The sequence below is a fragment of the Mercenaria mercenaria genome, chromosome 17 (genome assembly GCF_021730395.1).
Source record: "Mercenaria mercenaria strain notata chromosome 17, MADL_Memer_1, whole genome shotgun sequence".
Taxonomy (NCBI): domain Eukaryota; kingdom Metazoa; phylum Mollusca; class Bivalvia; order Venerida; family Veneridae; genus Mercenaria; species Mercenaria mercenaria.
The window spans coordinates 66,151,903-66,598,097 of NC_069377.1; the positions used below are offsets into that span (position 1 = coordinate 66,151,903).

General features: G+C 34.9%; 6 protein-coding genes and 1 long non-coding RNA gene across 28 annotated transcripts; 2 read left to right on the top strand and 5 right to left on the bottom strand.

The window, feature by feature from the left end:
• Nucleotides 1–1,236: 1,236 nt before the first annotated feature.
• LOC123536727 (uncharacterized) lies at nucleotides 1,237–7,363 on the bottom strand. Its single transcript, XM_045320109.2, has one exon. The coding sequence runs from the start codon at nucleotides 7,097–7,099 to the stop codon at nucleotides 5,267–5,269; it is 1,833 nt and encodes a 610-aa protein (XP_045176044.2). The 5' UTR covers nucleotides 7,100–7,363; the 3' UTR covers nucleotides 1,237–5,266.
• A 20,279-nt stretch (nucleotides 7,364–27,642) lies between these two features.
• On the bottom strand, nucleotides 27,643–103,955 carry LOC123537195 (uncharacterized). 14 transcript variants are annotated; one of them, XR_008368115.1, is made up of 15 exons: nucleotides 103,903–103,955; nucleotides 65,324–77,093; nucleotides 59,827–60,687; nucleotides 56,577–58,255; nucleotides 54,652–54,770; nucleotides 54,013–54,110; nucleotides 53,085–53,482; nucleotides 51,445–51,585; nucleotides 50,161–50,517; nucleotides 47,543–47,671; nucleotides 44,946–45,300; nucleotides 38,542–38,695; nucleotides 37,994–38,103; nucleotides 30,749–30,864; nucleotides 27,643–29,820 (listed from the first exon to the last, which is right to left on the bottom strand). It is a non-coding gene; the product is annotated as an uncharacterized LOC123537195 (long non-coding RNA). The 14 variants fall into 14 exon arrangements; XR_008368112.1 differs by having other exon boundaries at nucleotides 54,013–58,255; nucleotides 65,324–73,577; nucleotides 76,917–77,093; XR_008368110.1 differs by having other exon boundaries at nucleotides 54,013–58,255; nucleotides 65,324–65,405; nucleotides 66,913–77,093.
• A 20,319-nt stretch (nucleotides 103,956–124,274) lies between these two features.
• LOC123537299 (glucose-induced degradation protein 8 homolog) lies at nucleotides 124,275–140,332 on the bottom strand. Its single transcript, XM_045320976.2, has 5 exons — nucleotides 140,202–140,332; nucleotides 136,005–136,127; nucleotides 133,663–133,859; nucleotides 132,681–132,878; nucleotides 124,275–125,742 (listed from the first exon to the last, which is right to left on the bottom strand). The coding sequence occupies exons 1-5, from the start codon at nucleotides 140,209–140,211 to the stop codon at nucleotides 125,575–125,577; spliced, it is 696 nt and encodes a 231-aa protein (XP_045176911.1). The 5' UTR covers nucleotides 140,212–140,332; the 3' UTR covers nucleotides 124,275–125,574.
• A 12-nt stretch (nucleotides 140,333–140,344) lies between these two features.
• Nucleotides 140,345–266,756, top strand: LOC123537297 (rho GTPase-activating protein 39-like). 8 transcript variants are annotated; one of them, XM_053528467.1, is made up of 16 exons: nucleotides 140,345–140,636; nucleotides 177,518–177,619; nucleotides 224,596–224,734; nucleotides 227,360–227,443; nucleotides 248,041–248,121; nucleotides 248,493–250,236; nucleotides 250,973–251,244; nucleotides 251,784–251,954; nucleotides 252,726–252,796; nucleotides 253,197–253,349; nucleotides 253,764–253,893; nucleotides 255,947–256,021; nucleotides 259,483–259,596; nucleotides 260,305–260,462; nucleotides 260,713–260,974; nucleotides 261,455–266,756. In XM_053528467.1, exons 1-16 carry the CDS (start codon nucleotides 140,626–140,628, stop codon nucleotides 261,647–261,649), a joined length of 3,762 nt encoding a protein of 1,253 aa, XP_053384442.1. In that variant the 5' UTR covers nucleotides 140,345–140,625; the 3' UTR covers nucleotides 261,650–266,756. The 8 variants fall into 8 exon arrangements, with proteins under 8 accessions (XP_053384442.1, XP_053384443.1, XP_053384439.1 ...); XM_053528468.1 differs by lacking the exon at nucleotides 140,345–140,636 and adding an exon at nucleotides 159,571–159,829; XM_053528464.1 differs by lacking the exon at nucleotides 140,345–140,636 and adding an exon at nucleotides 172,765–172,901.
• An 8,114-nt stretch (nucleotides 266,757–274,870) lies between these two features.
• LOC123536790 (uncharacterized) lies at nucleotides 274,871–361,897 on the bottom strand. Its single transcript, XM_053527890.1, has 26 exons — nucleotides 361,681–361,897; nucleotides 355,450–355,513; nucleotides 353,998–354,168; nucleotides 322,852–323,003; nucleotides 321,538–322,348; nucleotides 319,113–319,202; nucleotides 317,674–317,859; nucleotides 317,070–317,349; nucleotides 315,919–316,044; nucleotides 313,347–313,567; nucleotides 313,049–313,075; nucleotides 311,051–311,432; nucleotides 310,637–310,933; nucleotides 308,384–308,556; nucleotides 307,346–307,602; nucleotides 305,406–305,540; nucleotides 302,591–302,774; nucleotides 301,434–301,610; nucleotides 298,792–298,818; nucleotides 289,215–289,290; nucleotides 287,529–287,759; nucleotides 287,100–287,187; nucleotides 286,550–286,647; nucleotides 285,049–285,244; nucleotides 284,370–284,485; nucleotides 274,871–277,326 (listed from the first exon to the last, which is right to left on the bottom strand). The coding sequence occupies exons 1-26, from the start codon at nucleotides 361,694–361,696 to the stop codon at nucleotides 277,183–277,185; spliced, it is 4,725 nt and encodes a 1,574-aa protein (XP_053383865.1). The 5' UTR covers nucleotides 361,697–361,897; the 3' UTR covers nucleotides 274,871–277,182.
• Nucleotides 361,898–380,100: 18,203 nt separating this feature from the next.
• LOC123536484 (atrial natriuretic peptide receptor 1-like) lies at nucleotides 380,101–417,890 on the bottom strand. Of its 2 annotated transcripts, none has more exons than XM_045319688.2 (23): nucleotides 417,285–417,890; nucleotides 410,647–410,756; nucleotides 408,164–408,298; nucleotides 404,653–404,865; nucleotides 403,036–403,142; nucleotides 402,291–402,398; nucleotides 399,812–399,928; nucleotides 399,313–399,451; nucleotides 398,598–398,740; nucleotides 398,133–398,250; nucleotides 397,354–397,438; nucleotides 393,594–393,690; nucleotides 391,793–391,979; nucleotides 391,299–391,375; nucleotides 389,833–390,009; nucleotides 389,329–389,500; nucleotides 388,783–388,935; nucleotides 388,087–388,267; nucleotides 387,583–387,723; nucleotides 385,612–385,804; nucleotides 385,086–385,248; nucleotides 384,518–384,628; nucleotides 380,101–384,000 (listed from the first exon to the last, which is right to left on the bottom strand). In XM_045319688.2, the coding sequence occupies exons 1-23, from the start codon at nucleotides 417,578–417,580 to the stop codon at nucleotides 383,540–383,542; spliced, it is 3,684 nt and encodes a 1,227-aa protein (XP_045175623.2). In that variant the 5' UTR covers nucleotides 417,581–417,890; the 3' UTR covers nucleotides 380,101–383,539. The 2 variants fall into 2 exon arrangements, with proteins under 2 accessions (XP_045175623.2, XP_045175624.2); XM_045319689.2 differs by having other exon boundaries at nucleotides 380,102–384,000; nucleotides 399,818–399,928.
• Nucleotides 417,891–430,520: 12,630 nt separating this feature from the next.
• Nucleotides 430,521–431,606, top strand: LOC128550034 (uncharacterized). The gene has a single exon (XM_053527891.1). It carries the CDS (start codon nucleotides 430,521–430,523, stop codon nucleotides 431,604–431,606), a length of 1,086 nt encoding a protein of 361 aa, XP_053383866.1.
• The last annotated feature ends 14,589 nt before the right edge of the window (nucleotides 431,607–446,195 follow it).

The following is a 446,195-nucleotide window of genomic DNA, read 5'->3' on the forward strand; positions in this document are numbered from 1 at the left end:
TAAATACATAAATAACAAGTATAAAAAGAAACAACATAACTTTAGTAATAGCATTTATGCAAACATTTTCCACTTACATTTTACCATCTTTGGAGTCCTGAGTTGTCAACATTAAATTTTAATTAATGTTGATAATGCATAGTTTAATCGATGTAACTAAATCATTTAAAACGCCTATCTTTCTTTCATTCAAACATTAAGAAAGGTTTTAACACGTAAGATATTTAATTCTTCATGTTTTCATAAACTGAATACAAATGAAAATAATCGCTAATTACTTCCTTACTTTTGCATCAGATGATCATTGTGATTATATAGCGTGTCAAAATAAACACGTGCCGCTAATAGCTGATAAACAAAAGAAGATGTTGACATTTTTTTTTGGACTATCAGGTGACACTTTTAATCCAGCAAAAATTTTGCTGTTCGGTTTTCGGAAGTCAATCTTAGTGTTAAAATATAAACGGTGCTTCAAAAATCGTCCGGTTTTCAGAAATCGGGAGTTCCGGTTTTCAGAAGTTAAAAATATATAGAAATAAGAACAGAAAAAAATGGGACTTTGAGTTTCGTGCGGTTTTCAAAGGTTTCCGGTTTTCAGAAGGTCCGGTTTTCGGAAGTTACACTGTATTTCATTGTTTGATACCATTATGTATATATCTTATCATAAAATCTTTAATTTAATGTACAACGCCAGTGAATATACTATGTGCAAAGTTAGGCGTTTAATCAAATAAAGCAGTTTCAGTTTCAGTTTCAACTATTATATTGGTTGTCCCAAAAGTAACCAAATCCATTTCTTGTGAGCAAGCTTTTAGTTTCAGTTGCCAAGCTGGTGTAGCTTCGATTATCCATACACACATACATACAGTAACAATCTGAAGCTTTTTCTAATGAATTTTTGCACTTTAAGCACCTTTTTGTTGTCAAAGGATAACTTCCACACCAAAATACCTGTTTTTCATCTAACTCACACAAGGTGCTTTATACGTGCATAGTTTGAATAGTTTCAAATAAGCACTGCTTTTATGTTCCACGTATTAAGAGTTATGCTTATTTTTGACAGTTGAACAAACTTACAAAGTTTATTTAATTAATACTGGTATCAACATGTAGATGTTAAATAATGTAAAAATTATCATTTCTACCTTTGAAACATCTTTGACATTCAGAAGAATGATGAAATATCTTGCTATGAATCTTCACTGATCCATGGGGCAATATAGCAAATAAGAAAAATAGCTTCTGTAATCTGTTTAATGATACATCCAGTTCTAACAAATACACATGTTTACAAAAGGAAACAAATTAAACAAAATCTGTTTGTCAGGTCTATTGTATATCACATGAATTAGTACAAATGAAAACAATAAAGCAGTAATATAGATACACAAAAGATCAGCTCATCAATTTGTGTAGCCTTACATTTAAAAGATTTAAAAGGACTGTACTGCAGAAATAAGAATTATAACAATTACATATATTTTCGAGTTTACTACTCAAATAATCCCAACTGAGATGTAGCATTTACTGAAAGAGAAAATAACTTAAATTAGTTAAATCAAGATTTTTATTCTACTTATAAATCTTAAGGATGGAACTTAAGGATTTCAAGGATGGAACTAGTAACCTTTGGACTGTTAATCAGAAAGCTGGCCACTGGCCATGTGGTGACTTAAAATCATACAGTGTCAAAACATTTCATTAAATTGAGACCAACTAACTATTATTAATGGAATCTCTTTCATTTTAGTCTTATGCAGCAGATTTTCCCAAATTAATTACTGAAAAGAAAAAAAAAAAAAAAACTACAAATACGATATTTATAAAATATACAAGAACAGAACTAGCAGTCTATTATAATTATGTGTAGTAAAACAGAATTATGAATGTGGGGTACCCCAGGGCTCAATACTTGGTCCCTTACTATTCCTTCTATTTATTAATTATCTTCCACTCTTAATTTCTGATAATATTAAATCAGTTGATCTATATGCTGATGACACTACATTATACGATGTCATGTAAAGCTACTTTACAGTCAAACTTGATGCAAGCATTGCAAAAATTAGAGCATTGGTGCAAATATAATGGAACCCAATTGAATACTTCCAAAACCAAAGTTTTACTTATTACAACCCCTCAGAGAAGTCGACAGGTTTCAGAAAAACCTTTATCTCTTCAGTATCATAATGTAAATCTTGAAATTAGCAATGGAGAGAAATTACTTGGCATTCATATTGAGAATACAAGGAAATGGGACACCCATGTTAGATATGTAACAAGGAAAATATCCTCGTACCTTTGGCTTCTCTCAAAAATTCAATCATTTCTTGATTTAAAACACAAAATAATGTTTTATAATGTATATATTCAATCACATATTGATTACTGTAGTATTTTATGGTCAAATACAACACATTCTAATGTCAGTAAAATTATTCGCCTTCAAAAATTGGCGTGTAAACTGATTTTTGGACAAAACTATACAACCTTTGGAGACGCGATGAGAAAAATGAATCAGCTTCCCTTCCTAGATAAAGTTAAATTCAATAAAGCTATAGTTATGTTTAAAATTGTAAACAGAAATTTTCCAATGTATATATGTAAAGACTTTGAACTTAAGGATGCAGATGATGTTAATCAATCCATTATTTTAAGATCAGTACGTGGTCCTACTTTCAAAGTACCAAAACCAAATACAGAACTTTTCAAAGGAAGCTTATTGTATTCAGGGCCTGTTGTTTGGAATGATTTACCATTACATTACATTACATTACATTACAGAAATTTGTTACAAATAATACAAACACTGTGAATCTTTGAACAGACACAAGATACAATACACTTGTTACAAATGTCGAAAATGCATTCAGCATTCTACCAGGAAAGAGGATCTGGACAAACGTTCACAAAGCTGCTATTCTGGCAATATATCTACTATCAAAAAGGACGCCCCTGGTACATACAACCAATCACTGGAAATGATACCGCTGGGAACGCATTCTAACTACTAGACCAACTGCTCATAGCAATCAAGGAGGAAACATTAAAAACTAGACTATATCATGTATAGATGTATAAGACGGACTGAACAGTAACAAAATGTAACTGATTTACAAACAAGTCGCCACGCCAGAGAGATATGTGGAGAAGCTGTACATCAGCCTTGCAGTACTGAACTATGCATTCATCTTGCCTGAAAATAACTGCAAAATAAAAATTAAGCTAAATCCAAGATCAGTGTCCTGTTTGCATAAAATATTCTACCTTTTCCCCATACTCTTGATCAAATTTGCCCATGATCTAATATAAACTGCGCCATACAGGCTCCACCAATAACAGATCATTACTGGCACCACTGTCACTGATCTAAAAATCTAAAAATAGATTAAAACCGGCACTTCAAAGTTGCTTCAAATAAAATTATTTTCAAATCAGGCCAGTAGTTTTATACAAGAAGTTTTTTGTATAGCCATATGGGAAAATGAGCCCCTCCCCCAGGCAGCCACTTTTTCAATGAATCAAAATTGTTTGAAGGAATTTGGTAGAGGGTCACCCAAGAAACATTTGTGTAAAACTATTTTGAAAACGGACCAGCAGGGGTCACCCAAGGAACACTAGTCTTGTGTAAAATAAAATTGTTTTGAAATCAGTTTTCTATATAGCAATAAGTCCAAAGGACAGGAACAACAAAGGGGAGAAATTTAACCAAAAAGAAAAAAAATTCTTACAAGGTACAGATATGCCAAAATACACCTAAAAATTGGAGGTACCATCCATGTTGTACCACAAAAAAGTGGCCTCAGTTTTTCCCTACGGCCAATAATAAAAAAGTTACTAAATAAGCTATTTATAGTAATATAAAAGGGAAGTAATTAAAAAAGAAATTATTGTAAGTGAACAAAAGAAGGATCTGCCAAATAAAAACAAGAGCACTGCAATGCAACGCAAATGCAGAGCAATATACACACAAAACAAAGTCATATGACTTTTGACCCCTAAGTGTGACCTTGACCTTGAAGTGAGCCATCGGAAACATGCGCTCTGCACATCATTTCAATGAGGTGAACATTTGTGTCGCGTTTCTTTGAAATCCTTCAAGGGGTTCAAGAGTTACAGAGGGGAAGGGAAACTGCTAACCAACAGACAGACAGAGAGACGGACACCAAGGTGATAACATAATACGTTCCTTCGGGCGTATTTAAAGGAATCAAGGTCTTATGGTGATACAAGTTGTGTGCAACTTTGGTTAAAATAAAATCATAAATGACACCACTATTGTACAGACAAGAAATTGATGCACGCACGCATGGACGGACTGACTGACGACGGAAGACAGACAAAGGGTGATCACAAAAGCTCACCTTGTCACTATGTGTGACAGGTGAGCTAAAAATGTCAAGAGAATACATTAAAAATAATGAAAATCTTGCCTAAATAATTCTTATTAATTTCTGGACCAACAGTTTCAGATACAATTTTCTCTGAAAACTTACATTATGGGTTTATACTTTGAGGGATTTACTGCTTTACACTAAATCATTTCTGTAAAAACTATGTCTGTATATAAAACATTATTCAGAAACCATGATTGGACAGTGTTTGTTAAGATCATATCTCCTTAGTAAAAGATGTCTAGTTTCCTTGTACAGGTTATAACTCATATTTTCAGGATAAATATTTTAACAATGGTTACCTTTCATGATAAACTGTGTGACATATAATCAAGGTCAAAAGGACAAGGTCCAGTGAGTGATTTATGGCCACGATGGTCCTCTTTCCTTATTTTGTACTGACTAAATTCAGAAAAGAAAACTGATGCAAATCATTATCTGGAGAAGTGCCTCTTAACCTTTAGCCTGCTGAGGGAAAGTGATTTTGCCTTTGCGACCAGTGCAGACCAAGATCATCCGTGGAGTCTGATCATGGTTTGCACTGTTTGCTATTCAGTCAGTAAATTTTCAGTGAACACCTCTTCAGTTAATAAATGGTACTACCCAAACTGAATGACAGACCAGTCCATTTTAGAAATTTAGCAGGTTAAAGGATTTTAGAGTCAATTTTATACGTTGACTGTGTCGATTTAATATATACACAATTGGAAATAGGATAAAAACAAAAATTGCTTCCATAATATATATCTATAGATCTCTATATTAAGATTAAAGTTGTCTGATACCATTTAAGATTGAACTCTGGTATACATTCAACAAACAACATTATTAAAAAAAAAATGCAAGTACAATGTAGTAGCATCAATATACACTTAATATTTTGTTGTCATAAACCCAGTGACTGTCAATATTTTAGAATGTAAAATTTTAAAGTCTGTAATTTTACAAAAATGTGGGTTGTCTGAATCAGTTAAGTCTAACATTTCTGACTTTGACTCACCAGTGTGTATGTTGAATACATGTAAAGAATTGTCTTTAAAGTCAACAAGTCCTAAGTATCCATCTTCATCTTTATCTTCATCTGTATCTTCCTTTTTTTCTTCATCGTTTTCTTCATTTTCATTTTTTCCTTCATCTGTATCTTCATTTTCATCTGAATCTTCATCTCTTTCCTCATCTTCATCTTTTTCTTCATCTTCATCTGAATCTTCACAAAAAGCAATTGAAAGAGGCATTTTGACTTCCTCCAGTTTGCAAACCTTATCTAATTTTCCTTCCATCGTAAGTATATTTATACTGTCACTCTGTCTGTCTGTCACACAAATACGTTTTCTTTTTCTGCTAAATGCTATGTAAGCTGGCTGTTTGAACAACAGGCAGCCATTTTCATCCGTTGAAATGGTTCGAATGATCTTGCCAGAAATATCTAATACAATCACTGATGGTGGATTTGTACAAGCCACAAGTAACAGCTTATTGGCATACGCTATGCCTTCACATCTTGCATTTACTTTAATTTCTCTGCTTTCTATGATTTCTTGATCAGCAACTGCAAGGATTTTGATTTTCCTTTCATTTGGGAATGTGACTGCAAATTCATTTTCTTCAGTCAGTGCTACATCCCATGGGCATGAGGTTAGTCGTTTCTTTGCAATGATTTCATTATCTTCCATTAAGTAAATGTCATTAAATATGCGGTCAGTAAATAGAAAATAATCGTCTGGTGTCACCAGTACTTTCGGGAATCCATATTCAAGATAATAACTGTAAGAACTAAGCAGTGCTTCAGATGAATTGTCGGCTTCAGGAATGCTCAGTTCACCTAACGCATCAATATTCTGGAACATACTTGACAAAAGTTCATTTGCAACAAATGAATATCTTTCCACTTTATTTTCTTTTTTCATGTCTTCCAAGTTTTTCACCAAAGCTTGATGTTGCTTTTCTACTTTTTTTATAGCGACAAATAACTGTTTGCTTTGTTTCGTTTCTTCAAGTATTTCCATGTTGGTTGATAAATCTTGCAGTTCTTCCTTTGTTTTATTTGCTACTTTGACTACTTGTTCTATTTTAATGGTTTCTTTTCTCTCTTTTTCTTCAGCTTCTTTCGTTATTTCATTTCTAAGTGATTCAAGTTTCTCAAGCATTTTCTGTTGAAATTCATCTATACTGCAAATTGCTGTTTCTCTGCATGATTTGCTTATTTCGATGTTTTCATGGGCAACTCTGATCTGATCTTCAAGCTCTCTTTTGGTTACAGTGATTTTGTCACATAGACTTCTATACTGATAAGATTTTTCCACACCTTTGGCAATATCGGCCAAACTGCATATTTCTGGGCATGGCTTATGTTCAATAACCATACAGGAGTTACAACCAACTTCTTCATGAGTTTTACAGTAAAACTTCATTGTCTCCCCTTCATGCTTTTGGCAAACTTCAGACAAACTCCCTGTCACCTTTTTCTTGGGCATTTCTTTTTTATCCAGCAATCGGTGATGCCGCATAGGTCGTGGAAGGCAGTGGTATTGAAAACACTGATCACACAGATAGCTCTGGCACTCCACACAAAATCCCACAGCAGGTCTAGACTCAACATCTTCTTCACAGGAGTCACAGTTTATTTCAGACTGGTTCTCAGATAAAGAATTTTCATAAAATTTACTTTCCTCAAGTAAACTCTTCCCAGGTACACTATCGGTCATTTTTCTGTTATATCCTTTTGAACTGAATATCTGGCAATATTTTTGTAGTTTGTCAAATGTTGTTGTCTGGGTGCATGCTCAAACAAGAGCTGTTTTAAAGTTACAATCTTACCTGGGATATCCCCTGGATAAACAAGACATGCACAGTAGTAAATTGACTATACTTCTTTACAAAATCTTGAAAGCAGGAAAAAACATACAGTGCATTTCCTCCAAAAACAAACACAATTGAGAAGATCAAGTAAGTTAAAGCAAAGTAAACAAAGTTAAAAAAAACAGCATATACATATAACATATAACAATGAAAGCACCATATAAACAGTTGAAACATATAGAGGTTATATACTGTTCCTCTATGATAACATAAGAGCTCGTAGAACATGAAATGCCCCCTTTGATGTATTCAGTAATTGCACAAGGAGCAGAAATTATTTGGTCAATGTGCACTGGATGTTTGACGTACTGATCTCAAATCAATAATAATTATTATGGTTCATTTACCAGTCATAAGTAAACTCTGTATCAAATGTGATCTTAGACTAAAGCATTCTCTAGTTATTTGGCAAAAAAAGTTCTACTGTTCTGGGTCAATGTGACCTTGGCCTTTGACCTACTGATCTCAAAATCAATAGGGGTCATCTGCTGTCAACTTTCATGATCCTAGGCCAAAGCTTTCTTGAGTTATCATCCAGTTCCAACTGTTTCGGGTCACTGTGACCTTGACCTTTGACCTCGAAATCAATAGGGGTCATCTGCTGGTCATGATCAACATCCCTATTAAGTTTCATGATCCTAGGCCCAAGCGTTCTCAAGTTATAGTCCAGAAACTGTTTAATTGTTCCAGGTCACTGTGACCTTGACCTTTGACCTACTGACCTCAAAATCAATAGGGGTCATCTGCTGGTCATGAACATCCTCCCTATCAAGTTTTATGACCTTAAGCCCAAGCATTCTTGAGTTATCATCAGGAAACCGTTTAACTATTCCAGGTCACTGTGACCTTGACCTTTGACCTACTAACCTCAAAAGCAATAGGGGTCATCTACTGGTCCTGACCAACCTCCCTATCAACTTTCATGATCCAAGGCCTCAGCATTCTTGGGTTATCATCCCGAAACAATTTACTTGTTCCGGGTCACTTTGACCTTGACCTTTGACAAACTGATCTCAAAATCAAAAGGGGTCATCTGCTGGTCATGACCAACCTCCTTTTTAACTTTTATGTTCCTAGGCCCAAGAGTTCTTGAGTATCATCCGGAAACTTATTGGTCTACGGACAGACCGACTGACCTACATTTGCAAAACAATATACCCCACCTTCTTAGGAGGGGGCCATAATTACTAATGCAGTAGTTTACAATAAAGGCAAACAGAAAGATGGGCCATACCTGGTATTATTTAATCATTTTAAAATTCTCATACAGACATTGTGAAATAGTTTGTTTTTACTGGCATACAATTTTGTGATAAAGAAGAGTTTAGTACCTATGGGCTCTGATTTTGATACACTTCCCATTCTGTGTGCAAATTTAACATAGTTGATCATCATTTCTTAGTCAATTTTGGTGAAAAAGTATGGAAAATTACCACATCAAAGTGGCATTATGCGCATCTTACTGCACATAGTGTGTTTTTTGGTGAATGTTTTATAAACTAACCGAGTAGATGACCCCTATTGATTTTGGGGTCACTCCATCAAGGTCAAAGTCACAAGGGCCATCTGCCCATCACACTTTATTTTTGACCAGTAACTGGAGAACCATTTGACAATTAGAATCTTCAAACTTCATTGGGTGATAGGGCTTACAAAGTAGATGATCCCTCTTATTTTTGGGGTTACTTGATCAAAGGTCAAGGTCACAGTGGCCTGAACATGGAAAACTGTTTTTGATCAATAACTTAAGAACCACTTGACCCAGAATGTTGAAACTTCAAAGGATGATTGGAAATGTAGAGTTGATGACCACTAATGATTTTTGGGTCATTTGATCAAAGTTCAAGGTCACAGGGGCCAGAAATTAGAAAACAGTTTCCTATCATCAAGGTCACAGGGGCCAGAAATTAGAAAAATGTTTCCTATCAGTAACTTGAGAACCATTTGACCAAGAACCTTCAAACTTCATAGGATGATAGGACTTACAGAGTAGGTGACCCCTGTAGATTTTTGAACAAAGGTTAAGGTCACAAGGGCCTGAACATGGAAAACTCTTTCCAATCAATAACTTGAGAACCGGTTGGCCCAGAATCTTGAAACTTCATCAGTTGATTGGACATGCAGAAAAGATGACCCCTATATATTTTGGGGTCACTCAATCAAAGGTCAAGATCACAGGAGCCCAAACATGGAAAACTGTTTCAAATCAATAACTTGAGAACCACTAGGCCCAGAATGTTGAAACTTTTGGGACGATTGGACATGCCGAGTAGATGATCCCTATTGCAGCCAACCATCGGTGCCTCTTGGACTTTTGCTCCTGTCCCCTATTGACTTCTTGCCTATTACTTCTATGCATTGAGTTTGATCTATGTTTGCAGTCATTTCTGGAAGTTTGATGGGGTTAGTTAATTTGTTTGGAAGTATACCAGGTCCTGATAACATTTTTTAGTATCTAGCTTATCAGTAGTGAGGTTTTGTGCTTATCGGTGAAGAGATTTTGCAAATAACCAAATCAAACAATTCATAAAATTTATTAGGCCTTAGTTACATAGATCAAAACACTTTGTATGCTTAAAACATGTATGTATCCAATGTAAATGCAACAGATAATAAAACTGTGATTTTTGCATTCTCTGAACATTATTTATTGTAATACTAATGATTATTATACCAGTACATGTAGTTGGTATCTTTTGGTTTTGTATAAAATTTGGCAGGAAATTATATACTAGAAAATCATATAATTCTGTTTGCATAAAACAGCTGTCTTGTCTGTTGTGCAGACTTAAAGTCATTAATTTCAAAGACACAACAAATGGAAATTTATATAAATTGTTGAAGCCAACCGTATTATTGATATCCATGAACTTTAGCACTCCCCCACCCCTATAAAAAAAGTCATTAACTTTCTATATTTGTCAGTTCCTTGCTCCATCTTATACATAATTCACTATGTAAACTATTAATGGGTTATCTATATATTTTAATCAATTATCATTCACTTTCATATAGAGCAGGTCATAGAATGATGTTGTTCATGTCTGTCAACATTTTCCTTCTTTTTTTTTTTGACAGTATAATATCTACAGCTTCAAACTTCAGAGATTTACAGGGTAATTAAGCACCACTTGAGTAGGATCCCTATTGTTTCAGGTGTCAATAACACAGTGGTCAAGGTCACAGTGACCTGGAGGCTGCAAATGCTTTCTGACTCTATGTCAAGGTATAATTGCTTTCAAACTTGAAATAATTACTAGGTACAACTAAAGGAAGATACTTACTGATTTTGGGATCATTCTCTCAAAGGTCAAAGTTACAGGGACCAAACTCAACTTCTTATAATGGCTACAATGACTAAGAACTACTTAGGATCCCTACTGAGAATAACAGGTCAAAGGTCAATGACCGAGTGACCTGCAGACTGACATTGGTTTCAGGACTGTAATATTTATGTCTTTGAAACTTTACACAATGAATAAGTGTAATACCAGGAAGATCCCTAATACCTTTGTGATCAGTGGCTCAAAGTTCAAAGTCACAGGGACCTGCATTAATTTCTTGTATTAGGTTCCCTTTAAGAAAGGACTTGAAAAATTACCTTAAATCTTTGATGTCCAAGACTTTGACCTTTGATGAGGTTCCTGGGTGTTGCGCACGATACACCATCTCAATATGGGGAATGTTTGTGCGCAGTAATATCAAAATCCCTTGATGTATGACGCAGACATGAAACAGACCCTGTTAATAATTGTTCCATATGTGACTTGAAGTTGATCTCTGAGTTTGTAGTCTGGAAGTTGTGCACCACACATCCTATTTACATGGGCAAAAATTGTGCCAAGTTATATTAAAATCCCTTGATAGATGTTTAAGTTATGCAACAGATGAAAAAACTCCATATTGACTTTCCAAGTATGAGCCTGACCTGAGTTGTGCATCTGTGAGTTGACTTTGTTATGGGGAACATTTGTTCAAAATTACATTAAAATCCCTTGATGGATGGTTGAGTTATGGAGCAGACAGTGAACCCATACAGACTTTTGACTTCCAAGTATATCTTTGAGCTAAGGGTCTGTGTGTGTACATGTTGTAGGTAACAGATAGAGGACTAATAAGTCCCTAAAGGTTGGAGCATATAGGGATATGAAGTAACAGGTGAAGATCCTGCTGTTTCACTTTTGTTTCAAGAAAGGAAGTTTTCAAGTATCTTGTCCATTAATAATATCTGAGGAAACATTTCACATAAAGGTAGTTCTGCATGTTTGAAAAACTGGGAGTGATTAGGTAAATCATTACCTGTAAAACAGAAACAAGAGCACCGTCTGCGGGTGCCATCCGTCATCTGTGAGTGCTGGTCAATATGCAAGAAAAGGGTTATGGTTCTTGGCCTTTTTACTCATCTTAATTTATGATAAAACAAGAGCTGTACATAACTCTTTTCTTGCAGGAGATGGTAACTTGCATGCAAAACTTTAACCAGGATTTTCTAAGTCCAAAAGGGGGCATAATTTGGCCAAAATGCAAGTCAAAGTTATGGGACTTGATGCTATCACCTAGTTTTAGAACCCCGAAAACACAAGTGAAGTTTTAAATCAATATCTGCATTAGTTTTGGAAATATACTTGCATGCAAAACTTTAACCAGGATTTTCTTAGTCCAAAAAGGGGCATAATTTGCCCAAAATACATGTCAGAGTTATGGGACTTTATCCTGTGAGGTTGGTTATTGACCTAGAAAAAATAAGTTTCAAAGCTCTATGCCTTTAAATAATAGCTTTAATATGTGCTTGCATGCAAAACTTTAACCAGGATTTTCTAAGTACAAAAAGGAGCATAATTTGCTCAAAATACATGTAAGAGTTATGGGACTTGACCCAGTGAGGTTGGTAATTCACCTAGAAAAAGAAAAAAATAAGTTTCAAAGCTATATACCTTTAATTGTTAGCTATATGTACTTACATGCAAAACTTTAACCAAGGATGAGTAGAATAGCTAGAAATTGTTAAGCTAATAAGAGCTGTCACTAATGGTGACAAATGCCCCCGCAGCACCTTGACCTTTGACCTGGTGACCCCAAGGTCAGTAGGGGTGGTGTACTCAGTAAGTACTATCAGCATGTGAAGTTTGAAGGTCCTGGGTGAAGTGGTTCGCGAGTAAAGTGCCTTCATGCAAAAAGTTAACGTTGGCCCCTGTGACCTTGACCTTTGACCTGGTGACCCCAAAGTCAGTAGGGTTGGTGTACTCATAAAGTACTATCAGCATGTAAAGTTTGAAGGTCCTGAGTGAAGTGGTTCGCGAGTAAAGTGCCTTCATGCAAAAAGTTAACATTGGCCCCTGTGCCCTTGACCTTTGACCTGGTGACCCCAAAGTCAGTAAGAGTGGTGTACTCAATAAGTACTATCAGCATGTGAAGTTTGAAGGTCCTAGGTGCAGTGGTTCGCGAGTAAAGTGCCTTCATGCAAAAAGTTAACGTTGGCCACTGTGACCTTGACCTTTGACCTGGTGACCCCAAAGTCAGTAGGGGTGGTGTACTCAATAAGTACTATCAGCATGTGAAGATTGAAGGTCTTGGGTGCAGTGGTTCGCAAGTAAAGGCCTTCATGCCAAAAGTTAATGTTGGCCCCTGTGACCTTGACCTTTGACCTGGTGACCCCAAAGTCAGTAGGGGTGGTATACTCAATAAGTACTATCAGCATGTGAAGTTTGAAGGTCCTGGGTGCAGTGGTTCGTGAGTAAAGTGCCTTCATGCAAAAAGTTAACATTGTGACGAACGAACGAACTAACTAACGAAGGAACGGACGAACAGTTGAAAACTAATATGCCTCCCTTTGGGGGCATAAAAATATATGAAGTTTCAAAGCTATAGTAAAGTATTCAAGAAAAGTGAACTTAAACAAAAAACAACCACGAAATACTGATTTTCTAAGTTAAAAGGCCCATAATTCTGACAAAATGCAAGAGAGAGTTATGGTTCTTGACTATAGCTCTGATAGATTTTCAAGAAAAGTGGACCTAAATAAAAAGAAATTAAAAGTTTGTAAGAACGTAAAGGCCCATAATTCAGAGAAAATGCATATCAGACTTATGGCTCTTGGCCTACGTGCCCACCTAATTATGATAAACAAGTCTGCAAAGTTGCAAAGCTAGTGTTCTTGTAGTATTCAAGTGGTGGATCTAAACAAAAATTTTAACCAAGAAATTCAAATTTTCTAAGTATCAAAAGGGCCATAATTCTAATAAAATGCTAGCAAAAGGTATGGCTCTTGGTCTACTTACTCATATAATGATGAAAACAAGCGCGCAAAGTTTCAAAGCTGTAGCTCTTACAGTTTTGGGGAAAAATTTGACGTAACAAAAACTTTAACCTAGAAAATTGAATTTTCTAAGAATAAAAAGGGCCATAATTCGAATACAATGCTTATCAGAGTTATGGTTCTTGGCCTATAATGTCAACTAATGATGATTAACAAGTGTGAAAAATTTTCAAACCTGTAGCTCTTATAGCTTTTTAGAAAAGGCTGACCTAAACAAATATTTTAACGAACGCCAACAATCAAGTTACGACAATACCTCGTAGATTTTTTTCATTAAATCAGACAAGCTAAAAAGCCCAGATTATGCAATGGCAGATTAAAGAAATCACTGATAAATGGCAACCTTTGTGTTACTGATTAAACTGGCAGCTTTTCTATCTTTCTTAAGATCAAATATATTGACAAAATTGTTGACATGTAAAATAATGCAAAACCGGTTACAAAATCAGCTTGAAATTTGCAGATCTCTTAAAATATGGGCAAGAATCTCAGAAATAAGCACACAGACCTAAACATTTTACTCAAACAAATGAAAGATATTTAAATTTACAACTGTGACAAATTTCATAAAAATCTACAATGTAAAAATTATCCTTTATGCAAAATTGTCATCAGTATTCTGATTTTCCAGCAGACGTCCATTATGAAAACTTGGCGGAAGTCTATATATATCAAATAAATCTAGCAAAAAATCAACCAAACAACCAAACCATTTTTATTTAATTTGAATAAAATATGCAAAACTATCTTAACCCTTATCATGCTGGACAGGATTAATTCTTCCATTGGAACCAGTGTAGATCTTGATCAGCCGGCACATCCGTTCACTAGTTCACCATTAAGTCAGTATCTTTTTGGAAAGCCCCCCCCCCCACTTTTTAACAGTTAATGGTACAGACTGATGACTGATAAATTCATTATAGAAATTTAGCAGAGTTTAGCAGGGTAAGGGTTAATTGGGGAATGCAATGAAACTCAGAAGTTTTAAATGTACAGGGCAAATGTAAAAGTTTTTTATCAATAAGAAATCTGCAAACAAGAGGCTTTAACACTGCTTCTGACCAAGTTTGGTGAACATCCATTCAGCATAAATGAGAAGTCCTTTAAAGTTTTTTTCTTCCTGATTTTAGCCCTGATGACCCTTAAAGTGCAAGGAATGCCTGACAGTAAGTTAGTTTTATATGAAAGTTATCCCCAGGCCTCTTATAATGCTGAAAGAATGTTAAAAATCGGACCACAATTGAAGAAGATATGGCAGTTTGAAATTTAAGAAAATGGCTGATCATGGAGGCAGCCATTTGAGTGTGTTTATGATGTCAATTACGCACTGCTGAATTCTTTATTTAGCAAATACCCATAGACTTCCAGTGTTTCTTGAGTGTTAGATGTAAAACATGGTAATTTCTTTCATTCTAGCTGGAAAAAGGATAGAAAGTATTTTACAGTAATAAGTTAATACAATTCAAAACAAGAGCACCGCCTTGCGGGTGCTGACGCTCATCTGATTTTTTTTTTTATAATAGAAAAATTGTCATACCCATGATTTTCTAAGTCCAAAAAGGGCCATAATTCTTGCAAAAAGCAGGATGGAGTTATGTTTCTTGATGTACTGGGTCAGCTTATGATGGTGAACAAAAGTTGCAAGTTTCAAAGCAACAGCTTTGATAGTTTAGGAGAAAAGTTTACCTAAACATAAAACTTAACCAAGAAATCTGATATTTTCTAAGTCCAAAAGGGGCCATAATTCTTGCAAAAAGCAGGACAGAGTTATGTTTCTTGCTGTACAGGGTCAGCTTATGATGGTGAATAAGTGTTGCAAGTTTTAAAGCAATAGCTTTGATAGTTAATGAGAAAAGCTGACCTAAACATAAAACTTAACCAAGAAATCTGATTTTCTAAGTCCAAAAGGGGCAATAATTCTTGCAAAAAGCAGGACAGAGTTATGTTTCTTAATGTACAGGGTCAATTTATGATGGTGAACAACAGTTGCAAGTTTCAAAGCAATAGCTTTGATAGTTTAGGAGAAAAGCTGACCTAAACATAAAACTTAACCAAGAAATCTGATATTTTCTAAGTCCAAAAGGGGCCATAATTCGTGCAAAAAGCAGGACAGAGTTATGTTTCTTGCTGTACAGGGTCAGCTTATGATGGTGAATTAGTGTTGCAAGTTTTAAAGCAATAGCTTTGATAGTTTATGAGAAAAGCTGACCTAAACATAAAACTTAACCAAGAAATCTGATTTTCTAAGTCCAAAAGGGGCAATAATTCTTGCAAAAAGCAGGACAGAGTTATGTTTCTTAATGTACAGGGTCAGCTTATGATGGTGAACAACTGTTGCAAGTTTCAAAGCAATAGCTTTGATAGTTTAGGAGAAAAGTTGACCTAAATATAAAACTTAACCAAGAAATCTGATATTTTCTAAGTCAAAAAGGGGCCATAACTCTTGCAAAAAGCAGGATGGAGTTATATTTCTTGCTGTACAGGGTCAGCTATTGATGGTGAACAAGTGTTGCAAGTTTCAAAGCAATACCTTTGATAGTTTAGGAGAAAAGCTGACCTAAACATAAAACTTAATCAGGCAACGCCGACGCTGACACAGACGCCGATCAAGTGATGACAATAATTCAACATTTTTTTTTCAAAAAATCAGATGAGCTAAAAATATATATATCTAGAAATTTAATAAATCCGTCATGTTATCTTATGTTACCATGGAAACAAAATGGCTGCCATTTTGATAAAACTACTGAACTACTAATAACTTTCTCATTTTTATGGTTTTGAAAATTCTTTCACTTCTTTTAATTAAATAACCTTTCCCCAGCTGTAACGTAACTGAACGTATTAGAGTCTGATGGCCCTTCCACGCTTCCGTAGAAACAACATTTATTACATGAATTTCATTTTGAAAATATTTCTGAAATGTCTAGGTCTGCAGCACTCAAATACGGAAATATCTTACATCCGAGGCATATACTGACACTTTCAGACAACATCAAAAAGGACCTTTTGAGCGATTTGAAGAAGTTCCAAAAATCTCTATGTACCCTTGCTCCATTACGGACCCCTTTGGGAATTGTGTTTATCCCGAGCTCAAATATGTTTTCGTAGATGAAAAGAGTGACGTCATTTTCTGTGTTGTCAAAAACATACATATGCCTGGCGAGATTGCATAAAAATGTGCCTGCTGTTCTAAGGATATAAGAAAGTCTAGCAGAAGAAATTGAAATACGAACAACGATGTCAAACCTTTTAAGTGCAGTCAAGCTGAACCATTTTAACAAATTTGGGAAATGTTCATCAAGGATGCTACAGGCCACATTTGCTGAAATTGATGAAGTGGTTCATGAAAAATTATTGAAAAGTTTTTCCTTTTTCAACTCTAGCACCCCTAAAGGGGTCAAGTAGAACCATTTGAATAATTTTGTGAGAGGTCCCTAAAAGTCTGGTACAGATCAAGTTTACTGGAGATCTATCAAGTGATTCATGAGAAGCTGTTGAAAGGTTTTTGCTATTTTTAGCTCTGGCACATCTTAAAGGGGTCAAGCTTATCCACTTGAATAAACTTGTGAGAGGTCCATCTGCAAATACTAATAGCTGACCCTCAACTTTTGGTTCAGGTGAGCTAAAAAGCGTCTACCTCAATTACTGCTTTGCTGATCTGGAAAATTTTGCCCATTTCACACATGAAATGCACCACCTCCACCACTCCCTGCCCTAAAATCAGGTGAGCTTACATTTTTGGTAGCCTAAAATTTAAGCAACAGTCATTTTAGAAGACTTTTTCAGCTTGCTCCATTCTCAAAACATTATATCAGTTGTATTTATAATTGCTTAAGTGGCCGTCAAAATTAAAAGCTATCAATTTTTGCACAATTTTAAAGGTGACATTGTGGCAACTATTAGTCAAATATAAGTCAGATTGCATCATTTCAAGGATAACTTGCCAAAATATTTCCCCTGGACTCCCTACAGAGTACACTCTCCGGTCTACACAAAGTTCTGATTAGCCCATTAACTGCCTGACAATAAGTTGATTTCATATGAAAGCCATCATCAAGCCTTTCATAAAGCTGATAGAATCGGATCAGTATATTGAAAAAGGCAGTCTGAAAGACAACTTTAACTAGAACTGTCACAGGAGTGACTCATACCCCCACCATACGGTCTTGTCACAGAAGAATGGCAACCATAAGGAATCTTAAAAATACTTTGGAGTACTTCATCCTGGGCTTCCACATATAAGTAATACTAGTATAATACTAGTATAGTAATACAAGTAAATATATTAAATCTCTAATATTAGAGATACACTAAAAGTGAATACAAAAAAGGGTCTTACCGACCCATGTTACCACAGAAAAATGTTTTTACTTTTTACATAGGACTTATAATAAAAAAGTTCGAAAAACACCTAAAATACTGAAAATCTAAAAATAGGATTTCTAAAAATAGACTAATTCCTGGAATTTAACCCTTTCCCACATCGATACGTTTATCACCGTATCTATCGATTCCCAAACAGAAACGTATTGACCCGTGTCTAACGGTTCCCCGATAGAAACGTATTATACTGATTAACGGCCATTTGAACAGAATCGTTTTATCCCGTGTCTCATAATCAATCGCTTTATTTTCATTCTTTTCCTAAAGAAACAAATTCCGGATGTTTACTAACTCAAAATATGGGATTTCGTCATCATTATTTACATAAAAAATCATGTGGTTACTATTTAAATTTATCGAGTACTTTGCAAAGAAAGACACCGGGGTTTTTTCCTACATGTGCACGACGCTACGTCATGGAAAATTACTGAGAAAACTGCTTGCAACTAGCCGTTTCGCGGGGCTTTCCTCGTTCTAAAAATAACAACCATTTAACATCAAAGTATTTTTAAATGTGTTAGGTCATGAAGGTCACGCGTGATACATGCAGATTTCCCCTAAACAACAATTTGTGTATATGATGGCTTGGAATTTATGGCCTTACATAACGGGAAGTGTTAATCAAAACAGAAGTACCGCGGCTTTCAAATATTTTATGACACCCCAAGAGTTAATTGCAGCGGAAGTCACCCGTGATGTACTGACGTTTGATCATCAAAATATTACGTAATATTATCTTAAAAATATTTAATTTTTAGCACAAGAATACTGTAGTTGGTTACGAGTCTCGATCTCCGCGATCTTTTTGCACTTTCAGAAATTTTACGATCCGTTATTTTTGTAGTGTTATTCAGTTTGATGGTTGTTTTTTATATAAATACTTACCGATTCCGATTCGGAAGATAAGTCTATTAACTATAAATCAAACTTTCAAACATCAAAATGAAATTGTATATGAATTTCAATGTGAAAGTAATCCAAAACAGAATTTTATGCCTAAAAATATATATTCCCGTACTTTAACACTTTATATCTTCGAAACTCAAAGAGAAACTACAATAAATTTTGTATCATCGGAAAGAGAATTTAAATTGCTATAAACTTTATATTGACAAAAATAATGTCAAACTTACAGAAAATATTAAAATAATGACATTTTTAACATGAGTATGTGTAATCACAAAATAATGCCAACACCTCTGTTCAGATAAGACAGTCACCTTTATCAGCCATATACCGATTATTGATTATTGATTATCACTTATCAGTGTTATGTAAAAGAGGTTACTTTGGCTTCTGTTCTGTGTGGTAAAGGGTTAAGAAACTCAGTACAAAAGTTAAAACAAGAGCACCACCTTGCGGGTGCTGACGCTCATCTGATTTTTTTTGTATAATAGAAATATTGTCCTACCCATGATTTTCTAAGTCTAAAAAGGGCCATCATTCTTGCAAAAAGCAGGATAGAGTTATGTTTCTTGATGTACAGTGTCCACTTATGATGGTGAAAAACTGTTGCAAGTTTTAAAGCAATAGCTTTGAAAGTTTATGAGAAAAGTTGACTTAAACATAATACTCAACCAAGAAAATGATTTTCTAAGTCCAAAAGGGGCAATCATTATTGCAAAAAGCAGGATGGAGTTATGTTGCTTGCTGTACAGGGTCAGCTTATGATGGTGAACAAGTGTTGCAAGTTTCAAAGCAATAGCTTTGATAGTTTAGGAGAAAAAGTTGACCTAAACATAAAACTTAACCAAGAAATCTGATATTTTCTAAGTCCAAAAGGGGCCATTAATCTTGCAAAAAGCAGGATGGAATTATGTTTCTTGCTGTACAGGGTCAGCTTATGATGGTGAACAAGTGTTGCAAGTTTTAAAGCAATAGCTTTGATAGTTTAGGATAAAAGCTGACCTAAACATAAAACTTAACCAAGAAAACTGATTTTCTAAGTCCAAAAGGGGGCACTAATTCTTGCAAAAAGCAAGATGGAGTTATGTTTCTTGATGTACAGGGTCTGCTTATGATGGTGAACACGTATTCCAAGTTTCAAAGCAATAGCTTTGATAGTTTAGGAGAAAAGTTGACCTAAACATAAAACTTAACCAAGAAAACTGATTTTCTGAGTCCAAAAGGGGCAATAATTCTTGCAAAAAGCAAGATGGAGTTATGTTTCTTGATGTACAGGGTCTGCTTATGATGGTGAACAAGTATTCCAAGTTTCAAAGCAATAGCTTTGTTAGTTTAGGAGAAAAGTTGACCTAAACATAAAACTTAACCAAGAAAACTGATTTTCTGAGTCCAAAAGGGGCAATAATTCTTGCAAAAAGCAAGATGGAGTTATGTTTCTTGATGTACAGGGTCTGCTTATGATGGTGAACAAGTATTCCAAGTTTCAAAGCAATAGCTTTGAAAGTTTAGGAGAAAAGCTGACCTAAACATAAAACTTAACCAGGCAACGCCGACACAGACGCCGACGCCGATGCCAACAACCGCTCAAGTGATGACAATAACTCATCATTTTTTTTCAAAAAATCAGATGAGCTAAAAAGGTTACTTCCCTTTGGCTCTAAGCCAATCAGAATGAGTGAAAATACATCAAAATTAACCTTAAATTCTAGGTAAAAGGGGACACAATTCAAGAAAAATTAGTGTCAGAGTTATGCACCTTGTGTCACATGATGTGGGTGATGAGGTGGAACATCTATTTTAAGTCTGGATCAAATCCATTCAGTAGTAACTGAGATATAGTGAAAATACATCAAAATTAACCTTAAATTCTAAGTAAAAAGGGGCATAACTCATGAAAAATTGGTGTCAGAGTTATGCACCTTGTGTCACATGATGTGGGTGATGAGGTGGAACATCTATTTTAAGTTTGAATCAAATCCATTTTGTAATAATTGAGATATAGTGAAAATACATCAAAATCAACCTTAAATTTTAAGTAAAAGGGGACATAATTCATAAAAATTTATGTCAGAGTTAAGCACCTTATGTCACATCATCTGGGTGATGAGGTGGAACAACTATTTTAAGTTTGAATCAAATCCATTTAGTAATAACTGAGATATAGTGAAAATACAACAAAATTAACCTTAAATTCTAAGTAAAAGGGGACATAATTCATGAAAACTTGGTGTCAAGAGTTATGCACCTTGTGTCACATGATGCGGGTGATAAGGTGGAACATGTATTTTAAGTTTGAATCAAATCCATTTGGTAATAACTGAGATAATCAAATCCATTTGGTAATAACTGAGATAATAGATTTCGGGACGCGACGGCACGGGACGGGACGCGACAAAACTGCCTCCTATATACCCCCCTCAAACATGTTTGGTGGGGGTATAATAACCCCCGCCACTGTTATGGATAGTGAAAGGGTTTATGGTATTGGGTGGACATTGTTAAGTATATTTTTTAGTCCATGTATGATGACATCAATGAATTTAAAAATCCTTTAAGGGGTTTAGGAGATACAAAGCGGACACAAAATGGAAGGCTCAAACATTTGACCTTGAGTTGTGACCTTGACCTTGAGCCAACATGGCTGACTCATGAGTTCTGCACATTGTCTTGATGAGGTGATCATTTGACCCAAGTTTCATGAAAATCCTTCAAGGGGTTTAGGAGATACAGAGCTCAAACCTTTGACCTTGACCTTGAGCCGACATGGCTGACTCATGAGTTCTGCACATCGACTTGATAAGTTTCATGAAAATCCTTCAAGGGGTTAAGGAGATACAGAGTGGACACAAAATGTTACGGATGGACAGAAGGATGGATGGAGACCATTCCTATAACCCTCTCTACCCCCACCCCCCCCCCCAACTTGTGGTGGGGGAATAAAAAGATATTAAGAAAATTGCTGAGCATAGATGCAGCCATTTTAGTGTGTACACATTGCTGAATTCTTCATTTAGCTAATAATATTTCAAATAGATTAATATCGAATGTTGATGTAAAACATTGCAATACCATTCATCATAGTTGGCAAAAGTAAGACAAATTAATTTATAGAAATAAGTAAATACAACTGGCGTATCAATAAACATATTTAAAACCACACTTGGGCCAAATATTGAAATGAAAGCTGCATTAAAATTTGCTCTTTTTCCAAGTCATATTAGACCTGCATAAATTAAATATGATAATTTTTTACAATTTAGATACTAGATTATCTAGGGTAAGAACTAGGTCAGATGAGCGATGTAGGACCTTCAGTACCCTCTTGTTTATATAGTAGTAAAGGGAACTAGCCCAATCTCCTGAAAACCATATGAGCCTTGCCATGAGAAAACCAACATAGTGGGTTTGTGACTAGCATGGATTCAGACCAGTCTGCGCATCTGCACAGTCTGGTCAGGATCCATGCTGTTCGCTTTCAAAGCCTATTGGAATTAGAGAAACTGCTAGCGAACAGCATGGATCCTGACCAGACTGCGCGGATGTGCAGGCTGGTCTGGATCCATGCTGGTCGCAAAGCCACTATGTTGGTTTTCTCATGGCACGGCATATATATTATGTTGATGATTCAAGTAACCTTTAGCTACTTTATTGGGAGATAAACTACTGTAGTGATTATTTCTGTAAAATCAATGGAAGAGCATATTATATGCATTAGTGTCTTATGATATTAACAAGAGGCCCAAGGGGGCCTAAGTCGTTCACCTGAGGCAGACCTTGACCTAATTAGATCTTACTTGTGATAAAAGTATTAAATTTAACAAGAGTGCCTGAATGTCACAATATACGCCCGTCATAGCAAATTTATTTACACTAGCACCTGTATTTGCAAATGAAATCCTAATTCTGTGGTTCTGTGGTAATTATTGTAATTCTTTTGTTTTTCTAAATCCACTAAAAAAACTCCTTACCAGGTAGACTCTGGCAGAGATACCTTAAAATACACCTAAAATTTGAAAGTAACATGTATGTTGGACCACAGAAAAGTGGTCTTGGTTTTTCCATACTGTCAATTATAAACAAAAGTAACAATATAGGTTATTTAAAGTAACAACTAAGGGAAGTTAATCTTTAAAAAAAACAAGAGGACCATGATGGTCCTGAATCGCTGACCTCTTCCCACATGACCCAGTTGATAAACATTTAGACCAACTTTCATACAGATCCCATGAATAATATGGCCTCTAGAGAGGTCACAACGTTTTTTCATTATTTGACCTACTGACCTACTTTTTGAAGGCACGTGACCCACTTTCGAACTTGACCTAGATAAACTAGACGCACGCATATACACCGACCAGCCATTTGGACAACTATGTCTTCGCTTCCGCAAGCGGGCTTCACAAAAATCATAATCAAGATCAATCAAAAGAATCATGAGAAAATATAGTTGAAATTTTCTTAAAGGTACAGATATGTCAAAATACACCTATAAATTGGAGGTACCATCCATGTTGTACCACAGGAAAGTGGTCTCGGTTTTTCCCTACGGCCAATAATAAACAAGAGCACCATGATGGTCCTGAATCGCTCACCTGTCCCCACATGACCCAGTTTTGAACTGAGTATGACGTCGTCTTTTCTATTATTTGACATAGTGACCTAGTTTTTGAGCTCATGTGACCCAGTTTTGAACATGACCTAGACATAATAAGACAACAATTCTGACCAATTTTTATGAAGATCCATTGAAAAATATGGCCTCTAGAGAGGTCACAAGGTTTTTCTATTTTTAGACCTACTGACCTAGTTTTTGACTGCAGTTGATCCAGTTTCGAACTTGACCTAGATATCATTAAGATGAAATTTCAGACCAACTTCCATACAGATCCCATGAAAAATATGGCCTCTAGAAAGGTCACAAGGTTTTTTTTATTATTTGACCTACTGACCTAGTTATTGATGGCATGTGACCCAGTTTTGAACTTGACCTAGATATCATTAAGATGTAAATTCAGACCAACTTCCATACAGATCCCATGAAAAATATGGCCTCTAGAGAGGACACAAGGTTTTTTTTATTATTTGACTTACTGACCGAGTTATTGACGGCACGTGACCCAGTTTCAAACTTGACCTAGATATCATCAAAGTGAACATTCTGACCAATTTTCATGAAGATCCATTCAAAAGTATGGCCTCCAGAGAGGTCACAAGGTTTTTCTATTTTCAGACCTACTGACCAAGTTTTTAATAGATGTTGACCCAGTTTCAAATTTGATCTAGATATCATCAAGCTGAACATTCAGACCAATTTTCATACAGATCCCATGAAAAATATGGCCTCTAGAGAGGTCACAAGGTTTTTTTATTATTTGACCTACTGACCTAGTTCTTTACGGCACGTTACCAAGTTTTGAACTTGACCTAGATATTATCAAGCTAAACATTCTGACTAACTTTCATGAAGATCCATTGAAAAGTATGGCCTCTAGAGAGGTCACAAGGTTTTTCTATTTTTAGACCCACTGAGTTTTGGACCACACGTAACTCAGTTTCGAACTTGACTTAGATATCATCAAGATAACCATTCTGACCAACTTTCATACAGATCCCATGAAAAATGTGACCTCTAGAGTGGTCACAGACAAAAGTTTACAGACGCACGCACTGACGACGGACGCTGCGCGATCACAAAAGCTCACCTTGTCACTTTGTGACATGTGAGCTAAGAAGTTACTAAATAAGCTATTTATAGTAACATAAAAGGGAAGTAATTAAAAAAAATTTATTTTAAGTGAACAAAAGAAGGATCTGCCAAATAAAAACAAGAGCACTGCAATGCAATGCAAATGCAGAGCAATATACGCACAAAACAAAGTCATATGACCTTTGACCCCTAAGTGTGACCTTGACCTTGAAGTGAGCCATCCGAAACATGCGCTCTGCACATCGTTTCGATGAGGTGAACATTTCTGTCAGGTTTCTTTGAAATCCTTCAAGGGTTCAAGAGTGGAAGGGAAATTGTTAACCAACAGACAGACAGACAGACACCAAGGCGATAACACAATACGTCTCTTAGGGTGTATAACAAAAGCAGACAGCGTGCTCAACTATTTCGATGCTGGATAGTAAAAGTGGGCACATCTGAGGAAACTGGAGCTGTCACTGGAGTGTTTATCAACTCCAATGGTGAATGAAGATATTGCACAATTGCCCGAGTCTGTGTCAAAAATATTAAGTAATAAGAGAGGTACAGATAAAGTGTATCAAAACACTACATAAGTATAGCCTAAGCAAAAAGAGTGCATAATTAACAAGAGATCACAGAGTGATCTTGGCGCCCACCAATGTGCCATTTTTGAGTGTTCCAAATTTCAAGACTTATTGACTAGCTCAAGGTCAAATTTCATTTCCGTACACAACACTGTGCATGTGGTCCAAATTCGAAAGCTATAGCTTGAGAAATGTGAAAGTATGTCACTAGATCAATTTCAAGGACAAAGTTCTTTTATACAAAACTATGCTGTGCATCAAGTTGAAGGTGTAGTTTGAGAAATCTGAAGTAGGTCACTAGGTCAATCTTAAGGTAATTTATTTTGGTACACAAAACTATGCAAGTGGTCCAAATTTGAAGGCTGTAGCTTGAGAAATGTGAAAGTAGGTCACTAGGTCAAAATCAAGGCAAATTTCACTTCAGAACACAAACTATGCATGTGGTCCAAATTTGAAGCCTGTACTTCAAAAATGTGAAAGTAGGTCACTAGGTCAATGTAAGGTCAAAGTTTATTTTTGGTACACAAAACTATGCAAGTGGTCCAAATTTGAAGGCTGTAGCTTGAGAAATGTGAAAGTAGGTCACTAGGTCAAAATCAAGGTCAAATTTCACTTCAGAACACAGAACTATGCATGTGGTCCAAATTTGAAGCCTGTACATTCAAAAATGTGAAAGTAGGTCACTAGGTCAATGTAAAGGTCAAAGTTTGTTTCGGTACACAACACTGTGCATGTGGTCCAAATTTTAAGGCTGTAGCTTGAGAAATGTGAAAGTAGGTAACTAGGTCAAAATCAAGGTCAACTCACGTCAAGGTTCATCTTGCCACTCAAAACCATACATGTGGTCCAAATTTGAATATTGTAGGTTATTGACAAGAAGATTTTAAAAGCTTTTCCCTATATAAGTCTATATGAACCTTGTGAACCCTAGGGCGGGGCCATATTTGACCCTTGGGGGATAATTTTAACAAACTTTGTAGAGAACCACTAGATGATGCTACATTACAAATATCAAAGCCCTAGGCTTTGTGGTTTGGACAAGAAGATTTTCAAAGTTTTTCCCTATATAAGTCTATGTGAAACATGTGACCCCCGGGGCGGGGCCATATTTGACCCTAGGGGGATAATTTGAACAATCTTAGTAGAAGACCACTAGATGATGTCACATACAAAATATCAAAGCCCTAGACCCTGTGGTTTTGGACAAGAGGTTTTTCAAAGTTTTTCCCTATATAAGTCTATATAAACCATGTGACACCCGGGGCAGGGCCATATTAGACCCCAGGGAAATAATTTGAATCATCTTGGTAGAGGACCACTAGATGATGCTTCGTACCAAATATCAAAGCCCTAGGCTTTGTGGTTTTGGACAAGAAGATTTTTAAAGTTTTTCCCTATATAAATCTATGTAAATTATAGAAATAAACAAAGGGCCATAACTTATTAAAAAATTGTTGAACCAGTCTGATTTTCAGGGGGACACAACTAGGGTATCAATACATCATTCTGACAAAGTTTGGTCAAAATCCCCCTGGTAGTTTCTGAGGAGATGCGATAACGAGAAATTGTTAATGGACGGAAGCAGACCGTTCCTATAATCCCTCCGCCACGGCGGGGGATTAACAAATCCATCAGGTAATTACAGATATGGAGAAAAAAAGAGATAGTGTAAAAAAAAAAAACTAGCCAAGGTGGGGATGTGGAAAGACGCCAACACCTACCCCAAGGCGAGTAGGATAGCTCTCTATATACTTTGTATAGTTGAGCTAAAAATGAGACTTTTTAGATTAATAACCAGAGCTGCTTTTGAGAAAACACATGTCTCCCACAACTGCCTAATCATCTGAACAGTAAGTCAGTTTTCATAATCAAATGTACTGTTTACTCACTACAAATTTACTTTTGAAAAGTAAAAAGGCCAATTTTGGGTAGTTCAAGAGCCATAATTATTAGGTGCCTGGTGGGGTGGTGGGGTGGGGGCTGAAGGGGCGGAGGGGATTTGGCTAGTAATCAAACTTGGCAGAGGACTTATTGGCAAATACATTTTGTTCAAGTCTAGTGTAGATCAGATGAGAAATGTTAAGAGTGCAGACAAGAGTAAAAAGGCTGATTTTCAAGGGCCGTAATTCCAAAGTGGTCTGGCTAGCAATAGAACTTCACCATGGACTTATGGTCATGCAGACACATATTGTTCAAATTTGGTGCAGATTGCATGAGAAAAGTTTGATTTAAAGACTGCGTACAAGATTTGTGACAGACGGACAGACAGCAGTAAATCAGCGATGTGGGAGACATAATTTTTTGTCCATTACAGCCACGCAAGAACAGTACCTTAATCAAATCGTGAGTATACCCTTCAAGAAGGATGTGATTACTGGAAAATTTGATGAAAATGATGACAGTATTAGCAAAACTATATGGACTGGTAAATGGCACACAAATCTCATGTCATTTTATTTGAACTAATATGCATCTGTCAACTGCAAATATTGTAATAAATAAGAGAAATAATGTTTAAAGTTTATTTAAAGAAATCATCATAGACACAAAACTACATTACAAAATGTGCAGCACAAAAGCATACTAAGTTTCATCAAGTACATTTGATTTAGAGACTACTTGCATTAAGAGACCACTTTTTCAGTTCCTTTTTTTATGTTATCAAAGAACAAACTATGTTGCATACACAGAACATGATTTTTCCTTCCTTTTGGTGCTCTCTGCAAGCTGTACTGTAGTTTTTTACCCAGCTTTATTCAGTTCAGTTCAGTTTCAGTTTAAAATTCAGTTCAGTTTCTGTTTCAAATTCAGTTCAGTTTAGAATTCAGTTCAATTCAGTTTCATTTAAAATGCAATTCAGTTCAATTCAATTCAATTTTATTCAGATATAAGGTTCAATTCTAACAGAAATACAAAGTGGTACAGAAATAAAAAAAATATTAGAATTAATAAATATGCAGTAAGCCCTTTATATGTTTGTACTTTACAAGTGTAATCAAGCTAATACATAAACATCAGGAAAAAAATGATGATCTTTCTGCCTGGGATAAACCATGAAAGTAACAATGTCACTTATTTCCAATGGAGTCCCTTAGCTTTCAATAATATGTAAGTATAGTGAAATAGGATTTACATGTACGCTCGCTTATAAAGTAATTAAAATTTAACAGTTTTCTCTAATATAGATAATTAGGTAGCTTAAAACATAAAAAACAAGGAGCTGCGTTCAATAAACGCTTGATGCCCCCGGTGGCATCCTTGTCGAAACGAAGTAACGTAAATCCAAAACGAGGTAAAGTTCAAGGTCAAGGTCAAACTAAGGTCAGGTGATGTCTGAAGATGAGGAATGGTCACAGCTTACATCTGCATTAGTATCAAGTCATTCTAGTTAGAGGTATTGATGCTAGACGTAACAGTCCCATTTGGTTAACCTCATACAGACGGACAAATGGACGAACAGACAGGACAATCACTATATGCCTCCCGCATCAGTAGATGTTGGGGGTATAAAAGTCTTTATAAATATTGTCTTGTCTACACCTAAATTAACTGTACAAAAATCTATACAGATATAAAATTAAATGTCTAGTTATCACTGAGAAACTTATCACTAAGAAAAATATCACAAATTTAATTTTATACACGAGATAAAATGAAATTTTGTCTTCTTGCTCCTTAGAAGTTTGGGGTTTATATACACTTTTATTCAGAAAGTCATGAAGTATTTACAAAAAAAACATTTCAGGCATTGGACAGAAAGCTACATTAGCTTACAGTAAAGGTTGTCTCCTCCTTACTTTACTATTAAAACATAACATCTGTTGCTTAAGGATATTATTTAAAGGTTTTACACCTCATTAAATTTTGAACAAAAGTATTACTAATAATTGACAAACTTAAGCAAAGTCAAAGAAAGTAAAAACTTGTCAACCTTGGAAAGTCTTGAGCTAGACGTTTGTTGTGTATTTTTAATCAAGAAAATGGCTAAATAATAAACAAGAACAACTAAAGTGTTTCTTTAGGCAGATTGTAAAAAGAGGGCATTAAGGCTTAAAGCTATGATATAACATTTTAACAAATGAAAAAAATTTACAAGTTTGAATATATTAATTTTCTTAAATATAGAGTAAAATACAATTCGAATTTCCAATTACAGCTGTCATTTTTTACTTACGATAATGAACATTATGGTACCAAATTTATCATGAGTATATGTCACTGCTTGAAAATTCCCAGTGTTTCATAATAAATTTGTCTGTCTGTCAGTTATAGGCATTGTACCAGATACCAAGTAGTGTCATAGCAAGTATGACTGTTTAGGATACAGTTTCTTGAACACTGGTAAAAGAATACTTTTAAGAAGAAACTCAGCTGAATAATGTCCTAGTTGTTTTTGTGCACAGCAGAGCTAAGACAAGAACTGGAAAATCAAATTGTCTTCTATAACACTTTAGGATCTTTTCAAGCCAAGTACACAATTTCTCTACAGTCGACTTAATTCCAGGTACAGATGTGTTGGACTATTGTGCTTTTTATCGTCATTGTGTCTGAATATTCCATGCAATCCTGGTGATCCTTTGTGCCTCTGGAGAAATTTCCTTTTTAGTTGTGACACAGATATCTGTGCTACAACACTTTGTTGTGGTATGCGGCTTTGTGTGACATGTGGCATCTTCCCATACTTAACTATATAAAAAAATATCTCAATTTACTGTATATCACTCTAAAAAAAACTATGTGTAAAACCGACAAGTAGTTAGACAAAATGTATAAAATTCAAAACAGACAAATCTTTAAAAGCAAAAACAAGTTTTATTTCTTTAATTGGTTGAAAACCAATGAATTTCCATCAATTGAAAATCAATTACATGTATATAAAGCTATGAAACAAAATATTAAATGTTATCTTCACCAAAACACAATGCTACTAAAATAGTTATAGTATAAGCCCTAGAAGCATTGACTATGGCAAAGGCACACTGCATATCTATTCACTTGATACTGTAATGGATGAAAACAAGAGGGCCATGATGGCCCTATATCGCCCACTTGAGTTAAGTTGCTTGCTTGAACAAAATTCTTTGCTAAAGCTTACACAAGAGGGTCATGGTGACCCTAAATCGCTCACCTGAGTAATATGAGCCACATGTTGAAAATGGCAAACTGATGCTAAAATATTAGGAAGTAGGTCAGTAGGTCACATTCATGGTCACTGAAAGTCAGTTTCAAAATCGGTGTGCAAAACTGTACATGTCATCCAAATTTCAAGGTTTATCTTAAAAAAAAAAAAACAAAAAAAAAAACAAGAAAGTAGGTCAGTAGGTCAAGGTGAGTCAAGTGACCCCTAATCACATGGGGTCATCAGGTAATTGTAGTTAAACATTCTAGGAAAATTGAACAATCTTGGTAGAGAACCACAAGACACCGCAACATACCAAATATCAAAAGCCTAGGTCTTGTGGTTTCAGACAAGATTTTTTAAAGTTCTCTTCCTATACAAGTCTATACAGTGTGGACAGATGGACGACGGGCAGACGCCGGATAGTGAGCAAACACAAAAGCTCAACCTGAGCCTCTGGCTCAGGTGAGCTAAAAAGCATCAGAAGCAACTTACTTAGGTCAATGGTTTCCAGGTCAATAGTGATAATTGTTGCCTCCCCTTATAAATCTGTAGGACTGAAGTTGCTACGAGGAAGTTGTATCAGTATCAACATTCTTTTTGGCCAATTCCTGTAAAGGAAATTGAAGAAAATATATTATGTTGCAATCTTTAATTTCTGTATGCTCCACTTCAGAAAATTTAGCAGCTTTATCTTTATTTAGTTGCAATCTTTATTTGGTAAAACTAGAAATGTGTCCATGGGACACAAATGCCCCCACTACATGACATTAAAATGACAATTTTTTCCTAGGTCAGGGGGTGTAACTCCTACAATACCGATGACTCCAGAAGCACAACTGCACATGCTGATCAACATTCCTGTAAACTTTGGTAACTCAAATACTTTTGGAGCTATGTGCAACACAACATTAAAGTGACCAATTTTTAAGTAAGTCAGGGGCCATAACTCCTACATGTCTAAATGAATCCGGACGCTAAACCCCAGGTGCACAATTGCAAATACTAACCAACATTCCTGTAAACTCTGGTGACTAGGTCAAATACTTTTGGAGCTAAGCACGACACAACATTAAAATGACCAATTTTTAAGTAAGTCAGGGGCCATAACTCCTACAATCTGGACGTGAAACCCCAGGTGCACAATTGCACATGCTGACCAACATTCCTGTAAACTCTGGTGACTCTAGGTCAAATATTTTTGGAACTACGCGCGACACAACATTAAAATGACCAAATTTTTACTAAGTCAGGGGCCATAACTCCTACATGACTAGATGAATCTGATGCCAAACCCCAGGTGCACAACTACACATGCTGACCAACATTCCTGTAAAGTTTTGTGACTCTACGTTAGATACTTTTGGAGCTAGGCGTGACACAACACTAAAATGACCAATGTTTACAAAGTCAGGGGCCATAACTCCTACATGACTGAATGAATCTGGACGCGAAACCCCAGGTGCACAACTACACATGCTGAACAACATTCCTGTAAAGTTTTGTGACTCTACGTCAAATACTTTTGGAGCTAGGTGCGACACAACAGTCTCCGAAGGACAGATGGACAGACAAGGGCAAATCTATATGTACCACACCCACACCCCGCAAAGAGGGGGCATAAAAAGCCTAAGAAAAGATGATACAGATCTACTTCAGAGAAATCTGCCCTTGCAGGAATCAGTTTTCTCTACATTGATGTTGTTAACATTGGTGATACTATAACACAAGTCCTTATACAATGTGCAGGTCATCAGTTTAATGTTGTATGACCAGTCTGTATTCATTACTGGGCAAATATTTTAGTCAAAACTTTAGGAATTAAAGTGTGAAAATTTATTTCTGGCAATAGTTTTGACTATTGACCAGCAAGCCATTAATTAAGTACAGACTATAATTCTGCTCATATTAATCACTGGTCAACAGTTTGTAGAAAAAAACATATAAACTTATTTCTGAAGTCATGTGATAAAACACATTTAACAAGTGGCTAGGCAGTAAATAGTCAAACCTGTGCTCATCTTTCAAACTTGACTATTGACCAGCCGGCCATTAACCCTTATCCTGCTGGACACAAATCTGCTTTAGCTACCAGTGCAGACAAGAGCCATGTCAGACATGGCTAATCCCCCCATCGGGCATATCATAATTGAAGGATGTGGTCCGCATCAGGGGTTTTAAGATGTGGAAGAAAGAATAAGTCAGTAGTGAGGTGGTTTACTGCTAAATTTTATTAATTTTCATGAAGAGTATAGCTATGATGCTTTTCTATAAGGCTACTGTAAAAAGAAGGAATGGAAAGCTAACAGGGAACAAGAGTGCCAGAATGTCACAATATATGCCCGTCAAAGCAAATTTCTTTACTCTAGCAGCTGTATTTGCAAATGGAATGTTAATTTTGTGGTTGTTTAGTAATCACTGTAAGTCTTTTGTTTTTTAAAGTCCACAAAAAAACTCCTTACTAGGTAGAGATACCTTATATATAATAGAATTAATAAAATACACCTAAAACTAGAGAGTAACATCTATGCTGTACCACAGAAAAGTGGTCTTGTTTTTTCCCTAGGGTCAATTATAAAAATGTTACAATATAAGTTATTTATGGTAACAACTAAGGGAAGTTAATCTTAAAAAAAAAAAAAAAAAAAAAAAAAATTGCAAGTCCACACAAAAATCTTTATCAGGAAGAGACTGGTCAAAATACTCCTAAAAATTGGATTTAGCATGTTTGTTGTACTACAGAAAAGTGGTCTCGACTTTTCCCTACGACTAGTAATGAAAAAGTTACAAAAAAAGCTATTTAAAGTAACAACAAAGGAAAGTAATTCTAAAGAAGGGAACTGCGCATGACACTTCGTCTCATGATGGTGTATAATTGTGCCAAGTAACATCAAAATCCCTCCATGCATGAAGAAGAAATGCTTCGGACAAAGTCATTCTTGTATCTGACCTTTGGCCTCTAAGTGTGACCTTGACCTTAGGCCTAGTGACCTGGATCTTGCGCATGACACTCCGTCTCGTAGTGGTGAACATTTGTGCCAAGTTATATCAAAATCCCTCAATGCATGAAGAAGAAATGCTCCGGACAAGGTTTTTATTCTTGTATCCTTTGACCTCTAAGTGTGACCTTGACCTTAGACCTAGGGACCTGGTTCTTGCGTATGACACTCCGTCTCGTGGTGGTAAACATTTGTGCCAAGATATATCAAAATCTCTCCATGCATGAAGAAGATATGCTCCGGACAAAATTTTTTAAGAAAATATGATAAAGGGGAATAACTCAAAAAATAGGCAAGGTAGAGTTATTGTTCTTGCACACTGCACTTCCTCCCAATGTGTTCTATCAGTGTATGAAGTTTGAAGAAAATCCCTCCAGTACTTTTGGGGTTATGCTCCGGACAAAATGTTTTAAGAAAATATGATAAAGGGGAATAACTCAAAAAATAGGCAAGGTAGAGTTATTGTTCTTGCACACTGCACTTCCTCCCAATGTGTTCTATCAGTGTATGAAGTTTGAAGAAAATCCCTCCAGTACTTTTGGGGTTATGCTCCGGACAAAATGTTTTAAGAAAATATGATAACGGGGAATAACTCAAAAAATAGGCAAGGTAGACTTATTGTTCTTGCACACTGCACTTCCTCCCAATGTGTTCTATCAGTGTATGAAGTTTGAAGAAAATCCCTCCAGTACTTTTGGAGTTATGCTCCGGACAAATTTTTTTAAGAAAATAAGATAAAGGGGAATAACTCAAAAAATAGGCAAGGTAGAGTTATTGTTCTTGCACACTGCACTTCCTCCCAATGTGTTCTATCAGTGTATGAAGTTTGAAGAAAATCCCTCAAGTACTTATGCTCCGGACAAAGATTGTTGCGGACGCACGGACAGACGGACGGACGGAGAGCATTTCTAATATCCCCTTCACCTTTGGTGGGGGGATAAATAATGATCAACCTGTATATATATGTGCAGTCTGATCAAGATCTGAACTGTTTGCCATTCAGTCAGAAACGTTTTGGTTAGCACCCCTTTTAACAGTAAATAGCACTTTCAAAACTAAACGACTAACAAGTTCAATATAGAAATTTAGCAGAGTAAGGGTTAAACAAGTTTATATTGTATATTCAGCTGTCCAGTATTACTCCTTTTACTGACCTATCCTCTGTAAGCAGACAACAATTTTCTCATATGATGCTCTATGGGTAAGAAGTGAATAATGCAAAATGGAATAAAATTTATAACAAAGACCTAGAAAAATATGGAGAACATATATTTAAATATAACACTTGCAAAGCAGATGCAGCTAAATTAAATTTCAAGTTCACCTTTCTTAAGGAGATAGTAATATCCTGGTGCACAATTAATTATAAACCATGTATACAAAACTACTCGAAAGAAATAATATGGAATAACTCAAATATACAAGAGGGTCATGATGGCCCTATATCGCTCACCTGTTATCATTGCATTTGAGGACAAGAAGGTCCTCAGTAAAAATATTTAAGTCCAAAGGACAGGAACAACAATGCCAAGAAATTTAACCAAAAAGAAAAAACAATTCTTACAAGGTACAGATATGTCAAAATGCACCTAAAAATTGGAGGTACCATCCTTGTTGTACCACAGAAAAGTGGTCTCGGTTTTTCCCTACGGCCAATAATAAAAAAGTTCCTAAAAATAAGCTATTCATAGTAACGTAAAAGGGAAGTTATTTAAAAAAAATATTGTAAGCAAACAAAAGAAGGCTCTGCCAAATAAATCTGTTGACATAAATGAAATTTCAGATCAGTATCTTCATTAGTTATGGAGATATACCCATTTTAATTTGAAATAAAGGGAGGTAATTTGACATAAAATCAGTCCATAGTTATCTTCCCTGATTGTCTCAGTCCAACTAATGACAATTATGAAATTTCAAATAAGTCCTATAAGCACTTACTGATATAAATCCATTTTGATTACAATCAGGGGAGGTAATCAAATATAAAATAACTCTGGAACCTACGATTGGATCTGATTTGTCATGGAATCTAAGATTTATTGTTGTTGAAGATATTTTGGAAGTTTGTATAAAATAAAACCATAAATGAAGTCTCTATATGGCTGCAAAAGCCAAAATAGCTAATTTTGGCCCTTTCAGTGGCCATAACTCTAGAACCCATAATGGAATCTCGCCAGTTCAAGAAACGAACCAAGATCTTATGGTGATACTAGCTGTGTGCCAGTTTGGTTAAAATCAAATCATAAATGAAGCTGCTATTGTGCAGACAAGGTCAAAATAGCTAATTCTGGCCCTTTCAGGGGCCATAACTCTGGAACCCATAATGGAATCTGGCCAGTTCAAGAAAGGAACCAAGATCTTATGGTGATACAAGTTGTGTGCCAGTTTGGTAAAAATCAAATCATAAATAAAGCTGCTATTGTGCAGACAAGGTCAAAATAGCTAATTTTGGCCCTTTCAGGGGCCATAACTCTGAAACCCATTATGGGATCTGGCCAGTTCAAGACAGGAACCGAGATCTTATGGTGTTACAAGTTGTGTGCAAGTTTGGTTAAAATAAAATCATAAATGAAACCACTATCCTGCAGACAAGACATTGTTGATGCACGGACGGACGCACGGACGAAGGGTGATCACAAAAGCTCACCTTGTCACTATGTGACAGGTGAGCTAAAAACAGACAAATGGAAACTTGTTTCTTTACAAACCTTGGTTGGAAAGAGGCATTTTATACATGGAACATATTTTTGACTTCCGAACTAAACATCTCTTAACATTTTAACAAATGCAATATATATATGGTATCGAAAATGGTGAATTTTTAAACTATTTGACATTGAGAAGAGCAATTGACAAAAAATGGGAAAAACACTTAGCTGAAGAGCAAATCAACTTAACACTTGGGACTGGATATTTAATAGATAAAAATAATCAAACTATAAAAATGAATAAAATGTTGTATGAATTACAAATTAAACAAATACACAGTAGCAACAAAAATCTAAAGAAATGGTATTCAGAATTTTTATTAGAACAAATTAGATGGAAACATGTTTTTACAATACCAACAAAGTGTATTATCGATTCAAAGTTAAGAGAATATCAATATAAATATCTAATGAGAATAATACCAAATAACAATTATCTGTACAAATGCAAACTCACAAATTCTAGGTTTTGTGATTTCTGTTCAATGGTCCCAGAAACCCAGAGGCACCTTTTTTGGGAATGTAAAGTAATACAACAATTCTGGGTTAATCTACAAAGACTTCTCAGAACTAAAAATATTCAATTAGATATCCTTAGTTATAGAACAGTGTCATTAGGGTCAGAAGGAGAAACAGATACTATAAAAAGAAATATTGTAAGTAAATACAAGTATAACAAAAATATATCCGAAATTGAATCTTTCAAACTTTATCTAACACAGCGTATTGGCATTGAACGAATAATAGCAATTTTGAAAGACAAATTAGATATATTTAACACAAAATGGAATGATTTTATAACTTGAACTCTTATATTTATATACAAATGTATATGTATATGCAGAAGCGCAGAATATAATATCGAAAAACATGTTCTCTCTAAACATTCTTGCTCACAAAAGTTTGGGTAATTTTTCCAAATTTTCTATCACCACATCATCAAGCAAAAACCTTTAAGTATATCAGATGACACACTATATTAATATTGGTTATATTAAGGTTATATTAAGGTACTGTTATACAGTATGTTTATATTTTCATTTTTCTAACATATAGTGTTAATATACAATATCTGTAAGTGTTTAAAATGTATAACATGTGCAATCTGTGTATACTTAAATGAATAAAAATGTAAAAACAACAAGACCTGTCTCCATAGGATGACATATGCCCCCGATGGCACTTTGAATGAGTAGTTATGCCGATGTTAGAGTTTAGGACCTTTGACCTACGGAGCTGGGTCTTGCGCGCGACACGTCGTCTTACTGTGCCACACATTCATGCGTAGTTATTTTAAAATCCATGCATGAATGACAAAGATATGGACCGGACATGCCCATCAATGCACTATCATGAAAAATGACCTTTAACGTCTAAGTGTGACATTGACCTTTGAGCTACGGACCTGGGTCTTGCGCGCGACACGTCGTCTTACTGTGGTACACATTCATGCCAAGTTATTTGAAAATCCATCCATGGTTGACAAAGATATGGACCGGACACGCCCATCAATGCACTATCCTTTAATGTCTAAGTGTGACCTTGACCTTTGAGCTACGGACCTGGGTCTTGCGCGCGACACGTCGTCTTACTGTGGTACACATTCATGCCAAGTTATTTGAAAATCCATCCATCGATGACAAAGATATGGACCGGACACGCCCATCAATGCACTATCCTTTAATGTCTAAGTGTGACCTTGACCTTTGAGCTACGGACCTGGGTCTTGCGCGCGACACGTCGTCTTACTGTGGTACACATTCATGCCAAGTTATTTGAAAATCCATCCATCGATGACAAAGATATGGACCGGACACGAAAATTGCGGACAGACTGACAGACTGACAGACCGACAGACTGACAGACGGTTCAAAAACTATATGCCTCCCTTCGGGGGCATAAAAAAAGAAATGACTTGAGACATATTTCTTTCAGTCAAATTCATATGTAGAACATTCCCATCTAAATTTCTAGGCTTGATTTATGCTCAACATTTGCACAATGATGTAAGAAAGTTATGTTTAAAAAATCACCTGACTGGTAAGAAATTTCTTCTCAAGTCAACTGTGTAGGCTGGTAAGTGATCGTCTCCATTTCATGTTTTTCCCCCACATGACAGTGCAAGTCCTGCTTTAAAGTTAACCTAAGAGACAAATGGGTAAATGTCAACAAAAACTTAAAAGTTGAATACTGTTACTTATCTAAACTGGAATATAAAACTATTATGCATAAATATTACTTGTTTTTACTTTCTTCCTATTATGAATGCTGAATAAACATTCAGTCTGCATGATGCTATCTTATGATGGTAATACCACTAACTGCTTCCATACACTATAGTTATAGTTCAGGGGGACACAACTAGGGTACCAAAACATCATTCTGACAAAGTGTGGTCAAATCCATCCAGTAGTTTCCAAGGAGATGCGATAACTAGAAATTGTTAACGGACGGACGGTTCATGGACGCAGAGTGATTTGAATAGCCCACCATCATCAGATGGTGGGCTTAAAATAAATTCTGAAACAGCAGTCTAAAAAAACAACTTGACAAACAGTATCTTAATCATTTTGCTACCTACGAGAGGGATACATTGTCTGGAATACTGGAATCAATGTCTGCTTGTTGAGGTCCACTATTAAAAGTTTTCCACAGTTTTCTATAGTTCTTCACCATCATCATTGTCTGTCCAGTCACTGTCATTTTCCATCAGTCTCTCCTTGCAACTTCAACCTCTGAAGAAAAATAATTCATGTACATACAAACTGCAAAATACAAATATGTAGCTTGTAAAATGGATTCCATCAAAATAAACATATAATAAACTAATAAACTTACTAGGAGTATATCATCAAAACACAGAAATATTTGATAAACGAACAACATCTTTACCGATATTTTACTTGACCATTACATGTTCTGCCGTACTAGCTGTCCCATGCGACGGATACTTAAAATATTCTGAAAAAATTGCCCCCTTTTGAAAATGAATGCCATTTGTAAAGAAATAAAAATAAACTGTTGCTGAAAACTGTGTTCCACCTAGTTATGTGAAATTTCACCAGTTGAACGCTATTGCAAATGCATCAAAACAAACATAATTATGTAACAGTTCCTTGAAAAATGGTGAGTTTTTAAAGGTGTTTGACTGTCTGGAAGTGGGACCCCTTTGGGCAGTCCTCTTCCGGAATTCATGTTTATATTAGTACACTGACACTTGTTTTGTACAGTAATATACACGTTTTACATGCTGTTCAATTTTCAAACCTCGATACATCCAGAACAAATTTAGACAAGAGGGTCAATGACCTTAAAGTGTTCACCTGTGTACAAGGCTTCAAGTGTGTTTGTATAACTTGTAATTTCTTCTATGTTAGCCTATATTATATACATGTCACACACTTTTTTGAACTTAGGGCAATAATTTGAACAACTACTTATGGATTCAGAGAAAAAATCCAAATTTTCTTATAAGCCTTTAGTAAGTACATGTCATACACAGGAGCGTGCCATTTTTGACCTTTGGGCATTAATTTGGACAATTACGGAGGAAGTCAAATCCTTATGACACATGCCAAATATCAAAGCTCCAGAGGAAAAAAAATAGTCTGATAGCTGAAATTTTTTCTACAATATACAATATTTTAATGAAACTTCTCAGTCGTAATTGAAAATGTGGCCTATACTATGGTGAACTAAGATTCATAGGCTCCTTTGCTTGATTTTAAGGTATAATTTCGCCCATAACCAAAGAGATCCAAGCATTTCAACCTGATTTTAAGACATTTTTCTATTAATTCAATGTCTCAGATGTTTTGAAATGGTATTTTAACTTTAAAAGAAAAGTAAACTTGTCATTGTAATAGATTTACATACATACTGCTATCAATTCATTGATTTTCATTTCCATATCTAGTCCATTGTAATAGATTTACATACATACTGCTATCTATTCATTGAATGATTTTCATTTCCATATCTAGTCTTTATTCTTTAATGACTTTACACGAACACCTCAGATTATTCAATTGTGAAGATTCACCTTAACGACTCCTAGACTCCTGCAAGTCTGAATAAAATGTATTTAGTGGTGAGTTTGTTTGGGTTCAACACCATTTTTTCAACAATATTTCAGTTACTTGGCAGCCAGTTAATCTAACCAGTGTTCCTGTATTCTGTACCAGTACAAACCTGTTCTCCGCAAGTAACTGCCAACTTCTCCAAATGAATCAGCGGTGGAGGATGAATGATTTCAGACACAGTGTCTTTTATCAAATGAGCCGCGCCATGGGAAAACCAACAGAGTGGGTTTACGACCAGCATGGATCCAGACCAGCGCAGTCAGGATCCATGCTGTTCACTAACATTTTCTATAATTACAATAGGCTTTGAAATCGAACAGCATGGATCCTGACCAGACTGCGCGGATGCGCAGGCTGGTCTAGATCCATGCTGGTCGCAAACCCACTATGTTGGTTTTCTCATAGCGCGGCTCAAATCATCACAGACAACATATGCACCACCCAGGTATCAAACTGACAACCCTTTAATCAATCTGTATATCTATGCTCTCTCTATTGAGCTTAGCGTGGGGAGGGAAAGCTTTCAAGCAGACTAGCGTCTAATCATTTACTAGGTATGCTTCATGAAATATTTCTGCAAGAAGGTTGAGAAAAATAGCATCATGAATTGACCTGAAATTCTAAGAAAAACAAGAGCTGTCGGAGGACATCAACGCTCGACTATTCAACAGCCTTGTCAATTGAATTAATACAAAAGTTGAAAAAGGGGCATAATTTTGTAAAATGCAAAGTAGAGGTATTGAACCTCTGTACTGCATGTCATATCATGACAGTGAACAAGTGTGTGAAGTTTCAATCCTTTCCAATTTGTGGATAATGAGATACCAGCTTACATACAAAAACTTAACCAACAAGAGCTGTCTCCATAGGATGACACATGCCCCCGATGGCACTTTAAATGAATAGTTATGGCCGATGTTAGAGTTTAGGACCTTTGACCTACGGAGCTGGGTCTTGCGCGCGACATGTCGTCTTACTGTGTCACACATTCATGCGTAGTTATTTTAAAATCCATGCATGAATAGTAAGTAAGTAAGTAAGTAAGTAACGACTTTATTTATAGTGGATGACATATTTGGCAGAGCCAATTTACAATATGGTCCACTGTATAAATATGTGCAAGTATAATAAACATGATTATAAACAATAATAAGAGAAAATTTTACAGAACATGACAGCAACTGTTATGAGATATAATCCATAACTACAATTACAAAAAAAGCAATATGAACTGAAATAAAATTATATACATGTATAAACAAACAAAAATATTCTAAGTAAAGTTAATGACTTACATTAAAAGTCTGTACATGTAGAAACTTAAAGAATTTGGTAGGCAGTATTTTCTGATAGTAATTTTGGGTGAGAAAAGTGCCATTGAAGATAGGATTGTTTGAATTTTGCAAGAGTATCAGATGAGCGTATATGATTGGGTATGTTATTCCAGATTGTGGGTCCAGAGTAGCTCAAAGATTTACGAAAAAATTCTATTCTTGGTTTTGGTACCTTTAGTTCATTGTTTCGATTTGACCTAAGTTCACGATCACATGTTTGGTTTTGGTTGTGGTTAAATTTTGAAGGAAGATAGTCCGGCGATTGCATATTTATTGATTTATATACTAGGATAGCTTTTTTGTATTTTATTCTGTCAGGAAATGTCATCCATTTCAGTTCAAGAATAATTCTGATGATGGAGCATTGAAATCTTTGTCGAGAATAATTCTTGCAGCACGCTTTTGGAATTTTAGAACAGTTTTTAATAGCTCATCATTACAGTTCCCCAAATGGTACAGCAATAATCTAGGTGTGGGAGAATGTAGGCATTGTAAAATAACTTTCGAGAATGTAAGCTTAGGTATTGTTTTATACGTAAGAGAAGATATAAATTGGTATTGCATTTTTTTAAGGTTTGTTCAACTTGACATTTCCAGTTTAGGTGTTCATCAACATGAATTCCTAATAATTTCTCATTTGATGAGTATGATATAGGTTGACCTTGCATTTGAATATTGTTAGAGTTTGTGTGATCTTTTATCTTGTTGTTTTTATAGGAAGCAGTGATATACATAGCTTTAGTTTTTGATGTTTGGAAGCATCGAGTTGCCTTTGCACCATTTATCAACAATATCAATGTTGGTCTGCAGTGTATTGTGTACCTCCATTACTGTTTTACCCAAAAACAGACATTGCCCTATCATCTGCAAACATGTCAAAAAGATGATTTGTTTGTGTGCAATGGTAGGTCATTGATATATAGTATAAACAGTATCGGACCGAGAACGGAGCCTTGAGGAACACCTGCAGAAATTTGTTGGGTAGAAGAAAGTTTCAGATCACTACTGTGGGAGCGTTCTGTAGGTATGAATAGCCATTTTACAGCAGATTCACTAAACTTGTACAGTTTTAATTTTTCTATCAATAGTGCATGATTCACTAGATCAAATGCTTTGGTCAGATCTAAAAATATAGTTCCAACATAGGATTTATCATTTTTAGCTTGAATCCACTCATCAATTATATTTGTAAGAGCAGTTTCACATGAATGGTTTGAACGAAATCCTGATTGTCTGGAATGCAGAAGTTTGTTTCTAAGAAGTTTTTTATATGATTAGAGACATGTTTTTCTATGAGTTTAGATAATATTGGGAGGACTGATATTGGTCTGTAGTTGCTTTTGTCTGTTTTAGAATTTTTTTTTAAGATTGGAATTACCTTTGCTGTCTTAAATGTTTCTGGAAATTTACACTTATTTATACTTAAATTTATTACCTTTGTGAGTGGTCTGCAGATTGTTTTATGACATAACTTCAAAATTCTTGAGCTTATGTCATCAAGACCTGTTGCCTTTGATTCATCTAATAACTTAAGTTCTTTTAAAATAAATTCCTCAGATACTGGCGGTATCTTAAATGAAACATTTTCTAACTTACTGTCAACAAAATGTTGAATGAGTTCCTCACTTTCAATTTTAAGGTGTTGTGGTGGATTTGAAATGGATTTAAAAACATTTGCAAAAAAAGTGATTGAAAGTTTCAGCTGTTGTGCATGGATCCAATATTGGGTTACCATTATCATCATTTATGTAATTAGTTTGGTACGTTTTACCTTTACCAGATAATTCATTTAGATGTTTCCAAAGTTTTTTAGGGTTTTTCTTGTTGTCATCAATATTTTGGGAATAAAATGTCCTTTTGGCTTTTTTTGGTAAACTTTTTTATTTTTGTCTCCAAAATTTAAATTCTTTTGATAGTTTCCTGATTTTTTTGCATTATTTTTTGAATTTATAGCATTTTTATAGAATGACAAAGATATGGACCGGACACGCCAATCAATGCACTATCATGAAAAATTACCTTTAACGTCTAAGTGTGACCTTGACCTTTGAGCTACAGACCTGGGTCTTGCGCGTGACATGTCGTCTTACTGTGGAACACATTCATGCCAAGTTATTTGAAAATCCATCCATCGATGACAAAGATATGGACTGGACACGCCCATCAATGCACTATCCCTTAGTGTCTAAGTGTGACCTTGACCTTTGAGCTACGGACCTGGGTCTTGTGCGCGACACGTCGTCTTACCGTGGTACACATTCATGCCAAGTTATTTGAAAATCCATCCATAGATAACAAAGATATGGACTGGACAAGCCCATCAATGCACTATCCCTTAATGTCTAAGTGTGACCTTGACCTTTGAGCTACGGACCTGGGTCTTGCGCGCGACATGTCGTCTTACTGTGGTACACATTCATGCCAAGTTATTTGAAAATCCATCTATCGATGACAAAGATATGGACCGGACTCGCCCATCAATGCACTATCCTTTAATGTCTAAGTGTGACCTTGACCTTTGAGCTACGGACCTGGGTCTTGCGCGCAACACGTCATCTTACTGTGGTTCACTTTCATGCCAAGTTATTTGAAAATCCATCCATCGATGACAAAGATATGGACTGGACACGAAAAATGCGGACAGACAGACAGACGGTTCAAAAACTATATGCCTCCCTTCGGGGGCATAAAAACTGCTAAGTCAAAGGGGCATAATTTTATAAAAATGCCAAGCAGAGTTATGGGACCTTCACAGTGCATGTTAGATCATGACAGTGAACAAGTGTGTGAAGTTTCAATCCATTCCAATTAGTGGATACTGAGATATCAGATTACATACAAAAATTTAACCAAAAACTGCTAAGTCGAAAAAGGGGCATAATTTTGAAAAAAAAAGAGAAGAGTTATGGGACTTGCTTAGTGCATGTCAGATCATGACAGTGAACAAGTATGTGAAGTTTCAATCCATTCCCATTAGTAAGTACCGAGATACCAGCTTACATACAAAACCTTAACCAAAAATTTCTAAGTCGAAAAAGGGGCATAATTTTGTAAAAAAGCAAATAGAGTTATGGAACCTGTGCAATGTAGGTCAGTTCATCACAGTGAATAAGTGTGTGAAGTTTCAATTCATTCCCACAAGTGGTTACTGAGTTACCAGCTTACATACAAAACCTTAACCAAAAATTTCTAAGTCGAAAAAGGGACATAATTTTGTAAAAAAGCAAAATAGAGTTAAGGAACCTGTGCAATGTAAGTCAGTTTGTCACAGTGAATAAGTGTGTGAAGTTTCAATCCATTCCCACAAGTGGTTTCTGAGATACCAGCTTACATACAAAACCTTAACCAAAATCGGGACGCAGACGCCGACACATGAGTGAGTCCAATAGCTCTACTATTCTATGAATAGTTGAGCTAAAAATGGGGCATAATCATAATATTATGATACCCGATTTATGGATCTTGTGTGGAATGATCTGGGTGATGACATGGAACAGTTGTTTTAAGTTTGAATCAAGTAGGATTGCTCTCCATATACTTGATATAGATGGGCTAAAAACAAATCATACCATGTGTTTCAAGCTGGAAACAGCTGAACTTCATTGTGCTTTTCCCACTGATGAAGTATGTATTGAAATCTGCCTGTTCCACTCCCACTGATGTGTATACAGTCAAACCCGTGTTAAAGACCACTTCTGAACAGAGACCACCTGGCTCTAAAGAACATGTTTTGTTTCCCATTTTAACATTTACAATATATCTTAACCTGTGAATAATGGCCACCTCCCAATAAAGATAACATTTGGCTCTCCCAAGGGTGGTCTTTATAGACAGGTTTGACTGTACTGCAATCTGCTCACTCCACTCCCCTCCAGCTCTTCATCCGAAGTTCATTGGCAGTTGTAGAATCATGTTGTAGATCACCTTTGAATAAACCAGAAAATATTGCTGTTTCTTTCGTATGCTCAAATATTTCTAAATCGAGACCTCATTGCATTACACAATTTAAGCTTGCAGTGCAACATTATACTCAAGTAAGTAAGTAACCACTTTATTTCCAAGGGCTATACATTGAGTTTATATACAGTATATATACAACATTAAACAAACATTATCAAGCATCATTAATACAAAATGTACAGTTCAGGATTTAAACATGCAAGCCAAATAAAAAATATATAAAATGAGGTGGTTTTAATCCAAAACCAACAACAAAAACAAGAGGACCCTGTATCGCTCACCTGACATATTGACCTACAGATCATCAAGTTGGTTTCATTAAGATATGGTCATAAATGTGGTCTCTAAAGTGTTAATTAACTAACTTTTCCTTTGATTTGACCTGGTGACCTAGTTTTCGACCCCACATGACCCAGATTCGAACTTGACTTAAAGATCATCAAGATTTACATTCTAACCAAGTTTCATTAAGATATGATCATAAATGTGGCCTCTCGAGTGTTAACTAGCTTTTCCTTTGATTTGACCTTGTGACCTAGTTTTTGACCGTACATGACCCAGATTCAGACTGGACTTTGAGATCATCATGGTTAACATTCTGATTTAACATTCTGACTAAGTTACATGAAGATACAGTCATAAATGTGGCCCCTAGAGTGTTAACAAGCTTTTCCTTAGATTTGAACTGGTGACCTAGTTTTTGAACCCAGATGACCCAATATGGAACTCGTCCAAGATTTATGAGGGTAACATTCTGACCAAGTTTCATTAAGATTGGGCCAAAATTGTGACCTCTAGAGTGTTAACAGTCAAACTGATGACGACAAATTGACAACAGACACCGGGCGATCACAAAAGCTCACCTTCAAGCACTTTGTGCTCAGGTGAGCTAAAAATTACTGTATTGCACAGCTGCATTAAATTAAGTACCAATTCCATACCTATTAAAATTTGATATCATACAATGTCATGTCGCAAATTAACAAAAATAACCCAAGCAACAAACTACAAATCTCATAATATCTCCAGGTATTCAGTGGTATACATTAAAACCTGCTGTCACAGTCTCCTCTATTAAGCAGCCAACCTGTCTTAAGCAGCCAGTGTCTCATTTTCCAAAATGGTCGTTCATTCTATAAACTACCTGCATTAAGCAGCCACTTTTTCCAACTCCCTTGGTTGGCTTTAGAATTTACTGTATTGACAATATCAATGTATCTCCTAGGTGGGTGAAGGAGAAACTTCAAGTTCAAGTGGAGATAAGGCTTTAGGGCAGAATGAGTTAAGTATACTACAACAAGAGCTGTCTCCATAGGATGACACATGCCCCCGATGGCACTTTGAATGAATAGTTATGGCCAATGTTAGAGTTTAGGACCTTTGAGCTATGGACCTGGGTCCTGCGCGCAACACGTCGTCTTACTGTGGTACACATTCATGCCAAGTTATTTGAAAATCCATCCATGGATGACAAAGATATGGACCGGACACGCCCATCAATGCACTATCCTTTAATGTCTAAGTGTGACCTTGACCTTTGAGCTACGGACCTGGGTCTTGCACGCGACACGTCGTCTTACTGTGGTACACATTCATGCCAAGTTATTTGAAAATCCATCCATGGATGACAAAGATATGGACCGGACACGCCCATCAATGCACTATCCTTTAACATCTAAGTGTGACCTTGACCTTTGAGCTACGGACCTGGGTCTTGCGCGCAACATGTCGTCTTACTGTGGTACACATTCATGCCAAGTTATTTGAAAATCCATCCATCGATGACAAAGATATGGACCGGACACGAAAATTGCGGACAGACTGACAGACTGACAGACCCACAGATGGGTCAATCACAAACTATATGCCTCCCTTTCGGGGTTGCATTAAAAATAACAAAGAGACCTTAAAATGGTACCTTGCATATACTTAAAATTTATATAATTAAAAGAAACAAGATCAAGACAACACAACTGTATTCTTAATGCAAAAACTGATGATGAATTTCACAGTATTATTATTTGTATATCTGCTACTATTTCACTTGGCTGTGTTCTTCGTCTTAAAAGATCAATGTTAAACTTGATCATTCAATTAGCTGAAATTGAAAAATAGTGTGCACACTTCTGTCAGACTGTAAAGTAAATATACAGCAGCACAAGTATTTTAAATAACCAAAAACCTTGTTAAATGATACCAGACATACCTTCATATCCTATATCAATATTGTCATCAGACCCCTCCAATGTTCTTTGAGCTGATCCCTTTCTCCGAATTCTCTGGCTGCAGGTGTTACATTATACATTCTTCTTCGCAGGAAGCCAACTATCCATGTCTGAAGTAATGAATTTTTTTTGTTCATATGAATGTTTTCTGTCAGGGAAAGAAGATAACGTTTGAGAAACTTACCTAGCATTCATTGTCCTTTACCAGAAACAGAATAGGCATCATCAACACCCTATTTTTACGAAAAAGCAACAACATTTCTAGAAGAGCTGACATTGTCTTTCAGCATACTGTAAAACCTGTCAATAGCAGCCAGCCAGGAGAGTGGGGAAAAAGTGGCTGTTTAGCGAATGTCGCTGCTTAATGCATGTCATTTATAGAATGAAGGGAAACGAGGCACTGGCTGCTTAAGACAGGTTGGCTGCTTAATAGAGGCAACAGCAGGTTTTACTGTATGCTAATTGTAGGTATGGCTGATGTCCAAGTAAACTTTCTGCTCAAGTGATTTTGGGTCTGGCCGGCTGTCGGCACAGAAACACTCTTCATTAATGCCGTTTTTAAGTTAATTTGCGCACATACGAAAGCTTTCAACCCACCATTTTTAAAAATGTGAAAATCAAGGATCTTCAATAAGTTCTGTATTTTAGTAACAGATTAAATTTTAGCAGCTGTAACATGTATGATTTATTAAAATTTTAAAATCTAACAAATGCAGTTTCGAGGAATCAAGTTTACAATGTTATAAATCAGTATCATATAATCTATGTTCATAAATGCTTGAGGGAGGTTGTAGATGTAGAGGAAGCCTGATGAAATTTTTATAATTCTTATCCACTCGGACATTTGCAGAAAAAAATATTTAAGCGACAATATTATACAATTATCGACTTTTTCATAGGTTGATATCAGGATTTATCAACCCGTAAACAGTTATATTCACTGAGCCGGATACCAGAAACAAACAATTTTGTTTCACACAGACGTAGTATACATACCTTTATTGTATCTTAATGTAGTAGGTACACCCAATAGACAACGAATCTGTACCTTTCTAGTCTGTACAGTTTAAAACTATCCCCCTTAACAGCATACTAGGGAGAGGAGCTATACCCTGTACAGTCCATGCATGTTATTGATGATGTATTTCAAATTAAGTTGAACTGGACGAGCTCCTGTATTTAACAAAGAATGATTTCAATTTGAACAACAAGAGCACCGCCTTGCAGGTGCTGACGCTCATCTGATTTTTTTTGTGTAATAGAAATATTGTCCTACCCATGATTTTCTAAGTCTAAAAAGGGCCATCATTCTTGCAAAAAGCAGGATAGAGTTATGTTTCTTGATGTACAGTGTCCACTTATGATGGTGAAAAACTGTTGCAAGTTTTAAAGCAATAGCTTTGATAGTTTATGAGAAAAGTTGACTTAAACATAATACTCAACCAAGAAAATGATTTTCTAAGTCAAAAAGGGGCAATAATTATTGCAAAAAGCAGGATGGAGTTATGTTGCTTGCTGTACAGAGTCAGCTTATGATGGTGAACAAGTGTTGCAAGTTTCAAAGCAATAGCTTTGATAGTTTAAGAGAAAAAGTTGACCTAAACATAAAACTTAACCAAGAAATCTGATATTTTCTAAGTCCAAAAGGGGCCATAAATCTTGCAAAAAGCAGGACGGAGTTATGTTTCTTGCTGTACAGGGTCAACTTATGATGGTGAACAAGTGTTGCAAGTTTTAAAGCAATAGCTTTGATAGTTTAGGATAAAAGATGACCTAAACATAAAACCAAGAAAACTGATTTTCTAAGTCCAAAAGGGGCAATTAATCTTGCAAAAAGCAAGATGGGTTATGTTTCTTGATTACAGGGTCTGCTTATGATGGTGAACAAGTATTCCAATTTCAAAGCAATAGCTTTGATAGTTTAGGAGAAAAGTTGACCTAAACATAAAATTTAAAACCAAGAAATCAGATGATTTTCTTAATACAAAAGGGGCCATAAATCTTGCAAAAAGCAAGATGGAGTTATGTTTCTTGCTATACAGGGTCAACTTATGATGGTGAACAAGTATTCCAAGTTTCAAAGCAATAGCTTTGATAGTTTAGGAGAAAAGCTGACCTAAACATAAAACTTAACCAGGCAACGCAGACGCCGACGCCGACAACCGCTCAAGTGATGACAATAACTTATCATTTTTTTTCAAAAAATCAGATGAGCTAAAAATGATTCAGTTTTTTAATAACTGATGTAGTTCTGTTTTTAAATGAAAAAAAAAGCAAAAAAACTTTGTAGCAGTTAGCATTAGAACTTTAACAGTTAACTTCATCTTTTTTGGCAATGGCATATGCTTCAACCTTTACCTTGCTTTTTTTCTATAATGGACTGGTCCATCATTTAATTTGGGCAGTACCTCTTATGATTAAAAGGGGTTTCCGCTTAAAATTTACTGACTGAATAGCGAACAGCGCAGACCACAAAGGCAGAATCATTTGCTGGCAGCAGGTCAAAGTTTAAATGTTCATTGTGTGTACTCCCTATCTGCAGAAGTTCGAATGTAAACCGCTCTTATGAAAAAATAAATTTAATATAAAGTTTAATTACCTCAACATTCTTGTATGATCTGACCAGCTACATGTACAATGTATCACGGTGAATCTACTATATGTTGAGATACCATGGTGTCGGCCCAGTACAATTTCTCCTTCTTTGCTGTATAGTAAAACAAGCACTTTTGGACATGGATTGTGAATTTCACAACAAAATTGCAGCATTGACAGCTCTGTAATTCTGAAGAGTAATACTATCCCAGTCAATATATCACAGAAAAACACCATCATCAACGATGAACTTTTTTGCTACACATCAAAGTATCTAGTCCATGTTTAAATTTCCCACTGACATCTGTCATGGCCACCAGTCTGGTGTAGTTTTTTAATCCTTCCGCACAGAAATGTAATCCTGAAAAACACACATAAAACAACTGTTAAAGACATCAGAAATGACAAAAAATGTACACAGTATCAATAAATACATTTGGAATATAACATGTCAAAGTAGGGATAGCGTTAAATTGTGAACTTCAAAATTTCAAAGAACTACTTTCTAGGATACAACGACCCGGAAGTACTTCTATACCGGGGTGACACCTAAATCTTTTCAAATTTTTAATTTAGCCAAATTTTTCCCACAAAATCTTGTAACTTAGGGTTTTGCGAGAAAAGTTATACAAGACATTGTCATCGCAAAGAAAATTTTGTACCGCAGAAACATTTCAAACATTAGACCTACTTTGCAGAGAAATTGGCTCGGAAACCAGAATTTTGAAGAAAAAAGGCACATTACAAAATTTGCCTTCCTTCTGAAAATTTCAATCAGATTTTCATGAAATCAACTGTGATATCGCTAGTTAATGCTTATAGTATGTTTTATGTAACTTTAAGCTTATTTATTTTGAAAAATGATGTATCAAAATGAGTATTTACTTTAAAAATATGCAATTTTTAGTAAAAAATGCAAAATTTACCCACTACAATTGCAGAAAAATGAAAATTTTAATGATTGAAAGACCAGAACCCACAAGCAAACACCAATATGTGATTATATTTATGACAATTACTGGAAGTAAAACAGATCAATACATCACAGACTATCTTAAAGTGAATTATTTCTTCGACTAAGCCAGGCAATGTCTGAAACGTCAAATGCAAAGCCGATCTGCACCATCTTGGAAGCAGGCAAGTGCGGAAGGTCAAGAACTCCAACTGGAGCCAGACACAGCTCAGGGTACTCCTGAAACTGTCAAGCAGTTACTGATAAGGCTACAGTTCTGACTAAAGACATTAGGACCAGAGGGAAATGCACCGGTGGAAAATGTAAATCGCTTACCGAAAACTAGCCGTCTTTCTGCGGTGTTACACTGGGAATCACAGCTTCTGCCCACTCGACTTAATAGGTTGGTCTGGTTTATGGGTAGCTGCTGACTGGTTGTATGATTCTAAATTCCTACTGACGTATGGAATTCATCGCCTGCAAATGACAAAAGAAAGATGTGAACCGGTGTCGGCCTTTCTTGAGAAACAACTGAGTGTGTGTGTATACTTCTAAGGGTGATCAGGAACACCTGTAGAAAAAAAGTGACATAATATTCACAGATTGGTACCATCTGTCATGTCTTTATCATTCTGATATCAACTGGTTCAGGAACTTTACAGGAAGTCTGTCATTAAAACGCTGCAACTGAATAATTTTCTACATATATGTTAGCTGAAATAGTGAAAAGAATATTAAAATAAGTATTACCAGACAACCTCTTTCAGCACAAAAAAACAAAGTATCTGAAATGCACATTTAAAAGAATTGAAACACATAAATGCTATGAAAAAACAACATACAGAAAAACATGAATAAAAGTCCCAACAGGAAAAGTCCTATCTAAAGAATGAAGTAGAATGAATCGAGCAAAACTGAAATACAAATACCGTCAAGTTGTGTTTCCAGTCAGTACCAAGACAAATACATATTAAGGAAACTGCACGAGGCCGACCCAGGAAATCAGCCTGGTTAAATAGTTTCTTAGTAACACAGACCTGCGTTGTAAACCTGAAAAGCAAATCTGAATAGAAGCATCCCATTCAAGGCAGAATGTATCTGACGACGGCCTGATGCGGGCTGAAGCTGAAAGCTCGGAATATGTTCTAAACTGAAAAAACAAATGAATAAATAAAATAATACAACAACAACAACAACTATTTTATCACACTGAAGCAACCTCCATGTAATTCCCTGTGTAATACAACCAATGTCCTGTCAGTGTAAAGAAAACTTGTTATACATTAATAATGCCGACAAATGCACTCAGCACACTGGTAAGTAGTCTGTGGTAGCCAGACTAACTGGTAAGCAATGTCCTTCAATGCCAAAATGCCGGTAGCACATTGAATTTGACTGAAATGAGAAAAATAATTATTTCGTGTCATATTAGTTATGTGTCTCATACGCAAGGGAACGAACATTCACGCAATTTCTTTATATCATATATGAGACGCCTGCTGACTGGCTTTAACATCAGTGTAATAACACTGTGACTGGTTCGAGATCCAGGCCTGACAAGCATTTCCGAGTCTCTCCGACTCGTTACGAAACAGACCATAGCCTCAATTAACCCATCCGGTTCAAAATGTACAGCTTCAATACATACGACACTGTTCATCCACGGTCTATTGCGGCACTATATAACATGTTCACATATATATACTTATAAATTCTTCGGAAAAGAGACCCTAGGTGAAATAGACTTTTTTTTTAAAAAAATTTAAGAAATTTAAATTTATATTTCTTTCTTAAAATTAAAGTGAAAAACTATGTGTCTTCTTTTTATATAGCCTTTTTAAGCTTCCTGCTTGTTCAGTGTCTTTGCACTATAGTAGAAGACTGACAAATCAAGAGGAAACAACTTTTACTCAAATTTCAAAGAAAATTCAACTATTGAATTTTTAAAATTTGAATAAAATTAAAATTTCACAAACCTTGGAAATATCCTTTTAGCCACTGATTTGTATTGTTATCAGCTACTAGTGTGTGAAGTTTCATGACTGTAAACCCTATAGTGGCTGAGATATTCCACATTCTGAATTTGCCATATAGGTGTCGGCCCAGTACAATTTCTCCTTCTTTGCTGTATAGTAAAACAAGCACTTTTGGACATGGATTGTGAATTTCACAACAAACTTGCAGCATTGACAGCTCTGTATTTCTGAAGAGTAATACTATCCCAGTCAATATATCACAGAAAAACACCATCATCAACGATGAACTTTTTTGCTACACATCAAAGTATCTAGTCCATGTTTAGATTTCCCACTGACATCTGTCATGGCCACCAGTCTGGTGTAGTTTTTTAATCCTTCCGCACAGAAATGTAATCCTAAAAAACACACATAAAACAACTGTTAAAGACATCAGAAATGACAAAAAATGTACACAGTATCAATAAATACATTTGGAATATAACATGTCAAAGTAGGGATAGCGTTAAATTGTGAACTTCAAAATTTCAAAGAACCACTTTCTAGGATACAACGACCCGGAAGTACTTCTATACCGGGGTGACACCACCATCTGTCCGACTTGGTGCTGGTGGTGTGTGGGATTATATCTTTCCAGCTGGCATTTTTCTTACAGCATGTGACAATTTTCACCATCTGTTGATTAAGCCTTCTGATTCTTCATCCATGGGTGTTTCTGCTAAGAAGTGTGTTAATGTTTTAGAACTTAGGCATCTAAAATCATGGTAAAAGTTACATGGAATATATCAGTTAAATCCTCCTAAACTATCATCCCCCACCTCTAATATGAGTGGAGAAGTTGATATTTACCTGTGTTGAACAGGTCAACATATCAATGAAACCTTTTATAAACAACACTACAAGTATAATTATAAACAACAATACATACCAGTGCCTATCATTTGTTTTGGAAATCAGTCATGTAGCCTACTGCTTACATTTCTAGCATTTACAGCTGTCACATTCAACATCTTTTGTCTTCTGCCTCTAGAAACAGTATAATGTAAGAGACTTGTCATGTTGTTACATTCAATGTTTATATACCCAATAGTTTTCCCAACAGACCAAGTTTTTCCATTATATATTGCTACAAATGTCATTCCAGGTTTAATATTTATTCTATCTTATATCCTGTATAATACTGTATAACTGTATCCATATGTTTGACAAAACTCGTATAGACTTATAAATTATACTTTCCTGAAACACACTTTAGTTTTATACAATAATAAACTAAACTAAGTATCCATAGCATAAATAAAACACATTTTCACACTAACACATTTCCTATTAATATTTTTTATACACTGTCTTTATTTCAGCATATTTTGTGGCCATATTCTAAAACACTACTTCAGTATACAATTCCATTCAAATATGCAACATGTTCTTTTTACAAACACTTCTAGATTATCAATCAGGAATGGATGGGCCAGGTCAGGATGGGACAAGACAGAATGGGGAGGAACAGGAATAGACAGGACAGAGATTCCCAACTCCACAAAAAAATATAAATTCCAGTAAGTACCAATTTGTTATTCTTTTGTCACTTCAAACACTACAAATGGATACAGTCTCTTCTTGAAAACATTCTTCATTCTTTCCCAGGGAAAATCCACCTGCGTCCAAACAGTACAGCACACAAATCTAAAAAGTAGTATTTAGTACATGTTAAACATAGGGTATGTTTTTTTAAAAATTTAGTCACAGCCGTGTCCTAAATGCTGACATTGGTCAGCAAATTCAGCAAATATGACTGAAACACAGAAAAGTATTTTACCTATCAAACAATTCTTTTTCCATACTTCTCAAAATACAGCAAGAATGTAATTTTCAACAACTGTACATGAACCTTCATTTGCCCATGCAAGTGTGGCTCCAGATTTAATAATCATTTGTCTTTTTGTCTTTAGGTAATAGACTGTTTCCATAATAATATAAACAGCTTGAAAAACAAATGTATTTAACCTTTTCTATCAAACATATATATATATATACTTATAAAGAAGTGTACTTTTACCACTTCTTATAAAGTGTAACCATAGTAAGTGTCAATTGCATGAATAAAACATATTCATAATTATTCTATTTATACACATATTTTCTCTTCCTTTATTTGGGCCATGCTCAACATAAATATTTTAATTCTAATATGCTATATTATATATTATTTGTACTATCATACATGAATTACCCATCAGAAATGGGATGGACCGGGTCAGGTTGGCTTAGGACAGGTATGAATGGGAAGGAACTGGAATAGACTGGACAATGTTCCCATCCCCTACAAAGCCTCAGTTTCAATTATTAACATTTCATGTTCTTTCTTCACTCTAAACACTACAAACATCATATATACATTATACAGAAGTATCCTTTTACCACTTCTTATAAAGTGTGACTATAGAAAGTGTCAAAAAGTGTCAACTACATGAATATGACATATTTTCACACGAAAATATTCACATCTTTTCTCTGCTTTTAATGCAACTATGTTCTACATTAATATTTTAATTCAAGTATGCTATATTATATATTATTTGTATAAACATATCATGACAACCTATCAGGAATGAGATGTGCAGGGTCAGGATGGAATCAGAAAGGATGAATAGGCAGGATCTGGAATAGACAGGACAGTGATTCCCACCCCCACAAAAAGTATCAATTCCAATAATTATCGTTTTTAATTATGTCATTTTTATAACATTTAGATATCTTTCCTTACTTCATATTAAATCCTTTCTATAGCACTTTTCTATCATATATACATTTTTACAAAGAAATGTACTTTTACCACTTCTAATCAAGTTTAAATATAGCAAAATTAAATGTTCATTGCATTAATAAGACATATTTTCACATGAACAATTATTTCATACTGAATTCATTAATACCAATCTATTATCTGCTTATTTTGTTCCCATACTCTACACAAGAGTGGTTCCAGATTCAATAATTGGTCCATATAAGATAATAGACTGAATCCATAACAATAATACAAACATCTCCAAAAACTCATGTTTTCAACCTTTTCTATCATATACATAATATTTACTTACAAAGAAGTGTACTTTTATCAATTCTTATAAAGTGTTACTATTGTATGTGTCAATTGCATGCATAAGACATATTTTCATACAAACATATTTCATATTAAATTCATCTATATACATCTCTCTGCTTATTTTGTGGCCATGCTCTATATTAATATTTTAATTCAAATATGATATATATTATTTGTACATTCATATCTGGATAACAAACCTGGAATGGGATGGGCCGGGTCAAGTTGAAATGGGGTTAGGACTGATGGGAAGGAACTGGACTACAAAGGGCACAGATTCCCGCCCCAACAAAAAAGTATCAATTCCAATGATTAAATTTTTTATGTTCTTTCTTCACTTTAAATACTACAAATAAACACAGTCACTTTATTCACATTCTTCACACTTTTCTGGGGAAAATCCAGTACTGCTTCTTTGGCTTGCCTTGACACTTGACACCATTTTCCTGCTTCAACTTGCAGCTCAAACTGAAGAAAAAAAATGGACTGGTATATGTACTGTAAGTAAACATGGCAACAAGAAATATAAATTACTTCTGTAATTCTGCATATATGTACCAAGTAGAATAACATATTACCTTTCAATTCTTTTTCCAGACTTTTCAAAATATTGTTGGAGTGTAACTTCTGAAAACTGTACAAGTGTGGTTCCAGATTGAATAACTATTCCACTTCAGATAATTAACTATTTATAATAATATTAAAAATGTCTCGAAAAATTCATGTTTTCAAACTTTTTTAACATATACATATATATATATATATATATATACTTATAAAGAAGTGTACTATTAACACTTCATATAAGGTGTGAATATAGAAAGTGTCAATTGGATGAGTAAGACATGATTTCACACTAACATATTTCAGATTAAATTGATTTATACACATCTTTTCTCTGCTTATTTTCTGGCCATGCTCCACATTAATATTCTAATTCAAGTATGCTATATTATGTATTACGGTATTTATACAATCATATCTGGGTAACCAATCAGAAATGGGATGGGCAGGGTCAAGTTGGAATTGGATAGGATGAATCGGAATAAATGGTATAGACAGGACAGAGATTCCCACCCCCACAAAAGTATCAATTATAATAATTAACATTTTTAATTATGTTACTTTTTATAACATTTAGATGATCTTTCCTTACTTCATATTAAATCCTTTCTATGGCACTTTAATATCATTTTTCTGCTTCATAATGAAGTCCAATCAATCACTGACTATACATATGAATGGGACATAAAGTCAGTTGTCATTGGCAGTCTACTGACCTTTTCTATCATATATACATTTTTACAAAGAAATGTACTTTTACCACTTCTAATCAAGTTTAACTATAGCAAATGTTCATTGCATTAATAAGAAAGACATATTTTCACATGAACAATTATTTCATATTGAATTCATTTATACAAATCCATTCTCTGCTTATTTTGTTCCCATACTCTACACAAGAGTGGTTCCAGATTCAATAATTATTCCATATAAGATAATAGACTGAATCTGTAACAATATTATAAACATCTCCAAAAACTCACGTTTTCGACCTTTTCTATCATATACATATATTTACTTACAAAGAATTGTATTTTTATCAATTCTTATAAAGTGTTACTATTGTACAAATGTATGTGTCAATTGCATGCATAAGACATTTTTCATACATATTTCATATTAAATTCATCTATACACATCTCTCTGCTTATTTTGTGGCCATGCTCTATATTAATATTTTAATTCAAATATGATATATATTATTTGTACATTCATATCTGGATTACAAATCAGGAATGGGATGGGCCGGGTCAAGATGAAATGGGGTTAGGACTGATGGGAAGGAACTGGACTACAAAGGACACAGATTCCCACCCCCACAAAAAGTATCAATTCCAATGATTAAAATTTTTATGTTCTTTCTTCACTTTAAATACTACAAATGAACACAGTCACTTTTTTCACAAACATTTTTCATACTTTTCTGGGGAAAATCCAGTACTGCTTCTTTGGCTTGCCTTGACACTTGACACCATTTTCCTGCTTCAACTTGCAGCTCAAACTGAAGAAAAAATGAACTGGTATAAGTACTGTAAATAAGCATGGCAACAACAAATATAAATTACTCCTGTAATTCTGCATATATTTACCAAGTAGAATAACATATTACCTTTCAAACAATTCTTTTTCCAGGCTTTTCAAAATATCGTTGGTGCGTAACTTCTGAAAACTGTACAAGTATGGTTCCAGATCAAATAACTATTCCACTTCAGATAATTAAGACATGATTTCACACTAACATATTTCATATTAAATTGATTTATACACATTTTTTCTCTGCTTTTTTTTTGGCCTTGCTCCACATTAATATTTTAATTCAAGTATGCTATATTATGTATTATTTATACACTCATATCTGGGTAACCAATCAGAAATGGGATGGGCAGGGTCAAGTTGGAATTGGATAAAATGAATCGGGATAAATGGTATAGACAGGACAGATTCCCACCCCCAAAAACGTATCAATTCAAATAATTAACATTTTTAATTATGTCACTTTTTATAACATTTAGATTATCTCTCCTTACTTCATATTAAATCTTTTCTATTGCACCTTTATATTCCTTTTCTGCTTCATAATAAAGTTCAATCAATCGCCGACTATACATATGAATGGGACATAAAGTCAGTTGTCATTGGCAGTCTATTGACCTTTTCTATCATATATACATTTTTACAAAGAAATGTACTTTTACCACTTCTAATCAAGTTTAACTATAGCAAATGTTCATTGCATTAATAAGAATTATTTTCACATGAACAATTATTTCATATTGAATTCATTTATACAAATACATTCTCTGCTTATTTTGTTCCCATACTCTACAAAAGTGGTTCCAGATTCAATAATTATTGCTTTTTGTACTTTTAGCATGTGTAAATGTTGAGTTCTGCTCAACCCGGGGCTAGAGGGCATGGACGATAGCATGCATTTTCAATACCGTCCATGAACAGGCTAAATCAAACCTAGCCTGCAACATTTTCGTTTTTCTCGTGTTGAGCGACCTGTGAAGTTTCCACTTTTCTCTATTTCCATATAAGATAATAGACTGAATCCATAACAATATTATAAACATCTCCAAAACTCATGTTTTCAACCTTTTCTATCATATACATATATTTACTTACAAAGAATTGTACTTTTATCAATTCTTATAAAGTGTTACTATTGTATGTGTCAATTCCATGTGTAAGACATATTTTCATACTAACATATTTTATATTAAATTCATCTATATACATCTCTCTGCTTATTTTGTGGCCATGCTCTATATTAATATTCATCTATATACATGTTTCTGCTTATTTTGTGGCCATGCTCTATATTAATATTTTAATTCAAATGATATATATTATTTGTACATTCATATCTGGATTACAAATCAGGAATGGGATGGACCGGGTCAAGATGAAATGGCGTTAGGACTGATGGGAAGGAACTGGACTACAAAGGACACAGATTCCCATCCCCACAAAAAGTTTCAATTCCAATGATTAAAATTTTTATGTTATTTCTTCATTTTAAATACTACAAATGAACACAGTCACTTTATTCACAGACATTCTTCATACTTTTCTGGGGAAAATCCAGCACTGCTTCTTTGGCTTGCCTTGACACTTGACACAATTTTCCCGCTTCAACTTGCAGCTCAAACTGAAAAAAAAAATTGGACTGGTATAAGTACTGTAAATAATCATGGCAACAACAAATATAAATTACTCCTGTAATTCTGCATATATGAACCAAGCCGAAAACATATTACCTTTCAAACAATTCTTTTTCCAGACTTTTCAAAATATCATTGGAGTGTAACTTCTGAAAACTGTACAAGTATGGTTCCAGATTTAATAATTATTCCACTTCAGATAATAGTTTCTATCCATAATAAAATTGTGAATGTCTTGAAAAATAGGTGTTTTCAACCTTTTCTATCATATACTTATATCTACTTATAAAGAAGTGTACTATTAACACTTTATATAATGTGTGACTATAGAAAGTGTCAATTGGATGAATAAGACATGATTTCACACTAACATATTTCATATTAAACTGATTTATACACATCTTTCCTTTGTTTATTTTGTGGCCATGCTCCATATTAATATTTTAATTCAAATATGATATATATTATTTCTACATTCAAATCTGGATTACAAATCAGGAATGGGATGGGACGGGGCAAGATGAAATGGGGTTAGGACTGATGGGAAGGAACTGGACTACAAAGGGCACAGGTTCCCACCCCCACAAAAAGTATCAATTCTAATGATTAAAATTTTTATGTTCTTTCTTCACTTTAAATACTACAAATGAACACAGTCACTTTTTTCACAAACATTCTTCATACTTTTCTGGGGAAAATCCAGTACTGCTTCTTTGGCTTGCCTTGACACTTGACACCATTTTCCTGCTTCAACTTGCAGCTCAAACTGAAGAAAAAATGAACTGGTATAAGTACTGTAAATAAGCATAGCAACAAGAAATATAAATTACTTCTGTAATGCTGCATATATATGTACCAAGTAGAATAACATATTACCTTTCAAACAATTCTTTTTCCAGACTTTTCAAAATATTCTTGGAGTGTAACTTCTGAAAACTGTACAAGTGTGGTCCCAGATTGAATAACTATTCCACTTCATATAATTAACTATATATCATAAAATTAAAATTTTCGAGAAAAATTCATGTTTTCAACCTTTTCTATCATATACATACATCTACATATAATAAGTGTACTATTAACACTTCATATAATATGTGAATACAGAATTTGTCAACTGGTTGAGTAAGACATGATTTCACACTAACATATTTCATATTAAATTGATTTATACACATCTTTTCTCTGCTTATTTTTTGGCCATGCTCCCCATTAATATTTTAATTCAAGTATGCTATATTATGTATTATTTATACAATCATATCTGGGTAACCAATCAGAAATGGGATGGGCAGGGTCAAGTTGGAATTGGATAGGACGAATCGGAATAAATGGTATAGACAGGACAGAGATTCCCACTCCCACAAAAGTATCACATATAATAACTTACATTTTTAATTATGTTACTTTTTTAAACATTTAGATTGAACTTCTTGCTTCATATTAAATCCTTTCTATTGCACTTTTTTTTTATTTCTTTTTCTGTTCATAATGAAGTCCAATCAATCGCTGACTATACTATGAATGGGACATAAAGTCAGTTGTCATTGGCAGTCTATTGACCTTTTCTATCATATATACATTTTTACAAAGAAATGTACTTTAACCACTTCTAATCAAGTTTAACTATAGCAAATGTTCATTGCATTAATAAGACATATTTTCACATGAACAATTATTTCATATTGAATTCATTTATACAAATCCATTTTCTGCTTATTTTATTCCCATACTCTACACAAGAGTGGTTCCAGATTCAATAATTAGTCCATATAAGATAATAGACTGAATCCGTAACAATATTATAAACATCTCCAAAAAATCATGTTTTCGACCTTTTCTATCATATACATAATATTTACTTACAAAGAATTGTACTTTTATCAATTCTTATAAAGTGTTACTATTGTATGTGTCAATTGCATGCATAAGACATTTTTTCATACAAACATATTTCATATTAAATTCATCTATACACATCTTTCTGCTTATTTTGTGGTCATGCTCTATATTAATATTTTAATTCAAATATGATATATATATTTGACATTCATATCTGGATTACAAATCAGGAATGGGATGGGCCGGGTCAAGATGAAATGGGGTTAGGACTGATGGGAAGGAATGGACTACAAAGGGCACAGATTCCACCCCACAAAAAGTAATAATTCTAATGATTAAAATTTTATTGTTCTTTCTTCACTTTAAAATTCTACAAATGAACACAGTCACTTTTTTCACTAACATTTTTCATACTTTCTGGAGAAAATCCAGTACTGCTTCTTTGGCTTGCCTTGACACTTGACACCATTTTCCTGCTTCAACTTGCAGCTCAAACTGAAGAAAAAATGAACCGGTATAAGTACTGTAAATAAGCAGGCAAGAAGAAATATAAATTACTTCTGTAATTCTGCATATATATGTACCAAGTAGAATAACATATTACCTTTCAAACAATTCTTTTTCCAGACTTTTCAAAATATTTTTGGAGTGTAACTTCTGAAAACTGTACAAGTGTGGTTCCAGATTGAATAACTATTCCACTTCAGATAATTAACTATATATAATAATATTAAAAATGTCGAGAAAAATTCATGTTTTCAACCTTTTCTATCATATACATACATCTACATATAAAGAAGTGTGCTATTAACACTTCATATAACATGTGAATACAGAATTTGTCAATTGAATGAGTAAGACATGATTTCACACTAACATATTTCATATTAAATTGATTTATACACATCTTTTCTCTGCTTATTCTTTGGCCATGCTCCACATTAATATTTTAATTCAAGTATGCTATATTATTTATTATTTATACAATTATATTTTGGTAACCAATCAGAAATGGGATGGGCAGGGTCAAGTTGGAATTGGATAGGACGAATCAGAATAAATGGTATAGACAGGACAGAGATTCCCACCCCCACAAAAGTATCAATTATAATAATTAACATTTTTAATAATGTTACTTTTTATAATGTTTAGATGAACTTTCCTTGCTTCATATTAAATCCTTTCTATTGCACTTTTATATTCTTTTTCTGCTTCATAATGAAGTCCAATCAATCGCTGACTATACATATGAATGGGACATAAAGTTAGTTGTCATTGGCAGTCTACTGACCTTTTCTATCATATATACATTTTTACAAAGAAATGTACTTTTACCACTTCTAATCAAGTTTAACTATAGCAAATGTTCATTGCATTAATAAGACATATTTTCACATAAACAATTATTTCATATTGAATTCATTTATACAAATCCATTCTCTGCTTATTTTATTCCCATACTCTACACAAGAGTGGTTCCAGATTCAATAATTAGTCCATATAAGATAATAGACTGAATCCGTAACAATATTATAAACATCTCCAAAAACACACGTTTTCGACCTTTTCTATTATATACATATATTTACTTACAAAGAATTGTACTTTTATCAATTCTTATAAAGTGTTACTATTGTATGTGTCAATTGCATGCATAAGACATTTTTTCATACAAAGATATTTCATATTAAATTCATCTATACACATCTTTCTGCTTATTTTGTGACCATGCTCTATATTAATATTTTAATTCAAATATGATATATATTATTTGTACATTCATATCAGGATTACAAATCAGGAATGGGATGGGCCGGGTCAAGATGAAATGGGGTTAGGACTGATGGGAAGGAACTGGACTACAAAGGGCACAGATTCCCACCACCACAAAAAGTATCAATTCCAATGATTAAAATTTTTATGTTCTTTCTTCACTTTAAATACTACAAATGAACACAGTCACTTTTTTTCACAAACATTTTTCATACTTTCTGGGGAAAATCCAGTACTGCTTCTTTGGCTTGCCTTGACACTTGACACTATTTTCCTGCTTCAACTTGCAGCTCGAACTGAAGAAAAAATGAACTGGTATAAGTACTGTAAATAAGCATGGCAACAAGAAATATAAATTACTTCTGTAATTCTGCATATATATATGTACCAAGTAGAATAACATATTACCTTTCAAACAATTCTTTTTCCAGACTTTTCAAAATATTTTTGGAGTGTAACTTCTGAAAACTGTACAAGTGTGGTTCCAGATTGAATAACTATTCCACTTCAGATAATTAACTATATATAATAATATTAAAAATGTCGAGAAAAATTCATGTTTTCAACCCTTTCTATCATATACATACATCTACATATAAAGAGGTGTACTATTAACACTTCATATAACATGTGAATACAGAATTTGTCAATTGGATGAGTAAGACATGATTTCACACTAACATATTTCAGATTAAATTGATTTATACACATCTTTTCTCTGCTTTTTTTTTGGCCATGATCCACATTAATATTTTAATTCAAGTATGCTATATTATATATTATTTATACAATCATATCTGGGTAACCAATCAGAAATGGGATGGGCAGGGACAAGTTGGAATTGGATAGGACGAATCGGAATAAATGGTATAGACAGGACAGAGATTCCCACCCCCCACAAAAGTATCAATTATAATAATTAACATTTTTAATTATGTTACTTTTTATAACATTTAGATGAACTTTCCTTGCTTCATATTAAATCCTTTCTATTGCACTTTTATATTCTTTTTCTGCTTCATAATGAAGTCCAATCAATCGCTGACTATACATATGAATGGGACATAAAGTCAGTTGTCATTGGCAGTCTACTGACCTTTTCTATCATATATACATATTTACAAAGAAATGTACTTTTACCACTTCTAATCAAGTTTAACTATAGCAAATGTTAATTGTATTAATAAGAAAGACATATTTTCACATGAACAATTATTTCATATTGAATTCATTTATACAAATCCATTCTCTGCTTATTTTATTCCCATACTCTACAAGAGTGGTTCCAGATTCAATAATTATTCCATATAAGATAATAGACTGAATCCGTAACAATATTATAAACGTCTCCAAAAACTCACGTTTTCGACCTTTTCTATCATATACATATATTTACTTACAAAGAAGTGTACTTTTATCAATTCTTATAAAGTGTTACTATTGTATGTGTCAATTGCATGCATAAGACATTTTTTCATACAAACATATTTCATATTAAATTCATCTATTCACATCTTTCTGCTTATTTTGTGGCCATGCTCTGTATTAATATTTTGATTCAAATATGATATATATTATTTGTACATTCATATCAGGATTACAAATCAAGAATGGGATGGACCGGGTCAAGATGAAATGGGGTTAAGACTGATGGGAAGGAACTGGACTAAGGGCACAGATTCCCACCCCCACAAAAAGTATCAATTCCAATGATTAAAATTTTTATGTTCTTTCTTCACTTTAAATATTACAAATGAACACAGTCACTTTTTTCACATTCTTCATACTTTTCTGGGGAAAATCCAGTACTGCTTCTTTGGCTTGCCTTGACACTTGACACCATTTTCCTGCTTCAACTTGCAGCTCAAACTGAAGAAAAATGGAGTGGTATAAGTATTGTAAATAAGCATGGCAACAACAAATATAAATTACTCCTGTAATTCTGCATATATGTACCAAGCAGAAAACATATTACCTTTCACACAATTCTTTTTCCAGACTTTTCAAAATATCATTGGAGCATAACTTCTGAAAACTGTACAAGTATGGTTCCAGATTGAATAACTATTCCACTTCAGATAATTAAGACATGATTTCACACTAACATATTTCATATTAAATTGATTTATACACATTTTTTCTCTGCTTATTCTTTGGCCTTGCTCCACATTAATATTTTAATTAAAGTATGCTATATTATGTATTATTTATACAATCATATCTGGGTAACCAATCAGAAATGGGATGGGCAGGGTCAAGTTGGAATTGGATAGGACGAATTAGAATAAATGGTATAGACAGGACAGATTCCCACCCCCAAAAAAGTATCAATTCAAATAATTGACATTTTAATTATGTCACTTTTTATAAAATTTAGATTATCTTTCCTTGCTTCATATTAAATCCTTTCTATTGCACCTTTATATTCCTTTTCTGCTTCATAATAAAGTCCAATCAATCACTGACTATACATATGAACGGGACATAAAGTCAGTTGTCATTGGCAGTCTTATTAACTGACCTTTTCTATCATATATACATTTCTACAAAGAAATGTACTTTTACCACTTCTAATCAGGTTTAACTATAGCAAATTTTCATTGCATTAATAAGACATATTTTCACATGAACAATTATTTCATATTGAATTCATTTATACAAATCCATTCTCTGCTTATTTGTTCCCATACTCTACAAGAGTGGTTGCAGATTCAATAATTATTGCTTTTTGTACTTTTAGCATGTGTAAATGTTGAGTTCTGCTCAACCCGGGGCTAGAGGGCGTGGACGGTAGCATGCATTTTCACTACAGCCATGAACAGGCTAAATCAAACCTAGCCTGCAACATATTCGTTTTTGTCGTGTTGAGCGACCTGTGAAGTTTCCACTTTTCTCTATTATCATATAAGATAATAGACTGAATCCATCATCTCCAAAAACTCATGTTTTCAACCTTTTCTATCATATACATATATTTACTTACAAGGAAGTGTACTTTTATCAATTCTTATAAAGTGTTACTATTGTATGTGTCAATTCCATGCGTAAGACATATTTTCATACAAACATATTTTATATTAAATTCATCTATATATATCTCTCTGCTTATTTTGTGGCCATGCTCTATATTAACATTTTAATTCAAATATGATATATATTATTTGTACATTCATATCTGGATTACAAATCAGGAAGGGATGGGCCGGTTCAAGATGAAATGGGGTTAGGACTGATGGGAAGGAACTGGACTACAAAGGAGACAGTTTCCCACCCCCACAAAAAGTATCAATTCCAATGATTAAAATTTTGATGTTCTTTCTTCACTTTAAATACTACAAATGAACAAAGTCACTTTATTCACAGACATTCTTCATACTTTTTTGGGGAAAATTCAGTACTGCTTCTTTGGCTTGCCTTGACACTTGACACCATTTTCCTGCTTCAACTTGCAGCTCAAACTGAAAAAAAAAATGGACTGGTATAAGTACTGTAAATAAGCATGGCAACAACAAATATAAATTACTCCTGTAATTCTGCATATATGTACCAAGCAGAAAACATATTACCTTTCAAACAATTCTTTTTCCAGACTTTTCAAAATATCATTGGAGTGTAACTTCTGAAAACTGGTACAAGTGTGGTTCCAGATTTAATAATTATTCCACTTCAGATAATACTTTCTATCCATAATAAAATTATGTCTTGAAAAATAGGTGTTTTCAACCTTTTCTATCATATACATATATCTACTTATAAAGAAGTGTACTATTAACACTTTATATAATGTGTGACTATAGAAAGTGTCAATTGGATGAATAAGACATGATTTCACACTAACGTATTTCATATTAAATTGATTTATACACATCTTTCCTTTATTTTGTGGCCATGCTCCACATTAATATTTTATTTCAAGTATGCTATATTATGTATTATTTATACAATCATACCTGGGTAACCAATCAGGAATGGGATGGGCAGGGTCAGGATGAAATAAGATAGGATGAATGGGAAAAAATGGTATACAAAGGACAGAGATTCCCACCCCCACAAAAAGTATCAATTCCAATGATTAACATTTTTATGTTATTTTTTCACTTTTAACACTACAACTGAATACAGTCACTTTTATGGGTCACATTAACATTAAGATATCCTCTCTTCACTCTGAGAAAATCCAGTCTATCCACTGCACTTAAATAAAATCCAAGTCGATTGCACTTTGATGTTTCTTCCTTGCTCCATAACAAAATTGAATTTAATTGCACTTTTATGTTCCTTCCTCATGTTCTTTCTTTTCTTCCTGAGAAAATCCAATCAATTAGAATTGGATGTTGTTTCTTCCTGTCCTGAAACAATTTAATTCATAACATTTTGATAATCCTTCCTTGCTTTATGTTAAATCCAGTTAATTGCACTTTGATATTCCTCTACTGATTCATAATAAAGTCAACATGATCGCCGACTGTACATATGAACAGGACATAAAGTCAGTTGTCATTGGCAGTCTGTTGATATGGAAGAAATGCAAATCCTCACAATCCCTGATTCCATCTTTCAAAACAGAGAGGAACAACCATCATCTTAACATTGCCGGCACAATGCTTTAGACCAGTCGCTCCAAAAAACGCCACAATCTAGCGGACATATAGACACCGGATTGTCCTCGAAGGCAACGTTAGCATGTCTCAATCAATAGTAAAGGAATCTGTCAGGGCTTTGCACCTGTAGCAAAAAGCAACTCTGCCAATCTTTTGAAGCAACATCTTCTCCCAAGTAGTCTCTAGTCCATTGCACTTTGATGTCTCTTCCTTTCTTCATAATAAAATTCCATTCACTGTACTTCGATATTCCTTTCTTGTGTCATAATTCAATCCAGTCCTCTGCACTTTGATGTCCCTTTTTTGCATCATAATCAATTCCAATTCACTGCATAATAATGCACTCTTTCATACAAAGTGGTATTATCTATTTAAGATTGATGGTCTTCTTTTGCTGTCTTAAACTTTTTTTGTTCTTTCTTCACTATAAACACTGCAAATGTACACAGTCACTTTTTTCACAGACATTCTTCATACTTTTCCAAGGAAAATCCAGGACTGCATCTTTGGCTTGCCTTCAAACTTGACATCATTTTCCTGCTTCCCCTTGCAGCTCAAACTGAATGAAAATGGACAGGTATAAGTACTGTAAATAAGCATGGCAACAAGAAATATAAATTACTCTTGTAATTCAGAAAATATGTAACAAAGAGAAAAACATAATTACCTTTAAGAAAAACTTTTCAAAATATCGCGAGTGTAACTTCCGAAAAAAACTGCACAAGCGTGGATCCAGATTTAATAATTATTCCACTTCACATAATAGACTCTATCCATAACAATATTATGAATGTCTCGAAAAATTCAAGTTTTCGACCTTTTTTTATCATATACATACATTTGCTTATAAAGAAGTGCATTTTTACCATGAACTTCATATAGTGTGAATATAGAAAGTGTCAATTGCACGAATAAGACATGATTTCACACCAATATATTTCATATTAAATTGAATTATACACATCTTTTCTGTTTATTTCGTGGCCATGCTCTACATTTATATTTTAATACAAATATATGCTATATTTATTATATGTACAATCATATCTGGGTAACCAATCAGGGATGGGATGGGCAGGGTCAGGATGAAATAAGATAGGATGAATGGGAAGAAATGGTATACACAGGACAGAGATTCCCACCCCCACAAAAAGTATCAATTCCAATGATTAACATTTTTATGTTATTTTTTCACTTTAAACACTGCAAATGAACACAGTCACTTTTTTCACAGACATTCTTCATACTTTTCCAAGGAAAATCCAGGACTGCATCTTTGGCTTGCCTTCAAACTTGACACCATTTTCCTGCTTCACCTTGCAGCTCAAACTGAATGAAAATGGACTTGTATAAATACTGTAAATAAGCATGGCAACAAGAAATATAAATTACTCTTGTAATTCAGCAAATATGTAACAAAGAGAAAAACTTAATTACCTTTAAAAAATTCTTTTCAAAATATCGCGAGAGTGTAACTTCCGAAAAAAACTGTACAAGCGTGGTTCCAGATTTAATAATTATTCCACTTCACATAATAGACTCTATCCATAATAATAATATTATGAATGTCTCGAAAAATTCAAGTTTACGACCTTTTTATCATATACATACATTTGCTTATAAAGAAGTGTATTTATACCACTTCATATAGTTTGAATATAGAAAGTGTCAATTGCATGAATAAGACATGATTTCACACCAACATATTTCATATTAAATTGATTTATACACATCTTTTCTCTGTTTATTTCGTGGCCATGCTCTAAATTTATATTTTAATTCAAATATATGCTATATTTATTATATGTACAATCATATCTGGGTAACCAATCAGGGATGGGATGGGCAGGGTCAGGATGAAATAAGATAGGATGAATGGGAAGAAATGGTATACACAGGACAGAGATTCTCACCCCCACAAAAAGTATCCATTCCAATGATTAACATTTTTATGTTATTTTTTCACTTTAAACACTGCAAATGAACACAGTCACTTTTTTCACAGATATTCTTTATACTTTTCCCAAGGAAAATCCAGGACTGCATCTTTGGCTTGCCTTCAAACTTGACACCATTTTCCTGCTTCACCTTGCAGCTCAAACTGAATGAAAATGGACTGGTATAAGTACTGTAAATAAGCATGGCAACAAGAAATATAAATTACTCTTGTAATTCAGCAAATATGTAAGAAAGAGAAAAACATAATTACCTTTAAAAAAATTCTTTTCAAAATATCGCGAGAGTGTAACTTCCGAAAAAAAACTGTACAAGCGTGGTTCCAGATTTAATAATTATTCCACTTCACATAATAGACTCTATCCATAATAATAATATTATGAATGTCTCGAAAAATTCAAGTTTTCGACCTTTTTTATCATATACATACATTTGCTTATAAGAAGTGTACTTTTACCACTTCATATAGTGTGAATATAGAAAGTGTCAATTGCATGAATAAGACATGATTTCACACCAACATATTTCATATTAAATTGATTTATACACATCTTTTCTCTGTTTATTTCGTGGCCATGCTCTACATTTATATTTTAATTCAAATATATGCTATATTTATTATATGTACAATCATATCTGGGTAACCAATCAGGGATGGGATGGGCAGGGTCAGGATGAAATAAGATAGGATGAATGGGAAGAAATGGTATACACAGGACAGAGATTCCCACCCCCACAAAAAGTATCAATTCCAATGATTAACATTTTTATGTTATTTTTTCACTTTTAACACTACAAATGAATACAGTCACTTTTATGGGTCACATTAACATTAAGATATCCTCTCTTCACTCTGAGAAAATCCAGTCTATCCACTGCACTTAAATAAAATCCAAGTCGATTGCACTTTGATGTTTCTTCCTTGCTCCATAACAAAATTGAATTTAATTGCACTTTTATGTTCCTTCCTCATGTTCTTTCTTTTCTTCCTGAGAAAATCCAATCAATTAGAATTGGATGTTGTTTCTTCCTGTCCTGAAACAATTTAATTCATAACACTTTGATAATCCTTCCTTGCTTTATGTTAAATCCAGTTAATTGCACTTTGATATTCCTCTACTGATTCATAATAAAGTCAACATGATCGCCGACTGTACATATGAACAGGACATAAAGTCAGTTGTCATTGGCAGTCTGTTGATATGGAAGATATGCAAATCCTCACAATCCCTGATTCCATCTTTCAAAACAGAGAGGAACAACCATCATCTTAACATTGCCGGCACAATGCTTTGAAAGAACTGTATACTGTTCATTAGCCAAAGGCATATATATGTCGATTATGCTAATAAATGTTGTTGTTGTTTGTTGTTGTTGTTGCTTTATGTTAAATCCAGTTAATTGCACTTTGATATTCCTCTACTGTTTCATAATAGTCAAATCAATCGCTGACTGTACATGAACGGGAGATAAAGTCAGTTGTCATTGGCAGTCTGTTGATATGGAAGAAATGCAAATCCTCACAATCCCCGATTCCATCTCTCAAAACAGAGAGGAACAACCATCATCATAACATTGCCGGCACAATGTTGCAGACCAGTCGCTCCAAAAAACGCCACAATCTAGCGGACATATAGACACCGGATTGTCCTCGAAGGCAACATTAGCATGTCTTAATCAATAGTAAAGGAATCTGTCAGGGCTTTGCACCTGTAGCAAAAAGCAACTCTGCCAATCCTTTAAAGCAACATCTTCTCCCAAGTAGTCTCCAGTCCATTGCACTTTGATGTCTCTTTCTTTCTTCATAATAAAATTCCATTCACTGTACTTTGATGTTCCTTTCTTGTGTCATAATTCAATCCAGTCCTCTGCACTTTTATATTCGTTTCTTGATTCATAATAAATTCCTGTCCACTGCATTTTGATGTCCCTTTCTTGCTTCATAATAAATTCCAGTTCACTGCATAATAATGCTCTTCATACAAAGTGATATAATCTATTTAAGTTCGATGGTCTTCTTTTGCTGTCTTAAACTTTTTTGTTCTTTCTTCACTTTAAACACTGCAAATGAACACAGTCACTTTTTTCACAGACATTCTTCATACTTTTCCAAGGAAAATCCAGGACTGCATCTTTGGCTTGCCTTGACACTTGACACCATTTTCCTGCTTCACCTTGCAGCTCAAACTGAATGAAAATGAACTGGTATAAGTACTGTAAATAAGCATGGCAACAAGAAATATAAATTACTCTTGTAATTCAGAAAATATGTAACAAAGAGAAAAATATAATTACCTTTAAAAAATTCTTTTCAAAATATCGCGAGAGTGTAACTTCCAAAAAAAACTGTACAAGCGTGGTTCCAGATTTAATAATTATTCCACTTCACATAATAGACTCTATCCATAATAATAATATTATGAATGTCTCGAAAAAATTCAAGTTTTCGACCTTTTTTATCATATACATACATTTGCTTATAAAGAAGTGTACTTTTACTACTTCATATAGTGTGAATATAGAAAGTGTCAATTGCATGAATAAGACATGATTTCACACCAACATATTTCATATTAAATTGATTTATACACATCTTTTCTCTTGTTTGTTTCGTGGCCATGCTCTACATCTATATTTCAATTCAAATATATGCTATATTATATGTACAATCATATCTGGGTAACCAATCAGGGATGGGATGGGCAGGGTCAGGATAAAATAAGATAGGATGAATGGGAAGAAATGGTATACAAAGGACAGAGATTCCCACCCCCACAAAAAGTATCAATTCCAATGATAAACATTTTTATGTTATTTTTTCACTTTTAACACTACAAATGAATATAGTCACTTTTATGGGTCACATTAACATCAAGATATCCTCTCTTCACTCTGAGAAAATCCAGTCTGTCCACTGCACTTAAATAAAATCCAAGTCGATTGCACTTTGACGTTTCTTCCTTTCTCCATAATAAAACTGAATCAATTGCACTTTTATGTTCCTTCCTCATGTTCTTTCTATCCTTCCCAAGAAAATCCAGTCAATTTGAATTTGATGTTGTTTATTCCTGTCCTGAAACAGTTTAATTCATAACACTTTGATAATCCTTCCTTGCCTTATGTTAAACCCAGTTGATTGCACTTTGATATTCCTCTACTGCAAAAAGCAACTCTGCCAATCTTTTGAAGCAACATCTTCTCCCCAGTAGCCTCCAGTCCATTGCACTTTGATGTCCCTTCCTTGCATTTCATAATAAAATTGCATTAACTGCACTTTGATGTTCCTTTTCTGATTCATAATTAATTCCAGTCCACTGCATGTTTATATTCCTTCCTTTCTTCCTTGTTAAAAAAATCTCATCCACTGCACTCTGATGTTCCTTTTTTTGCTTCATAATAAAATCTTGTCCACTGTTGTTTGATATCCCTTTCCTGCTTCATAACAGAATTCAGTTAACTGCATTATGATGCTCTTTCTTGCAGCCTGCAATGGTCACAATAAATATTACATTAAATACTACAAACAAGAACATGCACTTTTTTTATTTTTTTTTTTTTATTTTTTTTTTTTTTTTATTTTTTTTTAGTTTTTTGTTTTTTTTTTTTTTTTTGTATTTTTTGTATTTTTTGTAAAAACAACAATCACACTACACACACTTACATACAAAATAAGCACACACGACTTTTCACACATTATTCTTTTCACTCCTGGAAAAAAACCAGTACCGTGCAAAGAAGATAGTTACCATAAATACTAGTTTTGCAGGGTCCTGGAAATTGATGGGTCCTGGGAAAATCCAGTACTACATGCAATGTTTGCCATTATTAACAAAGCCTCCTTGGCTAATTTAGTATTGTCTTAAGTATTTATAGTACACATAGTGTTACTGGTAACATATAACACAAGCTTTCAAACTCCACATACACAAACAACATAAACATAAGACAACAACAATCACACCACACACACTATCAGACAAAACAATCACACATGACTTTTCATACATTCTTCTTTTCACTCCTGGAAAAAAACCAGTACCATGCAAAGAAGATAGTTACCATAAATACTAGTTTTGCAGGGTCCTGGAAATTGATGGGTCCTGGGAAAATCCAGTACTACATGCAATGTTTGCCATTATCAACAAAGCCTCCTTGGCTAATTTAGTATTGTCTTAAGTATTTATAGTACACATACTGTTACTGGTAACATATAACACAAGCTTTCAAACTCCACATACACAAACAACATACACATACAACAACAACAATCACACCACACACACACTATCATACAAAACAAGCACACATGACTTTTCACACATTCTTCTTTTCACTTCCTGGAAAAAAACCAGTACCGTGCATAGAAGATAGTTACCATAAATACTAATTTTGCAGGGTCCTGGAAATTGATGGGTCCTGGGAAAATCCAGTACTGCATGCAATGTTTGCCATTATTAAAGCCTCCTTGGCTAATTTAGTATTGTTTTAAGTATTTATAGTACACATAGTGTTACTGGTAACATATAACTCCACATACACAAACAACATACACATACAACAACAATCACACCACTTAACTAAGAAATGGTTTCAAAGAACTGGCAAGAAATCTGACTGTTTGGTATACATTTAACACCTTGAATAAATGTAGTTTGGGCATGATTTACAGATAGATATGATAATGTTTGATGATAATGATGATGAGTAATGATGATAAGAATGATGATAAAAATAGATGAAGATGAGGAGGAGGAGGAGAAGGAAGTGGAGGAGGATGATGATGAAAATGACTGATGATGGTGATGATGATGACTTAAAATGATGATGAATTATGTTTGTAATGAATAATGATGAGAATGATGATAGAGATGACTGAATACATGATAATAATTAAATGGACAGATGAAGATAAATGGATTTGATAATGACAAATGATTTATGGAGATGAGTGATAAGCATTGAAGCCAATTCTGTTTCCTTGGAAAATCCACATACACCGGTGGGTTTGCCCAACTCCCCTCCTAAGACCCTGACAACTATCAGGTTTAGTTTTTTAAACTGCTGACAAATGGCATGGGGCGGAGGAGGGGAGGGGGGATTGGGACTAACCAACAAGTTTCTGCAGAAAAGTCAAGTACTGATGACTAAACAGATGATGATGATGAATAGAGAAGATGATGATGAATAGAGATGATGGTGATGACTAGATGATGATGATGATGAATAGATGATGACTAGATGATGAAGATGATGATGAATAGAGAAGATGATGATGGAGATGACTAGACGATGAACAGATGATGACTAGATGATGATGATGATGAATAGAGATAATGATAATGATGATGATAAGAAGATGATGATGAATGGATGAGGATGAATGGATGATGATAATGAGTAGATGATGATAAATGGATGATGATGATGAAGACTGGATGATGATGATTGATGGACATGAATGATAAGCAGTGATGCCAGTTTCCTTGGAAAATCCACATTCACCAGTGGGTTTGCCCAACTCCCCTTCTAAGACCCTGACAACTATCAGCAAACTTTTAGTCTTTTAAAATAAACTGAGAAATGGTTGTGATTATAAAACATGCTATATTCAAATTTATTATTATCAGTAGTAGTATTTGGTTATCAGAGACGAGCTGTCATCTTCAGTCATGTTCTGTAAGAGCTGAGCAGGCTAAGGTGTTGGCCTGTAGGCATGTTTCTTTGTCATGGCCACAGATTCACTTCCCGTCAATCTAATTTCTCTTTTAAGAGAAAACAGACAGCCCCCAACGGCAAGGAAATAGCAGCCATGACCAGAAAAATGCAAACATACCATCACATAAACCTACTCAACCAACGCAGAACATGATAGAAAATAAGAGTACATCTTTGATCATGTTCTAAATCTTGATGCTGACAAATGGCATGGGGCAGAGGAGGGGAGGGGGGATTGGGACTAACCAACAAGTGTCTGTAGAAAAATCAAGTACTGATGACTAAACAGATGATGATAGATAGATAGAGAAGATGATGATGAATAGAGATGATGGTGATGAATAGATGATGATGACGATGAGATGATGACTAGATGATGATGATGATAGACGATGATGATGATGAATAGAGATGATGATGAATGGATGAGGATGAATGGATGATGATAATGATGAACAGATGATGACGCTGGATAGATGATGATGATAATGAGTAGATGATGATAAATGGATGATGATGATGAAGATTGGATGATAATGATGAATGGATGATGATAATGAAGATTGGATGATGATGATGATGATGATGAACAGATGATAATGATGAATGAATGATTATAATGATGAATGGATGATGATGAACAGATGATGATAATGTATGATGATGAAGTAGCTTAATGTTAAAGTATACTAAACACCCTTATTTCTGTCATGTTCTCCTCAACCACAAGAAGGGAGGAGGTGTGAGGCCATTGGCTAATCATAGGACTTAACCCCCCTGCCCCAAATAATCTGCATAGGCACATGAGGTCGACGGGGCCTAGTTGACCTGCGTGGGACAAAAACCTGTACATCTAACTCTGGCCTACCCTCAGGATTAACCTCTAATCCCTGAACCACCCCTCCCAGAGACTCCCTGTCTCTGGTGTTCCCTGGGAATACCTGGGATACCTGTGGCACAAAAGGATCGGGCACCTCTACCTCTGGGACAAAAAGAGGTGGGAGAGGCACCTCTACCTCAGGTACAAAAGGGAAAGGATCCACCTGGGGTACAGGACCCACCTCATGCTCCACAGGATGGCCACCCTGAGGAGCCCCTTCCCCAATACCTTCGACGTCAGCGGCGGGCGTATCCTCTGGGATTACCGCAACATCTACAACAGGGCGGACGGGGTCCTGGCTAGCGAAGGGAGTCACCTCAGTAGACAGCTCCTCCGTCACAGCCAAAGCAACGACCTCATCACTACCGGGAGGTAGTGCCCTCATAGCCTCGGTCACCTCAGTACCTGAAAGTAGAAAAAATACGTAATAAGAAAAAAGCAGCCTTGATTTTGTACATAAATTTAATCCTGAAACTTATAAAACTTGTAAGACTTTCAAATCCATCATCTCTTAAATATCACATAATGATAAGCCTTCAGAGCACAAATTTTTAATACAAGTACCCCATTAACCAAAATAAGGAAATCATTGTGATAATTATCAGCAAAAGCAGCAAACTCTTCAGCAACAAAAAACAACATCACCTTAAACAATATACATGTAAATAATTCCACATTTTTACAATCTTGAAACATTGTACATACTAAACAGGTAATACCTGGTTATTGATATGGAATACAATGCCATTAAAATCACTAGCAGCAACCACAACCAATTCCACATTTTAATCTTCCTAAGAATATTCTCACTTTCAAATTGATAGCACCTTGTAAATTATCAGAAATTTTGTTTAAGTATCATCATCAGCATCACCTCAAAAAGTTAGCAGCAGTAAATTATATAGCATTGTGACTTTGTTTCTATCATGAACATCTTCATCATCATTTTTACCTTTTCAGACCAGTGACAATAACAGATGAATAATTAAGAATTCAAAGCAGCAGTCATCATACTATCAGCAATATCAGCGGCAGCAGCAACAGCTATAACACAAGTGTAAACAGTTCCCAAATTCTGCATCATCATCATCTACAGTAGCAGTAGTAGTCGCAACAAGAGCTGTCACAGGAGACAGCATGCTCGACTATTTCGATGTTTGACAGTGAAACTGGGCACATTTGAGGAAACTGGAGCCCGTCACTCCAGACTGGAGTGAATGAGTGAGTCCTCGGTCATAAGTGTGACACATCTTCTCAATATGGTTAACATTTGTGTCAAATTATTTTCAAATCCCTTGATAAATGGCACAGTTATGGACCAGACAAGAAAAACCTTTGACTTCTAAGTGTGACCTTGACCTTGGAATTAGGGGTCTGGGTCTTGCACATGACACCTCATCTCAATATAGGGAACATTTATGCTACATAATTTCAAAATCCCTTTATCAATGGCAGAGTTAAGGACTTACCAAGAAAAAGACCATGTTAACCTTTGACTTGTAAGTGTGACCTTGACCTTGGAGCTAGGGGTCTGGGTCTTGCTCATGACACGTCGTCTTATTATGGTGAACATTTATACCAAGTAATTTTAAAATCCCTTCATCAATGGCAGAGTTATGGACCGGACAAGAAACAGAGCAGCAATCACAACAACAATCACACTAATTCCACATTATAGATTTTCAAGCAACAGTTTCAATGTCGAACTGATATTGCAATACTAAGTTACAGTTATCATCATCAGCAGCAGCAATGGCAGTCATGAAAACAAGCATAAAACCCACATTGTGAACCTTCAATCAGGATTATCTAGATCAGATTCATTTGCCATACAATGTTATAGTCATCATCATCCAACACCAGTCACAACAGCAAACATAACAAGAGCTGTCCTTAAGACAACCAATGCTCGACTATTCATATTACTGTCCCAGAGGCAGGAAAATGGTACCCTACATGTTAAAGTATTTATAGAGTATAAATCCAGTATCTGCATTAGTTTTGGAGATAGTAATTTGCATGCAAATTTTTAACCAGATGTTTTATGTTGAAAAGGGGACGTAATTTGACCAAAATTCATGTCAGAGTTATAGGACATGATGCAATCAACTACTTTTATAATCCCAAAAGGCAAATGTGAAGTTTCAATTTAATATCATTCTGCATTTGTTCTGCAGATAGTAACTTGCATGCAAAACTTTAACCAGAATTTTCTAAGTCCAAAAGGGGGCATTTGTGCCAAGTTACATCAAAATCCCTCCATGCATGAAGAAGAAATGCTCCAGACAAAGTCATCATTGAATTTAACCTTTGACCTCCAAGTGTGACCTCGACCTTTGAGATAGGAACCTGTGGTTTGCACATGACACTCCGTCTCACTGAGGTTAACATTCATGCCAAATATAAACGAGATTGCACCATGCATGTCAAAGTTATGGTCCGGACAAACAAATCCGGACAGACGCATGCATGCACTGACACACCCACGCACGTACACCGAACAGCCATTTTGACAACTATGTCTTCGCTTCTGCAAGCTGGCTCAACAATAAATTATCTTTCGGAAGTGTGCAGGTTCTTCAATAATGTAGACTGCACCACACAGATCCCCCAAACTTTTCTGTCTGTACTATGTTTAGATTTTAATAAAAATTGAAATATTTTTTCTGTTAAAAAGTCGAGTACACTTTGAAATAAGAACAAACACCAGTGTAGATTATTATTAGTCTGCACATCCATGCAGTCTGATCAAGATCTGCAATGTTTGCCATTCAGTCAGTATCTTTTTGGCAAGCATCCCTTTTAACAATTAATGGTACTGTCCAAATTGAAAGATGGACAAGTTCATTATAGAAATTTAGCAGGGTAAGGGTTAAGTCACTGATGAATGTCAATTATTGAACAGATTATAAATCATCATTGTTCAATGTACACAGAAATATCAATTCAGTGGCTATAAATTTTTATTTAAAAGATGTTTTACTTCTCCTGAAGTTTGAAAACTGGAGTTAAAGGCACTGACTTCCAGATTTTGGATAAAAAATATCTTTCTTTCAAATTGAAGTTTGGTCATATCATGAAAATTAGAATACCAGAATGAAATTTTGTTTCTAAGCTGTTTTTAAAATGCCAAATCAAGAAAAACAAGAGCACCGCCAAGCAGGGCAATATATGCCAGAAGGGTTACATCAGAGGATGAGAGCAAAATTTAAAGAATTTGACTGTTGAAGCCCAAAGCACAGGAACAACAAAAAGAAGAAATTCAAAAAAAACAGGAGCTGTCACTAATGGTGACAAATGCTCCCCCCCCACCCCCACCCCCACTTAGGGGGGCATAAAAAAATTTCTAAGTCCATAAAAAATTCTTTACCAGGTAAAGTTATGTCAAAATACATCTCTAGATGCCCACAGGCAATATGTCGAGCCCGCCAGCTGTCAAAAGGACTGGGAGTTGTACATGACACTCCTTGTCTCATTGAGGCAAACATTTATGCCAAAGAAAACAGAGATTGCAAAAAGTTACAATATAAGTTTAACTGCTATTTAAAGTAACAACAAAGGAACGTAAATCTAAAAAAAAAAAATTCTAAGTCCAAACAAAAACCCGCACCAGTAGAGATAGGTCAAAATACACCTGAAAATTGGATGTAATATGCATGTTGTACTACAGAAAAGTGGTCTTGATTTTTCCTCGCCATCATAAAGTTCAAAATACTATTTAGTAACATGAAGGGAAGTATTAGGTCTTGGATGACCCATCACATGATGATGAACATGTGCAGTTCATCAATCTCAGCATCAAAAAAATGCAGGCAAGTATCTGTATGATTTTGACTCTTATGTGACCTGCCTTAAACTAGGGACCTGTTCTTGTCATGACATCCGTCTCATGTGGTTACATTTGTGCAATTCATCAAATCCTCTGCATGAGAGATCTCGACAGTTGTCATTTTTATCCTTTGACTTAGTGGCCTGACCTTAGACAGGTTGGTCTGCGAGGAAAACTTCGTCTTTATGGTGACTTGTGCAAGTACATCAAATCCTTATGCTGAAGAAGAAATGCTCTGGACAAAGTCATTTTTAATTTGACTTTTGACCTGAATGTGACCTTGACCTTTGAGATAGGAATCTTGGGTTTGCGCATGACACTCCGTCTCACTGAGTGTTAACATTCACCAATTAAAAAAATATGCTCCATGCATGTCAAAGTATGTCCAGACAAACAAATTGGACGATTCACGCACATACACCGAACAGGACTTTGGCTCGACAAAATTGGATTACCCTCCATGTTGTACAACATTAAGTGGTCTTGGTTGGTTCAACTTGTCAATAGTAAAAAGTTCAAAATCAAACTTATAAAGCATAAAGGAAGAATTGGAAAACATTTTCATAACTTTATCTTGACATCAAGAATAGGTGATACATTGACCTATGAGAGAGCTGCATTTTTCGAGTACCTGCCGTTCCACTTGAGGTAATTAACAATATATTACAATAATGACTACATGCTTAATAATAAATTAAATATTGATCAAAAAACAAATTGTCAGGCACTGCCACGACATACAAACAACAAACTTTGAGTTTCATGAAATATTATATTGATGTATACCTTAATTTTAAAAGTTAAAGTTGGTTTCACGGTGTCTATGTAAGTCAGTAAAAAGTATTCAAACCAATAAAATAATTTAAATTCCACAAATGTTTGACAGTTTAAAAAAATGTATTGTAAGAGAACAAAAAGGGATCTGCCAAATAAAAACAAGAGCACTGCAATACATAGCAATATACACAAAGCAAAGTCATGTATGACCTTTCACTCCTAAGTGTGACCTTGACCTTGAAGCTAGTCATCCGAAACGAGAACTCTGTATGTCGTATCTGTGTGGTGAACATTTGTGCCAAGTTTCTTTGAAATCCTTCAAGCAGTTCAAGAGTTACAGAGCGGACACGAAACACACTCATAAGACCTTTGACTCCTAAGTGTGACCTTGACCTTGAAATGAGACATCCAAAACATGCGCTCTGCACGTCGTCTCAGTGTGGTGAACATTTGAGTTAAGTTTCTTTGAAATCCTTCAAGGGGTTAAGAATTAAAGAGCGGACACAAAATTGCCGACGGACAGACGGACACTGGGACCATAACATAATATGTCCCTTCGGGAGTATAAAAAGATGTCCATGTTGTGATCAAACCTGGACTGCCACGACAATAGAGAATTAAGTTTTCCACTGTTGTTACCAATAAAGCTACCGAGGATTTAGTGATACAGATATTTATAATCAAGGCAGTTTACCTAGAGTAAAGTGTTACATTGTAAAAAGTAGTAAATACAACTAATACTCCTGTGTTTCCGTAACATATAGTCAGTCATTAATTAAGTTAAAAATATAACATTTATTTCAAGATATGTAAAACAAGAGCTGTCACAGGAGACAGCGTGCTCGACTATTTCGATGCTGGATAGTGAAACTGGGCACATCTGAGGAAACTAGAGCTGTCACTGGATAGCTTAATGACTCCAATTGTGGATGAAGATATTACACAATAGCCTGAGTCTATGTCAAAAATATCAACTTAAAGTAATAAAAGAGGTAAAGATAAAATGTATCAAAACACTATATAAGTATATCCTAAGCAAAAAAGGGGCATAATTCATTAAATATTGGTGCCAGAGTTGTGCAGCTTGTGTCATATAGTGTGGGTGATGATGTTGAACAACTATTTTAAGTTTGAATCAAGTCCATTCAGTAATAACAGAGACAGAGTGAAAGTGCATCAAAACTTTAACCTAAAATTCTAAGTAAAAAGGGGGAATAATTAATAAAAAATTGGTGCCAGAGTTATGCACCTTGCGTCATATGGTGTGGGTGATGATGTTGAACAACTATTTTAAGTTTGAATCAAATCCATTCAGTAATAACAGAGACAGAGTGAAAGTGCATAAAACTTTAATCTAAAATTCTAAGTAAAAAGGGGAAATAATTCATGAAAAATTGGTCCTAGAGTTATGCACCTTGCATCATATGATAAGGGTAATGATGCTGAACAATTGTTTAAGTTTGAATCAGATCCATTCAGTAATAACAGAGATAGAGTGAAAGTGCATAAAACTTAAACCTGAAATTCTAAGGAAAAAGGGGAATAATTCATGAAAAATTGTGCCAGAGTTATGCATCTTGTGTCATATGATGTGTGTGATGATGCTGAACAACTATTTTAAGTTTGAATCAAATCCATTCAGCAATAACAGAGGTAGAGTGAAAGTGCACCAAAACTTTAACCTGAAATTCAAAGTAAAAAGGGGGAATAATTCATGAAAAATGGTGCCAGAGTTATGCATCTTGTGTCATATGATGTGGGTAATGATGCTGAACAACTATTTTAAGTTTGAATCAAATCCATTCAGTAATAACAGAGGTAGAGTGAAAGTGCACCAAAACTTTAACCTGAAATTCTAAGTAAAAAGGGGGAATAATTCATGAAACAATGGTGCCAGAGTTATGCACCTTGTGTCATATGATGTGGGTGATGATGTTGAACAACTATTTTAAGTTTGAAATAAAATCCATTCAGTAATAACAGAGATAGAGTGAAAGTGCATCAAAATTTTAACCTGAAAATCTAAGTGAAAAGGGGGGATAATTCATGAAATATTGGTGCCAGAGTAATGGCCCTTATGTCAGATGATGTGGATGATGATGAGGAATAAGTATTCCAAGTTTGAATCAAATCCATCAAGTAATTACAGAGATACGTTGAAAAAAGAGAAAGTGCACCAAAACTTTAACCAAGGTGGGGACGCGGAAAGACGCCGACGCCGACGCCGGGGCGAGTAGGATAGCTCTCCTCATACTTCGTATAGTCGAGCTAAAAAATGTTGTCATAACTGCTGTTGTAACAGTACAGAAAGGATTAAAAAAGTGGCAAAAGTTACACAAGTTAAATATAGTTATCAAACCACATACTTACAGATATTTTCAGTTGTTAACAGACATCATCAGAGGCAGAAATTTAGCTGGCAAAAATAGTTATGTGAATGTTGTGTCATCACAGTACAGAAGAGATTGAAACAAGTGGCAGAAGTTACAAGTTATACAAGTTACTGACAAAAAGTTTGACCTTTGAGCTCAATATGTGACCTATAGACCAGGTTTATGTGCTCTGCACATCAACTCATGCTATCTACCTACAAACCAAGTTTTAAGTCAATACCTTGCATGTTTATGGATATATGCTCCAGACAAAAAGTATGTTGGCTAATTTTTAACTTTCAGCTCAGTTTATGACCTTGACCTTTGCCCTACAGCCGGTTTAAGCGCTCTACACAGCTTCTTATTGCCATGTACCCTTGTCCCAAGTTTGAAGTCAATAGTCACAGATAAACATAGAATCACATATTATTTCCTGTTTTTTTTTGTTTGTTTTGTTTCTCAAAACAGATAAATAATAAAATGGAAAAGAAAAAATTACCCTTCAAGGCAAAAGAGTCAATATATGTAATCATTTTAGAGGAAATTATTACTCATACTTTGAAGTTTCACTGAATCAAGATACTTGATCATCTATTCATCTATTCTTAACCTTTACACTTTGTTTTATTCATCTCAATATTTTTTTAAAGCTGTATGGACTTTGAAAAGAGCAATTTGACTTTTGAATTGGATTTGGTTTTATGGCTACAATATCACACTTGATAATCGACTATCCTGACGCCCACTGGACAAAAAAAAAAAAAACACTGGAAAAGTAACCCAGCTGTAAATCAGTAGATAAAGTTTTTCATTTATCTCTATTGAAGCCAATTCTACAAATCAGCTTGACAATTTTGTTGAGGAATGGACATGGCTTACATTTAAAACTTCTGGGCTGAAAATGATTGTTGTGTTTTTATAAGTCTGAAGAACAATTTCTTCAGTTTGAAAAATTGAACAAATATGCAAAGATTCACGCAATTTTGTTTATGAACAACCTGTGAAAACTTGTGTGAAGTTTCCAAGTTCTACCTTCTTTCTGAAAAAATATATTAGCTGTTAAATAGGCATGACTGAAAAAAATGACTGTTGAAAAACTTCCACTATATTGGCAGTTGGCCCAAAAATTGTAAAATTTATTAATGTAAGCCATGTCCCGGCAAAACTGTCGTTGAAAAATAACAAATTTGCAAGAATTGGCTTCCTTTTAATAGAAATAATTAAATGAAAACCTTTATCTACCGATTTACAGCTGTGTCACTTTTCCAGCAGGTTTTTTGACCAGCGGGCGTCAGGATAGCAGGTAATCCAGTGTGAATTATATAAATGTATTTGACAATAAAATTATTGTCCATGTTTTACAATAAATAAAATCTTATTTGACTTCATAAATGTATTCCAGTTTTGATAAAAACCATATGACCCTTCACTTTAACCATATCTATCTAAGAATCATAAAAGCCTGTTAAATCTATTGTGCTATCATCATCACAGCAGCAACATTTCCCTATTATGAACCTTCACTAAAACAATGTCTATTTAAGAATGATATAGCATGTTATCTATTTTAAAGCAAACAGTTTGCAGCAGCATTTGTATCATCTTTATCATCATCATCACCATCATTATTCAAATCATAATCAACAGCAACAACAAGCTGTTCAACATTCCTGTAACTTCCTGTTAAACATGTAGTAATCTACAGATTTTAAAGCCAACAGTTAGGCCTCACTTAGTTAATAAGTTGTTCATCGGATTTGCCGCTCGTATATTTTCAGAAACACACAGAAATTACTTTTTGGCTTTTGGCACATGCTCACCCCATTGAAAAAAAATCAAGCCAGGATTTTTTGGTGGGCTACTTTAAATGGACATAGCAGTGTACAAATGATTACTACTGTTTGCAGATCAAATTGCCCTTTCGCCTTATCTTAAATCGATAGACTTGTTCCTTTACGTCACAAAAGCAGCGATGCTGAAGCTATTTTTGGAACTCGTAACTCTGCCTTTCCGATACAAGTAAAAAATACTGAATGAACTTGTTTACATTGGCTGCATGACCGAGAAATGATGATTTAAATACTGTTTGAAAGGGTGTTTAACCGGATTGTAACAGATGTACTAGATCTAATCTTCATTTAAAATTTAAATGAATCTTGCCACAATGCACACTACCTTCAGGTAGCGTGGATGTGAAAAAATACATTACAGGCTTTTTTTCTGCCTAAATTTCAGTAACTTTTGCTGCAGACTTTTCTTTTAAATAACGTATCTCGTGTTTAGTTTTCACAATAATTATAAAACGTGACTGACTCGAGATGTTGGATTCGCTCATCATTGATTGAAGGGCATAAGTTCGATTCCTGGAACCGACCATGCCTCTTTAGTTGAAAAAAAGTCGGCAATTTCTTACGGAATATGTGGGTCTTAGTCTAACTATTTTGATGCGATCCTAGGAAACAGTTACAAGTTATTTTCTCTACTTGAAAGAAATTGTCATCGCTAGATTTGGGTTTAGATGCTGATTTGTTGCGAATATGAGATAAATTCAAATAAAACTTGCATGTATCAAAAGGTAGTCCAAATAATTGTACTCAAGAGTTGAATATCGTTATATTTTTTGGCTGGTCAATATCCCCTTTACGTAGACAACGTAAAATTTCGAAATGTAAATCGGTCTACCCGAGGTCTCATTATTTAGACTAATCAAAAGGGGGGATTAATTCCTCGTTAATTTATGTAAAAGTTATCATGATTCCCCTTAAAACGATTAACGTAACACGTTATGTGTAAGAAATAAAACCAATGACTTTAAATGACGGTGTGCTGTTATTTATCCTCGATTATTTTGGTCCATTTAGAGTGACCGTCACAAATATAAAACAAACAAAACATGGAACTATTTTCACTTATGTGAGTCTATAAATGGTTCTTTCCATGAACGAAGACAAGGCTTATCAATTGCCTGTATGTAAATAACTGAAATAGTGAAAAACGACTTCAAATAAATAGTAGATAAATTCACATACACGTAAACCCCACCAATAAAATAAAAATAAAACAAGAGCTGTCCGTAAGACAGCCAAGCTCGACTATTCGAAATATTGTCACAGAAGCAGGAAATTATTACCCAAAATGTTAAATATCAAAAGAGTTTTAAGTTCGAAAGGGGACATAATTTGACCAAAATGCATATCAGAGTTATGGGACTTGATGCTATCAACTAGTTTTATAACCCCGAAGAAACATGTTAAGTTTCAATTCAATATCTGCATTAGTTTTGGAAATAGTAACTTGCATGTAAACTTTAACCGAATTTTCTAAGTCCAAAAGGGGGCATAATCTGCTCAAAATACATGCTAAGAGTTATGGAACTTGACCCAGTGAGGTTTGTAATTGACCTTGAAAAAGAATAAATAAGTTTCAAAGCTATATGCCTTTTGGTAATAGCTGTATGTACTTGCACGCAAAACTTTAACCAGAATTTTCTAAGTCCAAAAGGGGGCTTAATTTGCCCAAAATACAAGTCAGAGTTATGGAACTTGATTCTATCAACTAGTTTTATAACCCCAAGGACACATGTGAAGTTTCTATTTAATATCTGAATTAGTTTTGGACATAGTAACTTGCATGTAAAACTTTAACCAGGGTTTTCTAAGTCCAAAAGGGGGCATAATTTGGCCAAAATACATGTCAGAGTTATGGGACTTGACCCAGTGAGGTAGGTAATTGATCTAGAAAAAGAAAAAATAAGTTTCCAATCTATATGTCTTTTAGTAATTGCTGTATGTACTTGCACGCAAAACTTTAACCAGAATTTTCTAAGTCCAAAAGGGGGCATAATTTGGCCAAAATGAAGGTCAGAGTTATGGGACTTGGTGCTATCGACTAGTTTTATAACCCCGAAGACACATGTGAAGTTTCAATCCAATATCTGCATTAGTTTTGGAGATAGTAACTTGCATGTAAAACTTTAACCAGGATTTTCTAAGTCCAAAAGGGGGCATAATTTGGCCAAAATACATGTCAGAGTTATGGGACTTGACCCAGTGAGGTAGGTAATTGATCTAGAAAAAAAAAAAGTAAGTTTCCAATCTATATGCCTTTTAGTTATAGCTGTATGTACTTGCACGCAAAACTTTAACCAGAATTTTCTAAGTCCAAAAGGGGGCATAATTTGGTCAAAATGAAGGTCAGAGTTATGGGGCTTGGTGCTATCAACTAGTTTTATAACCCCGAAGACACATGTGAAGTTTCAATTCAATATCTGCATTAGTTTTGGAGATAGTAACTTGCATGTAAAACTTTAACCAAAATTGTCTAAGTCCAAAAGGGGGCATAATTTGCTCAAAATACATGTTAGAGTTATGGAACTTGACCCAGTGAGGTTGGTAATTGACCTAGAAAAAGAATAAATAAGTTTCAAAGCTATATGCCTTTAAATGATAGCTGTATGTACTTGCATGCAAAAACTTAACCAAGGTGTGATGCCGACGCCGACGCCAGGGTAAGTAGAATAGCTAGACTATTCTTCGAATAGTCGAGCTAAAAAGGGATATTATTCAGCCAAAATAGTTGTCAAAATTATGTACTCTTGCCTACAGATGGAAATCATGATGATAAACAAGTGTTCAAAGTTTAAAAGTCATATATTTTTGACAAAACATGGACTTGTACAAAAACAGAACCGATTTCCAAGTCCAAAAAGGGCCAGATTTCCACCAAAATACATGTAGATGACATTTATGTACTACTGCCTACAGATGGAGACTATAATACTGAACTATAACACACAGAACAAGTGATAAAAACTTCAAAGCTATATGTCAAACACTTTATGCAAAATATGAACTGGTACGAAAAACTTAACCAAGATTTCTAAGTCGAAAGAGGCCATAATTCAGCCTAAATCCTTGATGGAGTCATGTACTCATGCCTATTACTAGAAATGGGGATGAAAAACAAGTGCTGAAACTTTCAAAGCTTTATCTCAAAAGACTTTGTCAAAATATGAACTAGTACGAAAAACTAAACCAAGATTTCTAAGTCAAAAGGGGCCATAATTCAGCCAAAATCCTTAATGAAGATATGTACACTTGCCTATAACTGGACATGGTGATGGTTAACAAGTGTTGAAAGTTTCAAAGCTATATCTTGAAAGAGTTTGTCAAAATATGAACTGGTAGGAAAATCTAAACCAAGATTTCTAAGTTGAAAGGGGCCATAATTCAGCCAAAATCCTTGATGGAGTTATGTACTCTTGCCTATAACTGGACATGGTGATAGTAAACAAGTGTTGAAAGTTTCAAAGCTTTATCTCAAGGAGACTTTGTCAAAATATGAACTAGTACAAACTAGAATGTGTCTGTAGGACACGCCGGGGTGTGCCCCCCACTGGTACATTTGTCACAAATAAAGGGTAATAATTCAAATGTTTGCAGTCTAAATGGGGTATAGCCTCAACAAACATTTTATGCAAAGAATTCATTATTCTAGGCCCTATACTTTTTGAGCTATGAGCATCACAAACAAAAAATCCACTATTTTGGCTATTTCAAGGGCCATAACTCTGGAATTAGAGCTAAGATTCTCAAGAAGAATGCCAAGTCTGCAAGGTGACACCACGATAAAGACTCCAGCAAGGTTTCCTGAATTTACATCTAATACTTTTTGAGCTAGGCACATAATTAGGTGAAAAAGTGCATTTTTTTACTATTTCAGGGCCATAACTTTAAACAAGAGGGCCATGATGGCCCTATATCGCTCACCTGTTATCATTGCACTTGAGGACAAGAAGGTCCTCAGAAAAAATATCTAAGTCCAAAGGACAGGAACAACAAAGGAAAGAAATTTAACCAAAAAGAAAAAAAAATTCTTACAAGGTACAGATATGTCAAAACACACCTAAAAAATTGAAGGTATCATCCATGTTGTACCACAGAAAAGTGGTCTCGGTTTTTCCCTACGGCCAATAATAAAAAAGTTACTAAAAATAAGCTATTTATAGTAATATAAAAGGGAAGTAATTAAAAAAAAAATATTATTGTAAGTGAACAAAAGAAGGATCTGCCAAATAAATCTGTTGACATAAATGAAATTTCAGATCAGTATTTTCATTAGTTATTGAGATGTACCCATTTTAATTTGAAATAATGGGAGGTAATTTGACATAAATCAGTCCATAGTTATCAACCCTGATTGGCTCAGTCCAACTAATGACAATAATGAAATTTCAAATAAGTCCTATAAGTACTTACTGATATAAATCCATTTTGATTACAATCAGGGGAGGTAATCAGATATAAAATAACTCTGGAACCTATGATTGGATCTGATTTGTCATGGAATCCAAGATTTATTGTTGTTGAAGATATTTTGGAAGTTTGTATCAAATAAAACCATAAAAGAAGTCTCTATATGGCTGCAAAACCAATTTTGGACCTTTAAGGGGCCATAACTCTGGAACCCATGATGGAATCTGGCCGGTTCAAGAAAGGAACCAAGATCTTGTGGTGATACAAGTTGTATGCAAGTTTGGTCAAAATCAAATCATAAATGAAGCTGCTATTGTGCAGACAATGTCAAAATAGCTAATTTTGGCTCTTTCAGGGGCCATAACTCTGGAACCCATTAAGGGATCTGGCTGGTTCAAGAAAGGAACCGAGATCTTATGGTGACACAAGTTTTGTGCAAGTTTAATTAAATTCAAATCATAAATGCAGCTGCTATTGTGCAGACAAGGTCAAAATAGCTAATTCTGGCCCTTTCAGGAGCCGTCACTCTGCCCTTTCAGTACACAACTTGTATCACCATAAGATCTTGGTTCCTTTCTTGAACTGGCCAGATTCCTTTATGGGTTATGGCCCCTATTTTGACAAAATAGCTAATTCTGGCCCTTTTAGGGGCCATAACCCATAAAGGAATCTGGCCAGTTCAAGAAAGGAACCAAGATCTTATGGTGATACAAGTTGTGTGCCAGTTCAGTAAAAATCAAATCAAAAATGAAGCTGCTATTGTGCAGACAAGGTCAAAATAGCTAATTTTGGCCCTTTCAGGGGCCATAACTCTGGAACACATAATGGGATCTGGCCAGTTCAAGAAAGGAACCGAGATCTTATGGTGATACAAGTTGTGTGCAAGTTTGGTTAAAATAAGATCATAAATGAAACCACTATCGTGCAGACAAGAAATTGTTGACGCACGGACGGACTGACGACGGACGACAGACAAAGGGTGATCACAAAAGCTCATCTTGTCACTATGTGACAGGTGAGCTAAACAACAGCTGTCAGAGGACAGCAACGCTCGACTACTCAACAGCCTTGTCAATTGAATGAATACAAAAGTTGAAAAAGGGGCATAATTTTGTAATATGCAAAGTAGTGGTATTGAACCTCTGTACTGCATGTCATATCATGACAGTTAACAAGTGTGTGAAGTTTCAATCCTTTCCAATTTGTGGATACTGAGATACCAGCTTACATACAAAAACTTAACCAAAAACTGCTAAGTCGAAAAAGGGGCATAATTTTGTAAAATGCAAAGTAGTTGTGGGACCTTCACAGTGCATGTTAGATCATGACAGTGAACAAGTGTGTGAAGTTTCAATCCATTCCCATTAGTGGATACTGATATATCAGATTACATACAAAAATTTAACCAAAAACTGCTAAGTCGAAAAAGGGGCATAATTTTGAAAAAAAGAGTAGAGGTATGGGACTTGCTTAGTGCATGTCAGATCATGACAGTGAAAAAGTATGTGAAGTTTCAATCCATTCCCATTAGTAAGTATTGAGATACCAGCTTACATACAAAACCTTAATCAAAAATTTCTAAGTCGAAATAGGGGCATAATTTTGTAAGAAAAGCAAAACAGAGTTATGGAACCTGTGCAATGTAGGTCAGTTTATGACAGTGAATAAGTGTGTGAAGTTTCAATCCATTCCCGTAAGTGGTTACTGAGTTACCAGCTTACATACAAAACCTTAACCAAAAATTTCTAAGTCAAAAAAGAGGCATAATTTTGTAAAAAAGCAAAATAGAGTTATGGAACCTGTGCAATGTAAGTCAGATTATCACAGTGAATAAGTGTGTAAAGTTTCAATCCATTCCCACAAGTGGTTACTGAGATACCAGCTTACATACAAAAACCTTAACCAAATCGGGACTCGGACGCCGACGCATGGGCGAGTCCAATAGCTCTACTAATCTATGAATAGTCAAGCTAAAAAGGGGGTGGAGCCAGCCAAAAAAATAGAGGTGTGCAAGTTTATATCATGATAAAGATTTATGCAAGTTTTCAACCATTTATATTAAATACGTTTTGAGCTAGGTGCGTGACAAGGTGAAAATGTACATTTTTGACTATTTCAGGGGCCATAACTCTAAAAATAGGGAGTGGAGCCAGATGAAAAATAGGAGGTGCGCAAGTTCATATCATGATTAAGACTCATGCAAGGTTTCATGAATCTATATCAAATATTTTTTAAGCTAGGCGTGTCACAAGGTGAAAATGTGCATTTTTGACTATTTCAGGGGCCATAACTCTGAAAATAGGGAGCGGAGCCAGATGAAAAATAGGAGGTGTGCAAACTCATATCATGATTAAGACTCATGCAAGGTTTCATGAATCTATATCAAATACTTTTTGAGCTAGGCATGTCACAAGGTGAAAATGTGCATTTTTGACTATTTCAGGGGCCATAACTCTGAAAATAGGGCGCAGAGCCAGATGAAAAATAGGAGGTGTGCAAACTCATATCATGATAAAGACTCATGCAAAGTTTCATGAATTTATATCAAATACTTTTCGAGCTAGGCGCGTCACGAACTTCAGACGGACGGACGGACACACTGACAAGACCAAATCTATATGCCCCCACCACTCATGGGGGGGGGGGGGGGGGCACAAAAAGGGGCATAATTCTGTCAAAATTCAAATCAGAGTTATGGGGATTGTTTGTCCTGGTGTAGACTTTGATAGTAAATACCTATTTTAAGTTTCAAGTCAATAGCTTTGATAGTAACAGAGATATTTGACTTTATCAAAAACTTTAACCAATGGCAACGCCGACACCGATGCAAGTGCAATAGCTCTATTTTTTCTTCGAAAAGTCGAGCTAAAAATGGTAAAGTGCTATTTTAATAAAGGTTAAGTATCAGACCAGCTGAAATAATTTTGAAATGATATACAAATAGTTACATTGAACAAGCATAGGGCTGATCCAGGTTTTTTGGTTGCAGGTTTATTCCGCTACCAAAGTTAAGTGTATTTCTGACAATCATGTAGCATCTTTATTTGATTCCAAATCACAACCAAAGGATGTTCATGTGCTACACAAAGTAGTCCCATTCATGAACAATGCGGATGAATTATCAATGATCGTAACAGTTCTTATTCATCCTCTATCCATTCACACTGGCCATTTAGATTATATAAGACCTTTCAATGATTAGGTATTCCAGCCCATGGTTATATCACTGACTTCCAGCTGTTCATGTAAGTAAAGGCAGGGTTTATTTTAGATATGAGACACATTAGTTTTTGTTTATAAATCTTATACATGTATATTTAGAGATTGCCATTTTAAATGAAAATAAATCAGATCTAAGCAAAACCCGCAACCACCAGACATCTCAAGGCTTTGATTATAAATAGGGACCCTCAAACTGCAAAAAGGTAAATAGAATAACTTCGGGTAAATTCCGTCAGTTGTATATATTCGACATCTTGAATTAATATCTGTGTGGAGAACTCATAATGTCCTTGAATAATTTTTCTTAGGTAATTCATATAAGACACCATATTCATATCTTGTTGATGGGTGAATATTTTAAACAAGACAAGATAACATATACTGACACTAGTGACAGACTCCTGTTTCAGAAGTCGCAATTCAATTGGAAAGTACAAACAAGAGCTGTCAGTGGACAGCGCGCTCGACTATTCTCAGTGCTTGATGGTATAATATAAGCAATGAGTAAAAACATTACAATAAGCATATTCTAAGTCGAAAAGGGGCCATAATTCAGTCAAAATGCTTGATAGAGTTGCCTCCTTTTTACAGACTCTGGTCATGATGGTAAACCAGTATGCAAAATATGAAAGCAATATCTCAATGGACTTTGAAAATATTTGGGGTGGTACGCAAACTTTAACATTTATTCTAAGTCAAAAAGGGGCCATAATTCAATCAAAATGCTTGATAGAGTTGCCTCCACCTTTTTACAGACTTGGGTCATGATGGTAAAAAAGAATGCAAAATATGAAAACAATATCTCAATGGACGCAAACGGGGCGAGTACGATAGCTCCCCTATTCTTCGAATAGTCGAGCTAAAAATGGGTCTATGTGGTTGGATCTTGGTAGCAAATTTGAATAAAATTGTGCAAGAAGTTTTCTTCCGATAGGCTGCTTCCAGTAGCTGACGGGTACAGGAGAGATCGTGTTTGTATACAGATCCGTTGTATTTTCTTTTTTTAGAACCGATTTATAAGACAGCGATCAGGTGGACAGAGTGACTGTTGCCGAATGTCCATGTTTTTTTGTAAACAGTGAAGTCTTTCTAACGGCCAAAAATTTCTTAAAACATAAATCATATCTATATATTTTTTTATCAATGCAAAGGTTATAAAACAAGTGATTTATTAATTACTTTTAACTATTATTTCGAAATGGATGAATTATGAACACTTAAAGTGTTTTTCTAAAAGTTTTGAACATCACTACACCGCTATCAAATTTATATGTCATTTAAAACGGTTATTCTTTTAAAAAAGATATTTGAATACAAAAATATGAAAATTGTACGTATTTCAAAACTTTTTGAATTTTTAGGAACCATAAATGAGAGAAACAGTTATTAAGAAGTAAAATTATCCCATACACAATGTAAAAACATTTGTTTTGCCCACCACCAGATAAATAGATGTTAATGCGTGACATCATGACAATCTCTCCTATGTTTTATCTTTATATTGGTTGGTCATTGCATATTATCACTAAATTTTAGAAAAGGGGTCTGTGTCAATGTTATGTTCACTTCAATAACGAGGATGGTATATCTGCTCGATTGACAGAAACAATGAGAATGCCTTCCAAAAAACGCTATAATTTCACTTTGCTTCCAATTTTTGTGGAACAAAAACAATGGCTAACACAAAGAATGCTTGCTTTTCTTTTTCTTAAAAATTTCCTAATTTAATCCTAAATATTACCATTATTTATGAAAATAGATAGCATCGCCTTAAAATATCTTCATTTTCGCGACAAATCATATTTTTCCCACAAAGATAGATAGATAGATAGATAGATAGATAGATATTAATAGAAATTTGACAGTCGAACTAATCTGACATGTACAGTTTGTTTTATATCATACCTGTCAAGACACATGCATTGTGCGTGTGTCACACGCATTTCGGCCCTAGATCACGCTCACACGCCTACTATTCAATGTCACACGCATTTTAAAGAAATAAAGCAATCAATTGTTTTTTCATAGAAAATTATTGAATCAAACAAGCGAGGCGACGTTGACATGATGTTTTCATACCGTGATAATACAGCTTTTACATTCACCAGTGCAACGTGTTATTTCTACCGCATGAATAAACGTCACAAAATTAAACATGGAGGAAGACTATTCAAAACCAGATCATTTTTTGTTAAAAATCTAAATTTTCCATGTGAGGGCGTTTCCAGCTTTTAGGGATCATCGCCCTCTTGACCCCTAAGAGGGATAACCTTCCCTTTGAACCCCGATCACACTCCTGGCCTTTGCGGAGCCTTGATTGCTATGTTATATTTGACGGTCAAACTGCGGTGGCTGCAAAAGTCAGAAATAAAAAAGCAGCTACTCAGCCACAGTAAGCCTGTCTAAAATTTTACATGGATATAGTCACACTGGCAATAGCTTTCACAGAAGCGGTGGTTCCAACGCCACGGCTGTGTAGGATTCGTCGCAGAAGCGGTGGAGAAATATGGCCGACTGACTACATTTATGCTATCATCGGTACGTTTTCTAATGACCTTTTACGTTTGACTGAAAACAACCAGTGAGACAGGAGCCCAACATGTGTACTTTTCCCAAAACCAGAAACACTTGTTCAGTGCAATTCTTTGGTCATTACTGTAAACACTTCTGTACACTTTGAAGACGGACTGCTTTTTTTTTGTAGAATTCCCATTAAAAAGGGTTTTAAAATCTTGTACAAAACGACCCTGAGCACTTTTGCAGCAAATTGTAAGTTGGCCCTGTCAAGCAAAAAATATTTCTTTGTAAAAGGTGAATATTCATTACAGGCATATGAAAAAATTGACCAAAAATGATTCCAACGCAGTGTGTGGTGGGTACAATTGCAACGCATTACGGTGGATCTTGTTTCTTTAATGTTTGTTATGGACTTTTAATTTAAGTAAGCAGCATTTTCCTGAGATTTTGATTGGGGTAGGTCCATGAAATCACTTTGACATCAGACAGCAACAGAAACTTAATGTTTAGTAATAATATACTATTGATTTGCACTTCTGTTCTGAGGCCCAAGGGTACTTGAGTTTTCATCAGAAACATTTAACGTTCAGGGTCACTGTGACCTTGACCTTGCCCTCAGATCTCAAAATCAATAGGGGCCCATCTGCAGGTGATGAAAAACCCTTTCCTATACACTTTCATGATCCTAGGCCTAAGTGTTCTTTAGTCATCACCCTGAAACTGATTGGTCTACATACAGACTGACCAACAGACAGGCAGACAGACATACATCTGCAAAACAATATACCCCTCCTTCGAAGGGGGGCATAATAAAATGATATTGTTGAAGAAGAGGAAAAATTAGCCTACTTTTTAAAATTGTTTTAAACTCAGTACACAGCTGCTAATGGATTTTGTTAAGGTATGTACGTATTAGTAATTGTATTGTACCAAGTCAAGTTGGTTTATCATATGATGCCATGTGGTCAAATCAGAAAATTAATATTGTCACTTGATATTATGCATTTACAGATGTGAATCAATGTCATATTTATTCTAAACATTCAGTTTCTGTTGCTATCTAATGTCAATGTGATTTCAAGTTCCAAGGGTTCAAATTTAGACAAGCATACAAGCTAAATGCTAGTGGAATTTTAAAATAGCTAGTGGGTTTGAAATGTACTAGCTAATTTCAGCTAGTCAATAATATAACAAGCAAATGTCTTCAGAGCTGTAATAAAGTTTAATTGTTTTGAAGGTACACATTTTTCTTCATGAAAGGAATGTTATCATTTATGTTTATGATATTTTATTGTTCAACAAAAATGGCACAAGCTATTTTAAACTAATAGAAAATATTTTTGTTTGAGACAGGCTACTAGCAGAGATCAATCAGTAAGTTTTGGCCAATAAAATATTAAAAGAGTAATTAAATATTATTAACTTTAGCCGGTAGCTTTTCATTTTAGCTAGTGATCAAAAAGGGCACTAGCTAATTTCTGCTAGTACAAACTATTGTTAAATTTGACCCCTGGTTCCTACCAAATCAAAATTTTGGAAAAATGCTGTTTACTCCAATTTTAAAGTCAATGCAAAATTTAAAAGAAACAAGATCCACCATAATGCGTTGTAACTGTACCCAATACACACTGTGTTGGAATGATTTTTGGTTGATCATTTTGTATGCTTGCAATGAAAAATCATCCATTATGGAGAAAACGTTTTTGTTCGACAGTGTCAGACTTACATTTCACTGCGAACGTGCTCAGGGGTCGTTTTGTACAGATTTTAAAATTTTTAATGGGAATATAAAAGGGAACGGCAGTCCCACGTAAAAACTATACAGAAGTGTTTACATTAAGACAAAGAACTGCACTGAACAGGTTTTGTGGCTGGAAGAATTACACGTGGGCAGGGGGGCCCCCGTCTCACTGGTTTTCAGGCAAACGTGAAACACTTGTTAGAAAAAGTACTGATGAGAGCGTAAATATAGTCAGTCGGCCATATTTCTCCACCGTTTCTGCAACGAATCCTCCACCGCCATGGCGTTGGAACCACCGCTTCTGTGAAAGCTAAGGCCAGTGTGATTGTTGAGGTATGATCGTACACATTCAATACTAATACTTTTCAAATCTTCAGTAAAATACGTAATAAATATATGGTTAAGTTGTGATTATTCAGTACACGTACATGTATATAAATCAATACAATACAATACAATACATAATACAATACAAATTTTATTTATTGTCAGTATGGCACAACAAATCAACATTAGCTATGAAGGATCACAGGATAGACAAGCTTACTGTCGCTGAGCGGCTGCTTTTTAATTTCTGACTTTTGCGGCCGTTACAGTTTGACCGTCACAATATAAAACAAACTGTATAAGTCGGATTAGTTCGACTAAATCACAGGAGTACAGTATCACTCACAGGTGTTGTTAGTCGAATACCCAGTGCGAGTTCGAGTCAGCCAGCACAATTTTCTTAACTTGAGCACATGCTTTGAACATTCAAATAGTTCCAAACAGGCAGTAAACATAACCCATAATTGAATTCATAAGAAGATAAAGGGAAAGCCACCAGGATTGACTGAAAATGAAATACTGGAAAGTGAAAATCGAAAATGTACTTACAAGTCCCACCCCCCGCCTGCGACTGGCCAAGCCGCAGGGCAAAAGACCTCAACTCGGAACAGGGAAGAGCAAAACTGTGAACAGAAATCCAGCAACTGCTAAGAAAAGCCATCTTGATAACTTTGTTAGTCAATGTGTATACTGGCAAGCGCTAAATTTCTGAAGGTCAAAATTTGAATTTCCGTTATATATAGTAGGTCAAACCAAGCGGACGATTTCATTGGATGCAATGAGGGTTTCCTTACAATTGTTTGCAGTTTGCAGGTCATTTTTCAATAATTGCATATCACTGTATTGATCGAATCCTAAACAATGTTGCATTTCTTCCTTTTTTTTTTAAACTTCTTGTCGAGGGTTTACGTTTCATTTCAGTGTTTTTTTCATATTTCAAATCGCCCTTTTACCCTTTCTTTCATAAATGGTATCTTCCAATCGCTCGTGCGTCAACGGAAATAACGTTTAGTAAATCGGGTATTCCGTGCCCAAAAATCGAAAGGGGGTGGATGTCCCCCGCGGTTTAAAAATTATGAAGTTCTCAGTTTACCTGCGTACAAACGTTTTCGATTTTCATCGTAAAAAGTATTAAAAAAGTAATTCTATGTGTGTTTTCCCTAACATAAAGTTTGTTAGTAATTAAGTTTTAAAGCCGTAAGAAATATAGCATTTATTTGAAAATATCCAAAAAAGATAAGTTCATTGTTGTTTTTCGAACGATATGGAGACATGCCGCTTTAAATAGTTCAAATATGAAGCTGATTCATCTATTTACACAAAGCATGCAGCGGTTTTAAACATACCAATCTACCCTAGAATCTTTTCAAACTATAGGGAAAAAGATATTTTATACACAAAATGTACATGTTTGTTCATGTTTTAGAATAGGCGAATAAGTCATTTACAACTGATTAAAGGTATCTGTTCTGGCTGTCACGGCCTGCATGAGGCATGTACCGAGTAAAAAAAAACTTCACGATAGGTCAAAATAGTGAAATGAATCAGTTCGAACATAACCAGTCACCTTTTGGTATTTTCGCACAATGCAGCTGCTCTAGGTACACACTGTTGGCTTCAGTTGGTTGCACGTTCGTGTAGAGTAGGCCTATGTCTGTATTTCCTTGTAACAAACCTTGTAAAAAAATACAAGACATGGTAAAAAATAATAACATTTTTAACACTGCAAGGTCATCTTATATGCCCTCCCAGGGCCACCAGTGGCTGTCCAAGGTAAATTTTTTCCTTCCTTGGTCTTTTTTGATCTTTTTATAGATACAAAACTACACCACTTGAACGAGTTGGAGCTTCTCCCCATCTAAACGCTATCTTTCGTTTGATTTTTAAAATGACAAAGAAAGATCATTTTCTATCTTTGGAATAAATTTGTACGTCTTTCAGTTTCAATGATATTGATTCCTTAAGCTAATTTGAGTCTCTCAAACTTTCGAGTGAGAGACAGTTTACACGGTGGCGATACCCTGGGTATGCAGGGGTGCAAGATGGCGGCGGAATCTCTCGATTCAGGTAACATTTTTCATTTAACTGTCTTAATACTTAACCCAAATTTTTAAAGAAATAAGACGAGTGCCCTCATAAGAATAATACACCCCCGGCTATAAAGCTTGGGCTCCTGAGTTCGTAGTTTTTTGGGAAAGTGCAACGGCGCATTCTTATGGAAAAAATGCAATGCTATGTAGGGGGCATTTTATGAAAATGACTAAAACCAACTGTCCCCGTGTGTTTCGAAAAACGGCTTGTAGGGCGGAACCGAGTTTGACTGTTCCAAAGCTGTTGTAGAACTTTAGCAAGTGAAATTTACCAGTTTTCAGCAATTCAGGGCGATTGAAAAGAAATGCTTATGTGGGGGAGGTGTTTTTTATTATGTTAGTGGGGGTGCTTTTGAATGTGGGGGTGGGCGAACTGGCTGCAGGCTGCTAGAGGCTCGCAGTGATTGATCATTTGATATATAAAGTATATATAATATGGAAAGAAATTATTCAGTGGAAAAAAAACCTTTTCAAAATTTTCATTTTCAAGGTGGATGTGAAGTTAACATATAAATGCCTTCTACGGACACATTTAGGTACTATCTCTGGAACAGACTGTCAACTCCGTCCGTTCAGATTCGTATTGTATTTTGATAATATTCCCTGTGTTTTTATCCCGTATCCGTACATCAGGGACAATATTTTGTTGCCTTCTCAGGCTCTGTCTCCAAACGTAAAATATCATATAAATAATTCATTTCTTAATTGAGTCTTTGAAACTCACATACTTTACTCATTGTCATATTACCTTTACATTGATATATAGACATGACAATGACCTTCAGGATAACTTTTTCACGGTTTAAAACACTTAGCAATTTTTCCCATTTATCAAATTAATGCTAATGGGAAAGATTCATTTCTTGATATATATATTAATAATATATAATCAAATAAATAAAATGACTTCACATGCCTTTCCAACAGTATTTAATTATAAAAATACAAAAATAGTTTCGCTATCGGTATCAGTGTAATACAATTTTAAAGTGACGTTACTATGGTAATGACGCGACGTCAATTAAAGGGGACGTAATTTGACGTTATTTTCCAAAGGGGAGTAATAAACGTTGTTATTTAATTTTTTTAGAATATAATGTTACTGTAGGCTGTTAAGTTTTGGTTTTTTTAAAACATTTTATAAAATAATTTTCTTTCGCTAACCTAGCTGAAGTATTTATCTACTTTCATTTTAAAAAAAAGGGAACATTTGAAAAATTTGGATTTTTATTACTGCAAAAATTATATGATTACTTAGTGGAATTTGTCTAGTTGAAGGGTCTCGTTTTTTGTTGTGGTGGATAGTTCTTCTTGTTCTTAATTTATCGCAGTTTGGCCAATATAATATTCTTCGCATCCGTTGCAGGTAAATATATATTTGAAAATCACACATGCTTCTCCTCGCTTTAAAAGTATGAACTCGGCATTCAAGATAACTTTTTCGAGGCCAAACACAAAATTTCTTAAGTTTTACCCTTTTCTTTTTCATTTCTTTATGAAATCCTTCCTATTCACACAAACCCATTCATTGTACAATGTCATGCCATTTCATTGGTAAAAAAATTTGACCTTAGTCTTCGTTTTTGGGCACATTTACACGTCAAGCACATAGCTTTTTTCCAGCTTCATATGGGGGCATTGTGCTTCAAAAACACATCTTGTTTTTTTTAGTTTTCTCGTATACTTATAGCCTAATCATGCCCCACCTACCAAATATTTTTGTTTTGTTTTGATGTTCGAGTGCCGTGACAGCAATGTTTTCTGATTAACTGTTTTAACTTTGAAAAAAAAAAACGAAGAAGAAGGTTAGTAGAAATATATAGTGAAAGTCAAAATCGTAGCATGATATTTCAAACCGAATTGTTGTATATTTGAAATTTTGCCTGTGTATGTGAACGAGTTTGACCATCAAAATTTTGTTCGAACGGCGGAAGATAGCGATTTTCGAATATGTTTAAAATCGTTATTTAGACAACGGTTAACCACTTAGAACCATAGAATATTTAGTTTCAACTGTCATGCCTATATTTCAGTACAATACAATTTTAATGCCACCTTTAATATTTTTTCCAATTTTTTAAAAGAGTTTTTAACGAATGTTACCCCCGCTGTTCCTGGTTGTGGAGATGCAGCCGATCAACTGATATAAACCGGTCGCAAAATTCGTTTTAAAAAAACAACAGCGGCAACGGAGATATTAATAGTTTTTAGTAATATACGTCGGGGTAAGTCTTACTGAAACAGCATTTGTATTTCAATTAAATTTACTATTCTACATGACATTTGCACCGGTGGGGAAACGAGCTCGTGAAACGTTTTCTTCATTAAATAAAGACAATCTTTGTCGTATTTAAAAGCAATACTGAAACAGAATTGCATTCATTTGGAAATGTAAAGCGATTACAACTTTTGATATTATAGTTTGACTATGTAACATTACAAAAAATGACTTTCTATTGGTAAATTTTTTAGTTTTATTGACTTGCCTAAAGTAATATGTGTTTTCGTCCGTTTGCTACAATGTGTTTAAAGGAAGACTACAATAAATCATAGAATTGTCAAATGATACCATCGGTATATACGCCGCTTTTTTTTTGCATGGATTGTTCAGTTTACCCTTCAGCCAAGTTGGTTATAAAATTGACAAAGGTTAGGGGAATTTAATTTTTTCCGATTTTTAAACGCAAAAATCAAAGTAAAATGAAGGACATTGTCACACTTAAATACACAAAGTGAACACATTGTACAAGAATTGGTATTTTGTGAATTGAGTCAAATGTGTGAAGTAAATAAAAAAAATTTCAGCAAAATAACTGTTTTTAGCGTTTAAACAGTAGATGTCAAATATCAGATGGACCCTCAAAATGGACTATGTTCCGACTTTAAAAAGTAAAGGTTGAAAAGTCAATTAGGTAAAGGGCAAATATTAAAAAAATTTAATTGAACTCTTGTCAACAAGGTTGTTATTGATTATTAGCCAAATTGGTTAAAGTACTAATTTTGAACAAGTTATGGCCAAATTTGATATAATAGATCCAGGCCCCCTTTTGACACCTTAAACTTTATATCTAGGTGTCGGTATAAAAATGTACTCTCCAAATGCCATAGAATCGTGATCAAGTTTCAAGTTTCTAGTGCCAACGATGTTTTGAGAAGAAACATGCAAAGACGAAGGACGGAATCATCACAATATATATGAAATAATTTGCCCTAAAGTTAAAAGTATTTTTCGTGGTTTATTTGTCCGTATTATTGCGTGTCTTTAGCAGCAGTTAACTTGAGGTCACCCCCACATGTCAAAATCACCCACAATAACATAATGAAAAAAACTCCCCCACATAGCATTTCCTTTCAATCGCCGGGAATTGCTGAAAACTGGCGATTTCACTTGATAAAGTTTACAGCAGCTTTGGAAATGTCAAGCCCGGTTCCGCCCTACAAGCCGTTTTTCGAAACACACGGGGGTAGTTGGTTTTAGTCATTTTCATAAAAATGCCCCCCTACATAGCAGTTGCATTTTTTCCATCAGAATGCGCCCTTGCACTTTTCACAAAAACAACAAAATCAGGAGCCTAAGCTTTATAGCCGAGGGGTGTGTAGTATTTTTTATGAGCGGGCACTCGTCTTTAATTCGTTAAAATTGGTTAAGTATTAAGACAGTAATAATGAAAAATGTTACCTGAATCGAGAGATTCCGCCGCCATTTTGCACCCCTGCATACCCAGGGTATCGCCACCGTGAGTTTAGATTGAACGAATGTCCTCCAAATCTAGGTCTTTGTTCTGCTGAAAGGGCGATAAAACCTCAGCAAGATCCCGTGGCATAGACGCAGCTGTGTGTGTTTGGCGGGGATTCAGCAATATTGCTGCTACTGAAGTAGGGGGACGAGCATTAGAGACGGTCAGTGAGGATGTTTCCCCGGAATAACAATATAACACACTGCACAGACTGTAATACTTATTGTTTTTAAACAATGGAAGAAGATGTTTTTCGAGCTCAGCATATATAATCTAAATATAAAAGCGTCGTATATTATTATATATATGAAATATCTTAGATCAACATAATAAGAATAAAATTCTTACCTTTACTTTTCATTCATTTTGAGAGCACATGTAACAAGAAACAGAGATTTCCCGTGATAACCATGCAAAAGAGATACACTTAAATGCATATTGAATAAGCAGTTGGGAAAGGGGAAATCAACAAGTGTGCTGCATTTTATTCCAGATTTAATTATATCCCATTTCACCAGTACAAACCACCACTGCTGCTGCATATAATAAGGGTTCAGTGGGCCTGCAATTACTCACTGCAGTTTTCTTTCTGTTCTAGCTCGCTGGAAATGTTCTGTATGGCTACAATTATCCGCAATGACTCGCTGTAGACAGTGGCTGCAACGTATCATTTAGACGTGAATATAACATGTCAGCTGGACGGCAGGGATAGCAGGCGTGTCAGTTGCGGGGATAGAAGGCGTGTCAGTTACACATCGGGGTCAGCAGGCGTGTCAGTTGGACAGCGGGATATAACATGTCACCTGCACATGTGCAGGTGTGTCAGTTCCACATCGGGAATAGAAGGCGTGTCAGCTGGACGGTGGAGATAGTGTACGTGACTTCAGGATAGAACTCGTATCACCTGGTGGGGGAGATAGAACGTGTGACAGCAAGAAGGCGGGGATGGAACGCGTGACAGCTAGAAGGTGGGGCTAGAACGCGTGACAGCTAGAAGGCGGTGATAGAACGCGTGACAGCTAGAAGGCGGGGATAGAAGGCACGATAGCTGAACGGCGGGGATAGAACGTGTGTCAGCTGGATGGCGGGGATAGAATGCATGACAGCTGAACAGCGGGTATCGAACGCATGAGAGCTGAACGGCGGAACATGTGACAGCTGAATGGTGGAGACTGAACGCGTGGCAGCTGAACAGCAGGAATAGAACGTGTGACTTTTTTTTTTTTTTTTTTTTTTGTTTTGTTTTGGGTTTAACGCCGTTTTTCAACAGTATTTCAGTGTAACGGCGGACAGTTAACCTAACCAGTGTTCCTGGATTCTGTACCAATACAAACCTGTTCTCCACAAGTAACTACCAATTTTCCCACATGAATTATCAGAGGTGGAGGACGAATTATTTCAGACACAATGCCTTTCATCAAATCGTCACGGAGGAACATACGCCCCGCCCGCGGATCGAACTCGCGACCCCGCGATCCGTAGATCAACGCCCTCCCTACTAGAAGGCGGGGATAGGACTCGTGTTTGCTGGAAGTCGGCCGGACGACAGAGATAGAATGTGTGACAACTGGACGGCGGGGATAGAACGCATGTCAACTGGACAAAAGAGATAGAACGCGCGCCAGCTGGAAGGCGGGGATAGAACACGTGTCAGGTAGAGTAAAGCAATTGTACACGTAGATACACAAAACGCACAATCCAGCATTTTCCAACGGACTATTTTGAAATTTTAAGGTTGATGTTATTTCTGACAGCTGTTCCTTTTTTTTTTATTCAGTTCTCTATTTTCTCCATTTTGCTGCTGTATGTCTTCAAATTTTACCAGTTACGTCGTATGTACAACCTCTCCAGAACAGCCCTCTCTTAAGCAAAAACCTCTCTATAAAAACATCATCAAAACTTGCCTAAGCTGAAATATACTATTAAATTCACCTCTCCAGAACAACAGCCTCTACATAACAGTCAATATTTTTATCTCCCAAAGGGTGTTGCTCTACAGAGGTTGCACTGTATTTTCAACAGAGCGCAAAAGAAAGTACTTAATACATTTTCAGCAACCTTTCATATATAACTAAAATACAGCAAAAAACTCTCCAGGTACATATAATTTGTCAAGTTTATTTCGACGTCACAAGCGATTAAGCTATGAACTCAAAACGCGTAAAACTGACCCCGAGTTTCATCAGAAATTCGCGTAAAAGTCCTATATGAAAGAAAGTGCCAGATAGTATTTTAATAGATTTGAACAAACGTTCAAAGTTCTAATCGCTGTCTGTGTCTTACAGAACATTGGGGGTTACCGTTTTAGACTTTCCCATTATTTACCGTGGCGCTTCCCCTATCTCCAGCAAAATAACGACGTTTTGTATTGTTATTTCATAAATTTGATTTATTTTGTTTCAAAATCAAATACAATGAATATTTCACATGCGATACATGATCGCTTTTTGTTCTTTTTTTCTTGTATTAAACGACATACTGTTTCTAACATCAAAGCAAGTTATGGCTTATTATTTCGTTCTAAACAATTTAATTAAAGTCTTTTTTTCTCCATCGTCTGTTTGCTGACATCAAGCGAATATTTTTAATCTACATGTTAGTTGTAATATTGTTTTAATTCATCTTCCTTTTGCCTTTGTATACATTGGCGATGCTACAGAAATTATACTGTTGCAAAATGTGTTTGAGGTATTAGCGCAATGACTGAAGTAGAATTGTTCGACGCCAAAATGTCGAAACAGCAAAAGCTACATGCTTTATAAGGGAGATAATTCTTGAGACCTTGTTAGTGCTATTTAAGACCTATAATGTAAGGGAGACAAATCTTATAACTTGTTCACAATATTAAGATCAACTGCCCCTAAATCAGAAAAGAAGAATAAAAAAAGTACAAGATCAGAAAGAGCATACTACATTATGAAAATAGCAGTGCAGTTGTCGGGGGAAGTTTTGACCTAGAAATAAACAGCAGGGTGGTATAATTACAACTTTGGTGAAGATCCCTAGAGCTCTTTAAAGTATTTCTATTTTTAGCTGTACTGATCTCTAAAAGGACCGGGTGAAGTTTGATGAATATCTGACAAGTGGTTAATGAGAAAAGTTGTATAAACGTATTTCTATTCTTATTACTTTTGGCGCCAAATTGGAGCCCTAACTCCTCCGAATAATTTAAATAAAATTGGAAAAGGAACGATGCTACAAACTAAGTTTTTGAAGATATATCAAACGGTTTTTAATACGCTCTACTTTAAATAATAGAAAATTTCAATATAACTATTCAATCAGACATTTTTTTAATTCCTCTGATGTTACCTATTTATTTACATGAAATGCCCTTAATTGTGGTATACAGTATGGTGTGCAAACGAAACGAACACAGTATGGTGTGCAAACGAAACGAACACAGTATGGTGTGCAAACGAAACAACTTCTTAAAGCCAGATCATCATTTTCATTAATTCGTACATTCTGTTAAATGTTTCTGTCCAACCTGATAAACAATCAAAATATGAAGTTAACATGGCTTCTGGTTTCAAAGCCAAACTTCGTGTATTAACTTTGAAACATGTCCAGTCTGTTGAAGCCGTCACACTTCATGTTCAATCAATGACTGTATAACCATTCGACCTAGAACAATCAAAATTCATAGGGTAATAGGGTTTACAGAGTAGATCACCCCTATTGTTTTTCTTGTCATTTTATCAAAGGTCAGGGTCACAGGGGTCTGAATATGGAAAACCATATAGATCAATGACTCGAGAACCACTTTACCTAGAATGTTGAAACTTCATAGGATGATTGGATATGCAGAGCAGATGACCCCCTATTGATTGGAGGTCACTCCATCAAAGGTCAAGGTCACAAGTGCTTGAAGATGGAAAAATGTTTCCGATCAATTACTTGACAACCATTTGATCAAGGACTTTCATACTTCATAGGATGATAGAAGGGTGAATGTAGAAAAGTGTATTAAAATAATTGTCTGACATCTTTCTTTCAAGTCAGTGTAATTCAACAGTATTTTAACTTCTTAAATCGGATGTTTGTTTGTTTTTCTTTTTTTAAAATCTAAAATTGGTGTTTTAATGCTTTCATCTGTTGCTAGAGATGTTGCAACTCCCTAACACTCACCTGGAATGACTTTTTAAAATTATTTTCATCGTTCATGGATTCTGCACCAGTATAAAACTGACCTCTGCAAGTAACCGCCAACTTTTTCATATGAATAAGTGGTGAAAGACAAATGATTTCAGACACAAATCTATCAAATCGTCATGGAGAACATACGCCCCACCCGTGGATTGAATTCACTATCCCACAATCTGTAGGTTAACAACCTCCCTATAAAGCTATGCGGGTGGGCTTTGGAGGTAACAGTATATTATGGAATGTGGGGCTCCATACCCCTTCACATGATATGTATCATTTGTTAGTTTGGTCGGAATCATTTTAATTATTATCATTCATAGCCAAAAGTATGTCACCCTTACGGAGCACAAAAACATTTTTGTTGTGAATGCTGACAGTGTGTTCTGTTTTCTTGTATAAGAAGTTTTATTTGTTCCTTTTAGAGAAGAAACGCCTAGGCAGCTGAGACTAAAGTCTAGGGGGCTCCGTGGCCGGGTGTTTAAGGTTGCCGACTTTAAATCACATGCCCCTCATCGATGTGCGTTCACCCCAAGACACCTAGAATACGCCTTCTATGTGGAGCATTTAATTCTTCATGTGAGGAAGCTATCCAGCTGGCTAACGGGATGTCAGTGGTTCTACCCAGGTGCCCGCTCGTGATGAAATGATGCACAGAGCGGCACCTGGGGTCGTCCTCCACTATCAACATTGGAAAGTCGCCATATGACCTATAATTGTGTCAGTACGACGTTAAACCCAACAAAAACAAGAGCTCATTCAACACGAAATGCCACCCCAAACACCCATCCCACCCCTTGATGCATTCAGTAATTGCACCAGGAACAGAAATATATGGTGACTGTACAAGAAAGTTCCACTGTTCTGGATCAATGTGACCTTGACCTTTTAATCTCAAAATCAGTAGGGGTCATTTGCTGGTCATGATCAGCCTCCCTATCAGGATTCATGATTCTAGGCCCAAGTGTTCTTAAGTAATCATCCGGAAACGGTTTAACTGCTTTGGGTTACTGAAACCTTGACCTTTGACCTACTGACCTCTAAATCAATAGGGGTCATCTCTGGATATGACCAACCTCCCTATCAACTTTCATTATCCTAGGCCCAAGCATTCTCGGGTTATCATCCGGAAACCATTTCACTGTTCTGTGTCAATGTGACCTTGACCTTTGACCTATTGACCTCAAAATCAATAGGGCTCATTTGCTAGTCAAGACCAACATCTCTATCAAGTTTCATGATCCTAGGCCTAAGCATTTTTGAGTTATCATCCAGAAACCGTTTCACTTTTCTGGGTCACTGTGACCTTAACCTTTGACCTATTGACTTCAAAATCAATAGGGTCATCTGCTAGTCATGACTTACCTTCCTATCTAGTTTCATGCTCCTAGGCCCAAGCGTTCTTGAGTTATCTTCCATCAACAAGTCTACAATGTCCTCTTGCCAATCTCTGACAAGGAAAACATGCCAACATTCATTGAAGAGAACTGTCCTGCTTTTGCAATTCTTTCAGAAGGTAAACAAGCCAAAAGTGGCCATAAAAACAATAAAACAAGGCAACTGTGTTTTAGACATCATTTATTGAAAAACAACAAACTAGTGCAGACTGTGAAATGTGCATTCCCAATTTAGACATACATTAAAACGAACACAAACAAGAGGGCCATAATGGCCCTATATCGCTCACCTGTTATCATTGCACTTAAGGACAAGAAGGTCAAAAATCATAATCAAGATCAATCAGAAGAATCATGAGAAAATATAGTTGAAATTTTCTTAAAGGTACAGATATGTTAAAATACACCTATAAATTGGAGGTACCATCCATGTTGTACCACAGAAAAGTGGTCTCGGTTTTTCCCTACTGCCAATAATAAAAAGTTGCTAAATAAGCTATTTATAGTAACATAAAAGGGAAGTAATGAAAAAAATAATTGTAAGTGAACAAAAGAAGGATCTGCGAATTAAAAAAACAAGTGCACTGTAATACAACGCAAATGCAGAGCAATACACGCACAAAACAAAGTCATATGACCTTTGACCCCTAAGTGTGACCTTGAAGATCCGAAACATTCACTCTGCACATCGTTTCGATGAGGTGAACGTTTGTGTCAAGTTTCTTTGAAATCCTTCAAGGGGTTCAAGAGTTACAGAGCGGAAGGGAAATTGCTAACAAACAGACAGACAGACAGACAGACAGACAGACAGACAGACAGACACTGAGGCAATAACATAATACGTCCCTTAGGGCATCGAGAAGGAATCGAGATCTTATGGTGATACAAATTGTGTGCAAGTTTGGTTAAAATCAAAGTTGTGTGTAAGTTTGGTAAAAATCAAATCATAAATGAAGCTGCTTTTGTGCAGACAATGTCAAAATAGCTAATTCTGGCCCTTTCAGGGGCCATAACTCTGAAACCCATTAAGGGATCTGGCCGGTTCAAGAAAGGAACCGAGATCTTATGCTGACACAAGTTTTGTGCAAGTTTGATTAAATTCAAATCATAAATAAAGCTGCTATTGTGCAGTTAAGGTCAAAATAGCTAATTTTGGCCCTTTCAGGGGCCATAACTCTGGAACCTATAATGGGATCTGGCCAGTTCAAGAAAGGAACCAAGATTTAATGGTGATACAAGTTGTGTGCAAGTTTGGTTAGAATAAAATCAAAACCTCTGTGTGGTTGAAAGGACCAAAATAGAAAATTTTGCCACTTTCAGGGGCAGTAACTCTAGAACCTATGATGAAATCTAGCAAGTTTTCGAAAGGAACTGAGATCTTATTGAGACTTAAATTGTGGTTAAAATCAAATATAAAATGTCACTTCTATCATGTTCACAAGGTAAAAATTACCAAATTTTGACTCTTTCAGGGGTCTATAAGGGCCGTAACTCCAGAACCTATTATTGGATCTGACAGATTCATCATGGAATCCAAGATTTATTGTTGTTGAAGATATTTTGCAAGTTTGTATCAAATCAAACCATAAATGAAGTCTCTACATGGCTGCAAAAACCAAAATAGCAAATTTTGGCCCTTGAAGGGGCCATAACTCTGCAACCCATGATGGGATCTGGCCAGTTTTCGAAAGGAACAGAGATAGTATCACGGTGGCGATACCTTGGGTATGCAGGGGTGCAAAATATATAATTTTTCATGAATACTTTGTTAGTACTTAACCAATTTAAACGGAATAAGGACGAGTGCCTGCTCATAAGAAAACTACAGCCTCGATGGTTAGGCTTAGGCACACGAGTTTCGTTCTTTTTTTAAAGTACAAACAGTTGGATTTGTTTCATTAGAATGCGCCGTTCAACTTATCACATAAAATATGAAAACCAGATGACTAAGCCCTACAACCGAGGCTGTAGTTTTCGTATGGGCAGGCACTCGTCTTTATTTCATTTAAATTGGTTAAGTATTAATAAAGTTACCACGAAAAAAGGTTAAATTTTGCACCCCTGCATACCCAAGGTATCGCCACCGTGAGTATGCCAATACAAGTTGTGTGCAAGTCTGATTATAGTCGATAGCACAATTTCGTCTCTATCATGTTCACAGGCCAAAAATAGCAGATTTTGGCCCTATAAGGGGCCATAAATCTGCAACCCATGATGGGATCTGGCCAGTTTTCGAAAAGGACAGAGATAGTATGCCAATACAAGTTGTGTGCAAGTTTGATTCTAGTTGATTGTAAAATGTGGTCTCTATCATGTTCACAAGCCAAATTGCAATTTCTCTGCAACCCATAATGCGATCTGGCCAGTTTTCAAAAGGAACCAAGATGTTATGCCAATACAAGTTTATGTGTAAGTTTGATTAAAGTTGATTACAAAATGTGGTGTCTTATCATGTTCACAAGCCAAAAATTGCAAATTTTGGCCCTTAAAGGGGAAATAACTCTGGAACCCATGATGGATTTGGCACGGTTTCGAAAGGAACCAAGATATTATGCTTATACAAGTTTGTGTGAAAATTTTATAAAAAGCAAATACAAAATGTGGTCTCTATCGTGTTCACAAGGAAACTGTGGATGAACCGAGGACAGACGAAGGGCGATCACAAAAGCTCACCCTGTCACTATGTGACAGGTGAGCTAATAAAATCTGTCATGTTTAAACAAATGTCTATAAATATATATTTGATTTACATGAAACTTCATTAAAAAATAAATGTATTAATATTTAAAAAGAAAACAGGTATGGTAGATCACTAGTTGACATCCTTCACAACAAAGAACAAACAGAATATCGTTTATCAACTGTAATTTATTTCTATTACATGTACAATGTAATATAAATGTTTATTACATGTTTGCTGTCTTGGAAGTGTAATAAGCCATTACATAAAATGATAATACACTAGTGAAATAAAGCTTTGACGTCAACATCATTTCAAGTATAGGAGACGTTGGTCAATTTGATTTGTTTTAATAGCTAAAGAAAGAAGAATTTTTGATGTTTCAGCAGGAAAAACTAACATGTGATAAAAAGAACATTACATTTGTGACTTTCCACATTGAATTTGTTAAACTCGTTGAATAAAATTGATAAAATGCTCAGCAGAGCCTCACATTTTATTATTTTATTTAATTTGTTTAATAAATTTAATATGAATAGACACTCGTGTAATATCCTCTATAAAACATATGAAACTAGAATTTGTCTGTAGGACACAGGGTGTGCCCCCCACTGATACATTTGTTATAAATAAGGGGTAATAATTCAAATGTTCGCAATCTTAATGGGGTATAGCCTCAACAAACATTTTATGAAAAGGATTCATTATTCTAGGCCATATACTTTTTGAGCTATAAGCATCACAAACAAAAAATCCACTATTTTGGCTATTTCAAGGGCAATAACACTGTACAAGTGCCAAGATTCTCATGAAGAATACCAAGTGTGCAAGGTCACATCATGATAAAGACTCAAGCAAGGTTTCATGAATTCACATCAAATACTTTTTATGCTAGGCACATAAGTAGGTGAAAATGTGCAATTTTTTTACTATTTCAGGGGCTGTAACTTTAAAAATAGTGGGTGGAGCCAGCCAAAAAAATAAGACGTGTGCAAGTTTATATCATGATAAAGACTTATGCAAGTTTTCAACTATTTATATTAAATACTTTCTGAGCTAGGTGCGTCACAAGGTGAAAATGTGCATTTTTGACCATTTCAGGGGCCATAACTCTAAAAATAGGTGGCGAACCAAAATGAAAAATAGGAGGTGCTCAAGTTCATATCATGATTAAGACTCATGCAAGGTTTCATGAATCCATATCAAATACTTTTTGAGCTAGATGCATCACAAGGTGAAAATGTGCAGTTTTTACTTTTTCAGGGGCCATAACTCTGAAAATAGGGGGTTGAGCCAGACGAAAAATAGAAGGTGCGCAAGTTCATATCATGATAAAGACTCATGTAAGGTTTTATCAATTTATATAAAATTATCTTTGAGCTAGGTGCGTCACAAGGTGAAAATGTGCATTTTTGACTATTTCAGGGACCATAACTCTGAAAAAAGGGGGCATACCCAAATGAAAAATAGGAGGTGCGCAAGTCCATATCATGATTAAGACTCATGCAAGGTTTCATCAATATATATCTAACACTTTTTTTTTGGGGGGGGGGGGGGGGGGGGGGGGGGGGGGGGGCATAACAAACAGTAGAATTATATATCTTGACTGAAATATTGGCTTATTTTAATAGATTTTACCTAGAACAAACATTAAGTGAACATGAAGCCCCATTTTAATACATATCATTGACTTCTAAGGCTTATCATTTGTTATTGAAAAACAATGACATTATGCTCACACAGACATTTCACTTGATGTCACATAAGAACAATGACATTATGCTCACACAGACATTTCACTTGATGTCACATAAGAACAATGACATTATGCTCCCACAGACATTTCACTTGATGTCACATAAGAACAATGACATTATGCTCGCACAGACATTTGACTTGATGTCACATAAGAACAATGACATTATGCTCACACAGACATTTCACTTGATGTCACATAAGAACTATGACATTATGCTCATACAGACATTCACTTGATGTCTCATAAGAACTATGACATTATGCTCGCACAGACATTTCAATGACATTATGTTCACACAGACATTTCACTTGATGTCACATAAGAACTATGACATTATGCTCATACAGACATTTCACTTGATGTCTCATAAGAACTATGACATTATGCTCGCACAGACATTTCAATGACATTATGTTCACACAGACATTTCACTTGATGTCACATAAGAACAATGACATTATGCTCACACAGACATTTCACTTGATGTCACATAAGAACTATGACATTATGCTCACATAGACATTTCATTTGTTGTCACATCAGAACTATGACATTTCACACAAGTTTCACTTGTTGTCATATAAGAACAATATCATTTTGCTCACACAGACATTTCACTTGCTCTCACATAAGAACCTTGACATTATGCTCACAAAGACATTTCATTTAAAGTCACATAAGAACTATGACATTATGCTCACACAGATGTTTCACTTGATGTCACATAAGAACTATGACATTATGTTCACACAGTCATTTCACTTGCTCTCACATAAAAATCTTGACATTATGCTCACAAAGACATTTCATTTGAAGTCACATAAGAACTATGACATTATGCTCACACAGATGTTTCACTTGATGTCACATAAGAACTATGACATTATGCTCACACAGACATTTCATTTGATAACACATAAGAACTATGACATTATGCTCACACAGACATTTCACTTGATGTCACATAAGAACTATGACATTATGCTCACACAGACATTTCACTTGATGTCTCCTAAGAATTATGACAGTATGTTCACACAGATATTTCACTTCTTGTCACATAAGAACCATGACATTATGCTCACACAGACATTTCATACATTGTCACATCAGAACTATGACATTTCACACACATTTCACTTGTTGTCACATAAGAACAATATCATTTTGCTCACACAGACATTTCACTTGCTCTCACATAAGAACCTTGACATTATGCTCAAAAAGACATTTCACTTGCTCTCACATAAGAACCTTGACATTATGCTCACAAAGACATTTCATTTGAAATCACATAAGAACTATGACATTATGCTCACACAGATGTTTCACTTGATGTCACATAAGAACTATGACATTATGTTACTGACAATAAATTTACACACTTGTATGAAAAATATATTTTGTTAACAACTTGTAATGTCTGTATTACTAGATTTTATTCACATCTAGTTACATATTTTAATGTGTATACAAAGAAATATGCTCCATCCAAAAAAAAAAAAAAGCTGATTTGTTACCATGAAATTAGTTAAATTTAGAAATAATAAATTTGTCCCTATATTTTATCATTTAATAAAATATGGGCAGGAGTTCGGATGCGTAATAATTAAATCATGAGAGCGTAGCACGAGTGATTTAATATTCGCATCCGAAACGACTGCCCATATTATATCAACTGATAAAACTATTGGAACATATTTATTATTTTCATTCTAATCACACAAATTCTTTACATTTTACAGTACTACATTTTAGCTTGATACCTCATTCGGCTGGCCATATGCTATTATAAAAACCTCCCTACAAAAGGAAAGCGTTGCACAAAACAGAATTTTCAGATATTAAGTAAATTTTCATTAAAGTATTAAGTAGTTACAGCTGTGAAAATGTTATTTCTAATAACATCTAAGGTCGGATTTAGAAATCAGATGTAAAATCTTCATTCAAAGTTTATATATGCAGTTTTTAAATATAGTACTATCACCTACATGATGGCACTGAAACAAAAACGCCAGAACATAGTGGCATATAAATAAGTTAAAACTTCAGTCTGGAAGATTGGAATATGAATTATGATTTATTTATTGTCAAAGTAGAATCTAGTTGACATTTGTGGTGCCAGATAAAGCTGCAAAAAACCTGTAAAACACAAAGTTTGACTGCAACTGTAAGCTGCAAGAAACCTGTAGAACACAAAGTTTGACTGTAACTGTAAGCTGCAAGAAACCTGTAGAACACAAAGTTTGACTGTAACTGTAAGCTGCAAGAAACCTGTAGAACACAAAGTTTGACTATAACTGTAAGCTGCAAGAAACCTGTAGAACACAAAGTTTGACTGTAACTGTAAGCTGCAAGAAACCTGTAGAACACAAAGTTTGACTGTAACTGTAAGCTGCAAGAAACCTGTAGAACACGAAGTTTGACTGTAACTGTAAGCTGCAAGACACTTGTAGAACACAAAATAACTGTAAGTTGTAAGACACTTGTAGAACAAAGTTTGACTGTATACTATAAGATTTTGACTGTAACTGTAAGTCGTAAGACACTTGTAGAACAAAGTTTGACTGTAACTGTAAGTCGTAAGACACTTGTAGAATAAATTTTGTATCACAATAAGAATTTGTTAAAATATCTAAAAACTTTCGTTTTCACAAAATGATCATGAACCTTAAGAGGGCAATATCTGAATACAGCAGTATTTTAGCTGTTGGCAAACAAACCACATACTGATGTTCCATTATTGAAAGACTGCTAACAAAATATGAGCTGCGCCATGAGAAAACCAACATAGTGGCTTTGCAACCAGCATCTGCGCAGTCTGGTCAGGATCAATGCTGTTCGCTTTCAAAGCCTATTGCAATGAGAGCAGCCAAGAGCGAACAGCATGATCCTGACCAGACTGCGCGGATGTGCAGGCTGGTCTGGATCCATGCTGGTCGCAAAGCCACTATGAACATATCCAAATACATTGAACTTTTATAAAGAGGTAAGTATTGTGAAAAAAATATCGATAAGCATCAGTATGAGACCATAGTTCTTCGTTAGCTATCAGCACTTCATGTGTGTGGATACATGCAGGGAAAACAACTTTGCAGGAGTGTCAAGGTCGCAGCAAGGGGTGTCAAGGTTGCAGCAAGGAGTGTCAAGGTTGCAGCAAGGCATGTCAAGGTCACATACAGCACACCTGAAAAAAAAACTAAGACTATTACTGATCTTAAACAAGAGGACCATGATGGTCCTGAATCGCTCACCTATCCCCACATGACCCAGTTTCGGAACTGAGTATGTCGTCATTATTTCTATTATTTGACATAGTGACCTAGTTTTTGAGCACATGTGACCTAGGTATCATCAAGATAAAAAATTCTGACCAATTTTCATGAAGATCCATTGAAAAATATGGCCTCTAGAGAGGTCACAAGGTTTTTCTATTATTTGACCTAATGGCCTAGTTTTTGAAGGCACATGACCCACTTTTAAACTTGATCTAGATATCATCAAGGTGAACATTCTCACCAATTTTCATGAAGATCTCGTGAAAAATATGGCCTCTAGAGAGGTCACAAGGTTTCTCTATTTTTCGACCTACTGACCTAGTTTTTGACCGCACATGACCCAGTTACAAACCTGACCTAGATATCATCAAGCTGAACATTCTCACCAATTTTCATGAAGATCCGTTGAGAAATATGGTCTCTAGAGAGGTCACATGGTTTTTTTCTATTTTTAGACCTACTGACCTAGGTTTAACCCACGTGACCCAGTTTCGAACTTGACTTAGATATCATCAAGGTGAAACATTCTGACCAATAATCATGAAGATCTCATGAAAAATATGGCCTCTAGAGAGGTCACAAGGTTTTCTATTTTAGATCTACTGACCTAGTTTTTAACCCCATGTGACCCATTTTCGAACTTGACCTAGATATCTTCAAGGTAAACACTCTGACCAATTTTCATGAAGATCCATTGAAAAATATCGCCTCTAGAGAGGTCACAAGGTTTTCCTATTTTTAGACCTACTGACCTAGTTTTTGATCGCACGTGACCCAGTTTCGAACTTGACCTAGATATCATCAAGGTGAACATTCTGACCAATTTTCATGAAGATCCATTGAGAAATATGGCCTCTAGAGAGGTCACAATGTTTTTCTATTTTTAGACCTAATGACCTAGTTTTTGACCCTACGTGACCCAGTTTCGAACTTGACCTAGATATCATCAAGGTAAACATTCTGACCAATATTCATGAAGATCCATTGAGAAATATGGCCTCTAGAGAGGTCACAATAGTTTTCATTTTTAGACCTAATGACCTAGTTTTTGATGGCACGTGACCCAGTTTCGAACTTGACCTAGATATCATCAAGATGAACATTCTGACCAACTTTCATAAAGATCCCATGAAAAATGTGACCTCTAGAGTGGTCACAAGCAAAAGTTTACGGACGCACGGACGGACGACGGACGACGGACACCGCGCGATCACAAAAGCTCACCTTGTCACTTTGTGACAGTTGAGCTAAAAACTCATGCCCTGGGATGCAAGATGATCTTAAGATATAGATTTCTGAGAAAAGTGTCATTGATTCCTGGATTAATTCTTCAACATTAATTTTGTCATCATTGAAAATGGAAGTAGGTTGGCATTCAGCAAAATCAATATGTCTGTCTAATAGGTAACTTATTTCTTAATCTGGCTGAATCTTACACTGTCCAAAAAACAATTGCTTTGGTGGACACAGTGGTTGAGAGGGATAAGGCGCTTTCCTACGGAGGGCCCCTGGTTCGAATCCTTGCTACTCCCACTGCGGTGTGTCTTCGGCCCAAGGCACTATCACAATTGCCTCAGTCGACCCAGTTGTAAATGGGTACAAGAAAAATGCTGGGGGGTAAGGTATAATAGGTTTTAATGTTTCTTAAAAAAAATAGGGTTGATCCAAAGCTCTACAGAGCTTATGTTAATTGTTTCACAAAGCGACGGTAAATAAAATTTTCATTTACATTTATTTACATTTACATGTATTTGATATAAATGTGAAATAAATTTAAGTTTTGCATGCTTTGTAGGCAAATAAAGTAATTTTGAGTTCAGATTTGTAGTATTCTTATCATGATGGCCAGAGGCCTGAGTGTTTAATCATGACATATCTGAACGAATCATGAATTTTTCAAACATTGTGACAAAAAATCATTCATATGAATTTTTCACAAATGTTTTGTTTTGATGTCAGGTTCCAATATTCTGCTTGTACAGTAGATATAACTTTGAAAAAAACAAGAGCGCCGCCAAGCGGAGCAATATACGCCCAAAGGGTTAAACCAGAGGATGGGAGCAAAATTTAAAGAACTTGACTGTTGAAGCCCAAAGGACAGGAACAACAAAAAAATTCTTACCAGGTAAAGTTATGTCAAAATACATCTAAAAATTGGATGTACCATCCATGTTATACCACAGAAAAGTGGTCTCAGTTTTTCCCTACAGCCAATAATAAAAAAAGTTTCAAAATAAGCTATTTATAGTAACAAACAACAGCTGTCACTAATGGTGACAAATGCCCCCGCAGCACCTGGACCTCTGACCTGGTGACCCCAAAGTCAGTAGGGGTGGTGTACTCAATAAGTACTATCAGCATGTGAAGTTTGAAGGTCCTGAATGAAGTGGTTTGCATGTAAAGTGCCTTCATGCAAAAAGTTGACATTGGCCCCTGTGACCTTGACCTTTGACCTGGTGACCCCAAATTCAGTAGTGTTGGTGTACTCATAAAGTACTATCAGCATGTAAAGTTTGAAGGTCCTGGGTGAAGTGGTTCGCAAGAAAAGTGCCTTCATGCAAAAAATTAATGTTGGTCCCTGTGACCTTGACCTTTGACCTGGTGACCCCAAAGTCAGTAGGGGTGGTGTACTCAATAAGTACTAACAGCATGTGAAGTTTGAAGGTCCTGGGTGCAGTGGTTTGCAAGTAAAGTGCCTTCATGCAAAAAGTTAACGTTGGCCCCTGTGACCTTGACTTTTGACCTGGTAACCCCAAAGTCAGTAGGGGTGGTGTACTCAATAAGTACTATCAGCATGTGAAGTTTGAAGGTCCTGGGTGCAATGGTTCGCGAGTCAAGTGCCTTCATGCAAAAAGTTAACATTGGCCCCTGTGACCTTGACCTTTGACCTGGTGACCCCAAAGTCAGTAGGGGTGGTGTACTCAATAAGTACTATCAGCATGTGAAGTTTGAAGGTCCTGGGTGCAGTGGTTCGCAAGTAAAGTGCCTTCATGCAAAAAGTTAATGTTGGCCCCTGTGACCTTGACCTTTGACCTGGTGACCCCAAAGTCAGTATGGGTGGTGTACTCAATAAGTACTATCAGCATGTGAAGTTTGAAGGTCCTGGGTGCAGTGGTTCGCGAGTAAAGTGCCTTCATGCAAAAAGTTAACGTTGGCCCCTGTGACCTTGACCTTTGAACTGGTGACCCCAAAGTCTGTAGGGGTGGTGTACTCAATAAGTACTTTCAGCATGTGAAGTTTGAAGGTCCTGGGTGCAGTGGTTCACGAGTAAAGTGCCTTCATGCAAAAAGTTAACGTGACTAACGAATGAACGAACGAACTAACGAACGAACGAACGGACGGACAGTTGAAAACTATTATGCCTCCCTCTGGGGGCATAAAAAGGGAAGTAATACAAAAAGAAATTATGGTAAGAGAACAAACAAGAGTGCCAGAATGTCACAATATACGCCCGTCACAGCAAATTTCTTTACACTAGCACCTGTATTTGCAAATGGAATTTTTATTTTCTAGTTGTTTACAATGTTTTTGTTTTTTTAGAATTATTGTAATTCTTTTATTTTTCTAAGTCCACAAAAAAAATCCTTACTGGGTAGAGATACCTTAAAATACACCCAAAATTTGAAAGTAACATCAATGTTGTACCACAGAAAAGTGATCTTGGTTTTTCCCTAAGGTCAATTATAAAAAAGTTACAAGGTAAGTTATTTAGAGTAACAACTAAGGGAAGTTAATCTTTAAAGAGAAAAAATACACAAAAAAAAACAAGAAACAAGAGGGCCATGATGGCCCTATATCGCTAACCTGAGTACCATTGCTTTAACCAAAAACAAGAAGAAACTAGAAATGTGTCCATGGGACACAGATGCCCCCACTACATGACATTAAAATGACAATTTTTTCCCAGGTCAGGGGCCATAACTCCTACACGACTGAATGAATCTGGACGTGAAACCCCAGGTGCACAACTGCACATGCTGACCAACATTCCTGCAAACTTTGGTGACTCAAGGTCAAATACTTCTGGAGCTACGCACGACACAACATTAAAATGACCAATTTTTAACTAAGTCAGGGGCTATAACTCCTACAAGACTGAATGAATCCGGACGTGAAACCACAGGTGCACAACTACACATGCTGACCAACATTCCTGTAAAGTTTTGTGACTCTAAGTCATATACTTTTGGAGGTAGGCGCAACACAACACTAAAATGACCAATTTTTACAAAGTCAGGGGCCATAACTTCTACACGACTGAATGAATCCAGACGCGAAACCCCAGGTGCACAACTACACATGCTGACCAACATTCCTGTAAAGTTTTGTGACTCTACGTCAAATACTTTTGGAGCTAGGCGCGACACAACATTCTCGGAAGGACGGACGGACGGATGGCAGGACGGACGACGGACGCAGAGTGATTTGAATAGCCCACCATCTGATGATGGTGGGCTAATAAAATATTGGTGCAAGAGTTATGCATCTTGTGTCATATGATGTGGGTGAGAATGTGGAACAACTACTTCAAGTTTGAATCAAATGCATTTCATAATAATAACTGAGAGATAGTGAAAATGCATCAAAATTAACCTTTAATTCTAAGTAAAAGGGGGCATTATTCATGAAAAATTGGTGCCAGAGTTATGCACCTTGTGTTAAATGGTGTGTGTGATGATGATGAACAACTATTTTAAGTTTGAATCAAATCCATTCTGTAATAACAGTGATAGAGTGAAAGTGCATCAAAACTTTAACCTGAAATTCTAAGTAAAAAGGGGGAATAATTCATGAAAAATTGGTGCCAGAGTTATGCACCTTGTGTCAAATGATGTGGGTGATTATGTTAAACAACTATTTTAAGTCTGAATCAAATCCATTCAATAATAACAGTGATACAGCCAAAGTGCATCAAAACTTTAACCTGAAATTCTAAGTAAAAAGGGGGAATAATTCATGAAAAATTGGTACCAGAGTTATGCACCTTGTGTCATATGGCATAGGTGATGATGCTGAACAACCATTTTAGTTTGAATCAAATCCATTCAGTAAAAACAGAGATAGAGTGAAAGTGCATCAAAACTTTAACCTGAAATTCTAAGTAAAAAGGGGAAATAATTCATGAAAAATTGGTGCCAGAGTTATGCACCTTGTGTCAAATGATGTGGGTGATTATGTTGAACAACTACTTTAAGTCTGAATCAAATCCATTCAGCAATAACAGTGATAGAGTGAAAGTGCATCAAAACTTTAACCTGAAATTCTAAGTAAAAAGGGGGAATAATTCATGAAAAATTTGTGCCAGAGTTATGCATCTTGTGTCATATGATGTGGGTGATGATGTTGAACAATTATTTAAAGTTTGAATCAAATTCATTCAGTAATAAGAGATAGAGTGAAAGTGCATCAAAACTTTAACCTTAAAAACTAAGTTGAAAGGGGAGATAAATCATGAAATATTGGCACCAGAGTTATGGCCCTTATGCCAGATGATGTGGGTGATGATGAGGAATAACTATTTCAAGTTTGAATCAAATCCATCTAGTAATTACAGAGATAAGTTGAAAAAAGCGAAAGTGTAAAAAAACTTTAGGATAGCTGAAAAGGAATCGAGATCTTATGGTGATACAAGTTGAGTGCAAGTCTGGTTAAAATCAAATCATAAAGTTTCCACTACCGTAGATACCCATGTATAATGCGCACCTGTGTATAATGCGCACCCCCGATTTTGGCCCAAAATCCTGGAAAAAAAACATTTTTGGTCAATTTTGACACCGACACCGGTAATAAATTTTATTCTTTGCAGCAGAGAGCAGCATCGGTCTCGCCGTACTGTCGATTTTTGTTTTCTCGAAAATAAAACCAGTAAAATATTGTTTTATTTGTTGTTTTACCTTTTTAATTAGGCGTAAAAAAAAAAAATTGAAAGAATTTTTTTTTTTAGGCCTTATCTATTTTGAATAAATAAACAGCAACTGATTCAACATTTTGGAATGGTATCTTTCAAAATGACATGAGCTTTTCAATTCAAGCCAATAATAAAAGGTGTGATAGTCTTTTTGTCACGATCAAATAGCAAGTAATTACCGGCATTTAACGTGTCACTTCGCGTCAATTATGTTGTTCACAGTTTGATCTCGGTTAAAGATAATTCTCGATCTTTAATTAGTATCATAATTTTTGTGATTTATTAACTTTTTTTTCATCAAAATACTTTTAAATTTATATGAAATTAATTTTATTTGAAAGGAAAATAAACAATTCGATCTTTTACGGAAAGTTACGGCAATCTTAGATTTTAGCGATGACAGTAAGCGCGGGGAGTTGTTTCCCTTTACCAAAATGGCGAACATCAGTAACAAACTTGTTTTGAAGTTGGAAAATTGTCTATACCTGTGTATTATGCGCACCCACAATTCGGGGGTGGTCCCGGGGGGTCAAAAACTGCGCATTATACATTGGTATCTACGGTATATACATATAGCGAAAAGTGACCATGCACTCTGGCAGCCATGTTTTTTAACGAATCGGTATATTTTGAATAATTTTGGTAGAGGCTGACATAAAGCCTATTTGTGTGAAATTATTTTAAAATCAGACCATTGATTTAGGAGGAGATGTCGTTTGAAGATTTTTCTATTTTTAGCTCTGGCGGCCCCTATGTGTAACCAAGCAGAACCGTTTGAACAACTTTGGTAGAGGACTATCCAAGGAACATCCATGTCAAGTTTCATCAATATCCATTCTGTGGTTTTGGAGGAGATGTCTTTTAAACGCAATTGTTGACAATGGACGGATGCACGATGGACACAGTGCGATCACAATAGCTCACCCTGAGCATTGCTCAGGTGAGCTAAAAAAACTTTAAAAGGTATTTCTATTTTTAGCCAAGTGCCCCTATTTGAACAAACTTGGGAGAGGACCATATCATTATGCTACAGACCAAGTCTGATAAAGATCCAGCAAGCAGTTCTTGATAAGAAGTTGTTTAAAAGGTATTTCTATTTTTAGCTCTAGCAGCCCAAAGTGCCCCCATTTGTACAAACTTGAGAAAGGACCATAAAATGATGCCACAGACCAAGTTTAAAGAAGATCCATCAAGTGGTGCATGGTAAGAAGACGTTAAAAGGTATTTATATTTATAGTTCTAGCGGCCCCTAAAAGGGGCCAAGTGTCCCCATTTGAACAAATTTGGGAGAGGACCATATAATGATGCTATAGATGCCCTCATTTTTTTTTCAGAATCAAGTAGCCCTTTTTTTTTTTTTTTTTTTGGTAAAAGAAGTTTTGGTTTTTCAGGACTTTTAAATGTTTCCTTTTAATTGCCACTGGAGACGAAAGTTTTCAAGAAGTTTCATATAGATGTCATTTAAAACAAGACAAGGGACGTACACATGGAGGATGGATAAAGACCTGTCGTAATGCCGCAACTGCTGAACTAACAAAAAACAAACAACAGCTGTAAAAACAATAGTCTTTGTAAATTGCATATTATATACATTCCATTGAAATTAAATACAAATGAATACAAATAATGAAAACAACAACAATGAGAAATTTTGTACAGAAATGCATACAATGTTTTACTCCTCAATATAAAAATCATCACACTGAGAAACAATCACAATAATATGGAGATACAGGTGCTGTTACATTAAGAAAGTAAATTTTTAAACAGCAAAGACATGAATACACTATGGCAAACTGACCATCAAATATTAAGCTATTATCAAATGCTCTCTCATCTACAGTACTCAAACATACACAACTGTTACAATGTTCTGTTTACCAATTCAATTCGTCCAAATGTGATAAAGAATGCAGTTGCAGTTATGAGAAAGGAATTAATGTTTAAAATTTATTTGTTTCCTTCTTCTGTATACAGGTACTGCATTTCAATTCTAAAGAAATCTATTGATCCTAAAGGTATGATATTCCAGAGGTCACAGTGGTTGGTAAACACACATCACATCGTCATATAAAATACAAACAACTGTAAGTGCATTTTCCTTCAAGCTGCACATAGAAATAGTGCAATGTGATGCAAGTTAAAACTTTCCAATAACTTCTGCAAGTTGTCAGTTTTGCTGTGTCAGATACTTATAACTTCAAAGATATGCAACATTTTATCAAATGAAACATTGTGACATAAGAGGAAACAAGATTTGAATTACAGTGTAAAATATTAGCATTTGGGTATAAAATACACCATTATGTTTAAAATTACACATGGAGGCCTCTGGCTTCCACACACATTACACCAAATGTTATCAACTAAATCTAGATACGTTTCTTAAATACATTTTCTTATTCACAAATTAAGCGACTTGACATCTATAAAAATGGTCACAATAAAACAATCTGAATATATTTGCCTCCACAGTAGACATACAGCGAGACACAGATTTGGAAGCAAACACTTTGTTCCACTGTTCTGAGGCAAAAATCCTATTTTTAGAAATTCACTCACTATAATATGACCCCTCTGCAAAACAAGTTAACAAACATTTAAATCATTTATTATTGTCATTATCTGATTACATTTTGGGAACACTTACTTCATTAGTTCCTCAAAAAGTCCTTAAACCCACAAGAAGATATACTTAGTATATTTTCTTGACATAAAATATTAGTATCATTAACAAAACCTCTAAAAATACACTAGATGGAAGTTTTTATCCTAACGATTCTCATTTAAGATGTTTGTTGATTCAGTAATCTATCACAATACTGAGAAAGAACATCATTTAACATTGCTAGTCATCCCTTCGGTGTTTCTATAGTCCCTGTAGCAATATCGGTCATTTTTGGATATTTTATCTTCTTTTTGTCCAATTCTTCCTGTGACCACAGCAACAGTTTTAATAAATTTGCTAACTTGGGGGTAGAGTCTGTTTCCAATATGGCAGCATTTAGTTCACTAGCAACCTGGAATATAGTAGAAATAGTACAAAATATCACAAAGTAACATAAATTAACAAGAGCTATCACAGGAGACAGTGCGCTCGACTATTTCGATGCTGGATAGTGAAACTGGGGGACATTTGAGGAAACTGTAGCTGTCACTGTGTGACTGTGTGACTCCAATGGTGGATGAAGATCTTGCAAGTCAGTCTGTGTCAAAAATATTAAGTAATAAGAGAGGTTAAGATAAAGTGTATCAAAACACTATATGAGTATAATTCTAAGCAAAAAGGGGGCATAATTCATAAAATATTGGTGCAAATGCACCTTGTGTCATATGATGTGGGTGATGATGTGGAACGACCACTTCAAGTTTGAATCAAATGCATTTCGTAACCGAGATAATATAGTGAAAATGCATCAAAATTGACCTTAAATTCTAAGTAAAAGGGGGCATAATTCATGAAAAATTGGTGCCAGAGTAATACATCTTGTGTCATACGATGTGGGTGATAAGGTGGAACAACTACTTCAAGTTTGAATCAAATGCATTTCGTAATAACTGAGATATACTGAAAATGCATCAAAATTAACCTTAAATTCTAAGTAAAAGGGGGCATAATTCATGAAAAATTGGTGCCAGAGTTAAGGACCTTGTGTCATATGATGTGGGTGATAAGATGGAACAACTATCTTAAGTTTGAATCAGATCCATTTAGTAATAACTGAGACAGAGTGAAAGTGTATCAAAACTTTAACCTGAAATTCTAAGTAAAAAGGGTGCATAATTCATGAAATATTGGTGCAAGAGATATGGCCCTTGTGGCATATGATGTGAGTGATGATGTTGAACAACCATTTTAAGTTTGAATCAAATCCATTTAGTAATAGCTGCGATATAGTGAAAAAGCATCAAAACTTCAACCTGAAATTCTAAGGGGGGATAATTCATTAAATATTGGTACCAGAGTAATGGGTCTTGTGTCATATGATGTGGGAGATCGTGTGGAACAACTACTTTCAGTTTGAATTAAATCCATTTAGGAATAACTGAGATAGAGTGAAAGTGCATCAAAACTTTTAACCTGAAATACTAAGTAAAAAAGGGGGATAATTCATTGGTGTGAGAGTTATGACCCTTGTGCCATATGATGTGGGTGATGATGAGGAATAATTATTTTACGTTAAGAGCAAATCCATCAAGTAATTACAGAGATGAGGAGAAGGTGTAAAACAAGAGCTGTCCGTAAGACAGCCAAGCTCGACTATTCGAAATATTGTCCCAGAAGCAGGAAAATATTACCCAAAAAGGTTAAATATCAAAAGAGTTTTAAGTTAAAAAGGGGGAATAATTTGACCAAAATGCATAATTATCAGTTATGGGACTTGCTGCTATCAACTAGTTTTATAACCCCGAAGGCACATGTGAAGTTTCAATTCAATATCTTCATTAGTTCTGAAGATAGAAACTTGCATGTAAAACTTTAACCAGAATTTTCAAAGCCCAAAAGGGGGCATAATTTGCCCAAAATACATGCCAGAGTTATGGGACTTGACCCAGTGAGGTTGGTAATTGATCTAGAAAAAGAAAAAATAAGTTTCAAATCTATATGCCTTTTAGTAATAGCTGTATGTACTTGCACGCAAAACTTTAACCAGAATTTGCTAAGTCCAAAAGGGGACATAATTTGGCCAAAATGAAGGTCAGAGTTATGGGACTTGTGCTATCAACTAGTTTTATAACCCCGAAGACACATGTGAAGTTTCAAATCAATATCTGCATTAGTTTTGGAGATAATAACTTGCATGTAAAACTTTAACCAAAATTTTCTAAGTCTAAAAGGGGGCATAATTTGCTCAAAAAACCTGTCAGAGTTATGGGACTTGACCCAGTGAGGTTGGTAATTGATCTAGAAAAAGAAAAAATAAGTTTCAAATCTATATGCCTTTTAGAAATAGCTGTATGTACTTGCACGCAAAACTTTAACCAGAATTTGCTAAGTCCAAAAGGGGGCATAATTTGGCCAAAATGAAAGTCAGAGTTATGGGACTTGCTGCTATCAACTAGATTTATAACCCCGAAGACACATGTGAAGTTTCAAATCAATATCTGCATTAGTTTTGGAGATAGTAACTTGCATGTAAAACTTTAACCAAAATTTTCTAAGTCTAAAAGGGGGCATAATTTGCTCAAAATACATGTCAGAGTTATGGATCTTGACCCAGTGAGGTTGGTAATTGATCTAGAAAAAGAAAAAATAAGTTTCAAATCTATATCCCTTTTAGAAATAGCTGTATGTACTTGCACGCAAAACTTTAACCAGAATTTTCTAAGTCCAAAAGGGGGCATAATTTGGCCAAAATGAAAGTCAGAGTTATGGGACTTGCTGCTATCAACTAGTTTTATAACCCCGAAGACACATGTGAAGTTTCAAATCAATATCTGCATTAGTTTTGGAGATAGTAACTTGCATGTAAAACTTTAACCAAAATTTTCTAAGTCCAAAAGGGGGCATAATTTGCTCAAAATACATGTCAGAGCTATGGGTCTTGACCCAGAGAGGTTGGTAATTGACCTAGAAAAAGAAAAAATAAGTTTCAAAGCTATATGCCTTTAATTGATGGCTGTATGTACTTGCATGCAAAAACTTAACCAAGGTGTGACGCCGACGCCGACGCCAGGGTGAGTAGAATAGCTAGACTATTCTTCGAAAAGTCGAGCTAAAAACAAACTTTAACCACGGTGGGGACGCGGAAAGACGCCAATGCCGGGGTGAGTAGGATAGCTCTCCATATTCTTTGTATAGTCGAGCTAAAAATTAATATGCCTCATGCATTGCAAGTACTTTACTCTCTAAAATTATTTGCAAAAACCTTGTGTTATAACTATACCTTTATTTTTTTTATGGAAAGTTGGACATTATCAACAAATGGAATACATGTCATAATGTACGTCTAGTTAAAAAAATCTTTATTTTATGTCTATACTTGGTTGTTAACTAAATCCAGGCCTAAGACAAATCACCAAGATAATGTCATTCTTTTTTTTTCAAATTTAGCCAGAATCGTTAGACAAGTTCCTTCCAACTCTCAAAATGTTGATAAAAACAAAGCTTTACTAGAAGTGCAAAAAGATTAACCAATAGTGTTTTCTAGTGCTAACAGAAATGAAATTCTGGTATGATTGAAAGAATAACCATTAATATTGTTCGTTTCCATAAAAAAAGAGGGCCATGATGGCCCTATATCGCTCACCTGTTATCATTGCACTTAAGGACAAGTCTTCAAGGTCAAAAGATCATAACAGAAATCAATCAAAAGAATTATGAGAAAATATAGTTGAAATTTTCTTTAAGTAACTTTAAAAACAAGATTTGAAAACTTTTTGTAAAGGTCCACTAGGCAATGCTACAATGTCAAATATCTAAGTTCTTCTGGTTTATTTTTAGAAAATTTTGAAGATTTTTTTATGTACAATCAAGTAACCCCATGGGGCAGGGTCAATTTGACCCCAGGGGTCATGATTTGAATAAACTTTGTAAAAGTCTACTAGGCAATGCTAAATGTCAAATATCTAAGATCTAGGCCTTCTGGTTTATTTTTAGATTTTTTTTTAAAGATTTTCCTATGTAAAATCAAGTGACTCCTAGGGCGGAGTCAATTTTGACCCCGGGGGACAAGGTTTGAACAAATTTTGTAGAGGTCCACTAGGCAATGCTACATGTCAAATATCTAGTCTCTAGGCCTTCTAGTTTATTTTTAGAAAAATTTTGAAGATTTTCCTATGTAAAATCAAGTGACCCCTGGGGCGGGGTCAATTTTGACCCAGGGGGTCATGATATGAACAAATTTTGTATAGGTCCACTAGGTAATGCTACATGTCAAATATCTAAGCTCTAGGTCTTCTGGTTTTTGAGAAAAAGATTTTTTAAAATATTTTCCTATGTAAAATCAAGTGACCCCTGGGGCGGAGTCAATTTTGACCCCGGGGGCCATGATTTGAACAAATTTTGTAGAGGTCCACTAGGCAATGCTACATGTGAAATATCTAAGCTCTAGGCCTTCTGGTTTATCTTTAGAAATTTTTTGAAGATTTTCCAATGTAAAATCAAGTGACCCCTGGGGTGGGGTCAATTTTGACCCCCGGGTCATGATTTGAACAATTTTAGTAGAGGTCCACTAGGCAATGCTACATGTCAAATATCTAAGCTCTAAGGCTTCTGGTTTTTGAGAAGAAGATTTTTTAAGATTTTCTTATGTAAAATCAAGTGACCCCTGGGGCGGGGTCAATTTTGACCCCGGGGTCATGATTTGAACAAACTTGGTAGAGGTCCACTTGGCAATGCCTCACATTAAATATCTAAGCTCTAGGGCTTCTGGTTTTTGAGAAGAAGATTTTAAAAGTTTTTCCTTTCGGTTGCCATGGCAACCAGTGTTCTGCATGGAATTCAATTCTTTGAACAATTTTGAAAGGGGGCCATCCAAGGAACATCCCTGTGAAGTTTCATCAAAATTGGCCTGTTGGTTTAGGAGGAGATGTTGTTTAAAGGAAAGTGTGGACGGACGCCGGACGGACGTACAACGGACGGACGGACGCCGGACGGTGAGCGATCACAATACCTCACCCTGAGCCCACCTGAGCATCACACAGCTTGCTTAAACAGCTTCAGAAGAAGATCATGCAAGGAAAATAATTGTGGAATTATTTTGATATATAGCCGGAACATTTTTCCACTAAATAAATGCATGTGGGTAATGTGTGTGGATAACAGGGGCCATAAAGTCATACAGAGAAAACAAGCCTCGCCCTAAGGCAGCCACGTTTTAAATGAAACAGAAAGATCTGAAGGACTTTGAAAGAGTATCAACCGAGGAATATTGCTGTCATATTACTTTGAAATTGGACCAGCAGTTTCAGGAGAAGATTTTTAAAGTTTTCTATAAAACAGTGTAGAGAAAAACAGCCCCGTCTCTTGGTGGCCATGTTGTAACAAAGGAATTTGCCTTGTATTAGAGGGTCATTTAAGAAAACATTGCCTTGAAATTATTTAATAGCCAGTGGTCTCAGGAGAGAAGACTTTCAAAATTTTTCGTATAGGGAAACCTAGTCTCGACCTTGGTGGCCATGTTATTTAACAAAACGGATTCAATTTGGCGAAATGTGGTACAGGTTCATTTAAGGAACACTGCTGTGAAAGTATAAGATGGACCCCACTTTAAAGAGTCGCCCACAGGAGCTTTGACTCATGAAATAGGTGCAAAATGAGTTTTAAAACCATCTTCCAACTTTTCAAAGCCATATCTGCAACATTTTTTTTAAATTGTCAGTTTTGTGAATTTTCGAAGGCTGATTTCTTCAAGGTCAAGGTAACTAGTGGACCAGGACTCATCAAAGGGGTGTAAAATGAGTTTTTGAATCATCCTACAAGGTTTCAAAGCAATATATGCAATGGTTTTTGAGAAATTGTCATTTTTGCAAATTTTCAAAGGCGTCAAAAATCGTAAAAATGCTAATTTTTTCAAGGTTAAGGTCATTAGGGGGCCAGGACTCACCATGAGGGTGTAAAAGGAGTTTTTGAACCACCTCCTACAAGGTTTTAAAGCAATACATGTAATGGTTTTTGAGAAATTGTTATTTTTGAGAATTTTCAAATGCATCAAAAAGATTTAAACAAGCGCACAGCCTTTCTGATGCAGATGCTCATCTGATTTTGTTTGTCTCTGTATAATAGAAAAATTGTCCTACCCATTATTTTCTAAGTCCAAAAGGGGCCATAATTCTTGCAAAAAGCAATGCAGAGTTACGGTACTTGATGTGCAGAGTCAGCTTTTAATGCAAATAACTGCTCCAAGTTTTAAAGCAATAGCTTTGACTGCTGAGAAAAGTTGACCTAAATGCAAAAATTGACCAAGAAATCTGATATTTCTAAGTCCATAAGAGGCCATAATTCTTACAAAAAGCACGATGGAGTTATTTTTCTTGCAGCTTTTGATGGTGAACAAGTGTTGCAAGTTTTAAAGCAATAGCTTTGATAGTTTAGGAGAAAAGCTGACCTAAACACAAAATTTCACCAAGAAATCTGATTTTCTAAGTCCAAAAGGGGCCATAATTTTGCAAAAAGGCAGGATGGAGTTATGTTTCTTACTGTACAGAGTCAGCTATTGATGGTGAACAAGTGTTGCAAGTTTTAAAGCAACATCTTTGATAGTTTAAGATAAAAGCTGACCTAAACTTAACCACCTGACTCCAACGCTGATCAAGTGGTGACAATAATTCATCATTTCCCCCCCCAAAAAACCAGATGAGCTAAAAATGCTAATTTCTTCAAGGTCAAGGTCGCTAGGGGTTGGAAAATTACTTTCTAAAACATCCTACAAAGTTTAAAAGAAATACATGTAACAGTTTTTTAGTTATTCCCAATTGTTGATGCTGTTTCCGCCGCCTCCAGAATTTGGATCGTTTAGTCTCACTTCCACTAAAAGTGGGCGGGACAATAAAATTGGGCCACCAGTATCAAAGAAGGTTTTCTATATAGAAAAGGAGAACTAGCCACATCCCCTTGGTGACCATGTTTTTCAACAAAAAAATAATGAGCTGAAGGAATTTGGTAGAGTCACTCAAGGAAGATTTTTGTGAAATCATTTCAAAATTGGGCTAGTGCTTTCCTGAGGACAAAAGTTTAAGTTGTCATGGCAACCAGAATTATCCATTGATGACCTTGATTTGAAATAATCTAGAAAGAGACCACCCAAGGAACACTGCTGTAATGTTTGGATGAAATTTGCTTCACGGTTTAAGTGGACGACAGACATCCAACAATCCTAAAAGCTCGCCATGAGCATTTCGTGCTCATGTTAGCTGAAAAGGTACATGTCCTTTTGAAAGACTTTGGTAACTATTCCAACATAAAAGCAACCGGGATCTACTTTTGTTACTTTCTACTCAATATTCATCATTATACCTTTTGTCTTTGACATAAGTGTAGCAGATCTCCAAAGGGTGATTTTTCCGGCTCTTCAAAAGCTAGAAGGGCTAAGGTTCTCTCGAGTTCGGACAAAATTTCAGGATTCTCCTCGCCTCTCTCCGCTAAATGTGTCTGTGCATACTCCAATGCTCCTTCAACATTCCCTTGCCTGATCAGTTCTATTAAATGTTGTTGCTGAAGCAATACAGAAATACATATGTCTGAATATCAGGAAAAGAAATGTGTTATAACTACTTGTGTATATACACCAACAGAAATCTATTCCGGCATAGCACTTGGTGAAATTTTTTTAACATTATTTCAGACTGTAACTGTGTTTCAGACACATATCACCTTAGATACAACACTGTCACTTAATTCTATCATATAATTCACGTATCTCATAGCAATGTGTTGAACATTAGCTCAACAGCAGTGGTGCACAACTTCCAGTAGTGGTGCACATTTTCCAGCAGTGGTGCACAACTTCACCACTTGCAACAGAGGTGGAGGACAAATATGATCTATTTCCTACAGCACAAAACAACCTTTGTATTACATATTTTGCTATATATTGCAATATCATGTTCATTCTGAAAACTAACATATGATATGATAACACCTTAGCTTTAGTTCGGTAACTGCTGAATCTACTTTCTTCCTATGTGTAAAGTGCTAGCCAATGAAATCTATTGAAACAAGTTACTAGTCCTTTTTGTGGCTTTTTGTACTCCTCAAGAACAGGGACCGATGAACTCTCCTCTGACTGCATATTGGGACAGTGAGGAACCAGCAGAAATCAAAATAAACAAACATCATCTGAAGAAAGTGTGGAAAGATGGACGGCCATCAGATGGTGAGTAATCACAATAGCTCACCATGAGCACTTTGTGTTCAGGTGAGAAGCTGTATCTTATGAGGAGATCATTTTTATGACCAGTCTGTGTAATGACCAGCTGACACTTCAGTTAGTGTATACCTGTAGATGGAAGTAGAGGTATCTGTCATTGTCTAACAGTTCTGGTTGCAGGGTGTTCACCAATGATATTGCACTTTCTATTCTTCCATTCTGTATTTCTTCCCGGATTTTGATCCTGTCATCTAACTGGTTGAGATCTACTGATGGCTGTATACCGGATTCCAGCCTGAACTTCTCTGCAGATTCTTTGAAGCCTTCTGTTCATAGAAAATACAAAAAAAAATCGTTCTGTTATGTTCGGTGTTACACTGTTTATCAACAGAATTTCAGTTATATGTGGCAATCAATTAACATAATGAGTGTTTCTCCATTCCTTCCCATAGTCTATACCTATAGTCTGCAAGTACCCGAAAATGTCCCCACATCAGTAAGAGGTGGAGGATGAATGGCCTTTGACATATAGTTGATGTTTGGTTGTTTCAGTGTAAGATTGAAATATCTTTCATGAGTGAATATCAGAAGCAGTATTTTCATGAGTGGCATAGCCACGAGTGAAAGTGCAAAATATGGTGATCATGAGAGGAAGATATTTTGGTCTTACATGTAAAACAAACAAATATTCTTTTTATTTCATGTTTTGATGAAATTTATCCATTTGATACCAGCTATATTTCACTCTTATTTTTCCATAATTCACTGAAAAACATGTAATAAATTGTCTTTATTCAACCATTACTGAGACATTTGCAAGTGAATTCCGTCTCAGACTTCCTTATTAGCAGCCTTGTGCTCTTCTTATTTAGCTTTTATACCCAGACTGACAGAATGAATTACATCAGCTGTAAGAAATGACAAAATTTTGGCACAACAAACCTAAACATTGAAAACAAACGAACTTCTGTTGGCAAAAGACTTTCAAATTATTTTCATTTCTTATTAGAATCTTCCTTACTTGGCAGCAATGGCAAAAGGCAGAAAATGCCCTGCCTAAAAACTTTATCTCAATATTTAAATACAAGTACCACCATTTCTATTTTCAAACGGTTGGCACGATGGCACAAAGGAAGAGTGCCAGACTCCGAATCCTGAGGTAGCTGGTTCAAATCCTTAACTACATGTATGGCCCCTTGTAAGAAATTCATGAAACAGTTTTTTTAGTACACACATATTGTAAGACTTTTGTCATCAAGTCTCTTATTTAAAATAACTTTGTTTAAAGTGACTCTATCACAGTTCTTTTTGTAATATTGAAGTCTTATCAATTTTTTCTTAGAACTTTTAATTTGTAGTAGCCTAGGGGCTTCATTATAAACTTATTTGTGTATAAATTTTCTCAGTTTCTAATTAAATTGTAAAGAGCAAAAAACAATGATCTGGAAAGAGTAAAGCAGCTGAGATAGTTTAGAATGATGAGCAAAATTTATACTGCTCAAAAGGTTTTTTATCATTCTGCACGGGTTCTTTCCTTCTGCATCAAGTTTTACAAGCTACATGTATATAAGGTTTTACAGTCCACAGGGTTTTATATTTGTTGCGGGGTTTTATATTTTGTAATGGGGTTTTATATTCTGCATTGCTTTTTTTTACATTCTGCATGGGGTTTTACATTCTGTAAGGGGTTTTACATGTATTTATCACCAGATTTCGCTTTATTTTTTTCAGATATACATTTAATATCAAAGTTTCAAACTAGAAACTGCTTATGAAACATGTCCATGTCTCCTACACTGCTTTATTTAAATGACAGGATACAACAGTATATGGTTCATACCTGTGCATAGCACTGAGACTTGTGTTGGTAGAAATACAAACAGTACATCATTTGTGGTGCAATTTAATTCTTTAGAAAAATAGGCAGAGATCCCATGATGTAGATGGGATCTAGCCAGTTTTCGGAAGGAACCGAGATACTATGCCAATACAAGTTGTGTGCAAGTTTAATTAAAACTGATTGCAAAATGTGGTCTCTATTGTGTTCACAAGAAATTGTGGATGGATGACGGACTAAGGGCGATCACAAAAGCTCACCTTGTCACTACGTGTCAGGTGAGCTAACAAATTCAAAAGTAAGTTTGGTATATATGGTCTCTCTGTAGTAATACAAAAGTTACACTGCACATAAATGTTTCATGGAAATTATTTCTAAATCAACAGCAAATTCATCAAATAAAAGTCTTAACTTCACCAGTTCTCTTTTGATTTTACAAATACATAAAATTTGTAAATATGATAAGGATTCGTTTAGAAATGAAGGTGCTAGCATATAAGAAGTCAAATATGGCAAGTCAATAGTTTCAGAGAAGTATTCCAAGAAAAGGCATTTATAATTCTGAATACATTTGTAAATAAAAATATTCAATTTTTTCAATACAACCTGGAAGCTTTATAATATTCCAAAATACCTGTCACAAGATAATTCATAATCAGTGTGTTCATATCTGCACGTGTAATTTGATGACTGTTAAATCTGTTCAACCACTCCTCCTTCGATATTGTATTGTCAGACACTCGTTCCAAGCTCAAACCTGTAAATATTAAAACAAGAAATTGATACTTCATTCATGTCTTAACCTTGCATGTCTCTAATGGATATACAAATGTACTTTTACTTTGTTTCAAATCTGTTCATGTTTGCTTTGCCTCATATTATTCCACTCCGGTTTTTTAACTGAAACAACAGAACATTCTGACTGTCATAAAATAAAGGTAAATGAATCATAGACACTTGGATTCCAACATATATAGTCCAAGTTACTTCCCTTTCTCTTTAATATGCAATTTGTACGTCAATGTTAACTAAGTCTATCATTCAAAACACTGATCTATGACAGCTCATCGGTGGGTGGAAATAGTGGTGTGAATATGATTGGGGTCTATTATTTGTAAAAATTATAGGTATGCAGTAACTAAGTCATATATAAATCCTGATAGGCGCAACTCGCGACAGCTAGACACTTCCTTTCATATTATTTGTTTGTATGTAAATATGTATATATACAGCTCATCTGTATTGTCGTGGCACTTGACATTCAACTTATCACAATTAAACAAAAGGCAACACAACGAAGCATTTCTGGTCTTTACCACAATATTTCATGTCATAATCTTAGACTCATATGCATCAAAAACTGTGTGAAAATGAATCAGATAATCAGGTAGCAGGGTACACTTCGAATTTTGGCCCCCGTCAATATTTGTTATAATTAGAACTTCGTAATTTTGGAGGTCTGTAAATTAAGTTGCGAGATAATGACTGTTAATTCTTTAGAAAATGTATACAGCCGACACATGTAAAATTCTGATGTCAGTTGTAAAACTAACTGCTGGTAGCTTTGTATGAATCAATGAGGCACCTTTTCGCGGAAAATTCGAATAAAGGCAGCGATAAAAATTTCAACGGAGATTGCTTCAACTATTTTGGTCTTCTGAGTGTTTGTCGCAAGTGGGGATATTGCCAATATGAAAAAATTATCTCAATATTTCCTAGGATCTCGTCATATTTGTTGAACTATGATCATGATGGCTGGTATACATACGCAGGGATCACTTTTGGCAGATACCTTTATGAGATTAATTCCCATTTGCCTTGAATACATAAGATTTTGACAAAATGAATGGGAGTTTTTCTTTTTATGAGATTTTACATCTGCAGACAGCCTTTATTACACTGAAAAGAAAACATCTGTTTATTTGTAAAGAAACATTACAGTTCCTTTCAGAGACACTTTTATCATAACTTAAAATTCTGTGCCTGAATAGGTTGATGAAAGTTGTAGCCGAGTGCAGGGTCCACATGTATTTTTCCTTTCAGTAAGGAATTAACTTTCGAGTTTTTACTTCAAAGCTGCTCTGTCCAACTGGAAGTTCAGTTATATTTTAATTTTTCCAGATCTGATACACTTCATCAGGCCAGAACAGCTTTGAAGTCAATCTCATAATGACCCTACCCTCGCCCTCAACTTCAAACATATCATTTGGAATTTCGGGCTTTCAGCATTTCTTTTTCATGAAGGGACTTCACCTGGGGTTTCTCCACCTTGTTGTTATTCTCATCGCTACTCGTCCGAGCGAATGGAAGCAAAGTTTGGCCTTTTAAACGCTTCAATTTCTTCTTCGGTGGCATTTTGAATCTTCATGAAAATGGGTAACTATTCCCTGGTAATCAATATCACCGGTCGCTCTATGGAGATTAAAGTGAAATTCAAGCGCCTAATAAACGTCATACAATCAGCATGTAACGGCAAGTGCGCACTACAGCTAAAAGTCGCAATTTCGGCAAACAATTCACAGCCACGCGGACGCGATTTCTAATCGCATTTGAGCAAAACTTATGCGATTTTCGCCCAAAAAACGAGAGAATATTATGAGATCGCGGCCAAAAGTGATCCCTGCATATGTGGTTTCATTTTTATTAGATTTCTAAGCTATTGATATGGGAAAACCGAAGGTTTTTCCGTCTATAGATAATGTGTACGTGTATATGTCAAAGTAAACCTATATACCGTTCAACTTGGGAATATGTTCTATACCTTCACAGTTTCGTTGTTGTTGTTTTTACCCATAATTCCCGGAACTGCTGCCGTGCAGTTTGCGCAATAGATAATTTTCAGGACGACATTTGATAAAATAAAATTGCTTATGAATGATCTGGCGCCACATTATCAAAACAAATTATTCTATCGAGTTGAAAACTCGCGGTATTAATGGAAATCGGTGTTGTTCGGGTTTCTTCATGTAGCGAGTTTATGGATGATTCAAGCGGCCCGCTTTTTGTTTCCAATATTGAATAATAATGTAGGCTACATTACAGCAGTGTTTGAATAATAAAATCATCGTTTATTTATATTTTTTAATGTAGAAAAGCCAATAATTTCAAAAATGCCAAAATAAAATGTTTAGACACGCTGCCCTTACAAAATTCATTTATAAATATAAATTTAACACCAGATGGCGTAACACTTCACCGTGGTCCAGTGGTTAGCGTACATATTTTCCATGTGCGAGGTTCGAGTTCGAATCTCGTCAGCTGCTTGAAATATTTATTTTTTTTTTGCTTAGGCCCAATTTTATTTTTTTTATTGATGTTTATCACAATTTTTGCAATTATTGGAACTGAAATCAATAATGTGTATACTGGTTCCAGTCGTAAATTCGGCCATTTTTTGCAGTTTTTCATAAATATGTCTTTCTTTATACAATTGATTTGTACAAAATTTCTACCATAATTATGTGCTTTAATACAAGCAACATTGATTGTTGTCATTAACGGCCATTTACATAATGGTAAACAATAAAATAGCGATTAAAATAACGGACGGGTTTAGCCTCCACATTTTACCTTCTAGAGGTTGTAAATATTCGGCCACTTTTTAAACATAAAGTTGGTTATATTTTCAACATTATCTTGGAAATAAATTGATGCTACAGTCAAAATCGTTCTTTTTTCAACAAATTGCAATCAAGAGCAAAACCATCAGGCTTACTGTCAAAACTGAAAATACCGTATTTTCCCGTATTAACGCCCCCGGGGGCGTTACATTTTCGAAGAGGGGGCGTTTATTTGAGGTAAAAAAATAAAAAACGAAACTTTTTACAAAACTTAAAAACATCGTTCAAACTATCTGTAAAGTGTTTCTGTGTTGTTTAATCCCCCAAAACGTAATTATTTGGCATCCAATTTAATGCAGTGTGTCTTTTATGCATTTAAATACGGTACCTCGTGTATTCCATGTCTGGCTTTTTGACACGCTCGCGACACTACACATTACGTCATGACCCAAACAGCTGTGTACTCCGATAACATTTTCCTTAGTACATGCGGGTAGCTAAAAGCCCAATACACAATGTCAATGGTTTGACACGCTGCTGTGCCTGCTTTTGAATTAAAAGTTCTTAAAACTGCCGAAGAAAAGGGTATATCGTACACACATTGCTGCAAGTTTGTTTAAAGTCGGCAGGAAGCGTGTGCGCGAGTGGTGCAAAAACAAATCAAAAATGTATTTACCGTTTAATTTTCTGTTTGATGATTGGATACGTACCGTACTTAGTACAAATGTTTTGGACTTACGGTACATGGACTGTTTAAAAGTGTTTAATTTTCAATACATTGGACTTTTGTACTGTAAATTACTTATTATATGGACTTATAAAAATGAGGTAGGTGATTTTTTTTCCCGTTCTTGTTGACTTTTTTCCCCTCCAAAATGGGCGGGGGGGGGGCGTTAATTAGAGGGGGGGCCTTAATTCGGGAAAATACGGTATCAGAAAGAACAATTTATGCAGAAAAAAAGAAAGAACTTCCGTATGACTAGGTTTTCCCGTCAGATAGGCAGCGCCTAATTTCATATTAGAACAACATACTATGTACTCACAATATTCTTATAGCCACAATCATTTCTGAGAAGAAAAAAAATGTCAATATTTTGATATACCTGCACCTAGTAAGTCTAAATTATGTGAGACACTAAGTTGCTACACTAACAATAAGTGAACTGAGATTATAAGGAAACAAAAGGAAAATTTATTCTTATTCTGAATATCGGTATTGATAATTGTTAACTTCTTTAGTGTTTAGTCAATGGCAAATCATTAAATACTACCTCTTTCCATACTGCGGTATTTAAGTCAGAATTTATCAGGTTTACTCTCATTCAGCAAGAAAAGTTTATTTTCTGAGCAACATATTTTTGTAAGGAAATTGATTGGTAGAATTTTACATATGCACCGGCGGAAATGAGTTCAGACATGCGCATAGCACCTGCTTCCGGCTAATTAACATTGTTTTCCTAATTAATTTGAAGCAATTAAAGTTTTAAAAAGACTGTAGATTAAGCCATATGCGTCTTCTTTGGATATTGCACATTCATATCTTGTAGAAAGTGCATGAAACCTCCCGATTGTGGACCTGACAACTGCAGGGGAATCAAGATGGCGGATTTTGACAGTTTGTGCAAAGTTTATTTTATATGAAACATGTACATAGACTTGCATGAGAGAGTGCCATACAGTTGAAAGGAACAGAAAATGGCAGAAAGGTAAGCAGTCCATATTGGTACATTTTTAAAGTTTAGGAGCACAGTTACAAATAGAAATAATTTTATACAGGATATAAAATTTACAGACACTGATTTCCAGCTGTCCTTTTAAGGGTCTCCAGAAGTAGCTAGGGCAATATAACCTTCACCCCAAGACTTTGGTCTGAGACCTTCTGTCTGAACCTATGGCTTGATGTGTAAGATATGTCTAGGGGTTACTGGGTCTAGCCGTTCAGTGGATATGTTAATATAGTTGTTCTACCCCCTACATAGTCCAATGAATTTGACGCAATCCAAGGAAATATTGAGATAATTTTTTCATATGGGCAATATCCCCACTCGCGTCAAACACTGGAAAGACCAAAATAGTTGAAGCAATCTCCGATGAAATTTTCATTGCTGCCCACGCTTTACATAATAAATTACATGCTGTAGGTTTATATGCTGATTAATTCACGAATTTGCCATAAATTCAAATAAAACTTACATGTATTTAAAGGGGATTCAATTCTTCATTGATTTATGCCAAAATTCTCAAATAATATCCAAAATTACAAATTTTCTGGTGATTTAAAACTATGTATATACTGTACACCATTAACGTTTACCGTGTTTACAATAAACTACATGTCAATATGTGCAAGCGATAAAACCTGTAACTTTACATGATTGTGTACTGTGATGTATCTTCCATTATTTTGGTCCTTCAAAGTTTTGACGTTCAGATTGCCTGTCACAATATATAAAACAATCTGAACGTCAAATTATTTTGACTACCCCCTACACAACTCGCATTCTTTCTTAAGTTTTTCCTGTATAGAGACCGGGTTCCTCCAAAGCACCTTCTAGCACAGAAGTCCTATAAATAAGACCTGATATGACACATAGGCATTTGGCATATTTGTTTGGTCTATATATAGTAAATGGGTGCTCAAATGTTGGCAAACAGCCGGTTAGTATGAGTATTGACCGAGCCATTGGTCAATACCTGTCAATACTGGTCAATTCAGTACTATGGTCACTCTTGGGTGCTCATTACTGGTTTATTCAACACTTTTACATTTGCAGATTAGCACAGGCTGAAATAGTATATATAAATAATACAATTAATAGAGCAATTTGAATAATACAAAATTGTATTCATTAAAAAGTAGAGTGGTCACTGGTCAATTCAATTTTGGTCCTTTGCAATGTGTGCTGGTCAGGCTTCATTTTGGAAATACTTTAGACAGGTCAATCCTAGTTTATTCAATGCTTTTATCTTCTTACAGTAGCCTTTATTTAAAATTCATTAAAGATTTTATTACTATAAATTACACTCATTAGAATGGACAACACTGGTCAATTCAAATTTTGGTCCTACGCAGTATCCCTGATCAGTACATGTAGTGGTCAATACTGGTGGATGCATGTGGATAATGTTTACTTTATTAATAAAGCAAGTAAGTCTGACCAGTTTATTATGACTTTTCTGGATTTTTGAGTCGGCTAAAGGCTGAAAGCCTTTTGACGAGTCCTTGCTATCCAACGATTCTCTAAATGGACCAAATAACACAGTGAAGGGATGTAGTTCCATTAGATTTCTCAAACTTCAAACAGTTCACTGCATGAATGAAATTAAGTTGTGTCAATTCCCTTTGCTATGACCAATATACGATGTAATCTGTCATATTTATGACTTGTAATTGTGCAATTCTCGAATGTAACTCATTAAGCATAAATGTGCATTTTAAGAATTGCGCAGGCTTACAAAGCTTGGGTAACATCCAGCGAAAGACAAAAAATAGTTCCACAGGGCTCCAAATAAGATGCGTGTTAGCGTAAATTACGTATAGAAATAATGCAAATACGCATGTCTAATAATTTCTAAGCTATAAAAACGTATATAAAATTACAGAAACGCACACAATGCTTTTTTAAAAACAAAATCTGAATCGTCTGGATGCGTTAGGTAACATAGCCGATCAGCCTTAATTCTCCCACATTGAACGTAAACACGCATCGTATGATTTCTATAAACTTTGCGTGGGTTGAATTTTGCAGTCAGTAAACGGATAAGTTATCAGGGTTCAAGCTAGCCCAGAAAAATTGGGAGAAGTGACTTCTCCCTTCAGTGAAAATAGGGAGAAGTTTTCTCAGAACAGGGAGAAGTGAGGCTGCGGGTCAAAACAGTCATTAATTAAACCATATATTACAGTTTTGATGGTACAACACAAAGGAATAACATTTCAAAACAACACATATTTTACTTATAAGTACAAAATGCCAAGTATCAAATACAAACACACACAGTGAGCATGGATTTATGCAGTAGTTTGAAACATTCATAAATAATACTAAATCAGCATCAGTATTGTAACAGGCATGTGTAGTGTGATTTGTTGTTCGGCTCATGTGTCATGACCCCTTGCATATGCTTTATCAAATTTTGCCAGTCCACATATAACACAGTGCGATTTGCCAGGCTCATCTTCCTTCCACCAGTCAAAACTAACAATAGAAAATTAAATTTTCAATTCTTATCCATGCACACCCCTGTTTCAAACCCCAGCTGGTCAAAATCCGGATATCCAAAATTTTATGTCCGGATACTGATACACTCATAAGCATTGCCCAATTCTCCAGTCTAAAGAATATATTTCACAAATTGTGATGATGCAAAGACAATTTAACAGCACAGGACAGTATCTGATATTAAAGTCTACAATGACAATACCTTTTATTGGAGAAAATTAAGAAAAATGTTCATGGAATACCGGCAAGTTGTCACCGCGAGCAGACATTCTGACAGCCTACTTTCGTTTTCAAAAAACTTTTACAGAAAGATAAAAGCTAATGTGTTCTTATCTAAAATTGATTGTGATTGATTTTTATTGATTGAAATTAAATATCTGTTGTCTGAATTTCAATTTAATTTGTGTATAACACGGATATTTACGTCTGGCAGCCGCAATTAAAACCATACATTACGAACAACTCTGGTTATTATTCAGAGCTTTTCTTTAGGCCCTATCGGTCAATTTGCGAAGGGCTATCATCCTATAATCAGCTACTGACTCTTGCGCCGACATACTTGTGTTTTTGTTTTTATTGACAGTTTTTAGTTGTTTGTTTTCACACGTGATGCACACACTTTCTATCCGTGATGCACAAAATCAATTAAAGGCAATTTTGTTTCGCCTCGTTTGATTGGTGTTTCCAAAGTTTTCGACCAATTAAAATCATCCTAACGATATTCGGTGATAGGCGGAGAATACTTTGTTGACAGGTGAAGTTCACAACCCGTAACAGGATAAGTTTCGCTAATTGATTATGTAATGTTTTTACAAGCTGATTAGAAGCTGATATATGTGATATATACATGTATGACAACTGCCTCGGGCGCCAGATTTTAGGGCGACTTGTTTTTCGCTTTTCTGTACAAACAGAGCGAAGTCATCAGAAAAAAAGCGACCACTTCGCTCACGTCGCCTAGAAGCGTGGACCCTGAGTTATCGGAAGAAGAAGCTCGTACTGGTTTGTTTAGTTACTACTAATATTAAAAATGATTTTAATTCTTATTTTTCGAGAAATAAACAAATCGGCGAAACATTAAATTGTATTTTCTTGTAGTTTTTGAAATCGAAAGTAGATCGTCTATGTTTGGCTGCTTTCACGAAACGAAACAACTTTTTTATGAAAAGATTTAAATAAGAGGTAATTTAACCGTAAACTTCAATGTCAGATACTGCCAATTGCTGCTAAATGTCTTCGTATCATCACAATTTGTAAAATATATTGTTCAAACTGGAGAAAAGTGTAATCGTATCCGGATATAATATTTTGGGTAAATATCGAGCTGTGTTATGAAATTTTAAGAAAAAAACTAAAAACAAACTGAAACTGGTAGACTATACTGTCAGTAAATCAATCATTAGCCGACTCAGGCCATTCAGGCCTTTGATTTAATGTCTTCGTTTTCTGAACAGTAAAATGCAGATATGGGTAAGGCTTAGAGGGATGACAACTATAAAATATCAGATCATAAAATAAGTCATTCTGATATGCCAAATGAGTAAGGCTACATTTATTTTTGGGCCCTGGACTGTCTGTGAATGTTTTTTTTTAATAAATAGCACCAGTATTGAACAAATAAATGCGCCAAATGACATGACACACTTGGCAGTCAAATGTTCACATGGCATGAACAGGGTCCATAACTCTGTCAATCATCAAGAGATAACAATATTACTTGGCACAAATGTTCCGCATTGTGAGACGACGTGTCATGGGCAAGACCTAGATCCTTAGCTCAAAGATCAAGGTCACAGTTGGACATTCTCATCCATCAGATGTTCGTCAAAATCCCGAGACAAACCTCTGATTTATTTCTGTCATTTATTTGGTGAGCATGCGCACTCGTAATTACTACCGGGAGAAGTTTCAGCCAATCAATGTTAGCCACTATTTGGCACGTCGAATTGAAATTTCAAACAATATGTAAGCAAGGTAGTTGCTAACGATGGATAAAGGCGATATTCCATGATTGCGATTAATAAAGATTTATTTCTGTTATTCGATGTTAAGAAATTTACCTGAAGAAATAATAATATTCCTCGTCGGCATTGATATGAATCACGGGGTCACGCTTTTCACGGACGATTTTGATTGGTTCGCTACATTTTGTCGCGAAACGACACTGATTGGCTGAAACGTTTTACCTGTAATGTTACCAAACCACAAATGTGCCAGAGGTTCATCCGGGGAACCACGGTAGACCTCTGGTATGCGAGAATGCAGTTGGAGGTCAAAGGTCAACAAGGCTTTTTTTCATAAAATGTTATGAAACAGTCAACAACTGTAGATTTTTGTATATGCAAATTTTAATCCAAGTCACACTTGTCAGGCCCTTCCCCAGAAATTTTTTAAGGCGCTGGGGTAAAGTTTTTGTGGCGGGATAAGGGGTGGGTGCGGGAGGGGTACCCCCTCCCGTGTTCGATTTTTTTTTTTTAAATCGAACCCAAATTGTGCTTTTTTAAGTATACCATATGCAAAAAAAAACACAACAACGTGTATTTCATTACTTCTACATTTCACATAATGTTATAACCATCAATATATCATAATAATTATAGTGTTATTTCTAGAGCTCAAAAAGGTCAGAGTGCTGCCAAAAAGGGACAGAGTGTTGTCCGAAAGGGGCAGGGTGCTCTTTTCAACCTGAAAGTTATCATAGCAGTAGTTGCCTTTCTAGATGTCTATAGTTAATATGTATTCCATTTATCTTTATTGCACACTTAATGGAAATGTCACAGAATAAATTTAAGTGGTAAATCTTCCAAAAACCAGTAACAAAGTTTACAAAGGTTTTTTACTTACTTTATAGTTTAGGTTAAACCATTCAAGCCTTTCTCTTAAAAAATGTCACCAAGAATGTCAACTTATTCATATGAATATGAAATAGTAGAGGGTCTTAATATATTAGCTTATATAATCTTGAAACCAAGATCATGTTGTAAACAACATAGTTAAAGGCCTGTTTCAGGTCACATTGTAAACTAATAATTATCAAAAGTCATGTTGTATCGATCAGGTCTTTCATCAATATTTCATTAACAGAAAAATGCTATTACAGTCAGGTTAAAGTTTACTAAAACGCATATCCAAAATATACTATCCGGATACTGGTACACTTTCGGAATGTTGTCCGAAAGTAGTTTTTACTCAGTTACATGACCTACTAGGGTAAACCAGAGATAGTTCCTCAAATTTTGATGTTTCTCATCGTAAAAAAATACACCGACTGTCATCTTTTTTTGAAGGAAATACGGAAAAATTGCATACGACATCGCGAGTAATAAGACTCGTGAACGGTCATTCTAAACTTACTTTTACTTTCGATATTCATTAAAATTTGTGCATTTTCTAGTTTAAATTACAGTAGAATCAAACTGCATTGATATGTACTTGTTATTATACTAAACAACGGTCTAATTTAAATTTTGCACAAAGAAATCTAGGGCACTTTTCACGTGCTTGGTAATCAGCTGGCCGCTTACGCACCCCTTTTTGACATTTCACAGCATCCATACTATTTATCAATTAGTTTTAACACTTCATTGATTCTCATTACCTGTGTGCACTCGCCGTGACGTAATTTGCTGATCAAAAAAATCGTCGAGGCATGTCAACAGGGAAATTACATATACACTACTCATGAGGTATCTCACGGGGATGAAATCGCTTACTGATTTAAGACGCCGCGCTAATAATTGAGGCACCGCGCGGGATATTTAAGCGCTGCGGGAAGCTGTATTTCGTGTTTTAAGCGCCGCGGTAGCGCGGCGCCTTATGCGGCTGGGGAAGGGCCTGCTTGTGTTATATATAGTACAATATTCTTTATACATCATTGACAGATATCAGATCATCATGTTATACTGCAGTAAAAAAAATTAGGTCCTTCCAGTAGGGGACTTTGCAGAGCTCCAGATAAGCTGCGTATTTGCGTATTTACGCAATTAAAATTGCAGAAAACCCAATTGAATTCATATAGTGTGCGTACTAAAAATTCGATTTTAACCACACTTTCACAGCATAAGTCACAATAAGGTCTCAGCTCCTTTCGAAAACTAGCTAGATTCCATCACGGTTTCTAGAGTTACCCTTCAGGGGCAAAATTTTCTATTTTGGCCCTTTAAGCCATATAGAGATTTCATTTATGCTTTAATTTGATACAAACTTGTACAGAATGTTTATCTTGATGATCTCTAGGCCAGGTTCGAAACTGGGTCATGTGGGGTCAAAAACTAGCTGAGTTCGAATTTAAGCTAGCAAATTTCAAACTGCGAGGTGTGAATTCAGACACCAGCATTTTTTTGTGAGTGGAAATTTTTGGCCCAATAATGTGCATTTCTTACGGTCGTCTCGATCTTACACTGTTCTTTCTTTAACAACTCGCGGTCATTGCAACCCATTGTCATTTGCAGAACGAATATCAGAGCACTCTTTCATCTTTCGTCGTAAACGGAAGTTTACACTCGATACATGTCCCGTGCGCATGTCTTTTCAACTGCGGACAAGTACCTGCGCCAAGTTTGATGATGTTTACTGCATCCGGTGGTTTTTTTGGTAATCTTTAGTAAGTTACTACTTATATAGCGCAAATACGATTGGCTGGACTCGTCACGTGGATGTTTGTGTTTGTGACAAGTCGCGGAAAATGCAAGTTGTTTTTTCATTTAGCAAGTTAAAAATAATACCACTTACAAAAAAATGCAAGTAGAAAATCTGGCTAAATTCGAACCCTGACTAGGTCACCAGGTCAGATTAAATGAAAAGCTTGTTAACACCCAAGAGCCACATTTATTACCCTATCTTCATGAAGCTTAGTCAGAATGTTTTTTTCAATAACTCCTAGGCCAAGTTCGGAACTGGGTCATATGGGGTCAAAAACTAGGTCGACCGGTCTAATCAAAGGAAAATCTTGTTAAAACGCGCTTGAGGTCACATTTATGACCATAATTTATCTTCATGAAATTTGGTCAGACTGTTTATCTTGATGATTCCTAGGCCAAGTTCGAAACTTGGTCATGTTGGGTCAAAAACTAGGTCGCCCGGGCAAATCAAAGGAAAGGCTTGTTAACTCTCTAGAGGCCATATTTATTACCCTATCTTCATGAAATTTGGTAAGAATGTGTATTTTGATGATTCCTAGGCTAAGTTCGAAACTGGGTCATGTGGGTCAAAAACTAGGTCACCACTCCAATTATAGGAAAAGCTTGTTAACACTGTAGAGGCCACATTTATGACTCTAACACAGTAGAGGCCACATTTATGACCCTTTCTTCCTGAAACTTGGTCGGAATGTTTATCTTGATGATTCCAAGGCCAAGTTTAACATAACAAGTGAGCAATACAGGGTCATCATGATCCTCTTGTTTACAAAGATATGTTTGTATATGATATATTTTACTAAATGTTTTTGTGTATTAATAATGTAGACTCATATCCATACATACACTGCTACATATATTGGGGTTTGGTTTTATTGTGCTGTGTTCTTGGAACATGGTTTTTCCAATTGGATCTAGGATGTAGAAGGTCAGAATGTCAGTACTTCTACCTACGGTAGGTGTCTGTCTGTGACTAAAGTCTGGAGTCTACCTCCGCCATTTTAACCTGGAAAGTCACAGTATGTCAGTGTGATTTCAAGTCCAACAAAACAAGCATCCAAACCAATTTATGAGAACCATGTTCTATGTTCTGGGAAATATGTTTAGAAATTCATTAAAAGAATTGATCAGCGGCTGCAGTAATGTTGTTAGTGTCACTGTTTTACCAAATCTCTAGGGGATGCTTTATTGATTTGACAATATTTGTATGAAGTTTTGAACTTTCCTTAGGTCAGAAAAATCACTGCTTTTCTTTCTTGATTGATTACTTGAATGGCTAATTTTGTTACATAACTCTTTAAGACTGTAAAGTGTAAGTTGAATTATGTAAATTAATATTCAGGACCGATGTAGTAAATATTTTACTTAATTTTCAAAGTATTTCTGGCTATTTAATTTATTCATTGTAGTACAGTGGATTAGGAGAAAGGGCTTCTGGAATTGTCTTTGCATCAGAATGTTACAGATAGTTCAGAAGTAATCTTCAACTCTAAAGGATGGCATTTGCAGCAAGTGTATTGGTTTGTTTGATGTGGATGTAATGCTATTTTTCAACAGACATTTTTAGCTATAGTAGCTTGGTTAAGTTTTTGCATGCAAGTATATACAGCCATCAATTAAAGGCATATAGCTTTGAAAGCTATTCTACTCACCCTGGCGTCGGCGTCGGCGTCACACCTTGGTTAAGTTTTTGCATGCAAGTACATACAGCCATCAATTAAAGGCATATAGCTTTGAAACTTATTTTTTCTTTTTCTAGGTCAATTACCAACCTCTCTGGGTCAAGTCCCATAACTCTGACATGTATCTTGAGCAAATTATGCCCCCTTTTGGACTTAGAAAATTTTGGTTAAAGTTTTACATGCAAGTTACTATCTCCAAAACTAATGCAGATATTGATTTGAAACTTCACATGTGTCTTCGGGGTTATAAAACTAGTTGATAGCAGCAAGTCCCATAACTCTGACTTTCATTTTGGCTAAATTATGCCCCCTTTTGGACTTAGAAAATTCTGGTTAAAGTTTTGCGTGCAAGTACATACAGCTATTTCTAAAAGGCATATAGATTTGAAACTTATTTTTTCTTTTTCTAGATCAATTATCAACCTCACTGGGTCAAGACCCATAACTCTGACATGTATTTTGAGCAAATTATGCCCCCTTTTGGACTTAGAAAATTTTGGTTAAAGTTTTACATGCAAGTTACTATCTCTAAAACTAATGCAGATATTGATTTGAAACTTCACGTGTCTTCGGGGTTATAAATCTAGTTGATAGCAGCAAGTACTATAACTCTGACCTTCATTTTGGCCAAATTATGCCCCCTTTTGGACTTAGAAAATTCTGGTTAAAGTTTTGCGTGCAAGTACATACAGCTATTTCTAAAAGGCATATATATTTGAAACTTATTTTTTCTTTTTCTAGATCAATTACCAACCTCACTGGGTCAAGTCCCATAACTCTGACATGTTTTTTGAGCAAATTATGCCCCCTTTTAGACTTAGAAAAATTTTGGTTGAAGTTTTACATGCAAGTTATTATCTCCAAAACTAATGCAGATATTGATTTGAAACTTCACATGTGTCTTCGGGGTTATAAAACTAGTTAATAGCAGCAAGTCCCATAACTCTGACCTTCATTTTGGCCAAATTATGTCCCCTTTTGGACTTAGCAAATTCTGGTTAAAGTTTTGCGTGCAAGTACATACAGCTATTACTAAAAGGCATATAGATTTGAAACTTATTTTTTCTTTTTCTAGATCAATTACCAACCTCACTGGGTCAAGTCCCATAACTCTGGCATGTATTTTGGGCAAATTATGCCCCCTTTTGGACTTTGAAAATTCTGGTTAAAGTTTTACATGCAAGTTTCTATCTCCAAAACTAATGCAGATATTGAATTGAAACTTCACATGTGCCTTCGGGGTTATAAAACTAGTTGATAGCAGCAAGTCCCATAACTGGTATGCATTTTGGTCAAATTATTTCCCCTTTTGAACTTAAAACTCTTTTGATATTTAACCTTTTTGGGTAATATTTTCCTGCTTCTGGGACAATATTTCGAATAGTCGAGCTTGGCTGTCTTACGGACAGCTCTTGTTCAATTATGAAGTGGCATTCAGTAAACCTATCAAGACAGGTAACTGACAACTTCCTCACATGAGCTGGGCAGGCATCCATACATAACCAACTCTTTTGAGTGGCTAACCTGTGCAGGCATCCATGGATAGACATGTCTTACGAGTGACTAACTTGGGAAGACATCCGTGGATACCTAGATCTTTTGAGTGGCTAAATAGGAGAGTCATCCATGAATTACCAGGTCTTTTGAGTGATCAACCTTGGCAGGCATACATGGATAGCATCTAACCTGGGCAGGTATCCATGGATAGCCAGGTCTTGTGAATGGCCAGCCTTGGCAGGCATACGTGGATACTGGCTAACCTGGGCAGGCAGCCACAGATAGCCAGGGTTTGTGAGTGGCTTACCTTGGCAGGCACACATGGATAGCCAGATCTTGTGAGGGGCTAACCTGGACATGCATCCAAGGATTATGAGCCAGGTCTTGTGAGGGGCTAACCTTAGAGGCATCCATGGATTACTGGGTCTTTTGAGGGGCTAACCTGGGAAGGCATCCATGGAAAGAGAATAACTGGGCAGGCATCATAGACAGTCAGGTCTTATGAGTGGCTAACCTGGGCTGGTATCTAAGGATAACCAGCTCTCGTGAATGGCTAACCTTGGCAAGCATACATGGATAGTGACTTACCTTAGGGTAGCCAGGTCTTGCGAGTAGCTAACCTAGACAGGCATCTATGGATAGACAGGTCTTGCAAATGGCTAACCTGAGCCAGGTCTTGTTAGTGGCTAACCTGGGGAGGTATCCATTGATAGCCAGGTCTTGTGAGTGGCTAACCTGGACAGGCATCCAAAGATAGCCAGGTTTTGCAAGTGGCTAACCTGGACAAGTATCCATGGATAGCTAGGTCTTTTGAGTGAATAATCTGGGCAAGCATTCATGGATAGCTAGGTCTTGTGAGTGACTGACCTGGGAAGGCATCCATGGATAACCTGGTCTTGTGAGTGCTTAACCTGGACAGGTATCCGTGGATAGCCTGGTCTTGCGAGTGGCTAACGTGGGCAGGCATCTAAGGATAGCCAGGTCTTGTGAGTGACTAACCTGGGCAGGCATCCATGGATAGACAGGTCTTGTGAGTGGCAAACCTGGGCAGGCATCCACAGATAGCCAGGTCTTGCGAGTGGCTAACCTGGGCCGGCATCCATGGATAGACAGGTCTTGCGAGTGGCTAACCATGATGGCAGGCATCTAAGGATAGCCTGTCTTGTAAGTTGTTCAACTTGCTAACCTGGGCTGGCATCCGAGGATCGCCAGTTCTTTCGAGTGAATAATTCTGGCAGGCATCTAAGGATAACAGGAGTTCTTTTGAGTGGCTAACCTGGGCAGGCATCCAGGAATAAGTGGTCTTTTAGCTACCTGTAGTTGGACAAAACTTTTGATGGTTGATATTTCCAAAATAATAGCTCCTGAAACAGTATGGCTATCTTACTGTCCAAAGATAATTGTTTTCTTTCTCTGGTAAATCTTTGTAGATTATATTTACTACATTATGTCTGTCAGAATGCCTCCCTGGTTATTGATTATGAGTGAAAATTGGCGTTAAATTGTGGTTTTTACTGGCATTTGCAATCGTTAACCTGACATTGTTGAAAATACAGGAGATTGGCTTTAGCTTATATTATTCTGTAACTGGACACAGTTTTAAGAAAACCCTACAATATCATATATGAATCACGAAGTAATGATTTTCCTTGACATTTTGATGATTATGGAGTCAACCTTTAAACAATGGTGAAGATAGTTCTGAGTAATTTGATATATATATACTTCCTTTAAAACAGATGTAACAGAAGTAAATCATGTTACATATGGAAAGATTCAACTACTTGATGTATTGTTTTGTTATGTGGGCAGTTGCAATGGGTGTCATGAATGACATTTTACATTATAGGATATAGGAAGTGTTTTAAGAGCATAATTTCCTGTATGGTTGAATAATGTCTTTAATTGTTAGAGGGCATAGTAAGAGCCTGAAAAAATGTTTAAGAGTGGGTTTGTGTTTTTGCAGGCTTGAAAAAATTATGTTACATTTGTCTTAAAAAGTTTGAATGCCTTCAATTGTCATTTGAGATATTCACTGTGTTTAAAAAAATGATTTAATCAGTTCAACCTATCATTATCATGTAGGTGTCCAACTCATATTATTTACATTGAAAGTAAATTGGGGAATAAGGCTGCCAGGTTTAAACGAGTCTGTGTCATGTTTGAATGGTAAACATTTACAAAATTTCTGCCCAGTTAAATGAAATAATCACCCTTCCAACCAACAGTCCTTCTCTGTTTGTAAAATTGAACGAAGCAAGTGTTTTCTGCCAGTTAACAATATTACTACTTAGTATATGTCTCTTTTTCGGTAAACAGTAAGCCGCCATTTTGCACACTTGTTTCATAAGTGATTACCGTATTTTACCTAAGTCTTGGGACAGCATAAAATAATTATTTTTTTCACTGTCCCAAGACTTATTTCCCGAAAAATAATTATTTTGAAAAGTGTCCCAAAAATATGGACATAATCATCGTCATCGGGTAACATCCCCCACCCACCCGTGTTGAAAGCGGAAAAAAAACAACTTAAAGATTATCGGTAATTATTCTGTTGATAAACAAAGTAATTGGCCTTGTTTTCATCATCATTTAACATCCCCTCAAAGAGCTAAAAGAAGTGTGTCGGTATCATGACATTAGAAGTGGAGATCAAAGCGGTATAGTTTCCCCGAGATTTTCATGGCATTACGTCATGTTTTCGCGCCATGTTGCACATCACTGTTTGATCGTACCGCCTCGTTTCTTAAGTGCTGAGAAGTAGATCTAGTGTTGTAACAATCAATAAAAAAAAGCTTCTTTTTAATTTGTTAAAGCGAATGTGCAATATCCCGTATAAACTGACAGGTAAACGTGTCAAACTATAATAGCGGATATCTTACCTCTGTGACCTATTTGCCCTCAAGGAAATTACAAAATGGTTTGAGAAGAATATCTTATTATAAAGTGTTGTGTCAAAAAATAAATGTACATATACAAAGATTCATTCAAAACTTCTTAAAAATGCGCAACAACATCATTATTGTTTTTATTTTTTAACGCATTTTCTATTTACGTTCACGAGGTCACGTAACAGAAATCTGTTTGCCAAAAATCGTTTTACTTCATATTTTTAAATTGCTGCCGCCTTTTCGTTATTTAAGATTTTTCTATTCTGTTTTTTGTACTTTCTAGTCAAAAGTCTGAATTTTATGCCCGTAGTTTGTATCATTTATTTACTTTAAGAAAGAAATAAGTATTTAGGATCGCGCTGTTTGAAATTTTGCAAGTAATTATACGAAAATTCGACCGTTTTTATAGAATTTTGCCAACATTTCTGTCGATACCTTTTTAAAATCGTTGTAGAATTCAAACTATATTACTTCTCAATCGGTGTTGAAAATCTGAAGCGATAAAATCAAAAAATGAATGCGTGACGCGCGTTTTTTGTATACGTGTCGATGAACAAAAGTAACGGCGTTGTAAGTTAGACATTACGATAGGTCGCACGTGCTCGTGGAATGGAAAATTACCGGCATGGCGTTTTGATATCTGTACGATTCGCGGGTAAATTCCAGTCAGTGGTAAATAAAAATAAATAAATAACGAAAATTGGACTTCCTGGCTGCATAATTATTTGACATTTTGATCGATACAACACCATACAATGTATAATAACGGTATTTGGGTTACATCTTGAATCAGTATACAACCTTAGTCCCAACACTTAGGGACGAAAAATACGCTGAGAAAATACATGTCCAAAAACTTAGGGTCAAAAAAAAAATTATTTTTCCACATTTTAGGGGTGTCCCAAGATTTAGGGTGTCCCAAGACTTAGGTCAAATACGGTAATTCTGATACTGGGATGGAACCATATGGTGTATTAAAGAAGGCTGTATACAGTGCTAAATTTGATTTGATTAAAACAAATTGTTCCATTTTGCAATGGAATCGCATCAAACAGTGCCAAATGAAGCGCAGAAATGTCAAAACGGCCTGAACTTGCGAAAATGTTACCAAAAAATTACCATGAATTTATGATTTTTTTTCCTGTATTATTTGAGAAAATAATGCATTTACGTGTCCCACCCCACCCTCCACCCCGCATGTTATAGAAGGGCATAAGCCAGCCAGAGCCATGACTTAGGCAGTAATTGATTTGAACATGCAGTGCCGTTTTGTGTTTGAATGTACAAAAATCTGTAAATATGGGAGACTTAATTGGGGAAAATATATTATGTTTTCAATAGCTTCTTTTTCTTCTGGACCTGTACTGGAGAAATTTGCCATGCATGGCTTAGTCACTGACTAGTGTTAAGCAATTTTATGAAATAAGTTGTCCTTGGCCTCTGACCCACTGTTCAATATTTCAATGACTTTTATGTACTCATATAGGTTGGATAGTGTCCTTGACCTTTCACTGAGTGTTACCATGACATTAAGTTACTTGAAGTAACAAATGGGTAGAAATCCTTAAATAACATTAAATTAAATAATTTTGAAAATAACAGCTTTTGATATTCCCTACAACTGTACTCAACTGTAAACTGTATAAGTCCAGGTTGTGAATTTGTATGTGCTTTTACTGCAAACAATGGAGTACTTACATCTGTGAGTATAGTACTCATTGCCAAAATTATGTACGTGCATATGTCCAGATTGTAAAGATAACAATGTTTCGTGACAAGTTATTGCAAGGAACTATTTTCTGCATGGTTACATGTAATCTGAATATTATCTTCATTGATTTTTATGTTGCCTTCCTTGTCTGTTGGTAATTTCCAACCTGTGATGTAGAAAAAGATAAACCTAGTTTGCACTTTTTGCAGAACCTAGAAAATTGGTTTCCTGCATAGTTATTCTTACATGATTTTCTGTGCTGTGTGGCACAAGTTACTATTCATAGGCGTAGGAGTGAGTTTAACTTTGGAGGGGCCAAACCTTTTCGACAGGGGGCCCGGGGGCTGGCAAGGGATCCCCGGTGCATTCATGACAAAGCCTTGTCCAGGGGCCAAATATACCATAGGCCCCCTCAAGCCCCTGTGTTTTAGCAATCATTGAGATATTCTGATGCATTTCTAGTCGATACCTATATAGGCGTATTACTACGCGCTGAACTGTCTGCAGTGTAACTTAATCGGTCAAAATATGTATTGTAGAAAAAATTGGCACGCTTGATCAAGGGTGCCATTTTTTTACAGTCTTCGGTTGAAGCCCTGGATATACAATCAAATAGTGCTGCACTTGTGTAATTGTGATATAAAACTATGGAAATATTATTTCCCTTAAATAGACAATGAAAAATGTAAATATAAACAGGCTAAATACTTACATCGTTTTTGCAGACGCTCAAACCGGAACTGTAGTGATGCGTTCGATATTATATTGTTTTTATGCCCCTGAAGGGAGGCATATAGTTTTTGAACCGTCTGTCAGTCTGTCGGTCTGTCAGTCCGCATTTTTCGTTTCCGGTCAATATTTTTGTCATCGATGGATGGATTTTCAAATAACTTGGCATGAGTGTGTACCACAGTAAGATGACGTGTCGCGCGCAAGACCCAGGTCCGTAGCTCAAAGGTCAAGGTCACACTTAGACGTTAAAGGATAGTTTACTGATGGGCGCGTCCTGTCCATATATTTGTCATCGATGGATGGATTTTCAAATAACTTGGTATGAATGTGTACCACAGTAAGACGACGTGTCGCGCGCAAGACCCAGGTCCGTAGCTCAAAGGTCAAGGTCACACTTAGACGTTAAAGGATAGTGCATTAATGGGCGTGTCCGGTCCATATCTTTGTCATTGATGGATGAATTTTCAAATAACTTGGCATGAATGTGTACCACAGTAAGACGACATGTTGCGCGCAAGACCCAGGTTCGTAGCTCAAAGGTCACGGTCACACTTAGACGTTAAAGGATAGTGCATTGCTGGGCGTGTCCGGTCCATATTTTTGTCATCAATGGATGGATTTTCAAATAACTTGGCATGAATGTGTACCACAGTAAGACGATGTGTTGCGCGCAAGACCTAGCTCCGTAGGTCAAAAGGTCCTAAACTCTAACATCGGCCATAACTATTCATTCAAAGTGCCATCGGGGGCATGTGTCATCCTATGGAGACAGCTCTTGTTATAAAATATAATTGAACAATCCTGCCCATCTTAAACTTGTCATGTAGGTAGGTGGTGATGAGATGATGTGCAGAGCACAGGAACCAGCGATAGGTTAAAGGTCAAGTTCACAATCAACTTTGCCTTCAGGGCATAACTTAATAGCCATTCAAGATGTTGACTTTAATATTGGCATATAGGTATGTGGCAGTAAGACATTGTGCAGAACCTATGAACTAGGTCTGTAGGTCAGTTGTCAAGGACACAGCAAGGTCAATTTTGTGTCAAGAGCACTTAGTATCCATTTATAATATTGACTTAAAACTCTGCGTTGAGGTAGTTAGTGATGAGACAAACCACAGTACTTCCCTCCCCTCAACATAAACACCTCCCCTCCTAATACAGTTTTGTCCTTTTTGATGAGCAAGTTTCACCAGGGCTCAACAAAGCCACTTTACTGCTCGTAAGTAAGAGTAGAAATTGGCTCTTGGCAAGTGGAACTTGCTGTAGTACTTGTCACGCAGGACAACTGCGATATTTACCCAAAACACAATAAATCCAATTAAAATGGAGCTTTGAAGAAGCCAGGTAACAAACAGATCTAAAATAAAATTTAATTTGATAATTGCTACACTAAAATCTGCTCAGTTCCATTACAGTACAGCATTATGATCTCATTAGCTGGATGCTCGATAGTCAAGAACAAGATTTACGGTTAGGGCCATTTCTAATGGACTTTAAGATAGACCCTGTCTGTTAAAAAATCATATTCTTTGTGATTTGCAGACAAGTACAAATTATAGCAGGACGAGTGAAACTTCTTGGCAGCTCACAGTCTTAAAGGAAGAGTTGCTTTAAAAGAATTTGTTGAGCCCTGAACACCAGAACTGGATATAGTAAAGCCCATTTTACCTTTATTCCCAGCACAAATAGTATTGGGGTGTTTACCAACCCTGAATAAAGCAAAATGATGGACAAATTATCGAATATCATGAAGTTGTGTCTTTTATACCGTGTTCACACTAGCAGAATGGTTTTATTTTTATTAGGCACTAATTGGCTATAATTGGTATTTGACATTCAAAACCCATCAAAATATAATCTAGTTTGCGTCCACACTTGGCAAAGAAATGTGGTTTAAATATATACATGTAATGTTGGAAGTTAACAAATATCTTGCAATAAGCAAAAAAGGTTACAAAGAATTGAGGCTAACAGAAACAAGAAGGGGTCATCAATATTTAAACTTCTGTGTTCATCTAAGAATTTCTGTTCATTCCATCTATTGTCCATTTTGAGCGTCAGCATGACTCCATATCGCAATTTAATGTTTTTGTTTCAACAACAGTCCAATTACTTTTGCCAGCCACAGCATCAATTGTTTGATACAAAAGAGAAACACATGGTATTCTTCCTCCAAAAGGTAAGATCTGTGGATTTGGGATTGTAAAACCAGTTATAACCCACATTTGCGTTCACATTTGTAAAATAATGTAGCATTACTTTTTAATGTAGTATTAAAACCACCTCCCGAGGTAGTTTTAATGCTACATTACAGAAACCACTTGACCTTTACAAAATTCACGTTTTACACCACATATAGTGTGGACGCAAACGAGTTTAAAAAATAAACCCAAGTTAATGTAGGATTAAAAACGTAGTCTGAACACGGTATTAGAGATACAGAGTAGTGGTTGTAATTTATAACATGTTTATTGATTTCAAATCATAATGCAGGTTCCATTATTGGTGAAAAAAGATTCTGCTTTGGCATGAAATGTTTTCATTCAGCTTTATATTATGTCTTGTAAAAAGGTCTCAAGGGTGGTAGAGCAGTGCTTGATCTGCCACAATTTTATGTGAAAACAAAATTAAATTTGTGAAAAATTGACAGTTGCGATATGGAGTGATTAGACTGTGCATGTCATGCCTGTTAAGAGTTGTTTAGAGCGAGTGAATTCAGTAAATCAGGATTTTGAAATATAAAATTTCCATTGTATTTCAGTATTATATGATCTTAACCCTCTGATTCATGTTGGAAAGTTGTCTATTACTGGTGGAGATTAGAACTGTTCATGTGTTCATAAGACATTTTAGACCAGTAGGAAAAGCACAAATATTTTTAAAACAGACGTCACTTTCCAAAAATTCCTTAAAGGTGGTATAAAAATGTTTAACAATTTCACTATGGACTTTTAACTGTTTTTAAGACTTTCGGCATTTGTTCTCCTTCACGGATAATGTAGGAAAATTCATAAACATGCTGAGAATGTTCTGACTTAACCAACGACAACAGCAACTGGTTAGAAAACATGTATGTGAGTTTATCTCATAGCGAAATACAGTATAATATGCTGCCGGAAAAAAAAGTGAAACACTTGTGAATGCATAATCAGATTGTTTGACAAACAATGCAACTGATTGTTGATAACTTTGATGTATATATCTGTTATACACTGTAGCAATTATGTGGATATAAGTTTAAATTTATTTAAATAGATGACTAATAAAGGTTGTAGTAGCAAAAACTGGTGAGATAAATGTATTAGCTGAGGATTTGAACAGCAGAGGAATGGTGAGAGGTGAAATTTAATACAAATAGTGAAGATAAGATATACTCAATCGGCAACAAAACAAGCATGCTAGAGGGATGTTAAAATACTGTATGATGAATTTATAATGTGTAAGAATATGAATCAGAAGGAATAACAAAAGTCATACATTGTGACGGGATTGGAACAAGTAAGGGATTTAGCACCATGAAGGCCAGGTAAGTTGTGAAGACAGTGTCCGACAAATTTATAATCTTGCTGGTACTGGGCTACCATTTTTAGCTCGACTATTCGAAGAATAAGTAGAGCTATCCTACTCACCACGGCGTCGGCGTCACACCTTGGTTAAGTTTTTCGTACCAGTCCACATTTTGACAAAGTCTTTTGAGATAAAGCTTTGAAACTTTCAACACTTGTTTACCACCACCATGGCCAGTTATAGGCAAGAGCACATAACTCCATCAAGGATTTTGGCTGAATTATGGCCCCTTTTGACTTAGAAATCATGGTTAAGTTTTTCGTACCAGTTCATATTTTGACAAAGTGTTTTGAGATAAAGCTTTGAAACTTTCAACACTTGTTTACCATCACCATGGCCAGTTATAGGCAAGAGTACATAACTCCATCAAGGATTTTGGCTGAATTATGGCCCCTTTTGACTTAGAAATCTTGGTTAAGTTTTTCGTACCAGTTTGTATTTTGACAAAGTGTTTTGAGATAAAGCTTTGAAACTTTCAACACTTGTTAACCATCACCATGACATTGTCCAGTTATAGGCAAGAGCACATAACTCCATCAAGGATTTTGGCTGAATTATGGCCCCTTTTGACTTAGAAATCTGGGTTAAGTTTTTCGTACCAGTTCGTATTTTGACAGTCTTTTGAGATAAAGCTTTGAAACTTTCAACACTTGTTAACCATCACCATGTCCAGTTATAGGCAAGAGCACATAACTCCATCAAGGATTTTGGCTGAATAATGGCCCCTTTTGACTTAGAAATCTTGGTTAATATTTCGTACCAGTTCATATTTTGACTAAGTCTTTTGAGATAAAGCTTTGAAACTTTCAACACCTGTTTACAATCACCATATCCAGTTATAGGCAAGAGTACTTAACTCCATCTTGGATTTTGGCTGAATTATGGCCCTTTTTGACTTAGAAATCTTGGTTAAGTTTTCCGTACCAGTTCATATTTTTTGTAAAGTGTTTGACATGTGGCTTTGAAACTTTTATCACATATTTAGTATAATAGTCTCTATCTTTTGGAAAGAGTACATAGCTCTGTCATCTATTTTGGCTGAATTATGGCCCTTTATGGACTTTGAAATTGGTTCTGTTTTCATACAAGTCCACGTTTTGTCAAAACTATTTGACATATGGCTTTTAAACTTTGAACACTTGTTTATCATTATGATTTCCATCTCTAGGCAAGAGTACATAACTATTTGACTGAATTATGGCCCTTTTGGACTTTGAAATTGGTTCATACATGCCATTTAGTGCAAGACTTATCGAAACAAGAAATCAGGAACTTGTTTGTCTAATCTATTTATTTTTTTGTCTGTATACTGTGGAAATATTTGACCCATTCTTCAGTCAATTCTTCGAATAGTCGAACGCGCTGTCATCAGACAGCTCTTGTTTTGTTGTTGCTCAGAAATTTAAACCCCAAAGTATAAACTTGCTCTATCTGAACCCGACTTACTGAGATGTGAGAATCAAAGGGGTCTGTAACAATATTTGGTTAATGAATTTAAAAACATCAAAATAAACGTGTGTGTTTGTTTCTAGTTCCGCAGACACATTTCTGTCATATTAGTCTACATATATATAAATGACAATTTTTTTTTATTTTGATGTTAATATTGACTCTCGCTAAATTTAGTGTTATTGTACCCCCCAACAACAAAGTTGTAAGGGGGGGTATACTGGTTTCAGGTTGTCTGTCTGTCCGTCTGGTCGTCTGTCCGTAGATGCAATCTTGTGCGCACCATCTCTCCTTATCCCCTTGACAGAATTTAATGAAACTTGACACAAATGATCAGTACCAACAGTTGTTGTGCATGGGGCATGTTAGGTTCTTTTAGAAAAAAAATTTGCAGAGTTATGGGACTTTGTTTTTTTGTTACTATACTATATACATAGACAAAATCTTGTGCGCACCATTTTTCCTCATCCCCTTGACACAATTTAATGAAACTTCACACAAGTGATCAGTACCAACAGTAGTTGTGCATGGGCATGTTAGGTTCTTTTAGAAAAAAAATTGGCAGAGTTATGGGACTTTGTTTTTTTGTTACTATACTATATACATAGACACAATCTTGTGCGCACCATCTCTCCTCATCCCCTTGACACAATTTAATGAAACTTCACACAAGTGATCAGTAACAACAGTAGTTGTACGTGGGGCATGTTAGGTTATTTCAGAAAAAAAATTTGCAGAGTTATGGGACTTTGTTTTTTTTGTTACTATACTGTATACATAGACACAATCTTGTATGCACCATCTCTCCTCATCCACTTGACACAATTTAATGAAACTTCACACAAGTGATCAGTAACAACAGTAGTTGTGCATGGGGCATGTTAGGTTCTTTCAGCGACAAAAATTGCAGAGTTATGGGACTTTGTTTCTTGTTAACATACTATGTACATACAGTCTGCATATGCAATCTTGTGCGTGCCTGGTCTACCAAACCCTTACACACAATTTAATGAAACTTCACACAAGTGATCAGTACCAACCCTAGTTGTGCATGGTGCATGTTACATTCTTTTAGATAAATATTCTGCATAGTTATGGGACTTTGTTTTTTGTTACTATACTGTATACATACAGTCTATATACATACAGTCCACATAATTATGCAATCGTGTGTGCGTCAAATTGCAATGTACTGTGTCAGTGCATGCGGGGGGGGGGGGGTACATTCATCACCTTTAGTGATAGCTCTAGTTTCTAGATGTTTATAGTTATGTATTCTTTGCATTTATGATTATTGCGTACTAATATCACAGAATAAAGTGGTAAATGATATCTTCCCAAAACCAGTAACAGAGTTTACAAAGGGTTTTTATATTACATACTTTATATTTATGTCAAACCATTCAAGCCTTTTGCTTAAAAAATGTCACCAAGGATGTCAACTTATTCGCATGAATATGACATTGTGGAGGGCCTGGTTTGTTTTAAGCTTGAAACCAAGATGATGTTACAACATAACAAAAAGGTCCGTTTCAGGTCACATTGTAAACTAATATTAATTTTAAATTTTATCAAAATTCATGTTATATTGATTAGGTCTTTCATCAATATTTCATAAACAGAAAAGTGCTAGTTATAACAGCCTGTAAAAAATATATCCAAAACATACATGTACTACCCGGATACTGGTACACTTTCGGAATGTTGTGTGAAAGTGGTTTTTGCTCAGTTTACTTGACTCACTAAGGTAAACCAGAGATTGACTCACTAAGGTAAACCAGAGATAGTTCCTCAAATTTTGATGTTACTTATCATAAAAAAACTCAAATTTTGATGTTACTTATCATAAAAAATTGCACCTGGTGAATAGCTTTTTTGAAGGAATTATAAATGGAAAAATTTGCATACAACATCGGGTGTAATTAGAATCGTGAATGGACATTCTAAACTTATCTTGCTTTCGAAAGTCATTAAAATTTGTGGATTTTCTAGTTGAAATTACGGTAGGATCAGACTGCTTAGATATGATACTTATTATATACTAACCAATGGTCTAATTTAAAGCTTGCGTGAATAAATCTAACAGGGCACTCGGTAATCAGCTGGCCGCTTTCGGATAATTTATTAATTGGCGAGTTTTTGGTAGTACACAGGATCAGTTATCTGTCAATTAATATCAACACTTCATTCATTGATTCTGTTACCTGTATGCACTCGCTCAGTGACGTGATTTGTTGATGAAAAAATCTGCGAGAAGGCAGAGACTGTTTCTGCAGCTACTGTTGAAATTATCGATAATGGGCGGGGTTTAACTAAGTTTGAACCGGTTATGACTGGATAATCATTACACATGGTCAGTTGTTTTTAATTGCAAGCTATAATTGAGTAAATGACCGGATGTTGATTTTGTAAAATATTCATAGACCGGGCTGCTGATGCTTTAAATTTATGGTTGCTCAGTGGGCTTTCGTCAGGATTCTTTTGGTAGCTTGACGAAAATTTCTGGTAGCCCCCAGGCTCCGGGCAATTGATTTATCGGACACTGGAAGATAAGCTTCATGGTAGGGCATGGTTTGGTAATATTTTAAAATGTCTTTTTACGGTGGCTGCATACCGTCAAATTTTACACCATACTATCAAAAGTTTCTGTCTTTCAACTATAAGGAATATTAAAACATTATAAACAATCCCCCCATATTTATTTAATATTTAGTATATTTAGTTTTGTTTCAGTTAATTTTAAGGCTTATATAAAGTACAGTTAGATTTATTCTATTTCATATAAATAGTAGATATTTTATAGGTTACAAAATAATTCTAGTTTGAAACCCAATCCAGGTGATTCAGCTGAAAATTTTACTTGTGATATTCTACTATGTTTGAATCACATGATATTCTGACATATTAGTTTGAATCATGTTATATTTTGACTAAGTTTGAATCATGGAATTGCAGGATTTGAGCAGTCATTTATTAACAATTAATGGAATTTCATATCTGCTGAAAAATCATTGTTATTGATGGGAACTTATTTTTGTTTATTTCGTTGTTACAGATAAAAATTTTCCACAAAATAGCCGAAAATAGCATATTTCGGCTGAAACTTGGAAAATTTATGCCAAAGAAAACAACAATTTCTCAGTTTTATATGTATCTGCAAATGCCCTGCCATAAAACAGAATGTGGGGTGAAAGGAATGGGGACAAGGTTCTAACAGTAAAATCTGTCATTCTTCTCTTGGAAACAATATTAAATTGTAATAAACTTCATATTGAACATAAACGGCTTGATGAATTAAAATTTCATGCTATTCAAAGTTACATTTTGTCATGTACTAAAATGATTATAGCTTTGAGAGAAGTGCATTTTGCACATTATGTTTGACATTTGCATTTAGATAACCTCTGCAGTTCTCTGCAGTTAGTAATTTAACCCTCAATTAGTGATGCAGATTGCTTGAATTACATCAGGTCACTTACTGTAACTTTTTCAACTTTGAAATGTATTTGCAAGTGTTGGGTTTTGATGGATATTTAATAGGTATGAGATTTGCATCTGTTAATGCAGTATTATGTAAGGTTTACATCTTTCCTCATTAAAAGTTTTGTTAGATTTCTTTTGTTTTGTTCTTGTATTAAATGTCGAAGTAAGAATATATACACTGTACATTTTGTAACTTTGTAAAAAGCTTACAATTGGGCTAGTTTTCTTTGATTGAATAATAATTTTAACATTGTAAGTTTGATTGAAAGATATAACTCACTGTGAGAAACACCCGGTACAACATATGAAAATGGAGTAAAGCAGTCGATCATTCAGAGTGCATCAGCGGAGAGGTTGGGAGATAGGTTGTGCATGCAGTTCCTTGTCATGGTATATGCCCTTAGGGAAAAAATCTGCTCAATTTTGCAGTCCTTTTGCAGTGAAACAGCAGTTTTTCAGAAAAACTGCCTTCTTTGCCAGTTATTAAAACTGTTCCCAGCATGAAATGACCAGTAAAAAACAGTTTTTTTAGAAACTGCATATAACTGGAGGATTGAAAAACTGGTGGTGGCCAGTTTTCTGTAGTTATTTTGAAGTTTTTGTAAATGTTTTCACAACAAGCAGTTTTACAGGCAGTTAAATGCAGTTATTTTCTAAGAGCAGTATTTTTAGCATCTTTTATGAACAGCAGTATTAGAAAATGTTGTCCATTCTTCTGACAGAAACCAATATGTCTGAAGTCGTTAGTTCTCTGTGATGAAGTTGTCTTACTTGTGTTACAGAACCTGGGAGCTCTGGTATATTGTTTAAATTATCAGCATTAGGTAACCTAAATTAGTGTCACTATCAGGGGTGTGGAATTCCTATGTCCGACTTGTCCGACTCGGGACTTTTTGACTGCGGACAAGTGAGTTTTCGCATTCCGTTTGTCCGCGGACAAGCACAAATTTTCTGGTTTGAAATGAAAAAAGAAAAGAATAATTTAGGAACGCTGAGCAGTACTTCAACTTTATGGAGTTTATAAAAGAATTTGATGTATGAAACGGATGTTTCACCCGCCAAGGGCCTCTCGATTTCTCCAGTTTTTGGAAAACCATACTGTGTCTAAATTTAGCAGCTCTTTCTCTGCGTTCTGATTGGTTCCCTATCATGATCTCGCATGATTTTTGCACATGGTAACTTGTCGAATAGAAACCGGAAACGTAAACAGTTATCACAATGTTTTGGACAAATTTATTCAACGGTTACAACTTCGTCTGCCAACAAAAATTGAAGTAAATAGTCAAAGCACAAAGAGCTCACTAGTACGAGTCAGGAAGTTTCATGTTTGTTTTTCTAACAGTCAGAAAGTGCCATGCTTTTTCACATGGCATGATGAGCAGTCTTAAGGTATTACTGTTGAATGTTTGACGGCCTCACGGACGAAACAAGCTAAAGTGTCAAAAGCTTATTTTTTGAAACAGCTACAGTATTACACTTTGTTATGTTCGCTTTTGTTACTACTTGTAGATTATTGTCCAAAATAAAGAATTATTTGCATGCTAAAATGTTGAAAATCCGGGCAAGTAAGTTTTGACTGCGGACAAGTAGATTTTTAAGTCTCATTTGTCCGTGGACAACTGAAAAATATCGGGATTTCCACACCCCTGACTGTAAACAAAAAACACAAATGTTTTTTTCCAACATTTGGAGAAATAAACCAGTACCTTGTAGAAAAAGTGGTACCAAAATGTATAAAAATGCTTTGAAGTATGAATTCCAAGTTAACTTCTGGTTTTCCTCAAGATAAGTTAACACCTTTTGCTGATGAACATCATTGTTTTATTGGTCAGTGTTTAATGTTTACTTCCTTGTGGGTCATCAGAGTCTCATAAATAAGATAGTTCATGGTTCCTGGTAATTGAAAGTTAATTAAACTTATCTGTAGAAACCAATCAAGAACCAGTGAAATTTAATGATGACTACCAATAAAGTATTAGCTTCCCTTAATTACAACTTTACTGAGTGAACCATTTGCCTCTCTGTAGTGATAGGCCTTTAAACCTGTACTCCTGGTCCCATTCCCCAACATCCCCTACAAGGATCACACTCATTGGTGGCACATTTTGAAATTGAGTTGTCTTACAATATTATAAATTGTTGAAAAAATAGGATTTCCTGTTGCATATTTTAATTACAGAATGATAATTTTAATGGAACAGATCTGACTCTTTATCTGACAGAATTGAAAGAGATAAATGGTCCAATTACTGTGATGGTCACTCCAATAGGAATTCACATATGATCAGAAGATTATTATAGTTTTATGACTGCTGCATTATGCACCACTTTTATTGCCAGGTGCCCAGTATGATTACTACAGTGGTTGAGACAGTGCATCCAAATAAAACTCATATTTTTTACTGTGTTGCATTGAGATAATTTGAGATAATGAGAATTAACATAATGGGATATAAAAATTGAACAAGTTGAACTAAGTTCATTTCAGAATTTAAAAAGTTTGAGAATTATAGACAGAGAGTGGAGTTATATTATTTTTGCTATCTTCAAACACTTAAATTTATTTTATTACTTTATCTGTTGATATTACAGAGATAAGATTGATATAATAACAATAAAAACTCTTGGACTGTAAATTGCAGTGCAAAAAGGTTTATTATGTAAAAAATCACATCATTATAGCAGCACTATTGTCTGCACCAGTGTTGTGAGTAGGCAAATGTTCTCCGTCAAACAAATGTGTCTAAATCCTCTTCTCAGTTGTTATTGTTGTGTCCAGTACTTATGGAGAACACTAGTTGAACCAAATTAAATGAAATTAATGATGTTTACAAAAAAAGTAGATAGAAAAAAGTAATGAACAATAATTACATATGAAATGTAAAGAAATCTTTTCTAAATCTAAATTAATCCAGGTAGCTTTGCATTAGAAAATAGGGATTGGGATGGGGGCAGGGGAAAACTTCACAAAAAAAGAAACATTTTATACATCAGAATGCATTATGCTGTGAAATTTGATAGTACAGCGCAACCTCTGTAGAGCAACACCCTTTGGGAGATACAAATATTGACTGTTATGTAGAGGTTGTTGTTCTGGAGAGGTAAATTTGATAGTATATTTCAGCTTAGGGAAATTTTGATGATGTTGTTATAGAGAGGTTTTTGCTTAAGAGAGGGCCACTCTGGAGAGGTTGTACTGTATTATCATTTGAAATCTAGGAATCCATGTCCCTACAGAATGTTTGTCACCATTTTTATGTGAACAAAATTCAGTGATTTATCAGTAACTCTATTTATATATTAGATACAATCAAACACTCTAATCATTTGCATTTTTATAATCAGCAAATTGCATTTATAGGAGAGTTCATTGATCTATCAGGTAATGTGAAAACAATCAAAATATAGGTAAATTGTTTAAGATCAAAGGTAATGATCTAGTAGGCTTACAGCCACCACATGTATACATTACCTAATTATCACACTGGGCATGTGGTGAGGAGGATTACTGCTCTCTGACACTCACTAAAGGTACTCTAACTAAAGATTGTTGGGATAATAAGGGAGAAAACCATTTTCATCAACTTCTTTTTTTTTTTTTTTTTAGCTCACCAGAGCACGTAGTGCTCAAAGTGAGCTTTTGTGATCGCCCTGTGTCTGTCGTCCGTCGTCTACAATTTGACTGTTAACTCTCTAGAGGTCACAAATTTGGCCCAATCTTAATGAAACTTGGTTTGAATGTTATCTTCAATAAAATCTTGGACGAGTTCAATATTGGGTCATCTGGGGTCAAAAACTAGATCATCAGGTCAAATCAAAGGAAAAGCTTGTTAACACTCTAGAGGCCACATTTATGACAATATCTCTATGAAACATAGTCAGAATGTTAATCTTGATGATCTTTAGGTCAAGTTCAAATCTGGGTCAGGTGGGGTCAAAAACTTGGTCACCAGGTCAAAAAAATCAAAGGAAAAGCTTGTTAACACTCTACAGGCCACATTTATGACTGTATCTTCATGAAACTTGGTCAGAATGTTAATCTTGATAATCTTTAGATCAAGTTCAAATTTGATTCATGTAGGGTCCAAAACTAGGTCACTAGGTCAAATCAAAGGAAAAGCTAGTTAACACTCTAGAGGCCACATCTATGACCATATCTTAATGAAACTTGATCAGAATGTTAATCTTGATGATCTTTAGGTCAAGTTCAAATCTGGGTCAGGTGGGTTCAAAAACTAGGTCATCAGGTCAAATCAAAGGTAAAGCTTGTTAACACTCTTAAAATACCTTATTTTAAGTTTGAAATTCATGAGAATTGATCAGAATGTTTGTCTTGATGATCTTTAGGTCAAATTTGAATCTGGGTGACGTGGGGTCAAAAACTAGGTCACCAGGTCAAATCAAAGGAAAAGCTTGTTAACACTTTAGAGGTCACATTTATGACTGTATCTTCATGAAACTTGGTCAGAATGTTAATCTTGATGATCTTTAGGTCAGTTTGGAATCTGGGTCATGTGGGATCAAAAACTAGGTCACCAGGTCAAATCAAAGGAAAAGCTAGTTGACACTCTAGAGACCACATTTATGACCATATCCTAATGAAACTTGGTCAGAATGTTAATCATACTGATCTTAAGGTCAAATTCCAATCTGGGTCATGTGGGGTCAAAAACTTGGTCGCCTGGTCAAATCAAAGGTAAAGCTTGTTAACAATCTAGAGGCCACATTTAGGACTGTATCTTCATGAAACTTGATCAGAATGTTAATTTTTATGATCTTTAGGTCAGGGTCGAATCTGGGTCATGTTGGGTCAAAAACTAGGTCACTAGGTCAAATCAAAGGAAAAGCTAGTTATAAGGGGTTAGAGTTAGGTCAGGTGAGGGATACAGGGCCTTCAGGGCCCACTTGTTTAAAAAAGGACTAAACACACAATACATTTTTGCATTAAACAATTATACAGAGGTTGCCAATTAAAGCTTTGATGTTCCCGAAAACATTGTATTGAATGGGGTTTACCTGGAGATGGTTCCTCATAGTTATACTTTTTTCAGTAAATAAAGTAAAAGAAATTTACTTGAATAACTCGGGTGTCTTCTTATTTCTTTGACACTTTGTAATGACTTATCCGAATATATGTTGTCCGAAATACAATGCAAATTTGGGTAAGATTTTTTGCCGACTTTCCCAAATAATGGTTGTAATATATTGCTGACTGCTTACTGGAGACGAAAGAGATGATGGTTCAACATGTCGATTTTATATGGTTTAACTTAACAGGTTTGTAAATTTCTTGAGACCATTTTGTTTTAGTAACGTTAATCGGTTTGTAAAAACTAACAGTGCACAAAACGAAAAACACATTTGCCTCTGTGCATGATAAAACTGGTAATTATTAACTGGATTATGTTTGTAGGTGGAAAACTTTGTACTTGTAAGACAATTTGTATACTGAAATTTTATAACAGGTTGCCAAGATATCTTTGGGCCTGCATGGTCACGTGATAAGTCTGTTAGTAAAAGTGAAAACGACCATGAGTAAAATGCAGGGGTTTCATTAAGGGGCTGGTGGGCATGGATTTCCCCCTGCTAGAGTGGTTTAAAGGCTTTTTTTAAGCCATGGCTATTCTTTCTTGTAACAATAAAGTACTAAATCAAATGACTCACACACTTGTGTCTACTTTGAATGTTTTTACATTAGGAGTAGTACCTTTAGAAGGAAACTAAATGAAGTAGGGTGCTTCTGTTTGTAGTATTTTGATTAACAATTGTTTAGGAAGTCCATTCATAAAGATGATAACCTTATTCCTCTATGTATACTAGAGGAATGTTTGTGATTAAAGATCAGTGAAATCTGTAGGATCAGTGAAAACTAAGAAAAAAAGATCTCAAAGAAACAACTAGAGTACTAGAGTATAATTAGAAACAGTTTTTTTCTGTGCCAGTTATATGTAAATAGTTATTGAGTGTGATTGAAGACTAAAACATTCCTTTTAACATTATTCTAGTGTATTATGTAAACTCTTGATGGATTAAGTGTTCAATGTGGTTTTTGTTAAAGGAGGAATTCAATATTCAGTAGGATGTGAAACTAAATTGTTCATGTTTAAATGCCTTGAAAATAGATAACTTTAATACAATTTTAGTTAATACTACTTTATATTAGTTCATGAAGGAATGATAAATCATTATGGTTTTAAACTGGCAGGGTTCAAACATACGGTCTCCAAACTGAGTAGATGAAACTGTATCCACAAGAACTTTGGGAGTTACTTCGGACAAAAATAGAAAATACATTGTAGATTGACATTAGAAAATATTTGTGTGTCAGCTAGCTAGTTGTAGACTAGCTCATAGATTATGCTATGTCTTTTTACATTTTTATGGTTTAATATCCAATATCATAGATAATTTTAACACAGCTCCTCTGTGAAAATCTCTAAAATAGACTGGCATTTGTCTCTATGAAATGGAATTAGACAAAAAAAGGTGAAAATGTAGAAATATCTTTATTATCAGGCTAGTGGCTAGTCTAAGCCAGTAGATGATAAGTTTGTTCATTTTGTAAGCAACCTGTTTTAGTTAATCAGAAAACCTACATGTGTTCTAGACATCTGTAGTGCAAAGTGATATTGCATGTGGGTTGGTTGAAGGCTAGGGTGGTTCCGTGAAATCCTAATTAGAGAAAACAAAAGCATAGGTTCTCAATACTGTACAAAATATAAACATCCTATTGTAATACTGGCAAGTTTAGATAAAACAACATCATGGGGGAGTACAGATTTTTGCTGTGATTAACGAACTGTTTTAAATAGAAAACTTTCATGTTCTTTTTTTCCACATATTCTAATTCACTTTCTACACTTGAACACTTACTGAACAGGTGCCTGATTGCCTCTTCAAGAATTTCAGTAGAGAAAAGGGATGAGTTCAAATTTTAGGATTTTTTCTAAAACTGAAATTAATGACAAAATTCAACACGACTTAAGAATGTATTATCGATAGGTCAGAGTAAAGAAATCTGGAAAATCTTGTTGTACTTAGATCGGTTCTAGATTAATATTTTATTATACAGGCATTGATATATATACTGATAGCCTGTGATAATATTTACCAGAAATTATATCATAATTAATGTATGTCTGATCTTTCGGAGTTCAACAGTATGATTGTATCATGGTGAGGGTACAGTCCATCATAATGTTAGGGATTGGGAATGAAATATTACAGAATGTTTATAAAAAAAATATACTTGAGACATATTCATAATACACAAATGTATAAATACTTCAATTTTTTCTCAATCAAAAATTTTGAAAAAGAAAACTATTAGAATGATGTTAACAGAGTTTATAATTATCTTTAATAATGGTCTAGCTGACAGTTGCATTTACTTTTGCATTTTGGTTCTTTACTGTATTTTGAAATTCAAAGCAAATACTTCTGAAAATTCTAAAATATCAGAATAAATGTAGCAGAAATTGTTCAAAATAAGGATGTGCTTTATTTATTATTTTAAACTTAATGCATTACTGAAGGTCTGCTTACTGATTGGATTTTTACAGATGAAGGTTTTGACCTTTTCTGATCGGCCTCTGGATTTAAAACTGAGATTACTATCAGCGAAAAATGGTGTAATTTTGAATGGAATATATGTGTGACAGTATTGAGTGTCATTGACCACCTGGATTTAGCCGTAATCTCTCATTTAATATTAAGATATGGAGAGATAAACAGGGATTTTCCAAATTAGGCTGTGTTTTCTCGCTCCTTCTTCAATGATGGAATTATAGCAACAGTACGTTGTGTGAAGTCATTGACAATAATGATAATCTTTAAAAGCTTTTGCAATACACTTTGAGGTGCATTAATGCTGGCTTTAAAAGTTCATAAGGATTACAGTCTGTTGAAGACTTAACATTTTAAATGTGAATAAAAAGGGATATATAGAAAAGGGACAAAATTAGTGAATATACAAAAATGCAATCTGCAAAATTCGGATCGTTACCTATGATAAGTCCTGGATGTCCATATCATGAGTGGGTGGGGCGACGTGTAGCATGGAAAATGTATGGATTGCATCATCAACATCATCATAGAAAGTAAGTTGTTTCCTCTCTGATTGCTGAAGATGCCAAACTGGAATGAAATTTATCTGAGTATGTGTCCTAGGTTTGAATATGGGCAAATTTGCTTTATCTTTTAAAACAGAAAGTGTTGTTAATTAAGAGGTAATTAGCACTTTTCCATCAAATAAACTTTGCTAATTGAGTTTCAGATACTGCAGTAGCTAAGTTTCAGTTATCTGAAAATACGTGTTTGTTCCATGTCATTATAATAATGTTTTGCAATGGTATTTCAGTTCTGTAACATCAGTGAGTTTCCTGGATTTAGTAATCAGATACTGACCCATCTTCCACAAGTAACTGACAACTGTCGTACATGAAACAAATGTGGTGAATGGATTACTTTGGTTCTATGTTCTGTTAGATTGTCACAGAAAACAGGATCAAACATGAAAGCTCTCAATTCATTGTGTTGTGCTCCTAACCTATTGTGTTTAAACCAGGAGAACTCACCTGAATGTATGGAATATCAGCAATTTGAAGTAAGGAATAAGGGTTTAATAATGAATCCTGCCCATAGTGTAGAGTGCCCACTTCAAGTGTGGGAGGTCGTTGGTTCGATTCCTTGCTGCATCATACCAAAGAAGTGAAAAATGGTACTAGTAGCTTATCCTCGCTTGACGTTCAGCATTAAGAGGATAGGACTAGAACTGGTCAGCCCAGCGTCCATATAATATGACTGGGTGGGGTATCATGTCACATGTTTTCGGTGTGATATTCCAAGTACTTATAAAGTTGGGTATTACAGTGCTCGCTGCTACAAGTTGACAATGGTGTTTATATGACTGAATAATATTGTTGAACCAAAAACACAAAACCCTAACACACACAATCATATGGCCCAAAAAATAATTTATAATGTGACACAAAACATGTTTTTGGAACTACCGTGGTATGTGAATGAAAGTGATTAACATTTAAATGAGTTTTATAATTATACAGCTGTTAAACTGATTGGATTCATTATTGCAGCCAGATCTTTATCCTGTGTCTTATTATGTTAAAACAAGGTTCACAGCTTGAAAAGTTCTGCTCCTTCAAACGAATAAAAATTGGTCATTTAAATGCAGGTACTGTAACTGCAGTAGATTTTAAAACTTGTATAAGACTTAGCCAGTGGTTTATAGTTGATAAAAGTTTGCTAAGATCAAGATAATTCAAGAACAGATTTCACAGACATTTGATTAGAGGAAAGCGATATAATAACAACATTGCGTTGGTTCTGTTTTTTGGGTAATAATGGTAGAAAGAATGAGCAGAAAGTCATGTCAAAATCACATAAGTTGAGTGGGGATGGTGAGTGGGGAGGAGGGGGTATTGCACTGTAACAACTGCATAGCGTTACCATGGTTATGTTTAATTTACAGTTGTGGGGTGGATATAGAAAATGAAAAAAAATCTGTTGGTTATAGGAACTACAATGATAATTTGATGCAATGAAAATCAGTCAGTGTTTCTGAAATAGTAGACCAATGTATCATATTGCCCAGTTTAATGCTGCCATATTCTCATTAATATTCATTTTATGAGCTTTCCATTATTGCATTATATGCCTGGAACATTCTGACCTTATTGTCAATTTTGCGATTTAATGGTAAAATTGCTGTATCTCCTCTCAAAGTCATCTGTTTGTGCAGTGCTTCTGCCATTAACCCTCATAATATAAAAGATGAGCACCATCTCCCCAGGGATTTATTGCAGAAGTAAGGAGATAATTGTAAATAATATTGTATATAATGATGGAATCAGTGGAAATTCTATTAATTGTATATGTTATGACCCTCAGGCAATTTCCTCCATATTGCTAGAAATATGTAGGATTATATATACCAGTAGATCTTTCCTTTTGCAAGAATATGCTTTATGGACTTTAAGTAAAACATGATTTGGTTTGATTTGATTTGGTAACACATAGTCATGTGATCTTTTGCTAAAAAATGCTTTTACAAGAACATGCTTTGATTTGCTAACACAATCTGATGACCTTTCGCAAGAACATGCTTTGATTTGGTAACATTTGGTAACACAGTCTTATGGCCTTTTACAAGAACATACTTTGATTTGGTGACACAGTCATTTCCTTTTACAAGAACATGCTTTGATTTGGTAACACTGTTTTATTGCCTTTTACAAGAACATGCTTTGATTTGGTAACAACAGTGTTATGGCATTTTACAAGCACATGATTTGATTTGGTAACACAGTCGCATGACCTTGTACAAGAACATGTTTTGATGTATAAACTTATTCATGTGACCTTTTGCAAGAACATGGTTTGATTTTGTATATTGAATGTCACAAGACCTTTTACAAGAATATGCCATGATTTCATAACTTAAACAGTATATTTTTAGCTCACCAGAGCACAAAGTGCTCAAGGTGAGCTATTGTGACTGGTCATTGTCCATCATGCATCGTGTGGCGTCCGTCGTGCGTCAACATTTGCCTTGTGAACACTCTTCAGGCCACATTTGTGGCCCAATCATTATGAAACTTGGTCAGAATTCTAGGTCAAGTGAACAGTCTAGAGGCAACATTTGTGATCCAATCTTTATGAAACTTGGTCAGAATAGTCTTGATGATTTCTAGGTCAAGTTTGAAACTTGGTCATGTTGGGTCTAAAACTAGGTCAGAAGGCCAGATCAAAGGAAAAGCTTGTGAACACTCCAGAGGCCACATTTGTGACCCAATCAATATGAAACTTGGTCAGAATGTTTATCTTGATGATCTCTAGGTCAAGTTCGAAACTGAGTCATGTGGGGTCACAAAAACAAGGTCAGTAGGCTAGATCAAAGGAAATACTTGTGAACACTGTAGAGGCCACATTTGTGACCTAACTTGGTCAGAATGTTTGTCTTGATGATCTCTAAGTAAAATTTTAAACTGGGTCTTGTGGGGTCAAAAACCAGGTCAGTAGGCCAGATCAAAGGAAAAGCTTGTGAACACTCTAGAGACCACATTTATGATCCAATCTTTATGAAACTTGGTCAGAATATTAGTCTTGATGATCTAGGTCAAGTTTGAAACTGGGTCATTTTGGGTCAAAAACTAGGTCAGTAGGCCAGATCAAAGGAAAAATTTTGTCAAAACTCTAGAGACTACAATTCAGGTTTGAAACTCATTAGAATTAGTCAGTATGTTTGTCTTGATTATCTATAGGTCAATTTCGAATCTGGGTCATGTTGGGTCAAAAACTAGGTCACCCGGTCAAATCAAAAGAAAAGCTTGTGGACACTCTAGAGGCCACAGTTGTGACTCAATCTTTATGCAATTTGGTCAGAATGTTTGTCTTGATGATCTCTAGGCCGAGTTCGAATCTGGGTTATGTGGGGTCAAAAACTAGGTCAGTAGGCTAGATCAAAGGAAAAGCTTTTGAACACTCTATAGGCCACAGTTGTGGCTCAGTATTTATGAAACTTGGTCAGAATGTTTGTCTTGATGATCTCTAGGTCAAGTTTTAATCTGGATCATTTAGGGTCAAAAGTAAGGTCACATGGTCAAATCAAAGGAAAAGTTTGTGAACACTCTAAAGGCTACAGTTGTGACTCAATCTTTATGAAACTTGGTCAGAATGTTAGTCTTGATGATCTCTATGTTAAATTTGAAACTGGCTCATGTGGGGTAAATAACTAGGTCAGTTGGCCAGATCAACTCTGGTGAGCGATATATAGTGCCATCATGGCCCTCTTGTTATGCCCCCGGCATCTACTGATGCGGGAGGCATATAGTGATTGTCCTGTCCGTCCTTCGTTTGTCCATCCGTCTGTTTGTCCGTCTGTACGAGGTTAACCAAATGGGACCGTTTCGTTTAGCATCAATACCGCATACAAGAATGAATTGATACTAATACAGATGTAACCTGTGACCATTCCTCATCTTCAAACATCACCTGACCTCAGTTTGACCTTGACCTCGTTTTGGACTTAGGTTGCTTTGTATTGACAAGGATACCACCGGGGGCATCAAGCATTTATTGAATGCAGCTCCTTGTTGATTCTATCTTCATAAAACTTGGTCAGAATCTTTATCATGAAGTCTTGGATAATTTTAAATCTGGATCATGTGAGTTCAGAAACTAGGTCACTAGGCCAAATCAAAGGAAAAGCTTGTATACACTCTAGAGGCCACTGTTTTGCTCCAATCTTCCCGAAACATTGTCATAATGTTTGTTTTCATGGAATCTTGGAAAAGTTCGAATCTGGGTAATGTGGATTTAAAAAAGTAGGTCACTAGTTCAAATCAAAGAAAATGCTTGTTTACACTCGAGAGGCCACAGTTTGGGTCCAATCTTGATGAAAATTGGTCAGAATATTTGTCTCTTTGAAATCACTAGGTAAAACATGTTTACACTGTTATGGTGTGTTACACAAGTGAGTGTCGTAGGGCCATCTTGGCCCTCTTGTTGAATAAAATGAACATAAATTCTAACGATTTCTCACACAATGGTGATGGATGTATGAAGTGAATCTTTGTAGAGCATTGAACACCTTAGCTGGAGGTCATGGGTTTGTGTCCTATGTAATGATGTCATGATTATTTGTTCGGAAAAGGCAGTTGATAATTCTGATTGATTCATATTTGTATTATTTCAGATGGGAGTGGGTGGAGATAATAGAACCTCGGACTCGGGAGCACATGTACGCCAACCTCACCTCGGGGGAGTGTGTATGGGACCCACCACCTGGAGTCAAAATGTAAGTAAATGTACCTTCATTTTAAACTAGATTTAATTTACGTAAGTTACCATTGTTAGATTTGGGGAAGGAAGTTGAGTAGGCATGATATGTCAAACACTGTTTCCGATCAATAACTTCAGTTTGGATGGATTTACTGTCACCAAATGCAGACCTAGCTTTGGAATGTATTTGGTGCTGATGGGGTTGAGGTCAAGGTCATCTGTTACTAGAAGTAGAAAAATAGTAAAGTCCCCGCAAATGACAATTATTTTGACCAAATGTGAAATCCTAATGTGCGTGGAATTCTTTTTCTTGCTATGAAAGTAAATGTACTATGATGATCAGTATATTATTACTTCTTGTAAAAAGCTTTAGTTTCATCCCAGGATGCACACCAAGTATAAATGTGTTCTAGATCTCATTGTACAAGTACTCAACAATCATTTTTACCTAAAAATGAAGAGTTTTTAATGATATTCCTACATAAGTATTCACAGATGTTAAAAATACCTCATTCAAGAACCTGGAATATTAAGGGGTTTTGCATTCACCCTTACTAGTGTTTAGAGACTTCCTCTCAGTGTGATGATTATATCTTTTTTTACCTCCATGATTGAGAGTTGATAAAACTCTTAACTGATGAACTTTAAGGATTATTGTCCATTTTACAAGTTTCCTCCTTTCAAATTTAACTCATTTTGACATTAATATTTGACAGTGATGTATTGATGCAGTAGTCAGATGGATTTGACCTATAGTGTACTTCATAAAACCTCCTCTTATATTCTCAGCTGTCTGTGAAATCTTTATACTTACATTGCTGATTTTTGTGTGGAGTTTTAACCTTTGAAAGTGTGGAAAATCTTACAGAATTTCATGGTACTACTAGACAGTTTTGGATAAAGAAATGTGTTAAGTATTTACCTTAAAATATTGTATGTGTTTACAAACAATGGCTACCAGATTGTTGTGAATTTATGAAAGTGTGGTATTTGCAAAGGGAACTGCTATAGAAGATGAAGACCATTACAGAATCCAGGTAATTTGTTCTTATTTCTTGAAGATGCCATTAAAAAGAGGAAAGTGTGAGGTTTTAAGATCTGCTTTGTGGTTGAATGCCAATTGTTTTCCAGTTGAACCACTTATTGCTTTACATGCTTATAATAGCTGCCAGCACTTTGTAATTCCAGAAATGTGTGAAGTTTTGTCTGTATCAGATGCTGTGCATTCCTCAGTTGTTTAAATATGTTGGGCAGCTCAGCAGTTCCTATGCAAATTGCTCAAGACTTAAAACTATATTTGGAGTTTGCAGCATACATTATTGTGCTGCTATTTATAAAGTATTTCTGTGTTACCTTGGTTTTCTATGGGGAGGTTGTCAGTTGCTTGCAAGTGCTGGTATGAGGTCCATCTTTATTTTAATGTGTAGAGCACACTTAAAGCATCATCACCATTGTGAATATATGCAAGGTGGTGTGAGGCATGAAAGTTTCTCAACAGGAATAATTTACCTTTCTGTTTAAAAAGTGGTGTGGAAAGTGTTGAAACAAACAAATCTGTATGTAAAAATCCATTATAAAAACTTTAAAAAAAGAATATTCTCCTTCCATTTGTCTTGTCTCAGTTTACCGGTACTTCCTGTTGCGAAAAAAAAACAGTCTGTGTTTTATGAATGAAGAAAATCTTTCATGATAAGATAAGTTTCAAATTACTCATTATTTGTTAGTTAATTTTAGATGAATTAAAGGTTATCTTATATTCATTTACCACTGTGTCTGAAAGTTGTTTTCATACCTTGATAGATTTATCATCCAGAATGATATAACATTCATAATTACCTGGTATGATGAGCCAAGTTTATGTCATATTTTATTTCTAGCAAAGTTCAACCATTTAATTAAGTGCAGTTCTCAAACTTTTATGAGAATTATATTAGTTTACTAATGTTGAAAGAATATGACTTTGCTGGCTGTGAATATTTACATCTGCATTAACTTACTTATGCCATGCCCCACCCCAATAATATTTCTAAATAAGTTACATACCATGTGCATTTTTAAGAGCTATAACATCACTATCGGACAAAGAAAATTATTTAAATAAATTATTGGTTTTTAAAGATATGTTTGTTTCTGATGGTCTTGAATATTACAAACTTTCAACTTCTATATTTATATTTACCTCCCACTGGGGGAGACGTATTGTTTTTGTCCTGTCCGTCACACTTCATTTCCGATCAATAACTGGAGAACCATTTGACCTAGGACCTCAAACTTCATAGGGTGGCGGAGCTTATGGGGTATGGAGTAGACAATCCCTATGGTTTTCGGGGTCACTCCATCAAAGGTCAAGTTCACAGGGGCCTGAACATGGAAAACCATTTATGATCAGTAACTTGAGAATCACTTGACCCAAAATGTTGAAACTTCATAGGATGATTGGACATGCAGAGTAGATGACCCCTATTGTTTTTGGGGTCACTCCATCAAAGGTCAAGTTCACAGGGGCCTGAACATGGAAAACCATTTATGATCAGTAACTTGAGAATCACTTGACCCAAAATGTTGAAACTTCATAGGATGATTGGACATGCAGAGTAGATGACCCCTATTGTTTTTGGGGTCACTCCATCAAAGGTCAAGTTCACAGGGGCCTGAACATGGAAAACCATTTATGATCAATAACTTGAGAATCACTTGACTCAGAATGTTGAAACTTCATAGGATGATTGGACATGCAGAGTAGATGACCCCTATTGTTTTTGGAGTCACTTCATCAAAGGTCAAGTTCACAGGGGGCGGAACATGGAAAACCATTTATGATCAATAACTTGAGAACCACATGACCCAGAATGTTGAAACTTCACAGGATTATTGGACTTGCTGAGTGGATGACCCCTATTGATTGGATCACGTTATTAAAGGTCAAGGTCACTCCATCACAGGGGCCTGAACATGGAAAACCATTTACAATCAATAACTTGAGAATCACTTGAATGTTGAAACTTCATAGGATGATTGGACATGCAGAGTAGATGACCCCAATTGCTTTTGGGGTCACTCTGTTAAAGGTCAAAGTCACAGGGGCCTGAACATGGAAAACCATTTATGATCAATAACTTGAGAACCACATGACCCAGAATGTTGAAACTTCATAGGATTATTGGACTTGCTGAGTGGATGACCCCTATTGATTGGATCACATTATTAAAGGTCAAGGTCACAGGGACCAGAACATGGAAATCTATTTCTGATCAATAACTTAAGAATCATTCGACCCAGAACCTTCAAACTTAATAGGTTGATAGGACTTACAGAGTAGATTACCCTTATTGTTCTTTGGGTCACTTTATCAAAGGTCAAGGTCACAGGGGCCATCTGCCTGCCACACTTCATTTTCGATCAATAACTGGAGAACCATTTGACCTAGAGTCTTCAAACTTTGTTGGGTGATAGGACTTACAAAGTAGATGACCCCTATTATTTTTGGTGTTACTTGATCAAAGGTCAAGGACACAAAGGCCTGAACATGGAAAACGGTTTCTGATCAATAACTTGAGAACCACGTAACGTAGAACCTTCAAACTTCATAGGATGACTGGAAATGTAGAGTAGCTGACTCCTATTCATTTTTGGGCCACTTGATCAAAGTTCAAGGTCACAGGGGCCAGAAATTTGAAAACTATTTCTAAACAATAACTTGAGAACCATTCGACCCAGAATCTTCAAACTTTATAAAGTGATAGGACTTACAGAGTGTATGATGCCTATTGATTTTGGGATCACTTGAGCAAAGGTCAAGGTCACAGGAGCCTAAATATGGAAAACCATTTATGATCAATAACTTGTGAATCACTTGTCCCAGAATGTTGAAACTTCATAGAATGATTGAACATGCAGAGTAGATGACCCCTATTGCTTTTGGGGTCATTCGATCAAAGATCAAGGTCACAGGGGCCAGAACATGGAAAACCATTCCATAACTTGAGAACCGCAGTAGGCCCAGAATGTTGAAACTTCTTGGGATGATTGGACATGCCGTGTAGATGATCCCTATTGCAGCCAACCGTCAGTGTCTCTTGAGGTTTTGCTCCTGTCCCCTATTGACTTCTTGCCCATATTATATGCAATGGGGGAGACATGGGCTTTTCTACAAAAGCATCTTCTAGTTATTTATTACAAGATTAAAATATCCATATTCTTTACTGTTTACATGTAATAATGGTTGATTTGGCAATTTGTGTTCCTACAATTATACAAATGGATTATGGTTGCCTAATAATTAGGCTTCTTAAATACATAATAATAATTATCATGAGATGTTGCAGCATTAAAATCAATCGTTTAAGCAGCATTTGGATTTTAATCCATCTACAGGCAGGCAGGCTCAATCATTATTCTCCTATTTTGTACTAAGACTGCTTCATGGAGCTGGTAGAATTTAAGATTTGAAAACCCAACATCTCATAATGTGGAATTGGTGTTTTGGGAGGTATTATACTTAGTAGATAATATCAATTCATATATATCAGAACATATGAACAAGTTAAATTTAGATAAAATCATGAATGTAGATAGATTTCAAAATGTACAATTTTTGTCTGATTAATAACAATTCATCATTCAGTTTTGGTATTACATTATATTGTAAGCATTACAAAATATAGACATTCATAATCTAATTACAAGTCATACATTTACAACTTGGCTCATCCTACCGAGGCAAAGTTTAAAATTCTATTTAGTTAAGGTAATCAAAATCATTTATTGGGAGAGAGATGTAGATGGTGGGTTCTGTGGTTGAGTGGTTAACCTTTAGCCTGCTGGCGGCGAGTTATTCTGCCTTTGCGGCCAGTGTAGACCAAGATTAGCCTGCACATCCGTGCAGGCTAATCATGGTCTGCACTGTTCGCTATTCAGTCAATAAATTTTCAGTGAACACCCCTTCAAATACTAAATGGTACTGCCCAAACTGAATAATGGACCAGTCCATTTTAGGAATTTAGCAGGCTAAAGGTTAAGATTTCTGAATTCCAAGTCAGTTGCCCCCTCACTGCTATGGGTTCAAAATCCTGCTTAGCGGTTAGAATATTGCTCCTTGTGAAGAAGCAATCTAGCTGGCCTACTGAAGGAGCGGTTAGAATATTGCTCCATGTGAAGAAGCAGTCTAGCTGGCCTACTGAAGGAGCGGTTAGAATATTGCTCCATGTGAAGAAGCAATCTAGCTGGCCTACTGAAGGAGCGGTTAGAATATTGCTCCATGTGAAGAAGCAATCTAGCTGGCCTACTGAAGGAGCGGTTAGAATATTGCTCCATGTGAAGAAGCAGTCTAGCTGGCCTACTAGCTGGCCTACTGAAGGAGCGGTTAGAATATTGCTCCATGTGAAGAAGCAATCTAGCTGGCCTACTGAAGGTCAGTAGTTCTGCCCAAATGCACACAAATGGCTGAAATAATGCTCGGAGGAGCACCTTGGGTCTTCCTGCCCCATGAAAAACTGGAATGTTGCTACAAGACCAAATTATGTTGGTGTGCTGTATAAAAACAGTAATGCAGACCATAAAGTAACATAAAACTTTTGAAATCAATAATATGGTAGAAATTATCATATTTTATGTTTGCTCAGTAATAAATACATCAACCAACCCTGTGTGTTGATGAAAAAAAGACTTGTAAATAGAAAATAGCTGATTCAGCAAATAAATACTCAGTTTTATTGACCAACAATTCTCTTGCAGTTGCTTCAGATCAAAAATGTAAATGTGTGTGACTGTTTTAAATGCCCAGTAGAGTGTATATGCTGAATAAGAGAATTCTATTTAAGAGAAAAAAAATAATAACTATATTATATAATTAATTATCCCTTGTCTCCATGTACCTCAGGGTTGTGCTATGTCACTTCAATGATATTTAGAGAAATTTTGTAAAGTGTTAAAATGTTTTACCAGTGCATTATCACCTGAAAGTAAAACTATGGCCTATAAGCCATTGAGGAATGAAATACCTCTGTAGATACTGAGGTTTTCACAGATTTTGACTGTAAAAGTGTGCCACATGTTACATGCTGCATGTGCTGTCAATTAACTGTAAATTGTTCCTATGAAACCATCTGCTCTGTTTGAAGGGAGAAAGATTGATGGGTGTATGGTATAGTCATTCCAGTGCAGGTTGCAAGACAAAAAATAACACATGATATGCCTTTGATGGTAAGAATGTTGCACAATAATGGTTAGATTTTTACAGAGGAGATGGTTAGAAAATAGCATCAAATGAATGATAGCATCCAGGGATTTTTTTTCTAATGCAAAATAAAAAGTGATAGATGATAGCATTAGATATACTGTTTTGTAAGCATAGTTCAGAATGTTTCTGCCTATTATTTGCTACAATGTATTATTCTTTTGACACTGGCTTCCAAAAGAAACTGAGTTTGCAACAAGTGTGGGACAAACTAGAGTAATTACCTCCCCTGATCTCTTTTCATTACCAGAAATGAAAGTAGGAACTAAATGTCAGTAGACAGGTATGTCGATTTGGCATAATATAGATTGGTAATTATGTTATGAAAAAAAAGGTGATGCTTAAAAATATTACTGGAAATGCCTCCCAGCTTCACAAATGTCTTTGAAGAATGTAAATTTAGATCCCTGATTTCTTTAAATGGTACTGTAAATCTTTTATAGCATTCTCACACATTGACCTTAAATGTTTTGCACAAATTAGGAAAGTTAAAGAGCACTCAGGGGCTTGGCCTTCTTAGGCAATTGCTGTAATTTATAAGGCTTACCCTGAGGTCTATTGCAGCAATAAATCATTGTGTATTTTTAAAGGTTTCTTAAGTCTCCTAAAAGTGGAAGAAAGTTGCAAATCATGTGAAATCAATACAGTATGGTAGCTTGCAGTAATTTAGCAGAAAATTGAATCTGAGACAATTCTAGGAAAACAGAAGCCTCTCTAGGAAAAAGAGTAAATGATTGATGTTTTGTTGAGAAAACTACTTACACAGTGGATCAGCAGGCATTGAGAGACAATAAATCTTCATTTTGAAGGGTCAATTAACCTATAAATGTAAGGACCCCCACCCCGGCAAGTGATATGATGTCACAGTAGGATTGCAAAGACTGGTACACAAACTTTGTTTCTATACAATTAGTTCATTTTACTATGACTGTATTATGTAACAAAATATATTTTATGAATTGTGCCCCCTTTTAATTTACATCTTCAGGTTAAAGATTTTGTGCACATTCACTCTGTCTTGGTTCTTACACAATGGATTTTTAGTTGTTCCACATCTTCACCCACATCATACGACACAAATAGCATTATTGTGGGAGAAGTACTCTCTGAATTATGTCCCTTTTAGACTTAGAAATTCTGGATAATGTTTTTATGTACTTCCACTTTACTTCTGTTTTTATACGCCCGAAGAGACGTATTATGTTATACCCATGTCTGTCAATCCGTCCGTCTGTTAGCAATTATGTGTCAGCTTCATAGAAACTATCATTTGCACAAATGTTTGCCACATTGAGACAACATGCAGAGCCCATGTTCTGGATGGCTTGGTTCAAGGTCAAGGTCACACTTGGGGGGTCAAAGGACATATGAGTGTGTAAGCTCTGTAACTCTTGACCCCTTGAAGGATTTCAAAGAAACTTAACACAAAGACACAAATGTTCACCACATTGAGACGACATGCGGAGCAGATGTTCTGGATGGCTTGCTTCAAGGTCAGGGTCACACCTAGGGGTCAATAGTCATATGAGTGTGTTTCGTGTCTGCTCTGTAACTCTTGAACTGCTTGAAGGATTGTAAAGAAACTTGGCACAAATTCACAACATCGAGACAACATGCAGAGTGCATGTTCTGGATGTCTCACTCCAAGGTCAAGGTCACAGGGGTCAAAGGCATCGCTCTGTAACACTTGAACCTCTTGAAGGATTTCAAAGAAACTTGACACAAATGTTCACCACGTCGACATGATGTGCAGAGCTCATGTTCTGGATGGCTAGCTACAAGGTCAAGGTCACATTTAGGGGTCAAAGGTAATACCTTTGGGCGTATATTGCTCTGCATTGTGGTGCTCTTGTTGTTGAATGGATTTTACTTGAACATTCATCGAGTGGTGGGAGACATACGTTTTTTGTGTAAAACAATCTCTACTTCATTTAACGAAAAATGTTAAGCTTATTTGAATGGTGGTAGAACTTGTGCTGGTGAACCTAAGACATACAGGTTCTGTAGGTTCCAATATTTGTCACTGTTTTACTTATATTCCCTTTGTCAGTATTCCAGCTTAAGGCTGTAATGCACTATTGTCACTGGTTTATCCTTTAATACCTTTTGTCACAAGATAGCTCACTTATGTCACCACAAGAGAGATGCTGTCCATTTTACAGAGTAGAGTAAATATTGACAAAAGATGTTCCTGGCCTTGTCACAGGGGAGAACAAAATCATTATGTTACTGCTATAATGTTGCTTCCTTAATATTGCAAGATTTCTTGTTGTTGATAAATGTAATGTGACACAAATTATGCACAGACATGGCTGGCATCCATGTTACACAGAGTTGATTCACATCTAGGGAATTCTGTTAGTATACTGGAGACACACAATGCTAGCTACAGTCCTAATTACATAAGTCTTAGAATTCTTAGTAACCTGTATACAGTAACTGTGTGGTCAGAAATTGTTGTTTTAGCTGGTAAGTTAACATCAATGCTAATTTTCAAAGCTCAGCCGTTGAATTGTGACACTAGAGCAAGTGGTTAAAAACACTAGTTGGGTTGTGGCTTCCACCCTCCCTCCCTCATCCTCACATAGCAAGTTGGTTCCTAAGGTTCAGGCTTTCAGTTATGGTCCAATATGATATATTTGTAATAATTGTTTCTGAAAATAATACAAGTGTTAAAAAAACTCTTTTACATCACAGCAACATCTCCAAAGAATATTGTTTTGTCATTGAGACACATTTGTGAGGAGATGAAAGAACTCAGATATTGGTATCTTGATGTGTTTTACATGTCAATGGAATTAGCTTGATTGAACTGATAGCAGTCTTGGAAAGCTTCAGATGTTAAGTTCCCAGGCAGGTTATTTAATTTCTGCAGATATTTAAAAGTTTGCAAATAGAACTGATAATTGAGTGTAAATAGTTCTCAGCAGCAGTGGTAAATTAGCGGCAGTGGTAAATTAGCTTCGTTATTTAAAGAGAGCTATTGTTTCTCCAACAGATAAAAACTTATTAAAGCAGTCATCTATAATGATTGAAGAACTCTGCCTTTGTTAATGAGTCTGTCAGGCGCAAATAGATGAAGGTCAAGGTCACATTTGGGGGTCAAAGGTTAAAAGTTGATGCAGTTTCTCTTGTCTGGGCTGTAACTTAGCCATGGATGGAGATGTTCTTAAATAACTTGGCAGAACCGCAATCAGTTCTGCTGCTGCCAAAAAGTATCATAAATGTTAGTCCTTTTGACAGCTGGCAGGGTCATTTATAAAAATTTTTAATAAAAGTTTTTAATGTCACCCTTCAGCATCAAATATCCGCTTCCTAAAAGTTTTGCCTCAAAAAGTACTAGGCTGATTGCTTTCAAACTCTTTATAAATCTTTAGCATTATGGAATTACTACTCTCAGCCAGGTTCTGTAACTCCGGCTTACAGTTTATAGAATTATGCCCCTTTATCAACTTTTTAGCTCAACTGAGCACAAAGTGCTCAAGGTGAGCTTTTGTCATCGCCCTGTGTCCATCGTCCGTTGTCGTCCGTCCGTCAGTCGTCCGTCCGTTGTCGTCGTCAACAATTTGACTGTTAACACTCTAGAGGTCACAATTTTGGCCCAATCTTAAAGAAACTTAGTCAGAATGTTACCCTCAATAAAATCTTGGACGATTTCGATATTGGGTCATCTGGGATCAAAAACTAGGTCACCAGGTCAAATCAAAGGAAAAGCTTGTTAACACTCTAGAGGTCACAATTTTGTCCCAATCTTAATGAAACTTGGTCAGAATGTTACCCTCAATAAAATGTTGGACGAGTTTGATATTGGGTCATCTGGGGTCAAAAACTAGGCCACCAGGTCAAATCAAAGGAAAAGCTTGTTAACACTGTAGAGGCCACATTTATGACTCTATATTCATGAAATTTGGTCAGAATGTTAATCTTGATGATTTCAAGGTCCAGTTTGAATCTGGGTCATGTAGGATCAAAAACTTAGGTCACCAGGTCAAATCAAAGGAAAAGCTAGTTAACACTCTTGAGGCCACATTTATGACCATATCTTAATGAAACTTGGTCAGAATGTTAATCTTGGTGATATATAGATCAAGTTCAAATCTGGGTCCGATGGGGTCAAAAACTAGGTCACTAGGTCAAATCAAAAGAAAAGCTTGTTAACACTCTAGAGGCCACATTTATGACTGTATCTTCATGAAACTTGGTCAGATTGTAATCTTGATGATCTTTAGGTCAAGTTCGAATCTTGGTCTTATGGGGTCAAAAACTAGGTCACCGGGTCAAATCAAAGGAAAAGCCTGTAAACACTCTAGAGGTCACAATTTTGGCCCAATCTTAATGAAATTTGGCCAGAATGTTACTTTAAATAAAATCTTGGACGAGTTTGATATTTGGTCCTCTAGTGTCAAAAACTAGGTCACCAGACCAAATCAAAGGAAAAGCTTGTTAACACTGTAGAGGCCACATTTATGACTGTATCTTCGTGAAACTTGGTCAGAATTTAAATCTTGATGATCTCAAGATCCAGTTTGAATCTAGGTCATTTAGGGTCAAAAACTAGGCCACGAGGTCAAATCAAAGAAAAAGCTAGTAACACTCTAGAGGCCACATTTATGACCATATCTTAATGAAATTTGGTCAGAATGTTAATCTTGATGATTCCTAGGTCAGGTGATCGAGGCCTTCATGGCCATCTTGTTTTTAGCTCATCTGATTTTTTGAAAAAAAATGATGAGTTATTGTCATCACTTGAGCGGTTGTCGGCGTCGGCGTCGGCGTCGGCGTTGCCTGGTTAAGTTTTATGTTTAGGTCAGCTTTTCTCCTAAACTATCAAAGCTATTGCTTTGAAACTTGGAATACTTGTTCACCATCATAAGCTGACCCTGTATAGCAAGAAACATAACTCCATCTTGCTTTTTGCAAGATTTATGGCCCCTTTTGTACTTAGAAAATATCAGATTTCTTGGTTAAGTTTTATGTTTAGGTCAACTTTTCTCCTAAACTATCAAAGCTATTGCTTTGAAACTTAGAATACTTGTTCACCATCATAAGCAGACCCTGTACATCAAGAAGCATAACTCCATCTTGCTTTTTGCAAGAATTATTGCCCCTTTTGGACTTAGAAAATCATTTTTCTTGGTTAAGTTTTATGTTTAGGTCAGCTTTTATCCTAAACTATCAAAGCTATTGCTTTAAAACTTGCAACTCTTGTTCACCATCATAAGCTGACCCTGTACATCAAGAAACATAACTCCATCCTGCTTTTTGCAAGATTTATGGCCCCTTTTGGACTTAGAAAATATCAGATTTCTTGGTTAAGTTTTATGTTTAGGTCAACCTTTTCTCTTAAACTATCAAAGCTATTGCTTTGAAACTTGCAACACTTGTTCACCATCATAAGCTGACCCTGTACAGCAAGCAACATAACTCCATCCTGCTTTTTGCAATAATTATTGCCCCTTTTGGACTTAGAAAATCATTTTCTTGGTTGAGTATTATGTTTAAGTCAACTTTTCTCATAAACTATCAAAGCTATTGCTTTAAAACTTGCAACAGTTTTTCACCATCATAAGTGGACACTGTACATCAAGAAACATAACTCTATCCTGCTTTTTGCAAGAATGATGGCCCTTTTTAGACTTAGAAAATCATGGGTAGGACAATATTTCTATTATACAAAAAAAATCAGATGAGCGTCAGCACCCGCAGGGCGGTGCTCTTGTTATAGTTTTTTTAAGCAGGTGTTTAAAAGCACTCGGTACTAGTAAGCACAGGACTATATGTTTAGAGGTCAGTCCCAAGGTGAGAGAATGTTCTCAATGGAAGTTTGACTGGAGACATTATTGATTCTCCACCTCTGATTTATGTTGGGAAGCTGTCAGTCACTAACAAAGAATAATTCTAAAGAGGTATAGAATCCAGGAACACTAGTCTTGGACCAGTTTATCCAGGTCTTAGATTAAAAGAAACTAAGTGGTATCTTAAGAATTGGAAAGACAGAATAAATTAATGTAATGAATGTAGGATATGTCTCTTGAAATGATCATATGTTTGGCAGAAGTGACCTTATAGAGGTTTTTTAATATGTGAAAAATGTTCTGTATTTTTTCTGAGTCATTTTGTTTGACAGGAGCGAATTAAAAAGTGTAATTATCTAATTAGCAACAGTTCATGTTGCCAAATTCTCTTATATTTGATTGCCTGTTTGACCTGAAAATATAAACTGTAGAGAATAGTTGTGGTGTTCTACCTGTAAGAAGTCAATCTGTCAATGATTTACATAATGTTGTTGTTCTCTGCAATTTTCAAGGGAATTTATAATGCAGGAATGATTTACTTATTGAGTTGGGTCCCATGTTTCACATTGTATAAGGGCAATAATATAAGAATGACATTGATGTTTTTCTGCTTGAGTTGTTTCCCTTCCCATAAACTTTTTTTTATTGCCCAAGAACAGTAATTGCAGCTATACTATTTAGATTATCAGGCTGATATTACCTCCCTTATCTTTGCTCATGTGGCCAAATGGAAGCTATCAAGAGAAATAACAAGTGTATAAATTCTTTTACCATTAGTAAATAATGGTTATCCTTGGTAGATAATTGTTAATTATTTATCAAGGGAAAATAATGTGAAGGAAGTCAAATAGAAGGTGATTTATGCTCAATAAGAGGCCAATAAACCATAATTAAAATGATTACTGGAATTTGCTCTGCCCTCCAAAAGACCTTTGTAGAATGTCTAAATACAAGAGTCTTCAGCTGTCTTAGTTTATTCTGTTGATTGTTTTTAGATGAAGTAAGCTTGAATTAAAAAATATGGAAACAACTGTCCACAAGACATAGTGGCAAGGGGACACAATTGTCAGTTTGAACATTTGTGGCCTTTGGGTTTAGTGGCCAATAGAAATCTGGTATTACTTAACATGTGCTGTACTATTTTAAGGAACAAAATTTGTAATATGTTTATAGAGTTATATTACAAAAAAAGGGTAAATCATTTATAACTGAAAATGCTGAAAATCCTTATAAATAACCTTGGATTTTAGAACCAACCATCCTATTCAAATGTTACTGAACTTAAGGTATAGGTCCATGTTTCGGAGAAAAAAGTTCGAACGTCATCAAATCATAGAAAGAAAGCATTGTTTTGCTTGAAAATTTAACAGCGTATAACACATTTATATTATTCTACAAAACCATTGTCAATTTACTGATATATGTATTGAATTCCGGAAAGGGACTGCATGAAGGGACCACACTTCTGGACAGTTCAGAGCCTTTAAAAACTCACCATTTTTTAAAAGCTGTTACACGTCTTCGTTTTGATGCATTTGCAACATCGTGCGAGTGTTTAAACTTTACATAACTAGGTAAAACATCGTTTTTGACAATTGTTTACATTTATTTCTTTACAAATGGCATTCTTATTTAAAGGGGGACAACTCATTAAGAATATTTTAAGTATCCAACTCTGTGGGACAGAACAGTAAAACATGTGTTTGACAGATAAGTTGTGTGTCAAGATGCTGTTCATTCGTTAAAAAATCTGTTGTTTTGTGATATACTGCTAAACCTTAATGTGACTGAATGTTTGTAAATGTGGTAATAGTTTCTGTGACTGAAGGGTATGTAAAATGTTATAGTTTTTGACAAATGTGTTTTTGGTTTGTTTTATTGTTACATTGATCATTATATCATAAGCAGTTCAGGTAAACTAATTATTTTTCTAATAGGATACAATGCATTATCTCTCATTAGCCAGAAAACTTGCCTGCATCTTTTTTTCTCACTGAGCAGAAAGGTTTCTCACATGTAGTTAATGCAATATCACAGTGAGGAAAAATGATGATTTTGCATCAATCAAAATTAATACAAAGATCTATTTACATCTCAGAAGGGAGACATAATTATAGTAATCACACTGTTTGTCTGTTGGTACTACATATGTCTCAACTATAACTTGTAAAGAATTTCTGTAAATCTTTATACAAATGATTAGGAGGAGTGTCACATGCAAGAATTAGGTCAGTAGGTCAGTGCCTGCAATGTTAAGGTCACACTCAGGGACACTTCACTTTGGGGAATTTCATTACTTCTGTATTGTTCATCAGGTCCTTCGTTAGTCCCCTTTCGATGGAACACTGGAGGGAACTAAACGAATGCCCTCTGTCCGTCTATCCATCCGTTTGTCCATCAGCAAATCTGGATCCTGCAATTACTCTTAAAGTATTCAAGCTAGGTTCATAAAACTTGGTATATAAATAGAGGGCAATATGTAGATTATGCACGTACATGACTGGACAGTTCCAGTTTTTGTTGATAAATTTCGTCTAACTCCTCCCTCTATTGTTATTCTATTCATACCAAGGTCAGGTGCTCACAGGCAGTATCACAAACAAAACCCATATAGTCTACTGTGTAAACTAGGTCAATCGTATTTGACAGTTCTGTTTGGACAGTCTGTTTAATGTAAACATTAATGATTGACATTTTTGGATCCATCCCTTATGCTTGTTGGTCAAAGGTCAATGACAAGAGATAGCAACCCTATTACTTTTTTGTAGCATAAATATAATCATTGCTGAAAAAAAAACAGAAATGAGCATAAAGATACAACAGATCTATTCCATTTTTTTTCATGCTCTAGGCGTAGAGGTTACTCACTGCTAGAGAACTTGCATTTGAGCTCACTGATTACATAACAAGATGCCATTATTTTTTGCAGTATACAATGTACATAAAATGGTGTTAATGGAAGTGAATTGCATTTGAGCTCTCTGTTTAATAATCCAGCATCAGCATTCTTTTGGTATAATAATGTGCAAAATGTGCAAATTAATGGCATCTAGTGTAATCTTTAGGTATTTTCATTGTAAAGGTAGGCTTGAGGGTTTTTTAGGAAGCCAAAGGGTTTCTGTTGGGGTTTTTTTTTTTGGTTGGGGGGGGGGGATTGAGGAATTTCTTATTTAAGGGGACAGAAGTTGTTTTTTGTTTGTTTGAGGAGACAGGGTTTCTTGTTTGAGGGAACAGGGGGTTTCTGGTTTGATGGCACAGAGGGTTTCTGATTCGAGGGCACAGAGTTTCTGATTTGAAAGGACCGAGTTAGTTTTTGGTTTGAGGGCACAGAGTTTCTGGTTTGAAAGGACAGTGAGGTTCAGGTTTGAAAGGACATGGTTTTGGGTTTGAAAGGACAGAGTTTCTGGTTTGAAGGACAGAGAGTTTTGGTTTGATGGCACAGAGTTTCTGGTTTGAAAGGAATGAGAGTTTCTGGTTTGAGAAGAGAGAGTTTCTGGTTTGGAAGGACAGAGAGTTTTGGTTTGAGGGCATGGAGGGTTTCTGGTTTGATGGCACACAGAGAGTTTCTGGTTGGCAAGGACAGAAAGTTTTTGGTTTGAGGGCACATAGTTTCAGGTTTGAAAGGACAGAAAGTGTCTGGTATGAGGGCACAGAGTTTCAGGGTTGAAAGGACAGAAAGTGTCTGGTATGAGGGCACAGAGTTTCAGGTTTGAAAGGACAAAGAGTTTTTGGTTTGAGGGCACAGAGTTTCAGGTTTGAAAGGACAGAGAGTTTTGGTTTGAGGGCATGGAGGGTTTCTGGTTTGATGGCACACAGAGAGTTTCTGGTTGGCAAGGACAGAAAGTTTTTGGTTTGAGGGCACATAGTTTCAGGTTTGAAAGGACAGAAAGTGTCTGGTATGAGGGCACAGAGTTTCAGGTTTGAAAGGACAGAAAGTGTCTGGTTTGAGGGCACAGAGTTTCAGGTTTGAAAGGACAAAGAGTTTTTGGTTTGAGGGCACAGAGTTTTCGTTTGAAAGGATAAAGGGTTTTTGGTTTGAGGGGATAGAGGATTTCTGGTTTGAAAGGATAGAGAGTTTTATGTTTGCGGGAATAGAGAATTTCTGGTGACAGGAGACAGAGAGTTTCTTATTTTAGTGCACAGAGGGTTTCTAGTTGAGGGCACAGAGAGTTTTTAAGGTTTGAAAGGGCAGAGTTTCTGGTTTCAGGAGACAGATGGTTTCTTGTTTGAGGGGACAGGGGGTTTCTTGTTTGAATCGTGACAGAGGGTATTTTGTTGATGGAACAGAGGGTTTCTTGTTTGAGCAGACAGGGAGTATCTTGTTTGAGGGGACAGGGGGTTTCTGGATTGAGAGGACAGTTTTTAAGGAGACCTATAGTTTCAAGCTTAGGAAACAGAGTTTCTGTTTTGAATAATTGTACCAAAGATGAACACAGGAGAAAGCTATACATTTTCTGGTTTTGTTTAAATGAAAATGTAAGTTTGTTATCTGGGGACAGGATGCTACGCAACTCACAAAAAAGATACTGAGCTACTCTTTGTACAGACCGTATTGTCAAACATACAGTCATAGCTTTGTGTCAAGATTTTCATAATGCACACTATGATGTTAAGCAAAAATTGATATTTCAGAGAAAGAAACTGTTTAAAGTTCAAACAATAATTGAAATAAATAGACACAATGTCAGCATAGTTTGATACAGGTGAAAAGAAATATAACACCTGCCATGGAAAAGGTGAATAGACTCTTGTTAATCAAAGGCCAGATTAAACTCAATGTTTGTCTTAAGAGATTCCAGGAAAATTAATCCAGGATTGAGGGATTTATTATATGTTTTGGGGGTTCAATATCTGGCTGATAAGCCAATTATGTGGCATATTGGAAGTGTCAGACATGTTTTCTCAGCAGATTGGGTAAATAAGAAAATTTACAGGTAGCATGTTGAATTTCAGAGTTTTTGAAGTCTTTCACCTTTCTAAATTAAGCATACTAACAGATGCCCCGCTAAAATATTTGACATTGAGACTGTGATCTAGGAATAACCTTTGTCTGGTAGACAGGTCAATTGGGAAGAGCAGCTGTGAGTTAAATGTTCAGAATTCAGCCTTACCGTTGACTTTTGAAGTTCAGTCATGTTCCATAATAGGAAATAATTATCTATCACCGAAATGAAATTTTGGCGTTCCATTTGAATGTTAGCACGACTTTAATAAATTTCGTCATCTCAAAGCAAGAAGTGGATAACTGCATTGACTTAAAGAAGGACTTATTCACTTTTTGCGCTAAGGTGACAATATTCTACTTGTTAAAGGGAGGTAATCAGTATTATAAAATTCATAAATGCTGTTTTATCTCCTACAGAAATAAGCAAGTTCATACAGTAGTATGTACATAGTCTTATTTGTTTACCATATTTGTGCAGCATAGGTTTTTAGTAACATCGGAGCATTTCATGCCTTTTCCTCATCAACTTGTTTTCTTTGTTTGTTGAGAAGAGATTTTCTATACATGAGAATATAAAATTAATATGGCTGATAAAATTATATATATGATACACCTGTTAGATGAATTTTGTGGATCTCAACAAAATCTGAGAGTATGTTATAATGTTGTAGCATCCCTGGTTTAGATAGTATCTTTGATCATTTTATGTATATCTTAGAATCAATCTATGTGGTTTACAGTGCTGATGTTTACACCAACTTTTCATTCCTGCATGCAATACCCTCATGTTTCTTGGTGCAATTCTAATGCATCAAAATGATAATTTTGATAAAATTTATTTTGAATCAGATTGTGAATTGGTTTTTTTAGCACTGCGGTAGAGCTTTTCTATCTGTCTTCCAATAATATCACATCCCTTTCATGGACCTAGACCATTTTTAGCTTCACTATTCAAAGAATAAGTAGAACTTTCCTTACTCACCATCCATGGCATCAGCATCACACCTTGGTTACGTTTTTCATACTAGTCCTCATTTTGACAAAACTTGTTGAGATTAAGCTTTGATACTTTCAAAACTTGTGTTCCATCACCATGTCCAGTTTTAGGCAAAAGAACAATACTCCATCAAGGATTTTGTCTGAATTATGGCCCCTTTTAACTTACAAATCTTGGTTAAGTTTTTTTGTACCAGTTCATATTTTGTGTAAACTGTTTGACATATGGCTTTGAAACTTTTTCACTTGTTTTTCTTTTTAGCTCATCTGATTTTTTGAAAAAAAATGATGAGTTATTGTCATCACTTGAGCGGTTGTCGGCGTCGGCGTCGGCGTTGCCTGGTTAAGTTTTATGTTTAGGTCAGTTTTTCTCCTAAACTATCAAAGCTATTGCTTTGAAACTTGGAATACTTGTTCACCATCATAAGCTGACCCTGTATAGCAAGAAACGTAACTCCATCTTGCTTTTTGCAAGATTTATGGCCCCTTTTGTACTTAGAAAATATCAGATTTCTTGGTTAAGTTTTATGTTTAGGTCAACTTTTCTCCCAAACTATCAAAGCTATTGCTTTGAAACTTGGAATACTTGTTCAACATCATAAGCAGACCCTGTACATCAAGAAACATAACTCCATCTTGCTTTTTGCAAGATTTATTGCCCCTTTTGGACTTAGAAAATCAGTTTTCTTGGTTAAGTTTTATGTTTAGGTCAGCTTTTATCATAAACTATCAAAGCTATTGCTTTAAAACTTGCAACACTTGTTCACCATCATAAGTTGACCCTGTACAGCAAGAAACATAACTCCATCCTGCTTTTTGCTAGATTTATGGCCCCTTTTGGACTTAGAAAATATCAGATTTCTTGGTTAAGTTTTATGTTTAGGTCAACTTTTTCTCTTAAACTATCAAAGCTATTGCTTTGAAACTTGCAACACTTGTTCACCATCATAAGCTGACCCTGTACAGCAAGCAGCGTAACTCCATCCTGCTTTTTGCAATAATTATTGCCCCTTTTGGACTTAGAAAATCATTTTCTTGGTTGAGTATTATGTTTAAGTCAACTTTTCTCATAAACTATCAAAGCTATTGCTTTAAAACTTGCAACAGTTTTTCACCATCATAAGTGGACACTGTACATCAAGAAACATAACTCTATCCTGCTTTTTGCAAGAATGATGGCCCTTTTTAGACTTAGAAAATCATGGGTAGGACAATATTTCTATTACACAAAAAAAATCAGATGAGCGTCAGCACCCGCAAGGCGGTGCTCTTGTTTAGCTCACCTGTCACATAGTGACAAGGTGAGCTTTTGTGATCACCCTTCGTCCGTCGTCAGTCCGTGCGTCTGTCCGTGCGTGCGTGCGTGCGTCAACAATTTCTTGTCTGCACGATAGTGGTTTCATTTATGATTTTATTTTTACCAAACTTGCACACAACTTGAACTGGCCAGATCCCATTATGGGTTCCAGATTTATGGCCCCTGAAAGGGCCAAAATTAGCTATTTTGACCTTGTCAGCACAATAGCAGCTTTATTTATAACTTGATTTTCACCAAACTGGCACACAACTTGTATCACCATAAGATCTTGGTTCTTTTTTTTTTAACTGGCCAGATTCCAATATGGGTTCCAGAGTTATGGCCCCTGAAAGGGCCAGAATTAGCTATTTTAACCTTGTCTGCACAATAGCAGCTTCATTTATGATTTTATTTTAACCAAACTTGCACACAACTTGTATCACTATAAGATCTTGGTTCCTTTCTTGAACTGGCGAAATTCCGTTATGGGTTCCAGAGTTATGGCCCCTGAAAGGGCCAGAATTAGCTATATTGACCTTGTCTGCACAATAGCAGCTTCATTTATGATTTGAATTTAATCAAACTTGCACAAAACTTGTGTCACCATAAGATCTCGGTTCCCTTTTTAAACCGGCCAGATCCCATTATGGGTTCCAGAGTAATGGCCCCTGAAAGGGGCAAAATTAGCTATTTTGACCTTGTCTGCACAATAGCAGCTTCATTTATGATTTGATTTTAACCAAACTTGCACACAACTTGTATTACCACAAGATCTTGCTTCCTTTCTTGAACTGGCCAGATTCCATCATGGGTTCCAGAGTTATGGCCCCTTAAAGGTCCAGAATTGGCTATTTTGGCTTTTGCAGCCATATAGATACTTCATTTATGGTTTTATTTGAAACAAACTTCCAAAATATCTTCAACAACAATTAATCTTGGATTCCATGACAAATCAGATCCAATCATAGGTTCCAGAGTTATTTTATATCTGATTACCTCCCCTGATTGTAATCAAAATGGATTTATATCAGTAAGTACTTATAGGACTTATTTGAAATTTCATTATTGTCATTAGTTGGACTGAGCCAATCAGGGTAGATAACTATGGACTGATTTTATTTCAAATTACCTCCCTTTATTTTAAATTAAAATTGGTATATCTCCATAACTAATGAAGATACTGATCTGAAATTTCATTTATGTAAACAGATTTATTTGGCAGATCCTTCTTTTGTTCATTTACAATATTTTTTTTTTAATTACTTCCCTTTTATGTTACTATAAATAGCTTATTTTTAGTAACTTTTTTATTATTGGCCTTAGGGAAAAACCGAGACCACTTTTCTGTGGTACAACATGGAGGGTACCTCCAATTTTTAGGTGTAATTTGACATATCTGTACCTTGTAAGAATTTTGTTTTCTTTTTGGTTAAATTTCTTCTCTTTGTTGTTCCTGTCCTGTGTGGACTTAGATATTTTTTCTGAGGACCTTCTTGTCCTCAAGTGCAATGATAACAGGTGAGCGATATAGGGCCATCATGGTCCTCTTGTTTATAACAGTCTCTATCTGTAATCAAGAATACATAACTCTTGTCATCTATTTTGGCTGAATGTTTTGTCAAAAGTATTAATTCACTGACTTTGAATCACTTGCCCCTCACCTAAGTGGGGTTCGAGCCTCACTAGAGACATTGAATGTTTCATGTGAGGAGGCTTACGAAAGGTCGGTGGTTTTACCCAGGTGCCCACCTGTGATGAAGTAATGCTTGGAGAGTCACCTAGGGTCTTTCTCCTCCATCAAAGCTGGAAAGTCGCCATATGACCTAAACCCAACAAAAACAAAACAAAACCGCCTTTAACTCTGTGAATTTTTAGGTCGATTATACGAAGTATGGAGAGCTGTTCTACTCGACCTGGCATCCTTCCGCATCCGCACTTTGGTTAAAGTTTTGATGCACTTTGTCTTTATCTCTGTAATTACTTGATGGATTTGTTTCAAACTTAAGATATTCAAACTTAAGATAGTTATTATTTATATTAGGGGCCTCCGTGGCCGAGTGGTTAGAGTCGTTGACTTCAAACCATTTGCCCCTCATCGATGTGGGTTCGAAACCTTATTTGGGGCGTAGAATTCTTCACGTGAGGAAGCCATCCAGCTGGCTTACGGAAGGTCGGTGGTTCTACCCAGGTGCCCGCTCGTGATGAAATTGTGCACGGAGGAGCACCTGGGGTCTTCCTCCACCATTAAAGCTGGAAAGTCGCCATATGACCTAAAATTGTGTCGGTGCAACGTTAAACCCAACAAAATAAAAAAATAAATAAGATAGTTATTCCTCATCATCACCCACATCAAATTGCACAAGGGCCATAACTCTTGAACCAATATTTCACGTTAAAGTTTTGGTGCACTTTCACTCTATCTCAGTTATTACTAAATGGATTTTATTCAAACTTACAATAGTTGTTTCACATTATCACCCACATCATATGACACAAGGTCCATAAATCTGGAACCAATTTTCCATGAATTATGCGCCCTTTTTACTTAGAATTTCAGGTTAACATCATCACCCTCATCATATGACACAGGGATCATAACTCTTGCTCCAGTATTTCATGAATTATCCCCCTTTTTACTTAGAATTTCATGTAAAAGTTTTGGTGTAGTTTCACACTATCTCAGTTGTTACAAAATGGATTTGAATCAAACTTAAAATAGTTGTTCCACCTTATCACCCACATAATATGACACAAGGTCCATAACTCTGGCACCAATTTTTCATAAATAATGCCCCCTTTTACTTAGACTGCTCCAGCTTCTTCAGATGTATCCATTTTCACTATACAGTATCGAAATAGTCGAGCACGCTGTCTCCTGTGACAGCTCTTGTGTTTAAATAAGAAGACCATCTGCAAAAAGCCTTCTTCATCACACAAACATGGATGGTTTTGTTATGCAATTTTGACTGAGTAATTTTAGAGATATAATTATTAGGCATTGCTGCAGAATTTCACTAAAATTTGTAATTTCATCATACTGATTAACTTACATATACATATATAACATAATTGTAGCTAGAATTTTGGCTACCCAGATGTTTGGATTGTTTGCTCACTAATTGTTCCTAATTAGTTTTCTGATGTGCTTTCCTCCCTTCTCATCATGTAGTCTTGGCTTTAAACTTTATTGTTATCATAGAAATAATTTCATCTTTTGAGAACTAATTCTGACTTGGAACTTGCAGAAATCTGTAGTATAAATTTGTTGAAGATACAGAGTGTATAATCATAGAAATAAACTGTTTTTTTTAGAAGTGCTTCAATGTTTAAGAATCAGTGAGTATTAGGTTGTATAATCATTATACCAGAGTCATACCTGCGAAAAGTGAACCTGATTTATCAGGTACTGTTACTGTATCCAACCTTTTTACCATGGTCAACCACTTTAGTCAGACTTGACCTAATCATGGTTATTTTCATCAGTACCAGTGGCTGTACAATTGTGGACATGGCTTTGTGATTGTGCCAGTCCTTGTAAATTAATTGTTTAAACCATGGTTTACTATAGTAAACTTTAAGTCATAACCTGTAGTCATTGTTAGACCAGGTTCACTTTTTGAACAGCTATAGGTAAGGCAATTTGTCTGGAAAACTAAAAGGACACAGAAGAATTTACATTATATACATTGTTTTCAAGCCAGGGTGTCTCAGGAAGTGGCAGATGGTGATCCCTAATCCTGCATTATGGTCTCATGTTTTAGCCTGCAAGTAGGTAGGTTCAAGTTGGAAGTTGTGTCTCCCCAAAAGAAGTGGAAGATATGAGAGAGATATTGTTACAGAAAAAGAATTCAAGTCAGCACGAATAGGGCAACAACAGAAAAATGGTCTTACCTTGTAACACTGTCACACAGATGCTTGCTCAATTGATAATCATGATAATCAAGGTGCATGCTGCATGCAGGTTTATGTAAAATGTATTTAGATGGCTATCTTATAGAGGGGAGAGGCTCCAACATGTGATTTCTACCTCATTATTAAAGGTAATAGTTTAAACATTTGAGCCGTGCCATGGGAAAACCAACATAGTGTTTCTGCTCCATAATTTTAATATGCATTGATGGATTATCTTGAGTTGAGAATGGTCAACACATGATCTATGCTAGGTCAAGTAAAAATTTGTTTCTGCCCCATAACATAATTGCATTGAAGGATTTTTAGCACACCAGAGCACGAAGCACTCAAGGTGAGCTATTGTGACTGGTCATTGTCCAGCGTGCGTCATCCATCGTGCGTCAACATTTGCCTTGTGAACACTCTAGAGGCCACAGTTGTGACCCAATATTTATGAAACTTGGTCAGAATGTTTGTCTTGATGATCTCTAGGTCAGTTTCGAAACTGGGAACTAGGTCAGTAGGCCAGATCAAAGGAAAAGCTTGTGAACACTCTAGAGGCCACAGTTGTGACTCAATCTTTATGAAACTTGGTCAGAATGTTTGTCTTGATAATCTCTAGGTCAAGTTTGAATCTAGGCCATGTGGGTTCAAAAACTAGGTCACCCGATCTAATCAAAGAAAAAACTTATGAACACTCTAGAGGTGACAGTTGTGACTCAATCTTTATGAAACTTGGTCAGAATGTTTGTTTTGATGATCTCTAGTTCAGTTTTAAAACTGGGTCATGGGGTAAAAAACTAGGTCAGTAGGTTAGATCAAAGGAAAATCTTGTTAACACACTAGAGACCACAATTTAAGTTTGAAACTCATGAGAATTGGTCAGAGTCTTGATGACCTCTAGGTCATGTTTGAATCTGGGTCATTTGGGGTAAAAAACTAGATCACCCAGTCAAATCAAAGGAAAAACTTTTAAACACTCTCTGGGCCACAGTTGTGACCCCATCTTTATGAAACTTGGTCAGAATGTTTGTCTTGATGATCTCTAGGTCAAGTTTAAAACCGAGTTGTCTGGGGTCAAAAACTAGGTCAGTAGGCCAGATCAAAGGAAAGTCTTGTTAAAAGTCTAGAATTCACTGTTTAAGTTTGAAACTCATGAGAATTGATCAGAATGTTTGTCTTGATGACCACTAGGTCATGTTAGAATCTGGGTCATATGGGGTCAAAAACTAGGTCACCCGGTCAAATCAAAGGAAAAGCTTGTTAACACTAAAGGCCACAGTTGTGACCCTATCTTTATGAAACTTTGTCAGAATGTTTGTCTTGATTATCTCTAGGTCAAGATTGAAACTGAGTCATGTGGGGTCAAAAACTAGGTCAGTAGACCAGATCAAAGGAAAATCTTGTTAACACTCTAGAATCCATGGTTTAAGTTTGAAACTCTTGAGAATTGGTCGAGTACATGTTTGCCTTGATGACCTCTGGGTCAGGTTTGAATCTGGGTCATGTGGGGTCAAAAACTAGGTCAACCAGTCAAATCAAAGGAAAAACTTGTTAACACTCTAGAGGCCACAGTTGTGACTCTATCTTATGAAACTTGGTCAGAATGTTTGTATTGATGATCTCTGCACCTGTTTAAACCAAGTCTCACTATTAGGGTATTCCTTACACCCATGTGTAATAAACATAAAGGTCAAGTTTGAAACTGAGTAATGTGGGATCAAAAACTAGGTAAGTAGGTCAGATCAAAGGAAAAACTTGTTAACACCATAGAGTCCATGGTTTACGTTAGAAACTCATGAGAATATGCCAGAATACATGTTTGTCTTGATGACCTCTAGGTCTAGTTCGAATCTGGGTCATGTGGGGTCAAAACCTAGGTCACCCAGTCAAATCAAAGGAAAAACTTGTTAACACCCTTAAGAGGTCACAGTTGTGACCCTATCTTTATGAAACTTGGTCAGTATGTTTGTCTTGATGATCTTCAGGTCAAGTTTGAAACTGGGTCATGTGTGGTCAAAAACTAGGTCTGTAGGCCAGATTAACCATGTTCCCCATGATGATACAATGTGCTTTGTACCTGATCTATGCTTGTAGGTCAAGGTCGCTATTGAAAACTGAATAAAAATAGTTTTTGTTTCTTAGCTCTTAAATGCCTTGAAGCATTTTTAGTCTTAACACTGTTGCCAACAGCCACAAGGGATGATCAGCAACAGAGTTTTATACCAGTAGGGGACTTCTGTATTGCCACTGCAATATTTGGTCACTTGTTACTTCTATTTTTGTCCTGAACTGTACTGTATTCCACCATAAGGCAACAAAGCAAGAACATAAGTTTTTGCATGCTTAAGAAACAAGTTTTGTAAATAAATTGATGAACTCTCCTCAGTAACTGATACAATCTAAATTCCACTTTACCACTAGCACTCTGTTTTGAAACTTAATTGATTATTTATAACATCTTTAAATAACATTTAGCACCATGGTTTGAAACTACTTTGAACTTTGTTGATTTAATGTATATTTTAGCCTATCTAATCCATACTGTTCATTTACAGATTATCTCCCTTTGATATTGATATAAATTAAGATCATTTGAAACAGTTGTTGCACTGATAAAGTTTTCTTTTGAAAAAAAAAACCAAAAAAAAAACAGAATAATAGTTGAGTAATTAATTTCACTGATTTTAATAATCCTTGTTTTTGAAGGATTGTAAATGGGGTTTCTTCACAGGTGGGACATACAATTAGTTCAAATTTATCCAGTCTGTATTTACTGCTGGCTCTGAAGTTTTACTTATTAAGGATTATAAGGATTAAGAGGGGTTAGAATTTTAACAGTCTTGGAATCAGTTTCTCTCATGTAATGCCCTGTGGCACGTGCAACATATTGATACAGGTGTGGTCTACAGGTGTATCATCAATAATTTTGTTTACTTGTTCATCCAGCCTGAGTTTCTTTACTAAACTGCTTGATGCTCATTGTCTTTGTTGTGTTGGGGACCAGTCTCATAACTGCAGCATCTGATTGGTTGTTTCTGAGCATATTGTTCAAATTGACCAATGACAGTGTTACATTCTGTGACTGGTTTCCATTGACTCAATATTATTACCTTGGAAGCTGGTGTTTGCAGAATTGTTAGCTGACTAAAAGTTGTAGATTGGTCTGTCTGTCCTTTTGACAGTTAATGCACATTTATAACTTGTGTTGCACCATTTGGATAAATATTTTATATCTGTAAATGTTTTGTTGACTGTGGAGGCAGATATCAGGTTTTCTTTGACAGCTTACATTATTCTAATTGGTTCCCCAATTAGTGCAAATGTTGGTGCAGCTCTTGTAAATAGCCTGTCTGCTCTGATACATTGTGATAAAACTATGAAACCATCTCAAAGAACAAAAAGATCCTGCCTTATCTTTTACTGTTAAATAATTGGCACTTATATTTCTGGCAGTCAGAAATCAGCATTACATACCACCATCTGTTGTTTGTGATTTTTTTAGATTCTAATTTGTTTACATTTTTGTAATTTCAGAGAAAAATTATCTATTAAAGATTGTTTTCTTAATGTTTTCCCTCCACAAAGAAATCTACAGTACTGTCAGCAGCTGCATGAAATTTTTACAGGGGAAAAATGCAGGCTTTACTGATCTTTTTACTTTTTGTATTTCATTAAATTCTGAAAAAAAAAAAGTTTTAGCATTACTCAGGTCTTACTTAGATATTTATCAGAAATTTTCAAAAATTAATTGAAGTTATTTATATTGTCTTTGTACCCTAGTAGCAGAGCGTCTGCCTCGAGTGTGGGAGGTCATGGGTTTGTTTAATCCTGGACATATGTCGTACAAAAGATGTGAAAATTGATACATGTGCTGATTCTTTTTTTTTGCTGGACAATCTATCCCATTTTTAAACCCAAAATTATAGTTAAAGGATTGGCAACAAACCTGTTTTTCTCTGATTTTATTAGGGTGATTGTAGACATGATATATTTTGAAGTGGTTTGAAAGTTAAAAATAATTTTATCTTGATTATGAATGATATTAAAACAGAAGTAAAGTGTCTATAAAATCACTGTTAACACCATCCATGGAGACAGGTTAATAGTAAATGTACAGGTAAATTATAGATTGTTAACAAGAAGTTTAGCTTAAAAATTGCTAAAGACTAATATTAATTTTGATATTATGGAATAAACTCTGCAACTGAAGTTCATTTAAAGGTGGCCAATTGCATTTAAACAACATTTTATGGCATTCTTCACTTTTTTGATATTATGTAAGAAATATGTTTATGGAACAAAAAGGTCAGTAATGTAAAGTCACTCTGGTTCTGTAACACATGTATGATTTATTATCGTACAAATTTTATAAAATTTTACTACCCATAAGGTGGATATATATTAAAGTGTATATGGTCAAACAAATGGAAAATATGAACAAAAATGTAATTGGACACAGTGTTATTCAAGACAAAAGAGCAATACATTAAAACTGCTTTGTCTGCTTAGAGGGCAATAGTCACATTATCATTTGCATAATTTTAAAGAGATAGGTATATTACACATATTTCGTTATGAATTCCTATGTCTGTTGAGACCTTGTACAATACATTAGTCAAATGTAGGCAGAATTATTACTAAGGTTTTGCAAGAGTTTTGCAAATGTGTGTCTAAATTTGAATGAACCATCCCAAAACATTTTATAAGACCCTTATTAAAATATAATGATAATGATAATTTTATTTGTGCACTTCATGTCAAAACAAATTACAAAGCCTATTATCACAGTATTTCACAGATATCACAATTGTAATAGTAAAGTCATCTATCATATAATATTGATTATAATTTATCACAGGATGTTATTCTTGTTTTGAATATATAGTTACTGAAACAAAAAATGTAAAAGATATCGATATCACCTCTAGATAGTTGTAATACCAGTATTTATAATTAGCTCACCTGTCACATAGTGACAAGGTGAGCTTTTGTGATCACCCTTCGTCCGTCGTCCGTCGTCCGTCGTCAGTCCGTGCGTCCGTGCGTCAACAATTTCTTGTCTGCACGATAGTGGTTTCATTTATGATTTTATTTTAACCAAACTTGCACACAACTTGTATCACCATAAGATCACGGTTCCTTTCTTGAACTGGCCAGATCCCATTATGGGTTCTAGAGTTATGGGCCCTGAAAGGGCCAAAATTAGCTATTTTGACCTTGTCTGCACAATAGCAGCTTTATTTATGATTTGATTTTTACCAAACTGGCACACAACTTGTATCACCATAAGATCTTGGTTCCTTTCTTGAACTGGCCAGATTCCGTTTTGGGTTCCAGAGTTATGGCCCCAGAAAGGGCCAAAATTAGCTATTTTGACCTTGTCTGCACAGTAGCAGCTTCATTTATGATTTGAATTTAATCAAACTTGCACAAAACTTGTGTCACCATAAGATCTCGGTGCCTTTCTTGAACCGCCCAGATCCGTTAATGGGTTCCAGAGTTATGGCCCCTGAAAGGGCCAAAATTAGCTATTTTGACCTTGTCTGCACAATAGCAGCTTCATTTATGATTTGATTTTAACCAAACTTGCACACAACTTGTATCACCACAAGATCTTGCTTCCTTTCTTGAACTGGCCAGATTCCATCATGGGTTCCAGAGTTATGGCCCCTTAAAGGTCCAAAATTGGCTATTTTGGCTTTTGCAGCCATATAGATACTTCATTTATGGTTTTATTTGATACAAACTTCCAAAATATCTTCAACAACAATAAAATTTGGATTCCATGACAAATCAGATCCAATCGTAGGTTCCGGAGTTATTTTATATCTGATTACCTCCCCTGATTGTAATCAAAATGGATTTATATCAGTAAGTACTTATAGGACTTATTTGAAATTTCATTATTGTTATGAGTTGGACTGAGACAATCAGGGTAGATAACTATGGAATGATTTTATGTCAAATTACCTCCCTTTATTTCAAATTAAAATGGGTATATCTCCGTAACTAATGAAAATACTGATCTGAAATTTCATTTATGTCAGAGATTTATTTGGCAGATCCTTCTTTTGTTCACTTACAATATATTTTTTTTTTTATTACTTCCCTTTTACGTTACTATAAATAGCTTATTTTTAGTAACTTTTTTATTATTGGCCGTAGGGAAAAACCGAGACCACTTTTCTGTGGTACAACATGGATGATACCTCCAATTTTTAGGTGTATTTTGACATATCTATACCTTGTAAGAATTTTTTTTTCTTTTTGGTTAAATTTCTTCCCTTTGTTGTTCCTGTCCTTTGGACTGAGATATGTTTTCTGAGGACCTTCTTGTCCTCAAGTGCAATGATAACAGGTGAGCGATATAGGGCCATCATGGCCCTCTTGTTTCAAATAGAAGATATTGCACTGGATTGCCCGTATGTGTACTAATATTTTAACTTTGATAATGTGGCAGGTGAGTCCAATAAGTCCAGGGGCGTTCAAAGATAATCCTTGGTAGATTTATTGTGAAGCAAATATTGGATTTACCTATATTGGAAAATAAACAGTGTTGACTGTATTGAGGCCAACTGCCACATTATCAAAGTTTATTAGTAACTGTTTGATTGTAAAATTTCAACTTGTAATTGTTATGAAGTAAAGTTCAGTGTTCTGAAACCTGTTGAATGTTTTCACAGAAACTTTGTAATATCATTTTCCTCCTGATTGACACAGAGTATGTTTTATCACAACCACCCATTGATACAGACTATATTCTAGAATTTATCTCAGATTGTCCAAGATAACATCAGCTGATACATGTCTTGAAACTGTGTGAAAAATTACAAAATTTGTGAAGAGGTCTTTGGTACTAACTTTGATTCAAGACTTTATGCTTTTGTTTAAATTGTGCTGCGCTAAATGTAAAATTATGAATAAAGAATTAAGGCTTCAGAGTACAGTTAATTACAGCCCAGTAAACTTTCTGCCAGAAATTTTGCAACTGGTTTTAATACAGTAAACTAGTGGATAAAAGTGTTTTATTATCTCCCTTTATCTTGGAATTGATTTGAATATTTGACCGATAGATCAGACAGTTTTGCTAAATCTATATTGTAGTACTTCTCCTTTATCTTAGAATAGATTTTAGTACTTTTCCTTTATTTTAGAAATGATTTAAGTCTGTATATAAACAGCAGATAAGAAAACTTTACTGTTTATTTATAAAATTGCTATGTTGTGTTTTAAGCAACAAGTAAACACTTTAGTTCAGTATTATTGTGACTTTCAATCTGAGCTTTAATGGTGAAAAGAAGACCCTTAATTCCCCTCTGATTATTTGAAGGCAAGGATAGGAACCAGCTATCTGCAAGCTAACAAGATGGCTGCAATGTTTCAAGCAAAACTAAACTGAAACCCATAAACCAGGTTAGCAACCTCGAACCACATAGCCACAGAGGGTCCAAGTTGGTTTTAAGATGGATTTTAGTAAGGAACTGTTTATACTACATCTGGGAGGTTATATCCTTTCTGCACCTGTAACGTAATAAAACGTATTAGTGTTTGATGGCCTTTTCACACTTCCGTAGAATCAACATTTATTACACGAAATTCATTTCGAAATTATTTCTGAAATGTCTAGGTCTGCAGCTCCCAAATATGGAAATATCTTACATCCAAGGCATATATACTGACACTTTCAGACAACATCAAAAAAGCACCTTTTGAAAGATTTGAGAAAGTTCCAAAAATCTCATATACCCTTGCTCCGTGATGGACCCCTGTTGGATTTGTGATTATTCAGAGTTCAAATATTTTTTTCGTAGATGAAAAGCTGACAAGTTGTCCTAAAGCCTGCAGATATTTTCAAAGCATCAGAAAGTGCTGAAAATTGACTCCCTATTAGTAAAAAAAAATAATACATGTTGATAGGCCCTGACCCCTGCGCGAGACCCCTGACTATAATCAACCAATGGAAGTGCAACTTAAAGTCTACTTTTATTTTCTTCACTTCTGGAATAAGCTGAAGGTAGAGTGAGGTCATTTTTATGTGTTATCAAAAACATACCTATGCCTGCTGAGATTGCATGAAAATATGCCCGGTGTCCTAAGGATATCTGTGAATTACTATGTTTGCATTTTGAAGATTATAAAAAGCATTTTAGAGATGAGAACCAAAAGAAGAAAGGAAATTTAAATTACACAAGAGCATCTAATTGCATTTAACTGTCAGAAGATATGCCCTCCAGATTGTAATGTGCAATTAATGAAAATTCACACCTAAAATGATTCATTTCAGGAAAAGCTGGAAGGAAATTAAATTTGAACAGGATGTATTAATTTAGACCAGATTTTAATATGATTCATTTAATGGGATCTGAAATTTTAACATGGATTTTACATTTTTTTTTTAAATGAAGAAAGCACATGTCATGCATAACACAATCATCTTAGTACCAGTCCTGTAAATGTAGGTGCATACAAGCATACAATGTAATTAAAACACAACTGTGTATGTGATCTGTAAAATGTACAAAGTTTTTAACTAAAGTATGGCCTGTTAATGCTTGCATAAGTATCATTTTAGTGTAATTTTTATTCCATAGCAGGTTAATTATTATTAATCTCAAGGTGCACAATAAATTTAATGTACAGCTACACCCCAGCGAAATGGAATTCATGAAATCATGATTTTTTCATCACCATTATGAATTATTCATGAACTGGATTACTTCTTGATCTAACTTGATGAAGTTTTATGCATGAAGTGTCGTTTGATCTACTTCATGAAGATATCAAGCATTATTGGCAGATTTATAAAATCCTTGAAATATTCATGAACTAGTTTAAGAATGAATCAAGATTTTTTCATGAATGTCAATATACCTATAGAATTCAAGAAAAATTCTTGAAAAAAAAAATGATGATCATTTTATGAGCAGTTTAAGAATATTAAATTCTTAAAACATTCTTTATGTGTTCTTAAGAAAAAGTCATGAATATTTAATGAGTATATCTATGATTCATTAAAAGTACTATGAAATTCAAAACCTGTTTCTAGTTCAGTACCAGTTCTTGAACTCAATTGTGAGTTTCTGAACTGTCCATTTATTAAACATAAAACTTAGGTTAACCTTTTACAATAAATGAATAAGTTCATGAACATTAAATTCATGTCACATGATCAGTTTCCGTTATTTTGTTGCATGCTGGGAAATTTTTTGCACATGTGATTCAGCAACTTTTGAGAAGTTTGTGCAGCAAAAGAGAAGGAAATATTTATCATACTACAGAAAGGAATGGTTTAAAAGGAACATGAGTATACTGAATATCAAATAAGTAATTATGGTGTTGTTATAAATTGTTCATTTTAAAAATATAAAATCCTTCTAAAATGTCACAAGTTTTCACGACCCTGAAGCAAAGCTAGTATCTAAATTTCAATCTTGAGATTAAAGTAAATTATACATTGTTTAACTTAATGTTTTGTATTTTATACAGCAATTGTTTACTTCTTATTATGCTCCCAATCCCACTCCAGTTTACTGTTTGACTAAACATTTCATTTGTTGAGGGTGGAAATTGTCACTGTCACAGTGACTCAGCAGAGACTAAAACAATCTCTAGCCACTAACTGAACAACACTTTGACCTACAGGATTTTTTCTTGTATCAAGCTACTGTATACTGATATTGTTCAAAGAATCCCATTACATGCAGATCTCTCAGGTTTCACTCCTACCACTGGTTACCTTGACTAGTTCATGAAACTTTTGTTTTTTTACAAAAATAGTTCAAGAATGAATATTCATTAAAATCAAAATTTATGTTTCATGAATTTCAATACATTATCTCAGCTCTTAATAACAAGTGCATGGATACTACTTAATAAGTACAGGTATTATTTATTAAAGTTTCTGAAAATATGATGGATTACTGTATCATCTATGGCAAAGAAGTCCTTTTATAATGTTTTGTATTGTTCATGAAATACTCAAGAATTTAAGCACAAATGTCTTCATGAAGTTATAAGAATATTTATTCTTGAAGTGTTCATGGAAAAAAACATGAAGTGCAAATGAGACATTTGAAATAAAGAACAAAATAATGCATGAATTCTTCATGAAGTATTTTTTTCAGGAATATTTTCATGAATTCTTCATGAAGATTAATAAATACAAACTTAATGAATTCTTCATGAACACAGGCTATGCTTAATTTCATGCATTTTTAATGCATTTACCACTTCATGAATAATTCATGAATCTGTTTTCATGAGCTGCTGATGCATCTGTCTCATTTGCACTTCATTTTTTTGCCATGAAGACTACACGAAGTCTACTCATGAAGAAGTCATGAATGCTTCATGAGTACTTCATGAAGTATGAATAAACATTTGACAGGGGCATCCAGGCGAGTGTTTCCATGTGAGTGAACAATCAAGGTTTTTTTTATAATGATTATAATATTTGATTTATTTATGTTATTGTCTTTTGTAAGATTTGTTGTTGTTGTTTTTTGACATACATCCAGATACTTCTAAGATCTTAACTACTGCTTGCTGACAGTTACACACTACTGTTTCAGAAGTAAGGAGAAGTTTTCATAGTCCTTAAACTTGAATTTACTTCCTGTGTTGTTTAATATCAAAGGAAAGATAATGATGTAATTTCCAGTGACTTATTATATGGCAAATTTAATTACAGACAACATAGAGCATTTAATGATCTAGACAGATCTGAACATTATGAGGAGTAAAAAATAATTATTCCTGAAAAACTGTTGGCCTGTTAGAAAATAAGGAGTTTACAGGCCAAGCAAACTTAACCTCTGACATGTAGCTGACTAAGGGACAGTATGGGTAACAAGCTAATTAAGGCAGATGACTTGAAATCCCTGTAAACTATATTTTACATGTTTGACTATTGGTATAATCCCCATAAAAACAGATTAGAATGTCTGAAAACATTTTTGTCGAGCCTGCTTGAGGAAGCAAATACATAGTTGTCCAAATGGCGGTTCTGTGTATGTGCATGCGTCCGTCAAGATTTGTTTGTCCGGACCATAACTTTGACATGCATGGAGCAATCTTTTATGTTTGGCATGAATGTTAACCTCAGTGAGACGGAGTGTCATGCGCAAACCCCAGGTTCCTATCTCGAAGGTCAAGGTCAGAGTTGGAGGTCAATCTTGTCCGGCCCATAACTTTGACATGCATTGAGGAATCTTGTTTATATTTGGCATGAATGTTTAACTCAATGAGACGGACTCTATTTCAAAGGTCAAGGTCACAGTTAGGGGTCAAAGGGCGGGCTCGACATGTTGCCTGTGGGCATCTAGTTTATGTATTTATTTGCAATAATAATTGATAAGATTTTTGTGGATAAAATCCTTTTTGCCTTATGTTGGCCATTTGCACAATTTTTACAGGTTGCCATTTGCAGTATGTGTTAATAAAAAATCATTTATTGTAAAGAAATAAGCATAATGACTTATTTATATGAGGTTTAAGGTGTTTCAATTATTAACAGCCATGCACATGTTTATTCTGTGATAACATATAGAGTAAATATATATGTCCTATAAGAAAAGAAAGGTGAAATAACCATAGCTATAGTAATATTTTATTGCTCGGCTTGCTCCACATGCATTAAGTTACCTCAGATAGGCCAATGTGTGTTGTTACAGAACATTACAATTCCATCCAAGCTTTCAGATAAAAATGCAGCAAAGAATAACTTCAGAGAGTTAAGTGACTGATTATCAATAAATAAGATTGTATTTGGTGATTATGAAAGTTTTGTTAGGCTTGTAAATATTATGCAGAGATTTTTTGTTTCTCAGTTGGAAAGAATGTAAGGTAGATTTCTGGATACAGTGCTCTATCAACTTTTTTGACTCTTCAGTATGAAGGAAGCAGTATGTGAGAACTCTTCAGTATGGAGACAAATATTGTCTCCTGTTGCAAACAGAAGCTGCAGTTGAAGATAAGCAAAGGAGTGTTGATTCACATGCAGTGAATTAGGGATGTCTTATTTTCTTACAATACTTTCATTTGTATAATATCAAATGTAGAGACTTACAAAAGCTACAGGATAAAATTTGAACAAGATACATTCTTAACTCATTGAAATTTTTGGAAAATTTGAAAGCACTAGTATTTTAGAATTAAAAATGGAGTACCGTGAGTCGTTTATGTTTAGCAGTTTTTCTGCTGAGAACTGGGCATCCGAAAGTTTTCAGCGATTTGAGAGTTTTTGTAGTCAGATGAATGCTAGTATGACCAGTTCTAAATTTATGGATATGAAACCGTTCGATATGTTCCCACATATGGACCTAATGAGACCATTCTCAGAATCCTTCTCGGACAGTCTTATGCCATATAGTCTCATGCCATTGGATTTATTTTGTACATCAAGACCTAGGTAAGACTTTGTCAGTACTTTATTGGTAATGCATTTCCATTTGTAATGACAGTAATAATTTTCAGAGAAATATAAACTTAGTACTTGTGCCATATTAACATTTGGAAAGTTTTAACCTGGTACAGCATAATATAAAGACCCTTTTGTCCCTTGTCATGAATAGAGATTTCTGCTATATGCTTAAGGCTGCTTACATTAAATCTCTTGCCTCTCATTGATATGGGTTCCAACCCTCTGCAGAGTGTAGAATTAACTCCTTGTAGGAAGCTATTCAGCTGGTTTGTGGAAAATGGCTTGTTCTACACAGAGTACATCCATGCCTGAAGTAAATACTATGTGGTCTACCTCTTCCATTAAAGCTGCAAAGTTACCATATGACCTAAATTTTGTCAGTGTGGCTGAAAACCACACCACTAATATTAATTTCCTTAGTATGAAATAATAAAGAATACAACAGCTCTGTTGGAGATCATGTTTATTTTAGTGTTGTAAGCTGTCCCAATTGTTCATAAGCTGTCAACAGAATGTTCCTGGTTCACTGGAAGGAGATTATGTAGGATTTACCTGTCCAGAGGTTCTGAGTTTGATCCTGTGGCAGGCAAACTATTCCTTCGATGCAAAGTTCATTCCCAGGGTCTTAAATAAAACAATGACTCATCTAACATAGTAAATGGTAGAAACTGTGTTTGATAATGAAGGTGCCTTGCAGTCTGAATGTCTGTCTGTATATTTATATTATTCCTCTACAATATTGACATTCATTATTACATTATCTACATGGTACAGGTATGTGTTAAGCAGTCACTAATTGCTGATTTCTGATACCTTCAGTTAGTACTGATGAGCATTAGTGTATGTCAATATTTTTACCTGGTTGTTTTATCTTCTCACCTTTTCTGTTTTATGTACAAGAAAAATTAGGGGATGTTCAGTGACATTTTTGGTATTTTTATGGCAGTTGTATTACATAGATAGTTTTTAATATTAAAAACTATCTTTATTTGTGTGGGTAATATCACATCATTTTTTTGCTGGAATTAAATAAACATTTCAAAGTTTATGCTAAATAAACATTACATAGCTTATGCTAAGAAAATATTTGATGTGAGATATTTGTTTTATCTCAGTTAAGCTTATGATTAATGTCTTGACCAAAATTAATCATGACTGAGTATTTCAGAAGAGTAAAAAGCATTAAAGCAAATAACTTATTCAAAATTTCTAAACATTTTGTTTTGGTGAAACATAGACTTAAAGCAGTAGAAATTGTGTTCCATGTTGGGTTAATAATTATCAATTTATTTTATTGAACCAAACGAGGACTTTCATCCACAGAAAAAATAAAAACCTCTTTCTCTGCAAATGGGGATTTAAAGTAAAGGGAACTAACTCAGTAACGATTTCTTAATTATTTAGTCATCAGTGCTTCTAAGTACACTGCCTTAGTCTGACAGCTAGCCTGGAGTCAGTTTATAGTTTGTAATGTTAATAAATCTATAAAATTATTTGTATTGTAATCTTTTGCAGTAGATACATAGGATCTCATTCTATATCTTGAGTGGCTGTTATCCAGGATTTGGGGATCAAAAAATTTTCAGTGCCATGATCACAGTGAGGTATGAACCTGTGACATTCTGATTGAAACTCTGTATAACTCCCCTATTGAGACATCTTCAGATACTTGGTAAATAGTTTGCTATAAATCATGAACAGAATTTATTATTGACACTTAACAGTTATGATGGTTGTAGCAAAATGTTCCCACAATATCTCTGGCACTTTGAAGGCACATTGAGAGCTTTGTGGTTTTCTGGTGTAGGAGTGTTCTTGTGGCTGCTGTTCAATGACTTTCCAGTAAATTAGCTGTGGATGATACTCAATGGGGTTTGAAGTTACACATATTAATTGCAAGTTATGTAATAAAATTTCATTTGATCAAGTGTTTCCATACTTCAGTCTTTGCAAGATGGTTCCTTTCTTTCTAGTATTCTAGCACTTTGTTTTTTTCATTGGTGTTTGATAAAAAGTTATTGGAGACCAGAAAGTCTGCCAGCTCTCAATGACCACTTGTAAGCCAGACAAAAACATCCCCTAATTGATGACTATATATACTGGTTCCATCTCTTGTAAGTTGACAAGCATTTACTGAAAGGTTTGGATGTTGGTGTTCTGTGTTAAACCACTGAAATTAGTGGAACAATGTTAGATACAGCAACTTTGGATGTTGTGGCAGTTCTGTGGAGAGCATTTTTTAACTACAGGTGATTTTGTTTTAATATATTTCAGACTATTCCAAATATTTCCAAAAGCTTCATGGATTTAGATTTTTGTCATGTAACGGATTTGTTGAACTTCAGTGGTTGACAGTGACTTACTTGTGTTCACATACTGCTATTTTTCACTGCCTATTCTGTTACAGGTATAGATTTGATAAACATACTTTGCCCAAGGAATGCCCTATTATATAATTTTTGTGAAAGACTGGCATTAACAGAATGTATATTTAACTAAACTTTATTAGAAATGCAGTTTGAAAAACTATCATTACCTCCCTTTGTCTACCAAAGTAGACTGAAAATAATTCAGATGCTTTACTTACCAGTTGGTTAATAGTATTGTTGAAATAGCCCACTGTCTGTCAAGTGCAAATGTAAAACCAGAAATTATATTAAAGTAAAAGGAAATACCTGAATCCTTCAAAAGATCCACCACTGGGGGAGACATATTGTTTTTGCCCTGTCCATCCGTCCATCTGTCCTTCCGTACGTCACACTTAAGTTCCGATCAATAACTGGAGAACCATTTGACCTAGAACCTTCAAACTTCATAGGGTGGCAGGGCTGCTGGAGTAGACAACCCTTATTGTTTTTGGGGTCACTCCATCAAAGGTCAAGGTCATTGGGGCCTGAACATGGAAAACCATTTCCGATCAATAACTTGAGAACCAACTGACCCAGAATATTAAAACTTCATAGAATGATTGGACATGCTGTGTAGATGACCCCTATTGATTTTAGGGTCACTCTAATAAAGGTCAAGGTCACAGGGGCCAGAACATTGAAATCGATTTCCGATCAATAACTGGAGCACCATTTGACCTAGAACCTACAAACTTCATAGGATGGCAGGGCTTATGTAGTAGACGACCCCTTTTGATTTTGGGGTCACGCCATCAAAGGTCAAGGTCACAGGGACCTGAACATTGAAAAATATTTCCAATCAATAACTTGAGAACCACTTGGCCCAGAATGTTGAAACTTCATAGGATGATTGGACAGGCAGTGCAGATGACGCCTATTGATTTTGGGGTCACTCTGTTAAAGGTCAAGGTCAGGGGGACCTGAACATGGAAATCCATTTACGGTCAGTAACTTGAGAACCACTTGACCCAGAATGTTGAAACTTTATAGGATGATTGAACATGCAGAGTAGATGACCCATATTGATTTTGGGGCAACTTTATTAAAGGTCAAGGTCACAGATCTCAGAACATGGAAATCCATTTCCCATCAGTAACTTGAGAAGCATTTGACCTAGAATCTTCAAACTTCAACTTATGGAGTAGATGACCCCAAGTGTTTTTTTAGTCACTTGATCAAAGGTCAACTTCTCAGGGGCCATCCGTCTGTCACACTTCATTTTCGATCAATAACTTGAGAACCACTAGACCCAGAACCTTCAAACTTCGTAGAATGATAGGACTTACAGAGTAGATGACCCTTATCAGTTTTGGAGTTACTTGTTTAAAGGTCAAGGTCACAGGCTTGAACATTGAAAACCTTATCCGATCAGTAACTTGAGAACCACTTGATCCAGAATGTTGTAACTTCATAGGATGCTTGGATATGCAGAGTAGATTATCCCTATTGAATTTAGGGTCACTCAAAGGTCAAGGTCATGGGTCAGAACATGGAAAACGGTTTCCAATCCATAACTTCGGAACCACTAGACTCAGATTTTGAAACTTAGTAGTATGATTGGACTAACCGAGTAGATGATCCATATTGCAGCCAACCATCAGTGTCTCTTTGACTTTCGCTTCTGTCCCCTATTGACTTCTTGCCTATTACTGTGCACTGGGGGAGACATGCGCTTTTCTCCAAAAGCATCTTCTAGTTGCAAAATTGTATAAAAACTATTGAAACATTAAAAATTCTATTTTTCCTTGAAGCAAATCTGTAACAGAATAAAGGAAGAGCGGAAAATGCCATAAATGTATGTGATTTTCCACCTTTTAGTCTTGGAAGAGTAAAACTCTGGATATTTTCTTGGATGAACTGTTTAAGGTCACTGGTAACTGAACAGATTCAACTTCATGTGCATCAGAAGTTAATAAAAGGTAACTTTTCACCAATAAAGCATCATTTGTACAGAAGGATATTTGGCTAACTAAATTTTCACAGTTTACCAGTCCAAATTCAACATCAGTTGTGGCTTGCAATGTGCAACTTGCAGCTAACCAAATAAACACATTAAATTGCACATGATTGAAAATACAGACTATTAATTGCTTTCCAAAGATATTTTGTGGTATTACAGAATTGCATTAAAGATGATTTTACATAAGTTTGATGGATGAGAAGTGAGAGTTGTTGAGGCTGTTAGATGTTCCCATGGATTAAGGTTACAGGTATACAAAGAACAGCTGCTCCGAGGGGAACCTCAAACTTATCATATAATCAACAATACAATACATCTGCTAATTACATCACTCCAAAAAACTGCCTCTAACTTATGGAACTGCCTCTAACTTATGGCTTTTTTTTTTCTCTGCTAACTGCCCTTATCTTTTCATGATTCTTTATAGTTTTTTTGTCAGTGAAAAATGGTGATAAGTTGATAATCTACCTACAGTAATCAGGTAGAATTGATGTCTTGTAGCTACTTTACAATTTTGTCGGGTTCTCTAGTAAAACTATTTTTTTCTAATTTCCAAGGGTAATAAGACTAAGTGTGTAGTAATGTTTGGAAAACGTCAGTCAAAATCTCTAATTACTTGAAAGCTTTGATGAAAGGTTCTGCTGTTTGTATGTGAACTGCAGACAGTGTTAGGATTTAGAGTATTATTTCATATTAGCAATCACTCTAATCATTATCATAGTCATCATTACCATCATTGTCTTTGGTATCATCATTGCCATTTCAATATCAACATCAGTTATAATCGTCATTTATCATCAAAATCAGTATTGTCATCACTGTCATTTGTATGTTTCATCAAAACCACCATCATCAGTATCATCATTTCTGTCATATTGGCTTCTGAACAGCATTTTCCTTTAATTCATCATCATCACCATCATCATCATCATCCACATCATGGTCATTATATCAGTCTCCCTTCTTAGAATATATGTACTTAGTTGTAGAATGGGAGTGTTGCTATGTTTGCTTTATTTACTTGACTTATGTCTTGAAGTTTGCTGATTTAGGATGATTTATCATGCATGTACAATATGGAAGCATTCTGGTTATTCTGTTGTATGATTTACTGAAATACATTTTCTTCACTCTAATATTTCATTTTGAAATGTCAGTTAATAATATAATATAGCATATTTTGCCAAAACGAACAAAAAACCTTGCCAAGGAATGAAAGCATTATGCAATAAAATAAATGGGTATTGTAAGGTAGCTTTGTTGAATGTGATGTTCTTAAGGCTTTACAGTTGTACCAGAATTTTTACCAACAGTGTGCAGCTGCTCATTTCATTATCATAAAAAAAGAGAACAGTGTTAGTGTTGGGTTATAATAATTTACCAGTACATCCATTTGTGAGTGATTAAATCCAGTCCACTTACTGTTACTGGAAAAAATAAGCCATTTAGAGAGAACTGATGATTGAACAGGGAGAATTGTTTCCAGGTGGATTGAAAATAGTACTGGAATAATGCATTTCAGAGAGTTTGTTAGACATTGTGCAGTGTGGTACTGCATTCTGCGATATCTATTGACATTGTTGGTACATGCACATTACATAATTATGTACAGTGCCACTGCCAGTAAATGCTATATTAACTATACACTTTATAAATTTAATGTTCATTTGCTAATACATCACTCATTCAAAGTAACTTTGTTGTTGCTTCATAAAAAAGGTGACTGGAGAAACTTTTGTACTAATTTTTGAATTTCTAATATTTGTAAAGTTCGACTGCTAATATGAATGCAAAACCTTGAAATTTTGAGAGAAAAAACGGGAATTTTATCTATTTGGATAAAAAAGTCAGTAACAATACTTCATCATCAAGCTTGTCAATGTTTAAGTGTACAGCTATGTAGAACATTATTGTATACTTCAAAGTTGATGCCTATCAAATTTTAAAACATTTATTGAATATCTATCTACTCTTATACAGTTATGCTTGCAGCTGTTGACTGCATCATTTATGTCAAGAACTGTTAACATTGCATATTTGCTTTCATTATCTTTACTGTTAAATATTTTGTCTTTATGGGTTTTCTTTGTTGTTGGTAATCATGAAGATAATTTGTTAACATAACCCATCAAAATTCTGTGTGGAAGATGCTTTCAAACATTGCTTACATTTTCTGCTTTTATGTTTTCTTATCTTGTCTTGCTAGATGCACGGGTCACATTGCACGGGGAGTGTTTCTGGGCCTTTTGCATTTTCTATAGACATTCACGATGCAGATAACTGACAACAGATATTTGTTATTTGTTTGTTAAGTAAGACATAAAAGAGATGATTTGTTTTTGCAGTAATGACTTTTTGCAGTAAAATGATTAGTAGAACCATTTTGTGCATTCTTCTTGTCATTTTAGGGTTGATATATACATCGGATTGTCATGCCCTTAAAATTAAATGATTTCTCAGTACAGAGCTGTTGATCTAATGAAATTGATATTGTATCATTGAACTGTTCATCTCCCCCTACACAAACTCAGTATGTCAATGTTACTTTTAACATCAGTCTGCAAGATGACCATTTTGATGTTACAACACACTCATATAATTTGATGCAAGTAGCTCTGATTCAGAATTAAGATATTTAAAAAAGCCCGTAAAACAATGACACAGCATGATTGCATAATAAACAGATGAACATATAATTTCAGCAACTGTTCATCTAAGTAGTTTTGTGTTTTTAGAAAACAAAATTAATTGCTAATTTAATAGGTTTTTTATGTCAGACTTAGAATTGCATTTTTATTAATTCTGAATGTTTCAGTAGTAATTGCCTAGAAACAAATTTTCAGGTAAGTGGAAAATTGGGTAAAAAGTCTACAGCAAGAGTGTTAAACAAATTAAGAGGCAACATGATGCTTTTCTAAACAACATGCCACTATGGCATTCATTGCAATATAATTGTGCTATTTTCATTGTTTGTTAAATCTGTCAGCAGAAGTTACCTCCCTCTCTGATTTTTTTTCTCCATTTTGAAATGGCAGGCTCAGTAGATTTTAACTGGACTATGATTTAAGGAATAGCTTGTTCCACTCACATGCGTCACATGTTGGTGAAAGTTTTGCATTCAAGATCATAACTTAGTGACCATAGTATGTATTGGACGGAAACTTTACACAGTGCTTCTCAGTCAAGCCTATAGTGAAAAAAGCAAGTTAGATAAGTCTTGGTTGAATTTCATACCCTTTTTCGACTTATCAACTTATCGACTGTCAAGATTTATCGCAGTAAAGACTACATCTATTGTATAGAAACTTCTTACAATGCTTCTTGGCCATCAGAACTACTGAAATAACAAGGTTAGATAACTTTGATTGGATTTAATGTAAAATATTACACGTCTTGGACTCAAAAAAACAATTTTGCATGCAACTTACCATAAAGTTGTATCACAGTAACAATTGGAACTTCACATAGGACATCCATCTCATCAAACAAGTTAGGGAATTCTTCTGGACAGCTTTTGTTTGTTGGTAAATGATTGACATGGTATCAATACCTTTACTTGTGTATCTGCCTCAGTCTCTGAACAGGTCAGGTCTCTGTGGCCAGATGGTTATGGTCACTGACCCTGCATGTATTGGTTCGAAACCTCACTTGAGATTATAGAATTATAGTATTTGATAAAGAATTCTTTCGTGTGAAGAAGCCATCCAGAAGGCTGATCGTTCTAACTTTTGTCTCCCAGTATAATTATTTTGGTTCAACGGTGATAGAAAAATTATTGTAGCAAGAATTCTATTGTATATCCATCCTTCTTGTGACTGCAGTGGTAAAAGTTAATAGTATAGTCATGTATATTGTATTCATATATCCAAATATATTCAGATTTATTCAGGTAATTACAATTTTAAATATTTCTTAGTTGATTATAAATGTGTCATTTGATTCTATTTATAGTTTGTGATGTTGCTCATACATGTTGCTCATAATAATTAGATTGATGTACTTGATATAACATATGAGCCGTGCCATGAGAAAACCAACATAATGGGTTTGCAACCAGCATGAATCCAGACCAGCCTGCACATCCGCGCAGGCTGGTCAGGATCCATGCTGTTCCCTTTTAAAGCCTATTGGAACTGGAGAAACTGTTAGTGAACAGCATGGATCCTAACCAGACTGCGCGGATGCGCAGGCTGGTCTGGATCCATGTTGGTCGCAAACCCGCTATGTTGGTTTTCTCATGGCGTGGTTCATTAATGTTGTTTTAGATCAATACATTGACAGTTGTGCACATGTGACAGTACAGTGGAGAAAGTGCTCCCCTCATCCTTCTAAAATATTGTCTGACACAAGATTGAAGGAAAGTTCAAATTTATATATAGTCTGTCAGAATAGAAAGTAACAAAAACATAATACCCCGAATAAATTTGATAAATCAACTCCTGATAGTGTTTTTATGTCAGATTAGGAATATTTTACACCATGTTGTGGCTGTTCTTAGCAGGGAAGAAATTTTAGTGTTCACTTGAAAAAACGAAATTCACAGGGCGTACCCAATAACAATTCCTCTAGTTGAAAAGCTTATGTTATATAAAAAAGATAAACGTAACATGTTCTTGGCATAAATGTCAAAATGCTGTGAAGTATAGTTAGTTAGTTCTGTATATCTGTAATATCGGAGAGAAAAAAATCAGAAGAAATGTACATGTAATATATTATACTGGTAATTATTTTTAATGGAATTAAAAAACAGGACGCCAACAAGCTTAGTAAGGAATGCAAAAAAAAGAAGAACCTTTTAAATAAATTGTATACAAAAACCATGTTGTAAGCAAAAAAAAAATGCTTACAGAAGTAAATGACAATGTTATTGTAATGTATATGATACAAAATTTGCGCACGCACGCTTAGCTCAGTAGGGAGAGCGTTGGTCTACAGATCGCGGGGTTGCGAATTCGATCCCCGCGGCGTATGTTCTCTGTGACAATTTGATAAAAGACATTGTGTCTGATATCATCCGTCCTCCACCTCTGATAATTCATGTGGGGAAGTTGGCAGTCACTTGCAGAGAACAGGTTTGTACTGGTACAGAATCCAGGAACACTGGTTGGGTTAACTGCCCGCCGTTACATGACTGAAATATTTTTGAAAAACGGCGTTAAACCCAAAACAAACAAAACAAAATTTGCAGTTTAGATGTTATGGTAGGGACTGAGAAGATGTCCTTGACAAATTGTTTTTAGCTTGACTATTAAAAGAATAGTCTAGCTATTCTACTCACCCTGGCGTTGGCGTCACACCTTGGTTAAATTTTTGCATGCAAGTACATACAGCTATCATTTAAAGGCATATAGCTTTGAAACTTATTTTTTCTTTTTCTAGGTCAATTACCAACCTCACTGGGTCAAGTTCCATAACTCTTGACATGTATTTTGAGCAAATTATGCCCCCTTTTGGACTTAGAATATTCTGGTTAAGGTTTTACATGCAAGTTACTATCTCCAAAATTAATGCAGATATTGAATTGAAACTTCACATGTGTCTTCGGGGTTATAAAACTAGTTGATAGCAGCAAGTCCCATAACTCTGACCTTCATTTTGGCCAAATTATGCCCCCTTTTGGACTTAGAAAATTCTGGTTAAAGTTTTGTGTGCAAGTAAATACAGCTATTACTAAAAGGCGTATAGATATGAAACTTATTTTTTCTTTTTCTAGGTCAAATACCAATCTTACTGGGTCAAGTCCCATAACTCTGACATGTATTTTGGGCAAATAAAGCCCCCTTTTGGACTTAGAAAATTCTGGTTAAGGTTTTACATCAATCTAACTAAAGTACTTGATCTTCTAAACGAAGATCTGAGAACGACCCATTCACATTCGTCTTCTGTATATTTTGGATTTCCAGTATTGCTATTTTTATTTTATCCAATCAGACGACTTGTTCGAATGTAAAGAGTAAGAAAAATTTGCAGCCATTCTAGGGCTCGAACCCGGGACCCCTCGCTTACAAAGCAAGTGGCCTACTGACTGAGCTAGCCGGCTATCTAGGGCTGTCATCGATAGAACGATATCGATGTATCAACGATATTTTTTGGTCGATCGATTATCGATTCCCATTTTTAAAAATCGATATTTTACTCAGAGAAAAGAAACTATCCAGATAAACACTCAGACCCTCTAAAACAACTTTTCTGCCTGCAAAAATGCGCCCTAAGTAACGGAAGTTGTCAATAAAGGTCATGTCTAAACTTGTCCCGTAGCAGTCTTTTCCAACTAGTCGGCACTACCTATATGGGGAAATACATAAATACAATTAAAACACACGAAAAGCATGCAATTAAACTAAAAATAACATTAACAAGAAGGTATATAGCATGTACATGAACAAATAGGTTGTTACACTAACTTAATAATCGATATATCGATGTATCGTCGATATCTGTCTTCCGATATATCAGTATCGTCGATATGACAAAGACCCAATCAATGACAGCCCTACGGCTATCTGATACATTACGACATAAGAATTGTAAATATCAAAGTCAAGGCTACAGGTAGATTTGCAAGATGTTGTAAGTTAGGCTCTGATTGGCTAGCGAAAGCGTTGTCAGAACGAGGCTATGAATAGGTCGTTCTCAGATCCTATGCGTAGCGTAATAGGAGCTGCACTTCAGTCAGATTGGGTTTTACATACATGTTACTATCTCCAAAACTAATGCAGATATTCAATTGAAACTTCACATGTGTCTTCGGGGTTATGAAACTAGTTGATAGCAGCAAGTCCCATAACTCTGATATGCATTTTGGTCAAATTATGTCCCCTTTTTAACTTAAAACTCTTGATATTTAACATTTTGGGTAATATTTTCCTGCTTCTGGGACAATATTTCGAATAGTCGAGCTTGGCTGTCTTACGGACAGCTTTTGTTTGTACAGCACTAGTTGTCGACATTAGCCCGTAGGGAACATTGAGAGTAAAAGGATCTGCATTCTGAAAGGAAATATAGCGTGTAACTTTCAATGTTCTCTTTTTCTATTTTCAGAAAGAAGACAGATGACAACCAGTGGTGGGAGTTGTTTGATCCAAATACCTCACGTTTTTATTATTATAATGCCACTAGTCAGAAAACCGTGTGGCATCGACCCCAAAACTGTGATATCATTCCATTGGCTAAGTTACAGGTTTGTTCTTTTTTGATTTATGCATTAAGTAGTGCAACTGAAGGAGTGAAGTTAGTCCCTGTTCGAAGTTACAGATTTGAACACTCAGAGGCAGGTTGAGACCATTGTGTAACACTAACGGTCCTTAGCTAGAGCACTTTATACAAAAACTGAAATTGAAGTAAATAGCAGGTATGTATATGCAGAAAGGTAGCCTGCCCTGTTATCTTGGTGAAACACAATGGAGAGGCTACAAGTTCTATCCCTGGATGATGCATATATTCTCCTTTGATGATTCTTTCATATCTGTGTGGGGAAGTTGTGAGTTTCTTGCAGGGAACAATTCAGTACTGGTGCAGGGTCCAGGAACACAAGATAAGTTAATTGATTGCAATTACTTAAATGAAATAATGCAAAAAGTATCAAACAAACATATAGCAGAAGTACAATGTTCCATTCAATGAGTAAACCAATTAAGTATAGACTAAACATGACTGAGCAGAAGATTTATCCCAGTAGGAAAACCTCTAACATGCTAAATGTAGCAAAAAAAAAAAAAAAAAAAAAAAAAAACAAAAAAAAATATATATATATATATATATCATAATCTCTTGTGCTCACATTGTTACTGTATAATTGTCACACATTTCTTTATCATAGTCTAAAAATGTGAATGAAAAACGTAGAAAAGGAAAATCTGTGCAGGAAACCAGGTTGGGATTTCCTTAATATGCTTGTTACATTTGTCATCAAACATTCCCATTCAGTTTCATTATATATAAATATGTGCTTGTAATGCCTTAATTAATTGTAACACTATTCTATTGTTTAATCGGCTGACTATAACAGTAGTGTAATTATTTTCCTCTTCTTAATGAATCTGAACTATTTAATTATTAAGTGAAGCTGGATTTTAATCGTCAAAAGTTGAAGTTAAGAAATCGGTATCTCAGATAAAATGAGGTGTGTAGCAGATTGGGCTGAACTACTATCAAAGGTAAGTTCTTGACATCTATATGCTATAGGCATTTGTTCACAAATAATGTTCAAAGTTAAACTGTTCTGCCAAGGGTTCAAGGAAAGTAGCTTAGTGGCATCCAATGCTCAGGGCATGTTATTGATAGTCAGTTGTCAACATTCAACTTTAAACAAGCCACTAAATGGATTTTCACCAAACTTGGTCAAAAGCATTTCTCTCAGTTCTTCTTGACTGCATTTAGGGGCTGCGAAAGCTGAAAAAACTTGAAAAGACTTCTTCTTAATGAACTATATTATAACTTACCTTACTTTATTAAAACATTTGTGTAATCTAAATGATTTTATATCAAGACTTTACACAATACCTCAACTGCCATGTTATTAAAAATTTACTCATTACCTCATGTAGATATATCATTTAAAATATAATGACCTGCAGGTATATGGTGTATTGATATTGGAAATTAGATATTAGTTCATCTTCTGATACTGCTAATAATGATAAATAGAAATGACATAATATATCAATACATCATAGAAACTGTGACGAAATCTTGCATAATGGTCACAGGTATCCCTTTAAACTTGTTAAACATGCACTAGAATAGGTGCAAAGTTGCAAACCCAAACTGTTGATCTTAGTCAGTTTGTTCCTATATGTGTGAATTTCTTCATTTCTGGATGACAGTCATATGTGACAGAAAAAAAATGGAAGCAAGTTTTGTAGAGTAATTAAACTTAAAAAGAACATAATTGAAAATATTTTAATAACCACAATCTGTCAGTGTGTCAAAGTTTGATGAAAATCTTGAACAATAAATACGTTATTTGATCTTTATCTTTCGTTAATTGGTGAGAGAGGAAGGATGTTATTATTTATTGACCGTGTTTCGGAGGATGACCTGCGCGGAGAGGAAATGATTACTGTATCTTTGTGCTGTTTCGGGGACATAAAAGTATATACATATGTGTACATTTTATAAACATAATACAAAGTTATTTATTAATTATAATTTTATATGAAGAAAGACGGTGTTCAGTTGGATTTGTTTGCTGAAATGCTCCGTGAAGAAAGGTTTCATGTAGGGAGCAGAAATTTAATTGTTAATATTTTCTTCATCATTGCATTATTAAAATAATGAATGTAATTGTTTTATTTATAATATAAACCATAATGTTTAATCATTATTAGCTTTTAGCTCGACTTATTGAAGAAAAAGTAGAGCTGTTGCACTCACCCCGGCATTGTCGTTGTTTTGGTAAAGTCAAATCTCTCTGTTACTATCAAAGCTTTTGACTTGAAACTTAAAATAGTAATTTACTATCGAAGTCTACACCAAAAGAAAAAAATCCCCATAACTCTGAATTTTGAGAGAGTTATGCCCCTTTATAACTTAGAATTTTTTATTAAAGTTTTTACTGTCAAAGCTCTAATTCAGAGCCAAGCACTGAGAAAAGTCGAGTGTGCTGTCTTACTGACAGCTCTTGTTTTATTGGCAGACGGCAGTGACTTAATGTAGGTGGTCTTGCAATTTTATTAAATTGCCTCCCTTTATTACCAGGGTCAGTATTATAGTAAATTGTTACAGATATCATATATTACACCAAAGATTAAATAATGTATGCTTGTGTCATCTTTAAATTTCAAGAGTCTTAATACAATTTCAGACGCTGAAACAGAATACCGAGGTTCGAGACGAGTTATCAGCACCAAAGCGGGAAATCTCCACTCAGACACCACTGCCAACACCAGTAAGTTCCTTATAAGAGAGTTTTATATCTCAAGGAAATTCATAATTTAAAATCCTGAATTGTCACTTTTTTCTAAGGTACATTGTGCAAGTTGCTGCTCGAGTCATTATGTCTTCCCACCCCCCACTCTGGGGAAGACATATTGTTTTTGCCCTGTCCTTCCGTACGTCACACTTCATTTCCGATCAATAACTGGAGAACCATTTGATCTAGAACCTTCAAACTTCATAGGGTTGTAGGGCTGCTGGAGTAGACGACCCCTATTGTGTTTGGGGTCACTCCATCAAAGGTCAAGGTCATAGGGGCTTGAACATTGAAAACCATTTCCGACAATAACTAGAGAACCACTTGACCCAGAATGTTGAAACGTCATAGGATGATTGGTCATGTAGAGTAGATGATCCCTATTGTTTTTGGGGGTCACTCCACTAAAGGTCAAGGTCACAGGGTCCTGAACATTGAAAACCGTTTCCGATCAATAACTTGAGTACCACTTGACCCAGAATGTTGAAGCTTCATAGGATGATTGTACATGCAAAGTAGATGACCCCTATCGATTTTGGGGTCACTCTGTTAAAGGTCAAGGTCACAGGGGCCTGAACATTGAAAACCATTTTCAGTCAGTAACTTGAGAACCACTTGACCCAGAATGTTGAAACTTAATAGGGCGATTGATCGTGCAGAGTAGATGACCCCTATCGATTTTGGGGTCACTCTATTAAAGGTCAAGGTCACAGGGACCTGAACACGGAAAACCGTTTCCGATCAATAACTTGAGAACCTCTTGACCCAGAATGTTAAAACTTCATAGGATAATTGGACATGCAGAGTAAATGACCCCAATTAATTTTGGGATCACTCTATTAAAGGTCATGGTCACAGGGACCTGAACATGGAAAACCGTTTCCGGTCAGTAACTTGAGAACCACTCGACCCAGAATGTTGAAACTTCATAGGATGATTGATCATGCAGAGTAAATGACCCCTATAGTTTTTGGGGTCACTCCGTTAAAGGTCAAGGTCACAGGGGCCTGAACATTGATAACCATTTCTGATCAATAACTCGAGAACCTCTTGATCCAGAATGTTGAAACTTCATAGGATGATTGAACATGCAGAGTAGATGACCCCTATTGATTTTGGGGTCACTCTGTTAAAGGTCAAGGTCACAGGAGCCTGAACATGGAAAACAATTTCTGATCAATAACTTGAGAACCACTTGACCCAGAATGTTGAAACTTCATAGGATGATTGAACATGCAGAGTAGATGACCCCTATTGATTTTTTGGTCAGTCTATTAAAGGTCAAAGTCACAGGGGCCTGGTCATGTAAAATCATTTCCGGAAAATAACTTGAGAACCACTTGACCTAGAATGTTGAAACTTAATAGGATGATTGGACATGCAGAGTAGATGACCCCTATTTATTTTGGGGTCACTTGATCAAAGGTCAAGGTCACAGGAGCCTGAACAGTGACTTGAGAACCACTAGGCCAAGAGTGTTGAAACTAAGCGGGATGACTGGACATGCCAAGTAGATGATCCCTATTGCAGCCAACCATCAGTGTCTCTTTGACTTTCGCTCTTGACTTCTATTGACTTCTTGCCTATACGACTGCATTGGAGGAGAAATGTGCTTTTTTACAAAAGCATCTTCTAGTTAAAGTTCTGTTTCTGTGTTTATTATGAATGTTACGTGCATAGATCCACATTTGTTGATGCCAATATCATTATGATGCGATAATATAAAACATTTAGTCATTCGTATTTATAGAAAGTAAATTGTAACTTATCATTGTAAAATCTTGAAAATTATTTATCTTTGAAGTTTGCATAAATATTATTTGAAACATGCCTGCTTGAATTTCTGGATAACATGAAATGCAAAAGAAGTGAAAAAAATTCTTCATTTAGTCAAGATATAAAAACAGCATTGTGTGAAATGAGGCAGAGGTACTCAGCAGCCATGCAAACACTACTGGAATTGAATATCTCTTAAAACTGTAAAGAACTTTTATTGTACTTGACCAGTAGAACACATACAGCTTTAGGTTTCAAACAAAACAAAAAAAATTGAGATTTGAAAATTTCATCATTCGCTTTGTGATTTCTCCCAACTTCATTGAGGAAACATGTCATATTTTACCAGGTTGTTTGTCTGTTCTCCATCAGTCAGTCCCTCTGTCTGTCCATCCATCTGCCCATCTGTCTGCCCATCTGTCTGTCTTTGTTTTCAAGGAAACTAAAAGTGTGCATGTTAATTGCTAGAAGTTTCAGTTCTTGTTTTGTTCCAGCATTATGAGTATAAAATTTTGTGTTTTATTGGGAATTGTTGCAGTTTGTTTATTCCTTGTAATGAAGATACTTGAGATTGGTGAAGATTTTCTGTAAGCTCACTACAGATGTCAGCCATTGTGAAACTCCATGCAAGCTCAGTGTACAAGATTATCTTCCAAATGTCATATTTTTATATGGCTTTAACCATAATGTGCAAAACATTATAAACATTTAGTATTGCAGAACTGCATGTTAAGAGTTTTATCTCTTCATGTGCAATGTATTAACTAATGTAGAAATGAGCCGCACCATGAGAAAACCAACATAGTGCATTTGCGACTAGCATGGATCCAGACCAGCCTGCGCATACACACAGTCTGGTCAGGATCCATGCTGTTTGCTTTCAAAGCCTGTTGCAATTAGAGAAACCATTAGCAAACAGCATGGATCCTGACCAGACTGCATGTATGCGCAGGCTGGTCTGGATCCATGCTGGTCGCAAATGTACTATGTTGGTTTTCTCATGGTGCGGCTCAAATAATTATCAAGAAAATAATTATGTACTTAAGTTTATATTAAGGTTGACTCATCCAGTCAATACTGAGTAAAGGCTGATGTTTTATTCCACAAGTTTTGAGAATTACAGTTCATTGAATGTTTGGGGGGCTATATAGGAGTCAGTTTTGTCGCGTCACATCCCGTCCCCGCGCGTCCCGAAATCTGCATCTCAGTTATTACTGAATGGATTTTATTCAAACTTAAGATAGATGTTCTACCTTATCACCCACATCATGTGACACAAGGCGTATAACTCTGACAGCAATTTTTCCTGAGTTATGCCCCCTTTTACTTAGAATTTAAGGTTAATTTTGATGCATTTTCACTATATCTCAGTTATTACTTAATGGATTTGATTCAAACTTAAAATAGATGGTCCACCTTATCACACACATCATGTGACACAAGGTGCATAACTCTGACACCAAATTTTCATGAATTATGGCCCCTTTTACTTAGAATTTAAGGTTAATTTTGATGCATTTTCACTATATCTCAGTTATTATGAAATGCATTGTTTCAAACTTGAAGTAGTTGTTCAACATCATCACCCACATCATATGACACAAGATGCATAACTCTTGCACCAATATTTCCTGAATTATGCCCCCTTTTTGCTGAGAATTATACTTGTATAGTGTTTTGATACACTTTATCTGTACCTCAGACTTTTATTATTTGACATTTTTTAACACAGACTCAAGCTATTGTGCAATATTCATCCACCATTGGAGTCATTAAACACTCCAGTGACAGTTCTTGACAGATTTAAATGTTTTTGGTACACAGGTGTGACATCATAAAATACAGGTAAAGTTTGACTTTGTCTACAAACCACCAATTTTATATGTGGTTATGGCCCCTTTCCAACCTAAATTTGTCAAACTCATGGTTGCCAGACAATAACTCATGAAAGGCTTGACAGATTTAGATAAAGTTTGGTACACAGGTGTAACATCATAAAATACAGGTCAAGTTTGATTTAAATTGCACCTTCTTGTGGCCATGTGGTTCTTATGGTTGCCATTCTACTGTGACAAGACTGTATTGTAGGGGTATTCGTCACTCCTGTGACAGTTCTAGTTGAAATTGTTCTGTTGAAAACTTGAAGTTATTGTTACAAAACAAACAACAGTGAGCAAGACTATCTTACATTTTTGGACCTGCACATGTTTCTGATAAGTTGAATGGAGACGTCTACACATGTAAGCAGGGCTTAGTAAGACAAATCCACTCATCCGTTCATAAATACGAGTAGGGATCGACTACTTGCAGTAGTTCTTGTCCTGAAGAACATTAGTGCGATTTTTGATAAAAAATGAAATAAATCCAATTAAAATAAAGCATACAGAAACTGAATAGCTGAAAGATGTAGAACGGAAGTGGTTTGTTGTTTGCAACACTGTAAAATCTTTCCCGTACTGTTACAGTACTGAATGATAATCGCATTAGCTGTAGTTTGTTCAAATGGGGGCACTTGGTCCCTTTTAGGGGTTACTACAGCTAAAAGTAGAAATACCTTCAAACAACTTCTTCTTATGAGCCGCTGGATGGGTCTTTATCAGAATTGTGTTGTAGCACCAGTGTGAGGTCGTCTCTCAATTTTTAGCTCACCTGTCACAAAGTGACAAGGTGAGCTTTTGTGATCGCGCGGTGTCCGTTGTCCGTCCGTGCGTCCGTAAACTTTTGCTTGTGACCACTCTAGAGGTCACATTTTTCATGGAATCTTTATGAAAGTTGGTCAGAATGTTCATCTTGATGATATCTAGGTCAAGTTCGAAACTGGGTCACGTGCCATCAAAATCTAGGTCAGTAGGTCTAAAAATAGAAAAACCTTGTGACCTCTCTAGAGGCCATATATTTCACAAGATCTTCATGAAAATTGGTCAGAGTGTTCACCTTGATGATATCTAGGTCAAGTTCGAAACTGGGTCACGTGCCTTCAAAAACTAGGTCAGTAGGTCTAAAAATAGAAAAACCTTGTGACCTATCTAGAGGCCATATTTCTCAATGGATCTTCATGAAAATTGGTCAGAATGTTCATCTTGATGATATCTAGGTCAAGTTTGAAACTGGGTCACGTGGGGTTAAAAACTAGGTCAGTAGATCTAAAAATAGAAAAACCTTGTGACCTCTCTAGAGGCCATATTTTTCATGAGATCTTCATGAATATTGGTCAGAATGTTTACCTTGATGATATCTAGGTCAAGTTCGAAACTAGGTCACATAGGGTCAAAAACTAGGTCAGTAGGTCTAAAAATAGAAAAACCTTGTGACCTCTCTAGAGGCCATATTTCTCAATGGATCTTCATGAAAATTGGTCAGAATGTTCATCTTGATGATATCTAGGTCAAGTTTGAAACTGGGTCACATGAGGTTAAAAACTAGGTCAGTAGATCTAAAAATAGAAAAACCTTGTGACCTCTCTGGAGGCCATATTTTTCTTGAGATCTTCATGAATATTGGTCAGAATGTTCACCTTGATGATATCTAGGTCAAGTTTGAAACTGGGTCATGTGGGGTCAAAATCTAGGTCAGTAGATCTAAAAATAGAAAAACCTTGTGACCTCTCTAGAGGCCATATTTCTCAATGGATCTTCATGAAAATTGGTCAGAATGTTCACCTTGATGATATCTAGGTCAAGTTCGAAACTGGGTCACGTGCGGTCAAAAACTAGGTCAGTAGGTCTAAAAATAGGAAAACCTTGTGACCTCTCTAGAGGCGATATTTTTCAATGGATCTTCATGAAAATTGGTCAAAATGTTTACCTCGAAGATATCTAGGTCAAGTTCGAAACTGGGTCACGTGGAGTTAAAAACTAGGTCAGTAGATCTAAAAATAGAAAAACCTTGTGACCTCTCTAGAGGCCATATTTTTCATGAGATCTTCATGAATATTGGTCAGAATGTTCATCTTGATGATATCTAAGTCAAATTCGAAACTGGGTCACATGGGGTCAAAAACTAGGTCAGTAGGTCTAAAAATAGAAAAAACCTTGTGACCTCTCTAGAGGCCATATTTCTCAATGGATCTTCATGAAAATTGGTGAGAATGTTCAGTTTGATGATATCTAGGTCAGGTTCGAAACTGGGTCATGTGCGGTCAAAAACTAGGTCAGTAGGTCGAAAAATAGAAAAACCTTGTGACCTCTCTAGAGGCCATATTTTTCACGAGATCTTCATGAAAATTGGTGAGAATGTTCACCTTGATGATATCTAGGTCAAGTTTAAAAGTGGGTCACGTGCCTTCAAAAACTAGGTCATTAGGTCAAATAATAGAAAAACCTTGTGACCTCTCTAGAGGCCATATTTTTCAATGGATCTTCATGAAAATTGGTCAGAATTTTTTATCTTGATGATATCTAGGTCACATGTGCTCAAAAACTAGGTCACTATGTCAAATAATAGAAATAACGACGTTATACTCAGTTGAACACTGGGTCATGTGGGGATAGGTGAGCGATTCAGGACCATCATGGTCCTCTTGTTTTTTAAATGGGAGCACTTGGTCCCTTTAAGGGGCTGCTAGAGCTAATAATAGAAATACTTTTTAATGACTTCTGCTTATGAACCACTTGATTGCTTTTCTTCAAACTGGGTCTGCAGAATCAATGTAAGGTAACATCTTTCAGGTTTATTTAAATAGGGGCACTTTAAAAACAAGTTCTTCTCATGAACCAAATGATGGATATCTGTGGCATCATTGTAAGGTCCTCTATCAATTTTGTTTAAATAGAGGTACTCGGCTGCTTTTAGGGGATGCTAGATGTTAATATAAAGAACCTTTAAACAACTTCTTCTAATGAACAGCTTAATGGAGCCTCATCAGATTTGGTCTGTTCCATCATAGTTAGGTCTTTGCTAAATTTTGTTAAAATGGGGGCACTTGGACTCTTTTAGGACCCACTACAGCTAAAAGTAGAAATACCTTCAAATGACTTCTTGTCGTGAACTGCTTGATGGATCATTATCAAACTTGGTAGGTAGTATCATTGAAATGCACTCTCGGGATACTCGGTCACTTTAAGTGACCATTAGCTGAAAGATATGAAAACATTTAAACAACTGCTTTTCATGAACTGCTTGATGTATCTACATCAAACTTTGTATGTAGAATACTCACTCAGGTTTGTTCAAATCAGGGCACTTGACCTGTTTTATGTTTTTGTATGCTAAACACAGATATCACTATTCATGATTCAGTGTTTCATAGTTTATTCAAGGTCAAATACTCAAGGTCATGTGAGTGACTTTGGACCACTATGGCTCTCTTGTTCAGGTTTGTTTGATTTTAGTATTTTGCTGATTTTATAGTTTTATGTAGGTCTATCGTTTTGTTGTTTTTTTCTCAGGAAGTTTTTTACAAACATCTTAAGGAGATCTAGATGTTGCATTAGTCATGATCTTGTTCATCCTTCCTTAAGTTCAATATATCCAGGAAATTCTAGAAGTATAATTGTGTCGAGCCTGTATGATGCATTAGTTGCATCTAATATCCGCGATTATATATCCAGATAAAAACCTTCTCGGAAAAACAGATGTTTTACCATCAAAGAAAATATGAAATTCAGGTGTATCTGATGCTGAGCAATGAAAAGTACTCATGCAGAAAGAGAAAAGGGATCTACTTAAATGCCAAACAAACTCATTAGTAATAAAACGGTGTTTATGATATGAAATAGGCTTTTCAAGAGATGCTTAATCAATAAGTTGGTTCCTTGATTGAGCTGTAAATTCTGCACAAGCACCAAACACATTTGGTTTCAAGCCATTTTCATCTGTTTCCAGATCGGCCAGATTTTATGCTCCACTATTTGAGTGTTTTCAAATAGTGGATCCGAGCTTTTGTTGTCACCCTATAGTGACAGAAGTTTTGCATGTAAGCACGTTTCTCAAAAACTACTAGGCCTTATACTTTCAAACTTCACACAACATGACTGTATCTGGCATCATGGGATGACCGGAGATGTTAAGTTTTATAACTGACTTACATTTGGGCAGAATTATGCCCCTTTTTATCCCCCGCCGATGAAATCGGGAGGGGGGTATTGAAATGGCGTTGTCCGTCCGTCAGTCAGTCCATCCGTCCATCCGTCCGCAGACATTTCTCAGTAACTACTTGGTAGAATTTCATGAACTTGAAATAAACATGAACCAACATACTGCGATGATGCCCGTCAAGTTTTTTTTTTGATTGGTCAATTTCCGTCAGAGTTATTGCCCTTGATTTAATGAAAAATGTCCGTCTGCAGCCATTTCTCAGTAAATAGCAGGTAGAATTTCATCAAACTTGAAACAGACATGAACCAAGATACTGCGACGATGCCCTTCAAGTTTTTTTTCGATTGGTCAATTTTCCATATAGTTATTGCCCTTTAATTGTTTAAAAATCCACAGGTCTGTACATAACAAACCAACCAATTGGAAGAATTTCATTAAACTTCTTTCATTCTTTTCCATGAACATTTATTGTAAACATGTGATGTTGTGTACCTACACCTGGTCACCACCTTACCTTGGTTCCCCCCCCCCCCCCCCCCCGCCCCCCATTTTTAGCTCACCTGTCACAAAGTGACAAGGTGAGCTTTTGTGATCGCGCGGTGTCCGTCGTCCGTCCGTGCGTGCGTGCGTCCGTCCGTAAACTTTTGCTTGTGACCACTCTAGAGGTCACATTTTTCATGGGATCTTTATGAAAGTTGGTCAGAATGTTCATCTTGATGATATTTAGGTCAAGTTCGAAACTGGGTTACGTGCCGTCAAAAACTAGGTCAGTAGGTCTAAAAATAGAAAAACCTTGTGACCTCTCTAGAGGCCATATATTTCAAAAGATCTTCATGAAAATTGGTCAGAATGTTCACCTTGATGATATCTAGGTCAAGTTCGAAACTGGGTCACGTGCCATCAAAAACTAGGTCAGTAGGTCTAAAAATAGAAAAACCTTGTGACCTCTCTAGAGGCCATATATTTCACAAGATCTTCATGAAAATTGGTCAAAACGTTCACCTTGATAATATCTAGGTCAAGTTCGAAACTGGGTCATGTGCCGTCAAAAACTAGGTCAGTAGGTCAAATAATAGAAAAACTTTGTGACCTCTCTAGAGGCCATATTTTTCATGGGATCTGTATGAAATTGGTCTGAGTGTTCATCTTGATGATATCTAGGTCAAGTTCGAAAACTGGGTCATGTGCGGTCAAAAACTAGGTCAGTAGGTCTAAAAATAGAAAAACCTTGTGACCTCTCTAGAGGCCATATATTTCATGAGATCTTCATGAAAATTGGTCAGAATGTTCACCTTGATGATATCTAGGACAAGTTTGAAACTGGGTCACGTGCCTTAAAAAACTAGGTCAGTAGGTCAAATAATAAAAAAACCTTGTGACCTCTCTAGAGGCCATACTTTTCATGGGATCTGTATGAAAGTTGGTCTGAATGTTCATCTTGATGATATCTAGGTCAAGTTTGAAACTGGGTCAACTGCGGTCAAAAACTAGGTCAGTAGGTATAAAATTATTAAAATCTTTTGATCTCTCTAGAGACCATATTTTTCAATGGATCTTCATGAAAATTGGACAGAATTTTTATCTTGATAATATCTAGGTCAAGTTCAAAACTGGGTCACATGAGCTCAAAAACTAGGTCACTATGTCAAATAATAGAAAAAACGACGTCATACTCAAAACTGGGTCATGTGGGAAGAGGTGAGCGATTCAGGACCATCATGGTCCTCTTGTTTTTTTTTTTTTTTTTTTTCATTTTTCATTTTCTATCAATATTTATAATCAACATGTAAACTGTTGTATCCTACCCCACCCCCACCCCCAGCCCCACCCAAACAAACCATTCATTTTCTTTTAATTTGATTTTGACTAATGAAATTGTTTGCTTCTTGGTAACATTCTTAACTTTTTGCTGGATATATTTTTTTGCCGTTCCTCAACTCTGACCCTTTCGGCGGGGGATTCCAATTCATCGAATTTGCTTGTTTAACTTAGAAAATTTTGCTAAAGATTTTGTATATAACTGTATGGGCAATCTATGGAAGAGTGGAAGTGCCACACAATCAATGTTCAGGTGATTGATGGTATATTGCCAAGAAAAACATGCTTGGACTTTGTAGCATCAAAGAAAATATGAAAATCAGGTGAATTGTATGTTGAGTAATGGAAAATTTACAGTGATCAAAAAATATCTACTTTGTTATACACCCGGAGGGACGTATTATGTTACGACGCCAGTGTCTGTCTGTCCTTAAGCAATTTCGTATCCGCTCTTTAACTCTTGAACACCTTGAAGGATTTTAAAGAAACTTGACACAAATATTCACCACATCGAGAGGATGTACAGAGTGCATGTTTTGGCTGGCTCGCTTCAAAGTCAAGGTCACACTTAGTGGTCAAAGGTCATATGACTTTTGCTTCATGTCCGCTCTGTAACTCTTGAAATGCTTGAAGGATTTTGAAAAAACTTGGCACAAATGTTCACCACATTGAGACGACATGCAAAGCATATGTTTCGGATGGCTCGCTTCAAGATCAAGGTCACACTTAGGGACTAAAGATCATATTGGGCATATATTGCTCGGCATTTCAGTGCTCTTGTTAAGAAAACTGTTGCCATGAAATGTAAAAGATTTTTTCATATGATGCAGGTTAAAATTGTTTTGTGGTGGGTTTGTAAGCTGGAGAAATCTGCTTTAAATCTTCAGTATATCCATTATCGTTGCATGAGATATAACAAAACTCTGAAACACAAGCTTGAGTACCTTAAGTTAATATGAAACTCAGGTGAATTGCATTTTACAGTTGCAGAAGAAGAAAAAAGAACTGATTTAAAAGCCAACAAGCACATTAGTAATAAAACTGTCTGCAGAATTTTTTACATCAATAGCAGTTAATTATAATGTTCAGTTCCTTGAATATTAATAAACATTTGGAGATTTACCAAAGTTGGGGGAGGTGTGCAGGTTGGAGAAGTGCCAGTCATCTGGTATTGCTCTGTTTTAATTAAACTCTAACATTACTCATTATTGTGTTTTGCAATCCATAATTTTGAATGATATAATAACGAGTTGTATGTTAAAGGGACATAATAAAAAATGGTAAATTGAACAAAAGTGTCTATTCAGGTGGTCATTTGAAACTAAGATACATTGAAGTGAAACAAAAGGTAAGGTGAAAAAGATTATTAAAGAATTACAGAATTTTGTTTATTGAGACTGAATGTTGTTTCGCTCCCATAATGTTGATTATACATGATACAGCCTCTGTTTTGAAGATTACTGCGACAAAGCGACATATAGCTGGCTAAGAAAAATTTTGAGTTTCTGAAAGGACATTATCAGTATATAAGTAATAATGTTGTTAGAAAAAGTTGAAAGAACATTAATTTTATTAGACTTTCTTAAGTGTAACCATGCATGCAGCCTTAATTTTCTTTATTATCATGTAAGAGGCTGTAAAATAAAAGATGACAATATAGTGCAGAGTTTTTGCTGGGAGAGAGGATAAAGGGTGGTAATTCTGGATAAAGGGAGGTAATTCTAGATAAAAATCACATTCTGGTAGAAAACCCGTTGAACTGTAATAAACTAGATAAATCTAGTTCTTGCCAAGTTCATCAGAAAATCATTTCCACATTTGTATAAGCATAAAAGAAACCTGGGTAATTAGTAAGAATTAATAATAATTAAGATTCCCCCAGTTACCACACACAGTATGTGTTCTTACTTTATTCATATAATAAAGAGCTGTCGAAATGTCAAATGAATCAGAACAAATTTCAATGATATCCTCAGGCTGTTCTGAATTTATTAGCATGTTTTAATCATGAAGATTTTGATGCGCTTGTTTATGTGTCTGTTTACTGTTAGTGAAAACAGCTTCCAGCCAATTTTCAGCTGAAAAAAAGAGAGGTAAAATCAAAAAGTAGAAGAAATATTCAATACATATGAAATTTCAAGGTGATGGTTTCTAACCTCCAAAATAGAATAGATATTTATTCAAGTTTTCACAGGTTTTTCTGTTGTTTTTTCAGACCACTCTCAAAACTTGCTTCAAGATTTCTTAGCCCGCCCGCTTAGCTCAGTAGGTAGAGCGTGGTCTACGGATCGCGGGGTCGTGAGTTCGATCCTCGGGCGGGGCGAATGTTCTCCGTGACTATTTGATAAACGACATTGTGTCTGAAATCATTAGTCCTCCACCTCTGATTCATGTGGGGAAGTTGGCAGTTACTTGCGGAGAACAGGTTTGTACTGGTACAGAATCCAGGAACACTGGTTAGGTTAACTGCCCGCCGTTACATGACTGAAATACTGTTGAAAAACGGCGTTAAACCCAAAACAAAAAATCAAGATTTCTGACCTATTCTTTTTTGATTGATTTGTGGAGACTATGGTCAAATTCCTCATCAGACAATATTTGAACTTGCAGCCTCTGAGTCAAGAGACAACCTCTGTGCCTCCCTGTAAATGTAGAAGAATTTAAATGTTCTATGAAAGTTTAAATAACAGAAATCTAACTGATTCATATAGTGTATGATACAACTGGCTTGTATCAGTAGTCAGTGTAATGTTTTATAACAAAGGTTGCCAATAGTTTGTTGGTTTTGATAAATAAATCACACAGACGTACTACAGGCCACAGGGCAACTTTCTGGCTTTTAATGGTGGAAGAGGAGCCCAGCTGCCTTGGTAGAAACTCTGACCTGGAAGACAGCCTAGTCCTATCACATAAGATGTACTGTATGCCCCCCACCCCCCACCACCACCACATATCAAACTTCGCTTGCAAATCATAATTTATGATAGTATAGTTAACAATGATGAATTGTTCTAATGTGCATAAAGGTTTTATTCTTTGATACAGTCAAAAGATTCAAGAATGATATGTCAGGTTGTTGGCAGCAGAATTTGAATTAAGATTTTTTACAACATAGAAAATCAGTTTATAATGTAGTGTTTACAGCTTATATATAAAATTAGCTGTATTATTTCTGTATGTTTAGTCTGTTTGCAAATCAGGTTTATTCATCTGTATATATAAGTTGTCATACATATAGGTGTTTTGTTTACATATTCATTTCATAATTTATTTATTTAGGTACGGTCAAGGTGTCTGTAGTCAAGGCGTTTGTCTTGTTGTTACTGTAGGATTGCATGACCCTAAATTGAGCCTAAAACTGATCTTTCTTTAAAATTTAAGTTAACATTAGAACATGAGTTTTCTTCATATGTTTCTATAACACATAATCTGTTAGTAACTAAGTTTCAAAAAGCCTAGCACTTAATTTTTTTTTTCTTTTTATGCCTTTCAATATGATAGAAGGGGAACAACTCAAACAAGGCTGAATTATTCTTATTTTATAAAGTTGGCTCCCTTAGATAATCTTCCTGCAATATTAAATATGCACATGATTTTCCCCAAAATTCTGAAAATGGTGAATTAAACCCCTCTCTCCTGTAATCCTCTTATAAAGATATTACCTTCACAATTTGAATGTTAGTCAGCAGTGGTAACTTTTTTTCACCGACTGTATGTGCAATTTGTTTTTAACCATATTGTTGTTCAGTTTCACGCTTCCCTAGTTTGGAAAGCAAATAGTAATGTTAATTAATAGATATGTCTTAAATTTTACTTATTTTAAAACTTTTAAAAATTTGCAACATTGAAATAGTGTTTTTATTTTTGTTTGTTTGTTGTTTGTTTTATTCCCCCACATATAATTGAGTAAAATATGCTATTATTAATGCTGTACCAAATTTTTTCAAGGTGTGTATATCATTTAAAAACCGTCTTTAAAACATTTGCTATACAGATTAAATTTAAGAGTGCACTGAATATATTCACTTAAGCGGAATATACCAATAACCAGTATTCAAATAAGCGGAATCGACTGCTTTTAAGAAATTGATACTGTTACTGTTTCTGTTAAAAGCACTGCCAGTCAGCAATTTTCATCTGTACCACATGACTGTCCAGTATGATATCATCCAATATATTTTTTGATACTGGACTTGTCATAAAATGAAAGATTTGCATACAGGTTCCATAACTCTGTTTTGCATTGTTACAAACAAGCACCTTTTTAAACTTTTGTTTTCATTAATTTAACCTTCTTTATTGACAAGGCTGTTGGAGATTCAAGCACTTCTGTCCTGAACAGCTTTTGTTGATCATTTTAATATTGTAGAATTATGTCTGCAGGAAGATCAGTATGGTAAAGTTTTATTGATCCCTATGATTACAGTATGGTAGGGTGTTTGATGATATATAACATTTTACCTTGAGAGAAGCTTTGATCTGTCTCTGATGAGATATTCAGGTGTATATGATTATGTTGTAAACAAGATGTTTGTTGTATTAAGCTTTCCCATGATGGAGCCAGCAGTGTTGGTTAGAAAGCTCTGGAAATTTTGTTATTTGTGCCCTGTAAAAACAGTGATAGGTATAAGGTAGTCATGAATATATTGAAGTGAATGATGATAATATAACTGAGTATATAATGTAGCAGAAAAAACACAAGACTTTGTCACTTAGTTGTTTTCCAAACACGAAGCAGTTCTGTTGATTTGTTTCTCACTTTTAAGCAGCATTGTTTGTCAAGTTATAAGTCTAGTCAACAACATTTATGGTGAAGGGAGACCTCTGCTGCCCTTGTATTTTAGTCATGGTCAGCTACCTTAGTACAACAACTGACCATCTGCTAGCCAGTGAAAGTATTCAACCCATAGTTCAGGCATGGAACAACAACAACAAGGGCTTTAAGTTATTTAATTAGAAAGCACAACAGTATCTAGTTGTACAAACAATTTTAAAGTTGAGGGAATATTACAAGCATAATGAATGACATTTTTAACTGGACTGTTTTTAAATTTTTCAAGTAGTAGAGCTGTTGTAATCCCCCTTTCATGTGCGTTTGTGTCCACATCACAAAAGTTTTGCATGTAAGAAGGTTTCTCAAAACTTCTTGGCCAAATGCTTTCACATGACTTTGCCATCATGGGTTGACCTCATATGGCATTAAGGACGTATGCTAGAACTTTGTGCGAAAATTTTCCCAATAACAGAATTTCTTCAAACTTTGGATATTGAAGGACAATCATCTAAGAAACAAAAAAATGCAATAAAAATCATAGGTCACCGGTATCGAGAAAGAATTATCTGCCCTTGAAAACGGCATTTCCCCAAAAAATGACGTTTTCAAGGGCAGATAACTCTTTTTCGAATCCGGTGACCTATAATTTTTATTGCATTTTTATGCCCCCCGGCATCTACTGATGCGGGAGGCATATAGTGATCGTCCTGTCCATCCGTCCGTTCGTACGAGGTTAGCCAAATGGGACCGTTTCGTCTAGCATCAATACCCCTTACTAGAATGACTTGATACTAATGCAGATGTAACCTGTGACCATTCTCCATCTTCAGACATCACCTGACCTCCGTTTGACCTTGACCTTGACCTCATTTTGGACTTAGGTTGCTTTATATGGGCCATCTCTTGGTTAACCAAATGGGACCGTTTGTCTAACATCAATACCCCTTACTAGAATGACTTGATACTAATGCAGATGTAACCTGTGACCATTCCCCATCTTCAGACATCACCTGACCTCCGTTTGACCTTGACCTTGACCTCATTTTGGACTTAGGTTGCTTTATATGGGCCATCTCTTGGTTAACCAAATGGGACCGTTTGTCTAGCATCAATACCCCTTACTAGAATGACTTGATACTAATGCAGATGTAACCTGTGACCATTCCCCATCTTCAGACATCACCTGACCTCAGTTTGACCTTGACCTTGACCTCATTTTGGACTTAGGTTGCTTTATATGGGCCATCTCTTTGTTAACTAAATGGGACCGTTTCGTCTAGCATTAATACCGCTTACAAGAATGAGTTGATACTAATACAGATGTAACCTGTGACCATTCCTAATCTTCAAACATCACCTGACCTCAGTTTGACCTTGACCTCGTTTTGGACTTAGGTTGCTTTGTATTGACAAGGATGCCACCGGGGGCATCAAGCATTTGTTGAACGCAGCTTCTTGTTTTGTTTCTTAGATGATTGTCCTTCAATATCCAAAGTTTGAAGAAATTCTGAAAATTTTCGCCCATCTCATATACAGGGATTTCTAGCGTACGCCTTTAAGTTAAATAACTCTAGCTTTTATTTTGTCAGAATTATGCCCCTTTTTAACATAGAAATATTTTGAGAGTTTTGCATTGAAAGCTTGTTTCTCAGGTATTACTCAACCAAAAATTTTCAAATTCTGCACACATTTTTGGCATCAAGGGATCATCAGACCTCATGTGGCAAGTTTCAGAACTCGGTCGGGCGTACATTTTAGCAGAATTATTCTATTTTTTCAACTTTTTCAATTTTGTTAAAGCTAGTATTAGGTGGAAAAGCTTCAAATAGTGGAGTGCACTGTCATTAGAGGGCTCTTATTATTTCCAACATTTAGACTTTATCAGCATCATTCAAGACCTGTCGGAAATCTTTGATTAAGCTGGAAAGCTAAACTTCTGTTCCGGCTCTGAAATATATTAAGAATGAAAAATAAAACATGTTTTTGTATTCAAGATTTCATCAAGCTGTTATATCAGAATTAAAACAGAAGGTCGTTTGTATCCTGTTATAGTTTGGGTGTATAACGTCAATTCTTAAGTGTTTTCATCCGTTATATCATTTAATACAGCTGCACTTCTGATTTATTGTTCTGTAAATTGTAAATATGTAGACACTTTCATCCAGTTTGTGTAAGCATTTTCTCTTATACACACATTGTGCATAATATAAAAAATGGTCACAGGCTACCCCAATAGTAAAGATATATTTTTGTGTCTAATTCTCATTCATTGGTACACAACTTCAGCCTCATGGTTTGCCTGCATGCTGTATGTATAAATATTTCAAAACTCCAGCAACGCCTATGATAACTAGAATTATTATAATATTTTCGTGAGGTCTCGAGAATTGTTTGTAATGAAAGTAATGATAGTTACTGTCTCTGACATGCCAAAGTTACCTTAAAGGCTCACAATGTTCTCCTAAGATGTGCAGCAAAGATTCTGTATTATAATAACTCTTTTACGTTGGAGCATGTAACTGTAGACATGGCATGATTTGAATAAACTAACAATAAATGTTCAAGGTTTTAAAGGATTTTTCAAGCTAAATCATCAATGAAGATCACAGATTTTACAGTACTTACCTCGTGACATGCTATAAGTGTGCAAGATGAATTATGATGATAACGTAATAATGTGCATAATGATAACAATTACACCCTGAAACACTGGGACTATTATTCTCTAATTAGCATAATTATCTATGCATCATAGGAATGCTGCACTTACAGTCAAAGGTCAAGGCAGGGAAACATTTTCTACATATTACAGAGGTTACTGGTTTGTAAGTGGATAGAATGATCATGAGCAGTTTACGACCAGTTGACAGTGAATTGTACTTTAGTACAGAGAATAGTTGAAAAAAATTGGTCTTCCGTTTTTGGGGATTTTTTTCAGCTTGGCGATGAAAATTTCTTTTGCTTTGATGATTGTATTTTAGATTAAAAATTTAACCATATCCTGTTGAGACAACAAAGTGGGCAGTGTCTGAAAATGTACTTTTTAGTGATAATATATTCTCAGTCATATGTCAGTATTGTTCATAAGTCGGGGGTGTTCTCAACTTGTTTAGTATGAAAAGGATGTGTGGTGTGCACTTACATGATGTCTTTGAATTTGCTTGTTACTTAAATTGCACCTAAGGATAACATGGTGTAATAGCCATTTTTCATATCTTGTAACTGGATGGTAATATTTAAATGAAATTTCGTCACTTTAAAGACATTCACAATAAAAAACATTTCGCCGAGAGATTTTTCAAATTTTATCAATTTTTGGGGAAATAATCGGTATTGAAGTTAACATTGATGCCTATGGGAAATATATAATTTCTTTGATTATGAGAATCTGAACTTGGGTTTCGAGAAAAGTGTGCGGTAGAAAGCTGCATTATATGATTCTGATACAAATATCAAAAAGAAATTTAAACTTCCCCATAGGGAAAAGGAGAAAATCATTACTTTTTTAGTTTTCAGGGGAGATAACTCATGAAAAACCAAAATTATCAGGGGAGGTAATTAAAAGGATTTTTTTTAGAACTTCTGTCACTATATAGCTTGTCAGTATGCACCTTATTTCTATCGTTTGACATTTTAAAGCTTATATTTTCAAGATGTATGTACTCTTTTGGTGAAATTGAGGCCTGTTACAGGTAGTAATCCTTAAGGTAACGGCCTGAAAATGTTTCTTGTAGATCATAATATATCTTAGCTCACTGAAAACTGTAAAAAGTTCAACCTTTTAGATGAGTAATATAAACAAGATACATATTATCAGTGGTATAATCTTATACATGTTTTGTTCTTTAGTTTGGAGCAGAAAGAAATTGTTTTAGATGTTATTGCATCTCTCAACCAAAATATGCATGTTGAATCACAGCTTAAAAGGGGGCGTGCATAATTCAACTGTCAAGCCAGACTTCAAAAAATCTAATTCAATGAGTTTAAATTGTTATTGAAATGCCCCACTTGTATCCTTTACCTTTATTAATGAACAAGTATAATGCTGAAGAAATTTTAATTTAAGTTGTCTTAGAAAACCTTGAAACTCCTGAAACATTGCATGATGAGGTGAATGTTCCTGCCAAGTTTCAAAGGAGGTGGTAGAAATGGAGCAAACAGATTTTTTTTTCCGCTTCCAATAACAGGTTTTCAGTTTTGCTTGTGAATATTGTATAAAGATATTGTACATGAAGCAACAGCTGCTTTCTGTACTGGTCAATACACTAACAGTATCATTACATAAGCACTCATGTAATTAGGTGTTGCTGGTAATTAATGGAAGATAATTTTCTATTCAGTACCAACATTCCCCAAAGTACCAAGACTAGGAAAAGTTATAAGTTGTGTTCGTGTTTGGTTCTGGTCTCAGGGATATACAATATTTGATACATTTTTTTTCAGTCAAAAGTACACATATCCTTTATACGTAAAATATCTATTTATAGATAAAAGTTTTGTTATATTAGGCTTCAAAATGCAGTGATTTTTTATTCAAGGTGATTATTTTGAATGTGTATGACTGGCTAAAAGAACATGAATTCTACATATTTGGCCTCAGCAAATCATTGCCAGTTTACAATAGAAGTACTTGCAAAACATACATACATTATTATGTTTATCACATGGAAAATAGATTTTTTTTTCTCTGAAGATACTTATGAATAATAGCGCAGTCAGTTTACACATGAAATAAATTTATTTTATATGAGTATTCTTCATGACAGTGAAAAATGTAAACGGTTTTAAGGAATTTTCTGTGAAGTGTGAAGAGTATGGAGGACCGCAAATACAGGAATTACTTCCAAAAAATTAAGTGAAATTTGAGCGTGTCTGTGTTTAACAGCTGTAAAATTATAGTTATTTGTTGTTATTATTTTGAATAGTCATGAAGTTAAAACAGGAAATCAATTATAAGCTGTTACGTTAATGAACATAAGTGTGCAGACAGACAATATCTAGTTACATTTTGAACTTTAATTACTGAATCATTAGTATTGATTAAATTATAAAGTGGTTTTAACTGGAAATGTCTACGGCATTTTTAATAAGTCCGTATGAAATGTGACTGTGACCTTGTATGTAGATATTGTAGAATCATGAGACAGTGGGGAATACTTTAAAAAGTTCTCTGCTTGAACAGGAAATTATGAAAAGTAGATTTTTTTCCTGTGTTTTATTGTGTGTGGCAAATATTTAGAATTTTATGAATAATTGAGCTAGACTTAGAAATACCAGAGGTGCTACTGTTAAAAGTGAAAAACAGGTTTCAGTGAAATATCAAGGAGAATATAAATGATATTCTAGCAAGTGGTGTTTGGATTTATTTACCTATGCCAAATATTTCACCTTGCAATGTTTTCCAAAGACATAATAAGAATCTGTTGGTATATTACTGTCTGTTAACTGTCCGTCTTCACTGTAATATCTCATGTGGGAGAGAGAAAAAGAACTTGAATCGTGGAGAATAATTAGACAGGAAAAAATAAATATAAAAGCCGAATATATGAAGCACTGTTGGAGTTATCTAAAAAAAAATCAACTAGGTGGTTATTTTTGAAACAAGGCTTTTATTCTGGAATCATGCCGTGCTTTGTCTAAGTGTTTATGGTTTTCTTAAATTTTTCTTGGTAATAATCAGATCTTAGAATCTTTGAAAATTGATGAAGTTTATTTCATACTGCAACCTGTTGTATGCAAGCTTCAGTAATTGGAGTAGATGTAGGTGTTTTATGATGTAAGATTGGAGATCCACAGAACATGGTTTGATAATAATAACATTTACTGCGTATAAGTGGCATTGATGGAATTTATTCATGTTGCAGAACAGACTGGATGAAATAGATAATAAACAACAGGATTTTTTTTATGATATTCATGAAGAAACAGTCATAACATACAGTTATGTTAAATAATATAGAAAGTTCTGTAGAAGTTGTGAACAAACAATTGAAACTTGCAGCAGACAGACATTTCCCATGAATCCTCAGTCAAAATGGAGCTCGTGTCCAGACTGGTCTCTCGCATGATGGATGATTATATAACCAGTCAGCAAATTCTAGAAGCCGTCATTTTCATATTCTTGACATTATTTTCTGTGGTTTACATAGTGATATTTTATTTCCTGCAGAGAAGAGAGCACCATGTGAGGACTGGTTCCCTGAAAGAGACGTCCGGTCAACCAGTTACAAGTCCTCATCCGGGAAGAAAGGTAGCCATTTATTTGTTCAGTCTGCTAGTGATGATGCACTAATAGAAATACAAATTAATTGTTAATTGGAATATTTATGCCTACTCTGTGTAGTTAATATGGTGTATTCAAAGTAAAGGAAGATATATTTGCATTTAAGCTCTCTTGCCAAACAATCATGTTAGTGCTTACAGATTAACTATTAGATAACGCATAAATTAATATCAAGCTGTTATTGTTTATACACAAAAAATGCTATAATAACAAATTCCTGTATACTGTGTAATGCAAATGTTTCTTACATTTGTTTGTTTTATGCACTTTCCATGGAAGCCCCTATGGGTATGCATGTCATTTGTGTAAAACACTATAATCATAAACTGTAATTTCAGCATCGATACAGTCGACAAGATTCCAGTTCTTCTTTAAGTAGCTCTGGTCACTATGATAGCTTCAAAGACCGAGCTACTGGGGAGCGGGCTAGTGCCGAGCAGATCCGCCGACGAGGCTCACACTCTGGTTCGCATTCGTCTCATTCATCAACCCAGGCTGGCTACTCATCAAGCCCATCATTTCAGTCTGGCATCGGACGTAGAGAATCATATGAAATGTTGCCAAGAGGGGTTGATTCGCCTCGATTACAGCGAACACATTCGGCTGTCCATCGTAGTGAAAGTACACATAGTGGAGGACTTCCAACAAGATCAAGCAGTTACAGATATCCAGAAAGTAGGATGAGAGATGAATCACCACATTATGCAAGAGATGATTCATACATATATCAAGGGCATGGGCACGGTTTTTCAAGGGGTGCTGCATATCATAGAGGCAGTGGTAGTGATAAGGAATATATGTATGCTAGTAGTCGGTCAGAAACTTACACCCCGCCTAACAGACATGATTCTTTTACCCCTCCCCCGTTACATTCACGTGAGGGATCTTTCCATGACTCAATTCATTCTCGAGAAGGTTCTGTACATGATCATGAACGTTTGTATAGCCCCGTCACTGTTCAGTCATCTAATTCATCATCAAGTTATAGACAAGATAATTTATATAGTCCGGTGTTAAATATGTCCCGACAGGAAGTTGAACGAAGTTCTCAATTTAGCCCAGTGAATACAGGCACTCCGACTCCAACAAGGGAGTTGCAGACTGATCGTATGTATAGTCCAGTAATTCCTCAGTCAGGGTCGAGGGATGAATGTTTGGCATTTAGCCAGGATATTCTGTGTCAGCAGCAAGGTGGACATGTAAGTCCATCGCCAAGTAAACCAAAACTACGATTTCCTAGAACAAATCCAACATACATAGGCGTAAATAGACGTGATGGTAATACCGCGTATAAGAAAATTAATGTTGAACAAGCTCTGCTTGAACCTGGTGCTAGTGAAGGTCAAGGTGACAGTGCTGCAATGCAGACATCACAAATTCATCCTGAATATTTTGAAACAAACTTTTATCGACATGAACGATCAGATAGTGATGGTTCCTATTCGTCAGGACGATTAGGGCCTGATCGCAAAGACAGTCAAGTTTCTCATTCATTACGCAGTCGAGAGTTGTCTGACTCTCAGTCCTCCCAGGGTTCCATTCGAAATATGTCAGACGTTCAGTCTGAAGGTTCGTTAAGAAACATGCAAGATAGTGCAGTGTCTTTTCAAGACTCTATTTCTTCCCGCGGTTCAAACAAAAGTTATCCGGACCGTGATTATAAAGAACGGACTAGTGATAATCAGTTTTCTCACGTAACAAATAACCAGTATTTACAAAATACATCAAAAGATGTAGGGGACGATGAAGATTCAGAACCAGAATATGCAAATTTACCAAATATTCCACCACCAATGAAAATAGAGGAAATTACGAATACCAAAGTGACAGAATTGGCTCAGATTCCAAAATTTCACCTCAATGACGAAAACAATTTGAAAAATGTGTTAAAAGAAAGAAACTCTAATATAGAAATTAGTGAATTTAATGATGATTTGCGAAATGGTGATGGCTCAGTTACTTTGGAATTGACGCGGGAGTTGAATGGAACGGCGGAGGATGAGGATGATGAGGAAGAGGAAGATGATGATGATGATGATGATCATATGATTGATCTGATGCAAAGTTCGCAGTTCTCAGAAGGTAATCATATTTTTATTGATTGATTTCGTAGTCAAGAACTCTTTCCTGATATTACTACTAGGCAGATAATTTATTATAATCTTACACAATGCTGAAGATGAAACAGAAATAGGACACTTCTTTACTACATGTATTGAAAGTTTAAGGGCACGGTCTATGTTTGAATAATTTCATATTATGTGTTACTACATGACTCCTTAAATAAATGGTCGCTCCATAGTTTGTGCTGAATGACACAGTGATATGACTGGTTTATTTTCAGCATGTGTTTACTTGGCTAATGAGTGAAAAAAAAATAGAATAAAACTGTGAAAATTAATTTTTTGATGCCTTGTTATAAAACCATTTAGTAGATATATACTGTAGAGAAAAAATAAATAATGAACTTAGTTTGATGCAATATATAAAAATATTGTTTAATGTTAACACTGGAATGGTGGTAATAATGTTTAAGGTGTCAGCCACTAGATTGGGAAGTATTGGTTTGAAGTTTGAACCCGACTGTATACTTCCTAGGCTTTTTCTCAGGTTGAAGACTGCAGTGATTTGAGTAAGCTTAAATTCATAGAAACAAGTAAAAATAATTTCACTGTAAACTTTAAACGTTTCTTAAAATCTTAAACTGTGTAAGAAGAAATTTTGTTCATACACTGATGTCTGCTCATATTGCCGAACTGTAAGAACAGTACAGTATTTTTCCTCTGTATACTAAATTGAATATTTCTTTTTTTTCCAGATCAAGGGTTTGAAGACACAGAGAACACAAATCTATATCCTGGCACACAGTTCCTGGGCGGACTCCCAACAGGCCTTGCAGTCGAGACACAACATGCCTCATTAAAACGCAAGAAACATGAGAAAGGTGGGGAAGCCACAGACGGGAGTCCTGGGTCAGAGCGACACTCTGCTCAGTTAGACATGACTCACAGACCACTGTCTATGGTGGTACCGAGCCAGTCTGACGCCAGTATGCCTGTCTCATCTAGTATAGGATCTTTGAGTAGACAGGTAAGTCATCTGTGTCCTCTAAACAATGGATGTTGACCTTTTACTTATAGGCCATATTAAGCAGTAATATTATTAATAGTTTTTGCACTCGAGGGTTTGACATTTATTCTCTAAGCCCAGATTTGCTCAGTGATTCACAAGTCTGGGGTTTAGGACGTAAACTTCCTGTCTGCATATAAAAAAGTATTTAAAAAATGTGTCATAATCATTTGGATTTTAGTTGTATGTAGAGGAAATTTATGTTTGTTATGTGTATTGTTTAAAGACTCAACAGGTGTATGTTAATTGCATGAATTAGGAACAATTGAAGTTTTTTTTGGCTTACGTGAATGTTTGGCCGCTATTGTAAAAGTTGCATTACTGTTCTGCATGCAGAATTTACCATTGTGTTTATGAGACACATCATTAACAATATGTCAGCATTTTAGTTTCATTTTGAGTTTGAAATAGAACAGAAGTGTAGTAGATTTTAAAACTAAATAGCTTTAAAACTTGTTTTTTGCCTTGTGACCAAAGTTCAAACTTGTTTCTATTTTCAGGGTCGAGCAGGCACCTGTCCACCAATTAGTCATAGCAAGCACCTGTCTCCTAAACAGAAACTGCCGTCAGACAGTGACATAGAGAACTATGCTCAACAACACCTCAATAAACATAAGAAGGGCCTTTTTGGCAAGAATGTTCCACTTACGAACATGTTGAAGTGGTCAAAGGTAAAATTTGTCCGATAGACATAGCAAATGCAGGTGGTTCATTTAAAGATTTATTAGAGCCAAATAAGAACAATTACTTCCTATTACCTAAGATGTAAAATTAATGTCGGTGTATAAACATTACTGTATGTAAGGTTTAAAACTATATACACCTGGTACATGTATAGCTAGTTTATAAACTATTTCAGTGTAAGGTCTTTCATAATAAGAGAAGTTGAGATTTTACTTTGTAGAAAACCACTGTCCTTCGTTAAACTATTTGATAAAGAAAAAAGAATTTCTCATTACTGTTTACACATTATTATGTTGGATTTAAAACGTTAGAGATATGCTTTAGGGCTGTTGTTATAAATGAATATGTAAATTATGATGAAATTTCAGTTTTGTTAAAAAAGATGTCCTGTTAAGCTTTTAAAAAAAATCTGAGAAATCACAGTAGAATGAAATCTTACCACCTCACTTTTACAAAACAAGCACTATGAGAAAAGATCCCTTTGCTTCAAATTCATTACAGGTAAAAAATGTCTAATGTTTCATTTGTGGTATAAACCATTTTTTAGCTTGTCTGATTTTTGAAAAACTGAGGAAGTGTAGTCAGTCGATCATCGGCATTAGGGCTGGTTAAGATATTTGTTTAAAGTCCATTTTTTTCTCAAACACTGTAAGAGCTATAGCTCTGAAATTTCTCACACTTGTTTATCATCTTTAGGCGAGTATGTATAATGCATCTTTTTAGAATAACAACCCTTAAATGTTATTTGTGATTTTTAGGATCCAATTACAAAGCCAATGTTGAGAACGGCAGACAAGAATGTGAAGAAAGAAGCAGTAGAAGTGTTTAAACATATCCTTGACTTTAACATCTTTGTTGTTGCCCATTATTAAATGATGGGGAGATTAAAAAACAAAATCACTCACAAATACTAGATGTCAAATTTTTTTTAACTGTAATATAATGTACCTGAATTCAAAACTTTTAAAGAACATAACTTCTAGCCCCTGGATGGGTGGCATATGTGAGTATTTGCCACCTGACTGTCAACTTTTTCATTTGTTGAGGGATTTTGAAAGTAAATTGCACAGTTTTGCACTAACTTGTGACAAAATGTCCATTCCGCACAGTATGAAATTAAGAATACATTAAATAACAAGTGCTTTTTCTTTGATGATTGTGACTATATTGATTGTTTTGTTTGATTAATATTTAAAAAAGAGTGGAAATTTATTTGCCTTAATGATGGTACTGATCCAGTCGTACATGGGTGACAGGAAGACTAAGTTGACCCAGTCACAGCTGGCTCTTGAGATAACCACAAAAGGTTGGACAATGGGCCCAGACTTGAGAGATGAAATCTTCATACAGATCTGTAGACAGACCACTGATAATAGAAAAGAGTAAGTGAAGCAAACAAGAACTTAGATTTTTGTGCTCTTTTTCTGAAACTCAGCTGTTAAAGATAAACTTCCTTCATAATAACTCAGTTGTAAGAGATGTCATGTCAGAATTCTTTAAACTTTCTCCTAGGAGGCATTCGTGTAAAGAACTAATCAATGTTCAGGTTAGAATTGTAAATGATTATGATACAGTAAATAAATTTTCCATTGATTCCGGAACAATTGTATTTGGGGTCTCTACGACATCCGAGCCTAGTGCTGAAGAACTGATGTTCTAAATGAAAGATGATATATATGTAAAAATAGTGTCAGTGCTCTCCAAAAACCCTGGCAAAAAACCGAATCATTGTGAAAACTGGCAAGACTGTGTGTAAGATGTGTGTCCCATATTAAACATGTTGTCATCTATTGCAGGGACAGCTTACAGAGAGGCTGGGAGCTGATGGCTATACTTCTCAATTTCTTCCCACCTACACACAAGTTCTATTCCTATCTAGAGGGTTATATATCCAGACATATAGATCCCAAATATGACCTAGAAAATGTAAGTATGATATAGCAACATTCAAAATGACCTCTGTGACAAAAATATGGCACATGCTGATTAAGGATTTCCAAACAATATGTAGTGAAAAGTAGTTATTAATCCTTTAATCATTGATTTACTACCAAAGCACCCCAGTAATATTGCCAATCATTGAATATGCCTGTAACCTTTGTTGGACTGGTCATTTTGAATCTATGACTCGATAATTATTTACAGTACAGGAATCCAAAAATATAAAAGCAGGAATGGGTATAACAGATGATGTCCAGATAAAGTCTTACTTTAAAAAGGATGTTAAACGTCTATTCTAATATGCTTGTCTCTGTTAAAACACTTACAATAGAATGATGTCACGTTAACGTGCGGTGACGTCAAAGTTTGTGTTGCGACCAAGAAAGAGCACTTCTATATTTTATCTACTGTTTTAGATTAAGGGCATATTAGAATCGAAATAATTTATAGCAAAATCATGTTTAAACACTATTTATACACTTGGGTGGTAATACGTCGTACAAACAATTTCACTCGGGCTGCGCCCTCGTGAAATTATTACGACGGACGTATAACTGCCCATCAAGCATAAATAGTATTAAAGCACTCTTTTCCTGTAAATTATTTCTTAAATGAACACCAAATTGTTATATTGAATAGGTACTTGTATCTGTACTTCATGATTTCCTTTTGCCAGTAATAGAGGCTGGTGCAGGGATAGAGCAATGGACTCCTTGTCTCTGGTTTCTGGCAAAAGAAGGAGTTATATCAACCAGGAAGTTATGAAAACTTTGTTTGCAATAAATGTAAAATGAACTAGGTTTAAAATATATAGAATTTTACATACTCGATTTATAGATCATTTGATTTGCAATATACTTACATTTCTTTTCACTGGTTTTTGTAGTTGATCGACTTTTATTGGTGAAGTGTACTGTGAACTTATATGTTTAAAGTGTTTCATGGGGAAACATTTCTATACTACAGTACTTTGCCTTGGTGTGAAACTTAAAAAGATTTTGGGAAGAATTTTGTCTTATAACAATCTCAGTTTGATTAAAACTAGCTTTTAACAAAATGTATGTTCAGGAAACAAGTGTAAGTTATTATATGTGTATGGTATAATCATTATGATGGGTTGACAGTTACTAGTTACTTTGTAGAATATGTTATTGTTGTCTATACTGTATAATGTGTATAATTGTGCTGTTTTAATATCTCTGTTCACTATGGTTTCTGTCTAGGCACATTTCTGTCACTCTGTGATTTGTTCTTAGCAGTTATTTCTTTTACTGCATTTTTTACATCCATCATTCATCTGATATTTTCAAGGCATCAGCATCATAATCATTGTTATCAACCATGCTTGTCAAACCAGACTGGCTATCCAAAATGAAGGCTTTGGTTAGTTATAACAACTAGACCCTATTAGAATAAACTCTTTGATAATTGACTGTATACAATACAACTAAGGTTGTTTCTTCTCAGCCTCTGCTTTATGTTGGGAAGTTCTCTAAGTTGTGTTGAGAGGTTGTCCGGAGATTCATGTAGGGAAGTTGTCCTTTAATTTATTTGGGGAAGTTGTGTCCTGAGTCAGATGGGGAAGTACCTCTGATTTATGCAGGGAGTTGTCCTCAAGATTCATGTAGAAAAGTTGTCGATTACTTACAGAAAACTTGTAAGGAATCTAAGAACACGGGTCAGGTTATGTGACAGTCACGTATTAACTTATGGAATATAGTATTAGACCCTGCAAAACAAATTACTAAATTTGATGACAGTTTGACCAATAATGACTGAACAAATTTATCTCACACAGCTGATTCCTGCATAGAAAATAATTTAAGTACAGAAATCTCTAACATTCAGACATGTTATGTCTATAAGTTATAAAAACTTTAAGATTCATCTGAATTTTAAAAAAAATTATCATTTTTATTGCGGTGCCTATTATTATGATTGTGTTAATTACTTATGTGTTATCATTTTTACTCTGTTCTTGCATATATCATGAACATATTGGCTTTACATGTTTTATTTTTTGCCTATTCATCAACAGTTTAGCCTAGCTCGTTGGTGCAAGACTCACGGTATACGATACACCGACATCATTGACGATGAACATTATAATCATGTAAGAAGAACATGCGTTATTCTGCATGCTGGGATATAGTGGTTTATAACACTTCTCACTAACACATGAGCTTTATGCTTTAGTTGCTTGCAGTTTGTTTTTCAGTTTTCCGGATGGCTAGCTTTTTGGTGTCGGTAAAAAGTGCGAAAATATCTTCCTGGTCTATATTTAGCTATAATAAGCTTTATACTAACAAAAATTAATAAAGTGAAAGATGTTATATCATTCTCGCGTACCAGAGGTCTACCGTGGTTCCCCGGATGAACTTCTGGCACACTTCGCCGATATTTGTGGTTTGGTTACATTACAGCTAAAACGTTTCAGCCAATCAGCGTCGTTTCGCGACAAAATGTAGCGAACCAATAAAAATTGTCCGTGAAAAGCGTGACCGCGTCCTTTCATATCGATGCCGACTTACGAGGAATATTATTATTTCTTCAGGTAAATTTCTTAACATCGAATAACAGAAATAAATCTGTATTAATCGCAATCATGGAATATCGCCTTTATCCATCGTTAGCAACTACCTTGCTTGCATATTGTTTGAAATTTCAGTTTGGTGTGCCAAAAAGTGGCGAACATTGATTGGCTGAAACTTCTCCCGGTAGTAATTACGAGTGGGCATGCTCACCAAATAAACGACAGAAATAAATCAGAGGTTCCTCTCGGGATTTTGGTGAACATCTGATGGATGAGAATGATGTTATATTGGCTGTCTAAGTTTATGAATATGTACTTACTTAAAACAGTTAGTATTAAAACAGCTTGATATTGCTGTGAAATAAAAATTTATTTTATTGTTGCAAGATCATTTAAGAAATATGCAAATTACGGAAGGATTTAAATGACCGATAATATTTAATCACATTTAGTGCAGCTTGTTTTTAGCTCGACTATTCGAAGAATAGTCTAGCTATTCTACTCACCCTGGCGTCGGCGTCGGCGTCGGCATCACACCTTGGTTAAGTTTTTGCATGCAAGTACATACAGCCATCAATTAAAGGCATATAGCTTTGAAACTTATTTTTTCTTTTTCTAGGTCAATTACCAACCTCTCTGGGTCAAGTCCCATAACTCTGACATGTATTTTGAGCAAATTATGCCCCCTTTTGGACTTAGAAAATTTTGATTAAAGTTTTACATGCAAGTTACTATCTCCAAAACGAATGTAGATATTGATTTGAAACTTCACATGTGTCTTCGGGGTTATAAAACTAGTTTATAGCAGCAAGTCCCATAACTCTGACCTTCATTTTGGCCAAATTATGCCCCCTTTTGGACTTAGAAAATTCTGGTTAAAGTTTTGCGTGTAAGTACATACAGCTATTTCTAAAAGGCATACAGATTTGAAACTTATTTTTTCTTTTTCTAGATCAATTACCAACCTCACTGGGTCAAGTCCCATAACTCTGACATGTATTTTGAGCAAATTATGCCCCCTTTTAGACTTAGAAAATTTTGGTTAAAGTTTTACATGCAAGATATTATCTCCAAAACTAATGCAGGTATTGATTTGAAACTTCACGTGTCTTCGGGGTTATAAAACTAGTTGATAGCAGCAAGTCCCATAACTCTGACCTTCATTTTGGCCAAATTATGCCCCCTTTTGGACTTAGCAAATTCTGGTTAAAGTTTTGCGTGCAAGTACATACAGCTATTACTAAAAGGCATATAGATTTGAAACTTATTTTTTCTTTTTCTAGATCAATTACCAACCTCACTGGGTCAAGTCCCATAACTCTGGCATGTATTTTGGGCAAATTATGCCCCCTTTTGGACTTTGAACATTCTGGTTAAAGTTTTACATGCGAGTTTCTATCTCCAAAACTAATGCAGATATTGAATTGAAACTTCACATGTGCCTTCGGGGTTATAAAACTAGTTGATAGCAGCAAGTCCCATAACTGATATGCATTTTGGTCAAATTATGCCCCCTTTTGTACTTAAAACTCTTTTGATATTTAACCTTTTTGGGTAATATTTTCCTGCTTCTAGGACAATATTTCGAATAGTCGAGCTTGGCTGTCTTACGGACAGCTCTTGTCTAAATTAGAACACTTTTGGGGATCTTAATTGGTCATATTTGTTATTGTTAAAAAGTCACAATATGACACTTCCATTTTTTTTAAATGGTCACATTTTTACACTTTTGGATTAAGTTTTAGATAAATTGCAGATGTACTGGTAGATCATTTGACAGAATTTGAACTTTGAATGAATATATCTCTTTTAGATCATACTGTCCTCTTAGATTAGTACATTGGTGATGGTTTGTTATATTCTTACTTGACTTAGTATGCTTACCTACAGATAGTATTTGCTTACAAAAAATCATTTAACTCCATCAGAGTGATAATTGGTAAATGCTACAATAAGTTGGTTGCAAAACTTTTAAAAGTATTAACCAATTCTACTGGTGAAGACAGTTCTAATTAGTCCATCCAATATCGGACTGGATAAATTAATCATTATATTATTTCAGTTTGCTTCGTTTTATGGTCTGATCTTTAATAAAATTGTATGTGCACAAAGAATTTTATTTCGCTCTGCATGAAGTTTGTTATTTGATTTATTGACTTGAAATATTTTAGTTCCTGCATGTTCTTTTTTTTTTAAACTATTCTTTTGTATTGTTTAACAAGGAAATAAGACAAAATTTGAAAAGGCATTGAATGTCTTGTTTGAAAAATACTTAGAAAGATGATTGTTTTATTGTTAGCAGAAAAAAGTTCGAGGTTTTAGTAGTAGAAAAACTGTAATAATAGCAACGTCAAGTGTCATAGAATACATACACATATATTTGTGAAGGTCATAAAACTTTCAAGGGTTTTAATAAAAAAAAATGTTTAATCCATACAAGGTTTTTGTGTATGAGACAACTAATGAAATGATAGTAGCCATACTTATAAAATAAATATAAACTAGGTGGCCCACCCCTAAATGTCCTGTAGAGAGGTATTGTCCTATTCAGCAAAGTAAGTTTCTCATAAACAAAGCCTGCCCACTTAGCTCAATAGGGAGAGTGCAGATCTACAGATCGCGGGGTCATGAGTTTGATCCCGGGCGCGATGTATGTTCTCCATGATGATTTGATAAAAGACATTGTGTCGAAAATCATTCATCCACCACCTCTGATTCATACATGTGGGAAAGTTGGCAGTTACTTGCAGAGCACAGGTTTGTACAGGTACAGAATCCAGGAACACTGGTTAGGTTAACTGCCTGCTGTTATTTAACTGAAATACTGTTGAAAAACAGTGTTAAACCTAAAGCAAACAAACAAATTCTCATAAAAATTCATCAGTAGTAGTGACATTGTACTTATTATGGATAGATGATCTAGAGCTACAACTACAGGTTTCAATGTTACTTGGTATTTGAACAGATAATGTTATCATAGAATAGGTTTAGAGCCATTTTCAGCCTACATATTTCATTATACCATATTGCTTCATCTTCAGGTGCCTATCCATCACTTTGCTGAACATTGTCAAAGACGACTAGAGAGGACCATGCAATCTGGGGCCAAAAGAGGGGTCAGAAAACCCTCTGTAGATGAAATAGAACAAGCAAAGGTGAGGGTACTTGCATGTGTAAATTTGAAATGGAATGAGCAAGGTGATTGGTATTTGCCTCTGTAAATGTGAAACAGAGCAAGCAAAGTGGAGGAGTATTTGCCTCTGTAAATGTGAAATAACAACAAGTAAAGCTGAGGGCTATTTGTATGCGTAAATGTGAAATAGAAGAAGCAAAGAATATGGGCTAATTGCATGTCTAAATATGAAATAGAAGAAGTGCAATTGAGGATTATTTGCCTGTGTAAATGTTAAATAGAACAAGTGAAGGGTATTTGCAATGCATGTGTGAATATGAAAAAGATCAGTCAAAGATGAAGGGTATTTTCATATGTAGAAGTAAAAGTGAGAGGTAATTGCATATGTAAATGTGAAATAGAACAGATGACAGTGAGAGTATTTGCATTAAATATGTAGTGGATGAGTGTTAGGAAAGGTACAGAAAAGTACCCAACATGACCACTATAAATCTAATATAATCAACCCATCTGTTTGAAAAGTAAATTTTCATGAGTATTTTGATATTAGCAATCCAAAGGAATTATATCTGAAGTCATTAATTCTCTAACACTGTTAATGAGGAAATTTATTTGTTAATTGCACTAAGAAGAAAGTTAGGAAAACGTTTGGTTAACAAGATTTCTGTGACGCAGCAGAAACAAGATACAATTGTGCATTATGTTTTTTTTTTTTTTTTTTTTTTTTCAGAAATCCATATACTGTCCCTCGATGTTTGGAAGTACCCTGGAGGATGTAATGAAGATGCAGAGAGATCACTATCCCGAGAGACGGTTACCATGGATACAGACTTCACTGTCAGAATGGGTGCTGCGGCTCAATGGTGCTCAAACTGAAGGCATCTTCAGGTGAGATAGGAAAAAAAGAGTTAGTTCTTCATTAAAAGTTACAATGAGGCCAATAAATGTTACAGTTTAAAAAAATTTAACATAGGATGGATTTGTTTTGTAGGAATTGAGATAAATTAAATCTAAATTGGGAACAGAATATTTTTGTCAAAAATGATCCTCATGCTTTCCAGAAAATGTGTATATAACTTCGAAAGGAAAAGATTGATCCTTATTTTGAATATTTTACTAATCTGAGATATATTTACAGAGTACCTGGTGATATTGATGAAGTGAATGCATTGAAGATTCATTGTGATCAATGGAAGCCACCAACAGAATGTAATGATCCACATATTCCGGCCTCGTTACTCAAATTGTGGTACCGAGAACTTGAATCTCCGCTCATTCCTGACAGCTTTTACGAAGATTGCATCGCTAATTACACAAATGCTGAGGCTGCTGTTGCCGTTGTCAACCGACTTCCAGAAATCAACCGACTTGTACTGGCTTATCTTATAAGGTTTTTGCAGGTATGTTGATTGGGAAAAAAATTTAGAGGAAATATTTCAAAACTTTTTTATATGTATTGGATATATGCTATTTTAGGAGGTTTAAAGTTAATTACATCTCTTGGAATATGAATACTTTGAGACAAGACATAATCTCAGGATGAAAATTAAAGATGTGGATGATATAAAAGAAAAAATGTATTTATTATTTTAAATTGATGAATGGAATTATGCTTATAGTAGTTGAAACACTTCTAAAGGAAATGTATGTAGAGTATAAGGTTTCGTGCTAGCAATCCATTCGGTAACAGGATTGAATTCCAATAAGATTACAAACATTTATCCTTATCAGATACTCATACTGGTATTGGCCAAGAAATGGACTCTTATAATGTGCTAAAAACATTGATAAAAATGTCAAACACTAATGGGTTATTGAAATGAAATTGACGATTTTGAAAATTGAGATGTAAAAAATGGCTTCATTTTTTTTTGCTTCAGGTTTTTGCAGCCCCAGAAAATGCTTTAGTGACCAAGATGGACGTGAACAATCTTGCAATGGTGATGGCGCCAAACTGCTTGCGATGCGAGTCTCAGGATCCACGAATCATTTTTGAAAACACTCGGAAAGAAATGGGATTTATTAGAACTTTAATACAAAATTTGGACACAAGTTTTATGGAAGGAATAGAATGATTTTTGTAGAAAAATTAGAATGCTTTTATTTAAATTAACCAAGTTTTTGTGATATCTTTGAAGAAATATTTGTTTATGAGCCATGTCATGTAAAAAGATGCATTACTTTTCAGTTAATATTCCGCCTTGACTGTATTGTAAATGAGTCTATAGAATTTGTTCAGAACAGAAAACATTACTGCCAGTTAGAAAGTCACAGGTTTGAATCCCAGGTGAGGGGTGTGTTCTCTGTTCACTGAGGACAAAACATCGGAGGTGATACGGCCTCTACCTCTGAGTCATGTGATGAAGTTGTCATATAATGGAAAATACTGTTTTATAAATCCAACATAAAATCTTATACGAGTTAAATGTAAAACACTAAAAAAAGGGAATTTCTGAGAAAAGTAACAAAAAGAAAATGTAATTCAGATTTTTCTTTTTTTTTTTTAAAGGTGACTAATTTTCTATAGTCTATATGAAACATATGGAGTAAAATAGTTTTTGCAGTAACGTCTACTTTACATGACAAGGTCTCTATGTGTAGTTGATATTGTAAGGCTTGAAAGCACAATTTTGAATGATTTCCTTTAGATAAATTATACAGTAAAAATGTTATAAGTTTTGACCACCACAGAATACTGGATAAATCTTTGACCCAATGATATTAGAACCATTTTGTGTTTGTTATATTATTGTTGTTGTTGTTTATTTAAATATTTGTTTTTGTTGTTATAGTAGTACAGTATTTCGTATTTGACATTCAAGAACACCCGATTAAAACATTGGAGTCATATTATACATATAGTAGTTAAACTTTATGCTTTCTTCATAACTAGTGGTCTGATGCAGACACTCGTGTATAATGTGCATATTTTTGACCCCTGGAACTGGCCCTGAATCTGGGCTGTGTATTACACACAGGTTTAGATGGTTTTCCAACTTCAATGCAAAGTTTGTTTACGACTGTTTCTTGCTAAACTTGCAAGGCTAAAAACTAATTGTGCTGTTACATACTGTAATAAAAGAGTATGGTATATCCTTCTGAAAAACAAAATTGGTGAATTAAAGAGTATATTAAAAGAAAAAAATATTCAAAATCAAAGTTATGATACTTACAAAGGGCTGAGTATTATTTAAAAGATGATACAGTAGGCTTTCCTGCTACATGTGGATACTTACTAGCTGTTTGATCTTTAACAGATAAAAACAAAAATTTTCTGTTATCTATTTGAATTGAACAGCTCTTCAACTCAAATGTCCTATTTCCACAACACACAAATAAAACTGAATTTAAATTCTTTTGAGATCCGTCCAGTGTAGTGTAACTGACCATGACATATAACACTTGATAAACTCTGATGGTTAACATGTTTGAAGACTTTGCGGTGGAGGTAAATTCAGTCACTGGATGTTTACATTTCTATTGTTTTCTTTCTGGATTGTACAAAAAAGTTATTTTCCAAGATTTTGTGCTCAAAATTGTGGGTTGGGGTGCATTATACATGGATGGGCATTATACATGGGTATTTACGGTACTTATTTGTAATTTCATGTTTTAACAACATCAGACTGTTTTTAAGACTGCAATTTAGTTCATACAATTATATTGCTCATCTTAAGGACTATTCATATTTTGGTGTTCAGATTATAAAGCTTCAGTCTTGGTCTCGGCTATTAACCCGGAGTGAAAGTCTGCCTGCGATTGCTTGCTTCTTAAAAAAAAAATAAGGTTGACTAATGTCTTCCAATATTTTGATTATATACCTCTTTCTGATTAAGTGAAAATAGATTTCATGTAATAAATGAATTGTTATATAATGTGTTGTCAGTTACAAAAAATATCTGTGTAGGTAATTATTTTCGTCTTAAGAATATATGGTTAGGCCACACCAAATTGATTACCTGTTCGTCGGATTTCCCGCACCAATTTGACGGGAAATGAAAAAAAAAAATTTTATTTTTTTTTTACCGCCCGCACCTGGCGTATTTTTTGCACTGGGTCGAAATCTGTAGGAACGTAAAAAAAAGGTGGAAATTCCGAAGTTTAAACGCACCTAGCTTGTAATTTAGGCCAGCATTTTTTAATTTTCTAGTTTACGGGAGCGCAGACCCTATTTTTTGACAAAATGAAAAAAAAATAAAAGTCATTTTCAGTACTTTTATTTTCATTTTACCCGCCGACTGTCCATATTTGCTACTGTCCATACAAGTTTAACTGTATGGTAGTGGTTTTGTTTCATCAAAGTGAGCAGACGTATGAAAAATGGCAGCCTGCATGAATGAAATTGTGTAAAATTAAATTAGAAAAAATATACTAGTTAACAGACAATAATCTTTGGAATAAGTTGGTAGTGATAACAAGTATTGTAAATGAATTGGAGCTGAGTAGAAATTACAGCAGCTAAAGCTCAACATTGGGAATAATCACGTAAAACTACGAAAAATGACGTTCACTAACAACGCTGTCCAGATGTTGAAAAATCTGGCGTATCACATGTACGAGATTTGTTGTCTGTATATTATAATTGGACAACGATCAAATTCATGTGGGACTGCCAGAAAAATTCCACAATTAATAAAAAGGAAAGACACAAAGAAATGGCGAAATGGAAGAGCAAACATGAGTATCAGCTTGTAAAAACATTTTTTTTCTTTGAAGTATTGACAGTCTTTTCCTTTGAAGTATTAGGGTTTAGAGAAGAGAAAAATAAGTAATATCACAATTTTTAGTAATTATGTTTAAAACAAACTGCATTTTCAGTGTATAATGATTGATGTCCCCTGCAAATGCAAACACGTGATAAAAAATTCAAACTAGTCCAAATAATTTGACGGTCACATTAATGATTGTTTTATATTTCTGTTGGGCAACCTAACCAAATGGAGATATTGCACATATGAAAAACTTATCTCAATATTCCGAGGATCAAGTCGAATTAGTTTGAATAAAGTTCTAACCAGGTACCCTAACTCAAAAGATAATTATCAAACATGAAACTCCCGGCAATATTCTCATGACCACTTAAGTATACTAATAAAGAAGACCCATTGAAAGTATGTATGGGACAAACATTCAGCCACTAATTGCCGCATGTGCCGTTTACACTGAGGAACACAATAAAATATCCAGTGATAAATGTATTTTCAGACTCCTAACTTACTACGTCCAAGTCTCATTTCAGTGAAGAGTCTTTTCTCCGAAACTGTTGTTTGAGCATCAGCCGATAAGGTTATTTTGTACACATTTTTGCTGAACCAAAATTAAGATTGTTTCAGCTTGTCATACAGTATAGTGGAAATACACTTTATTTGGTGTTAAACACGACATAAGCGAAAATTACTTTTTTTTTTTATTTCATCGCTCTTTGCTCACATCAATAAATGATGATTTGAAAAAAAAATATTTTAATTTTTTTTTCGCTTACCGCCCCAAATATTTTTGAAAAAAATCCGAAGAACAAGACATCAATTTGGTGTGGCCTTACAATGTAGAAAAATGTTGATATTATTTAAACAGATCTGAATTAATATTTTCCTTCAATATATTGTAAATGGAAAGAGTATTATTTATAAGAGAAATTAGCTTATATGTTAAAATAGTGTCATGGCAGATATGTTGATTGTTGGTTCACAACAATTGAACTTCTACCTGTCTTCATAGGAATGTTTAAAGTAACATTTCCTGTGTAAGGTGTTTTTGTACGTATCAGCTGATCAAAATTGTGAACAAAACCAATTTTCTAGATAATCAGATATGAAACTCTAAATATTTATCTACTGTGTAGATATTTCCATGTTTTATAGTACATAGATTATCTCCACATGTGATCTTTACTTGTAGAGTATTTTAAACAACAGTATGCTTATTGTATTGTTTATTTTGGATTCTTCCATATGTAACCTCCATTTAACTTAGCAACAATCTACACAGAAACTCATATTGTCATGATTGTAGAAAAACACATAGAAAATTCCCAATGCTAAAAGAAAAAAAAATGATTATAAATATGAAAAAAAAAAAAACACTTTTCTTTTACATTTTGTATTTGAAACATGTTCTGATAGAAGTAGATTAATTTCCATACGTAGTCATGGTCATTGGGTATTACTATATTTTCACTGATCAAAACATTTTCATATAGGGCTGTTTGCGTATTGTTTTTTTTTTTAAACGGATGTAGCAATATATATTTATTCTGTTCTAGTTAACTGCAGGTATATGTAGAAATGGTGCTTTTTGTTTGTTGTATTAAACACTCATTGTTTCACTAGACCATGGTTTTTTCACTCACTTTTGTCAGCACAGCTACACTAAGATACACTTCTTTATTCTAGCATACTGATAAATTAAACGATTGTTTTGCTATTCATGTATTTGGGTATTTGGTCATCTTGACTTTGTTAATTGAAAGCTGTGTAACCTAATTTCTTACTTAGTAATAAAATACACTTACTGAACAGCTTGTTGGTCAGTAGTCAGAACTATTGCCCTTATACCTCATCAACATTAGATAGACTGGTGTATTAGTTGCAGCCCAGTAGCTTTGGTACATTGTCAGTTACTAAAAATAGAAGTCAAGTAATGTGTACATTAGCAACCTTTGTAGTCTAGTACATCATAAACTGCTTAGAATATTTAGAAATTGGAGAGAATGTTTAAGTTAAAAAGAATATTGTCATATTTTAGTGATACACTAGAATAGATTATGTTTATAATTTTAGCTTAGTGTAAATAATTTGTGTCTCCTGTGATAACCTAATTTTTATCAGAGCATAATGCCATCTCATGTATTTTGTAAAAATAAATTCATATTTTTACCATTTTTTGCCATGTTTTCAAGATTATCATTTACAGGTTTATTTTTCATGATTTTGCAGTTTAAATGGATGATCTGTTTTGCTTTTAATTGTATGAAATGAGGATATGACTGTATGGGGTAACTGAAGTTAAAATATGGTAGAACGTCCATAAAGGGACATGCCTCCAAGTTGAAAAATTACATTTTTTTATTAGCATATAAAAATATTGCATAGTATGTAAATAAGTTGAAACTCAATTTGTCAAACTTGCTTATCTCAAAATTCTGGCTAACTAGAAAAAATTTTCAAGTCCTTTTCAAAAACATGTGCACAAAAATATCATTTTAAGTCGAATTTCGGTTATCTGGATGTAAAACGCTCGATCTCTTGGAATTAGAGATACTGACTTTCAACTGAAAAGTTCTGCTGTGTTAGTCATACAGTGAAAATATGTCATAATTTGCAGAAGGGTTTTAGTTCAATCTGACTGAAGTACTTGATCTTCTAAACGAAGATCTGAGAACGACCCATTCACATACGTCATCTGTGTATTTTGGATTTCCAGTATTGTTATTTTTATTTTAACCAATCAGACGACTTGTTAGAATGCCAAAGAGTAAGAAAAATATGCAGTTATTTCAGGGCTCGAATCCGGGACCCCTCGCTTACAAAGCAAGTGGCCTACCGACTGAGCTAACCGGTCATCTGACACAATACGACTTAAGAATTGTAAATATTAAAAGTCAAGGCTTCAGGTAGATTTGCAAAATGTTGTAAGCTAGGTTCTGATTGGCTAGCGAAAGGGTCGTCAGAACGAGGCCATGAATAGGTTGTTCTCAGATCCTATGCGTAGCATAATAGGATATGTACTTTAGTCAGATTGGGTTTTAGTTGTACTTTACAGTCTACTCCAAAAATATTGACAGAAAAAATAATTGATTGATTGATATTTTTTGAGACATTGTTTTTGTTTTGAAAATTTTCATGTTGTGAGTGACATACATCTGGAGGAATGCCCCTTTAGGATAGGACAGTTATTTGTATAGTAACCATGATGTTATGTTTAAAGAGTGCTTTTTAAAAACATTATCAAATCCTTCAAATACGGCATAGCTATTATGATGGTATATAAAGGAATGTCAAAGACAGTAGTGCTTTAGTTGTTGCAAGAAGTGATAAATTCTGAATGAAATGGTAAATTGACACACATCTTTTGTTAGGAAGTTGGAAATTAATGAACAATCTAATTCGGAATGAAGTCAGCCCTATATTTAGAGGCCTAAACATGAAAAACTTGTGCACATTATACTATTGTGCTTTTCTTAGTTTTCACCAGTTTTCACTCAGTAAGTAGAATCTATGTTAAAGGCCTTTACTCCCCCACCCCCACCTTTCACACCCCCTGTCCCTGCACTTTGTGTATAATAGTAAATACCTCATGTTTTATGTGTTTAAAGTCTATGATACATGAAATATCAATTCGAATGAAGCCAGTTGAATTTCAGAGCAAGTTCTGTGTTTGTTTATAGGTATTGTAAGATATATTTATGTACCTTTTTTTTCTCCTATAATGTAGGATGCCTTAATATGTTTATATGTCTTGCCTTTTTGTATATTCCATTTTTTTACACGTTTATATGTGCCATTTTAATAAAATGGGTAAAATTTCTAAAAAAAAAAAGTTTACTTTACCTGTTATTAACAAGGTATAATTTCATATGTGTGGAAGAAAGATTACAGATGCAAATATAATATAGATGTATGTGGTGAAAGTTAGATACATGTATTAAGGTTTTATCTTGTTATAGAACATGTTTACAAATAGAGGAATCAGAATTTTGAGTAGACATTATTATATTATCTCTCTGGCAAAAATCCAAAACTGAACAAATCTTCAGAGTATTATAAAGATCTTACATGAACAAAACTTACATTGTACCTTATGTTTACGTCACAAATGATACGTATCTTGAATTTTGAGTTGTACCATCTGTAAAGTATGTTCAAAAGCTACTTCCACATTTTTACATTGTCAGATGACCCTTGCATGTGTGCTTTAGTCCTGCTCTGTTATGAAATGGTTTGGGCTTTTTTAGCTCATCTGATTTTTTGAAAAAAAATGATGAGTTATTGTCATCACTTGAGCGGTTGTCGGCGTCGGCGTCGGTTGTCGGCGTTGCCTGGTTAAGTTTTATGTTTAGGTCACTTTCTCCTAATATCAAGCTATTGCTTTGAACTGGAAGACTTGTTCACCATCTAAGCTGACCTGTATGCAAGAAACATAACTCCATCTTGCTTTTGCAAGATTTATGGCCTTTGTACTTGATTCAGATTTCTTGGTTAAGTTTTATGTTTAGGTCAACTTTTCTCCTAAACTATCAAAGCTATGCTTGAACTGAACTGTCACATCATAAGCAGACCTGTATCAGAAACTACTCATCTGCTTTTGCAAGATTATGCCCTTTTGGACTTAGAAATCAGTTTCTTGGTTAAGTTTTATGTTTAGGTCAGCTTTTTCCTAAACTATCAAAGCTATTGCTTTGAAACTTGAACACTTGTTCACCATCATAAGCTGACCCTGTACAGCAAGAAACTAACTCCATCTTGCTTTTTGCAAGATTTTGCCCCTTTTGGACTTAGAAAATACAATTTCTTGGTTAAGTTTTATGTTTAGGTCAGCTTTTATCCTAAACTATCAAAGCTATTGCTTTAAACTTGCAACACTTGTTCACCATCATAAGCTGACCCTGTACAGCAAGAAACATAACTCCATCCTGCTTTTTGCAAAAATTTATGGCCCCTTTTGGACTTAGAAAATATCAGATTTCTTGGTTAAGTTTTATGTTAGGCATGTTTAGGTCACTTTTTCTCTAAACTATCAAAGCTATTGCTTTGAAACTTGCAACACTTGTTCACCATCATGAAGCTGACCTGTACAGCAAGAAACATAACTCCATCCTGCTTTTTGCAATAATTTATGCCCCTTTTGGACTTAGAAAATACATTTTCTTGTTAGTTTATGTTTAGGTCAACTTTTTCTCTTAAACTATCAAAGCTATTGCTTTGAAACTTGCAACACTTGTTCACCATCATGAGCTGACCCTGTACAGCAAGCAACATAACTCCATCCTGCTTTTTGCAATAATTATTGCCCCTTTTGGACTTAGAAAATCATTTTCTTGATTGAGTATTATGTTTAAGGCAACTTTTCTCATAAACTATCAAAGCTATTGCTTTAAAACTTGCAACAGTTTTTCACAATCATAAGTGGACACTGTACATCAAGAAACATAACTCTATCCTGCTTTTTGCAAGAATGATGGCCCTTTTTAGACTTAGAAAATCATGGGTAGGACAATATTTCTATTATACAAAAAAAATCAGATGAGCGTCAGCACCCGCAAGGCGGTGCTCTTGTTTACGCTGGAAATAAATAGAAGTAAAAGGTTCACTTAGTAATACCTCTGTTCAGAAATGTTCTAGAATGATATGGTTACAAGAAATGTGTTTCAGACATATTGTTATGAGCGTTGTCTGTGTAATTAGCTAAATGTGTTCTTTAGATGTAATATTTAACCATTGTACAACCATTTCTCCTGGCAAACCACGTCTGCAGAGTGAAAACCCAGCTTTGCATGTTACTTTATGATAAATGTATTTTTAGACACAGAAAATGCAGTATAGGGTTGGTTGAAAAACCAACATAAATTCTTCTTAATTTTACACAAATTACAATGTTCAGTTTTTCATTCAACCCATGAATTTTCAGAATACAGTGCTTTGGGTTATTTTGGATGTGTTTAATTATTTTAATTATTGGTCTACAACGCCTCATCTACTCGAAAGGTAAAATTGGAAGTACCAAAATTATGAGACGAGATATTTTAGTTTATTGTTACATTCATTAAATAGCAAATATTGCACAATACCAAATCTGTGTTTTTTAGTTTTTGTTATATTACATAAATCTGGTATAAAAGAACACCAAATTAAACCACAGATTTCAATATAATTGTCCATAATTGGGCATTTCCAAAATATCCCACAGTACCTTATTGTGTCTGATTGTTATGTACTTTTCAGCGATGATTATTTTATATTATTCATTGAATATCTTTAGATTGATCTAATTTTTATTTATCAATATAGTTTATATTGTAGCCTTGTATTTTTTGTCAAACACTGCAAAATGCTGCAATAAAATATTATTACAGTTTTTTAAACTGACCACTTGTTTGTCTTCAATTTTCTTGTTTTCTGATTGCATACAGTCATGTTATTTTTTTTTCAATTCATTTATGGTTTTTAGCTCACCTGTGCTCAAAGGTGAGCTTTTGTGATCACCCTGTGTCCGTCGTCCGTCCGTCAGTCGTCAACAATTTGACTGTTAACACTCTAGAGGTCACAATTTTGGCCCAATCTTAATGAAACTTGGTCAGAATGTTACCCTCAATAAAATCTTGGACAAGTTCGATATTTATGTGGGTCATCTGGGGTCAAAAACTAGGTCACCAGGTCAAATCAAAGGAAAAGCTTTTTAACACTACAGGTCACAATTTTGGCCCAATCTTAACGAAACTTGGTCAGAATGTTACCCTCAATAAAATCTTGGACGAGTTCGATATTGGGTCATCTGGGGTCAAAAATAGGTCATCAGGTCAAATCAAAGGAAAAGCTTATTAACACTCTAGAGGTCACAATTTTGGCTCAATCTTAATGAAACTTGGTGAGAATGTTACCCTCAATAAAATCTTGGACGAGTTTGATATTGGATCACCTGGGGTCAAAAACTAGGTCACCAGGTCAAATCAAAGGTAAAGCTTGTTAACACTGTAGAGGCCACATTTATGACTATATCTTCATGAATCTTGGTCAGAATGGTAATCTTGATGATTTCAAAGTCCAGTATGAATTTGGGTCATGTAGGGTCAAAAACTAGCTCACCAGGTCAAATAAGAGGAAAAGCTAGTTAACACTGTAGAGGCCACATTTATGGCCATATCTTAATGAAACTTGGTCAGAATGTTGATCTTAATGATCTATAGGTCAAGATCAAATCTGGGTCAGGTGGGGTCAAAAACTAGGTCACTAGGTCAAATCAAAGGAAAAGCTTGTTAACACTCTAGAGGCCACATTTATGACTATATCTTCATGAAACTTAGTCAGAATGTTAATCTTGATGATCTTTAGGACAGTAGGTCAGGTGAGCGATACAGGGCCTTCATGGCCCTCTTGTTTAAGTCACACTGGCACAATTTTTGTCAAATGGTAATTTTCAAGCTTTATATATAGTAGTGGAAAACTTTGGGGATATATTTGGATAAAATTACTGACCTATCGTAAGTAAGGAGAAGGTTATTCAAACCAGTTGTGCTCAGCGGTGATGTGACCTGTCGACCTATACACGTTAGTGATGTTCCTAGTACTTGCAGTGTCAACATTTGGAAATAATAGTTCATGATGAATTCTAACAACCTAGCAATAACCTTAACCCTTATCATGCTGGACACGATTGATTCTGCCTTTGCGACCAGTCTGATCAAGATCTGCCTGCACATCCATGCAGTCTGATGATCTTGCCATTCAGTCAGTATCTTTTTGGTATGCTCTCCTTTTAACAGTTAATGGTTCTGACCAAATTTAAAGGTTGACAAGTTCATTATTGAAATTTAGCAGGGTAAGGGTTAAAAATAAGCTAAATCTAGTGTTCAGAACTGGTCTTCAAAATTGCTGCTTTTAAGAAATTTGCAGCATGCACAATCAATTCATTTTGTAAGCTACAGATGCGTCGATCTGACACGGGTCTCCCCATTTATTTGTGGATGTCTTGCCATTGTAAACAGCTGTAGAGTTTTAGGTGCTTTTCAACAGCTTTCAGAGTAGACTGAATGCCGTATCATAGGTCACATGATCAGCATGTACAATCTTGCACTTGCCTGTAAGCGATGTTTAGCTTTATTATTTGAGTTCAGTAATAAAGATCTTGATCAATTATGCATGATCTAGTCCTATACTGCAGATAAAAAGTAAATCAAATTCTTGATGCATAATTAGTTACAAAAGTAAGAATCACTAGAATAAATCCCAAACAAAACATCAGGTGTGCAAACTTCACAAGCTGAAAATCATTTCTGTAAAATTTAAGGTAAAATACTTTGGAGATGTGTGGGACTGGAAGTAGGTTAAAAAACACCACTCTAGTCTTTCTTTTTTAGCTCGACTATTCGAAGAATAAGTAGAGCTATCCTACTCACCACGGCATCGGCGTCACACCTTGGTTAAGTTTTTCGTACCAGTCCACAATCTGACAGTCTTTTGAGATAAAGCTTTGAAACTTTCAACACTTGTTTACCATCACCATGGCCAGTTCTAGGCAAGAGCACATAACTCCATCAAGGATTTTGGTTGAATTATGGCCCCTTTTGACTTAGAAATCATGGTTTAGTTTTTCGTACCAGTTCATATTTTGACAAAGTCTTTTGAGATAAAGCTTTGAAACTTTCAACACTTGTTTACCACCACCATGTCCAGTTATAGGCAAGAGTACATAACTCCATCAAGGATTTTGGCTGAATTATGGCCCCTTTCGACTTAAAAATCTGGGTTAAGTTTTTTGTACCAGTTCATATTTTGACAAAGTCTTTTTAGATAAAGCTTTGAAACTTTCAACACTTGTTTACCATCACCATGTCCAGTTATAGGTAAGAGAACATAACTCCATCAAAGATTTTGACTGAATTATGGCCCTTTTTGACTTAGAAATCTCGGTTAAGTTTTTCGTACCAGTTCTTATTTTGTGTAAAGTGTTCGACATATGGCTTTGAAACTTTTATCACTTGTTCAGTATATTTACTCTCTATCTGTAGGAAAGAGTACATAACTCTGTCATCTATTTTGGCTGAATTATGGCCCTTTTTGGACTTGAAAATTTGTTCTGTTTTCATACAAGTCCATGTTTTGTCAAAACTATTTGACATATTGGCTTTAAACTTTGAACACTTGTTTATCATCATGATTTCAATCTGTAGGCAAGAGTTCATAACTCTGACAACTATTTTGGCTGAATTATGACCCTTTTTTGGACTTTGAATTGGTTCACACATTGCCATTTAGTGCAAGACTTATCGAAATCCACAAATACAGGAACATTGTTTGTCTAATCTTTTTTTTTTCTTTTGTCTGAATATCTGTGGTAATATTTTGACCCCATTCTTCGATGAGTCGAGCGCATGACAGCTCTTGCTTAATACAAAATTCCCAGAGGCTGCCAGTTGGATCCCCTGGTAAGAATATTCTACTCTTAAAAATCTGAGTTAAAGTTTAATTAATGTCATCAAAAAAACAGTTCTTTCAGAGTATTAACTCGACTGTTGTTTTTGAAAAAAAAAGTCACCCTATGTATTAATCTTGCAAAGGCAGGTTTTTCTTAGGAAATAGAATGTTGAAGTAGAGGTTATATTTAGGTTTTATGTATAAAATTCAAATGGCCATTACTAAAGAAAAATCATTTGACCAGTAAGGCTTGGTAATGAACATCTGTATGAAGTTTTCATCAAAATCCACCAAAAGTATAGCAGTATTCCAATGACCATAAAAGGGATCAGTAACTTTGCAAAAAAGTAGTCCAAGCAGGTCATGCTGATGGTATGCATAATCAAATCGCACCAATAGTATAGGAGAAGGAGTCTAGACAGTCTATTCAAAAATGACACACATGGCAAAATCCGAGCGAGACATGCCAATGTAATGCTCTTCATACTAATCACTCGTGCGAAGTTCTAAAATCTGACCAGGGTTTTTATGCCCCCAGCAGCTACTGATGTGGGAGGCATATAGTGATTGTCCTGTCCGTTCCTTCGTCTGTCCGTCTGTATGAGGTTAACCAAATGGGAACGTTTCGTCTAGCATCAATACACTTTACTAGAATGACTTGATACTAATGCAGATGTAACCTGTGACCATTCCTCATCTTCAGACATCACCTGACCTCAGTTTGACCTTGACCTCATTTTGGACTTGGGTTGCTTTATATGGGCCATCTCTTGGTTAACCAAATGGGACCGTTTCGTCTAGCATCAATACCCCTTACAAGAATGAATTGATACTAATACAGATGTAAACTGTGACCATTCCTCATCTTCAAACATCACTTGACTTCCGTTTGACCTTGACCTCGTTTTAGACTTCTAGGTGCAAAATCTATCGACAAGGATGCCACTGGGGGCATCAAGCGTTTATTGAACGCAGCTCCTTGTTTTAGTACAAGTGCAGACAAGGTAACTGCAGACTGACAGATGGACAGACATATCACAAATGCAAAAACAATGTGTCTCCCATGAAATGATAATATAATACATAAGGATAAGAAATTTAGACTTGCAATAGTTCACAGCATTTTGGTATCTGAAAATAAGCCATTCAACATAACTAACAACAACATTTCTTTAAGACTGTTTAATTGGAAAAATAGTAATTATATTTAATATGTTTAACTTCCTACAAGTTGGATAATAAGATTTCTCTACATGAAGCTTCAGTAACAATAATTATTCTCGTACAAATATGTTGCTTATTTTCATAAACTAAGGAAAGAAACCAAACTGTTCTAGATATCATTAATAGTTTAATAAATGAAAACGGAATTATTTGTAAAAAATCACTAGTACATTATAAGCTGTTTAGTATAACAGTACATTAGCTGACTACAAACAGGCCCGGTATTTCCTCAAAAATGTAAGAGCAACGTCACTATTTTAGGAAAGCCCTCTTAAATAGCTTTAAATAATACAACATCAAAATGTCTAAATAAAGCCAAACTTAAACATGCCACTAACAGAAAAGAAAAACAATGCACTAAATTTAAAATTGGAATAGTTAATAAAAAGCTTCAAAATAAACATACATGTAAGATGATCATGTGAATAATGGCAAAATTAATATAAATGTCCTAACTATTATACCAAATGAAACAATAATATATATGAAAATATAAGTATATTAAATAATAACTCCTAAAAACAGTACAAAGTAACAAAAATATCACAGAAAATCGCTTTTTTATGTCAACCAAATCTCAAAATAGAAAAATCTACAATGGACGGAGCGAAACAATGCACATGGTCAAAAATGAACCGTACCAAGTAAACAATAGGTCTAAATCTTTTTTCTACAAAAGCACTAAATATTTGTATTCTACGCTCATAACTGTAAAATGTCAAGTACATAGAGTACTCGACAACTGCAAATACAGAACCCCAGTCTGAACTTTTTCGTAACATAGTTACATGGTATATAACTTATCACAGAGAAAAATGCAGTTTGATTTTATTTTAAATGGACAGACAAGACTTATGACATGCGAGAGCTGAATACATTACACCACACATATAAAAAACTTTCAAACTATTTCTTTTTAAACCACAAGATGTTTGAAATTTTGCAACTGGGCTTACATTTTTCTCAGTTTTAAAACAAAATTAATATTAAATGAATTCTTACTTCTTTGCATGTGACTCACGGAACCTTTCACAAGCATTTATAACAGTGTAACAGTTCACTTATATCTTAAATAACAATTACATAATATTACTGGTATAACAAATAATGCAAACAGTTTGCCCTTTTTGCTCTAAATTTGCATAGAATAAATAAATTTGAACTTGTCACTTTAAAAATACCAAGCACTATTTTCTATAAGCATGCAACAATATCAGTAACAGTCAAAATACTGGTCACGCAAATACCAAAGGTTCACAAACAGTGATTGCTAAGCCATTTTGATGTATAAAAAGCCATTTCTAATACTTAGATATATGACAATTTCATAGACCAAAAAGAAGCGATTATCTTTCTTCAATTTTTTTGTTATTTTGAAAAAGATTGTGAAATTTGTAATACAATCAAATCTGTATTAAAAAAACATCAGATCTGTAGGGTAAACATATCCCTGCAAGCTTATACACAGCTGAAATTCTGCAAATAGCTTGACAGCAACACCGTTTCACTGGTGTTTGCCATCGACAGGTTGCTCTGAGTGTGCTTGTTTTTTTTTCATTTAAAAAATGACAATTTAATTGACTGACCTTACTATCAGTAATAAGCACAATGTTGATCATTTGGCATAAAGGTTGTATATCAAACATATAAACCAGCATTCAAAACACAGAAATAAAACTACATGTTGTTGTAAAACAACAATATAAACAACAATCAACCTTAGCAAAAACAACAACTCTGAGTACAATGAATAAATGCACAAGTCCTGATTTATCATGAAAATAAAACTACATTAAATTTCCTGGTAACATGGCCATGACCTAAGTGAGAATATCTTAATAATATGACATTGTATGAAAAAGAGAAACTGATTCTTTCATTTCATGCTACTTGTATTTTTTTTCATTTTCTGTCTATCATGACAATCGTGTTAGTGATAGTTGTGAAATAAAGAAAAAATCAACTTTGTTTGTTCTTGTGGTTAGTAGTTATCAAATACAGTGGAATCTGTATACTGTTAACACCAGTGAAATACAGTCATACTGTCCTTTTGTGAAACAGTAAACTATTCAAATCTGAACAGAACTATTGTAACTACACACATATTCAAGTGGCAGGTTACAACAGTTTTGCCAATATAAGATGAAATAATTTTCTTGTGACTAGTGAAATCCCCCTTTTCCTCTGTTACATCACATTTTAGAGCTACATTCTCATAGTTTCTGTAAGTGTTTGTATATATGATGTTGTCATGGTTACCAGGTTGAGAACAATGGTGGGCGTGGCATAGGTGGGTTGAAACTAACATGATGTTGTGACTGTATCTGCTCCATGCCCTTCTCGAAACGTCGGTGTGGGGTCTGGAAGGGGTTTGGAGGTTCTGAGGTCATGCCAGGTTCCTAGAAAACAAATAAAAACATCTTTTGAAGTATATAAATTACTGCCACGGTACATTATATTTCCACAAAAATCAATATGACTTAAAAGTCTAAGAATATTTCTAAATATACACTGATGTTGCTAATTCTAATGAGAAATTGCTTAGAATATAAACTGACAAATGTTCTACAAGTGAAAATGTAAAATACACAGTCGTGTGTTGAATGACACTGAAAAGTTACATGAATCAATAGTACTTAAATAAGTTTTACTTTTGATTTTTTCACGAAAATAAAAGAAAGATATCCATTTATATTTCAATATTCAATATATATATATATAAGTTAAATCACATCACACTAGTTGTAATAAGTAGTTATTAGTGCAAGTTTACTTATGAAATTTATAAATGACTTTTTCTTAAATTTTTCATTCCATGTCTTCGAGGACTAAATTATCTGGATTTTCAATCAACTAGTGCTTCACAACAAAAGGAATGAAAACGGAGTCAATATTTATGCTGTCTTGCCTAATGTTTTCAATCCATGAAATATTTTTTTAGATTAAAATGTACAATGCAGAGAAGTATAACAAATTAACTTAGATTTCAAATAAAACTGATTTTCTAAGGAAAATAAAGCACAATACTGACTCATTATTTTTGGACCAAGCACAAACATGAAGCTACTGAAATGATATACAGTAACATAGTTACATGAACAAGAAAAATATGATATATGAACTGAAAGTGGTGTAACATTTCTCTGACTGGAGTTAGCGATAGGTAAATTCTCATTACATTTTGCAAGGGTTAGTGAAAAAATACAATCTCTAATTAATATTTAAGTGATAGATATTTCAAAGAATGCATGAAACACATCTTGGAACCTCTGTTTCTTCAACATCCATATTTTTGCAGTGCAAATAAAGCTAAAACTACCTTCAAAGACAACATTAAAAACCCACTCTGCAAAATCTATCTACTGTAAAAAAGACCAGAAGTCCAAAAACTATATCAATCATAGCCCTAACTCCATTGAAAAGTGCACTCAAATTTACCATGGCCGTCAGCAAGCTGGGTTCTTAAACAGGTAGTTGTGGGGTTCTTAATGACTGAAATGAAGGTACATGATAATGCAAGCTAACAACAAATAACAGAATATGAAAATGTTGAAATAATGAGATGCAGGTGCCTATTGTACTACTAAGGGAAGTAATCAACTGCAAGCACTTTGCTACTTTAGTGTTAAGATTTGTCTACCTTCCATTCATTCCCACTCTCCTAGGTACCCTGCAATTTTACCCCCCATAACCAAATCTTGTCATCTATCAAGGCCGTCAATTGCAAGTACTGTTGTTTTTTTTTACAAACTTATCTCCAAGTACCGTGTCAAGTATTTGATTGGTTGACCAGTTTGTTGCTCACTGATCGCTAAATGCAATGTTATTTTTGTAAAACTGGGTGCAGACTTCTCAGACTCGGAGACTGCCTAATTGTATTACTGTTTGAGAAAAATTGCATTTGGATGAATATCAAAAGTATTTACCAAGACATTCAGAACACTTAGAAAATACTTTTTTAAAATTCTGCTACAATTACTGTGTCTTTTTTTATTCAATATATAAACAGAGCACAGCACTGTTTTTATTTTTCCTCTGGATTTTGGCTTAAAGATTTTTCATTGATAAGAAATAACGTTATGACATTATCAGACCAAGCGACATCATCAAAGACGTCATTTGATATATAGGTTTAACTTGCCTTTAGGATCAATCACCCTCGTGGGAAGTCAAAATAAAGACCAGAGGTATAACGTTTGCACTGGTTGCCAGCTTACTTGTAAAACATTACTTATTCCTGTTTGTAAATATAAAAACATTCAAACAGGATAAAAACAAACCTGATAAGCCAAATTAGTAATGCAGTAAATAGAGAGAAAGTCTATTATTTGAGAAAAACAATTGTTACAGAAACTTTAATATTAAAGGATATGAAAATTACAAGGTACACAACTACATGCATGAGATAAAATAAGTAAAGAAGTCAATATGCATGATCTGCACTCAATGCAAGAGACTCCATATGAAGCCCAATGGCTGTAGAATCTGTCCCTTATATGGGATTCAATGGTCAGCTACATTTAATGTCCTAAAATGTATGGGGTATTTTTATTTATATTATTTTGTTGGATTTAACGTCACACCGACACAGTTAAAGGTCATATGGCGACTTTCCAGCTTTAATGGTGGAGGAAGACCCCAGATGCCCCTCCGTGCATCATTTCATCACGAGCGGGCACCTGGGTAGAACCACCGACCTTCCATAAGCCACATCAATGAGGGGCAAGTGATTTGAAGTCAGTGACCTTAACCACTCAGCCACGGAGGCCCCTAAAATGTATGGGGTAAGAATCTGATAACTTTACACTCAGTATTTAAGACTAAACTTTAATAAAGTGTTATTAAACTTCAATCAATTATGCAGGTTAAGAATAGTCAGCGGTTCATATGAAAAAGTGTGCAGTGTACAAGGGAGTAAGAGACGTGCATAAGGTGAAAGATGAAAGCAGTATGTTTAAACATGATGATGGAAAGGGAAGAAGAAAAGATATACGAGTTAGACAACACACCTAAACTATGTCGAAAATCGTACAAATTGTCTAGATTCCTGAAACTCTGAGTACTCTTGCTGTTTAGGAGATAGAAATGGTGTAGGTGGCCCATGACGAATAACCCCAGCCTAGAACAAACATCATAACACCCGTTGTCAATGGAAACAAACAACAAACAGATTTTTAGAAATAACTGCAACACTTGAAAAAATCCAAACACCAAAAAAATACAGATATCAAATTGCTGATTTCAGTTTTTTGTTGAGAATTTTTGTTATTGAAAGTTACAGAGAATGAAGAAATTATAAATAAAGTTCAAATAACTTCAGGTACTGTTCATAAATTTGGCAGTCAACTGAAACAAATATCTGTATTTTTTGTCAAATATAAAGAACTCTTCAAACAATGCCTGTGTAATACAAACTACAGAAGAAATTTGTGCATTAAGTACTTTTTTAACCAAGTATGAAAATAAAGAAAAATAGGTTGGTTCAAAAAAGGGAAAAGAAACTTTGTAATTCACAGGCATTATAACTACAGTAAAACACGGATCGCTCCGAGTCACAATGGGACGAGCAAAATGCTCAAGTTATCCTGGGATTCAAGCAATTAAAACATAGAGAACATAACGACAAAACGACCAGGGATCACATGAAGTGCTGGGGCAGCCTTGGTACTCAAGCCTTCAAAGCTAAAGCGAGCAGTGTTTTACTGTATAACCTCTAGGCCTACATTTAAACACTACAAACATAAACTATGCTGACAAATTTTATCAAATATCTCAAATCTATTGATCCTCATATTTAATAAGTGTATGAGCTCACAAAAACAGAAATATTTGTTTTTTCTACCAGCAAAAATAATGTCATTTGATGAAAAATATTTTACAAAAAGCCTCATCAAGTTTCAGTGTTGTTTTTTTTTTGTAAGTTTTACTAACGCATCTTTATAAAAAAAAATATGAAAAGTTTCAAACTCACACTACAGGCATTTAAATGAATAAATTTCTTATATCATTATTTAAGACATTTTATATTTTCTTGTCAAAAAAATCTTGAATACTCAAACAATATAGAACTAAGTCAACAAAGTTAGCAGAACATCAACACTGGCATGCAATTAGCAGTAAAATATTCATGTTTGAATCTTGGATCAATCTTTTACATAAATTATATTTTAATATGAAATAATGAAATGTTCTCATTTTCTAGGTACTTAATATACTTTTGACATGTCAGTAACTACCTTGAAATTGGTTAATACATAGAAACAAATATCAAATTGGTTGATTATAAAATAAGACTGATCCAATGTTTCAGGGAAAAGCATTAAGTGTTGGGGAAAAGCATTAAGTATTTTGCTGCATTTAAAGAACATATCAGGCAATTACAAACATTTATTTTAATTTACACAATTCTGATCCGTTACAATCGTGGTGAAGTAGTATTCGTTACCAGATAGGACAGGAAACTATTTTGTCTGGCCTAAAATCCACAAAAATCAGTACCACATTAGTTTCTACATGGGACTACATTAATACTGTTTACTGGGCAAGAAGAGCAAATAATTTCATGAAATATAACATCAGAAACTGAATGTACATTCTTACATAAGAATGTTTTTACTATATTTCTCATGACTTGATTGTATAGTGCAACAGTTTACTCTTTGTTGCGGTAAATATTTGCTATTGTTTTTTTTTTATACCAGACAAAATATATCTTAGGTCATATTCACAATACAATAATCAAATTTTCTAGTATAACTTTAAATATAAGAAAGCAAATGCTAAGTTCTGCTTATTAAATGGTAAACATCAAACCATGCTTTCTTCTTTGCACAAAACACATCAACAATATCATGCAAAATATTCTTAAATGTATGAAACCTAAAGAATATCATGTAATCATAAAACCTTGAAAATATTAGGTTTCATAAGCATCATAAATGTGATGTTGAACCTGTAAAGTATGGACTCTACTTCTGTAAGACTTGAGAGGCAGAGATACATATTTTACAAGCTATTGTATGTGTACATTTTAAAGCTCTGATATTGCCATCCCATTGTACAAGACTATTATCATTACATTTTTTACATATGAAAGTTCATGTTACATATTTGTACATGTATACATAATCTGATACAAATTCTTTGCCTATTTTTTACATTCTTTTCTCTGCATATTGTGAAATCTTCCAACCTTTAGCAAGAGATTCTGCATTTGCGACCAGTGTAGATCATGATCAGCCTGCACATCTGTGCAGAATATACAACATTTGGCTACCTTCCCTATATCACTGACAAAAAATTGAGCTATGTTAGATTGTAAAATTAACGAACTATTTTGCAAAGAATTTTCTGCTTCTTCCATTTTGATACAACTTATTTGCTGTTATTTCTTCAGGAGGGCAAATTTTTTTGCAAACACATCATAAATTGGATTTGTGTTTCCTGTACTAAATTTTTTGCTATTCCGAATAAATGCAATGCAAAATTTCTGCTTGGTAAGTCTGATTCTACCAGTATGCCTGCTTTCTAGCACAAAGACAAACTTCAAAATCAGCTGCAACATAACAAATGAAACATGAACTTTTCATATGTTTTTTCAAATAACAAATAAATTTTTAGAAATCTCCATCTGGTATCATTTGAATTCATGATAAATATTAGCTATTAAACTATGCTATAACTATGTTATAGGCTAGTAACTATGAAAATAACTGTGGTAATAATCACTTCTGTTATACCCCTACCACACAGCAACAGTACTCAAAGCTTTTCCAAATATTATAGCAAACAATTAATCTCTATATTTGTTTTAGAATGTACATTATTACAATATTTTTCCTCTACTAACTAATGGTAATTAGAATGCATTGCAAACCAAATGTTTTTTAATTTAGAATTTCATTACAACAGGCATTTGTGAATTTCAAAATGTTTAGACTGTTAGTACAGATATCTCTGCTTCAACAACTGGAAACAACCACTCCCCATTATATAACAAATAACACTGTTACTGACTGTATTAAGCGAATGTGGGTGGATTCTGGAAATGTGGGTGAATTCAGGAAATGTGGGTGTGGGTGAATTCTGGAAATGTGGATGGGTTCAGGAAATGTGGGTGAATTCAGGAAACAAGGCAATCAAGTAAGGGGAAGTGTAACAATTCTGAGGCAAGACAGGGCAAAGGCCATAAACACTTGAACATTTTAAGGAAAAGCTGAGCAATCTTTGAGATAACCAGGATTATTTTAATGGAAGCAAGGACAAAGTCAATAAAAAACTGACATGGGACAATTTCAAACAAAGCCTTGACCTTTGTTATGCAACACTGAGGGCAAAAAACTTTACAAAACAAAATAATGTAAACAACAGACATTGCCTGGTTTCTACTATTAACTTCAATTTTGTAGTTTACAAATGACTGTTCCTTAATACAAGTAAGTGATGAAAGTTTAAGTCCAGAAGGGTATTTTGTTCTTTTCATCAGTGTTATTTACCACTACAACTATTTTACTTTATGTTTAAACGAAGGATGGGATTTGAAAACATGTACTAGTAAGTGCATTTGTGATGGATTCTGTTGACTTGAGTATGAAATTATTGTGATTCAAAGTGGATAGGTATTTGTTACCATGACATCTGGTACCTGATGTAGGTACCTGAGAAACTGGGATTAAAATCTTAACAAACCAAAAACTTCATGCCATTCAATATATTCAACCATGCTATAAAAACAAGGTCATGCATTTAACAAGGAATATATGTGTTACAATATTGTCACCTCTACTTGAAAAGTATGTAACCTCCCTACAACAGAATCCAAATCATGCAATTATCAAGTACTTTGCTAATCAGACATGTTATATTTATTTAGGATTTGGCTGATTTCATGTTATACCTAGACATGGTGAGAATGTTTGTTAGTTCATCAACATAAATCATACAAAACTTTAAAACGGAAAACACAAATCATTATTACTGTGTTAAAATGAAGCTGGTTATATTATTAAGTTGCCACTTGAAATTCAGCTGAGGAGGTATATTTTGTTCCATTTTTTCTGTCCTTTGTTTTCATATGTTGAATTAAACATATACCAAGAAATACTCTTTTTAATATCATTTACTATGTGTTACTTAAAACATATTTTGGAAGATATCAGAATTGGAATCTTATTAAATTTAATAATTTCCAAATTGCCCGATTCATTTCAATTTCAATGTATACTTCGATACCTAAAATGCTAATGCAGATTTAGAAAATATGTAACAAACATAGGTTATTGCCTTTAGTACTCAATCAACACATTAATAAGTAGGTTTAAATGAAATTATCAACAAAAAAATTAAACCACTTCTACCTCAATCAAACAGTTGCTTTCATATTCAAATTTGTTTTAACATAACACACTGTTTCATCATTTAAAAATTCAAATATGTAACGTACGCTGCGATTGGCTATTCCTCCACTTCCTCGTATGGTACCAGTACTTGCTGTACTTTTGTATTTTCTAAGTGGTGCACTTCCAATTCTAGTTGCTGATCCCCCTGCATATGGCTGACCTGATAAATTATACACAAACTAAAACTGTAAGGAAACTTGTCTATATTACACCTTACTTGGTTACAGTTTAACTCAATTCTCCCAAATTAAACAAAAATCAGTCTGAAAACGTATAGAGAATGTGTTAATAGTTTTGATAATAATTCTACCTACCAAGCTTGGATGAAATGCTGTTGATAATTTAGAAGAATGTCTGAAGTGAACTACTAAACATACAGACAAGGCAAAGTATTTTACCAGTTTTACTGGTAGCAGGACTTAAAAAGCAAGAAATACATGCATACTACCACACCTCTCTTCATTTATTAGAATTACTTGTAAAGAACTTTGAATGAATTATCTCCTCTTTGCTGATATTATGTCTTCTGTCTAACAGCGGGACACTAAATCAGCATAATACAGCCATTTTCTAATCTCAATCAAGACTAGTAAAAACATAAAACATTGCTACATAACCATTATTGAACAAGTTCATAGCACATATGATTGTCTCCCTTTAAAACACATCAGACTCTCTCTACATTATCTTATTGTCTCCCTTTGATATTCAATGTCAATGTACCTGGAATGGGGTCTGGTCTTGTTGACTGTACTCTGGACTGCCTGTTTACACTGCTATTATCATTGCCATAGGTGAATGGGCGTGGCTGCCCTATGTGGGGATGTGTGTCCTTGCCAGGACTTGTACCATGAGGATGTTTCTGGGCATTCAATGAGGGTGGGGACTGCTTCTCTCTGAAAATTAACAACATTAGCATCTTTAGAAAACAGTATTTTTGTATAAATTTCATATGACATAACTTTGGTGAGGCTGACATTCATCTAATCACATGTCATTACATAAATCCATTTAACTATGGTGCATTTCATAATCTTTAAGAAGCACAATTTCTGATGTGCCCTTCCAAAAGTAACAAATGGCAATTTCAGATACTGCCCAGTATGGCGATGTTGGTGATGTAAAGGTTTGTCTGAGTTGCATTTCTTCAAATCTTTCTGCTATTTCACATGTACTTGTTCTTTAATATTAAAATAGAAAAACAAGAGTGCCAGAATGTCACAATATACGCCCGTCACAGCAAATTTCTTTACTCTAGCACCTGTATTTGCAGATGTAATTTTAATTTTGTGGTTGTTAGTAATCATTGTAATTCTTTCGTTTTTCTAAGTCCACAAAAAAACTCCTTACCAGGTAGAGATACCTTAAAATACACCTAAAATTAGAAAGTAACAACTATGTTGTACCACAGAAAAGTGGTCTTGGTTTTTCCCTACGGTCAATTATAAAAAAGTTACAATATAAGTTATTTATAGTAACAACTAAGGGAAGTTAATCTTAAAAAAAAAAAAAAAAAAATTCCAAAAAAAAAAAAAAAAAAAACCCCAAAAAAAACAAGAGCTGTCTCCATAGGATGACACATGCCCCCGATGGCACTTTGAATGAATATATAGTTATGGCCGATGTTAGAGTTTAGGACCTTTGACCTACGGAACTGGGTCTTGCGCGCGACACGTCGTCTTAATGTGTCACACATTCATGCGTAGATATTTTAAAATCCATGCATGAATGACAAAGATATGGACCGGACACGCCTATCAATGCGCTATCATGAAAAATGACCTTTAACGTCTAAGTGTGACCTTGACCTTTGAGCTACGGACCTGGGTCTTGCGCGGACGTCGTATAGTGTGTACCATTTATGCAGTTATTTGAAATCCTCTGATGACAGAATGACGCATTCATCAATGCCTATCTTTAACATGTGACTTGACTTTGAGCTACGACGTCTTGCGCCAACAGTGTTATGGGTACACATCATCAGTTATTGAAAGTCCACCATCGTGACAAAGTATGGACGACACGCCCACAAAGCATATCCTTTTAGTTAAGTGTACTTGACTGAGCTAAGACCTGGCTTGCGCGAAGTTTCTGTGACACATTTGCAGTTATGAAATCCTCTCGGACAAGATATGGAGACAGAAAATTGCGGCGTGACAACGACAACTGACAGCGTCAAAAACTATATGCTCCCTCGGGCATAAAGTGAAGCAAAAAAAAGTACCGCTAGGTAGACAGGTTCTGGTTTAGGTTCATTCAAGTTGACATTCATCTCAGTTAAGATCTCATCTTGACTTGTCATTGGTACCCCAGTGTCTGGTACTGAAATATTGCAATTAAGGTATATCTTTATCAACAATTCAATATTAACTGGTAAATTAGAGTAAACAATTCAGTAATATAAATTCATCAATTCAAGGAAAAAACCCAGCATTATGAAATCACAAATATTTGAAAACACAGCATTATAAATAAACAATTTTTAAAAAATTCAGCAGTATACATTCAGCAAAACAAAGTATATTTCAGTAACTACAGGAAAACTCAGCAGTAAGAATCCAGCAATTAATGGGAAATTTATTATTGTCCAGACACTAACCAGATACAATAAAACACATTTCCATGACCATAAAATGTTCTGGACATTCCCACTATGAGCCTGGTCAAGAGATTGTTATTCAAGAGCTGGTATCAAATGTTTTATACTTTCATTGTAAAAGTTAGAAAGTATAAAGGCAAACTATTTGAAAACAAGCTACTAAAAGCTAACTTACTTGGAGCTTGTTCAGTTGGTGAACCTGTTAAACTATCCTCATAAAGGTTCTTTGTAAATCTGTGAGCTGCTGTCATCCATGCTATAGCCTGTTAACATATTAAAAATAAATCATTTTCATAAATACTTGAATCTTCATTTTTTTCTTATAAACTGGATGATAGCAGGTTATAACAGCAATACTATCAGATTATTACTTTTTTACAGAAAAAAAAAGATTGTTTTGAAACTTGATAAGACTGCAGGGGGATGAATTCATAAAACATTTGCTTTGTCTAATCAAAGTTTGCTTTGTTTAGTTAACTATATCAAATCTAGGGTTAGATCCTAGTTTAGATCACAACCACAAATGACAAAAGAAAGGAAGCGCTACTATCACAATGTAGAAAGTCTAAATAAGAAAGCCTATACAACAAACTCAACAACTCACCTGCCCATTTGGTTTACACAAAATTGTTGTACACTCAGGACCTGTTCCCCATTTCTGTTGTTCCCTCCATACAAAATCTTTTGGTGGTTGGTGCTCTATAGGATCCTGGGAACCAGACCATATAGTAATAGTACATTCTGCTGCAAATTTCGTCCTTGGTGGGAACCGGAACACGGCAACAGGATGACCTCCAACATTCTGCTGTATCATGTAGCCTCCAAACTCTATTTCCTGAAGGCAGACAATCATTCAGAATTTCTTATATAACTATCTCAAACAAAAATTCTTGCTATATAAATTTTATTTCTGCATTTATGTCATGTTCAATTGATCTCTTTTATGTCACTTGTTACATCATTTTAAACATTGTTTTTGAAGAAGGCTAATTTCTTTATTATTCTCAATTTCATTTGAACTTTATGTTATATTCTGTAATTATGAAGATTCCATCACTAGCTACATTGTTAAAACAAAAATTTGCTAATTCTTACAAGTAAACCACTTTCATGATGATCATCTGATATCTAACATTTAACTTCAAGATGGCTGCTGAAATTCAAGATGGCTGCCAATGTTTAAATTTTAGCCCCAAGACCTAGGATTGGAATCTGACATCTCACCTCTTTATAAGTTAAACTTTTTTACAACAAAAGCAGTGTTCAATGCTGACACTGATAATATCATACTTTTTAAACCTTATCTCACAGAATTGGAAATACTGTTACGTATTCATGAAGTCAAAGATGTAACAGGATTTTCTGTCAAAATTAATGATCTTCTACAATGTGTAACTAGCCTTGTATATTCACTTTTAAAATTATTTTAAAGAAACTGTAACATTTTTGTTGAAATTTAAAAGTTGAAATATTCAATAATTTTATCACACTGTGCAATACAAAGAGTTTATTGACCAAATGTTCCAAAATGTGTATTTTAAATGCTAGACAAACAAAAAGCACATGTCAACTTTATCATTTAATTAGAAACGGTACCCACATGTAGGGTAGTTTCTATTTATTCAGCCTAAATGTTAAGTAAATATAATTTCAACTTTCAATCAAGTTCAAGTTTATAGATTTTAGAAAAGATACGAAAAAGGTTTGTAACAAAACTTTCTCCTTTAGTTCAGCAAATAAATATATGCAAAAAGACAATTACCATTACCAGAAAGTAATTGTACCATTTTTTATGTTGCTTTATATTTTATCATTTCCTCTATTTATTTTTTTATTTAAATATGTTAAATATTGTAAAGATTAAAAATTCTTAATTTATTCAAGTTTAGATTTTTATCTTTTATACATTTAACTAAACAGGCCAGTAATTACACCAAATTTCACGGAGGTATACATGACTCAAATAAAATATACAGACTCTGAGATACAATTTATGGAATTTTCAATATACACACTTCTGAAAATGCAAATATACAAAGAAGGGTGCAACTGGTATAGAATGTAGCTTTACATAAAACATAACTATATACTAGACTACTAAATTTTTCATTTTCAAATTTCCACCTTTAATTACAGTAAAACAGTGATAGCTCAAGGTCACATGGGGGTAAGCAAATTATTTCTTGAGTGCATCCAAACATAGAAAGTATATTAAAAACAGCCAGAGATCAAACAAATTGCACAAGCGACTCTAGTTAAAGTGTAAATTATAAAAGTGCAATGACCATACCTGTTTTCCTTCATTGAAGAGTCGTATAAATTTCCCGTCCTGGTTCACTTCCAGAATCTTGATATCACCAACAGCACTGCCAACAAAACCCATACTGTTAATCTATTGTTATTATAGCAACAAACTTTAAACAATTTCCAAAGATGCTGTCTAGTTCAAAATATATTTCACCTTATATGATACACTATGTGTTCTCAGTGTTAATTTACTGAAACTTAAGAGCCATCTAATATATATATTAGAACAGTTGTCTAATAATTGCAATCTTTCACAATATATTCCACTTTATCTGTATCTTTTAGGCTTCACAAAGTCTCCTTCAGCACTTTTCATCAACTGTTACAATTTCTTTTTAGAAAACAATATTATTATTTTATAGTTGTATTTGGATATCTTTTTGACTAAGAACTGTACAAATTCCTTTATCATTTAAATCCAAGTTTTTCAAGAGAAATTTCTTCTTTTTTCAGCTCTTTCGATTATCAGAAATGTTGTGGTTAACTCAAACAGTTTGTATGATTATGATATTGCCAAGGGCTTACTGAAGCGAAATATATGTCACTGTATCAAATCTAAACTTTTGAACAAATGAATAAATAAATCTTAGATAATCTTAAACGATTATTTGCAAAAAAAATACATCTTATCTCAAGTAGATGCACTTCAAATATTTATAAAGAATCAATCGATCAACTCTTGTACATTTGGATATGAAATTACGAATTCCGAATATCTCCACGTCGTTTGTAAATCCAATTTACCATGCATCTGCTTATTGTGTTTCACACTAGTTTACAAAATCATTTCAATAAATTCTAAACTCATTAATAATTCAGCCAAATATTATTCTTCAATTTCAATAAATTCTGAACAGAGATATAAATTACCGACTTTAACCCAGTCAAAACTTTTTCCTCATTTTTTTCGCACACATTGAAAATCCTTAAATTTCAAAGTATAAGTTTACCCGAGGAACCTTATATCAAATTAAACATAAAATCCTAGCTCATAATCTGTGATAATCTATTCCCTATTGGGATTAAACAATAGTTACCAAGTTCTATTCATTGAACATTGATTAATGTCAGACTTGCCTATACTCTTAAAATACTACTAATCCAAAATCGCCTTGGCTTTGAAATATAATCAATCGTTAAGCCTGGTCTATACAAGAAAAAATTCTTCACTACTGATTTTAAATTAAATACTGCTATGAAAAGTTATTGACTTTTTTGTCATTTTGAGATAACGACCCAAAATCAATTGTGGTTTAAATACAGAAGTTTTATTTGATTAATAGTACTTATTACTTTATATTAGATGATGTTACGTAATGACTTTTTCTTTATCGTGTGAAAATACAGAGGCACTGAATGGTCATGTACCAATCTGCATACATGTATAAAATATTATGTAATGCATATAAATCCTATCTGAATATAAAATAGATTAATACAAATTAAAAAATCCTATGAATCAAGATTAATATATTTCTTCTACTTACAGAAACATAAGGATAGAGAATATCTTGAAAAACTCCCTATTTTCAATTCATTTGCTGCATATTAACACTAACAATACTCATTTCACGTTTTCTGTATTGATCAAAACTTACATTCATTTCTTATAAGAACATAACCATTACTATGTTTTAAGCAACACTCGACTATTCAACAGCCTTCTCAAATGAATGAATATAAAAGTCAAACAAGAGATCACAGAGTGATCTTGGCGCCCACCAATGTGCCATTTTTGAGTGTTCCAAATTTCAAGACTTATTGACTAGCTCAAGGTCAAATTTCATTTCCGTACACAACACAAATCTATGCATGTGGTCCAAATTTGAAGCCTGTACATTCAAAAATGTGAAAGTAGGTCACTAGGTCAATGTCAAGGTCAAAGTCTGTTTCAGTACACAAAACTATGCATGTGGTTAAAATTTGAAGCCTGTAGCTACAGAAAAGTGAAAGTAGGTCACTAGGTCAATCTTAAGGTCAAAGTTCATTTCGGTACATAAAACTATGCAAGTGGTCCAAATTTGAAGACTGTAGCTTGAGAAATGTAAAAGAAGGTCACTAGGTCAAAATCCAGGTCAAATTTTACTTCGGAATACAAAACTATGCATGTGGTCCAAATTTGAAGCCTGTACCTTTAAAAATGTGAAAGTAGGTCACTAGGTCAATGTAAAGGTCAAAGTTTGTTTCGGTACATAAAACTATGCATGTGGTCCAAATTTGAAGGCTGTAGCTTGAGAAATGTAAAAGTAGGTCACTAGGTCAAAATCAAGGTCAAATTTTATTTCGGAATACAAAACTATGCATGTGGTCCAAATTTGAAGCCTGTACCTTAAAAATGTGAAAGTAGGTCACTAGGTCAATGTAAAGGTCAAAGGTCATTTCAGTACACAAAACTATGCAAGTGGTCCAAATTTGAAGGATGTAGCTTGAGAAATGTAAAAGTAGGTCACTAGGTCAAAATCAAGGTCAAATTTTATTTCAGAATACAAAACTATGCATGTGGTCCAAATCTGAAGCCTGTACATTCAAAAATGTGGAAGTAGGTCACTAGGTCAATGTCAAGGTCAAAGTTTTTTTCGGTACACAAAACTATGCATGTAGTCCAAATCTGAAGGCTGTAGCTTGAGAAATGTGAAGTAGGTCACTAGGTCAAAATCAATGTCAAATTTCATTTTGAAACACGAAACTATGCATATGGTCAAAATTTGATGCCTGTACCTTCAAAAATGTGAAAGTAGGTCACTAGGTCAAAATAAAGGTCAAAGTTTTTTCCAGTGCACAAAATTATGCATGTGGTCCAAATTTGAAGGCTGTAGCTACAGAAATGTGAAAGTAGGTCACTAGGTCAAAATCAAGGTCATCTCATGTCAAGGTTCATCTTGCCACTCAAAATATACATGTGGTCCAAGTTTGAATGTTGTAGTTACTGACAAGAACATTTTAAAAGCTTTTCCCTGTATAAGTCTATATGAACCATGTGACCCCCGGGGCGGGGCCATATTTAACCCTAGGAGGATAATTTGAACAAACTTGGTAGAGAACCACTAGATGATGCTACATTACAAGTATCAAAGCCCTAGGCTTTGTGGTTTGGACAAGAAGTTTTTCCCTATATAAGTCTATGTAAACCATATGACCCCCAGGGCGGGGCCATAGTTGACCCTAGGGGTATAATTTGAATAATCTTAGTTGAAGACCACTAGATGATGTCACATACAAAATATCAAAGCCCTAGGCCCTGTGGTTTTGGACAAGAGGGTATTCAAAGTTTTTCCGTATATAAGTCATTATAAACCATGTGACCCCCAGGGCGGGGCCATATTTGACCCCAGAGAAATAATTTGAATCATCTTGGTAGAGGACCACTAGATGATGCTTCATACCAAATATCAAAGCCCTAGGCTCTGTGGTTTTGGACAAGAAGGTTTTCAAAGTTTTTCCCTATATAAATCTATATAAATTATAGAAATAAACAAAGGGCCATAACTCACTCATAAATTGTTGAACCAGTCTGATTTTCAGGGGGACACAAATAGGGTACCAATACATCATTCTGACAAAGTTTGGTCAAAATCCCCCCAGTAGTTTCTGAGGAGATGCGATAACGAGAAATTGTTAACGGACGGACGGACGGACGGACGGACGGAATGACGGACGGACAGACCACGGACGCAGAGTGATTTTAATAGCCCACCATCTGATGATGGTGGGCTAAAAAGGAATACAGTTTTGTAAAAATGCAAAACAGAGTTATGGAACCTGTACAATGCATGTCAGCTCATCACAGTGGACAAGTGTGTGAAGTTTCAATTCATTCCCATTAGTGGGCATAATTTTGTAAAAATGCAAAGAAGACTTATGCACCTTGTGCAGTCAGTTCATCATAGTGAACAAGTGTGAGAAGTTTCAGCTGGTACTGAGATACCAGCTTACAAGCAAAAATTTAACTAAGAACTGCTAGGTCGAAAAAGGGGAATAACTTTGTAAAGGTGAAAAACAGAGTTATGGAACCTGTGTGCTGCAAGTCAAATCATCACAGTGAACAAGTATGTGAAGTTTCAATCTATTCCCAGTAGTGTGTACTGAGTACTGAGGAACCAGCTTACATACAAAAACTTAAACAAAAATTGCTAAGTGGAAAAAGGGGCATAATTTTGTAAACAAGAGGGCCATGAAGGCCCTGTATCGCTCACCTTACCTACTGACTTAAAGATCATCAAGAGTAACATTCTGACCAAGTTTCATTAAGATATGGTCATAAATGTGGCCTCTAGATTGTTGACTAGTTTTTCCTTTGATTTGACCCAGTGATCTAGTTTTTGACCAGACATGACCCAGATTCGAATCTGAGCCCGCCCGCTTAGCTCAGTAGGTAGAGCGTTGGTCTACGGATCGCAGGGTCGCGAGTTCGATCCTCGGGCGGGGCGTATGTTCTCCGTGACTATTTGATAAACGACATTGTGTCTGAAATCATTAGTCCTCCACCTCTGATTCACGTGGGGAAGTTGGCAGTTACTTGCGGAGAACAGGTTTGTACTGGTACAGAATCCAGGAAAACTGGTTAGGTTAACTGCCCGCCGTTACATGACTGAAATACTGTTGAAAAACGGCGTTAAACCCAAAAACAAACAAACAGATTCGAATCTGACCTAAAGATCATCAAGTTTAACATTCTGACTAAGTTTCATGAAGATACAGTCATGAATGTGGCCTCTAGAGTGTCAACAAGCTTTTTCTTTTGATTTGACCTAGTGACCTAGTTTTTGACCCCACCTGACCCAGATTTGAACTTGACCTATAAATCATCAAGATTAACATTCTGACAAAGTTTCATGAAGATACTGTCATAAATGTGGCCTCTACAGTGTTAACAAGCTTTTCCTTTGATTTGACCTGGTGACCTAGTTTTTGACCCAAGATGACCCAATATTGAACTTATCCAAGATTTTATTAAGGGTTACATTCTGACCAAGTTTCATTAAGATTGGGCCAAAATTGTGACCTCTAGAGTGTTCACAAGCTTTTCCTTTGATTTGACCTGGTGACCTAGTTTTTGACCCCAGATGACCCAATTTCAAAATCTTTCAAGATTTTATTAAGGGGAACATTCTGACCAAGTTTCATTAAGGTTGAGCCAAAAATGTGACGTCTAGAGTGTTAACAAGCTTTTCCTTTGATTTGACCTGGTGACCTAGTTTTTGATCCCAGATGACCCAATATCGAACTTGTCCCAGATTTTATTGAGAGTAACATTCTGACCAAGTTTCATTAAGATTTGGCCAAAATTGTGACCTCTAGAGTGTTAACAAGCTTTTCCTTTGATTTGACCTGGTGACCTAGTTTTTGACCCCAGATGACCCAATATTGAACTCGTCCAAGATTTTATTGAGGGTAACATTCTGAGCAAGTTTCATTAAGATTGCGCCTAAATTGTGACCTCTAGAGTGTTAACAGTCAAATTGTTGACGCCGACGGATGCCGACGGACAATGGATGCCGACGGACGACGGACACAGGGTGATCACAAAAGCTCACCTTGAGCACTTTGTGCTCAGGTGAGCTAAAAAGCTAACTCAGTTTAACACAGTACGTATAGTTGTGAAGTTTCGATCATTCCCAAAAGTGGTTACTGAGATACAAGCTTACATACAAAACTTTAACAAAACTGGGATGCCAACCCTGCTGCACAGATGAGTCCAATAGCTCTACCTATTCTTCAACTTTTTTTACATCAACACTGTGTTGACATGACATTATGCAAGTAAAATTGTGTTAGAACCACAGAAAAGACATGTAATAAAAACGTTTTCTTAGAGGAAGATAAAACTATCTTTTACTTATGAACAGATTTAACATCTTTAATTACAGCTATATCACTCTTAAATTTAAAATAGTGCATATGGAGTTAACTTGGTTGAAGGTAAAAACATTTTAAAACATTTGCCTCAAATTATGAAACTCAGTATTTCAAAGACAATAACATTGCAAAGCAATATAATAATAAAACTGTTTTTTGAATGTACTTTTGAAGAAAAGGAAAAAAAAAACAAGTATTTTCAAAGACAGCTACAATGGTTCAAAATAAGACAACAGGGTCACAAAGAACTTATATTTCTCACCAAACTACTTGCAATGAACAAGTTGATTCCTTGAAACATTGATATAACAAACATACTGCAATTTTTCTTTAAATCAAGGGCCATAACTCTGGTTATATAATATTTCAGAAATCCTGCCAAATATCCATATTGTCTGGGATCTTGTGAACATAAAGATATCTAGCTAAACAGCGTGGCCTCTTTTAAGTTAATAGTGAAAAAATAGCAGTTTCAACAATCTGAAGAGTAATAACTTTGGTGTTATAAAAGTAAACCTGCCCATTACCATGCTCAATTGAGAATATGTGGAAATATACATTTTGTGCTAGTTTCATGAAATTTACTCAAGTGGCCTGTCATATGTTAAAGATAAAAAAACTAGGTTTAATATTTTCAAGTACCATAACTCTGCTGTTAGTAAAGTAATCTTTACATTTATAAAAATGACTGAGATCTTGTAGTCTTGTATATACAGTCTATATAAGCTTCATGAAAATTGCTCAAGAACTGAGGCTTCAATGACATAAACACTTGTTGAAGGATGACTAATGGATGATGGACATGGATGATGGACATGGATGGAAGCTGATCACAATATCTCAATCTTGACCTAACAACAGACCTAAAAATTAATATTTTGAAATTGTCCCCTTTATTTACTAACTAATTTGGCTGCCCATATCTTCTCCTCCCCACTAGTACTACGACTACACACAAGATAAGAAAATGATATCTATTAAACTAGATCTAGAACAACATATTATAAGCCATATTCTAGAAATGTTTTCACAAACTAGACAATAAAAGAAGAAAACAGAACAATCACACATTTATCAAGAAGGTAAAAACATGTCTTTTTATCATTTCAAGAAGCCAGACACTAAAAAGAGCACTATTAGATTAAAACTGTCCATTTTTTAGCATTAATGTATGATCTGTAGCAAGGTAAAGTTCATTTAAGCAGCCACCAAGTACTGGCCATGGGGTAAAAAGCAAACAACAACACTGATTGACTTCAGACTATGGAAGCCCTGGAGGGACAATTGATTTCCGTACTTCCCACTTCTGACTTCTAACTTTTGCACTTCTCACTTCCAACTTCTTTACTTCCTACTTCCAACTTCCACACTTCTGACTTCTAACTTCTGCACTTCTGACTTCCAACTTCCTGATTTTCGACTTCTGATTTCCAACTTCCACACTTCTTACTTCCGACTTCTTGACTTCTTACTTCCTTCTTCTAACTTTTGCACTTTTGACTTCTTACTTCCGTACTTCTAACTTCCAACTTCTTGACTTCTTACTTCTGACTTCCACACTTCTGACTTCCAAAGAGGGAAAGTTGGAAGTCAGAAGTGCGGAAGTTGGAAGTCAGAAGTCAGGAAGTTAGAAGTGCGGAAGTTATAAGTCAGAAGTGCGGCAGTTAGAAGAGGGAAGTAAGAAGTCAAGAAGTCGGAAGTAAGAAGTGTGGAAGTTCGAAATCAGAAGGCGAACATCAGGAAGTTAGAAGTCAAAAGTGCAGAAGTTAGAAGTCAGAAGTGTGGGAGTTAGAAGAGGGAAGTAAGAAGTCAAAAAGTCGGAAGTAAGAAGTGTGGAAGTTGGAAATCAGAAGTCGAAAGTCAGGAAGTTGGAAGACAGAAGTGTGGAAGTTAGAAGTCAGAAGTGCAGAAGTTAGAAGTAGGAAGTCAAGAAGTTGGAAGTGAGAAGTGCAAACGTTAGAAGTCAGAAGTGGGAAGTATGAAAATCAATTGTCCCTCCAGGGCTTCCATATCAGACTATAATTGTGTGTTTCACCATTTTGTGAACACTAACACTGTCAAGGGTTTTGTATGACGTGATACAACACTGAGATATATGGGGACAAATTCATTAAAAAATCAAATGGTAAATGAAGGTCAAAAGCTCTTTTGTGCAAGGGTTTTTCTCAGTGGGTGACAGATACAAGATGAGACAACAACATGTTGAACACACGAACCTTTTCCAAAATTCTAGTTTGCTGCAAAAATGTTCAAGTAGATAAAAAAATTAAAACAAACTACATTAAAATATATCTTTTATTATTGAAAATGTGGGTTCTTTCCAGCACTGATAAGGAGTTCATAAATTCCATAAAAGAACTTTACACAGCTATACTGTGTTTAGTACATGGAAGAAGAACCCTATGCCCTTACATAGTCACAAAACATATTAGTAATGAGAAAAAAAGAAAAGACAAAATAGAAAATCTATTCAATTAGATGTTTTAGAACAAAAGGATCAGGATGACCCTGAATTGCTCACCTGAGTAATATGAGCCACAAGTTTAAAGTGGCAAACAGATGCTAAAATATTAGAAAGTAGGTCAGTATGTCATATTCATGGTCACTGAAAGTCAGTTTTAAGATTGGTGTGCAAAACTGTACATGTCATCCTTTAAGGCTGTATCTTAAAAAAAACAAGAAAGTAGGTCAAGGTCACAGTCAAGTGACCCCTAATCACTTGGGGTCATCAGGTAATTATAATTAAACAGTCTAGGAAATATGATCTAATAATTTTTGAAGTATTTATTCCTATATAACTCATATAACAAGTGACCCCAAGGGTGGGGCCTCTTTTCACCCCATGGGCATAATCTGAACAATCTTGTTAGAGATCCACTAGGCAATGCTACATACCAAATATCAAAGGCCTAGGCCTTGAACTTTCAGACAAGAGGATTTTTTCCCCCTACATGTCTATGTTAAATTTGGGACCCCCAGGGCAGGGCCTCTTTTCACCCCAGGGGCATAATTTGAACAATTTTGGTAGAGGACTACAAGGCAATGCAACATACCAAATATCAAAAGCCTAGGCCTTGCAGTTTCAGGCAAGAAGACTTTTAAAGTGTTTTCCTTTATAATTCTATGTAAAACTTGAGACTCCCAGGGCAGGGCCTCTTTTCACCCCAGGGTTATAATTTGAATAATTTTGGTAGAGAACCACAAGGCAATGCTACATACCAAATATCAAAGGCCTAGGTCTTGTGGTTTTAGACAAGAAGATTTTTAAAAAAATTTCCAATATAAGTCTATGTCAAACTTGTGACCCCCTGGGCGGGGCCTCTTTTCACCATAGGGGCACAAATTGCAAAATCTTCATAGAGGACCATTAGATGATGTCACAGGCCAAATATCAAGGCTCTATGCCTTGCAGTTATGGACAAGAAGATTTTTAAAGTTTTTCCTTCCGGTTGCCATGGCAACCAGAGTTCTGCATGGAATTCAATTCTTCGAATAATTTTGAAAGGGGCCCACCCAAGGACCATTCCTGTGAAGTTTTGTGTAATTCTGCCCGGTGGTTTTCAAGAAGATTTTTTTAGAAAATGTTGACGGACAGATGACTCACGATGGACAACGTACATTGAGCGTTCACAAAAACTCAACATGAGTCTTTGGCTCAGGTGTTAAAAATGCTTGAAAAAAAAGTTTTAGAAAATAATGTAGACCTTGATACATGCTTCAAGGGTTCAATTCTGTAAGTGAATAGGTAAATGTAAAGTAAGGTGAAAAAATATGCAAACACCAAGTATCCAAATATTAGAAATGAAGTCAGACATTTTAGAAATTGTATAATGTATTAATTTCATTCATTTTAACTGACACATTTAGCTTTTCTGACCAAGCTTTGTCCATACTAAGTCTGTTTTTAAAATGCTGTTAAAAACAATGGTAAAATAGTCATATTCTTTGCAACATTAAGCCTAAACTAGAAGATGCTTTTGTAAAAAAGTGCATGTTTCCCCAAATGCATAGTCGTATATGCAAGAAGCCAATAGGGGATATGGGAGATAGCCAAAGAGACACTGATGGTTGGCTGCAATAGGGATCACCCACTTGGCATGTCCAGTCATCTTGCTAAGTTTCAACATTCTAGGCTCTGCTGTAACCTTGACCTTTAATAAACTGACCTCAAAATCAATACAGGTCATCTACTATGTATGTCCAATCATCCTATGAAGTTTCAACATTCTGGGTCAAGTGGTTCTGAAGTTATTGTCCGGAAATGATTTTACATGACCAGGCCCCTGTGACCTTGACCTTTAATAGCATGATCCAAATATCAATAGGGGTCATCTACTCTGCATGTTCAATCATCATATGAAGTTTCAACATTCTTTGTCAAGTGTTTCTCAAGTTATTGATTGGAAATGGTTTTCCATATTCAGGCCTCTGTGACCTTGACCTTTAACAGAGTGACCCCAAAATCAATAGGGGTCATCTACTCTGCATGACCAAGCATCTTATGAAGTTTCAATATTCTGGGTCAAGTGGTTCTCAAGTTACTGACTGCAAACGGTTTTCCATGTTCAGGCCCCTGTGACCTTGACCTTTATCAGAGTGACCCTAAAATCAATAGTGGTCGTCTACTCTGCAAGACCAATCATCCTATGAAGTTTCAATATTCTGGGTCAAGTGGTTCTCAAGTTACTGACCGGAAACGGTTTTCCATGTTCAGGCTCCTGTGACCTTGACCTTTAACAGAGTGACCCCAAAATCAGTAGGGGTCATCTACTTTGCATGACCAATCATCCTATGAAGTTTCAACATTCTGAGTCAAGCGAATCTACTCTGCAATACCAACCATCTTATGAAGTTTCAACATTCTGGGTCAAGTAGTTCTCAAATTACTGACCTGAAACAGTTTTCCATGTTCTGGTCCCTGTGACCTTGACCTTTAATTAAGTGACCCCAAAATCAGTAGGGGTCATCTACTTTGCATGACCAATCATCCTATGAAGTTTCAACATTCTGAGTCAAGCGAATCTCAAGTTATTGATCGGAAATGGTTTTCAATGTTCAGGCCCCTGAGACCTTGACCTTTAACAGAGTGGACCAAAAATCTATAGGGGTCATCTACTCTGCAAGACCAATCATCTTATGAAGTTTCAACATTCTGGGTCAAGTGGTTCTCAAGTTATTGATCAGAAATGCTTGTCAATGTTTAGGCTCCTGTGGCCTTGACCTTTAACAGAGTGACCCGAAAATTAATAGGGGTCATCTACTCTGCATGGCCAATCATCTTATGAAGTTTCAACATTCTGGATCAAAAGATCTGCCCACCTAAAATTGAATTTGCCTTCCAATAAAATACAGTTTCTGACAACATTTTGTTGTTAAAAGAAATGGGCACATGTGATCTTAATTAAAGAGATCAGAATTTGGAGGATAACACAGACCTGTGGAACTGCCTTTTTTATTTTTTACATGAGCAAGGAAATATTTGATAAATCTGTGGAAACAGGTGCACTACAGTGCATAGCATAATGTGCATGAAGCAAAGCTGAAGTAATTGTGAGGGAACTAAATTGGAAACAGATGGGTGGATGACCAGTATCATCCTATAATACATCTATCTGATCATTTCCTAAAACAGTGAAAATAAGCATTGATAATAAGAAGGGTCCAAGGTGACAGACGGTCACTGTAATTTCAGTATTAGTCATTCACTGCCTATCAGCAATGTGCCTGCCAATTTTGAGAGTCTTGTGTAAAGTCATCTGAAAATGTTGAGCAGAAAAGGCTTCTTGCACTAACAGTGACTGTGCTCTTAACCTTTGACCTTGTATTCAATAAGGTTCATCTGCTGCCAACTGGCAATGCTCCTGCAGTCAGTGTGACCTTGACCTTTGGCCATATAAATATAAAATATAAATTACCATATGCCTGATAAATAAGTGGACCACTGGTCAAGGGGTTTTCAAGTTACTGAATGGATTTTTTGTACAAACAGTCAATGTGACCTTGACTTTTGACCCCCAATCTCAAAATCAATTGGGGTCATACACTGCCCATGTGCAATATGTATATAAAGTTTCAGAATCATAGGTCAAAGCACTCTGAAGGAAAGACCTGCACCATCATATACCAAGTCTCTTTTGGCATACAAAAAGTCACTTTCAGACCAAACCTGGTCAAACAGCTAGGGATTCAATCTGTTCACATTTTCATTTCACTATCATTTCCATTATGGTTCTAGTGTATATATGAAATAACCTTAACTTCTGTAACCTAGAACCTTAAATATGCATAACAGTTTCTAACACTTGTCATAGCACTTCAAATGAAAAAACCTGTGTTGATGTCTCACCTTGATGTTGAAGTTGTGTAGTCATGGAACACTGAACTCTGCGGACGGTCAGCAGGTCTGGGCTCAGGCACTGGATCTACCCGATCAGAGGCAGCACTGCGTGGTCTCTCTACTTGCTCTGTCATTTCTGGTGCTGAGGGAGCCAATATAGGCTGTTGCTGAGTAACCATTTCAAGGCTGGTTAAAAAAGCAAGAACTTTACTATCACTCTTACTAAAGTAAATGTTTGTTTGTTTGTTTGTTTTGGGTTTAACGCCGTTTTTCAACAGTATTTCAGTCATGTAACGGCGGGCAGTTAACCTAACCAGTATTCCTGGATTCTGTACCAGTACAAACCTGTTCTCCGCAAGTAACTGCCAACTTCCCCACATGAATCAGAGGTGGAGGACTAATGATTTCAGACACAATGTCGTTTATCAAATAGTCACGGAGAACATACGCCCCGCCCGAGGATCGAATTTGCGACCCCGAGATCTGTAGACCAACACTCTTACCTACTGAGCTAAGCGGGCGGGCTTAAGTAAATGTAAATGTTAATTAATTTCATCTGTAGATACTGTGTACTATTTTACTAATTCATTATTTTTGGGGACCTCTGTAACAGTGATTAAATCTTTTGACTTGAAATTACTTTCCCCTCATACCTGAGGGTTAGAAACCAGACTTGTTACATAGAATATTAATTTCATAGGAGAAAGCAACAGTTGTGGTTCTGACCAAGTGTCCACCTGTGCAGGTGTCAACCTGTGCCAGATATAGTGTCCTGTAGCCCACCTGTGCCAGGAACCATGTCCTAAAAAGCTCCCTGAATCTTCCCCCTCCACTACGTAAAGCTTGGAAGTCACCAAATAATCTTAACTGTGTTGCTTTGACTAAGAACCGAACAAACAAACCACTCTTCTACCTCCCAAATCTTAACTTCTTTCTCTCAAATGTTAACTGACTAATCCAATTTCAGATCTCTTTGGAATCATTTATCATTTCAAATGAACATTGTACTTTCAAAAGACTGTGAATAAAAAAAAACCTTTCTCAAGAATATCAATTCAGAAAAATCCAAAAACTGAAGAAAGGTAACTAAATTCCCTTCACAAAAACTGCAAATTGTGTCTTGGATTTTCTCCCCTTTTAAATATGATGTATCAGATTTAACTTACAATTCAGATCTGCTTGATGGACGTTCTCTTTGCTTCGCACTTGGAGGCCTTTCCATAGGACTACTTTTAGGGCGTGTTTGTGTGTACAGAGTTTCTCTAGTAAGGTCCCTGAACATTTCATCAAAATAGTCCTTCCCCTGGCCTAACTTTGTTGGCACAACTTGAACAGATGACCCTGGTCTCACTGGAAGTGGAATTTTTTTTATATGTAAAATTTGCATAATGCACTGCTTAAATACTCAATGCTGTAATACTCTTGAACTTTTAATAATAGTCAGGTTGATGTTTTAAGAACTGTAAACAAATGTGCAGTACATTCCTATCAGTGCCTGCTTTAAGTGTCAAAAAAAAAACTAATCCAGTGTATAGCTTTGTGTAAAAATACAAAATGTAGAGTGAAGTCATTAATACTCATGAGGGACTATTTTTGTGGATTTCATGGTAGGTCGATCAATGAACTTTACTCACAATGAGCAAACAAAATTCCCAATTACTGTGTCTTTAAAATTTGAAATCCACAAACTCATGTTCCCATAAAATAGCAGTTTCTGCGAAAACATGAAATTTTATGCTCATCAAATAAAAAAAATCCAAATGATTTCAAAATTATGTTAACAAGGATTTTTCTCTACATTGTAACTTTGTTTGAGATTTCAATGTCCTGAACTTTGACACCACATGTACCTATTGAAGCACAGTACATCCCCTGTTAACAACACCTCCATGAAGCAAAACACTCTATAAAGACAAATATTTTGTTTCCCATAAAATAAGATTCTAAGCAAATACACCTCTACAGGGCAACAAACTCAATACAACAAACATAATTTTCCTTTCCTAATGGTTATTACTGTAGAAAGGTTGCATGGTATCTTCTAAAAAAAAATGGTACCAACATACTTGTACCAACACACAAGTACCAATATACTGTACCAAGATACAGGTACCAATATACTGTACCAGCATACTGAACCAACAAACAGGTACCAACATATCTGTACCAACATACTAGTACAAATATACTTGTAACAACATACATGTAACAATATACTGTACCAACATACAGGTACCAATAAACTGGTACAAATATAGTTGTACCAACATATACAAATATACTTGTATCAACATACAGGTACCAATACACAGGTACCAACATACTTGTACCAACACACAGATATCAATATACCTGTATCAATATACAGGTACAAACATACTGGCACCATATTATAGGTACTAGCAAACTGGTACCAACATATAGATATAAATATACCAGTATCAATACAAGTATAAAATCTCAATCTCTCCATAACTACTAAAAGTTCTTAAATAAGTGACATGTTCACCTTTCTGAAGTCACTCTTACGTTACAACAAAAAAAAAAAACAGATCAAAATTGTCAAAGGAAAGAAAGGCCATTGCCTGTTTTCATTTTCAGGCAATAATAATATCAGAAAGCTGTTTACCACAGATATTAATCAAAATATTTATAAATTCTTACTGATTTTGAATGCAATTTTATTATTTATATTGCCTATTGATTCTATAATTGACTGACCTCTCAAGTACTTTGGGATATTTAGTAAAGTACAATACTGGAATATATTACCAGAAAATGTGTGGTTTTACTTAAGCCTTTGTAATACAAAATACACATTTTTTATAAATCATTCATAATATATGTTTTTTTTTTTCCAAAAATTTTTTCCCATTAGTTGTATTTAAAAAGCTTACAGGTCCAAAAACATAGTATCATTATCTAAATCACATCAACTCAATAATATAAAATCCAGGCCCCGTGTTCACAAAACATTTTTCGATCTCAACTGAGTTTGATTTGAAATTTAATATCAGTTTTACTAAACTTCAAGCTTAAATTTCAAATGAGACTGACCATCAATACTGAAAATCTCTTTAATAGATACAAACTTTAAAATTTTGTTTTAAACATGCTATTTTAGATATAAATGAGAAATTAAGTTTTTATTATCAAACTCAGCTGAGACTGAAAATGTTTTGTGAACACGGGGCCTGATCTGGTATGGAGTCCCTTTGCACAATTTTATCAAGATATTTTATCTTCAATGAGTGTACTGAATTCTGTCTGATTTCCAAAAGCAATGTTAGGTATTCGACTGAAATCTGAATTGAAACAGAGGAAACTTGTTTGTTAAGAGTAAAATATCTTTCACAAGTAAACACCAGATGCAATATCTTCCTAAGTGGCATAGCCAACAGTGAGAATGTAAGATATGGTGATCATGAGTGAAAAATATTTTGAGCTTACATGTAAAACAAACAAAATTTTCTTTTTATTTCATGTTTTAACTTAATTTACCCATTTTATAGTTTCTTACCAGAGAATAATATATCTGATATTTTACACTGTGAAGATAACAGAAACATATCATTCTAATATTTCAATAATTCACTGAAAAACAAGTAATAACTAGATTTTTATTACATCAAAATAACAAAAGAAGTATTATGACAGGCCATACTGCCATTGAAATGTCTAGAGATTACCAGTATATAACTTGCATTAATCATCAGATTGTGGAAAAATATCAAACTTCGTCTATACTGAAACATCTGTTGGTTTCATTGCAATCTAACTCTTACATAAAATTAAGACTTGTAATGGTGGAGGAAGACCCCTTGAACCCCACCTGGATGGGTACCTCAGCAGAACCAATAACCTTCCACAGACTGATGGCTTCCTTAAACTAACAGCCTTGTGGAGACAGTGACATTATCAACGTAGAGAAACATGACCTTAATGATGACAGAGGTGATTATATTGTTGTAGAGAGAGTACCTGGTGCAGATTTTGCTCTAGAAATAGGCCCGATGGCTCGAGGCGATGTTCTCGGTGGGGAGTCAATCTGTAACCGGTTCAAACTTGGTGAAGTCTCATATGTGTACTTGGAAGCACCTATGAAGTCTGTTGAACCTAAAATGGTGAAATAGATGTTTTTATTATTTTTGCAAGAGCTCATTATTTCTGAAGTTACTGTATCTTTAAAATTCAGAAGTATACAGCCGAACTTCTTTGCTCGAACTCGGATCATTCGTAAAACACCCTTCGCTCTAACTCATCATCAGGGCCCGGCAAAATCCCTATACAGTGTATATTGTTCGATAGCTCGAACTGCAGATAATTCGAGCATATTTTGAAGGTCCTGTTGAGTCTGAGCGAACAAAGTTCAATTGTATTCAAAATGACATACCAATTTTGCAAGAAGTAATTATGGTATCATTGATAATGATTTATGTGTAAATTATCTATGTCTTATGCAGGCAATGTTCTTCATTAATTCATTATCCTAACTCAAAGTGAATAACTCTTTATCATAAGCAACCTTCATCTAGATCAAAACAATGTTTGAATGTAACAGTTAACATCTTCTTAACTTTATTAGTTTTTCAGACTTCAAAGATAATAAGTCTAGAGTGTGTTCTTCATACTTTAAGGACAGCAAATCTATTACAATTTTTGATATTCAAACTGGAGTGTTTTTATTTCCAAGAACACAAAATTCAAGTATAATATTAAACATAAAGAGCAGTAACTCTAGCAGTAATGGTGAAATATGATGAAACATGAAAGTTTATACTGCACCATAGAACTGGCCTCTCTAACTTTCTGGCACAGAAATTGTGCTTGTTCTGGCAGACTGAAAGTTAAGAAAAACAAGAGCACCGCCTTGCGGGTGCTGACGCTCATCTGATTTTTTTTTGTGTAATAGAAATATTGTCCTACCCATGATTTTCTAAGTCTAAAAAGGGCCATCATTCTTGCAAAAAGCAGGATAGAGTTATGTTTCTTGATGTACAGTGTCCACTTATGATGGTGAAAAACTGTTGCAAGTTTTAAAGCAATAGCTTTGATAGTTTATGAGAAAAGTTGACTTAAACATAATACTCAACCAAGAAAATGATTTTCTAAGTCCAAAAGGGGCAATAATTATTGCAAAAAGCAGGATGGAGTTATGTTGCTTGCTGTACAGGGTCAGCTTATGATGGTGAACAAGTGTTGCAAGTTTCAAAGCAATAGCTTTGATAGTTTAAGAGAAAAAGTTGACCTAAACATAAAACTTAACCAAGAAATCTGATATTTTCTAAGTCCAAAAGGGGCCATAAATCTTGCAAAAAGCAGGACGGAGTTTATGTTTCTTGCTGTACAGGGTCAACTTATGATGGTGAACAAGTGTTGCAAGTTTTAAAGGAATAGCTTTGATAGTTTAGGATAAAAGCTGACCTAAACATAAAACTTAACCAAGAAAACTGATTTTCTAAGTCCAAAAGGGGCAATAAATCCTGCAAAAAGCAAGATGGAGTTATGTTTCTTGATGTACAGGGTCAGCTTATGATGGTGAACAAGTATTCCAAGTTTCAAAGCAATAGCTTTGATAGTTTAGGAGAAAAGTTGACCTAAACATAAAACTTAACCAAGAAATCTGATATTTTCTAAGTACAAAAGGGGCCATAAATCTTGCAAAAAGCAAGATGGAGTTATGTTTCTTGCTATACAGGGTCAGCTTATGATGGTGAACTAGTATTCCAAGTTTCAAAGCAATAGCTTTGATAGTTTAGGAGAAAAGCTGACCTAAACATAAAACTTAACCAGGCAACGCCGACGCTGACGCCGACAACCGCTCAAGTGATGACAATAACTCATCTTTTTTTTTCAAAAAATCAGATGAGCTAAAAATAACATAAATTAGGAGCCTGGCAGTCAACAATGAAGATACCAACCTGGGTCTGTGGAGCTTTGCATGGGTACATGAGTGAAGAGTGGCTCCCCTTGAGATGTCTGCTCCCCATATTGTTGAGTATATGCTGAACTTTGGGTAGCAAATGCATTTTCTGTGGCAGTGTGGAGCTGTGTTGGAGATGAGACATAGTCTGGCTGTGGTTGACTGATGGGGGCTGAGACTGCGGGGAGGGTCAGTGGGACTCCTGTACTAAAGGTCTGGGGTAGTGGGTGAGTTGCAGTTATTGGGAGCTGTAATCTGGAATAGGAAAAGAAAAGATATACAGAATTATGCTTGCACAACATGATTGTAGCCTCAAGCAAAATATAAGATAATTAAATGTTTCAGCAGGTCTTTTTTAATAATTACCTAGGACTTATGCATACTGAATTTGAGTTATGGTGCAATTTACCCAGACGAAATGATGACCATGGCTGACTGTGGTCCACAACCATGATCAACCATGGTCCCCAACCACGGTTGACCATGTTGATTATTGACTATCAAAAACCGTGGTGCCATTTAACAAAATGTGCTCGGCCATGGTCAACCATGGTCATATGACCATGAACTACCATGGTACACCATGGTAGTCCATGGTAATATGACCTTCATTTCACCTGGGAAGTGTGCCTTTTATTCTATTTTTTTGTAAGGTGTGCATTTTGATAAAGGAAACTTGCAAGAAAATAGATTCTGCAAATACAAAGACCTTTGCAAATTACAGCAGTACTGCTGCATTATATGCAGGACTGCAACAAGTTAAATTGTCTAATTCTAAAGTAGTTCTAAAGTTCTATTAGTTTAGCATCATTCTTCAACTATTTTTCAATTTTCCTAGATTCCACACCAGCACTAAACTGTTCTCTGCAAGTAACTGAGAACTTGCCAACATCAAGAATCAGTAGCGTATGCCGAATGGCAAAACATATGCCTCCACCTGGGATCAAATTTGCAACCTCTTTATTCATTACTCATACGTTCACCTTATTTGACATGAATTCATTTGAATTCTGTTAATCCGCTTAAAATACATTACCTCAAAGGTTTTATCACAATTTCATCCCCTGGGCAAACTTCCTGTCTCAATTTAGCTAATCGTATCACATTATCCTTCTTTATAAACTTTAAGTTGTCACTATACATTAACAATGTAGGCTGACGAATCTTCATTTTTGATGATTTAAAAATGTCTATATCGATCACATTAAATTAACCTTTAAGCAGAAAATTTTTATATCCATTTAGAATTATCTCTGTATCTGGGACTAAAACTCTTCAAAATGCATCCAAGGAATTATGCCATTTTCCTTAATAAATTCCTCTTTTAGTAAGAAACTCTGAAATCTTTTATATAATGTTAAAGTAGAAAAGAAAATACCCAATGTAAATTCTAAAACTGAAAATTCAATGCTTTTTCATGTATCAATCAATTTGTTAACAACAGCCAGTAAAACACTCTTGTTTCCTTTCTATATAAATTGATTTCTGTTTATTTCACCATATCCGACTTATTGTTCACTGAATAAATGACTAAATATAAACATTTCCCTTCAACATCCACCTGTCAACATTGTCTAAGTGTCTTTTATTTCTGGATCAATATTTCCTCATTCAGCTGCAGAACCTATGTTTTTGTAACTGAAGATTCCACGTTGCGAGCCTTCTCTCAATATGCATGCAACAAGACAATACCTTCCTTTCCAGATCCGAATCAAAATCATATATATAAAGTTTTGAATTTATTTCAATAATTGGTAGGTTATAGAGGTTATCGAACAAAATACTTTGATAATAATCAAGTGATCTTCCTGCGATCAATATATCCAGTTTAATTATTCAGTTCCGATTACAATCTGTTGTCAATCTAATTGATGATTTGTTCATTTATAGTTCTATTTATTTTATATCCCATTTGTTTAAATGCACCATTGAATACTTATTGAATATTTCCAGTGCACATCTACCAACTACTCTATTTATTAATTTTCCTCTTGATATTGGTACTAATTGAATTATTTTAACATCCATTTAGAAAACACTAATTGAGTTCAACAATCTGTTTGTCCCTTGAGCTGCATTACAATGACACTGTCCTGCCATTAAATCCCACAGTGTATACCTCAGTAAAAAAAAAAGACAAACTATCGCTAAACCACGATTTAATTCATACAATGGAATTAAGATATTTCTGATCTTAGTATTAAAAGTCTTCTAGTATAAGAGACTATTCTTGTATCAAATCCATTACAAAAGCATTACAATAGAGCACTAATGCCCCTACTTAATGTAATATGGATTTGTATCTAATGTGTTTTGATGCCTATGTGAAATCCAATAACTCTAGTATGTAAAACTTTGCCAAAATTTAATGACAAAATCCCTATCAGCTATCAAAATCAAATTAATTCCGCTCCTGGTATCCATTTTATGCAAAATATATCCTTCACAAAGTATGCATTAACATTTAAAGATAATACTGAAGTGCAGAATAAATTTTCTCTTTTTAAGCTTATTGTTAAATGCATTCATGGTTTAAAAAGCTTCCCTTTCCAAAACATTAAAGACAGAAAAAAAAAACAGTAAAAAAAATCTAAACTTTTTATTAAGTCTCCTAAAATTCAAACCAGCTACTTAAAAATGGAAGCTTATATATTAACAACTAAGTGGTTATAAAAAATTTGATGTCATAAAACTGTTCAAACATACTGGTACAAATTTAAACAAGTTTGGTTCTTGAAACTTATATAAATCAATTTGTTGTGGGTATCCAAGTACAGTACTTATTACGGTTGGGACAATATCTAGCCTGATGATCATTTAAAATGCAAAACTAGCTGAAATTGAATCTTCTATATATTTACACAAGATTAACTTGATGTGCTCAAGTTAAATATTTTACTGATATGGCAATAAAAAATCATGCTTTATCATTCATAGTGTCTAAATAAGGATCTTTTCATTTCTCTTTAGTATTGGACTCTTACTCGTTCCCTTTAGTAAAGGGCTCATATTCATTTCCTCTATTACTGGGCTCATATTTATACCCTTTAGTATTGGGCTCATATTCATTTTCACTATTTCTTGGCTTATATTCAGTCCCTCTAGTTTTGGGCTCATATTTATTCCCTTAAGTCCTGGGCTTATATCCATTCCCTTAAGTATTGGGCTAATATTCATTCCCTTTAGTAATGGGCTCATATTTATTCCCTCTAGTATTTGGCTCATTTTCATTTCCTTTAGTACTGGGCTAGTATTCATTCCCTTTAGCAATGGGCATCATATTCATTACATTAATAATTGGGCTTATAATCATTCCCTTTAGTATTGGGCTCATATTCATTCCCTTCAGTACAGGACTAGTATTCATTCCCATTAGTACAGTACTAGTATTCATTCCCTTTAGTACAGGACTAATACTCATTTCCTTTAGTACAGGACTAGTATTCATTAACTTTAGCACAGGACTAATATTCATTCCCTTTAGTACAGGACTAGTATTCATTTCCTTTAGTACTTGACTAGTATCCATTCCCTTTAGTACTGGACTAGTATTCATTCCCTTAAGTACAGGACTAGTATTCATTCCCTATAGTACAGGACTAGTATCCATTCCCTTTAGTACTGGACTAGTATTCATTCCCTTAAGTACTGGACTAGTATTCATTCCCTATAGCACAGGACTAGAATACATTCCCTTTAATACAGGACTAGTATTCATTTCCTTTAGTACTGGACTAGTATTCATTCCCTTTAGTACTGGACTAGTATTCATTCCCTTTAGTACAGGATTAGTATTCATTCCCTTTAGTACAGGACTAGTATTCATTACCTTTAGTACAGGACTAGTATTCATTTCCTTTAGAACAGGATTAATATTCATTCCCTTGAGTACTGGACTAGTATTCATTCCCTTTAGTACAGGACTAGTATCTATTTCCTTTAGTACAGGACTAGTATTCATTCCCTTTAATAAAGGGCTAGTATTCATTTCCTTTAGTACTGGACTAGTATTCATTTCCTTTAGTACATGACTAGTATACATTACCTTTAGTAAAGGACTAGTATTCATTCCTTTTAGTACAGGACTGGTATTCATGTAATATTTTACTTTATCAAAAACTTTAACCTATTGCGATGGCAACGCCGGGGCAAGTGCAATAACTCTACTTTTTCTTTGAAAAGTCTGGCTAAAAATAAACAGCCACTGAAAAAGAGTACTGCTCAAGGTGATATGAACTAGACCTATCACTGAAGGTGATGAATGTACTCCCCCCCCCCCCCCCCCCCCCCCACAGGCACTGACACAGTACATTGCAATTTTATGCCCACAAGTTTGCATAATTATGTGGACTGTATGTATATAAACTCTATGTATATAGTATAGTAACAAAAAACAAGGTCTCATAACTCTGCAGATTATTTATCTGAAAGAACGTAACATGCACCATGCACAACTATGGTTGGTACTGATCAATATGCATAAAAAGACTTGGCACTGAGCACTCCTTTAAAATTTTGGCGGAAAACTGCTTTATTATATCAGAGAAGTGGCCAAAACATCATAAAATTTTGATAAATCAAGGACCATAACTCTGCTGAAAATCACCAAACAGGAAAATGCCAATGATATGCATAACTAGGCTTAGTAATGGTAAACTCCTGGGAAGTTTGGTGTAAATCTGCTCTGTGGTGTCAGAGCAACTGTGTGGACAAACTCTGTGATAGACAGACACTGACGGACACAGACAGACAGCACTAAATCAATATGCCTCCCCCATGAAGTGTGGGAGACATAATAACTGAAATGTGGTGAAACATGGAAATGCTTATGATGAACAACATCAGAATTGTACATAAGTTTACACATATTAAATACCAGTTTTTACTACTTTAATGCATTCTCAATGTGAGAATTGCATTCTATATCAAATCTGGTATATAAAAGGCTTTTTAAACATTTCATGCAAGCTGTGAATGATTAGGTTTTGTAGTGCCAAGCAGAATACTGTAAATGTCTGGTACAAGAGGCAGACATACATACACAATGCTTGCAAAATGCAAAGAACAATAATTTTGTTAGACACATTTAAAACTTCCAATACAAAAACGAAACCATTTTCCACAATGTTTTTATCAAAATGAAACAATATCTTAGTATAATTTGAAAGAGATCTACTACTTTAAATTTCGGACAAGTTCTACAAAATATATAACATCAAACCTATTACCAAACATTTTTAAAAACAAGAACTATAAAACCATTTTTCCTTTCCAAAAATCACTTTAAAAGTTCTTTAATACTCTAATTAGGCCCTTATCTAATACAATATTTGGTGCTTTTGGCGGGGATTAGCATCACACTAACACAAATTATTATTTATAATAAATAATGGCAACTTTCCAGCTTTTGATGGTATAGGAAGACCCCAGGTGCCCCTCCGTGCATTATTTCAGGCAAAAGCAAGAACCTAGGTAGAACCAACAACCTTCAGTAAGCCAGCTTCGGCTTCCTCACATGAAAGAATTCTACATCCCAAGTCAGGTTTTGAACTCTCAGCTGTGAGGGCAAGTAGTTTGAAGTCAGCAACCTCAACCACTTTGCCATGGGGGCATGTACTTTAAGTTGTTAATCATAAAAGAAAGGCATGTGTCTATTACAAGCAGGATAAATACAAAGTCTAAGTAGTGAACAATCACTTACAATGGCATAGGTAACCTTAACTGCAATCTGTAAATATATTTTTACATTGAATTCTAAAGGAGACAACTCTTAATTTGTGCTTGTATTTGATCACATTGATTTACCTCCCTTACATTAATAAATTAATATGTAGCAGATTCATGAATTTTTTTCTTCTTCAACTTTCATTAAATTGTTACATATTATTAATATGAGGGAGGTAAATCTGTATTAAAAAATAAACACTGGACTTTTTTTAAAGAAATGCGCAATCAACACTTTACAATTATGTTTGCTAAAGTCATTTTTTTTAATTTACCTTCTTTCTTCTTCCTCCAACAGAATCTTTATGGCCTCAATCTCAGCTTTCAGGGGAACATGCAGATCTCTCTCTGAACTCGCTTCACGCATCTTGGTGAAAACAAGCTCCTGCATATCATGGAGTTTTAGATTCATTTCCTGCAGTTGTTGTGAGGAGCGATCTCGTTCTTGCTTGATCAGATCTTCTACTGTCCCTCGCTGATGTTCTAAAGTCATTACCTGTGAAACAATGACATATAAACCAGTCTTAACATCCTTTTAGGAAACAATATTATGTATGTCATATCACTGTAATAGCAAATTTGAGCCTTGAATGGTATCTACTGATTCTTCAACTGAGTTTCAACAAGAGACGTGGAAGTTCCCCAATTGGGTTATTCTGTTGGGTTTAACAACACACTAACTAAATCATTACATGTGACTTTTCAGCTTGCGATGGTAGAGAAAGACCCCTATTTAAAGTGACTTACAAGCTTCTAAATTATATAAATTCCTGGACTAACATTGTATGTTTTAAATGTTGCTTGAAACAGTACAAAAGCTCATTTGTAGTCAAATAATTATTTTTCTACAATTTTTAACTTAGCAGAGTTTACATATTTGTAAATGTATACAGCTTTTGTGACATGCAAAATATACCTAACTTTGTAGTTATTACTTATCATATCTACATCTTCGTCACATGATATGCTCAGCTTAACATGAATTCCTACATTTAGGATGTAATTCAATAATAAGCAATCTTCCTAGCAGTTCCCGCATCCAGATGACAACTAAGGGACATTGCAGCATGCCACACTGCAATCCCTTAAGGAAGAATTTCTTGTTGCTATCTACACTTCGTCTTATTTATATCTGCCAATTTTCTTTGAAATAACTAAGTACTTTAGTTGAACTCCAGACAAACAAACAAAAACTAGAAAATGCTTTTGTAAAAAAGCGCATGTCTCCCCCAATGCAAAGTCCTATAGGCACGAAGTCAATAGGGGTCAGGAGCGAAAGTCAAAGAGACACTGATGGTTGGCTGCAATAGGGATCATCTACTTGGCATGTCCAGTCATCCTGCTAAATTTCAACACTAGTGGCCTAGTGGTTCTCAAGTCACTGTTCAGGCTCCTGTGACCTTGACCTTTGATCAAGTGACCACAAAATAAATAGCGGTCATCTACTCTGCATGTCCAATCATCCTATTAAGTTTCAACATTGTAGGTCAAGTGGTTCTCAAGTTATTTCCAAAAAATGATTTTACATGAACAGGCCACTGTGACTTTGACCTTTATTAGACTGACTCCAAAATCAATAGGGGTCATCTACTCTGCATGTTCAATCATCCTATGAAGTTTCAACATTCTGGGTCAAGTGGTTCTCAAGTTATTGATCGGAACTGGTTATCAATGTTCAGGCCTCTGTGACCTTGACCTTTAACGGAGTGACCCCAAAAACAATAAGGGTCATTTACTCTGCATGAACAATCATCCTATGAAGTTTCAACATTCTGGGTCGAGAGGTTCTCAAGTTATTGATTGGAAATGGTTTTCCATGTTCAGGCCCCTGTGGCCTTGACCTTTAACAGAGTGACCCTAAAATTGTTGGGGTTCATCTACTCTGCATGACAAATAATCCTACAAATTTTTCATCATTCTGGGTCAAGTGGTTCTCAAGTTACTGACCGGAAATGGTTTTCAATGTTCGGGCCCCTGTGACCTTGACCTTTCACAGAGTGACCCCAAAATCGTTAGGGGTCATCTACTCTTTATGATCAATCATCCTATTAAGTTTCAACATTCTGGGTCAAGCTGTTCTCAAGTTACTGACCGGAAATGGTTTTCAATGTTCAGGCCCCTGTGACCTTGACCTTTAATGGAGTGACTCCAAAATCGATAGGGGTCATCAACTTTGCATGTACAATCATCCTATGAAGTTTCAACATTCTGGGTCAAGTGGTTCTCTAGTTATTGATCAGATATGGTTTTCAATGTTCAGGCCCCTGTGACCTTGACCTTTGACGGAGTGACCTTAAAAACAATAGGGGTCATCTACTCTTTATGACCAATCATCCTATGAAGTTTCAACATTCTGGGTCAGGTGGTTCTCTAGTTATTGATTGAAAATGGTTTTCAATGTTCAAGCCCCTGTGACCTTGACCTTTGACGGAGTGACCCCAAAATCAATAGGGGTCATCTACTCTTCATGACCAATCATCCTATGAAGTTTCAACATTCTGGGTCAAGTGGTTCTCTAGTTATTGATCGGAAATGGTTTTCAATGTTCAGGCCCCTGTGACCTTGACCTTTGATGGAGTGACCCCAAAAACAATAGCCCTACAACCCTATGAAGTTTGAAGGTTCTAGGTCAAATGGTTCTCCAGTTATTGCTCGGAAATGAAGTGTGACGTACGGACGGACGGACGGACAGGGCAAAAACAATATGTCTCCTGGGGGAGACATAATGATGTGTAGATGTGAACAACAATACCATCATTCTTTCCTGGAGCATAAACATTATTTATGAGCATATAACATTGAACATTTTGACGGATTTGACTGAAAAAATAACGTCAGTGACTGTACCTGTCCCTCCAAGTTCCTTATTTTAGCATTGAGTTCTCCTATCTGACCTTGCAATTGTGATTTCTCACTTGACAATCTCTCTATGTTGTGGGCATCATTGTCCATTTGACATTTTAATGCAGATATCTGAAAGCATAAGGAAAATTTAATTATTAGTAAAAACTGACATTTGGCTTATATTTACCTATTTTAGAAATTAATCTCTCTTTTTTTATAGAGTTAATGCAAACTGAATGACAAAATCTGAGCAGTAAATCTATGAACTGTGCCAGCAATTCCTGTTTTGTTTGTGTATTCTGTCATTTACTGTAATTCAGAAAAAAATAACATAATATTCCCATTTTGTTAAATCAAATTAGGTGGGTTTTTTATGAGTATCTTGAAATTATAAAAAGTGTAGGTTATCAATCTGTATAAACATCTAGATAGAGCCAAAAAGACTCATCTATATTAAATTGTAGTCTGTCATCCGATAAAAATACAGTTCCTGGTAATAATATAGAATACCCCTGAATCCAACTGTGTTGATTCAGTTTTAATTTTTAACATCAGAAAAATGGGTATTAAGTATCCATTTTGATTTTGCTTTTGTATTATTATGATGTCAGATCATGCATGAATGACATTGTTACTCTTGATATCACTGCACCAATGTTGTTTATACAACATTTATTTGCTTTCTTTCAGTAAATATAAATAATAAAGCTTGATTGTTATGAAAACATAATTTCAATTACTTCCTGGAAATGCCAGTTGTAACATCATATGAGGAGATTGTGCTACGACCAAATGAAGTCACTTCCAGACTGAGCAGCCTAACCTGCAGTGGTGGTTTGCTTCAATCTGGAAGTATTGACATTTGGTCTACACTTTTTGTGGTAGTGTAGACTTGTACTGGGGATCTACACTTGGAGCGGTGGTCTTGACCAAAAGGTAAGACAAATGTTTTCTGTGATTATTGACCAAAGACATTAGTTGTCAACCTCCCTTCATGCAATATCATGTATTCTGTGGATATAACAAGTTTTGGTCACACTGATATGTTAACTGACAACTATATGTAGATTAAATACTATCAAGAATTGTATTAAAGTCATCAAAAGGCAACTTTATGATCAAGATTTTTTTTTGTTTACAAATAGCAAACTTACGTTTCTTGTATAATTTTCTTCAGATTCAAGCTGGTATCGTTTGAGTTCATGTTCGGCTTGTTCCCGGACCTGTTTGAGTACTTCAGGAATAGCTATGTCATTCTTTATTGCCTGAGAGAGTCGTGATTCAAGGCTGATTACAAGAGCCTGACTTTGTTCGAACCTTTCACGGAGCTCCACGATCTGTTGAGCGTGAACTTGCTCATTAAACTCGAGCTTTTTAGTTAGGGTGTGGCACCTGTCCTCAGCTTCCGTGCGTATAAGAGATTCTTGTTCTTGCCTGCAAAGGTATCAATAAAATTTGGAATTAAAAAGGCATATTTAGAAAGTTCCTGCAACCAAACCTAGATCCGCTGAAACAGTGTATGTTTTGTTTGTACTTAGTTTAATATCACACGGTTTGATGAGGTCACATGGTGATTTTCCAGTTTAACCAGTAGAGGTAGACCCCTGGTTCTTTTCCAAACAAAAATTTTTGGTACTTTGTAAAGATTATCATCCTTTAAAAAGCAGGCTGGATAATTTTCCCACATGAAAGAGTTTAACCTTGTTAAGCTTTGAACTATCATAAGGAAATATCTGAATGTTGAAAATTATAACCAACCTTCTTTTGTGGTCCTCATTTTCTCGTATAATTTTGTCCATTTCCCGTTGTAGATGCATGAAATCAGAGCGACCATCTCCTGCTTGGCGTATGTTCATCAGTTCAGTTTCCAGACTATTGTTTTTCTGTTGTAACTGATTTATGTCATCCATCAGGCGCCGATTTTTATCTGTCTCCACTGCCATTCTGTAATATTATAACTTAAAATATTAAATTTGTATTTAGTATAACAGGGTTTTATGAAGTATCTTGATATGCTATGTTGTATTTGGCTTGGGTGGATTTTGCCACAAGGTGCTTGCACTGAATGTGATCTGGTCTGGCTAAATCCATCAAATGCATCACTGCAAACCAAAGTACTGCTTTCATAACCCCTTTTATTATATACATATACCAATTCTACTGTTATATCAGCCAAAAAAGACTATAATTTTAGATAATTAAGGTTGAAAATTCGTTTGAAACAAACTTTTTGACACATGGGACGCCACTACTAAAACAAGTATTCCCACCATTGAATATTTTTCTGTAACTGATGGGAACTGAATACTAAGTTTTGTACTCATTAACCCTTACCCTCCTAAATTTCTATAATGAACTTGTCCATCTTTTAATTTGGACAGTACCATTAACTGCTAAAAGGGGTGCTTACCAAAACGTGAGCCAATGCTCAACTATTCAAATTATTGTCCAAGAAGCAGGAATACTACCCTACATGTTAAAATATCTATAGAGTTTCAATCCAGTATCTGCATTAGTTCTGGAGATAGTAACTTGCATGCAAAACTTTAACCAGAAGTTTTAAGTCCAAAAGGGGGCATAATTTGGCCAAATGCACGTCAGAGTTATGGGACTTGATGCTATCAACTATTTTTATAACCCCGAAGACATGTGAAGTTTCAATTCAATATCTGCATTAGTTTTGAAGACAGTAACTTGCATGTAAAAATTTAACCAGGAAAGTCCAAAAGTGGGTATAATTTGGCCCAAATACATGTCAGAGTTATGGGACTTGACCCAGTAAGGTTGGTAATTTACCTAGAAAAAGAAAAAAATAAGTTTCAAAGCTATATGCCTTTAAATGATAGCCATACGTACTTGCAGGCAAAACTTTCACCATAAATTTCTAAGTCCAAAAGGGGGGGTGTAATTTGGCCAAAATGCAGGTCAGAGTTATGACTCTTGATGTATTTGTGTTTACATATATGCCATTTTTGCACCATTTTCTAGACTTTTCAACTTTTAAATTATTATTATGTTCTTATGCCATTATGAACATGTCATTGTATATGCTTGTAAATAATTGTATGGAGCATATTGAAAATTGGTCTTTGACCAAATAATTATTGTTTATCCACAATAAATTAAGTTGTTATTATTATTATTATTATTATTAACCTATGTATCAAGGTTATTCCATCAACTATACATGAACTTACCTGCTTTCAAAGTCTATTGCTGCTTGTTTGTTTTTCTCACATTGTAATTGATAATTACTTTTTTCCCTGTTAACCGCATTCAGCTCTTGTCTGTAAATAAAAAATATTTCCTTGAGATGCTTTACATCCCTTCTGTTCCAACCTTTAGTCAAACTGTTACAATGAATTTTTACCAAGCTACAGGACTTAAGTGTGGCATTAAAATTTTGTATTGATCATAGTTAGGAATTCCTCTGTGTAGGGCAGCTGGACATAACTGATTTTGATAAACATTGAAACAAAATTAACCTCAATCAGGATATCATTGAACAAAAATCATGAAATGATTGCTTCAAAGACAGCCATTTTATTCACTTCCACTTTAAAGTCACCATTTTATTCACTTCCACTTTAAAGTCACAAGTATGCTTGATATTTTGAAGAAATAGGTTGGTATGGGTATCATTTTATTAGTCAAACCAAACATAGGTGCTTAGGAGAATTATTATCTGATGGCAGAAATACTCTGATTGAAACACCACCAACTTAATTAACACATATTCAGTTTGTAACAATTGGAAAAACAGAGCATTTGCAGAGATTCAGGAAAAAATAATATTGTCAAATTTATAATGAGGTGATGGCCTATGGGTCCTCCCTCTATGATCAAGCAATTTAGTCAATCTGACTTGAGTAAACTTTCACAAAACATAATGTAAACAGGTATGAAACTTTTCTTCAAAAGCAAATCATCCTACATTTTTACTTAGTTTCAGTAAAATGCTGTAGAAATATTTTTCAGAGCTTTCGAAATTCTTAAAGGAAGTCAAAATCTGTACGTATAGGAGATTGGTTTCGTGCAACACATTTAAAACATTTTTGTTGCTGTTCTAGCTGTCCTTTGTAAATTGCTGGGAAAAAAACTTTTTCAAAATACATGACTGCTGTATTATGCTACTACAATGTCTTTGTAGATGATAACTGGTGCATTATGCCATTAAAACATTTTTGTAGATGTAAACTGGTGCATTATGCCATTAAAACATTTTTGTAGATGTAAACTGGTGCATTATGCCATTAAAACATTTTTGTAGATGATAACTGGTGCATTATGCAATTAAAACATTTTTGTAGATGTAAACTGGTGCATTATGCCATTAAAACATCTTTGTAGATGATAACTGGTGCATTATGCTATTAAAACATTTTTGTAGATGATCACTGATACATTATGCTATTAAAACATTTTTGTAGATGAAAACTGGTGCATTATGCCATTAAAACATCTTTGTAGATGATAACTGGTGCATTATGCTATTAAAACATTTTTGTAGATGATCACTAATACATTATGCTATTAAAACATTTTTGTAGATGTAAACTGGTGCATTATGCCATTAAAACATTTTTGTAGATGTAAACTGGTGCATTATGCCATTAAAACATTTTTGTAGATGATAACTGGTGCATTATGCCATTAAAACATTTTTGTAGATGTAAACTGGTGCATTATGCCATTAAAACATTTTTGTAGATGTAAACTGGTGCATTATGCCATTAAAACATTTTTGTAGATGATAACTGGTGCATTATGCCATTAAAACATTTTTGTAGATGAAAACTGGTGCATTATGCCATTAAAACATCTTTGTAGATGATAACTGGTGCATTATGCAATTAAAACATTTTTGTAGATGATCACTGATACATTATGCTATTAAAACATATTTGTAGATGATAACTGGTGCATTATGTTATTAAAATATCTTTGTAGATGAAAACAAAAAGTTTAAACTGCGTCATTAGTGTAGTTTGTTTGAAAAAGTTTTGTCATAGGATTGTGACTTTATTTTCAGAAATTAAAGGATAACACCTATCTTTATACATTTTGGTATTTGGAATTATTTGTACGATTACACTGGCTTACATTGGAAAATGATGTGTGATTAGAATCACACATGAAGTAGGAAACGAAATATCAGCTGTAACTGCATACAATTTCGGAGAAGAATAGAAAAGAGTCATGAGGCTGTATAATATGTACTTGGTCAATTGTACAACACGCATGTGTATGATTTTGTAACTCTTTACCTGCAGCCTACAAATAAATTACATTTAAAGCAGTTTCTATCAAAGCTCAAATGATCCGACTCGAATCCTAACTACAGAAAATAAAATTATAAGTTCCAATCTTTGGTGATTATATCGAGACATCACAAAGTCTTTCAAAATTAACTGTATATACCTACACACAAACCTTTCTAATTTACTTAACGATAGTGCTTGGAATTCATACTGGCCCAGATATTTGTCCTCAGGAAGTTGTATTGACCCTCAGCCTTTTGCCAGTACTACAACCCTTCAACAAATAACAAGGTCAATATGAAATCACTTGATTAATAACACTAAACTATAAACGTGTGATACAATTTTAAATAATACAAACCTTATAGCATCAAGTTCTCTTTCATACAGTGTTTTAAGATTTGCTACTTCCTCCTCCAATATTCTCGTCTGTTTCACAAACGTACTGGCATCAAGCCTATTATTCTGTTCACTAAGAAGACGAACCTTTTGTATGTATGTTGAGAACCTTTCATTCAGCATCTGGAGGTCCTCTTTCTCCTGCTTTCTTGCTGATGACATTGGCGAAATAATGTCAGTGCCGTAAAAATTCATGATTGGTGACTTCACTTCAGTCTTACTGTCAGAATTTACGCGATTTGAATCATAAGAAATATTTCTGTCGTTTATAGTTCTAGTGATGTGTCTACCAGGTGAGGTGTATCTGGAAGATGCTGTGGTAGAGTTACGATCCGAATATGGTGGTACCCTAGATTTCGAAGGTGATGCAGGTATTCTTATAGTTTCAGGATGACTGTCGTAACCAGAGTCAACTCTTGTTGGTGGACTTACACTTACTGTTCTATTGATATCTTTTGATGTCCTTGACTGACCTGTTGTGTATGTCACTCCAGGACTAGCTGTCTTTGATAAGTGACCGTTTTGGGATGATTTGACAAAGAACACAGTTTTCTCGTAAGGATTTTTAGGTGAACTGCCCTTTTCAAGTAAGAATTTATGAGATGAAACAAAGTGTGCACTTCGAGGTTCTTTACGTTCAGATGACGGTAATGCTGGGGTAGTTGGAGTAACAGGGAAGTCAGTTTGCTGTCCACTCTCCCTGGTTTCTATTGGAAGACTTTCCTTAGCTAAATCTTTACCATGAGGTTCTTGATCCTGATCTGTTGTTATATCTGTAACACAGAAACCATACGTCAAAACTTTAGTTACTACTGGAAAGAAAGACTGGGGTTGAACAGCTACTAAATAGGAGCAGAGTTGCACAGTGATGAGCAAAACACTCAAGTTAACCAGGTTTTCAAGTGATCCAAACTTAGATAAATAACTGGAAATGGCTGGCACCAAATGAAATACTTGTGTCTTTAATGTTCAAGTGAGCAGTGAAATTATTTCTTGGCTGCATGTTTCTTTTTTAATTGCAGCAGATACAACTGATCAAAGGAGATAAATGGATACAATATATAGTAAATAGGACTTCTATTAAAGGGAGGTAACTGAATTAATAAATGCAGCAAACAAGACATATGAACCACAGAAATAAACAAATGATAGAATTCAGTGCAAAAAGATCCAAGAATTAAAAAATTTTCTACCGTGCATCATAAACTATAGAATCATTGGTAAAAAAAATTATGTCACACATGTTTTCCTCCAAACTTTAAGTAAAATATCTTACCTTTTAAGTCAAGGAAATTGAAATCTTCCCTGTTTGAATCTTGTGATGTATTTTCCCATGAACCTTCAACAATAATTGGAATTTCTTCTCGGTAACCAAGGCGACTGGGACTACGTAACACTTGGTCTTCTACTTCGCGACCCTCACTAAATCTGAAATTACAAGGAGGTAAGAGCATAAATCGTATAGAAAAGTCTCAAAACCAATTTTTTATGCTTATCAAAATGGAACTGGATTTAGAAAGTTTTGGAATTTAGGACTCCAGCATGAAAGTCATGACAAACAAAACAAAACAAACTGATTAATTTGAGCTGAAATTGTGTCAGAATAAATGAGACTTTTGTTAAAGGGAGGTAACTGAATTAAAGTTACGTTCTAAAACTTTGTTTTGGACCAACTTTTGGAGCAGTTTGTTCAGCTCTCAACTAATTAAAAGGTGTTTCACATCTAAAAAACAGCTTGTATACAAACAAATGCACAAAAACTACATTACACATGAATAATATTTAAAATAGTACCTACAGAAATGTTTTAATAACAGTGTCAAAGTCAGTAACGGTTTGTTACATTACATATTCAAGTTATAAAATTACATACAGTAAGAAACACTAAATTTCAAATCAACAAACATTACATGTAAATGTACAATAAAAAGAAGTGCCTGACAAAAGACATCAAAAACAACAAACAAACCCATCTAACATCATTCCTTGTGAAAAAATCTTAAAACAAAAACTGTGCATCTATCTAGTTCATCATTCAGAAATCATTAATATTCAATATAAATATTTGATGTCTCTAAGATAAAGTACTTGTATAGTATAAAGATTAACTTGAAGTACTTCGGAATTCATTTTTATTGATGAGAACTATGAGAGCTCTTACAGATTTACTAATATAGTCTCTAATACACACAAGTAAAACAAAATTCATTTATGGTTATAATCCAGAAAAAATTGTCTATGGTTATGCAGTTTCAATTTTATTGTCTAGGTTTATGTAACTGTCAATCTATGCCATGTAATTCAAACATTAGTCTATGCCCATGTAACATAAACATTCATCTGTCAAACTGTGTTATTTAAACATTCATTTGCCAAACTATTATGGTTAAGTTCATGTTTCTATTAAACCCCAGACGAAATGTTGACCATGGTCACCACGGTTTTTGATGGTTGACAATGAACTAATGTGGTCAACCATCAAATACCATGGTGAAAACATGGTCAGGACCACGGTCAGCCATGGTCAACCATGGTGGGATAAAATTGGCCATGGACAACCATGGTCAGAAAAGATGATCAGTAGTTTGACCATGATCTACCATGGTCATTTTTTTTCAACCATGGTCATGTTAGTGATTTTCACACTTGTCAAGTTTTACAATGCACCAAAGACGCCTGACTGCAATGTGGCTCCAAAGGTTTTCCTAATTATAGAATAGTTTTCCTGCTTTTATAGACAGATTCAAAGGTAAACTTTCATAGTCTGATTATAATTTGTTGTCATCTTAGCTTTTTTATGACAAATAAATGACTGACTTGCAAAAATAGATATAGACTGCAATTGTCATGTATTTTCATAATCCTTTCAAATTCATATTTATACCGTTTTTGATAGTCAATAATCACCACGGTCGACCATGGTCGTGGACCTAGGTCAACCATGGTTGTCTGTGGTCCATAACCATGGTCGACCATGGGTTCTTTGATCGTGGTGCCAATTACCACAGCCATGGTCAACCATGGTCCCATGAACTACCATGGTACACAAGCTGTCTATTACCATGGTTGACCATGGTCAAAAGCCTCAGCTGACCATGGTTTGTGACCATGGTCTGATACCATGTTCTATGACTGTGGTGCCAATTACCGCACATGGTCAACCATTGCCCCATGATCATGAACTACCATGGTAAACCATGAACTATCATGGTAATAGACCATCAATTTCGACTGGGACTAATTAAACTATGTCTACACACACGTAATTAAAACATACATCTGTCAAATGTATATGTGTCCATATATTTCAAATATTCATCTGTCAATCAGCGTTTAAGCACATATCTGTCAAGGTATGTCTATGTCAATGTTTCTGCAAAACTGTGCCAATATACATGTAACCAGTAATTAAACAAGAGCCATCACAGGAGACGGCACACTGTTTTGAGTCTGAATCAAATTCATTAAGTAATACAAAGATATAGTGGAGGTTCATCAAAGTCAACCTAAGATTCTGAGTAAAAAGTGGGCACAATTCATGAAATACTGGTGGCACGGGCATGGACCTTGAGTCATATGATGTGTGTGATGATGCTGAACAACTATTCTAAGTTTGAATAAGATCCATTTAGTAATAGCAGAGACAGAGTGAAAGTGCACCAAATCTTTAACCTAAAATTCTAAGTAAAAAGGGGGTATAATTCATGAAATATTGGTGTAACAGTTATGGCCCTTGTGCCATACGATGTAGGTGATGATGAGGAGTAACTGTTTTAAGTTTGAAGTTAGAACACAAGGACCATTTGTGTGAAATTGTTTTAAAATTGGGCCAGCAGTTTCGTACAAGAAAATTTTGTAAGTTTCTACTATATACATATAGGGAAAAGTGACCACTGTGATGCTATGGCGACCATGTTTTTTTGACAAATCAAAACTAGAGTTGTCACAAGAGTGACGAATTATACCCCCACAACATGGCCTTGTCACAGAACTAAGTCAATGTCAAAGCTGAACTTACTTGACCTTTGACCTACTGACCTCAAAATCAATAGAGGTCATCTGCTGGTCATGATCTACCTCCCTATGAAGTTTCAAGATCCTCGGCCCAAGCGTTCTCAAGTTATTGTCCGAAGAAGGTTTAAATGTTCCAGGTCACTCTGACCTTTGACCTTTGGAACTCAAAATCATTAAAGGTCATCTGCTGGTCATGACCAACCTCCCTATTAAGTTTCGTGATCCTAGTCCCAAGCGTTCTGAAGTTATTGTCCGGAAACAGTTTAAATCTTCCGAGTCGCTGTGACCTTGACCTTTGACCTACTGACCTCAAAATCAATAGGGGTCATCTGCTGGTGCTAACCAACCTCCCTATCAATTTTCATGATCCTAGGCCCAAGCATTCTCAAGTTATCATCCGGAAACTGTTTAACTGTTTTGTATTATTGTGACCTTGACCGTTGACCTACTAGCCTCAAAGGGTTTAATATGACCTGTATTCAATCATGTTACACCTGTGTACAAAAATTTATGATCCTAGACCCAAGCGTTCTAAAGTTATCATCCGGAAACCGTTTAACTGTTCCAAGTCACTGTGACCTTGACCTCTGACCTACTGACCTGAAAGTAGAACTTAACCTGTATTTCATAATGTTACACCTGTGTACTAAAATTTATGATCCTAGGCCCAAGTGTTCTCAAGTTATCATCCGGAAACCATTTAACTGTTCCGAGTCACTGTGACCTTGACCTTTGACCTACAGTCCTCAAAGTCAAACTTGACCTGTATTTTATGATGTTACACCTGTGTACCAAAAAATATTTAAATCGGTCAAGTCTTTCATGAGTTATCATCCGGAAACCGTTTTACTGTTCAGGGTCACTGTGACCTTGACCTTTGACCTACTGGCCCCAAATTCGAACTTGGGCTGTATTTTCTGATGTTGCACCTGTATACCAAAAATTATTTAAATCGGTCAAGCCTTTCAAGAGTTATCATCCGGAAACCAAGAAAACTGACGGATCGACGGACCAACCAACCGACTGACCGCCAAGCTCACTCCTATATACCCCCCAAACTTCGTTTTGTGGGATTATAATAATTTGAAAACTAGAGATGCTTTTGAGAAAAGCGCACGTCTCCCACAACTGCCCCTATAAAAAATGTCTAGTTTCTCTAGATGGGCTAGACGAGTGGATCCAATTAGATGGTCTAGACGAGTGGATCCAATCAGTAATTCAAGGGCCATAATTCAAAAGTGATTGGGCGGATTTGGCTAGTTATCAAATCTGGCTGAGGTCTTATGGTCAAACAGATTTTGTTCAAGTTTGGTGAAGATTGGATGAGAAATATTCAACTTAGAGAGCGAACAAGAGTAAAAAGGCTGATTGTTCGTTAATTTTTAGGTAATTCAAGGGCCGTAACTCCAAAATCCCTGGACTGATTTGGCTAGTTAGGCCAGTATTTTTTTATCTATAGTTTTACCGACCCGCCGACCCTAAAATTTGGGAAAGTGAAAAAAAAAAAAAAAAAAAAAGATTTCAGAAAAAAATCGAAGTGTCAAAAAATGATGCACACACGAGTGATCCGCCAACTGACCATAATTAGAACGGTACCTGAACGTTAAACGTGCAGCTTTTATACCAACAGTACGTCCAAAATGAGATGTTAATTTTTCGTGCAACAAAAAGCACATCGATACGAACACCGTGTCCGTTTATCCGCGCCCAGCGATCGGCGGACACGTTGTGTCGTGGTGTGCAATCACAGTGATTCTCTGTGTATATTACGTCTAACTAAATTAACCCCGTTTTTCATTGTAGAAAGATAATTTTTGCTCCCATATTTTGTTTTCTGTTTTCAGGTAAATACCAAGCTTATAAGATGTGTAATTATAAACCTTTTAGTTTCCTTTGTTTATGTTTATAATTCTATGTAAAAATGTTAAAACGTCCACTAACAATTACTGCTAACATTACATGTTAGAATAAATGTTTTACTCACCTCCGTTGCAATTAAACTGCCTAATTCTTTCTTTCGTTTAGCATGTTTGCCCATTTTCACATGTTGCAAAACTATTTGGTAAGTTACTTATAATTAATAAGTTCATGTTGGTTAATAAGTGCTAATTAGATAATAATTTGTCGGTGCCCGTTCAATACGGCCCATACGTTTGTCAATAAAGAGTAATTAAATTTTTGACTGTTTTCGAGTAAAAACTTATTTGCAGTTTCAAAACAGTTAATATTAACTTCAACTCGTAAAAGTTTTTGATATTTAAATCAATTTCATTTTTACTTGTAGCCCTGTTTATTTTTATTTTGCACTGATTTATTATCATAAGGCAGTGGTTACGATTACGGTACCGTATTATTATTATCGTAATGTTTACAATGAATTAAGGGATAAATGAAATGTAACAAAGCAATTATTGTTTTCTATTCCAGGTACAGTCGCAAACTACTAGTACATCAAATTAGAAAGAAACAAGAAGTAAAGTTTCGGAGCATGACGTGTTAATGGCTAGTAATACGGTCCCGCACGTTACTAAAGCTAGTCATACGTGAGGCACATTCAGCTAGACCGTCGTGTTTGGACTATATGAGTAGTTTTGATAATGCTTTTGATTTCAAATAACTGTATAAAAAGAAGTTTATTTTCAAACAGTGATAATCACATACTACTAGATTTTTGGCCGTCGTGCGGGACCGTTCACTAAAGGATGTTTTAAAGCCACTTATAAATATGTATTATTTCCACATGGTGTATAATAAATAATGAAAGCGTAAAATAGCTGTTATCTATGCTTACGGGAAGAAACTTTCAACAAGAGTGAAAATTACAGCACAACACCAGAGGAGGGAAGGAGCAGAAAACACAAAAATCGGCCTTCTATATCTTTTTTATTTCCCTTTTATTCTATACAAAATTTAACGGAATATAACATTTATTAGGAAGCACAAACAATTTAAACAAAAAAAAGCCAAGAATGCTTTGCAATAGACAGAAAGACATTTGTTATGTTGCGTTCTCATAAAAATTATAATGCTTCCATTTAATTTTATTTCTTTATTTCTTATTCATAAGATGTACATAGATTTAAACGATACCAACAATTGAAGTTTATTTATATAAAATACAGACAGACAGGCATACATATTCTATAAACCGTCATGTGATAATCACAGATATTATGTGACAAATATACCTTCAGTTGTTAAAACAAAACATTGTATTGTATTTATTTTTTGCTGCTGTTCCCCTTAGCCTATTACATCGACCAAACTTTATGAAAAAGATCACATAATTATGTTTTTTACAAATATGCAAATATCTTAATTTTGCCGAAAATAATACAGAATGGAGAATAAACAATTTTTGTCATATACGAATTATATGATGAACACAAAATAATCTGTTAGCACTATCAATACACAGGTCTTTGTATTATATGATGCTATAGATATATTATGACATTTAATGCTATTAAAATTATGTTATTAACAAAACAAACATTAAATTGTAAGTTCTTGCTTCCAAGGCTCGTGTACAGCTTTCTTCTTGCCCTGAAAAAAAGCAGATAAAATTTATATTTTTAATACAGATGTATGTTACACATTAATAGTTTCTTGAAATTCGACATGTCATGTGATAGAATTCCATTAATGTTATTTCAGACATGTAGACATGCATCGAAATGTTTAAATGGATGATTGCTTTGTTTATATAAAAGTGAATACCACTGTTTCCTGAGCAAAAACTTTTAATTCTGATATTCTATATTGTACTAAAATTTTATTTCAAAATTCTTTTTGATAGTTACATTAGCAAATAAATTCGTAATAAATTAACAAATTATTTAAAAATTATTGATTTTAACTGGTAACTTACCTCTTAAATAATTATCAAATTACATGCAAACTGTGAACGAAGATTAATTGTTAGGGTGTTAAATAACGTTATCGTATTAAAATTTTTGTTAGTATAACAACAGAAAACTGAAAAGTGAACTCTAAATAAAACAACTGAATTCACAGGTTTTATTGTTTATTAAGCACAGTCTCATCGTATACGCTACTTGTCAAGTGCTCTACCTGCAAAATACGAAGTCTCCAAAATCAACTAGCAGACGAACATTGAAACTGAAAAATTACGATGTTATTTAATGTTATCATACATATATATATTTCCTTTCATTTTTGGATAAAATAAAATGGAAAATAGCATATTTTAAAACAATCTTGAAAACTGCGATTTACCGCGATTTCACGGCGAAACAGCGTGGTTGGCGAGCACTGTGTCTGGACACACTGGGTGTCCATTGGGACTTTTTATTTTGGACGTACTGTAAATCAAACAAAATTAAATGCGAGAAAAAAAAAACTATAACGACTCTCTTTAACTTTTATCCGCCAACTTGTTTCACAAGTTTGATTCAATAATCGTCAAATAATTTGGTAAGAGTGTTGTCTTATTAGTAGTTTCAGTTTAGGTCGAGATTTTGCAAAAATACTTTACAATCGAGGATTTTTTAAAAAAAAATTTTCCCGCCACCGACCCTATCTTTTTTCCAAAAAAATCGGTAAAACTAATAATAAAAAAATACTGGCCTTATCGAACTTGGCTGGGGTCTTATGGTCAAACACATTTTGTTCAAGTTTGGTGAAGATCGGATCAGAAATGTTTGACTTAGAGTGCAAACAAGAGTAAAAAGTACGGTTTTTGGTTATTCAAGGGTCATAACTCCAATATGCCTGGACCGATTTGGCTAGTTATCGAACGTGGCTGAGGTCTCATGGTCAAACACATTTTGTTTAAGTTTGGTGAAAATCGGATGCGAAATGTTTGACTTAAGAGTGTGGACAAGCTTTGTGACTGACAGACAGATAGACAGACACACACACACAGACTGGAGTAAATCAATATGTCTCCCACACCACTGTGTGATGGGAAACATAATTCTTGGTAGAAAGTCACACAAGGACCATTTGTGAAATTATTTTGAAATTTGGCCAGTATTTTGACATATTAAGAAGATTTTTAAAGTTTCAAAAATATACATAGAGAGAAAGTGACCACACCCTATAGCAGACATGTTTTTAAATGAATCAGACAAATCTGAACACTCTTGGTAGAAAGTTACACAAAGACTATTTGTGTGAAATTATTTTAAAATTGGGCCTGCAGTTGGACAAGATGATTTTTTAAAGTTTTTACTATATACATATAGGGAAAAGTGACTATGCCCTCTTGCGGCCGTGATTGACGAATCAGAAAAATTTGAAAACCTTGGCAGAAGGGTACATTAGGACCATCTGTGTGACATTATTTCAAAATCTGACCAGCGGTTTTGGAGATGTTGTTTGAAGATTTTTTGGCAGCCCCTATGTAGAACCAAGCAGAACCGTTTGAACAATTTAATTAGAAGACCACCCAAGGAACATCTAGGTCAAGTTTCATCAAAAGTCATTCATTGGTTTTGGAGGAGATGTTGTTCAAAGAAATTATTGACGACGGACACGCATGATGCACGACGGACATAGCATAATCACAATAGCTCACTATGAGCATTTCGTGCTTAGGTGAGCTAAAAATGAAGAAAATTTTTTTAATGTCCTTTTACGAGGCTTTTGCAGAACTTGCATTTAGCAATATTTCAATAACTACGATGAATGTTGGTTTGTTTTTGGGCCAAATTATTGTTTTTACTTTTAATACCATTTTTCTGTTGTTTGTGGTCCATTGCTTGTCATAAACTAAAATGAAATATACAAGATTTTAGAAGCACTCTGACTGGATAGGAATTATCAAGTCATTTTGCAAAACATGTTGCATTAAAACTAAATTCTGAATGGCTGAAAAAAATGAATGTAACAGGGTTTTCGACACCGGTCAATAACACGCAAAGGTATCTCAAATTTTCATCTTATTCAAACATTTCAAATATCCATGTATCACATACCCTAATTACTACATTTTCTTTCTGTCTCATTTTTACATCTGCAAAAAAAGCACACAAAAAAATACACCATTTAATTACCTCACAACCTTCCTTGGTTTAACTTTAACTTCGGTATCTTTTGCCACTCCCATACCAGTATTTTTTATTAATCAGCCACATAAAAGCTTTCAGTCATTTTCAAGAATATCATCAGACCTTCTTTAGGTTACAATCAGCTGATTAAAGCATAATGATCATCACTTTTTCTTAAAACTTTCAAAATACACAAGCAAAATGAAAACTCCATATACATGTAGATGAAAACATCACTTCTGCTAACAGTATAAATTCCCTCATTGACTGAATGTTTCAGTATCTAAATGGCTATTAAACCATGTCCTTTCAGTTCAAATATTCATATTGACTTTCCAGCAATAAAAATATGCATCCAGATCATAAAATGGCTTACAATATGAAAGGTATTTTGTCCAATTACAAAGTCAGAATAATCCTATTATGAAGTATGGATTTATTTCTTAAGAACCATACTTTAATGGTTTCAATATTTTAATGAATTTATTTTCCATCTCAGTTTATTTACTGCATTTAATTTTTATACTTCCCAAGTGTCAATTGTTAGTTTATAATAAATGCAAGACCAGTGCTTTTAGGCATTCACATAAAGATTTTTAGCTGTGTCCAAGACAAAATTATTTAGGACTGTCCTAGTTTAACAGATTTTACCTCAGCAATACAGCTTTTGTCAATTTTAAATTTCAGAATATTTCTTTAAAACATAGCAACTCCACCTTTAAAACCAATTAGGAAGAGATTCTGTAAACATCCAATATGATAAAATCAATCCAGAGATTTGTTTATCTTCTGTTAAATTAACCTTTAACAAACAGATACGGTGATCAATTAATCAACATTCAAACAAAGGAATTGGCCAGACTGAACAAAATGTCAATCGATCTATGGCTCCAATGTTTGCAGACCAGTCTAAGAATACAGTCCTGCCATTGGTCAACTTCAACACTGTGTTCAAAATCAACCAATCAGATGCTGGATTTATGAGACTGGTCTTCAAATTCAGCCCTGTCGTATTGAGCCCTGGTAGAAGATAATTTCATAGGAAAATTCAGTCTCTGTAGGTTTCAAACCTAAATTTGAGATAAACAAGTCTGGAAGTCTACAATTTCTAGACCATACTCAGGATAAATTCTCCCCACACTCTTAATTTTTCCACAATCTTCGAAGACCTTTTTTAAGCATTGTGCATGCAATATTTCATTTATACATAAAATATCGATTTATTATATTATATACTTGAAAGCACTTAAATATTGTACTCCACCCATAAAACCTGATTTATTTCACATTTCCTTCATCAAAATATGTTTTCATACTTTTCTAAAATCAAAATAAAAAACATCAGATTTTTTTAACATGTATATTCAATAGTAAGAAACTGTTTTCTTAATGTTGTTTTGTTGTTGTTGTTTTTAAAAGTTGCAACAGCTCAATGGAAATTTATTGCTCTTTTAGCTCTGTATAGAAATTTGAACCATCTAACATTATGATGACTAAAGCTTATATTTTTAAGTTTCTGAGTACTGTCTGAAACTTAAGATACCCAGACGAAAAGATGACCATGGTTGACCGCAGTTTTTTATGCTTGACCATGTTTCAATGTGGTCAACTATCAAATACCATGGTGAAAACATGGTCAGGAACACGGTCAGCCATGGTCAACCATGGTGAGATAAAGATTGGCCATGGTCAACCATGGTCAGAAAAGACGGTTAACAGTTTGTCCATGGTCTACCGTGGTCAACTTTTTTCAACCACGGTTGACCATGGACTACCATGGTCATGTTAGTAATTTTCACACTTATCAAGTTTTACAATGCACCACAGACGCCTGACTGCATTTTGGCTCCAAAGGTTTTCCTGGCTATAGAATAGTTTTCCTGCATTTATAGAAAGATTTAAAGGTAAACTTTCATAGTCTGACTATAATTTGTTGTCATCTTAGCAAGTTTCTGACAAATAAATGTCTGACTTGCAAAAATAGAAATAGACTGCAACTGTCATGTATTTTCACGACCCTTTCAAATTCATATTTATACAGTTTTTGACAGTCAATAATCACCATGGTCAACCATGGTCTGGGACCTTGGTTGACCATGGTTGACTGTGGTCCACAACCATGGCTGACCATGGTTTTTTACTATGGTCTGATACCATGTTTTATGACCGTGGTGCCAATTACCACAGCCATGGTCAACCATGGTAAACCATTGTCCCATGACCATGAACTACCATGGTAAACCATGAATTACCATGGTAATTAACCGTCAATTTTGACTGGGAATTTCTTTAATATTTTGTCAACAGATTTTATCATAATCCATAGTTAAACATAACTGCTATCACATTTATTATCCAGTCTTATATTTTCCACTTAAAATGTTCCTTTAAACATTCGCCAAACCGAACTTCAAAATGATGTTAACAAGTCTGCTTAACGACCAGTATTATATATTGTACAAGCTCTTTCTCTTACTACACAATATTCATTTTAATTTCTTTTGTATGCTTCTCAATTTTAAACATTGGAATGCTTCAAGTTTAACTTAGCCACGGGTTAAATACAAAATTACAATTAAATTTAAACAAGCCGTATTGAATATTTTAAAATGTATTAGAACTTCAGGAACAAGGCAAATAATTGCTTCCTTTATACAAGTACAATACAAATGAAACTTTAATGAACAATAAGGTAATTCTATACATTCGGTACATCATAAATTATAGCTAAACATAATTTTTATGGAGAACCCAGAAAGAAACTTAAGTTCCACATAATATGAGTGAATGTGAAAGAAATCTAAGTGCTTCTTTATTTATATATGGTACACTTAGACCTCTTTCCCATTCACACCTTGATATTGACAGGTACAACATGCATTTTTTTGTGTTAACTGATAAAACTAGAAAAGTTTCTTTCCTTTCAAAAATGATATATATTGGCAAAATATCTGCATGAGATAATGTTTTAAAACATGTTATAAATATAACTTCAAAGTGGTTCTCTAAAATCTTAAACAAAATTAAGTGCACAGACTTCTGATGGAAAATAAATTAACTGAAAACTGCAAGAAGTTTCATTACAAGAGCTGTCACAAGAGACAGCACGCTCCACTATTTCGATGCTGGATAGTGAAACTGGGCACATCTGACGAAGCTGGAGCTGTCACTGGTGTGTTCAATGACTCCTATGTGGATGAAATATTGGATAATAGCTTGAGTCTGTGTCAAAAGTAATAAGAGAGATAAGGATCAACTGTATCAAAACATTAAATATTTAGTATAATTCTTAGCAAAAAGGGAGCATAATTCATGAAATATTGGTGCAAGAGTGATGCACCTGGTGTCATGTTGAATCAAATCCATTAGCAATAACCCGAGATATAGTGAAAATGCATCAAAACTAACCTTTAATTCTAAGTAAAAGGGGCATAATTCATTAAAAATTGGTGCCAGAGTTATGGACCTTGTGTCATATGATGTGGGTGATAAGGTGGAACAACTATTTAAAGTTTGAATCAAATCCATTTAGTAATAACTGAGTTAGAGTGAAAGTGCATCAAAACTTGAACCTGAAATTATAAGTAACAAGAGCTGTCTCCATAGGATGACACATGCCCCCGATGGCACTTTGAATGAATAGTTATGGCCGATGTTAGAGTTTAGGACCTTTGACCTACGGACCTGGGTCTTGTGCGCGACACGTCGTCTTACTGTGGTACACATTCATGCCAAGTTGTTGGTAAATCCATCCATCGATGACAAGGATATGGATTGGACACGAAAATTGCGGACAGACTGACAGACGGTTCAAAAACTATATGCCTTCCTTGGGGGCATAAAAAGGGGGGATAATTAATGAAATAATAAAGAGTTATGGCCCTTGTGTCATATGATGTTAGTGATGATGTTGAACAACTATTTTAAGTTTGAATTAAATCCATATAATAACAAGGCAGTCTGAAAGACAGCTAAATCCCCTGCCACTGCTATGGATAGTGAAAGGGTAAAACCTTTGATTTTAGCTGTGACCTTGACCTTGAACTGACATGGCTGACTCATGAATTCTGCACAACGTCTTGATGAGGTGATCATTTGACCAAAGTTTCATGAAAATCCTTCAAGGGGTTTAGGAGATACAGAGCTGAAACCTTTGACCTTCAGTTGTGACCTTGACCTTGAGTTGACATGGCTGACTCACGAGTTCTTGATGAGGTGATCATTTGACCCCAGTTTGATGAAAATCCTTCAAGGGGTTAAGGAGATACAGAATGGACACCAAGTGGAAGGCTCAAACCATAGACCCTTAGTTGTGACCTTGACCTTGAGCTGCCATGGTTGACTCATAATTTCTGCACATCGTTCTGATGAGGTAATCATTTGACCCAAGTTTTATAAAAAATTTTCAAGGGGTTTAGGAGATATAGAGCGGACATGAAATGGAAGGCTCAAACCTTTGACCTTCAGTTGTGACCTTGACCTTGAGTCGACATGGCTGACTCATAAGTTCTGCACATCGCCTTGATGAGGTGATCGTTTGACCCAAGTTTGATGAAAATCCTTCAAGGGGTTTAGGAGATATAGAGCGGACACAAAATGGAAGGTTCAAACCATTGACCCTAAGTTGTGACCTTGACCTTGAGCTGGCATGACTGACTCATGGGTTCTGCACATCGTCTTGATGAGGTGATCATTTGACCCAAGTTTTATAAAATTCCTTCAAGGGGTTTAAGAGATATAGAGCGGACACAAAATGGAAGGCTCAAACCTTTGACCTTGAGTTGTGACCTTGACCTTGAGCTGGCATGGCTGACTCATGGGTTCTGCACATCGTCTTGATGAGGCGATCATTTGACCCAAGTTTTATAAAATTCCTTCAAGGGGTTTAGATGATATAGAGCGGACACAAAATGGCAGGCTCAAACCTTTGACCTTGAGTTGTGACCTTGACCTTGAACCGACAAGGCTGACTCATGGGTTCTGCACATAGTCTTGATGAGGTGATCATTTGACCCAAGTTTCATGAAAATTCTTCAAGGGGTTTAGGAGATATGGACCGGACACGATTTTGTTACGGACGGAAGGACGGACGGAAGGACGCAGACCATTCCTATAATCCCTCCACCATGGTGCGGGATTAATAACTGAGATAGAGTGAAAGTACACCAAAACTTTAACCTGAAATTCTAAGTAAAAAGGGGGGATAATTCATGAAATATTGGTGCTAGAGTTATGACCCTTGTGCCATATGATGTGGGTGATGATGAGGAACAACTATTTTAAGTTTGAAGTAAATCCATCAAGAATAACAAAGATAAAGAGAAAGTGCATCAAAACTTTAACTAAAGTGTGGATGCGGAAGGACGCCGACGCCGGGTCGAGTAGGATAGCTCTCCATACCTCGTATAGTCAAGCTAAAAATCTAGACTGTACGATTACAAGTTGTACTGATCTTTCTACACTACCCTATCATTCCAACTGGCTAAATTTTCTTAGTATAATCACTATCTGAGATACTTTAAAAGGTCAGGTTCATACACAATTCTACATTTTAAGTGTTCATAGTCCATTAGGACACTGGTCCCGCTTATTGTTAAAAGACTATGTATATATAAATATATATATATATATATTTTTGCTAGTCCTGCTTAGGGAAATCCCATCCTCAGATACTGAATAATATTCCTATAAGGTTTCTTGTGTCTAGGTCAATATGTATGACACAAAATTTAACTCCCTTTTCTACCTCAAGGGCCATAACTCTGACTGGATTAGTGAAATCGCAAGTAAAACGCCAGGTGCACAACTTCACATGCCGAATGCTTGTGTCTGTTCGGTTTTGCGTCGCTTATTAACAATATTTCAGTTATGTCATCAAAAAATGGCGTATGTCTGCATAACAACTGAGCAATCCCTTGTATTTTCCACTTATAATCCATTTTTCACCAAAACAGTTTTTCTTTATTCTTTTCCCACATTTATTTTTCAAAAAGTTTGTAAGTTCAACTATTACTAGATTTTATTTTTTTAACTAAATCTGTGTATGATAGAGGATCTAAAATACGACCTAAACTTGTACCACCATGCACAGTCTTTATTTCATTATTTCAAAACCTAGTGAAAACAAGACAATATGTCACATAAATAAACAAAAAATATATACATTAAAGGAAATAAGATAATCTTATCAAATCCAACATAATCTTTTTAAGATTAAAGTAAAATGTCTGTATAAACACCTTAAAGTGGCATTATGCACATCTTACTGCACATAGTGTGTTTTTGGTGAATGTTTTATAAAAGCAATTTTTGGTTGCTGTGCATTTAAATGTGGTAAATTAATGATAATGCCGCATAAGTATTTGATGTTGACGCTTTAGAAATAAAGATATCAGACTAATAAAATAATAGATCTTTTCTTCAATCTTCTACGCAGTGATCTCCCTTACCTATAGGTAGAGATTTCTGAAGTTAAAGGGAAGCAACTCCTGCATGCAGTTTGACTTTACTAAAAGACTGCCTCATTCAAAATAAGAAAAGTCATATTTGGAAAGTTACTAACTGGTAACAGGAAGAGTTTGGTATATTGGGTTAAAAGCTATAATTTCCTCCACAGTTTTACGCACACATCTTTTTCAGCTGGAATTTTACTTGGAAAATCCACTTTAAATACCAGAAATAGACATAAGGCACATATGACAGTAGCCAAATCACAGAAAAGACCAAAAGAATTTGATAGAGTAACCAGCTATGAGCATCTAGTGTCTTGCAGTTTGCCCATTCCACCAAGTTTCACCTTGACATTGGAACTACAGGTCTGGGTCTAATTATGCATGTGACACATTATTTTGTTATGGAGAACAGTCATATTACAAGAGCTGTCACAGGAGACAGCGCACTTGACTATTTTGATGCTGGGTAGCGCACATCTGAGGAAGCTGGAGCTGTCACTGGTGTGTTTAACGACTCCAATGTGGATGAAAATATTGGATAATAGCTTGAGTCTGTGTCAAAAGTATTAAGTAACAAGAGAGATAAAGATAAAGGGTATCAAAACATTACATAAGAATAATTCTAAGCAAAAGGGGGCATAATTCATGAAATATTGGTGCAAAAGTGATGCACCTTGTGTCATATGATGTGAGAGATGATGTGGAACAACTATTTTAAGTTCAAATCAAAGAATCAAATCCATTTAGTAATAAAGTGCATCAAAACATTAACCAAGATGCGGACGTGGAAGGATGCCAATGCAGACGTTGACATCAGGTCGAGAAGGACAGCTTTACATACTTCGTATAGTCAAGCTAAATATCTCTGATGAATAGCAATTTTTAGTCCAGACACAAAACACTCTGTAAACCTTTGGAACATTTGTGCCAATGTCAATCAAAATACCTTGATGGATGGCATAATATGTACCATGGACTGGACATAAAATGTGAAAGAGAGACCAAATAATGCAGCCCATATCTATATCTACTTTGTTTTCCCTAAGGAATATAGATGGGTATGGTGGTTGGGTTATGTGTGTATTCAGACAGTGAAAAGAGACTGGACAGATTTAATAGTACTATTAACAACATGGAAAGTGAAATGTATTTTTCTAAATCAAAAGTTGGGAAGGAGGTTAATTAATTAAATGCTAAGCAGAGGATTGGTAGGCAACAAATGAACATAAGGAGAGGAAAGAAATATGAAACAAAGTAACATTTGAAAGTGTAACAAGAGCACCGCCTTGCGGGTGCTGATGCTCATCTGATTTTTTTTTGTATAACAGAAATATTGTCCTAACCATGATTTTCTAAGTCTAAAACTGGCCATCATTCTTGCAAAAAGCAGGATAGAGTTATGTTTCTTGACATACAGTGTCCGCTTATGATGGTGAAAAACTGTTGCAAGTTTTAAAGCAATAGCTTTGATAGTTTATGAAAAAAGCTGACTTAAACATAATACTCAACCAAGACAACTGATTTTCTAAGTCCAAAAGGGGCAATAATTATTGCAAAAAGCAGGATGGAGTTATGTTTCTTGATGTACAGGGTAAGCTTATGATGGTGAACAAGTGTTGCAAGTTTCAAAGCAATAGCTTTGATAGTTTAACAGAAAAAGTTGACCTAAACATAAAACTTAACCAAGAAATCTGATATTTTCCAAGTCCAAAAGGGGCCATAAATCTTGCAAAAAGCAGGAAGGAGTTATGTTTCTTGCTGTACAGGGTCAGCTTATGATGGTGAACAAGAGTTGCAAGTTTTAAAGCAATAGCTTTGATAGTTTAGGAGAAAAGCTGACCTAAACATAAAATTTAACCAAGAAAACTGATTTTCTAAGTCCAAAAGGGGCAATAATTATTGCAAAAAGCAGGATGGAGTTATGTTTCTTGCTGTACAGGGTCAGCTTATGATGGTGAACAAATGTTGCAAGTTTCAAAGCAATAGCTTTGATAGTTTAGGAGAAAACTGACCTAAACATAAAACTTAACCAGGCAACGCCGACGCCGATCAAGTGATGACAATAACTCATCATTTTTTTTTCAAAAAATCAGACGAGCTAAAAATTACATAAACAAGAGCTCCGCCTTGCGGGTGCAGATGCTCATCCGATTTTTTTTGTCTCTGTATAATAGAAATATTGTCCTACCCATGATTTTTTAAGTCCAAAAGGGGCCTTAATTCTTGCAAAATGCAGGATGGAGTTAACAGCTATTGATAGTGAACAAGTGTTGCAAGTTTTAAAGCAATAGCATTGATAGTTTAGGAGAAAAGTTGACCTAAACATAAAACTTAACCAAAAAATCTGATATTTCTAAGTCCAAAAGGGTTCATAATTCTTGCAAAAAGCAGGATGGAGTTGTGGTTCTCGCTGTACAGAGTTAGCTATTGATGGTTAATAAGTGTTGCAAGTTTTAAAGCAATAGCTTTGATAGTTTAGGAGAAAAGCTGACCTAAACATAAAACTTAACCAGGCAACGCCAACGACGATCAAGTGATGACAATAACTCATCATTTTTTAAAATTTTTTCTTCAAAAAATCAGATGAGCTAAAAAGGACCTAGAAGAGGCTCAAACTGACAATGGTATAGACCAAAAAGTCACAACTCAGTAATATCCATGTTGTTGTTAAGTCTGGCTATCAACTAAACAACCTTTTTTTCAATTATAATAATGTTAATTTTTCATTTCTCTGTTTTCACTTTTACCAACTTTTCACCTCTGATTCCCCATGTTTTCAGGAGAAAATGGGCATAATTACATAAAATTTGAACAGCTTCAAGAGTTACCTCCTATGAACAAATACAGGCTAATTAATTCATTATGCAGCAAATTTCATGGACTACTTTGATTCTTGCATGCATTTGTTTTCCAGCGATGTTCATTCTTTATATGTATCTCTTGCTTCAAGAATGCTGACCCTGTGGAAGATTTTATGTACAACCAGGTGAGTCAAAGGTAAAATCTATTTGCTAATATCAAATCATCCAACATAATCATGCAATCAATTTAATACTTATCCATAAATCAATCTTTTGATATCTTGTACAAATATTCCACAAAGATTTTTCTGATATTTTCATTTACCTTTCCATGACAGTTATGGATAAAATGATCAGGGTTAACAAACACTGCAATATGATAAAGTCTTTAAATCTGAGGTTCCTGTTAAATATATACTTCAAGCCACAGGTTTTGAAATAATAGTATGTTCAACATTTAACTTTTGCTTTTCATTTAATAGCTTGAAAGTACCAAAATAAACCTTAAATTTGTAAAATGCTTAATGTCTTAGACAAATGGACACACTGAATTCCTATGACCCGAAGACGATGAGTGAGACCAAATATCATATGTAATAACATAAAATTACACTTTAAATATATTGGGAGACATAGTGGTGTACCATTTTAGTAACAAGCAAAGGTTGTTGGTTCATTGTTACTGTTTCAGAAACAAGTAAAGATTGCTAGTGTTTAAGTAACAAGTTTGGTGTTACCGTTTTAAGAAAAAGTTGCTCAGTTCGTTGTAGCTGTTTCAGTAACAAGTCTGTGTTACTGTTTCAGTATCAACAGCTGTCTGAGGACAGCAGTGTTCCACTATTCAACAGCCTTGTCAATTGAATGAATGTAAGTGGAACTAGAAATGTGTCCATGGGACACAGATGCCCCCACTACATGACATTAAAATGGCAATTTTTTCCTAGGTCAGGTGCCATAACTCCTATAATACTGAATGAATCCGGATGCGAAACCCCAGATGCACAACTGCACATGCTGACCAACATTCCTGTAAACTTTGGTGACTCTAGGTCTAGTACTTTTGGAGCTACGTGCAGCACAACATTAAAATGACCAAATTTTAACTAAGTCAGGAGCCATAACTCCTACACAACTGAATGAATCCAGACGTGAAACCACAGGTGCACAACTGCACATGCTGACCAACATTCCTGTAAACTTTGGTGACTCTAGGTCAAATACTTTTGGAGCTATGCGCGACACAACATTAAAATGACCAATTTTTTACTATGTCAGGGGCCATAACTCCTAAATGACTGGATGAATCCAGACGAGAAACCACAGGTGCACAACTGCAGATGCTGACCATCATTCCTATAAATTTGGTGACTAGGTCAAATACTTTTGGAGCTATGTGCGACACAACATTAAAATGACCAATTTTTTATTAAGTCAGGGGCCATAACTCCTACATGACTGGATGAATCCGGACGCAAAACCCCAGGTGCACAACTTCACATGCTGACCATCATTCCTGTAAACTTTGGTGACTCTAGGTCAAATACTTTTGGAGCTACGCGCGACACAACATTAAAATGACTAATTTTTTACTAAGTCAGGGGCCATAACTCCTACATGACTGGATGAATCCGGACACAAAACCCCAGGTGCACAACTACACATGCTGACAAACATTCCTGTAAACTTTGGTGACTCAACGTCAAATACTTTTGGAGCTAGGAGCGACACAACATTAAAATGACCAATTTTTACAAAGTCAGGGGCCATAACTCCTACACGACTGAATGAATCCAGACGTGAAACCCCAGGTGCACAACTACACATGCTGACCAACATTCCTGTACAGTTTTGTGACTCTACCTCAAATACTTTTGGAGCTAGGCGCGACACAACATTCTCGAAAGGACGGACAGACGGATGGACAAGGGCAAATCTATATGCCTCCCCCCTCAAAGTGGGGGCATAAAAAGGGGCACACTTTTGTAAAAATGCAAAACAGAGTTATGGAACTTGTACAATGCATGTCAGTTCATCACAGTGGACAAGTGTGTGAAGTTTCATTTCATTCCCATTAGAGGACAAACATACAAAAATTTAACTAAACACTGCTAAGTCCAAAAAGGGGCATAATTTTGAGTAGAATTACCGAACTTATGCACTGTATGTCAGATCATCACAGAGCACAAGACTTAGTGTGTTTAGTTTCATTCGATTCCCATTAGAGGATACTGAGAAACCAGCTTACATACAAAAACTTAACCAAAAATTGTTAAGTCGAAAAAGGAGCACAATTTTGTTAAAAAGCAAAATAGAGTTAGGGAACCTGTCCCATGTAACTAAGTTTTTATCAAACTGAATGAATGTGTGAAGTTTCAATGGATATTTAAATACCAGCTTACATACAAAAACATAACCAAATCAGGACACTGACCCACAGATGAGCCCAATAGCTCTACCTATTCTTTGAATAGTCAAGATAAAAAGCAAAGATTGCTGGTATGGTGTTACTGTTTCAGTAGCAAGCAAAGGTTGCTGGTTCAGTATTACTGTTTCAGTAGCAAGCAAATGTTGCTGTTTCGGTGTTACTGTTTCAGTAACAAGCAAAGACTGCTGTTTCTGTGTAACTGTTTCAGTAATAAGTAAATATTGCTGTTTCATTGTTACTGTTTCAGTAGCAAGCATTGAGGATGCTGTTTCCGCATTACTGTTACAGTAACAAGCAAAGGTTGCTGTTTCGCTGTTACTGTGTCAGACTGTCAGTAACAAGTAAAGGTTGCTGGTTCAGTGTTAGTGTTTCAGTAAAAAGCAAAGATTGCTGTTTTAGTGTTACTTTTTCAGAAGCAAGTCGGTATAACATTTTCAGAAACAAGTTAAGTTTGCTTGTTTGGTGTTACTGTTTCAGTAACAAATGTTGCTGGATCAGTGTTACTGTTTCAGTAACAAGCAAAGGTTGCTGGTTCAGTGTTACTGTTTCAGTAAAAAGCAAAGGTTGCTGGTTCAGTGTTACTGTTTCAGTAAAAAGCAAAGATTGCTGTTTTAGTGTTACTTTTTCAGTAGCAAGTCGGTATAACATTTTCAGAAACAAGTTAAGTTTGCTTGTTTGGTGTTACTTTTTCAGTAACAAATGTTGCTGGTTCAGTGTTACTGTTTCAGTAAAAAGCAAAAGTTGCTGGTTCAGTGTTACTGTTTCAGTAACAAGCAAAGGTTGCTGGTTCAGTGTTACTGTTTCAGTAAAAAGCAAAGATTGCTGTTTTAGTGTTACTTTTTCAGTAGCAAGTCGGTATAACATTTTCAGAAACAAGTTAAGTTTGCTTGTTTGGTGTTACTGTTTCAGTAACAAATGTTGCTGGATCAGTGTTACTGTTTCAGTAAAAAGCAAAGGTTGCTGGTTCAGTGTTACTGTTTCAGTAAAAAGCAAAGGTTGCTGGTTCAGTGTTACTGTTTCAGTAAAAAGCAAAGGTTGCTGGTTCAGTGTTATTGTTTCAGTAACAAGCAAAGGTTGCTGGTTCAGTGTTACTGCTTCAGTAAAAAGCAAAGATTGCTGTTTTAGTGTTACCTTTTCAGTAGCAAGTCGGTATAACATTTTCAGAAACAAGTTAAGTTTGCTTGTTTGGTGTTACTTTTTCAGTAACAAATGTTGCTGGTTCAGTGTTACTGTTTCAGTAAAAAGCAAAAGTTGCTGGTTCAGTGTTACTGTTTCAGTAACAAGCAAAGGTTGCTGGTTCAGTGTTACTGTTTCAGTAAAAAGCAAAGATTGCTGTTTTAGTGTTACTTTTTCAGTAGCAAGTCGGTATAACATTTTCAGAAACAAGTTAAGTTTGCTTGTTTGGTGTTACTGTTTCAGTAACAAATGTTGCTGGATCAGTGTTACTGTTTCAGTAAAAAGCAAAGGTTGCTGGTTCAGTGTTACTGTTTCAGTAAAAAGCAAAGGTTGCTGGTTCATGTATGTTATACAGATTCAGTAAACTAACCACAAGTTGTTGCTGTTGTGTTACTGCAACTTCAGTCGTAAAAAAAGCAAAGGGGGTTATGCTGTTTAAGTTGTGGTTCAGTTTTTGCTAGTAGCAAGTGCGTATTTATTTCAGTACAATTAATTTCAGAAACAAGTTAAGTTTGCTTGTTTGGTGTTACTGTTTCAGTAACAAATGTTGCGGATCAGTGTTACTGTTTCAGTAAAAAGCAAAGGTTGCTGGTTCAGTGTTACTGTTTCAGTAAAAAGCATAGGTTGCTGGTTCAGTGTTACTGCTTCAGTTAAAAGCAAAGATTGCTGTTTTAGTGTTACTTTTTCAGTAGCAAGTCGGTATAACATTTTCAGAAACAAGTTAAGTTTGCTTGTTTGGTGTTACTGTTTCAGTAACAAATGTTGCTGGATCAGTGTTACTGTTTCAGTAAAAAGCAAAGGTTGCTGGTTCAGTGTTACTGTTTCAGTAAAAAGCAAAGGTTGCTGGTTCAGTGTTACTGCTTCAGTAAAAAGCAAAGATTGCTGTTTTAGTGTTACTTTTTCAGTAGCAAGTCGTATAACATTTTCAGAAACAAGTTAAGTTTGCTTGTTTGGTGTTACTGTTTCAGTAACAAATGTTGCTGGATCAGTGTTACTGTTTCAGTAAAAGCAAAGGTTGCTGGTTCAGTGTTACTGTTTCAGTAAAAGCAAAGTTGCTGGTTTCAGTGTTACTGTTTCAGTAAAAGCAAAGATTGCTGTTTTAGTGTTACTTTTCAGTAGCAAGTCGGTATAACATTTTCAGAAACAAGTTAAGTTGCTTGTTTGGTGTTACTGTTTCAGTAACAAATGTTGCTGGGATCAGTGGTTACTTTTCAGTAAAAAGCAAGGGTTGCTGGTCAGTGTTACTGTTTCAGTACAAGCAAAGGTTGCTGGTTCAGTGTTACTGCTTCAGTAAAAAGCAAAGATTGCTGTTTTAGTGTTACTTTTTCAGTAGCAAGTCGGTATAACATTTTCAGAAACAAGTTAAGTTTGCTTGTTTGGTGTTACTGTTTCAGTAACAAATGTTGCTGGATCAGTGTTACTGTTTCAGTAAAAAGCAAAGGTTGCTGGTTCAGTGTTACTGTTTCAGTAACAAGCAAAGGTTGCTGGTTCAGTGTTACTGCTTCAGTAAAAAGCAAAGATTGCTGTTTTAGTGTTACCTTTTCAGTAGCAAGTCGGTATAACATTTTCAGAAACAAGTTAAGTTTGCTTGTTTGGTGTTACTCTTTCAGTAACAAATGTTGCTGGATCAGTGTTACTGTTTCAGTAAAAAGCAAAGGTTGCTGGTTCAGTGTTACTGTTTCAGTAAAAGCAAAGGTTGCTGGTTCAGTGTTACTGCTTCAGTAAAAAGCAAAGTTGCTGTTTAGTGTTACTTTTTCAGTAGCAAGTCGGTATAACATTTTCAGAAACAAGTTAAGTTTGCTTGTTTGGTGTTACTGTTTCAGTAACAAATGTTGCTGGATCAGTGTTTCTGTTTCAGTAAAAAGCAAAGGTTCTGGTTCAGTGTTACTGTTTCAGTAACAGAAAGGTTGCTGGTTCAGTGTTACTGCTTCAGTAAAAAGCAAAGATTGCTGTTTTAGTGTTACTTTTCAGTAGCAAGTCGGTATAACATTTTCAGAAACAAGTTAAGTTTGCTTGTTTGGTGTTACTGTTTCAGTAACAAATGTTGCTGGATCAGTGTTACTGTTTCAGTAACAAGCAAAGGTTGCTGGTTCAGTGTTACTGTTTCAGTAAAAAGCAAAGATTGCTGTTTTAGTGTTACTTTTCAGTAGCAAGTTGGTATTACATTTTCAGAAACAAGTTAAGTTTGCTTGTTTGGTGTTACTGTTTCAGTAACAAATGTTGCTGGATCAGTGTTACTGTTTCAGTAACAAGCAAAGGTTGCTGGTTCAGTGCTACTGTTTCAGTAAAAAGCAAAGGTTGCTGTTTTAGTGTTACTTTTTCAGTAGCAGGTTGGTATTACATTTTCAGAAACAAGTTAAGTTTGCTTGTTTGGTGTTACTGTTTCAGTAACAAATGTTGCTGGATCAGTGTTACTGTTTCAGGAAGAAGTAAAGGTTTGTTACTGTTTCAGTAACAAGCAAAGGTTGCTGGTCTGGTGTTACTGTTTCAGAAACAAGAAAGTGTTTCTGTTTCGGTGTTACTGAAATTGAATCAATTAATCAAACCCCAAATATAGGCATCAAGCTGCATTTGCATAAAGAAATCATTTTGAGATAAACAATTTATATTATTCCCATTCAGTGGAGCTTTCCATGCAAGCTGGTCAAGTGCAGTCTTTGTAGATTGGGTTGTCCAGTTTCTAGTATAAAATTGTCTTACCCATATGATGGAAATTCCATCCTAGCTGCCGGTTGTCTTTTAACTTATACACAATGAACAACATTTGAAAATAGTCCTAAAACTTTCAGAATTAATAAACTGTTTTAAAAACTTTAATTCCAGCAACAATAAAGTATATAACTGAAGTTTATTAATTTATCAACCTAGTCAGATTTGTTTAAATAGCCTGAATGAATAAGATATATATTGAAAATCTTAATTCATTTTGTTTCACAACTATTTAAAGACAATGTATTAATCCTAGTAATAGCACGCTGCTGGGTAGTAACGATAGTTTACACAAGAACAATTAAAGTATTTGGTGTCATTATTTAGTGATGACAAAGATTATAGAATACTCTATGAATCGATTATTTACAACTGATTGGCAATGTATTATTCCATGTGTTAATCATAAACATTAAAGTACTGAACTGCCTGTCTTGTTCGTACCTTATACAGACTACAGCTATTATTTCAATACACAAAAAAGTTCATAAAGGTATTCAACTTAAATAAAAAATGGATTTTACAATAGTTATCTTTACAATTAGAAAGATATGGATCTAAATTAAATGGATCATGCATGGCACATGTGATTTTTCTGTCCATATACTGATACAAAAGTTTCCTCATCAAGTTTTTTTCTTGGGATCATTTGTAAGCAAATGGGCAATTAACAGAGCGGGTAACTATTATGTCTGGTATATATATTATCAGAAATGATTTGAACCCTCTATTCTTGTGCCAGTGCACAGGTTGTAATCTTCAGATGAACCCTGACAAAGTACAAAAACATGAACACTGTTTTTTTAAACACTGTAAATAATATTTTTAAAAAACTGAACATAGAAAAACATCATTTCATCTTCATACAAGAATGATTGAACACTATGAAAAATGCCTTTCCCAAAGGATGAGGAATAATGCCTAAAGCAGGGGCATAACTAACAAAAAATTCAGGCAAAATGACTCCAGGCAACAGGTAAATGTTTGCTTGATGTTGATGATATGTACCGAATTTCATTCCATTTGGAGGGAAACTGTAGAATGAGTTGAAGCTCTGATGTAGTTGTAATAATTCAAAGTCAAAAAAGGCCCATAACTCTAGAAATAAGAACAATGTCAATGTTCTATCACACATGCCCCCTGAAAATGCTTCATAGAATGAACTATGAAGTTGAAAAAGGGGGACATCTCTAAAAATAATCAACTTGAAAGTCTCAAAAGAATGTGTCTATCCTCTTCATCTTGATGTATACAATATTATGGAAACTGCAGAAGTCAAGTACACAAGGATCAGAGGTAGTTCTAATATGGCTAAGTCAAAAAAGGGCATAATAAAAAAATTAAAAATCAGACATGACAGTCATCATAATGAGATATGCCAAGTTTCACCTGAACTGGAATAAAACTGTAGGAGCAGAGGAATACACAAGAAAGTGTGACGGATGGAAAGACGGATGGAAAGAAAGAGTGACAGACAGACTACAAACACCAGAATCTGATGTCTCCTAGGTCTACGACACAAGGGACACAGAAATGATCAAACATGAAAGTACGGACAATAAGCACATAATTTATGCATTTCATGTTAATGATGTATACCAAGTTTTAATTCAGTTTCACGGAGACTGTTAGAAAATTGAGAACACAATGTTCTGATGTACTAGTCTTATAATATTAGAAAATAAAGAACACAATGTTCTGATGTACTAGTCTTATAATATTAGAAAATTGAGAACACAATGTTCTGATGTACTAGTCTATCTTACAATATTTCAAAGTCCAGAAATGGGTTATAATTCAAGAAAAAATAATTGGAGCTGAAACTCCAAAAAATATTATGTGCATGTCCACTTCATGCTGCTGATGTAAACACATTTTCATTTCAGTTGGATGGGAACTGTAGGAGTAGTTTAATACACACAAAAAATGGATGGACAGACAGACTGACGGACAGTTTACACATTATATGCCAGGTCATCGACACTGGTGGCATAAAACTGATCATTGTTGAATGAAAGAAAATTATCTCCACCTTAATACTTTAACATATACATATAACAGATTACAGATTATCTCTAAAATGTGGATACAACAATCAGTATACCCTTAAAGCTTGGCATGGATATAAATCAACATATTGAATTAGAAATAAAAATTGTAAAATATCATTTTCTGTGAACACACTACAAACATGTTACAAATTAAACATTTAATCTTTAAATATTTCAAAAATCACACACATAAAAACATAGCAAACAATGTGATTTTCACTCATGCAGGCCAAGACCCATGCATCAAAACTTCTCGACTACCCACAGAAGAAACAATGTGCTATCCCTACCTTGAAGTCTCCATTGCAAAATTCTTGTAAATCAAAGTAATAGTTTACTTAATTAAAATCAATCACTTTCTAAATGCATGATATGAGCAATCATTTATTATCTAACTTCTACCATGACTTCTCCATTGAGCAAAGAAACTACAAGTAACTGATAATTTCAGCAGCAGTAAAATGGACTCTAGATGAAATGTCCTAACTTAATTCAGAAAGATGGCACATCAGTGGTGTAGCTTATTGCTATATGAAACAATACCGGTAAGCAAACTGACAAAAGTTCATCCTACATGTTTTCAATGCCACCAATCGTAACATTTTTTATACTATGCATAGATCCTTCATTTATATGTTTAGAACCTTTACTCAATGGTCTGAGATTTATCACACTGTGGTAGGATTGTTCAAACTATCTTTATAACCTTCACACTATGTTGAGTCCACAAAAACTAAACCACTAGCGTCCACTATTCTCAGAAATTTCCTTTTTTTTCCAAAATATTTTTGGAAAAAATAATCAGCTCTATAGGTATCGCACAGTAATAAGGCGCTTTGAAATGTAAACAAACAAAACGATAGCTTAGATTTAAGTCAATACACTACGTTTACTATGCAAACAGTAATTCCTCGCTGGCCGAGCGGTAACGGTGCTCGTGTTAACTTTTTCGTCGGGAGTTCCATTCCCAGACTGACCCGTATTTTTTTTATAAACCGTATTTAATTTCTATTATTTTTTAATACGATTCAACGAAAACAACACGAGTTGGGTAATCTAGTAATAACTTATTCACTTACTTATACATGTATATATGTCACGGTTAACACGTAATTATGTTTAAATACGCTTCATCTTTAATATGATTTAACACTTGAAGCTATCGTGAATGAATTCGAAACCAGAGGAAAACAAACTTACACAAAGAATGTAAATTAAAATGTAAAATGAAAGAAAAGGATGGATGCAAGGTTCGAACCATCAAAACTATCACTACAAAATGATAATATGACTATCCACTCAACCTACTGCGCCATCAAGCCAACTATTGAATTCATTCTTATATCTTTTATTTTAAAAGAGTGCTCAGTACTGATTGTTTATTTACATGTTGCTAAAAATAACAAGAGGACCATGATGGTCCTGAATCGCTCACCTCTTCCCACATGACCCAGTTTTGAGTATGACGTCGTTTTTTCTATTATTTGACATAGTGACCTAGTTTTTGAGCTCATGTGACCCAGTTTTGAACTTGACCTAGATATTATCAAGATAAAAATTCTGACCAATTTTCATGAAGATTCATTGAAAAATATGGTCTCTAGAGAGGTCACAAGGTTTTTCTATTATTTGACCTATTGACCTAGTTTTCGAAGGTACGTGACCCTGTTTTGAACTTTACCTAGATATCATCAAGGTGAACATTCTCACTAATTTTCATGAAGATCTCATGAAAAATATGGCCTCTAGAGAGGTCACAAGGTCTTTCTATTTTTATACCTACTGGCCTAGTTTTTGACCGCATGTGACCCAGTTTCAAAACTGACCTAGATATCATCAAGGTGAACATTCAGATCAATTTTCATGAGTATCCATTGAAAAATATGGCCTCTAGAGAAGTCAAAAGATTTTAATAATTTTAGACCTACTGACCTAGTTTTTGTCCGCAGCTGACCCAGTTTCAAACTTGACCTAGATATCATCAAGATAAACATTCAGACCAACTTTCATACAGATCCCATGAAAAGTATGGCCTCTAGAGAGGTCACAAGGTTTTTTTTATAATTTGACCTACTGACCTAGTTTTTTAAGGCACGTGACCCAGTTTCAAATCTGACCTAGATATCATCAAGGTGAACATTCTGACCAATTTTTATGGAGATCCATTTACAAATATGGCCTCTAGAGAGGTCACAAGGTTTTTCTATTTTTAGACCTACTGACCTAGTTTTTGACCGCACATGACCCTGTTTCGAAATTGACCTAGATATCATCAAGATGAACATTCAGACCAATTTTCATACAGATCCCATGAAAAATATGGCCTTCAGAGAGGTCACAAGGTTTTTCTATTATTTGACCTACTGACCTAGTTTTTGATGGCACGTGACCCAGTTTCAAACTTGACCTAGATATCATCAAGGTGAACGTTCAGATCAATTTTCATGAAGATCTTGTGAAATATATGGCCTCTAGAGAGGTCACAAGGTTTTTCTATTTTTAGACCTACTGACCTAGTTTTTGAAGGCACGTGACCCAGTTTCAAACATGACCTAGATATCATCAAGGTGAACATTCTGACCAATTTTCATGAAGATCTTATGAAATATATGGCCTCTAGAGAGGTCACAAGGTTTTTCTATTTTTAGACCTACTGACCTAGTTTTTGATGGCACGTGACCCAGTTTCGAACTTGACCTAGATATCATCAAGATGAACATTCTGACCAACTTTCATAAAGATCCCATGAAAAATGTGACCTCTAGAGTGGTCACAAGCAAAAGTTTACGGACGCACGCACGCACGGACGGACGATGGACACCGCGCGATCACAAAAGCTCACCTTGTCACTTTGTGACAGGTGAGCTAAAAACGCCATAATACTGTGCGGTACTTATATGTTATTACAATAAAGCTGATACAAAACATCATATACTGCCTTGTTCCTCCATTTTAAAACCTACAAAAATGTATACTTTTTTTTTTTGATAAACTATTAATATAAATTTACAATAAATATAAACATACTAACATTTCATATCCTTCGTGTTACATTGTGTATGTTTAATTTTCACTAGACTTGAAAAAATTGGTTCACAAATAACCATTACTTTCAATAAAAGATATTTATCAAATTGGGAAATTACTACAGCTCTGCCAACTTTCTTTTCAAATAGGAGAAATTTGTCAAACTAATATTTGCTCTACGTAAGATTTCAAATGTCAATATCAAAATAAAGATATACAAATGTCTCAATGATATAGATGTTGTGTATTGAAACACTCAATACATTACACAATTATATGCATAGGTTGGCAGCCTTCTTAAAAAAGCTGTGAATATGAAGAGAAGGTATTTCATCTTGATTATTTTGTAAAAACATAACTGTACAGGCAGTACAGCTGCACCGTTTATTACGCAACACTGACATTATTTTGGTAACTTTCCAGCTCAACTCTGGGTGTTATTTCAAGCACAGACTGGCTGTTGGGTGAACCACCAACATATATACAGTGTTTGCTGTAAAGTATTGTTGATGCTGTGTCTTTCACAAATGTCTGGCTGACACAGCTGGACCACCAAATACAAGCTGCAGACACTTGACTGGATGCCTGAACCCTTCACATTCAATGAGGTATTCCATACCTCATCTGTAGACACATTGTTGCAGGGGAAGAGCATTCAACTTCTGATCCTGAGGTTGCTGGTTCAGTTCACTGTTAGACCTGAATTTGACTGCAGTTTCCACAATTCTTTCCCAATGTGTGAGTAATGGCATAAATCCAAGACTCATTTGTCAATATGATATAACATGTTAAATGTAATAGGTTTAAACTATTTTAAAACTAAACTAAGTCTTCTGCAGCCTGTCGGATCAGCAGGACTACTAGTGTGGAGGTAACTGATCCAGAGGAAACTGTCTGATCCCAAAGACAAATCATGTGAGCTCAATGGTGGCATGTTGTTAATAATTTTCTGAATTAAGTTACTAAAGTAAAATCCACCTACACTGGGCAGGATAAGTGACTGCCATCACGTTACTAAATACAGTTGAATATCGTTACCTCGATATCATTAAGCTCGATACTCTGGTTAGCACAATGTGTTTTAGTCGGTCCCAAATTTTCTCTATATATTTTAGTGGTATTATTTATCATTACCTCGATATCAGTAGTTTGATATTTTGTTTAGCTCGATGGGGTTTTTCAGTCTTTGTCAACTTACCTGTACTGTTTTACACCTGGTTTCGTCGATATCACAGCTTGTCAAAAAATATTGATGTTATTTGTAAGGTGTGAAAATCAACCTATTGTTGTCCGGCAATGTATTAATTATAATCAGGTTAGTTTGTGTGATTGTTGTTTCTTTTTTGTCATTTAATCTTTAACCCAATTTAAATTTAAGCAAGTTTGCATTTAATTCTCAATAATCTGTCTAGAACAGCGTGCATGCGGGCAAGCTGTTTTCCAATACAACAATATTTCGATTGAGTGAGAATATGCGTATTTAACTAGCAAATTGTCGTTATCGAAACACATTCAAAATGACATATTTACCTGTTGTACAATTTCTGTTCCCTTTAAAATCCTCTAAAAAAAGCATTGGATGTAATGACAATATAGATGTCCTACACAGATAGAAAATGTAGTTTCATTACGTCGAACTTCGGATACGTCGATGCAATTTTTTGCAGTCCCTTGAATATCGAGGTAACGGTATTTGACTGTATATGTACAGTTAAAACATGGTGTTGACCTCAAATAAAAGAAAACATGTTACCTTCTTGATTGTTTCTTCCCTGGTGTGTTCTTCTTACTATTTAGTTTACTTCTTGATCCTTTTTTCTTATCTGTGATGGTTTTGTTTGAATCGCTTTGGTTTATATCTGGTTTACTAGTTGGTAAAGTCGGGACTTTAAGAGACACAACTATCTGGCCATCACTTGGCTCCCTGAAGATATAATAAAAAGAACTGGATTAAAAGCATAACAACTGATTTCATAAGTTCAAGCTTAATGAAGATAAAATTTCAAAACTTTTCTGTATACACATGTACTTAAAACCTATTCCCTGCTTTTCTTGTTGTGAAAGCTTATAAGAATGATAGTTTGTTGAATCTTTCTTGTGGTAACACATTTTGTGATTTTATGTTGGACAGTGTATGAAGGTTCTATATGCAAAGGAATTTGTAATTGAGATACAAATCACAGTTTGGTAGATAACATCTGGTTATGAAATACAAGGGCATGTATAAATTAAAAACTACCATTATGTATTTTACACCCAAATCACAATTCATATTTTATATTTATAGTTCTGTTTTCTCTTTCGTTCGAACTGCTAAATTAACAAATGTTCCAATGTTGTATCAGAATTGATTTCTATGGCAAGGTCCAGTAAAATGCATGTATCTCATAATTATGAGGACTTAACATTGAAGAAAATTATTAAAATTTACTTCTGATGTCATGCAATAAAAAAGAATTATCGAATAACTTACCAGTCAATAGTCAAAACAATATACCCATAGTCCTTCCAGCACTGGTTTTGACTATTGACCAGTAATGCATTCTATAAGACTTAGTATTATGCTGTACCTGTATTAAAGCTTTTTTCACATACTGTCATACCATTTCATGATAATAAATGAGTACTGAACAAGGAAAATATATAGCTAATTTACAGACTGATATAAATTTCTTGAAACATCTAATAATGACAAAAATAACACTACAGGATCTATTTCAAGATGTGACTAAACATGTCTCATATGAACAAAATTTTAATATACAAGATCAAATACATTTTAGCCGCGCCATGAGAAAACCAACATAGTGGGTGTGCGACCAGCATGGATCCAGACCAGCCTGCGCATCCGCGCAGTCTGGTCAGGATCCATGCTGTTCGCTAACAGTTTCTCCAATTCCAATAGGCTTTAAAAGCAAACAGCATGGAGCCTGACCAGACTGCACGGATGCGCAGGCTGGTCTGGATCCATGCTGGTCGCACACCCACTATGTTGGTTTTCTCATGGCGCGGCTCATTTCTTCCACTGAATTAACATATCTGTTTATGAATTCACAAGTAACAAAACATATAAAGCAGTAACATTTTTTTTAACAAAACTGGAAATTGAAAACTTAAAAGCTGAACTTTTAAAAAATATGAAAATTCTAAAGTATGCAACAACATTCAAAGTAACAAATGGGCTTGAACAAATGAGAAATGTCACCTTTCAACATGACTTGCTTTTTTCTTCCTTCTAATAAGTTGCTTCAGTTTGGATTTAGCCTTGGCTACATATTTAAAAACAATAACAATTTTTATGGAAGGCTGGTGCGCCATGCTAACTGCCAACTGCTAAATGAGAAATTGTTAATGCAAAATGCTTTTGCCAAATGCAGAATGTCAAATATGACGGTCAAACGATAATTGTCAAATGATAAATGGTAATTGTTAATTGAGAAACAGGAACCAATAAATGCCAAATGCATATTGCTAAGTGCTTATTAAAAGTGCTGAATATATCAGTGTACAAATGCAGCTGAATATATCAGTGTATGAATGCAGCTGAATACATCCGTGTACAAATGCAGCTGAATATATCAGTGTACGAATGCAGCTGAATACATCAGTGTACGAATGCAGCTGAATACATCAGTCGTATGAATGCAGCTGAATACATCAGTGTATGAATGCAGCTGAATACATCTGTCGTATGAATGCAGCTGAATACATCAGAGGATCAATGCAGCTGAATATATCAGTGTATGAATGCAGCTGAATATATCAGTGTACGAATGCAGCTGAATATAACAGTTTTATGAATGCAGCTGAAAATAACAGTTTTATGAATGCAGCTGAATATATCAGCGTATGAATGCATCTTTTAGTCACTGGCCTTTATTACATACCGAAGTAACTTTGTTTTTATTACAAACTTTCTTTCTAAACATTTTAAGAGTGAACACTCAACAGTTTTGGTCCAATGTTCTTATGGTCGGTAAAACATGTTGTTGTTTCAAGTCAGACTGGCAGAAATTTATATGTCTTCAAATAATCAAAAGTTACATACATTAATGATTAGGTTAAGAGACAGAAATCATTAATTTATAAATTTAAAGAAGTTTGACTATTAGCATATTTATAATTTAGCAATAAGCATTAGCTATTTGACATTTTGCATTTTGCACAAAATATATCACACTGGCCATAGCTTTATCAGATCAAGTGGTTCCAACGTTGTTTGAGTGGTGAATTTTACGCCGATCAGATGGAGTAATATGGCCGATACTACAAATTTCCGGTCTTGTAAGTATGATTTAAAGGAATTTCTACCCGTTAAATAACGAATCAAATGAAAACGATGGGCGCACCTGGAGCGCAAATGTGTCTATGTTTTAGCACATGTGTCCATTTAGCTGAGATTTTTGCCGTTTATTCAAACACTTCTGTACAGTCCGGCGGGGGAAGGAGATTTTTGACAGTTTTTGACAATATCGCTTCAAATATAGTGTTTATCGGGAACAAGTAACTGTTAAAAAACGTTTTTTGTAAAAGGCGACCTCTTAAAACAAAGCGTGTGTATTTTTATAAAATTATTCAGGGTTGTTTCTGAAAAATCGGCTGAAAACGTAATGCAACGCCGTTTCGAGTTGGTCGCTATGCAACGCAATCAAGTGGATACCGTTCTGTGTCTTGCTTATCCGTCTTAAAAACAGTCATTAAAGCCTAACAATGAATAAATTTAGAGAGTTTTATACCCTTATAATGATCCCGCAATTTCTAATATATTGTACTTTACACTTTTATGCTCGCTTAATATCTTACATATTTTTGCGATCATTGTCAAAAATCATCAACACAAAAACATAAAGCAAGGATGAACATCGAACAATATCATTAAGTAAATGATAGTAATAGTTCGTAAAAAACAGGAACCAGTTCACGGATATTTATCTCCTTCACGAATGGTAATGAACAGCATACTAAAAGCGGGTTGACTCTTTAAATCAGTATAGTTACAGTTGGTTACTTTTTAGTCCCTTAGAATCAATATATTGCGATTTCATTACTGATTTGTTGTGCATTTAAGCTGTTCGTACAAAATAAATAAAATTTGGTCCATGATAAAAGTATTGATCAGTTGTTTGTATATATTTTCATTCATATTCCTGGTGTAGCGTTCATTTATTTTCAGAGAGATAAATCACAGAGAACGTTAGGATTGGCCAGGGAAAAGACAAAAATTTTTGTGTCCTCCATAAAACAGAAACGACGTAATGAAAATCTATAGTCGCCGTTCAAAAATGAAAATACAAATGAAATACAGACACCAATGAAAGAAAATAAACGAACCAGCAATACTTATAGAGATGTGCAACAGTTGTACTATGTAACTATCTCAAACTAAAGAAGAAAAGCGATGTTTGCCAACGGGTACTCATTCGATTTGATAAGAGTAATAATGTATCTTTGGCTTCAGAAAGTTGCCTCAGGACAGCCTTGTCGCTTGCAATGTCTAAAAAATCTGTCTCTTCCTCTGTTAATTCTTCAAACATTTCATCAGATAAAACTCTTTCTTCTAATACCTTATTGTGAACATGTTGTTTTTTTTCTTGATATTTTGGTGCTTGAAGTTGGAGTTAGCAGTCTTTTCGTGTTTTTTTCTTTGTGTGTGTTTTTATTCACATTGAGGACATGGAGAAAACGCTCTTAATCGTTTGCTTGGTGACACGTCTCTGTTAGTATTGCTGGTCCGTTTATTCTTTTTCATTGGTGTCTGCATTTCATTTGTATTTTCATTTTTGCACGGCGACCATAGATTTTTATTACGTCGTTTCTGTTTTATAGGGGACAAATAAAATCTTCTTTTCCCTGGCCAATTTTAACGTTCTCTGCGATATATCTCTCTGAAAATAAATGAACGCTTCACCAGGAATATGAATGAAAATATATACAAACAACTGATCAATACTTTTATCATGGACCAAATTTTATTTATTTTGTACGAACAGCTTAAATGCACAACAAATCAGTAATGAAATCGCAATATATTGATTCTAAGGGACTAAAAAGTAACCAACTGTAACTATACTGATATAAAGAGTCAACCCGCTTTTAGTATGCTGTTCAGTACCATTCGTGAAGAAGATAAATATCCGTGAACTGGTTCCTGTTTTTTTATGAACTATTACTATTATTTACTTAATGATATTGTTCGATGTTCATCCTTGCTGTATGTTTTTGTGTTGATGATTTTTGACAATGATCGCAAAAATATGTTAGATATTAAGCGGGCATAAAAGTGTAAAGTACAATATATTAGAAATTGCGGGATCATTATAAGGGTATAAAACTCTCTAAATTTATTCATTGTTAGGCTTTAATGACTGTTTTTAAGACGGATGAGCAAGACACAGAACGGTATCCACTTGATTGCGTTGCATAGCGACCCACTCGACACGGCGTTGCATTAGGTTTTCGGCCGATTTTTTAGAAACAACCCTGAATAATTCTATGAAAATACACACGCTTTGTTTAAAGAGGTAGCCCTTTGCATAAAAAGTGTTTAAACGGTTACTTGTTCCCGATAAACACTATATTTGAAGCGATATTGTCAAAAACTGTCAAAAATCTCCTTCCCCCGCCGGACTGTACAGAAGTGTTTGAATGAACGGCACAAATCTCAGCTAAATGGACACATGTGCTAAAACATAGACACATTTGCGCTCCAGGTGCACCCATCGTTTTCAACTGATTCGTTATTTAACGGGTAGAAATTCCTTTAAATCATACTTACAAGACCGGAAATTTGTAGTATCGGCCATATTTCTCCATCTGATCGGCGTAAAATTCACCGCTCAAACAACGTTGGAACCACTTGATCTGATAAAGCTATGGCCAGTGTGATATGGCATAAAGCATTTGTCATGTAGCATTTCGCCTTAAATAATTGGCATTTAGCATTTGGTAATTGGCGTTTAGCATTAAATATTTGGCATTTGGCAATTTGCATGGAACACCAGTCTTCCATAACTTTTCGTATAAAACATCCCATACAAATTGATGTTTACTGAACAAAACAGGTAAGTAAATGTATGACTTATCAGTTGTATTATATTCAAGCAACCAGAAACCCCTACAGCATGCTGGTAAGACCAGTCTACATTTTAGAAGTAAGCTCAAATCTGACATTTGTCATTTCTTTTCTCTGTTTGTATTTTCTTCTTCTTCTTCTTATCGTTCACGAGTTTGTATTTTAATCTTACATTTCTTTTTAATATGATTTAAAGCATATGCCACAGGTAGCAAAAAAAAGTCTAGCTAGACCGGGACTACAACACAGAGCCTTGGAGTATACTGTTCCTAAGCTCCAATGACAGAGATACTTGGCCACTTACACCTTTTCTCCCCATATTAGTAAACAAATCCTATACCATGACATATTTCACAACCATTTTGAAAATCATGTACTTTAGAACTCAAGCAATAACAGGACCTGGTGTCCGAGACAAACCAAAGTAAGGCCTTCAAAGTCCCGTTTTGGGTTTTGGGTGAGATAAATACATAGTCAGTCCACTGCTCAAATTAGAGACCACTTGCTTACTTGATGAGTGCTCTATCAACAGAGCTAACCTGCTGCCCCACACATATTCTAAACTAATGTGACTTAAGGAAAAAAACAAAACATTCTTGGAATATTGTTGATACTATAAACTGCAGTTGCATTGTTTACAAAAGGGCCAAAGAACAAGAAGAAACAGTAATATACTAAAATTGTCCTGGATGACTTTCTTGTTGTTTGTTGGGTGTAATGTCACAACGACACAATTATAGGTCATATGGCAACTTCCCAGCTCTGCCGTGTATTATTTCATCACGGCAGGCACCTGGGTAGAGCCACCGACCTTCTGTAAGCCAGCTGGACAGCTTCCTCACATGAAGAATTCAATGCCCTAAGTGAGGTTCAAACCCATATTGATGATGGGCAAGTGATTTAAGTTAAGAGACCTTAATCTCTCGGCCATGGAGGCCCGTTGACAGAAATGTAGTTCAAAGAGCAAGAACCTAAAAATAGATTTGAAAAAAGTCCAAGCCATAATACAAACTGACAGCTATATACACGTAATTATGTCATAACATGGTAAAACCTAAAACCTGATGTCTCTTCATTACATTCAAATTAGTAAATTGTCTGCAAAAGTTTTGACAATAATACATTGTGACTCTTGCTTTACTCCTGAAAATAAGCCATATCTTACCATGCACATCAAGTTGTAGTATTCTTTGCGGGGAATGGGAAAATGCGACAAAAACAATAAAATCTTTGAGTACTGTGAGTGAATACAATTAAAATCTATAAGAAGATCCCTTGAAATAACAGAACACAACCAAGCAAAATAACACAAGATCCGTTATGATTGTCTGTTCACGAGTCGTAATGAAATCTGCAGCATCCCTTGTGTACTACAGCACTGCCTTAATCTGAATTCTATTGAGGGTTACATGGATTGGACTCCATGATGTAAAAGGTCAAACAAATATTTATACCAATACCAAGACAAAGTATAGGGAGATTTTTTACAGCTGCGACAAAAGTATTATTTGTCTGTAACTATTCTCAATTTCTGTTTTGATGAATTTTTAAAGCTTAATGTGTCAGTTTATAAAAAATACTGGCAGCATAATTGTGGGTTACACTTACAGTAACATTCCAAATTATAAAGATGCAGTTTTTTGTCAGGTGTCATGTAATTTTGGAGATACTTTTTGTTCCCAGTTTGATAATTATTGACATTGAAGTTAGAGATAAGATGACTCATGAGAACATCTCTTCTCTGGTTCCGAAAATGTCAGTTTAAGTGGCTGAGGGATTTTAAATGCTTTATTGCATGTTCATATGACTAAAGTGAAAGGAAAAAAAAACACATCTTTGGCTCTGTAGCTGTCAGTCTAAGTCACCGAGAGATCTTTTTGAAACATGTCTGTCACAGACAATGTCAAAGGGTAAACAAGACTGAATATGTAAGGTAACATCACAGTTAAAAATGATTCTGCCATATAAGAACAACTTTAAATATCAAGTTAGATTCAAGATGATGACCTGCATCTTCCTTCTTATCATAAGACTTATCATGCAATTTGCATATTTAAATCAAACATGAATTTAAAACATGCAATAACGTAACACATTCAAGTTTGCCGTGATACACAATAAATCTTTCAATGCTGTCATACATCTCTGTTCGTGCAATAAACTAGTTTTATTGACTCTAAAACAATATAAATATGATACTTACCTCTAATGATATCAAACAATAGGTGACCCCATAGGCCAGATTTATTAGACACACTTGAATAACAATCCTCATGAACCCAACAACTTCACAAAAGCTATCACCATAGCAGGAAATCATTCAATTAAAAAGGGCATGCGCCAAAATCGAACAGATAATATTACCTGTATTTGTTGACATGTTTCCAAGCGTTACGTAGGTGGGCGGAGTCGACCTCAACTTACAAACTGAAAGTAGACATTTCCATGGCCAGATTGAATAAGTAATACATGATTATAAGATCTTGCTGGTTTATAATTTTGAAAAAGACTATACAGCCGAGTCAAACTTTTAATGACATTTTGTTTACAAGACTGAAAATTGTCAAACACCACTCTTCTCGAACCGGTGAAATTGTAACAAAAATACGCCTGTTAATTTCAATTATTTAGGTTAGAATACACTAAATGTGCCACGACACTTAGATCACATACCAGTAAATAGTTTTCCCTATATATTCTATATAAAACTGACATTTTTTTAAAGCGCTACCAAACATAGCTAGACCCATTTCAGAGAACAAAGCCTTACCTCATTTTAAAGAGTTATGATAAAACTGATATAAAATGAAGAGAAAAGTAGGGATAATGTATCTTCTATATAAAGAGAGATTTCTCCTGTCATATTTGCTTACTGTAAAATCACATCAAAATCACACTGCTGTGACCTGGAAGTACTACTCATACTAAAATAGAGTTTTACTCCACCATATACAACCTCCTCTCCCATTTTTTACCAAAATGTCACAAATACACCCACAATGGAATTTAAACAGAAACTAGCTTTAATTTAGACCTCTGTTGCCATGCCAAGTGAAAAGACCACCTCACAAGTGAGATATTCCCCTCTTCATTAGGTTAAACCCCTTTTCGCAAAGACAGGCTTTCAGGTAAAGGAGGTGGCGTCTTCATTCTGGTCAAAAACAAATGTACTTCGTCAGTACAGCAACAACTTAGTACACAGTGCGAACTGCTATGGGTCAAAATTAACATGAATGCTTCTCAGCCTCTATATGTTGCTGTCTACTACAGACCAAAGGAAAAAGATCTCATGAGCCTAATTTAGTTCGAAAGGTCACAGGAACTTTCCAGACCCCATTCAGGGCACCAAATGGATTTTTTGGTGATTTTAACACCCCAGCCTCACCTGGGACCACATAGCCATAATGAAGCCAAACAGTACAAACGCCCAATCCTATGATAAATTCCTTGAAATTATTGATGACTTCAACTTTACACAGATGGTTAACACTCCCACACGAAAAGGTGGATAAGGCTGCTTGCCCAGATTTGATTAAGCCCATTGTCCTAAAGGAGCTCCGATATGAGATCCTTGACATAGTATCACTGATTTTCCAAAGATCCCTAAATACTGGTCAACTCCCATCGGAATGGACGAAGGCGAATGTTGCCCACAGTTTAAAAAAGGTAATACTAGTGACCCCGCAAACTATAGGCCCATATCTCTAACATGTGTTCTATGTAAACTCTTAGAACATATTATTGCTTCTAGCCTATCCACGCACTTCTCAAAACATAACATTCTATATGAGCTGAAACACGGGTTCCGGGAAAAACGGTCCTGTGAGACCCAGCTAATAGAACTTGTTGACGAAATATCAAGGAATCTTTCCTCAGGTAAACAAACCGACCGTATCCTACTAGACTTCAGTAAAGCCTTCGATAAGGTCAACCACCTTAAATTATTATTCAAACTCCAAGAACATGGTGTCCCCAAACAAATCTTGTCTTGGATCAGGTCCTTCCTAATAGGCAGGCAGATCCAAGTCTGTCGTGGTCAACGGTCACATGTCTGATCAAGTCCCTGTCACATCAGGGGTCCCCCAGGGCTCTGTCCTGGGGCCCCTGCTCTTCCTACTGTACATTAACGATCTCCCTAATACAGTCACCTCCCATGTATGGCTATTTGCAGATGACACAGCCGTGTACCTTGCAGTTTCCTCCCTCACATATTGCCAAAGGTTACAAAATGATCTCCTTAAATTAGAAACTTTGGAAAAAATGTGGGATATGGAATTTAACCCAAGCAAGTGCCAGGTCCTTCACATCACACGTAGCAGAAAGCCCATCCAGTTCCCCTTTAAGCTATACGGTCAAAACCTGTCCCCAGTTAAGAATGCAAAATACCTTGGTGTCGACATCAGCCACGACCTCAACTGGAACACACATATCAACAGAATAACAACAAATGCAAACAGAACACCAGGTCTGCTTAAACGCAAAACAAAACAAGAAAACGTCAAAGCACTACCATACAAAACCCTGGTCAGACCACAATTAGAATACACCTCATCTGTATGGTCCCCCCACACACAGGTTAACATACATAAGCTTGAAATGGTCCAGCGACACACAGTCAGATGGGTTAAAACGATTATTCACGATACACTAGCGTAATTGACCTACAGAACACCTTTGGCTGGAGCACACTTGAGAAGAGACGCCTTGACTCCAAACTGGTCATGTTCTACAAGATTTAAATTATCACCATCTTGTAGCCATCCCGCATCCAACTTACTTAGAAGTCCAAACCAGGTTAACCAGACAGATGCACCCCCTCTGTCTCCGCCAAATTCGTGTCAACTCGGACTTCTTTAAATTTTCCTTCTTCCCTCACACCACAGTTCTGTGGAACAGGTTACCCCTACATTTTGCGACTCTGCCTGATCTTGAATCCTTCAAGCAGGCAGTGGCCCTGTTTCAGTATTAAATATAGCAGTTGTTTTTAACCTTCTTTTACTCTATTACTGTTTTTAACATTTTAACAATCATGCTATGTCCCATAGTCTCACTATGTCTGGAAGACTTCTTCCAGTTTTACTTTTATTCTTCATTAATACCCGGCGCGCACTCTGCTCATAATACTCGCTAGAGGCGTGAGGCAGTATCCATAGATAGATAGATAGATAGATAGATAGACGGATAAATGGATGTTCAAAAACCTGTCCGCCATAATGCGGCTAGACCAGATGGCTGGCTCCCACGTTGGTTCATTTACTATAGTTAGGCCTTTAGGCAAAGAAGAAAAATTCAATGAAACAAGAAATGTCTTTAAAAACGTTTGGCGCATGAAAAATCAGAATTAAACAGAATGTACAGACAGAAACGATTTGGATAATTTTATGCATATACGAAAACATTATTTATTTTTGAATATTTCAACTAAGCATGTGGTTCTGGGACGATCTATGTATGAAAAGAATTGGGACCACTGCCTTACCCTGGCATGATCGTAAGAGGCGACTAATAGGGTCTTAACACTTGGTTTTGCTGTAACTCTGTGATTCCAACAGGTATGCAAATTTTGACTCCATACATCATGTTTTTATTTCGATGTAAATGAGATATGAAACCAAAATTTGTAGTCCTGTTTGGCGCCATATAACCTATACTGTGTTGGTGCGCCGTAAAACCCAAATAAATAAAGAAATAAATTCATAATAAGCAGCAAATTTAAATGATCAATAGGTATCCTTTCAGTGATAGAAGGCCAAAATGATTTGACGTCCTGGGCTGATTCTGAAATAATTTCATTTTGGGTCAGAATCCCCCATAAGTAACTAACTAGCACAATATGTCGACCAGCGTACAGTTGGTTGGACTGGAAAAGGCTAAAGCAGTTGAATACCTGAAATGAAAATAAAACCCTAGCTAGCTTTTAAATCAATATAGTGAGCCCCATAACTCTAATTACTTGATTATTAAGTTCTCAATTTAAATATAAAAAAACAACTTAAAGCAAGAAATCAAACATTTGCAGATTATGAGACATTCAATAAATGTTGAAATATTTTTATTTGGGTAAATTAATAGGCAGCCTAAATACTTACGTAATATATGATGGAATAGTCATTTTTAAATCTAATTTGCACATTGTTGTTGTTTGCATAGTCACTATTTTCATGAAATTTAAGATTTTTCAGCTGACCTACTGGCCTCCATTGGTGTTGTTATTGTTTTCGTCTGGTTGACCCCTGGTGTCAAATTATGTAGGGAATAACTCAGTTTAGTGAAATAATAACAAAGAATTGTTAAATTTTCTTCTTTATTTTCACGAAGAACATGAATTTGCCGTGTGTGCGAAACCGCGTTAAGTCCGAAACCGGGTACACTGACTCAACAGTTGTATGTAGAACCAGCCACTACTCATTCATCTGCAAGCGAGGTACGCAACGGGGGAAGAAGTTTACTTTCGATTTCTCTTGCGGTGATAAATTACTAAAAACTTTAAAATTAGAATAAATCATTTTAGTTTTGGGTAAAAAAAAACTACTTAATATGTTCCATTTAATATGTACCTTCTGATATTCAATGCCATTTAAGACTTAGTAAATGGTTTATCTTCTCAGCGCGCACCTGTTCCGTGTCCCGATTACTACAGAATCTAGGTCAAAATCCATGTTATTCAGCTAACGCCGAAAAAACAACAGCATGGATACTGAATTGATAAGTAGCAGTCCGAGCGAAAAATGTAACATCCTTAGTATTACACAGAAAAAGAACCCCGTCCAGTCTAATTATCTACATCTACATTAGTTCATCATACTGTCAGACTTGGCAATTCTATGACGATCCGCAAGGATAAGAAAATGTATATATAGGATGTATGGTGTTAAGTAAAAGATAGAAACAAGTGTAAACAAGAGGGCCAAGATGCCCCTAAGTCGTTCACCTGAGTAACACACAATAACAGTGTAAAAATGTTTTATCTAGTGATTTCATGGAGACAAATATTCTGACCAGTTTTCATTAAGATTGGACCAAAAACCCTCTCGAGTATAAACAAGCTTATTCTTTGATTTGACTGGTGACTTGTTTTTGATCCTACATGACCCAGAAAAAAATTCATCCAATATTTCATGCACACAAACATTCTGACCAAGTTTCATGCACATCAAATGAACAAGAGTGTTAACAAGCTTTTCATTTGATTTGAACGGATGACCTAGTTTTTGACCCCGTATGACCCGGTTTCAAACTTAGCCAAGGAATTAACAAGATAAACATTCTGACTAAGTTTCATGAAGATAGGTCATAAATGTGGCCTCTAGGTTGTTTTTCCCTTGCTTTGACCTGATGACCTAGTTTTTGATCCGACATGACCAAGTTTCGATCCAGGCCCAGAGATCATCAAGACAATCATTCTGTGCAAGTTTGTATCAAATCAAAGCACAAATGAAACTTCTATATGGCTGAAAGGGCCAAAATAGAAAAAACAGGGGCAGTAACTCTAGAACCCATGATGGAATCTAGCCGGGTTTCGAAAGGAACCGAGATCTTATTGTGACTTAAGTTGTGTGTAAGTGTGGTTGAAATCAAGTATAAACTGTCACTTCTATCGTGTTCACAAGGTAAAAATTAACAAGTTTTGGATCTTTCAGGGGTCCTTCGGGGGCTGTAACTCCGGAACCTATGATTGTTCTGACAGATTCATCATGGAATCCAAGATTTATTGTTGTTGAAGATATTTAGCAAGTTTGTATCAAATCAAACCATAAATGAAGTCTCTATATGGCTGCAAAAGCCAAAATAGCAAATGTTGTCCCTTTAGCGGGCCATATCTCTGGAACTCATGATGGGATCTAGCCAGTTTTCAAAATGAACCGAGATATTATGCCAATACAAGTTGTGTGCAAGTTTGATTAAAGTTGATTGCAAAATGTGGTCTCTATCGTGTTCACAAGCCAAAAATAACAAATTTTGGTCTTTAACGGGCCATAACTCTAAAACCCATGATGAGATCTAGTCAGTTTTCGAAAGGAACCGAGATATTATGCAAATACAAGTTGTGTGCAAGTTTGGTTAAAATTGATCGCAAAATGTGGTCTCTATCGTGTTCACCATAACTTGTGAACGGACGGCGGACAAAATATGATCACAAAAGCTCACCCTGTCACTACGTGACAGGTGATCTAAAACGTGTTGCCAAGCTACTTTCTCACCATCATGATATGACCAGTTTGACTTCTGTGGCGGTATCCAGAGCGTGGAGCGATGTCGACTGTCTCAAGTCCTTCACTTGGAGCTACTTTGTAGCTTGGACGGAGTCCCTTTAGAAGGTCAGGTTGGACAGCCCATTCTTAAACGATGCCATAGAGGGTTGCTGGCAGGAAGTTCCATGCAGGGATACTCCTGGGAAAAAAGCTGTATTTGTAGTAGTCAGTTAATGTTCGATATGGTAGTTATCTGTTGCTGTCTGAGGATCTGGGCAGGACCTTCGCCGGCGTAAGGTAGTCTTCATGGTCTATGGTTACAAGGTTACAAACTACATCATAAGACGAATACAGAATACGTCCCAAAATCATTAGTGACAGTATCAGTTAAAACCATGTTACCATGTATAACCAGGTTACCATGTCTTATAGGCCCCATGTGGTTCTGGGACGATTTGTGTATGAAAAGAATTGGAACCACTGACTTACCCTTGCATGATCGTAAGAAGCGACTAATAGGGTCTTAACACTTGGTTTTGCAGTAACTCTGTGATTCCAGCAGGTATGCAAATTTTGATTCCATACCTCGTGTTTTTATTTCGATGTAAATGAGATGTGGAACTAAAATCTGTAGTCCTGTTTGGCGCTATATAACCTATACTGTGTTGGTGCGCCGTAAAACTCAAATAAATAAATAAATAAATAAATGGCTTATTGCTCCATGTTCAAACATTGTAGAAAAATTCTGTTATAATCATTCAAATTGCTACAAGGTGAAAATTGCAAATTCTGAAAAATATAAAAAAAAAAGACTTATGTACCTTAGTAGGTCATATGAATTCGCGACAATTAAAGCGCTTTACGCAGCCATTCTCTCAGAAACAGAATTAGGCCACAAAGTCTGGGGTGATGATTTCTACTATGTAGAGACAAACATTCTCGCTAAAGCCACTGTTAAGAAGTCGCATTCATCAGTTTAAAAGTAGGAATACAGAGGAAAAATGAAGACTTTTCTGAACAAAAAGTTTGGTTCTGCCCTTGATATAAAAAACAAATGTCTACAAAAATCTAGTTCTCACATGATGATAGTAGAGGGAAGACAAAGTTGGGCTCCTCATATTTATACAGTCAAAATGAATTCGAACTGGTTTTGCTCATTTTAACTGAAGCCAGTAATTCACAAGAACATTTGGTTATTTTTTTTCTCCTAAATTGTTTTTGCGAAATTTGTAAATTAACCAAATCAGACTTCGATTATGATTCTTTACGTAAGACTGAATTACATGAAAAGGTCTGAAAATCTGGTAAACCTACTTTTCAGGATTGTAAAGAGATAGTAAAAAGGAATATAAAAACAGAGTAATGGTACCGAATGCTTATTGGTTACTATAAACTTACTTCAATATTGATTTCCTTTAGATTGTCAAGGTAATACTTATACTTTTGCGGAGACAGAGTTGTGGAAATGCAGACATCATAGAGGAGCAAAAAAATTCCCTTTAGAAATCAATAGCTATCTTGGAAAAGAAAAGACATGCAACTATATAATTAGTCCTTTTAAAAAGAACCCATTTAGTAACCCAATAAGGAACTCCCCCATTAAATTGAGTTCCTAAAATAGATGCACCAGAAAGGAGGGTTATTTTCGAGCGATAACTCTTTGAATGACTTTTTTTTTCTCAAAGATACATATTTATGTGAAGATGTATAAGTTATGTTTCCTTGAAGCGATGATTTTATTCAATTGATTAAAGATAAATTTCAACACTGTTTGATATTCAAATTCGATTTACGAAAAGATTATAGTCAAATAAGTATTATGTCCGGGTGATTATCGTTGGGAAAAAAACATATATCTTTTGTGACACTGTTTTATCTATGGGTCTAAGGAATGCATATGGCATATGTCAAAGGGTAACTGATGCTATTGCTTTTGTGATGTTCAAAATAGGTATAGCCATTCTAATTTACCTGGACGACTTAGCAAGGGCAGAAACTAAGATAAAGCTTGGTTTGCCTTTTATTGCTTGAAGGCCGGAATGTTTACTTGAATCAAAAGAAAAAGCTTGCCCTTCATCAGAAATTATGAATCCTTTCGTATTTGGTACAACTCTAATTTCATGACAATGGAAGTTACTTCTGAAAAGCTTCAAGAAATAAAAATAACTGGTTTTATTTTGGTTAAATAAGTCTAAAGCGACTCTTAGAGAGAGTTACAGTCACTTATATGTAAATTAAACTTTGTTGCAGCATGTCTCAGACCCGGTCAAATTTTCGTAAACAGGTTATGATATTGGAGGAGGAACGTACACAATGCAACTCCAACATTATGTTTAAACCAAAAAAAAAAAAAAAAGAAAAAAAAAAAAAAAAAAAAAAAAAAAAAAAAAAAAAAAACAAACAGATATTGTTGTGTTTTCTGGTGCTCATTACAATTGTAATCGCTCTCCGAGTTTGGGGTCAGGAATTCAGACCTAAAAGAATTGTAGTTGTTTTTAGACAATCAGTCAGTTTGTCAAGTTTTAAATTAAGGCAAGTCAAAATCTCAAGCTTTTCAAGATGGAGAGAAGTTAGTTATCTGTCAGCCATTTATGAATGCAAAAATAACTTCTCATTTGTCGAGTAGCGGTAATACGTTAGCAGATTCTCTTTTATGATGCCACTTGGCAAAACATTACCAAGATGATTTGAATAAATTAACAAAACATTTAAAATAATAAGTGGAAAACCACACGTCGCCCAACACGACATAAATGAAAATGTTGCAGGCTTGGTTTGATTGAGCCTGTTCATGGACGGTAGTTGAAAGGCAAGCTACCGTCCACGCCCTCTGGCACCGGGTTGAGCAGAGATCAACATTTACACATGTTAAAAACTTACGAATGTTTCATTCCTGACAACAAATTTCAATTTTTAATGACTTGTAGCATGGATATTTGCTTTTCAGAAAAAATAGTATGAAGATTTAAAGCAGGATCTCAAAGTTTCCAAGTTGCCGGCTTATGCCACTGGGTCAAAAAAAGAATTTAAAGATTTATTGGAAATCCTTTTTATTTTTTTTTGTCTATATTTTGGTTTGAAGTAATTGCCAGCTGAAACTTACACATTACAATTGTATGCTCAGATTTTTAGTTGATCATTTAAATATTTTCTTCAGTTTCTCGCATTAATCAGCTCAGAAATCCAAAGTTGAAGAGATGATTAATTCTCTACGATTTCATGGCAAAACATGTTACCTACATACGAGAAACAGATATTCGGTCTTTTCCACGGATAACTATTTCACATTTGATATAAAAAATATGAAAGGTTCTATTAATTTGAATTATGAAAATATCTTTATTCATGTTGGTACCAATGATGTCAACAGTTATTCCTCTGGTGACAGTTCATCTTTGTTTTCCAATCTGATAAACGTTTACTGACAGTTCTGTTACATTTATTTGTCTTCAGATTGATTTTTCTGAAACAGGGTCTAAAGTTAAAAGAAATCAACTTGTCTCTATGACAAATTTGTTAAGGACAGAAAGATAAAATGTCTTAAGTCTTTCCGATCTTTCTTAAAAGCCAACTAGCCTCGCAGACAGTTGTTGCTATTAAGGATGGAGGTTTACATTTAAACTAAGAGGGTGAAACATTTTTTTTTATCAATACAGTAGCTCATATGTAAAATCTTCACTCATATTTGTCAAAAGTTCTTAAAGTATCATATTAGTATTAATCACAATACGTTCTTTGTATCAACTTTTTTTTCTGAAAACAGGGCAGTGTAGCATTTTCCATTACTGCTCATGAACAGACTCAATCAAACTGAGTCTGCAATTTTCACTGTTTGCCTTGTTTTCGATGCTTCCGAGGGATCTACTTTCCAGATTTTATTTGTATGTAATATAAATCAGGTATTTCCCTATATATAAAAGGGTCGAATTCCTTTTACTCTGATTGACTGAGTTTGCTTTACTTTGAACAAAATTTATCAAAAGAAATCTTATTTACAAGGTAGCATGTTATACCTTGTAATGAAATGTTTTCTAGAGGAAATGGTATTTGACTTTTCCATAGAAAAAGGACAGTAGCCTTTATATGGCTGACTTGTGTGTGGTTTACATATATTTATCAATTTGATATAGAGTTGAATCTCTAAAGTGCTGAGTAACCAGTGTCGTTCACTTTGAGAATATCTTTTTCTCATGAAGTTTATTTATTCACAAAGTAGTTTTGCTATACTTTAGAACAGTGTTTCTAGAGGATATGGTATGAAAAAGACAGTTGTAGTTATACTGATGAATTGCATGCACTTAATTTGTTGTATATTTATTCTTATTGCGTGATAAATCTCATGAAATGTATAACCCTACATGCCTAGTTATGTTTCTCTCCGAAAATGATTTATCAGAAGAATTCATTTAAGTACAAAGTAATATGTTATACTTTGAGTTTAAAAACCTTTTAGAGGAAATTGTATATTAAATTATTCACGTTTTTCATCGTCTGCTAACCATTTTTGTCTCCAGTTCCCGGTAGTTATTTTACCGCGTTTTCTGCTTGCAATTCACGATTTTCTCATGTTTTCAGTGCACTATATAAGTGATTGTTAACTGATATTCTTCACTCCAGGTTGAATATTTGACAGCATAACAAGTAGTTTGATTATTTGTTTATTCTCGTAAGAAAACTTGACAAACCCTACTGAGATTGGACATCATTTGCATCTGGAAATGAGCACTCAACGTAATACTCAGCGAAAAAGGTAGCAATTTCGGAAAGGTAAAGATTTATTACTTTTTTCTATGTTCCGGGAATGTCCTAGAATTTATCAACATACTGTTTCCACAAAATGAGACATTTCATATTGCTTAAAGTTTTGATTTTGCTAGAATATCTTTTTCAAAGATTATTGACATGGTAAGGTTCATCAACGCTAAGAGATATATGCTAATACGGATTTACAAAATATCTTGTTTTAATTTCGGTCTACTGTGTACTTGAATTAGTGGTAATGTTGGCTGTAGAAATTTGAAACAGTTTATCTGTAAACATTTTAAATATATGTTACCTATATAGCAAAATTGTATGTGACGAACTTCATCTGTTCATAATCCTTTGTGATTCGGTTTCTATAACCGCAGAGAAGGTTTTGGTAGTGTCGGTCACGAAGTTTTCGTGCAAATGGTGCAACAAATTACACCGTCTGGTCAGAATGTTCAAATAAAGAAAACGTGCATATTAAAATCTGTTATCTGTTTTGTATATTTTCAGTTAGTTTTTTGGTATATGTGCCCAAGGTTTGTATAACACATAAAGATGCGTTTATTTGTTTTTCTCTATGACTTTGCAGATGTTTTCTTGCTTAATGTGTTATTTTTTGTTAATGTTATTTAATATAAACTCATGATGAAAAAACCTGCTATCGAAGGAAAGTAAATATTACATGTATATACTTCTGGGACGAGTTTTATGAACTAGTAAATATAAGGTGTGCATATTGTATCAGTAAGTAGAAGCGAAGCATACGTATTCGTACTTTAATTTATCGGGCGTATACAGCTCGGTCGTATTTAAAGCGTTTACAATTCGATTTAATATTAGATATGTTAATTTTTATTTTTCAGATGATGCTATTAGCTTTTAGCATAATCAGAGAAAACAACAATAAAAGATGCTGATTGATTTTGAATCGTGTGATGTTGTGATTAGCACAGAAGCTTTGACTTGCTTAAATGTAGACCATGGGGTGGATATGTTTTAAAGAATGAAATTGCAGTGAAAAGATAAGTATATGTTTAGATAAATTTGGTTTTTAAAGCTACTTGCCCATAGTTTAGGTGAAAATTTTCAGTGTTAATTTCCGCCGTGTTTGGCATAGACTGTATGTATGACACTGAAAAAATGATGAAGTGGGTGAAAATAAAGTTAGATATTTAAAAAAATGTAAGAATAATGTAAATTGACTGAACTGAACTACTTCAAAAGCGTTGAAACGGTTTGTTCCTTCTGCACAATATATTTGGTTATTTTTAAAGAGGCGCCACAAAATAACTGTATTCTTTTGTATTTCCATGATGGTAATTATACATGCTTTGGATGAAGAAAATTAGAAATAACAAGTATCTAGTTATAAACTGACAGGGACATATATTAGGTCAAGACAATGTGAGTAATGTCTTAACATTTTATTGAATTACTGTAGCAATATGTACATAAATCAGTGTATGTAGTTAAATTTCGATCACATTTTGTTTCCACAGTTTAAGATATTTATTCATATATATTTTTGAAACTATGCTGAAAAGAGATTTACTAAATAAGATTACAGATGAAGTTGTCAAAACACATTTATTCAGGAAAGGCCTAAATTGTCCACCTAAAATCTTGTAGTATAGCTGTATTTTAAGAATGATTTTCATGAAGATTTTGTTGGTGAAAAAAGTAGGTCACTAGGTCGTGGTGGGTCTTTAAGAGTATCTTGCAAAATTCTTATGCCACTAGTCACTTCAGAGTACCCTCTTGTTATGGAATTTTGAGAAAAATTATTAGAGATGATCAGCTTAACGTAGAGATCGTTTATTGATGTGCAATTCAGCATTCAGAATTGGTTAGAACTATGATGAAAATTTATTATTTGTTTTTATATTTTAGTTGTAACATGAAGTCACCAAAACGTCGGCTATGTTGATTTTGAATCGTGTGATGTTGTGTTTAGCACAGAAGCTTTGATTTGCTTAATTGTAGATCACATGGTGAACATGTTTTCAAGAATAAAATTGCAACGAAAAGATAAGTATATGTTTTAGACAAATTTGGTTTTTAAGGCTACTCGCCCATAGTGTAGGTGAAAATTTTCAATATGTTCATTTCTACCATGTTTGGCATATGACACTGAAAAATGATGAAGTGGGTGAAAATAAAAGTTAGATATTTGAAAAAATGCAAGAATAATGTAAAATGTCTGCATTATTTCAAAAGCGTTGCAACTGTTTAATACTTTCTGCACAATATATTTGGTTATTTATGAGTGTATCTTGCAAAAATCTATGCCTATAAGTTTGTAATATTAGTCATTTCAGAGTACTTCTATGGATTTTTGAGACAATGTATTAGTTATGTTGCTTTTACTTTGGCCGTACTTCGAAAATGTGAGCTATATTTCGTGCATTAATACGTTTCCAGCCATTAAGTCATGCATTATTGTGTTGACTGTCTTATTACAGTTGTGTAAAAAATTCAGCTACAAAAATAGGTACATCTATGAAAGATAATGTTTTGGTATATTGAGCTGTTTTAAAGAACGACCGTGCTATGATGCATTTGTTTTTACATTTTTATCGTTCACTGACCGTTTATTTTTGTTATACTATGAGAGTTGTTTGGCTGACATATATTTCAGAAGTTTTCAAACTTTAGTTATTAGCTTAACGAAGAAATTGTTTGATTTACTGTTCAGATGTTTTAATTAAGAATATGTGAGAAATGCGACGGAAGATAATTATTTGGCTATATTGTGGAAATAGTGACCGTTTTACTTTGATAGTGCTGGGAAAGCATTTGCGTTTCTTGGTGAAAAGGGAACCTTTTACTTTGGCCGTGCTGAGAAAGCGTTGGCTGTTTATTTTAACCGTGCATTATTGCGTTGACTGCCTTATAGACAGTGTTGTGGAAACATTAGCCATGACACTTTTACTTTGGTTGTATTTTGAAAGTGTGGGATGCTTTGTTCTAGTCGTGCATATATAATTGCGTTGACTTCCTTATTATTGGTGTTGTGAAAACGTTTAGTATTGTAATTTACATCGGCTGTGCTATGAAAGTGTTGGCTGTTTTATTTTTGTCGTGTATCATTTTGTTGACCGTCTTATTTCTGTATTGTGAAGTCATTAGCTACAGCATTGGGTACTGCATTAATGAATGATTATTATATTTTAATAAACGAAGTTGTTTTAAAAGCGACAGTGATTTTGTCTTTTCATTTTTGACATATTCAGTTACTTTAATTGTGCTGTGATATATATATATATATATATATATATATATATATATATATATATATATATATATATATATATATATATATATATATATATATATATATTTCTAGTTCAATCGTTAAAGCGTTTGTTGTAAAAAGTGATATTTTGCTTTGGCTGTGCTGAGAAAGCATGGACCGTTTATTTCAGTCGTGCTTTACTGCGTTGACTGTCTTTTGAATGCTTTGTCTATGTTACATTAATATTAGGCTGTGCTGCGTTTACTTTGGCTAGCGTTCTGAAAACTTTGGATATTTCTAAAAGAATCTTTTGAATTTATTACACTACAATTACCTTCTTTGTTTAGCTCGACTGGAATGCTGTTAAATACTAAGACCTATATCCTATATTTTTGTTTGTTGTTTTTGTAGTTAGGAACATGAAATTAGTGAATAATTGATTTACTCACGACATAGAGTGAGTAAATTAAATTATTCACGTTTTTCATCGTCTGCTAATTATTTTTGTCTCCAGTTCCCGGTAGTTATTTTACCGCGTTTTCTGCTTGCAATTCGCGATTTTCTCATGTTTTCAGTGCACTATATAAGTGATTGTTAACTGATATTCTTCACTCCAGGTTGAATATTTGACAGCATAACAAGTAGTTTGATTATTTGTTTATTCCCTCCGACCCACCCTTACAGACATTTCAAGTTTCTTAGTAGTTATTGCTGATGGCTTGTAGCAGTATCCGAATATTAAAGGCATATTTGACTTTTTGACTGTGATTTAAACAAGATCAATCATTTAGTTCTAGAGAGATTCTTCAGACCAGACATTACGTCTCCTTTATGTTTAGATAGAAAATAAGGCCCACAGTTACGTACCTTATATTTCAAGGGTCTTTAGACATGAACAGTTCCTTGATAATTACTGTTGAGTATTCATGTATTACTAGAACTTTAAAGGCAGAAATACATTTAACATTATATGAAAACATTTGAATTCTTCATGCCAGACTCGGTATCTACATTTAGAAAAGTGACATTAAATTCTATATCAATATATCTTATGCTGTTTTCCCCCATGCAATATTATTCTTTCGTTGTCAAATGGAAATTGCCGTTATCCTCTTTTGAGCTAGTTTTCGTTTTATTTTTTATTTTACCTTGAAAGAATGTTATGTTTTACACACTGCACATTTTTTCTTATTTTGTGGCCAGAATGGCCATCTTATATGCTGTTTAACTATTCAAGATTAGATGAGTTCAAGTTTTTACATTTGGTTCATTCGGGACCCAATAGAAAACACGATTTTACTGTTTAGATTTTCATGTACAACTGATTATATGTTTGCCTTAATTTTTGATAGTATGTTTTCAGGCTGAGTGGTGTATAAAGATAAAGAAACCCCATTTACCCCACTTCTACTGGTCGATCATCACCACATCACACAACATCGTACCATCTGACATTTGCAAGACAAATATATTCGTATTTTTTGTACATTGGAATGCTGTCAAATACTAAGACCTGTATCCTATATTTTTGTTTGTTGTTTTTGTAGTTAGAAACGTGAAATTAGTGAATAATTGATTTACTCACGACGTAGAGTGAGTAAGTAAAATTTCCCTAAAATATGGACATATGCACCTTCACCAAGAAAATACTTTTTTTTCATTTGGGTTAAAATACACTTTTAAAACATCTGTTACTAACTTACCAGGAATTACCTTTATTCTAAAATTATAGACTCTGGGGCTAGAGGCCAAACGACTAGTAAGCCCAAAAACCAACACTGAGAGATCCTGTTCTTGTCGCCATAAGTTTTTCCTATTTTCCACGAGAACATCCAGGAATTTTTTCTTTACAATGACACGAAATAAGGACCTTTCGATAACACAAGCTCTACCAACTAGCTATCCATGCGTTTGTCTCAAATTAATGTATATTAAGTAATAATTATTACAATACTTCTAAACTATGTCAGTAGGTCAAAGTAAAGGAAGTTTCAACAGCTTAACTGTTTTGAATATACGTTTTTCTCATTAGCAGATTATTAATAATGCATTTCGTTTCTGGACATGGGGAAAGCATATATTCCCGCACTTCTCAACGGGCACCGGTATTATGATATAATTAGCTAAGAATGTGTGCTAGAACATGGATTGTTTGTAGTAGCATATGGATATTATTGCCTATCGACATGACCCACCTAGTGACAAATGTTGGGGGAACTGACCCAACACAACATTATTCACTGATTAACATAATATGTGTAATTCTGATAGAAGTCACTGCAATTATTTTCTGTTAAAACGAAATAATTATTGTTTAATATACACGGTTATACTGAACGGACAAATCGAATATCCGGTCGGGCGGAGGGTAATCACCTGCAGAAGAGGATCGGATAAGGTGAAGCAATGCTAAAATCTGTAAGAAAACGACAAGAGATTAGTAAGATAAAATGACACAATTGTTTTAGAAATATAATCGTTTCGTTAATGCTCCGCGTTAAATATTATTTGTATATACGCTCGTAGAATATCACTTTTTCGATACTTTACAAAACTTTATTGCTATAAGTATGATTGTATTATTACGGTCCTCATTTATACATTTTAAGGCTGGCATAAGCGGACATTCTTCCAGCCCTACGAAGCCAGTAACGAGAAAAATAAATAAGGCTACTCTTTCATTGCGTGCCTGAAAAAGGTTATGCACCTATTACTGCCCATGTGAACACAAGCTTATCACTTTTAATGTCCATGTGATCTATAGGGATTTAATACTTATGTTTGAAAAATAGTTTCACAGCTATAGAAAGCCAACAAAGTCAAATGTTAAATGATTAATTGTAAATGATAACGTGGTAAATTTAATATGCATTATTTTTCAATTCGAGTGTCCTCTTTATTTTTTATGGCAGACGCTTATTATACATGGTAAATGTTCATCATTACGTTTCATTTATTGTTTGCTAAATGCTTATAAATGTATTTATGCCAATACTGTATTTTCTTCACACTGTTTTCGTACTGATTTTTTTTATAAAAGATGTTCTTTAACTGGTTATAGGTGTATACTCAAAGGTTAGGCGATAACGAGACTTGCTCTGGTTTAGTCTAGACTTGAATCTAGGGGTATCATTTTAGATGTTAACGAGGCTCTGTTTTTAATATATTTTAGATTAAGATTTTAACTAAGTGGGTATTCGGTAGCGAGGCTTGGTGCGATGACTATAAAGTATAAGACTCCGCTAAATCCTACAAAAACGGATGGAGGGAGGGGAATTTGTCTAGCAGCTTGCTTAATCGTGCCCTTAAAAATTAGGCTCTTGGTGCTGTGACTTCAGACAAGTTGTTAAGTACATTAGTGTAATTATACCTTAGATTGACCCTGTTTATATGTTTTACTTTATATAGTCTGGTGTTTTCTCACTAATGTTAGAGTCTTTTTTAGTGGGGAGTTATCTTATTTACACTGTCTTGTCTAATCTGTTGAAAATAGGGAAAGTGCGAGGTTGGCATGCCCTAAACGTGTTTAAACTCAGTTTTTTTTTTAATATAGGTTACTGTCTTTTTTACGATGCATGACCTTCTGGCTGTGTTCGGGGAAATCTACCATAACCTTTCATTTTTTGTTGTGCTGAAGACTTGTCAGTTGGTAACAGTTTATAAGGTAACGAGGCTCTGTTGTACTGTCGTCTTTAGCCAGGGGATAAAGGTTTAAGCGGTAACGAGGTTCTGTTGTATTGTAAACTTAAACTTGAATCTGGCGGTAACGAGGCTCTGTTGTGTTGATGATGGTAATGAGGCTTTGTTGTATTGCAAATTTGAACCAGAGGGTGACGTTTAGGCGGTAACGAGGCTCTGTTGTGCTGTAGACTTGAGCCAGGCTGTAACAGTTAAAGCGGTAGCGAGACTTGTAGATTTGTGCCAGAGTGTAATAGTTTAGGCTGTAACGATGCTCTGTTATGCTGTTCTTGTTTGCCGTTTTTCAACAGTATTTCAGTTATGTAACGGCGGGCAAATAACCTAACTAGTCTTCTTGGATTCTGTACCAGTACAAACCTGTTCTACGCAAGTAACTACAAACTTCCCCACATGAATCACAGGTGCAGGACGAATGATTTCAGAAACAATGTCTTTTTATAAAATCGTCGTGGTGAACATACGCCTCGCCCGGGGATCGAACTCACGTCCCCGCGATCCGTAGAAATACGCTCTCCCTACTGAGCTAAGCGAACGGGCTGTTATGCTGTAAACGGTAAACTCTGTTGTGCTGTTGACTTGACCCAGGATGCAACAGTTTAGGTGGTAACGAGGCTCTGATCTGTAACCTTGAGTCAGTGTTTCAGTGATAATTAAGGTCGCGAAATCATACACATCGTATACCCGATCTTTCAACAAAAGGACAAGAGTAACATGTATGGTTACTTAACGCCTGGAACTCTGAAAAACCATCGAAATTTAATAACATTTAGCTTCATTTTAGTCGCGCAGTATTCTTCGAAACCTAAACATGACAAATTGTCGTCCATGTGGGTAACCAGTGGCTACTGATAATGCTAAACAAAATGTTTTGAAGGGTAACAATAGATGAACAAAAGGAGTAACACTAAGGATGTTTATTTCTTAGACACAAACATCTATAATGTAAAGGCTTGGCATCAAGTACATGTACATATAAAAATATTCGACATAACATTTACACTTATCGACATCTAAATAATGGCCATTGTCAGATACTATTTATTTACTATACACCACAAAAAATAAATTGCACAGAAACGCTTGTTATTTAGTTCTTAAAAACAATCACACATTTGACACACCCATTATTTGAATTTTCGGACATCATCCTCTTAGTGTGATACTATTTTTCGAACCTTCTATAACAGCTCATACAGTGTGTTGCATCATATGTGCGAAATGTAAACAAAATTAAAAATAGAGTTTGATATACTTTCTAAGGTTTCTATCCCCCCAATGGATTTCTTAAAATTTTATATAATGATTTGGTACTGCACTTCATAGGTCTTTGGGTATTTTCTTTAACTGTTAAATGCTTTATTATCACAAGAATTGTTAATAGAATGTATCTAATTTTTCGGTGTGTTGTCAGCTCAGCGCAAAAAGAGGATAAATGCTTTATTATGGCAATTCACAGCTATCCACTTTTTGTAATGATGTAACGAATTATGATATATATAATATATGTTTAAAATCGACTTTAACAGTTAGAATTTTCTGAATCACTCAGTCAAGTAAAGGCTCTCAATTGATATATAATTGAACATTACATATACAACAAGAGCTGTGCTCGACTATTCAACTGCCTTGTCAATAAAGAAAGTTAAACAACTGAATATAAAACTTGAAAAAGGACCATAGTTTTGTACAACTGCAAAACAGTGTTATGGAACCTGTGAAATGCATGTCAGAGCATCACATTGAACAAGTGCTAATACCATTAGTGGGTACTGACATACAAGCTTAAACAAGATCTATCACTAATGGTGATGAATACCCCTAGACAGCAGCTTATTGTCAGAGGAACAGGGGTATTGGAAATATGATACATTGCATTTGTATATTGTGCAGGGAGAAAATGTACAAAGATGCATAAAAATGTTGTGCAAAACTGTATAAGATCTCCAAATTTCATTGCTGTATCTTAACAAGAAGAAAGTAGGTCAGTAGGTCAAAATCAAGGTCACTGAAAGTCAGTTTTGAGATGTGTGTTCAAAACTGTACAATTGGTTCAAATTTATGGCAATATCTTAAAAAAGAAGAAAGCAGGTCAGTAGGTCAAGGTCATGTTCAAGGGACCATGTAATCACTAAGGGTAATCAACTAGTTATACTAAACGGCATGTGAAATATGTTACAAAATTATTGAAGCTTTTTCCAATGTATCGCTATTCATATTTGAAACAAATAAAGCGCCATAACTTCGTGAAAAATCATTCAAATAGAACGTGCTTCGCATATGCACAACGGTTTGATAAAAGTCTGGCATACAAAGACTGAGAAATAGCGCGGACAAATTACTTCCATATACATATGAAGAAAAAATTAAAAAAGGGCCATAACTATGTGAAAGATCATTCAAATGGAACATGTTTTGCATGCACATGCACAACTTGACTTGGTACCAATTATAATGACAAGGTTTGATAAAAGTATGGCATATAAGAACCGAGAAACAGCGCGGACAACTTTTTTCATATATATATAAAGAAAAAAAAACCATGAGGGCCATAACTAAGTGAAAAATCATCCAAATGGAACCTGCTTCATGCACAACTAGGCTTGGTACTAATAATAATTACAAGGTTAGATGGAAATCTGGAATATAATTGCTGAGAAATAGCCCGGACAATTTTTTTTCAATATACATGTATACGTATAAAGAAAAAAAAAATAAAGTAAAAACTAAGTGAACAATCATCCAAATGGAACCTGCTTCGCACATGCACAACTATAGGCTTGGTACTGATAATAATTACAAGATTAGATGGAAATCTGGCAAATAATTGCTGAGAAATAGCCCGGACAAATTCCGTCTACGGACCGGAATTCAGTATAACCTCCAGATACTAGTATCTGGGAGTATAATAAAAAAGATAACTAAAAGTTGTTAAGTGGAAAAAGGGAAATTTTGTAAAACAGTAAAACAGAGTTATGGAACCTATGCATTGCATGTTAGATCATCACAGTGGAGTTTAAACATCCGCAATAGTGGAAATGGAGATACCAGCTTACATACAAAAACAACCAAAAAGTTAGAAAAGGAGCACAACATTGTAAAGATGAGAAGGCAAGGGCATAATTAAAAAAATCTAAACAACAGTGCTATGAAACCTGTGTATTGCATGTCAGTTCATCACTGAGTAGGTGTGCGAAGTTTCAATCCACTCCCACGAGTAGTTACATAGGTACCAGTTTGTATACACAAACTTAAACAACTTAAATCAGGACGCCGCTGCCGGCACGGACAAAGACGCCGAAGAACTGGCGAGTGCAACAGCTCTACCTATTCTTCGAATAGTTTATCTAAAAATTTGCTTTCAAGTACATTTTTTAGACACTGCTAGGAAAACAATATAAAGCATCTTCATATTTAAAAGGTATCCACAACTTCTTGAAAAACAATGTAGGCACTTATGGAATCACCATTGTTAAATACGTACAATGATTTTAACCAATCGGACAGGTGAAGCAGACATTTGTCCGATCAGTATCGGGGATAGAATATTACTGCCTTTACCTGGGACAAAATATAAATAATGTATTGCTCTTACAAGTGACAAACATGTAAACGTCGTTATGAAAAACACTGTAGTTCTTAAATATAAACAACATAATGAATCTGAGACAATGTTTCTACAAGATATACATCAAGTGTGCATACACTTATGACATGAAAAACGATTTTTACCAGCCAAGAACGAGACTGTTTATGGTACGAGTGTTTCCTTTTCTCTGGAACTAGAGTGTGTTGAAGTCTACATCGCAATATTTTGCTGTGTTTATTCAAAGTTTTACCAAGTACAACTTTCATTTTAATAGTACAGCATTCCTTAAATATTTTAAAAACATCGTACCTTTAAACGGGAGCCGGACAAAACCCCACCCGCTGAATTTTGAAGAAGTGGACAAAGGCGAAGGCCAATTTCGAAGCGGACAAAATCCCTTCCACTAAAAATTTTTGAAAAGGTACGACAAAAGCTCTTAACAGTTGTCTGCTTTAAACTGGGTTTGTTTGCTGTGCCTTGAAATTTCAGAGATATTTGTTAAAATTTACCCGCTTCGTCAAAAAGTAGTGGGAAAGATTTTCATTGGAAAGGCCTTTTAAATTTTGTAAGGAGAGAACAGGTCGCGTCTCACATTTGCACAAGATATACACACTCCACATGGGGCATTCCTCGATTTGAGCATAGAAAATGTCCGTTAAGCTATACCGCCATCACTTGAAGAATATCCGGTAAATTTCAGCTGGTATCCAGAGTAAAAACACATGCTCTTATCAACAATATAAATCTGAAATATCAAAGGCGTCACAAGCACGTGATTTCCAAAATACCAGTCTGTTTTGACTTGAATTTCTCGTCTATATTGCTACCCTGAGAGTTTTCCGACACGTGAATATCTTCCTGTGGAGTCAATGTTTCATTTGAATTGTTAGTCATCGAAATACTGCGTGACATATTTGAAATATTTGACACTTGAGACGTTTTAGGTGTTTGTGCAACAAATGAGTAACATGTTGAAGGAGACGACACCAAAGATGCCATAGAGTTCAGTGACGTCAGAGATACACGCATCTCACCTCCTGTGCGTGTTTCACTATGCTCCTCATACTTGGGAAGGTCCTTTTTAAAACCTTCTTTTCCACACAAGAAGTATGTTCGCATATTGCCCTTTCCTTTGACAGGGATCTCACCTCTACATGCAAGGTGGTAGCCAGGATACTGCTCCAACGCATTCCTTGACGTCAAACTCAAGTGTATACGTAAAGCTGCAATGTATACAAGCATACGTAATTAAACTCAGAGTTGAAGAAAGAAACTGGCAATTTCTGCAAAACGGAACACCATCAACTATTATATCGTTTGAAAAATGCTTTCTTGCAATTAATCATTAGAAGGGTAGTATATTTGTTATTTCAAACCCAAAACAATCCACAGTAAAAGTTTCAACTAGAATTGACAAAGGCAATTCCTAGATTTTAAGAATAAACTGATGAACTAAAAGGCAGTTATGATGAATTGGAACAGTCGGTCTCTGCACCAAACATGACATTTCTCAAGAAATTCTTACAGATTACCTATGTATTGACATTACGCCTCTTGTATTTCTTGCACAAACATTTATTGAAATAAATTCTGCTATGTATGGTTTGTCGAAAAAAAAACAACCTAATTCTGTTCTTGGATTAAGCATTTTACAAAGAATCTGCGTAAGGTTGGGTACATTTTGCGGATAACTAATTTCAGATATACAAATTTAAATAAATATAGCACAAAGTTACTTACGAAGTCCCGTAGACTCCATTCTTGAGGCCGTGTTTACAGTGTCCCCAAACAAACAATATCTTGGCATGGCTAAACCTACCACACCTGCAACGACTGGACCTGTGTGTATTCCTGCAGTAGAAACATGAAAAATCTGATGGATCTTTTGTTAAATTTATGAATTTTGGCTTTAAGAGATTTTGAAAAAGTATTCCACTTGCTGAACACGTTCATGTATCTGGCGTTCATTGCAAATAGAAATATACTGGTTTCAAAGATATTCATGAAAGTTTTGCATAATTATGAAAATGTATTAAGTGACTCATCATTTAACAAGAACAAAAAGCTTCATATTTGACAAAAGACTTCTACAGAAAGTTAAATGTATCCATGACATTTCAGAGACATTTACGTCCTTTCAAGCTTGATATAAAACACACTCTTTAAATTCAGTTGTATTGTAAACAGAAAAGACAGTATTTATGAAATCATCGTCATAAAATTTAGGCATATGTCACTTTTTTATACCAAATAACGTTTCTGCAGGTGCATTCATAATATAATAAAAAACAGCAAGCCTTAGGTATACCTATTCGAATTTTAACTTTCTTGTCCGGTTGATGTGGAATACAAAATGTTGACACTGAAGCCAGTATATCCAATGCACAATCCGCGACCTCTTGAATATGGCGTTTTCCATTTCGTTTCGGCAAGCCACTGGCTATCATATAGGCATCACCAATTGTCTCCACCTTAAAAATTATGTTTTCATTGGTTTGTAAGTAATTTCTAGTTAGTAATACATTTCTTGATGTTAAATAATGTTTACAGTTTTTTGTATGTTTTAGCATTGGACGGAGAAGTTTGATAGGAGATTCTGTAATTGGAGCATCTTTTGTATTTAGCGTTTCCCTCCAAAACCTAAAATATCAGTGGTGACTGAAATTAATATCAGAATATACACAAATTATTTGTATAAGAATTCAATATACATTGGTTTATTGTACTTCTTTTGAATTATTTCCTATTTCGCTTTAATCAATTCAATCAAGAGGTGCACTTTTTCAGCTTTTTTTCTGTTTTAATGTTTTTTTTTAGAAATGCTTCCAACTGACCTTATAAACATCATATCGGGTTATTATGGCGTCAAATAATGTATATAAGCTGTTGAGAAGATTAACAACTTCTATTGGTGTACTGCTGGCACATATTGAAGTGAATCCAACAATGTCCGAGAAATATAAAGTGACGTCATCAAAATGCTCAGCTTTTATTGGTCGACCCATTTTCAGTTCCTCTGCAACAGTTCTGAAAAAAATATCTCAAGTTGTAGACGTAGGAAAGGTAAAACATATCAAAAGTCTTTTGAAGATACAAACTAAAGATTTTAAACCCTATACATGTATATGATAACTGATTATAGTTGAACGATCTTATTGTTTGTATTTAGTTGAATTCTTATTTATGAATCTTATTAAATTTCGCATTTTATCATTCAAATGGTCTGAATTAATTTATCGTATTTAATGATTAATGAATTCGGTAACTCTATTTAATTACACTCAAGTATGATATATATTTGAATCAAAATGTGTTACATCTTTTGTTTATGTCGATAATTGTAAGGGACCGCAAATTTCATTTTGTTGTACTAACGGGGTTGGAACTCAAATACACATATAGTGTAGGTTTAAAAGTTGCAACCACTCCAGTGTAATAATCTTGCGAAATGTCAATTACAAAAAATTCATTTTAATTAACACGTAAATACTAGCAGTGCACAACTATTGAACGCCGGTGCTGTCTTATGTTAGAAGAATACGAGGTACCGGTTTATTCTTTATTTAGAGCAGTATCGTCTCAAGATCTTGTTATGTCTTGTTTATTACTGTGTTATCATGTTGAGTTGCAATGCTATCATATCTAAAAAAAAATTAAACAACCATCCTATTTTCTCAAAGCAACATGCTATCATGTCCACTTAGCATACTATCTTGTCTGAGTGACATACTATTTTGTTAAACGACCATCCTATTTTCTCAAAGTAACATGCTATCTTGTCTAGTGTGTATACTATCATGTCAGAGTGACGTACTATTATGTTTAACGAACATCCTATTTTCTCAAAGTAACATGCTATCATGACCAGTGTGCATACTATCCTGTCTGGGTGACGTACTATTTTGTCAAATGGCCATTCTATTTTTTCAAAGTAACATGCTATTATGTCCAGTGTGTATACCATCTTCTCAGAGTGACGTACTATTTTGTCAAACGACCATGACAAGATAGTATGTTCACTGGACATGACAGCATGTTACTTTGAGAAAATAGGATGTTTTTTAAACAAAGTAGTACGTCACTCTGAAAAGATAGTATATACACTGGACATGATAGCATATTACTTTGAGAAAATATGATGACCGTTTGACATAATAGTTGGTCACTCTGACAAGACAGCATGTTACTTTGAGAAAAAAGGATGGTCTTTTAACAAAATAGTACGTTACTCTGACAAGATAGTATTTTCACTGGACATGATAGTTTGTTACTTTGAGAAAATAGGACGGTTGTTTAACAAAATAGTACGTCACTCTGACAAGATAGTATATACACTGGACATGATAGTATGTTACTTTGAGAAAATAGGATGGTCGTTTGTACATCACTCTCACAAAGTAGTATATACACTGGACATGATAGCATGTTACGTTGAGAAAATAGGATGGTCGTTTGACAAAATAATCCGTCACTCCGACAAGAAAGTACGTTACTTTGAGATAATAGGATGGTCGTTTAACAAAATAGTACGCCACTCTGAGAAGATAATATATGACTGGACATGATAGCATGTTCCTTTGAGAAAATAGGATGGTCGTTTAACAAAATATACGTCACTCTGATAAAATTGTAAATACGTTAGACATGATAGCATTGCAAGTCAACATGATAACACAGTAATTAACAAGACATAACAAGATCTTGAGAAGATACTACTCCAAATAAAGAAGATACCTAGTATTCATCTAACATAAGACAGCTCCGGCGTTCCATACACACCAAATATAAAAGAAACGAAAACTCACTGCGGAAGCATTCTATATAGTAAATTCTCAGTCTTGGCCTTCTCGGCATCCAGCTCGCTGGTCCTCTCTGCTACAAGCTCTTCCAGATGATTGGCGTATTTCTCTAACATCACAATCATGTTGTCAATCATTGATAAATTCCTAAAATGTGCAATCAGGAATCACGTAATTTACATTACTGTAACAATTATATACTTCCGTATAAATGATATTTTCTTGTACGGAAAAGTATAAACCATCACCGTGTTAGGTGTAGATGTATAGATTGAGTGGGAATGAATATAAAAAGACTGGGAATCTATATACAATATTTAGTGCTTTATGGTTAAAAGTAAAAACGACAGATCAAAAATAATTTAAAGAACGCAACACATTACAATTCGTTTATTATGATTACTTTACCTTGGTAAAGTATTGCTGGAGAAAAATAGTGTTATTCGTTCAAGAACTGGTGAACATGGAGTTTTTTATCATCGGCAGGTAAAGGATAAAAATGGCACTTACTGTGGATTTATCTTATTTAAAAGTTTTCCTACACGTGTTGCGGATGGTCTGGACGGAGGGTCCTCACTCCAGCAATCAGTTATGAGACTGGCCAGTTCAGTATGCTGACGTAGCTGAAGTGACAACATAGGTCGGAACTCTTTCTCCCCCTTAACTGGACATTTGATCTTTTCACAAATTTCTGAAATAGGAATCCGAACATTAACAAAAATATAGTTTCTGCTGACGTAATTTTAAGGAAAACTAGTCCTCTCCCATTTTACAGGTGACTTATTTTTTGTCAATTATTCAAGAATTTATAAGAAAAATTAACGTAAAGTAATGTATACAATAAATGAAGAAATTACAAGGGAGCCAATGGAAAATGTAGAATTTATCTTCTTTGGTTCAAATCACTAACATATATGCGAAATACATAAAGAATTATTGATACATATTTAAGCTGTCCCGATGATGCTGTGTATGTCAAGACGATACGTTTTATTTCAACTTCTGATGGATCGCTTCATATTATAACTAATAATATATAGTAAGTAGCACCTCGGTGGTAACCTATTGAAGTTCGTATCATTTTGAATCAATACGGACGACTATATTTGTAAAAGTCGAATCTAGTTTGACATGCCAGCAAACACAGACAAAAGCGTAAGATGGGTACGGCAAGAAGAACAAACTGACAAAGAGCACTCCACCTACCATGAGCTACAAGGAAGGGATATTCCGTATATGGCGAAGACCGAGTGAAAATTTCTTTCAAAATAATGCCAAGTGCATAAATATCAGCTTTTTGTTTATCATAAGGTCTGTCTTTTCCATCTCGCAAACATTCTGGGGCTTTCCATAACATTTCTAAAACACAACAACAGTTTAATTTTAGAAGCGCTCAGCTAATACATTGTACATTCAGAACAATCATTGTTTGACATTTTAGTTTTGTCTTGTAGAAGATAATCCGCCTGTGAACAGCTGTTTCGTGAAACCAAAAATATACATGGCGATTTATGACATATATTTTCAAAATATATACTGCCGTCAAATACGTCAAACACAAATACATCATCACTTCTGATTGACATTAACATCTTTTTTAAAATTATGAGCGCACTTCCATAAATAAATGATTGTAATCATGAAATGCTAGGAAGTGAAAAAAGAAAGTACATTTTAAACAGCAGAGTAAGAAGTAAATAATGCATACTTTTATTTTATACAGAAAATACATCATAATATGGAAATACTAACTTTCCCACTGTATTTCTTCGTTTGTTTGTTGTGCCGCAATTATCCCCATCTCTCGTATGTTGGGCACGCCCAAGTCTGTCAGTTTACACGTCCATCTGCTATCAACTACACAATTTGTGCTCTTTAAGTTTCCATGGTAATGTATTTGACTCTTATGAATGTATTCGAGACCCTATTTAGATAAACAGAATACACTTGAAAGTTTTACGTAGTCTTACACCATTTGTTATTTATTCATTATATTTTGGAACATCTACTTGCAAATCTTTCAATTACTTACAATCATGACGTATTTTCTAGTGTGGTCAATATATTCTGTAAAACATTAACATAAGCTTTAGAAACAGATAACACTTATTCTAGTTGTATTTTTTCTATTATAGACATGTTTCGATGAGTGAACGGTCAAGAACTGGGCGGCCTTATTTTCAATATGTCGTATTTTCCGGTAGAAATACTCGCGCGATAATTAAATTTACTGAAAGGAGTTTTAGGAAAACTAACCTTTGCAACGTCGTGGCTCAGTGCAAACATAAACATTTGGTCTAATTTGATATTCTGGTTCCAGATCACGTCCTGTAAACTGCCCTTTGCACAATATTCCCAGAGCAACAATGCACGATTTGGTTCTATACATGCGCCAACAAAAGCACAGACATTTTGGTGTTTCATTTCCATCAACTGAAGAAACATGTTCTATGGCATAACAAAATCTATAATAACATTATCTTTCCGAACAAAGTAAACATGACCTATATCATTTACAAAATCAACATATGACAGTTCTAAAAAATAAAGTAGATGCAGACGATATATAAGTTTGTTTGAAAAGTGATTGAATTTGCCTAACGTTGCTTTCCCCGTTGAATACTCATACTTACCCGAACACTCTCGCCCTTTTCTCTACTCCATACCTATTTTTGTATCTTGAATATAATTAAAATGTACTTGTTGTTAGATTTTTGAAGCAACCTGCAGTCTGCTATATATTTCCACTACAGTTTCAATTTGTTGCCGACCTACTTTGCAATGCATGGCTTTGGCTGTATTTTCTGTACTCTGTGCCTCCGGGAAATCTACTCTTCGTTACCTTTCATTTTTAAGCACTGACCAAGCTCTTTTTCAGTATTTTCGAATTATTCTTATTTTGAGTACAGCGAATCATTAGATAAATATGACCAATTATGCTTTGTAAACTTTGCCTATATTATATAGATAAAACTTGACTACAGAAATAACAGTATGTTGATATGCCTTTGATCAACTCATCAAAGTCAAATCTATTAACACAAATATTTAGGAAGTGTTTTGTTTAACATTAGTCTAGCCAACAGTCTTCCAGTGTCTTTAACTTCCGTCAATACGAATTACGTATTTATTTGCATATACATTATACACGCTATAACATGGATCACAGTCCACCTTTGGAAGTAGTTCTGCACATCCGGATCAAACTGTTTTCGACAATGTAGAATTTGATTAAACCCTGATTTTTCAGAACTTTAGAAAACACCTAAAAAATTCGGTAGATAAATCAGGCAGGACCTTCTGCTCGACTTATTGCTGGATTGATTTGAAAAATATGGACCTCAAACGTAACGGGAGATAATCACACTTTTGATGACATTTTCGAACAGAATTGTTTTCTTTTAATGTTGTCTTTTAATGTAACTTGTAACAATTATAGATAAACATATGGTGTATCATATGGTGAAATAGAACGTTAAAGTCCCTTTGCTTGTTTCTAACATATTTGCCCATGATCAAAGTTCAAGCCGATTGTATGACATTACTTCGATTTATTTTACGTGTCGAAATGTTAATCATTTTTTTATATATTACACACAGGTTGCCATCAATTCAAAAATGAGTTTCGATTACGTATCTTGAGTTAAGATTTAATGACGATACCAATTTACTTCCTGTTTATCAAAAATGCGGAACTACCTTTAGTGTACGAAAGAGCATACCTGATTCAATTCCTGAAGAACGCCTTTGGTCATATTTGAGTTCACTCTTTGAATCTTCTTAACAGAAGCTAAATTACCTGCAATTTTGAAATAAAGCCTTCTTTAATATATCATGCGAGACTCATTTTGTGATGTGCCGTGTGGCGACTGTAAACAGTTCCCAGTAATTTGTTTATTAATGTGACCTGTGTGAGCATATAAACATAACTACATAAAATATTTAACAATTAAACACATCCGGCCCAATGGAATTCCGCTTAACGTGAAGGGGGTTGCACATTTCATTATCCATGATGAACGGACTCACTCATTCAAACCGAGTCTGCTATCATGCTGCTTGGTTGCTTCCAAAGGATCTTTTCACACATTTTATTTCTTAACTTCATAAATAAGCGGATGGCGGTAAGGAAACTACATATGAATTAAAGCATTTTACCCGTCAATGGTTCTGTTTTATTTCAGCCGTAATACCGGGTATCAAATAAACAACATACCTCTTACGAAAGCCACAGAACCGAACATTGCACTGGCATCAATTGATTTGAGATGTTGAAATTCCGGCGAGCCCTTCTTTCCATTTTCCGTTATATGTTTGATGTCTTTTATTTCTTTGTCCACCGCATTATACCGCCTGCGTTTAAGAGTTTTTGATGAAGGTTTCCGTAAATTCCTGAAGCTGTTCTGAAAGAGACACAGATAATAAGAAACTCGGGAATAAGAATCTCCTTTGAAATATTGAAGCGGTTTGTGTATACATGTATACAATGTTTATATCATCGTTTCCTCATGCATGCTGTTTTGCTGAAATAATTAAAGTCATTACAAATTCATATGGTGGCATCTAAAATGCGGTGAAGAAGACTCCAGGTGTCCATCCAGGCATTATTTCAGGTATGGATAGACTATGGTAGAATCAACCACATTCAACAAGTGAACTGGATGAACTTATCAGCTCCAAGCAAGACGTCAGTTATTTACCAGCCAACGACGGTTCACTATGACATATACATGATCGTAGGAGAGTTTTAAAGGCAAGGTGGGGGAGAGTGTGGTGGGGGATGTCCTCACCTGCAGTTACTGGAACGGACACTTCCCCGTAACATTTTCATAAATCGGTAAAGAAATCTCTATTATAAACTTTTTGTGCCAATTTTATTTAAATAGAAAAGGTTATCCAAATGAAGTATACTAATCTCTAAATTCTTCAATAGAGATTACAGCTATAAATATGGCTATTAACACCTGATTTATTATTTTTTGAAATTATTTCCACTATTATGTGTGCATGGAGATGCAAGGGATGGGTATGAAAGTACTCTACAAGGTTTCACATATATAGCGAGGAATGCGCTTTGCAGAAAGGTATGTTTGAGAAGGAACTTTTATTGTAAAATATTTGAGTGTTGTACCCTTGTAAGAAGTGGTACCATGGATAAAGTTGTATAAGAGCTGAAATGTAAGGAGTTTCAAGGATAAATTTGCAGTATGGCATCATTCAAACGAAAAAAGGAGATGTATTCTAAGTATTTGTTTTCAAAAGACATACGCCTTGCACTTCAAAGCTGTGGACCCAAGTAGGATTGTGATGGTAGCTGTCAATCAGGCAACCCTATCAAAAAAGCAAACGGCGTTCCAATTGCTCCTGAAAGACTGTTAGTGTCAAAACTATTTAGCATTACATATCCCCTTTTCTCGTATTCTCAGGATTTCTCATATTCTCGTATTTTGCCTTAATGTCGTGAAATGATATAATGTTCGTTATTTTCTAGACAGGTATAGTACAAAAACCGACACACTGAAAATTTGAAGTGATTTGAACGCAAATTGATGAAAATATTGGTATTCTACTGGATTTATATATCTTTTTATTACATCATAGTAATTCTTCAAGTTGTTTGTGCTGAAAGGTCAAATCTAAATCCACGGGAATACGAGAAACTCTTGGTCCATTTCTGTTGTTGAGGCGGGGTGGTATCAAATACAGTAACAAAATAATTAAATTGGATAATTTCTGTGACATCTCATAGCTCGATCTAAAAGAGAAGTGATTGTTTTACAAAATTACACCCAAATACTGTTTATGAAATGGTTAATCTGTTAGTAGGAATAAAACAAGCCCTAAGACCCCTGGGAATATGAGAAAACAGCATATACCTACTCTTGAAATAGACTTTAACTTGAAGAGCAAACACTACACAGTGAAGAAAATAATGTGTACAGAATTATGTAATACAAGCGTATGCAGACATGTAAAGTTTTTTCTTGTCAACAAAATGTATGACAAAACAAATTTACCCGAAGGCTGCCGCATATCCAAGCTGTTACAAAATCTATCTCGTCGAATCGAACTTGCCACAGCATACTCTGTAAGTTCATCTGTCGTCGGTAACGTCTGTAACAAGGAACCGAATAAAAGAATAATAACACCATAATAGTAAACGAAATAACATACAAAATATGAAATAACAGGCAATATGTAATAACCGACAGTATGAAATAACAGGCAATATGTAAAAACAGGTGATATGAATTACCATGCGGTATGAAATGAGAGGTTATATGAAATAATTGAGCTCCATATGAAAGGACCCACATAGGTAAACGCCAAATCGTTAGGGCTCCGACTATTAAAAGACGAAAAACTACATCTGCAATGGCAAGGTCATCAAAAGGTCATTACTTGGTCCCATTGTTTCGCATTTTTTATTTTCTGTACTTTGTAAATTCTATGTACATTGCCAATGAAAGTGTTTAAGAATATACAAAGTAATCTAGTGAACATTACACATGGTAAACAATTTCAAAGACGAAGAAAGGGATTTATTTCCGATACAGTAAGTCGTAGGCCCAGGCGAACATAGAACCATATACAGAAAGCAAGCATAACAGGTTCCGTTCATCAATAGTTTCTGTGTCAATTACAATGTATTCGAAATTCATTTTCTTGTCATTGCAAATGTAAACAAGAGTAAGATAGAACGTAACACACATCCATTTACATACAAAAATTTGAATAAGACGGTTCGTCGACATTTTTAACAAAGTACAAACAGCATTTAAAATGTACAAATTATGATGTATATATATATATACATTGTATATATGTTTTACCATGGAATAATTGTTCACTAATTTATTCAGCATTTGACCAAGTTGTAGCAGAACATGTTTTGTACTTCAACTGAATTAAGTCTGTAAAATTTAAATGCACTGGTAAACTGCACTTTTGATTTATTGACAAGTTTGCTTATCAATGTGACACTATTTCCTTAATATACACTGTACAGTTACGCTACATACAACAGTAATGTAAGCTTCTATGAATAAAGAGGAAAGTACAGGATTTTTCAGACTGTAATATCAAGGTTGTTTACAAGCGCTCTAGACAAAAGGATCATGGAGGCAGCCATTTTAGTGTGTTTACGACGTCGTTTACACACTTCTGAATTCTTTATTTAGCAAATAACCTTTTAAATAGATTAATTTCATATGTTTCTTGAGTGTAAGGTGTAAAACATGGTAATTCCGTTCATTATAGCTTGAAAAGATAGAGAAATTGTTTTACAGAAATAAGTAAATACAGTTCAGATATGTATCTAGAAATTTGATAAATCTGGCTTTTTGTTTTTGTTGCCATGGAAACAAAATTGCTGCCATTTTGATCAACTATTTAAATGCTCATAACTTTCTCATTTTTAAGCCGATTTTGAAAATTCTTGAGTCAAGAAATTCTAGCAGACAGAATTAACATCAGAACAACATTGCCTTTCCTTTTAATTTCGCCGACATCATGGAAAGTTTTAAAGTTTATTTGACTCTAAACAGGACACATTCATAACTTTTTGCAGGTACTTTGTCAGGAGTAATATCTACATTATAAGTAAAATTATATGCAAATAGTTTATGTGTTGATATACATTGGATTTGAATATGAGATGTTAATTGTTGGATAAACGTAACATAAGGAAAAGTATGTGTTTACATGGCTTCAAGTAACTTGTTTCCTTTAGGGAAATTAAACAGTCTCCGTGAGGGAAGGATGTCTGTATATACATAAATACTTCCATCTATAATCTATAACTTTCAACTTTCTTTAACGCTTGAATTGTTGAAATCGCTGTGTTAATGTTTACTTACATAAAGTATTGTTTTCAAAGTCCCCCTAAACAGTTTCTGTATATTGCCTGCTACCTTATATTTAGTCTTGCTGACATTTCTTTGAACTGTGTTCAAAAGGTGAAATTTTATTTTTAGTACTTTGAATAAAAAAAAACGGAGAAACATTTATACTTTTTAATAGTATGTTATTTTCCTCGTTAGGTTCCTACTTCACTGTTTATTTCTGCGATAGGGTTAGGAGCCCGCCTTGTTGAATTTATAATGCCGCCTAGCGGGTGTTTCCAAAAGATACATTTGTGCAATGTAAAGATGGCGGCTAGACGGTAGAGGGCGTGACTTAAAAGTATAATTACAGTGTGACTGGCTTTGTTTATGATTTTTTCTACTTTTAAATTGTTATTTCCCTTTTACTGTAACGATAAATCAAATATTTAAGTGCGCTGTCTTGCTTGTTGGTGAAAATGTCATTTTCTTTTTTTTATATTTACATTTAATTACAAACAAACTTTATGTACTTTCCTCGTGGTGCCTTTTTGTATTTCCTTTGGCAGACATCATCCAGCCATGAAACATCTTTTACATATTTTATTTATTTAGACAGGGAAAAGTGTCATTTATTTTCTTTACAACGCAATTTATGTCTGAGTTAAAATGCGAAATTATTATTAATGCACAAATTTACATTTGAATTTGACCCGCCGCAACTTCTATTTAAGTTGACAGAAATCATGACATATTTCATTGTTTCAGGAACATGTCTACAGAGTTTCCAAATCAATCTAATAATGATTTCACTGTAAAAAGATGGATCAATGTGGGTATAGAATCTGAATAAGTTTACAAGTGCCTTTCAATAAGTTTTTAAATAAGGGTTAGTTACGAAAATCTTTTCCATTTTCTTAACAAATCTAGAGAAAAAACAACAACTCAAAACTTTTTGCTCGGAATTGAAATTCAATAAAATGGTTAAAAAGATGACCCAGTATCTAAAAAGATGTACACAATATATGTATATTTTATGTCTTGCAATGATTACATACGGGTATTTTTTTCTCATTTACTCAATTTCGCATTGGCTAAATTTAAAAAGACCTGCTGTAACTTCTAAAGAGTAAAGAAACAGTCAATATTAGATGTTTTCATAAGTTACACAGAATATGTTTATAATGCATAACAGATGTATTTGTGGTTACTGATTCACTAACATAAAACCGGCTGTGCGTTTAAAAAAAACAACATGTGCATGCTAATCTTGGTCTGCACTGAATCACTTGCCGCCAGCAGGCTAAAGGGTAAGGACGGCATAGACTTCTGCAATAAAAGGTAATTAATCCTAATTAATCCTTATATTGCTAAATTTATATAATGAACTTGTCCATCTTCCAATTTGGACAGTACCATTAACTGTTAAAAGGGGTGCTTACCAAAAAGATACTGACTGAATGCCGAACAGTGCAGATCAATCGTGTCCAGAATGGTAGTCTAAGGGTTAAATACTAAAAATTATACGGCGAAATTTGAGTCACACTTGAGAAATACTAGCATTGCTTACATTTAGTTAACTCATATTAGCGTCTGTAGGAAGGTTTAAATATTTTTTTTTAATAATCGGTGATAACCTAGCTATTAATAACATAAACATATGTAGGTTTACTTTTATTACAATGACTTAGTCTTAGTTCTTAATTTGTTTTGTATTCGTTATGTTTTAATTTGTTTAGATTAACGCTACTCCGACCAAAAATAGGTTTAGCGTGGAGGTTTTCCGCCGCTACATCCATGAAATACTTTTATGTGTTTCATGCACAAATGAATAAAATGAAATAATGATTACTTCCTAAAACAAACGCCATCTTTAGTACTACGGGGCTTTTATGTATCAAGGCAGCAAATGATTGTATATCTAAATGTATGCATTTCAAAAGTTATCTCATACCTCAGCATCATATGAACAACAATTGCTAGAACCAGAACTACAGAGGCCGACACTGATGCTCCGATAACTGTGCTGTTGTAACTGTCTGAAATATACATAGAGGATATCTTTTATATCACATGTAAGCTTTTCCAGCCGAAACATAAAAAAAAATCTACTTTCTTTGACTATTATAAACAAGTCATTTTTATCATTTTATATAATGGCTTCATTACACTCCCGCGACGTCAAACATGTGATAAAGTAACGTAACTGTCTGTAACGTACTGTTTTAGCTTTCTGAAAAATATTAATACTTGGTAACATACTGAGAAATCTCTCTAAAATATCAACAGTAATATACTGTAAATAAATGAATACCATAACGTAAAGTATCTTTATAAAAAGATACGGTAACATATTGTTATTGCTCTTTAAAGATATTCGGTAACGTACTGTTTCAGTAACGTGCTGTTATTACTGTCTTAATACATAAAGTTATAAACTGTTTTAACTGTCTGAAAAATAGGATAACATTCTTTTATAACCGTATAGCAGTTAAATATTGTAATAATAGTCTGAAAATAGGAGGTAACATACTTCTCTGTTATTTCTTTCTGAAGTATTGTTATAATAACTGTGCGGTAACGTAATATGGTATGTAGTTAAAAATGTCCGAAATCTATAGAAACTGACTGTTTTATATTGTCAGAAAATGAAATATAAAGGGAAACGCATTATTGCCTGACTACATACACTGACGTAAAGTACGAGAATTTTATAATTTGTAAATTACATACTGTTGTACACTCTTTCCTCACATTTTTCTCCATCAAACCCACAAACTGGTATGTCCGGAGGTGGGTTACCATTTGTTGTCGGCCAGCGTCCTCGTTTCTCGAAGCTTTCAATGTCATCCTACGTAAAATAAAGTTTTGCATGTGCCTGAACCGTATTTATTTCGCTTACGCATCGTACAACTTTATTCCTTTTGCGAGTATCGCACTATTACCGAAATGACAGGTGCACCCACATTAAAGTATCCTTCAGAAACACACGGTGTGCAAATAAATATTTAGAATTTCGATAGTTCTATGAAGATCTTTCGCACCTTTGTACGACGAAAACAAATACTTATATTTCTTTAAGTTAATTTTAACAAATATGATTTATATATACACTAGGTTTAATCAAGATAAGCTGATACATATTAAACACAAAACTTATACCTATACAAATTAGAATCACAGTAATCATGTACATACAAATTTAAATTCCATCTCCTTGTCCTTCTTAAAGTAAAACTGGAACAGTTTGTAAAACGTCCCATTTTCTCTCATATCTAACACCCGGTAGTTTAACATACGTTCCATCTCCGGTAAGTTGAATACTATATCCCCAGTTACGCCTAGAGAAGAAATAAAAACACTCTGGTAGCGCAGACAGATGGACAGACAACACAAAAGCAAATTATTGTTCACAAATTACAGCCATTACATGAAAAAAAAAACAATAATATTCAAAATGCAGCTAGACATGTAACAAATACAGGCCGACATGAAATACGAAGTATACTAAATTCTGATATTTGATTAAGGTTTAATAATGTTTGCTTTTTCTGTGACTTATGGTTACGAGAACTCTTTTTTCAACTGTGAGTATAGCGAGGTAGGGCGGTGAATTGCGCATGGCATGTGTGAATATCGTACCTCCATTCCAGTGGCACTGGGAGAATTCACCAGAAAAGCAATTAAACTTCACTTTTGTCGAGAAAAAAATCATCATTTCAACAAATATCATTTTACTGGTCATTATTATTTTATATATGCCTACAATTATTTATTTGCAACAATACACCCATTTTCATAAACCAGTGGATCCACATAGTCCGGAGATAATACTTCTGGTATGTAAAAGCGTAACACACCCAAGGAAATCGATACAAAGTTCGTTTCGTTTTTTATAACAAAAAACACCCACCTTTTAGATTCACAGCTTTGGGCACAACTTGGTAAATATGTGCTCCATCCCTAGGATTCCCTCCGTGTTCTAGTGTATAATTAACACTCTGTGCCCATGTGATAATGGCATCATATAAATATGGCGCATATGCGTCCACCTGCAATTATAAATTGAGAATAACTTTATACAAATATGGCGAATACTACGTCCATCTACAACATTGGGAATCTCGTCATATAATAATGGCGCATACAACTCTATTCTAGGCACAAGAAACAGGTACGTCTGCATTTTGTTAAATGCTTTTATCATTTTTTGACAAACGTTTTTCACGAAATCTACCCTCAAATATGCGAATATGGCGCATATGCATCTTGGTAGGTAGTAAATTGATATTTGCTACTGCAAACCTGCAGCTGTGTCGTACAAATAAATGTAAATGAAGATTGTAAAACAGTATATTGCTTAACTTTCTTTTTTAAAAAAGACTTTAACCACTATGTTATTCCACTTTTACCCTTACGTCTGTCCCGTTGAACGGTAGCTCCCATTCTGGAAGTTTGACAGCCGCGGCTCCTGTCGTGAAATTCCGGAAGCTTTCGGAGGTGTGCTTCTCAAGAGGTTCCATTATAACCTGAAGATTAATACCATATCAGTATATTTGTTTAAGAAAGAGAACGGAAACTCGTTAGCTACATAGGAAGGACACAAGACTACCAAGCTCAAGGTGGAAAGTTCACTCACCGGGCAAGGCGGATGTTCTCCACGTCTGAAGTATGTCGTCAACTACATTTGGTGCACAAGAGAAATTTATGAGTTACTTGCGGAGAAATGCAGGTTACTATGGACATTGAGTTGGTTACCTGACTGACCACCGGCGTTAATATTAAATCTCTTACTTTGGTCCATAAGAGAAAGTTGTGAGTTATTTAAGGAGAAATGCAGGTTACTACGGACATTGAGTTGGTTAATTAACGTAAATATGTCCTATTGAAAGCTGTGAGTTACTTTGGGAAAAATATAGATTAATGCGAGATACGAGCTGATCATCAGAGTTAACATGCCAATAACAAAGCACCCTCCTTTGATTCAGTATAATGGTAATGACAAGACAAGGGAGCACATAGTCAAAGTCTATCTTTAGCATAATTCAAGCACTAGATGTGCCTTAAATACTCCAACACTTTACCTCCGTAAAGATTGTTTACTGACACAGTATAATGGCAAATTTATAAAACATATTAGTGTAATGTTGACTTTTCTCGGTACATCTTCACTTAAGATAGACATTTAATTAATTCAATGACATTTTAAATTATTCTGAAATCAAGAAAGGATGTAAAGATGTCCATGAATTTAATGTTTCAAAGGCATTTAGCTGTCGGCATGTAACACCCTGTGGCTAAAATACGAGTTTTTTTGAGCTGTGTAATTACAAACTCGGTGAACATGTTTTACGGACTTTCTGTTCGTCTCAGATATGCAACAAGAATTGTATTTATCCATGTTTACTAAAGTTCTTTCTTATTTAAATGTTTGTATTTTAATATTCATATCAGATTAGAATATTCGACCTCAGTGAAATCAGTGAACTCTGGGTTCTGACTGTCCCCATTACGGTACTAATACACCATTGCGTGTGTGTTATTACTAAGTATGTGGACTTTGAGGTGTATATCTTGTATTTAGACACTAAACTATATCTATTAAAGCAAAGTCTTTCCCGCTAAAGTTAAGACGGTAAAGCTGTATGAATAATTCATTGACCAAGTTAACTCCACTTGTCCTTAAAGCCAACTTTCAAACATTTTTGGGGAATTTATGGAGCGCGTATGCATTCGTCTCAGCAGGATTCCTTATATACCATAGGCTATTGACTTGAAATCCATATACCATAGGCTATTGACTTGAATTCCATTTACCATAGGCTACTGACTTGAATGCCATTCCTTAGGAGTTAAGAAATTGACTTTTCTACTGTTAAGCTTATGGCTAGATACACTATCTTGACGAAACACTAACCCAGTGGAAACAGACTATAGGCATATTTTGTCTGTAACTTGGCCAAAAAGTTTTAAAACCTTTCTTTGTAGAATTTAAAGTTTGCTTTAGTTCATATATTAAAATCTTTAATCTCAGTATAGCCGTAAATCGGGACATAGGTTCCACCTTAGTAGAACATAGTCTTATTAGAAAAAAACAGTTTTTCCCCCGATTTCTTATACTAATTTGTGCAGTGTTGAGTTTGTCGTGCATTTCCTCGTAACTCCGTAACCTAGTTCAAAGTTTCGATGGAAACTTCTAACCTGGATGATAATAGTACTTATATTTGGAGAGAACTTTCAACACTAGGTGTTGTCAACTTTGGAACGTTTCCTGAATTCCACAAATACTTTATTTGAGCCGTGCCATGAGAAAACCAACATAGTGGGTGTGCGACAAGCATGGATCCAGACCAGCCTGCGCATCCGCGCAGTCTGGTCAGGATCCATGCTGTTCGCTTTTAAAACCTATTGGAATTGGAGAAACTGTTAGCGAACAGCATGGATCCTGACCAGACTACGCGGATGCGCAGGCTGGTCTGGATCCATGATGGTCGCAAAGCCACTATGTTGGTTTTCCCATGGCACGGCTCATTTATTTTAACCGATAGTATAACGAATATTTCGTAATTACTACTAAATTAGGTTAAATTATATTATCTGGAAAAGATGTTTTATAAGCTCCTAGGAAGCCCGTCTGATCGGTCTGAACCCAAAGTATCTGTTGAATTGAACACATTATTTACAGATTTTAAAGATTTCAAGTTGCATATATATCATTTGATATTCAAATTATACCAGTTTATTTGAATTCATCAGGCGCTTTTTCGAGAACATTAAACTTGCTTACGTATTATATAAGAATATACATATTTAATATTCCAACTTGCATGTATTACGTGATTAGAATATTTCTGTTTGAATGTATACACAAATTCGAATATTTCGACTCACGTGAATAACAGATTCGTATATTTCCCGAGCTTTCTCGTCGTGGGCGTCATCGCGTCTCCATCCCCAGTCAGACAGGATTTTCTCGTCCATAACATCCCAATTAAATAACTGTAAAGTAAACGACAACGACTGCATTATGAATGCACATTTTAATTGTATACAAAAAAAAAAAATGGATTAATTAATTGTGTTTTGCATGTTCAAGTTTTTCAATCCTAACCCTTCTTGGTATTGGAACGTGTGATGAATTGTGTTAAACATACGAAGGATTTCTCTTTCGAAATGTCATTAAGAAATGTATCGTTTATTACAATATAATTATTAGCATCGTCTTGCAAGCAGAGACATGCATATTCTTCGTTCGTCTTCTCGTGCTTATGGGCTATCCGATTTGCTTTTTTTTGTTTTTGTTGGGTTTAACGTCACACCGACACAATTATAGGTCATGTGGCGACTTTCCAGCTTTTATTGATGGATGAAGACCCAATCTGCATCTCCGTGCATTATTTCATTTTATTTTGAGTAGAATCATCGACCTTTTTCTTTCTGGATGTTTTAACATTATATGATGTTACGAATATGTTTTGCCTGTAATGTGGTATTATTGTGAATTCTGTACACGAAAATGAACGCGTATAACGTGAGTTAATATATACAATATATATATACTATGAAAGTTATGACGTAGTATATAACAATGTGTTGAAAAAAAATATGTTCTTATGTTATATGAATATCAACTTACATCACCATGGACGCAAAGGAACGCATATTCTCCGTTAGCCATGCCAAGCTCATGGGCCAGTAGTAGATAATGTCGTAAAGAGTGCCATGGCACAACAAATATAATAACTGAAAATAGAATGCAAAGCATTTTGGCATAAAATCTGCGTGGTAAACAAAACAAACTTAAAGAGATATGAATACAGAACAACTAAAACTTGTTTTTTACGTAAAACGTATGTCTCCCACCACTTACCACGAAAAAATGCAAAATGCTACATATTAAGGGCCATAACTGAAGGGAAAATTACTGAACCATGACATTCCAAAAATGAGAACATGCCAATAATATGCATAATCAAACTTGGCAGTGATCACTCCTGTAAGGTTTGGTGGAAATCCTCCCTACTGTATAAGAGAAGTGGTTACAACATAAAATTTGACCAATCAAGGGCCATAACTCTGCTGAAAAACACCGAACCGGAACATACCCACGATATGCACAACTACAAAGCGATGATATGTATAACAGGCTTGACACTGAAAACACCTACAAGGATTAGTGGAAATCCGCCCAATAATATAACAGAAGTGGCCAAACCATCATAAGATTTGATGAATCAAGGGCCATAACTCCGCTGAAAATCATCGAATCAGAAAATACGATGATATGCACATTTAGGCTTGGCAATAATCACTCTTGTGAAGTTTGGTGTAAATCCATCCAGTGGTGTTGGAGGAGTTGCGCTGGCAAACTTTGTGACAGACAGACAGACAGAAAAACTGACTGACAGACGGCCAGCACTAAATCTTTACATGTGGGAGACATAATTCTAATTCACGCTAACGGTGACGTCACTTGAATCGACCAAGAAATAGATTCAAGACATATCGGTTATTTATATATATTTATTATATATACCGCAGGACGTATAACCTTTATTCCAGTTGAAAACTAAATTTAACGCAGGAAATATCAATAGAAATTGTTTTGTAAAAACAATGTTTAGCCTCGAAACAGACCGTGGCAAAATATATCATTCTGCCTAATCATGAAGATATGAACATATTAACAAATATGTTAACAAGGAAATGTTTCATCTTAGGAACATTTTAACACCGAAAAATGACGAGTTATTAATTCCTGCATAATAACTTATTTTAAGTGACCTAAAATCGTGTCGTTTTATGTCTTACGGGCACTTAGTTTTATATATTAGCCGAGTTGAATCACACATTGTAAAAATTTAAATGTATGGTGGTAAAATCCTAACGAATGTGAAGTTAGAGAATAAAACCGAATTATGGCGAAAAAACGGCGTATAAGTTCTATAGGGGATCCCTATATCAGACAGTCTTTTTCATAAATAATCTCAAACACATGTACATTTTCTTCCTCAAACGAAACTATAAAATTGAGTCTCAAAACTTCAGTTTTTCATTGATAGTTTGATCTTGAATTAAGCATATTGCAAGGCTGCACTCTAAGACTGTCCGCAAATCATAACGTTCTATCCAGTTTGAGAAAAAATATCATTTTAAATTGTACGTTAGTTTAATTACCAACCGGTATATGTAACCCCAAAGCGAATGTTTTGGTAGTTTCACAACTATATATTATGTTTTCAAATAACACTACCTCTGGCGAACTTTTTAATTTGCTGCAACATTGACACCATATGATCGTCTGTAGTCTCGGCTGATATATAATGAGTGCTTTTAATGGTGTAGTTCTTGTCCACAGCCGCTTCCCTCAGTGCAACTGCCACGGCCTCATAAGGGGCTTGCTTGTCGTATATCAGGGCAAAATTATTCCATTTGAAGAACAGTCCTATTTGACGCATAGTTTCGGCTGAAAATAGAAAAAAAATTACTTCATATACGATAAAGTGGACTTTGATTTATCTGTGGTCCAAAATAAATGTTGCCTTCGCAATGCTGCCAATGGCGGCTTCATTAAAAATGAGCTAATACCTGGACAAAATACTCTTACGCTACAATTCAAATGAAAACACAGATGCATGATCAATTATTTTCAATATATATGAAAGCGCTTATAATAACGTTAGGGCTTGTCTAGAATCCTACAGAAATATTATTGTATACTGCAGTATTGTTTACTTGTATCATTTACTGAGAAAGATGTTGATGCATTCCTCATTTTTCTCGAGAAATGACTTCACGTGACGTGCATGTGGTTTTACGCCAGAGCAATCAGATCCTGTTCTTACCAATAAAGTTTATTAGGTTTAAGTCGAACTAGATTGCAAATAAGTATACATTTAATATTTACACATGTAGCTGGCATTAAACTGTGATTTAACTCTGCACAGTACTTGGACTCAGTGTTGTTAAATATATTTTCTGGTCCTTTTAGGGTCATGGAAAATATTAACTTTTACTATAACAGAATTCTGCATAATTAAGGCAAAAAATTACTCTTTGCATTTTAAAAATTAAAGAAATAAAAATAACCATTTTCAAAACTGCTCAAAACGAAGTTAAACCTAGTTATTTTCCAAAATTCAAGGCATATATCAGTTAACCCTTACCATGCTGAAAACAACTGATTCTGCCTTTGCGACCCGTGTAGATCATGATCAGCATGCACATCCGTGCAGTCTGATCAAGATTTGCACTATTCGACATTCAGTCAGTTCCTTTTTGGTAAGCACCCCCTTTTTACAGTTAATGGTATTGTCCAAATTGAAAGATCATGGACAAATTCATTATAGAAATTCAGCAGGGTAATGGTTTTAACTGGCAACTCTTTTTGTTGTGTCATTTGATGATGTTCGAATTTAATTTCAAAATACCTTTTTAGTTGCCGTTGTATTTTTTTTTTTTTTACTTCTTTTTTTTGAAGAATAAGTAGAGCTATTGCAGTGCCACTCGTTTGTCGGCGTTAGTGGTCCAGATTTCGGCCAAGTCTTTTTTTGTATTTAAGCTTGTAGGAAAGGACTGTAGTTAACTGTGATAACATGACATGCACTTCACAGACTTCATTACTTTTAGTTACTTTTTCATAAAATATCAACTTCTGTATTCAGTCATGGAACGTGTTTAGTGACAAGGCTGTGGAAATGTCGAGCGTTGCTGTTCTCCAATAGCTCTCGTTTTTCTGCTCTATTCTGTATCAGTATTTTTTATTTTATTGTAATCCAATATTTTTACGTCTTAATTCTAGCCTGTAAATGCTATGTGAGTATTTCTATTTGTGTTGACACTGTCTTGTTTACTTAGATTTTTTTTATAAAAATGAAATTACCTTCGAAGTTTATCCATTGTTAGGATTTGTGAGAACATACGGGGAGAATGTAAATGTCTTTGTTAATATGTAATTCAATTTATAGCCGCCGATCGATCGGGTATCGATCATGCAGGCGGATGTTCCGGAACACTGATAGGCATTTAATTAAGTTGTGCAAGATGCAGAAAACGCTCAGATTTCAAAAGCTATTCATAGGTTTTAGCGTATGAATGCAAAATACCCTATACGGACCATTTCCAATGGACTGTTATACATTTTGAACAACGTGGGCTCAAACTTGCGACTCCTCCGGATACTGTTAATGGGAGCAGTCTGTATTGTAAATGAATGTTAAGTTAAGATTAGCACGCAGCTATGTTGATAGAAGATGAAGAAAGATTGTCACTCATCTGTCATAAATACAACAACAATGAGAAAAGAAAACAATATTCTCCTTTGTCATTAGGTGATATATTGTCGTATTTATATCCTCGGGGATATTATAACAAACATGTGTAACACGGATATGTATTAGGCAACAAACTAGTAACCAGTGTAACAGACAACATGTGTAACTGAGGTGTGATAAGTATCTAAGTTCGTAAACAATAATCTGAAAAAAAAAACAACACACACACACTAGATTTTCCATAGAAACTAATATTATAGCGTAGCCCCTAAAGAGCTGCACTCAAGCAGCTATCGATGGTGATGTGATTTATCAAAATGATAAAAAAATGTCTACATAAACGTAAAATATACATGATTGTTTGTACAAACAATACTGTATGTTAGATTTAAAATATTTATGGATAAACACAGTATTACTTTGTAATTCCGCTAATTTTCTAAAAACTGATTTTTTTTCAACAAATGGTTGTTATTAGATAATGACATTTAATTGTGAATATAGCTCTACATGCACAGTTAGTCTATACTTTTAGCAAAGTTAAATACAATGTATATTTAAATATGACGAAACGATACACTAGTGACATAACAGCAAAGCGCATCTTTAATAATATGTGAAATGCAGTGACATCCTATAGAAAGAATTCTCTACCTATTTAGTAACATATGGTAATTTCTACCTCTTTAATAACATATGGTAATTGAACTGTAAGGGTTTTTCAAATAACAAAATACCCACTCTATAATGGCTTAACAATTAGATTACCATCAATATTAATTACGTTTACATTTTCTGAGTAACTGCTGTTGCAATGTTTGCAACAGCAGTTACTTTCCTGCAAAGAAAAACTACACAGATTTCTACTAGGCAAGGATCCAGCAGACAACTATTAAGGGATCAAGGTCAATGAAACAGACTATAAGTCGTTTAAAGGTTAGTATGCACGGGTATAGTGACTACATTTATATCTTATTGCAGGATTGGGGATTCTTTCGGAGGTCAACAAGGAATCAAAACATCAACAAATCAATGAAGGGAACTGTTAAAGCCTACTTACACTTAAAAGATATTACGACAGTAAATTGGGTTCCTTCAGAAACGTTCAATAGAGGTTAAGGGTTGCAACTAGAAAAAACCTTTTCTTTTTACTTTCTTTAGTAAGCCACCTGCATTAATAAATCTGCTGGAGAAAAAAATGCAGGTAAAGCGCTAGAGATCAAAAATTGTTGATAAAATGTGATGCCGTTCAGAGACAAACTGCAACACCACATGCAAAGCAACCATGCACGACAGCTTAGTAGTTACCTCATGGAAACTATTCAGACATTAATTGTGTTGATTCCCTCCAAAGAAATCATTTACATAGAAACGCTGTAGACAGCAATGGCAGCTGCAAGGGACCAACAGAAATCATTTACTCTCTACAAGTCTTCCGCTCTAGAGACGAAAACATTATGTATAAAATATCAAGTGTAACTAACTTCTTACCAATGGCGTACAGTGGACCGGATAGCCTGACGAGTGTTGTGTATTTGTCTTTGTCTTTGAAGTCCAACAGGTCTGAAACCCAACTGAACACCGGTAAATTCCAGATGGAACCCAACTGTGCAACACCAAGGAGACCTAAAGTTTTTAAACATAAATAAAGTTATATATGTTTTAATTAATATTATGCTATAGATAAAGTCTAGATTTGCTTGCAATCTGGTTTAACGGAATAAAGTGTCTGAGGTCAGCTCTCTGCCAATTAATTTGAAACCACGATCGTTTGCAACACTTGAGCCTGTTTCACAAACGTTCCGATGATAAGTTTTATCCCACGTTCTCTCCTAAATATGGACTTTTAAAACGCATTTATTTCAGGAGATATAACATTATATATCATTCTAAAAAGGTGTCATTAGTCATTTTCTATGACAAATCGTTTTTATTTTTGTTTGGCTTAGATTCTCAGAATTGCCGAATAGTAAAAATGAATCTACTTAAAATGATGTTCGTGAATCACTTTACTCTAAAGTCCTTGTAGGGTTCGTGAAACGGGCCCAGTGATTAGATTACCATAAGGCATGCGTGCAACTGTTTCGGTACCATGGAACCTGGCTTCTTTACACCTGATATGCATGCGGACAATGTAATTCGTCATGCATTTTCATATTGTATATTAATTGTATTGTCATCTTAAACTCAGTAACTCGAACTCAGCTGACAAACGTGTATAATAAATCACCAAATTTATTGATTATTTTGGCAGGTCATGACAGGGTGTCGAGGACTGCCGTATAGGCCTATTGTATGTAAGAAATTGGTATAACACTTTATAGTTTTAAACTTTTCTTCAGTCATTAATTGTGTAGCCTTTAAATTTATCATTGCTGAAAAGGCAGTTTTGATTAAAAAACTGAAAGGGAAGTCAGCAGATGTAAGGATAATGTCGATTTTCACACTCCTGAAGTTAAGACGAAAAACAGAATAATACTAGATATAGTTACTGACTATCCATTTAAAATGAATCAGGGGAGCGGTGGTCTAGTGGTTTAGGTGTTGGCCACTCAACCCGGGAGTCGTAGGACATAAAGCCATCATTTATCTATACTATATCTTGCTACGAGAGTCACTCTATTACTATATATGTAAATTCGCGAAAACACCTGACAGATTATCCAATCAATACTCTAAACATACAACTCTAATAATCTTAGATATGAATTACATTTAAATAGAAAAGTGCAATGTGACATTTCATAGCAATGTTCATGTCTTTTTATAACATAGAATACCTTTTGTAACACGTGTATAACAATGAAAGATCTGTTCTGTTCTGTTCGTTATAAAATTAGATGTTTGTTAAAAATATACGACTTTCATCAGATAAAGATAATATAATAATATCCAGAATGAAGTAATGAACGTTCCCTTGCATTTGCTCAATGCTGCAACCAAGTGCCTAAAACATTTCGCTGAAACATGATGTATGTGACAAGCATCTTATTTTTGAAAAGAATACAGCCTAGGGTAATTTACAATGCACAGGACTAAGGTTAGACATTTAAACATAGTGAGTAATGTTTGGTTTGCAGCTTTGTCTTTCGTGTTTAAAAAATCGCAAATACATAAAATTGCAGTTATTTTTTGTGGATGTTCGTGACTTTGTAAGGGCGTTGCTGTAACATGTGAGCGTCTCTACCAGCAAAGGGTCACAGACGTTACATTTTACAACATTAGGAGTAAGCCTTTTGAATACGTAAACACGCCGGAATAATAGTTACGAACCTTTGCTGGATTTGCCAATTTCTCAGCATAAAATTTTAAAAGAGATTTGCTGGATCAGTGAATCGAGTTTTATTTTACACCACCAGCAACAACAACAACATTTTGCATTGGCTACAATAGTAGATAACCGTTCATTAGTGGAAACATCGTTCCGATCGTTAGCCAGTTCCTATATGTTTTGTATATCTCAGATTATTGACAAGAGAACAATATTGATAGTTTTACTTGCTCTTGCTGCGATTGCATGAAAATGCTCACAAACATTTGTCTATTTATGGCCGTCGATACTATACAAATGTTTATAAAGTAAAGTAATATGTTGCGTTTGTAACTGAATGCAACTTTAGATACAATTCAACGTTTTTAAAGAACATATAGCTGATTTACAAATATAAAAATATATTTGGTCAAATCCTTCCATAATTTGATAAAAATCCTGTTTTCTTTGAGCAGTGGGGTATTGTGATTGGCTATCCTGATAAGGATTAGGCCATCAGAACGATAAATGGTTGATCCAACAAAAACTCGCTGTGTTTATTAGCTTGCTTGAAATTTTTTGATCACACTCCTTTTCAGGTTTGTATATGTATGTATGTATGTAGACCTTGACTTAATCTTTTTCATGTGATGGATGAGGAACTTGTATGTTCAAATTCTAGAAATGAAATTCTGTTCTGTTCTGATTATATTTATGACTATACCTGTTGAGCATGGGGGTCCCATAATTACATCCGGGTCGTAAGATTCTACTGCCTCCACGAACGCTACCAGCGCTTGTTTGGAATCACATTTAGAATCGTACCACTTGGCCCTGAAATCATACAAAATGAATTAAGAACGGGAGCAAAGAACGCAGACAAGTACACTGAAAGAAAAACTATAGTCTTGATTGAGTCTTTTCAAGAGCGGCAATGAAAAGCGCAGAACCATTCACGTGGTTATCACCGGCTTAAGATGAAGTGTGTGATTCAAATGAACGCTGAATATATTCCATGATCCAACACGACAAGTATAATAAAATCACTGACTGACAACATATGGCCGCTCAACACTTAACGACTAATAATAAAATCGTATAAAGAACGTAGACCGCAACCAAACAAAACAATGGCAAACTAGGTTTGAGTGAGTCTGCTCGTTATACCACAACCATGCAAGTATATGTATACCTAATCACTGTTAGCATAATTTCATATGCCAAAGATCATATTTTATGTTTAGTTAATTCACAACATTGTTGTTTTTCCTCATGTACTGTATAGATTTCTTCTGAAACGTTTTGTTGTGCATTGATGTTATTTCAAGATGCATGTTGCAGCCTGGACCCTGTGACTTTTGGCCATACGTTATTGTATAGCAGGTTACATGTTTTAAAGCGGCGTTTTTGTCGATGATTATACGTGTTTTCAGCTCACAAAATGGATTATTTAATTAAAGTGCATGTATATACGTTTTCTGATGGACTTTAAATATGTCAAATTAATCTAATATTTCAGTGAATCTTGAATTTTGAATGTTAATTGAAGATCATTTTAATCTCTGTTTCTTGGACGAAAATAGCACTAAGATGAAACGTGAACAATATTTCTGGAAAATTTTATGTATATTTTGCCGGGGATGATATTCTAAAATTATCATATAAAAAGCAATAAAAGCAGAACTAGTTTTTAAACCACATTTTTTACTTCTATAAACCTGTCATTGTTGTATATTTTTGTACCACAAAAAATTGGAAAGTCATATCCAACCGATAATGATGTCAAAACTAATGTTATACCTGACACTAAATGTCATACTGTCACCTCCTGTACAGCAAGGTGAAATGGATACATAGTCCAACATGAAAAAAATGTAAAATGTGTAAATACAGCGTTTTTGAAATGCTGAAAATTATGTATACTAAACAGTTACAAAAAGAAGTCCAAGACGCGTCTAATCGCTCATCTGGGAGGCCCTTGACCTTTTGACCTTACTTCTGAGCAGGTTAAATTGACGTCCTCCAGTAAAAAAAGAAAGGAATGTGACTGTAAGAAACTCACGATATTTTGTTGAAAAAAAAAAAACAGCAAAAAATTTCAACAGGTTTAACAGTTATCTGACCGTGAATGCTCCAGCACCCACCTCTACTATAGCTATTGTTCATCAATACAATACTTTCGTTATATAGCTGAGTACGCCTACGTGACGCTTTCGAGAAATGGATTAAGAGAATAAAGCTATGCATTTCTAAAAATTGAGAGTAATTTGAAGAACTACACGTTTCGATCAATTTTAAAGTTACAAACCGCATTTTTGAATTGAACATCGCCGTGTATGACATACATAAAATAGTTTCTACGCTCCCTTGGTTCACAAGTCCCTAACAAGTCTATGGACACCATACCAACCTATTCCAAGAATGATAACTGACTTACCTACATGCTCCTTTGTTAACAAATAACTAAAACAAAGAAAAACACAAAATGCTAAAAAGTGATTGGTTCTATTGATATAACAAAATGCCCAACTTACTACTCACCTGTAAATATGTTTGCCAGAAATTTGAAAACCACGAGCACATTTGGTAAACATTGAGATTACAGTCTCAGTTAAAACGGTTTTGACACAAGTGTTTTTTTTTTTACTTTGCTACTTAAATATAAATTGTCGTGTACATTAATTTATATACCTTTAACGTTTCTTTATTACAAGAAATGCATGACATCCATATCACGTAAGCCAGTAACTAGTCTGGTCTGCATTGCGCGGGCCCGTGATGTGCACAACTGTGTTACGTTTATTTTTTTGTGTGAAATAATTTTAGCAGGCTAGGTACATCTAACGGTAGTAACATAAGAACAATAGAAAAGTGCAACAGTTTTGATAACTTTTTATCAAGAAAGTGTCAATATTCATACCATCCTCACAGTAAGATACATGTATAAAGAATTAATTGACATAGTGAGCTTATTTTGATTGTTAAGGTTCAACTTTTGTAACAAAAGCCAAACAGATAAAATTGCATACGGGCGTGGATAATAAGGTGTAATCAAAAATATTAACTATATAAAATATGATAATTAATAATCTGATCGATTAATTACGTATAAAGACGTTCGTCATCCACCTTTGATTCACGTATAGAAGTTGTCAGTTACTTGTGGCGGTAAGTTAATACTGGTTTTTAATCCAGAAAACTGACACAAACGGAATACTGTCATACAAACAGTAAGGCAGAGAAAACTTTGTGCAAAATGCAATATATATAATAATGTCTAAATCCATAAAAATGCCAACATTATTCTTATATTAACGCCGCATTAACGATAAACGATCAGAAAACAAGGAATGCACTTTGTCAAATCCGCATGTGCACGGCGCGTGGCCATTACTGAAACTACTACCCACAGCCCACTACAACCCCCAAAAATCTAATGCACATTAAATGTATTCCAAAATCTATTCAACATCATCCAAACATCATAATTATTGACAAAAGTCAATTTTATAGTCCAGCAAAAATTTATTATTGACTTTTGTCAATAGTTATGATGTTTGGATGATGTTAATAGATTTTGGAATAAATTTAATGTGCATTAGGATTTTTGGGGGTTGTAGTGGGTTGTGGGTAGTAGTTTCAGTAATGGCCACGCGCCGTGCACCTGTGGTCAAATTATCCAATCATCTCCATTACTTTAAAACTTGCTGCCTTTAAAACATGTTTAAACTGTATGTTAATCTTTTTTTTCAAACAAGCCTGGAAAGGATGTGTTAGATATATCCTGATTTGTAAAATGGGACATATTATTAAATATAAGTTTGACCTTTATGTTCCATATAAATTGCACGGAAAATCGTCACGACTTTCATCGTGAGGACTTTCACCGTGAGATTAAAATGATCTCGCAGGAAATTTGTGGTGTTCGTAGATTTTTATTTTTATCATTTGTCATTATTATTTCTGTTAAATAAATGTTCCTTTTTTAAGAAGCATTCTTCACTTAGACGGAAAATATTTCAAGAAGATTATGAGTAGGCCTCTGTTTAATACTAAATGAAATAATATGAAATAAGGCAATATCTCAATCGGGAATCGTTACAGTCCATCAGCTTGCCCAGAAATATGTGTTTGTATCAATTTTAAGTTATTTTTCGGAATAAAAAAAATAAAATACTGCACATATATATACTGATGTCCAAAACGTTGCGGTTCGGACAAGTTATGTGGACACAAAGAAAACGCGTATTCTTCCAAAAAATCCGAAATCGCGACAAAAATCGGTAGAATCGATTCCCTAATACCTCAAAGTAGGTTTTAAGAACATTTTTCAAATATTTCACATTTCACATTTCCGTGGTCTATAACTGATTTGTTTTATCGACCACTTATTTTTATCCTAGATCGACATGAATGACCTAGGTAAGTGGCACAGCTGAAAAGTTCATGGTTATATCACTGTTCTACTGTATTTGCTATATAGAAGAAAAGATGACAAGATATTGTTTACTCTCCTTATCACTTTAATGGGAAATGACCTGTGTTACACATTCAGCTTTTTGTGTAATTATTCGCTATTTTCTCGCGTGACAGTTTTATTAACATGTTATATGTTTTGACATTTTTCGCCCGTTTTTGTGACGTGCGAGCGTTATACCGCAACACAAAAATAATTTTTTTAGAAGCTTCTGTATATAACATGCACTGAACACACTGTAATTTGCATAGTTTCGCCGAAACTAGACTTGATTTTGCTTGTAATTTACAGAGCGCACTGAAGATGTCATACTCGGGCTAAGAATTAATTTAAAATATAAAACTAATGTCAACATTGCCACGTTATTTAGTACGGGCTAAATTTGTATTGTGGTTCTTTGCTGTGAAATAACTAAAATTAATGCTACATCGTATTAAAATTCATTTTCGACGAAACATAAGTCAAAAGGGCACGCTTGTATTAGAGAGTGCTGACTGCCTTTTTGCTTGTGCATGACAAAACACCTGCACGAAGTTGTGCAAAGTATAATACTGGAAACTTGAAAATAATATTTCACAAACAATTCTAGGAAGCAAAATTTTGTTTTTCTTGGAACGCATGTTTAATTAGTATCCCATTCTTTGCTTATATGTAGGAAACCGAAACAAGTCCTTGATTAGAACGTGGTGTTCTTTATAAAATATAAATACCTGATTTGCGGTAGATAAGTATTTCAAAATTATACGTTGTCAAATGATAGAAATAGCTCGTTTCAAGAATAGTGTCTTTTTTATATTTTTATATTTTGTGGTTAAAATATTTACATTTCTTGATATAGACGCATCTATGATATCTTAAATCAACCAACTAATTCAATCACAATTGATTGTTTTCACAGAGCGTACTGCATGGTTTCTCTGAAAAAAAATCAGAAGAAAGGCAAGTTTTGTTTTGCGATACATATCCATATCAGTAAACAACATTAAAAGGCACGAGTACAACATGAAAAAAAAACAACAACAACAAAACACAATATTATATCCACAATAAGCTATGTTACATTCGGGAAGGTATAGGAGAGGCCCCCCAACACGGCACATTTGAAAGAACCGAAATTTTATACCAAGATTATACATCAATAAAGATAAATCATGATGCAAACAAGTGCCAAAAAACGGGGCACCATCTTTATTGCATGCCAACTTCGCGATATAACAAATTATCTTTAAGATCCTTTGGAATCATAGATCACAAACCTGAGTGTGTTCGTGAAAGGTAATGAAATGTGCTGCACTCCTGGCGCCCCTTCCCCTGCCGCCGAATCACCGGCTAAAGCGGAATTCAACTGTTCAAATACAGCGAATGGACTCGGTGATCCAAAAGTCCCAGAAAAATATAAACCCATCGAATTCAAGTGATGATTTAATGACCGAAGTATTCCAGGAAATATTTTCCTTTTAAAGTTAGCATAAAGTTCTACTCAGTTGTTAAATAAAACGTCTGAAATTGAGATAAATCGTATTTTAACAAGATTTAAATTTATGATATGTGTAAGTGTGTAATTTTACAACCGTTTTTATTTCATTTGTTTTCAGTGTTTTTATTTTATTCTTCTAGCGTTAAATATCTACTAAAATAAATAGCATGATGTATCTTCTAAATAAATAATTTTGAAATATGTTTTGGGTGCGACACAGCCTTAAGAATAAGAGTTTGACAACAATGTGACAAAAACAAGCTAACAATAATGCATTTTGCCTGTATCATGTCTCCTGTATGATGATGCACTGTGACACACCAAGACTGTATTAATCTGTATACACCATGTTTCAGTGCTCAAAATTTGCTACCTCTGCAATAATCATTTAAGTTGTAGTAAGCATTGTGGGTCAATTTTTTAATTGTATTTGTATTTTTGTATGGTCCTATGTCATGCCGTCTTAAGCATTTCGTCTTATTTTTGTATTTTTGTGATTATGCTCTGGAACAGATTTTTTTTCTAAGAACAACTTGTTAGTGTAGCCATATACAGCTAATTTCCTAACAGTTATTCTATAAAGTAATTCAGCAGCAGAACGTTTAATTGAACCAACACCTTAAATTGCAAATTAGCATAGACTTGCATTAACTAATTTTTGGTTCAAAATATTAATTAAAAGCCGCAATTTATGTTGCATATTGAATGATCATGAAAAAATGGACACATCTTGTTACAACATGATATGACTTGTGATTTTACGTTGATTATTTTTTACATCAATCATTACTCGAAAATGTGAACGTCCCTGGTATTTATAAAGCGTTTTATACGTGATTTTTTTGCACTGCATTATATTTTTGTAAACGGTAATTGATTGATTACTTTGCTAATCATCTCGTGTTATTTCCTTGTATCTGACAGCCAGATATTACCAGTATATTATGGTTCTCAATTCTAGATGCCTTTTCTATAGAATATACTTTCCTACGTGATAATCGCGAAGTGTCTAGGCGTATTTCCACTGTGTCAACAGATTTTCTTTTGCGAAAATGTCTTTATTTTCCAGAGCTAGGTCTGCTTTACTGTACTTGTATATTTCCCTAAGGGGAAAGCAGGCTTCCCACCACCAGTAATGAAATTTGTAGCACACGAAAGTACTAACATCACTGACATTTGAATGTCAATAGTTTTATTTAATGCATATCACACATGTGCTACTCTGCGTTTTGTTTACCGGGCTGCATTTTTAAAAATACCTTTTGTATCGGATATTTTGTGTTTGCAATAGTCAATTGGCATTTCTACCTGTTTCAAAATTCCTGTCTGTAAAAAGGTCATATACTTGAGGTGACAAAAGTATGAGATCAATTTTTTGAAGAAAAAAAAAACCATGTCTTAATCATACCTAAGCGTATATCCGTGCAATATTTCATGCTGAACAATAAAAGCCAAAGCAAGTTTTACGGCACCAGTGCTTGTAGCGGCGCTGAAGTTATGGAATTCCTGCTCCGGTGCGAGCCACGCTATCCGGAATTCTTTGTCATCTTTGGCTTTGACATTTCGTCTGCAACCTTGAGCTGTCGTCTGCTGGACTTTCAGTGGCTGTTCTATTTCAGTCACCAGGTGGTTAGGATCCACACAATATACTGATTTAATGAATATATATATAATGTAAACTTTAAAAAAGCAACAAATCCACATTGTTTAGTATTTAAGCGAATATATTAATATGGAAAACGTTTGACACATAGTGTTTTCCACTGATACGTATTTCTCAGACAAAAAAACCTACACCGTGTTATTAGATAATTTTCATTTCACTTTTTAAAACTTTTTTCACTCTAAGAAATCCAATAAATATCCAATGTAGTGAATCACGTTTTCTTTGATATTCTATTAAATAATTCCCAGCTTATTTTTTTATGATAAATTCACTAAATATGGAGTCTAGATAATATTTAGTAATCGTGATACAAAATCGACGGCCATGTTTGTTGTATGTGTTCTATTGTTTTAGGCTGTGACGTACAACGTAATATCCAATGAAAATGACGTTTTGTTAATTACTTAAGACACTTTTTGGAGACAGGTCATCAATTAGACGGCAAGTGGAGCGCAATATGTTATAATGAGTATGTCTTATTCTATACGCACTGGGTTATAATTGAATACATCATCTTTCTTTCTTTAGTAATATGTTACCATGCCTTTTCACTTACTAACAGGTCATTCTCTAGGGAGCGGTCAGTGAGATATGTAAAAAAAATCTGTTTTCAAATTAAAATTTAGACAAAAATAAAACAGGGTTTCCTCTTCTTTAATATATATGTGCCCGACCGTACTCACTTTCTTTCCGTTTTTTTTATTTAAATATATATATATATATATAAACATGTTTATAAGCCTCACATTTGTATTTTTTTTATATTTCGATTATTCAAGGGTGATACAAGGATTTGACTTTTAGGAGAAATGTACAATCATGTAACAATGTACATGTGCCCGGCCGTACCCACTTTCTCCCCGTTTTTTTTTTTTTTTTCATTTAAAAAATCTATTTTTTACGCCAGAATGTCAAAAACTCTCGTCATAATGGTGTTTGCAGTGAGAAAAAGTGAAGAATATACTTTCTTAATAATCTCCTTTTTATACTTCAAGGTTTCTTTTTTTATTTTTGGCGATAAAATAGATTTTTGTAAGTATTTATGGAAGCAAGCACTAGGAAAGGAACTAAAGGCCCAGAACGTACATAACTCTATTTTCATACTTCTTTTCAATTGTCTTACACATTTTTTTTACTGAATTCTTCAAAATTTCACAATTACTTTGAAACTATCAAAGGAAATTGAAGACAATTTAAAGATATACGAGACTTGAAAACATGAACAAATACTTCATATAGTTTATGTAAACATAAAATTAACATGTTTATATATATTAACAGTAAGTAGTTATGCATTAGGTTAACAAGAGGACATTGATGGTCCTGAATCGCTCACCTGTCACCACATGACCCAGTTTTGAACTGAGTATGACGTCGTTTTTTTCTATTATTTGACATAGTGACCTAGTTTTTGAGTTCATGTGACCCAGTTTTGAACTTGACCTAGAAATCATCAAGATAAAAATTCTGACCAATTTTCATGAAAATCAGTTGAAAAATATAGCCTCTAGAGAGGTCGCAAGATTTTTTTATTATTTGACTTAATGACCTAGTTTTTGAAGGCACGTAATCTAGTTTCAAACTTGACCTAGATATCATCAAGTTGAACATTCTCACCAATTTTCATGAGATCTCATGAAAAATATGGTCTCTAGAGAGGCCACAATGTTTTCCTATTTTTAGACATACTGACCTAGTTTTTGACCGCATGTAACCCAGTTTCAAACTTGACCTAGATATAATTAAGATGAACATTCAGACCAACTTTCATACAGATCCCATGAAAAATATGGCCTCTAGAGAGGTCACAATGTTTTTCTATTACTTGACCTAATGACCTAGTTTTTAATGGCACGTAAACTTAAACTAGATATCATCAAGGTTAACATTCTGACCAATTTTCATGAAGACCCATTGAAAAGTATAGCCTCTAGAGAGGTCACAAGGTTTTTCTATTTTTAGACCTACTGACCTAGTAGTTTTGGACCGCCCGTAACCCAGTTTCGAATTTGATCTAGATACTATCAAGGTTAGTATGCTGACCAATTTTCGTGTAGATCCATTTGAAAAATATGGCCTCTAGAGAGGTCACAAGGTTTCTCTATTTTTAGACCTACTGACCTAGTTTTGGACCGCACGTGGCCCAGTTTCGAACTTGACCTAGATATTATCAAGATAAACATTCTGACCAACTTTCATAGAGATCCCATGAAAAAATATGACCTCTAGAATGGACACAAGCAAAAGTTTACGCACGCACGGACGACAGACGCCGCGCGATCACAAAAGCTCGCCTTGTCACTTTGTGACAGGTGAGCTAAAAATAGAACATGCTTTATACGTCTATAGCTAAACAAAGTATAAATGTGTACTACCACTAAAAACTGAAAGTTTTTTAACGAGTTTACGGGTTTTATTTGGCATATTGGCATAAACATGCCTTTAGCCATTCACAAAACAATATCTCAGATGTCCAAGACATACATAAATAAAATACATCTTCATGACATTTACAGTATATAATGCAAATATAGTATAAAGTACAACATCCTGAGCAATTACGTCACATAAGCGACTTAATTAAATGCACATGTAATACTAAATTAGTTCACATTAAATTAAATTTAACAATCGGCTGTTACTACATGGCATTTAAAATTATGAATGTAGCTCTGCATTATATTTACTAAAGTCATATATAATTTATGAAGATTTTCTACATTTGGCGTAAATATCTAAATATAGAATATTTAAGTGAAGGATAGCCATCTCCTTAAATACTGACAGATGGAAATAAGAAAGGATGCAGGCAGAATCATAACATAACCATATCTTAAATAATTTGCGATTTAATTCTACACTTAACTTCAAAAATAGAATAGAATATGTTTATCAGTATTAAGCCATTTATGGCCAATGAACAAAGTATCGATAATCATAGTACAGAAGACACAATTGTATATCACAGGTCACATCATGCAAATAATTATATGACACAAGTAAGCAAACATGGAAGAGGCAAACTTATAAACATACATATACATACAAACTAAACATTTGTCTGTATAATGATAAGCAATGAGTGGAAGTGGTGTGAACCATAATTCAGCTCCAGTAGATGCCTCCTGTCATAAAAGGGAGCGTGGCTCTTCCAAAACTGCATCCTTGCACACCTGGTTTCTTAGTCTTCTATCTTCTCGTCATCCAGTCTGGGAAATGATCAAAATGAATGAAGAGAACAATTTCAATATAATATCTTTTATCACATGTTTAACGTAAATAAAGCCATTATATAAATTTGGTATTACACTAGACAAGTGTAATAAAGATTTAATGTCACACACACAGTGACGTCGTTTTAAGTATAGGAGACGTTGGTTGAATTTACTTGTTCTATAATAGGTAAAGAAAGAAGAAATTTTGATGTTTCAGCTGGAAAGTCTTACATGTAATAAAAAGAATATTACATTCGTGTCATTCCACATTGAATTTTTTAAACTCGTTAAATAAGATTGATAAAATGCTCAGCAGAGCCTCGTATTTTATCATTTTATTCAACTCGTTTAATAAATTCGGTATGAAAAAAAACACAAATGGAATATCCTGTACGCCACTGTTTATTTGGGACTGCTTTTCAAACTATATATGACCCCGAACACGGATTACTTTGGCAAGGCTGAAAGAACACTGTAAACGCGCGAGGCATTGATGTCAAGAATCGAACACAGGTCGGTGACTTTTACGGGAGGAGCGTACACGGGATAGTGCCACTTAGTGATAAGGTATTTTCTAAAAACGTGATTATTTTTCGTCAACAAGGTCAGTAAAACCCCGATTTACTATTGTCTTATACATTTACAGAAGAAAAGAGCATTACTTTTAATAATCAGATACTGTGTATATGCTCTCACAAGCGTAAAGAGTCAATCTTTAGTAGAAACGCTAAAATTTGTGATAAAATGACAACTTATCATTTGATAAATGCATGCCGTGAACACATTTCTCCCAATACCATCACTTATTTGCATTGTAGGGAAAATTCTGAATCGCACGATTTATTCAGTTACATACAAAGTAAAAATGTGCAAAATTTCAGCTCTGTAAATGTTCAAATGACGGAGAAATCGGTCATAAATGAGCGTCGATGGTGTACTATGCATTGTGTTTTCAAAATAATATTTGAACCGTGCACTGCAGTTTTGTGTATTGAGTAATGATATTAAAAATCGTGCATATTTTCAGTATTGATGGACATTAAATAGACAAGACATGCATGTAATGGCATCGGCCCAAATGATGGAATATATTTTTCTGTTTGCAAATGGCATTAGACTTCACAGTGAAAATAACAAAAAACAGTTTGAACACTGAATTACAACTTACAATTACAGCGGCATGCCAATAGTCACTCCGAGAAACTGTCTAAAGACTAGCCATTGCCAAATACAGGCCCAGTCACAAGTACACTCGTGAAGTTTTACTATGAATCTTTATGCCATCTTCCTCAGACAAGAAGTTTTATAATAATGTAACACAGGATATGATGACGATAAGTGTAGAAAAGGTTTCCCCTTATAAGAAGAGCAAACATGAAAATGTGTAATCTTCTTGCCTTTAAACTTAAAGAGACATAAGCCATGGTCATTAGATGACCCCTATTGATTTTGGTGTCAATAGTTCAATGGTCAAGGTGGTAGGGGCTTTGGACTTTTAAAGTGGTTTCTCCTCAATAAACTTAGACTCAATTGACCCAGAGCCTGCGAACTTCCTAGACCTTCTAGTTTCACTTAAAAAATTCTGAACTTCTAAGTTCAATTTCTTGTGTAACATATCAGAATGCAGACTAGTATATTTATTTAAAATAATACAGTCAAAGCTATTTTTATTGCTTTAAAAATATACATGTAGAACTTTTACAGTTTCTGAAAGGTAATCAGCTCACCACTTGCTTCATACGAAACAAAATAGGTGTCATATGAATTGAGCAATTTGTTTAAAAGTAGGAGGAAACAGTGCCATGTGTTATTTTTGAAATATATTTTGCACACTTAATTACAAGATATATGTCATTTTTATGCAAACAGTTCGTTATTACTTTTATATGATCAACTTCCCTGTTGGTCAAAATAGTATATTTCTTGTCAAGGTCAACTTTGAACAATAACAATAACAATTTTCTAAACGATCAAGAACTGACTTGTGTTCATTCTGTTGTATGTAAAATATTATTTTATGAACTTGTGTTTACGTTTCAAGTTTGTTTAATAAATGTTTTAATGAACATGACTATTTGGTCTTTATATAACTCTCCTGACTTTGAAGAGTATTTCAACAGACAGCAGTTCAAATCAGAAAGGGTGAAAGTGGCAAAACTGCTCAATTTTGGTTAATGTATGTATTGCTGTACACACTGTGCTCTTTGTTTTTCGCATTTGACCACAATAATTATGCCCGATACGTCCCCGTTTACCTTTTGACATTGATGAATATTGATCCAGGTGCAGAAGAGCTACTCCGAATTAATGATTTTAATGTATCTAGGTCCTCTGTACCGGCATCGAGAAATGTTGTAGATATTACTATAGAGCATACAATTAACAGACATGCAAAGTCTGAGGATGGCATAATTGGTTTCAGTAGAAACTATGCTGCATACTTCTGCTGGTGCATGACCCGTCATTACAGAGCCAGGTATGTTGAAGCAACACTTCAGAATGCAGACATAAATAGAGAAGACCTGTCCGAACACAAAGAAGTATAACCTGCTCAGATACGAAGGAGTGAAGAAGAAGTTAACAAGGCTATGATGGCAAAGAATCCTTCACGAACCCATTCCAGGCTGAAAAAGAAACAAAGTTGAACTTTACTGTGTGTTCTCTGATATTCTTGCGAAAGCAGAAGTCGCTCATGACCTTAAGGCAACTAAATTGGTGAAAAGACAATGGATTAATTTATCAAAAGAAGATTGATTGAAAATTCCTTTCCTTTCCATGACCCCATAAAGAGAAGCAAACTTAAACCTTTGCCACAGCTGAAGTTACAAGGAAAGTATCCAGTTCTCGAAGCAAAATACCACAGATAAGAGCAGAACGTAACGTGTAAGAACAGTTGATTTTTTTGGCTGTTCAACACGACATAGATCTAGAATTTACACTTTCTTTTTATCTAGGACCTGCCCCCTGGCCGTTTTAGCTATTGCAGATGGAATGCCAGTAAGAACAGACAAGTCAAAACTACTTCACTATGTAGAGACTAACCAGCGTCCAAAAAGATGACGTTGTTTTGGTGTTTGACGGTAACAGCATGCTGCAAAGCTTAGTAACCATCCCTGCAACATTACAAGACGAAGCCGAAACTGTGTTCAGTCAACTACCAAAAAACAGCTCGTGTCAATTTTGTAACTGACACTAACAGTCCTCAGTTGATCAAATCATATGAGCGTCGAAGACACTGATCTGTTCCAAAATTCTTACTGTCAGGAGCGAAAACCAAACCACGTGATTGGAACATTCATGTCAAATAGTGAAAACAAAACACAGGTGATCAATCTAAATTTCGAACAATGAAAATGTGATTGCTATTCACCAAAGTTGAAGGGAAGACAACTGTATTTTGACAATGGTGAAAAGTGTTATTTTCTCACAACTGAAGATGGGAACAAAGTTCAAGTACGACCCTATGTGCTACTATGCACTCTACACAGGAAGAAGCAGACACAAGAATAATATTCACTGCTTAGACATCAGTACCACTAGCACTACATGAAAGACGATAATTAAAGTTAGATCCCCAGAAATACTGTTTTATTTGACACGGGAACAGGCAACAAAAGACGTCTTTTAAATGTTCACAACATCTTTCAAAGCAAAGGAGAAAGAATCTGCTCAATTTTGCCTGCAATAGACTGTCTGACTGCTTGACACAACCAGTGCTTTTGTTCGCACAGGGAAAGTAACACCGCTCAAAATAGTAGAGAAAACCAGGAGTATGTTGCAACATAAGCGGAAGTAGGTCATACACATCCCTGTTCTGATGACCTCTTAAACGGCACCGAAAATCTTGTTTGTGCAATCTATGGATACAAAGAATACAATAACGTCAACAAACTTATATATGACATGTTTCTTGAAAAGTATCAACTACATGAGTCTATTGCCAATTGTCACTTAAAGTGCACGTAACACGTGTGAAATATCAATTGTTCATTTGGGTTCATGCTCATGACAACTACCCAATTCTACCAAACGTAAATGAAAGTGGATGGGAATTTGGATCAGAAAATGTGTTGAGAACTAGCTGAACTTATTTGTGACACACCAGCAACACGTGACGAGGATGACTCTGATGATTACTATGAAGACGTAGAGATGACCAAGATGACATCATATACAAAACAATGATTATGACGACTTATGTGACTGAAAATATCAAACTAAAAAGAACTGTCTGTTAATAGCAGTAAATACTAAATTGCTTATTACAAGGTAGCAGAGGAATGATTAATGCTACAACTTAATTGTTTCTCAATTATGATTTATGTGAATTGATTTGGTTAAGCATATAAGCAGCTGTAAGCATGTATTTTCAGTTAATAAAATACACATTCAGTAACGTATCGTAACATAGGTTACAATGTCAGTGCTTTGCTACATGCATTTTTATATCAAACTAGTTCAAACTTGATAAGATACTCGCATTATCTAAGTCTAAACATCATTATAATGATTACATAAACAATCTATTGACCGAGAAATGAAAAGATTATATCGTGAATTTAAGTAACGTATATGATAATGGTAACGCACTTGTTCTTAAAAATTTTGAACGATAAATTCTTAAATAATATGTATATGAAGATACTATATTTTAGACATATCTGATATTTTCTGACAATTAAACCTGTTGAAATAATTGATATGAGTATTTTTTAAAAACAAAACAAATGGTAACGTAAATTACAAAATGAAATGATCGATTGAGAGAACAAAACTAAGCGGGAACATTGACAACAGCATATTCTCCATTTCATTGAACCCACTTGCTTATGTTATGATTTTAATTGTTTCTACCATATAAATCACCACATTCCAGTTTTATCACTTTTTAGATAATCGTTAAGGTAACGTAAATAACATGCTGTAATTAATAGAGAACCCTCTTGCCAGAATTCAGAAATATGATCTACAGACAAGGGGCATCAAAAATAATGGGGTCTACAAAAATCCCTGGAGGGGGAGGGTTTCACCTTGAAGCTCTAGGCCTATATCTATTTTTTAAATTGTCATTATTATTTTGTAATATACAGATACTTGTATATGACGACTTCCCACTACGAGTATAACATTATGAGCTTATTTAACAGTATTGAAGTCAACACTGTTAAATTACCTATTATTTCATACTATATTAAAAAAGAATATACATAAAAACTAATATTCAAACATTTTTATATGAGGATTCGAAACATTTTCAAAAAATTTATATCAGACATTGAAAATTGTTATTCTTCTCTCATAATATGTTAATGTTACATGTGTGCATTATCGTGCTTTTACTCCCAGCCCTTTCCCCCCCCCCCCCCCCCCCCCCCCCCTAAAAAATGAAAACAACATTTCATCAAATTTTGAACTGAAACCATTATCATCGGCGCAGTATAAAATTGAATGTTCATTAGACTGGTCACAGTCCTTACATTTGCCAATCATAGTCTCTTTTTATATTCCCGTGTTAAATCACTTCCCTTCATAGTTATAACATGGGTAACTTCTCCAACAGCCATATGTAAGGTAATACAGCCAGATATTCAACAGGTAGCTATTTACAAATGAAAGCTCTCTGACTAGGATAATAGACTTCTTATCAGACTAGTAGATTGTCTAAGTGTTCATGCTTATATGTTTCGTTCACAGATAAGAAAGTTATCGCATTTGTTGTCTTGTTATACAAGGGAAGTAATTCTGAACGACTCTTTGCATTAAGGAATTGGAAGAGTTGTTCCGCCCAATATGAAAAAAAAAAAACGAAAAAAATATGGCGTTTCTGGACTGCAGGTTTCGGATATTGTTATCTATTTCACACCTATATATTTTCAACCAATTAGAAGCTTTTCTTTCTGTCACGTGACAATTCAATAGTAACCAGTGTTGTACTGTGTGATTTGAAATGCATCCACACTTTCATAAGTATATATATTCTAGTATAAAACTGCTGTTATTGTCACTTGTCGGGGGTGTTTTAACAGGAGAGAAAACGTGTGTTAACAGAGAGATTCTCGCGCTCACGTGCTGATATAACGCCTTTTTATATATGCGCGTTCCGTGGAAAAGCGTTAACGTATTACGGCCCCAAAACGGATAATTCAAATGGAAATGACGTCAACGTGAAAAAAAACAACGTAGACTTTACGGCGCATTTCATGGAAATTTAATGACGTTGAGGGACAATATATTCATTTTCTTGGTTTTTAAGCTTTTTATGCTAGAATAGCGTTAACGCATATTCTTTTCGTGTTTTAACATCATCAGAATCCCCCGGGCTCGGGTACCAACCAATCCCTCGGGATTCTGCAGATGTTATAACACGAAAAAACATGCGTTATCCCTACAGCAACATCCGAAATCTACATACCACAAACTCCATATAATAAATATAATTTAATTAGGGACGTAGCGTGATCAATTTAGTTGTTACTCAAGGGATAGAGTGTGGGAGGAGGAATTCCCTCCTCCGGCGGGGTCTAGGGAGCCCCCCCCCCCACACACACACCCCGTGAAAAGTTTAGAGCAAACAATAGAAAGGGTGGCTTCTGGTGACTTTTCTAACCAAATCTATGCTTCTTCAGTAGAACAAAATATTCACAAATGGCTCGGAATGTAAAGAAAGGTCTATATAAGTTGATGAACGTTACAAATCGGGATCGGGGAGAGGGGTAGGGGCTGGCATTTTTAAAGGACTTGGACTAGGCTGTCTATTTATTCAGGACGAAATTTGTTATTCACACATTAAGCAACACACGAGTTCTTTTTCCAAACTTATTTGTTGTATACAAAATTTGAATTCACTACACATTTTACATGGAAAGACAAGAACGTTAATTTTCATAGAGTTACAAGAGTTTATTTTATAAACAACCAGAAGGTCATAAGACCCATGAGGCACAATTTGCATGATAATATGGCGTACAATTGGTACATGTGCAAGATGTGTTCAATATAGTTACAAAATTGTAATAATATTTTCCCAAATACGGAATAGCAATGGCTAATGAGGACGATAGCAAAAGATTATACCAAGGCAAACACTGTCATTAATATAAATCAGCTTTACAGAAAACGAATAGTTTCCCTTAAACCGTATTATAAATTACATCTCTGTTTCACTTGCCATTACTATTAAAATCATACACTTACTTATATCACGTGCATACTTATTTTTTGCATTTTTATAGAATATTTTTGCATTTTTATAGAATATGAACATACTAAATACTATCTTATGTTCCCCATAGTGAAATAGAAAAAGTGGAAACTCCACAGGTCGCTCAACACAACAAAAACGAAAATGTTGCAGGCTCGGTTTGATTTAGCCTGTTCATGGACGGTAGTGGAAATGCATGCTAGCGTCCACGCCCTCTAGCCCCGGGTTGAGCAGAACTCAACATTTACACATGCTAAAAGTACAAAAAAAAAAAACAATTTAGAGACATCCGCAGATGTGTTCATACGGCGGTGCACATGGAACCTTCAATGCTACACTAGCGTGTAATTCCATGAAAAGCGGCGTATGGTCCCCAGTTAAAATAATGGGTATGCCCTAAACGAGAAAACAATGAGCAGAACTAAACAAACTGTAATTTAGAAAGGGGATCTGAGGTTATGGAGCCTGCATATCACAGGAACTGTCAAAAGACAAAATTAAAAAGCAGGCACCATATCTTAGGGGTGATTAAACAATACCCAAAGCTATGAAAGCGGGAGTATTGGAACCACCCAGGCCGAAATGTTCATGCTGAGAAACTAAACAGTACCAGTAACACGACATAAAAGTCGTGCTGAAGGATCTGAGAAAAAAAATTAAAATCTGTTGGTAGGCGACCCCCTTTTCTTAATATAAATATCTTTGTTTTGCAGGCATTTCCATTTGTTACAATGATCATAAAGCATGTTACGACTGTTTTCAAGCTCACTTCTGCTATTAGCGAAAATTACAATATCGTCTGCATATAAAATCAAGAACAGTTTAAAAGTGTCAACATCAACACCATCTAAGTTACTGGTTGCACACATATTTTCAATATCATTTAAAAACATAGCGAAAAGAAAGGGAGACAAACATTCACCTTGTCTTACACCTAATTGGCATTCGAAACTATCACTTAACTGGTTCATATACTTAACTCTTGATTTAAAACTGGAATACATTGCTCTCATTATGTTCAAAATATTTCCTCTTATACATAACTTGATTAATTTTGACCACAAACATTTATTAACATATTCAAATGCCTTACTTAAATCAATGAAGGCACAAAATAATTGCTTTCCACTATTAATAACATGATTAATGAGCCACTGTAAAACAAAAACATTGTCTAATGTACCCATCTTTGACCTAAACCAGCCTGTCCTTCTATGTAAACTCCATATTGTTCAGCCCATGTACACAAACGATTATTTAGAACTCTAGTAAATAGTTTTCCAAGTGAACTAAGCAATGTAATTCCCCTATAATTGTTCATATCATTTATCGTTCCTTTTTTATCTAAGAGAACAACAAACCCTTCCGACCAACTGTGTGGAAAGTATCCATTTTCAAAAAGAATATTAAATAGCAACACTATATATGGCAAAAGAGTATTTTTACCGTGAATGAAAAACTCATTTAGGAACAAATCAGGACCTCCACTTTTATTGGAGTTTAATTGATTGACAGATTTAAGGAGTTGGTCTATACTAAAAGGCATATTCAATTCATCGAACATAATACAAAATTCATTATTTTCATAACGTTCTATAAAATGGTAAATATCAGCATCAGGTGTGGAAAATTTGTCGTCTGGATTATTCATCGACTTAAAATATTGTCCAAATACATTTAAAAGTATATTTGACTTCATATAAACAATATTGGATTAAAAAAGTCAATGACGGTCCTTTCCGCGAGATTGTAAGCGTAATCTGACCTCCTTCACAAATATTATTAACAAAATGGCCTCGTTCCACAAATTCGCCAAAACGTTCAAAAAGAACATTTCATTATAGCTGTAACTAGCTTTTCTGACGTCAAAGATCACAAGTGAATCGACACGACTGTATGTATTTTCACTGGAGTTAAAAAAAATTAAATAAAAACCAGGTACTGTATTTTTATCGGAAGGCGAATTATAGTTGAACGTGGGCGGGTCTTTTTGACTGTTCTGTTATAAGATTACGAAAAGATCGATATATTGACATTTATTTTGAATTTCTGATACTCCTGGAAGCAAATCAACAATGTTTGTAGCAAGCTATCGTAAAATGTAAATATAAGAATTGAATGCTATTTTTGTGCATTTATTCGGGTATGAACCACACTGGAAGGCTTCTTGCTAATCGTCCAAGAATCGCCAGCGCTAGAGTGATGTCCCTTGGTGAGACGTTCAAAATTTCGAGCTCTTAGGAAAATTGGAAATTTTTCCTTTTTGGGAAATACTAAAAAAGTGATTTTTGGATTATCTTGGACTATTACATTCGCTTTATATGGTAAATATATTTACTATGAAAAACAAACAGTTTGACAATGTTTAACATGTGATATTATAAAGCAAAGTTATGAAGAGGTCAAATCTGGGAGCGCCATATTGAAAATCTTATCTTAGTGAACAGTTGTCAAATACAATGATATAATGATATCATAATAGATAATCCGTGCAAGGATCAGACACAAGTACCGTTAATCCTTAATACGAGATACAATAGAGATACGCTATTATACTAAATAATGGCAGAAAAGTATGCAGGGAAAGATAGTGATAAAAAAAGACCACGTAGTGAATTAAGCAGTGTGAGTGAACTGGATACAAGCGCAGATATAACTCCTAGAAAGAATCCTAAAAAGAAACAAAATAAAAACCAAGAAGACCCCATGCAAGATATTAGATCACAATTACACCAAATAAATTCAAAACTAGAAAATGTAATGACAAAAGATGATGGCACCCTGAGAACAATGATTAAAGATATGATAACACAAATGAAAGAAGAACTTCTTAAATCGGTTGAAAAAAGAATTGAAATACTCGAAGCAAAAATCTTTGACAGGGATGTAGAAAATGAGGCACTAAAAACTAAGGTAGATAAATTAAACAAAACAATAGACAAACAGTCTTATGAGAATGAAAAATTAAAATCAGATCTGAGAAAAAGTGAGGTAAAAACAGACGAATTCTTGAATGACATTGAGCAACATGACAGGCTACATAATGTAAGAATTAATGGCATTGCGGAAAAAACATACCCGGCAAATCCCTCAGTTACAGAATTGAGTGATGATGAAATGCAAAAATATGGGGCCGCAGCAGACACAAACCAAAAACAAGCGACACCGTCTGCATGGAAAACAGATAATAGCGCCAAACTACTAGAAAATGCCAATAAAAATGAAAACAGATTACCAGAAAATGCTGACCAAACAACTGATATCATTATAAAAACTCTGAACAGCCATATAAAGGATTTAAACCTAAAAAGAGAAGACATAGATATCAGTCATCGGTTGGGAAAAAGCGGCGGAAATAAACCAAGACAGATAATCTGCAGATTTACATCAAGATTGGTCAAAGATAATCTCATGAGACAAAAAAAACTGTTGCCGAAACCCATTTATGTATCTGAGGATCTAACACGCACAAACTACCAAGTGTTAATGTGCATTAAACATAAAATGCCAGACGAGGTAGACAAATGCTGGGTGCGAAATGGGAACTTATATTTTAAAAACAAAATGGGACACGTGCATCGGGTACAGAGCAGAGAATATGACCACTGGCTGAATCTACCTTGGCCAAAAAGTGATAAAAACTTATAATGTAACACTTATATCAAATACCAGAAGTGCAAATGTTATATATTATATGTATAAAATATGATGCTAGAATACATTTATGAGTTAAGATTAACAACATATTTACGAGTACATTATCGGAAGCCGATTAAGCTTTTTAGATTTTAAAGCCGACTTTTTTTTTCTAAAATATAAAAATAAGAATTAAACTACATTGCATCTTTCTTTTTTTTTTTTTCAGATATCTGAAAATAGGTCAATCCTCTTTTTGGCAAAAACCCAGCCATGTATATTTACCTCTACCCGTGATCTCTAACCTTTCACGAAATGTGCATGCTTTGCGATATGCAAACCAATTAATACATTCACCGATGCAAATCACTTCTTAGTGTACTTTAAATACAAGGTTAAGAATGAAAATTATTACCTTGCAGATGTATTATTACAGTTTGGCGAGATAATTTTGTGTCACCGAATCCGATTAAATAAAAAATATGTATTACTGAAATATCAGTGACTAATGTACAGTGAATTGGTATGCATAGGCGAAACGTCACAGAATTTAATATTTGCATAGAAATACTTTTATCATTCACCTTTTAAGAATTATAAAATTGACTGAAATCTTTTTGAGATATTCTATGCGAGCTCGGTTGTGCAGGCACCATAATTAAATATGTGCACGAATACATATAGTTGTGTGGATACATGTATATGATGTTATATGTATGTATATGTGTGTATAGATATGTGTGTATGTGTATATGTAAATACGTGTATGTAGATGTGCTATAACCTATACATGTGATATTTCTATGTAGATGAATTGTAATCTATATATGTGAATGTGTTTTAGTACTTAGATGTAATGGCTCTCTTTATTTCGTTTTGAAAGAGAGCCAAAAGGTCTAAGAAATAAAACAAATAATTATGATTAATTATACTTACATGATAAAAAAAATGAAAATCACCTTTAAAAATTACAACTTCAAGCAACACGAATTAGACTCTCTTTAGTTAATGTGTAAGCTTGATTATATAAATTTGAGCAACTGTTTGTTGAATGACCTAGATTCCTTACTAGTTTTCGTTTCGAAAAAGGACCAGGTTTTTCTTCATCCCGTTTTTTTTTTCAAGAATAGAGAGTATTTGACGTTTAAATACACAGACTTTTTAAAAATGAAAAAAACTGTAGTCCATACGTATAGGTTCAACAGTATACACTACGACTGCTCAATTTAAATAGATCCTCAGAATGTGCAGAATTGGTTTTTTTAATGCACGGAATATTTTCTATATGAACGATTTACATATCCGTCGTAACGAATGTATGTTAAAATACATCGCAACATATCATTATGAACATTTATACACGTTTCCTTGCTGTAACTTTTAATAAGAATACATATATTATTATATACTGCAGTACCGGTCGCATTACGCACAAGATATTATTAAATCAGACTGTCTTTTAATATTAGAAAGAACGAGTGTTTTTCTCTTTTACTGCTTGAACTTAAATTGATGCCACACGAAACCTATTTTGAATGTTAAAATTGCACAACAGTTTTGATAAGTAGATGTAACGTATGTATCTATTTCAGCCTTATTCTATGTCACAAGAATTTATTTGAACATCAATATTGTATAATACGTTTTAATACAATGATATAAATCAAGGTTAAAATATGACGCTTTATTAAATGTTCACAATATACAAATACTTTTGATAACATTACATGTATGTATGTGTAATTATAATTAATTTAGGTATTATATGTATTTTTTACTTCTGTAATAAGGATGATCACCACCTTTCACATTATATGCAGTTAAATTTGAATATTTTGGATTTAACTTCCAATCTACCATTTACCCTTGATACATTCGTGGTTGAAATTTGTAATCTGCCTATAACACACCTGTATACTTCTTCTTTTCTTTTTTTAAAAGCGGGAAAAAGTAAAAACATTAATAGCTTAATCTACCTATACCTAAAAGTACATTTCTTGTTAAACTTATTATTGATTATACGGGATGAACTAGGCATTGAAAAGGGGCACTACCCATGACCTACTCATAAACATGCTTTTCAAGATTACTTCCCTTACCCGTTTAGCTATGATCGTTTCCATTTTTAAAAGTGTATTTCAGTACCATTCATTTGGTCTATCATGGCAACATCTATAATGTCAATGAACGTTAGGGGTCTTATTAATACAAGAAAACGAAAACAAGTATTTCAATGGTTAAAGCATCAAAATTTCTCAATCTGCTTATTACAGGAAACACATCTAATTAATGCAAACAGTAAAATATGGCAAAATGACTGGAACGGTGAAGCATTTTTTAGCGGCATACATTCCAATAAAGAAGGAATCGCCGTGCTATTAAATATTAAAGAGAAATATGAAGTAATTAATTTTACGGAAATAGTTAAAGGCCGATTATCTGCATTAGAAATAAAAATCAATGATAACGATCTTATGATTTTAAATGTTTATGGTCCGAACAATGATGATATCCAATTTTTTTCGAAACTAGAAACTTTTTTAATAGAAAATAATGACAAAAACTTTATAATAGGAGGAGATTTTAACACAGTACTCGATATAAGTTATGATAAGAAAAATGGCCGACAAGACACCCATGTGAAATCAAGACGTAAACTGAACTCAATACAACAACAATTAAATTTAATTGATATTTGGAGATACCTAAATAAAACAAGATGTGATTTTACGTGGCATTCAAATACAAATCCACCAATATTCTGTAGGCTAGACTTTTTTCTTATCTCCGAATATTTATGCAGCTTAACAAATAACTGTGTGATTAAACCTGGTTTCAAGACAGATCATTCTATAGTAATATTTAATGTAAATTTCAGTAACATTGAAAGAGGACCAGGTTATTATAAATTTAACAACAGTCTTTTATTAAATGAGGACTTTTAAACTTTGATAAGGAAAAGTATTACTGAAACTGCTGAATTCAATGCGGAAGCACAGCCTGATGTTCTATGGGAATTAATAAAGGGAAATATAAGGAATACTTCGATAAGATACTCGACTAATAAGAAGAAAATAGATAAAAAACAAGAGCTTAAACTTATAAAAGAAATTAAAGATTTAGAAATTGAACTTCAAAGTCAGGAAATAGATATAAAAGAAATAAAAGAAAGCTTACAAGATAAACAAGAACAATTAAACAATCTTTACGATAAAAAAGTGAATGGCATTATAATTAGATCTAAAGCACTAAATATTGAAGGCAATGAAAAAATACTAAGTACTTCGCAAATCTAGAAAAGAGAAATGCAGAAAAAAAGAATATAACAAAATTGGTAATCGAAGGACAAGAAATAAATAATAAAAAAGAGATATTAAATGAAGAAGTTAAATTTTATAAAAACTTGTATAAAAAACGGCAGCTGAAATCGTCCACAATAAACTTTTTTGACGAATCTATAAGGAAATTATCTAATGAAGAAAAATGTACATGTGAAGGAAAACTCACAGATAAGGAATGTACTAAAGCCCTTTTTGACATGAAAAACAATAAAAGCCCAGGCTCCGACGGTCTTACAACAGAATTTTATAAAATATTTTGGAAAGACATTAAGGTATACTTCATAAACGCTCTTAATTATTCATATGAGAAGGGAGAAATGTCAGACCTGTAAAAACAAAGTATTTTAACATTATTACCCAAACCTGGAAAAGATCAAACTTCACTAGCGAATTGGCGACCAATTAGTTTGCTTAATGTTGACTACAAAATTGCAACAAAAACTATCTCTAATCGACTTAAAAACGTTTTACCACATATTATAAGTTACGAGCAAACTGGATTCATGAAAGGAAGATATATAGGAGAAAATGTGCGCCTTATTTTTGAAATTATAGAATATCTCAATCAACAAAATTTACCTGGTCTTCTTTTGTTTTCAGATTATGAAAAGGCATTTGATAGTTTAAGCCATGATTTTATAATGCTAAGTTTAAAGCACTTCAATTTTCGACAGTCTTTCATAAAATGGGTAAAGCTCTTTTATAGTGATATCACCAGTCTGATTATTAACAATGGTTTTTTATCAGAGAGTGTTCAAATTGAACGTGGGGTTCGACAAGGCTGTCCTCTTTCTTCTTCGCTGTTTATCGTTTGCATGGAATTATTAACTAATACTATAAGAAAAGATGAACACATCAAAGGAATCAATATAGGAAATACTGAAATAAAACAAACACTTTTTGCAGATGATGCAACATATATTAACAACGGTAATAAAGAATCGTTTGAGAGATTAATAGATGTTATAACTGATTTTGGCAATGTTTCGGGACTTACTCTTAATATAACAAAAACAATAATACTTAGAGTAGGATCATTAAAAAACTCAGATGTGAAATACGCAACAAATAAAGATTTCATTTGGACATCAAAAAGCGCAAAAACTCTTGGTATGACATTCTATAATGACAGGGAATCAAATATAAAATTAAACTTTGAGCCGAAATTACAAGAATTCAAAAACTGTCTAAAACAATGGCAACACCGAAAACTCACTCTTTTAGGTAAAGTGACTGTAGTAAAAACGTTTGCTCTGCCAAAACTCATATACCCCTTTACTGTCTTGCCGAATCCATCAGAAAACATTATAACAGATATTATCCGAACGGTCTTCAGTTTTATATGGGATAATAAATCCGAGAAAATAAAACGTAAGGTTTTAACTAAAGACTACGAACTAGGAGGGTTAAAATTAACAGATATTAGGTTATTTTTGCATTCCATAAAAGCCTGTTGGGTAAAACGAATAATATGTGACGAGAATAAAGGTCCCTGGAAATTATTTTACGTAAATGCTCTTGAAAACTTTGGTGCTCAATTAGTTTTTGAATGTAACTTAAATAAAGATGACATAGATCTTATCTGCAATAGGAATATATTCTTAAAAGATATTCTAATTGCTTGGTTTAAGATTAGCCATGAATACAACCAAATAAGAGAAGATATAAACCATGTTATATGGAATAACTCGGAAATACGAATGCAAAACAAAACAATTTTCTGGAATAATTGGTATAATAAAAATATAAAATATATAGACCAGTTGTTCCACTTTCGGCAAAAATGTTTTTACAGATTTAATGAAGCGAAACAAATGTTAGACTTAGAGGAACATGATTACCTTAACTATTTTAAATTAATAAAGAGTATTCCAAAAAGCAGCATAAAATATATGACCCAAAATTTCTTAAATAATAATAGGGACAATACATTAATTAATAAAATAAAAAACATTGATAAACCTAATCAATTACTAAATAAAATTCAAATAAAATGTATGCCCATTGAAGACATAAAAGCAGAAAACAAATGGAACGATGTTTTTGAAAATCTCGACATTAACTGGAAGCGTATATATACAGTACCGCTTACAACTAATATTGATACAACACTTCGAAGTTTTCAGTATAGATTCTTAATGCGTTTGTTACCCACAAACAAATATTTATATACATGTAAACTGGTCTCCAGTAATCTATGTGATTTCTGCAACATGAATATTGAAACAACCGAGAATCTGTATTGGGAGTGCCAGCACGTGCAGGCTTTATGGAATAGACTTAACAATTTTTTCGAAATTAAAAATATCCCCTATACAGTCAATTTTGAAGATGTCTGTTTTGGTTGTATAGAAAATACTAAAATGAAAAGCGCAATAAATTTTGTTATTATATTATGTAAGTTTTTCATTTTTAGAATGAAATACAGGAAGACAATCCCAATTTTTAAACAGTTTCTTGAATATCTATATTTGCGTATATCCCTGGAAAAAGAAATAGCTTTAATGAAAGATAGATTAGATAAACATGAATCCAAATGGTCTTTTCTAACTGAAATTTAGCCACCCCAAAAATTTTATTCTTTTTTAGCATAAATCGAATATAGTTTTTCAATTTAAATGGAAACGATCCCATGTTTTTTCTTCTCTTATCTATCCCCTTCCTTTTTCATCAATCAACATCACATCTTCCTTTCAAAAAAAAACTTTTTCTTTACATACATATGGAATATTATAATTGAATCGATACATATTTGATAAATATGATTGAAAAACTGAAACTTATATTTATTCATTGTGTTGTTTGCATTTTATTGCATTGCTTTTGTATACTGGATTATAGTATTGTGTGTATGTTACTGTTTTCATGTATGTAAAGGAATAAACGGGGTTACCCATATGGGGCCTCAAAAAAAAAAAAAAAAAAAAAAAAAAGAATCGCCAGCGCGATTCATGAATTAGCAAGAAGTCCCAATGTGGTTTATACCCGTATAAACGAACAGAAAATAGCATTCAATTCTTAAATAAAGTACACGTGTCACATGCATGTGTGCATACGTGTTACAACGGAATATACGCAAATCACCTTGCAGTAAATAATCTAAAATGACTAGGAACCGATCGAACTGCTGAGGACAAACTTTGACTTATGCACAATTTCAAAATAGACAAAATGATAAAGATTATCATTTCATTCTTCAAGTAAATTTACGGTAAATTCTCTTTTAAATATTGCAGTTATAGAAAAATGTTGTAAGCATTATATTAATTTCTAGCCCAAGGTAATTACTAGAGGTTATTGTTTGCCATCTTGTGCATGTTTGTAATATCACAATCGTCCTTGCCATGAACATTTCTTTTCAAAGCTTACAATTTCCGTGAAATATATCTCTATATTCTTAAAAACAATCAAGTAAATAATGATACAGAGACAACAGTCTTGTGACAGATGCTTAGGCTGAAATATAAAATCTAAATTCACGAAACGATAATAAAGTAAATGTGTAGACGACATCAGTAATGTAATTAAATATTTGCTGGTCATGAGTATGTATTACATATGTGTATCCTAGGAGTAAAGAAATCGAGGTATTACCGTATTTCAAAGGTATTGTAATTATTTCGTGCGTTAAATAATTTTGATTGATTTATATTTTCGGCAATAACTTTTGGGAAATGGGTGTCAGTGCATCAAAAGAAGGTGTCTGGTGTTGAAACATGGTTTCTTTATACTAACCCCTCCCACGACGGAGTAGAGTAGGGTTGAGTAGGTGCCTCGCAGCATAATGACCTGGAAAGTATATTCATAACCGTATGCTTTCGATGTACAAATTAATGAATTGATAGTTTGTAAGACTGAAGTTGAGTGTTATACCGTATGGCAATGCAGATAACAAAGCCTAAATGTTAATTTATGGATCTGTTCTTTTTACTCTCGTTGATTCTTTTTGATTATGGGATAGATAATTTATTTTTGTTTGAGCATAGCAAATTAGGAAATAATGCTTGGGAATTCATAGTTGTTACAGACACAGTTGTTTATCCTTCCAAATTTTACTACTGATGGACAATTGCCATTAAGAAGATGTTCTTATGGTCAATAGCAGCTATATTATATATGCGTCTGAAATCATATATGTATTTAGAATTTTAGATGTATTTAGATTTAAATATGTATTTACAATAACAAGTGCAAGTGGAGCAAGAAAAAAAAAATTTAGAAATTTTGATAAAAGAGCAACAGCAGTCTGTCGTCATAAAAATTGTAAGTCAAGGACCAAGGCAACAGCATACTCATATGCTGTGACATTGTCCCTACCCCAATACCCACTCCTGATCAGTTGTTTTAGCCTTTATCATTTTTAATTTTTGAATTTTAAATGTTACTCAGCCGAGTAACTGAGTATGCCACGCTACGCGCATAGATTCTAATATTTTTTTCGTTTTGGCCTGGAGTCCAACAAATCCATATTTTTAACTTATTGGACGGGACTACTATTCTGATTCCTTATAAAGAGTCATTTGGAATTACTCTCCTTGTATATATAGCGGCAGCAGTAAAATTTAAAATAAACTGCGATAACTTTCTTCTTTTTGAACGAAACATTAAGTGTGAGCACTCAATTTCTTAGTTAGAACAATTATTGTTTCGGTTAAAATTTCATGAAAAGTTGTCTCCAATATTTTTGGCAATGGGAGTAAACGTTGACATTTTTTGGTTGGAAAATTAACAAACCTATCTTCAGAGAAGTACATGAACTTCGTTTAAGAAATAATTTATAGCAAAAGAGTGCTTTAACACTATTTATGCACGATGGGCGGTTATACGTCGGGCGTGAATAATTTCACGAGGACGCAGCCCGACTGAAATTATTTGTACGACGTATTACCGCCCGAGTGTATAAATAGTGTTAAAACACGGTTTTGCTATAATTTATTTCGATTCTAATATGCCTTTAATCTAAAACAGTAGACAAAATATAGTAGCTCTCTTTCTTGATCGCAACAAAAACTTTGACGTCACCGTACGTTGTCCTGTCGTCATTCTAGCGTAAGCGTGTTTTAGCAAAGACAAGCATATTAGAATAGGTATTAATGTGTGCATTCACCTCGTCCAAATATGGATTACTCACTCTTTGTCGTGAGTAAATCAATTATTCGCTAATTCCATATTCCTAACTACAAAAACAACAAACAAGAAATATAGGATACAGGTCTTAGTATTTGACAGCATTACAATGTAGGCCTACAACAAATACGACTATATTTGTTTTGTAAATGCCAGTTGGTACGGTGTTGTGCGATGTCGTAATGATCGACCTGTAGAAGTGGGGTAACTGCGGTTGTCTTTATCTTTGTACACCACTCAGCCTGCAAAGGCAATAATACAATCAGATATTCATGAAAATCTAAATTTCTATTTTGTCCCAAATGAAACAGAAAAATGTTATAACTTGAATTCAGTTAAACAGCATGTAAGATGGCCACTCAGGTCTCTCTAAGCTTTTGAACAACCACAATTGTATAAAACAGAACATTCTTTCGAGTTAGAATCAAAATACAAAAATTTAAATATCCAAAACAAAGGTAACACTTATATTCCTATTTATATCTATTTATATCTAGAAAAGCCAAAAGTTAAATGTATATCTGCCTTAAATGTTCTAATAATGCTCGACTACTTTCTCAGTAGTTATAATTATCAAGAAACTGTTCATGCAAACAAACCCGCAAAATATATGGATATACATTTAAGATACGTAACTGTGAACTTTATTTTTCTATAAGAACTTAAATGAGATGTGATGTCTGGCCTGAGGAATCTTTCTAGAACTAGATGAATACTCTTGTTTAAATCACAGTCAAGTCAAAAATTGCCTTTAATATACAAATACTGCTACAAGCCATCAGCAATAACTATCAGGAAACTCGACGTGCCTGTAAGGGTGGGTGTGAGGGAATAAACAAATAATCAAAAGACTTGTTATGCTGTCAAATATTCAACTCGAGTGAAGAATTATCAGTTAACAATCACTTAAAAAGAGCACTGAAAACATGACTATATATATATATATATATATATATATATATATATATATATATATATATATATATATATATATATATATATATATATATATATATATAACTACCCGGGAACTGGGAACAAAAATAGTTAGCAGACAATGGAAAACGTGAATAATTTCATTTATTACTGCTGCGTATTCGTCCAATAGAATTCAGTATTGTACTCAACACTGTTAAATCACACAATACAATACTGGTTTCTATTGTATCGTCACGCGACAGAAAGGAAAGCTTTCAACTGGTTAAATGTATATAGGTATGGAATAAAACGCTGACTTGTATTTACATACAAACCGTATTGTCTGCTAAAGGAGAAGAATTCTATAAGACATGTATTTCATTCTTATCATGTTAACTTCATCAATTCCATTTCATCACACATGATTAATGAGCCAGTTCCATGAGATCAGTTGTGAGATATTAATCAGTACGGTCATACCTTCTGGAGATAACAGCGGGTACAGGCATATCAGAATGGGATTTAATTTAGTGTTAGTGACGTATTTCACTTTATTATATTGCAAAAAAAAATACTTTTGCGAATCAATTATTTTCATCAAAGTGTATATTGATTTAAAGACATAAAAAATCGAGATATTAATACAACTAATAACTTTTATATTGATAACAGTGGCAATGTGAGATTTGAGAAATTCTTTGATTGAGACCATCTTGAGGGAACGTAAATGGCTATTTGCACAGACTTTAACATATCCATACGCGGATAAAAGTACGTCTGCTAAGTTGATAACGCAGACTCATTGTGGATTTGTGAATCTTATCCTTCAAATAAAATGGCAAATACCTTATACAATTTAATGTATCTAGAAAAAGGTACATGTTGTGAGATGTGATCATTTAATCATTGGTGGATAGTATCGGAAAGGAAAGTGCTTACATTTGCAGCGATTTTTTTAAAAATCAAACAAGCTTTATTGCAGAATTTAACGTTTTTCAAAGCTTAAGTACAGTGTGATAGTGGTTGACTAGTGTTCAGATGTTATTACGTTTTGGGCAATATAACCAGTTTATTATTATGGATATTACATGGAAGAAAAATGTCAACGGGAGACGTATGCATTTGCCATAGTATACACCTAATGAAACAGTCAAAACTATAACCCGAGGTCCAGTGGACAGGTTGCCACTTAATTTGAATATTGACCCGTAAGCCATTCAATAAGTATTTTATTACATGACATTAGAAAATAATTTTCGCAGTTTTATTCTTAAATATTTTACTTATTAACCCAATAAATATGCATTGAATAGAGACGGGTCATGTAGCACAAACTATGGACCGGCGATTTATATAAGGAGTCCTGTAAAAACATGCCGTCGAGAATGTATGTTTAGTGCTTAATAACTATATGTAGAGTTGACAAACGGACGTTTTCACTACAATATTTACAACTCTGTACGATTCACTTTCGAAGACAAATTGGTAAAGGAACGCACTGTACAATGAAACTGCTGATTGGAGCTTATTGTTGTTTGCCATTGTATGTCTTATACAGACAGGCCTTTTTAATTTCGGCAGATAAGGCAAATCTCAGAGACCAACCTTGCTTATGCTTTTATACATGGTTGTGGGTGGCGTGGTTTATATGTCAAAATATTCACAACAGTATGTGCGATGATAAGGGTACTTGCATGATGATACTTGTGCTCATGTGGTGATACGTGTACTTGTGTGGTGATACGCTTGCAGGGACAAGGTATGCCCTATATTATAACGAATGAAAGCATGTTCAATGAGGCAGACCTCGGGCATATTTCTACTTATTTTTTAAAGCAGGGCCAAAATTACATCTTGAGAACTTACATCTACTGATTTGTTTGTTTGTTTTGGGTTTAACGCCGTTTTTCAACAGTATTTCAGTTATGTAACGGCGGGCAGTTAACCTAACCAGTGTTCCTGGATTCTGTACCAGTACAAACCTGTTCTCCGCAAGTAACTGCAAACTTCCCCACATGCATCAGAGGTGGAGGACTAATGATTTCAGACACAATGTCGTTTATCAAATAGTCACGGAGAACACACGCCCCGCCCGAGGATCGAACTCGCGACCCCGCGATCCGTAGACCGACGCTCTACCTTACATCTACTGATGATGTGATGAGAGGTATTATAGTAGATATGAATCAAGGTTAAAAAATTAGATACCTGAAAGCAGGGCACGTCAGAAACTCAGGAAAATTCTTTTGCTAAGATCTTAAAATACTTATAATAATGTCTAAAATTGGGTTTTGTTACAACCCAGGCCCAATTTGATTACAAATTCCTGCATTGCTCTGGCAAATCAGGATGCGTTTGCGTTCCTGAATTTCTTTACTAGTAATTACCTGTTCTTTGCTAGTAACTGACAACTTCCTCACATGAATCAGAGGTAGGGGAGTTCAAACACAATGTATTCCAGTCAAATCGTTACGGAGTTCATACGCCTAGCCCTAGTATTGAACTCGCGACCTCGCGATTCAGAGCCAAGTACTCTACCTACTGAACTGACAGGGCGGGTTCGGATCCCTTGATGACTTTAAAAGTATAAGATATTTTTCACAAAACTTAGTAAATAAACAGAAGGTAGTATAAGAGAATATACATATTATTTGGCTTTGTTCATTTTCTGCCCGTTCGTCCATCAGTCTGTCCATCTGCAACCTTGTACATAGAAGGCAGTAAAATAATATTTACCTTCTTAATCCGCTACCGGACTATAGGTTTGTCCCACGTCTATCTGTCTGTCCAAAAATACTGAATCCTGTGATAATTTAACAAGAGGGCCATAATGGCCCTATATCGCTCACCTGAGTAGGGTTGCTTGTTTGAACAAATTTCTTAGCTAAAGCTTTAAAAACAAGAAAATTAGGTGAGTGGATCAAGGTAAAGATTATGCAAGATTACTTTTGAAATCTGTAAAAAATAAATATTACAGGTGGTCCAAATCATTTTGTTGTAGCTTAGAAAACAAGAAAGTAGGTCAGTTGGTCACACTGATGGTCACTGAAAGACTGTTTAAAGATCGGCATGCAAAACTATACACGCAAACAAATTTCAAAGCTGTATCTTAAAAAACAAGAAAGTTGGTCAGTAGGTCACATTCAAGGTCACTGAAAATCAGTTTTAAGATCGGTGTGCAAAACTGTACATGTCATCCAAATTTCAAAGCTGTATCTTAAAACACAAGAAAGTAGGTCAGTAAATAAAATCTGGAAAGTAGATCCCTCGGAAGCACCGAGAACAGGGCAAACAGTGAAAATTGCAGACTCGATCCCGAAGGACCAGAAAATATAACAACACTGAGATGAAGTCGGGCGACTTTTTACGGCCGCCACACAGCACTTAACACCCGCTGTTGTGAAGTAAATAAAATCTGGAAAGTAGATCCCTCGGAAGCACCGAGAACAAGGCAAACAGTGAAATTGCAGACTCGGTTTGATTGAGTCTGTTCATGAGCAGTCATGGAAAATGCAACACTGCCCACGCCCCCTAGGACCGGCTTTAGCAGTATTCAATCTTCATATCTAAATGAGTTGAAATCAATGATCCCGAAGTAAGTCACATTCATGGTCACTGAAAGACAGTTTTAAGATCGGTGTGCAAAACAGTTTATGTCATCCAAATTTCAAGGCTGTATCTTAAAAAAAAAAAACAAGAAAGTAGGTCAGTAGGTCAAGGTTGCAGTCAAATGTCCCCTACTTATTGGGGTCATACGGTAATTATAATCAAACAGTCTAGGAAATATGATCAGATAATTTTTTAAGTATTTTTCCTATATAACTTATATGAAAACTGTGTGACCCTCGGGGCGGGGCCTTTTTTCACCCCATAGGCATAATTTGAACAATCTTGTTAGAGAGCCACTAGGCAATGTCACATACTGAATATCAAAAGCCTAGGCCTTGAACTTTCAGTCAAGAAGATTTTTTAAAACAAATTCCTATGTAAGTGTATGTAAAACTTGGGACCCCCAGGGCAGGGCCTCTTTTTACCCAAGAAGCATAATTTGAACAATCTTGGTAAAGAACCACTAGGAAATACAATATACCAAAAATCAAAAGCATAGGCCTTGCAGTTTCAGACAAGAAGATTTAAAAATAAAATCCTATATAAGTCTTTGTAAAACTTGGGACCCCCGGGACGGGGCATCTTTTCACCCCAGGGGCATAATTTGAACAATTTTGGTAGGAAACCAAAAGGCAATGCTACACGCCAAATATTAAAGGCCTAGGTCTTTTGGTTTCAGACAAGAAGATTTTTTAAGGCTTTTCCTATATAAGTCTATGTAAAACTTGGGACCCCCGGAACGGAGCCTCTTTTTCTTTTTATAGAGGACCATTAGATGATGTCACATGCCAAATATTGAGGCTCTATGCCTTCTGGTTTTGGACAAGAAGATTTTCAAAGTTTTCCCTATCCCTATATAAGTCTATGTAAACCATGTGACCCCAAGGGCGGGGCCATATTTGACCCTAGGTAGAGGACCACTAGATGATAATACATACCAAATATAAAAGCCCTATGACCTGTGGTTTTGGACAAGATTTTTAAAGTTTTTCCTTTCGATTGCCATGGCAACCAGGGTTCTATATGGAATTCAATTCTTTGAACAATTTTTAAAGAAGCTAGACCATCCAAGGAACATCCCTGTGAAGTTTCATCAAAATTGGCCTGATGGTTTAGGAGGAGATGTTGTTTAAAGGAAAGTATCGACGGACGGACGGACGCCGGACGGTGAGCGATCACAATAGCTCATCCTGAGCCTTTGGCTCAGATACGCTAAAATGTATGCAAATATTTTAACGAAACTTAGTGTAATGACACGTTGAAATGCAATGTAACCCTTGAACATCTTGTTAGAAAAATAAACATAAGCATAAACAAATTGTATACGTGGTATATCATGGAACTGGAATTGAACTTTTGCCGAGTCCACCACTGCATTAGATCAATTCGAAGCACAACGTTAACTGGGGGTTACAACACAGCATTGCAATGACGATCTGGCTTCATCTTTATCATCAGTCCTGTTTTAACAGTCAACACATTTTATAACATTAATGTTTTATATGACTGTGACTGACATTTAGACAATATTTTGTTTCAGTCTTATTTTGTAGTCCGCTGTTCCGTCCAGACGCGTACTGGATTTTCAATAACAGCATGTTTTTCG

Excerpts from the sequence above, each read along its gene's own strand:
- LOC123536727 (XM_045320109.2), bottom strand. The coding sequence starts at position 7,099 with ATGACCGATAGTGTACCTGGGAAGAGTTTACTTGAGGAAAGTAAATTT.
- LOC123537299 (XM_045320976.2), bottom strand. Across the intron at positions 133,860-136,004 it reads TATGAATTATCTTGTGACAG|AAGGCTTCAAAGAATCTGCA; the intron begins GTATTTTGGAAT and ends TTCTATGAACAG. Across the intron at positions 132,879-133,662 it reads ACCTCTACTTCCATCTACAG|CAACAACATTTAATAGAACT; the intron begins GTATACACTAAC and ends GTATTGCTTCAG.
- LOC123537297 (XM_053528463.1), top strand. The coding sequence starts at position 212,924 with ATGGAGTACCGTGAGTCGTTTATGTTTAGCAGTTTTTCTGCTGAGAAC. Across the intron at positions 248,122-248,492 it reads GTCCTCATCCGGGAAGAAAG|CATCGATACAGTCGACAAGA; the intron begins GTAGCCATTTAT and ends CTGTAATTTCAG. Across the intron at positions 253,894-255,946 it reads CCAAATATGACCTAGAAAAT|TTTAGCCTAGCTCGTTGGTG; the intron begins GTAAGTATGATA and ends ATTCATCAACAG.
- LOC123536790 (XM_053527890.1), bottom strand. Across the intron at positions 308,557-310,636 it reads TTATAAGCCCAATTATTAAT|TTTAATGTGATCGATATAGA; the intron begins GTAATGAATATG and ends CTTAAAGGTTAA. Across the intron at positions 289,291-298,791 it reads CCCTTGAAGCATGTATCAAG|TGCTGTTGGTGATATCAAGA; the intron begins GTCTACATTATT and ends TTTTGTTGGCAG.
- LOC123536484 (XM_045319688.2), bottom strand. The coding sequence starts at position 417,580 with ATGTGGATTTGTTGCTTTTTTAAAGTTTACATTATATATATATTCATT. Across the intron at positions 393,691-397,353 it reads GTTGTTCATATGATGCTGAG|ACGTTACCGACGACAGATGA; the intron begins GTATGAGATAAC and ends TCCTTGTTACAG. Across the intron at positions 390,010-391,298 it reads TTCTTCAGGAATTGAATCAG|TTGATGGAAATGAAACACCA; the intron begins GTATGCTCTTTC and ends ATGTTTCTTCAG.
- LOC128550034 (XM_053527891.1), top strand. The coding sequence starts at position 430,521 with ATGGCAGAAAAGTATGCAGGGAAAGATAGTGATAAAAAAAGACCACGT.